The sequence below is a fragment of the Netta rufina genome (genome assembly GCF_964035555.1).
Source record: "Netta rufina genome assembly, chromosome: 6".
Lineage (NCBI taxonomy): Eukaryota > Metazoa > Chordata > Aves > Anseriformes > Anatidae > Netta > Netta rufina.
The window spans coordinates 29838533-30350754 of NC_140129.1; the positions used below are offsets into that span (position 1 = coordinate 29838533).

Consider the following 512222-nt stretch of genomic DNA (forward strand, 5'->3'; position numbering starts at 1 on the left):
AAGAGACTGATAGCAGTACGGACTTACTGCATCCCTTAATGAGAGTTCTCAAACCAAGAAGTCATCAGCTAGAAAAAGATGGAAGATAAGCAGCTAACCAGTCATTAGATGAGTAGTGATTCTGTGAGTACAGGAACAGCTACACAAGGCAACGTAGCCATGAAGAAGGCCAATGCCCTACGATGCACCATTCAAGGTATACTCAGACAAACTAAAGGAACAGAAATGTCATTCTAAGCAAGCCCTGGTGAGACCTTACACAGAAAGAGGTTATTTGCACTGGTAAAACATAATTTTTAGAATGCAGTGGTGTTTTTCATATCAAAAAAAGGGACTGAAAAAGATAGTTTAGTTATTCAAAACCCAGATGGTGCAGCAATTAGTCTATGAGGTGGCACGTGTGGCTGCAGGAGACAACTGGTCAGTAGAAGAGCTGTTTAAGCTAAAGGAAAATGTCACCGAACAACCACGTGCCTACGAATGTGCCACAGCCACCCATGTTGGAAGTCAGAAGACATTACCAAATGAGATTTTGTACATGTTTCCCATTAGGAAAGCAGGCAGCTAGCAATCCAGTTAATGCTAATGTTTGAGACAGTTATGATTGGATTATTTTCTGCAACAACATGGACCGGGACACAGTGACCCCCAGAGTCTCCCCTTTCAATTTTCAGAGACACTCACATGGCACAGAGTGCATTAAGTTTCACACCTGCCCACAAACATTCCATTATTTCACCAATAATTAGTGCTATATAACACCCAAGCATGTGAATAGCCTAGATTCAGTGGGAACCAACGGAAAGTTGTTTGTCCAACTTGACCTTCAGTTAGCCTGGTAAGAAGTCTTTTTAGGGTTAACAAGACTTTTTTCCTTCAAATTAAAAGATACTGGAGAACATCTACTTACTTGTGAAAGAATCCTAGCTACCTGCTCAATACATTTTTTTATTTTTATTTTTTAAAATTTCAAAGAACAGTTTAATAATCAATTTTACATCCTCCGACATTTTCTATGGAAGTTTATCTTTGAACAGCAAACATTTGAGGGAATCCAGCCTCCTTACAGTAGCCATGACTGTGCTCAACCTATGTATAGTGCATAACAGCCTGAATTCGGACTGAGTTTCAAAGTGTTAGGATCAGTGCAATCACAGCCATGTGCTTGCAGTGCACGTAGGCGTGAGTACAACATGGCTACAGAAGATTCTGCAACCCCAAGTGTCCTGAAGGTAGCAGGTTATGAGCAGTACTGAGGCTGAATGCCTGTTAACATCATGCTCAAGGACTTTCTTGCTACACCAAGAGCTCGTCAGCTGCCCAGACAGCCATGGAGTGTGGACAGACAGGGCACATCTGCAGGAGACAGCACTGCCTTTCAAAGCAGCATGGGGAGACAAGACATTTAGGACAGCACTGGGCAACTGAGAATCCCGTCAGCTCACACTGATCTCAACCAAGCAACACATTTAGAACTTGGCATTGCTCTAAAACACGCCTGAATTCACATACCACCTGAATGATCTTTTCACGGTTCCCCATCCCCGATTATTCCTTAAGATAGAAACGGGTTAAACTGTTTCCTGCTTAAAATCGGCCTATATTTCACTTTATGTTGAAAGGCAGGACAAGAGAGAGAGAGACATTTCCATTTCTTGATCTTCATGGAACACATTAATTTTAAGCCTTCACATTACTAGGGGCCCAGGAAGACAGAAGCACGAATCCATTCTGAAATTGTCCGACATTTTAACAGAAAAGGCCAGGGAAAAAAAAAAAAACAACAGTTATACTCTGAGCTACGACAGCATTCATTACTGTTTTGATATACAAGTCTTACTCAAGGCTACAGCTCTTTGTGCTTCACAAATTAAACTCTACAGCAGTAGATTAGGTTGAAACTACTGGGATGTCATCACAACTAAATGAATAACCTAGCACTGGAGCATCACACATTGCAATAACCGGATTATCCCAGTACCATCATTTATTCTGCTCATAGTACTGCTTAAGAATTCAGTCGAAAAGAACCCTTCAGAGCTCAGAAATCTTAGTCAATACATGGTCTTATTTATGATGCCAGAGAAAGGCTCTGGTGTATTTAAATCTTTACTAGCTAAGCTCAGTCTGGACTCAGCTGCTTCTCTAAGTAACAAGAAAGTCCACATAAATACAAATGTTCTGCTCTGGTTGCAGTTATCTGAAGAGACGGAAAACAGGACCCGTGTAGTCTTACTATGCAAAGCATTCGGGTCAGATTCCTAGTATTTTTATAAAGTAACACTGAAGTTTAGGTGCTGAAAGATTCATATCCATTTCATAACCATGAGTCTAGCCAGAAGGCATTAGCATTCCTATGGCTGCCTCCATGAAGTCACTGAATAGCTTTGCATGTCCTCTTTCTCATCCTGACCCAAACCACAAGGATGACACCTCAGAGCAGTAACAGTACTGGCATCTGGTACAGCTTTACACCCTTGAAAGAGAAGTCCAAATTTCCATGAAAATAATGTAATGTGCAATGATACACGGGCTTAGAATCCTTTTCAGGTATTATTTGCAATGGAAATACAATAAAGATTATTTTGATGTGCTTAAAAAGCCACACAACACCTACCTAGAAGACTAATCATCTGCAATCTTCAGTGCAAGTAAAGAAAATAAATAAGTCGAAGTCTCATTACTACCACTTCTAACAACAGAACTACGATCAGCAGATACAACCTGTATCTAATTAGTCATTTTACCAGTTTCTTTCACTGAACTGAATGCAACAGTCTTTAGCACTAAAAAAATTAGTCAGCTTTCCTTGGTCAGAAGGCAAGTCCTTAGGCAAGATACTTGGGAACAGTCTGGCTTCCCAAAAGTAAAACATAAGGATGCCCCAACTCTAAAACACAGCCAAGCTCTGAGTCCAGATACAACTGTCCCAGGTAGCTACACTAAGCAAACAAGCTAGTTTTAATGGAAGGTAGAAATTAGCAAGGAATTGGCTCGCGTTTTAAAGTTACAGAGAAAATTCAATAGGTGATGAAAGAAAATTATATAATCCATGCAGCAAGTTTTACTCTTTAAACACCTACAGAGTACACCAAACCTGGAGTGTCTCTCTTCATGCAAGCGACAGAGGAATTTATGGTGCTTTAAAGGAAACAGGCTTTCGACCAAGCCTTCTGTTGAAACCCTCCACGTCACTCCTTGAGGACATGGACAAGAAAACCTCTGAAACGATTTGTTGATTTCTCTACTAGGTAATCTGGGTGCAAAAAAAAAAAAATGGATGTTTGACCAAAGCCTAAATTATAAGGGTCAATGATTTTCCAAAGCCTCTCAAAACTCCTTCTATATCACCACAAAAACATACCAAATTCTTCTGAACTCTCTTAGATAATGAAAACTACTGGAAGTTTGTGTGGATCCAGCATGCTGGTCAATAATGCAAGTACTCCCAACTACTCACCGCCAGCAGGAGGCTTTCAGACCCCAAAGCTCTGCCATCAAAAAGGACTCTGGGAACACTCCTCAATCTGCTGTTGGCAAAAGCACTCGAGTTAGCTCAAACTTCCCTCACCAGCTGCACACCAACAGCCTAGATTCAGATTTCTAGATTCAGCTGCACCAGGGAAAGAAGTCACTGATCTCACTTCAAGTCACCATTTCTTCCATCTGCCAGCTAAACTGTTCCTGTGAGCTTCCCTAGACATGTTTCAATTAGATAGGAAAAAAACAGACCTACATCCTACACAGTCTGAAGTGAAATGTTCAGAAACTGCTCCCAATAACAGCTCAACTAACAGATCACAGCGGGTGACAGAGGGTGTCAACGAAAAGCTAAGGACATGTCAATATGACAGCCTCTTCCATACAGGCAGATATTTGTAAGGAACAAATCTGTTTATATCCTGCTCTACTGTAACATGAAGTAAAAAGGGTTAGATTTCTGTTAGTGTGAAGTCAAAAACTATTAGGCTTCACTTAGCAGAAAACATACTTCTTCAAAACAAGTGTGGTAGTTTAACCGTTAGCTGATCATACAAAATATTTTTCAGAAAAGAATCTGAAATTCGGCACTGGATTTTTGCTAAGAATGGCAAGCTGGGCCAAACCCAACTATGACAGCTTCCACATTTGTGCTTTTTAGAGATAATTTTTTTCCCCCGCTAATACATGTTATCATGTATTATATGTCAATGTATTCATGTATTATGTTTCAAAATGAAGGAACAATTATGTTATGCTATTTAGCCATTGCTTTAATGACAGTTAAGACATTTGTCCTGACAAGCTTCAGTCAGCAATCTATCCTGTACACAACTGGACACAGACCTTTCACAGATGGCAGCACCAACCAACTTGCTAACAAATAAAACTGGGGAGGGAGCAGAGGAGAAAGCTGAGTGTGTTAAAGGACAAAATTCCATTTTGTACACAAATATTTTAATTACAGATTAAAAATATTAAAAATTGGCATTAGGAAAAGGATAAAAACACAAAACCTTAGCAGCAGGTGAACAAAGATGAACAATACAGATGTTTATGCAGAAGGCAATAGCTGCAGAGAAAAAACGTCCTATTCTCTCCTTGAGACCAGCAATGAAGAATGGAAAAGAAGCCTTTGAACGAGCATCCATAGCCATGCTCCTCAAATCTACAGTTTGCTTCATCAGTTGCACACAGGCATACAACTACCCACTATAATATGCTTGGAAACTTAAATTTTGTGTATTGGAGAACAGCTCATATCACAATGTGATGCAGTCTCATAACACCTGCGTTAAGCTGGTGGAGATCAACTTATGCACAGGAATGGCAGTGGAGGCTCTTCTGTAATTAAAGCTGCTGTGCTTCCATAAATCTGGTTTCAGACATTATTTCCTCAGAATGACTCCCTCGAAAAGTTTTGAAATCATATTAAGATTATAGGTAGGCTGAAAGTACGATTTTCCCAACAATATTAAATCAGAATCTGTTGCTGATTTATGACCTCCTAGAAATAGAGCTTTCAGAAAATCTCCTAACACTGCTATACAGTGCATCAGTCTGCCACCTGAAAGAAAAGGCAGCAAAAGATTTCATAAAACATATTTCTGTGGGCTTGCATAGATACTACCTATTGTCCAGAATAAGCACCACACTAAGGCATTCTCAGAGTCTTCTTTCCTAAAAAAATAAAAATAGTGTGAATGACCTTATTATGCAGGTCCTGCGGAGCCAAACAACTCATCTTCCCATTATTAAGAGGCTCAATTTGGAACGCACCGTTTAACAAAAGCCCCTGGGTCATTCCTATCTAACCACTACGATGTGGAATGTACGTGGGAAAACTGCCACTGAAAGCTTCACCGGGCTCCCAAACCCAAACATTTCTGCAGCTCTCCCAGCCAAATGGTGCCAGGGTCACACAATACTCACTACTCCCGTGAAAGCTCCCTAGGCATCACACCCAACAATTACAATATTTTGTATTTATTAGCTACTGCTTGACTCCAAACTAAACGACGATTTAGAATTTACTGGAAAATTCCAGAATCCATGCACCTTACAGTAATTTGTTTTTAATGCATTAAATCCATGCACTTTACAGCCAGTTTGTTTACAGACTAAACAAATCAGCACATCCAAAGGTGCTAATGTTTTTTGCTAGTGAGGTTACAGCATAGAGGTACAGAGCTCACCAAAACTGAGCAAAACTGTCAATATATTCCAAGATTTTTAAAAACTGAATCTATGCTGCACTGCAGCCAAAGTTTGTATGGCTTGATGAGCATTACCTGACTACTCATCCTTTAGGGACACCCCTTAAGAAGTCCCACATACCCCAAATGGACAAAGAAATGCAATTGTATCAAGTACTTTTAAAAGCCTAAAATACATTGCCTTGAAACTTGACACGTATGATCTTATTTAAGATGTGGCACTACAGTTCTTCATCAAACTCACCCTGGGGAGAAGTTAATGTCTGAAAGTGGTGATACAAGGACGTATGAACTTAAGTTAACCTGTGCTACTGGCCAAACTGATGGCACCTTTCAACCCAATTAAACACCAAACACACACAATCTTTACATTTTCTATCCAGAGCTATACCTAACGCAGTTCACCTACAATGTCCAGTTAGTTTGAAGCGGTTACAGACCTCAAGCAGGTGGTATAAAGACTTCCGTAAGGCATCTATACTGAAACATAAGCAATGAAAACGTAATACAACTTGACAGAAGGAAGAAAAAAGCATATAACAAAATTATGTTTCAGACAAGAAATATGAATAATTCCTGTTGTGTGTGTGCACATGCACAAGAATAAAGAAAAAACAGAGAACCACATCAACAGATTCAAGTAATTCACTTCTCCCAAAGCTGGAGAACCGTTAACAAATCCAACCCAGCACACTGCACGCCGCTCAGAATTACTGACATTTAGCCATACCCGGTTTTGTTCAGGAGAAAGGCAGCGGTTAGTCTTTATAGCAATTTACAGCTTTGTAAAATAAAAAGTAGCAGCGAGTAACGCAGTTACAAGTGCTACATACTTACTACATTCTTGAGCTTCCAATATTTAGGACACAACAAGTCTTTATATTATCTTTATCACTGGGGCTTTTTTTTTTTTTTTTTAATTACAGTGTACAAACCAGGAATTGCAGATTTTCTACAAAATACTCAAACCCTGGAAACCATCATATTTATTGTTCAAAAAAAACCCCGATAATACCCTTTCTTTTAAATCAGCCTTCAGGTAATAACATTACCACTTGTAACAAAAGCAAGGCTGTCAAAGAAAACACGTTTCCAGTGCTGTTTCCTTCTCCTGAGCGGCAAATTGTTTGAATAAAACCTTCTGAAAAAAATAACGCAATTTCACTATTTTATTTTTGTCGCTTTCAGTTCAACAGCGAAGGTGCATTCCTAACCCCACGTTTACGAAAAATACCGCACTGTAAGAGTGCCGTCATCGTGCCTTCTGCTTAGCATGCAGGCAAGAACCGAGCGTGACATGCAGTGCGGTGTAGAAGTCAAGGCAGAGAGCAATCCCGTCGCAGATCGCTAGCTAACGCCTCATGGCAAAAAAGGCTTAATCCCAAGCGCTCTGTAGAAAGTAAATATAAAAAAAACAGTAAAACCACGCATTCTTTAGTTGAATTAGGGTCAGATCTCTGTTGTATCAGGCTGCTGGAAGAAGGGCACGATTATTAAAAGCCAAGGAAGGCACCCAAAAGGCAACGCGTTTCTGCAGAGCGCTGCCGAGCACCCCGAGGGCAGCCCCCGTGCCTCCTCCGGCACTGACCCCCCCCCCCCCCTTTCCTCCTGCGGCTCAGCAGGGCCCGCACGGGCACCCCAGGCACGCCTCACGCCTCAGCCGCCCCAAATTCACCTCAGCCTCAGCGCCGCGCTCCCCTCATGTTCTCCTCTCCTTCCCGGGCGAAGCGAAGCCACTCTCCGGCGCTGCAAGCCCAACGCAAAGCGTTACCCGGGGCGGGCGGCGGCTCCCTCCTGCCTCCCCTCAGCACCCCCCTGTACACGAGGGGCACCCCCCCCCCGCCCCCTCCCTCCCCTCCCTCAGGCGCCCGGGCAGGTGCGCGTAGCCCGCCCCAACGGCCGCGCCCCTCCCCCCCCCCCCCGCCCGCCCCAACGGCCGCGCTCCCCCCCCCCCCCCCCCCCAAGCAACGTGGGCGCGTCCGCTCCCCCCCCCCCCCCCCGCTCTTTTCCCTTCTCCTCAGCGCAGCGCGCGCGCGGCCCGGCCGCGACCACTCGGCCCGCGGGGGGGGGGTTCCTCCTTCCTTCTCTCCCTCCCTCCTACCCTCATGGGAGCCCCCCCTCCCTCTCTCGGCGGGCCGCTTACCGCGGCGGGTGCCCTCCCTCAGCGGGGCGCTCCCCGCGGCGGCAGCGGGCTCACGCACGAGGGGCGCTTAACGCCATCGCCAGCCCCGCCAGCCGCCTGGGTTCCTCCTGCTGCCGCGGCGGGGAGAAAGGCCCGCCCCCCTCGCCTGAGCGCCGCCCAATAGCCGCGCCGGACGTCTTTGAGTTACGGCCCCGCTGGCCAATCAGCGGCGCGGCGCCCGCCTCCCGAGCCGCCGGGCAGCGGCGCTGCTCAGCGCTGAGGCGGGCGCGAGCTCGCCCGGAGAGACGGCGGCCAATCAGCGGGCGCCGCCGCTTTGACGGACAGCCGCGACCACCACTCAGGCGCGGAGACCGGCAGCGCAGCGCCCTCCCCCCTCTCTCCCGCAGCCCGGGCGGCGATAGCCCCGCCCCGTTCCCGTAGCCATCCGCTAGCCGCAGCAGCCCCGCAGGGCATGCTGGGAGCTGTAGTCCCTCACCCCCCTCCCGCCCAGTGCGGAGCGTGCGCGCGCTCCCGGCTCGCGTCACCTCCGGCCGGCGGCGGTTTGAGCCGAGAGCCCGCCAAGGGCGCGAGGAGCCCGTGAGTGGAGGGGGGAGGGGCGGGGGCGCTGTGAGGGGGCCCTCAGGGGTCCCGCCCTGTCCGCAGCGCCCCTAAAGCGCCTGATGGGGGCTGTTGGGGGCGGTTTGAGCTTCGTGTGGTGTCTCCTGACAGGCAGCCCGAGCAGCTGAGGGCGGCCGGGGGTGCTGCGTGAGGTGAATGTGCCCCCGGTGAGGTGAATGTGCCCCCGTGTTAACAAGGAGTTGCCTCAGGAGCTGCCCCAAGCAGGCTCTGGGAGATTCCTGGAGTCCATCGTGGACAATCTCCTTTGTTAGGCAAACCCACCAGAGGTTTTCCTCGGAGCACAAGAGCTCCTGTATGTAACAAATCAGGCAGGGAAGGTAGGAAACTGGCATGGTTGAACAACAAGGGTCTGCTGGTCAAACTTAGGCAAAAGATGGAAATTGTTCACTGTGAGGGTGGTGAGGCCCTGGCACAGGCTGCCCAGAGGAGCTGTGGCTGCCCCATCCCTGCAGGTGCTCAAGGCCAGGCTGGGGGGGGCCTTGGCCAACCTGATCCAGTGGGTGGCATCCCTGCCCATGGCAGGGGGTTGGAGCTGGAGGATCTTCAAGGTCCCTTCCGACCTGAGCCCTTCTGTAATAGCAGTGAGCTGTGTTCCATGGATCTGTGTTGTTACTGTTTTCAAAACGTGTGATTGCTTATCACTCCCTAGTCGTGAGATACTAAGGCCATTTTTGATGAATAGCTACTATTTTTAGTAATTCAGCCACTTCAGCCTTGAGCTCCTTCAAAACACTCGAAGGAACACTTGGATTTTCATTTAGTGTTTTTGTGGTTTTGATTTGTTAGTCACGAAGCTTCTGTAGCTGCTGTTTACTCGATGAGCCTCTGAGTGAAAAGCTTGGTCTCCACATCTAACCTTTCAGGTGTATTTTATCTAAGAAAACTAAAGTTCCTGACTTTGTGATCTAGAAATGTGGGAGGGTTGTCAGGATGCATATTATAATATGTTAGGAACACACCAGCAAATGGAAAAAATAACAATTAGAGAAAATGTGTGCACTAATCCTTTCTCTCTGTTCTTAGAGCTTCTGAATCTGCAATGGGTAGAACAACAGGCGTGAACTGGTCGTCTTCCTTTCAGTGTACAGCGATGCTTCTGCTACACTTTTTGACTTTAAAATAGGCTTTGGTTTGTTTAAATTATTTGCTGAAATTACTACGATGCTGTTCATAATGGATCTGTCTAGAAACAAGATATAAATAACTACCACTACCACAGTAATTATATACAAGGCATTGATTTTCAGTTTAATTATTACTTTAAAAGATCAATAAAAGGCAATTCGCTGAAATTCATTTGTTTCACTGCCTTGTTTCATCATTGTTCATTCTTATTTTCTATATGCCCAGCATAAATCTTTCATAGGGTCAATATGCCTTTCATAGTGTCTTCTGCAGCGTTGGGTATTGGAATAGTACGACAGGCATGAGAATTGGCTGAATGTGGGTTCTTAACGCTGCTGGTGTTATTCAGAAATCATGGCAGAGATTTTTTAAGTCTTCAGCATATGATTCTTTGTATAATCATTAACAAGTTCATGCTAACAATAATTGCAATAATCTGTAAATGTGGGGTAGAGCTATAGGACAGTGCTGTTATTACAATAGCATTCACTGCATGTGGATTTCTTTAATTATTTACCTATTATTCTTTAATTATTCACCATTCATTTCATTATTCACTTAGGGGAAAAAAAAAAAACACAACAAAGAAAAACTCATACATGTTTGGTGGCTAGTGCTTTCTGTGTTGCTGCTGGTACTTAAGATAGATCTGCCAAGTTGGTTTTAACTCATTTAGTGACTGTGATCCAGACGCATTTTTTAATAGCATTACTACATACCAATGATTTATATGTGCTTTTTCTCTCTAATTCAGATTTATACATGTGAAACTGCATTTTTTATTCAAGGTTTCGGTAGACGAATGTTGTCATAATCTAATTCAACAGGAGGTTAGTTATGTTAACATTTCATTTTCATTTTGTCACTCACCACAAGCTGTGTAGCAAGTCGATCGAAAGCATTCATTTTCTCCGCTTCTGTATAGAAAGGGAAAATCATCACAGAAAGTGAGTCAGAGATGTTGCTCGGTGGTGAATCACAGAGCTGAGCACTGAATGGGTCTGTCGGCCCACCAGTCATCCAGCATACTCGGTAAAGGCTGGCACTAGAGGAATGTTGTGTTTGTTTTTGCCAGTAGTCTTGAAGTGCATTCATCAACTTTTAAAGGAAGAAAAAAAACCAACCCACTCTGTGGAAAATACTGTAATTGAATTCTTGAAGTGATTATGATTGATTTCACAACAGTTAGAGCTGAAACATTTCTGTTTGCTCAACCGAGAGATGAAATTAGTGTTTACCAGCGTTTTACAGCTTCTTGTCTGTGCAATGCATCACCTAGAGCAAGCTAGAGGGTTGCCCTTTTCTGTTGAGCAATGTTCAGCGATGGACATCTGCAGAAGAGCCTTGATACTGATTGTAGCACTTTTATCTGCTGTTGAGTGTTCCAAGAACCCAAGGTACAAAATGTCATTTCCTTAAGGATACGAGAGAGATTCCACTCACAAAACCGGGAAAAAAGCCACAGCGAATAGTGTGATGACAGATGACACCGTATGTCTGTTTTGCAAAAGGAACACAGATTTCCTTACCCTATAACTTCCACGGAGTTCTCATTGCTGGGTGAATCGCTAAAAATAGATTCTGTGGTAGCTAGATGATTTGATACAAAATAGAACCAAATCCATAGAAATAGTAAATACAATCCTTATACCTCAACTTTGAGTGTTGCTTGAAATCTTAAATTCCAATTCAGATGTGCTTGCTTGTTTCCTCCCACATTCTCCAGCAGAATGATGCATCAAAACAGCTGTGGTTACCCACCACTTTGTTGTAGAAAAGTGGTAAAAGATGCCCAAGAAAGTACGGACAGAAGTTCCCCAGTATTACCAGCATTTTCCTTCCAGCTCTCTAAGTGTGATGTGTTTCTTGATAGGTATGCCTATAATTCATCATATAGCCAAAAAAGCAATTACTCATTTTCGGTCTGAATATCATTAGTCTGGCCAGTGGTGCCAGTGACAGGATACACCAAAATCCTGATTTTTTTTTCTAGGGTTGTGAAACAGTTGAGTGGGTTTACAGAATAATCTGGTCCCTTGTTGTGTACGTCTGTTCACAGACATTTTTGTCCACAGTACTTCAGTACTACCAGATTTGTTTGCTACAGAAAGGCAAATTCCCAATAACTTCTTTTTGCTGCTCTTTCTAGTCCCCCTTTCTTTTCCCTTTTTTTTGGATCACTTTTAGGACAGCCTCAGCTATCGGACAAGGCAGGGCACAAGTGGCTCAGCAGTGGTAGGAGGCTATGGCAGTGGGTCTGCCAGTCCTGCTCTGGGATCTCCACTGGGGTCGTGCAGCACCACGGCCAGAGTCTCACCACACCATGCCAGGGAGTTCTGATGGCCTGGGACATCCCACCTCGCCAAATGGGAAGATTTCTCGGTTTTAGTAACATAATGGCCCTTGGAAGATGGAGGTGTTTGTACAGTCATGCCAGAACAAAACCCCAAGCTCTTTCAACATATGTACTGAAGTAGTATTACTTGAGTGTGCCACAGCACAGTTATGGCTGGATTCTGTTCACTGCAGAGAATGTAACTTCGGTTGGAAGAGTGCACATCAGTTTTTGTAGCTAAAAAATCATAAATGGAATTCCTTAGGAATACAGAGGTGCTGTTCTCTGTCACCATGGTATATAATTCCTTTTGAATGAATGTTTTCCTTGCCAATTCCCCGGAACGTTAGAAGGCATCTGTTGCAACCTCTGTTTTGCATAATCTTGCTTTACTGTGTTGATTACTGAACCCCTTGCATCGTCCTCAGGTCGGGCTTACCACGTAACTAGTCAGTGCAAGAACCAGATGGTTTAGTCCTGCAGATCTTCGAAGTGAATGGCCGTGTAGCTCAGTACATTTCTTACTGTGATTATAATGAATCATTAAATCCACAGGAAGAATCATACATCATGCTCACTAAATCATATCTGAATTGTTCTGAGTTACTTCAGAAATGTATCAATAGAAAAGAATCCGGGCACAACATGGTGTTCTTACAGAATTCTGTTACTGAGCTTGGTAGTACAGTATCTACTGTTGACAATCCAAGAGGCATATTTTGCCTGATGTTTTGTGTTCCCAGCATAACTAAGGTCCCAATCCTCACACAGGCTATGAAATTAGGTAATTAGGCAGTGTGGGGTTAAAGACTTTTCCTCTATGCCTTGATGTAAAGGTTTGTTCCTTTCCTCGTGTTTAGTTAGTGTACTGCTACTGAGCGCTAACATATACAATTTTTGGAAGTTATAAGAGGAAAAAAAAGCTAGGATTTCTTCTCCAACTCTTTTCCCTTGCACAAAAGTGAATCAAGTTCATATTTATACCCTGAAGAATATGAGAATCTTTAGTATGAGAATAGGCATTGATTAATTCTGTGGTTTAAGATTTTATTTCTGAAAGGAATAAAGTTTCTTTTGTAGTTCTAGATTTCTTGTGTATGCCTAAACAATGCTGGTCAGGTCCACCTGAGATCATTGGTAGCCAAACAAGCCAAAAAATGAAAATGAATCAATTTTAGAAGAAAAGGAAAAAAGAAGTAATATGTTTTCAAGGATGTTGTTATAAAAGAAAAATAAAGTGTATTGATAAAACACAATGAAACAAGTCTGATACCAAGATCTCACCATTGTTCTCTAATGATCTTGGTGACATTTTTGCTGCTGAAGACAGCATTCTTCCTCCACTCCTTTCCTGAATGTTCTTCTTGCAGCTGACTTCTCATGGGCAAAACTTCCTAGCCATGCTCACATGTTGCCATGATCATGGCTGTAAAGAGAGGTACAAAGCTTTACTGCCTGTTTCTTGCTCTAAACTGAGGCAGGCTGCTTTGTGTGTGGCAAGTTGGTTTAGCTCTTTATTTCCATGCTAATACAAATAAAGTTGTGCTACTTTGGAAATGGGAAGGATGTTTGAAATGTGGGGATGTTTTTGTTGTCTTTTTTTTTTTTTTGGAGAGGGAAGGTTATTTTGCGGAGACTGATGTTCCTTATAAATCATTTCAATGTACATTGAATTACAACAACTTTGTGACTTTGCCTTTCTTTAAAAAAAAAAAAGTTATCACACTTTTGTTTTTTTTGACCTTCATAGTTACTAATTAATATGGTGATTCTGGTGGTCTTAATTTGCAATATGTTTTCTATTAATTAAATTGTCATATGTGACATCTGTGAAAAGCCAGGTGTTTGGTTGTGTTGTTGTTTTTTTTGTAAAAACCTGTAAGAAATAGTCAACTGGCTAGTCTGAGCATTTCCTTTTCGTTTCCACCTAATGTTGTTATTGTAAGGGCAACTTACTTAGATATCAATTATTTCAAGTTACCATTATTCCATGAAGCTTTATTCTGTAATGTGTTGCAGACCTATCTTTTAAGTTAGATATCTTTTTTGATTTTGTTTCCCCTAGGCTCAACATGGCTTGTGTGTTCCAAGGAACACCTACACTTGAAGCTTCTGATTCTGAAAATGTTGATGCTAAGCTGTCCTTTCTACCTGAAAGACTGAGAAAGAAACTGCTGCCTTTTCAGGAGAAAGGCATCATATTTGCACTTCAGAGAAATGGCAGGTAAAATCCTTATTCTGTCATGTGCTAAATAGAATTATTCTAGGTAGATGTAATGAATGGTTACAAAAACTATGCAAATACAGCAACGCTTAGGAGAGTTATATTACAGATTTTTTATTGCAAACTGTAAGATAACATGGCTTATAATGAGGTGTTTTTTCTTCCTCCAGAGGAGGAAGAAATATTTAATAGCGCAAAAGAGGCTTGTAGTATCAAAGATCTCCTCATATAAGAGGAGGCTGCTATCAGCAGGACCATCCTTTTTGTCATGTTAATGGAGAATGCTTAAAATAAATTGATTCACATTTGCTTCTGTAGTTCTTAATGGCGTGGTAGAGCTGTTAAGAGAATGACTAACAGATCTTGATGCATCTGTGTGGTATTCTATTTTAAACTTTGTACAATTCTGGTATGTAATCAGGGTGTTCTGGAACTCACTGAGCTGCAACAGCAGAGCGGAAGACGACTAGCAGAATGCTCGGTTAGCAAGTGCAGCAACTGATAAAAAAGGCATTTGACAATTAGGTACCTGATAAATCAGAAAAATCGTTTATGCAGCAGAGTCTGTAAATATTTTGCTGAGTAAGAGCATGTTGCTGAGTTACAGGGATGAAGAAGTGGGAAGGGAAATGTGATTTCTGATTTATAAATTTTCTAATAACTAGGCAATTGCAGCCTAAAGCCATGAAACTACTGGATGTTGTTCTTTTGGAAAGTAATGACATCTTAGAGGTCTGGCACAAAAGAAACAGTTTGGGCTTAAGTTGTGAGGAAGGATGAAGTTAGTTTCTGATAACCTCATCATCTTGCTCAATACAAGAGGCTTGGGGCCTAAGAGGGTTGCCTGATACTGTTTGTGATGTTTTTGTAGGAGATGAGAAATGTGCACGGCCTTCTCTAAAGATTAAAAATGGGAAAGGAAATGTTTCTCATCAGTCCCTGCAGTTATATGGAACTTATGATCAAGTCAAATTTTCTCTGAAGTATTTCACTTTATTTCTAGTCATCTGGCCAAAAAACTTCAGTAATGGTAATATTTCTGTCTCATAAGCCATCTATTTTAGGCTGCCAAAGTAGGTAGCAGAGTAGAAGGATGGGTCCAGCTGTTCAGGTGCAAGCTTGAATTTAAAGCCTGGGATTTTAACAGCTTTATGCTGTGTTGTCATTAACTTCTCTGTGACCACCAGTCATGTGAGGTACTTCACTGCTGCCCGGTGTAACTGTGAGGATAAACGTATACAGTTTTAATAGATCACTAAGACTTGGAGAGAATAGACAGCAAAAGTCTGTATTTGAGTTGAATTTAATAAATTCAAAGCCTTAGGCTACTACTATATCACAGTTGATCTGATTCTAGTAAGGGGAAGTGAAGTTTATATTGTATGTAATAGAGGTGCATTTGTATACACAAACTGAAATAACACAAAAATATAAATGTATTTATTGTCTTTAATGTTAACTACTGTAGGCTAATGGATGCATCTGAAAGTGGCATAAAGCTTTGCAGCCTACCATGTAATATACAGGTTCCTCAGGAAACTGTTTAACTGTAAATTTTAATTACATTTTTCTTTCTTCTTCCTTGAGCAGAAACAATTGTCTGCAGTAAGTATGTAGAAAGGTTTGGAATGACCATAAAAGAGGGAATGTGACTGTTTTTAATTAGAATTAGGGGTTTTGCTTTTTTCTTTTCTTGAAACCTGTCATTAACAAAAGATTGTTGAGTAATATGGCACTGATATTTTTACTATAAAATGGGTAGGAATGTATTTTCGTCAGGAGTGCAAGAAATCTCATTCACTGGCGTAGCAAGTTCTATTCAGTAGCTGGGTCAAGTTGAGGAGAACAGTATGCCTGCTCCCAGCCAGCCTCTGTATAAAGTAAAATGTGTTATGTCAAACTTTCCAGAGCAGTACTTTTTAAAAAATCTGTGCTTTGCTCAGGCAGATCTAATTTTTTCTTAGTCCCAAAACAGAACAAGAGCCTGTGCTGCAGCTTGTAGCTGAATTTTCTTATTAGCGTATCAGCCCTTGGCTCACACAAATCTCTCCCTTTTGTGTACTCCTTAATGATTTAAGCCTTCTTTCACTATTTCCATCAGTATATTTTAGCAAGGTCTGGTGCTTTTCCATAAAAGTGTCTTTTCTAATTTTAAAAATATATAAACCTGGGACTTGAAGTAAGCAATATGTGCATCTGGGCTCGTCTTTCTTCTCTCCCTTGGGCTGTGCGCTCCCTGTGCAGCCATCACTTAATCCATGCTTTGCTGTAGTGGCAGGAAAGTGGTGTAGAGAAAGTGCTCTACTGCTGGCTGTAGACATTCAGTTCATGTTATCTCAGGTTAGACAAGCTCCCAGCATTATTAGAACAAAAAGAAAATATGCTCTTGGATGAAATGCACCCTCTGAGACACTAATGGGGTAGGGATTAACCTATTAATTCCCCCATAGTTCCCCTAATGATAAGATAAATATGCTGTTGTGATTTGTGCTTTTGATTCAATGGTAAAAGGGAGGCAGGAGAAGCAGACAGATTGTGTGTGTTTATTTATTTTTTTTTGCAATAAATGCTCCAAAGGCTTTGTCTAGAGCAACACATGCTGCCTAACACTTTTCTAGGAAATAATAAAAATACAGTAATTCTAGAGCCAACAAGACTGTGTAATTCAAAATATGGTAAGATACCTTTTAGCTGACAGACATGCCTTAAGAAGCCATAGAGTTACTGATCTTTACTCCTTACTAGAGATTGTTCTTCAGAAGTGCATTTGGGAAGAGGTGCATAGGGATGGAAATCTTTCTTTATAACCTGAACCATTAATGTGCAGAAAAGGTGGGTACATGCAAATTCCATACCTGAAAACTATTTTATTTCTTTTTTTTTCATCCAGGGAAACTAGCTTACTTTTAAAACATCATAAATATATATTTATATTCATATATTTATATTATATGTTATTTACTTTAATTATAGACAGCTTGCTCACCTAAATACACTGTAAAAGTTAGAAGCTTGCTATTTTAGAGTTACGTCTCTTGCAGCTAACACATACAAACCATATTGCTGAATACTTCACCAACTTTTGTAATAAAATTTGCTAGCATGTGATTTACAAACACCATTTTTAGTGTTGCTTGCCTTGTTGATGGTATCTGAGGAAGATGCCTTCAGACATACAGATTTTTTTTCCTAGAAGTGTTGGCAGAACAATGTGTTTAAGCTACCTTGCTTGTGGATGAGAAAGAAGAGTTGTTTACCACGTATGAAATAAGCTTTTCTATTATAACTGCACACTCAAACAGTTTAACTAGCATAGTCTAGTTCCCTGTTGTGCTTTTTTCTCCTTTTCTTGTACATGGTTCAATGTGTACAAGTGCATTACCATTGTAACTCTTTTTCTCTGACAAGTAATATTTTTTAAAATAAAAGTTTTTATAAATATTGAAACGCTTATTGATACTTTTGCTAATACCTATATTTTCTTCCAGCTGTGATTCATAGATAATTTTTGCTTTTTAATGCTACCTGTATTAGTTTTAGAGTTAATATGTTAACGTGTGTGTTCTAAAGTATGTGATATTTAGTATCTTATACATGCTGGCTTAAAATTATTTGAGTGTAGCTACAGTAATAAAGAGGCAACATGATATGGGGACCTCATATCTGGCATTAAGAGCTATCTTTTAATGAAGAGATTTATTTTGTTAGGCAGGTCATTTAATAGAGTAATAAAGATTGTTATATTATTTAATGTTGTTTTGGATAATAGGCTACAGAAAATCATTGTGATAGAGAGTTCATTATAGAACAGAGTGTCACCTAGTATAATAGCAAGTCAGTTGGCTGCAATTCAAAATAATATTTTTATTTTCCATTGACTGTGTCTCTGAACTCTACCAGTCAACACAGAAGAAGCACTTAGTTAATTCTTCATAAATTAAAACATATTTTTGGCTCAAAAACTTTTATCAGTCTTCATAGAAATTAATTTCCTCCTCCCAGCCTCTCAGAATAGACCAGAAAAGCAAAGGCTCAAATCAGAATTTTCTCAAAGCTTATGAACAAGGCTAAAAGATTCTAGCTCCAGTTCCTTACAGGAAAGGTAGAGTGTATACAGTCTGACGAGGTTTTAGTTGTTGAATCGTAGAAATGATAGCTCTTGGGCAGGAAACAAATAGAAATTTTAAAATTCCTGGTGATGGAATACAGGTTTGTTGGGTCAGGAATTCCTGATATATGTTATATCGAAATTCTTGCACAAATTTCTGCACAATTTTCTTTAACTTTCTAGGACAGTAATAAGAAGGGAACAGAATGCAAGGAAATTGAGTCTGGATGTGGCAGCATCCAATAGACTAATGTTTTTTTTTCCCTTGAAATCTCAAATTCTCAGAAGTCCTTATTCTGAATCTGCTTTGTACTATTTCATTCAACCTGCCAGAAAATAAACCTATAGTCTGCATGTGTGGTACATCGGGTGGGGGTGGAAAGGTTCCTTTTTATAGAATTCTTCAGAACACAAGAGAGAGGTTATCTGTGTTAAGGTTTCTTTGTCTAGATTCTGAACAAGGAAGCCTTAATCAGCTTAACTTTTCTATATCAGCCACTGAGCAGCATGAAGGGTATCATTTCTGTATGTTTGAGAGTGTAGTGGAGATGTATGTCTAGTTTTTGGAATTTGATACAGTAAGAGAAAATATGTTGGTCTACACTTGTCTCTATGCATGTTTTAATTGCTGCTAGAGCAGCAGATCCTTCTCTTTTTGTTTAATTACTTTTCCTTTTAATTCTTATTTTTTACCATTTTTACTGAGTTTGATTCTGTATTTTATGTTAGTAGTTATGAATAAAAAGAAACATTGGAAAAATAAAATATTTTCATCCATTTCCGTTTTGAAACACTAAGCTTAGATGCATGTACATGTGTTGCTGTCTGCATCTATTTTTTCTGTCCTTTGTTTGAGAGGTCATAGATTGCTGAAGTCTGTATTGTGATTGTGTGGCCAACTGTTTTTTACTCTTCTGTAAAGCCATTTCTTTTTCAGAATCAGCTACATGTTTCAAAGTAATACTTATCAAAAATACTTTACAGAGTACTTCTGGACTGTCCTCTAAAAGTACTTCTCAATATTTTTCTTGTGGAAGCTGTGGCACAGTTATTTTCAGTTGAGCCTTATAATTTTTCATCTCTATTATTATGTCTTCAAAACACAATAGCGTACTCAACTTCTTCTTTCCATATAAGTTAGTTGCATGCAACTTCATTTATGCAATGAAAACATTAACCATTAATTCCTATAGGCAGAAAAATTTAACAGAAATGGTTGACATGGAGAGTTTGCATTTTATGGAGCAATTTAATCATTCTCAGTATGTTGTACCTGACACTGACATTTATGGAGAACATTTTAAAGATTTTTTCTTCAAGTTTTACTTATATTGGGCCACTTTGGTAAGAGTAATGTGTTTGAAATCTGAGTGAGAGTTCTGACTGCTAAGCACATAATGAATGTCATTCTTACATGCTGCAGGTAAGGATGTTGGGTTGGTATAATTACCAAATACAGCATCCGTTAAGGAGTGCAAATGTTACAGTATCAATTTTGTTGTGAAATTGGAGTTAATCTGATTTCTTGTTGCTAAACTTTTGATTGATTTGGTTTTAAGATGGGGAGTTCAGACTTGAAAATATAGAGAAGAATTTCCAAAATCGGAAGGGTGAAGATAATCATCATTTCTTTTGGGAGATCTTACTTTCTCTGCTTTTTTCACAATGACTTTGATAGATGCCACATTAATTAAATTTGCATGTTTCAAAATGAAATTCCTTTCATATTTTTTCTTTTTTTTTTTTTTTGAGTCATGCCTATGAATATTATATTTTTATGAATGTTTAATTTTTATTTTAATTTATACTTGGTGACTTGAAGCATTATGTGCTGTCAACAACTATCTCTGTTGACTGTGTATCTTCAGATCAGATGGGAATAAGGAGGAAGATTTGAAGAGACTAGTTCTGCAGCTTTTGCAGTGCACATCACTGCAGGGAATGTCACGTGGGAAAGCAAATTTTATTGGTAAAGTAATGACAGGTAACTAATTTTCATTGAAAGTCATTAGACTGCATCCTAAGGAAGAGCTACCATTGATTACATATATTTCAATCATGCCAATTAATATCTAGGTTAAAGCTTGTAGCCTACATTGTCAGTAGTTGAAATTAGTTGATGTTATTCCAACTGTTCCAATTAACTGATGTCAACTTTTCTTGCAATGAATCGGCTGGTGAACTGATTGGGGCTGAGGGGGCTTATAAGAAAGATGGAGAGAGACTTTTTGCTAGGTCTTCTAGAGATAGGACAAGGGGTAACAGTTTTAAGATGAAAGAGGGTAGATTTAGGTTAGACCTAAAGATGAAATTCTTTACTCAGAGAGCAGTGAGACACTGGAACAAGTTGCCTTGAGAAGCTGTGGATTCCCCATCCCTGGAGGCTGAATGGGGCTTGAGCAACCTGGTGTGGTGGGAGGTGCCCCTGCCCATAGCAGGGGGGTGGAATTGCATAATTTTTAAGGCCCCTTCGACCCAAACTATTCAGTGATTCCAGCTCTCTGAGCTTAAACTTCACCTTGACCACTTTGATATGTGTTATTCCACACATCCTTGCCCATGCTTAAATCCTGAAATACGTAGGCTAATGTGCTCTCCTAGATTGCAAATCTTCATAAGCATGGAACATTTTAGATGTTTCATTCAGTTGTAGGTTGAGCAGTGTTGGAGAAAAGCATAAAACTTGGCACAACCATTCTCCTCCATATTCCTTTAGGGAATCAGTAACACTGCATATGGGGCAATTTACTGCATCTTACATTAGCTTGAGGGTTGTTTTTTCATTTAGTTTTTTAAATACGTAGTGTACTTCAAGAGCAAGGGTATCATCTAGCTTAAATCTTCTGGGGCTCTATTTCTGGTGAAACAACCTTGATTATTTTTGCAAGGAAGTCATCTCTCTTTGTTCTAGTTTTAGGACTGTGTGCTGTGATTACTGACACACAAATGTAACGGTTGCTTGCGCAGTTTTATATAAAAATGTACTAAGTTCAGATTCCTTAAATAACCCTTGGTTAAGATGTTAGTGCTAAAGTGTTGGCTTGTGAGTAGGAGGTAAATTATATGTTGTAGCGTTATATAAAACTGACTCACATGAGTAGGTGAGAATCCCAAGAATATCAGGACACCCACACTAGTGAAAGAAAGACGCAAGCTTCCTCTGTACAACATGTTCCAAAGATTACATTAACAAAAACAGCTTTAATTTGTTTGAGTAGTAACAAAATTTTTCAGTGTTTTAAGAAATCAAGTGCTACTGTTTTGAGTGTTTATGTTGGAAAATGTAACTAAAAGTAAAGCATTTTGTTCTGAAAAGGCTACCTGCAGCTCTGTATTTTCTGGATAAACAGATGTTGAAAATAAATCAAAAAGTTAAATTATCCCCACAAGCAAGCAATAAGTATATTGTATTGCTATATCCCCTTCAACTTTTAATCCATGATGCATAAGGAGGCAGAACTGTCTAGTTTAGGGACAATATTATTGCAAAATATTTCTGTAGTTACAAGAAACGTGTAGCACTGTGTGACTTATTCGTGGTTAAATACATATTTCTTTTTAATCTATATATAAATTATATAGATTATAAGGTTAAACCTCACATATGTCAGCGTGTTGGTAATCAGTATTTTTCCAAGAAGAAAGTTCAAAAAGAGATTTTGTCTTTGCAAAGATACCTTGCTGAAGTAGTCATAATTAATATAAGAAGCTATAATGGCATCACTTACTTGGTAATATCGAAATACCACCATTTCAGAAGGATGACCTGAATGTAACCCATACACACAGAAATAGAAATGATTTTCATTTAAATGTTCTGCTTCTCCAATCTCATCTGCATACAGTGTTAAAGATCTGTTTCTCCTTATTCTTTACAAAGCTGGCTCAGTCTTCTTGACATCAATACAACCAGAAGCTCTTCCTGTGCATTGTGAGGTTTGAAAAATTATCCCTTCTCTCTTGGCAGAGCTTTCCTGACCAGAGCTTTCTTAGACGTGGGTTTGGGGTTGCTTCCTTCTGTAAGTGCATTTTTGCTTGGTGCTTGATACCTTTACAAGACTGTTTTGATAGTGTTTGCTAACGCTTGAATATCTGGTTCTGGGGTTCTGATTCATCCAGCTTTGTGTGGTCACTTAAATTACAGCCTTAGGTGTTTGTGTTCTCTTGTGTGGGGATCTACAAAAAGGTTTCAGACCTACATGCATGTGGGGTGAACCAACACAATAGGTTTCTTGCTCTTTCTGCTTTGCATGCATATTCACTTACCAGGATACTTTCTCTTAGTTTTATTTTAAAGCTAATACATCTTGAAATGAAAAGGTTATTAAAATCTGGTGGAAATCAGACTGGGTGGTTCCCTTCTGTTTATGAAAATACATGGAAAGCTGTGTCCAAAGCCCGCTGCTAAGCCTACACCTGTGAATGACTCGTGAATATTAGGAAGTTTATAGCAGCATGTGCAGTGCACCACAGTGAGATTCTGATGAGATTTTCTGTTAAGAAAAAATAGCAGAATTTCTTCACAAACGGACAGAGATTCAAGTGCTAGCCACGGGATTCGCTGTGAAGAAGGCGAACATTTAGAAATGAAATGGGAAAGAAACAGAGAACTTGCCATTGACTGTGATACTTTTTCATGGTTGGACTTTTTCGCTGATGGGAAATGTAACTGAGGCATCTCAAATGCTTTTTCCTGGTTTTCAGAAACTTTTGACCGTGTGGGCTGAGCTTATAACAGGATATGGAACTGCGTATCATAGCTCTGATTTGTATTCTTGGATAGAGCTATTATTAAGGTGTCATATGAACAGATGGGATATGAATGATGAAGCTCAAATTGGGTAACTACCAGTTGAGAGGAAATGACTAATTGAACTTCAGAGAACAAGAAGTCTGTCTTCTTGCAGTCAAAATATGTGAAACAAAAATACGTATTTGTCCCTTCAGTGTATCTGAAGATCTGTTTCTTCTGCTTTGACAGCATGAAACCTTTATGTTCGTGTTGGCAGCTTGTCTGACTGCAGTAATATAGAACATACTGAAGTTTGTTATAAATAGAGGCTGCATATTTTTAAGGTTACGTAAAGCAAAATGTGAAGTAGTTCTTCTTACCAGTTTAATGTGACTATTGGATCTTATGAGTTCTGTACAATCTGGGCTCTAATGATAGGGAAATTCTGTACATTTCAAAACTAATTGCTGTGATTATAAACTGGGACACTTGACGATATCCCTCTCAGTAATATAAGCTATTTTATGTTGCTTTGGAGTAACAAATATAGGACCTCTGATATATACCAACTAGGTTAAGCAAGCCGGTTTAAGTATCTAAAACTGGGAAAACTACAGAGTTTTAATGCTCCGAAGCGCATCAAGTCATAATATAAAGTGAACATACCCAATTTCTACTAACTTCTACCTGTATCATAAACTCATCTTGTGTATAACGTCAAAACTTCAGTAGTTGTGCTGATAATGTTAGTTAGCTGACATAAATCAGCAGTTTTGAAACTGTAGCAGTTCAGGGATTTGAATGTGAATGGTGTGGATCAAAGCAGTGATTCATGTTGGATACTGTATCATAACAGGACCTAACACATTCAGATACTCGAAATGGAGTGTTAAAAACAACTTTGTGCACCTGATTCATAGCAGTCTGTGATGTGTCTAGTCAAATGTTTAAATGACTGAAAGGTGTATGGATTGCAAGCAGAGGATAAAAATCCAATACAAAGCTATTTCAGCATTGAGCGAGGGAAGAGAATTAATACTTAACTAAATAGCAAATATCACTATTGAGCCACAAGCATTTGCAGCAGAATTCAATACGTTTCTAAGTGACAATTATTATACTTTCTCTTCTGATGATACTAACAAAATCAAAAATATTGTGATTCATAAGCAGTGTGGGTTATGTTCAGGTAACGAAAAGATAATTTTGCTTCCAGAATCTGCATGGCCTCCAATGCTGTGCATCTTTCCACTGCTTAGTAGTTTCCCCACTTTGATTTTGATACTGCAAATTATTGCAAAATGGATAGGGGACAACTACATTTGAGGATCTATTGTTGAGTTATAGTACTTTTTAAAGAGACCCAGACTTAATAGGGTGTGAGTTGTATGTAGAAGTACCATATCTTTTGTAATTCTGTTAACAGAAACTGTACTGTCATTGTGGGAACATAGAATTGGAGGTCACCTGTGTCCTGAAGTTTCTGATGCTGGAAGGATCCACACTGTACTAATTCCTAGCACAATTTGGGTTCCGCCTTGTACTAAATTACTTTTTTGCCCCAGGATTCTTTACAAATACTGTTATTAGTGTGATTAAGAACATCATTCTAATTTCTAGCTTAAATGTAAGCCAAGTATTTTATGTACCAACACTGTTGTACTTTCTACCCGTGGAATTTTTCTTCTTCGTGGATTTACAGAACAGTGAGGGGAGGAATAAGCATTCCATTTCAGCGTTTACTTTCAGAGATGAAGAAACTATTTCTCTACTGGTGTCTCCTACCATGGTGTCCTGGTTTCAGCTAGAATAGGGTAGCTTTGTTTCCCCTTAATCTTTCTAGTAGATCTTTCTTGCATCTCTTCTGGCTTGAATTTGTCGGAAGACAATGGGATGTGGATGATCAAAATGTTACGCAGTATTCTGGATGGGTGGCATTCACCAATATGTTATATAGTGGTGTTTATATTTCTCCATCTCCCCTGAAAAGTGATGATATCTTTATCTAACAAATGAACAACACCAAAAAAGAAACAAACAAAAAAAAAGTTGTTTTTTTTTCCTTTTGTCATTCTAATATCTGTTTATTTTACCCGATGTACATTCATTCTAGGTTTCCATTGAATTCTAATACTTCTCAACTAATGTTACTTGATTTTGCAGGGCTGTTCAGGAAACTTTATCAATAGCTGCCCAGCAGGAAGAAGTACACCAGATCCAGCTCTTCCTAATCAGCAAGGTGCTGAGTATTAGAATCACAGCTGGAAATGTGAATAGTGTCAAGAGAGGCTATGAAAATGATTGTTAAAAGCAAAATCTAGAGTCAGCCTTACAGTGTAGGAGCTTAGCAAAGTTCAGGTAAAGCTTATTTATGTTATGAATCAATTTGCATTTTTCAGTAGCTTAGACAAATGTGCATGAATGACCAGATAAGTTTCCACTATTTAAAATATGGATAATGCTTTGTTAAAAATAATAATGTCCAGTATACTAGCAAACTGCTATTTTTGAGACATGCTGTGGAAAAAAAAGTTCTCTTCTGATAGGTGTAGAAATAGATCAGTATACAATAAAATCTAGATTAGCTAGAGAGTGGAAATGTGTCAATAGCAACTTGTCTTATGCTAGAATTTAGAATATTGATGAGAATTCTAATTGCTGCCATCCTTAATTATGTAGCTATTTTAAGCATATAGGTGTTTCTGTGGGATCTCTTTGTATTGTTACGGCAGAATCAAGGAAGTTAAAGCTTTTATATGGATAAAAAGATGGCAGTGACTTTGTTCTTCCACTCATTTACCAGCAACAAAACTGAATTTCTATAAATATTTTAAAGCCAACACTTTTGTCCCTGCTTCATTAGAAGTTTCACTTAAGACATACTAATTTGAAGCTAATAGGCACGAAAGCAGAAGATTCTACGTGCACAGTGTGAAAACGTTTGAAAACAATAAAACAGAACAACTTCCTGTTGTTCTGCAGATATTCAAGTCACTAAAGTTTAAGTGGCTACAGTAAACTAATGGGAAAAAAAAAGCAATCTGTTTAGTGGAAAAAACTCCTGTTCCAGTAGTTGACAAATTTTTAAGGCTTTTTATTTTGATTGCTGTTTAGCTTTTTAATTGTCAGACCACTTCATAAATCACTCTGAATTTCTTCATTTTAGCTTGTTACTCTGAAAAAAGGAATGAAGGTATAAGTAGTTGGTTCACATATGCCAAAAAATAGTACAATGGCATGTTAGATATTCTCGCTTAAATTCTCAAAATCTGTGGCTCATGTTAACGTAGATTTATTGCCTCTACATAGAAGATGCATGTCTAAAGTGACATGATGTACATTTATTTATGCAACTCTGCTAAAAATGTAAGTTGATATGCTGAGAAATACTGCATTTGTCAGTGTAAATTGGCAAGGAACATTTGTGTTCTTGTTCTCTTTACCACAATTCCTTACTAGCAGATGCTACTCAGATGCAACACACTTTTGGGTATTGCTGTATTTACATATTTGCTCTGTTATTCTTTAGGATTAAACATACTGTATTGTTGAGGAATGTTTTTGGTTTATTCTTGAGATGCCTCTGCTCTGTAGCAGATTGGCATTCTCATTTTCATACTCATTTTCTGTATCTGTTTAAGGAGTTAAAAAAATAAAAAAATAAAAAAATACCGCAACATTAGATTGTTCATTCCAGCTGATTTCAGGCTTCAAACTGTTTTTAAAAAATGATTAATCTGAAAACGGTTGGCCTCTTAAAGAATCTGCAGGAAAGATGATTTGTTTTCTAAACTACAGTTGAAGCAATTAACTAAGAGTATTACATGGAAAAAAAAAAAAAAACACAAACCTGGCATTATTTTAAAATTAGATTTTTTTTATTGTTTTTCTGCAAATAAATGTATTCACCTGGCTGCAAATCACAAACATGAAGGCTCCACAGGCATGAGTTGCCACTAAAAATATTCTTTTCCTGCCTTTTTGTAAATCAGTGCAGATTTGGTGTTTTTATTTTGTTATGTTTTCAATCTTTGCTTTTATCACTCCATCCCTACCAAGTGTGAAGTGAAAAACATATAAAAATCAGAAAAAATATATGGTTAAAGCTGGGGTTTTGTTGGGGAGTGGGGGAGTTTGTTACAAAATTATTACAAGTAGATAGTTATTTATAAAAAATGGAGTTATATAAGATATGTTTTGAGTTACTCTTATGTCAGCTGAAAGAAAATGTTGCAATTAGTTGACGTTGAACCTGTCAGGTTGAATGAGTAAACAACAGTATACCAGGTTTCTCAGAATATCGAATTGTTATCTCACACGTCATGTCTGTAAAGTCCCACTGTACATTCTCTGCCCCAGAACCATCCGTTTTGGGCTCATGGCAAAAGGTACGTTACTGGCTACAGTCACAGCTGATGGGGCTGCTGCAGGCATTAATCATTAATGTAAAGCGGCTGGGGTTGGTGCTGAAAAGAGAGCTTCTGTTGAGCTGTTGGGCAGCTGCATGAACTTCCAAGTACCTGACATACAAACACAAAAATAAAAAAGGTAGTCTGTGCTACTTTAAAAGGTTATCAAAATACAGAATTTTTATATCTTCATGTGTTAAATTTGGATATAGATGCAGAGACCTGGAAGGCCTCCAATATTTTCATGGAATCAGCATTTCACTTGGGTTGCATGGTGCACTGGGTGCATGTCTAGTTATGTGGCATAAGAGTAGGAGAAATTTCAGTTTCCTCAGAAGATGCAGTGGGTGGGAATACACAGTAAGAAATTCATCCAGAGCAATTCATCAAGACTATTTTGGGTCTGACTGAAAGCTCCTGAGGATGAGAAGCCAAAAACCAAGGCAGAAGTCTTTTGCTTTTTCTCCTTGAGACAGGGGAAAATAAGTAGAGTGGCCTGCAAAGTCTGTTCCCTTCTAGAGCTCAAAGTATCTCATTTTCTGAGACTTGGTGCTTTCCTGTTGGTAAACATATATAAATCCTAAAGCACAGTGATGGACTGCATACAGCTGTCAATCTATTGCTGCCATTTGTTCAAGCAACAGCACCCTGTGCTATATTTGCCAATGGTTTGACTAAGCCCCTGCAGTTTGTGTGACACTGTTATGAAATGGTGAGAATTATTCTGCCACTGCTTTTTATGAAAATTGGGAAAATCATATGGTGCTTGAAAAGCTGCCCAGATTAGTTAATACCTGGAAGATTCATCTAGTTGCCAATTACTTAACTGAAACCCAAGCAGGTATTGCTATTGAACTCTGACATTTCTTCCAAACTTGCAGAAATTTATACTTTGAGCTTATTTTAGATCTTGCTTCTTAACTCCCGGTGCTGATTCTGGTCAGAAAATTCTTTGTAAGCCTATAGTTTTATGCAGTCTGCTGTTGCTACAAGAAAAAAGGAAACTTATGCCTTGCAGCAAAATGATTACTTATAGGGAGTAGATTGTTTTTTCTACTCCTCTTTATTATGTTCACAGCTTTTTCTTGGAATTTGTCTTCCTCTGAATTTGTTGGTGTGTGAATTGAATGTAGTTATTTCATCTAGTAATTACAAGAGTTAGAACAAACTTTCTTAATTCTTTAGATAATGCTTTCAAATGGGATAGGCTTTTTTGTTGTGGTGTTGGTTTTGTTTGCTTTTTTGTTTTTGTGTTTTTATGCTTTTTCTTGTGGTTGTTGTTATTGTAGTTTCTTTTTATTATTTCGATTTTTTTCCCAGCTTGCATAAGCTTGTGAAATAGCAGAGGTAAAAGTTTGTGAAATAGCTCAGGGCAAGTGTGTGGAAAGCTGTAGCATTATCCATTTAATGGAATCCCTAAATGTCCACCAAATAATCGCATTTGTCCTTCATCCAGTCTCAAAAATTTTATAAAGAAACTTTGGTGTGCTCCGAAGTTTCCTAGATCCTATATGAGTTAAGAATGAGTTAAGGCAACTTAAAATACCTATAAGAAATTTATATCGAAGATGGCGTTTGATATGTAGAAAATGTAAAGCATGTGCTAGTTTTGCCTGTAGACTCGTCATTATTGTCTTTACATGGAGTAGCATAAACTAAATGATCCAAAACGGAAAAAAAAATGAGTTCATTTCCTAATGGTTTAGCTAGTACAGTTAAGGGTTGAGAAGGTGTCTGTTTCTATTTCAACACAAATTGTTCTGGAAATCAGCCTTTTCTAAATCAGTCAATCAAATAAACAATCTTAATCATGAAGCAGCAAAACCATTGCTGTTTCTGAAAGACAACAAAACTGAAGATGTACTTCACAACCTGAAAATGTCTCTTAAGATTATATTTAATATAGCACTAGACCAAAGCAGCAATTCAATTTCACTATGCATGTTCTTCTTTAGTACTAATAAATGGAATATAAAACTAGAGTAAGTGGTATGCTTATTTTTACATTTATACCAAATTTTACAGTTATTATCAAGGATGCTGTAGAAAGGAAGTCTACCTTTTTTCATTTGGTGACAGAGGAAACCCTTTGGTTTTGGTAAATCCTTAACTTAAATTTATAGCAAACAATTTATAAGTATTTATTCATATGTTATATTTACTGTTTGTTTCTGTTTTTTTCCCCTATCTTCTCATTTCATGCTTAGGTGTATGATTGCTGATGAGGTAAGTGATGTTCCTATTCCCTTAACACCATTTTTCTTGTCTTAATGTACTCCATTCAGATGTGATTTTTCTTGTTTGGGGGATGTGGGCAGAACAGTTGGCAGTGAAGGAAGCCTAATTCATATAATATTCGGTAGGTATTCTGAAAATACCTAATTAAAAATATATATATATCTGACACAAGATTAAGACAAGCTTTGAGAAAGCTTTGAAAGGTACTTTTATTCTACTTAGGCTAAATCTTATATGCTGTTAGGTCCTTAAAATCTTAATGCAGTTTATTTTTATTTTTAGCACTTTATTATTGTATAGATAGCTTTTTTTATTTTATTTTATTTATTTTTTTAATGGATTAGGAGACGTTTGTGTACCAAAGAGAGGTATGCTTCCAAAGAAGAATTTTTGTAACAAGGACAAGTACTATTAATGAAATTCATGACTGTATACATTTTCAAATATATGAATTTATTCCATATTAGGGAAATTTGAGTTCAGAATTTCTTACTACAGAAAAAAAGCATTTTTGTAATAGGGTATAATCATTATTTTATTTTACATTAATTGATGTATAAAACCTTATTGAAAAAGAGGTAATGATTGAGGATTGATGTAGCTTCCCATTTATAATTTGGGATATTATTTAGCAAAACGGAGCTAGAAGAAAAATCAACTTCAAGAAAGAATTATATTTCCTTTGAGTAGTCTTTTTGAAATGCTTTTGGCAGTTAAAGGGTTAACTTGTTAAAGGGTTAACAAGTTAAAGGGTTCGATTACCCTTATAGTCCATCCTACTAAAGCCATGAGTAAAAAACCTTCTGAAATCAATGGAAATGCTTTTTTTTTTTACCTTTAATGAGCTAGCCAAATATGCAATATGTATTAATCCTGTTAAAGAGAAGTATCTTTTTTCATGAAAGATTATCCGTGGTAACAAATTGACAATTAAATATATACTGTGGAACTACCTCTTTGGTTTTGTTCCCTGCATCTGGTTCTTTTTTTGAAAAATAGAGAGGCTCTTGAGACTTGAGTATGTTTTCTGAGCATAGACTTCTAATTTTTTTTTTTCTTTTCCCAGATGGGTCTAGGTAAAACAATTCAAGCAATTGCCATTTCCTACTACTACAAAAACGAATGGCCTCTCTTAATTGTCGTGCCTTCATCTCTGAGATACCCTTGGGTTGATGAGATGGAGAAGTGGATTCCAGAACTCTCTCCAGATGATATTATCATCATTCAGAACAAAACCGATACTGGGTGAGTAAAGTTCGTTAATGAACTATGGAAAGGCTTGTTCCATTCTGTGACCTGATTCCAGTATATATGTGAAAAAGGTACAGTATATATTATGGCCATAATGGAAGGTAAGGATTACAGCAAAATAAAAGATATTTCAATTAGGTGCTATATCTTTCAGTTGAGAGTTGGAATTATGTTTGGTTTTCATCTCCTTTGAAATGGAGAGGTCTGATTGTACAGTAGCAAGGGTTGTCTGCTTAAAATTTGGTTACCTTAGTGTGTCTCTCATTGAACATATTCAGTTCTGTGTCAACTCTGTTGAATTAGCTAGGATTTGTTATTCGTTGTAAAACAGTTTGAGCACATTTTTTGCAAACTTCTGGTACGCATTATAAAATAAGGAAGTAATTACCATTAATATTCCATTTAACGCACTGACAAAATTTAGAAGTTAAAATAAGTATTCTCTAAGTAACTGCAAAGGTCCTTGTGACCTGAGCTTTCTATCTTTAGACTTAATAGCATAAATTCATCAGTGTGTGACTACAAGTCTTGGGTGCTATTAGAATAACTCTCCTATTGGGAGGAAACACTCAATTACAAAGGTATTTTTTTAGTCTCTTTTACTGTAAATGACGTGGTTGATTTCATGGGAATGTCAAGATATTGTTCTAAAACTTGTGGATTTAGAAGATTGATCTCCACATTTTCTGGGGAATATCAGAAAGTGACTTAACTGCCAAGACATGCTGATGAGACAGTAGCTTGGAACCTTCCTTGTGGTAACAGCATAAATTAAAAGCTTGATCAAGGGATAGTTGCTACTGATAGTCAAAATATAACTTTCTCATAGGAATATGGGAAATAGAATAAAGATTTAATGAGCCTTTTTTTTTTAGCTCTTCAGCTAAAATGCACACAAACTCCATGCTTATAGTTCTAAATGCAGAAAGGAGAAATGTGGAATAAGGGTAAATGATGGCAAAAGTAAGTGTCAAACAGAATTCTGTTCATTTTATCTTGAGATTTTAAAAAAAGAGTAGACGTTAACCACTATTACTTACTTTTGTTCATAACAATAAAAGAGGAAAAAACCTGGCTTTCTGTTTAACTCCCAGGAAGCTTCGTAGCTGTAAGTGAGGTAGCTCTTGAGCTAATTAAATTTTTGCAAGAAAATGCAAAAACAGAGCAGCTACACTTGGCTTAGCAATTTGGAAAATTGTGCTTCTCTGTGTTCAGCCTTTGATTTCTCTCAGTTCAATACTTTGCTTTTCTTCAAAACTTCAACAACAAAATTTACTGCTTGAATGTTGTTTAACTTAATGTGAATAAGTTAAAATATACTCAGAAATCAGTTCAGGGTGTCTAAATTTCTAACTACATTTGAAAGGAGATATTTCTGGAATTAACTTTCAACTAATAATAAACAATTTTATTTCTAATTTCTTTTCCACCATGTTCCACAGAGGAGGAGAAATCCTTGTTTTCCTGGTTGCTGCATTTATCTGCGCAGTAGCAGCCAGAGGGTGCAAAGTGTTGGCCACAGTGCCAGTACTCTGACCATTGCCTCTCCCTCCATATCCAGAAGCATGAATGTGCATGTGCACGTACCTTCTTTTGCATAAGTACTGTAAGAAAATTTCACTTAGTTGATTGGGTTTTGATCCATTGCTACTGGGGAACAAATAAAAATCATGCCAGCAGAGCAGTAGTGTCTGACAGATGGACAGACCAGCTAAGACTCGAGTTCTGGTAACTTGTTTGTCTAACAACTAAGTGTCCGTGTGTTGCTCAAAGGCTTCTGAAGGGCCACAGTGCTCTCTAGTGATTTTAAAAACAATGCATGCCTTGGGCCTGGGTATGTTCTTACATGTATAGTAAGAAATTATTTACAAATAATTGTTTTAAAAAAAAAGTCCTTATCTTAACCCACAAAGTTTTTTTCATTGTATTTTCTCCCCCTGCCTCTTTGATGAGGGCGAATGAGAGAAGGGCATGGTGTTACTTAGCTGTTCATTTCACACAACAATGTCTTCTGAAAATGGTTATGAAATGTGTGTGATTTAGAAGTGTCATATGCTAGATTTTCTTCTAAATGAAAAGCCTGTGTTATTAGCCAACCTGACAGCTTACTAATTAACCAATCTAAAAGGTATCATACATACCTGCTTAAAAAAATCTGTTTTAGTTTAAACTAAGCTAACTATACTAATTAATAATTCCATTGTTATATTAATTTTTCTACGATGAAAATTTACTAAGACAACTTCTGGATTTTCTCTTCTAGGAGAATATCAACCAGCAAAGTGACGATTCTGGGGTACGGCCTGTTAACTTCTGATGCCCAAACTTTAGTAGACACGTTATACAAGCAGAACTTTAAGGTAGTTGTGATTGATGAATCACACTACATGAAATCCAGAAATGCCACCCGCAGCAAGATCTTGTTGCCGATTGTGCAGAAAGCTGTTAGAGCTATTCTTCTTACTGGAACTCCTGCTCTGGGAAGACCTGAAGAGGTATTTGACATGCTGTGCTTTTTTGAGGGATAGTATCACTAATGAGCTTACAATTTTGTAATTTTATTGAATACGTACAATTATATGCATTAGAAAATAAAGCAGGTCACTAGCTACGTTAGGAAGCACAAATAAGAAAGTAAAAAAGTGTTCTTTAATTTGATTGTATTGATGTTTTTACAAACTCCTTTTAGGCTTATGAACAGGTGACTTGGGACTGTTTCTTATAAGAAATTAATCTTTCTCATAATAGACCAGATTGTTGGCTGAAATAGAAAATAGAGGGTTTGAGTAGAGAACTATTTATTTCTGCTGGATAAGAGAGTCCTTGGTAGACACAAATTTGCATTAAGTCTTCTATATCCCCATCTGATATAGGCAGTAATTTATTTCTCTCTGGTCTTTTTGTTATTGCTAACATTCTCTAATAGCAAAATTTTGCTAATAGCAAAAGTGGAAAAAATCTATCTAGTGCTAGTTGCTATCCAGAATGATGAATTTTCCTTGATGGAAGATCAATTTATGGAACTGGGGAGGAGCAGAGTAGAAACAAAAACCTCTTGGATTTTATAATGAACCCAACAAACTGTTTTGTTTTGTTTTAATCAAATGTAGAAATAAATGGAGTATAGGATCTAATTTTCTATCAAGGGAACGTAGAGGGCTTAAAATAATATTTATGCATTTCATAGAATCACAGAATCGTTAAGGTTGGAGAAACCCTCCAAGATCATCTGGTCCAACCACCTCCCTACCACCAATGTCACCCACTAAACCATGTCCGTGAGCACCAGGTCCAACCTCTCCTTGAACACCCCCAGGATGGTGACAGGACCGCCTCCCTGGGCAACCCGTCCCAATGTTTGACCACTCTTTCTGAGAATAAATGTCTCCTCATTTCCAACCTGAACCTCCCCAGCACAATTTGGCTCGAAGGGACCTCTGGAGATCATCTAGTCCAAAATGTACAGTAGACTTAAGAGGATAAAAGGGAAAGACAGAGAGCCGTCCAGACTACTGCTGTCTTGATGTCCTCTCTGCTCTCCCTTAGCAATGGGTCTTGGATTCATTGCTGAATCCAGAAAGGTTTGACAGTAAAACAGCTTGTAAGGTAGGATTCTTTCTGGTTAAGGTTGTGTAAACTGTTCCCATCCCTATCCCCATTACTCAGCTGTGAAAAAAGGTATGGAATTTCTGGTCCATAATGACTCTGTCTGTTTTTTAAAGTAGAACTTAATACATGAAAATCCCACTCATTCTTTTAAGAAACAGGACTCTGCTTGCCGCTTCAGAGCATTGAATGCCTGCACTGTTGCTTTGCAGAAGTTCATGTACCTGGCAAATCACAAACGTTATGTTATTAGGAAGAATATCTTCTTGTCCATGTTTTCTTGTTCAGTTTGTCTTTTCCAAGTCTCTAACACCACTGTGGTGTTCGGGGTACTCTCTCTTTGAGGGCTTCATACAGCAGTCCTGCCTGAAGACATGAGCATAGCCTTAAAAAATGTTCTTTGCATATGTGCTGAGCTAGTTATTTTCTGTGCAACTGCTGAATGTAAGCTTAATGCAATAATCATGTAATAAGTGAGAATTATTTCTGAATAGTCTTACATTTACAGGCAATTTGTCACTGTCACTTTTTTTTTTTTTACAGCTTTTCATGCAGATTGAGGCACTTTTTCCAAAAAGATTCGGAACTTGGAATGAATATGCCAAGAAATACTGTAATGCTCATCTCAGGTATTATTGTACTTGTCCTTTTATTTTCTTATTAATTGTCTTTGGTGTCTTTGATTTTCTTCTCATGTGAAATGAGAGAATCGATAAATAGCATCTCTATTGCTGTATGTTTGCCATTGTGTTTGTAGACATAGGATCAGATAACATCTCCTCCATCAAAGAGAATTAGAAAAGTATAAATACATATTTTGTACAAACGTAGAAGATAGCTTGGCTTCCACACAGGTTTTTTTGTCAGTGTTTAGGAAGATTTGGAGAGAGGATTAAATTGACAGAAGACTTTACTTAAAGAATAAATTGGAAGCCATTAAAGTTTGAGAGAAAGTGGAAGTGCCAACATTCTGTTAAGTGAAATGATTTCCAAATTTACCATTGTTAGTATGAAATGTATATGTTTTACCTTTAGAGCTAGTGTTTCAGTTAAAGCTGAAACTTGAGTTTTTGATTGTCAGTCCTTTATGCATATCATGTAATAATTTACATTTCTTTTTATTATGGGATCCAAACTTTTTACTATCCCTTAACACTTGGGGAAAAGAACACTGTATATGGTAAAAAGAGATAAAGACATGAAATTCCCCAAAGCCTGGTAGTGTGTTTGTAGTTCAGTTTCAGGATTTGAATATGGGCACTGTAAGTTCTTGTCCACTACCTTGTCTCCTATTTGCTTCTTTCAAATACATTCCTAATTAAATTTTAACCCATTTTTACCCCTTGCATCTTTCATGTGCTTTCATGTTTCATGTGTTTAAAATCATTAACTTCATGAGTACCCATACCCCTCTGTTTGCTTTCCTCAGCTTTAGTTTAATGATCAGTTTCTCTATTCCAAAATAGAGGGGACAGAAGAAGTTCTGATATGAAATGCTTAGCTTTACCCATCTGAATCTGTTTTGCAATCTGGAATGAAAGAAGTTTTGAGAAGGGAAGAACCTTTACAAAAATTTCTTATCTATAAATTTTACATATATTTGGAACAGTAGATTTTGTCAGCGAAATTGTCTAGCATTTAGATTTTTTTACAGTAATAATTACACAGTTTCATTTTCGTATAGCTTGGTTTTTCTTTCATCATATGTGTTTTATCAGCATTAAACTTTTAATAACAAGGAAGGGTGCTGCCTAATTTTCAGACAGAGAAATGCTATTTTTTCCATGGTGTTTTGACTGAATGCATGTGTAATTTTCACACCACAAGTGTGCGTGGGTACAGCATGGTTAACTTCACAATCATAGATGATTATCTTATTTTTGGAATGGCATAAATGTAATAGGAATCAAGTTCAGGGTTTGGCAAGCTCTCAATAAAAAACTTTGTCTTAATGACTGAAACAAAACATCCTGTGGTAATAAACTTGATGGGATTGTTTTATGCAGAACTTTCTGTGAAAATGGTTTTTTGGCTTAGGTGTTCATATGCACCTGTTTCTAAGGATAAGGTCCTAAGTATTTCTGTGAGTTTTCAGCTAACATTTCTTTTATCCCCAATGCTCAAGTTGGAGGGAGGAACCCTTTCTAAGGACAGTCATATAAACAGACTAAAGAAGTGAGGTGAGCAAAGGATGTAGCTGTCATCCCTCTGTGCAGCATTCTAAGTGAGCTACATCATTACTTTGCCAGTGCAGAAATGAGTCCCTCAGCTCCTTTCAAAACTGAACATAGTCAGCCAATGAAATACTGTTGATAAGCTCAGTAAGGCTTAAAATTCTTAAATTTTTAAAATAATTTTTACCAGTGGAATTACATGCTTGCAATGTGCTCTTTTGTCTTGGAAAATGCCACCTGGGCTTTTCTCTAAGCCAGCAAAATCTGTCATACTAGTTGTTTTCTTTACATCTTGACAATATTGACACTGAAAAGCTGTTCTTTCTGCTGCAACATGTCCTTGAAAACAACTAAAGGAAGAAAAAGGAACAATAATTTAGTAATTTATTTCTCTGTTTCAACCTTTAGCTTTTTAACCTTAAATCTACTTCCTTTATTTAGCCTTGTTCATTAAATAGCATTGCATTTAAAACAGGAAGCTGACTGTAACTAGCAGGGAATTCTCAGGGGGAAACACAGAAATATTAATGGTGATATTTGCAGCATTTTTGTCAGTTTCTCTATCATTTGTTCCCCTCTATAATATAATAAGGAACATTGTTACTATGGTATATTCTTTTCATTAGTCCGTTGAAAGAAGAGTTTTAAAATGGTACCTGGAACTTCTGCTTCTCACAGAAAGGGTAGTGCAGCTGGGATGAGATACAGGACTGTGTACATCTGATGGGTAGTCAGGCCTGCAGGTAGCAATAACTGCTGGAAAATTGAAAAAGCTCTGGCTTCAGTGTTGGAAAGAATCAGAGAGAAAGCAATCATCTCTCCAGTGTAACCAGGAACACTGAATATTGCTATCCAGCATGCCTTCATATCTAACTGTGTGTTTTAAAATTAATTACGTACTGAAAGTTTCTGTTGGATTTGGAAGAGCCAGTTTTCACCGTTAATGCTGATTTTTATGTTTTTTTCCAGATTTTTTGGTAAAAGAGCGCAATGGGACTGTAGAGGAGCTTCAAATTTAGAAGAATTGCATCAGCTTTTAAGAGAAATTATGATCAGAAGACTCAAGAATGATGTTCTAACTCAGTTGCCTCCCAAAGTTAGGCAGCGTATTCCATTTGACCTCCCACAAGCCACAGCTAAGGTGTATTTTCCACTTAATGCTAAAACCACATTTGTTAGTAATGTCTATAAATTTTACATATATATATGTATATATATATATTTATATGCATGTGTATTATATTCATGTATTCTTTGTAACTACATATATAACATAGCATCTGTATTATTCTTTTTAAAATATGTGAAGAACATGAATATGCCACTTTGTCATCAAATAATTATAAAATATGCCTAATTTTAAGACAATCTTCTTCCTTTTTGTCTTCTTTTCTATTAGATTTTGAATCCTGCAATTACTTTTAGACAAATTTGATACTCTCATAAGTATTCCATTCCTAAATGTTTCATGCAAATCAATATTGTGGTAGAGAATGCTTTGTACTGTCTAAACTGTCAATAAGTTATTTGTACATCTATCTAACCACTGATCTCTTCTGCCACTCAGAATTTGAATGCTACTTTTGCAGAGTGGGAGAAATTAATGAGAAACCTGAATTCAGATGCCAATGAAAGCCACTTTGTTGAAGTCATGAGTCTAATCACACGCATGTATAAAGAAACAGCCATTGCCAAGGTAAGCATGGAAGTATTTTTTTAGGATACATTTATTTTTTTCAGTGTGGTTTAACTTAATAAAATCAGTTGTATTGGCATCTCCTAGACTAGGAATGTACTGAAGGCGGGTACTTCAGCGATGTGTCTGTGTGTTGGCAGCTGCTGCAGCTGATCCAGTTGGCATGTGGTACAGGATGGTGCTGATAGAGCCCTTATGCAGACTGTGCTCTGCCAGTACTGGTTCTCTCCACGGATAAACAAAAAGAATAATCCGCTCTAGCTAGTCTCTGTTTTAACAGATGGAGTCCCCTGTTCTGTATTTTCCTCCTATACTTAAGATGTGAGAAAAAACAAGTTGTTAACCAAAAGTTTTACACCCTTACTTTTTAATGTTATCAGATTTCTTTATGCTAATCTATTTTTAGAAAAAAGTATTTAAAAATAAATAAAAGTTCTGCAGGCTGTTGTATCAATAAGAACAGAGACTGACTACTTGAAATTTTTTCTTATTTTTTTTACATAACTTAAAGATATTATTGTGGTTGTGTTGCTATTTCTCCCATACTTTTTTATTCTCTCCCCTATTACTGTCAACCCATTTTTAGACAGAAAGTTGAAAGAGGAAAAACAGAAAAAAGTCAGGGGATTGTAACTGTGGGTATTGTATTAACCATTTATATTGATCTTGATAAATCTTATTAGTTGCTATTAACTATTAAATCTTACTAGTTACCATTGATAAATCTTATTAGTAACTGTCATTATTTTAATAGCTGTTATAAAAGCTATTGAAAATGATACTTAACACAAAAGAATTCTATGTATGTTTAAATACGCAAATGCTAACAGTACATGATTGCAGTGTCATGAAAGTATCAAAACTATTTTTTTGGTTTTGATACATCGATTTATGGCTGCAGATACAGATGTTCTCATTAAGCAATGTCTTATCCGTTTATGTTTGGACAGAAATTAGGAGGTTTATTTTAGCATGGTTTGAAACACCAGATAATGGTGTCATAACTAAAAGTATTTTTATTTGCATCTAAATCTGAAAGAAGTGACATCTAATTGTGTGATCTTTTGAGGATGAAGGTTTTTTCTCTAAAGAAAGGAAATAGGTTTCACTATTAAGACATAAATTTATGGTACTTTTTAAAACAATCTGAATAATTTAATAATTACTGTTCCATAAAATCTTAAATGGATAACAAAAACCATGGCAATTTACCTTTTTATTTCAAAAGAAATTGAAAGGCATTAAAGTAAAAACTGTCATTTTGAATGTTTTATATGTTTAACTAATGAAAACTTACTCTCTTACTCCAGGCAGGAGCAGTAAAGGACTATATCAAAATGATGCTTGAAAATGACAAATTGAAGTTTCTAGTTTTTGCTCACCACTTAAGCATGCTTCAAGCCTGTACAGAGGCAGTTATAGAAAATAAGGTAATAATTTATCAAATGTGCACTCATTTAATTTCAGACTTTACAAATACACAACAGGTGTGTTTGAACTGAGCAGAACTACCTGGAATTTAAGGAGTTTAAGTGTATACAGGTCAGTGCCACTGGATTAAAAGGATTGTGGAGTTTGGAAGAACTGTTTTGTACACAAGGATAATGTAAACACTCTTATCTGGTATGATACTTCATTATTGAATTAATGTTGTAGGCAGTTGTTTCCCAAGTGGCTTTTTTTTTTTTTTTATACCAATATGCTTCTGTGTACTTTGTTTTTTTCTCTGTTTAATTCAAAGCAATAAAAATGTCTACAAACCACCTTCATGTTATTGGTCATAGACTCTCATCCATTGCTAGGGAACAATGGCTAACTGTGCTATTTAATATTAAGCTATTATTTTGCAAGTGCTTTGAATTTTAATTAGTCCCATCAGGGAAATTGCAGGTTCTGTGGAGTATACAATTTCAAGAGTCTGTCACTCTGTTGTCTTCTGTAAATGGGGAGTGCTGAGTCATCAGTTTTCTAGATAAACAGGCTTAATTGTAGATCAAAAGGCAAAAAGCTACTGAGTTACCCCTGTCCCCATGACTGGAATAGAACAGATGTTTTTGTATTTGTATTGGGGGACAGAGGGTGATTGGATCAAAAAATGAGCAGGGATGATTTCATTTTTGTCTCTGTTATAATATGTTACAGGTTCGCTACATACGGATAGATGGAAGTGTTCCTTCCTCGGAAAGAATACATCTTGTTAATCAGTTTCAGAAGGATCCTGATACACGAGTTGCTATTTTGAGTATTCAGGCAGCTGGTCAGGTAGGATTAAAAAAAGGAAGTATGTGAAATAAGAAACTTCAAGAATAAATACTGATGTCACTTGATGATTCAAGTTATTTAATTGAAGGCAGTTCATACAGTATATATTTTGGAGACATATGTATTCATTTTTTGCACTAATCATGTTAACTGTTTTAAGCCTCCATTAAAATTACATGAGTAAAATCAAGATAAGCAGCAGCATCTTGTGCTAGAATAATTAGTAAAAAAAACAACAACAACGAAAATCACACTCTATTTTCTCTCTTAAAGTACCAGATTAATAAGTAACATTTATTTCCATAATGAAAAGCAGTATGCAGTCTTTGCATAATATTGGAGTGTTTATTGAATCTTATTAGTACCTACCTGAGGGTCAAAGAAGAAATCAGTGTAGAAGGCCCATCTCCTGTCCCCATGGGTCCCCCTTATTAACATATAAAAATGTTCTGTGCAGCATGTAGCTTTGTGTGGAGATTTTTTTTTCTAAAATTTATCTACTTGCTTATTTTGGTTAGGGTTTAACTTTCACTGCTGCTACTCATGTTGTGTTTGCTGAATTATATTGGGATCCAGGCCATATTAAGCAAGCAGAAGACAGAGCACACCGAATTGGGCAGTGCAGTTCTGTGAATATTCACTTCCTTATTGCAAAAGGAACATTGGATCCTCTTATGTGGGCAATGCTGAATCGCAAGGTATGTGTGGAACAGAACCAAATAACCAGAAACTCACTGTGTTTAAGATACCACTTAAGTGAGAGTGGCAAATAACGTTTTTGTTTGTTTAGAGCCCTGTTCTAGTATAAGACAAATCAATAGACCAAGAATTGCTAATTATCAAAATGACTGTTCTGAATGAGTGTTTCCTATCTTTTGCTCTCCATTAAAGGTCGAAAGATAAATAAGGTAACTCTTTGCTAAGGTGAATGGGATAGTTCACATTTATTGTTTTTTCTTCCTTCTAGCCTTTTATTGCTCTGGTTGCTCAATTTATAAATTTAAGGTTTTCCATGCAGTCATAACACCTAGAGATTTTTTTATTAGTATTATTGAGTGAATGTTATACCTTTCTAACTTCATTTCTGAGAGACAGGAGCATTCCCAAATAACATTTCTTAATCTCACCTAAGGTTCAAGTAGTCTTACCTTCTTGTTGTCAGGTACTACCCAGTTGTTTTAGGAAGGTCAGTTCCCCATTCTACATTCTTTCAGTATTTGGAAGATCTTCACAGAACTAAAAGTCATTTAGCTGTTTTGCTTTTGTGACCTTTTTATAACCTTTGATGCCATTTATTATGTGTCTCGCTTTGATAGCTGAAGTGTGTTAGTGTTGTGTCAGCTCTCATCTTCTGACAGTTCCAGAGGTGTAAAGCTAGAAAGAGAATAGCCTTTTAAACTCTAATTGTCAGAACTTAATGAGATTGTGGTTATGCAATTTCTTCTGATGCAAATGCCAGTTAAGTGCTCTATTCCAATTTGTGGCAATTCATTCTTGCGTTTGGCTACCCCTTTGTTGGAGTGGTGCAATTGCTTCTGTCCATATTGTTATTATATTGAGAAACTGATAACCATTTTTGTCAACATTTTCCTCTGCTGCTGGAAAGTAATCACAGTTTACAGAATCAAGGAACTGCAAACTGTATTTTAAATTCATTTGAGGAATGAAACTATTCTAATTCCTGTAGGTACTGACATTTTATATGTCACGTTAGATATGCTACTTATTCTTGCAGAAAAATGACTTTTGATTTGGACAACTGAAAGAAGAACAGTTTTAACCAAAGTTACTTTGAGTTACTACAGAGTTTCTCACTTTTCTCTTGCGAACTCTGTTTACACATTCGTAATGAGCGCATTTAGATAACTAAATTTGTTCCAACATGAATTCTTCAGAACTTCTATGCAAGTCTTCTTTCTGCAGGCCAAAGTTACAGGCAGCACCTTGAATGGCAAGAAAGAGAGAATGCAGGCTGAAGAAGGTGACAAGGAGAAATGGGATTTTTTGAGTTTTGCTGAAACTTGGGCCCCAAATGAAAGTCTAGAAGACACCCAAAATGAAGTTCTATTTACACATGTAAGACTTAAAACTTATGTTTTTCAGTATTCTGTCATTTCAAAAAAACATAGCCATTGCTTACCTAAGCTTTGTGTGCACTGCAGATTTTACTAGTAGAGAAACACTGAATGAGTGGGATAAATACAACGTGAGTTCCATTTCAAAAAGTTAGTGAAGTTGGAGAAAGTGATTTGTTGGGCATAAATGTCACCAGTTTTTGCATATGTCCTTATGTTATCATTTAGGTGTTTGAATCACCCTCAGTCTGATAGGAGCATGTCATTTCTGTTTAAATCATAACTTCATTAATAGAAAATTAAATACAATATGATTATTTTAAAAGCAGTGTTTAAAGGCTTTCTTTGTAATAGGCATGGTCAGAAAAAAGGCATGCAGCATATCAATTCTGTGTCAGTTTTCAGACTTTTGTTAAGAATTTTGAAAATAATTTTTACAAAACAGAAGATCAATGTTGAATTGCTTTTTTGCTAGCTGTTTATTCTTTAAGGAAAATATCTTTTGTAAAATATCTCCAAACTGAAACTAGCTTCCTGTGTTAGTGAGCACTACTAATGGATAAAAGCAATAATTTTGGCCATTTCTGATGCTGTAAATACAAGATGGGTTTACATATTTCTTTCTCCTTTCCTAGTTTGAAAAGGAAAGACAGCATGACATACGTTCCTTCTTTTCCCCAAAATCCTCCTCTGAGAAGAAACGCAAAATATTTTCAGGTAGTGAATCATTAAATACTGATCCAGAATCTTCGGAAGTCACAAAAGAAGAGGATGCAGAGAAGAGCAGTGAAAACCTGGATTCCACAAGACTAAACAATGTGGATACGATTTGTCATGAAAGTTCATCTGAACGTGACGCTAAAAGAGCAAGAAGCATAAGTGGATCTACTCTAGTCAGCTCCAGTAAGAAAAAGAAAAAATCTTTAACTGGAAAAAAGTCCACTTTGTTTACAGAAAAAAATGCTGAAGTCCTTCCTTGTGACTCAAACACTTCAAGTAAAAGCACAGCTTTAACTAAAGTTTGGCACTGTAGTGCTTGCACTTACAGTAATAATGAATTGCTGCCTTACTGTGAAATGTGCAGTTGCCCTCAGAACAGTAATGGTAAGTGACCCATGCTGTAGAGAAAGCATGCGCTCTTCATTCCAGTTGTGATTAGTTTCAGAAAATAAAGTATTTTTAAATATATAAATATACACAGTTACAGGCAAACTGTGAAGAATGATACCTTTACATGAGCAGACAGATACCTGTTAAGTGATCTTCCTTAATTTTATTTTTCCTGAGGATTTTTTCAGTTATTCTAATTTGAAACAAATAGAGACTTCAGCTGAAAGTTAACAAGATACATATAGAGTGAGCAAGAATATACATTTTTTTTTCTTTGTAGCAAATGTATCTTTTCTTTGCAAAGGTTTATGGTTATTCTGAATCCAATTAAATGGTAAAATTTTTCACAGCTTGTCAAAACTAAATGATGTAGCGTAGATGTTTTTATTAACTTGGGTATTGTACAGTTATCATGGGAGCCATTGCCTTGAAAATACAGCATTTCTCACTCCAACAGATCAGAATAAATACCTTTTATTAAATTTATTTATGCTATCTGGGAACTTATTAAAACATATTTATAAATCTATCCCCATATTTGCAATTTAAATTGCAAAGAAAGGAGTAAGGTTCTTTTTCTTTTTTTCTTTTCTTTAAGTCTCTCTGGTTGATTAAGTAATTCAACTTCTGAATTTCTTAAGTATAGATCAATGCCTGGAAAACTACTTCATGTGTTTAAGGTGTACAATAAATATATATAATAGGCGATTGCTAACCACATTATTACATGTATGTTGACATAAAGCTGGGTACATGAAATTGCTGAAGTGGAATACCGTGGTCCATGTGTTTATGCTCCTAATATTGAAGTTAGCTTTTTTTAAAAGTGGTTGCACCATGATGATATTAGAGAATAAAATGCAATTTCTTTGCATTTCAGTTGCATAGTTTTGTGTCCATATACGTACTGAGTAGCTCTATCTGTTTATATGGATAGTATAAGTGATCACTTTTCTTCATCTGTAGCTGAGAGAAATCCCGCTAGCCAGATTGAAGAAAGCATGTCAGAAGACTCCGGAAGAAATGAACAGAGAACAGCATGGAATGCTGAAGATAAAGGAGAAGACTTGGGGGAAACAGTGACTGAACGATCTGTTGAAATCAGTGAACAAGAAGCTGTTAAAATTGAAAGTGAAGAAGGTGAAAAAAAGTGTGGAGAAGGTAAAGTGGGACTACTGCAAAAGAAAGATGATAGTATCCTGTCTGTGAAACTGTCTTAACCGCCTCTGGCAAGAAACAGAACTTTTAAATGAAAACCTTTCAAAAGTGTATTTGAAAGAAAGAAGTACATAGACTAGCACATGACTTTTCATTTCAGCCTGGGATGTTTACTGAATTCTGATGATGTCTAAACCTACTCTTTTCAAACAACGCCAGAGGAAATACAGGGGTTTTGGCTGACATAGGAACTATGTCAAACTAGCGAGTGTGAACCTTAAGTTACAACATAAAGATTTATTGAAACTTATGATGGTGTTTACTTGCGTTCAGGACAGCCACAGATAAAAGAGATGATGGGTAGTTCAGGAGAAACAGAAAATACAGAGACATCTTAATAGCTTGCAGCTTGAGTTGTGTGTATCTTGTTATTCTGGAATTAGATATAGAATCCTAGTGTGGTATATATTTTCTTCAAGTTTGTGCCACAATTTCTGAAAATTGGAAGGGGGTAGGGGAGAAAAGATGAGAGATTAACAGTGTTCCTACAAAAAAGTTTGTATGTGCACCAAATTGGGAAATTTCATAGCTCCTTAAAAGACAGGTATAATATTGTTTTTAATGTCTGAGTGGACAAAATGAAGAAAATTTCTTAATTTCAGAATTTTTTGTCTTTATAGAAGATTTAGATCAATCGGACACGTTTCTAGTGTATGATGGGCTTATGTTCTGTGCAAGCAGGAACACTGATAGAATTCACCTCTATACAAAGGTAAACCTGAAATGAGCATGCTTTTTATCATTTTTAAATACCAAAGTAGAATGTCCTATGAAATGCTGATGTTTCATTTGTTATGCTTTATATAAAAACAGTATTTTTTTTATTAACTGAAATATACAAAAATTAGGTACTTTATTATTCTAGTTCTTTCTCTCTGTGGAACTAAGTAATAATTCTCTAGATATATAGCTTCTAACACTTCTCCTAGCTTATCTTTATAAGGTGCTAATGCACTAGATGTATGTTCAGATTACCTGTTAGAAATTGAAGTGATATTTAAGATTCCTGTTTTTATTATAGTATCTTACCACAACTTTGAATCACTGGAATGATAAACTATTCTCCTTTTTGCAGCTAGTGTGCTATTCCAAAATATTTGTAGACTTACAGTAATCAGTGAATCCCACCAGATCAAATAAGTAAATAAAATACTGCCACCACATTTTCACAAAGGTAGGCATTGGTGCTGTGTATAAGTAATTTCTTGAATAAAACACGTTATCATTAATCCAGCGGTCATAGTAGGACAGAAACTAGCAGGTGATAATTTTCTAGGTCATCTTTCATAGAGAAGACAGGACTTGCTGATCACTTCTTTTAAGAGTTGGAAGCCTTTACTTAGAAGGTTTCTCCGAAGCTACTGAATGAGTCAGTGTATTTAGGTGCAACTGTAAAGCATCACGAATAGCTGAGGGCAAGTCTTTGAGGCAGTACATTTTTATTAGTTGAGCTGATAGAGCTAGAAAAAAACAGTCAAAAAAAAAGTGTTGTCTTGTATCTGCAAATTTGTGTGATATACATAAAGCATATTATGCTTCCTAGCTTTGCACATTTTACTTTAAGATAAAAACACATTTTGGATGGTATTGGTCAACTGTTTTGTTTTGGCTTGAATCAGAACTTTGTTATGCTATATATTGCACAAAATCTTTCTACTGAACCATAATACACTGGGGAAATCTGCTTTAAATCATTCCCTCAAATTTTTGTGAATCATCAGTAAGTTCCTGGGTCATGTCCCCTCTGGGGACAACTTGTTCCTGAAAAATTAGGTAGAGTCGAACTTGTTCATATATATTAAAAAAAAAAAAAAAAAAAAAAAAAAAAAAAAAAAACATTAAAACCAAAAAATAAGATCTGAATTTAAATGGTAATGAAGGATGACATTCTCCATTCTATAATTATTCATTTCACTTGGAAATTCAGTCAAGAGAATTATAATTTCAGTTTATTACTTTAAGGCAGTTTGTTTGTCTCTGAACTATTTGCAAGGAATCAGTTTCAAATGTAAAACTTTCACCCTGTTTACTTTTGGATATATTAATGTGAGTAATGTTTCTTGCATCTGCAGCATTATCATGCATGTGTGGCTTATCATTTGTTCCTGGAAAAATCTTACCTTCAGGGTCTAAATTTAGTTGGAAGAGGAGGATAATCCAGTTGAAACAGATCATTTTTTCTAGATTGTACTACATTTCATCTGTAAACAAAACTGTTTTCTTGTGTAGGATGGTGAACCACTGAATCATAATTTCATTCCGTTGGACATACAGCTGGATAACTGGGAGGATTTGCCAGAGACCTTCCAGCATAAACAAAATCGTTCATTGGCAAGTACAAATTCTACTGGCACAGTACTATAATGTTTAATATGGAGTGCTTGGACTTTTTTTTAATAAATGCAGAACACTTTCAGGCCTTGGGATCTAGGCACAGTTTCATCAGTGCAAGCAGATGTTATAAATGTTGATGTGAATATTAATTATGCAGTCTGTTCCTCTGGCAGATTATCATACCTCCTGTTAACATTTCTGTAGATGGAGTCAACCAGGCATCATTTAGTTTCTCATTTACAGAATTAGTAACTAACATTCATAAGTCAACAAAATAGCATTTTAAAGGTTATGAATTATGTATGGTGCGTGATGAATACGAACGTGCTAGATTGTATCAGAGCTGCAGTTCTGAGCAGGCCTCCTCTCTCACTTCATCCTTTGGTCTCCTAACAATGTTCAACACTGTGTAGGGCGTAACTCCACTGCGATAAGCATCTTCAGTTATTTCAGCAATAATGGGCGCATTCATAATGGTGTGTGAGAACATAAATGCTTTTAAACCAAGAACTAAAAGTAATGAAATCAGAATTTAAATTGGATGCGCTATGTTACCTTGTAGATTAAAATACCCATGTTAGTAACTGCTCCCATGTTTCTGTTATATCCTGCAGTTTCCTTGACTTCTTTCTTGTGGCTCTGACTTAGAAGTAAGACTGATCAGTACACTTTCACATTTGCCATGAAAAAAATACTTTAAAGAGAAAAAGAAAATTATTGATGTGTCATTGTCTTGAAGAACGTTGCTGAATGAAGCTGAAATCACAATTAAGTCCATACTGCACAATGCACAATTTATTCTTACCACAGTCCACGTTCAGAAACACCATGATACTGCCTACTAGATTGTTTCAAGTCAGCAAATAGTGGAATGGAAAAAAACAAAACTGGGTCCTATCACTACTGGCTCATATTGTTGTCACTGGGGGTCATGTTGTTACTCCCACTTATTTCCTGTTGGAGAGGTGGTGGTGGGATGAAACCATTTTTCCTCTACACGTATCCTAAAGAAAGCAGCCATGTTGTAAATTCTAAATTCCTATGTAGGCACATTTTTTCTACTCAATTCCTCGTGGTTAATCCATTAATCATCCAATTTTTGTCAATTTACAGCTTCAAAATTTTATGTGGCTTCCTGGCCTGTAAAAATCCATGAGGTTCACTACCAGAAATGATTAAGTCCCTCAGAGCAGCTTTATTTTATTATACTTTCAAATTCTAAATGTAAAATAAGGAAAGCTGATCAGTACTATGCTATATTCTCCATTTTCTTTCTGAAATATAGTGTTAAGCAGTTCATCAGTTTTTCTGTAGGATCCTACAGTTGTATCAGTTTGAGATTGCTCTGAAAAAAGATGAAGTACAGGTTAAATTGCTCAAAATTATTGTCCTTTGAATATTTTGATGCTAAGCCATATCTCTACCTTCATAGATCACCGTGTGCTGCACTGTAACGCCCCAGAGAAGAGTGGACTTGTGGTAGAACCAGCTGTATAATTTTAAGATAATTTGGTGATGTCATACCACTAATAGCAAATGTAACACAGTAATTTTGATAATATATGTGAATTTTTTTGGCACTGTATTATTGTAAAAGAATACAGTAACCTGAGAGCAGGTACCTCTGTGGTTCTGTTAAAATTCCACAGCTGAAACAGTTGTACACCAACCAACTGTTAACCTGGTGTTAAGCATGTATCAGAAGGTTAGAGGAAAGAAGAAAGGTGGTGTGTAAAGCAAATGATAAATGCAGTTCAAGTAACTGGAGCAAACCTTCCTTTTCTGAGCGGCATAGTGCAAAAAGAACAGGGCTGCTGTAAGAAAACTTCTGCCCATCTGTTTTTCCCATCAGCAGTTTCGCTCCACAAGAAGGGTTATTTTAGGCTTTCTCACAAAACCATTCTCCTATCACTGTAGCTCAGATTAAAAAAGTCAATTTCTAACCTTGTTTTCTACCTTCTGAAGCAGCATACCTCTCAATACCTCTCAGAGCAGAGCCATAGTAGACAATGCCGAAGCTGTCTCAGCTTGAGCAAGAAGAGGGCTGCAGCTTGCATGAAAGCTGACTTGAAGAGACCATCTCAGATTGTACCAGCTTTTTTCCATTGAGTTTTGAATATAGTAATTCCTAGCTCCCTTTCTCTGTAATTAAGTGTTTCTGCTTGATGCCTGTCATGCTGCTGACAATAGCGTTCTCCACCAGATACTGAGGTTTGTGAAAGAATGGAATCGCCTCACAGCAGTGAAACAGAAAATTGTCAGAAAAAGTGGTCAGATATTTTGTAGTCCTATTCATGCTGCAGAGGAGTTGTCTAAAAAGCAGTCAGTGGCCGGCAGCACAAAAAGGTATGTATTTTTTCCCCCCTTATTTATTGCTGCATGAAGCTCCGTGTGTTTAATGTAACTTTCAGAGGAGAGATGCTGGGACTGTAAACCCACAGCTCAATGACTGTCTCACAGTGACAGGAGTAGGTGACTGAGCACATCAGTAAATCTGTTGGAAGGGAAGTATCTGCTTCCCTGTCCCTCAGTGTGTCACATTCAGCAGCTATTCTTGCCTTCTGCTTTGCATGTTTAAACACCTGGAGCTTGCTAGAAGTTGTTGAGGAAAAATCATGACCGTTAGGGACTCAAAAGCAAGGTTAAAAAAAAATCTTGTTGAATTTCCTGCTTTGAAGCAGGAATAAATCATTAGTTGCCATCAGTGCTACAATCCTTTAATTATAATTCACAGCCTAGTCCAAACCTTTCTCATACTCAGTTTTTCTTCAAATAATTCTTTTCCCTGTAGATGACATTTCTGAAAATTATTGTTTTTCTCACTGGGTGATATTGAACAATGATAGCGTTTAATCCTAGTTAAAATCTGAATTCATCTTTTTCCACGGTCTGTCCTTTTTCTGATGCATTATCTTCCCCAGTACACACTTGCAGCTTACCTGCTGTCATCGCTCTTCACAAAAATTCTCATTTGTACAGGTTTACCTTACTTAGCTTACTCACCAAGGTGCCTCTGCCTGTCAGTCCCTACTGTTAAATTCTCCAGGGTGATAATTTGCATTTTATATGTATTATTTGATGGAGGTAAGCATTCAAGTAAGAGAACAGAGTTTTTTAATTCCAATAGTATAAGTAGTATGTATTTCTTAACCTGATGTCTGATCATTTTCTTCCATAAAATATAAGAAAGCTCTAACTGCAAACTGTGTTAGAAAATCTACTGTAACCTACGCTGGTGTCCTAAGGTGGTATATGCGGTTTAGCAGTTGTGTAACACAGAGAGGTATATTTATAAGTTGTCTGAATGTCATTCTTTGAAGAATGATCAGAGTGAAGGGATTTTAAGATAATTCTACTTAAAAGCGGTGGTGGTTTGTATATTTTCATGTGAAGATAAATTGATTTCTAAGACAAATAACTGAGCAGGAGTCCTCCAGAGCTTTTAAAGCCTCCTGTATCCCCTAGAATATCAGTTAACACTTCTCTAAACTGAAACAAAATAGCTTTCAGATTCTACTGTCAATCAGTATCAGATTACTTTCACCTTTTTAATTCTTCTATGCAAAATAATTTGTTTGCTGAATGGAGTTGATCCTGGTTTTAGAAGATGCAATCTTATGTAATACGGAAGTCATATGGAGAAGTATGTTTTCCCAAACTATTCCTTTCTAGTCCAGGATATAAGGAATGTTTCAAGAGAATATGCAGCACCAATCTTGCTGCAGCCGAGTATGAATATTCTTTGAGAGAGATTTTTCGTGTTTTAGTGTATTAACAGAATTTTGAATTGTTTTAGGTATGTGACCAAGGAGGATGTGGCAGCAGCCTCCCTTAGCAAAGCTAGCAGCAGCGGGGGCAGTGTTCGCCTCATCTCTAAAGAAAATAAGGTTTGTCTGAAGAATGAAAGTGCTTCTACTGAACAATCAGGCCACTCCACAAAGTAAGTTTAATGCAGTAAAATGATTAAGCTTATCTTCATAGACTTTATTTTTAAAGTAGCAAAGTTGTTATGAGCATTTACCTTGCTGAGCTATAGTATTTAGGTAGGAAATTTGCTGAAATTGGTAATGAGCCGTTAACGATTTAGCTTGTGCATATATACCTGTTGTCTGCTGATATAGCTTCTAATTAACTGAGTAACAAAATGAAACAAGAAAATAGTTACACTATTTGGTTAAGGAAATAAGAACTTTAGCTCAGGCTAGCTTGTGCAGTCAACCTCAAATTAGGTAGCAAATTTTCTTCTATTCTACTTCATAATGTAGAATAAGGCAGAAAATATGAAAATTTTGGACAGAAAATGCCCTCTGTTCTCAGACAGTTCTTGCCTCAAGGCAAACTTTATTTAGAAAATTGATAGGCAGCTGTGAAAGTTGCAGAGAGAAACCAGGATCTTTTCCTTTGACTTCTGCTGAAAAGGGGACATATACATTCATGTGTATACGTGCATGAAAGGAACCACCTTTTCTTTATAAACGCAGCATTATTTTAGCTAGTATGACGTGCAGCTGTGCAGATACCAACCCGAGTAAGATGATCTTCCAGCTGAAATGTTTATTTTTGAGCATAAAAGATATCTAATGGAAATACGCAATGCATATCCAGAGTGACTTTTTACTCAGTCAGGTAATGATAGGACGAAGGGAAATGGTTTTAAAGTAAAAGAGGTTTAGATTAGATGTTAGGAGGAAATTCTTCACTCAGAGGGTTGGAACTAGATGGTCTTTAACATCCCTTCCAACCCAAACTATTCTGATTCTATGACAAAAGGACTTACAGAATTGTGTTGTTGAATACCTGCTTTACTAATAGCAGTACTTTGTTCTCTGTAAACAGGTTGCTTTTGGAGAATGGAAAAGGTTTTTCAGCTCTTTGTCCAGATCAGACTGAAACTGAAGGCTCTCCCCTGCCCAAAGGCTATTTGCAAGCCTTGGACAGTGAAGGGAACCCGCTTTGTCTCAGCTGTCAGCAGCCCACGACTCAGCTTGACCAGGCCCGTGCCTGGGACACGCGATTCTGCTCTCTTGCCTGCCAGGAGGACTTCTCGATTCGTTCTAGTCATAGCTACATCAGGACTAAGGTGTTTGAAATTGAACACGGCGTTTGCCAGTTCTGTCATCAGAATGCCCACGAGCTTTATCTGAACATCAGAGATGCGCCTAAGAGTCAGCGTAAGAAACTCCTGGAGAGCTCTTGGATGTCTCACCTTCCACTTGGGCAGGTATTAATATTGCTTTTTGAACACTTAGAGCTAATCTGTGTAGTTCTGGAGTAGACAGTGCAGAGAAATCTAAAACGTTACTCTTACAGGCTTAAGGTAGGTTACCCAGCACCAACAACAGCGTAAAAAAAAAAAAAAAAAAAAGAAAAAAAGGCCAAAAAAAACCCCACACATACACTAAACACAAACAAAACTAAACAATCAAAATGTCAGTGTCATCAAAGACCTAAAGACATCTAAAAGGGACAGGCATCCTCAATTAGGGATGTAATTCCTAATTACAGGAATTCTGATTCCATAGGGATATCTACATTGCAGCCAATTTTATTTGAAATGCATTTTGTTCACAAACTGTATGGTTATGGGCAGAATTAAGGAATGGATGTAGTCAGTAGTATGAGGCTACTCCTGCTTTGCAGAATGTTTGGCAGGAGCTTAGCAAAAGCCAGATGACACAGTTCCCCTCAATATCACCTCAAAATGCGTAAAAAAAATACTGCTGTTCTTCCCCGGCTGTGATTGCTTCTTTACTGATAGGAGGCAATGGAGCTGGGAGAGAGAACATTCCTACACAAGGCAGTATTTTGATTTCTGAATACCATTTTTTTCTGCTGTGAAGTTGAAATTCAGAAGTTACTGGTTCTAGATTTTAAAAGAAATCCTGCTTACACCCCTATAAACTTGCAAAAGAACAAAAATCATTTACCATTACTGGCCATATGCATGAGATTAGCTTGCTGTTGCTTGTGGCTTTTGAAAATGCAAGTTAATGAAAATCTAAAATACTGAGATGAAAAGTCCTGTGGAGAGTGGGTTTCTTACAACCTTTTAATATCAGCACTTGTTATTGATAAAATGACATTGAAGATAATTTACTGTACCGGTCAAGAAAACTGAACCTTTCCTTCTGTTTTTTCTTGATCTGCTGTCGTGTGCTTCAGTGTGCTGCAGGCTGGGTAAAACTAGGCCAATTAAAATTACAGCTCTTTGCCTGTCTGCAGGGAGTAACAGAAAATTTATAACACTTTCATTCTCTTGATAAAGACTATGAATAGCTACTTTCCTGAATTATTTTCTTGTTCTTACTGGAGAACATACATGTACTTCAGAAGGCATATCTAATGCTCCTGTTGTCATGTCCTCTGCTTATTGCAGTTGAATGAAATTATAACAAATCCCACAGAAGGTCACTTCTGGCAGGTGGATCACATCAAGCCTGTCTACAGTGGAGGAGGGCAGTGCTCCCTGGAAAACCTTCAGACTCTGTGCACGATCTGCCACAGAGAGGTCAGTACGGTACAGGCAAAAAATCACTGTCTTCAAGCATGGAAACATAACGTGTATCAGGGCAGTATGTCTGCGTGCCGGTATTCACCAGACCAGACCTACTCTGGGCTGGTAATCTCTAGGGAGTAGACTTCATAGCACTGCTTCTCCAGGCAGTAGATTTTCACTAGGGCCCTACTGAGCCCCCTTGTCACCAGCTGAACACCCCCTGTGCCCTCAGCCTCTCTGTTCCCATACGGTCATGGCTCCTTCTGGCTATCCTCGATATCCCCTCCCCGTCCGTGGGAGGTGTTGTGCTGTTGCTGGGCTGAAAAGCTGTGCAACCAAACAAGAAATGCATTGTCTGAGGACAGCTGCCTATTGATAGCTTCTCTCCTCATTTGACCTATCCTGGTAAGTACTTGGAACATAACTTGTAGCAAATTACAGGTTTGCTCTGGCAAGAGAAACTAAAACTGTCTTATAGGTAATTGAGATCACGTTATTATATCTACAGTAAAAATCAGTTATTGCTTTGTGCCTCTCATGAGGAAGAGTGCCCAAGTTGTTATAAATGGGAAGAAAAGCTCCCAGTAAAAAAGAACTTTAGTCAGAAATGCTTCATTAGTACTCATTTAGTTTGTACTCAGTAACGGAAGCTTTGTTACCTTGTCTGTGGCATGGCACAGCTCAGCCCATAGGAAGGCCCCAGAGAGAATGCAAGTCAGTAGCATTAAAGTGTTATGATGCAACAGGTTACTCACCTTAATAAATACTTGCATTTTAGTATGTTGTCTGCTGCAAATTAGATTAAAGTCTTAACTGTGCAATAATGCTTTCCTGGTAGGTGCCAAGCAACAACAGTACCTTTCTCTTTTGCAGAGAACTGCAAAACAGGCCAAGGAAAGAAGTCAGATGAAGCGACGTTCCTTAGCTACAAAGTATGGCTGTGATATCACTAAGTTTTTTGTGAAGATGTAAAATAGTAAATATATTCAGTTACACTGTAAGTAAGTCAGGAACTAGTATCATTACACAGTTTTCCTTGTGTACATATTTAAAAAATAAGTCTATCAGTGTGTTGATAAAGAGAAGAAAATGTGTAACTAAATCCGAAAAATTTATAACGCTGATTTTCAGAGATGAGTGAATCCAAGATACTCAATCATGGTTATATTTTTGTGACCCCCCTCAGTTTAAAGCTGAATTGCTGTGTGCACCTATAACACAGCATTGTTACTGTACTATTTTCATGAGTGTGTTTACACCTACAGGAATTAGAGAAAGTGCTGTTGCAACCTGTGTTAGTCTTGGTGTTCAACTGTTACAGAGCTTAGTTTAAGTTCTTTTCTTTGTTCACATAATTAAAATTACTGGAAAAAATATAGCCTCAGATCTCTGTACCAATGCAGGCCATCTGTTTCTTTTAAAACCCTCTCATACCTATACAGGACATTAGATAATAGCAGCCTTGCGAAGATTGTAATCAGCTATGGCAGACATAGTATTGGCACTGGACCTGACTTAAAGGACTTAGATTAAATAAAAATGGACACGTAACGTCTCTTAATGCAGTTAGTATTTAACACTTACTCATGCTAAAAGTAGTACCTATTGCTCCTATCTGATCCAGGGTAAGTTCTAGGAAATGCTACTTTATCATGAGTGTAGCGATAATGGTTATTTTGCATTGTTCATGTCACTTTCTCTATGGTTCCTTCAAATAAACCAATGTAATCTTTTAATGTTTTTGTGTTTCTTCCCTGCCCCTTGTATGCTCTCAGGGCAGCAGCAATGCACATCTGTGCACCAATCATTTTTCTGAAAGCATTACCTGTTATACACTTCCAGGTAGAGCTAGATAGAATACACTGAAAAGCTTTCAGCAGTTCTCCTTATCAGAAAATTCTTACTGCTTTACACATTCTTTTTCTCAGTTAAAGATCAGGATGGATAGTGCTGGGACTATTCCATCTTCTATGCAGTGAAACTACTGGACTTTTCCAGCAGCCACAACCACGATGCAAATTTAACTGAGGGACCCATTCTAAGTCCTGGCAGCTATCCCTGCAGGGCAGGTTTAGGGTAACAGCTGGGAGCCTATTCTGTGAGACAGAACTTCCCTTTCTGTACTTGATACAGTCACAAGCTATTTTGTTCCTACATCAAATTCCACAAGGATGACATTTTAAAAAGTGTTTTGACAAAACCAACACTATTCACCCAAAGAAGCCGAGAACGAATAATAAGTCCAGATTTATTAATGACAACACTGCTGTTCTTACAGTTCACTTTATAAAGTATCTGATCTGACTGATTAAAACACACCGGGATCACTGTAGAGCAGCATTGGCACATACACATCACAGTGTCCGCATGATATTCAAGGGGGTTAGGTTACAGCATGTGTCATCACATCAGGTTAAAGACAGGCTGCATTCAGATGGGCTCTAACGATCACTACGTTGGCTACAGTAAAACACCTCTGTACATGTAATTTACATACAGCTTTGGCCCTTGCATGCAGAGAAGGATATGAAGTATCCCAAAGTAAGTGATCCACTTACAGCTATTAGGGGTATGGTAGCTAATAGCCCCAAATATCCTTAGTTATATTTAGGAGGAGCATCCAAGACAAGATCTTTTTTGGACAACTATTGCAGTGCTAGGAGAGGTAAGCATGAACTAGGATGTACTGTATACCTCAAAAAAAAAAAAATAATCAAAGGTATTTCAGAAGTATTTGCAACATACTGATTAACAAAAAAATACTGAGCTCAATATTTGTGATTAGCAATAAATACAAATTACTTCATGTTTGCACATCAATTTAAGTAAGCTAATATCATTTTATCATGTCTGATTAAGAACTATAAAGCAGCACGTTTTCCATAAATTTCAACACGAAGTATTTGCATATAGCCCATTAACGTTAATTATTAAACAAGCCTATGCAACAAAATTTGCTCCCTTGGGACAGAGGGGAGAAGCTGAACTTTCTTCCCCAGAGGTCTGAATAAAACTACTTGCATGTCCATGCCAAACCTCCAAGACAGAGTTGCTGCAAGCATTCCTCCCAGCCATCAGTTCTGCTCTGTCCTTGGGACTGCTCCTCTCTGTCACTAATGACAACCGTGCTTTCTCCTCACCACAAGCTGGTAAATCTCTAAGTGATAACTTCCCTGAAGGAAAATGAATAGCATTCTACTTGTGAAGACACAAGCTACCCCAGCTAGTTACATCAGAAGAACGTTGTGTCCGATGAAAAGGCACCTGCAAGTCGAAAATCTTCTTTTGTAAGCACGCTGTACATGCGCTGGGGCAATGGTTTCGAGTAGGGTGCAGGGCGGGGGACAGTTGTGCGCAAAATAACCTCCCGCCCTGTGGGGGGTGGGAAGTCTGGAACCGTGCCCGTGTTGAGTCTTCGCTCATCTGATGAACCTGATCTCCTCAGTTCTTCGTCAAGTGGAGGCATTGCAGAAACCTTAAATAAAAGCAGAAGTATAATTGCAGGGCGAGCTGTTTATCAAGAGTGAGATTCAGAAAATAATTCTTAAGAGAAAAAGAGGAAGATTAGAAATGGTAACACATCAGAAGGCTTTACATGTACACAGTGCGAGACACTAATGGGATGTCGAGAAATAAACTGCACACGGTCAAATGGAAGAACCTTTGTATGTGGATGGTAAAGCTCAGCCTAGACTAAACTCCCTGGTTTTTGACAAGTGTGAAGCAAGGGTTTTCACCAGACAAAACAGCCCCTTCTCAGTCAGGGCTCCAGCCTCAGCTTCTTGTGGCTACACACAGCCAAGCCAACCTCCTTTTAGAAGCAACCAGCAAACATCCTGGAGTCTTGATGGAAAGCTACCTGCCTTTCGAACAGCATGCTACTTCCATACTTGCCCTTCATGGCCAAAGAGCAGCTTACTGAGGGTATGTCACAGAGCAGATGGCTGTCACTGCCCTCACTACCCATTGCCTCAGAGCCGGTAAGCAGCAGCGCTGGAGTCTGAACACTGAAGAATGACCAGCAGGCTCCAGCTCCTGGCTGCTCCTCAGACAGCCCAAAAGACACTTCCTAATTACACACCAACACGCTAACAGTGCCTGTGTTTAGCTGTCCACAACTCAAGACCGCAGAAAAACCCCAGGATGAGCCTCACACCCATGCTGCTTCCAACCTCTCTCCCCCCAGTCCTCAGGAGCAGGGACCCAGCTCTGCAGCCAGTGACATAGGGTAAGTCACCAGGGTAAGTGGCAGTTGTTCCTACAAGAACTGTTTAAAGAAACCAACAGAGGATATTCCCTTTGCTACACTCCTTCACAAGTTTCCCTGGTTCTCCCTCCCAGCCCCTCCGTACCTTTGTCCAAAAGTTTCGGTAGTGTTAATAAGCATTGCTATCTCGATAGTTTTGGTGGTATCTGGACTGTGACATCCACCATGTCGTACCGTCCATCAATACCTCCCCCAAAACATCTGGCTGTTTAATAAGCAAAAAACAGTGACAGTAACAGAGATGGGTATGAAGGTGAGGCTATGTATTTCAGCATCAGAAAATTCAGTATTAACTGGAAGAAATGTTTGCGGGTGGGCTGGTTTTCTTTGTTTTGCTTATAATTTTTTTTTTCCACTTTCTGTTAGGCTCTAAGAAGTCTGTGAATAAGGAAAAACCATTCTGGAAACACAAAATTATTTTTACACTTAATACATGAACAACAGTATAAACCACATCAGGCTTTGTGCTGTATCTACCAAAAGGTTCAGCTCTATGCAACTAGGGAAGATGAGTGGGAAATGAGGGACAAAGTTGGTTACCTCATCAGAAGATTCAGTCAGCTTGAAAAAGGATGAGAAAAGAACCAATGATGAAAGATAGAAACAAAGGCAAGTCAGAGATGACTTACAAGAGGTTAGAAGGAGACTGTAGGTTTAAGAGATATCATGCACTCTACTTCCAAGAACATGCATTTGCTATCATAATTTTCCTGAGAAAGCTTGAGAATATAACAAGACGTTTTACACAACTCAGAGGAGAGTCCAGAAGCAAAAGCTAATGAACAAAAAAGTCATTCAACTTCTATTTACCGAACAGCTCTCTATCAAAATAATTCACGGCAGATTAAATGTGAGGGTTTTCTGTAGCAAGTGCGCTCCCATCCCACTAAGAAGTCTTAACAGTGACCAGTGACTAGTGAGAGGTACCCAGAAGCTAGCTTTAGTTACTGATGGTTCAAAAGAAACAAACCCATAGACATTACATATATCTTTATCGATTATTAATGTTACAAGCTTGTACTCAACTTCAAAAACATAATACCACGTTACTAAAAGGCAAGTGCCTACGCTTACGGGCACAATCTTAAGCTTTAAAGGGAAGCTGGTAAGTCAGGCTGGCTTACTGAGATTTGTATGCTACAGGCTCAAGTTCTCCTAAAGGTAAACCAAATGTTCCAATTTTCATTTCTCAGAATAACCAGGGCTGTTTTCAGAATGGTCCTTTTTATGTTGAGTTGCAAAATAGAGATTATTATTAAAAGCATCTGCATCTTAGTTTTTTTGTTGTTGTTGGCTTTTTTTTTTTTTTTTTTTGGAAAAACAGCAGTGATATCCAAACAGGATTTCAGGCTTTAAGGTGTCTGTAACATTATGCCACCTTGTTATTAGCAATGCAGTTAAATTTTAATTAGGCAATTTGATGCTATGAATAGGTGAAATTCTGAGAGAAACTGTAGGCTGAGTGCAGTCCAAGAAGTCTGGAAATCAATACTTACCAAGCTAGTTATTAAAAAATACTGCTTAAGAGAAGAAGGGATTATTTATAACAATATGGAAAAGTTTCAAGAAAACAGATGCAACACTGACAGTAAGTAAAGTGAATGTAGAGTTGTACTGGAAAAGGAAGGAACTCTTCCTAAGCACATGAATTTCCATACAACAAAGTATTCCAAATACAAGCCTCAGTCTAAAGAGTTCCTCCTTCTAAAGTATTAAACATTAGAACATGCATTCCTCCATTCCTTTGTGAAACCATCAGCACACTTGATTCTTCTCACTGTGATGTTGCGTATATTGTGCAACTTGAACAAAGCAGAAATTTGTGCTATAGTTCCATTACTGATGTCACCATTTAAGTACGTCAAACACTGAATGGCACACCTAACAGCTTCCTTCAGTGTTTCACATCCCAGGTCATCTCTTGTCTCACGAGGTTCTGTTATGGCTAAAATCATGTTGAATATCACACAAAAGAACCACCCCCTTCAATCATATTTATAAAAGTACATGCACATATGGAGACAACATAAACTGCCATCACATGTTAAGCACTGCCTCAAACCATTTGAATCAGAAGCATCAGCAAAGCAGTCAAGAACTCTCTCTTACCCTCTGGGCATTCACGAACAGCTTGTGAATAACGCTGCCAGCAGGTCCTCTTCCTGCACCAAGAACGGACACTTCTGGCTGCTCCAGGAGGCAGTTTACAAATCTGACAGTACAAATTATTGAAAAAAATAAATATATGTATCATGCTTACTGCGTTTTCTAATTGAAAACTAGCGTTGTTTCCTGCGAGGAGACCTCCACCTAGCGTTATTAGCACAGAGTAAGAACTGGCAGACACAGTTCTCTGTTGAAAAAAAAATCTAAGGCAAACAAATGACATTTCCCAGCATCACACAAACACCATCACCTTCACTCCTCTCCCTTTAGCCTAGGCCTCCAGCCCTCAGCCTTCTGTGCTGCCCCCTACCTCATGGCTCCTCCTCTCACGCAAAGCAGCTGTTTTCCCACAGAAGCAGGCTAGAACTGAGCGGAACAAGGCAGCCTCCCAGCTGAGGTCAGGAAAGGCAGATTATGCAGCTGTTTTGTTGTAACTCCCCCAGACTGCAGGTCACCCCCTGAAAGGACCTGCTGCCCTCCGTTAATTCACGTGGCAGCCAGGCTCCTAAGGAAGATGGGTAAACTGTAAGGAGCAGGTGGATGTGCCCTGAAGGAGGCTGCAGCCCAGGGAGAGCCCCGCAACTCTCCATGTTCCTCTGCCTAAGCAAAAAGTAAATAGTCTGACAGCAGTCAGATGCAGTGAAACGTATTGTCATTTTTCATTCCTATGGTTCCTCAATAATACATTTAAAATCAGTATGGAGAGTAGAATGAGAAAATGCAACTCTGGGCAGCATTTCATTCCATATTATAGAAAACACTAAATTCCTTGTCCTTCCATTTTTACATATATTGCAACAAAGTTGATCGTGTGCACCACTCACTTAACACAAAAATAATGAAATCTCCAGCACCATCAACAGAAAACAAATTTCATTGAAATTATCTGTATCACACGCTTTTAAAGAGATGGTTACTTTGATGGGCATACAGGGTACCCACAAATCACATCTTTGTAGCATAGGAACATGGACACTGAATTTTTACAGCTATTAAGTGTGATTCTTCAGTATCTCTTTATTATCACCACTTTCTGATGTCCTAAAATTTTGAAACTTTTTAAAAAAGGGCATCACAAGAAAAAGGGAAGAAAATCAGTTACCTTTGCAGATCTTCCTTCTCCTCCTCGTTTTCACATTTCTCTACTCCAAATTTTGCTTTCAAAGACCTGGCTCTGGCGATGATAGCTTCCACACTCATAATCTGAGCAATGATTTCCTGCAGGAGTTTAATAAAAACAAAAAATGTTATTTTAGCACTCCCATGAACAGTACACACATCTATCAAGTTTTCAACTATGGCCAATATAGAAGTCTTACTTCCAGCTTCTTGTCCTCTGGATTTGGAAATCGTAGAACTTTACTGGAATGGGATATTATCTGTTTAATAATCTTCTTAACTGAAGATATATCTTCTAGTACTTCTATTAGGAGAAAAAGAAACAAGCAAGTTCTCATTTTAGGTTGAACACTGATGCGATAATATCTTAATAATTTATTAAACATTATTTACCTTCTTCCTTTACCTTGAGTACAGCTGCATGGATGATGCAAGACAAGAGATGTCTTGCAAGGTCAGCTGGTTTCTGAACTGCAAGGTAATGAAGCACCTAGAACGTTAGAAAATTTAATACATTAGTGCTCCAAACTTCTTCTCAAAGATAAGGTTAAGCACAAAAGACGAGTAGCTTCATGAAAGAAGTAACAAGAAGGGAGTATCATTACGAGACAGGAATCAATAGGTAGATGTTACTCAACTCCCAGTGGTTGCTTACAGTCCCAGCAAGTTAGAATGAAACTAAAAATAATCACTAGTTAGGAACATTTAGTTTCCTAACACACAAATGCTGATACAGATCTATTTACTAATAATTCAAAGAAATACCTATGTAAAACTGTTTGTAAAGCTACAATCCACACACTGTTTTAGATTTTAGATTCCAAACACACTGTTGTATGGCAGCAAGGACTTCTGATTAACTCTAAGCCATTTACAGAACAGTTGAATCACTCAAAGGATATAGTTCTAATCTTGTTGGAAGAAGAAAGGGCTGCTGTAAGGTCTGTACAAGCATTACAGATCAGACTATCACTAGCCACAGAATTTTTACCTTCTCTGCTTCTCTGGTGTCATCGAAGAGTCTCTTCTGCCTCCGTGCTGGGACTGGTTTTGCTGTCTCCCAGGCCTCTACCCACATGTTGCTAGGGATCTTCATTCGGGCGCTCAGCTCACCTTTAATTACCACATTCCCCTTTTCATCAACCACTTCCTCTTCAATGTAATCCCGAGGGGAGTACCACCTCACAAAGTCTTCCAGACAGCAGCCAGGATTAGCTGCCTGGAAAGAAAATGAGATAAAATTTGTACCTGAAAAATCCTACAAAAATGTCATAGCCTGGGTAGGAAGGCAATGTCGTTTATAGGGTGGAGCACAGGCTACAAGCCAGAAACTCTGAGAATTCTGCTTGCAGTCAAACTACAGTACGAAAGAGACCTGGGTGAGGGGAGAAAGTAACTGCAAACTAAGAGAATGCTGGGGAGCAGAAAGTGTGTGTGGAACCCACATCAACACATAATAAAGCTTCCTCTTATTCCCAAAATTCAGTACATTCACGAGTTACTTTGGGCAAGCTCAAAATTTCACTGTTAAGCCAAGCTTCTATCTGGTGCTTGATAAATGCAAGGAATATTAATTTTCACACATAAGCTTACACCAGAATAAAAAGGAAATCCAGCCATCTATGCAAGGTACCTATGGGAAGTGCACTTCCCTGTCAAACCACCGTTCTATAGCTCTACTGCAAGGTTTAAGATCATTTGCAGCACAGAAATAAAACTGCTATGTCTATCTAATATGATATGGATTACTGCTGATAAATTGATACTGATGTTATAAATAGTCTGACTGTACAGTGCACCTGCATCTTTTTATTACACAGCCGCACTGCAACATATGCATGCCCACACACATATATATTTCATGACAGAATCTCAAATCCTTTTCGAGTTTTGAAATCCTTTGTTAAAAACAGCTTATGTGCTCTTAGCTCCCTCTACAGAATTCAGCAAAATGAAGCAAGTTACTCAAAACCACAGCTAGTCCAATCCTAATTTAATGAACAGCTGTACAGAACCTTTAAATAGTGATAACTTATCCCTCCTACTAAATAACAAAACATCTTCAGCTGTACTTTGAAGTTGTATCCATCTCTTCCCCAAATTCCAAATACAGAATTGTGAAAATTAATTATTTTGTTTTCTGCACCTTTACCTTTCATCCTCACAAGGTGGTGTGAGGGAGGCACATATAATTTTGATTCAGAACACTGATGCTCAATTTTCTTCTGACACTTTTGTACAGCCTATCCTGAGTTTTAATTCCCAATATCAACTGAGTGCATTTTTTCCCATTCTAAAGAACGCCACACAAGTCAGACTTTGTACAAATTTACTGGAACATTACGTTATAATTGACTGGATAGCCATAGGTTCTAAAGTGTTCAGTTTTCTCAATAGGTTTTTATTATCAACTTTAAACTATATTGAAACTATTTTGTGGAAGGAAAACAATAAAACTCGTCATAAAAACCTTCACACTTGTTCAACACAAGCACAAGAAACAATTTAATTAAGAGGAAAGCAGTCTCACAGAATTTTTCAAGTCATACTACCTTAAAGGACTCCATATCTGAGAGCAAGCAGGCACTCTGCATGCGTGCTCGAAGATGTGCACCTTCCGCCGAGGTCCCTAGTTTTGCCAGCACCTCAGACTGTTCTTCCAACAAATCTTCAGTCATGGGTGCTGGTTCCTGTAACATGGAAAAAGGCAAGCTTACAAATAATTCTCCTACTCTTTGCCCTTATTAAGGAAAATGTAAGGTAGCCAAGACAATTTAGTTCTTGGTTTAAAAGGGAAAAAAAAAAAGTTGGTTTGAGTGAAATTTTGTAAGGAGACACACTCTTAAATAAAACAAGAGCATGTGAGATTTCACTTTAAGCAGCCTCACCAAGTTTTCAAAATGGAAAACAAGCTTTTCAGGCAAAAACCCTTGGCAATTTTAAGCACAAATAAATCTATAACCTTCATGCTATATACAATTTCACAACCCTAGGTATGACTCATACTGCATCAGTCTCACATTGCACACCGGGCTCATCTCTGGCCACCTAACCTGTGTTATCGGGATGTAGAGAGGTTCTCCTGGGTGCAGCAGTGTCAGCTTTCCGTGAGGATGCAGGCGACCTTCTGGTTTTAAGTTCACAGGCTCTTTGCTGCCCTCTTTGGTTCCTCCTTTCTTTCCATTTTCCTGCCCATTTCCTTTCAGATCTTCTGTGTCACTTAGACATTCAAAAAATTCTTCCTCACTGTCACTCCACGATTCCCAAGACTTGCCAACTTCTTTTTCCTTATCAGTCTCCTTTGAGTTATCTCCAGAGTGGTCTGCTCCTTTTCCAGCATCACCAGAAGAACCACCAGGTGAACGATCAGACACGCTCCCCCTTTTCCCCTCATCTCTTGCTTTCTTTCTTTCAATGCAACAATTTAACATCTAACAAGTTAAAGGAAAAACAACAAGTGCTTAAAAATTACTTCTCTTACGGAAACAATGCCACAGAGGACTTGGAGAGTCACTAATAATCTCTTAAAACTCCAAAAGTTATTAATTCAATTGAATTGGTGCTATAACAAAGATTTTCCCAAGAAACTATGTCCAGACCCAAATAATAAAGGATAACTAGATCTACAAACCCAACATATTTAGCTAATAATGGTTATGATTTTGACTGTTTCCCTAGGAGAAAAATCATTCTTAAATTTGGGATATTTACCTGAAGCTTCTGATGCAGTAAACAGCATCTCAGATCTGGAGGGCCATTAGCTAATCTAACAAAAGGTAGAAGTAACTATTATCATTTATGAAGTTGAATCTTTCACACACACACAGTCTTAAATCATACGAAACCCAAGAAAAGGACAAATATCCACACTGAACCCACTCCCACCAGTCCAACTATGCAGCAATTCTTTGGTATCAGAAGACAAGTTATGATTGAACAAGCCCAGAATTTAAACTATGTTTATTTCCTAGAGATCATATCTGGAGCTCAAAGATCCTTCACAGCAGTACAAGACAGAGACATTCTGCATTTCCTGTCAATTTTCTGTTTGGATGTTAAAAGAGTAACTGTTTTCAAGCAACAAATTAAGCACCTTTGACCCCACTTTAAAACAGTTCACATTCCATTTTATTTGTTAGTGTACCCATTTCAAAGTAAAAACTAATGAGTAAGTGGCCAGTCCAACCCACAAAAAAATAAGAGGAACTGATACATTTACTCTACACTGATACCTCCTCCTGACAGAGCCCTTCATTTGGTCTGCAACAAGCAGAGAAGGGTGTGGATAGGTGAGACAGCACAAACTGCCCAAAAAGGCTACTATACCAGCAGGAACTTGGAACTGCTCCCTTGGAAAAGTGGTGAAACCACCACAAAGAAAAGGTATTTCAGTTTATATTATCTCCTTCTTTTTAATCTCATGATAGACTGGAAGCTAAGCATTTGCATAAGCTTCTTTTTCCTCCTTCACATAATCTTTAACTTGTGCTTCCCACAGACATCTTGAAGATCAATGGAGGGCACAGACACTTCCTCACCTCTCTTGCCTTTCTTGCTTTAGGGAAGAAAGGTAATAAAAATGGAAGATAGCATTTGAAAGCAAACAAATAAATAAATATAAATATTGGCATATTTCAAAGTCACAGTGAACTTGCTCTGTTCCTGAGATGACGTTTTCTATGACACAACAACAAACAAATCTTACCCTGGGATAAGGTAGTTGTTTTCCCATCTGTAGCGCATTTCTAACACAAATTCTTGCCAAAGATGTGCCACTCCTTTTACTCCTCCATGGTAGAAGTTTATCATACAAAGGCATAAAGCTAGTTTGTACGTCAGACTATCAGAAGGAGCAGATTTAAACTGACTGAAGAGATTCTACACAAAAAATAAAAGAAAGCAAGAAATGTAGAACCAATGGCATTTTCTCCAAAACCATACCATCTGTGTCCTGTTTGTCAATACAAGTGGCTAACTAATGCTTTAAGCCAATAAGGTACCAAAAATGAGCCTTTGGAAGGGAAAAAATAAATAAGGAAAACCACCACCGACAAACATTCACTATTTTCTACCTGGAGATTCCACAAAGATAATCTTATCTATTAGAAGGCAACCACAGCAAAGTCTGTATTAACACACACTAAAAATTGTGCATTCCCTCTCTCAAGTGTCAGTCAGTAAAACTCACATAATCTTCATTCTCTGGAGGAGGATTGTTCCCTGATGAAGGGCTAGTTCCACTTTCAACTCCATCTGCAAGCTTTTCAGCAGCATCAGGAAATAAGAACTTGAAGAAACAAAAACAAAAATTCAAACTTGCACCAGTAACAACTTAGGCTGTGTTTCAAGAAGCTGATCAATGGTAATTCAAAAATGGAACTGACATCTGAAACATTTTTAATTGCAATTCTGCTATACACCAAATGTGTCAGTGCAAGCAGGAAATATAATTTTTATGAATCTGGTGTGCACCAGTAGCTCACTTACCAGAAGAATAGTGTTCAGAACTTCATTGTTCAAAGGTGATTCATCTACACCTCTGTGTTTGCGAATCTTTTTCTTTGCACTGTGAACCATATTTGTGACTGATAACTTATGGATCGGAACAGGTGCTGGCTCTGTGAGCTTCGACAAAGCATGAGTAATATCAGCAACCTCTGTAACATTAAAAAAGGAAAAAAAAAAAAAAAAAAAAAGAAAGAAACAGCTCTTATAGTTCGTGTGTCATATTCAGCCTATGCATCTTGTATTGATTTTTAACACTCTATACCCTTGTGCTTTCATTGTTGATCCTCAATACTCACTGTTCTTAGCCACAAAGACATAAAACACAAGCAGGAGTCACAAATCAACCGCCTTGATTTATTTTTCTGAACGAAGACTAGACTGGGTTGGCTGCAGGTAGTGCCTGCCACCTGCTGCAAGCACTGCATACTTGCAGACAGGCAGTGTATCAGCAAAAAGCCTGCTATAAAGCCACTGTATAAACTTCATTTACACGCAGCAAAAAGAGAATATGTTGAAGTTAAAGACTATTCAAACGTATGCTGAAGCTTTAGATTAGCCTTATGAAAATCCCGTTTTATCACTATATATGACCATATGTGGTCTATGCATATTCTGTCCTAGAGTCTTCAGGGAACCCAAACAAGATGATTTTTTTCCAGACAAAATTGTTGCTGGTAAACTTTGGAACTTCTTTTATAATAAAATGAATTACATTGTTAGAAAGAATTAAAACAAATTTAAGTGAATAATTACAGCAGCCTGGAAAACATCATCTTGGCGAATGTTTTAAGGAAATTAGAGGACAGACTCTCAAACAGTTTAAACCGGCTGTTAAAAACATAGAACATGGTACTTCAAAAGGTAGAAAAAAGTTATGAAAATAAGAAACCATGAAGTGATAGTCAAAAAAAACTCTTGTACATACTAGTACAATGTCAAGTCTAGTTCTCCAATTAAAAAATATCCGTGACACAGGAATTTGTCCTCGGGGACTTTGGCAGTTAGGCTCGCCAAGAATTCTTGAGAAATGGTACCAGGCAGCACTGACCGGAAAACTCAGAAATGTTCCAGTAAGTGCCTAAGAGTAACAAGTAAAAAATGCTAGAGAATCTGAAGTCAGGAAAAGAGGAGTAAGAAAGGCAAAATTTGTGAAACATCTAAATACCAAGTAACACAAGTCAACAAGATTTTAGTGTTACCTTTTCCATCCTCTTCAAACGCAGACCTTCCAAGTATCTCATCGGTTGACTCCTTCCGACGGCAAAGCTTGAAGAATTCATTAAGAAAGTCACCTGTAAGAGACACAAAGTTTCTGAACCACTACAATTAAAACGTCATTGAACAATAAACTAAATCTCAAAGTAATTCTTGAAGGATGATAAATTCTCTCTTAGTCTGCATGAACATTATAATCTGTTCTGAAGCACAAACATCTTTAAATCACATAATTAAAGCCTCAGGAAATGCATAGCTAAACAGCTATCGGCCACCGCTCCACAGCACAGTCCTGCATGCAGTTTAATCCATTTCTTCACCCCTTTCCTCCACAAGCTCAAAGGTCAGGATGGGCAATAGTACTGTTCTCCAGGCTTATCAATGCTGTCACAGACAGATCGATCCAGCTAAGGAAATTGATATACACACAGAGTGCTTAATGCAAGCTTGTTTTATTGGAAAAAGAAGCCCATAATATAGTCCACTCAAAGAAATGAGGGGAGTGAGGAAACAGAGGTCATCAGGTAATCTACCATTCAGTTCTAAACTCAAGTCTTAATAGCCTAAAAGCTATAGTAGAAGGTTGGAAATTCAGTTATCTTACCTAATAGACACTGAGGATTATCTGCTTTTCTGATTCTCACAGACCACTGTGGTGCTTGAATAGGATCCAGGTCGCTAAAAAAAAAAAAAAGGTAATTCTGTCACCATAGGTATGCAAGAGATGAGTATCAAATTCTTAACAAATGCAATGTCATAGCCATGAAGCTATAACATACTCCACATTACACGGAAGAATATGACAAACATTATGACATTCAAGCAAGAGTCCTTGTTTCATCAATATAATTAACAAGAATAAGAAGTGTAAGCAGAATTCAGCTCAACTTTAGTACACATTAAAAGAAAGTAATTTTACACGTCAAAAACTCATTTCTGCATTAATTAAATCAGTAGACAGCAATTATTTTTTTCCTTTCTGAAATATCAGTATATATTGTTCCTACTCTTTAGAAAGCTTAACAAAAAACATGGGAATGGGGTAACTAAAATGCAGTAGTTAACAAGGCAGTACACAGGTAGATACTGCAGTTCAAGCAAAATACTTACGAGTAAACATCATTGTCAACAATTATACCTTCTGTTAGGTGAGGCCATGTGGTGGCCAAGTGGAGCTCACTGAAACAGAACAAGATTTTAGACTCCATCACAGTTAAGATCTTGACATACATGACAGCTCATATTTAAATTCCTATACATATTTTGCAGCTAAGTCCAGAAGCGTGCATGTTTTCCTCGCTGTATACGTTCCTTTGGTTATTCTAAAGCATGTCACCCAGCATTACACTGAACCTTAGTGGTAGCTGGCACACAGAACTCTTTCAACACTCCTCTCCATTATATCCTAGGTATCCCAGTACAGAAAAAATAAAAATTTTCATAAATTTCCTACAGCATTAAACACTAACGCATTAAATGACTCCTTGATTTGTTGAGTGGTGATGGGCATTCAGAAGAAGGTGTTAGAGGGATTTTAATAACTCAGTTACTAGACCCTCTCGTTTTAAGTTTCCCACAAATGTCATAGTACAAGAAAAAAACAAGTCCAACTGCTGAATGAAAGTACATCATTTTTAAGGTTTATCTCCATTTAAGGTACACTTCAACATAATAATTTCAGAGACAAACTGAGTACTCTAAAAGTTTATGGTGAAACATTTACAAGCCAGAACTCTGAATACCACTATACAGCTTCGTAAATGGTATTATTTGTGATTAGAGCAAGTACTTGAATAACAAAACCTTCTATTAGTGACATAATAAGTGAGATGCAGGCAAAGCTCAGATTTCAAATAACACACATTTAAGTCCTCTACTAAGGAGGTTACAAAAAACTTTTTTTTTTTTTTTTTTTAAACTCTTATCTTACCTAATAGGGTCCTCACAGGCACCAAACGGTAACTTCCCAAACTCAAGACCTCCAACTTCTCCCCCAACTAGTGCATCTATATCTGAAGACAGATCAATACAGAATTTGTGGAGTATTTTAAGAAGCACAACATTTTAATTTGATAGGAAAAAGATCACAGTATGTAAGCTCATCAGAAACAAGCTGAACAGCTAAGGTTACAGACATATGAAGATGTAATCCTAGCACAAAGCCAAAGTAGTTGTTTCCAACAGAAACTAGGAATTAATCTTGAAACTGGACAATAAAAACCACAGACAAAACTCTTGTCGCTTGCGTTGAACAAATGTTATTCCATTTATACAGGAACAGATGACTATAAAGCTATAAAGGTATCCTTAAAGAGTCTACGTCCACAAAAGAACAAACAGACACAAATTTGTCATGAAATGACTTAGGCAAGAGATCAGTTCCAGGCAGAAAAGAGAGACTCTGGAAAATCAACTCTGCAGGAGTGAGAAACCAACTACTTTGAAAATGTTGTTTGAAAATTTTATGGAAAGAATTTGTTGTCTGCTGCAGTTAAAGCCTTAACCCAATGATGTGAGGGATTCCTTTTACCATACACACAAAAAAAATAAAAATAAAATAAAATTAAAAAAAGCTAAAGATGCCTCCCAGCATCCCCAACCACTTCCCACGTTATACATTTTAAAGACAAACCAAACATTGACACTCTTTCCCGATCAAAAATTTAAATGGGTAATAACGTATTGTAAAGACATTGTAATAATGTTATTACAACCTCTGATCCTTAATTTCAAATGCATCTGATAAATTGTTTGCATACAAAACAACAGAGGAATTAGAACAGACAAAGTATTTGAATAAATTAATTAAGTTATTTCTCCAACTTTCTTCTTCAGAGAAGATAAAGTACATATTCAAATTCTTTGGCTTCATTTGAGAATAACTAATTGAGTGGTTGAGGGCAACAAATTCCTGGTCTAGTTATTCACAAAGAAGATACAACCACAACTGCATGTAGCAACAGCAGTAAAAAGGTTGTTTGTCTCAAGATTCTGCAGTACACTATGTTATCCCTGGTTCTTTATCCAGAAACTTCTAGAAGAGTAGTTTATTTAACCTGCTTAAAGCAAGAGACATGACCAGAGTAACATGATTCATTGCTACTCTGTAGGGATCCTTCAAAACACATCTGTGCATCTGTGATTTTTTTTTTTTTTTAAGCAAACAAAAGTCAAATAATTAGCAACCAGACTAATGTCATACAGGTTCTGTCCCTCTAAGTACACCCTAAATACTTCATCCTGTTATGCAAACCTACTACCAAGCTAAGAATAGATCTTGGGCCTTTTAATTGCTCACCTTGTGCCTAAAATACCACGTTACTAATAAAAACACATGTTGAGAAGGAACTAACCTACCTTTTTCCTATAGATTTGCTTAACTTTGAGCCAGAAGTTTATAATTTATTTCCTGATGCTATCTCTATATGAATAGGTCTGTTAAGAGCAAATCCTTGGAGCCCAAGAAAACGTTACCACCAAGCAAGCTTGTAAGAGTTCACTGTGAGATTACCAAGTGAGTAAACTAGCACAGATTTTTATAAAGAGCATTACTGTTGCATAAACTTATCAAGTCTGGTATATGTACTTTAGGTTTAAGATTACACGTTACTTTTCTTCTTTCCTTCCTTTCCTAAGACCTCCTATAGTAAAAACCTTGATCAGCACTTTTTCCCACACAAAAAGAATGCATCAACTACTTAGCTTACTTAACACTGTGGACTTTTTAAATTCAAAGTTTAAATGAACATAGAAAAGACATCTCCTGTTCCATTGTTAGTAGAGATAAATAGGTAAATAATGAAGCACTAAAATCAGTTATTTTACTGAAATTATTGCCCAATACTAGTGTGAAGTATTAGCATCTACCAAAACCTAAATCCAACCATTTCCCTGTGGAGCCCAGGGCAGAATTCTTTACAGATCTATAGACAGTCACCCGTTTCTCTTCCAATAGACCCTACAGTTTTAGAAGCATCACAAACTATATCTCTGAATTCTAATGAAAAAAAAAAAAAAAAGTATATTTCTAACTCATGATTTCAGAGGAGCTTTAGATTTACTAGCTCATCACAGAGAGTTGTAACTAAAGCGTTTTGTAGTAACGCAGAAAACAATGTTTAATTCCTCTGGCAAGATACACAAACATTTTCTTTAGCATCAACTAATTGTTTATCTTAGAACAAGTTATTCTGTGGACACAAAACTCCCACCTGGTGGCTGCTGCGGCCAGAAATACTGTTGCCAGTCTTGAAGCACGTATGTAAGCCGAATGGCCATGCTAACTGGAGGCAGTGGCATTAGTGGGCAGCCCTTGAAAACATTAAAGGAAAAATTAAGTGTAAAGAATACATCTTTTACAATATCCTTGAACAGAACCTAAGTTATGACAGTTTGTATTATAGCTAATTTTATCTAAACTACAACACTGCAAGAATTACTAATAAAGTCTTTGCTCAGCAAGACACTCATTGCAAATCTAAGCTTATAAGCTTTCTAAAACCTATGCAATATTTACATGCTCCATTTAACTGTTTATTCACAAGTAACTCTAATCTAGAATGTTAGATTTTCAATAAGGACTTCTCTCAGTGTTTTGATGAGACTGCTGACTACCAGCATCAGTTGTGAAGTGTTGCAGTCCCCCATACTCCTCTATAAAAGTCCACTTAGACTTCTCAGATTTCCATCATGTTTTTCTTCCCTCTTAATTTATTGGTTGGGTGCAGAACTACAAAGTATCAGAATAAAAATTGCACCCCAACCTTTCTCTTTTCAAAGAGGAAATACTGTTTGCTTGAAGGAAATTGAGAAGAGACTTATTACAAGTAAACTGCAAAACAGAAACATTCTTTCACATGCCCTGTGGAAAATAAAGATGGAAGAATGAAATACAACTGAGCAACAAAACATAATTTTTTACTTTCTACTACTAGACACAGAGTAGCAATATCTGGAAGGAGACTTTGTTGGTATTGGCAGTGAGTCTTACCCTTGCAAAATAAATCCCTAGAAGACAGAAGTGAACGTACAGCAATCAGGTAATAGAATTATTCTTAGTATCAGGCGTACACATACAGATGCACTTACAATCTTGGACTTGAAGATATCCAGCAATCCCGATAAGTGTGTGTACTGATTTGGCACTTTGCGAAGATGAACCATTTCAAAGTCAGTTCGAACTCCTGGACCTTGGCATTCTCCAACGTACATTCGTCGCCATTTCTGATGTATTTGCACAAATAACGGTACCTGACTATAAAACATATTTCAGATTATTTAAAATGTTATGCTATCTCATAGCCTTTTGAACTAGCTAAAAAAAATTTGAATATCATATTTTTAGAATACATTTTCTTAGTGGAACACAAAATGCTCAATATGAATCATAGGAAAATATTAATTTCACCATTACATGGAATGCCTAACAAATTGTTGTGTCATAAACACAAACACAAAAGCTTATCAATGGTTAATTTTTAGTCTAAGTATTTTTGAGGAATATAAGTTAATGTTACCACACAGATAAGAAAGCTTCTTCCAGAGTTTATGCTCTGTATGCCAATTATTCGAATAACTTGCATCAGTTTTTAAAAGACTTGGAGGTTTTTAAATAACAATGAATATAAACATACCGAATCAATCACTTTATAGTTACCATGGGAAGACTGTTTTTTAATCTTTTTTTTTGTTTTTTTTAACATCATGGTGCAAATACAACAAACTCAGAATGCAATTCACTAATAAATTAATACTTTTTCCTAAAAATAGAAGTATAGTAGTTCATCTTGACGTACTAAAAAGTTTAGGCTTTCACTTACCAGCCAGTGTTGCCCAATGCAATAGAAACAGAACTCAGCAGAAGGTTACATTTGGATTCACTAAGAACTGCATCGTTATTTGCAGCTGGAGCAATAACCACAAACTCCCGCAAGCCATACCTTGGAGGGGGCGAGAAGGAAAAATCAAAACAAAACATGACTTTTCTATTTTCTAGTAAATCAGCTTAAACACAGAATTGTTAGAAATATTATGACCTGAATAATGGAATTGCCACCAACAGACTGTGAATCTGTTATTTGGACGTGAGACCCTCTTTCAGAGAGGTCAAGAAGTGACTGGATATGTAGCACTGCAGATTCTCACATCAGTAACTACACACATTCACAAGCATTAAACTCTATTAAAGTAGCGTGACGATTTCCAGATGTATCAGTTCTGAGTTTATTACTTAAGTTAATAATAACTGTAATTATTTATACTTTAAAACAATCTCTTGAAGAATACAATAATCTGTTACAGATTTGCTTTATTAAGAAGTATTTGGTTGTTACAGTTTTTTTTGTTATTACAGTTTTTTCCTCTCTTAAGGTGCTAAAGCTTTGTTTTTGAGAATCCATCCAAATTTCACACACATTAAAGCCTGATTAGCCTAAGAAATTCAGAAAAAATATTTTGGAAAGACTGTGGGTTTTTTTGTTTGGTTTTTTTTTTTTTTTTTTTTTTTCAGCTCTTTATTGCATCCCATACAAAGAACCATTTTCCTTAAGCTTTAACACTGGATGGAAAAAAAAAAAAAAAAAAGAGATTTTGTCAGCATCAAAGATTTTTCAATTGCTATGTTTATTTGTTTTAGGGAAGAAGAGAGGCAGCATACATACCATCTTACCAGACAGTGAGCTCTAGGAGGAAAGTCGTTGTTCATGCACAACAAGTCCTGCATAGGCAGAGGAAGGGCATCTGCAAAACAAATTGATACGTAAGAGCATCAGCGTCCATTCAGCTACCTTACAATTTACTTCTTTAGCAGTTTGTAAATTCTTTAGCATTTGTCCAATGTAAAACACTGAAATCAGAGATGTCAGATCCCACCCATCAGACACCTCAAAAGTCCACACAGATTCAAATCAACGCACTATGAATTCCACATTTTGAAATTGTCTTCTGTCATATCCTTATGCCAGTGACATAATTCAGATGCAAAAGAGAACTGTAAGCTACCTTCTGCAGGTTCTTCTTTCCCATCTCTGTCACTGGGTTCTTGTACAAGATAATGATGGGTAACTGAGAATTTGAAGTCTGCAAATGAAATTTCATCTGATTTCTCTTCCCATGTTCCTGTGGTATATATACCCTATAGATTAAAAAAAAAAAAACACAAACACACACACAAAGCTTTTGTTTCATCACATAAATTTAGGTTAACATTTATGAACTTTACAAAATATACTGCCTAAACAATCTATAACATTTGTCCACCTTTTTCTGCTACCGTTTTATTCTACATAGCAAGGCATGGTTTAAAGATATATAAAGACGATTCTCAAAACACTTCATACTAAAGGTATCTGAATGTTAAAATCCACGTTACTAATAATGTTCATTTCAAGGAAATCTTGTCCCCCACAAAATCTTGAGATTTATAAGGCAATAAAGAGGTAAATATTTCCCCTCACATGAAGGGAACTACACATCTTAAGCATCTGCACCCCCTACCTGTCAACCCTACCACTCTATGCAAATGTTTCTTTAGTATTTACTTTGAACATGCTTTCACTGATAAATGATTACGTATCTAAAACCTGCAAAACTTCTGTGAGGATAATTAAATTTTAAGCAACAATACTACATGTGAGGATATATAAGGGGGAAAAAAATAAACGGCACTGTACAGAATTTTACAGCTGCTAGTAAACTAAGCAAATTGGACAACCACCCTTTGTAAAGAGTGTCTTCTCACTGGAAAGCAAAAAGAGAGGTCTGGTCTAGAAAACAAAATATGTATGAATACACTGACAGATAAAATAGCGAACTAGTTCTCAACCCTAAATATTAATTCTGAATAGTTTGTATCATGACTAAAATTAAGTATCATAAAAGTCGCCTGGAAACATGGCAACCATTCAAACCAAAACAGCTAATTTTATTCACAATAATAAGCATATTCTATTTATGTATTTAAATATTCTAATATGCAGAAGAGCTCGATAATTTCCTGTATGTTTTAAAAGACTGAAGAAGCACCACAAAGGCTCTAATTAGACTTTGGGAAAAAAAAATAATCTCTCTGATCTATGAAACATACTGAGTCACCAGAAACTCAATGAAAACCTCAACCATAAGTATGTGAGGTGTGACGAAGGCATGAGGTCAGGCAAAAAGAAACTCCTTGAGAATTTCAAACAGCTTGAACTGTATTTCCAGACTGAAAACTGGCAATAAAAAAAAGGAAAAAAGGAGACCATTTTCCAGACAACCCACCAACAGACTTACAGCACTTGTTCATCCAGTAGCCAACTTTACAAGTGAAATTCCCAATATAAATCATTACCTGCCACACTTACGTAAATGACAGCACATGTAAACACATCCATATGGATTGCTAGTTAAGAATTCTAACAGAACATCTGGAAGCAGCAACTGACCTTTTCTAGAGGTTTGCCTGAAGAAATCCCAATAAGTTTCCAGTCATTCAATACTTCTTCTATTTTTGAAATGAATCTAGTAGGAAGGGGAAAAGTCATTATTTCCTGAAGACTTGTTCAGCTTGCACTGTAATTCAGCTCCCTAAAGCAGCCAGTATGTTGTCCTACTATGGAATACTTTAAAAAAAACACCAAGTATCACAACAGGAACAGAACCACTTCCTTGTATGAATGAAGTGGTACTTCTAAGTTTACATTGCAGATTATAGTTATTTTTAGCAATTGCTATGAACATGCTTTGAGTGATTATAAAATCTCGCTTATTTTAGTCCGGTACTGCAGCAGATTGGTTTTAAGAAAATATTCCCCTATTTCACTGTTGACAGAAAGAATAAATGTTTGACACATAATTGTAATTGAAATTCAGATTTAAAGACAGTGCTTAAAATCTTTGTCTGCTTCTGTCATAGTCATTATTACCAATACAGACATTTTAAGAAACGGGGGTCGGCCTCTTCTTGCAAATAACTAGTGAAAGGACTAGAGCGAACGGCCTCAAGTTGCGCCAGGAGAGGCTCAGGTTGGAAATTAGGAGATGTTTCTTCTCAGAAAGAATGGTTAGGTATTGGGACCGGTTGCCCAGGGAGGTGGTGGAGTCACCGTCCCCTGGGGTGTTCAAGGAAAGGCTGGACGTGGTGCTTGGGGACATGGGTTAGTGGGTGACACCGGTGGTAGGGGAGCGGTTGGACCAGATGATCTTGGAGGCCTTTTCTAACCTTAATGATTCCAGGATTTCTATGAAATAGTACGCCAAGAATGCAAGAGCAATCTGCACCTTAAATTTTCTTCTAACTTTTGAGGGCTTCATCTGAGACAACTACATTATTAATACAACATAAAAACCCACAGAGCTCTTCCAGATGTTTATTCCGATCCCCTTCAAACGGACATTAAGCCAGATCATTCGCTAAGCTCAGGAAGGGCTCGGCTCGATCCTCTTAGCCTGCCGAGCAGTACCACCCGCAGGCACTGTCCCGGTCCCCCTGCCCCTGGCGCTGCGTTAACCCCGATGATGGGGCACAGACACCTTCTGGGGCCGCCTAAGTTCACCTAACAACAAAACAAGGCCACGGAGTAGCTGAAAACTTGGAAAAACTGCGCCCGAAGCCGCCAGAAAGGCGGCCGGGCCGGGAAGGAGACGAACGGTCCCGGCGGCGCCTGCCAGCCCTCAGAGCCCCCCGGAGCCCCGGCAGGAGCCGCGCAGCCCCTCTCCCCGGTCCCGCAGCAGCACGTACCGCTCCCACTCGGAGGCGGTGGTGAAATCCGTGATCTCGAACACCTCCGACTCGGGCTGTGGGGAGAGAGGGGCAGGCGGTGAGCGGGGAGGTGACGGCTGAGGCACCGAGGGGAGGGAGAGGGAAGGGAGCTGGAGGGGGGGTTAACGCTCACCTCGCTGTCCGCCGCCATTTTGCGACGCTGCCCGGCCCCCCGCCCTGCCTGCTGCGGCTGACGGGAAGGCGGCGCCGGGCGCTCCGCCCGCTCCTCGCCTCCTCACGGGGCCGCCCCGGCTCGCTTCGCCCTGCCCCGGGAGGCGGCACCGGCCGCGGAGCAGCGGTGACTCAGGGCTGCTCCTCCCGGGCGTCCTGTATCAAAGCTGGGGTCGCCTGCCGAAGCTCCCCGGCTCCCTCAGGGCCGGCCCGAGAGGGCACACAAAATGGCTGCCCGGCCGGCCGCCCACCCGCTTGGGCGTCGCAGCTTGTCCCCATGGGGCCGGCTGGACCTGGGGGCGGACGAGGCGGTCGGCCAGGAGCCGAGCTGCCCCGTGTGCCCGGTGTCGCGGTCCTCAAGAAAACAGAGCGAGCCCTAAGTCCCCGGGTGTCGGGGCACGCAACCTCCGGGCGCCTCTCACAGCAGCTCCCCCAAAAATCCCCTCACACCATCATCCCCCGAGCCCCTCTCACACCATTTTCTCCCCACTCCCCCTCGGCTCGCCCTAAGCCCGGAATCCCCACAGCCGGCCCTGCCCCAAGCAGCGCCTCCCAGCCCGGTTCCCGGCCCGCAGCCGGAGTTCCCCCGGCAACGCCGTGTAAACGCACCCGCCCCTCTGCGCCGGAGCGGCACGCAGCGAAGGGCTCGGGCCGTGGGGTTGGGGTTTGGATGTGGTGCCGCCCGGCCAAGGGGCACGGCTGCCAGCTGGGGATGCCCTGCGGCTCCTGGGCGGGTTGCTGCGCCTCTGTCACCCCTTCTCCACACGGTAAGATGGGGGTTGTGGCCGCTTGGTAGGGCCTCGTCAGCCAGTGCTCTGAAGGGGGTCTCGTGTATCCAAGAAAGGTCGAAGTTTGGAGAAGTTCACGATCTGATATAACTCTTAACAGACTAATACAACGGAATAAGCGTTTTAAAGGATTATCTTGTGTTTAGCATAAGAATGATAAAACAGGAGTGCATACTCAAGCTACTTTTGCACAGCTCGTTGGGTGACCTTGGTCATAACATTCAACATTTCTCTTTCCTCCTCTGTGAATTAAGATGAGGAACTCGTTTCCACTGAGCTGTGCAGTGACGCTGAGATGGAATGGTTCATAAGGACAGGCAGCTATGTGGCTCGCCACCTTCCATCTGTTGCACACATCTCACCATTAATAAATGGTACCTTGACGTTAGGCAGTTCTCCCAGATGCATTAGTAGCTCTACTGAGACCCCTGAGCTCAGGTGCAAAGAAAAATAGAAAAGTCAATTTATTTATGAATAAATTTACATGAAGTATTTATGAGGGAACTTAAAACAACAAAAACACACAGACACGCCGCCAAAAAAAAAAAAAAAAAAAAAAAAAAAAAAGCATTGCTAGGATAGTATCTGACGTTGCTGTTAGGAAAAACTTTTAATAAAACTTACAAAGAATGTTGAAAATGTTATTTGCTACTAAGTGTGAAAAATTTATAATATTGAGCATTTTATTCAGTTGAGTCATGTCAGGACAAGGAATGCGGTAGAAACCAGCATGTGAGAAAAAGATCAGAGAGGAAATTTTGTGAAGAAATTAACATAAGAGCCACTAGGTGTCCTATTTTTCACAGTCCATCTATTGATAGATTTAATAGCCATAAACAATCTCCTAAAAACTATACCTTTATTTTAGCCTGCCATACAAATTAAGTTCTAAAACTAGTTACTTAGGTAGCATGTGTATGGTGGTTAAGTAATGTTTTTGTTTGAGGAGGGAATATATCACAATAAATTAAATTGAAGATGCAAATACAAAAAAAAAAAAAGTTTAATGAAAGATCACTGTTTTAAATGGACATAGCATGTATTTCTTACACAGTTAAAAAGGAGAGTTCACTGCCACACTATATCAATTATGTCAATATAATAAAGCACGCCACGTAATCTAGAAAGGAGAATGTATTTATGCTGCAGGAAAAGTTAGACCTCATTCAATACTATTAGCAAGAATATGAATGTGTAAAACACATAAATTGTGGTACTATATTGATTAGACAGTAGGAAAAAAATACTTATTTTTACATTATTACATATTCCATTATGAACTTTACAATCTTCCACTCAGAGGAATGTTGCCCAGAGTTACCCTGTAGGAATTTGAGACTTTTATTCATATATCTTTAAATATATATTCACATTCATTCACATATTTTTATACACATAAGGTATCTAACAATATCTTCCGTATTTTTGAAACTATAAATTGTTTGCTAAATAATAAAGACAATGGGAAATATTGTAATATAGTTAGGCAATATTAATAATAGTATCTTTTATTCATTTCATTTCACTGTCTTTAATTACATTATGTGATCTTGTCGCTTGAGTAACAGAAGTTCATAGTGTTTTTCAGAAATGACCCCAAATCCACAAGAAGTATTAATTGAGATTTATTTTAAGGGTTAGTCATCAAAAAGTTCTGATCTTCAAAAGCTTTAATTTCACCCTCTCATTCTTCTTCTACAATTTGTCGTTGTTTCTTATTGTTTACATCACTAGCATCTTATGGCATTTTTCATCTTTGAGTTTCTTAGAAAAGAGGGTTGTTGTTTTTGTAATCGTGAACCAGCTCACGGTGTGGTTACTCATCATATTCAGGAATGTTGTTAACTTTAGAGGATCAATATTGCCCACACATAGCTATATTTAGCAAGAGGGTAATATCTAGCTCCTTCAGTGTATGCTGATTAGTTGGGAGAAAGGTTCACTATAACCTTCTAATTAAGGGTAAAGCCTAATAAAAGCATCTTTTATAGCACAGGTCACAGACATCCAGTGGCAACAACAATGAAACAATCATATAATGGCAAGTTATTTTTTATTATGTGTACATTTTTAAACACTTAAAAATTACCTTTGTAATATTCAGAGATAATGCATTGCCATGTGTGTACTTATGAGTTTATAATAGATCTGAGGTAAAGGATGAAATTTATAGCTTGTTGATATCAGTGAGACTGTGGCTCTGTAGAGAAAAATAACTAGCTAGTTTTTGAGCATACATTTAAAACTACGCTGTTTTTGTACTATATAACAATTATTTCTTAAGACACTTACAAATTATTTTTAAAGTAAATTAATGACTGGTTCATATTTCTCTCAAATTGCTAGAAAGATTCCAGTTGGCTTCGTGTTTAATTGGAATAAGCTGTCATTGAAACTTTGTTGAGACTGCAGTGTACAAGCTCAGAAAGTTTTGGTTTTTGAGCCTCTTTTGCTGGGAGTTTTGGGTATTCAAAAATGAAGACAAAGCAGGTATTAGCCTGTCAGTATGAAAAAATGTACTTAGTGCCAGATGCTAGATGCAACCCTATGAGTTATACAGTGTTTCTTTCTTCCCAAAGTCAATTCCTGGTCATTGCCGGAGGCAGGATATTACACTAGATGAACTAATTATTTGGTCCAGTATGAGGAAAAAATGTATATGGTTTTACATCAGCGTTTGATTTAATTAAAAAGACAATTATCTCACATACAGCTTTAAGATTAATGTAGACTGTATTTTCAACCTCTTTTCAGTCACAGGATTTATTTTTTTTCCATATTTGGATTTTCCATTCTTCAGAAAGCAGATGGCTGAAATCTGAGTCTTGTCTACATAGCCTCTATTCTTTCAGGCAGGCCATAGCACATTTTATGAATAACAAAGGTGCACCTGGTCTCTGGAATTCTTCTGACATACTTTCCTGATGGTTCTTAAAAAATCATGCTGGAAGCAATCAGGTTTTATCAAGAAGGGGAAGGTGGGTAATACTTTTTCCCATTCATGTGTTGGATTTGTCTGTGTTGTCTGTCATTTGTTGTAATTTGTAATCAGTCCCTGGTATTGCAGTCAGATACTGCTGGGGAGAGCACCAACTTCCTGGATGGATCAAGAAAGAGAAAATACTTTGACATTATCGGATCTTACAGTCTTCTTGTTCACATTATTTCCATGTCACTTGATTATTTGAACTGAGTAGGCCCCTTACACTTTTTTTTATACTGTTTTGTTTTTTGCTTTTTGCCTTTTAGCCAGATAATACCAACAACCGGATTGTGGCCAGATAAACAAGTGGCATGTTTTAAAAGTAAAAATCAGTTAGCGTTACAGATGGGAGAGCACACTACTCTACCTTTCTTGCTGAAGAAAGAGAACATAAGACATGGCTTTGACTTCAGCTTTCTGCTACAGGCCACATGCACAGAATCCAACATTTCAAAATCATTTATGGATTTGGGTGCCTTTCAGATAATACAAGCACATGCACGACAAAGTAAGTTCTACTTTAAAAGTCACAACTTTTGCTATCAAGTGAGGTTCCAAAGCCTCAGAAGTCCTTTTTATTTAGATTTTAACTTGTCTTTATGTTTGTTCAACTTCTTCATATTAAGTAGACTTTCAACCATGTTGAACATCTTCTTTAATGATGTGTATGTGTATTTGGGAAATGAAAGAGACAAAGAGAAGCGATGACAGAGAACATTACTCTGTATAATGAAACTGAGTCCACAAAACATATAGTGGAATTCTCAGCAGCTTCAGTGCGGCCAGGATAGCGTATCTTTCACTTTTTTCCTCATAATGGAATTAATTAATTCATAATGGCATTAATTAGCTACATGTTGAAGTTAGCAAACATCTGAAATTGAGAAGAGATATTTGCTTAAATTATTAGAATAAAACTATTTTAAAATTACTATATTTCACCATGTTCTACAGAAAGTGCGATTTAAGATTCAGTATCACAATTCAATTTCAACTTTCAACTTTCTTCTTTATAGCAGATTTATAACATGGATTGCAACTGCACATTAGACAGATTCCTGGTCCTCAGAGCCCTACAGTTTGAAATTAATTTATGCATGAAAATTGTACTCTGTTTAAGAATGCCAAACCAATATTTCATTTGTTTTGATTTTCAAGGGTTAAATATTACAGTACGAGAAAAGAGGAACAAGAAATCTGAGGTAAGATGGTGTTATGTATAAAGCTGGACACAATTAAAAGTATTACATACTTTCAAAACTTGAAATATAGCAACACGAAAGAAGCGTGGGTAGTTTCTTCTACTTATTCTTCAGCCTTTCAGATGAACATCAGTTATTTGTACATAGATTTTATATATACATATATATCAGCAAATGTTCAGATCTATATAAAAAAATCATCATTGAAGTGTTACATCAGGGATTTAGGGGGGGGAAGGGACTGGAAGTTCGAGAAGATATAGAACCTCTTATAATGGAAATACATAAGTTAATTTTCTAAGTTAATATTCTGTATGTTAGACACAGTTGTCTAGCTTTGCTGAATTCAAAAACAAAACAATTCCATGTATTGATGGGTAATTTAAAATTGAAGCAGAATTGAAGAACTGCCTTGATATTAAATGATGGCTGAAATTCATTTTCCTAACATATAAAAATAATGTTTTAGAATTAAACATATTTGACATGAAATTTTGTGATGTGTAAACAGGATTCGTGACAAAACAGTTTTGATAGCTACTTCTGTACACACAAGCAAGTTAGTTGTTTAACATAAATCAGTGCTTCACGCCAGGTGAGCCTTAAATGTTGCAAAAGATCAAATATACTATTTTTGGAAACAAAGATAATTTGGTCGTTATAGTTATTAATTAATAGCCCTTTGTACAGAAGACTTAATGAATCATCTGTGTGCTTTAGTGTACCTACTGCAGACTATGAAAGTATTCACAGGAAAAAAGTTACAGAAAAGTCTAGAAGTTCTGACAGAAGGTCATAAAAGGAGCTATGGAAAAAAATATTCCTAGTGGAGGGAAGTGTTTAAGAAAATAATTCAGTTGACCTCAATGTGACTTAATACAGCTTTATTTCACATCTTAGGCTCTGGTGATTTCTAGAGAATATCATTTGGAATAAATTGAGCATTCAGACTAAAACCATGCAGACTAGACAAAGCCTTCCAAACTATAAATTTCAAAACAGCACTCATTGCTTTTTCTGGCACATTCAAGCCTCAGTTTGCCCTTGGAATGCAAACAAAAATTTCCTGCAGATTGCAAACTGATGTTGAATATAGACATGTAAGTGTGTAGTCAGAGCATGTGCCTATGTAATTATTTCTATTGCATTAATTTGCATAAAAGTATACAGTGTATTTGAGTTTATTTTTTCTCCCTTTCCTATAAAAATAAAGAATAGAAATAATATTGTCAGAAAATTATTCTCACAGTTCATCTGAATAATCACAACAATGCACTCAAATTCTCAAATCTGTTCTCTTTCAAAGACATACAGTACCTTTTGATTAAGGGGAGAGAGAAGAAAGAAGGGAAGAATAATAAAATACATCCTAAACACAACAGACTATTGCGTTAGCTGCCATACCAGAAAATGGTCTTTTGGTAGCTATCCATTAAACTTCACTGACAAAATGTAGTGCAGACTGTGCTATTTTCCAACATACTTTAAATTCTGTGAGCTAAATCTGTGGCCTGTCTGACATGGTTTTTGAAGTTTTTTGTAAGACTACATTGAACACATGAAAGAGGTACATATTTAGAATTATAGCAACATCTCTTAAAAGCAATAAATAATTTGTAAAGATTGTTTTTTGCATGGGTAAAATAGCATTCTGTTATAACACTATAGCTTTTGATTTTTAACAACTGCTTTCATGAGCCTTAGTTCCGTTGGGAATATAATTACTGCTGTCAGCTCACTTTGGAGGGTTACATAAAAAGGCTCTAAATATCAGCATGAGAGTGGTGCTTTCGTTCAGTGAGAGTGCACAGCAAGAAAACTTTGGCACGTGAAAGTTTTGAATTCCTGTATCAAACATGCTATATAGCTCAACACATGCTTAATAACTGATGAGATAATTTGTGTATGCGGACAAAGTTTATTATTTTTAAGTCATGAATAGTGACTTAGGCCATAAACAAAGGATCCCATTTTCTGTGCTAAAAATACTTAGGAATAACTCTGGATGTGAGAAAAATAATGTGTTTTTGAAATTACACTTCCTGTTAAGTTAAATATGGGAATATATCAGAGTAATCATTTTCTGATTATTTTTCCTTCACCTACTCGGTTCTTAGTGATTAGATTTTACCTGTATCTGTTCTGTAGTACATTATTAACTTTTTTTTTTCTTTTAATGGAAATTACAGTTTCATTTGCCACCAGTGACATTTCAGCCTGTAAGAACAATTCATCTTGCTCTTCTAGAGGATAATTTTGTCAATGGAAGAACCAAGATCAGAAATATCTTGAATATTACGAACTTTATTCCTCAGCCTATAAAACCAGCTAACAAATTTTATCAGTATCAGTTAGACAATCTATTAAAAAGAGACGCTGAAAAGTCAAAGTGCTCAGGTCTGATCGTGGCTACTATTTCTGATAAGTTCACTCCAACAGAAGACCTGTGCTGCTTCAGCAAGGATAAATATAAGTACTCTAGTGACAGCAAAGAAGAAATTGAAAACAATTTGAAATGGAGGGAAGCTGATGTAGCTACCAATATTGAAAAGAATGACCAGATGAAGCATCAGTTTTCAGTGGCTTGTAAGGACGTAGAGATTATGACCCAAGTCAGTTATTGGGATGATAGCTCTTCCTACTTCAGCTCAAGTAACACTGTGATAAACTGTGGAATATTTACAGCTCTATGTCCTGTGTCAAACAACACAGACACGTTAAGAGCTGGCGAGAAGGAAAAACGAGTGGAGAATTCCTGCACAACTGCTATAGCAGGAGATGTTCCAGAAATGACAGTGGGTTATATACCCTGTGGAGATGCTGAGGGCATGAATTTCATGCTTGGCAACCATGATTTAGTTTCTTCCTGTACAAATGAAGTGATAGAGGCCTACCATGCCTTAGAAGGTAACTCTGGAGCTGCAGTCATTCCCAGAGTGCAAGATTGTTCTGGAAAACAAACAGAAAATAATGTTTGTCTTCTTGATTTTGAAAAGAAAAAAGAAGCGATGCAAGAAACTACTGCAAAAGATCAAAGTGAGCTTTTAACTGTTGCCCACGTTATGTTCTCTGAACAAAAACCAGCCAAGGAACCACGCGTTGCTAAACGTCCTGCCGGGAGAAGGGGTGTCATTCGTAGCCTCCCTCCTCGTGCTAGTCAGAGCTGCAATGTTCCTGCTCACAAAGAAAATGACAAAGGTGAGATAAAGATGAATAGAAACAAACATTCATCAAAATCTAAAATAAGTAGCAAGATAAAGATAACTGAAGGAGTAATTGTTTCTGATGAGATTTCCACAAAATATAATACACAAGAGATGAATGCCAAGAATCGGATTTTTCCATCTTTGCATCTACCATGCATGGAACCTGAGACTTCCCTGAAACGTCAGAAAAAAATACCTCAAGCAAACAAATACCATTTTCCTCAGAGTGATCAAAAACTTAAAAAGCAAAGTTTCTCCTGTTGCCAAAATCCAGTTATTTTAAAGAAACCTGTTACTCCTCTTTCTCTACCGTGTGCACAGTCTGCTTCAGATTTTGTACATCTGAAATACAGTGACATGTTCAAGAAAATAAATTCAAATGACAATGGTCCAGGTATTTACGAAATGTTTGCAACTCCAGTCTATTCCCACATGCGTGAGCTTGATCAACACGAGAACAGTTTTTACAGAGATGTTTGTTCTGCTCCACCTGGGAGATGCACTGCTAGCACCTGCAGATCTACCTGCAATAAAAGGAGAGAGGGCAGCCAAGTAAGAAACACTCAAAAGAGAACCTATTCTAAGCCAAAGAAGACCATATCTGGTACCAAACAAAAGCAGAAAAGCTTAATTCCAAAGGACAAAAGTATCAAATTGAGTGATAGCAACACAAAGCAAGATAATGTAATAACTTCTGGTCCAGATTGTCAAATACAGACTCCAAGCATGTCGCTGGTTTGTGGAGACTTAGATGATCAGCTTATATTTTTAGAAGAGCTTTCACGATCAACCAGACAAAATAAAAAAAAATCAAATTCAAAGTTATCTCCTATTACAGAAGTCTCTTTAGAGAATTCTTTAGACAGTCAGGATCTATCCAACCATCAGATAGCTTCTACCTGTAGCCAGAATCTTCTTCAGTTCAGTAATAAAGACTACACAGAATGTGCTGCTGAGCGCAGCAGTTCATTAACTGACCAGAACATTTGTGTACCCCAGTGCAGGGTGGATAAGGACGGCTGCACAGGCCTGGGATCAGACCAGACCTCCTTCAGGACTATAAACCCATGTGAATCATTGCACTTTTCAGACAGTCTGCAGTGTCAATCCCTTGCAAAAAAAGTAAGTCAGAGTTGGGCATACACACCTCAGGGCAGCAGTCTGGCAAATGAATTGACTCAGCCTTCAGTGATTCAGGCAACAAATGTTACAAGTCCCAGTTTCCAGACAAGTCAAAACATTTTGTCCTGGGCAGGTACAAAGGACATGACTGACGAGTTGCTTTGTTGTCTGGCTGCAGAATTGCGAGTGCTTGAAGAAAAAGACATCAACTCTGCAAGAACAAAAATTGCAGATTGTAAAATGCAGAATGCCCTTACGAAAGAAGGAAATACGATGAATGGAGATGGAGAAATAGTAAATAGTGCTCTAGTGAAGGTAAAAATAACTTCTTGTAACTTGCTAGATCCTTTGGGTGATGCTCCAACACAACTGTGGATGAACGATGAGTCATGATGTTGACTAAGAACACAGTGTTTAACTGAAGTATGGGTAATGTGTGCTCATTAATGATCGGGTCTCTTCTCCTTGGGCTGTCCACTGCGTCTTCTGGTACCAGCTGAGGACACCCATGTTAGATGCTGCCTGTCTGACACAAGGCACGATCGTGTTCAGGCGTGACAGAGATAGACAGCTAGGAGGCAAGTTTCTGTTTCAGGAGCTGTTGTGTCGATGTGCCAGGCAAGGACTGTATGGGTGGGGAGGAGGAAGAGAAAGAGAGAGAATCATGCCAGGTGAAAGTTACTCCTTATAAGAAACGTAATGATAATATGAAGCTTTTTTTTTCCCCCTTGCTTTCTCCTCACGCTGCCCATCATCTTTCAAGCAGAGTTACAGTAGAGTCTTTTTGGGATCAAATGAAGAAAGAGACCTGCTAAACTTTGAGGAATCCACTGCAGTGCCGGGAAGCATTTTAACTAACAAGGATACTATCATGTGGACGAGGGGTGAAGTTCTTGGAAAGGGAGCCTATGGCACAGTAAGTTAAAGTCTCAGTATGTTAAGAGATGCACTGATCATCTCTGAGCTACGTCTCACCTTATAACTGACTGTTGTCCAGTGCAACAAATAAATATTTTTGGTTATGCAGTGAAACATGACAAACAGAAAGATACCCTGTAAAATAAGTGAACATACACTTTTATTCATGTTTCATTTTAATAACTGCTAGTTTCATTGTAGGTATACTGCGGTCTGACAAGCCAGGGACAATTAATAGCAGTAAAACAGGTTGCTTTGGATACGTCAGATCAACTCACTACAGAAAAGGAGTACCAGAAGTTGCATGAGGAAGTCGATCTTTTGAAGACGCTGAAACATGTCAATATTGTAACTTATTTAGGAACTTGTCTGGAAGACAACATTTTAAGCATTTTCATGGAGTTCGTTCCCGGTGGCTCAATTTCTAGTATTATTCATCGGTTTGGTCCATTGACAGAAATTGTCTTTTGTAAATATACGAAACAAATTCTAGAGGGGGTTGCATACTTGCACAGCAATGGTGTGGTGCACAGAGATATCAAGGGCAATAACGTTATGCTCATGCCAAGCGGTGTAGTAAAGCTGATCGACTTTGGCTGTGCCCGGCGCTTAGCCTGGGCCAGCCTCAGCGGCACACACAGCGAGATGCTCAAGTCCGTGCACGGGACTCCGTACTGGATGGCACCAGAAGTTATAAATGAGTCTGGATACGGAAGGAAATCGGACATCTGGAGCGTTGGCTGCACCGTGTTTGAGATGGCAACAGGAAAACCACCACTGGCTTCCATGGACAGGATAGCTGCCATGTTCTATATTGGAGCCCACAGAGGGCTGATGCCTTCCCTGCCTGACCGATTCTCGGGAGCTGCAGCGGACTTTGTGCATGCGTGCTTAACCAGGTATGTGGATTCTTAGCTGAAAAAGAAAAGGAAAAATGCACATAGTGTGTGTGGAAGCTTAGGCTATCTTAAATGGCACATATGGCTGTGTAGAAGAACTGTACTGTAAATCCTTAGGTTTTACAGCATTTCAGGAAAGCCACTGAATAGCAGTATACATAAAAGAGATTTACTCTCCATAATGGTGTTAAAAATAGTCACATGTTCTTTTTGAGGGGGCCTTATGCACAGCATTTACTTTTCCTTTAACTTTCCTTCAGAAACATGTTACTGTTGCATTTTAGACAAATGCTGGCTAATTTTCTTTGAAGTGCCTTGCTGTTCCAATATCCCATTGGCTGAGTCTGGCCTGTGTCTAGGAAGTTGTTTTGAGGACAGTATTCTAAGTGAAAGGGTTTCACATAATTCTCATCTTCTGCAGCAGAAAAATATGTTATCACTGCCAGCCCAGGAAATACATACCTACTGGAAACATAAAGCTCTCTTTATTTAAGACAAACTATCATTCACTCATTATAAGAATTACCCCTGTGGTGTTTATTCTATTTTAAATACCAGCTTTGTCCCAGACTTTTAAATGGACTATCATCTGAAGAGATAAGTTTCCAACCTCCATTGGTGGTTCTTATGAAATTGATGTCTGTATGAAATTGTTATCAATCTTTTATGACCAGATTTGGGCACTAGAGAGAAGCACATAATTTAGTGAGTATGACAGTGCCCTGAATTTTAATCCTTGGATTAGAATTGTTATGGTCCCTGCAGACCATATAACAGTAACCAGAATAACTGTTGTCAGTAAATAGCAATATCATAGATACATTGATTCAGATATACTAGTAGTTAAAAGATATCAGGAGTTGTTAGGGAGAAGGAAATATACAAATAGAAAGATTTTCAATACAGTATTTTTTTTCCTTTTTCTTTTAAATGATGCATCTTTAGCGGCAAAGTTTTAATATATGATCTCACCATGTCCCAAATATAAAACACCTTCCTCATCCTGTCTTTCCTATTAATTTTTTTACTTAAGAAATCAGTGCCCTTTATTGTTTCCCTTGTTTCACTTTTCTCCAAGTTGAGTGTTGAAAAAAGCCAAACTCCTTGATTCTTGCAATACTATAAGCCCAAATGGCCTCCTTAACATGAGTCAGGTTGACTGGAGATGGCAAAACAGACTGACACAAGGCCAAACAAATAATTAACATGTTTCTTAAATACACTTTTGGTGCACATGAAATAGCTGAATAAGAATTATTCCAAGTTTTGGTAGGAATTTAGAGGAGCAAAGAAAGATTTTTGTAATAAGTTATTTCACTTTTATAAATCATACATGGTAACAATCTCTTCCCCTAAATTCTGCCCTCCTTTCTACCAGCTTTATAAAATACAAAACAAAAAACTGAAAAGGAGTAATGACAGCAGAGTTAAGAAAAAAAAAAAAAGCCTAAGTTTGTATTTAAATTTTACAAATAATTACATTACAGGAGTGCATATTCATTTTATGTACTGATTTTTCAAACCCTCAATGCAGAGATCAACATGAACGCCCTTCTGCTCTGCAGTTGCTGGACCATCCCTTTGTGAAAGGAAGACAGTGAATTTTTCAAAACTGCTGCCAAACCAGTTTACCTTTCACACAAAAGAAGATTTCCTCCTGTGGAAAACATCAGAAGAAACTGGACTTAAAAGTGACAGCCGAACTTACTAGAGGTAACTTTGTAGACAAGAAGGCTATTTTTAGGCGGTGATTAACATTTTTTGTGATGTCTGTGCTCATTGGAATGGGCATTCCTTTGCTGTGAACACAGGGCTGTACAATTCGTTGCATTTGAGGAGACTTAAAAAAAAACACCCCATAACACTATCACCAGTCCATGACAAGCAAGGTAAGTTGGGAGTGCCAATTTGTCTGTAAAAGCCTTTGGAACGCGTGGTATCAGCAGAAAGCATTGCAGATTCAGAAAGCTCTACTCAGACTCACAGATGAGTGTTTAAATGTGCCTGTAATCCCAGGAAAATGCCAAACCATGTGGTTATGGTGGCATAAAACATACTGATGCGTTTGTTTAGGTAGATGTGCCTTTCGATTTTAGCTGTTGGAAAGAACCACAAAACTAGTCTGTACACACGTATCAATCCTTTTTATCTTTTGCTGCTGAGGTTTATCAGCTACAAGATACTGGAGTGATAATGAGAAGAGATGCCCAGTTGTACACAGATGTATCCTTATGGAGTTTACATCAAGGTAATTTCTTAATCTCTCTAGAATTATGAATCAGAGATTTGAGATTGTCTTTTCTGGAGATGGCCCTGTCTAACCCCACTGCTCCAAGCTGGGCTGCTAAGGCAGCCCTTGGCCATTTGGCTTTTGCATATTGCCAAGGGTGGAGTTGTTTGTTTTTTTTTTTACAGGTAGTTAGTGGAACTAGCTACTACCTACTAGTAACTGAATGTAATGAAATACCATTTGAAGAACGTTATGATATATCAGTAATAATAATTAAAAAAAAAAAGATTCAGCCTAGTAATAGGCTGTCTTCTTCCTGATGCGGCTTCCTTCTCAGTATATTTAAGATTTCAGGGGAATAGAACATTGCAGAAACTATTAAAATGGGGTGAATCTCTTGTGAGCACCTAGTTTCTAGGAAGACATAGTAAAACTCAGCCCTAGAACTTTCAAGGGCCGAGCCCTCAAGAGTTCAAGACTCTGACTCTTGTACCAGCAGCGAATTCAAAAATGAGCGTTTTACAAAACAAAGAAGGAAATCAACAAACAGTTTTGGTTTATATAAGATCAGCTTCCCCCAGAGTGCTTAGCATTTTAGTTACTTAAATAGCTTTCAAATTTTATCTTATTCCAGTAGCCTGACTTCAGAGAGCAATTTGGTCTAAACTTTATAAAAACGAAGAGAAATCAGTAAGTACTTTTAGCAAAACTCTTTATTTGTGTAGTTTCTCTAGGTATGATGTCACATAACAGACAGCATTATGCCATTATGAGAGAAATCCTAGCATCACAGTAATCTTCCAATCTTAAACAGTTATCAGTCCCATTTTGAGGAATACCGCTTGGTCCTCATGCCAAAATCCATGGCAACTTGAGTATCTTCACATTAAAGTACCTTGCAGAAAAAAAGGTAGGAGCCCTGGCACGTGAACTCAAGTGAGATGTACATAACTCCAAGGTGTATATTAATTCTTCCTAGATTAAGGGAGTGTTTCCAAAAAAAAGCTGAAAAGTAAATATGAATTTTTATTTAGCATGAAATGATACTGAGATGACAGTCACAAGTGGGGAAAGAATGGGAATGCTCGAGGATATGCAGTTAATTCGAATTTTCAGAGCTATGAATCCTCCTCCTCATGCACGTCTTATAACCGAAACTAAGATCTGTTAGAGTGTGAGTTCTCTAATGTTAGGGTTAGTTGTTATTTGGAATTTAAATGTAGTGTTTAGTCCAGCTACGCTAACATTAGTTTTCTACTTTTTTTAAAAAAAGGTTTAAAGTTTTTAAGACAAGACTCTGAGGTGTTTTACTTGTTTAACCAGATTTAGAGAATGAGGGTATTATTTAATGCCAGCACTTGCAAAAAGTTTTTTTTTTCAGCTTAAGCGTACTTGAGAACAGGGGATATGTGCTCATGTACCAGCCCTGTTCTCAGCACAGCTTAACCAAGAAGTATGTTGACGTAGGGAATCTTGGGCATCACGTAGACAAGTCTAACTTTGCGTATTTCTTACTTAAGGAGATATAGATGTTTCACATCAAAATCCAGATACTTCTAATGAGGCATCTAAGCTGATAAGGAGAAAAGTTTTTTAAATCTTAAATCCTTATTTTTGATGAAAAGTGCCTCACTGAAAAGAGACATGCTTTACAATTTACAGTATTTGAGTAGGACAAATCTTATTTGTTTTTTTGAATTTGCTGCCTTCATTTCTAAAAAACAGAGGCCAGAAGCAAAACAGCAGTGAAGACCCCACTGTAAAGTATGCAGGCAACCAAGCAGCAGGTACAGCCACTTTGCTGTAATGCCAAGTTTCCTCAACATTTAGAGTTTAAATTCAAGCATATGAAAGTATGTGTCCCTTTATCACTGTAGGGGATACCTAGTATATTTTTTTTTATTGTATGCAGTAATATTTAAAGCTCTGAGCTCTGTTCAGGAAAGTTAGGTTTTGTAGGTGTGCCAACCCAACTATTCTGCACTGGTCTTGAAACTACAACCACCCATGACATAAAAATTTGCATCTCAAAATGCATTTATCGACCGTACTTCTCAAGGAAGCAGACATCAAGCTCAGAAACCCACAGTCTTTGGAGATTCAGGTTCAAAATTAGCACCAACTTGCACAGCTTTCTCACAACTTCTGGCAGGAACTGCTGCCATTATCTACAGCCCTATCTAAATTCCAGTTTTTGCACGTAATCCAAAAAGGCCAAAAGTTCTCCCCTGAGGAAGGGATTCAAGCACTCAGAGTAGAGTAAGTTTTCTCCCCTAATTTTCATAGGGTCCCAAAGCCCAAGGCAGCTTCAGGAACTGAAGTTTACAGGTACTGCCAAGGAACACAAAACTTCTGAACTACACTAAGAAAAAGGGTGCAGTTTTGAGTACAGGAACACCTAGGAATCAAAACCAGGTACTTCCAGCTTTTTAGTTTAGAGAGTTGAATTGGGTTTGCTACATTCACCTCCGGAGAAGTCAGAGAGAGTCATCCTCCACAGCAATGTGAGAGAAAACTCCTGGTGTTATTTTTTAAATTAAAGTGTACAGAATTAAGCATTTCAGAAAAAAAGAATGAATTAATTAGCTAGTTCAGCTTTCAAGTCTTTTAAGATTTATTTTTAGAATTCATTTCTGGAACATGTGTTTACATTGCAATTAAAGAAAGCAAAGAACTTGTTTGCTAAATCCCCTTTAAGCAAAACTGACTGGGAACCTTTCCCCTGTGGTCTTACAGAGACAAAAAGCTGTTGTCAACACCCTTTCCCCTCCGTCCCCTCCCATTCACTAAAAGGAAAAGCTATCAAGCATGGCCAGCCACTGCACACTGAAGTTACATGATACAGGCTCATAGACCCAGGCTGGATAAGAAAACATACATGCATCTCTTAAGATGCTGTAAAGTGTCTAGGTTTTGCTTTTCTGGCACGCAAACAGAATTTGCAGCGTGTTCCTAAGCCTGAGCATCATAACATGAAGCAAGCAAGGGAAACAAGTTATACATGGAACTTTAAAGTAATTTACTATTTGATTGTTTTGATGGAAAACAGTGTTTTTGCCAATAATTAACAGGGATCTGCACATGAAGTTGGAAAATTAAACATAGGAAATGGGATAATTTCTGCACAGTAGAGGTGAGGTAGGGAATTTTATTGAAAATACTTTTTTTTTTTTTTTTTTTTTTTACAATTTCTTAGAAATAAAGTTTCTTTCTAATCTCACACAAATGGCTGTACCTCAAAAATTCAACTATGCTAATATGAAACATTTATATTTACAATTTGCCAAAAGAATATACAGAACTGCTGTTTTATGCAAATACCGAAGTACCAGATCACAGTGAGATACATTACTTCAGCACTCCCACCATTAGGAACAGAATTAAGTTTCAACATACAAAAGAATCTCACTATTCTACAAACCTTGTATCTCACAAAAAGGGAATATTTTTAATAGTGTCATAGCAAGGTCTGCACTAAAGCTTAATTTTACAAAATTACATAATGCACGTACTCAATTTACAACAAAAAACTTGTAATCGGTGATGAACAGAGTAATAGTGTCATCTGTTAGCCTTTTATTGCATTTATTCAGTCATTCACTTGGGAGGTTGAGGCTGATCAGTGAGTGAATTTTCACTCCTTTCACACACCTCAGCCAGGCCCCAATTCACACGATTCACTAATTGGCAGTGGGTTTCGGTCAGGGAACATCAGTGGCATCTCGCTGCATGTCCTCTCCTTCCCTCTCACCCCCTACTCCCACCACACTGAATTTAGTTCCGGACACAAAGACAAATACAGTTTCACATATTTACAGTCACATTGAAAATCAAAACCAATGACTTTTATGGATATTCTTTACAGAGAAACCAAAAATCAGTTTGGATCTCAATGTAGCATAGCAACATTTTGTCCACAAGGTTTCACAATTTCCTAGAATCAAAATAGGAAATAGTTATTTTGAAACAGCACCTTAAGATGAAGACCTATGCTCTTTTCCAATTTCTATTAGACAGGCACTAGTTATCATCCAGACATTTCAACTCCAACTTATGACAGCAATTGCTATATTTACAGTACAATATATTGCTTATCCAAAGTGGCTGTGTAAGATGCATTTAATGGCACAACTATTTAAACAGACTTGAAAAGCAGTGTAGTGCTTTAAAAGAAGAGCAGTGTAGTACTTTAAAGACAAAATGAAGACAACTTACTGCTTTTTCATCCATCTGCCCATGCTATAGCCTAGGACAGTACATAATGCAGATTACATTTGCTAAAAGCCAGATCTAAGAGTAGAGCTGAGATGGAAAGGAAACAGACTACAAAAGGATAGAAAATACTCAACAATGCAGAAATGTAACAAAGGGTTTAAATACATTCTGAACAGAGAAAATCAACCACAGTAAGGATAAGACAGCTTTGCATTTTGTACATGGGCCGAGATTTCAGGTTAGATTTAGCAGAAGATGCCATCAGGTTTCCATTTAAATATTCCTTAGTGTAAAAAAAGTATCCATAGTTCATTCAAATAAAACTTATTCAAGTAATTACAAGCGTTTGCATTACTGGAAAGAGAGTATTACATAGTAATTGATATACCTGTAGTTACATCATACAGCAACTACCATCTGGGTAGGTTTTGAGCAGTTTTATCATTTAAAGCACGCTTGAGTAACACAACTGGAAGGGCTAGGTGCCGGGTCTGACATCTGAGATGACAGAATTACACAAGCACGAAGTGAAGGAGGTGGCTTAGCAAAACTAGCAAAAGCCTACTTCACATCCTGTTTGCTTCTGAGTTAAAATAAGTGACTAAGAACTGTCTGTTGCTACCATATACTGAGTTTGTGTTGAGGTACTTCATAGCTTATGAATAGTTTTGAGTAAGAACCCAGAAAGTCAGTTCACTTATCCAGGCTGAGCTGTAGTATTGGCTTTGAGAACACGTGAACATTCACACCTGTCATATATTTTGAAACACTGTGGAAAGAGCACACAAGCTGTAACACTGACACTTGCAGGCAGATAAAAATGTATGCTAGTGGTTTAACTGGGAGACTGATTTTTTTCCCCACAGAGCTGAAAAAACAGAACAAGTATCTTCCAATTTGGTAACTAATGACAAGTACAATGCACAGAATCAATGATAACTATTTTATTGTTGGAATATAAAGTTGGGATATCAATAGTTTTATTCTTATTTACTGTGAAGACTGCATTCACCTGTAAAAGAAATATGGCATCACACACAAGTACACTTTTTGGATTTCAGAACATGGATATTATTCTGAAATGGTAATGGAAACAGTGACTCCTGTTTACTATTAAAATAAATTATGACTTCTTAAAAAAAGATGATTTTCCCACCATGACAGTTAGGAATTGCAGTTAAGTCACATTAAATCTACATAACCATTATTAACAGCTCTGTGTCTATTTTACTGCATCAAGCCAATAAACATTTAAATGCACTTCACATCAAGATATTATGTAAACTTTTATTTTAATTCCTTTTTCCTTCAAGAAATTAGGGACATTTCAAAGCTCTGGCCACAGTCAGTAAGCAGAGGCCCACCCTGTTTCCTGCCTCATGGGTAATACTGTCTGGTGGAGACCCTACGTGGTACTGGATACCTTCTCTAGTGAAGTGTCCCTTTTAAGTGGCTTCCAATAAGGCCTACAGTTTATAAAGATAAACAAGACAAAGTGCCATCTCGGTTTGGGTAACTGATGGACTCTGACAAGATAAAATAAAGTTATGTGTATTTTGTTATACTTACAAGCAGCTCCAATCCTGAGTATTTATGGTATATCTAAACATACAAAAATGTATGTACATTTTTCTCCACTTTCTTGTAAACAGTTGTCAGTATACTGTTTTAATCCCTTTATCTTCGAAACATGCAAATCATACATACAGTATAAATACACAAGAAAACAATTACACTCATTCAAAAACTAAGCAACAAAAAAGTTGTGGCTGCGGTACTCAAAATTATAAATAATCAATGCTCGAGGCATCCTATGCACCTAAAAGCAGACGTTCATTCTACTGTTCTTAGCTGCAGTTGTAGAAATACTGAGATTTTTTGCACCTTCCATGCTATTACAGTATTTATAACACTATCATATGTGGAGATAAAGACTCGTTTACTATACCTCTTCTTTTCAGAGTGAAGGATAAAGCAGCACTTACATATACTGAAACCACGGCAGCAACAGCTGGTGTTGCCACTGCTAGAGTAGGAAGTTTTCCGTTCTAACAATTCTTAAATTAAAAACAAAAAAGGAAAGAAAAACAACCTAAGAATCGACTACATGTTCATTCCTTGGGCACTTAACAGCGAATCCAGCATGTCGAATGTGTCTTTGTAGTCCATATGCTGGCTGTTTGTACTGTACTGGTGATGGGCATCAGGACCGTTCTCCACTGGCTTCTTGTCCAGTTTCACGAGGGTGCTGAGATGTCCGTAGCCCACCTGGTATGTGACAGGGGGAGGAGGGGGTAAGGGAAGGTTAAAAACAGAGCTGTGAGAGGATACATACTGCTTAACAGAGGAAGAACTAGATGAACTACCTGAACTTTTGGAACTTTTGCTCATTTTGGAGTGGTGGTTGTGAGAAGCATCGTTGCTGTGCAACTTCTTCCTTGATGAGCCGGAACTAGAGGAATTGCCGTCGCTACTCAGGCCAACGGGGCTCCTCAGAGCAGTCGGTGTTAAGCCGTCAGCACTATGCTTACTGCCGCCACTGCTGCTGCCACTGTGCGAGTGGGAGTGCTTGTGACCCATGCTGTGGTGGCGATTTAAGGAGTGGTCTTTGTGCTTCTCCTTGTGTTCCTTGCTAACGTGCGGACTGGAGTGCTTACTTTTTCCACTGCCCTCATCCGATGAGCTATGTCTTTCTGAGGAGGAAACTTTAATTTTCATTTTCAGCTCCTCCTTACTGGCACCCTTTTCTGTGGGCGGGATGGGTATGCGCAGTTTGAGCGAGCCTCCCTTTTCTTTTTTATCAGACACGTGTTTTTCAGGCTTCTCTGCGTTCGTGATGGGGATTTTCATTTTAATGGGAGACGTAACGGAAGCACCGCTGGCTGTCTGTGCCGGCATGTGTTTTTTGTGTGGCTGTTCGCCTGGGGTTGCTACGTAGTGTTCTCTCACATCCAGTTCAAGGGTTTCTAGTTTGCGTTTCTCTCTGTATTTATCCAGAGACATTTTCTGAGGAATTATTACGGGAGCAGCAACTTGTCCGTGGTGTTTGTTTCCTGACTTATGAGAATACTCTTGTTTGACAGCAGAATGCTCGGCAAGTTTGTCGGGTCTGTGATGTACTCCCGAGTGCAGCTGTACAGACGTCCCAGGCTGGAAGTTCATGTTATACTGACTAGGAGGTAACGTCTCCTGTTTCTGAGAGTATATTTGTTCTGTCCTGCTTTGTTCTTGATGCTGAGGCCATTCCTGGTGGGATGCCAAATTGTATGAGGTACTTGGCATCCCTGTTGCTAGTATTGCCAAATTTTCAGGTGCATGACTATCTGGAACAGAAATACTTCCTGAGGTCAGAGGTACCGGTGCAGGAAATGATGTCGATGGTTTTTGGAAACTTGTATTCGCGGCCACACCAGTAACTGTATCCACCAAAATGGAATTCTGGACCAAAGAGGAGCCAAGAAGCGAGTTCTCGGACACCTGCCCATCACCTTTAGGTTTCCTAGCAGCCTGGTTAGCCTGTGCAGAAAGGAAACAAGTGAGAAAACACACAGCTTAGAATACTTGTAAAGAACATCCAGTTTAGCTCAAAGGTGAGGATAAAAGCTGACTCAAGGTTTCATCCCCCAGCCCAGCTACAGGAATAAAGAACAAATAGGATAAAGCTCCGTTTTTTCCCTTGATGAACTTGTAGGAGAACTATGAATCATTCCTTTTGGCTAAATTCTTACAGGAAAATTTCTTACCCGCCAATTTCTAATTCTCTTCAGCCTGCTAGGTGTTTTTTCCAGTATTTGCAGAAACTCGTGCGTTAGTTCTGGGTAGAAAAACAAAAAGAACGTATTTTATATCTGATTCTGTAATAAGCAGGTTTGCCTTTAATCAGTTTTCTAGACTAACAGCATACTGCTTTAGCGGTACAGGTTACACATGACTTGAATTGATATTTAATCAAAAATCCTGTTTGATAAGTGCTGAACAAAAATGGCTGCAGTATTTCACTACAACAGGCTTTAACCACTACATGCACTCTGAAAAGCAGATCTGCATTTAAGACTTACACTCTTGCAGAGTCTATATTTATTAGACCAAAAATTTCTAGAGCTGTACAAACAGCAGCTCTTAAAATAACACATTTGCCATCCAGTTTAAGCATTTCTTGTGTGATGTTAAATTTCCCTTAAAATCTAAACCTCTAAGTCACCATTTCAGTCATTTCACTGAACTTCAGGAGCAACCAGTAACAGATCTGGGCAAAACATCAGCCATGGGACCGTAGGAAGCACTATTTTAAACAACAGGTTTCAGTTCATTTGTGTTCAAGGCAAAGCAGCTGGCTGAGTTTAAAAAAAAGTCCCTGCAATTAGTAGGCCCACAAGGAAACCTAGGGCTCTACACTTGTCAGCTACAACAAAAATACTTTCAACTGAAATTTTGTGTTACTTGTAAGCTAAAAATAAATTAGGTGCAGTCAGAACTCAAATGGGAGAGTAGCCCTGTTGCAGGTCTGGAAGAACTGGCTCCTCCAGAACCCCACAGCAGGTTACAAACCAAGTTGCTCCCAAGTGCAAAAGCACCTCACCACTTCAGTCTGCTCCCACGTCTTTGCTTCAGACAGCAGCTCCACAGACACTTACAGAGTTAAGCAGTGGTCACTGCAGGCTCGCAGCACACATCTCACAGGATTTTAAAAATTACAAGGATGCATGCCTACCAAACACGCACAGGCGACAGACAGCTGAGAAGGCAGGGTAGTGGCTGAATTTGAAGGTACAGCTTAAAAGAATCCTAAGACAGAGCCATTTGAGCTTGCAATTTCAAGCTCACTCAGATGCTGTGATTCACGTGGCACCTACTCCGGTTTGCATTTTCAAAATATAATCAGGCCATTAAGAAATGAAAGCTCAGCCGACAGGAAGAGCACGTCACGGGGAGCTATGCTGGGCCGTACCATGCCTGGAGGCTTCCATCAGCACCTCTCTGAAATAATTCTTCGCTCTAGAACTACAAGCAAAGCCCAATGGATGTGAGCCCCCCAGAAACCACCACCTACATAAGGCAGCTACAAAGGCCGTAAGTTCAGGCCCCACCGCAGTAAGTGCCATTTCTGCCTTCTAAACCCTATAATCCACAAAGCAATAGGATAGCACACAGGTAGTACTGGGTAACAACACGGAGAGCATGGGCAGAACAAAAGCTGGTAAGACGTCTAGGCATATGGTCTTCTAAGCGTGTTTTCTTCCTGAAAGAAGCCATTTAACAACAAGAAAACTATTTCTGCAGGTGTTTGAGGTATCATAGGCTCTGCTTACGTTAACACAGAATTATGTTTGTTGATGTTAGATTTATGTAGTTTTAAGGATGGCTGTCTCAGTGACACTGTACAATTGAACACCTGTGTACATAAAATTATCTGGATTCCATGGATTTGCAGAGATGCTCCTCTAGCTGTTTGCCCTGTCCTGGAAAGCCCTAAAAAGCCAACCTCTAGCCTGTACCTAACAAAAGGTCTGTGCATATCCCAGCTCACATATTGAAATCAGAAGGGTCTCAGAACTATCCTCCTAAGCTCTTCCCTCTCCTATACCTTCCTCATACCTGAGGACCCTCTGCACGAAGTCAGTGAAGCTTATTTTAGGCTTAAAGCTATGCTCTTACTATGCTCTGCTCCTATTCTTAGGGACATTATTAATAAGCACTTGAAACTCAGATGTGGAAAGGCAGCACTGCTTACCATCCAGCAATTCCAGAGTAACCGAAGGATCCACATATTCCCACCAGTGTTTCCCATCAGTCGATACTGGAATCTCCCAGTTAGACCACTTGCAGGCCAAGTGAATGCACACACATGCTATCACCGTAGGCTTGTATTGAAGACAGAATGTAGTAAGGTGAAGACTGTTGCATAAATTTCATAATGAGGAACCAAAGGAAATCAAACATGTAAAATAAAAAAAAAACAACAACAAATCAAGCATTAACACACAGCATAAGATAATTTGTCAAGTAACAGCAGTTAAACATTAATTCAAGGAACATATTTTGGATTAAGTTCTTAATGTATCTTACTGCCCTAATAAAACAAAGGATAGGGCATTTATCTGGCAGAAAGTTTAATTTGCTTTTTCTATAAAAGCGTGGTTAACAGTAAAGAAATTTACCAATTATTCTACTGTACTTAAGTACTAAGAAAGAAATTAGTAAAATATGGTCAATTAAATTCTACCTACAGTAAAAAAAAAACAACAACCAACCATACAGCTCATTATGCAGCCTCCAAATTAGTCTAGTAAATGAAGGTACACCCAAGTTCAACAGAGGCCCAGTGAATTACTTGTCAGCTTAGCTTTCACTAGGCCAGAACCTGGGATATTTGTGAACTCAACTTCAGCTTCCAGCTGGCACCAGCACAAAGGCATTAGTTCAGTATCACCACTTTATCACAGCTTATCTTAACAGCTGCTTCAAATACAGAACCCTGCCCACTAAGGAACCCCCAGAAAATGCTTGGCTGGAAGAATTCTGACCAACCAGTAGTAGATATTACTTAAAAACTTAGCTACATACAGTTTAATTCTGATTAAATAAAGCTCAAAGTTGTCTTGCAATAAATAAATTGGAATAATCAAGAAATCAATACTGAAGTCTGCTCTCAAATTTTATCTTTCTACAACAGGCTACCCATATACAATCCCCATCTGGAATCCTTTAACTTTAATACAAGTACTTAAGTTTTCAAACTGTATGTTAAGTTTAAAGAGCTGTTTCTAAAAGGAAGAACATTGGACTACTTCTAGTATATTGGAAAAGAAAAATCAACTGGTTGAAAAGATCTTAGGCCCACTACAATTTTATAAGTTAAGATTGGATCAATATATTTAAAGTTAAGAGAAAACTGCCATTAACTACAAGTGTAAACTGGAAATAGTTTTGTACTTACCAAGATGCTCGAATTTCTAGGTTAAGTTTATCTCTTTGTAATCTTTAGCTGCTATTCAGGCTACCAATTTTAGACTTATGCACTCACAATCGAGAAAATGTCATCAGAAAGCACCACTACACTTCTCATTGTGCATTTAACCCCTTTGTGCCGTCAGGCCCTTGTACAATACACCGCACTGCAAACAGAAAGGTACCACCACTGTAGATGGCCCAGTCTCCTGTTGCAACAAGGGTAAGACACATGTAGGGGGCCCTGCAGTAAAGGAAGCTATAGTGTGCTACAACAGTGCAACAAAGAGGTTCAGGATAACAACCTGTTGGTAGCCATGAAATAGGATGTCTGTGCCAAATCCTTGCTTGCTGTAAGAAAAAGAAAAACAGAGAGATTAAGCATCTACTCTAACTCCTGTTCATTCAAAAACTGAAGCATTTTTGCCTTCCATAAGCACCATTTCCTATTTTCACAGAACTGATTTGAATTTAACTAGCTAGCCTTTAAAATCTTTCCAAGATACGGACGTGCCCATTACATTCAGCAAGTGGAGATGGCCCAGTCCTTCAGTTCCCTGACTCTGCCCCCCAAGACAACCCACAGAACAAAGTTCCCCTTTGCTTATCTACCCCACAAAAGCCTCATACATGGCAGCACTCTCCTCTAGGCACACCTGCTTCCCCACCCTCACCTACGGCTGCCCCCCAGCGTAACCCTGCCCCACCTGCACACTGCAGCAAGGCAGCCCATAGAAGCCAGTTCCTGGTACAGCGCAAGTTCTGCCCTTTGAGAACACAGTGGGATAGCTGGAGAACCCACCACACCCCCAAAACACAACCACGTCTCTCCCCCAGCACCTCAGAACACAGCAAGCTCCCAAGACAGATGGTTAACAAAACTAAGCAAGTTTTCTGCTCCCCTGATCAAGGGCACAGTGCTCATAGCATTTTGTTACACATTTCTGTTAAACCTCCATTGAAAATTCTGGTATGAATTAAATGACTACATTTTAGCCAGACAAAATAACAAAACAAAACAAAAAGAAAACACACAACCCAAGACCTCAACATACCAAAAAGGACAAGCCAATGACTTCCACTGCTACAACATCTAGCACTAACCCTACCAGGAAAGCCCCCGTGATCCTCACTCAAGTAAAGGACTTACTGTAACACGTACATAATGGGATAGCTGGGCACAATGGCTTAAACCGAGGATTGAACGCAGCCTTCATTGAATTCTTACTTTGACACTACCACTTGAAATCAGTGCTACCTGCAGAAAGTGCATTGTTGAATTTTATGTCAAAGGGTACACTGTCACAAAGCTTTATTTTAAAAGTGATCTTTCTATTAAATTTGAGAAACACTGCAATGGCCTTTAAAATTTAATTTAAAGAACGTGTATTAAAAATGGGATGATTGCCAGAGGGTGTAAATCAGGTTTGTCTTCAAACTACACAGCTGGGCAGAACACAGAATAGAAAAGAATACAGAAGTAGCAAGGTAACAGGGACCACTGCTACACAGATCTTACTAATCCGTAATAATCAGAAGGTGAGCTACGTGACAACATTATACTGTAACATTTAGTTTCCAAACTATAATGGTAATTTTATGCCAGATAGGTATGTTCAATTTCCTCTCCCTCCCATCAGAAGTACCAGGCAGTATTAACAATGTGAAATGAGACTATTAAAACAAATGAAAATATAGAATGCTTTAATAAGACTGGAATTGATATCTTGCTCTTAATTTTTCATCAAAGTAACGTTTAAAAGCTCTTCAATCATATCTACGTTCTGTACAGTTACACCGTATTTGAATTTTGGGACCAGACCAAGAAGCATCTCTACTCTCACTGAAATGGCACATCTGAAAAAGGAGGAAAAGCAGATGCCAGAAAACTTCTATTTAACATCAGCTTCAAAGTTGAGTAAATCAAAACACACACCTGGAAGAAAAGAATCACATCTTGAAACACACATTTTAGCCTCAACAAAAAGTCAATGTGATAAAGACCTTAACCTATCTTACAGGCAGTATCGTACTTGTTTCAATGTGCTTACAGCTAAATAATGAACATTGCCAAAACCATGCACCACTGAGAACAACTGTCCCAAACTCTTCTCTTACATTTGGGACAACTTTGGTTTAGCAGAATCTATCCACTAAAAGCTAATCAATCTTGGTTCCTGTATTTTGTTATTTCCTTTTGTGGAAAGTGCATCTCCAAGCTAAAATCATCTGGAAGTGCAGAGGTTAAAACAAGCCAGCACCGCTGGTCTGTTACAACTCACAAGCCTCAGGACAGATGACTGACAGCAGCCATTAACAATCAGTTTTATATTTTATCATTCAGGAGTGATTTAAAAACACCTAACCTGTCTCACCGCTGCAGAAGCGACCATAAGGCAGGGGATTACGTAATTAGTAATGAAGATTTTCAAGCAGGACTTACAGTCTCAATACACGTCCCAAAAAAGCTACTGAGTTCAAGAAATTACCAACATGAAGCCAAAATATTTCTTACTGGACATGGCCACACAGTTCAGCTGATGCAATTCCAAGACATTCTGAATCTTTTCTTCACACTATCTTTGATCTTGAGATAATCACGAAAATGCAACTGGCAAGTCACCCTTAGGAGCACGGTGGCTTGCTGTGCCTAGGACCCTGGGAATGTAGGCAAGCATCCCCAGGAAGAGGAGGCCGCAGATATGCCAGTCAATATCAAAAGACAGAAAAGGTTGCCAAAATCCTTCTGAGCAAAAAGAAAACAAAAGCCACAGGCCCCGAACGGAGCTATGTAGGCAGACACCTGCTGGAAAGGACTGGAGGCAGCCACGGTGCAGGTGTTCAGGTCTGAGCAGTCCTGGCGGCTTCTCTCTTGGAAGCTTTTAAATGCTGGGAACAGGCCTGTGAAAGCCTAAGGTGAAAGTTCAGAATGTGAAGGCCGCCGATAGTGCGGCTGGAGCACAGCTGGTGTCTAAGATCTCTCCACACCACTGAGATTTAGGTTTTCCTTAGAGTACCCTCTGAAAAAGCAGATTCGTTCAGATTCACTGCCTCTTCTGCAGCCTTTATCAGCCAGACTTAACCAACAGCAGCAGCGCACAGACACTGCGGTATGTTTGCAGAATTTGCTACTGCAACTTCCAAAAGATTAGTAAGGATCATGGGTGTTCGAGATACCTGATAACCTGCAGAGCAGCAAGAACAATCCTAGAAATCCTTGTGATCCAATCTTCAGTTCGAAAAGAGTGTCATGTACCAACATGGCAAAAGGAATGACTGAAGACTTCCCAAGACGTGGATAACAATATAGATTCTTCCCCTTCAAGCTCCACCAGGAGGCTGAGAACAGACTTGATTTTGCCCCAGAGCTTAAGAGGACACTGCGATGGTCTCAGCACTAGGGCAGCTTCACTGCTGAACTAGCATGCAAGCCAGTAAAGGTTTGACACCAGGAGCAGTTTTTTTTTTTTTTTCCCCTCTTCTCCTCTTCAGCACGGAGCTTCCATGGAATGGGCACTGGAGCTTGCAGACAGGCCTTCACAGATCCACTGCCCCAGATTCCTCAGAGGACCTAAGGAATGATGGCCCTGTTTCCTCTTCTCAGTCTCTCGACACTGAGGAAGAATGGTGCAGAAAAAAGTCTGAGCCCACACCTTTCCTTGTCCACTACCCTGACTAAGCTGTACAGATGGAACAATTTAAGGAACCCACGGATCTCTGAAGATCAGAATGAATAATTAGATACACCTCATGCCTCAGCATCATGAGTCACTACGCACCTTCCCAGTCACCCCTTACCGACAATCTGTCTTGTCTAATACCACTTTCAGACAGGCCTTCAAACAGAGACAAAGGGTTCAACTTTTCCTTTAGTTGTACGTTGAAGCAGATTATGGCTGTTAGCACCAAGTCCCCCTGACTAGTTCAGCTTCCAGGAATTTGTTCTGGTAGGCCTCTACTAGTCACTGGGTCACCTGACAAAGGACTTGGCTAGAACTTGTGAGCCTCAGCAACAGAACCCATTTCTTAAAGGTAATTACAGATTACTACAGGTGAGGGCACGAAGTGCACCATCCTGGATGCAAGATAACAAGAATTAATATAGGAATCAGCCCATTTCTTAGCACCTTTGTTAAACTTGTTTTAGCCAGCTTCTCTGAGGCACCAGGGCACTTTCTCACCACACTGCAATTCAACACACAGGTGCTGAGCCAGAGCCTTGTTAAGCACAGCCACAGACCTCAGCTACCTTGTAGCCTCTCTTTTGACTGCTCAGTCAGCCAAATTATCTCCTTCCCTTCCTTCTCCTCTCAAACACACAGTTGAAGGTTTTAATCATAATAGTCCCGGATAAATTAATCCCCTTTAATATAAGAGGGGATCACTTTGCCCTTTAGAATAATACTTCATGTCCAAGACAGCATATTACCAGAACTGGATGAAGAAACCTAGGAGGGGGATATGCTGCCAGGAATTCTACTTGCGTGCACATACACCAGGAAGCATGCCTACCCGAGACAGGAGGCTTTCAAGCACCTGTTGTATTAAATTCACTTTGCACAAGTTCTTGGGGTATGTAGATTTTCAGCCCTCAGCGCAGTCTTCAGATTTCAAGACTTCATATAATTTTGAATTTTATGTATTTTGTTAAACTGCACTGACATTAAGTACTAGCTTGAAAACGTCAAGTTTTAAAAGTAGCACTAAAAGTAGAATGTACCTTCAGTGTATGAACTGTGTTAGTACACAAAAGCAGCACGCAAAACGCACAGGAAAGAGCTGAACTGTCTTAGAGGGTTATGTACTTGAGTAAAAGAAATGAAGTTTCTGTAACATATGCCTTTCTTCTTCTAAGCTCCAGGAAAACACACTTGCTAATGGAGAAATCGTGGAGTAGCTACCATGCTGCTTATCACCCCTTCCCACTCCCCTAAGACACAGAGCTGAAGTGCAGGGGCTCACGCGAAACCAACGAGAAGTGTGCTAACTTTTATACTGACCAAGAGCTGAAAAAAAAAAAAAAAAAAAAAACATGACAGAACTTTCGAGCTGCTGATTCACTGAGACACTAGGTACAATCAGACTTATACACTGAGTCACAATCAAATCTGGACAGAAAGCAAAGAATCTTCTTAAAGAATTGCAACAAAGCTACTTTATATGCAAATAAGCTACAAATGGCACCAGCTCTCCTCAAACTCTGAAGACACTACACCACTAAGCTACTTCAAAATGGGAAAAGAAATATTTCTCTCTCAAAGAACAGCTTTCATTCTAGAGTTACTAGCAAACAGACCTAGTTAACATTATCATGTTATGCCTACCTTTCCTGTATTTTATAGGGGGGGAGAAAAACAACTTTGAAGCATTTAACTTCGCATTTTTCAATGTGAACAACAACAACTAATGATCAACAACTACAGTCTAATAATTTCCAATTCAAGAACACGATCAAAGTGAAAAAGCACTTAAAATCAATTTTTCATCCTCCATCTTATGAAAAGCTCTTTAGAACTCTAAAGGAAACTGATTTAAGAGTTAAAGAAGGTGTACCAACACTCAACAAAAAAATACTAAAGAACAAAACAGATGTCTAGCTAGAGTCACGTTAATGAACTGCATGTAAGTTAAGAGGATACGAAACACCAAAGGTTGGAGGTTTGCTACCACCCAATCCAAATTAAGTACGTCCTTCTCTAGAAAAATAATTAGTCACATCTTTAAGTATTTGCATGCAATAGCAGACCTGCTATGCACTCTTTTTATCCCATAGCTCATTACCTAAAAAAATTAAGGTAGAAAGCTACTGTTAGCTATCAACCAGCACAAAGACTAATTCTATTACTATTTTGTAAAGCTACTTCAGAGTGAAAATAATCAACCCAGAATTTAGTTCTCAACTAGTAATTGCTTCTGTCATTTGAAAGAACATGGAACAGATTATTCAATCAAAGCTACTAAGCAAGCAAAAGAAAAATTCATGAAGGACAAAGAACTGGACTCTTCATCAGACTGTAATGGTTAAGATCAAACTTTTAGTAGTTAGCCTTAAACAAACTCTTTGGACAACATAATTGTTCATATTGCACAAATAACATCACCTATAAATTTTACTAGAAATGTAAAAAAAAGGGCTTACGGAAGGGGATAAAAGCCACTGACCTCTCACTAATTGCGTACATTTCACAACATCTGTGTGCGGATGTTCAATGGTAATCTCAAAACCTGAAGAGTTAAGAATATGTTTTAGAACTACACATTTCCATCTGTACCATAAAAAAGAGACCTTTTCCTTCCCCCAGAGACCTAATACCTACTAAACCTTTGCACTGCAGATCATGTAACACTATTTAACTGTCTCTTATTCTGCACTTTTGTATTTCTGAATGGTAGAACCATTTCCAGATCAATTAGTAAAATATCCCTGCATTATCCCTCAAGTCCTACATAGAATATGTGAAGTTACTGCATTTTTCAGGTTGAACATGCACAAACAGTTTCGAGTATGCTTATCAGTATGAGCTGTATCACAGACACTGAAACATTTATGTATGCACACGTCTGCTTTATTCAATCATTTCTGGGGCTTGAACATATTCCATCTATGAGATTACCAATTAAGTCAATTTGTAGGTCAGTCACTTCAAAAGCCTTTGTTTATTAAGCTATTTTAAGAAGTAGGTCACTACTATTTTCTTCCTTTTTTTTTTTTTAAAGCAATACACTCAAAGTGGTATTTAGGAAGTCAGTGTTCTCAGGGCTGCCAGCTGTAGTTGTCTCTATTTATGTTAGTTTAAAGCCAGAACAGTTTCTTATCAGAACACTGCATTTTTGATTTTTGAACTACCTGAATCCATTAAATGGTTACACTACAAATTGCAATGTTCAGAGGTAACAACTCTGCTCAACTAGATAGTATTTTTCTATTGAAAGGCAAAACAGGGAAGAGCACTTGGTATATAAAGCTTTTGCCAAGTGCTTCAGAACACATACAGCTGACCTAGCACATGCTACGTTGTGTAAATAAATACCAACACAATTAATACTTTGGAATAACATCTATTTGGAAGGGTATACATTTCTACTCCATCAAACTGTCAGAAACATTTATTTGACAAGTATTGGTATGCCTTTTTTCTCCAGAGCGAACACAACAGCAACTGGTGATATAAAACTAGACTCACAGGTCAGAAGTTGCATACAAAAAAAATAGTAAAATTCTAGCATACCAAAGGCACATCAAAAATCCAGCTACCTGGGTCCCATGACTGGCTCATGGCAAATGGGCTGCACAACAGGCATTTAAAAAGACATACCTAAAGTTTGAAGCATTATTGTTTCAAGTATAACCAGCTCTTGAGCTTGCTGAAGGTATGCCTGAAACAAATAAGCAAACACGTCAAGACGTAGGTATCTATCATCTCAAAATTTCAATTACACACTTCCTACTTGAACACTGGCATTATCAACATAAATTAAAGACCAGTACCCATGCCAGTGAGCACTGAGCATTCAGAATACTTTACTGCAGTAAGACTTCCTTCTACTTGTATAGGCCTCACTGTAAATTCAGTTATCCCTCAGTTACAGCAGCCTAACCATCTTTCTCAGTAAGATTTACTTCATTTCAATCTTACACAGTTATTCCAGCAAAGCATCGTTGGGAGGATGAGGACTGCTATGTACATTATGGAGGCTTGCCAGTGCAAACAAACTCAACTATCTCTACGCAGGTTCTCCATTTCAGAAGTACTTTAAAATACAGCTGGAGATACCCAGTTGGCCTGTGTTCTGGGCTCCAACGTATATATAGTACACCTCCATGTATCATTCCAAGAACTGGGAGCACAGCAAATAGCTTAGATGTCAGTTCAGGTCCAGCGGGGTATAACTAGCTCAGCCTGACATTCCAGCAGAGCAACTCTGGTGCATTTCCACCATACTTCCTCACAGTTGGTTCCAGGAAGCTTCATCACAGGAAAGAAAATGGAAACTGTGAAGTAAGTGGAAGCTGTACAAAGTCTGGCAAATGGAAGGAAGACCAATGTACAGCAGAGACAGTGGCTGACTGCCTGCATGGCATCCTTTAAAACAGAAGGTAGGCAACAGCACAGTCAGCCTCTGGCTGAGAGAGAGGAATACTCAGTGTCCTCAACTCTCTACACAAAGTATGGAACTCACAAAACCATGCGTGAAACCTCTCATTTAATGTCTCATCAAGATTTCTACTACACATGGGGAAGTTTTAAAAATAATGCAAGTTTAAGGTGAAGCAACCCCTCCAAGTGTCATAACACAGATACCTGAGTCCTCAATTAGTTACATTAAGTAATACAAAGATCTGAATGGTTTAAACACAGGTGCTTTTTCTAGTATGCAGACAGCAATAATCCAGTCAAGACAATGTAACAACTCATCAGATGAAGCGTCATTTGATTATCTCTAAAACCATGACTTCCACCTACATCACTCTTTGTATCCAGTAGTGGCTCTTGAGGGTGAAGACAGGCATGTGCTACTTTAATAACATGTTCGAGTTTCCGTGGCTGTTCTTCCACTTTTGCAGCCAAGAACAATGCCGTAGGAGATATTATCTGAAGAAGAAAAACACACAGATTTAACTTTTTACAAGTAGGACTTTATTTTGTATGGAGAACACAAACTAGTAATTAGAAAAGATTTAGAGGTTTAATTTTTTTTAAACAGTTCTGAAATCATGCAGCACGGTAAAAATAACCAATCATGTTTTATTTTATAAGTAATGCAATCCTCCCAGCACCACATGGAAGGAGTAGCATAAATGCAACATTACACTGAGTGAGATGTCTGTGGTCAAGCTAATTCTAATTCAACACAAAAAGCACAGACTTGGTCCAGAAGATTTAGCCACACCAGAAGTGACTTTTCAGGTTAAAAAACACTCGATGAGAAAGCTCATCCAAGTCCTAGCACAGTAGTGAGCCATCACACCACCTTTTCGGCACGAGCTAGATCTGCTGATCTCAGGTTCTGCAAAGCATGTGTTTCTCCTAAAAAGCAAGCAACTTGGCAGAGAACTTTAAGGAAAATAGTTTGTTACATAAACATAGGTTATAGAAGTATAATCATAGTAAGCGTAACCTCTTAGCACAGCCACTGATGGCACAGAAGTTTATTCCTAGAAACTTTGCTATACACCCAGTAGTATCTGGAGAGCAAAGCACAAAGATTCACAAAACACCAGTTATATCAGATATTACTAACGACGACAAGTTACATTTAAAGATAATTAAGAAAAACAACTCTAGGTGTCATAAGCTGGCAGCAAAGCACCTACTCAGTGCTGTATCACCTAGGATTTTGCAATTAAAAGTTTTGATGCTTAGCTGTCAGCTAGAATAACTGATTTATCTACATGTGGAACATGGCTAACCACACGTGAATGAAAAGAATCAGGGTCCTCCTTGTATGCAAAAGTTGTCCGTGTTAAACATGAATTAAGATGACAGCAGAAATCTTCATGTAGATATCAGCAGATTGAATTGGTTAAAATTAAGCGTTTCTTCAGGAATTTAAATAGCTGCTTGTTGAGTATGTAATTGATGCACAGTGTCAATAGTGCAGGTACTGGATTTTTTATCCAGCGCCCACACACAATTAGACTGAATGAGCTGAACAGCAGTCATACTTCCCCCTAGAATTTTCTTGTAAGTAGCTCTTTGTTATGCCAAAATTAAACATTTGGTATGAAATTCCCAATATACAAAAAACTGCAATAGGCTAATTAGAACTGAACATTTAATGATTACCCATTACATTTAAAGAGGCAACAAGTGCTCCCTTGATACATTTAAAGGCTCCTCAAATCACTCTGAAATGTCCACTTAGATCTTAAGGAAAACTTGTAAGCTGGCAGACTCGAGGAGAATTGATACCCTGGGAAGGTGATACCCTCTGATGCACAGAAACATGCTATTAAGAAACCCAGTGCTCTAAAACAACAACCAAACCACCATCACCAAGTCACAGGCAGCAAATTCTCACAACTGAGACCAAAAACTCCTTCAAGGACTTTGTAACTTGACCCTTACAAACGAGTGAAATAAAAGCCTGAAGTGAAGTGGTGCTGAACCAGGCCCACATTAGCACTCACATTTAAGATCCTAACATTTTTTTGAGAAGTTCATACCCACATTGTTTGAAGTAAAGACATGAAGTTCTGGAAGAAACTCCCTTTCCTAGGGCTGTACAACTTAAAACATGCCTCACTTAAGCCAGGAGACAAATTTCTAAGTATTACATGTGAAGGAAGGACTTTCTGGAGTTCAGAAAGCTGAAGTAACAACAGCTTTGAGGAGAAGTACAGTAGTACACACATGTAAGGGCAGTCACATCCAAAGCTGACACCTGATGCTAAGGATTACATTCTCCAACATAATCCTGAGCTTCTGGGAAAACCCAAGTTAGCAGACAGGGCTGGGAAGCCAGAGAAATGCGAACTACTGAGAAGAGAGGAAATTGAGAACAGTTAAGAATCAACAGTTTTAGGGAAACGAGTTTGACAAGATGTTGTACAGACACGGAGGCATTACCTAACTAGAACAGGCTCCACTTTTTACCCAAGAGAGAGCTGCAGAAAGGACTCAGCTCGGTGGAATCACTGAGGGAGGAAAACTGAGTCATGAAGTGGATGGAATCAGGAACAGCCTGGACAGTGGGAAGCAGCTTCATTTGAAGATAAAATGATCCTTCCCATGCCTTCACAACCACTCAGTTTTTATTAGTAGTTGTTTTTGTGTTTAAACAAGAGAGTCAGCAGTCAGTCACAGTTGGAGAGGAAGACAACAAAAGCTGTTTTCCTCTACGCAGCAAACCCAACTACGCTCTTCTCTCTCTCCTTCCTGCCCTGCCATCCCACCATTCAGGTTGCTGCATTCAGGCCTTAGTTCTCCTAGCTTCACATAGAAATTTAAGTCAAATACACCTGAATACAAGGCCTATTTCTACCCAGTCTGTGGTTCTGTTCCAAATTCTATACAGGGCATTTCCACATTTTACTTCTCTGAAAAAAAACAAACAAAACAACAACAAAAAAAACCAACATCCACCTATTACTATAGAAAATATTTACAATTCACAACCAATTCTTCAGAACCAAGCAACGAAGAACTGCACAACTCAATTAGCAGCAAATTCTCACTCGCTGTTACTCTACGTCTGACCGCACCAAGGTTTTACTTAATTCCAAAAACACGCAGCCTTCACCAGGCTGACCTCTGGATATTTTCTAATACACTGAAAAGGCTGAGATCATGCCAAGAAGTCTCCACGTAATTCCTGATCTCCAAGACCTTACATGAAACAGTTCTGTATGTTTATACAATTCAAAGTGATTAAGTGGCGTTTAACTCTGGTTCATCAGAAACCTACGTACGCCACAATTATCTACTTACTTAACGAAGTGTTGGCTTCAGGCCAAAGACTTTCAGGTCTTTGTCTTGTCTAGAACTAGGGTTCGCTTTCCCCGTTTAGAGTAGGTCAGTACTTTCGCCTCCCTTGGTATTTGAGGAAAATAGACATCCTAGTAACATTTCAGACTCGGCTTGCAGAGTCTGCAGTGAAGAACACATCACTTGCTAAGTGTCTAACTGCAAAGTTACTCATAAAGGCTTCAACCACTTCCAATTCTCAGAAATGGCAGAAAAAGCAAGGTAGAAAAAAAAGCAGTATTAAAGACAGACTTGGCAAAGCTGTAAGCTTTCTGCTACATGAGCATCCTCATTTGATATAAAACAAAATAATTAAAGTGAATTATTACACATCCAAAATGTTTAAGATTTGAGAAATATCTTCAGAAGACACATGATTTATGAAGTTAAATCCCACTTTCCTACTAGTTAAGAGTATCAGAAATCAAGTTCCAATGAAATAAAAATACAAAACACACAATCCTTATTATTATGATAGTCAAAGGGCATTATACGGCAAGTTTTATTGGTAGAAGTGGTACAAGTCCTTTTTGACACAAAAAGTACCAGACACCTTGTACAAAGTCTCACTGCAATGAAGACATTTGGAATAACCTCAGAATGCATCTGCAGCATGCACACAGCTTCCTGAGAACTCCTTCTCCCTTTTAACGCCAAGAGTAGTATGTTTTTAGGCTTGATGTGCAGCAGCTCAAGATACTAAGTGGTTTCAGTCTATGATGGAGCTGCAAGTGCCACTCTATGATGGAGCAACAAAGAACTGCAAGTTGTTTTTTTTTTTTTTCATTTTTAAAAAAAGTAATTATTACCAGCAGCTTACACTGCATAAAAACAGCAACTATGTTAAACTGCAAGATTGAAAACAGAAGTGTCTACAACCAGCCTCCCTGAAGTGTGGTGCATATTATGAAAGTTTTGAGAACTAGCACAGCTGCAAAGTCAATTCTTTAATATTGCAATTTGGATGGGGTGTGGAAGACAGGTAAGTAATAGAAAAACAGGAAACAAAAGAACTCCCCCCAAACTCTGCACATTCAACTCACCTACCTTGCACCTCAGGAAAAATTCCTCCCGCAGCCTCTCTTTAGGCACTTTACTATGTCCCACTGCGTATCAGAAAAAAAACTGGCCGTCATCTAGTATATTTTCAACTAGTTGTTTGCTATTCCACACAGCACTTCTAAGTGTTAGATTTAAAAATACAGCTACCGTTTGGATGCCTTACCTCTCATTTCCAACATACCACAAATTCTTCCCCCTTCTGCTCTTGAAATCAGTGTACTGCAGAGTACACTTCTACAAGCAGCATTCCTACACAGTATTAACTGACAAAGTATCACAGAAGTAGTATTTTCAGAAGAATTTTAATTTTCGAGATGTTTTGAAGTATTACTGTTAAATGCTAATATTTCCCATGAAAAGTCAGCAAGCTCTCCCACTCCCTGATCTTTGGGCAAAGTTTGTGCTCAGCAAACCAAAGTCACCGTGCCCTGGTCAGCTGCAAAAATAGAAGTAATGATTTGTACTACTGCTGAGGTGATTCACACTGAAACACGATTTGCATGGCTAGGGAAGATTAGTAGTCAGGGCATCCAATTCTCTTGACCAGCTTTAAGCAAGTTTCCACCATACTGGAGCACTGCAACTGCACTTTGACTGCAGCATCAAAGAAACACGCTCTTCTTTGCGACTGGAAGTACTCTATAGATAAACCATAGCATTTCAAAATGCTAAACCACAGTAATTTAGTAAAAATATGGATATTGGGTCATTAGAGCAGTAAATGCAACACAATCATAACACACTGGTCACATTAACTGTTGTGTCCCAGCCCTGTGGCTCTACAGATTGTAAATACGGTTGTGAGTTCCGGTCCCTATTCACAGCTGATCCTCAAAATCTTGAAAGCCTGTAGAATTGTTCAGGAATAAAATTAAATTAAGATAAAAAGAACAGCATTAGGCCAACAGTTATTCAGTAAATGAGCTTCCCCTAGAAGACCTGTTTACTAACAGCAATGAAGTGCATGTGCCTTATATGTAAGGCACACACACGTATTTGCATAACCCAGCGACTGTACAGGAGCACAAACACCCAAGTGCGCGTTACTCAACTGAAAACATTAACCTACCAATAAGGCAAGAAAATAAAGGCTAATTTTCTTCAATTAGAGATCATAAGGAATTCCTGCTAAAGGCGGTCTAAATTTCTACCCCAGCCGTCAGCTCCCTTCTTTCCAAGGATACACATCACCACACGCACACGTTGATTGATACACTGCATGTACTGTAAACCTTTTTAGCTAGGTCTTCCATCTGGCAGGACCTTATTACTTAATTTTCAAGCACTAGTTTCTTCTTGCAGTGGATGAACACTTAGTATTTTTCAGCTTGCCTAGTACTCTGGAGATTTGATATTAAGTATTTATTACAGTCCTTGGCTTTTTGTTTCTCAACACAGAACCTGCCAGATGGTTTGGGAGTAAGAATTCTGAAAGAGGCCCCCCATTCACTCTAGAAGAATAGGAAAATAAGTAATTTCTCCATCAGCACACCCAGAAAGCTACTGCCTGGCCTTATTAAGAACTACTGGAAGTTATTCAGCATGAATCAATATTACCGAGTGCAAACTTGCAGCACACTTCCTTTCAACTTTTAGCTGAACGTTATTACCTGAGATTTAATGTAACAATGCACTTTATTCTGCTTTAACAGTTGGAGTTCTCATGGCATTCAGCCATTTCATAGCTAACTTGTAAATGTTAAGATTCACAAATATAACTGAAAGTTTACTTTTCATAACAAGGGCACCGCATATCCATGTACCACTGTACTTTCAGTTCCAAGTGACCCGGCAATTTCTAGCATCTGGCGAAAACCAGAACACGGCAGCTAAAGCTTCTTGCTACCTAAATCTATCCTTGATTACCAGCTAAGAGGACAAACCGTAATCTAGCAGGCAATGCATCACAGCACAAGCCCTTGCTCAGGCACCTTTGCACAGAGCAACCTCTCCATTCCTAGTTCAAGTCCACAAACCACCCACAAAGAGCCCCAGAAAGCTCCAGATGCCTCCGCAGCTCCAGGTTACTGCTGCACTGGTGGCACAGCACACGGAGGGGGAGAAGATGGAATGAGCGCTTTACTGCCTTCACTTGATATAGTACAGAAGCACTACTAAAAGACGTATTTCGTTACAAAGCTTGTTGGAACTTGATTCTCGTGTGTGCTATTCTTGCTCTACAACTAGAGAACTGTTTCAGGGGAGCACCTTCTGGTTTATACGTCTATCAGTTCAACACACAGCTCTCTAACACTACATAAAACCCGCGTTACACAGTTCTTCCTATTGAGTGTTTCAGATTGATGCACACTTGGCTCCAGTTGCATTTATAGGCTTAGCTTTTATCTCAGATCCAAAGAACTACAGTCTTGGTAACAAGCTTGCTGCCTGAGTTTGAATTTATCTCCGATTATGCACAAAAATAATTAGACACACCTCTGAAATCTGTCTACAAATTACTATGTATTCCTTCCCCAGTGACCACCAAATAAGATGCCCATTTGCTCAGCCAACAACAATAAAGTCAACACCAGACACAAGAGTTGGCTAACGCTGTGACCAACTGCGATCACTGTCTGCCCAAATTTCCAACCAAGGTTTGCAACACTCCACCCCTTGGTAGACCAAGGCCTACTCTGGTCAAGATCGCAACATCTTTCACACACCTAATTTATTTTGTCATAAAAAAACAAGGTCTGAAAAAAAGAGTCATCCTCATCACTTTATGACATACCACCAGCATCACTGTTCTTGCAAAGTTAGCATGAAGTACTTAAAAAAAAAAAACCAAAAAAAAAAAAAACGAAAAAAGCAAATACAAAGGATATCTAGAATACTATTTTACTGTTTTTTTCCTATTACATCCAATACTCTGGACATAAAATAAAAAGTTTGAATTTTTGAAATCGGTATCACAAGATCCGTACTTGTTTAAAAAACAACACTTAATTACAAAGAATAGTTTTACTGAAGAATTCTGCTCTTCATAACACTTACACTAATCAAATTCAGCATGCTCATTTCATTAGACGAAACAGGACGACCAGCGTTTTCTCAGCAGATTTTGCTTGTCTAACATGACTTATTGTCAAGCTCCTTAATACAGGAGTAGTGAAATGAATTTATGCTGGTTTTCAAGAGGAGATGCATAATCCATATAGATACACATCTAACCACCTCAGAATTGTCAGACACACCATGCTAGCTCTGCCGCTGCCTTCATTAAGAAAAATGTGTGTTCCTGCACATCAGCCCTTCCAACTACAGCACATAAGCATCAGCCAGCTTCAAAACATCTAAACGCATTCTTCACACATCTGAGATGTGTTTGCTGATGGTGCCTGATTTTTTTCTTTAGGAGGCAGAAAACAAAACAAAATAATTCGAAGTTGAAGAGAAAGTATTGTTACCGCTGGTAAACCCCTGGCAAGAGGCTGGAAGGCCTATAAACACATTGAACTTTGCAATCCAGCAGAGGAACATAACCCTTGTTAGCTATGCTGCCAAAATCACAGGCACATTATTCCAACGTGTAAAATTGTACTTACGTTCCTATTAAACTTTGTGAAGGAATGGTGCATATAAAACCTGTGCATGTAAACAATCGCAGTATTTATTGTCAGCTGAGATCTGGAGGACTAGATTAAGGAAAGAGCAGGTATTATGAAAACCGCCTGTAACTAATGAGATCGTTGTTCCTTCTACACCAACCCTGGCTTCCAACACAGCTCCTTCACCTGGAAACGGCCCGAGAAGGCGATGCTGAGCGGCCCTGAGGAGCACTCAGCGGGCGCTAGCGCGGATCCCCACAGGCAGCGTGGCGGTAGCAGGCGGGCCCCCCCATTCATCACGCGAGCCCTCCTCGCCCGATGACACGCGCTGCGATACGGGCTCGAGCATTCGCGTTTTACCCCAATTTCATCGTTTTTGGGCCGGGGTTGGGGGGAGCCCCCAGCCGGCGGCGCGGGGCCCGCCCGCCCACAAAGCCGCTGAGGAGGGGGCTTCGGCCTCCTCCTCCTCCTCCCGCTCGGCGGCTAACGACGGTTAGGGACGGTTAACGACGGTTACCGCGGGTTACCGACCGCTGCCGCCCCCACCCGCCCCAGCCCCAGCCCCGCCGGGATACACGTTGAGGCGCTGGCCCATGTCCTGGATGAGGTTGGCCGCCTGCTGCCGGTACGAGAGCTCCTTGTCGGCCTCCACGCCGCAGCGCCGGGAGGGCGTGTTGTCCAGCTGCTCGCGGCTGAAGAACCACCGCGACGCCGCCGTCGAGCCGCCGCCTCCTCCTCCTCCTCCTCCGCCACAGCCCCGCGCTGAGGAGCCCGCGCCTGAGCCTGGTCCCGATCCCGCCGCCGCCGCCATGGCGCCGCCGCCCCCTCCCCCCCCCGCGGCCGCGGCCCCGGCCCCGGCCCCGCCCGCAGCCGCCGCCACCGCCCCCCCCCGCCCTCCGCGGCGCCTCTCGCGAGAACGGCCGCGCCTCCGCGAGGGGGTTACGCCGCTTGCGTAGCCCGGCCCCTCCGCGGCCCGGCCCCTCTCCGGCTGCGTAAAGGAGCCGCCCAGTTTCTGGAATACGGAAATGACGTAGGGGGCATAGCTCCGTTGGCGGGCTCGGGGTCTGTCAGGCGGCTCCTCAAGGGGTGGGCGAGCCGAAAGCAGCTGCACAAAAATGTTTTGGTTTTGTTTTGCTTTAATTTTTTTACACCCCCAGTTGGGATTAATGGGAGGCTGAGCGGGCAGGGCGTCCAAACTCAGATTCACCCGGCTCCTTGCTGAGTCGCGCTCCCCGTCTGATAAATTTACTTCTAATAAACGCTTAATCTCTCCTACCGTTTGCGTGCTTTTCTTTTCATTCTAAAGTTTAAAAACCAGCACCTCCCTCGACGTGGAAGCAGCCACGAGTGGAGCTTTGGTGTCCCAAATTCATGTAACTGCCTCAGAACCGGGTCAGGGTGTGTGAGGAGCGACCCCCCGGCTGCTGCCTGCTCCCAGCTGCCGAGGCTCGCCCAGCACCAGGCACTGCTTATTTTGCTGGGACCAGGTTAAAAAAATCACTTACTGCGTGTCTAAGGGACTTCCCACACAAACAAAAAGCCTAGTGGAGCAGGTCTTGCTCTGAGGTGCTGCCAGGTGCTGTTGTATCATACTTCTTAGACAGTTACCACTTGGGGATGCTGGCAGCTTGGTGTAATTCGCCTCTTGCCTCTCTGAACATTTTTGTATGAATAAAGGCTCACAGATTTCTTCAGATCTCGTTTTTTTCAGTGATCCTATTTATTGCCTCGCAAATAGCACGCAATGGCACGAAGAAGGAGGCAGAAGCTGTCATATGGGAATACGCAACAGGGGTGGGAGAAAACTTTAAAGACCTTTGACAGGTTTGAGTTTAGCATTTTAGTAACCCCTCCCTCCTCCTGACCAAAAAAAAAATAAATAAATAAGTACTGTGTAATGTTTTGTGAGGTACCCAGGGAACCGGGTTCATTTAAAGTCATTTAAATCTATTTTATCACCTGCTAATTACAGATATTTCTCACTGCATGCTCACACGGGATAGATACCAATTTTCAGTAGCAGTTTGAGACAACTGCATTCAGTGGTCCAAAGGTACCAAAAGGTGTCTGTATTTAAAGTGCTGATCACCATGGCTCAAAACGAGAGCTTCTTCTCCTGTAGCATGTGCCACTAGCACTGCACAGCAGCTTTGGTCACTTACAATGAGGTCACAACTAGTTCTTCTAAACTTCAGTGCTAATTTTATATAAGCAGTTATGATTTTATAACCAGACGTGACAGAACCCTAATGATACATACAGAAATACCATGCAGCATGGAATTACTTGCCCGATCTTTCCAATTGCAGAACATCTTTAAGATTTTGCATGTCCACCTTAAATTCAACTACCAAGGCTTCTGTTGTCATTAGGAGCTTATCTTTGCCATCATATTTTTGGTCCCTTAGCAATCTTAAAGAAGTGCAGTGTTTTACCTCATTGTTTAAATCATTGTGTAAAACTTTTGGAACTCGAGTGTTCTCTGTATATTTTTAGTTCCCTTAAAAACTCATAGAAGAGTATTAGGAATGTTCTTGTCTATGTAATTTATATTTACATCAATCAGCAGTGTTAATGGGAAAAAAAAAAAAAAAAGGAAGACAGAGAATTATATGCCTGGCTTAAAAATCTTAATACATCAAAAATAAGTAGAACATCATTAAATAATGACAGTACATAATGAATATGATTTATGCAGGGTATGCACTACTTACTTGTCATGCAGAGTGCTGCAATCACCCCTTCAGTCATAGGTGAAGGTAATTAAATACTGGGTTTGCTATTGGGTAAGCTTCTGACCTCTGTCCCCGAAGATGCAACAGTGCATTCACAGTTAACAGGTTTTGATCATTAAAAAGCTGAAGAATTAATTGATTAATCTTATTAAAATGTATTGGAGGAATCATAACATTTTCCTCTTAAATCCATTCCAACATCTGTGAAAATCAGACATACTGAAGGTAGAAAAAACTTGCCTTTTTCCTACTTTGAAATTTAATTAAATAATCTGTTTGAAAAATCAGTCAGTTAACTCAATACTTGCATGTAGATATTTAAATAATTAACAGAAGTCTTGCAAACCTGAGGACAATTAATATTGTTAAAGATGTTTTATTTAGGCCTTTTTTTTTTTCCCCCTCTTACCTAATATTCACAGGGCCCAAATCTCTGAGTTGCTGACTACTACTGAGTTGCCTCTGATATCCATTAGTCTTTAATGGGGTATATTTGGAGAAGCAATAAAGGAAAGATTGAAATGCAATATTTGGGCAAACATATAATTAAACTGTACACACTTTTTTTTTTTTTTTTTTTTTTTAACTCTATAAAGAAGGACAAAGCCTTCTCAGTAGTCTAACAGAGGCTGTTATCAGCAGGACCTGCTGAATCCTTCAGGTTCATTCTGTGATTATAAGGACAGTTACAGACACAGCCGCAAACAAAACTCTGCCTAATATTATTTTTCCTGGAGTGGCTGGAGACTAAACAGAAAAATGGTGACACCTGATGCAGCAAACAGATGTGCACATGAGGATGGAGAGTCTCAGTGAACAACAGAATTGTTCTGACTAGCATAAAAGCTTCTCAGGAGGAGGATGCCTTCCTGAGGCATCATGAAAACCCATTTGAGTAGCCTACAAAGAAAACCATCTTTCCATACTTACAGCAGCACTGAAACTGGAAAGAGCATTAACATCTCAACAGTTAAAGTATCCAACCTTACCATTAGAAAGTGTTTTTAAGGCATCTAACATTAATCCATGCCATTGTTAAGCAGCATTATTTATTCTGACACTAACAGTGATGCATAAAGTATTATCTACACAAATACCTCATTTTTGCACCTACAATCATTTTGTTCCAATTGTTCCTGATCAATTAATTGCCAGGGGCATAGGCAGCAGCTAAAGAACACATCCCTGCATAGACCTTTTTCTGCCTACCACAACTACAAAGTGTCAGTGCACATGCTCAAAGTGCTGGGCTGACATACTGTATGCTGCAGTTTCAGTCAGTGGATAAAGGCAAAAGTAGTCTTTCAAGTTCTGTATATTATGCATTTCCAGTTCCCCCGTTTTGGAAATAACAGTAGACTGAAACGTACTTGTCAATTTTATTTTTCACAGTACGATTGCACATGCAAAGTTGAAGTATCCCTAAGGAGTCAATGTTTTATCTGAAGTTTGGTCTTTTTAATATCTTCATAGTCATTCAAATTGTTTTCTGCTAAGACCCAAAAATTCCAGAGCATTGCCAGCCTTGAGTTTATCCTGTAAAAATAAAACACTTATATATGTTTGTGTGTATTTAAGTCATGTTTTAGTCAATTGTTTTTACTCAGATGTTTTCACTCTTGCTTTAAAATGCTCTCATGAACTGCTTTAAAGAGACTGAAGGGCCTCTTCCAATCTTTGCAGGAATTACTGTACTCCACTGATTTTTCATTTTTTTTTTCCCCCCAGGTCTAAAACTAGAGCCTTAAAAATGATTCATTCCCTCCCTCCCCTGCCCCCCCCCCCCCCCCCCCCCCCCGCTCTCCTCTCCCCCCCTCGTCCCACCAACAAACAAAACCCAAAAAATCCATCCACCCAAATTGTACCTTCAGTTTATGGTCAAAATCTTCCATTGAGTCAATCAGTTTTCCAGGTTCCAGTTCCCCCAGTGGAAAAGGATAATCTGTCCCTAAAATAACTTTGTCCTAGTGATAAAGAAACACATCATACATTCTGTAGTATCATCAAAGGATATAGTTTCACATGCTTTCTGGAATTTAGAATAAATCACAGGAAGTTACATATATACATTGAACTGATTCATTATGAAAGTGAATGTGAACATAGTCTCTGGATTCCAATTTACATTAAAAAAAAAACAACAACAACAACAAAAAACAACAAAGCTTAAAAACAAGTATTTGAGATTATTTGGGAATTTAAATTTTAAAAATAGTATTGTCTGTTTCTTAATTGTTTCTGTGTTGCCTAACTAAAGTGTTGAGTACTTTTATTTCTGATATACAGAAAATTCAAAATGTAAAACCTGGGCATGTGGAAGTGAGTGGCTGCTCTGATGACTATGGTACAAATACAAATGGTAATTTCCTATGGAGATTGACTTTCTTTATTGTGGTGCAGCTTTGAAATGTTACAAAATGGCATCTATTTTTCATCTCCTGCCCTACTAGTACTGTTTCTACTTCTGAATTATTTTTCATGTTCAAGGAAGTTACTTGCATGCTCTGCACTGCTGTCCAAAAAGACCATGAAATCTTTTGGCAGATTTCTTGAAGGATCTCAGGAAGTTCTCCACCAAGCTCACAAAAGATGCTTGGATTTGGATTCTTGAATTTGAAATTCTTGATTATACACACACATAAATGCACTCACTCAGACAAACCTGAATTTATATATACTTGAAAAGAATGTGTAATAAAACAAACAAACAAACAACCCAAAGCAATCAAAATTATCTTTCATGAAATACTTTAAAAGCTGTAATACTTGCAACATGATACTACTTAAGCATGGTAAAATGTAGAACTATTACAAACATTTAAATTCAAAAAATATTTAACTGGTATTTAACTTCATAATTTAACTGGTATTCAGCTTCAGATAATACAATCAAAATCTCATTTCCGAATTTCCTATATTTTTTGGAAGTCTATGATTTTCTTAAAATGTCATTGTCTTTAACTGGGATTGGGTATTAACTATGAGCTGGAAACCTGTATGTGAGAATCTGAGTGACATGATCCGATTTATTTCTGAAAGCAACAGTAAGGGAATAGAAAATTCAGTAAGAATCCGTATGCATCACTCCTGTTATCAGAGGCGGAAACGAATAGGCAGATTCTCAATGGGTCCGCATTGTTATATGTTCATTTCCACACCGCAATGATATTTCTCATATTATCATCTACCCTAGAGATTGAATATTGCCAACTCACTTGATTTTATCAAAAGTCTATTTTCTTTCAAGCTTCATCTCCTGGAGACATGAATATTTGAAAACCACCATTTTCATTAAAAATGTATGTTTTGAAATGTCTCATAAATTTAAAGTCAAGCTCATGAATTTTGGGGAACTTGTTATAGCATTTAAATTCAGTTGCCAATATGAAATAGGACAAAGAAAATATATTTCAGTTATTTTATGAAATTGTCCTTTTTCTTGTTTGTCAAATGCTGCTTATTTATTTTACCTCCAATAGATGTCACCAGAGAGTCTGTGAAAGAGTCTAAACGAACCCTCACAAGAAATCCAAAGATACAAATTCTATTGTTCTCTCCTATATTATTGTATTATAATGTATTACAGAAGTCCTGCCATATGATTAGAACAGGAGAATTTATATTCCTCTGTCTACTGCATCAATTTCTGAGTGCAGATTAAAAAAATATGTTTGGGTATGTGTACGATTAAACAGCCAAATACATTCTTTTATTCATTATAAAGTGCAGTCTGGTACCAAGGCATTTTCTGCACATATGAAAAACAAATGTATGCCACAAAAAAATACAACAACTAAACAACAACAACAAAAGCAAAAAATACCAATTAGCATACTAACTTCATATTGGAAAATGGATTTCTTAGTAAAGGAGAAAGTACCTCCTCAGCTGCTTATTACTGAAAATTAAGAAGGTCAGGAAGGTTTGTACATTCTTGTTTAAGTTTCCTGTATACCAGAGCAGAAAGAAATCTCACTCCATCATTGGAATAATCTGTATATGTTATTTCGATTATTTTTTTATTTTCCTCTAGTTTAAAGCATTTCCTAGTGTTTCAGGGGATCTGTTCATAAACAGCAAAATTAAGAGCTGTAAATTAATGAGAACATCTAGAAGTAGAATTATTGCTGCTATTTATTAGGCTATTTATTTATAATCTTTGAGCTTCAGTTTATACCCATCTGTAAAATGGGGTTTGCAATCCCTGTATTTATCAGCTGGCCTCAGAGAAGTCCTGTGAAGTCTCTGCAGATAAACAACACTCCTGGCATATTGTCTATCATTGTTCATGTATAAATGATAAAGATATCAGCAAAGTTCATTTTTCTTATTAGACCGTAATGTTCAGTGCCTTAATAAAGCCTCTTGCCTTTCAGAAAGGTAAATATGGCTGACAATTTGCCTCAACAGACCCTTCTACTCAAGGGAATTTTTTTCACAGCAGTACAGACCTGAATCTTGAAATGAATCTCAAAGAAAGTCAAGCATGGTTTCTTCCTCTTACGTCAGTGAAAAATTGTATTTCTCCTGAATCTCACCTTCTTTCCTGCTGTCGGAATACATCTCAAGAAAAGGCCAGATTGTTATAGCCAGTTCAGCTCCAGCTTCTGGCCTGAGAACGTTTTACCTACTGGTGATGGACGCTGAAGAATCACCATGAGGTTTTTGCAGAGATGCACTGAATCATTTAATCATCTGCCAACCCAGATCTTCACTTTTTATAGCCAGAATCTTTAGGGACTTTTTGTTTAGTTTATTCACTTCATGCTACCTCATTGTGGGGAGAGCAAAGGACTGCAGCAAATCTGCAGCCTCACAAAAGTATTTCTCAGAAATGTTTACTCTTGCCTCCTTTAACTGGGATAGGCTCCAATTAACCTGCACCCCAAACTAGGAAGGGCTGAAGTTAAATGTACGTGACTCAGAGCTATCCCTGGATTTTAATATTCATAAGTTCGAGGCCCACACATGACATTTTGATGCCACGTAATGGCTGTTCCCTGAGGACCTGATGCCACGTGTATGCAGATCTTTACACACACTGATGCCCTTCCTGCACAGCTCCCAGCTATACTCCCGAGAGCTGTCCTATTTCAAACCTTTGGTTTATAAAGTTACACGTCATGCGAGAGACCCAATCGCAATGTTTTTAGCCTGGCATTTATTCATCTTACCCTTGTTATTCTGCCAACACATGATTTGACTTTTGGAATGGTATTATGTGAGAACGTCAGCTTTAATGGGAAAATGAGGGAAGTTTTTCATCTTCATGGTTATAAAGCAAGGCTTGAAAATACGATGTGAATGTTTCTTCAAGGATAAGATGCCCTAGGCTTTGAAAAAGAGAAAGACAATGTACTGCTTTCCAAGTTCTCCTAATTCTTAAAAGCATTTGAGTTTTTGGGATCTGACTCATGACTTTTCAGTACCATGGTTGCCAAATATTGCAACAAGAAGCCAAATCTGCTTCTTCGTTAAATACACGTAACTCTCTTACCGTGTTTCACATTAAGAAAGAAGAAAGTCTCATTTTAATTAAACTGCTCCTTTATTTTGAAAGAAATCTGGCTCTATGAGTAGTTCCACTGGACTGAGACTTTTCTTGAAAATATCTGCCATAAATACAACGCTATCTCCATCAAGTGCTTCTTCTTGGCAGCCTGATCTTTAGCCAGTAAAGTAAATAGCTGCTCATTATATGTGCCTGACTCAAAGCTCTTCCTACCTCAAATAATTTCTATAGGTGATGTATTTCACTAATTCAATGGACTTCACATTGCTCTGAACCTCTGCAAAGTAGAGCTTAGATTTCAACCTGTTCAGTTTCTCCCCCCACCTTCTCCCCTTAGAATTAAAGATAACAGAGCTCACTCCATCCTATCAGTGCTGTTCTGGATAAGGAATCCTTTGGAGTAGGGGAATTTTAGAATGATGTAACACAGGCATGGCTAATTATATTGCCAGCACATGGCCCACTCAGATATAGTCATGTCAAAGACTATGTATGCACTTGTAGATAAAGCAGGCTGTAGACGGTTTTTTGGCCCTGAGGCCAACCACCCAATACCACCCAAGTATTTTCCCCCTCCAAGACAGGATGGCTGCATTTATTCTGTTTAGATATCTGTATTCTGTTGTGCTTGTTAATGTGAAAAATTACTATAAAACACAACATTCTGCAAAGGAGACACTGAAAATGAAGACGCACACTGAAAAAAGTAGATTTACTCCTCACTAAAGTTATCAACTGGTCAGTCGAGCTCAGATTATACCCAACCTGGCAAAGAAAGCTGCCTCTCATGAAACAGTAATTATTAAACTGAACAAAGCAGGACTGCCTACTAAATCAGAAAGAAAGAGGTACTAGGTAAAATTCATCTAAACCTCTGTAAGGCTTTAAAAAAAGAAATTGGCTATAAAAGTCAGCATGTTCCACCAATGAAAGGGTTTACTAAAAAATAGCAGCCTGAAAAGGAATCCTTGTGCTTTCACAAATGCCCAGCCCTGCAGTGCATCCTCCACAGGGTAACCAAATCTGATCCCAGAGAGGCTGCAGAGGTCCAGTGAAGGCTCACTACACCATGAGAAGTATCTTCCAATGACCAGTTAAGCAGGAATGTTCTCTGGCATGCAGCAGGGGACTAGAGAGATGTTTGAACCCAACACAAATTGAATATACCTAAGGAGTCTTTCTTCCTCAGACTACAAGCTACACGGGGGCAAATGGTTGCAAAAGAATTTTATGTAAAATATGTGATTTGGTATTATGTAAAGATACAAAGAGTGGATGATAATATTTATGTGTATAGAAAGGGTAACAGGCACAACAAATAAAATGTGTCATCTTATCACAGAGATAAGAATATGAGTAAGAGGCAAAGGATCAGTGAGGCTGTTGAAAACAAGAGTGCAAAGGTAACGTATACCTGCAAAAACAGACTTAATGTAAGATGACTGTACGCAGCAGAATTTTTATTTGGATCTTAAATCTTTCATTTTCCTTCAATAATTCCTTGTTTCTAGCACTGTTTTTATACTGGGAAAGATTCTACTGCTGTTATCATCAGAGACATTTGTTATTGTCTGGACTTCACAACTGTGTTCATTAAAAGCCAAGTACAAGCACAGATACTTAAATGACAACACTGATACGTCATAGGCAGAACAATAAAGTGGGAAGAGGATGACTTACCTCCTATCAGATAGAAAACAAAAGACAGCAAATCCAATTTCTCAGATTGAATTTAAAGAATAGAATCAGTTGCAGAAGCCCTATTCCATTCCCTTCAGCCAGTAACCTCTCCCAGACCTTTCCACCTTATGTCATATTGCTGAGCTCAAACCACTCAGAGAATTAAGGATACCAACATCCCAAGTAGGACACTGAGCTAATGTATTGCATCAAGAAACTTAATTTCAGAAATCTGCTGGCAAGGGAAGAGACACCGGAGAGGCTCCTGCACATGATTTTTAACAACGCCAAGTAACTTTTAGATTAGCTAATTGCAATCCACAACAAATTACCAGCTATACAGTCTATGTGTTGCTTCTTAGGAGGCAAGGTATGGAAGTTAAGAGTTTAAGCATGATGCATAGACAGCACAATTCTCACAGTCGCCATAGCTCAGAGCAGCCTTGAGGTGGAAAGCTAACTTGCTACTCTAAAGCAGAACTGCTCTGAGACTTGAATTCTATGCATGTTAAACAGAAAAAAAAAAAAAGTTAAGCTCCTCAGTAATGTATTAACGTATTAAGCATCCTGTTGTACTTTCTTTCCTGCTTTGCTCTTGAATTCAATAGTTTAACTCAAAAACAGTAACAGACCAAAAAAAAAAAAAGGATGTGTAGGTTTCAGCTATGTTGAATCGCACAGCTTCTAATTTACCAAGGTCTTTCTAATGATGGCAAAATATGCCTCCCAACATTTAAAAATGCAAACAACAAAAAAAGCGAGTGGTCTTGTCTCCTTGGCAATAACAATAAATAATAATAACAACAACGAAGGAATCTGACCACCTACACATGGCAATTTAAAATTCAAGAGCTAGACTCATCCCTGCTATACTATACCTGTGTGTAGAATGAGAATATACTTATGACAAACATGGCCTGGATTTGGGGATAACAGAAGGTAAGTGCCAATCTGTTATTCTATAAGCTTTCAGGTATCTTATAAAATTGAAGTGCACATCACATATAATAACATTTTCAAATCTTTTCTCAAAATGACTTAATGCCATTGGATACTGTAAATTACAGTTACATTCAAAAGGTAATTATACATCACAAAAAGTCAGGTACTGTTGACCATGACATATTTACCATGTAAAGGTTGGTAGCAGAAATTAACAGAAATCAATATTGGGCTGGAGCCCTAGCATTTTGTTAATAATGAGTTTGGTGCCTAAAACTTCATCCCTGACACAGATCTCTCCATCAGTGCTCAGGAGGACTAACATTGCCAAAAAAATGCTGTAATATGCCTGGAAAGAACTTGGCAAATGCCACCTGAGTTAATACCCACTGATGTTATAAGAACTTGCCAATACTAAGAGCTCATTAGCAGATCTTCTGACAAGTAAATCAAGCCGGGATTTATCTTTCTTGCTGATAATGGAACTAAAGCTTCATGGCAGTTTCTTTGCACATTTTATGGGGCTTCTCCTACAAATCTATTTTTGATTCCTGATGGATTTAAGAGAGAAATATTCTCCCTTCTGTTCTTATAGCTGTAGTGTTATTGTAATTGTATACATATGTAAATACATTGTGTATGTACACTTCACAAAAACTTGTGACAGCATTGTGTCAAGGTGTATATGTGCTGTCACTGTTGAATTTTTCATGAATCTTTAAACGCAGTTTTCCTAAAAAGTAAAAGTACTGTAGGGAAGCTGAGTCCAATCTCAAGGATACAGATTTCCTGTGCAGCACAGACTGAAAACCCATGGATTTCAAACAGATGTGATCTGGGTCCACAGTACCAAGATAAGGAAAAGCAATAATTTATTCTGCTTTATTATTTTTGGTTGACCCAGGCAAGTCATTTCTGTATCAGTTTCTGTATGGACTTATTGCAGCAAACATTCAGACTTTAAAGATAAAAATGGGAAATCAACAGTAACTTTTTCTCTAGGAAGAAGGAAAACATCTTACTTAGCTGTTTTTCTGAACTTTGGTCATACAAGAGGCCCTGGTGACAACAGCCTCATACCTGAGGAAGTACTAAGTAGCCTAGAAACTAATATACAGGAAGATGAATACAGTTGTCGACACAAGAAAGCCAACGTCAATAGTTTGCATTTCTGTATTTGTTATCTGGTGAGTTCAAGAGATCAGGACACAAATACAAGCCTCTTGTTGATTTATAGCTATCCATTAGAAGTTGGCAAGGGTTATGCTGTCTTCCCCTCCTTCCTGAGTATTTAATAATAAGAAGGAATCATTTGAATTACTAATAAGAAGGAATTATTTGAATGGCCTTGGATTTTTTCTGATGCACACTGTATATGATATAAACAGTCTGCAAAAGTACAAAGATTTCTTCACTTTCTATTCTAACAATTAAAATATTTTTGAAGGCCGTGATGTTTAATGTGCTAGCCAGGATGCCCACAAAAATCATCTTTATTACTGACTCTTTAATGCCTACAACTTGCCAAGTGGAAATACTACTTGATTTCTTCAGGTACGCACTTGAAGAAGTATGCACTTAAAGACGTTTGAAAGCAAGGCTCCAAATGAGGCAGCCTTTGTGTGCAGTCCCATCCTAGAATCACAGAATATCCTGAGTCAGAAGGGACCCACCACGATCATTGAGGCCAACTCCTGGCTCCACACAGGACCACCCAAAAACCAGACCCTATGTCTGAGAGTGTTGTTGAAATGGTTCTAGAACTCCATCAGGCTGGTTGCTGTGACCACTTCTCTGGAGAGCCTGTCTCAGTGTCATACCATCTCTTAGAGAAGAATCTTCTCATAATATCCAACCTGACCTTTCCCTGATGCAACGTCTTGCCATTCCTGCAGTCCTAAATCCTGGTTAACCTTATGCAAGGAACTAGTCTCTGTGAACTAGGGTTCACAGTGGATGATTTCCTTGATTAAAACCAGCACCTCAAAAACTCCCTACTATAGTAAGGAACATAATCAACACTACAGAAGCACGTCAGTTTATAATAACTCTAGGTGAATAGTAACTAGGTGAATATGCTGTCTTTTTCTTGCTTTCTTCCTTTCTTCTCCTTTTGCTATTTCATAGAGAGAAATAATCCCAGAATGACTTACCTACTTCTGGAAGCATTAAAACTCACCTCTCCTATTACACTTGTTAGAAGCCTTAGTGCACCACTATCATGGACAAGAGAGTCTGTGTAAAATGAACCAAGGTATTTTCTTGGATCCACCTTATTATCCACTGCACACAGATCAGGGCGCACGTTGAATCCATGGGAGATTCGCCCCACTGTGTATGGAAAAGCTCCACCTACAAGGACAAATTTTTAGCAACAGAAATTGAAAATATGAAGGAGGGAAAGAGTGACATCATCATCAAGGAGATATGTAAGTTTTATTGTTAACTATATAGAATGAAAGTGCCCTGTACTGGCAATTTTTTTATTCCTTCCCTTTCATTACCTTCTTTCTCTGTTTTCCCCACTTCTTCACGACAGTAACGCCCAAATTCCTACTGCTCCCTACTCCTCCTTTCCCTAAGCCCATAAACTGACTCCTGTCTCCTCTCACTCCTCAATTTCCTTAAAGGCTACCATAGCAGTTCAAACATTGGCTGAATCATGCTACAGAACATTAGTATGAGCAACCCATCTGGCAGATATCCTCACTGGGCTAAGAGTACTCAGCAGGTGGCAGGCTTACAGTGGTAACCACATTAACTGGCATACCAGAAAATACAATTGTATCATGCTCAACTAAAAACCAAGTATATTACTCACCTCCATGTGCAAAGCAAACTTTAAGCTTAGGAAATTTTTCAAAAATTCCTCCCATAATCATGGAACAAATGGCCATGGTTGTTTCTGCTGGCATGCCTAGGAACAAAAAAAGCTTTATCATATATGGCCAAACCTTGAATTTTAGATGTTATCTTCATTTTCCTCAAAAAGCCTTGAGCATACTGAAAAAGCAAGTTACAGAGCAGCTGCTAAAGGTTATGCGTTTTCCCTGCTAGAGGAACATAGTCCTCCATGCTAATTAATTGAAATGAGGAAATGGGACAAGAAGCTGGGATCTTCTGAATTCTAAACCCACTTTTTATCCTATACCACAGGGACAACTGTCTGGCAAGCTGGGTTATGTCCTGAACGGCATTTCACTGGCTTAGCTCCACAGTTATCCTGGCTCAAAGGCAAGTCTGGAATCTACCATGTTCTCTTCTCACCTGTGCTTCTGGGTTTCCTTTGTGTGGAAAGTAGAGCAGATACATTGGAGCATATTCCAACATGGAACTGTGGTTTAGTTATGACATGGTGCCAATTTCTACAGTATAGAAAGAACTGATATCTCTCAATAGCTTGGATGCCCAGTGCTAGGGATCTAACAGGAGTTTAGGTTCCTATATCAACCCTCCATTTCTCAGCACACCTATTATATTTAGAATATTATGTCATTTATGTACATAACTTTAGATATCCAGCTTGGAAATAAGGAACTGTTGGAATTACCCTCTCCTTGGTGGAAACAATACCTATCCCACACAAAAGGGTGTCTTTAATTCATATTTGTTCTGTACTCTCAGATGCAAAGCCTTTTGGACTAATTAGGAAAATATTTTAGATTATTATGCTTTGTTAGGTAAATGTAACAATTTTAATCTCTTTTTAAGTCTATGTTGTAGAGCTTGCTCTGATTAAGACTAACTGATATTATTCTAAAATAATGCACTGTTGCTTGGGACACTACGATTTTCAAGAGTGTTTTGCAGAACATGTATTATATACATATTGCATATATTGTTCAGAGCATCTCTACTAGAGGCAGAGCAAACCTCTGAAAAACAAACAAACAAAAGAAAAACAAAACAAAAACACAAAAAAGAGTGAGGGTGGAATCAGTCTTAAACATTTCCATTTCTAAGTAGCAAGCTAACCTACTTCTGGTTATTCAATGTCATCCGCATTTACCTAGTGGGTGGGGAATAAAACAGAAACTAGATGAATTCCCTCCGTCTCTGGGGAGCTTCTGAAGTACACGTTGTTTCAGCTATAGTTGATGTGAACTTAGATTCAGTATTTCTTCTCCAATCAACCTATTACTAGGAAATAGTCCAATGAAATTCTAGGAAACAGTGTTTGGTTTCGCTTACTCTTTTTACTTAGTCCAGTGACAGTCTGTAAACAAAAATTAAGCAAAGTAAATGTACACTTACCTATCAGCCATGGAAACCAGTACTTGGACATCCTTCCATCTAGTTGCATGTCCCAGGGATGTACAAAAAGACAGCAATTTAATTGTTCAGCAGCCTGCAGCAAATACAAAACATCTAAATCTTGACTTAATCCTACCAAAATGCATCTTAGGTTTTAGCCATGCTTTAAAGGTTTCCTACAAAACTGGACCAAATATTAGTACTAGTAATATAAACAGGTGCAGAATTATAAGTAAGAACTATAAGCAATAGTTTATTTACTCCTCTGGTATGTATCCTCTGGTACATATCCTGAAGTCCTCACTCAGACTCAAAGTTCTTTTTGAGACTACAGGACTGGAAACACTGATGATAATATCTTTCCAGTAAGCCAAATGTTCCTCACATTAATGTGCTACAAACCCATTTTTTAGCTGTGTGTACATCAGTCATCCTGCAGTATAAAACTCAGTTCAAATTAGGCTTCTATTGGTTTCGTTTCACATATAAGGATTACTTCTCAGAACGTTTTATAGAACCATTTTAGGATGGTTTTCTAGAATTGTTCCTGCTTCACTAAGGAGTTTTTATAGTTGTTGTGCTACATTTGCCCCCTTTGTCCCTCTGCTTGGTTTAAAAAAAAAAAAAAAAGTTAAAACCGTTCCTAATCCACCCTGAGTCAGAAATCTAGCTGCATTCTGATCAAGAAAGAACCCATGTCCACGCTGATACATCAATTTTTCCAATTACTCCTACCTTTGGAAAGGAAAGCAGAGAAACAACACAGGATGCTGATCCCAATTGTGACTATGTGCTTAATGCTATGTGCTTAACTATGTGCTTAATTTTAAGTATACACTCATCAACATCATTCATATCCTTAACTGGGATTTAACAGGTTCATTTTGTCAGTTGTATTTCTGAACCTCCTCTTGTTGCTAAGGAGACTATCACACATTTGAAGAATTTTGGTTTATTTACCCACACATACATAAATAAAACTGCAACTTTTGGATTGTACGGAGTAATTGTCATATACATTTGCAAATTGAAAATAGCAATTCAGTAACTGGCTTGGCAGATTGATAAATTTCAGTATCAAATATGGCTTAATTTCACAATCTTTATTATCCAGGAACATTTCTAAAAATGACAGAGGTTTCTTCCTACACGTGCTAAACATAAGCTGAAGAACGTACAGTACATTAGAGAGATCCCAGTACAAGGGAAATGTGGAGCTACTGCAGAAAGTTTAGTGAAGAGTCCCTAAAGGACTGGATCAGCTCTCCCATAAAGAAAGGCTGAGAGAGTTGGGAGTATTCAGCCTAGCGAAGAGGAGGCACAGGGGCATCTTATCAATGTATATAAATACCTAAAGGGAAGGTACAAAAATGATGGAGCCAAGCTCTCTGTGATGCCCAGTGCCAGGACAAGAGACAGGGGGCACCAACTGAAACACAAGAGGTTCCACCTAAACATCAGGAAGCACCCCTGCACTGTGTGGGTGACAGAGCACTGGCAGAGGTTGCCCAGAGAGGTTGTGGAATCTCCCTCCTTGGAGGTCTTCAAAATCGGCCCGGACATGGTCCTGGACAAACTGCTGTAGGTGGCGCTGCTAGAGCAGAGGCCCTGGACCAGATTACTTCCAGACAGCCCTTCCAACCTCAACCATTCTGCAAGTCTGAGAGTGTGTGCATCTCCAAGAGCAGAAGCTGATAGTAAACTGCTTGCAACCACGAAAACAAACAGCCCAGATGCTATGCTAATAGCATTATTGAGTAAATAGAGAATTCTGAAAAACAACCTCTATGGATCAATTTCAAGATGACACCTATAATAACCTGTGAAACAGATATAGAATGTACATTGATGAAACTCTGTAAGTTATAAACATGGCCATCCCTAAATGAACCTCAGACTATTTAAGAAATGCAATCTATAAGCTCATTTTATAACCAAAACATTTGGAATTTTTGGTTCCATTTGCATATAGGATACTTTGGCTCTATAGGTATCTTACTTTGAAATCTCTGAAAATCTCAGAGAGTTTATCAATTATCTCAATAGGATTGGATATAGTAACTTGAACCCCAAAGCAAACAGTGTAGAAATGCTTTACTTCATACTGCACTTCTCTTCACAAACCAAGAAGGCAACTCTGCGGTAAGAATTCATATCATAAAAAGATTTCATTATTCATTATTATGAAGTAGGTTTCAGGATGTTTTATATCACTTTCTTGTCATTACATCATATGATCAATTATCACGTATAATTAAAGCTGAAGCTCTCTGACCACTGGTGATTAGTCGGATGTAACTGCATGGTGTGAAAGTGGGATTGTGTTGATTTCACTTGGGTGAATAAAAAACCTGGTACCAAGCACTAACACAAGTCTCAGACCTCAGTGTTATTTCACAGGTTTAAGCAGGCTGGATAAATGAATCCACAATTAAAAAACATTTGAGGTGCACTCTTTAAGAAAGCTTGTGTAATTTTAAATGAATGTTCTTAGTAGCTTGATTTCCCAGTCACTAAAGAAAATTACTGACAGTCTCCTGTAAATGTTCTTTCTTTTACACTAAGCAGAATAGGAGGGTCAATTGTTTTAATGTATATATAAATTTAGCTGATGATTGAACACATCCCAAGATATTTTTAGACAGAATTCCATGTCACAGAATTCCATCAAATAAAAAGAGAAACATTTACTCACAGCATAAATATCATACAGTTCTGGTGCATTCAGGTCCCATTCGTTGACATGAGATCCTATTTGTACTCCAGGAAAGCCAAGTTCATTCACACACCGATGCATTTCCTTCACAGCCAGGTCTGGAGCTTGCAAAGGTAACGTACCCAAGCCAATGAACCTCTTGGGGTACTTTTTTACTGTAGCAGCTAAGTCATTATTTAATATCTGGGATAGATCTAAAGTATCCTGAGGTTTGGCCTGATAAGATATTAAGCAGAATAGTACATTAAAATATAGTTCTCAAATGTTATCACCTTTGGAAGATATTGGATAAATGTCACTGCAAACAATTCAGAGACAGTGTTTGAATTTGAAATTTACAGTTCTGAATGGCCAGAAATCAGTAGGGCTAAATTTTGCCTTGTTTTAAATCCTCTGGGTAAAGTTCTCCTTCTTGTCTCAAATATTATATCAACTGTGGCTGCCTTCAGTGCTCAGGAAGAATGTAAGAAGGCCCAGGTTGCTGATGCACTAAAGTATCTGGTCTATTGTGTAAACCAGTCCTTTGTTTTTGTTTATCCAAATGCAAAAACCTGAGCAAGCCATTTTCAAACACAGCAATGAATATTTACTATCCTATTATCAGAGTTGAAGAGAGAAATATAATAAATGTGGAATGATGGAGCACGAGAATTTTACAGAGAAAATTTGAGCAAAGCTCTCTAACATTTAGAAAAAGATAAGATATAATTCAAGTAAGGGAACTGCAATATCTAGCTAAGGAACTGCAATATTCACCCAATTAGTTTCCTGTTTTCCCCCTAATATATTCCTAGAGGAAAAAATTCCCGTAAATATCAGAGTGAAATTTTAAACGTATTTCATGCAACAAGAAATTCTGAAATTCAGTGGCACTACTTATACATGGACTTAACACAATGACTTCCATGTAGCATGTCTGTTTACTTGACTTCTAGTCATAAAGTTCAAACAGTCAAATTAAGAATGTATTGAGAAAATCATATTGCTATGATTTATCTTCTCAGACTATTTTAACTTCCTTGATGCATTCAGGATCAAGCCGTGCACGGAACATATTAGCTACAATTTGCAACTGAATTTTAAGTTTCAAAGGATTCTATGTCAACGAGTGCTCCTCCCATGCCACATTTAAAAGGAAGTGGACTGAAGTCACAAAAATACCTTTGATTTTTTAGTTCATGAGAAGATACTGATTGATGCCTAACTCCTGGAATCAGTCCATACACACCTTCCTGCTAACCAGGGACTTGTGTTAAGTGAATGCTCTCTCCATGTTTCCAGCTACCCCCTGATAAGATCCCCAGCAAAAATTCTGTTGCTGGGTTATTTTTAATTACTGTGTGTACTCCAGAGTGGCGCTTTGCCAGGACACCCTGCTGGCTCCTCCAATTCCTGGACTACTTTTTATTTCGTTTTTCTCAGCAAAACAATTCCCCGTTTACTTCAGTGCTCTAGTGCCTATTTCAATCACCTAATTTACAGGAGGTTGAGGAATTTTTCAAAAAAATTGTAACATATGAATTACAAAATATGCTAGTAGGAACCTACCCAGTAGCTGAACATTACAGGGACTGTGGAAAGGACTTGGACTGTGACTCCTGAGAAGGAAAAGAACAGTTATTAATATTTCATTCTTTTGATAAAATGTTGAAAATAAGAAAGTACTTTGGTTTGAAAAGCAGAGGCCTAGAAGGTAACTACTAAAATGGAAAGAATGTTCTAACTTTGGTATGAACAGAACCTGTTTTTTGCTAGTTGATGGTCATGGTAATAAATCTTGTGGTGTATCAGCTTATTAGGATTGCAATGTTTTACTTAAGGAGATAAAAAACTTACAGCAGATTATTTTGTGAAATTAAGTATTTTGATTTTAGCAGTGTTTGATATGCATGCATAAAATTTAATAAAATAGCAATTTAATGTTACATAAACGAACGAATCTTTGTTAAACAAACAGTATTCAATATCTTGTTTACTTTGGGTCACATTTCTTATATATAATTATATATATAAAATTAATAAATAAATATGTAAATTTGATCAAAGATAAACAATGTTATGTTAACAATGGTTGTTAAACAATGTTTTCCTAAATGTTTCCAAAAGCTGTGTTGTGTTAGGTTTTATTCATCCTGCGGCTGTACTACTGAGCTTTTAAGTATAAGAAAGTCTATCTGGTGTTAGAACTAACTTTGATGATAGCAGTAGAGAATTAACTCTATGTTGTTTGGTTTCTGTTCAAAGACAAGTCTATACCCTCACATGTGTTTAAAAGAATGAACTTTATAAATATACAACAGAACAAACAACAAATAGTAATTAGGACTTCACTAAACAGTTACATGCAAAAATGTATTTTTCTTTAATTTTTAGTCTGATTGCAGCACCATCTCATATTGTAACAGATATGCATGCATTTTATCATGCTTTAAAAAAAATTAACATGGGTGTTAGTAATAAAAATACTAATCCAAAAGATGGCAGAAAAACCCTATGAGAATTTAAAAGAATGACCTTGACAAAGCACTTAAATTTTTAGCAAAATGCTTTATATCATTCTCTTTATTTTGAGTAGGAAACAAGAGGAAAAGCTGACTCAGGCATCTCTCTTGCAAGATTTGATTAACATAATGTGCAGCAGCCATGGTTTGGAGGTTAAGAATCACGTCTACAATGACATATTCATCTAAGTACAGCCTATGTTGTATTGTCCACCAATATGCTGCTGGTCACTTGATTAGTATGCTTGAGAACCTTCTCCAGGTTTTCCACACAATGCTTTGTATCTGGTTCCAGTCCATTTTTACGCTTCCAAGCAAATTTAACATAATCTAACATAGGTAGATTTCTATGCTGAACAATCCCAGACACTAGATTTAGTAAGAAGATGAATCAGTATGGGGAAAAAAAAAAAAAAAAAAGACCCTCTACTTTATATTCCAAATATGTTTTCTCTTAGCTTTCTGAGTCCCCTTGGTGCAAAGAGATTAGCAGATGATATACCATAATGGCAGGCATTTCATTACTAACCATACCACTGCAATGACACACAGACCAGTCAGTGCATGTTTGGTTTGATTGCGGAGGTAGGAAGCACCTCTTCAGAAAGTTTTACAAGGTGAAAATAATAAGAAGAGGCAGTTAGGATTAACTGAAAGATTTTATCCCACAAAGTTGTGATGATTTGTATCACAGAACTGTGTTGTTAATTACCTTTACAGCTTGTTTTCCTGAATTACCTTTATAGTTTGTTTTATTGAGTAGATCAAGACACAGGTTTATACACTAATTAGACCTAGGACACATGATCATGAGAATTAATTCAGTCTCTTTGGTACATTGGCTACCATTTCTTATAATCGGCAAGATTTCTAGGGCCCTGCACAAACAAAGCCTTTTAGCAACCAAGCTGTAAGTTATTTCTCTGAATTAATAGCATCTTACAAAGACTGCTACTAGCTTTGTTCAGTGTGGAGTTATGCCATATTTGGATGTTTATTTTTTCAGTATGATCCATCTTGGTCTGTGTTACATAAAGTTGTCATTGAACTAAGTAGCCATAAGCTTTGTAAACTGAGAGGAATAAACATAGACCACAATCTTTATTATTAAAAGAATGAAAAACAGTAAGATTTTTTTTTTAAATACTTAATTAGCTGATGCCTGTATCTTTGGAGTGCAGTAATAAAAAGGGACATTTTTAGAGCACAAGTCACCAGATGGTGCTGTAACACACAGTTTTAGAGTTTTTTTTTTTTTTTTTTTAACACAAGTAAGTAAGCACTGTTTAGTTTGTGAAGAAATACTGTGGTGCTGCTTTTATGATACATTTTATTTTCTGCCATTACAAATAGAAAAATAATTGATCAGACTAAAAATTTCTTTGCTCATTCTCAGTCTCACATCTTGCAAATCTCATTTAGTGGCATGAAGGAACCTGGTGGAAAATAAACTACATGCCAAATTTTCAAATTTATTTCTAAATCAGGAAAACTCTTTCCTGAAAGACTAATGGTAGCAGTTCTCTAAGCTCAGAATCCTCTAGCAAAAATACGGAATGAAATTGCATCACCTAAACAGAAAAAATATTACAAAAGGAAACAATTATATAAAAAAAATCCTACAAGAAACGCAGACTCTTGACATCTGTGGAAAAAAAAGTGGGGGAATGAATTGCTACTGAAAATGAGAAAAGTTATTGGAACATGTCCCATTTGAGTCTGAATATAAAACGTAACATTTTTCACTGATTTTTAGTGGATTTAAATTAAGGAAGTAGTTTGCTAAACCTTTTGATTTTTATATGGTTATTAACCACTTTCAGATGCACTAACAGAGATGTTATTCTGAATGAGACGCAATCATTTCAGTTCCTTAACAGAGGTACCTGAGAGGTCCATCTCCTTGATCCGTACTTCTGGATCCCAGCAGTTCTCTTGAATAACTCTAAAAACCTTTCCATCCTTCATCATCCTTGCCTGTCCCTGTAAAATGACATTTTCATATATTATAAATGTGACAAAGTAGTACATGATAATTTATATAGTGACTTGAGTATATTGTGCTTTACATGAATTCAGAGACAGATTTTTGTTCTTTTATTTTTATTCAGTAGGTATTTTTAAATCAAAAACTATTTTAAAATAGTAACTAATAAAAGACTGTAAAAATAGTCATTTATAGTTTAGATGACATGAATTAATTCTTTAAAATAATAAAAAAAATCCCTTTATATTGCAGTGCGTATCACTCCATATGTTTGGAAAAGATACAAGCTGTCTTAACCAAAGTTTATCTCCAAATCAAATGCTGACCTCCAGATAACACTCTAATTAAATCTGTGCTAAATTTTCCCCTTGGGTATGCGTGTGTTCTTTTAAAATCAACACCACAAAATGCTTCCAATAACTACAGAAATAATTGTGCAACTCTCTTAAATTCCAGCCAGTTGTTTCAGATCACCAGTCATACTGAGGCAAAAGCAGACCTATTACGTTGTCTTCAGATTACATTTTCTCCTTAGGAACAGAATTACTGAAAAACTGTATTTGGAAAAAGCAAGCAAGCAAGCAAACAAACAAAAAACAACAACCAAAGCACAAAGCTGAACACAGTATAAACCATGACCTGAATTACTGTAATGCCTTTCCCATTCCTCCACCACTAATTCCCAAACTTACAAAGTTCAAAATATTATCAAGGTCAGGAAATTTAATACTGTTCCATTAACTGTCAACATGGAAACTTCCTTTTCAAACTTATTTTTTGGTTGATACGTCAACTGTGCAAAGATGATGAGTAGGACAATGACGTCACATTAAGCAAAGGAAAATGCTTGTCTGGGTTTTACATAACCATGCTTCTATGATCTTGTAAAGACAGACCAGACAGTATTTCTGTTGGCTTAGAAGTAATTGATTAGCTATAATTTACCAATAGTTGTAAGGCCTGAGTGTTATTTGGTTGCTTGTAGCTACTTAGAGTGTAAGTGAAATAGCTGAAGTCCTCAAGATCCCCATCTTGGATCTGAGGATATGGAATTGGTGAGCGTGGTCATGCAGGAAACGTACTGGACAGAAGGGACACTGAATGTGCAGTTGAAAATTGAAAACCAGATAAACTGTGAGGAAGCACAGCAGTTACTCTTTCACCTTCACAGTAAACACAAGCTAAGTGTAGGGCAGTCTTCTGACACTTCTGGAAAGGGAATTCTTTCTCTCTAAAGGCCACTTTATTTTCCCCACAAAAATATTTTATTTAGGATCCCCAAGACACTTGTCTATATTGCTAAATAAAAATCTGATAAATCATAATATTCCCTGTTATTATTTTAAAACAGAAATAACCTACCATATTTCACTAATCAGTGAAGAGCTGGGTTTCTATCACCTCCTTCAGGGAAGCCAGACTTCTTAACCTTGAATTTGTTATTAACTTCAAGCATCATTCACAAATACACTGCCCTAATGAATATTTTACAGCTCTCTTCAACAAATCTAACTGTGCTGCCTTGGCAAACTGTCAAGGTACTTGATAGCTGTAACACAGTTTGTGAAAATTACTTGAAATATTACAGTCAGTAATAACAATCACATAGTCCTGATCCTCTGGTAAAATACTTCAGGTTCTTGTAAAATTGATTTTCCAACCTGACAAGAAGTTTTACTCTGGCCATATACTCCGATGTATTAAAAAAAGATCAGCCCATTGCAGCAGATTGCCTAATAAATGGAAAAATATTCAGGGTGTGAGCAGAGAAAACAGAGTAGATCTGAGCATTGTACCACATACAAATAGATTGTGTGGCCTTTATTGGTTTACCGCTGGGAGTATTTCTGTGAACACAGGCGAATTTTAATTCTTTACTCAGACACAGCTACAGCACAGCAGCTGAACTACTCATATATATAAATATATACATACATATATATATTTCCTTCTGCTAACATGTGAAAACTGTAATTTCACCTGCAACCTTGACAGTGCTTATACATAAATGCTGAGATGAACAGTGGTTTTCTGCAAGCTGCACCAGGGTTTGCAAAATAAGAAAGGTTTCTAATAAGCCATGTGTTGTTCTCATTGAAGACTTCATTGAACAGCTTCCTATTTTCATTTGCATTAACTGATTCTTTGTGAACAAAAACATGCTCCAGGTCAAGGCTAAACTCACAGCATTGTGTGTGAGGAACAACAGACTTGATTATGCAGGAAAGCAAAACATCATCTTCTGAATAGATTCATGCTCATGTCTGTCAGAATTGAAAGATCTACCCCAGCAACGCTGTAACTGGAAATTCAGTCATACTGCTATTGTCTTTAGACACTGCCACTAATCTGCACCTGATATTTTTTAAAATAAAAAATTACTCAGACACCTCAATTGATGAGATTTTTTTTTTTTCCAGCAATGAGAATGAAACATGGATGAGAATGAAAATTTTCAGGTTGCAAAGAAATGGATGCTTTTACGAAAATTTCAGAAAAGACATTAGATCTCTATTTGGCAAATTAACACAATTTTCTAAGGGAACACCTGGAAAATTCTATCACCTACTCTATTCTATTCTTAATATTATCTAATATTCAAGACTTTAATTAATTTATGTGGAAATTAAGAGAGAGAGATTTAAGGATGAAATCTAGGAGGCTGACCTGGTTCAGCAATCTACATTTAAATTACTGCATTGCTAAACCACTCAGTTACACCCCAAATTGCACTTCCTTAAAAATGCATGGAATTATTTTCTTCCAGTTTGACCCTGATGCTTCTTCACAGAATGGCATCTGAAGTTTTACCTTTTTAAATAATTTCAAGAGTTAACTTCCCCAGCCAAACAGATCTGAACAAGATTTTCTTTTGCCATGATTATTTTCTTGCAACATTTTCAGACAGAAGTGGGCTAGACAGAATTCTCTGCAGAGTGTATCAGGCTATTATTAACTTGCCACAAAGTTCCTTTGCAAACTATTTTTAGCAAGGAGTGTTAGCATCAGTCCTATAAAAACAGTTAAGCTGCTAAAAATGTCTCCACGTCTCCCCTTCCTGCACCTACCAGAATCTCAGAAGCTGTGCCATCCACACTTTGGTTCAGCAGGTGGCTTGTTCTCTCCTCCCATGCCTGCTTAGACTCATATCTGAAATTTCAGCATAATATGTTTCCTCCTCTTTCTTAGTCCCAGCCTTCCTATTCTGTGGCCCTCTTTCAAAAGCAATTGTTAGGCACTTGACAGCATAGCCTTGCATACTATAGCATGACAACAGCATGTATCATTAGGTTGCAATAAATAGGCACTATCATATCCATCTTACCAGCTTTTTTTGTTCAAAAAAGTTACTGTGTGCATATGTATACAATCACAAAGAAGTATCATTTTGCAAAATGACCAGTGGACTGTCTAGTTCCACCGAAATTATCGCAGTATACAACTGGATTTAACCAGTTATTTGCACTCCTCACATGATTTATGTAGGTCATGTGTTGACACTCTGTTGAGCTATTCATGCTCCTAACTTTGTATCTTCTGTCTTGCAGCTGTCTATATCCAAATTGTTCTTTCTGCTCTTACCTATCTATCCTCTGTTACCTTCATATCTTTTCCTTAATTATCCTCCTAACACCTTGCATTGTCTTTATCCCTTCAGTACAACTAAAAGCACACCTCTGGTAGGCAGTTACAGATGGCATTTCTCAAATTAGGGCAGGTACATATGAAATGGAGTTGGAAGTGAACTGAGGTCTCCCGAGACACCTTTCCAATCTTCCTGCTTCCAGAGGTCAGTGCCATTTGCAGTGACAGGCTCTCTGAAAGATTCCTAGAAGCTGGGAGCTGACAGGTCACAGGAGGAAGCTGGCTTCCCATGACAGCGTTAGAGATACACAGGGATATCTGACTGCTAAAGCCATTATATGGTAATCGAGGGAACATCTTTAAAATAAGTCAGTATAGTTCACCTACATAGTAATGTATAAAGGGTATTACTTTGCCTTATCAGCCTTGCCTCTCTTAGGTCATTATGCCTTCCTGTACAAAATAAATAAATAAATAAATAACCACTTACTCTAGTATCGTTTAAATGCTCTTACCAAAAGATATACAGCAACATTTTGATCTTGCTTTCAGAAGTTTTATGTTGCTGTCTCACTGTGGATGTCACTGAAATTCCTTCCGATTTGCTCTACTGTGAGTGAGATCAGAACCAAGCCTCTAAAAACACAGTTTCTGTCTCCATCACAGTAAATGCACGTATTTTGCTAAATTCACTACAAGAAGAATGGATTCTGAATGTAGCCAGACCATTAGCATAGAATCATAGCATGTGGAGACATGTTCCTGTTATATTTATGTAGCTTAGAAGTGGCTTTGTGAAGTTAATGGAGTGGGTCAAGGATGAAGTGTAATCAGACTGTCTGCCTTCTACTTGCCAAGAAACCTCAGGCTCCTACTGTTGTGTATAACGATCCCCAAATCTAGGTATTTTTTCTACTGTTCCTGGATATTGAAACTGCTGTTTGTTCTCCTTGTCATAACATTACAGAAGTTACTCTTTCCCTTTGAAGATATTTTCATGACTGAGCTAACTTTTATTAAAATACCAGTTCCTTTTGGTTTTGCTTCTCATACAGAAGAATTCTCTTAGTTAAAAGTAGTCAATATGTTATCTGCTTTAGGCTTATCTTGCTTTAGACTTATTGAAAACAATTCCTAAGAGCTACCCGTACCCGTGTTTAGATGATATTATGACAAAAAAAGAATAATGGAAAACGGCTCATACACGGGTATGTGAAATTTGGTATAGTCATTTCACATCTTAAGCAAAAAGTTCTGCTGAGGTATATTTGGACTTTGAGTGATATTACTTCAGAAAAGATAAACCTCTAGATAAATATGTATCAAAGACTCGGCCAATCTTATTGCCACTTTGCTTCTTAATGGATATCCTAGGAGTTTTTACTCCTAATGACAACACAAGACCAACCAAACAGCCCACACCTTGCAGTGATGATCCAGCTGTACCCATCCACCATATCCATATCTCTGTAAAAGAAAGAAGAAAAAGCCAGTAACTAGGTAGCACTCTGCAATAATAATCAAAATTTATTTCTTATAACCCAGCAGTACCTTATTCAGGAGAAATACTGAAGCATATGCTCAGCATTGAGCCCACAAGTAGCCCCAAACTTCAACAAAAGCACCAAAGTTTAACCAGACTGTACTATTGCTGTTTGTAAATCTGAACTTTTAGCTTCAAGTTCAACAGCATTTTAAAATAAGCCTGAAAACTGATTTCAAAGTGCTTAAAGTTGCATAATATATATTGAGGTTCTAATTGGAATCGTATTTTAACACTGCAAAAATTGAATCAAGCACTTGGCAATATGAAAATTGAGCTGACAATCTTCCAGTTCTAACAAATTGTAATCAGTTAATCATTAGCACAAAGATGTATCGATTCCACTTTTCAGCTTTCATCATTCATCAGCAGTACTGAAGGTCAGTCTCTCTCTATTAATATTTAAACAGCCAAGAGAAGCTTAAAGGAGAAGCTTAGGTGCTCATTGATTCTTTCAGAGAGATTCAAAACTGTTTATACAAAAAAAAAAAAAAGAAAAAGAAAAAGAAAAAACACACCAAAACCAAAACATACCACAAAAGAAGCTGATTGCATTTTCATAACTTATCAGATTAGAAATCTCAAAATAACATAGTAGACTGAAAACAATGCTCAAAATTCCTTTTTTTCTATTACGAAAAGTTTAAAAGGAATCTGAGTAAAAGCAGGGATTTCTTTCACTGAAGTGTAAACAATTTGAATACAATCTTGAATTTCCCGTGATAACACATCATTGCGAAATGCAGCTGTCAGCTTTCCCTCGGTAGGCGTGTAGAGCCAAGCCTCCTGACTTCAGTCAATCAGAGATCGTAATTTCCACAGCTAAGAGTATTTCAGTCAATTATTTACTTTTAGCTATGTAGCTAGGTAAATTTTATTTAAATTCAAACTTTTTTTTTTTATATATATATTTATATATAAACTATATATATTTATATATATTTACATACATAACACATTTACAGTTAAGGAAAAATTTATGACATCTAATGAGAACTTTACTTTTTTCTAGCTCCATGCTAATTGCATTTAGAAGCTGTACAAAAAATGAGTACCTTAAAGGTGCTCAGGGAGAATAGAGAATCTCACTGGTCTGATTTTGAACTGCTAGTCTTCTTTTTACCTGTTCGTTATTGATTGGATGCATTGATGGTCCTTACTGAAGGATTTCATTAATTTATATGCATTTTTGTACTTATTATGGGTTCTTAAGCTCTTAATAATTATCTTGATAATAGAATGTTCTAGTCAGAGATTCAAGATTCAGCATTTATAAGACGGAAAAAAAGAAAGAAGTTTAACACTACGTGAGCATGCTAGGATTGCCTAATTGGTCTTCCACGCATGAGACGTAGAAGGCCACGTTAATGGCTTGAATTTTCAGAGGGTTCTAGGGAATCCTGAGGGTTGTTTTCTATTCTGTTTTCTTCTTTCTAACAAACTTTTGAAATGCTCAAACTTTCGAAAAGAGGAAACAAAAACTAGCAGGCAGAGATTACCTTTAAAAAAATTGTATTAGCCACTTTAATCAGCATTTAAATAAATGCAACACTGGCCTACAGCTGACCTCAGGGATTAACAACAAGGAATTCATCTTTCACATACATCTATGAACATCAAGGGACTCTTGAGGTGATTTTATACCAATGAACTTATTGTCCTTTTAAATCATAGACAGACAAAAATATGTAAATAATTCAAAATCAGAATAAAGAATTTTTATAGGGATTTTTACAGGAATATTGCACAGACAAGGACTACACAATCTGAAACAAACAAGAGTAGTCTTTTTTTTTTTTTTTTTTTCTTGTAGACTAGATATTTAAACTCCTATCCACTCAATACAAAAATAATTGTTCTCAAAAATACCTATCATCTCACCTACATTATCCTGTGTGTATGTGTTTTCCATTGAAGAGCTCTTACAATTACAAATAGGAAGTTTAAATAGATGTTTAAAAAGCCCTTCCTAGGTAAAAGAGGAAACAAACATTCCCTTCCAGGAGGCTTTATGCATAATAATGTTACTCTTCACTACTAACGAAGAAATAATCCCATATATGTTTTTAGCAACAGGTTTTCTCCTGACTTTTTTCCTTACATTTTGCAGCTGCTCTCTGGCTAACATCTAACTGATACTGGACTGTCGTGTTTAAAGTCCCAGGAACATGGAGCTAATGCATACAAAATGCTTACCTGAGAGTTTGCCATCATCAACCTCAAAAGAGTAAAGTGAAAGAGATGTATGGTGTCAAACAGAGTGTCAGTTAGTGTGCCCGAGGCCTAAGAGCATGGCTGAAACAATGGCATTCTTTTGTTGTCAAAGGCAGGCACAATGAAATCAAGTGGTTCCATACCACTGGCAGACACAGGCAATGCTCATTCAAACTGCTACCAGCACAGAATTACAATAAGAGAAGAACCAACAATGCAGTGTTTCTAGTCTGACTCTTCTACCATGAGTTATAAAAGATAGCTATCCTAGAATTCTGTAAATTGCAAACGATTTTGTTTGCGTGTATAACCAATATATTCAGTTTTACCCGTGTGATCTTTTTCAGTACCCTTTGTACCACTGAAGATGTGATCCCTTATGAATCCAAGATCCTTAGATCAGCCACCTCTGTATTCAGTTGTGATTATAATTATTCAGGGAACAACTCTAAAACCTAATTCAGAACCAGATGACTACATTGCTTTTGATAATCTGAAGTAAGAAAAGGAGTAGAATTATTACATAAAAACCTAAATGACACTTTCCATTCTCAAATACTTTTCAGAGTCATAAAATTGCTACTGACAAGCATAAATTTATGTTGTTAAATACTAATAATAATAATAGCATGCAGAAATGCAAAGTTAAGACAAGTTGACTTATAGCTTCAGTGTTGTGACAACTAAAATTTAGTATTTGTAATACAATATGCAACTCCTTCCCAGTAACTGAGAAAAACAACAGATATTAGTAAAACAATCATAATCATCAGTTAACCACACTTAGAGTTCTCCCATACCTATTGAAATGAATGAATGACTTTCATGCCTGTGGGCATAAGATGAGAATGAATGACTTTTGTCTTAGGTAACATTAATCTTGTCAAACTTTTGCTTATTTCTCCTATTTAAAACAAAAGTGAATACCATTTGGGAGCTTGACAGCTCTACTTTCATCAAGAAAATGGAATTTATGCCTCATCATTCGATAGTTATAGGTCTCATAAAAAAACAACAACAAAAAAAAATGACATGAGTCTAAATAGAAAGTGGGTAACAGCCAGGTTTTCTTAATAGGACTCTTGTTTTGCATAGTAATTTAATACAAATATCTTACATCTGAAAAAAAAATCAAATCAGACAAAAACCTACTGAAAACAGGAATTTCTAAGAGAACCTTTCATTCACTGATTTTTCAAGAATTACATTGGTACCAATGGTTGCTGATAACATAAGGCACTGAATATCTAAACTCTTATTACCTTTTCTAGGTCAGGCCATTCCTTAGGTAGAATGTGGCTATGAATATCAATTTTCATTTTTGAAGTATCAAAGGAGAAATACTCTTTCTCAGAAAATGTTTTCTGTGTAATTGCTACTATCCTTCCTGTCCCTGGTTCAGCAGTTATTGACTTCGGCTGCGGTTCAGATCCACCTGCTGCGGGTCATGAGAACTAAATACAGTAACCAGCCAGGGAGCCTGGATCCCAGAGGAGTGGCTCTGTGAAAGAACAAAGGCTTCTAGCAGAAAGTCCCTGTTAATGCATAAACTACAGCTGGCTGAGGGCAAAGGGAAGCATTCATGTTTATATTGGCAGTATAAAGGGGTTTGTTACCTAGAATCTAAAATGCAAGCTCATTTATAGGCTCAGCATTAGGAACTGAAAATCATTCAATGAAATTGAATCAGAATAAATGTATTAAACAGGTTGATTTGAATTTCCTCCTTTCTCCCTCTTAGATGCTGAAATGACTTGTAGCGAGTGTATAATACGCTCTTGGTAAACAGTCATACCTCCTCTCTTCATTCCTTTGCATTTTCTTAAGTTATATTAAAAATTTCACAGAAATACTGAATCATAGCCAAATCTATGCTCTGCACTTCATTTCCTCCCTTTGATTATTGGTTTTCTGAGGATATTTACACATGCTACCGTGTATTGGTGCTCAGAGCCTCTCAAATTGGTTCAAGATCAGGGAGGAGAAAGGCTGAGATTACCATTAATTAAGGTCAGTGGAGTGCACTAGTTAATATGGCAAATGACTTCTGCATCCTAAGTGAAGCTTAACTGGAGCTCCCTCAGATTTAATATTTAATTTAATCAATTCAAATAAATTTATTCAATTTAATATTACACTTCTTTCCTCCAAATACCCTTGTCTTTTACCTGTGTCGTACTGTTCTTTCTATAATTTATTTCTAATTAATAATTTAATAAAATAATTTATTTATATAAATTATTTCAACACAAGCTACTCACATGGTGTCTTCTTGCCAAAGCTGGTTAACCATTTATTAATTAAATTGTTTCTAATGAAAAAAGCAGATATTTTAAAACTAAGTTTTGCTGTGAATCTTTCACCCTGAAATCAAGGAACTTGAAAAACTAGTGGTCCATTTTGTTTCAACCTTTTTCTGAGTTTGATATTTTATTTGGGCTTGATTTTTTTTTTTTTTTAATGACTTTGTTGTATTTCCCTGCTTGTTCCCTCATTCAGCAAGTCTGCTTCTGATGTGGTCAGTTAACCTGCCTAATCTTGAAGTCAACTGCTTGTAACATGGTTGGTTGTTTGCTTGATTGTGTGTTTCTCTGCAACCTGAGATCAAGGAAGACTGAATGTTAAATAGGAAGCAGCAGCTTTTGGGAGAGTATGTGCTACAGTAAGCAGGAGAGCAAATAATTTGCTTTTGCACATCAGAAAAATGGGATTGAAAATAGCAATTATTTCCATTCCAAAATCCTAACCAGTCTGTTCTTGACCAGGCTGACAGGTCAAGCTGCAAATTTGCTCTCTTGCTCCCAAATGTGACAGGTATTTTGAACAATCCAGTACTAGAGTGTTAGCCATCTGGCAAGAAACATCCTTGTATATACAAGAGCAGAGATAAGGAAGAAGTATCGATTCATTTTCTTCAATGAAGAGATCTCTGGAGGACAATTCCCCATTTAAGCATAGGAGGCAGAAGTACTAGTGAAGGAGAGGACCACAAGGTTTGTGTGTCTAGATAGTCCAAGATGCACAACAGCAGTCCAATAGTTTCTCCTCTTAAGTCACCATGGCTGCAGAGATCAGCTTTTCTTCAAAACTGTGCTTTACTTTTCTCAGCTCTAAAAAAAGATGGAGTTGTTAGTTGCTGCTCCCAAGACACAGATTAGCTTGCAGTGTATACTCCCACACTGCATTTCATTTAACAGCAAGCATCACTTGGAAACCATACCAGTCAAAGGCAAAATTTGCATCCATTTCAACTTGATCTTAGTGCCAGTAAGACATCTGGCTGGATCCATCACGGTCCATTGGATCAGCAGCAGAAGGACTGGCAGTGGCTACAAACAAGAGCATCTCCAGTTATCCTTGCACCCCGCTTCGAGTGCATAGGTTTGAAAAACAGGCCACCTTGCCTAATATTTTGGACAATCTGCCTTTTACCAGCTGAGTGACTTACATGCCTCGGCCTCTATGCTGAGTTTGTGCTCTAATGCAACGTGACGGCTTTTAGCATGGCCCTTGCTATCTGTCTCCATCTGGTTGGGAATTTCTGGAGTGTGACGCAGAGGTGCAGGAGCTGGCAATGGTAGCTAGGAAGACATGCAACTTTTTCAGGCTGCCCTAGAGAGAGGGAGAGGAGCTGAAACTCACTGTGCTTTCTGTCAGGCAGGAGGTTCTGACCAGATGGAAGCTTTCACACGCAGAATGACTGGGGCAACAGAAAGTACATCCTACCATTTGAGGACATATAAAAGACCTGTTAGGTATCAGCCTCTGACCTGTACCCACTCTTGGGCTACCCACAGAGAATTTACATCCTAGAGCATTTAGATGAGATGGCAAAGTGCTGTGGTTTAACACTGATAGGCAGCGAAGTCCCACACAGCTGCTCCCTCACTCCCTGTCCTCAGCAGGATGAGGGAGAGGGAGAAAATGAAAAAGGAAAAGCAAAAAAAAATAAATAAATCCAAACCTTGCAGTTTAATGAAAGGGGAAAAAAATAGCAAAGGCAGTAAGTGATGCTCAGGCACATCTTGGGAAGTAGGGCCTTGATACATGTAGCTGTTGCTCAGGAAGACCAACACCTTCATAACAAAAATGTTATGAAGCTTTTGCCCACCTCTTGCCCACCCCCAGCCTACTGGCCTTTGGAGAGGCAGCCTTGATGCTGTGCCAGCACTGTTCAGCAGTGGAAAAAACACGGTGGAAAGTTAGCTCCAGCCCAGCCAGGCCCAGTACACAAAGTGTGGAAAAAAAAAGTACATAAATCCGTCAATGAATGTACTCACAACACCTGCTGGAGAGAACTAAAGTGCACAGACATCTTCCCAGCCAAAAGGAGCCTCCTATGTACATTAAGAGGGAACATATATAAAGGTGACATGCCCCACCTGCATCACTACATTTATGTATGGCACTAGTTTCTTTTAGACCGCTTGCAGAACTTAATCCTCTTCTGGGACTCCAGAGAACCCAGAATTTAGAGGAAATGGTAAGGCTTCCCTTCTGTGGGGAACAACAGCAATGGCTGTGGTTTCTGTTCTCACGAGCAATAATAGTATGAAGTTCCTACGCACTAGCTTCCATATGTAGATATCAAAATACTACGCAAAGGATTTATTTTTGTTAGGAAAACATCAGTGTACATAGCACAGCTACACCAGGAGGACATGTCCAGCTACAATTACACCCGTAAAACCCTTTATGAAGCTGTATCCCAGAGAGTGGGTGGCATTACAATTCTCCCTTCTTAAATGCCATCTACCAAAAACTCTGACTGGACTGGCTGAATGCACGAGGGCTTGCCTAGCTCGCCGGGCTGTGATGTCTGCAGTTCCTTTATGCATGTCTGCAGAATTCAAGAGCAGAGATACACACATCTCCAGTCTGGATGCCACAGCATCAGCTCAAGATGACAGCAGTACCGGTGTACTGATCATTAAACACATTATTTTCCAAAATCCGAGGGCAAGGAAACTACACTTTTCATTTTGTTACTCAAAACCCTCTGCAGAAATGAACAACTGAAAGAGCTTCTGTTTAGACAAACATCAGAGCTGATGCTGCTCTGTGTCTGAGTCAGTTTAGTCTTGCAGAGAAATTGAGCTTTTTAGCTCAGATGTCACTGTACTGATGCATCTCTGATGCTTCTGAAGCTATCAAACTTGCCTGGTGAAGCTTCATGGTCGCACAAGCTCAGGATGACCTCACCAGGTGGTTGAACTATTAGACCTGCCACAGCCAGCACAGGACGTCACTAAAATTTATCGTGTAGAGGTGGCCAAGGTTGCTGATGCCTTTGGCAGCACACGAATCACACAGTGGTGAAAGCAAACAGTGTGTCCCGTGCCAAATTCCTGGCCACTACTGCATGCTCTGCCATGTAAGGTAAGCCTTAATAAATGCTCATTTATTTTCAGGTTTCTAAAAATTGATAATTTTTTGAAACTCAGATGGCATTCTGAATCCAAATAAAACCATATTACTGTCCTTCAAATAATATCATTTTCTTAATACACCACAACTGCAGTATTGTGATTTACACTTACCATGCATTTATCTTGCATAGAAATGTTCTACCAAATACAATTAAATAGATATTTTCCAGAATTTCAGCACAAGTAAAATAGAATTTTCATTTTTTTTTTTTTTTCACTTTTAGATATAAAAGAGATTCTACTTAAGAACATATCAGTCCAAGTGTCACTCTTGTGCAGTGAGAGCAACCAGACAGATACCAGTAGTGTGGGCCAGAAAGAACAGATGGATTGAAGCTTACAGCTACTGATATTAAAAGCATAATTTTCAAGTTAATACCCCATGGAAACATATGAGATTGTTGCAATCATTTAGAAGGTCAGTTTCTAAAATAAATAAATAATTATAGGGTGCCAAATGTTGTCTTACAACTTTTTTTTCATGTGCTGGACACATCCCCACCTTTCTTTCCACAGGTCTCTCTGTGCCATTGTTTGGGGATGTCTGAATTTTGGGGATAAGAATGGTCTTCTCAGAGCTTTTGCTGCTTCAGAAAGACAGACAAGTAACCAACTATTCAAAATAGTATCTGAATTTGTACTACTGCTTAAAAAAAAAACTACACCTGCCTTTAGAACAGTGCAGAAGTGTGCTTATGTCTCCTCTGTGCTACTAAGCCTGAGATGAAGAAACAGGCTTCTTCCTGGATCCTCAAGGTCTGCTTGAACATGAAGTCATATGATCCATTATTTCTGAGTGGCTGGGAATCCCACTCACCAAGGAGATCTTCTGCAAGGGACTAAGATGAAAGCCTGGTTTCCAGAAATTGTTTTGCAAATGGTTAGTCCCAGCTTCAGTGATTTTAAACAATACATTTACTAAGTCTCTGAGAGACAGGAATATTGATATCTGTAGACCTACAGCAATGAGTGCCAGAGCAAAGATCTTTCCAGCTATGCAGATATTTACAACATAAATGTTCAGGGTTTCGTAGTGCAGGTGCACTTCCATTCATCTGGAAGACGTTTAGCAGAGGAATGCCTCCACAGAGAATTTCTGGAGCCCACTTTCACTTGCTGAGTTCAAATACGTGTTTTTTTTTGTTTTGTTTTGTTTTGTTTTTCGCGTTTCAGGATTTATTTTCCCCCATACAATAATTCCAAAATAGTATTCATGCTTCAAAATTATTTCTTTTGAAATCCACAAGATCTTACGATTATTTACCAGAATGAGAATACAGTTCAGATTATCATAAAGATTAAGAAAGCTTCAAGTATTGAAGCTTTCACTCAGTTTTATTCATTCCAGTTCTTCTACAGAAGTTGCATCAGCAATTTCAGCAAAAATTTGTCCCAATGATTACCACTTTCATGTCTACAGATCACAGAAAATGTGGTCAGTTGGAAAAAACAACCAGTTGTTAACAGATGACTATAAGAATATAGTCATGACACTCATACTCTCCCACTGGTGTTGACCCTGAATGAAGCCTGGCACTGTGGAGGGTTATCTGATGGTTAGCATTACTTCCATCAAATATAATATAAATACTGATGGAAGTATTGCTCTGTTGTCTGGTGACAAGCAATTTTACAGTAGAATCAGAAGGTGATGCTACAGGTCAGACTACGTTTCTGTAATGCAAAAGGGGCCATGATGCTGCTGCACAGGCTGTGATTGAGTAAAGCTTTACAGAATATCCTATTAGCAGTTCTTAATGTTACTGTAAGGCAATGAACTGCTAATAGAACACTAGTAATTGGTCAACACAATAAAACTGTCACTAGTCTTTTCAGAAGAGATCTAGTAAGAGACAGTTTCAGATCAAAAAGTAGTTTTTGCAAAGATGGACCAATTTAAATGAGGAATTAGAGGTAAACTTTTCCCAAAGTTCAGTAGTTAAACACAAAAGCAGTTTAGAGTTTTTGGATTATGTCTGATTGCCCATGTCAGTATGGTGCCTCAGGGTAGAAAATTGCATTATAATATTATTGCATTATAAACCATACATTTGAACAATATTTGTGCAGCTCACTCCAAATACTACTGGTCACAATTTGTAGTGCATTAAGTGGAGCACCAACTAGTGATTGCAATATATACATAGAACACTTATTTAATATTGATTGAAATGGATTTTGCCTGTGGTAAGTGACGCAAGTTGCTGCCGTCTAATTTTGTGGCTGAAGCTTCAATGTCAAAGTACAATTGGGTTGAACTCCTGCTGCTAAGTGCTGGGAATTTGTAATGAATGTTTTACACATTCATACAATTTATTGCTTGATGAATGGTTGTTTTAAATTTGCTTCGTCTCTGGTAAAACAGCGTTTTTAGGAACAGAAAAGTCCATGCTTCCAAATCTTCACTCTTCTCACACATTTACTCAACTCTGCAATATGTTCTTAAACAAGTGGATGTATTAAAATCCCCAAGGGGCCTGGAGCACTACCATTTGGACCACATTGTAGAACATACATTTCAAATACAAGGTTTTTATGTTGATTTTCAATAAATGCTCACCACTTACCAAACAGTAAAGGAAGGCCTTGCACTAATCTTTTTCATATGAAAATATGCGTATTAATTATAAGATTTGATGCTATTTGTGAAGCTTTTGAGTTTCACATCCTAGTAACAAAATAGGTGTGCTTCTAAAAAATAACCAATAATAAAATTTTAAAATAATTTCTGATACTACTAACAAACAAAAACCTACAAACTCTTCATCTCAAGACAAAAAGAAAGCAGTTACACCAATTCAGTGGAATTATATTCTAATTCATAGTTGCAGTTTATAGGTGCTTCAACAATATAGCTGAAATACAGTTAGATTGCTTCTTAAGTTAGTCTGCTTTTCCACGATTCAGTGCAGTTCACTCAAAATCAAATATATATATGTGTATATATATATATATGTATCTCAGAAGAGCACAGAGTGAGCCTGAACCAGCTGAAATAAAATAAATGATCCCCTACCTTGGTATGACAGCAGATGACAGACGCTACCACCAGCATTCACTTGTGCTACAGTCTCCATCATACCATGATGTATCTATCAGCAGATCCTGGCCTCTGCAACACGAGTTGGAGGATGAAGAAAGAAAAAGTTACTGTTGGAAAAAAGACAGATGCCTATACAAAACTTCCTGATGCCCAACCTGCTGATCTGAGCTTCCAAAGGCTTAATAACAGTGTGGTAGAAAGCAGGTACCGTGACATGTTTTACATCAGTGTCACTGAAGCGTTGAATCACATTGACCATCACAGGCAAGTACAAACTATAAACACTGCTAAGGCAAAGAATCATAAATTGCATTATCTATACCATGCACTGCATACAGCAATTAAAACTATACTTTATTAAAACTCAGGGGCTACCACAAGTAAAATAAAGCTTTGAGTAGAAAACATAAATAGATTAACAGTCTGAATTTAGGGCAATTATTCTGATAATTTTTTACAACAGACACTGGTAGGTACTCGTCACAGAAGCCCAATTCAGAGACAATCTTAAACACATGTTGTTAAAAAAAATAAATAAATTAAAAAAGTATTTTCCTTCTCCATGGTTTATTACCAGGAAAATTTAAGAGACCTGTTTAATTCTAAGCTCATATTTAGGGTTTTCTTGGCCTTGGATGATTTCCCATTTTTGGCCCAGCTCAACCAAACTGGTTCATCTCAGTTTGTATTCTAGACCCCCTTTTACATATTATTTAAGATTCCATAGACAGTAACATGCACCATCACAATAAAATAACGTGCCCATTTCCAGCGTGGAATCTCTCATATTCTACATAACAAATCAAGATATAAATAACCTCAGAAAACAGAATGAGAACAGAGAACTGCACCCTGGACAATACATATCCGATCAGCAATATGATAAGCACTCTTTTGAGAATCCCATCTCTTGTTATGGAAGACAAGTTAAAACCAGAGGACCACCTAGCTATCTTTTCCCCCATATCATGGATTTAACACTAATACCCATGTGCCTACACACACTGACACACACAAAAAATTAGCAAGCTTGGCATAAAAATTTGGGCCTTCCTGTCACCACATTCTTCACCCTCATGGTTCCTTTTTTCCTCCATCACTGGCTTTGCTACCTGCCTGTTTCATTTCCTCTCCTCTCCCTGCACCACTAGTGCTGCATCCTTGCTTCTCACATACCAAATCCTTGCCCTTGCCTTCTTCTTGCTGTTGGGAGAGCTGCTTGCTCCTTGCCTAATCACCACAAATTTTAGGATTAAAGCAAAAATCTTCTTTTGAAGGTGTTTGACCTTTGTTCCACTGCAGATGGTGCTTTGCTAGTTAGGACCTTCTGTTTTAGAAACCTCGCTCTTGAGCAGCATCTAATTGTGCAGTGTAAGGGGTCACTAATAATTCATTTTACCTAGGTGAAGGCAACAACAGCTTACCTATATTTACACTTGCAGTGATAAATTATTCTGATAAGCTTGCCTGAATTACCTACTAAATAGAAAACAAAGTCTCCTATAAGACTCTCTATTTAAAAGCAATCTTCTGCCTTTACTTAGGATTCTTCCTATTACTTCAGCTGAAGCCATGTAGCCAGAAAGGAAGCAATTTGCAGCACTGAAGTCACTCTTCAAATGTTAAATGCAGAAAAGGTTGGAAGAGTTTTATTCTAAAAAGTGCACAGCACACAGGATCAGATATTGTTGCCGTGGCTCACTTCCTTTATTGCTTTGAGCAAATCCATATTTGATGCATTAAGGATGGATTGGCTTACTCTTAGGTAGAAGTAGGTCAAGTGATTTTTAAGCCACAGTTCTTTCCCTCTTGCATAGGATAGGAGTAAGCACTATAGATCATTTCTTGTTTTTAAAGTCTTTAGCACATTCAATTATAGGGAAGTTTATAAATTAACTTGCAGTTAATGCATAATGCCATCTAGTGGAAAAATCAACAAGTATAGAGGCAACAAGTCTGTCTACATATCCCATGAAATGTAAGTCTAATCAGTGTTGCAACTACTTGACAGTTTTAATACTGAATTAAACTTAAGGCAGAAGAACTATAACTTAATTTTCAAAACCTCCATGATAAAAGATCTTTACCAAATTTAAATATATTCCAAAGACATTTTATCCCCAAAGGCAAGAAACACAAATCTTAATCCCAGTGAACTTGTATTTACAATGATTGTAGGATATGTAATAGACCTTGGAAGCCTCTTGATTTTCTTTTCCATTTTAATTTTACATAGGGGTTGATTTTTTTGATCAACAGAATGACACCCAAATCATCTGGTAAAGGAGGCAATTCAAAGAAGTTTACTGATACATCAGCCAAAACTACCTGTAATTCTGGAGAGTTTTAGAATGAAGAACATCATCTTCAGAACTATGAGGTCACTTTTCAGTGCCCATAAACAGATACAAGTCAGAATTAAGACAGTGAAAAAAGAGCCTAAAAATCAAATTTATACAATCTAAAGGAAATAGGCTTGTCATAAAAAGATCAGAGTAGACTAAGTGGTCGACAGAGGCTATTTGTACCAGATAAGTAATATGCTCCATTAATAGCCTTTCCAAAGCCAACAGGAAAGGCACAATCCAAGGGAAGAAAGCCATTAGACTCTTTTCCTTCACAAAAACATAGCACCTGCCATTTATTGGTGAATTAACCTGCTCAAAGGCCTGAGTTAACGCTGCCTCTTATCCTCTGCACATGTTGTGTCAACCTATTTTGATATTGCTTAATTTATCATTTACTAGGTAAAACCTTACAGTTACATAGCCCCTTATGTTTTATTGGCAGAATCCTACAAATTCGGACACAAGGGACCCAGTGGGATCATTCACTTCAACTCACATCTCTGAGGACTATCAGCACGCCTATACCAAGTCAGATGTGGTTACCTGTGGCTTTTTTCCCAGTTGAATTTAGAAATTCTCCAGGGAGGAAGACTCCACCATGTCTCTCAGTAAGCTGTTCAAGTGCTGCTCTAACATCACAGTGAAGAATATTTTGGATGTCCTTTCTGAACCTCTCAAGCCACAGCTTGTGGCCATTGTCCCAGGTTATCTATTCTGATGATTCTGCTTATATTTCCCCTTTAGTTTTGAAAACAATACCAAGGTAAAGTTTTTTAAGGATGGGATGACAAAGAAGCAGTTCTACTGAAGAAGTACAACACATTTTGGAGCCTCAAGTGATGTAGACATCTGCCTACAGTGCCAGGCAGAACAGTCAAGCCTCATGTCTGAGGTTCAAACCTCAGACAAATGCCCCCTTACCAATGCTGCCCTACAGCCAAGGCTGCATTTCCTGAACTTGCAGCATCCTGCCATTGTTAACTGCCTCTTTGGGAGTTGTACTTCCTAAATTCAGTTTATCAGCCCAATCTGTGATTCACCAGTCAGTGGGACAAGACACAGTGCTGATACATTGCATTAGCAAGACAGCAATTACTTTTTTTTTTTATAAGCCATGAGTTGAGTCTCGAATAATTACATTTATAGAACTTAAAGGGAATCTGAGGTTCTTTTGGGCACCGAGATGAAAAACAAAATCGAGTGCTATTGCTATTTTTTTCCTTCTGCAAGCTGATCTTTTCAGAATTTCAAACTTTTGGCAAAGAAATTGTTTCCCACATGACACAAGTCATCATTTCTGACCCAAGTAAGGTTCAAAGCTGATGTAACCTGAAAAGTTATTCTATAAAAAGGGCTGTACCTTAGCACCTCCTGATAAGAGATTATACAGTTAGATCTTAAACATGTAAAAAACCACCACCACCACCAAAGAAAACAACAAAACAACAACAACAACAACAGATTATAAGAAATAAAGACACCCTGGTACAAAGAAATGACTTTTTTTTTTTTTTAATTAAACCAACAGGTGAAAAAAAGTAGGTACTGTTGCACATACAAACCCTTCTTGAAGTCATGAGGACTCTCTGCCCAGCTACACTTTCTGAGTGTATTACTTGGAAACGTAATACAACTGGTTTAGGAAAATCTATTACTTATTTTTTTTACAAATATTGCCTCAAATTGACCAAAATTATAAGTAAAACGTACCTAATTTGTACAGCCCACATACACCTGTGACAGTCAATAGATAAATTAAAATGAAACCAAGTACATAAACTTTATAAGTAATGTAAACACCCTAAAATACATATTTTCTAACACGATGTGAAAATTAAGTGAAACATCTGTGGCTGTTGAAATGTTTTTGAACCCTGATATTGAAGGTACATGTAGTCTTGATGGTGGAGAAGAAGCTGTCTGTATTACTGTATGATCGACCATCTCTTGATTATTTTTAGGGCACCATTGACAGCTTTGCAGAAAATGAAAAATGTGACTGGAACTCAGCTTATTAAAGATGCTACTCTTCCCTGTAAAATTAGCAAATGCTGGTAGCCATGCATAACTCCATGTCACTGCTAAATGTAATATAAATGTTTTAGTATGCTTATTAACCAATTACCCTGTCACCTTATACAAATTCAGATGATATTCAGTATGGATAGATAAATGTCAATATTCACAGCACATTTCATCACTCTAGATCAAACAGATCCATCACTTTTGCTACTGCTGCACATGAAAAATGACTTAGCTGCAATACAATAGAAAATTTTGGTCTTCAATTCCACAAAACACTAGCTCCTGTTTCTTCTCACTAGAATAATACAGTGAATTATGTGATTCATGTTCTTAAAATCATAAAGGGGATTTTAATCACTGTTTCCTATTTTTCCCATTGCCCACTGAACCTTTTACCTAAGAGGATGAGAAATAAATATATCCAGAAAATCGAGGATGCAAGGATCCTATTAAAATTGCTCTACATGCTGCCAGCATTATTTTTGCTTAACCCAGTAATATTCCTAAAATTAGTATCTGAAGAATTTCATGATATTACCTACAGTGATAGAAATGAAATATTCAAACTCAAATTGCATGCCAGGAGTCAGGAAAGTAATTCTGCTACCACTCAGGAAAAAAAAAAAAAAAAAAAAAAAGAAATGTAAGCTGGCAACAGGTGGACTAAGTACCTGGGAAACTGATCACCATCAAAACCTAGAAGAGTGAGATGATTTAAACAGTCAAGCCTCTCTCTGGACAGATAAAAAACAACAACAACAACAACAAAAGAAACACAAAAAACTGGCACACAATAGAATGAATGTAGTTTCCTGGTTATGAAGAAGAACATGTTTTTACAAAACATTAATGTTGGCTGTGGCTAACATTCTATTTTCAAACACTTTCTACAATCATCCTGGCTAAGTACTCAAGTGGAAATGCACAGAACCCTAGTTGCAATTCACTTGGCATAAGGAAAGGATAAGATATTCTTTTCCAACTCTCTAAACAACGTGGATTAGCTATTCAAAACAATACAAAAATATTGTCATATACATTTTATCAGACAATTCACAGCATAAGTGAAGTGTGGAGTCTTTACTTACCAGTAGAGTGGAAGGAATATACATATAGTTAGTTTGCTACAGGTTAACAAAAATGTATTTCCTCAAATACTTCTACATCATCTTCTGATAAAAAAAATAAATATACAGCAAGGCAAAAGAAGATCACTCTTTTGTTGATGATGCTACTTGCCAAAGAATAAGATTTTAATCCAAGTCACAGCTTAGAGAGTTTAAAAGATTGGAAAAGCAAATAGGTATGGTTTGGACAACATTATGCATAAATCCCATCACATCTTTCTTCTGACACAGGCAAATCTTATAAATAAATGCAAATAGGCCCTTTTTCTCATGAAATCCTTACATTCAAGGTAGTCATTATGACTCTTATTTTTTAATATATTTTTAATGCATAAGGCTAAATACATTTGTTTAGAATAGAGGCATGCAATCTTGCATGATGTTATGCTTCTCTAAACAAAATAGTAAGTTTAGTTTTTGTGGGTAAACCTTTGGTTTTCCCATATTTATATTTAATTTTTAATTCTAAACCAGTTTTTAAAAAGTTTTAAAATGGGAAATGCCCATTGTGCAGAATCTTCTTCAAGATCTGCTCACTTAAGGATGACATATTTTGCACAGTGTTTCACTCCTCTTTTGAAGCCACAATAGCATTTATTAATGCTCATGGCTCCAGCTCGCTTGGGCATTTTTTGCAAATATGATCCTGCAACATCATATAGAGGAAGAGTAGGTGCTTATGTGAGGTGTCATCAATTACTTACCAAGGTCATTGCAAGCTGTATCCCCTGGGAATAGTATTATATGCACTCTTTCATAGCCTGAAGGAAAAAATACCAAATTATCATATCCTTTTCTCAAAATAACAATCTGATTATTTTTGACCCAAGTTAATGTTCAGTCTAAAAATGCCAAGAAGAGAGATTAGTTCAATTTAAACTCTATTTAACCCATTGTAAGAGAAAAACACTAAGTGACCTCCATACATTGGGTAATAATTTAACTCTGCTGTGCAGTTTAAAAATTAATGTTCCATTGTTGTACTAATATCATTATTATTGCATTATTTTAAATTAAAAAATAGGGTGACTAATGCTAGGTTCAGAGCTATATATACAGATTTAAGAGAACATAGTATAGAATTTCTCATCCTGTAGACCGTGGAACATGCTGTGGGACTACAAGTGATCTATAAAACAATAGGAAAATATGTATCCTCCTCCACCTACATGAAAAAAAATAAGCAAACAAAAGAAACGGTTAAAAACATCCTACAAAATTTAGACTAATTTGTATTTGCTCATAAAACAAAACTATGGAAGCCAATACTGCACAAGATGGTCAAGAGACTATAAAAATAAAAGATCAGGTTTGTTATAAGAAGGCTGTGAAATACAGAATCTGGAGGATTTCATCACTTTAAAGATGTATTTCATATATTAGTTTCGCTAGAGAAAATGTCTAAATGGCAAAGAATCATACTGTCTCACCCACACAATGGACACAAAATGGTAGTTGTATGGCATGCACTGAGTGTTTAAAAAATACCAACACTTACTTGAAGGCTTTGCCTTTAAAAGTATTTGGATGAATCAGTCTCAGAGCTTGGCCTTAGAGGAGTAACAGTGAATTTTATATATAGCGATGACCTTTACAGGATGGTTGTCTGCCCATCCACTTGGAATTGGATTGGTACTTAGTTTTTGTTTCAGATGTGTCTCCTGTGGAACTGAATGGGGATGCGATTACCTCCTGCTGGAGTTCCATGAAATACCAACTGATGAAAGTACGAAGTGAATGTTTTCTTTTGAATGTCATAAGGCCTCTGACCAAACTAATAAACCATCCTGGCCTACACTAGCACTCCTGATACTGCAATAAAATGTCAGTGACAAATACAGTATTTTGCTGCCAGAAAAAGGCAGTTTTTCCATTTAAGATGTGTATGAAACACAACCCTGCAAACAAGTTGGCTAATGGTGACAGTATTGTATTGCTCTTATGCCTTTAAACATACTAAAACATAATCACTGGGCCAGCTGACACTCTTCCCAAATATGCAAGAGTGCTCTCAACTTAAGTGCTGCACTCTAGATGCTGGTCAATATGGAATATCGACTAGTTAATGTCAATCAAAACAAGCAAACTTCCTTCTTCGGAGTCTCTGAATGCACCACAGTGTTCTGCTAATTCAGGTGAAAATGTTCCTGTAAGTAGTGCTAAAAAGAAAAGGAAATATAAGTCTAGAATAGATGTACCTCTCATTTTCAGCATGACAAATGAACATATAATACTAACACATCCAACTGTGCTTATAATGAAAATGGATTTATTTCACCCTACAGAGACTGACAAGGAATAACAGATGTTCTACACTCGCACAGTGACCACTATCCGACAGAAGAACTGGGATCTGTTTTCCTGTTGCCACCCATTGGTTCCACTCTGCAGAATGAGGTAATACCACATTCTTTCTGCCTCTTTGCACTGTGCTACTCTTTATCATGCCATAGTGAGTGCTGATGGTAGTATGACAATGTTTAAGTGAAACAAGGGGACTATAACAGGACGACAGCTTACTCTACTGTCAAGAGAATGCTGTTTCCCCAGGAGAATGTCTACCTTGGAAATGAGTAAAATGATGGACCTCATCCAAACTTTGTCAAATATATATTTTTTTTTCTGTGACTGCTAAGAGTTAGAGTGGGCCTGAAGGAAGTATCACAAATCTGATAGGTATTTTTCACTTATTCAGTAGAAGGAAGGAGGAGGGGCAGGAAGAAGGAACAAATGAACCACCACCACCACCACAAGTAACCTCAGCAAAAACAGAACACAGACAATCTGGATAAAGAAAAACAAGGTTTTCTTCATTATCATTGGTTGCTGGGGTGCAAGAGACCTTCATCCAATTTGGAACTACCTTTTCTATGGAAGGCAAAATGTTATGGAAATTACAGGCAGTTCCAGCAGGGAAGAAAGTTCTGCAAGTGGATGTTAATCTTGCAGCAGCTACAGAACATGGGATGGCATCAGCTGATTTAGATTGAACCCAGGGAAGCGATTTTTCATTGATTTTGTTTGTTTGTTTGTTTGTTTTTAATTGATTTGGGGTTCTCCTGGTTCTTCTCCAACAAAGGGATATTTGAGAAGCCAAGAAAGAATATCATATAATAACACAATGATTATGGCCAGGTCTTTTTCTCTTTGTTGACTTTGCATACAGACTTGCTACACAAAAAGTCCAAAAGGGATGGAAAACGGGACCCAGGTCTTTAAACCCCTAACCTTACCTCTTTATCCAATGTAATATACTTTGGGTCAAAGAGGTGTCATGAGAAATTATAGGCAATGCTGGAAAAGAAAGCAGCTTCTAGCTTCTATGATGTTGCAGTCTTTATGCTTCTCAATAGCCAGCTTATATAAATAATGGTCTGATCTGAAAGACTCTGCATTGTGGAGCTGAATGTTTTGAATTTGTATTTACTTACAGGCAGAGTACATCCCTTCTCATGAGGCCATGTTTGAAAGCACTGAAAAGAGTAATTTAGAAGAAACACCAATATTCTTTACAAGCCTCATATTCTTTTCTATAGCCTGAACACTATAGCATTTATACAAATAGAGACAGCTGCAGCCCCTACCAGACAGTTTCATGCAAGAACAGCAATTGAGAACATCTAAAAAAAGAAAACGAAACATATTAAAGTTGAAAACTTCTGGTTAGGTCATCCTAGCTTTTTTTTTTTTTATTATTATGATTGTTATTATTTTTACTTTCATTTCCAAGTCATTTGGAAACCTGCCTCTTTCACCTCCTTTTAAAGAACCAGAATTAGGAATCTCCAGGAACTTTCCTCTTGTGATGATTTCTGTAAGTTATAAGAATGCTAGAGTAACTTACAGAGACTTACAGAAAGGAAGTAGTGTTCGATGCGAATCAGTGGTCTGTTTTCCATTTATGCAAGGAATCCTGCTGGAATCCATTTGATATGGACATATCTCCCTAGAAGAGAGAGAATCTTGCAGTAGTTGTATTAGGCAGCATTAAATCTGTTGCAGCAATTTCAAGGGACTCTTCATGGCTTGCAATGGATAAACTCTGCATGGGAGCATGACTCCCAAATCTGACTCAGAGGTTTTGTATCCCTGCCAGGTGCTGAAAAGTGATTTGGCCCCAATCCTTTGTCTCTCATCAGGTTACAAAATTGGTTCTACTCAAAGGTAAGGATTTTCTTTTCTTTACAAACACATTATAAGTGCTACAGAGATGTGGCAATCTAATACTTTGAGCAAATAACAAAAGTTATTTTCTACTTTTCATTCTCATATCTCATATCTATATCTCATATCTATGAACAGCCCATAAAGAAAAAAAATATATTTGCAGGAGTTACTAGTTTCCAATCTCTCCCAGCTAAGCCCAAACCCCAAAAAGCATTTCCCTCAGAATAACTCACTTGTGTTAGCTTATGCAAGTGAGAATGTCTTTTGACATTAACATCAAATAGACACTTGGCAATATTGCATCCATTACATGAAGGAAAATAAAAATACTTTAGGCATTGTTTATATTCACGTTTATGTCAATCCAACTAGAAGAGCAAAAGCCCTGAGATCACCAAGCACAGTAAGATAGATAAGGGTGAAGATCAAATTTAAGTGAGAGGCAGAAGGCTTCAAAAATACTTCATTTAGTATACACAGCAGACTATACATGAAGGAATCATTAGATTAGGTAAAAAGCAAACACCAGTCCCTCTCGCCATGATAGCCAACTCAATTCTATAAGGTTGAATTCCATCTTCATTCTATAAGGCCTGAACATCAATAAGTTTCTAAAATTATAGTTTATATACCTTTCCTTAATGTTTACTTACATTTACTTTTTGAAATAATAAATGTTTTAAAATACAGCTGAAAAGATTATCATACAGCATTGAGGCATTTGCTTAAAACTAAGTCAGCTCACTAGCTCACGAACCATTCCCAAATAGGTATTCCTAAATCGTCACAAAACTTTTTTAAGGCAAGATTGACAGCATACAAAATCATGTTACTCGGTTTGCATAAATACTGGTTTCCCACTGGTCTTTCCATACTCCCCAGATTTGCTAACCTGTCAAAAGAAAAAGGCAACCTGAACTTTATATAACATAAATGGAGATTATACGCTTACGTACCAACTGAGGACCCGGGCTGCAGTGTCTAATTGTCTTCTGGTACTTTCCTAGATGCAAGTCAGAGCACAGTGCAGTTTCAACATTTATCTGCATGCCAGTGAGCACGCAACTGGGAGCCTGTGCTAGCACAGAAAACGCTTTTCCTTATTTGCACTTCTCTATTTAGTCATTAGAAACCAGCAGAGAGGAAGAAGCTAACAGCTCTGGCACAGATCTATCAGTAAAATTCTCTATTTTTTCCCCACTTCTGTTCTCCTAAGGTTTTTTTTTTTTTTTTTTTTTTTTTTTTTTCACCAGTGTTTTTCTGTGGCCCTAGGAAGGCCAAGCGAGAGAACTGTGCGTGTCCGTGGACACCGACAAGTCTCCAGCTCTAATCCCATGCACCCCCATGACACCGCTGTATGTTTTGGGACAGATTTTAGCCTAATATTAACTAATAGCTGTCAACATGACCAAATTTCACCTCTGCGGGATCTGAGAGGGGTGCTTGTGGTCCTGAAAAATGGCAATAGCGGATGGAGAGAGAGCAAATTCACCTGCAAATCTGGCAAGAGGGGCAGATGGCGCCTTGCTCCCCTGCTGGACCAGCACCTCGGGAGCGGGGGGCAGCGTTTGCCCCTCATCCTAAGGGGGCCACGGGGGGCTCTGCCCTCTGAAGACACCCCAAACCCCGCAGGGGGAAGGCAGAGCCCGGCATGGCGAGGGGAGCCCGACAGGCCAAGCGCCTCAAGCCCGAGGTCCCTGCGGGCTGTGGGGGGCTTCCCTCAGCCTCAGCCAGCCCCGGCGGCCCTGAGGGGAGAGAGCGCCGCCACCTCTCCCCTCCCCAACACCCCGGCGGGACGGCGGCTCCTCACAGGCCGCTCGGCACGGGGCACAGCTGCCCCCCGGTCCCGGTGCCATCCCCGGTCCCGTCCCCGGAGCCGGGCGCTGCTGCTGCCGCCTCCGAAGGCGCTCCCCGGGGCGGGGAGGGGAAGGGCAGCGCCGGGAGGCGGCACCGCTCTCCCACCTGCCCCCCGGCGGCGGCGGCGGCGCCGAGGTTCGCGATGAGGCGGCCGCGGGGAGCAGCCGGAGGAGTTTGTTCGCCGCCTGGCCCCGGCTCCCTGATGCTCTGAGCCGGAGTCTGTCTCCTCCTCTCCCCGGGCTCGCACCCGGGCTGGATGCTCCCGCTCGCTCCTCGCCTCGCCGCTCCGCTCGCCAGCCGCCTCCTCGCCAGCCATGGAGCCGTCCGCAGCCGCCCTGGACAGCACCCCGGACCCCGCCATCGTGCAGCCCCCCGGGAGCAGCCCGGCGCTGCCCCCCCGGGAGCAGCAGCAGCAGCAGCAGCAGCAGCAGCAGCAGCAGCAGCTGCGGATCGGGGAGAGCGGGCAGTTCAGCGAGGGGCTGGAGGACCGAGGTGAGCGCCCGGCGTCCCTCACCGCGCACCCGCCTTCCCCCGGGGCAGCCTCCCTCCGGCCCCGGCCGCCCGACGCCCACCCCCGGCAGTTTTTTAATTTTTTATTTTTTTTCCTCTCCGTCTTCCCCTGCAGCCCCCTGACGGCCGCAGCACTACCTCCTCACGTCTCCACAGGAGCCCTTCCCACCCCTGTCAGCCCCACACCGGCTCTGCCCGGACCCCGCGGGCACTCCTTCACAGCACCCCGCTCCCCGAGCCTTTCCCTTTTCGTTTCCCAGCTTTAAAAATCTCCTCACAAACTCCACTCGGGGCTGCTCCCACAGAAAACTTGCCTGCCCCGGGGCGCACATGGCGCCGCCGGGCTCCTGTCAGCGGGGCCCCGGGCGGCCAGGTCAGTCAGGGCCCTCCTGAGTCCCCGTCCCCCGAGTGGTGTTTTATTCTTTTTATTCTTTACCGAAGACCCTGACCAGGGGTGGAAGGCTGCCTGCTTCCCAGCCGTGCTAGCCTCAAACACGTTAATTTTTGGACAGCTGTTGGCGGTGTGTGAGGCACTTGGCTTACCTGCCGCCCGTCTGGGAATACAGGCAGCTGCCATTTTAACCCTCTGCCTTGCCCCGGCCTCCGTAACGCCTCCAGGCTCCTGTTCCACACAATTTGTCTCTATTTTTTATTTCACATACTGGGTTTTCCTTAGCATCTCTGTTCCATTTTGTCCCATTTCTCTCTCTTTTTTTTTTTTTTTTTCATTGTGCATCCCAAAGTCCCTTTTGTGTTCCCAGTCTTCACCACATCCTACACGTAACCCCTGTATCCTCCCGGTCTCTCTCCAGCTTTCCAAACTCCTGTGCTTGCTCGCTTATTTTAGCCATGAAATAGATGTACTGGGGAAGAGGAATCACCACCTTCCCTGCCTGCTTTTGGTCACGTTGGGACTGGGGACAACCCTTTTCCCAAGGGTGCCCTTACTGTCACAGCCAATGGCAGGTGGCAGGCATCTCGACTGAGGGCAGCTTGAGGCTTCAGTTCTGTTTTAAGTAGTAGGAATCGGAAATTTTGGTTAGGGTTCAAACGTGGAAGTTTGAGTGCAGAAATTTCCCGTTTGTGCCCAGTATGACAGAGCTAAAGATGAAAGCTGGGCCTTTTGCTAGTAAGGGTAGTTCCAAAAAGAGAGAGCGCAATGTTCCTAACCTTTCTTTCCAGGAGGGAGAAGAGACTAAAGCTGCTGATTATTTCTTTCTTTGCATTCATACTCTTCCAATGGCCCTTGTGGTAGCTTTTTCTTGCAGTCTTTCATAGGAAAGTCACCAATTCCATCTCCCAGCTTAATTCCCAGCCATCATAGAGGATATTCTGGTCTGCTTTTTGCAGGTTGTCCCCATTGGAATTGTTACAGTCTGTCCTTTTAGATTGTACTCTTTCTTATGCTCTTTTCCTATGAATCATAGCTGATCCAGTTATAGAGATGATACTTCCATGTTTGCTAAAAATAAAAAATAACCTCAAATTTCAGAACAAGATATTTGCTCTTAGAGATCTAGACCCAAATTCGGTGGTATTTTTTTTTTTTTTTATGGGGTCCTTAAATTGACATCTTACGTGAACAATTTTTCTATTTGCCTTATCTCTTTCACAAATTCTAACTTGACATTTTAAAATGATCCTTTAGCCAAATAGAAAAGTACTTCTGGTAAGTCAGCATATGGTAAAGAATATCCTAGAATCACTTCACAAATATGCCAAGCTTGTGTTCTGCAACTGTTAGGCAGGTTTTTTTTCTTCTGATTTTTTTTTTGGAAGAAAATCAGCTAATATAGGAAGATACTAAAAGATAAAGTAAAAATCCAGTGGATTTAACCAGCTCATCGTCTCTTCTTTAACATAGGGTTATCTATGTGTTAAATAAATAATTGTCAGTAAAATTATTCAGTATGCTAATATCAGGGTGGAGGAATTTTATCAGCAGATACAAGCTTTTCATTTTTGTTGCAATGCAGGTTATACTGAAAGTATCATTCAGCCTGCCTCCAATGGATGCTTAAAATTTGTTTTCTTATGGTCAGAGAAAAAATGTGGAGGTTTACCTTGTGAATCGTGTTGTTGTGTGTAAATTAATGAGCAGGTGTTGATTCTCAATAATTTCCATGTTATGGGTTTGGTAGTCCTGTGAATGAGTTTGTATTTTTGTGTGCTGTCCCTTGGGACACTCCTGAGAAAAATACAATCTTTTAAGGGAGGAGAATTTTAATTACGGAAAATACTACTTTAGGAAGGAAGGGATCATATCTGATAGCTAGAATATGCCAGCCATTTTGAGAGAGAGAGAGAGAGAGAGAGAGAGAGAGAAAGACACACGCACACACACATGCACGGCAGAAGTGGTTCAGTTTTATAAGGATTGCAGTCTCTGTCATACTGGACACGTGCTTGACATGTGAATACTAATTAGCAGTGCTTTGCCAGCTCTGGGGCTTATTATTCACTTCTCAACTTAATTAGGATATTATTTGAATTGTAATTATCAACTGTATATGTTGGTCTTCCCAGGTAATAGTGAGCAGTAGCCATGAACTATAGGATGTCTTTAAAGAAAGAACCAGGTGAAGGATGTTTCTTTCTCTGTTTTGTGTTTATTTCATGTTTGAAGTCTTGAGAATCAAAATTGGCTAAGGAAAGCTTTGCTTTATACTCCAGCAAGATTTGGGCCTTAATTTAAAATGCTTGTACTGGGGAGGGGGCAGGAAGGGGGAATCACAAAAACATGAGATTTTTTCTATGTGGTTTTATTAGTAGAAGTTAATCCTTCATTTCAAAATCTGTTGTTATGGATCTCATATCAGATAGCAATTAAACTGTTAATCATTATGTGTCCTGTCAGAAGATAGGTGAAACATTGCAAAAAATATGTATTTTTTCACACAAATGAAGGGAGGCTATGTGAGAAATGGCTGTGCAGTGCTGTAGGTAAAGGACTCCAACCTTTTGGAGTTGTCATCTGGTGATTTTCAGGTGTCAGACAAAGAATTTGCATATTAAGACACAGACATTGTTTTCTGTTGGGCCTAGTAATTCTCTTGTGCGCAAGTTTGCAAATTCTTTTTCATTCATGAAGAGTGTAACCTAGAAGGGAGGAAATATTTGAAGTTGTCTGAAAACACAGCATTAATTTAAATTCTCCCAGTGTCTTTCTGAACTCTCTAATAGAGAAACTCTCTCTGCTTTCCAGGCAGAGTAATTGACGTGAAAAAGCGTAAGGCGTTTTTCCAAGAGAGGGAGAATTCCACCAACTATTCTGGGATTAGAGTTCTGACAGGCTGGAAGTGGCAGAATAAAATCTGGTGGCTCAAATTGCTACCAGCCCTGGATGCCTACCCTGCTGCTGACACATTGCTGCCCCTGAGGCAGAGATGTCTGATTCACTTCTGCGTTGATTCCGAAACCACTGCAGTGTTGAGCCAGCGCATTACAGCCAGCTGAAATTAATAACTGCTAGCATTAATAAACTGGGCTAAGCGTGGTGTGGGTTCAGGAGTACGCTCATGACCAGATCAGGTGTCCCTACCTCCAGGGTTGCAGTAGCCATCAGAAAGGTTGGAGATAAAACTGGGGGAGGCGAGGACAGTGACAGCTTCAGCTGTTAGATTTTAATCTGCCGCTTTGTCTGCCAGCACTCCTCTTCCCTACCCTTTGCCTAAGACATTGGACTGAAAGACTGTGCTATTTCTACACACATTTCAATGACATTTCTACACACAGCGCCCTACTTCTGCACATTGTGGGCAGGCAAGTCCCTCTGAAAAGGGATCATCACCTGAGAAGGACCACCCACAATTTCTGGAGTAATTCATTAAGGAAGTTAAAAGTCATCAGGCCTTCTGTCACCAGCAGATTTGAGTTGGAACTTGCTGGTGAAAAAAAGTATTTGCATGTTTCAAATTAGATGAATATCATATGCAGAAAAGAATCTGGATGGGATAAACAAATGGCAAATATGTTTAATTATGAACGCATCAGAAAAGTGCCTTAAGACTCAGACTGAGAGAACGAAAACCAAAGAACGTACTTTATTTTTAACTTGGGTTCTTTTCTGCAATTTAAGATGAGTGGACAAAAGATTCCCACAAATTGAAAGCATCAAAGAAGAGAGGAAGCAGTCCTGTTCCCTTTTGTTAGCAGACTTTTGTGCTGATTAGAGTAAGGCCCGAATTGTTCTTCAGACAGTTCCTGGTGCAGCTTCTAGACGGGGATGTATTCTTACCTTTGGGGGAGGACATTATGCTTCAAGAGTTCTTTTCAACTGTGCTAGCTTTGATTCTAAAGTGTGCCTGCTTCTACTTTGATGCTCAACATGTGCAGTGTGTTCCCGTGCATTGGTAGGTTATTTCTCAGAGGCTGGCGGACACAAGTTTTTCTCCTATGTTAATTACGTTCAGGATCCTGAGCTGCAGAAATGATTTTTGATCTCAGTGAGTGTAGGACGGGGCTCGCTCTTGTGTAGATGTACAGGTGGAAAACACAAGTGATGTGAATTTCTGTTAACTGCCACACAACTGCAGTGCTCTTACAAGTGGCTGAGGTGTGGGCCTTACCTTCCGTGTGGAATCAAACCAGCTTGTGTGTGTTGTGCTTGTTTACTCATACATTTCTGATGGCTTTATTCACCTAACTGTGCCAATGTGAGGAGGATTTGATTCTGTATTGATAAGTAATGTAGAATGTAAATATGCGATCTAGGTCTGAACTAACACAGCTGTGTTTTTAAAAAGAGCATTGTATTGTTCATACCCTCTTTGCTTATTGCTTATCAGGTTTACTAGAAAGCAGTACAAGGCTAAAACCTCATGAAGCTCAAAGCTACAGAAAGAAGGCATTGTGGGTTTCCTGGGTCTCCATTATTGTCACACTGGCTCTTGCAGTGGCTGCTTTCAGTGAGTATTGGGAATATTTTAAATCTTCACACCTCTTTTTTTTTTCCCTTTTTTTTTTTTTTTTCTTTTTTTTTTCCCTTCTTTATTCTGTTTGATTCTCAGATTTTTTCAGAATCTTTATGGAAGCTTTCTCATGTTTTTTCTTTGCAACTGCTAAAAAGGTTTCTCTCTAGACTGCCTGTGTCTGCATGGTGCTTATAAATTAGTAAAACTGTTGTGTTTTTTTTTTTCTGCAGAGAATAGGGTTGTTGAAGGTCGGAGAAAGAAACAGGAGATGTTCATTCCTGTTAGTATTTATGTATGTGGAACTGTTCATTTTACAGAACAGTGTAAAAAAAAAATCATTATGGAGTGGATTGCCTTTAACCAAAGGGGTCAAATATGACAAGCCTTAATCCACCTGGGATTCATGGTTGGAACACCATAATGAACAGCAGTGAATTATAAGGGGGAAATATATAATTTTTCTTACACTAGCAGATAACCTAACAACTTGTTCATGTGAAAGAGAAATACCAGCCTGTTTTTAAGCCAGTGTTTTTCCCTAAGTTTCAAGAAATTTGTCTATTTTACCTTTACACAAAATTTTGAAAAACAAAAAAACAAAAACCCCTTTATTTGGAAAAGTGAAATATATTTATTTTATTTCAAAACAGGAAAAAATGCCGCATTGTGTAAATAAAGGTATATTTCAGTTCAATGCAAAATTTTAAACCACTAGCATTCGAACTTAGTCAGCTGAGGAACACTACATTCCCATAAGAACCAAAAGAAATGTGGAGTCTGGATCAAAATCTTTGCAATGGCACATTCTTTGTTTAAAAGAGGAAAAAAACAAGAATTATTACATGTGTATGTTTGTATAAGCAAAAGGAAAGCTCTGTCTAAGAGACAAGGCATCAAAATGATGGTTTGATGTCTCAAACCATCATTCTTCAGCTTGAAAAAGACACTTGCATTTTTTTTGGAAGCTGCAGCAGCATGTGTTTTATTATTCTAATCTGCAGTGTTCGACCTGCTGCTGGAAGTTGGTGTCAGCTCCCAGGAGAGATTATTAGAATCTGACCAAATGGTCTCTGAAACCCAAAATACATTACTTGGAGCGGTTTTTATGGAAACATAGGTACAACAGCTTGATTCAAAAAGCAGAGAAAAGAGCAGGAACACTTAAAAGCAGAGTCTAACACTAAAGAATTTGAGCATTAACAAGAAAGCAGGGCACCAGAGTTTCCATTTTGTTCTGCTTCATGAAAATGCAATAGTCTGTCTTTTGTACTGCAGCAACATAAAACTGTGTTTTAGAATAAATTTAATTCCTTTCATATTACCAATATAATTTTAGGAAATATTGAGAAATAGCTTTATTTTATTTTAAACTTAGGTCAGATTTACGAGATATAAGCACAAAAACAGCAGTTAAACCACTCTATTTCTTTTAAAAAGGTCTCTTAAAATTTTGTAATTTAGTTAGGTTATCTGCTATCTTTATTTATTTTTTTCCCCTCTTTATTTTCCTTATTTGTGTCATTCTGGTAGTGTTGAGAAATCCTAACAACAACAAAAGGCAGATAGAGTAGTCCCTGCCTGCATGTATATTGTGGAATGGATGGTCATTGAAGGACTGCAATCAGCTATGTTTATGCAATCTTTCCTCATGGCCTGAAGGGGTTAAATTTATGAAGAACAAAAGAGGAAGCAGCACACATACATATTCAATTTGTAGGGGATCTCTTAATAAACAATTGACAGTTAACTTATGTGCCACTGAACTATTGTCAGGGTGTTTGGTATGCTTAGTATTAAAACTTTCTAATCTTTGAGGAAAATGCAGTGGTTCTAGAATCATTTTGCTCCCCCATGCGATTTTGCAGTTGTGTTCAGTTTATTGTCTCACATCTCTTTTGCTGTCCTTTTAGCAGGTTTTTCTAGCCACTCCGTGGTCTGGGAGACATGTCAGGTTCCCAGAGTTTGCTGCCTGTTTTATATAAATGACTGGTTGTCACCCTGGGGTGTCTGACACTGCCAATTCTTTGCAAACACCTGCTATTTAAAGTATCCTGCTTCCTTTTTACCTCTTGTCTGTAATGGTAAGGTGTTAGCAACATAGCCGTGATGTGCAATGAGAAATGGGAACCTGCTGTGGTAATTGTCAGGCTACACTGACGTACTCTCACTACTCTTTCTGATTTCCTCATAAGGTCTTCATGCAAATTTCTGGTTTATACTCTTACAGGCCTCAAAATCCTTTCTTCTGCATGTATCTGACAATGCTGCTTTGCAGCTGCAATTGATATGGTAAAGATACTGGGCCAGGGAATTGGCATTGCTTGGTAACGGCAGCTGAAGAAATGGGGTACCTGGAGGACAGGAAAAATGCTAAGGAAAGTGATACTTGTTGCACGGACTGTGTGTGGAGTGGGGAGGTGGTTCCCAAGCCCCCTTGTCCAACCAAGGATTTGTAACTAGACTTCCTTCCCTTTTTTTATGACCTTTCCTGTCACTTGTGTGCTGCAGCTTGATTATGTCCAGCCTTTCAAAGACCAAAGTTGCTTCCCAAGCTATTTTTGCAGCATTAAAGTGTGTTGGAATGGCTACTTTACATTGGTATGAGATGTTTCCTTCCAGTGGGATTACAGTGACCCAGATGAACCCTGATCTTTTGCTTGGTAATATTGAAAGAGACTGATAAATCTTGAGTTGATCTGAATACATAAAGAAGTTCCTTATTTCAGTAATGATCCGTGGCACTTGAGGCTAGACCTCCACTGAACTCTGTGTGACTCATTAACTTATTATTAAAAGTGTGACTTATTATTAAAAGTACATATGGTCAAAATTTCTGGAACGATCTATTCTTTTTTACTGTCAGGTATTTAATATACTTAATTTTACTGCAGAATCGCTGTGCTCTTAAGAGACCTTTTGGCAGCTTGAGCTGCTGTCTGTAAATACCGCTTCCTGTCTGCAGAAGCACCGTGCGGTAATTGTCGTGGTCTCCCTAGCTCTGGGTGCTGTTGAAGACATTGCTTGCCAGCACAAGGTTGCACAAGGCTTCTATAAAGTCTTTACAGACTCCACTTTGTAAAATCCTTGGTGTTAGCAGAGCCCTATGGTGCTGTCTTCAGCGGCTGTAATAAGTTAGGCTTGCTTAGGATCAGCTCTGTGTATTCTGACATTTGTGGGTTTTGTGCAACATGTTTATGATCAGATACTAAGCAATGCCTGACGGATAAGTTCATTTCCCTTTTGCTTTCTATATTGCCTGAAATATGCATGCTTGTAGAGTTCTCATCAAGAGTGTACATTCATTTTTATAAAAACAGCCATAAACTGAGACTGGGCATGATGAAAGTTACTAAAATCATCACTAAGTTGCAGCTCAGCACCCCAAGTAAGTACTGGAATAATCACCTTAACATAATTATTTCTTTCTGCTTACTGGAATAATCACCTTAACATAAGTATTTCTTTCTGCTTCACAATAATACAAGAAAAGAATCATAGCGTAGTAAAACATTTTTGTAATGTATGTATGTGTAGTATAATGGTGTGATCTAAATCACTTTGTAATAACAACTATAATTTCTCCTTCCTGTAGCTGCAGTGTTGTAGGTTCATCGTGAGCCTCGTTTCAGTGTCATAAGAGAGGATGAGGGATTATTACAGGTGGAATGGAACTTTTGTGTTTTGCAACCCATTGTTCTTTGTTTCTTGACATTTATATGACTAAAACCTAATTTTGAAAAAAAATACAAATACGTCTTTTGCTGTTAGAGTTTATTTTCTGCCCAACGAGCTAATCTCTGATCATATTACCAAAGCAGAAACCAAACTCTCATTCTGCCTGGTATTTCTTGTCCCGTTTAGACTTGTGATTCACAGAACGCGTTCTGTTCATTCATCCTTTTGATCTGATCAGCTAAAATTGTTTCGTAACGAATGGAGTGGTCATATCGATATGTCAAAACAACGCGTAGACCAAATTCTGCACTGCAAGCTCCCTTTGTAGCCAGAGATTAATTTAGACTGTATGTCAGCTTTGTAAAGGGCAGTGGTCAAGGTGGGACTTGAGTCCCGGTGAGGTCAGAGCATGCCTGAATAGGTTCTGCATGTTAACGCACCACGGGAAAAGTTGATGCTGGGCTATTTGCAAAATGCTGGGGAAATAGCAGGCAGGTTGTGGAATCCATCCCACTTGCTTGATGGACCTCTTGTTTTAGACCACTGTAGACATACTTGAGGGCTGAGCTTTGTAGAAATAACTGAAGACTTTAGTGCAAGTGATACGTGTATGATCTGAAGTTTCACCCTGGTAACTGTTTAGGCTGGTGTAATAAATATGCACTGTTATTTTGAGAAGGTGAATTCTATTAATCTGTCCAGTGTTTCAGTTGCCAACTTGGTAGCTATAGTTCTGTAAGTGGAAGTATTTTATAGAATTAGCTATTGGTCCAAGGATAAGACTGATGTTCTGATTTTGTATGCAAAATCATTTGTGTTTAAACACGAATTCCTGAAAAATTGTTTATTAAAGCAAACTTTCACATACTGGGATTGGAGAGGCATTTTGTTTGAAATGCAGGGAAAATGAAGTTTTAGGATAGAGCTTGCTTTCAGACAGGAGGTTCATGCTAGCTTAGACTCTGAAGACATTGAAATGCCAACAAACCTTAGAAAGTCTGGATCTGGGTTCACTTTCCTCATTCAAATGACTAAACTGAGCCAGAAAATCTCATTTTGGCTAGCTGTAGGACATGGTTGCTAATTCTTCTCCCCTATTATGCTACTCCAGTGCAGTTCAAATGGAGTTACGTGGACAAACACTGGGCAAGTGAAGATGTCCTCTGTATGCTTGGATGTGGATATATTGATTTCATCTGTCACTCCTCATCTCAGACATGCTACACATACAACTAAGTTGGGGAATGACTGTATTCATTTAGTAATGAAAATCTGATTTTCCCAGTGATCCATTCCTATCGTTGCTAGAAAAATTAAATATATGCAGACTTTGCCTTGTTTGCACAATACTTAGTATGCCCTGGACGCAGCTGTGAATAATACTAATAATGAATGTAGCTGAAGGCTCATGATTCTGAGCCTCTTTACTTTGGTTATCCAATCCAACGGTCTTTAAAGGTCATTGAATTTCAGAAAAATGCCAGGCATTCAGAACTCAGGTTGGTTTAAGAGCGTCTCAGCTGGGCACCTAAACAGAATTCTCCAGGATCACTGACCACATGGAAAGTCTTGGTCTTTGTGTTTTCTCTTCTGGGAGCTATAATGCACTGCATTTCTCAGTCCTAAAAATCTGAATATTTTTTCTTTTTTTTTTTTTTTTTTTTTTTTTTCCAGCAGAACATTTGTTGTGTCTATTGAGAAAGTTACATTTTATGCCACAACGCCATGCAGAAACTTAAAATGAAGTCAAGGCTAAATACAAAATAGAACCGCTGTGTGATAGTATGCAGATCCCTCATTTTGCATACTTCTCAGGGCATTTAATTACATCATTTACAAAAAGGCAGCTGCTTCAGGGTTGTAGTCTCACAGAAGCGTTAATGAAATATAGAATTTAAATTCCCAAGGTAGAGTTCTGATATTGGTGACATTTGTGCAGCCCTATTGTGCTCCTTATAGCTGTATTACTACAGTTGAAAACAGAGCTTGGCCTTATATCATATGATATGTAATATCCAAAGGACAAAAACCAAATTGCCTGTGCAGCACTGGCAGAAGAGAGTCTTGTATAGGTCAGTCTGTACTTAGTAACAGCAAAATACAATTTTCATTCACTGAAAATGAAATGAGAAGCCAGTAAGGGCCTGTCTTTTTTTAGGCATACAAAACTCTAAGTGACTTTCTTGGTAGGAGAAAATAGCATATGGATGTCAAGTTCAAGACTGATGACTGCTGAACAGAAGTATGGGTCTGAAATCTGCAGTGCTTCACACGTCATGAAATCTTCTGCTGAGCTGACGGGCAAAATGATGACAGAAGTCTGTGAAATCTAGAGTAGCATAGAGGCAGTAGATGATCTGTATCTATATACTTAAGCAGTAAAGAAAATTAAAAAATTGTTGCTGTGCTGAAAGTTTATTAAAACAACTGAATTCATTTTTAAATGCTAACCTTTAAAATATAAGAGCCTGTTGTATTTTTGCATTAGAAAACTGAAGCTTAATCATTCCTTGATCTATATGCTGATTCCTTCCTGATGAGAGAAGGTGATCCCAAGGAATTTTGAAATTAAAATTGGGTGGTGATACTGAGGGAAAGCTAGCACTATAACATCATTTCATATAGAATAGGAATCCTTAGGTATGTTAGATCTAAGGTATGTGGTGTAAAAATCATAATCACAAGTCTGTTCCTTTTATTTTTCCTTGCTGAGATTCAGAGCTTTGTTGTGCAAGACTCTGAAATAAGTCTAGGCAATATCTAGTCCTGAAGAACTATAATAGTTTTTAACATCTATTATATAATATAAATCTTATACCATACAAAATACCTTTATATATAATATACTTATTCTAATATATATTTTTCCTTTATATTGCCTATATAATATTCCCTTCTAGTTCCTAAAGGGGGCCTATGGGAAAGCAGGAGAGGGACTCTTTGTCAGGGACAAAGGAATAATGGTTTTAAACTGAAAAAGGGTAGATTTAGGTTAGATATTTGGAAGGGATTCTTTACTGTGATGGTTGTGAGGCTCTGGACCAGGTTGCCCAGAGAAGCTGTGGCTGCACCGAGGTGCTCAAGGCCAGGCTGGATGGGGCTTGGAGCAACCTGGGCTGGTGGGAGGTGTCCCTGCCTGTGGCAGGGGGTTGGAACTGGATGGGCTTTAAGGCCCCTTCCAGCCCAAACCATTCGGTGATTCTTTATTTTTACATAATATCGTGAATATATTTTCATATTACATCATGAGATTTTAGGCACTTGCAGTTCAGCCCTGAGTTCTGCTGTCGGAGTTCTGCTGGGTTTCCATTACGGGCAGCCTTGCGTTTGGTGGTTCAGAGTTTCCAATTAGGAGAGAGCAGCTGGGTGGCAAGGTACAGGGTGCAGGTGAGTAAGGTAAACAACAAGGTGGTGGTAAGTAATTGGGCTGCTGTTGGGCATCCTGCTCATAGCCCTCAGAGAATTACTCTGTGCCATTAGAGATAAGTGTAGATGGAGACTCTTTTGTGTTTGGGAAAAGATGAACTGAATGCTTAGTGGGGTGGGTTGTAGGCCCACCAGGTGCTGAAGGCTGACGGGTGTGGGAGTGATGTGCCCTACAGCCATCCCTAGCCTGCAGCAGAAGAAAAACGTGTGTTTTGCCTGAAAGTAGACAAAAATATTTAGAAAAAGAATGGATATTAGGTTTATTGCATGTGATCAGTATTAACCATTGTACGTAAAACCCCCTGACTTTTTTTTTGTATAAAATTTAGTTTAAATGATTCTCTAGTACAAATCTGAATTGCTGCTCTGGCTTTTTTCGGCACATCACGTAGACAAGTGGTTATATACCTGCCCTTGAAGAAACATGACTGCAGTCTTAAAAGTCAAACGTATTTTCAATCAATTGATGTAGTATCAGTTCCCCACAGCAGTAACTTGCTTATCACACACTTAGCCATTGCGCAGGGGCACAAATGTGTTAGCAGGCTGCTTTATGAACGCCTGATGCACCAGCAGAGCTTGTTTTACATAAAGCATGAGGATTCTTCTCTGCTCCCCTCAATTAAAGACCTGCTTCTTTGCTTATTGTCAACGATTAACTTGTAACTCTTTGTATGTGGAACTGAAAATCAAGAGTAATGAAAAAAAACAGGCGTTTAATATTTGTTGTGCATTATCACTTCATTGTTTGATGTTTGTGAGGTCTTAAGTCACTACTGAGGTATGACAAACTGCTTGGGCAGCAGGGAAAGGGATGAGTAATGGCTTTCTTTTCTTTAGGTTTTCTTTACTTCTGCCAGAAATTTTTAAAGACGAGGTATTTTAACTTGGTAGACAGCAAAATGTAAAACTTGTACCGGATTTGAACTTTTAAATAACAACTGGTTTGCTTTGTGGGGAGGTTGGTAGAGCGTGGTGTTTACTTCTTGGCACCCACTTGCTGGGGTTTTTCACTAGGAGTGTTTGAGGTCCTTTTGAGGTCTGGAGCCCGTTAGATTTTAATACTTTTCAGGACAAATTTTCATTTCCAGATGACTCATCTCGTTTTGGTATGGCTGCACCGTAGGAGGAGCTTAATACCAGTGAAATAATCACATAAATAATGTCTGCTGCTTTACAACGCAGCGTCAATCCCAGCAGCTCTGTTACCACGTCCTGGCAGAAACCCTGCGGGCTGGCTGACAAACGTGCTCCCAGTGCCAGCACCAGGGGAAATGGGTGCCTCGGGTGGGCTGGGTGGTGGTGGTGGAGAAACTTGCTTATAGCAAAGGGTGGCGCGCCCCTTCTGGGGTTAATTACCCAGGTTTAACCTCAGGACACGTTTGTTTCTGAAAATACCAGCAAGACTGTAAAACTAATGTCCTAGGTACTCCTGTTTTTTACCTGCTATGACACTTTTTAAGGAAAAGCAATACTAATCTTGTTTGAAATACAGTTATATAAATTAATCTAGTATTTATTTATTTATTTTTTTAAATGATCACTGTATGTCATAAACTCTGATTGATCCCCACTATGCTCTGTTAAACTGCTGGGCTATTTCAGTGTAGTGGTGGATGCATTTCTGGCATGTTGCAAACAATCTGCATGTGTCTTTTGGTACAACTATTATCAGTCCTAGTAGAAAATGTTACACAAACAGTAGTCTAAAATAAAAATAGGCAAAAATACTTTTTTTTTTCTTTTTTTTTTCTTTTTTTTTTTTTTTTCCCATTGAGGTGATGGTGCTTTGAGGGTAAGGGTCTACAGTTCCGATCTCTGTTTTACATTCCCAGATTTTGATAGCCTCTCAAGCAACTGCAGTGTCAGTTGGTCAATTAGCTCAGGCTGAAAGCTGGGAAGACTTTGATGCTTTGCATTAAAAGGGCAGTACTACTGGGTCAAATTAGTTTTGTTCAAATAAGGATTATCTTAAATCTCTGGTAAAGATTGAAGCCTAATGTCTGGAGATAAGGCAAGGCAAGTTAACATTTATTAAAACGCTAACCTTCATTTGCAAATTAGCCTTCTCTGGGGAAAAAAAAAAAAAAAAAGCATAAAGAGCTCCTGTGTATCTCTTCTGACTTTCTTGTATGACCTGTTACTGTCTCGTTTTCTCTGCATGTGCAGAAAAAGGGAAAGAAAAGCTCAACTTCAGAGTGAGAAGAAGCTGATTAGTCAGTGCTAAGTCAAAGAAGTGACCAGAAATAACCAGCTGGTATTTTGCTAGACATAAAAACTGCAGAGGCAGGGGGATAGTCTGACAAGTAACATAAAAATAGTTAGGCAAGAGGCACAGTGCCTTCCAGGAACTGCTGCAAAATAAGGGGCTTTGGTACCTGCACCACAAACTCTGCCTTTCTGGAGAGATCTCTGGGCCATTTTCAAGCTAGGTGCAATGCTGAGAACGTGAGTAAGACCTACTGCAGGACTGGATCCTCAGCTGAATCCTAAATGAAGTTTTCTCATCAGGTCTGAAGTCTCTGTATCTCCTGCCGTTAAAGATTATGCATCAGGGAACTGTTACGTATGATGTGTCTTTTCAATATGTCAAGGTGAAGGAAATGTACCTTTAATCACATTGTCCTCGGATCCCATTTTTTAAAGAAATGTATCAGTGACCAAAAGATAGCAGTATTCCCCCAGGCTCTGAAAAGAAATACTCTCAAATTTTATAGAAAAGATCTATTGTCATTCAGTGGGAGATTTAATAGGATGCAAATGCATCCTGAAGTGTCAGCTAGGATCTGTAGCTGGGCAAAATAAAAGTAGTTCCTTGAGTTCCCATTCTGGTAGGCTAATAGACAGCTTTGGTTGAGATGGAATGGAAATACTGAAGTCCAAATTAGAAAGGAGTTACTCAGAATTAGGATTTTGTGGAAACTGCCTATTTTACTGTGACTGAAAGAATGATGTGTGATCCTGCCATGGTAAGAATACTTTCTCAAAGCAATGAATGGCTTTGGATATTTAACAGCAGGTTGGTGCTGGACACAGTAAAATTCACATGTAGTGTAAATGGAGTTAATCACAGAAAAGTGTTTCTAACTGATCCATGGAAAACATCGGGCAGAGCCGAGGAACCAGCATCAGGCCTGGCTAGCGCTAGAGAAGCCACTGGCAAAACTGCTAATGATTTTGGTGGTAAAAGTGGTGGTTCCTAGCTCCGTGGCTAATGAGTGCAGGGGTAGAAGATCACTTCCTACCTGCTTGGCTGAGGAGTCACGAGCAAACTGCTGAGCAGCACGGGCAGCCCAGACTGGCAGGGTTTGACGCTGATCAATTTGTGTGTGCGTAAGTGCACGCTGCTGGGGATACGGGAAGGCAGACCAAAGGCATCGGTCTCGGCTTGTTCTGTAAGCGAGTGACAGGGCTGGATGTAGCCTGCAGGACCGCTGTCTGCCTCCCCACTTGACAGACCCCGCTGTTAACGTATATCGGGCTATAATGCCTAACTGTGTGGAACTAATCGTACCCCAAAGGGCCCATTCGCTTGTTCTTCTTTGTGGCACATTAGAAACTGATAATAAACTGCGCATCCTTTTTAGTTAGCATGGCTCGGTATTTCTGTGTGTAATTAACTGCAACAGGAAAAAGAGAGATTATTTAACAATCCTCTCGCTAGATGTGAAGAAATAGGACAGCAAATTAATTTTTACAGATTGTTAGTTAAAGAGGTAAAATCCATCATGGCCCTTTTACTGTGTGGGCTCAGATTGCGTGAAGACCTTTGTTACCGCTGGTGCGTGTGGTTTTACAAATAAAAGAATCTGCTGTTGAGATGTGGGCAGAAAAATGACCCGATCTGGTGATTTTTGATTCCTGGTGAATGCTCAGGTGAACAGTGCTCAAAGGGAGTTTCCCTGCCATTCTCCCACCAAGGGATGCTCGTTGGGTTAGCATATATACATTTCCCTGCTGAGAAGCATCTGGTGGATGAAAACAAGGCTTGGATTAAGGAATAATGTGGCAAGTAATATTTAATGGGATATTTCGTCTTAATATTATGTGATCTTTGGGCTTAAAATCTAAATATTCTTATAACAATTTACAGGGGCAGATCTTCAGCTGGAGAAAATGCATATAGATTTGACTTGCATGGCTTTACATGTATGTCAGTCTGAAATAGATAACGCATCCGACACTAAAACATATGGCAAGTGATAGGATGAACTTATAATAGGTGAGGTGTTTTCAAACTTATTTATCCTTCTGGCATTTTCTTGTTCTTTTAATGGTTAGGCTTGCTTTTCATCCTTTATTTCTTGGAGAGAGAATATTTGTTTAAGACAGCCTGCTAAAACTTTCACAAGCGTTTTTAAAGGCTGAGGAAGAAAGGTGAATTAACACTAACTCAGATACTGCTGAGTTTACAGGGATTTGGCCAAGATTTTGCTTCAGGGACTGTTCTGATCCTGGTCATAGCCCAAGCTTTCTTCGTAGCCTTGGGAAAATCATTTTGCTGCTGTAAGCTTCTTCTCCATCTGGACACCTCAGGTTTTGATACATGAAAAAGTAAATGAATTTTCTGCCAAAAGCCAGAGTGTTGTGCTGTATAGTAGCTGATGTGTTTATGTGCACTGTAAGTCTGCTGTAGTGAAAACAGTCTCTGAATTTTGGATTTTGAGCTCTGGACAAAGAAGTCTGAGACTTTGTCTCAGCCCTGGACCTACTGATTTGTGGGATAGTTTCCATGGTTTGCTGTGGCTCACCTGATGACAGCTATGTCGAAGTGACAGAATAGGTTAGGCTGCAGTGGCTCAGATGTATGTGACTTGCACACAGGGCAGCCACCACACAGCCCAGCAACGTTTTTATGGAGAAGTGCGTGGTTTTGCCCCAAACCTGGAAAGGGATCACACCGCTATTAGAGCTGCCTGATGTATTCAGTTGTTGGTGTGGTTTCCAGCATTTGTGGCTGCTGAGCACTTTGTCACCACCACTGGTGAACATTACACCTGATCTGCTGGAGCTGTGTGCTGCTACCAGGAGGGAAGCGTTGCCTGATAAAATCCCGCTGTTCATTAAGGCACCTGGACTTGGAGAACAGACAGAGGAAAGTGTGAACTTCTGATGTGTGCCAGCTGGATAGCTAGAGAGAAGTGCCAGAATGTGAGACAGCGTGTGAAAATCACCGTACCCAAGTATTTACTTAGCAGCTTGGACTTCCTATCTCTGCCTCTCCCCTAGCTTTGGTCGATAGTAGAGAGAGGTAAACGTTTCTGCATTTCTTCTGTCACTCTCATTACTAGTTTTGTAACAGTTTTCATTAGTCAGATAGATTTTTGGAAAGAACTTTTTACAACTTAAATCTGCTAACAAATGAGTACTGTAGAGAAACAAGGGAAGATGGGAGAATGCTAGGAAATACTTGCCTGGAATTCTGTGTGCACAAAGTTTTTGACAGCAAGGAAGAGATCTGATGGAGGTTGGCGGCTTAAAAACTTCTTAAGTCTCTGAGCAGCAAGTATGGTGCCTTTAGTCCATTGACAGGAACGCATTAGTGAGGTATTGAACATTTACTTCCAGGAAAGAACCTTTTATTTATTTATTTATTAAACTCTGTTTGACCTGGTGTTCTCTGTAACTTGTCTTTTCAGCAGAAGTCTGAGGTTATTCTTTTGCAGGGCTATGCTAGGTTTGCTGCTTTTACTTTTTGGGTGAGAAAACCTGAGCCTGAAGATCGGGAGGCTTTTGTAGGGAAACTCCGCAGTTCAAAAGTGAGGTTTGAAAACTGTGTGGTTGGATTCCACCAGGTTACAAAATGGTTTGTCCTTTATTCTTTCTTCATATTTTTTCCCCCCAGGAGTTGAGCAGGCATTTTTAAGAGGCATTTGAATAATGCTCTAAATGATCTGTTTTAACTTTGTGTCAGCCCTGGAGTGGTGGGGTGGTTGGACTTGGTGGTCTTTGTAGGTCCTACTGCTACTCTTCTGTTTCTTCCAGGGTTTGGCTGGCTCAGGTGTGCCCTGGTAGAACTAAGTTAGCTGTATCTTTCACAGGGCATGTGGACTTGACTGCATTTGCTACTGTAAGAGCCTGCTGATAGTTTGTTACTGAGCTGTGAATGTTTTCCAGGGCACGATGCAGGGATGTGAAACAGGAGTCTGATGGGTCAGGCTAGTTGAGTCCTGTAGGTCCCTGAAGGTTGCTGTGGTGGGGAAGGATTTGTCCCTGCTCCTAGGGGCTGAAAATCTAAGCAAGGATGTTTCTGAAGACTAAGGAGGTCTATCAACATGAACGGTCATGCTGTCAACCAGCACGGTGGTCCTGACCGGTTTTCCTAGGTGGCTGAAAGTTTGTATCTGCCTTTTTTTTTGAGAATGTAGAGGGTGGCCATGCCCTCCTGTCTTAGGACTTTCTGCACATAAAGTTTTACTCTGTATCTCCTGCTGGTGTGCTTACAGTTTGTTGTGAAATAGCTGCTATTTTGCAATGACAGCTAGGCACACTAGAATTTAGTAGAGTTAGTGATGAGTTGTTCTTGCTATGTACTGTATGTATTTTCTAAATAGGCTTACTGCTGCAATGCAGCTTTCTGCTGAGTGGGAAAAAAAAAACCCTTGCTAAATTTTGATCTTATGAAAAGCAAGCCAAAATTATGTGCAAAATTCTGTAGTATAAGAAAAAAAAAAAAAAAGGTTTCCTAAATATGGTACTGATTTAAAAGAAAACAAAAGAAAGCACCCCCAAAATTGTGATAAATTTGTTTTAAAAGTAAAGTCAGAAAATGCTTGTCACTATGACATAATTTTTTTGTGTTCTAATGCAGTTCACTTATTGAGCATACGGGATGTGTGTTTCCATGATATTGCTTTCTATTTTGATCCTGTTATACTTGTCATTTCGGTGCCTGCTGGGGAGAGGAGCTTCAGGTAGATGGCTTGAACCACCTACAAAAGCATTACTGTCTGGTCTAGTCAGTGCACAGGAGAGTATTGCAGCCTCAGGTGGTTTAGTAAGTGTTTGAAAATGTTGTTGGGAATTAGGGAAGACGCATGGAGGAATTCGTAAGGAAAGAAGATTAAATACTAACAGAGAATCTATTGCGTCTGCAGGTCAGCAGTGGGAAGGGTTCTGTGCCTTGGGTGTCACACATGTTTGTGGCTGTTGGGTCTTTGTTTTTATCAGACTGCTTACGGAGCTGCCTTCACAGCACCTTCACTATTCTCATGCTCTGTGTCCCTGGAATGAGAAAAGTCTTGTCTGATCATCATATGGACTTGAGTGACTTGAGTTCTTTTAAAGAGGAGAGATTTCTGATTTTTGCTTTTCCCCAGGGGACTTTTGTAATCTTGGTATTACTGATATGTTACACAGCTTCGAGCGTGATCAGCCTCAAAACTGTGAATGGTAGGTGGACCTGCAGGTTGCCATGGCATTCCCATCATTGAGGAGAACAGGCATGCTCTCAGCTGGAAAGGAAGGCTGGTACCCAGCTATGGCTGTGCTAAGCAGAGGTGGTAATGGACTCGTCCATGGATCATCCTGAACTTGGCTGCACTCCACTTTACAAAGGGGGAAGTGATACTTGGTCATCCTGTTCTGTGTAGCAGAGGGCACAAAGGAAAACAGATTGTGTGACTGGGTTGCAAAGAAGCTGCAGGACTGAAAAATTGGTCGGACGACCTAATGTGTAAATATAAGCATGCAGATACCGTGATTTAAAGCAGGAGCACAAGCTGGTGCCTTGCTAAGTACAATGTGATAAGGAATTAAGTTGTGTGGATGCAGTGTTTCTCAATATGTAGTCTCAGTTTCCGACAAAGTAAGTTCTCCAGCAAGCTGGGACAGCACGGGGTCAGGGTTTATAGAACCAGGCGTACACTCCTTTGTGCTCTGTGCTGCTTGGCAGAGTGAGCAAGGTTGCTTATAGCTGATACTGATACTGACACAAAACTGATTTAATTCAAAAAGAGTGTCCCATGCTGTCTGTTTTTGAAACACTCACATATCTTAGGAGAAAAGGAACTTTCAAAGGTAAAGAATTGCATTTGCTGATTCTTGTCATGTTCACCTATGTCATTTTTTTATAATTTCCCATGCAAGTATAAATAGGTCATTTATCAGAAGTAGTGGACACATGAAGGCCTGACCTTTGCTCGTAATGAATCTATTTAACTATCATCCAAGTGATGTATTTCACAGTCAACTGTAGTTTAAGAAGTGATACTACCTGAGCTTTACAGCCAGTTTCACAGCCGCTTGATTTTGACAAGCAGCAGATTTGATCCTCAGTTTGAATGTGTCCATCTCTGGGGGCAAGTTAGGAATGAATGCACATGGTATGTTTCTCCTTTCACAGGGTCCTAGGCCTCACATTTGGAACAAGCTGAACATGGAAGAAGTATCAGTTACTACCATATAATGCAAGAACACCTTTTAGACCTAAGCATTTATAATCTTGTTTTCCACGCTCTAACTTTTTGTGTGCACATTCAACGATTACACTAGGAGGTTGGGTAAGAAGCATGAAAATTAATGAAATGTATCCCATTAATGATGATGCATAGCTCTTGCACTCACAGTAATGCATCACCCTTGATTTCACTTGTGTGACTTTAATCAGAATTGATTTAGACTTTCATACCCTATGGCATGTGTCTTGTGACACTGAAAAAAATTGAGATAAGGAAAGTCAACATCCTGGGTCAGCAGAAGATGTTAATAAAGGGGCTCTGTTTGGGAGATACTTGGTATTCATTATCTTCCCTGCAATCTATAAAAATTCTTTGACATAGGGGGAGATCAATAGCTGAGAAGATTTGACTTTGTAAAAAGAATGCACAAAATACAAAGAATAAAAAAGTACATAAAGGAACTATTTAGGCTGTGTTTTCCAATTCACGGTTACCTAGTTGTGACATAAAATGAAACCAATAAGCACACAAGGTAAGCCATGCAATATGCCCGCAGTACTACAGCTGTTTGCAAAGAGCAGCCTAATGAACCTAGGAATCAGTTTACTTCAAAGAAAGACATTTTCAATTTGAAGATACTGCCAGGGAGCACTTGTTCGTGCTTTCAAGGTAGGATTTTGACTGAAGCAATCAAGGTCTGTAAACCCTACTACAACAGTTTAAGAAATTATCACTAAACTGTCCTCAAATGTCTCCTCAGTGCCTTTGCCTCTAGCTTTGTTTGCTACCTTGTAAAGTCCGGATTTGTTTTAATAGAAGTTATTTATTTTAGCTTTAGGCAAATGTTAGGCTCCAGAAAATCTGCATTCAGTTTCTAGTTCTGATGCTGTAACTTCATTTTTCTGTCACTACCTTGCACTCGGATTTTGAAGGCTGCACCCAGGTCTAGCCATTTTAATTTAAGGTAAAGAATTAGAAGGGAATTAGAGATTAGAAATTTGAATGACAGATGTAATTATTTGTTTTGTGTTTGTTGAGATTATTCACATCCTCTTCATACAGTTAGTAGGATCATGGCCTTGGGCTTCAAGTTCTACAGAGATCTGTTTCTGTGTGTTGGTATAGTGTAGAATATAGTGCAGCAGCCCACCACTTTTTGATAAAAGTGACAGTGCTGGTATAGTGACAGAAATCGCAGAAATACAGAAGGTGGCACCTAGGACTTTGAAAGTTTCTAATGTGGCTGCATATGGTTTTAATTCTATTTTCTTACATCTACCTATTAAAAAAAAAAAAGTCAAGATCATTTTGAATTCTGATTCTCTCTTTTTAAATAAACTGCAGATGGATGAGACAAGATCAAAATTTCGTGCTCCCGTGTCACCTACAGGTGTAGCACTGGGGAGGTTGAGGTGGGGAGGGGAACCCTCAGTGAGACTCATGGTGGTGTTCAAGTCAAAAGGGAAGATCAAACCCTAACCCTTTCCGTCCCACAATTATATCTGACAATGCTTTCTGTCCCTGTTGCCTCATCTGTTCCCATGCTTATTTTAGGAGGAATCTAATGGCCACTTAGAAAAACATTGTTTTCTTGTTTCTTGCTCTCTGGAAGGACAAAGGGTTAGAGCAAAGAGGGATTGTACATTAGTACAGAAGCAATTCTATTGTGTTACAGCATCTGGAAGCAAGGGTATGAAAAGTCACCGAAACACAAATTCAAACTCTGAAATTCAAGTGAATTCATGTGGTTTAAAATGGGCCGTGAGTTTAGGGAATGTCTAAAAATTAAATTTATATTAATTTTTCATTGAATTGCTGATGAGAGAATGGAAAGCTGTCTGTGAGGCAGTGAGGGATGTTGAGAAAATGATGAGAAAAACAGCCTTTGATTTTAGTTTCTGCGATTTTAAGTGCAATTTTAAGCCCGTTATGAGGGGCTTATAATCTTTGACATGTAATGGAGTTCACTGAGAACCAGAGAAGAAGCAGTAACTGCCATTGGAAATGTAGCCATTCGGATTAAATTTTTTATTACATAGAGAATAATAAAAACAAGTCCCCCTTTTTTTTGTGTGTATGTGTACAGTAAGGCTGACTTCCTTATATATAGGAACAAGTATCATGTTTCAATCCTATATTGCATACCGGCATACTCTACTTTCTAGGCCAAGTGTTTACACCCTCAGTTGCCCTTTTTCCAGTGGTAAATGGAAATAACAACATTTTATTTCTGTTTCAGAAAGAGTGGCTTATTAAGCACATTAGCGCTGCCCAGTAGGAACCGTGCTTCGGATCACAGGCTAAGGGAGAAGGCTGCATTGCTGTGCAGCTCATTTTATCTGTTCTCCTGCCTCCAGCACTACAGCTATTCAGGCAAATTGCCATTAAAACAGCACAGTGTGTTGTGGATCAGTGCACGGAAAACGGGAGTTTTTATGTACAGATGACGGAAATTGCAATGCTTTGGTTATGACATTATACAGGTTTAGTTGTAGCATTTAGGAGTACAGGGGGCATCCCTTTCATATAACTTGGCATTAAGAAGGTTGAGTACCCATTTCCCTGTACATTTCTGGAAGGACAGGCTGTCTCACCCTATGTGCCTCACTACTTCCTGGATCCCCTGACATAGGTGGTTTGAAAATCCAGGCTCTGAACTCTGCCGGGTGCTGCTGTCAGTGGCTCACAGGCAGTACCCAGGTGTGGCCAGCCTGGTTTGCTTCTTGTTCCACACAGAGCCAAACTTTTCTCTACTTGGCAAATGGAGAGATGAGGTATTCTGGCTGTTGGCAATCATTAGTCTTACTTTTTTGTTCACCTGCGTGTTTGCAAGGATTACCGTGCTCTGTTTTGACTTCCTGTAGGCTATGACCCCGTATCACACAGCTCACAGTGTTTGCCTCTAGTGCCGTGCCCCCTTCCCCAGTTACTGGTGAAGGATCCAGAACATCGTGTTACTTCTCTGTTTGGTGAAATGATGATTAAATCTGAGCTGGTTTAGAAAATAACATAGTGATTCATAATGCTACACATAGCTCATGTTGAATTTTAAGATTAGTAAAAATAGCAAGGGTAGCTGCTTTGAACAACTGTCAAGTTTGCGACGCCAAAATTAATTGACAATTTTTTTTTTTTCTTTCTCCCCTGATTTGCTTGGATTATAGAAAGGCAGAATTTAGCTTGGTGTGAAAGCAGCAGAACCTGGAGACGTGAATTCTTTATGCATATGCACTCATATCCATCAGATGAAACTCTGACTCAACTCAGCCAAGTTTCTTAGCTTGGATTTTAATGGAAAGAAAAATGATTTATCTAATAGATTAGGAATATTAAGCAACTTCCTCTCTTCTGTGCTTGCTGCACAAGTAATGACATGGTATTTCTGCAGTTCCACGATACAAACCTGTTAAGTTCATATGGTTAATTGCCTTCAGCTGGCATTGGGTCAGCGTTGCAAGTAGTGGGCGTCAAAGCAGTTGACATTAGTTTGAATGGTTTTCTGTCCCCAGCAACTGAATAGCTTGCCATCTTAAAAAATTAAATTAGGATTTCCAGAAGTACTCGGGAAAGCTGGGGTTTTGTATTTGAGGTGTAAAATGCAAAAAGAAAGGTTGGAGAAGGAGAAGCAATCTTGTGCTGGAAGCGCTGCTGTTTGTTGGGCGAGAGGCTGAGTGCCGAGCCAGGCAGGAGCTGTGTTTGTACCAAGTGCAGCCTCTGGAGGACTGCACCAGCCCTCTGCTTCTGCTCTTCTGTGGGCAGCATCTCCCGGCAGGGGAGAGTGAGAAAGCAGGGGCAGTCCACGTGCCAGTTTTCTGGTGTTGCTCTACTTACTCCTAGAGGAAGATGAGGACAAACTGAGTCAGGTGGGGCAGGGAGGTGGGTTGTGGGGATACCAAGCAGCGGATAATTTGTCCCCTCTAGTCACTGGGCTTTACATTTTCTCTTTTTGCTGTGGGCATGAATCTTCTGAAAAGCAGGGGAGAATCTTTCTTTTGTGAAGAAACAGCCTCTAAGAATAAAAATTCCATTAGAATCAAATTACATGTTTAATAATTTAGGATACTATTTTAGACGTTATAAAACTGAAAGAACTGCGTATTGCCTTTCGCTCACTTCTTCCTCCCTTTTTTTCCTCCTCCTATTTTTTTTTTCTTTGAAAGTGCCCATTTGTTTTGGACCTGAACCTGTTTTAGTCAAGTGCTTAAACAGCACACTTTATACCCTTCTGATCACAGAACACTGTTTTTTTTTATTAAATTTTTACCATTCTTGGGTGAAAGTCTACTATCTAGGTTACATATACAGTGTTACTTTGGGGACAAGCACCTGTTCTTGGACAGGCTGATGAGCACTGATAGCACTGATTGCCTTGATAAGCATTGGTAACCTTGCCATGTGGTTTTCCAGGGGGGTGTTAACCAGGTCCTTTTTGTTTCTGTGCTTTCCCTGGATCTAACTCTGCTCATGTCTTGGTCATGTCTTGGAACTACAATTCCAGATCCATTGTATCTACTGAGTTGCAATTATGTTATGTGTTTGGTTTATACATGTAGTTTATCACTAGCAACTAAATGCCAGTGAATCAGACCATACTTACTGTTTAGTGCCACTTGGAAGGGTACATTAGAAAAAGAATCATTTGAATACTGACTTCAGAGGCCTAACACTGACTCTTAGTACCCCAGATCAGCTCTTGGCATCTTCTCCTAAGGGATGGTTTTGCCTTCCGTGATTTTTTTTTCCGTGAATTGCTGGAGAAGGGTTATTATAGAAGTATTGTGGTTCTTTTTTCCCCCATACCATCTTTATATCAGATGAATTTCCCTTAAAATAAAGATAATTTTGAAAATATTAATTCCAGAGGACTTGCAGGCCAGGTCACTCATTTTTTATCATATTTGTTATTTTCAAAACATAATCTATTCATTTTCAAAATCTAACCTATCACTTGGTGGGATTGGCAGCTCTGGATTTCCAAACAGTGAAGTTTAACATTGTTTGACATCGTGTGCCCTGTCACGGCAGGGTGTTGGAATTTATGAAGTCAGGTTTTGAACTTTATGAAGTTTTGCAATTTGAGTCACTGCTCTGTAAGCCAAATTTCAGTAGAAAGCCTGTGAGCATTAATGAAAAGGTTATTTTATAACTGTTTGTGAGGCTTGTTTTCACAGTAATTACCTCTCAGAAACACAATATATTAGTTGAAGCATGTTTCATTTCACAATCAAAGATGAAAGACTTGTGTAGCTGAGAAATATAGTAATGAATTACTAACAAATAGTATGTAGAGTTAGCATGTGAGCTGCACTGTGATTTGGGCACGTGTTGCTTTTCCATGTGTAACAACACTATAATTATCAGAAAGAAAGCATGGGATAGTAATAGTACCCTGGTACTGGGTAGCGGGTACTTCCAGTAATACATCTAAGTTCAGTAAATAGTAGTCCTTAATGTGCATTGACGTTTGAAAAGATGAAAAAATAGTAAAGTTATTTCCAAAGCAATGCTTATTTTGTTGGTGCAAGGGTTCAGAAGGCATCTTATACATTTGCAGTTCCGCTTTGAAGCAATCTAGTGGGGGAAATTGTAATTTAAAAAATTACACCAGGAGTTAAATTTATACAAACTCAATCCACCAGGCTATTTTAACAAGCAGAGTGCTGTATAAATGCATAGATTAAATCTGTGTTTGTGTCGGAACCTGAAGGTGCTACCACTGTGGAATTCTACACCATCGGCTTTCACACATCACATGTCAGCTGGGTAGGATGCAGTGCTATTAAAACAGCAAAAATATCAAAGGAAGTGCCTTTGAGGTGTCTGATCTATTTCATCTGATAATTAAATGGTAATTATGCAACAAATCGTTCCTATGAAAAGGTTTAGTTGAGGCAATGTTGGAAATGGTATGTATAGAAATAGGGACTTCTTTGGGAGTACTGGTTATTTTCTTGATGCTTGAAAACACATGTATCAACAAAAGGATATTCATGGACCTAAACCAAGAAAGTTCACTTAAAAATGGTGTGGCAATTTCTGAAGTGCCATGAAACTCCATGAGAAGATTTTAGAGAAACTTGAATCTCTCTTGCTGTCATCAGTGGCTCAAATGTCTGGCATAGGACTTTCCACTATAAAATTTCCTTTAAAAACTGCATACTTTAAAATATTCCATTGTATTAGAGAGTAGATGTTTTCTGAAATAAATCAAAATCCCATTGTGGGTATTCATACCAAGTGAAGTGTGTGAAACTTTTTCTTTTTTTTTTTTTTTTCCTGCAGAATTATTGGACTTAAAGGATCCAATGTGCAAGGGATCTTCCTTATTAGAGGTTATTTTATGATCTTAACACTGGTTGGATGCTGTGGAAAACCTATATATCCAAGACTAGGCCCCATTTCTCCTCCTGAAATGGGAGAATGTTTCCCTCCTTAATGAATCCTATCTGTTTTGTCTTCCAAATGTAGTTTTGCTACTATAAATTTTAAGTTAGCACAAGCTTTTCATATTTTGATTTCTTAATATTAACATTTTGTCTTCATATACATATGTATATATATACATACACACACATAGGTCATTTCAGGAATCTTGTAAAAAGGTACAATTCTGTTCAGAAATACACATGTGCTATTCCTGCTGTCTTTCAGACCAAGTGATACTTGTCCTTGAAGGGAATGGTTGGGTTATGTGCTTTGCTGCACTGGTGGCATCATAGCATGAGCTCTGCTGGTGCTGATTTTGAAAGTCAGAAACATTTGGAGGAACTTGAAAATCTCACTTATATTTTTGGTAGCTAATATTTTGCCTAAGGGGAACAGCTCCTTCCAACTTATGCAGTGCTTATTTCCTATCCTGGAATAGTGCCTCCTGATGCCTTAGCATTTGGAAGTACAAGTGCTATTTGATATAAATTATTCAGTGTTCCTGAAATACCATTTATAACACAATACCGGATAGTCCTACTGGTGGCTGCACGACATGCCTGGCCTGGGGGCTAGCTTGGTACCAGGCTGGACCAAGGGAGGCTGCTGTCACCATTCATTCGTTGCACTGAAAGAGGGGCCCTTCTCCCTGCTGGGTGGCTGTGGCCAGGGCTCATGCGCTCCTCAGCTCCAGCCATTAAACTGATCACCTTACCTGAAAAAAAAAAAAAAAAAAAAGTTTGGAGCTGCTTTGGAAAAAGAAACTTTTTCTCATTGCATCTGTTCAGTTGATCACATTTTATTAGGTTTATGAGCAAGTTAATTTCAACTCCTTGGCATGTATTTGTGTGCGTAGTTCTCAGTATACATAGACAGAAAAAGATTTTTGACTTGTTTTTTTGTGTCATTAGGGCAAAGGCTACTTAGGACAAAAGTGGTTCTCCAGACATATCTTCATTAAAACCCTGAAATTAGTAAGTGGTAACATCTGAAGGTCTTGTTTTTTAACAAATAACGTCCCGCTTTGGAGAAAGGCACAAATAGTTGCTGCACTTCTGAAGTAGCTATGAATTAAAATGTAGGCTATGGACCTGGGGGTCTGATACTGATCAATCTGGAACCTGAAGAACCTGCATACTTTTCAGTATATGCTCTTGTAATGCATTTTGAGTCATAAAACATCCCGAGTTGGAAGGGACCTACAAGGATCATCCAGTCCAACTCCTGGCTCCACACAGGACCACCCAAAACCAGACCCCATATCTGAGAGCTCTGTCCAAACACTTCTTGAACTCCGGCAGCTCGGTGCTGTGACCACTGCCCAGGGGAACCTGTCCCATTGCCTGACCATGTTCTGGCTGAAGAACCTTTTCTGAATGTCCGGCCCAAGCCTCAAAATCCTTAAAAATCTGATAGAGTTACATGGGCAGCCCCCCATATCACTGGTCTGCAATTTAAGAATAACAACCATCAGCTGCTTTTTGATAGCTGGGCTTTATGTTTTTGCTAATGGAGTAGTACCATGTCGTGCATGCATATTGAATTGCCCTATTATTAGTTAGCTCTGCAGATGAGCACAAAAGCCACAAACACAAGACATAAATATGTCAATGGAAGCATTCAGGGAGGCTCATTTAACTTTATTTAATATTAGAGAGATCACTTATGAAAGATTATGGGATGCTTCGTTTACGGTTTGGTGCTTTGACTGTTTTTCTTGGAAGAGCCTGCTATTTGGAAGCATAAACACATTTTCTGCTAAAAAATGTTTAAAGCAAAGCAATAATTGGATGTCATCCTTTGCTAACACTTGTCTGAGAATATAGTAGCGAATTTTGTAGGACTTAGCTGGCGTCTGAACTGTGTGTATGGAGCACAGTGGTCTGGGCTCAGGGCACCACACAAAGGGTAGCTCAGAGCGTTTTCTCCCCTGCTTCCCTCCCTACCCCCATCCCAAGTTCAGCATCCTCGTGATACTTGTGAGTGTCCTGGCATAAATAGGTCACTGTGGGACCTGCTAATGTCTCAAAAAGCAGAGAACTGGAAAGCCTCTCGCTAGCAGAAGCTGACTGTCACGGGAATCACTGCCTTTCCTCCCTCCTGCCACTGATTTCCTTCTGCATCAGGGTGAGCCCCTGAGAACCCCACAGTATGTACCTCATTTGCTCTGACCCATTGGTGATGTGACACAAAATGGCATGTCGTTGTCAGGCTGACAGACTTCACGCTGTTGTTTGCTAGAAGCTCCCTTTTAGCTTTTTAGTTAGCTGTTTCCCCTAACAGTATCTTAAGTGGTGCATTTTTAATGTGACACACCTGAGCGATCAATATCTTTAAAATGCATTTCAAGGAAAAGCTATTGAATGATTTATCCAGAAAATGCAGAGCACGGACAGATCCTTGTCCCTTGCCTGTATAAAGCTCACACTCTAGCTGTTGAGCCTAATGACAATAAATCGCAGAATTCGCAGTTGTAGCTGTTAATCTTTCTTAATGAATGTAGGGGCTTTTAGACCTTCGTTATGTAAAAACCGTTTTCAGATGGGAAGATCCTGAATTATTCATCTCGCAGTCATGCATCAACATGTATATGGGTCCCTTGAGAAACCAGTGCTGTGTGTTCTGTTTGTTATTTTTGGTTTTGTTTTGTCAACGTTTTGCAGGGAGACCGGCAATTAGGAAACCAGAATAATGAAACCCTGCTGTTGTGATGGTAGACATGGAAAAGCCAAAGTAATTTGACCCACTGGAAGGGATTACCTCTAAAATGTATTTGGATTTTATGTTTTTCTACTTTTTAATATATCTCCCTGCTAATTTTGTCGTCCTTACCTTTTAAATAAAATCAGCTGTAATAGGCTTACAGGTCCATTTAAATACATTCCTGCAGAGGCCGTACAAAATGGCTGTTGTTTTGTAAACCATTTTTATCTCAAACAGGATATCCCAAAGACTCTTGATGGTGCAATGTACTTAAAAGGCACTTTCCCAATGAGAACCTTAACAGAGTTTATTTTTTATATACTACAATGGGCCTTTTCCCAAGCCTTGCAAGGTACGCTATGAATAGAGCACAGAAATACAAAAGCCCTCAAATAGTTTGCATGCAAAATGACATATGGCAACACAGGGATAGCCTGGATTTATGTGCGTAGGCAGCTGCAGTGTGTCTGGGGAGCACTGATCTGACTGGAGATGCTGCATGCCCTGGAGCTCTCTATAGATGTTGTAGCCTACGAGGAGACTTTGTAGATGTGGAGATCCAGGTGATTATTTAGGCAGTAGTGACTTTGGGGTTTCTTCCTGCAGTAGCACTGGATTTGAATGCTCGTTGCAGGAAAAACTGCTCAGTTAATGTAGATGAAATCAAACAAGGATCAAAGTGGCTTGTTCATTTATTAATGACATGTAATTGGCAATCAGTAAATTGTACATGAAGGCTCAGTATCAGCAATACAAGGGATAACCCACAGAATTAGATGCTTACAAACTCTTTACTTGTAACTGTGAATTTCTAAACACTTTTATAGCTCACCCAAGGCTGTATGTGCACCCCCATCCCTCCTCACAGACAGGAGTGTTATGGGGACACATCTTGCTGGGCACATTTGCACACCTCCAGTTGGGGACATGGCGATTCATGCCGGTGGATGCTAACAAGGCCAGGTTTTGCCCACTGCTGTTTCTACCACTCTTCCCCACTGATACAGATGTTAGTATTGTTTTGTTTTAAAAGTTTTGTTTTTCATGCTTCTCTTGTTACTCTGTAATCACATGGTTATTGTCCTTGTCTTTAGCATGATCAGTGTTGGGCGAACGCTTTCTATGTTGTTTTTTAGTGTTTCATTCACACACACCATTTGCACTAGCATCCATATCTTAATAATTGTTCTTATTAAGGCCGTTTTGCTGAGGCCTCTGTAAATGCTTGAAATACTTTTTCAAGTCCTGGAAGTCCTGAAACCATCAAGCAATTGAAACCTGGAGAGTCCTACTGTTGAATACTGTAGATCTTTCTGCCCCAACACCTTTTTTATTCTGCATAGCCCAAGAAACCGTTGCAGTGTTGAAAGATGCCATACCATGAGAACTGAAATGACAAGGTTTAGATTTAATAATAGGTTCCTCCATGCTTTTATGTCTACACCCATTAAAAGGCTTTCACAGAATGAAACTGAATTCCTACGTACCTATTCCACACACTACTTCACCTGGCACTTTTTTGTCCTTTTCTTCCATTTGCCACCTTCTCACCAGGCTGATCTTGTAGCGATTGCTTGAATCAGAACATTTTGTTCTCAGACAAGGAATGCCGAAGGTTTGTCCCCTTTTAAGTAAGCATTTCAAAGAGTGATGGATGTTTCCTATTCTGTCTGTTGTGAATTCATAAAACAGGGCCAGAACGTACCTACCTGATTGAGCCCTACAGGGATCTTTACATTTTACATTTTATATCATACTCTCTGAAGCCCCACAATTGGTCAATAGCAGAGCTGGAAATAGGACCCCAGAGATCAGACTGCTAACTCCTGGCCTAAGCAGTCATCAGAGACAACTCTACCTTTTTGCTCAGCAGTTCTTGCCTACTCCAGCCTGTGTAAGTTTTTCTGAAGTTTAAACTCTGATAAACATTTAAGGTATGAAGATAATTTGTATTTGGTTTAGTATGCATACACGTTTCTTTGCATTACAAAATCTCCAAACATTTTTTTCCTTTCAGTAGTAACTTGAAGTATAATAGGTGTATATATCTATACGATGAATGACTTGCAAAAAGTGGCAGTGAAAACATGGCAGAGAATTGTTCCTGGGCTTTGGGTCTTTGTGTTGAGGAGTTAGAATTGCAGCCTTCAGCATTTCTGGAAGCCCTGGGAGGTGTAAATGCTGGCTTAGCTAAAAAGCCGAGTAATTCACTTGGAAAACAGTGAACAGTCTGGTGTGTTTTTTCTCTGAGCTCTGCCAATGTATGTTATGGAGAAATGGCTAAATGAGGAAACGCATGAAAACATTTCCTCAATTCACACCTCCCACTCAACTGACAGTTCAAAAACTGAGTCAGAAGGGCTAAGAATTGCTCAAAAGTACTGTTGGAATTTGGCATTGACTTTGGAGCCAGGATTTCATCTTCAATTCATAGTACATTACCTACTACTGTTATCAACTGCCGTAAGTCTTGACCAGTGAAAATCCTTTATTGAAGACTGAGAGTTCCAAGTCAATTATTTTTTTCTCACCTCTTATTCAAATTTTTGGTTTTGGAAATCCTTTGAGGTTCTGTTTTGGCAAAGAGTAGCGAACTGCTGTTGCTTTGATTTCCTGTACTTGTTCCATATTTGAATAGGTGAAGTTTAACTGTATTGTCTATGACTATAGGTATCTGAAGAAGTGAAATACTAATGGATCACCAACGTAACGGTAAAAACTAAATAAGTGTTAATCCTGTAAGCATCAGGAGGCAGTTTTATTCCTAGGTTTAGGTGTTTCATAGGCTGGGGTCTGTGCAACACCTGATTCTGTAGAACAAAATGCAACAGCTACCACCTGCCAAACTCAGACTTTCAGCAGCTGAATATCAGGTATAGGAGAGATGCTGAATTTGAACTACTCAGGAGAGGTATGGCTTACTGCAAAACAGTCTTAAAAATACTTTACCTTAAGAAAACTTCTTTATTATGGGAGTTGTCAGTCCTGTGCTTCATCACTCTATAACATTATGAAGTAAATGCCTATAAAAGCAGAGAAAAGAATGTATACAATCAGATTTGCATGTTGATCATGAAAATTAGGTATAGTGTGGGAAGGAAAGGCAGCCTTATCCATAACGGATTTTTATTTTTTTTTTGGCTAGTACATGATTTCCTGGCATATATTCCTAGTGTATCAGGAGAGTGGGTGGAAGGGAAGAGATGGAGAGAAAAAGTTACAGAATAGGCAGCAATATTCTATACATTATATATCAATATTTATTTATTTGAATTTTTAAAATCCTGATACCATTTGATGTAAACGGAATTGCCTCAGTGCATTTGTTAGAACATTAATTGAAACTGATGCATGAAAGTTTTTATTTTCAGCCTAATTGTGTTAGTTGTCACCAGGATGACGTTAGATTGCAAGTTGCTCCTTCTATAAAGGTTTGTATCTGACTCCACAAGGAGAGTTGAAAAGTGTATGTTTTTAGGAACCTGCTATGTGCAAAAGCATTTTCAGCAGCAGAACTGATATTTCACCATACTCAAGAAATATTTTTTTACTCTGGTCTTTTATGCTTTTTTTTTTTATCGTAAAATAAAATGTGATCATACATAGTTGCTCATTTTGCCTGGATAAACAAAACTGGCATTGTGTAAGTGTAGAATTTCAGTCTAAATTCTGATTAACTAACTTATTTTTGATTTAATCAATCTCTTATTGTATATTGCAGTTTTAAGTCTTGGTTTTTGGAAGGAACTGACTACAACAATACAGGGATTGTAAAAACATTGGAACATCCCATATTTACAAGGTATATTTGAAATGGGTCTTTCCAAATAAAACAACTGACTAATTGAGTGTTTATATAATTTTCTAAAAGACGTTATTGATATGGTAGACTGTAGTGTCATTAAGTGCATATGTTTGTCTCTCAGATAGATACAAACACAAATTATTTTTGTTGTTGTCATTAATATTTGTGTTTCCAGGCCTGCATTTGGAATAGGAAGTTTGCTGGTGAAAACAGAGAAATCTGTTCCAGGCTCACTGTACATATGACATTTTGTACCATTGTTTTAGTCTAGTTATTTTAGAACCAGAGATCAAACGTATATATACATATATATATATATATATATATATATATATATATATATATATATATAAGTATGCAAAATGGACGTGATGCAAGGCCTTTTAGATCGTATTATAGAAGACTGGAAAGAGAAAATAAAAATGCAAAATACTCTCAAGTTTTAATACAGGCAATCCCTGCGTGTATAACTAAGGAACTCAAAATGTTGATGTAGTTTGATGCCAGTAGAAATGCAGTAATTATGTATAGGCGCATGCTAGGTGCAGTCCTTTACATTGTCCAGATCTGAGTCTGGAGCATCACTACGTTTTTACTCCAAATGAACAGGTTTAAGGGAAGCTGATTTTGACAGCAAATGCACATACCAGAGAATTTCAGTTAAAAATGATTCCTGTAATGGTAAGGCTGAAATCAGTGATGTATTCTCCTCTTTTACCTTAACTAAGACCTTGACCTGTGCTACTAGAGAAGAATTGCTAACCACTTAGCTGCACATTCATTAAGGTGGGACGTTGTTTTGCTTAAACAGCCTGTCCAGATGGCTTTGTTTTGAATATCGCTTTCCCTGTTTGCCTGGCTTGCTCTGGGAATTCTGTAAATATGACAATATGCTGACCACATCTGCAGCACACACAGAATACCCACTGTATTTCTTCATAGACCTTTCATTTATATGCCACAGTGTGAGAATTCCATAGAATCATTTATGTAATATAATTCCTTCCCTATTTCTGAACAAAATTTATATACCTTCATTGGAAGGTTTTTACATGAGTTGAGCAAATAACATATTTCGCTGGCCTGTTCTCAGATCACATGGATGACAAGAATATGGTTAGAGAAATAAAAAAACATTTACAGAGGAAAGAACTATTGCCAGTTTTTGAAGTCAGGCCATGATAGATATGTATTAAATGAACATAATTGGCATTATTTTTCATTGCACAAAGCCTGAGTTATTTACCTTTTGGTGCATGTAAATAAGATTTCTGTGCTCAGAAATCTTCGGAGGGATGCAGAACAGGCAATTTCCAATTTTAATTAAGTTGTCCTTTGGAAGTTACACTGTTGAGAGTGCAGTTCCTTTTAATCCTTCATAAAATTCTGAAAGTTAGATGAGAATGATCTATGTACAGTATCTTTATGGCCATGACATTTGTAACAATAACAAAATACCCTTTAGATTTCTCAACATTGTTATCCCAAGGATTGAAATGCTGAATAACATACATGGCTCTTCAGTTGTGGCTTTGTTAATAGTAGATACTTTTAAAAACAGGACCGAAAAATAATTAAAAGAATGTAACACAGGAGTTATCTTTTATTTCATTATTTTAACTTCACAGCTACATGTTGCTTCTTTAGAAAAGCATTCTCTCAAGAAGTATAGGCAGTGCTGTGGGGTACACATTTGGTCCAGATGTTTCTCAAGTGCTCTGAGACAGTCTGCTTTACTGATAAACCATTAGCTCTTGTTGAGTGGTTATTTTTTCCTTTTTTTCCCTTTCCATCAAGCTGAAAAATATTCCTGGTATCTCAAATGGAGAGTGCTGTAGACAAGTGATAAAGAACAGAAATAACTTCTTGAGCACGGTCAATCTATAGTAACTCAAGACATCAACACCTTACACCAGAAATTTAGCATACACCAGAAATTTAGCGTATGAAATATTCACGAATCTATTATAGGCAAGGGTTTGTACCTTTCCCTTGTCACTGAAAGAGGTAGACAGTTTGTCACATATAGACACGTACACCACAGTGGTTTTGTTTTTCAAGTTTCTGACATACACCCCCCAAGATCCACAACCACGCCCACAGTGCTTGACTTTCTCTGAATAGCTCTCGGCTTTGGTGACCAAAGTTCACATGCGGGACGTAATTGGAGGCTGTTAGCATTTTTGTGGCTCTAGGCTGGCTTATGTGCTGCTGGAGCTTGAGCACACCTGGCTGTGTCTGCTGCTGTCATACGTGCTGCAGATGGCCAGGTCGGTGGCAAAAGAGACCGGTCTGCAGCTGCCAGCGCCGAGCCATCCTTTTTCTGGTTGCTGGATAGGTGGCTGAGGCATCATTTTGCTCGTCTCAGATGTTCCCAGTCACTGCACACTGCTGCTCAGATTTTGGGCGTAGGAGGTCCTGGAACTAAACCCGCATTGCAATGGCTTGGAGGAAATGGAGGAGGAGATGGCAGCACGGCAGCCAAGAACAGCAGCAGCCCAGACTGCGCGCCGTATTTTGGTTAGCTGGGAGAAGGTGAAAGAATAAAGCTCTGCTGCTGCTAGGATAAGTCTGACAGTTCTCTCTTCCTGTCTCATCCTTTCTGGTTCCAGATGTCTAGCTTGTCAGCGGAGTATCAGTTCGAGAGAGATTTACTGGCTGTAGATGCAATCTCTGGAGCATTTGGTGGGCACATAGTAACTCAAAACCCCGAACTAGAATGGAAAAGAAGGAAATTCCCAGAGCTAATAAATGACACATAGCCCGTAGATATCACACGTTTTGTGCCTCTTCCCACATGTGAAATATAGTTGCTTAAATAAGCTTTTGTAGTAAAATGATCTTATTTTAAAGTCCTGCCTCGAGTTGGATGATTTCAAAGCATAATGGACTCTGGCTGCTCTATGTCCCCAGGAGGAGTTGGCACAACCTTGGGGTGTCAGGGTGGAAGGATCCCCAAGAATCTGTGGGGCATGCCCATTCTTCACTCCATATTAGCATGCGCTGTTTCTCAGAGAAGTCTCTCTTTGTGTTTGTTTTTTTTTTTTTTTTTTTTTTTTTCTTTTTCCTTTTCTTTTTCTTTTTTTTTTTTTCACTGTATATGTTTTTCATCTGCTGAAATCCTACTGAGGATAATTAGCAAATAAACCTCAGAAAGATTATCTAATTAATGGGAAATTGGAGTTGTACATTTTGGCTCTAGAGATGAAAGGAACCCATGTGTCTGCATGCACGGATGGTCCCGTGCTATCTTTCCTTAATGGATTTCAGGGGTGTAAAGTGATAGGTCGGGAAGGCTCCAAATCTTTTCATAATTAACCTACAATCTACTGAAATAACGAGGGAGATAGAGTTACTTATGAGAGTTTGGGCAATGCTACCAGTTTAAATGAGATATTAATGTGGCTGAAAGTTGCCAGTTTCTGTTGGGGTTTACAAAATCAAGACCACTAATTGATGCCTATTTATTGATTCGATTCATTTATTTGTTATTTTCATCCCTTCTTTAATCCATGTTACAGCTAAATGACTTGTTTGGCACTATCACCTTTTAACGCGACACGCCAGCCCATGTGCCAGCAAATGCTGTGCTCGTAAGCCTGCTATTTTCAGTTCTAATTAACTTTTAGATATGTACATTCATCAGAAAGGAGGGTAATATTGTGATTAAAGGTTTTATTCATTTGCTTAATAAAACCTTTGTTCTAGTGATAATAATTAGCACGCTCTTGTAGACTAGGAAGCTTGGCATAGTAAATTTAAATCTGCCTTCCCACCAACAGCTCCAGCCCTGCACACGTGTCTTTTTATGACTTCCACATTTGCAGTAGGTATAGGTTTTCAGATGTAAATTAGATAATCCTCATTAGATGAAGGATGGACGTTGCAGTACAGTTTTAAAATAATCCTTTGCCCTTTTCCCCTCAACCCAAATCATATTATGGCATAGACAGAGGCTGCCTCACAGTTCAAACAGTAGACAATGGCTAAACCTGATGCAGAGGCACATCCTCTTTATTCCAGGAGGAGCAAGTGTTGATTGAGTGCAGTTGCTGAACATCCCTTGAGCCGTGCGGTTCTGTTCGTGGTACTTACCTTTGCTCCAGAGGGAACTGATTATCTCCATTTCAATGCTACAGCAGAAAAGGGAGCCTAAAAGAAAAAACGAGATGAAATACTTCACCTATTATTATCTACTATTATTATTATTATCAACAACTATTATTATCTATTATTATCTAATATAACATGTTTTATCTCTCTATAAAGAAAATGAAGGGACTAATTAAGATGAGCCTGATCTCATCTCATACATTTCCCTATAGGTCATTGCAGCGTTGCTGTGTACGTGCAGACAAGAACACCCCGCTCCCCAGTGCCACTGTATTCTGGGATAGAAGTCATGGCAGATGCACATCTATGTCAGGAGACCTTAGGAGGAGCTCCGTGTTCTTTGCATGGGAAGAAGCAGCCATGAGGTAGCTCACAAAAGAGGCTGATCCCATCGAGGCCAAAGAACCTCAAGGGTGGGGATTATTGGGGTAGTCTAAGCACACTGCCTCTGATGTTAATGGTGTGTGTTGCATCACGTGCACTGCCGATCCTGCCAGCTATATTCGGTCCTAAATAAACTCATCCAGGTTCTGTGCCAACGTGGATGGAAGTTATCAGCTCTCTCTGTGAGGTGCTGGCCTCAGAGGCCCAGCCCCTACAAGACAGCCCCACTGAAAGAGCAAGTGGTGTCAATACTGAAGATGTGACGAGTCATCAGCATATCAACTGCATGCCAGCTTTGCCTTGTAATACCTATACGAGTGTCTTCCTAGGATTTTGTGGTGGAAAAGTCCTGTTTTGCTGTTTTTTTTTTTGTTTGTTTGTTTTTTGAAAAGGTTGACTCTTCTTTTCTTCCTTATGTTTTTGTATGTTCATTCCAAAATTCCTTTAATCAAATATGAAACGCTGAAGATCTAATTTCTTTGTAGGGTTATCACCAATGCTTATCTGAATATAGGACTGAAAATAATGGAAACATTTTTATGGATCTGTGTGCCCATGGTGATAGAAGCCATACTCTGTCTTAAAGATTTTTTACAGATCCTCAAGTGCAGAAAGCCCCAAAGGAAGGCATGGGGTCACCTTTGAGATTTGCAACTCTGCTAGGGACAGGCGGGAGTGTTGTTACCCTCTGTTGTTACCCTCTTCAGTGTTTATAAACATCATCCAAGAGGAATTAAAAAATAAAATCTCAAAACCTATTAATTGAAAATCTCCCTCAAATGTTCGCTTTGAATACTAAAACATTAAAAAAAAATCTTTTACTTGAGCTATTTTAAGGTTCTATATGGAAAATAAGTTACAGTGGAGATCCCCAGTTTTCCAACACACCTGAATTTTTCAAGAGAGAAAATTTGTTGAAATTGACCTTTCCTGCATTCAGGATACAGTTCCACTTTCCTGTTTTTCATTAAAAAAAATAAAAAAAATGTATATAATTATGCCAGGTTGGGCTATCAGATTTTTTCTGTGCTCAGTGCATAACAATCCCTGCTTTTTCCTCCGGTAAATTTTTAAAATATTTCTTCCTCTGGTCAAGCTGAGAAGAGGAATACGGCTCCCACTTCACAAACAATAGCTGCCCGAGAATATGAAAGATTTATGTTCATTTATACAATATTTAAACTCAGAGAGCCTCGCAGCATGTGGCGATGTCGGCGTTGTCACGGCAACAGCTGAAGATGTGGCGGGGATGGACAAAGCCCAAGTCTTGGCTTTGCCCAAGCTGAGGCCAGCAGCTCGGCTGTCGCTTTTCAGGGCTGTGTTTTAAAGGAGCAGGAGCCACAGCTGTTTTTCTCGCTGATTTCCTCATTTAGAACCAAAGGCTCCTCTGCTGAAAAAAAAAATAGGAAAACCAGAGCCAGATGAACACCAGGAAACCCACACGCCATCCGCTTGCTTCTCTCCTTTTGCTGTGGCAGTACGTATCATCTCCTCTTTCTGAGGAGAGATGTCTCCTCATTTTCAACCCGAACCTCCATGTGTCAACACTGTTCTGGGTTTCTACAAAAGTAGGATATTGCCACATCTGTCAGCCTAGTTTGGCTTGCTTTCCTCCCAGTGTTTGTGTTGCCTATGTCTACATGAAAACACTCGGAAGGATATTTTGCTTTGCAGTGCTAAACTTTCTTCAGTTGGCAGATGTGCGCAAATGACAACTTCACGTTTGTTTTGGTTTGATGTGAAGCATGCCTTGTTGTACACTACTGCAGCTTCTTGAATTCTTAGTCAAGTGTAGAGGCAGTGGGATTTGTTTTGGACACTTGTTTTTACTATGCTTCCATCACTTGCACAGCTTTGGAGATGATGCTGGTGCAGCAATCGTTCCAAACCACAAGGGAAAAATAAGAATACGTGCCTTTGTGTGTGGTATCTCTCTAGTTATGTGGTTGTGTCATCAGAACAGGTTACACTAAGATCTGTGATAAAGAGAGGACCTGCATCTTTAAAGCACCATAAGTGGTTCTGTAATCAGTTGACCACATTCTTTAGGAAATCAGCTCATCTTCTCTACAGGACTTGCTATGCGGATTTTTCTTTGTCTTGTAGCATTTATAAATAATCTATACAAACCTTAGTAATAACATTATGCAGGGTTTTCTTTGATGCTGTTTCTAGATGTGTTTATTTAGACATTTCTAAAATAAATGGTAGTTACATCTTGTTCTTCAGGCTACATTAGATTTCTTTAGGAAAGAAAGGACATACTTACTATTCTCTTTGTAATAAACTTCTATGTGGACTCACATATTTCCTTTCACATGTCTAACAACGAACCAATATCTTATTGATGCACTTTGCTGTGACAGTGTTTTGTCTATGGATCAGAATTTCCTTGTAAAATTCATTCTAAGATGAACTGAAAATGTTTTCAAGTCGTGCAAACCTACCGAACCACTGGAATTCAGGCACAGGGCTTAGGGTAACATTGAAAGAACAGAAGTGCTGCCATTTTGTTGAGTCGATTAGCTTTAAAAGTGAGGCCTAATAAGTATAGCGCTTTGGAGTACCTTCAAGAGGGAACAAGGACACTGGTTCACTTTTGAATAGGTTTTAATGTGTTTGTATAAAAGGTCAAAAATACACTTACGTAAGTACATCTACTTTGCCACTGAAATTGAGTAACAGTGAAATGATGTTGTAGATCTGGTCCAGTATATACTAGGATCAATTGAAGTAATTCCATTGATTTCCTGGGCACTGGGTGAGAGCTGAGGTTGGCAACAGGCTCTGTATTAAAATGAGCTGGAATGAATAGGTATAGAACTGCATTTACCTTTTGTGTTTGTTTTCCAGTTCTCTCCTTGTGTAACCAGTGGCAAGGTTACGTTAATCTTTCGCAAAGCACAGGAGCTGTGTACAAGTACCGTGAGTCACTGCACGTCAGCAAGGTTTTGTAAATGCCGTGCTACAGAAGAAGGTGACTAACACAGAGTGATCAGTCTTTGTCATTGTCATTGGCTTGGCTTTCAAAAGGGCCTGGGAGTATTTTAGTTTTAGAAAACAAACAATTTTTCTCATTGTACACAGGAATATTTTTTTTTTCTTTACAATGGCCATATAAATGGTCATATAAAAGTAATTGGCCATATAAATGGTCATATAAAATTAATTAAGTATTTTTTGAGATTCTTTGCTCAACTCTGTTTTTACGGGGAGATTTTTCAGTATAAAGTCTATCTTTTGTATGGAACTGTCCAAGCTGAAAGTGATGCAGCGAGGAAATATACCATACATCCACTTCAGGTCAACTGCAAGACAGAAATGCAAAAAACAGCAAGAGCAAAAGGGCTTTTCTGAGAGCCTTCCTGAACATCATGCAGTGCTAAAGGCCTAGGTATTTTACTGTCCCTAGCGTCAGATCCAAAACTGCAAATAACCAAAGTTGCAGTTAATATTTAATGTTTTTGTAAGGCATAAAAATCATAAATGGGATTGCCAAATGCTAATTCAGACTCTTGTCCAAATCTGACAGACTAATTATATCAGTAGATGATAAAGACTGCATATTTTTAGGTTGAAGTAACCTGAATTATAAAGGAGAAACTGGATTGGTACATACAGCCAACTTGAATTAGTTTTAAATAAGTAATTTTACCAAGTATTAATTCTTTTTTTTTTTTTTTTAAACGCATATATTCTTCTAGCTGTATTTCTATCCCAATGAACCTTTCTCTTTAGGATTGCATTTTGGGATACCTGTCATGGTATTAATCATCTGGTCTGGTTTCAGTATACAGCTCCCAAATGCAAACAGCTGTTTTTACAATTTCGTTAACAGCAGCCATTAACAATCCTGCAGCTACAAACCCAGTCCAGAATTTATTAGAGATCAACAAAGATACAGATCAATCACTGCCGCGTTTGTTCCATGACAGGTTAGCAGAAACAGTTGAGAAAAACATTTCCATTGAATAATGTACAGCATCAACAAAAATCATTCACAATTTTATTTAAAGTTCTTGCCATTTTGTTACCTTACTAACTCCCGATGAACAACTTTTACTCTTTGACTGTATTTGCTGTTGAGAAAAAAATCTCGTTTTCAACAAAAGCAACAACTTGCCAGAAGGAGTTACCAAATTATTACTGAAGTGGGTTTTTTTGGACCCCTAGTTTACCAGTATTCATTCCCCAACTAGCCATTATCTATTGAGAATCTTATCTTGAAATTGTTTTAAACTATATGGAGGTCCCCGTTTTGGGTTGATGTAGTATCATGATGAGATGAGATGAGATAAAAGCCAGTGTGACAGAGGCCAGTCCACCATGGAGGAACTAACCTTGAGCAGTGTGGACGCAAGCCACAGTCGTGGAGAGGAGGAGGTGTTTAAGCTAATGGTTAAGATCACTCAGAAGTACAAGAGCAAATAAACACAGGGATTTCCTCTAGTCTGGGCATCAGAAGAATATTAAAAGCCATGCAGGCAAACAGGCTTGCTCATAGCTCGGACTGTAAGGTTTGAAACTTGTTGAGCTATTTAAATTGGAGCTTATCTCCTACTGTGCAATCAAGTAAGAATCAGCATTGCTATCATATTTAATGTATAGCAGTCCAAATAACAGCTTGTCATTTTGTTTCTGCTATGGTTTACGACAAAAGGAGATTCCAAACAGGTCTTGTATGGAAAAGAGCAGATACTTTTGTTACATATTCCTGTGAAAGCTATGCATGTGAAGAAACCAAATAAATAGCCTTATATAAATGGAGTTTTCAGATTTATTATTTAGGCTTTTGATCATTTCCTCCTTCTGAATTTTTCCTTTTACAACTGAGATCACTTACAGGGTTTCAGTTACATTAGTTTGGAATATCTGTAGGAAACGTAGCATGGTTCCAAGAGGTAATTTGTGTGCCAGACCTTTGGATAACATGACTGCGAGATTTGAACCCCAAGGTCCCTCTTCACGAGAGAAGCAGAGGAGCAGGCTGTGTACAGGGCAAGTATACATCTAGCATAAAGGTTGGCTTCTGTGTCATAAGGACTTTCTGGCACAGAGTAGAGTTTATTTGACTTAGCATATTGCAAATTCATTTTACACATGCTATTGTTAACTGTCCATACTCTATAGAGAGAGTGATCACCTCCATTCATGTACAAGGTAAAAACCTTGTCAAGACTTCACACGTGTGCTGTGACTAATCTCGTGCTTCCCATCAGAAGTAGCCATGGCATTCCTGCATCCTGCCACAGGAGAACCTCAGCTCAAGCTCCAAATTCTCTCCCTGGCCATTCCTTTCAGTTGCCTATTCTACATTTTAATCTTTGGTAGAATGAAAACGTGTCTTGGGCTGTTTTTGAAAAGATGGTATGCAGAGGGAAGATACACTGCTAAGGTATTTGAGAAGCCATTACAAATTTTGAAGAAAGGATATTATCTTTCCAAGGGTATTGTCTTTCTGGCATTAAAAAATACATTTCCAGAATAAAGTTTTTAATTGTAAATATTCTTTTTATCCAGCAGAATCATAGATCAAGTTCTGTCAATAATTTCCATGGAAATATTTTTACTTCTTCATCACATTGTGGTCAAAATGGGAAATTTGTAAATTTAGGTTGATTGTTAGAAACAGTCAATTATATAAAAGCTGGATGATCCAGCAATATAATAAGGATAGCTGAAGAGCATGATGTAGATTTATAGTCTGAGACCCTAGGTGCTTATCTCATACATTACAATCAAGTTACTGGGAAATGTACTGGGAGGGAAATATACAGTACTTCAGAACTCACAGTCATTTTCTTTGCAGAGTGAATAATATGTAGCTTGCTCTTTCTACGTTTCAAAAGTAAGCTATTTTTCTCATATAATCTTTTTTTTTTTTTTTTAATTAAAAAAAAATAGTATTTAACGCAGTAGTATAGACTACTTGTGTGAATCTTGGCAACAGTATCTTATGGGCTAAGAGAAGTTGACCTGCTTGGGGTGGTAGAAGGGAAATAATTGTTAAGATTCTTCTCAGACATAGCTGCAAAGTTGTTTGAATTCTGTGCTTGTACACATTAATTTTAGATCATTTATGTTAGCTTTGCAGTGCTGATTTTATTCTTATGCTCTCTTAATTGTGGTGAAAACTAGGCTGAAGGAACTTTCTGCAATTTCTCTTGTACATTGCTGCAGGGCATACCCAGTGTCTGGCTCTGACCATAGGGCACCTGGAAAGGAAAGATGAATAGGAGCAATGCAGGGAAAACAATTCAATAACTTGTGGACTTTAAAGAATGTCTTACCTGGGAGGGAGGCTGCAGGATCATGAAAAAGAGTGAGTAGGTAAACATAATGAGAGCTGTGACTGAATATGGACACCCGTTTTGGTGTGCAGGGCTTTGCAGGAGGAGCATCTTTCCTGCAGCAGGCAGCTGAGCTTGCTTGGGGCAGTGGTGCTCACGTCACAGGCTGAAGCCCTACTGGTGCATCTCGAAGCCTTTCAGCACCAGGAAAGGAGAGCAGCAAATCTGGCACAGAGGGAATAGTGAGCGAGAGAGCTTTGGCTGGTATAACATGCTACGGTGGCGTTACGATTCTCAGCCACTGAAGACCTAACACTTCTAGGGAATTAATCTCAGGCTCAAGGACAGGATTGGAGAATACAAATTCAGAGCACTGGACTTTTTAAATACAGATCCATTGTAATTGTAGATGTGTTAATCCTTTGTAAGTTTGCCCTTTTCAGGAGTGCTGTTGGCAGGAAACAGCTGTTTTTCTGACTGTGCTTATCATTTTAGAAATATTAAGTTGGAATATTTGAGATGACTCCATTGATTGTTAGTGCTTTTGCTCTTCCATTGAAAAGTCATTTTAGCTGCAAGTCAGTTACATCTCAATTCTGCTTTCAACAATCCCAGTATGCTGAAATGTGGAACATTTCCTTTTAGTTTCATTCTAATAAGAAGCCTTTATATCACACACAGACACACACACACACACACACACACAAAGGCAACAAAACCCCTTTGTGTGCTAAAAGAAGAGGTGCATGCTGTTTGACATAAAGGGATACGTCCTGGGAATACATTTCTGTCATTTTTCAGGAGCTTGCTCCTTGGAGCAATTGTACATTGAAAACAAAAAATAACGGATGCACTTTGAGTTTTATTAGTATGGTTACATGTTGTAAATAGCAATATACAGCTTTTTAATGTCCTTCTGCCTTATCATCACATTTTATCTGATGTTACCTGGACTATTTTTTCTCCAGATAAATTAGGCTCACCTAGTACAGACAGGAATGAGAGTTTTCTGTTACTTTGATCAGAATTAGCAGTCGATGTGTCAAGCCAATTACTCCAAAATTGGAAAGATGCAAAGTAGTGCAGTATGTCAATCACTGGCTGTTTTTTCTTGTAGTTTTAGAGCTCTGCATCCTTCTGGATGCTGTTGTGATCTTCCTGGTTGTGTGAATTACTGAGTGACATTTCCTACCTATTGTCCAGGTTGAGCAACTAAAAGAAAGCAGTAATAGTTTTAAAATGGTTTTGTTAGAAAAATCAGCATTACGTGTTTCCAGAAAAAAAGAAAAAAAAATATTTTATTAAAAAGCAACTAACAAAGCCACCTTAAAAACACAGAACAAAGGAAATTTGTTTTTAAGGCTCACATTTCATTGTAATTTTTACTGGATGGCTTAGAGCCCACAGCTAGCTTAATATATGGGGTTTGCATACCGAGCCTGACTGCAGTGCTGTTCTCGGCATCCCATGTGTCTGCTCTCTCTGTGCCATCCTTGCTAGCAGAACATCTCCGTATTACAACACTGAAGTAGGATTGATGACAGGCTTCTTTATTGTGGCCCTTAGCAATAGATTGCTAAGATTAGCATGCTGCCTGAGAAGAGATTTGTCTGAAGGGCTTTCAATTCCTTCCTACGGTTATAGTCAACAGAGAGCTATCAGACAGCTGCTTCTGTCCCTGACAGGTGTGTTTATATTTCAGCCTAGAAAGATAAAAAAGATAACATGGGATTTCCTTTTCTTCTTCATGACTTTTGATTTATTTAGCAGGAATGTCTGTGTTCAGAACTTGGATTTTTAATTAAATCTGCCTAAGGAGGATGAGTTCTCATTGTTTGGTGATCCGTAGAGAAGAATTAATAACCCAGCTGAAACTTTGTCTTTACATTCCAGCAGACATATGAGAAATAAAGCAAGGGTTTGCAATCTTTGCTGGGCTGAAATCCTAACGAAAGAAAATGTGTTTTAGTTAAAAATGTGTGGGCAAAGAAGGTCCAGCCAAGTAAAAGTCTTCTGGACTTGTGCGCTTCAAAGTGTTTTGTGGGAATAGAAAATAGTAAAATTATTATACAATAATGAACTAACATGTCTTCCATTGAAGACAAAGCTAAAATAAAGCTAAGAGTAGATTGTATTTTTATAATAAGAGCTGTAGGGAGTATCTATGTTGAACATTTCTTTTTGAATAACCTTCACCAGGAAGCAGTCAGCAAGCACCATTTTCTCTGTGTTTAGAGAATTCAGATAAGTAACTTTATAGATATTATATCCTAGTTTCACCATTTATTTCATGAGCAAACCTCTTTTGTTCCTCAGAGCCCAGCTGATTTGGGTGGAAGTCGCTATATTCAATAGTTTGCTTACACCCAACGAGCAGGAATTTATATAAGCCTGCAATTCCCTCCCTTCTCTACCAATACATTCTGCTTGCAGTTATCTGGGCTATTGAATTAGTTTGTGCAAATATGATGATCTTTGCTAGCAGAGATAGAAATGAAAGTGAAATGTGACTTTGGTCAGGAGCTGTGATTGCTTGTCGACGTCAGTGCCAAAATCCGCCAGCTGGTCTGAATGAACAGCAAGGTAACATTTACGGTTATCTCTTGCTTTCCAGTCATTTGATCGTAGAAATGAGTTTATAGGGTAAGATTCTAGGTATTATTGTGCCACAAGATAGCCGATGATACAATAAATATACATAAATGTTGATAAGACAGTGTCAAAATAAAATTAAATGATAAAAATAGTTGCTTATTCAGAACTACTAGTTGGTTGGGTAACTTTTACTCATATTAATAACATTGAGCAGTAAAAGTATTGTGTAAAATTGTGACAGTTTTCCCAACTTACACTCAGTTCCAAAATAAATGTGATTTTATTCCAATGTAATTTTTCCATGTCTGAATTGAAATTCATGTTTGAATTTCAGTGTTTTGTCAAATACCCAATGTAGATGAGTTCTTGAACATAAAAACCAGCAAAGGGATTGCAAGTGATGTTGCATTTTAAAAAATGCAGATTCTTGGAGTGTGGGAACTCCCCTGTCAGAGTTCTCCAAGTCTGAGTTGGGAGATGTCTACACGCCCATGCTGGCTGCACCCACGGGCAGAGAAGTTTGAATGGATGTCCTCTCCCACAGTCAGGAGGAGTAGCTAAAACTCTACACCAAAAAGCAACTTGCACATTTAAAAATCCTTGGTCCAATTTTATCTGAAGCCAGGCTTAAAGTTTCTCTACTAGTTCACGGAGGTGTCTGGTAGGGTTTGCATTCTTAATCTCTCTGTAAAAAGAAAGTGTGTAATGTTGTGCTAGATTCTGACAACCTGCTTAATTGTATTTGGCAGCTTGTTTTGGTTCTTGGGCAGCTTGCTAGCCATCTAATTAAAATGGAGGTTACTGTGATATGTGGCTTGTCTTTATAGGGATGGTGACAAAGGATAGAAAGAAAATCAACGACCAAAGCTTTCCAGTTTGAATCTTCCTTGTTTTTCATATTCTCAGGTCATTAAAATGCTCAGAGGACAAACATCTAATATAAGACTGAATGCCAAAAGTGTGAATTTCGTCTGGTCTTGTCTTACACACCATGCTCCGTTCCTCCCATGCTCATGAAAGCAGCGCGTAGAGAAATAAATCCAAGCCCTCTTTTTTTTTTACCTCTAAATGGGGATGAGAAAAAGCTGTCAATCTGTGCATTATTAGGCTCCTCTCTCGCACTGCTCCCGCTGACGACGGAGGGAGGCAGTGGTGACGTTAGTGACTGGCTGGTGTAGGAAGTGGTGTGGAAAGCATCGATCCACGTGGCGACAAGAACAGTTGGCTCCGAGAACAAGCCTGCTGCACTGCTGCGTGGGGCAGATCTGCATCGGATCGTGCTCCGTCCCCCCCAGCTTCCAGGTTAGGTCCCTGTCCCAGGAACCTTCGTGAGCCAGAGCCACAGACGGGTTTCAGTCAGGGTAGCAGGCTCAGATTTCTAAATCCTGAATGCATATTTGCAGAGAAATTATTCTGATTGTGTTTATCTTCCCCAAGAACAGCACTGCGGGACTTACCACCTGTTAGCTGAGGGAGGAACCAGACAAAAATACTCAGGAAGGTGTGAAGCAAATATCTTAGTTTACCTTCACTCCTCTGACAGATTTCCTGTTGAATTGATGTGATTTTTTTTTGCCAAAAATAGAGCACAGATAAATCATTACGCTAGAAATTGCTTAAAACAAACAAACCGACCAGCCTATCTGTTCTCATTTACCTGAATTTGTCCTTAATAGCTCTTTCACATAATTATTTTGGGTATCTTCATTACTGGGTGTCCAGCTGTCAATCCTGTGTGAACTCATTTTTCTGTGCTTCAAATTTAAAAGCTTTCAAAGCCGTATAAACCCAAGGATGCTTAAAATAGCTACTTTTGTGTTCAGAGGTCTCACTGCACTTGTGTTACATGGCTTGCAGCGAGAAGAAAAAGTGCTTATAATAACCCAGCAAAGGGGGGTGCATTAGTCTCATGAAATATTAGGACAATTAATTAAAAAGCCTATAATTACATTACACTAACATAAGACAAAGGGCAGTACAAAATTCTCTTCACTCTGTGTTTTATTCAGCACCTGATCCACTTCTCAAGTGCTGCAATATTTCTGTCTAAAAGCAAGTCTGCTTTGATTTTCAGAAGTCTGTTGAAACACTTCTAGTATAAAAATAGCATCTCTTAAAACTGGTAGGCTATGGGAATGCCACAGAGATCACGCAGATCGTTTCTAATTGGGTTACCACTTTCAGTAGTTAATGTTTGCATTTCCAAAAGTTGAGGCAGTGCTTTGAGTGTGAAATATCACAAAAGGCAAATTATCATGCTAACCAACTTCTTCAGATAGATAAGATATTCATGGTGCCTGCTGTCACTCTTTGCAGAATTGCTAGATGCTTCCATCTGGTAAAACTATTTTTCGTTTGTGTACCATCCTGAAGTGTTGAAGTACTGTAGTGCCATTGTGTAGCTAAAAACTCTAAAAAAGGGAAAATTTAAGGCGTTTCCAAAAGTAACTTAGTAAGGCAGTATGAGGTGTGAACATGTGACGACCACCTGGACCTGGCTGCCTTTTCCAACAATTACAATTCCTCTTCAGAGTCCAGTTGTTCTGCTCCCATCATCTTCAGATCTCCTGAGATCCTTGATCCAGGTCTCTTTCCTTGTCTGCTAACCGGGGAAACCGCTGTAAGTTGGGTTTATTGTAAATATACCTGTGTGTCTCTAACAACCTCATAACTCTGTCCACACACATACAGAATTAAGACATTAAAATCCATCAATTAAAAACTTGTTTGTTTCCCCCAAATCAGCCATTTCAGTTCAGGTCAAGTTAAGCCCTTTTACATGTTACATCCAGCTGCGATTCCAGGTTCCTGAGCCATTTCATAACTGCAGTGGAAGTAGTGCTGCTACTCATGTAAAGCAAATCAACAACATTACAAAACAATACTGAATGTATAACGTTTTAAAATTCATCAGCGGTGAACGTAGCTAGGACTACATTTACCCTTCAGGGTAAAAAAGCAAAGAGGAAACATAAACAAAGAAAAAATAGGTTCCCATTTGTTTGGAAAATGTTGTAGGGTAAACACAAAATAGTGCAATTTATTGTTACAGCACATTAACGGCTTAAAATTGTACTGAAATTCAAGGAAAAAAAAAAAAAAAAGATCTTTGATCAAAAATGTGTATATTGAAGTTTACAGTGAGAATATGATCTGGCAGGTCCGTGTTTATTTATAACCAGAAAACACACGTGTGTTGTGATGTGGAGAGCAGACAGTGAGAAGGGGCTCCTGCGGTTAGGATGGGAGCTTAGCCAAAGCACAGATGTTTTTGTGGACTGTTTTTAAATGCTTACCATGGCTAAAACGTTTCTTTTCTGAAAATTTATGGAATTTCAGGAGGAATTCAACCTGAGTAGATTTAAAGCACAGCCATATTTTTTTCTGATGTTATTTAAGAACGATATGTCAGGTAAGGGACAGATGGGATACTTCTAGAAAGGAGCATGATGTATGGCAAAGCTACCTAAATCCTCACACACCTAAATCCTCCATGCTGCACTTGGGTCAGGCAATTTATATGGAGCAAAGGTTTCTCTGGAGTATGTTTCCAGATATTTAAGGCTGGGCTGGGTTTGTCTGCTGGTGTGAGGATTTTGAACCTGGAATACCAAGCAATGAAATTCTGCCTGGATGCACCATAAGGCCGGTGTTTTGAAGTTAGTAACACCCTGATAAGTTGAAAATTAGGTTTTACAATACTGGACAGTTATTTAAGTTTCTTTGGAAGGCTTTTAAACTGCACCTGTTTGTTATTTTAATAGCAGCATTGATGATTCTTTAAATGTTCCTGGTGCCTAATATACCACAAATGAGGAAAATACAATTCACAATCAAGCCAAACTTGAAATATTAGGATAAAAATAGGGTCAAATTAAAAAATAGCTTCTGAATCTGGAGGTCTGGAATTTGGAGTTTTCTGATCCATTTCCTTCAGTCTAAACTTGGCAAACTTCAAGTGAAACATCTTGTGGAACTTAAACCTCTAGGCTTCCTCACAGTAATGGAGCCCAGTAACCTTGGGCTGGGTGGGGGGATGCGGTTTGCAGTGGTTATATTCTTCCTAATGTGCTTATGTTCTAACTAAAAGCTAATAAACAGTCTCATTTTTTATAGAGAGACATTTATTGTTGGTTGGGCTGTACGGTTAGCTTGAATTTAAATTTAATTTAAATATAATTTAAATTCAGGCACTTTATGTGTAGCAAATGTGTAGCATTTAAATTCTATCCATCCAAGCTGTAGCTTGCGTATGCTATTGTTCTTTATGTAGGTTTTTGTGAGGGTCTCAGTCTTTTTAGTGTGACCCCAGGACATGAACTTCCCAGACCATGAGAAAGATGGCAATATTTCATCTCTTTTATTAACAGTTCAAAGCCCGGCTGGCAGCATCCAGGCTGGGCGTTCCCATAAGCTAACGGCTGGATGGCTCTGCCTGGGGCTGACAGATCTTCAGGGACTGGTAAAAGACATTCAGCCTGTGTCCAGGGTCTGGGGGTACAGGTATAAAATATGAGCTCAGTGGATCTCTGTGAAGCTTCCAGAAACCCAGTTAGATAAGCATTTCCAAACTTTCACCATACTATTCTGGCTTTTTCTGTTAATGTAGGTAAAATCTGCTCAAAGCAACTGGCCAAGCTCCTGAGAATAAACTCCTCATACTGTGGATGATCTGAGCACTTCTCTGCTAGCTTTCCCTCTGGTCAGTAAAACACAACAAGATGGGAGAAATTTTACCTCTGGAGAGTCTCCTAGGTCATTAAATGTGCAATAATCTTCATTTGGATACAGAGAGTTACACATCTTGGTCCCAGGGCTTTAGAAAGGGCTGTTGAGTATGTCTAGCATCACTCAGCAGTTCTGGTCACCTGTGGGGTTTTTAAACAAAGTACCACCCATTCCTTGTCTGTGTCTGGGGCCAGACTGCTTCCTTTGGGTTTGGCAGCTAACATCAGACTCCAAAAGGCAAAGCCTGTGGGTTGTGGGTATAAACTGCAGAAGCTGCCCTAGTAAATGTGAAGCTGGGGCATACACAACATCACAGACTTCTTCAGTTGTTGTCTTTGGCACTGGAGCTTCAATAATACATGTGTCATTAAAAGACGATGTGCTTTAATGTCACTGCACTGAGTTATTTTGGGTGAGTCAAGTGACCCCGTTGGAAATACAGCAGCCCATACACCTGTGTGTTCGGTAGCACAGAGTTAGCACCGTGTGTGTGGAAGGAAAAGTAGCTTCTCTTACACGCCTTCAAGAGTTAATATTCCCATACTTAAATGCAAACGTTTGCATTTAGCATCCTGATAAAGGTCAACCTGAGATAACTGGAGCATTAACATATGGACCCTCTACTTGTTCCTGCCCCCTGCAAAGCCAAAACTGACCCAAAATAGTGGTTTCTTCTCTCTCTATCTCTCTGCCTATTTTTTTTTTTTTGCATACTTTTATTTATTTATTTGTTTATTTTTGAGGTGATCCAGTTTGAAAACAGAAGGTTGGCATACGGCAAAGGAAGCACAGGAGTGTGTGAAGCAGTGGGATGCTGGACAGGAGGGCTCCTGCTTCCTCCCTGCTCTGCTCACAGCTTGGACGTGCTGCACAATTGCTGCTGCACGGGCTTTGGAGCATCCCTGGAAATTGTCGGTAACCCTGCCTTGCAGGAGTTGCCTGATTTCTGCTGTGTTTTTTTTTTTTTTGTTGTTGTTTGTTTGTTTATTTTTTCAAAAAGCTTTCCCTGAATGAATAATTTTTAGCCTAGCTGAGCTGGAAAGAGTGCCGTGCACCACTGGCTGCTCTGGTGTACTTGATTTACCATTTCTTAGTGTGACATCTACCAAAGTGCGTCAGTGAAGGCTCGATGTTTATGGAAGTTATTTCAGCAGCTGTTAAAAGAGACATTATTTTTTTCTGAAATCAGGAACTGATTTATCTTCGGTCTGTGTCTCTTCATCGGTCTATGTTTGCTTGTTTTTTTTTATACTACTGGTATGCTCTTGGGGGCTGTTTACTGTGTATTGCAGAGAAAATTATTCATTGTTTTCTCCACGTGGATAATTTTTTTCATCTTCTGAAAGTAATAGCTTGGTTTTTCCAGTAGGAATATTTCATAATTCAAGATCTAACAACCAGAGAGCATAGTTCAGCCCTGCTCAGCTGCCAGGGCTGTTCTGCTCACTGGGGGGACCTGCCAGGGATACTCTTTTGGTAGTGAAGAGGAGTATAATGAGTGACTACTCATCAGTCCCTTTGGGACAATGGCATCCATGCTGCCTGCCTGAAAGCCAGTCCTGTGAAAAGGTAACTCCTGAAATGGACGTCCTCTGGTCCTTTACAATAAGACAATGATGCAGTGACAAGACAGATATCATCAGAAAACATGGGAATTCCCTTAAGCAAAGGGAATTAAAGGAGAACTGATCCTTAATTATTTGTAAGAACCATGAAAAATAGATTTTGCAACAGAGAAAAATGTATGATTTCTGTTTAAAAAAATCCTGGAGTCAGAGTTGATAATCATTAGTACTTTTGTTACAATGCCAGCAAATGGAAAAGGATTGTTTGGATTAAACTCCAACACAAAATTTTGCACAAGGCCATGAAGTTGTGCTGTTTGTTTATTTATTTATTTATTTATTTTTACTGTTAATAAATGGGAAAAATCTTCTCCTGGTACACACTTATAGTTCACTGAAGTAAATAAAGCTATGGAAATTTGTAGCTGCTAAAGATTCAACTATTGCAATAAAATTAAACAAAAGAGTATTAGCTGAGTACAAGGAAAGAATGAAAGATAGTCCTGGAAAATTTTATCGCTACCAATGGCAGCATTTGTCACCAACCTGAATCTGCAAAGATATGTAGGATACCTTGAGCTTTTTTTGTTTTGTTTTACTATGGAAGCAGTAAAGAAAAGTAACATCAAACAGAGTCACTCATTTACATCAAGGACCTCAGTCCTTTAAAAAAATGAAGGAAAGGGTAAAGCTGATTAATGCTTTTGGTGGGATTGCACCTTTCTTTTTGAAGGAAAGGAGCTGTAAATCCTAGGTTCCTTGGCTTTGCTGCTTTAGTGCACATTAAGGTCCAGCTCTGCCTGCAGTCCAGGGAGCAGTAGAAGCAGGCTGGATGATGCAGTGCTGCTCTGAAGTGTGTAGGATGTGTGCAGAAAACAAATTCAGAAACTGGAAAAAAACAACAACTTAGAGGAGAGTGGTTTCTTGGCCTTACAGCCGTACCCTGGTCAGTGGCAGAGCGGAGGGAGGGTCCCCAAATCACACTGCCCATCCTGCAGCTTCTTCCCCCGGGACAGAAGTCTCCGAATGCCCTTCTGCACGTCGCTCTGCACAGAGACTTCCAGACAGGTGGAAAGATCAGCACTCCTATGTATCTATCATAACTCGACTGAGATCAAGGGCCAAGTTTAATATCGTAACTCTCTGGGGCTCAAGGTCAAAGTTATGCTTCCACTTGAAACCAAACTGGTACAATGGTATTGCCCAGAATTAAGGGTCTTTACCATAGGGATATCATTATAAAACTGGCAAAGTCTTCACATTTTGTACAGATAGGGTTGGTACAGTTTTGTCTTTTTAACTTTCAGACAGAAACACGAGTGTAGGAACACGATGTTGATGGACAGCACGGGATCTACCCACGCAGATTTGATGTCTGGCAGAGTCAGCTCCGAGGTACCGGGTGTTCAGCAGCTATTTGCAGCTCCCCTGCTTATTGCAAATACTGCAGGCGTGTGCATAAACATCTGTAAATCTTGCTTTCCTAAAATTTCTGTGTGGGGAAAACTTGGTACCTGGGGAAAGGCATGTGAACCTGCTGGCCCTGCTGTGCATTAGTAGGGGTCAGTACAAGCAGTAAAGGACTCAAGCCATGTCTGCTCTTGGTGTTTTGTTGTTGTGAGGGACTTTTTGTGGATTTTTAAAAAAGTTTTTCTCCTTTGGTTTTCTGTGCTTGGATTTACTTTGAAATATTTATTGTAATACTAGGTTTTGATGTTGTGCCAACACCAGGAGATGAAAACACAGCACTTCAGTTTCGCTTGGGATTCAGTGCAGCTCTCAGCTCTCTTGCTCACGACTGCACAACCTGCACGATGTGCATGGTAATACACACAGAAATAAACCTAACACTTCGAGTGATGCTTAAATTGCCTGCCTGGTTTCTGCCAAGTGCAGGTCGTGTGCATTGAAGCCCGATCATTTATATGCTGACTCTCACGTGTGCCTTTCAAAGGGCTACCTTTAAAGTGAACGCTAGGTGGATTATCTCATCAAGAAGCTTCTGAAAAACACTTTCCCCTCTCTAAATTGGTAATAGGAGATTTCGGGACAGACGGAGGAGGTGCTTTTATGTACCATCCTTCTGATAAGCCAGACCCAGAGATTTCCGGCTGGGAGAGCAGGAGGCAGAGTTATTTCTGTCCTATTTCTTGCCTCACTGGGTTGTGCAGAAAGGTGCCAGTGCTCTCCCCAGTCTCGGGTACCTGTAGGTCTGGGTTTTCCAGGACTATGTTTTAGATGGGTTAAACCTGGTAAAGGCTGGCAGGAGACTGGGTAGCTGAAGAGCTGAATTGGCGTGGTTTGTTAGGGGCCTAACCATGTGGTTTTTCTGGGGTACATGGGAACAAGAATGGGAAAAAAATAATTTTTTCTGAGGACAGAATTTATGGGAAAAGGGGGTATTTCTCTTTATTTGGAATTACTTTGGAGGGGGTGAAGGAGCTGTAGTAAAATCTGACCTGGCTCTTGGCAGACTTCACAGATTGATGTCACTGTACAGGTGGAGACAGTGCTAGCTTTGTGTCTCACCGTGCTGCCTCTATTTTTAGGTTCTGGCTGCTCAGAAGTTCTGTTTACAAATGTCAGGGAAATGCATTAGGATTATCTCCTTTGTTTTCGAGGTAATAAAATGCTGCCCAATTCAGCCAATTGAATAGCTAAAAGCTGGCTCCCCCAGTCGTGTTGCTGGAGCTGCTGAATGCATGCAGGGACTCCACAGGATTTTTAAGCTACCCACTCTGCTCTTTCCTCATTGCTTGTTTCCTACCATCATCCTGATTCAATATGGAGATCAGGAATCTGTGTGTTCTGTTTTGTTTTAATATCAGGGAGTCACCTGGGAATAACTGAGCATGTATATCAAGGAGAAAGGGGGCAAACCCCTCGCCTCGTGATCTATTCCTGTGCACAGCAGTGATGCTGCGGTCATGAGGACCACTTCTGGTCCTCAGTCCTTCACCCAGGGGTCTCAGGTGCTGGGATGGTAACAAGAACTTCCCCAAAAGCCCTTTTCTCAGGGCATAGGATGGGAGCTGGTGGTTGTTTTTATGGGAGGTGGTTGGACTGGCCACATCCAGTAGTCAATGCCCTGTATGCAACTATTGCAGTTGATTTCTTTGCCATAGAGCCTAGACTGCTGGACAGAGATCCCGTGTAAGCTGGAGTGATTTACTGGTGAACTTTATAACTGTACTTGTCAGCTGGAAGGATTAACGTGCTTAAATCACTGCTGAAGGTACTTTACCATCATTATTTGACATGGAAAGAATGACAAATGGGTTGTTAAAACTGGTATGTAATTAAATAACACAAAAATACATCTTCCCCTTGCTTAAATGGTCCTATTTTTATTATAGTCTTTTACCACTACAAGTTAGTACTGAAAGGATACCCAAGGATAACAGTCCTTGGAAAGTCTTTTCTACCGATCTTATTCACTGGCTAGCAAGAAGGTTTGAGCAGACTTGTGACACTGTTGGTCCAGTGATTAACCAGTGATTAATTCTTGTTTTTAATTCCTGTTTCAGATAGCTCAGGCCAAGCAGATTGTACATTAGTGCTGTGGGTATGCACTGTGGTAGAATACATAAAAATAAAGACAGCTAGGCTTTAAAGGCACTAAATATATCTCCTAAAGCATTCTTAAGATGTATCTCCCATAGAAACTCAGTTTAGTACTCATTTTTAAGGGAACCACAGAGTTAATGTTTTAAATCTGGATTAGGGTAGGGGGAAAAAAGCTGGAAAATTAGTCAAAATTGGGGAGAGAAATCCACTTTAGAGGCAGTCCAGAGACACAGTAGGAAGAAAGTGGCTTTAAATGGCATCACATGAAAACAATAACTACTGGCACAGGGCAGGCACACGTGTGCCTGTGAGTGCCCATGTTTTTGATGCAGCCTATGCAATTCTGGGAACTGGACGACTCTAAGGAGGTATGCTTTGGGCATCTGATAGGAAACATATTTTTATACAGTGAAGTGTTCAAATTTGCAGCTGGAACACTGCAAGCTGGTGTCAGCTTGTCAAGTGGAGCTCTTGCCTGGCGCATCTGACCAAGGAGTACAGCCTATTTTTGCATCTAGGAGCTGAAGTGTGGGAAATCATGATTTAGTAATGAGAGGCAGCTCTAAATCCATACTTCCTGCTTGAGTATGCTTCAACTTTGAGAATAAAAGCAAATCTGGAAAGGAACTTGATGACTTTTCTTTGTTTTTTGGTCAGCTGTAATGAGAAAGTCCAAATATTTGTGGTATCTGGTGTGCTTGTAGCCAGAGCTACGTCTTAGATGAATAAGAAAAGGGGTATTTATTCCAAGATTTTAATCACTGATTATCCAATAAGTACCACAGAACTCTAGTTTGCCATTAATGAAAAAAGATTTTGGCAAAAAGGATGGCAGTCAAGGTGCCTGGATGGACCTCCATAATTTTCTGGCAGTGAATTCATTCTCAAAGAGGTGGACTTCGTGCCCTGGTGGAGCAAAAATCACTCTGAGACATGAAATTTCTGAGAGTTTCAAACTGTGGTTTCAACATATTTTTACCCAAAACCTCATCCAAAAGGCAGCATACTTCATAAACACACAGTTTCTGAATGCTGTGGTAAACTTTGTCCCATTCCTGTTTTGGAAGAAAGAAAAGCATCTCGAGTGACCTAACCATGTCCTGGAGCATGAGGTCTTCCTCATAGACCTTCTGTAAGTGTGGGTCAGATCTTTCTAGTGGCAGCTGGGTGAAACTAAGCCCATGTGTTGAAACTAATTTGTAGCTTCCAGGTGAGATAAAAAGAAAGGATAAAACAAATTAATTGATTCTAAATGATGTTTTCTTTCCTTTAGCTGTCTCCGTAATGAGATACAGTGCATCATCATTTGGATTTGCTGTAAGTAGAGATACAACTTAAATATTCCCTAACTTTTTTTTCATCTTTCTGAACATGAAATACTCTATTTTTTTATTGTAAGTTCTTGGTAAGGTTTGCAAAATCACTGATGGTTAGAAAAATTAATGTTGGAGTCTGATGATGGAAGGGATAGTAAAAATATTTTCATTACACTTTTTCAGTTTCTGCCTATTAAGTCTTACACTGGAGTTAATATTGATATTTATATCTCATCATTGATAGGTAATATCCACCAGATATGGTTTTCTTTTACAAAATCTATCAACTTACTCGGTTTCCTTGTTGAACTTGAGCCAAATTCTGAAGTTCCTTCTGAATTTTGCATGACCTTGCTGTTGAAGTCTATAGCAAAACTTCTGTTGACTTCTGTTGATACCTTCTTCTTTAATTGCTGCCATGACTTTCCTGATCGGTGGCAGAGCAAAAAATTCCTTATGATATACAAAATGCCTGTTTTCAAACATTTTAGCCTTTAAATTTGAAGGTTAGATGAACTCCATAGAAAGTTTGACTTGGGTATGAAAGTTCTTACAGGGGGTCAAGCATGGTTTTTTGCAATTTTTAGGTGTTACCTAACATCATGTCTTCATTTGCTGGAAATACAAACCTTCTCTGTCTTGCTGATGATATAGAATAATATGAAATCTCGATAAAATGGGATTTTGAAAAAAAAAGTTAATATTTCCTTGCTTTGAAACCAAACCTTCTACTGAAGAAAAATAGTGAATTTCCAGGGAAAAGCAATGTTTGACAGGCATTTTCAATCACTTTTAGAGTCCTTGCATATGAATATATTAATAATTTAACTCTTGTGGTGCCACAGTAGCAGTTTTTTTTTGAACTCCTTCACAGGTGATGGATTACAAATAAATGTTCTTGATCCCTTGATGACTTAATGAGCTCTGAAGTGTATCATTGTGCAATAACACATGGCAAAAATGTGAAGATCAATTTAATGAATGTAAATCCTACATTCATTAAAATGATTTATTTGAAGCTGCGTTGTGCCTGTGCAGCAGGATGGTAAATGCATTCCTCCTGGTACAGGGCGTGTTAATGGCCCACAAGCCGATTGACTCTGTATCTCTTTCAGTTTGATGCTACCCTGGATGTTTTGTCATCAGCGATAGTTTTGTGGCGTTACAGCAACGCAGCTGCTGTACATTCTGCACACAGGGAGTACATGTAAGTACACTTAATTACTTTTGGCTTTGATAAAGGCCTGCAGAGCTTTTGCTGTCAAGCTATGATGTTACAGATTCCAGAGCTTTGGCAAAAAAAGTTTTGTCCTGTCAGCAAGAATTCATTCCTTGTGCCCATTTACTGCTTGCACCCAAACAGGCAGCCTGTACTTGGGCAGACCTCCCTGTGACTAGGATTTTCTTTTCAGTCAATACAGTAATTGTTAGGGCTTTGTTTTTTGTTGTTATTGTTGTTGTTGTTTGCTGTTTTTCTCCTTGCAGCATCTGTATCAGATGAACTGTATTTGCAGTCTGTAATGGATACGTAAATCTCTTATTTTGCATTTTTCTCCATTACTCTTACCATTCTTATCATATCCCTTTAAAATTGGTGTTTATATTATAACAAAAACCCTTAACAAAACTTGAATTCACATTGTGATGTTGAACCCCTTCTCTTTGAATGCAGATGACTTCAGCTGCTAGAGATATTATTAGAAGCTGAGGTTAACATCTGATAAGATCAAGCCTCTTTTAGTGTTATGATAGTAGGGTGACGTAGTTTACTTGTGCTGCTGTACAAAGAGAGGGAAATACACACAGAAATTTGCTTTTATTGTCGAACTACTGCGGTTTTAGTAAGAGTTTAACAATATTTGTACGTCTTCTTTATGGAAAAAGGTGTATGCTGGCAAAGGAGGAATATTTAATTATTGTTTTATGAATCCTATGGGGAAAAAAATCTTTAGTTTGCAGAGCAGCATTGATCACAATGGAGGTTGTATTCTGTGTCATTTCACTGTGTAGCATTTCTGCTGGCAATACGTGTGGTAGCTGAGAAGATCAGGTGGAGATTGGCTGGGGAATTATTCCAGCTAGTGCTTTTGCCTCCGACTCTATATTTATGGTACATCAAGATGGAAAACTGTATTGCATTTATCTGCCTTGTTTCTGTTCTGTGCTGCCACTGCAAGCAGTCCCCCATCTGGCTTGTTTGAAGATAATTCAACTATCCCCTGGAAAGGACTGCAATTAGGGGGGATAAGGTGTTCTTGTCCTGAAACATGCCTAATGAAGTCCCTTCCACAAAAGGTGATGCCTGATGAAACTGGCCTTTTATATGACCTATGGAATCAAGGAAAAATACACAGAGGGGACTATAACTTGTCTCCGTAGTCCTTTCCTAAAAACTAAGAAAACAGTGAGCAGTATTTTTAAATGCATTAACTCAGGCTCATGCAACAGCTTGCCAGTGCTGTGAATCCCTTTCTGGCAGGGTTCCATACAGAACGGTTGGGAATAAAAGGCCATAGAAGATTGATGTGGCATTGATTCATAAAAATAAATCCAGAAATGTGTGATTAAAATTAGTCTTCCTGCACAAATTTGGAGATCTTAACAGACATTTCCTGGGTATCTTGCTTTTGTGGGCGTCCACAGAGATTCCTGTCAACATTTAATTAACATATTTTTGAAATCTCCTTCTGCTGAGCTTTTTCAAGTGAACATTGTAAAGTAGTTTATAGAGAAAATAAATCCCAATACAAAAGAAGAATCAACATATCCCTATGGCTAAGCCAGCAAAGTGAACAAGCAAAGTGGCAAACATATTTTCCTGCTTTTTATGCTCATTTTTAATTGCTTTCATAGAATCCCTCTGCTTTACATAAAGCTAAATTAAGTCAATGAATTACTTGCCATGCCCTCTAGTTGAAGACAGCTAAGGTTACATGATGAGATCAGAACGGAGTGAAAGAATATTGCCATATGCTGGGAATATTAATCACTGCTTAGGCAGTCTGGTTATTGCTCAGTTTCTAGATTTGACAAGAGAATCATCATTGCATGGCCAAGCAAAGAGATGGCTGGATCTCTTAAGGCAGTTCCTACTGGGTCAGATTTTTAGGGGAAGCACATTTCTAATTTCGTGTTGTGTGTAATCAGCCTCTTGCCTGAAACCCCAAATGCAATTATTTTTTCCTCTATGCTGAGAAAATGTTGCATGGCTCCTCCTGGCTGCTTTCTTAACTTGTAAATAATTTGTGAATCACGTGCGCTATAACTACACCTGTTCTTTCACAGTCCTTGTTTTCTCTGTGCCAGTGCCTCAGTGGGAAAGTTTGCTTTAAGCCCCCCGGACGGTTTGGTCATAATTCCTGCAGGTGCTGCTGTCATGCTGTGCGTTATTCGTGTTTCTGTGTGCCTAGCCATGCTTTGCCTTAGTGGAGAAGCTACATGCCTGTGCAAAACTCAGCTTTTCGGTAAACACATTATTACTGTTTACCAGAGAAAGGTGTGCCACAGTGTGTGCAGTTTAGTTCTTTATCTATAGGTCTTTTATTCATTTAAATATTATATTTATGTGTATCCTAATGTACCTGAAAATAATCTGTATTCTTAAGTTCTTTACCAGGAGTCAAATGAAATTGCCAATAGATTACATGTTGCAAATGTATAAAAATTCATGTTTTATAATCTTGACAGCTGAAGATTGATCCAGAACCTGCTGAAATCAGTGGGAAGCCTTTCCTGGAAGGGCAAAGTTGGATCCAATCCTGTTAGACTTTGTGGAGAGAGGGCATCAACGTAGAATGAAAAACGAAAGCCCAGAAAAAGATACAGGGAATACAGCCTGACTCATGATATGTGATGAATTAAATGCTTACAATAAAATCCTAGGATAGAAAAGAACTGCGTAATCTTGCTAAGATGCAGCCATATGGAAGTGAGATGCAGCATTTTGTGAGCTGGTACGGGAAGGAGCAGTAGAAAAAGCGCTCGCTGTGCCAAGTGCTGTTAAGCTGAACTGATGCATTTCCATTTGACTTCAGGGGGCTGTAGTTTTGTAACTACCAAGAAAATTTGTCCTGCTGATTCATTTTTGCTAGTGTGTTTGATTCTTCTTTTCTGGGGCAAGAGGAGAACTTTCTTGGTGTACATGTGACTGAAGTTATACAACATACATCTTTGCTGATTCTCTTGGTAGTTCAGCTAGAGTAATCTCAAATATAACTCACCTTTGGGATTCACCCCACTTGAAAACTCCTTGCAATCGATGGCCTGAGGAGCTGAGGCTCACAGGCCTTTCAAGTATTTATTGATGGAGAATTTTTCATGAGAAGGTATATCTGGTTAGGTTCAAGTTCCAGCTTTAATTATGATGAAATATTTATGCTTTATTTTTAGATATACCAAGTGGCTTTGAAAATAGAGTGAATATTCACAAGGATCAGGTATAAGCCCCTGTAAGATTGTAAGGTGTATGAGATGCTGCTTGAGTCTGTCTAGCCGGCTCATTAATAGCATCTAGGAGTGGGGTGGACGTTTGGTATGCTTGTGACTGGTACTTTTGGGATAGTTTCTCACTCTCTTTCTGTTTTGGCAGTCAAATACAAGAGGGCAAAATCTCGCAATCAATTTGCTTTCCAGCGGGCCATAACCAGTGTACAAGTACTCTGGTGTATTCTGCCCTCCAGTTAATCTTTAGCAACACAATCGTTTCTTGGGTTGCTGAAGCAAACCTAAATTTTGTTGAAGGGAGAAATTCGTTGAAATTGATGTGGTAGCAGTGGTTTTTCATGTACATAAACTCAGTAAATAGCAGTAGATGCCATTTCTTAATAGAAGACTGAGTCATTAGGGACCTGGGAAATGTCTCATGCGAGGTTGAAATAGTAACTAGCTGTACAGCCAAAGGGCAGCTCTTTGATCAGGGAAACTCAGGGATGAAGGATTGGACTGGAGTGATGGAACTGAGGAGATGGTGAGAACCACCACTAAACAAGGAGACTGAGAAGCAGAATAACAAAGTTTGGGCACACAGCCTCGTGAAAAATCAGTAAAAGACGGAGCTTTTTATGTGTAGGTAGTTGGAAAAGGCTCAAAACTGTGAACAAAGGAAACATCTCCTGTTTGATTCCCGTCTGTTCAGGGAAACAGGACTTTGCTCTCCCTAAATTAATGCTGTTGGCAGCCTACTTGGGTCAAGCAGAAATGCTACTTTCTAGGTTATAAAGCAACAAACCTGCTAGATTACAGAGCTACAATTGCATTTCTCTGCAGTGCAGGGGCTGAGTATCTGCTTATGTCCTCAGGGTCCATTGCTCCTCGGATTTTTTGGGGGGGCTATTTTTTATTTTATTTTATTTTATTTTATTTTATTTTATTTTATTTTATTTTATTTTATTTTATTTTATTTTATTTTATTTTATTTTATTTTATTTTATTTTTGGGCTTGTGTGTTCGGTATTGCAGAAACTAACTGTGCAGCGTATTTAACATGGTGATTTGTGACAGTTGCAGCTGGTGTTTGTTATATATTATTTTGTTGATGGTGCCAGCTTAAATTCTGTGTTTCCCAAGAAGCAGTCTGTCAACATCTTTCTTAACCCAGTGCCAGAGTAAATAAGAAACCTTACTGTTAATGAGCATGCTGGATAAAGCTGAGAGCAAAATGCTCACATTTCTTTCACAGTTTTTTTGATTGTGTATGTCAGACTCCAGCTAGTCCCACCTTCATTACTGTAATAAGAAAATGAAGTTGTACGATGGGCAAATAATTGCTAATGAACTCATAGTGCTCTGTGTTGCCATGACATGATACGTAATGAATGCAGATGTGTCTTTTATTCTGATGTTGGTGAAACTGTCATCCAAAGCATAGGCTGGAGAATTAAAATAACAGGAATTAGATGGAGGCTGCTGCGTGTCAGACAAGGCTGCAGATATCTGTCACACCTCCACTGCTGCTGAGAAAGCTTTGCGCTGGGTGCAAATAGGCGTTCCTGTCTGCAATGGAGCAGCGTATTAGTCTGGAGTGCTTGTTCTCTGTGGCTAAGATGACACGTGGAAGAGTAGGTGGCTTAAATTATCTCCCTTCCTGTACCTGTTTTGCATATCTTTTCTCACTTTATGCTAGGTTTAAAAACAATGGATCAGAAACTGGGAAGGTCTTGCAGTCTTTCCAGCCTTGCTATTAGATGTTGTCTAAAAGCTTCGCCATGTGTCAGTAACTTAACTTTCATCTCTGTACATTATATCTCAGCTGTGGCAGCCAGATTTGAGACTGTCAGAGTGCTGGACTCATTGGCCAAGTGAAAAATGCCTGCCCTGAGGATTTGATTCTTAATAGGTTCTTAAATTATGGGGAGAATGAACCTGGGTTCTCATCTATTTTTACATTTTTTTCCAGAGAAGTGCATCTGTAAGAAATGCAAGAATGTCTGACTTAGTTGGAGCTACCTGTAGTAGTGCAGCTCCAGGTGCACTCATTATGTCTTATGTCATGGCAACACAGAGCAGCACGAGTTCATTAGGAATTATTTGCCCACTATGCGATTTAATTTTCTTATTACGGTAATAAAGGTAAGAATAGTCTGACACACTCAATCAAAAAATATCTCTAAGCAAGATATTTGACTGTTCCTCAGGGATGAAGTAAATAGGAAACCTGACTCATAATGGACATGCTAGATGCAACAATTAGAAAACCTCTCACATTTGTCCTTCACTACCCTACCCCCATGTTTAAGTAAGCTCACTGGTGAAGATGTACACCTGATTTCTCATCTGTGTGTGTTACACAACATATATGCACAGGCATGTATGTCAGAGAACTTCTCTAGAAATATGCTGTGTGGATATCCGTACACCTCAATTATCCACTGCGTATGGGTGTGTAATGAAGGGAAGGAGGAAGGAAGGGAGGGAGGAAGGGAAGAAAAAGAAGGAAAGAAGGAAAGAAGCAAGGAAGCAGGAAGGAAAAAAAGGATGTTCTGACCCTTTCCTAGGACTTTATGCACTAGATGTAAAATTTAGGGCTATGTGACAGTATGACAGGTAGATGGGGCAGGGCAGTAACTGGGCATGTAAATGCTGCAAATACTGCCAGGGACCAGTGGACGTTTTTTTCTAGGAGAAAGATACAGCTTTGAACAGTTTTTTTTTTTTTTTTTTTTTTTTTTAATAGTCATACATCTTCTTAGGCATGTGACCTTTGAAGAAGCCTAGTCAAGTGATCAGAAACCCTTAACAGTTGCTTAGTTACCTTCTCTCTGGAATTTAGAGTTAAATAAACAGCAATAATAAAACCATCTGTAAATGTCCGTGTAGTAAGTAGACATCCACCCTGAAAATACCTGAAGGAAGAGTCTTGCTGTAACGTTCCCTTTGTCGGCATGGGTATCTTATGGATACAGATTTTCTTTTTACATCTTCTTCTCCTGCTCTTTACTTTCTGGTGCATCACATTTTTGGAAGCCGGGGATGTCAGGGGTGAGAATGAAGTTGTATCGAGTGTATGTGTATGACATTTGGGCATGCAGTATGGGCATCATCATGTAACCTCCTTTTGCCCTCAGAGCTTAAAAGAGTTAGAAACTGCCCCTAATGGGAGGAAACAACTGTGGTACTGCCAGGTGAGATCTGCCTTGGCTTTCTTTTCCTTTGATTCACAAGAAGAGAGCATGCTGATCTGCAGTGTCACAGGGTATGTTCTCTCATGACACAAAATAAGCAAACAAAACAAAAAACTGAACTTTTTCAGTATTTGTACATTATTTAAATTGTCACGTGCAGATTGACTCCACTGTACTGGCTAGCCCTACTAAATGAGTGCTGTCAACGTAGGTAGTGTTGAATGAAAATAATCTTCTCAATGCAGACCCAACAGTATCAGCCACATCTGAAAGAACTGCGGATAATTTTGTCTATGCTGTACGTAAGAAAGAGATGCACAGATGGCAGAATCCACACCTGCCCACAGTTAAGGGCAAACCTCTGTGGCTGGAGGAAAAACTCTTTTGTGATGAGTGAAAGGAATAGCTAAGTGATCTGGAAAAACATCAAATGCACGGAGATTGCCTGCCATCTGCAAAGAGCTCAGAATTGAACTGCAGATCTTGTGCAGTCCTCAGCTCCTGTGAGTTGGTCCTCCTGTGGCACGTGTGTGTCTCTGCTACCTGGAGGAGCACAGAGCAGAGTTTGTAAAATAAGTGTTTGAATATTTACTTTATAAGAGGAGAATTATTATTTTTTTAATCACTGAAAATTTGTAAACCATTTTTCTTCTGAAATACTTAGTCTGCAAATGCTGCATCCAGGTACAGTGCTGGATATAAGTTTCAGAGGTCCTGCATTAGACTGATTTGCAAGGCTGCATCCTTTCTTCATGAATCTATTATCCCCTATTCAGGCAAAAAGTGAAGCAATCATAAACTTTGCTCTTATCCAGGCAGAAATGCATGTATGCATACATTTAGGCACACACACACACAAAATTCTCACACATAGAATTTATATTAAATACGAAATAGCAAATGTATATATTTATACATTCTAAAATCTGTTTCAAAAAGTGTGGCATCTGTAGACTTGGCAATGATTTTACTAGAGCTAGATCCAAAATCTATTTAGTTTATGAAAACCTCTCCTTTTACTTCAGTAGTAGTTGATTAGGTGGTATTTGTGGTTATTGCCTAGTATGCACACACATACGTACTATGTAAAATATAATGTTCTGTGCTGCAATTTGATAATCCCCCTAAAAATGAGTATTACAGAAATTCTCAGAAGGCTTTAATTTCCAGCTTCAGAGGACGGACAGGATCTTCGCTCACCTGCTATGTGGCTACCGAGACCAGGAGCTCTTCATGAGTTCTGATGGAGGTTGAAAGGCAGGCATGCCCTAAGTGCAATCGTACAGTCCATACAGACCAGAAACTACAAAGCTGGTCCTAAGAGTTTTCAAAATCTCTGAGTTGCAGAGAAGTCTTTTAACCTAAAAGCAGATATTTAAGATACCATTTAAGATACAAGCAGATGTTTGCAGATATATAATACCTAGAGAATCAAATTATTTGTGGAAATGATGTCTCATTTCAGCTGCATGATTTTAAAGGATGTTAATACCCTGTTCTGCAGCAACTAGTTGCCTTTGTGAGGGTAATAGAAAGTTCTAGAAGACATTTTCTACATGAAATGGATCCCTAGCGTGGCTAACCTGGGTGTCAGATATAAACAACATCTTCCTGCATGTTGTGGAAGGAGAGGTTAGGCCATGTGATAACACTGTATATGTTTTAATATAATAAGTGAGGAAAGTGCTTTCAATGATAGTTTGGAATATGACTTGAAGCCCCTTTGGGTTGTAATTTGGTGATTTTTTTATTTTTATTTTTATTTTTATTTTTATTTTTTTTTTTTTTTTGTGGTGAGGAAAAGGAGTAGGTGTAATGCTGCTGATCTGGATTCTGGCAGTTGGAGGTGGATTGGGACATGTGCAGTGAACATCGAGCTTACTTTGTTCCTGTGCATTTTGAAGCGACTCTCTTCACCCAGCAACAGGCAGGTGTAAAGACAGAACAGCTGTGATTATGTACAGCTTGGTGTCCAAGCCTTCATCAGTAACTAAACCTGATAACAAATAAGCCACACCACAAACATAAACAACCAGTACAACTGTCTGACTGGGTACAAAGAAGCTTAATATCTAGCAGCAGAGTATGATGAAGAAGCAGGAACCTCCCTTGTCTCCCCTGATGTCTGTAAACCAAAATGAGCACTTTTAGCACCTTCTCTCTAAAATGTCCTATGACTTCTTCCATTACCTGTTCTTTGTCCACCACCTTTTCTGACTTTGGCTTCTCTACTCTGCTGTACACCGTTCCCACCAGCCAGAAGCCACTGGTTTGCCCCCACAGAATAGCTTGTTGGTGACCAAGGGATTGGGTTTGTTCCTCTGAGTTCTCCCCCTTGGAGTATCAACATTCAGTTTTGCCTACACTTACATCTTAGTCTGCCTGTGAGTGGAACTACATACTTGGCTACTGTCATCAGACTATAAGAGCTGTCGTAATACAAATATTAAATGAAAGTAGCCTCGCTCTGTTGAAGCAGGCAGACTGCCTCTCATCTAGAAGTGTGGTGCAGGCTATTGCCAGCTCCAAGTTACTGCCTTGCAGTGTTGTGCCATATGACTTCCCCTGAATAATTGCATACATGATGCTCATGCTGTCACCCACTAATATTAAAGTCCTTTCAAATCGCATGGAAACAGGAATTAGCACATTTCTGGTCTTTATTAAATTAATTAGTTTTATCATTTTAATTTTGTTTCTTGCTTAAACTCCAGAGGATTCATTAGTGGGTTTATTCAGAGATTAAATCACATATCCATCACAAAACTGATTTGTTCAGCTTTGCTGAAAAGTCTCATATTACTCATGGGTTTAGAAATCATATTGCACTTATTGGCCTGCAGCATCACATTTTAATGGTAACTTACAATTCCTTGCAAAGTTTCATGCTACCTCTTCATTCCAGCAGTGAAAACAGCCTGTAGAGACTGTAAGATTGCCTTTTCTGTGGTCTATTAGTGCTAGAAGACCTTGAAAGAACCTTCAGAGATAAATGTTTTGTGGGTAAAGATCCGTGGGATCATAGGATAATTCAGGTTGGAAGGGCCCTTTGAAGATCTGTAGCCCAACCTCCTGCTCAAAGCAGTCAGTCTGTGGTCAGAACAGGTTGCCCAGAGCTTTATCCAGGAGGCTCTTGAAAACTTCCAAGGATGGGGGCTGCACAATCTCGATGGGCAATCAGTTCTCGGGGTGGAAAGTCCATTTCTTGTAGAGAAATACATCACGGTAAGGTTCTTAACAACCCAAAAGTCCAGAATTAAACTAAATTACAGTTAGCCATCTCTACCTGCAGGCTAAGGAAAGTTTGGGGCCTAATTCAGCCACAGGATGTATGTTTTCACTAAGAACACCCGGGGCTTTTACGTATTAGTACCACAAGCTGAGACCAAAAAGTGCAGGTACGTAAACTATTGATACAGCCTGGTGAAACTCGGTATTACCCGGGAAGAGAAAAGTGAGGAGGGAGAGCAATAAAATCGAACTTGTGGATATTGGAGGAAGCACACTCATGTGGGAAAAAGGTAAATTGAATGAGTGAATGAAATATGGATAAACTGAACGCATATTATACAGTGTAAAGTAATCCAGGCTATGAGAGTTAAGGAGGGTCCAGGAATGATTGAACACAACTGACCAAAACCACTTTGGGATTGCTTTGTGGTGAAACTGGGAATCTGCACTAGCACCTAATGCAATGAAATGAGCTACCGCTATATGCACCTCTGTTGTCAGAGAGATTCACTCCACTAGAAGTTGTGTTGTAATGGGAAAGTTTAACTTCCAGATTCAGCCTAGTAAAAATGTCACGGGGATGTGCAGATGTGGGTTAGAGCTGAGCCAGTCTGAAATCATAGAGTCTTTTACTGCAGGTGTTGATTTGTGATTCCTGGTCCTCACAAACTACACCTTTGAAATCCTCAGCAAAAAATAATACCTGCAGATAGTTTGTTTTCTGCTCAAGATATTACTGTAGCTGTATTACCAGTAGAACTGAAAGCTTTTAAAAACCTGAATACAGCTTTGCATTGAAGTCCTGTTTCGCTCTGATTCAGTATGCAGTGCCAGAGAACCAAAATAGCAAGATATTTAGTGACAGATATAATTGCTAAATGAGGAGGGAGGCCAGGTTTTTAATATTGCATTTTAGATGTATCAAGTTAGCAGAACTGGGAAGTAATTAGACTGCTACTGGCAATCTTGTATTATCCCACATGGTGTCATCACATTGCAGGGACTATTTTAATGAATTTGAAGTGTGCTGGTAAAATTGGTTCCAGGATGTAACAGACAAACTACCAGGTACGTGAGAATCTTTTTCCTCTCTACTGCCCCAAAACAACAGTAGCTGTGAGCTGCTAAGAGAAGGCTAGCACATATTTGCAGGTTGTGTTCACATGCATCCTTAATTTTTTTCTGAATCCTTAATTCTGCTGCACCGCCTCTGCTGCATATTAGAGCAGATTGACTTGAGAGGAGTAATTACCAAGAGCTTCATTACGGACCCTTGCTGGTACTGTGTCGCTGTATTCCATTTGCCAGAAAGATAGAAGGATGATAATTAAGAAGCAAAGCACCTTCCAGTGGGTATTTTATAGCAGTGAATTGATATGAGGGGACCTCTGCTGTCAGTCATCCTTGTGTAGCTTAATAAAGATCCCTTCTGAGGTAATACATAGCAGAGCTTGTTTCTGGGGGTGTATTCATAACTTTTCAATTGTATTTATCTATTTATTTATTTTTCTTTCCAAATTGTTACAGAACATGTAGCTGAGTGTCTAAATCTGCAATCTTAATTCAGTTTGGCTGCTGCTTACACAGAAGAGCAAGTAATGGGCTGACTCTTGTAATGAGTAATCAGTGTGGCAAGAGCCGTACAAGAGGTAAAATTGTTCTATTACATTGAAAAATAATCACCATTGAAATCTGAGTGAGATTGGACTTCAGTTCCAAGACTGAAATATCACAGGATTTTGCTCTTATCACTACCTGTAAGGAACCCTAACAAATGATTCCAAATGCAAGACAGAATGAAAGAGAAATCTGTGAATTAGTAGGCTATTTTGCTGCTGTGTCTGCTAGATGCAAATGTATTGAATAGTTAGACTTTTTTTTTTTTTTTTTTTTTTCCCAAATTAAATCTGTGGCAAGAACGAAAAACAAAACAAAACAAAAAGATAACTAGATAACTTATTAATAGCAGCCTGAAAATACAGTTTGTGGAGTTGGAACCCCCTGAATCTCAGTCCTTTTCATAGCTACTTGCTTAAAATCCGTTAACGTATGCAAAATAACAAACTGTTGATTAAGGGAAAGACTATCAGCTGCCTGCTTTGATGGATTTCCTCTTCTGCTTTCCTTTTGAGTTATGAGACTTTGTCCTCAAAATGAAGAATTTTGTCTATTTGAGCTCCACGGGGGGAATGTGCTATGGCAGATGAGGTGGCAGCAGTATGTTGTGAAATACAATTACAGTTATCCTCATAGTGATTGGTTTAAGTGGAAATATCCAGGACTGGTGTAAATCAAAATGGGTATTTATAGGGCTGTATAAATATACATGGGTTGTGTCTGAGTTGTTGTACTGCTACTGTAGTGGGTTGTAGCACTGCTTTCAGAAAAAGGTCTTTGGGAAATGGTCAGGTTGTAGTGCACCCAGAACCAAGTTTTACTTCGAGACAGGGGTTTAATTATTAGAATTCAGACATAATCAAATTTCTGAATTCCACTACGAGTAGACTAAGAATAATCAAAGCTTGAAAGCCATATAAATTCTTTTTAAAGTCCAAATAGTTTCATATTTAATGCTCAAGGCAGTGGTATGACTGATTTAACAGTTTCATCTGTGACAAAGTTAGATTGAAAAGCTGACAAAATTTATGAGTTCATTTTTTAATGTAATGAATTATACTTTATATTGTCTTCTGGCTTCTTGTATAGAAATACGGCATCAAAAATGCATCAAGAAATATCTTCTGCAGATCACCATATGTTACCAATTCCTACAGCAGACTAAAGAAGACCTTATGGTTTCACTGTTAGAATTGTAGTATTAAATTCTTTCTACTTAGTATGCAAATTTAATTACTCTTACCTTCCCAGTGCTGTTGCACTAAGAAAAAACCTTTGGATGTTTGAGCTGTAGTTGTCCTAAAAGTTGGTTATTGCTTGCATATCAGAGAGGTGCCCTCACCTTGTCCTTTCTGAATTAGTCTCTGGTTCTTTATATTCTGCACTCCAAACAATTCCAGAAAGCTCATTGTTTCTGGAAATCCAATCATCATTTTCCATTAGGTTTTAAAATGTTTTGACTAAATTCTCTCTGCTCCTCTTTCTGTTTAGAAGCCATTAAAGTAATACATTACACGGAAATGAAGGAAATTTCAGATTCATGCATTCTTCATTAGACCTTTTCTGTAGCCTGCCAAACCTGTAGTGATTGATTATTTTGCATTATAGATACATCATATCTCTGATGATGTAGTAAATAGTGGGAAGATCATATTTTATCTTAGTTAGAAATGGCCGTAAATTAGTACTTAAAAAAAAATCTACTTATGTTTCTTTTTAAGTAAGAGTAGGATATTCACGTAAATTTGAAGAACAGATTTCTTTGATAGATAATGGTGAATTTTGCAGACAATGCACTCATTATTTTCTGTTTCTATTTAATATGGTACTTGTAATGTTTCAGATTTTTAAGATCAAGTAGGGAGATGCTTTGTCTGAGGAGTGTTTTTTGACGCTATGGTGATCTCAAGCCAGTGGTATCTGGAAAATCAGATACCAGTCAAACCTCACTTTTATCTAACTACTCTTTCATTAATTTTTACAGTCACTTCTAAGTGAACTTGTTTAGAAATGCCATTTGGCTCATCCAATTTAATTGAATGTTATTAATGAAATTGCATTTACCTACAACCTTGGCACTAACACCCTTCATGTGCAGCTGGAAATATTTCATTTGGTTACAAAGCAGTTGAATAATTGTTAGCAGATGAAAGTTAGCAGGCTTCTATTAAAGTTTTTGTTGTCTAATGGCTTGAAAAGAAAGCAAGGTTGTACTAATCATTTACAATTTTTCATTATTTACTACAGTTAAAATTTCAAATTAATTTTGGTTTCTTATTCTGCATTTTTATTTGTGTTTTGCATAGTTTGCAGTCTAGATAGAAATTATTTTTCTGGCTAATGAGATTGAAAGAAGCTACTTCAGTAGGCTCAGTAGTAATGCGGTGTTTTGCTCTAGTGGTTTTGCAGATGAATTGATACACTCAAGAGGACAAGAAACATGTATTTTAGCACTTAAAGTACTATGCCATTGCTCATGAATTTTGCATGGCTGTGGATTCCAAAAGCCAGAATGTAAAGGAGATGCTAGGCTTGCTAAATATGATGTCTGAATGCTGATTCAAGCCTCAGACTGCATTTCTCTCTGCTATTAATACTCGTGTCACTGTTATTAATGTATTTCTTTTTTCTTTCTTCTTTTAGCTATTTCTGGCTAAGTAGGTATATGGGATTTCTTTTGACACAGTAAAACCGATCTGGAGAATAAGATAAGCAGCTCAAGATTGCTGAAGTCATGGTTTGTCTGCTGGCAATAGCAAAGATGCAAAATGTTTGCTGTTAGGCTTGTGGTGGGAGAGTTTACAGAGATCAGGGTAAGCACAAACAGTCCAACAGGAGTGAGAACCAAGTCAGGCAATGGCCAGGGCAAGTGCTGATTCCCTGGACACATTAAACTTGTGCCAGCTAGTCTGCTGTTTGCTTGCCTGTCTTCCTCAGAGGATGTGTACAGGGAGTAGGAGATGTGCCAAGGGAAGGTGATGATGTTTCACTGTCTTCTCTTGCCCATTCCCTTGGCGTTAAACAATATTGGCACAAAGAAGTTTAATCCATTCTTTCCAGCTGATGAATCTGTGGTTGTGTTGGTTTAAGCCTGCTGGGAATGACAGAAAAGTTTTTCTTTCCATGTTGCTTTCAGATGAAACGTCAGCAATTCTTGCATGAAGTGTATGTATCTTATTTCTGCCTGTCACTGGCTCAGCAAGTGAAGGATTTAATTAATAAACTTTGTAGGTTACAACAGTGCTAAATATTACAGTAGTAGTAAAAGGCGGTACTGGAAATTTTTGAGTTGGACAAAACTAGGTCAAGAGGCTCTGGACAGATGTCTGCAGTGATCCATTTGGACAGGGTGAAACTGCAAATCTCTGAAGGAACCAACTGCAGAACTGGTATCTGCTTGCAAATGCACCATAGAAAACCGAAAGCCCTCTGATTTTTTATTTTGCTCATTCTTTTTGGGAAATGAACTTTCCTCCCAGCCTTTTGACTATTTAATGATCACTGCAGGATTTCAGGGAATCCATTCTGCAAGTTTCTTTCTCTGCCACAGGTTGTGGACCAAATTTTTGTTCTCCTGTTGGAATCTAGGGGCTGGAATCTAGGGTATCTCTGGGGTAACAGGGCTGTCTCTAAACTTTTCTTCAGGCTTTTTACAGCACATCAAGTTGGACAAGACTGAGGGCTGTGCTGCAGTTTATTGCAAAGACTATAAGGAGCCGAGCATCTCCTAAAATAGATGGAGCAGAGCTGTGCCTACCTGAGACGCTACCTTGTTGAGCATACTACCCCGGTGCTGGGAAGGATGCTGGCCTCTGTTATCTGTGCTCCTCTGTGTGAGGGCAGCCTCTTTACTGAGATCTCACCCACAGGATTACGTGGATTATCCACGGTGTGGTTCTGTGTTCCTTGTGTTAGGGAATTAAATGACCAGCTCCTCCAGCTCCTCGCCCGCGCCACTGCTGCAGCTGCATCTTCTGTCGTAGGCACAGCAGTACCAGTCCAACTGCAGTCCCCAGATTGAGCTTGATGTGAACATTGCTTGTGCTGCCAACCACCAGATGGCCTGATGTCTGAATTGGTAAAAATAGTAGCATGCTACTGGAATAATTATAGCACCCGTAGACCGAGCTAACAGATAGGTACCAAGCGATGAATACCACAGAAAGGAAATAGAACTTCTGGGGGAAAAAAAATGTACATGTAGAAATCAATTCTTAAATATTTAATGCTTCAAACAGTAAAATTGCTCTTACTGTGTATCTGTTTATGGTATTTTGCTATTTTCTAATAGAATTGTATATGAAGAGCTACTTGTGGAGTTATGGATATATCAATACTGTAGTAGACTGGCTGTTATTGTTTGTGTAGAGAAAATCAAAGCCTTAAATCCTGTAGTATTTCTAAGCAAGAGGAACTCCATCTCAAAGTGGTATTAGTCTATGTTTGAACAAAACAAAGAATTTTCTTTTTGACTGGGAACTTCTGGGTCTGCATTACCTGCTTTATAAGTCCTTTATTGTGCCTGTGTCCCATCCAAAACAATATTCTGTTACTTTGTTGTCTCTTTGATGGCCTAGTTGTGTGCTTTTTCTAAAACCAGATTGTGGGGCAGGATCAAAAAGTCTAATTCCACACAGCACCTAATTTGGTGAGGCTCTGTTCCTTTCTTCTGACATTTAGTACTGAGAGACCCCTGGACAGCCTGTGAAGCAATCCCAGTGACTTAACCTGCTGGATTTTTTTAATACTTGTGTTTAATTAAATAATTTATTTATGGAGATTTGGGGAGGAAACAGAGGTTTCACATTCTGTTGCACTACTTTTACCAATCATCTTCCCTAGTTTGGTAAAGAGGATGAAGTTCCCTTGCTTATTTCTAATGCCAAACAAAACAACAACAAAAAAAACGAATGGAGAAGCAGACCTAACAGACCTCTAGAGGACTGCGTGGTAAGTCATCAGGAGCAGAAGAGGCATGTTTTTCTGCCTCACTCATACTCTGAAACATCATCTGGTCTACCCTGTCTTCTCACATACAATCCAAGTTTGAAGAACTGGGAAGGATCCAGATGCCTCTTTTTTTGAGAAATGTTTTTTTTTTTTTTTTCCCCTCTTCTTTGATCCAAGTCTCTGTCTTTAACTACATAAGATTTTTTATAATTAAAATTTAGTTGTGTGTTACCCACCAGCAGAAGGAGAGTTGAAAACTCCAAATATATTCTTCGCAAATTTTTAACCATTTTTTTTTCTCCACAGAGCTTGTGTTATCTTGGGTGTCATATTCCTCCTATCATCTATATGTATTGTGATCAAAGCCATCCACGATCTAGCGAAGAAGGTGCTTCCAGAAGTGGTAAGGTGATTCATGTTCTTTAAAATGTTCTCTTTACACTGCCAGTGAAACTGAGAAAGGCCAACGTCTCCTTTTATCAAGCCTTGTTGAACTTGTTGAAGCTGTGGCAGCTGCAGATCCTGCCTGGCTGCACATACAGGTCCTGGTCTTCAAGCAGTATTTTTTTCTTATGTGATGGAGTCTGGACTTTATAGGTTTTTACAGGCTTGACTCCATCTTCTCTCCTTCATATTTACCTTTACAGGCCAAATCTTTTGCAGCATAATCACTTAAAACTTTTATACAGGTTTTTATACAGGAATAGAAGTTCACTTAAAATGAGGCAGTCTCTTGGGGCTTAAAGAAAGTGGTAGAATTTTAAGAGGAGAATCTTTCCACAGTTTAGTACTCCAATAGCTTCAGTATTTTATTTTTAATGTGGAAAAATGTATTTTGGGATTCTATTTTTTTGTTTTCCAGCTCTTGCCTCCAATTCCAGAGCCATGTACAAGTAGCAAGAATGAAACAGGTGAGGGGAGCATGCTGGGTGAAAGAGCTGGCTTTTCAACTGGTTCACCATGGAGCATCACAAAGGGCTTTTCTCCTGCTCTCTGCTTTCTTTTGGTTATGAAAGCCAGCCCCCACCTGGCCGACTGAGCAGCTCTCTGCAGCAGCCTTTTTCTCAGTTCTGCTCTGTCCTGTCCTGCTTGCTTCCTTCCAGTAGTGGTTACTAACTTTCCTGAGCTCTACTCATCCAAATCACTAGAGGAGCCATTTGGCAACAGTTCCACTCCCAGAAGACTCTCTCTAATATGCCCAAACAAAATTAGGCTTTGGTTCAGGTATTGCATATGCAACCTGACCCGGACCTTTTGCATTCAGCCTTCATGAAGTTTGGGCTATATACATACTAAATTTGGTCTGTAGGCAGTCTTTCGGCTTCTCGCCAGCAAGTCCCATTATTCACACAGCGCTGGAGGGAAGCCTCAACTCTTTGCTTTTGACCAGGAGATGGAGGCAGAGCTGGAAAAAGAGACAAAATGGAATTTGAACCTGTTACCTGCTACATCTGCTAGCACTGCAGATGAATTCTGGGTACTGTATGCCCTTGGAAACTTCTAAGTAGAAGCTGGGCAACTACAGAAAGTTATTTTCAGTAGTTTAGTGAAGTTTGGGCAACCACGAGTAGCATAGCAAAAGCCCATTAATTAATGCATTACTGAATTGCAGCCAGGTGCATTGTTTGGCTACAGATGACTACTGTTTTCTTTGCATTTCACTTCCCCTCTTTTCCACTCTTCATAATTTACTGTCTCCTCAGCTCTGCCAGCATAACAGCACATGTAGTTGCTCCCCAGCCTGGTTCTGTCAAAATGATCTAGGTTAGCTCAAATGCTTTTGTTAGTCAGTTCTCCAATTCAACCAAAGCATTTCGACAGAACTGGGTTAGGGAGCAAGCATGGATGCCATTGTGCCAGTAAGGCTGAAGGAGATCTTGGTAAGGGTGAGGTAAGACCCTACATTGAAGGCCAGTTGAAGATGGACAACCTCTTAACTTGGCTCGGCCCAAACAATGCATCTGGCTACAGTTTGACTCCTATTTAGTGAGAAAATTCAATATAAAAACATACTATTGACTGTGCAAAGCAGAAATAAGAAGGGAGGCCTTGATTGAAAATAAAAGACCCGTTTGGTGACTTGATGGTAGTATACATCAGATTAATTTAGAAGGCTCAGTCTAACTCATTGTGCCCTAGTAATTTCAGCAGTAGGAACAAAAGTTTAAAAGGTATGGCATATCTCACTCTTCCGTCATTACAGGTATCATCTGCAGGTGAGGGTTCTGTTTATTACACAGGAAGAAATGTCTCTTATTTGCACCATTAAAGTTACATATGAATTTCAGACATTGTACTTCCTCACATTTTAACTTTTAATTTTTGAAATTTATTTACAACAGGAATAAAACATGAAACCTACAGACAGGTGATCTCAGAGAGCAAATCCCACTGTGTTTCAAGAGTCCTGTAAGCATAATTTGTACACATCCCTTATGTCACAGACTATTTTGGATTCAGACTTTGGTGGCCTAAAAACTGTGTTGAGTAGGCACAAATTAGGGTGGATACTGCTTACATTTGACCTGGTATCAGAATAAGTGGACAGGTTTGTTCCTGTGAAATCCGACTGACTGCTCTCACTCATGCAGGTGCTCCAGTAATGTCAGTGGTTTGAAAGATATGTCTGGCAGGGCACACACATGCACACACAAAGGGATTTTCATACCTTGCGGTTCTCCCTGGAAAGTAGGTTAAAACAAGGGATGAAAAAAGATGATACTTCTGTTGAGTGTCTCCTAAATGACATAGCAAGGGTTCTCTTTTCAAAGTCTGCCAGTACATCTCACTGTGAAACTGGTGCAGGTAAGGGTTGCATGACAGGTGAAAGATCTCTGTATAAACCAGGAATAACAATGAAAAAAGGGGGGACTGAGAGAACAGCGTTGTAGTGAAGGTACTGCTGCAAGTAATGGCCAGTGAGGTATTAAACTTAAGTGTTGCTACATTAAAACTACTTGGGCAGAAGGATGTTGTTTAATAAAACTTTTTCATTTGCTCTAGCTGTGCCTGAATCTGATCCTGATTTTGTCCCTTAGCATTATGCAGTGCTCTCTGTCTCAGTGGAAGTAGTCATTCCTCCCAGTTGTTTAGGTCTTTGCTGATCACGGGAGTTCTCAGTTCATGCACAGCTGCCTAGGCAATATCATTAGCTTCTTAGAAGGGCAGAAATCTGCTCAAATGAAATGAGTAGTGGAAGAAGTTTCTTTGTCTACTTTTATCTAGGCTGATATCTTCTACTTCTTGAACTACCAGTGAATTAACCGCTAATAAAACCAATTTCTGTAACATCATATAACCTAGACACATATGGAAAAAGAATATTTTCTGTTATGGCATTTTGTTTAGTAATGAACTAACCTGTTCTGCATCAAATAATGACATGAACTATTTCATGGTGGTGATTTCTGTATCATTGGGATTTTGTATTAGCATGCTACTCTGATGCCACGGATGTTATCCTAGTGGCATGAGCAAGAATAGAACATCAAGACGAAGAAAAGATCAGTGTAACTCCACTGGTGTCCCAAACTGATATAAAAGTAGCATGAAAAACTCCTTACCAGGTTAAGAAGATGTAGGTTACAGTGTAAGTGTTCACATCTGAGTCATAATTGCATGATGCTTTTGTACAATATGTCTGAATTTGCCTTTCCTGAAGCAAAGGTCATGGAAGGTGTGGGTACTTTTCAGAGCATCGTGTGAAATTTTAGATGTGTGACTTCAGTCTGAGGGGATAATGTGGTTAAACTCAGCTGGAAAATGACTTGGTGTTCCAATGGTGAGCACAAAACTAATGAAATCAGTCTTGAAGACAGAAATGTTTTTGAATGCATTGCTCTACCATTTGTGTGGGATTCCAGATTAACAAAAATGTTAATGCAGAGCACCATGGCTGACTGCATCACAGCCAGAACAACAAAGTCTTTTTTACATCTTAATTTTTGGGAAACTTCAGTGACTTTGTCAAAGTTACAAATTCCGAGCAGTTATAACTTCTGAGTTCATCTTAATTTGTGCAGGCTTTGGAGAAAATAGTATATGATGTGGACAAATTTAATTTAACAAATGAAACAGATCAAGCAATCAAGTAACCTTTAGTGAACTGTAACATGCTGTGATTAAAGACCTACAAGTGCAGTTACTCACTTCTGAATCATTCTGGATCACTTATACAAAGTTAATTGTATTTCTTGTTTGATTTAAGATACATTGGTTACTTCTCTGTCGGTTCTTAATATGCATGCAGAGAGAAAGATACTTCCTTAAAAAAGAATTTATGAGCTCTTTAGTATAGAGATTCTGTTGTCCTTGAAGTGGATGGATCTCAGACAAGTGGCTTTCATGGCAATACTGCTAGCTAGAAACGATGCAAACTTCACATGACTGAGAAATCAATTGAATGCTTTTTCGAGTGTTTGGAACACAGCTTTTATTTTATTTATGTGGACATTTGGAAGCAGGAGTCTGTGATATTTTTGTCATTTCATATGATGATTTCAGTTGCAGGTCTGCTAGTCCTCACCAGGATTCAGACAAACAAAAGGAGAATGACAGGCTTACATATTCATGGCATTTCCAGCTCAGTTTGCAGCACTGGAGCTCAAGTTTAGCTCTGGCAGGCATTTTTCACTCACCTAGCTGAGTTCTCTTTTATTCCTTGCTGAATGTAATTTCATTCAAACACACTGAATTACAACACTCCCAATGTACATTGGCCTAGAAGAGAGGCCAATTAGAGCTACTGACTTTCTGCATTTTTTAATACTGGTTCTCCCTTTCTTTTCTGCTTTTATTTATTTTACCTTTTCCTCTGTGTTAAGTAATTACAAATAATATGTAGTGTATATGCTGTCAGCACAGACAATGTTTTTTGCAGTTTTTCAAATACTTCAAAACCCTGGAAAACACAGAAATGCTCTATTTCTATTTATAGTTCCTTTGCTCAATATACCAAGGACTCTATTTGCCTTCGAAATAGCTTGTAAGGTAGAATATAAATGACTAGATAGATTAATTGGTTTAAAATCTGGTCCATTTTAATAATACATGCTTGTCTGGAATTTTGGCTGCTGGTAATGCATGTGTTTTCTATATGCAACCACAACAGTGGCCGTGCTGAGTTGGGCTGAAGGCCCTGGCTCCTGTTCCTGTTCCTGACAGCAGCAGGTGCCTGGTGGTCCTGGTTCTGGCCATCTGCATCTCAGCAAGCCCCATGGTCATGGGGATGCTAGCTTCTGATACCCTTGTTCTTCTAGGAATTTCTATTAACACTTTTTAAAGCACTTCTTAGGTTTTTAGTATTGACAACATCACATGGTGCTGTAATTAGGTACTGTAGGAAGAAATATTCCCATTGTGCTTTTTTGAATTTACTACATTTTGACTTCATTTGTTGCCTCCATAATTCCTGTACTGGAAGAGGTAAATGATGGCTACAGCATTTTCCTGTTAATCATCTCCATCCCAGTCTTAAGTCTTCTCCGTTGTATGCTCCACCAGTCTCTTCTGACAGCAGTAGAATCCTTTTCTGTTTAATCCTTCCTCATGTGGGAGGCATTCATTATCTTTGGTCATCACTGACTTTCTTCATGACTTATGAAGAAATTATGACTTATGAATTTCTTATGTTCATTTTACCAAATTACTACTGAGCACTGAACTGATATTTTTGCAGAACTTTCACAAATGTAGATTCCAACTCCTGCGGTTAATGGCAAGTTCAGAAATTGTCGCTGTTAGATAAATTTAGGATTTTCCCTATGCATATTACTTTATATAATAATTAAAAAGAAGCCTGCCCTGAAAAATGACATCCTGTGTCAGGAGAGTTGGCCAGTGAATTAATTTTTTCACGTACTCTGTAATTCTGTACTTGTATTAAGTATATACTTTTTAATATCATGGGAATAAGTTTCTTTTGAAGTAAATGAGATATATATTAATCCTCAAGGTCTGAAATAAAATCCCTTCTGCTAGTGTTTTCAACATTTGTGACATAGAGCAGTGTTTTCTAACAACTGGTCCATAGAATTATATTGTTTACTGTGTTTTTAAATTAATTTATCCATGAATTAGGGAGTAGATGATAAAAGTGTAGATGTAGGAGAAGTACTGCAGCTAAAGGCATCCGTTTGTCCAAAGGGTCTGGAAAGCATTAAAATTGAATATATGCATTGAGAAGCATAATGGATTGTTTTTCTCTCACACCTGATTTTAGAAACAACAAAAAGTGCCTGCAGGTGAGTTTCCCTTCATACTTACTGCAAGTACTGCCCTGGCAGGGGATGGATGTACAGTTCCTCCTGTGTTTCTACAATTACTGTGACAAATACTCTGAAACTAAAAATTCTCTCTATATAGGGCAGTCACATTTTGAAAGCTGTGAAAATTACTTTTACTGAGCACCAGAGAACAGAACCAAAGAGCCATCTAGGTTGAAAGTGACCTTCAAGATCATCAGGTCTAATTGTCAACCTGACCGTCCAAGTCCCATCACTAAGCCATGTCCCTCAGTGCCACATCCATGTGTCTCTCCAGGGATGGCCACTTTACCACCTCCCTGTTCCAACGCCTGAAGAAATTTCTTCTCTGTGAATAAATTCTTGCAGAGATGCAAGTTTGCAGAGATGCTTCATTTTCCTGTGGAACAAATCTGCGTGGGTGTCTATGTAGACGCAGTTTGTGCATGCATCAACACATATGCGCAAGTCATTTTCTTTATCAAGGTGTGACCTCCTTTCTCATTTGTCTGAAAATGTTTTTAATTAAAGCTTTCATATTTTATGAATTTAGAGATGTGATGACATTTTACACTTGTTTTGGAACATGTTGTTTTTGAAAGAAATCATACTGTTCCTCTCCTATTTTTTTTCATATAGCTAGGATGCTTAAATATTTGGTTAAGATTTCTTGAAAAATATTGGGTATAGGTGTGGTATACAGAACAGTGAGTAGAGAATATATATACAGAATAGTGGATATAGATGTGCTGTACAGAACCTGTGCAGTGCCCTCGGCTCTCACGTAAGTGTGTAACACTGGCTTTAACTTCCTGGGGAGTGGTTATACAGTGCATCTGCCCAAACACTGTGAATACAGTTCTCATGAGAGATAGCTATGTGCAAGTACGCTTGGAAGACTTCAAAAAATACAGAAAGGTCACAAAATCCTTGAAAAACTTTTTTCACAGCAAAGAGTGATGTGACATTACAGCTATAACTTCCACTTTTCTTTTTCTTTTTTTTTTTTTTTTCTTTATTTCTTACGTAGCTGTGAAGCTTTATTTTTGTGGGGTCTGTTTCAGCATGACATGCCAAAGTTGTTAAGTTGTTATTTCACTTACATATCCTTGACTCATAAGGAAATTTGTTTTCACTCATCAGTTCTTTTTCTTTCCTTCTCTTTTTCTTTGTTCCTAATACACATGCTGGAATTGTTAGAAGTAGGCCAGCTGCTCTTCCTTTCTGGTTTATTTGGAACTAAGCTTTTTGATAATTTTAGCAGTTCTTCATTACATCCAACTTATTAAGTTAATCAACATTTGGCATTTGGAATATAAAACCTTCATTCTGTTTACCCTTCCACTTAATTTTAAATGAATCATTCTCAGATTGTATCATTCTCAGATTGTATAATTTATTTTATTTTTTCCTACAATGTTGAGTACTGAAGCTAAAATAGAATCACTTCTTAATGGCTCAGAAGTGATTTACTATTTTTTTATAGCTATCAGATTCAGAATATTACCCCTATTGTTCCTCACAGCATTTGTTCTCCAGCCAGCGTTGGCCATAATAAGGTAATTCCCAGTAGGAAAAGGAATTGCCATTCCTTCATTGATGTTTCAGAGCTATATCCATACCCAGTACCGACCTTGAGGATTTGGTGCACACGTTTCATTACAAATAAGGAGGAGTTATGTCATTTTCCATGACATTGATGACATTATGATTAGATTTCTGGGTAAATTTTAGTAATTTCTTGATGTTTTCTTAGTATTTTAGGAAATGGGTTTAAAACTCAAATTAAGCATAGTTTTCAAGCATTGTTTTATGTCTGGATTTACTAGTGTTAACTCTTGACATCTCTCTGATAAAAACCTTTTTTCATTTGCCTCTTTACCTTCCTCATGTCAATCACTATATATTCTTGAATGAAATAAATATAATTTGTGTAAAATGGTGAGATTTAGCTTGACTGTTGCCACAAAGAATTTGCAGACAATTTCTTGTTTATTAAGAAGGCTAAAAAAGCCCAACCCAGCAACACTGAGAGTGACTCTTTTAATTTCACCTGGGGTTGTAAATCAATATCCATTTACTATTCAGTTACTGCTTGCGTTTCCCTAGATAATAGTATAACACATGTAATGTCAATGCAGTTTGGCATTTGTCCTCATTAGTATGGCAAAGGACACTTTTTTGCAAGAGTAAGCAAGCATCATGCCATATTTCTGACATTTCCTGCAGAACAAAGAAGGAAAATGTAATCAGTTTGTATACAAAAGACGTGATGCACATCTGATGTGGTGCCTCCAATGCTTTTATAAAAGAAATCCCTTGTAAGATTAGGCCGCGTGTAATTCTATCATATATTATTGATTAAAGTTGAAGAGGGAGCTTGGAGTGGCACAGTGTAGCATTTTGAGTTCTAGTTTATTTGCAAATTCAATCATTTATAATAAATACATAATATATTTAACAACATCAACAGCTGAATTATAGGTCAGTAGCAATAAAGCAATGCTTGTGTTTATATGTACATGTGTCCCTATACGTACTTCTCTATACACTTCTGGTCTCTCACATATATATATATATAATTTATTGCACATAATTTCAAATCAAAGTACTGTATATATTAATTATACATCAGAATCCTGTTTTGTTATTGTTACAGTAAGTTTGGTGTGATGGTTCATTGTTTGGCCTTAAACAATGAATTTAACCCTAAAACACACATGCTGTTACAGGTTGGTGAGAATGTTGCAGATACATGAAAAAAATGTGTAGTTGATAGCTTTTATCCTAAATTGTGGGTTACTAGCTAATTGAAGGGATTGATGAAGTCTTGTTTTCAGGTCTTGGTGCAGTGATACAAAGTGAGTGTGGAATTGCTTCGTCACAGTGCCTTGGCACTAAGGATACAAGTTTAAACATTCATAAGGATTTTGTTTTGGAGCTAATAATAGATCTTTGTGTCTCCATGCGAAGAGTCTGCTACTTGAGTCAGACGCTGGGCTGTCGGTTTGTTTTCTGACAGTGAAAAGCAATTAAAACTCTTGTCCCTTTTGAAGCTAGCTGGTGAGGTAGGCCCTCTGGCTTCCCAGAAGCTCCCTGTAGACTGATTACATAAACTATTTATTACTTCTGAGAAAGTGTGGTAGAGATTTTGACTTTTTTAAAAAAGTGTTTGTGTTAGGAACATCTCTAAGGGCAGGAGAGCAAAATTCATTTAAATGAGGTGCTCCCTGCCAGCCGGCATGCCCAGGTGAGGTGAGGGCAGGCGGCAGCCAAGGGTACATGGAGGTGGGGACGGGGAACAGGGTGGCAGCAGGCCCTGGTGGGTGCTGAAGAGGATAGTGACCCATCCTGGACTGAGAAAGGGTCATTGTGGGGATGTGTGAGACAGCAGGGATGGGGAAAACCAGTATTTAGCAGCACAAACCCGGTGTGGTTTGGGCTAGTCACAACATCACTTCTGCCAACAGCAGCTGTAGCATTCCAGGAATACGTCCCTACCTCCTCAGCCAAGATGTCTCATTTCATTTCAAACCCTTCTTTCCTGGGCAAGACTCGGCAGAGAAGAGGTGGGACACGCTGAGAGGCTGCCTTCTGTGGGAAGGGCAGAGCGGGATGAAGAAATGGTACCAGCAGCTCCTGGCTGTGATGCTGGGGGGCTGCTGGTGGTGGCTGACGGAGGAAGGAGGCTCACCACTGGTGAGGAACACGGGAGAGGCCTTCTTCTTCCCATGCCAATAAATACCTTTTTACTCAATGCTGTAAACTTAGGGTGAAATAAGAACATTTCTACATCCCAAAAGAAGAAATTAAAGGTGTGTAAATGAAGGACAGAAGAGAAAAAAAATAATTGGTAGAAATAATGTGGTAATATGGTATGAAATCTGGGCAAGTTATTAGGGTCAGAACGAGTAAGACATTCTAGGAAAAGGCTAGGAGCACAGATCAGCTAAAATTCAGTTATTATGCTGGGAATTGTGTTAAAATATCTCCACCTACTAAGCTGAGCACTGAAGCATCCCCTGCAGCTTTTTTTGTAGTTTTTACAGTAGATTCAGAAAGAGATCAAAGTCACAACATCATCATCAACAAATTTTCCTTAAGCCATAAGAAGACTGCTGCTTTTGGTGAGATCCTTGAAAACAGGGATGGAAATGTTGTCATGTTTTTTAAGACCTCTGTTCTCATCTGCACTGGTGGGGACAATGCATTTGGATAAAGTGCAGGAAAGCTGCCTGCGGACTGCTATTATTCCTTTTTTAGGAGCAAAGAAAGCATCCTAGGAAAGCTCTCTTTTTTTTCGGGGAAACTACCATGGTGTAAAATCTTGCATAAAAAAAAAAATCTTAAATTGGGAGATTGCAGCTGTTAGAGTGCTGTGTAATGAGATGGCGGCCCAGGATGAGCACCTAGCTTTATGTACACTGCTGTTTTATACATGAAGCCATCTAGCCAGATAACGTGTGCCTATTAATTGAGGTCTCATGTACGGTGTAATAGTAATGAGGGAATATGATGAAAAGAAATGGAAAAGGAAAGAGCTTTATTTACAAGGCTGAGAAGCCTTTATCATATGGAAATGATCAGAATTTAAATTTTTATCATCTGTCCCAATTTGCTGCTGCTGCTTTAATTAAAATAACACCAGGAATGTGTGCAGTGAGTCTGGCTAGATCTGCTGCGTGCTCTTGATGACCGTCAGATGCTAAGGCAAGGGCTACAGAGAGGGCACGACTGAGGGAAGATCCTGAGGGAGACGGTGCCAGATGGCCAGGCTTATTTTATTAATTTGGCTCTCCGTTATGGTTTCTCTCGTCTTCGTTTCTCCAAATGATGGTTAGTTTAATGGGCAGCATTTCACAGCCCCAGTATGACGTGCTTAACTCTTCAGGCCCCGTGGCGCTGCAGCAAGAGGGATGCGCCAGCCCCAGGTCCTGTCACGCGGCGGCCCTGAGGGATCAGGTAATATGTTGAGCCCCTTTTAGCGGTCACATCCTGCAGGCTGGTGGTGTACCAGCACAGACAGATGCTCTCCTAAACTACTTCCAGCTTCTGGTCCTGTATGTAGCCTCCAAGGAGCATTTTGAGCCAATTTCTGCCCTTTTGCTGCCTCACCTGCTCGGCCTGTGTGCCGTAGGTGCCAGCCAAGCTGCTGGGCTTCACCGCAGATTTGGGGCTGATCTCTTACATCTACAAAACCTTTTTGCTAGCAGCATGTAGCCTCACGCTGCTTCTTCCAGCTGGGTGCCTGGAGATCCAGCAAGCCTGGAAAAGGACTGAGGAAAGTGAATTTAAGTGATTTTTTTTCCCTTCAGTTTTGTCTCCTCGCCTTGTACTGAAGTATCGGCCGCCTCCTTGTGGCTGTTGTGTAAAACTGCGACGAACTGGAGATCATTCTTTAAATACTGCTTAGAGAGACAAAAAGAGATACAATCTTCTGAAAGTCTATTCTGCACAGTCTAAAGCAAGAAATTACTGAGGTGTTCACATTAAGAGCAGCGTTTTTTACCTTATTCTCTTTCTATGTTCAGTGTGATTGCAAAGGAGCAATGATTGATCCGGTCACTTTGGTATTAGCAATAAAATGAGCCTGTGTTTTATTATTAAACAAAAAGAACTTAGGAAAACTTTTTAGTTCCTGAAACCTTGATAAAAATCTGATTCATAAATTCACTCTATGAGTTTATTCAGAAACCTATATCACATATAAGTTGCCTTGGCTGTCACTAAAGCTGTTAGACTGATTTTGATCACAGTATATATACTGCTATTTTTCAGGGTCAATAACTGATGAAAGGCAGTTCCTATCAGTTGGTGACCAGCTGGGTCGAGATTCTGTAGGGAAAAAAGAAAGTTCAGGTCCTTCAGACTCGAGGGGATCATGAGCAGGTTTGCTCGCCATGCTTACTATTGCAAAGAAAGTGAAAATGAACTTGCTCATCTGTAGAAAAGTTGTATTCAGCCTGATGGCATGAGAGCAGTGCTCTGACTGCTAGCTCAGGGTAGAGACTCTGTAGTCATTAGGTTGAGGGAGCGTGTCATTCTGCTTCAGGTTATTCTGAACTCTTACACCTATGCTGTACATTAAACATCAGATGAACTATTTAATAAAATGTTAGATGAGATCAAAATCCCCAAACCAACCAGAATTTGTCAAACTATCAAAATTAAATCGTTGGGTGTGGTAAATATACATTTTTGAGGAAGAAGCACAACATGTAGAAGCATAAATTTGGCAGGAGCTTCTTGCAAAGCTTATCCAGCCTTTGGAAGCTTTGTTGTTGTTTCAGATCTTCTGGAAGCTTCCAGCTTTACCCGCTGGGCTGGCACCAAGCAAACATTCCCAGTCTTTCCTGACTCCAAAACTAACTGGGTATCTTCCAGTTATTTTGGTAAAATAATTTCACAAATGCCTTTTTTTTTTTCCTACCGTTACCCAGTTGCTCTAGTTCTTTGTTCTAACCTCTTCTGTTTTGTGCTCCTTCCCTCAGTGCGTTTCGTCTTGCTGTTCAATACTGCACCAGCTCTAGAGAATGAGCTCATGGCTGACAGAGAATGAAGTAGACGTGGAAAATACAACTTAAAAAAATTGCTGGAAAACATACGGAATGAATTATTTTGGGGATGTGAGCACACTGCATTAGTAATCCAGTTCCCAGTGTATCTTCCTATGCAGCCCTCAAAACCCTTTTTTGATTTCTTTGGGTGTTGAATTGCTGCTGAAATAACGAAAATGGATGGAGGTGATGATGAATCATGATGACAGTGTTTACTATCAACAGGGATTTTTGCCAGGGTATTTTAATCGGTAACAGGGTCCCAGTGGCACTGGCCCACTTAGACCTGCAGATAAAAAAAAAAGTATTCTTGATATTTCCTTTATTTCTACTGATGTTGCAACAGCTTAAATTAAAGCTTCTATGAAGAGTAATAAATTAATCTATTCCAACTCTGTGGTTAGGTGGCAGGCAGGCATGGTAGTGCTTCTGCATTGCCCGTGGGCTGATGGACCTCACTGGGGAGGAAGCACAGGGACCCCTTTTGGGCACCTGGCTGCGGTGCCGGTGTTTCAGCACCCAAAAGTGGCTCTGCTCTCCCCAGCTGAACACTAAATAGTCAGGGGAAAGAGGTAGGCGCCTGCAGATGACCTCTTAGAGAACGTATGTTAAACAATAATTAAATTTGCCCTACATAGACATTCAGCTTTCTGTCAGGGGAGCCTAGGGAGCTCATGTTATGTATTCAAATTAAGCAATGTGGATATTTCTGTAGCTTTGAAATGAAAGCCCAGTGAAAATTTGTTTTCTAAGAGCTAAACCCAATTTTGCACATCAGTAGCAAAACTCATATGGCTATAGCTTGGACCAGACTTTACCTTAGGAAAGAAGGAAAACAAACATAATCAAAGCAATTGCAGACTCGGAAATTAATTAAATTATTATTTCTCACATTAGAAAAAAAAAAAAAATCAACAAAGATCTGGTAAGTGGGATTTTGCTCTCAGTCTTTTATCCTGCATGTAGAGCCTTTGTGTTTGATTGCATTAGACATCAGATTACTAGGCAGTCTGCAGTCAGCCCAGCAGGTACATAAGCTGAATCTGAGGAGTTTGGGTCTGTTCAAATTGTGTTGCTTGGAACCATCATTAATTATGTCTGCAAGAGCAATTACTGACAGTACTATAAACAGAATAAGCACCGGCTGTCATGAAAGTAATAACTCAGGAAATCTTTTTCTCAGGTTGTATAATTCAGTGGCACAAGTAATTGCATATTAACGAGTACTATTTGTCATTTAATATGTAGGACAGGACCATAAGATGTACTTATGTCTGATGTCTTTTCTTTCAGGATGATTTCCTGTATAGCGTCTCCGTTTTAAGTGGCATCCTTTGCACTGTTTTGGCAGTAATCAAATTTATGCTGGGAAAGGTCCTTACAAGCAGAGCGCTGATAACTGACGGTGAGTGTGGAGATGATCCTGTTGCACTTATAGACTCCCCAAAGGAATTCTGCAGACACATAGAGTGCTAGTGGTCCCTGCACAAGGGAAACAAAATGAGAAAGCCACTGGAAAACAAACAAGAAACAGAACAATCCATGGTACCACTGGAATCTTACGTAGATACTGAAATGGGTTTGTCTGATGGAAGTCAAGCAGTTAATGGCTAGATAGTAAGCAATAATACAAGTATAGAGAGAGCATATAATCAATGAGGTGTGTGTCAGAGGTTAGACTGCAGCGTGGGGCTATGACACCAATTTATATAGCTTTGGCAAAGTCACATCCATCCTTGCTGCCTACACCTGGTGAATAAACTCATGCCTACAATGCATGTGTAGCAAGTCTGTTGCAGAGAATGCCTCCCTGCCTTCAGCAGCAATCAGCCTTCATGCATATAATTGCATTAGTATGAGTAATTTAAATCTACTTCATTTTTCTTTTTGTGATGTGTGATAACACAAGTATTTATATTTTATGTTGTCCAGCTTATATAAATGCTTTGTGAGTATCTATATTATAAATACAAAAGAAGCAAAAAAAAAAATAATCAAAACAGCAGTGCAGGGAGGTAGGAGTAAGTTACTGCTTCCCTGCAGGTGTAATTATTTCCCAGCAGACCACGTTGTTCAGTGAGCCTATTCCTTACTAGCGACCCCCTTTTTGTGTGAAACAAAAAGATCAGCAACCTGCAAAAAGGATTCTGGAAAGGATCCTGGGAACTGGACCAGTGAGTCTGACTTGCTTTGCTGTCAGAGTGTAAGCAAGATGTGTTGACTGTTTTAGAACTATTTCTAAGCAGGCAAAATCTAACCCTCCCTTTAAAAAAGGTGTCCTGTTTTTTAAACAATCAACTTTTTTTCAGACAAAACATTAACTGACAAAATCCTGTATCACTTTAGCTCTGAATTGGTCTCCTGTATAACACAGAGATCACTTTGCCCATAATTACATCCTTGTGCTAATTATATTGCTTCTGAGCTGGAGCTTGCTCATCCTTTGATTAAAAAATTAGGGAATAAAGTAAACAATTAACTCATTCTGCTTTTTATTTCTATTTTCTTCTTTCTAGAGCTATTTTAGAAAATGTGAGAGGCTGATCTTACCACATGTAGTTAGATAACTTCTTTCACAAAAAATATTTACATGTATACTTGGTTTATTAACAATCAGGAGGAGACAATGTGATTCAGTGTCTGAGACAGATTTAACACTCCCTTGCATTTCTTTTATTAGTGTTTTCTGTTTCCTGCTGTTTTACCTCCTGTGATCACTGGCTGTATAGCAACAAACTGTTCTGAGTAAGCTGAGCATACATTCTTCTTTCTGAAAAATAGGTTTATTTCCAAAACTTCAGATTCTCTGCCATACATGTCAACTTCTATTGAGGATATTTGTTCTTAGAAAACGTTTGTTTTCGAATAGGGCTTTACAACAGTAGCTCTTTAAAGCCTTAATATTTTAATCCTGATAAGGCAGAATGTCATTTATACAGTTTGTGTATAGCAAAATTTCATGGCCTTTTGGATAATAAATGCAGCCCTTTCCTATCTTGAATTTTGCACCATCTCAAAGGACAGGTGCAGAGATGAGACAGACGGGTAGTGTCACCCAGCTTTCCTGTAGGTTTTAGATACCCATTTCCCTCCCAGATTTAGCCACCTGTTGTATCCTGTGCTAGTGAGCCTTATGCACAGAATGTGGCATCTGGTTTCATACCTGCAGCCTGCTGCACCAGCAAAGAAAGGTTTGACTGAAGGACAGGCAGGAAGAGAGGACAATTTCCTCTGAAAGTAGCTTTTAGATCATTTGGAACCGTCAGCCAATAATAGCAAGAAAATGTCTTATTATTTCCTGCCTTTTGCATATCATGGTGATGGGATCTGACTTCAGCTTGAGCAGGGAAAGTAACACTGCTTTAAATATATAGTTAATTAATTTATACTTAATATATTTATACACACACTATATTTCATTGACAAGTATAAGCAGTACAAGTTATATTGCTTGGGAATAAAAAAGAGCAGGAGCTCATTCGAGTGCTTTGTGTCAATATTGGTTTAGCTAGACTGGTATAATTAATTCAGCAATCAAGCACTTACGTGCAAGTTTTGAGATTCCTATTGTAGAATGCACTACCACAGCTGGAAAACAAACAAGCAAACAAACAACAACACAAATAAACACAGCCCCAAACCCTTTTCTCACAGGTTGGGGAGTCTGAGACCTTTCGCTCCCCATTCTGCCACAGACATGCTAGGTAACACGTGCTTTTCCATGCCAGGGTTTCCTTTGCACTTAAATTCCCCCTGACAGGAACCCGGTGCATCTTAATCAAAATATGGATGGATTATACAAGTAGGTCAGCTATAGAAGGTCAAGTCTTAGCTACATCTTTCAGAAAAAATGAACACAACTTAGGTAGGGCTGGGATGTGGGAGGCGTGGATCAAAGGAGGCGTTCAGGAGTAAGTGCCATGCATGTGGTTCTTGGCAGACATGGAGAGCTGGAAAAAAATGGACAATTAGTATAAGCTGCAGCTGACTGGAGTTGGCTCATGACACAGCACAGACTATGTCAAGTTAGTCTTCTTCATTTGTCATCATGGTATCTAGCATTTGGAACCCAACAGAGGATGAAAAGTTTGGGACCAACTAAATCAAGACACAGTATGGGGAAATGAATGTAAAATATTTTAAATCAGAACTGACAAGTGACAGAGGTCTTACAAAACACTGGTCAGACACCAAATATTCCAAGTTTGTTGTGTAGACATGCCCTGGCTCACCTAGCGTATGGGTCCCTCTCTGGTGGTACCGCTACAACCACGGCTTTTCTCCCTACAGGTGACCTTGTCTCCGTATGTGAGGTTATTGAGATTTGATTCTCCCTTTTTCCCCCCCCCGTCTAGGTTTCAACTCTCTTGTAGGTGGAATAATGGGATTTTCCATCCTTCTTAGTGCAGAAGTGTTTAAACACAATTCTTCTGTCTGGTTTCTGGATGGCAGTATAGGAGTTTTAATTGGACTAACAATATTTGCCTATGGGATCAAGTGAGTATCTCCTGCTAGTAGGTATTTCTCTATATACTGTAGGTGGGCTGTCTTGTTAATGGAAAAAGCTATAGCTCTTAAATGCCAGCGTAACTTCTGTGAAATCTGTCACTGGATTTTGTTAGACTAGCTGCCAGTATTGAAGCACAGCGCATGAATAAGGACAAAAGACTGGCTGTCTCTCATCAGTAGGAAGGAAGGCTTTTCTATACCTGAATTTAGAGTTTTGGCCTTGAAATATTAAAAAAATAATAATTACAAATATGTGGTAAGATCACTCCATGCTGCACTTCTAAGCACTGTTTTTTCCAGCAAAACCATAGCTTTAAGGTAAGATGCCTAAGCTTAAAGAATGGTCTTACCTCTGATTTCTTTCTTAGTCTGACCCTGTAGCAACTTCGGAACTGAAGGTTAGCCAGTTATACTTCAAATAATGCTGTTTCCACTAAATTGCAAGATGATTTCTTGATTCGTGACATCAGAAATAGAGGAAGATCAAGTGAAGCTCTGCCACATGCTCCTCTACTGCCACAATTTCCCTTGGCGGCTTGGAATCTAAGGGTTTTGTGTTTCATCTCTCTTTCTGCCATAAGACAAAGGGGGAGATGCAGCAACCTATTTAATTGGAGTCGCCACTGTAGAGAACTAGCCCTAGGCTGCAGTAAGCCCTCTGGAAGCTGTGTGCTTTTTTTTTCCCCTTAAACTTGGAAAACTAAATTAACATTTTAATGGGGAATACCATTCCTGGAAAAGCACTATAATTGCTGTTACTTCAATTGCAAAGCTAGCTATTCTGGAAAACTGTAGCAGCAAATCAGTACCAAAATATTTAAATGTACCAAACAGCGTTGGAAACCTTTCGTACAGCCTCTGAAATTCGTGCTACTACATCCCTGCCAACATTCTGCCCGACAGTCAGCTCAGCCATTGTGTCACCAAGACACAGTAAGGGATAATGAAGAAAACAAAGGGTAAAACTAAATTCTGTTTTAGCAGCTGACCTGATTTTTTCCAGTTGCTGGAACTGCTGCAGTTCTGTGTGGTTAGAGACCTTACAGCAGCTGTGTGGGAATCAGGTGGCTACAAGATGCTTTCTTCCACTAATGCCCCATCTTCCCTAGCCAGAAGTGACTGCTGCTGTGCATTTCAGTTTCCAAATGCAGCTGTGTGTCCAAACTTTCTAAAGGCAACACCAGCTCTGTACAGTTTTAGACTCCCTTTTGGGCAGAATCAGTTCTGGGGCAGAATTAATATAGATCGGGAGAAAGCAAGATAAGGGTTACTACGTGTGAGTTTTCTTTTACTCATAAAATAAATTTGTGTGTATAAGTAAGTAAATAAAGCCCCCCAGTTCTAGGGCCTTCTTTTTGTGTCCCTGCATAACCGCTCCTCTGCTCTCCCCTGCAGGCTGCTCATCGACATGGTTCCCCGTGTAAGGCAAACGCGCCACTACGAAATGTTTGAGTGAAGCTCACACCCTCTTCTTTGTAAGGACTGTAGACCTACAGCATCATGCATTTTGGCAAGTGGTGCCAATGGTATTTTATTAACTATGCGGTTTGTTTCCCGTGGTCTGTTTTTGTTAAAGTTTGTTTTAATGGGAAATCTCTCTGTAAAACCGGCATATGTGCACACTGCTTGCAATTCAGCGAAACAGCAGCATTTTTCTGTCAAGTATGCTATCGATTCCTGTGAAAATAGAAAACATGCAGTTTGCAGTTTTAACCCAGCTGCCATGTTGTATACTCTAGAGTGAAAGTGTTCTTAATGATGTGATAAACCTGTGGGTAAAGAAGTGCCAGTTTCAGATCCTGTTTTTTTCCCCCAGCCTGTATTTTCCTCAACATGTGCTGTAACAGAAGTGCAAGCCTTGCTAACCTCTTTGGCTAACAGAGTACCCTGTGTAGAGAGCGGACACCGAGAGCTGTGTTGCTTGAAACACTTAAGTAGCAACTTCTTCCACCCCTTTTTAACTAGACCCACAGAAAGAGCAGTTGCAAACCTTTCTGTGAGCAGAGAGGTACTCCGTTTTAATCCTAAACCAACTGAAACTATCCCTCCTCAGTTTAAATTCTGATTTTTCCTAACAAGACACCATCCATTGCTTTGCATGGATCAAACAAGCACACACAGTATTACTGTACAGACCAAAGCCAAAAAGTCCTGCAAGGAAGAGGAGCTGCTTGAGGAATGGGATTCTCATCTTCTATTGTACTTTGCACAGATGTGTCAGCGTGTGTGACTTTGTGGTTGCTCTGTAGTCTGACAATGACACAGCAGTGGCTCAACCTGGTGGTGAGATAGAGATCTATTTATTAGACTTAGATTGTTCCGTAAAGTGTTGCTCACCTTCCATCACACGTCTTATGTATTACTAAATAGCAGGTTAAATTATCAAAGAATCTTGATGTATAGTCAATAAAACTGGTATCTATTTTATACAGTACCTGTAAGTAACATTTGAAAACTATTTCCAGAATGTATCATAGAGCAAAGTCTTCCTGTATAGCAGCCTATTAAACTGGATTCTCTGGCTATATCCATTTTCTCTTTATTTTATATATTTCAGGTTGGCTTTCACAACACAGAGACAGTATTGTTGCTTCTGTTTATCAAAGGTGGATAAAAAATAGCAGACAGTCTACTGTAGAGGTTGAAATAGGACTGTGGTAAGTAGCCAAGTAGCTAGAAATTCCTATTTCTAGCTACTCTACAATAGGTTATGTAAATGACAGTAGCCCTACAATGAGTAGTTTAGTGATTGAAGTAAAGTGGGGACTCTGTTCACCGGCACCTTGTGTTATCTAAAACCGTATTTCCCATCATGTGTCACTTAGCAAGTTCTTAGCCAGGTTCTCAAGGATCTTTATTAAAAGCAAACCCCAAATGACACATGCAGGGAGAGACCCCAGAGGTTTCACTGGCCTGACAGTGCCTACGTGAGGTGTGCAGCGCTGGGAAGGTGACACGCTTCCTTTTGAAACACAACAGAAAATGCTTTACTGCAAAATGAATTTTGTTTGGCTGCTATAGCTGGTTTACACGTATCTTGGATTGATCAAGTTTGTGTAAATGGTTGTAAACAAACTTCATACTACTGTTTGTATCAGTATCCTGGTGCTGCTTATGCCCGACTGTCACTGGGTGATGTTAGACATCACCGCGCGGCACTCAGTGTAAGCTGCAAGTACAACACGTGACAAGACACAGGAGGTCCTTCATAAATGCATTCAGCAAGAAGTCCAGAAGGACCTAGCATAGAGGATTTGTCACCATACAAAAGGTGGACTTCTAAATAGCACATACCACCCCAAAACCCTTTCTTCATGCACAAGGGCCTAATTTGTTATGCTTTTGCTTAGTCCTCATATTTTCCCACTGTGTTTCCCAAGTCCCCTGAAGAGAGCCATGAAACTGGTACTTCCCTGCTGCTGAACTCACTTGTGTCGAGCGTCTACAGCATCAGAATCATAGCCCCATGGCCCGAACCTACCTGTATTACACGTTTCATGTGTTTGTTAGTTCTGTTCATACTGTTTACCCTTTTCCACCTCTTCAGGGGCTTTGTTACTTCTCCAGTCCCAGTGCTAGTCACTAGAATGACCCCTGGGACCTACTAACAGAGCTGCCCCGCAGGGCTGTGCACTACAGCAGCAGGTTCCTAGCAGAGCCCAGCGCCAGCTGCTTCAGAAGAGAAGCAAGAAGGTAAAATTGGTTGTGGCAAGATACTTAACTCCTGCTATAATCTTGGCAACACGGTCCCAGACCATTGAAAGCACGTAGGACATTCAAAGCAGTGTCCAGCTCCAATGTTAAAGCAGCCTGTTAAAATGCTGAGCACAGGACAATGCAGATGTGTTCCTGCATGAGGCACAGGTAAAAGCTGAGTAAATGAAGTTTCACACCTCTCAGAGGATGTTTGTAAGCACAGCCTCCAGCTGCATAGCCTGGGAAAAGGTGAGGTTAAACAACTTCATCTTTTTTCTTACCAGATTAACTTTACTGTGAGGGTGGGCAGATGGTGACACAGGTTTCCCAGTGAGGGTAACGTCCCAGCACTGCCAGTGGTCAGCAGGCACCTGGATAATGCTCCCAGTAACACGCTTCTGGTGAGAAAGTGGTCAGGCAGTTGGACTTGGGGATCTTTGAAAACCCCTGCCAACCATCCTGTTCTGTCCTATCCTGTCCTGTCCTGTCCTATCCTATCCTAATCCTATCCTATCCCTAATCCTGTCCTATCCTAAACTGCAGAAACTTTTCAGGTGCTTCAAAGCACTTCTGATATTAGCAGGTAAGTACAAGAAAATAACTGCAACACTTGTGCGACTTCAAAGGAAAAAGACCAGGAAACAATACCTCAGAAATGAGAACAAATACATGCCGATGAAGCCAGCTAGCATCAAAGCCACTTCTTTTGGCACACCACATAAGGAACGGCAATCACTGCTCATCCAGTTTACTGAGATGTCCTGATCTAGCTGGGCACCCAAAGGTAACACTTCCTGTATTGATTTTCTTCAGTAGATGTCTGCACCAGTTGTTTCCTAACTATGGCATAACAAGTGCCCAGCTATGCTGAGTGAAGGTGGACTTCTCAAAAAAGCTGAGGTAGCTCAGGACGAATCACCTGAACCTCAGCACTGCCCAGCGTGCCATTTCACTTGGTGATCACAAGCTGCACACTAAAGCCTACCCAAACTCAGAGCTGCAAATTAATCCCTGAAAGTGGCGATGAATCTGAGCAGAGGCTTTGAGTTTGCCTTGCAGTTCAGCAGAGAAGGAAGCTATCAACAGCTCTCACAGCAAGGATTACAGCAGCTGCAGTCTTGAGCCCCAAGCCGTGCCTTGCATATGCCAGGTAGGGACGTGGTACATGTTGAATACTTCCCTTGTTAGACAATGGAAATTGGTCACGTTCCCTTTGTAGTTAAAAGCTACATATATATATTTTTTTGAACTCAGAAATCACCAAGTTCGCATCCTGCACTGCTGTAGTCCGCTTGCAGCTTTGTAGGGAAGCCGTAACTGAGCACGCTGCCTCTGCAGCCACAGAGGCAAGGAAGCACCGGGGCTGCTCCCAGGGGTGTCCCCGGGCTGCATTTCTGCAGCCGCCCCATCCAGGACTTGCAAGGTGGAGAGTGCTTTTCGCTGTGCTCACAGCACCCTTCGCTTCTCTCAGGCTGCTGCTGTGGGGGGAGCAGTGCCACCGCGCGGTGCTGTGGCCGCACACACCGCCCGTACCCGTAACTGCAGGACGAAGCCGGGGCACTTCGGGGCTGTTCCCTGCCTGGTGCTGCAGGCTGGGGCCAGCACGGCTGCTGCTCCGGCAGTGTGAGAGGAGACCCCAACACCACCTGCATGCCCAGAAGTGGCCCCACCGCCAGGGAAAGCAGGTGCAGGAAGGCTGTGATACATTTTATACCAAGCCTTTACAGAAGGGCTACGATGTTTAAAGTCTGGTTCACCAGTAACAAGCACACATGGCCATTTGTCAGCCAATGCTCTTGCCACCAACTGGTATTTTTCAGAAGTCACGTCTCAGTGACACGGGCCTTACAGGACTGGGCCTCACAGGACCATCACCCTTCACCTCAGCACGCTGGAAGGAGTAAAGGAGCCATCGAGCACAGTCCTGGGCAGGTCCCATTGCCTCCTGCCTGCTCTGGAAGGGGGAAATCAAAGCCGAGAGAGGGCTTCAGAGCTCTGCTGCGCTGATCTTATCGCGAACACCAGCCGTCACTTGCTGGAACAGCAAAACCTCGCTCCATGGTACAATTTCTTTAAGAGATGCTGCTACCATTCCAGCATCTGTGTCTGGCACACTTTGCTCTGAAGGCTCCCTCGTCACAGCTGTGCACAAAGCGATGCCTCCGCTCCCCCAGGCTGAGGGCTCCAGTAAAGCGAGACTTCACACCCAGAGCCTGCTCCGTGCAAACATCCCTAAGTTTTTGGCAACAAAGATTTACTGTGAGGAGTTCAGTGAAATGCAACCCCCCTGATTGGTACAGTAATAAAACGTGCAAGTGCCAACAAGCACAACCATAAATTAGGAGCATCATTAGGCAGTCAGCTGGCCTGCTGCATGCTGAAGTGGAAAGTAGCAGCATGAGGGAAGCCTTCCAGTGACTGCTTCGTGCTGCTCGCAGAAATGTTTCCATCTATGGGCTCTCTACCAGCTGGAGTTTGACTGAAACCAGTCTAAATGTGCAAGAGTTAAAGCACTTAGTATTTAATCTCCCCCAATGATCTTCTTTCCAATACAGCTGCACAACACGTGTGGTTTTTATTCCAAGTTCGAGCACTCATACATTTTTTTTCTGTTACGTGACTGCAGCACATCTGACTGTAGCTGCCTGCCGTCTTACAGATGCCTCCTTACAATGTCAGAGCTGAACAACAAGTAGGGAAACGAAGCAATGCCTCGTTCCAGCCAGCAAAAAGACCTGCAGCTGGATAGCCACAACCAAGGCACAAGCCTTCTCCCAGCTTGCAGGCATTTCACGTTCTTGCTTCAGCCTGACATCTTGATTAATGCTATTGATTACTAGTGGTGTGTGTCATTAATCAGAATAGGAAAAAAAGGGGGAAAAAAAAACAAGCCCAAGGTGATAGTCACAGCTTTCTGTACTGTTCTAACTTTCAACTACTCAGTTGTGTGACCAGATTAAAAAAAAAAGTCCAAAACATACAAACTTGGAAAAAGGTAGAAAAAGGAAGTGGTTGTAGCCAAGTAAGCAGTTGCTTCCCTCCAGTGTAGTTTCAAAAAGTATGAAGCAATTGTCTTACAAATGGGCGTTTCTATAACATAAACGGCTCCTGTTCCTGCTCTTCATTTTTTACTCCTCCCCACCCCCCAACCATTTTACTACCCAACGCAATCTGTGCTCCCCTCTTAGCCTCTTCTATTAGGCCTGGATGGCTCCACTGAAACCTCTCAGTGCTCCTAAACTGACTGTTTAGCATAAGAATTTCTCTTTGTAGACATGTATATTGCATGTCTTTTCTGACACATCAGCTCATAACCTCCCAGGCATTTTATTACAGCACCTATCAAGTGCCCGGGCAGCACGCCCCAGTCCCTGATGACACAAGTGACATCTCACACAGTCCTGGCACTTCCCAGGAGGTTGCTGCAGCACCTACCTGCTGCTCTCCGCTGCTGCTCTCCAGCAGCAACTCCAGCCCGGCCGTGGGAGGGATGCGAACTGCAGCAATGCAGGCGCCCGGTCCGAAGTTTCCTGCCTGATCTCTTGTTCCACATGTGAGCGTTTCTTAAGCAGCGCAAGCTCTTTGCTTTTGAACTTGGATTTTGATAGACAACACTCCGTAAGGCCATGCTGGCACAACACAGCTTTTCTCTTTGAATGGCATGATGTACCTACCACGTGAGTACTGTATGGCAGTGTCTCACCGTGCAACTCCCAAATCTTCCTTTTGTGCTTGAAATTTCTAGGAAACAGAATTCCTAACTAGTGCAGTGTAGACCTGTCCTCCTGAAATAAAGCTTGATTTTATGCCTTTTTTAATCCAATGTAGATTTAAACAAACCCAAACCAGATGATTACTTGCCTGTTCTGATCACCAGGACGTGGGTCAGTGGGACAGCTCAGGCGATGGCTGGCTTTGCAAGGGGTGGGCCAGCAGCAGCAGCAGAATTGCAGGACAGGCCACACAGATACCATACAGAAATGGGCAGCTCGTGGGCTCCCCATTTAGGCACAAATCAATCATAAATCCAAATCACACAAGAAAAAAGTTTATTGAAAAATAAAGTTCTCCCTAGTTTTTTTTCTACAACAGTGAAAACAAAGCATTTTTCTATGCCATTAAAGTACAGACATTTACTTTTCTAAAAAAAAAATAAAATAATCCCATCCTACTGAACCCCAGTAACTTGACAGTATGCGAACCACTGTGTTCTGTTCTTTTGGAATCAAACTGCTTGAACAAAATATAGTGGAACACAAGCATTTAAATACAACAAAGAATCAAGATTTTAGGAGAGATTCAGACCAAACACACGTGGTACCAGCCAGCTCACAGACACCTAAAAACTCTCACTGATTCCAAATTACTACCTGAAAAAAGCAGCTTTTTATTTTTACAGATTCAGTAAGTTTTTGTTTTGTTTTCTCCCATTTATGGTGCTATGGGGATTAGTCAGGATTTTACAGCCTTTGCCCATGGAGAGACTCCTCCAGGGGATGAATCAGAGCAGAGCCCAGAGAGCTGCCCCACGTTACCCTCCAGAGGCTGACCCTACAGTGGCCAGCCCAACAAGCTTCAGGAGACAAACCTCTCTAAGCTTAAACTAGTTTCTTAAACTAGTTTTGTGAATATTCCCCTATTTTTGTCATTTCTCTCTTAGAATCTTCAGGGTAACCCTTCTCAAGAATATTTATTTTTCCCTTTGGTAAACACTGCCATTTCCTCCTCCTCTGCTGTACTTCTTTGTGAAAACCAAAAAAACCCCAGGGCTTCTTAAAAATGGTTTTCACTGTCATTGTAGCGCTACAGCCTTGTTAATGACCATAACAAATTAGTTGTGGGCATAACCCTATTAAAAAGAACTGCCTTCAGACAGCAGTTGATTAGATTAACTTGATTTATCGTGTACCTGTGTGATACCTTGAACTCCTTTGCAGCTGCTGGGATCGAGGCAGGCCGTGCCACCTGAAGGCTGGCTGGTACCTGCAGGCACCTCAGTGCACTGCGATCTGGGCATCTTTCCCTGGTACAGGGAGGCAGCAGCGCGTTTCACTCTTGCTGAGAAATGTGGGGACAGCAGGGTCCGTGATGCATCAGTTCTGCAAGCCCTTGTGCACCCTGAGGGATGCTGCTCCCATGCCTTTGATAAAGGGACACGGAGTCTCAGTGCAGGACGCCCACCCCAGTCCCCAGCAGAGCAAGGTGCTTCTGATTTGGTTACAGCTGAGCATGTTTTTAGCGCTGTGTGTGTGGGCCGTGGGGTTATGACTCATTTTATCAATACTTAAGGACCTGATTGATTTACCCATTTAATAAGCAGGTGGCTTAGTGCTGTTGCGAGGCCTGCTGAATCAAAAGCTACTACTGGTTTTCATTAGGTGGATATGTGAAGGATTAGAAGATGCATCGACAATGGTTGCACTTTGTTTTCCCCTGGAAGAAGACCACAAACAATGCCTCAAATCTGAGGTTCAGCCCCTGGTATTTTCAGCACATTCCTACAGTAAACATTTCACACTTGATACACGGAGCTTGCTGTTTACATGTTCCATTTAAATATAATATCTGGAAGTTACAAACTAACTTTAAAAAAAAAAACACACTATAGAGCTGTTTAAAAATGTGAAGATGAGCTAAGTCACTGCCCATAAAACAGGTTTTGATGTTACATTTCCAGCAGTATTAAAGCACATCTAAAGGAAACTGTATCTGTACCAGGCCCCTTCAGCCTGAAGAGAAAACATACATGTGTCAGTGCATTGCTCTCCTTGACTTTACAGTGGTCCCTAAAACGATGGGACCAGAGAACTACAAATGGAAATCACAAGTTGTAAGTTGAAGGCATAGCAGCTGTAGAGCAAACATCACAAAGGAATAGCCATGCCAAAAAAGTTAGCACCCCTGGAAAAAAAAGACTGTAAAACTGGAAATGGAGAGCTAATACTCTCTTTAAAAACAGCAACAACAAAAAAAACAGCCTCCACTGCCCCCAGCACTTCAAAATGTAGGCTGGACAGACAGACAGCCAAGTTCTGCAGTGACGCTCCTGAACAAGTAACACCAACCCAGCGGGCAATGGCAGGTGCCACAGCAGAGGCAGGACGGGTTGCTGATAACGCGTGCAGTGCAACCTGCGTCTGGTGTCCATGCTGTAGCACACAGTGCTTTATTAAAAAGGGAGAGCTGCTTTTTTTAATTTGTGGAGAAATTAAAGGAGGAGTTGCACTATCACTGAAGCCAGTGGGAGTCGTGAAGTTAATTAGACTTGGATGAGATTGCACCCAGCCTGATTCATCCCCTTTAATTTATTTTTCCTAGGAGCAAAATCTGGTCCTGAAATGTATCTTGAGCAAAATTTATACTTAAAAAAGCAATTTGAACTTTGTTTATGTTGAGAGCAGCAAACTTGTAAATCACCTTTATGACGCAGAGGGGCCACTCGCTTTTCAGAGGGGTGAGAGTCTTTCATTTAAAGGGTAAACCGAGGACCTCGAGTAGGATTTAATGGACAGCAACAGCGTGACCAGGTAAGGAGAGAGGACACAGCTAACAACCTCATCTGCAGCTGCCCGACACTTTGAACAAGGCAGAATGCTGTCAATAAGCATGTTTTGAAGTCTGGTACAAGTGTTTGGGAGCGGAGCTGGACAGGGAACGCGCAGAATCCTGGCTCTGCCCACAAACAGGCCCGTTCTGCCGAGACCTGGGCAGCAGCTCTCAGGCAAAGTGTCCTTCTGACAGCAAAGCAGTAGCATTAAAAGGAAAATCATCTGCAGTAAGATGAACAGGCAGAGGTCCCTCTCCACTGAGACCTGTAAATTCAGATGTCATAAAGGACTGTAGGGGCACCTGGCTCACCCCATGCATTTCCTCCTACAGACATCCCCATCTGAAAAACCGAGCTCCTCACCAACTTGAGCACAGATCTTAGCTCTTCGTATTGATCAAATCAGGTATGACTACCAGGTATTTTCTGTTAGCATTGTCTCCCTGGGGAATGTAACGGCTTTAGTCTGCTCTCTGGCCATTACACAGACATCTCATCCTAGCAGGAGCACACCTGGCAAATTACAGGTATTCAGTAACGGGCATTTTGCTTGCAGAACCAACTTTTTGCAAGAATCATTAATATGTTACAGTTTCTTTTATCTTACTAACCCTTACCTTGTATTTTTTTTTTTTTTTTAGAACCAATTTCCCTGCTGTGTAAAAACATTCAAAATTCACCCTGCTAACAGGTATATGCTCATCAAGCACCACTTTTACCTGCAATTAGTGTTCCATTATACTTGTTCAGACAGTGTCCACATTCAAAACACCCATCCAAACCCCAAAGTTAAAAAAAAAAAGGCACATAAACATTAAATATTTGTAGGAGAAACAATCTGATATAAACAAACACAGAGCTGCAACTATAAAGTACAAAAAGAAACAAAGAAACTAAGCAAAAAATGCAAAAAGCAACTCTATTTATACATGTGCAAATCAACTTGCATATATGAAATAAATGAGGTTTATATTGGCATTTTTAAACAGTGTGTATTTACCAACTTCACCTTTCAAAGGCAAGCCATAATTTTATGTTAATTTTAATAAATATGTAAATGTTTCTCTCAAGTCTTCTAATCTCGTAGGAACAAGATCTTTTGAAAAAACTAGGTCACATACAAAAATACAAAATTTCAAAACAAAGAATGTCTTGATATGAGAGATATGTTTAAAAGCTTGTAAAATGTTTTTCTATGCAACTTTTGACATTTTTCCCCATCAATCACTGGTCAATATATTCAAACGCAAGTCATGCAGAAACCTGATTTTGGAGTAAAAGAAGCCGTACACTCAGCTGTCCGACCGCAGCCAGTAGCACAGCCCCAGCTCGAATACCCTTAAGTGCAATACTCGGACTACATCTTTAGCCTTTAGTTAGGAAGGAAAATAGTTCTGGAATGTGGACAGAAGGCTGGCCTCCATCCTCAAACATGGATTTATTACACATTTTACTAAATCACTCAAACTTTTAAGTAGTCCCACGTGGATTTGCCGAGTGCCTGTCTGTGGGTGGATTCCCTTATGTACCAATGCATGAATTAATGCTGCTTGGGGACGGGGCAGTGCGGTATCAGCACTTCAAAGTTTATCCACTTACAGTTCTTGTATGACATCTTCCTTTTACAGAAATTTAGACTGAAGCTGTATTTCATGAAAGTAATATTTCTTCTGAAAATAGAGGTCCAGCTACTATGTTCAAAATGAATAATATGGGCCTATGAAATTACAGGCCTCGATTCTTTTTTCTTTACGATTAAGGACTCATTCTCCATAGGTTTCAGTGGAAACTGGATCAGACCCAACTGATCGCCAAGCCAGTTCAGATAGTCTGTCCCTGGCTGAAATGCAAGCGGCATTGGTGTTTGCTGTTTCATTTGTGCCAGGATGCAGTAATTCAGTTCAGTAGATTAGAAAGAAATAGTGCTACAGCATGTAAAAAAAAACAACAACAAAAAACAGAGCTTATAATAGACTCTCCCTGCTGTGGTAAATGCAGACTTAACATTGAGCAAAGCACTAGACCAGAAAATCTTATAACAACAAAACCTTCCCCATCTATAAAACTTTAGAGGCAAAATAAAAAGCAGAATGCCAAGTGGGCTGCAGAGCGGTGGGCATCAAGCACATCGGTATTTACAGCAAGGAATTACACTACAGCCCGAGCGACGCGGTTCGCATTCGTAAGTGCACACACACACATCTTTGTTTCTGATGTGATTCTGTGATATGTCCTTCTGAATGAAATGCCTGCCTGAAGAACCTCGGGCTGAACTAAACGACCAATTCAGCCGTCGCCTGGACTTCCAGCACCAGGTAGAAGCACGGGCTTCCTTTAATACGCAGGATTTTCCAGTTGCACAAATACGCAGTTATGTGGGGAATATTTTATATAAATACAAAGCGAACTGTCACACCTGCTCAGAGGCATTTCTAATCCTCCTCCCCCAGCTTTGCGAGGGCATTAAAACAACTGCAGGCTACATTTGTGCTGACTGCAGCAAGTGCTGGGATATGCTAGCAGTAAGAGTTTCAGACTTGTTTGTGTTTGTTTTCTTTTCATACAAAATGTTTGCCTCCCCTTAAAGGACCCCACTGCACTGGGTTTGGAAAACTACCCTAAAATACAGCAGATTTTATCATCGCAACCCAGTCAGGGGTACTGCTGCTGCTCAGCATCTCCCATGGATGCTTTGTGGATGCTCAGCAAGCTCAGGATTCAGGTCCTCTGTAGTCCACAGCAGTGCTACGGGCGGTACAGCGTGACACCCTCAGGAGTGCTGAGGCAAGAAACAAACTCGAGAAAGCGAACACTGCTGGCAGATTGAAACTTTCAGTTGGTACTTCTCTGTGCTTCTCAGAATTTATCCAAGATTACACGGCGTTTCCCTTGATTGGTCTTTGGTCAGGAGATACGTGAATGCTCACACAGATAATGAATGCCAGTTACAAGAAAAATCTGACCAGATGTTTCCAAAAAAGGAAAATTTGAAGTTTCTATGCTTTTCATTGGTGCTTTTCATGATTATCTGGTAATATTAACCTTTATGAAAAAGCCCTCATGCCAATGTGATTTTTTCCACTATGATGAGAGCACATCCAAATTTGGAACATGCAGATGATGGCTGCTTTCGAAACATACTGCCGAGTTGTTTCTCACTAACCTTAGCATATTGCTTCCTGACTACAAATGGTGCTGTCAGGCATGCCACCTTCTGCTGAAAATAACAAAAATCAGTTCTATGAAAGTAAGATTTAACCCGCTGTTTCAAATCAAACTCAAATTCTTGAATTATTTTTTGTTTTTTTTTTTTTTTTTTCTAATTTTGTAACTGGTGTGCCTGTTAAAAACTAAAGACCAAAAAGCAGCGGAAAACCCTCCCTCTAAAGAGAAAAATGATCAAAGAACCCCCAAGATTGATCAGTACTTTTCTTACCAGTTGTTTGTCTCCTCTTGTTCTTCAGAAAAAGTTTCTCTTTAAAAACCTAGCTAGTTATGACAACATTTTACGTTTCTACCATACAATAATTATAGTTAGCTTAGTTTAACCTTTCTATGTCATTCAGCGACACTTGAACTACTGGAAGGCGCAACAAACTGAGGCTCTAACGATAATATTGCTCCAAAGATGCTGAATACTTTTTGCTTCACACAGAATTTCTAGTAGACAGACTACAACAGAAGCATGGGCAAATTCCAAGGGTCGCTCTCTAAAAGGGACCAGTAAACTGGGACGAGTCCGTCCGTGACGTGGCAGCACGTTCTTGGGGCTGTTCCACCCCGGGGAACGCCGCCACCCGAGCCAGTCGTCGAGTCACCGAGATGTGTCACGCTCTGGCAACTGCCTGTTGGCTCACTCGTGATGCTCGCTGTTCAGGCTGCTGTGGTGCAGCAGCCGTGGTGCAGACAATACCTTGTTGAATACAAAGTTAAAAACAAACAAACAAACAAACAAACCAAAGAACTGGGCCCAGATAAGCCAATAACAGATAAAGAGCTATCTTGTGATTCCAAATTCTCGTGAAGTAAGCCACTTTACAGCCATTCGAGATAAAGCAGGCCCCAAAACAGTGCACCTATAATAAATTGTAGTCCTCCCTCCCCTGCACCCACCCCCCCAAGCACACTTTTTTTCAGTTTTCTACTGGAATGATGCTGACATCCTTTAGCTAACCATGGTCGGGGATGTTCTAACTCATTAAAAAAAATAGAAAACACGTCACCCAAAGAACCAAGAAGGAAGTTTGATGGGTGTGGGAATTTTCTACAAACTATTCTGTGCAGTCATCTTCAAATCACTGTAGAACACGAGACTCATTTCTCTTCGCAAACAGATGAAGCAATTTGAAGAGTTACACAGCAAATGTTCTTATAGGAAAAAAAAGATCAGTTAGCTGTTTGTTATGAATCCTTCCTCTCTTAGTAGATAATTCTGCCCAGCAATGATAGCTCTGCCTGCAGCCAAAAACCTGGACAAAAGTGCAGGAAGTAATAAGTAGCTCCTCTCAAAACTACTTACATTTTGTCCTCAACTCAAAAGAAGCTCTTCTGCTGCTATAGGCAGTCTTTACAAAGCGCAACCTGTCCCTTAATATAGTCCCTGCACGGGCAGATTCTTCTATGGGTTGGGTGGGATCCAGCACAGCTGAACAGTAAGAGGTCACCTTGGAAAACGCAGTGCTTCCTTCTGCCATCAAAGGAGGGGACCAGAATGTCATTCACAGACTCGATGGTGAGACACTCAATGTTATGCCTAAAAAGTGAAGCACATGATCAAAATCAGTGGACTTTATGGGAATTGAGTACTAAACTCACTAAAAATAAAGTAAAATACCCTATTACAAACTAAATCAAGTACCTCTAGAACTGTGTTTTTTCAGGTACTATTCATTACGGCCAAAGCTGTGGAGCAGTGCACCTGCTTGGCCAGGGCTGCAGAGGGCCCCAGGTTTTACAAGTCCCTTCAAACACAATCACATTTCTGGCATCCGTGATGCTGCAGCACAAGCACCTTTGCTTAATGCAGGCAGCCCAATGTTGAAGGGCACTGTACCGAGCTTGCACGTAGGAGGTGGAGGAAGGAAGGCAAAGATGTAAATTTTTGGCTCTGCGCTTGTCTCGGGGCTGTATCCTCACTGCAAAAACACACGCTAGGTGAAACAGCTCGCAGCACAGCAGTAACTTCTGCCATCCACCCGCTGCTGTGAAGGACTGACTGCTGACCTCACAGGCTGCTGCTGCCAAAACCAACAGCGCTTCTCCCCCCACCTGCCCTTCTCCTAGAACTCGTACACCAAGCATCGTATGTGGCAAAAAAACAGAGCAACATAGAGAGACCAAATAATGTATTTGTGCTTTTAAGTACTTACTTAAGCAGGGCTTTGTCCTTGTTAAGATGCTGGAAGAAGGAAGGCTCGCAGATGAGCTGGCTTTCCTGACAAACTTGCTTACAGGATTTTCCAGGATCAGCGATTTTCACTTGAAGGGCACTTAACGGGGGCCACATCACCTGCCCGTGACAGAAGTCCTGCAGCGACAGACAGTATCTTGTTATGATGCAGCCAGTCCCTTGGTAGCAATTTCCCCATTAGTTAAATAAGTGATTATTACCCCAAACACTCATTTTTCAGTTCATCTTGGTTGTACTAAAATTACTAAGAAACATAACAAAAAGGATTTTTAGCATGAGGGAATTGCCACCTCTGATTATTGGTTGAAATGAGGTAGGGTGGGGTCATGGCTCCCCAAGAACCTTCTTTCCACCTGTACATTGCTTCATTAATCATAAGAAATTGCAGATCCTCTCTTTAATTTCACAAATCCAACCCATTTTGGCTCTCTCAGTAGTACCACGAGGAAGTTGCAGAGGCCAGCTACCCCGCAGGTGGGAAATGCCTCAAGTGGGCCATGTGGCGACTGCTCTGGAAAGGGTCAGGGGACTCCCGGCGCTACTGAAGAAGCGGCCAGGGTTCAAAGAGTTCACTTGCCCTTCTGGGTGGAAGTGCTGCTGGAGGTGCTCTCCCAGCGATGAGAGAAGCTGGCTGAGAGTAACGCGTGCAGCCAAGCATCACATGCAGCAGAAAAGGGAAGGAAGAAACTACCTAACCACACCTGCCAGCAAAGACTAGTACAAGTTTTTTACAGTCTTGACATTTAAAGTGTGAAAAAGTAAAGATAAAAATTTAATTGGTGCCCTTATGTAACACTGCTCTATACTCAGCCAGCACTTTAGTATTTGGCAGCTCTCATCAAAAGGACATCAAAAGGTTTGGGCCCATTCCATGAGGGTTTGCTTTGCTTTCTCCTGACAAAACTAGGAACAGGTCCCAGACTGCGACCCAAGGCTTAGGAAGGCTGGGCTACTTGAAATTTTAACAGATACAAGATTTCAAAACACCTACCAATTCTCAATATCAATTCTTTGATTTCTCTCCTCTGTTTAGATTTCCCATGCTGAAGCCGGAGGCTTTAGTAACCCTAGGTCTAACCATAAATTTAATATCCTAAATCATGTGTCAAGCATTTGATAGGACAGAGCAGATGTTCACAGTTAGACTGTATCAGTCCACATTTTATAAATATTATCCTCACAAACACTTTAATATAACCACAGTGAATGAACTACTGGTTTGTACAGCTGCTTTATCTGCACAGTAGCATTTTGGTGTACCAAAGTAGTATGATACACATCTATAGAATCTAAATATGTCTCAATTTATGCTTCAGGCATAAATTGAAAAGGAAAAAATTCTGATTTTTCATGAAGTGACAGTGCAAATGAATTAATTTTTTAGTCATACACATTTACATTGATAGGTGCCATTGATCTATTTGGTTTAGTGCATTCTATGGCAAAGGAATGAGCTTTCAGATTTGAAAGAAATGAGTAATTTTAGAGGACATTTGTGGCAGAATGATTTTAACAGCATCTACGGGAAGCAGGTTCACAACAGATGGTCAAAGGTATTTCTAATGAAGTTGCTTATGGAGGTTGTTGTGTTATTTGGACTTTGGTGCTCTGCTTATTCTGCACTTTTATAATCAACATTTAAATACTGGATGTAGGAGGAAATTCATCTGGGTTCCAAATCCAACCCAGTACTGTAACACTGGATGGGATTGCCAGCTTATGCAGACAGAAGACAAAGTTATTCAGACAGGGAAACCACTTGTGAGGCTTCACCATTTGCTGGGGACTTCAGCTTTTAATATTTCTTGGCGAAAATGCCAAGCCTCCCATTTCTGGTCCGTAGCTCAGTGGGAAGGCTTCCCCAGCACACGCTGCCTGTAAGCACGTCTCAGGACGTTGCCCCTGCAGGTAGCAGCACGCACACGGCTGTGCTGTAGCCGTGCTGCACTCGGCTGTCACCATCTGGTTTCCTGATCAACCACAGCAGGCAACCGAAGTGGTAACTTCACCCCAGTCTGGCTTGCCCCACAATCAGACACATGTAAGGGTTAAATAAAGAAAAGATGCTATGCAAAACCAGAGGTTTTAAGGTGAGGCACTTAGCCCACTAAGTAAGCTGCTGCTGACAAAGGAGGATGTTGTTCTGCCTGCCTCCAACCCCAAACTCTTAAAAAAAAAAAAAAAAAAAAAAAGGTTTTAACTTTTTTTGTTTTGCTTCATCCGACATGGCAGGCACAACACTAAGTACATAGAGCTAGCAATGGTACTTGAGCATCCTGGTGGCTGTGAAATAACAACAGTTTTTGACAATTAGTCAAAGCAGTGAACAAAATGATACTGCTGTATTTATTTCTGAGGGCCTTGCACTAAAGCTCAGGGCTTAGTCCTCAGGAGAGGTGTAGAGGGGAAAGAAACAGTTTTGCCCAAAGATGCTCTCTCTACATTGACTCTATCTTTGTTGTATGGAGCTCCATTTTATGGAGCTCCATTTCTCCCTTATTGACCAAAAATCTCATTTACAGCTAACTCAGAAGAATCAACAGCAGCAGAGGTATTTCTACAGGCTATGGCATCAGCACAGCAGCAAAAAACATCGAAGTGTTTATTGGCAGGAAGTTGGAAGTAGCTATGCTATGTTAACTGAACTTTTGATCTGACGCCATGTTATTCTTTACTACTGCCTGTAACACTGTCATCTTCAGAAATAAAGGTACGGGAGCCCATCCAGAGCTCCTGAAAGAAACTCCGGAAGTCAATTGGCATAACAGAGATACAGGTTATTCTTATCACTCTCCTGCAGCAGCCAGGACAAAAGGGAAAGTTGGCATTGGCAACAGATCTGGTTTTGGCAGGAGACCAAGCAAACACATCACAAAATTATCTTGATATTTATGTGACACTTCATGGTCCAGAGGTGCTTTGTGTGTACACACCAACAATGCCAGCTGTAAAAGTGGCCACGTACATGCTGAAAAATTACTTTGCCTGTCTGCTTCGATACAATACCAGAAGAAGGAAGGTTCTTTGTATAAATGTGTATATACGGTTATATAATAATTTTAAAAGCTCCTGTAAATCCTGAAATACAAACAAGTATACCCATTTTTTGCAAAGGCATATGGCAAATCAGACATTCATGGACAAATCAGAACCCAGTGCCAAAACTGAAATGCAGAATGAATATTTTAGTAGCCAGCACGCTATCTTAACTGCTCAACATCCTCTGCGTATACAAAAAAAATCCCAGTGGTACGGTGCCTGGTAGGAGCTTTATGAGCCATGTACGCAAAAGTGAACGTCCCCATACCTGTAGACCGCCAGTGGAACCTCAGCGGACCAAGCAACCGCCCAGCCACAGACTGCACAGTTAAGTTCATTTTGACTTGAACAGCAGCAGCATTAAGAAGATTTAGAACTGAGAGGGTCTTCCCTTTCCAACATGAAGATTTTCCCACAATAAAAGTCTAAAAGTTCATACCTGTCTTTCAATAAATGCATTCATCCTCTGAAGCATTCCCTCACACGTAAATTCGTAGGGCAAATAGGGGTCAATCTGTTGAAACAGTGTGTTAAGGTTAGAGATTTTTGTTCAAATCAGCATCGTGTTGCACTGTGGTAGCAGTTTGTATTCCAAATACTATGTGATAGAAGCAAAAATAAATGAAAATATACTCCTTAACAAACCACAATTGTACAGAGTCAGCAGCAGTTTGAGCTGATTTTTACTCCATTGTAATGGCTATAAAGTTGCTCAGTGACTATCTTTAAGGAGATGTCAAATGCTGGAACTTCAGGGTTTATTGCAAAGTAATAGATATAAAACTACCCTGAGACCCTTCTGGATACTAGGGCTCCTGTTTTAACTAACTTTCAGCTCTAGGAGTTTAAGTGAAAAACCAAAACATTGAGACAAAAAAGAACATGATACCTTTGAACATGCTGTCAACATTTTTTCAAACTTTTTGTTTCTTTTGAAAGTGCTCTGATTAGAACCCCATGCTGCAAGTGTACGGGCACTTCAGTGGCAGTTATGTTAAGGCTATAAAATCAGTCAAAATAGTTAAGTACGTGCTTGGACAGCCTGCACTGCTCTAAGAATCAACAAGGAAACCTTACTGAATGCACAGAAAATATGTATTGCTTTATAAATTACATGCAAAATTCGTACTTCTATCCAAATTCACTTTTTTTTTTTTTAATTCAGGTAAAAAAGCTGACTTATCTACACAAAATCATGATAACCAGATACCGTAGGGTTGTAAACACAACATTTTTTCCCCAATAACCTACAAAGCACAACCCTTTAATTAGACTAATATTATGAAAGTCTACGCATGTTCCATGATACACTCTTAGGTGTTGATTACAAATCGAGAATACATTTCTCACCTTTTGATTCAAAATTGATTTCACAGCCCTCTCAACTTCAGAAAGATCATTGATGTCCACAGTCCAGACATGGGGCTTCCCAATGTAAACTTCAGCATAGGGATGCTGAGACGTTAACTGAAAGGAAGAAATGACATTGGTAAAAATTCCACTTTCAGGATATCATTTCCTCTCTCCCTTCACCAGACTGAACAGATAGGATGTGCTCCACTAAGCCAGGGGTTCTGCTAGAACTGAGAAGTCAACTTCATTCCTTCTCAGCTATCAGATTTTTTTTGAGTTTACAATTTAGAGAGCAACTATAGCTGGAAAACTGAATATGAACTGGGCTAAGGCCCCTTGGCAGAAAGCCGCCCGTTGTCTCAGCAGCAGTTGCTACCAGTCCAGGCTGGTCCCATGTGACTGTCCCCCAGAGCTGTCATCCCTGCCCTGTCCCACCTCCAGACTGTGTCCTTGCTTCATCTCCCCAAATTTCAAGCAATTGCAAGCTTCCATGAGTAGCAAATGACCATTTCTATGGCTTCGGATGAGTTCTGACTCTTGCTGCTGCTACTGCAAGCGTGATCTGACCTCAGGAAGGGTTAACTGCATTGTGCTCACCCCTTTGTCGGAAAACAATTTCAATAAATACTCAAGCAGATAACTGAGAAAAGCGCTATCAGAGATTGCTTGTTAGATGCTTCAGAACTAGCAGGACAGCACTGAGGGTATATTTGGTGACAGGCTCGTGGGAGTGAAATGAACACGCAAGGGAACACACTGAAGGGAAGGAAAAGCTGCAGAGCAGAGGGGAACGTTTCACACTGGTCTCAGAAGAAAACTTTTCAAAATAAACACAGAAAACTGCAGGATAGATTAGTCATAGACAATTTTTGTACACCTGCCGCTTTATGCATGATGCTAAAAAATACACCATGCTTGCTCTCTTGCTTTAGTGAACACAAGGGACTAAATTTGCAAATTTGCCCATTGCATTTAGTTTGTGGACAAAAGTAATCAGTCTTACAATTATACATGGGATCACAAAAAAAACTTCCATTGTGCTCTTAAAAATATGAATACAGACAGCATTGTAAATTACCCAAAGCTTTCAGCATTAGGCTTCAGACCACCCTTTTCTCTACCACCTCGGCCAGACCTGATCTGGCCAACGAAGAGCTGCGCTTCTCAGGCCAGTCACTGCTCACATACTCACCAGGTTTTACTGCACAGGTTATTCTGCACCTGCTCTTTCAAAATGTATTATTTCCTAATACTGAAATGATTTAATGAGCTGAGGCATAACGTTTCATGTGGTTAAGAGATACTTTTCCTGGCTATGGTAAAAGCCCCTAAGAGTTCTCATAAATGCATTTGGAATTTCTAATTGAAAGTCTCTTTTCCTTCTTCCTAAAAGCAGAAAATGATTTCTGTAGAGAAAGAAACTGCACCCACCAAACACATTTTGACTAGATTTAGCACAGTGTTTTATTTCCCCCTTTTCTGGTCTTTTCCAGCTTTCATATGGAGTTTTTGCTAGAGGACCCCATCTCAGGAGCAGAAGGGAACCTGGCCACCTCCTGCCCCAGATCCACTAAATAAATCCCACCTGAACAAGAGATACAGTGACTTGCAATGGTTCCTGTACTGTACTAAATATAAACTTTATTCATAGACCAACTTGAAGATAATCAATTAATTTGCAGAATTACACAAGCTCTTGTTCTCCTTTACAACCTAAAAACACCAGCAGAGGTATTGTATTGTAAGGACTTCCTCGGTTCCTAGGAACCAGCACCAGGGTAAGAGGCGATTGGATCTAAAGGCAGCCGTAGAAACCAGTTCCAGCAGAGGCTGCACTTACGATAGATCAGCTACGCACGTGAACGGAGCCACGTTTGTGACAAACGCCCATTATACTGTTTTGTAGCAGAGCTGCCAACAGGGTGACTTTTGTGTGGTCAAGCACACGGCATTTCTGTTCCAGCCAACAGAAGCCGGCAGGATTTAGCACAGCGCTCCCTGCGCTACGATTCCTGCTGGGTTGGGTGGGTCCTGATGATTTACCGGGCCTGGCTGGTTCCAGCGTCTGGGCACAGAACAACTGGAAAAAGAGACACACCGCTGAGCAGCTCAGGGAAGGAAAGCTTCGAAAGGTGCCAAGGAGAAGGTTTAAATGGATGTCTTACTGCGATCGCCTTCGTTAGCAATGGGAGCTGTGAGCGGGGGTCAGTTTGGACTCAGTGTCCTGTACCTGCTGAGTGTGTAATGAGCTGAACGATGGCCACAGCCCTGGCACACAAAGTTGTGAGTAACTCATGTTCATGCTTTTAAATGGGAAGCTGTCCTATGCTCATGAGCTACCTGGCGCTGCTCAGTGCACAGTTTGTAAAGCCCAAGTGCAACTTCTCCTGGGAAATACTGCTGTGCGTGCTTCACATCACCCGAGTGTTACCACAGAGCTGTCCTTCAGGCAAGGACGGAAAGAAAATAGACACATACACACACACTGCTGAGGAACGGCCCCAAGTAAAAGTGTTCATGTCAGAAATGGCTATGTGAATATCAGATGTTTGCAAGTGCTGAATTTTACCTACACCAAAGAAGAAAAATCTTATGTTATCAGTGCCAGGATGAGGGGCTGGCTTCCTTAGCATTGTTTTTCCCTTACCGGAGTCTTAACACCCTGGCTGTTATGAAACCTTGAGGTTTGGTTTTCCTGTTCTCTTGAAGAATCAGTTCTCCAAATTTATTCAGTGTTCAACCACAAATGCAGTGGGTTGTTAGTGTTAATACCAGCACGCAACAGTGCCTTGAGTGGAATTTTTTCTGAAGGAAAAAAATCCCAAAACATACACAGTGACCTGCAAATACTGTTTTTCTCATTTACTTAAACACCTATTCACTTCCCGAAAAGTATACGGTAACATTTCCTCAGCCAAACAAAAACTTTCCAATGATGCATCAGCATCACAGGACACAGAAGCTTAGAGTCACCTCGGTTGGAAAAGTCCTTGCTCTAAGACCACCAAGCCCAACCATTTACCTAGCACTGCCCAGTCCACCCCCGGGCCATGCCCCTAAGCACCACATCTACACCTCCTTTGAACGCCTCCAGAGATGGTGACCTACCTGTTCAGCTCAGAACATCAGGTGTCCTAATGAAATTCCTGTGTATGGTCTCTCAGCAAGTATTAGCAGAATGCACAGACAGACACAGAAGTAAAGCTTAACAGTATGGGAATGAATTTTTTATTACGCTTTAGAAATAAGGACTGACAATCCCACTGATGGCTACGGAAAATGACAGTCGCACACTTTTTGCTACAAATGGTGAACATTTATGTACCTTTTCCTATATTGTTTATAAAAATTTTCTATAAAATTGTCTATAAAAATTTTCAATACAGGAATTACCAATATTAACAAAGCTTACCTCTCGGAGTGTAGGCTTGCCTTTGAAAAACTCTGTGTTTTTGCTACTTTTTGGTGGATTAAATCTTAAATTCAGAAAAGCACATCCATTAGCAATAGCTTCTAAAGGAGCAGGCCCTTCATATGGAAATCCAAGACCAACAAAGAGCTGAAAAACAGAAAACATGGCCTATCTTCTTTTTGTTCTTCACAAAAATTGAAAGCTAAGAAGTAACATAAACTAAACAATAACACATTCAAAACGTACAAGCCTAAGAGAACTTAATGTTAAGAAGAAAATGGGAGGGATCCAGTGGCTCACTCCCTCACACCCGAGCAGTACTGGAATGTCTCATCAAACATCTGACCAAAATCTTCTGTAATGAGCTGAGTGTTTTTACATTTGGCTGAGGCAACAACAGACTCTTTCATTTTTTGGGGGCGGGAGAGGGGAAAGAAGTCATTTGGTGCTTTGATTAGCATTCACACGAAGCTGCTGGGCTCTCTTGCAGGTCCAGGTTTTACTGCAGTGACCTCCCCGAACAGCTACACGACTGTCTTCCCCCTCTCCCCCACATCAGCCACCTTGCTGGTTTGCCAGTACGACCATGCTCCTGCCAGACTGATTAAGTCTAATTAAAACGGTAGATGGCAGCAAACAGCAGCTGAAGAGACTGTAACTAGTCAGCAAGGGCTTGCATAGGCTTAGGTGGATTCAGTGCCCCCAAGGCAAATGGAAGGAGAAAAAAATGCACCGCAAAGCCATCCTTGTTGTCAGCTGAGATCACAGGTGCTCCAAAAAGGCAGTGTTTGTCCTCATGCAAAGAAATGTAATATTCTGTCAGTGGCACAGCATTTATTTAGATCTTGAACCTTTTCTTGGCCTAGCATAATTAAACCCCCTGAATTAAATATTTTTATTTGGAAGTCTGTGTGTAATGGGAGATGAAAAGCTCTGATACCAGCAAGTTCCCAGCACCGCTGAATGACTTCACGTACATACATACATTATAGAGCTGCCCATTTTTTTCAAAACAAAAGGGAATCTTCGTCACTATTAGAATCAAGTACTCATAACTTAGAACCATTCAAATTATACTATTCTACATGAAGTTTTCTGCAACATGGCATTGATACCTAGTAACAGGATATTCCCAACCGAAGGGCCCTTCCAGGAGCTACCCGTGGCATCGATGCACGTCGGGCTGGGTGCAGGCACTGCAGCCTCACTCCTCTCTGACCCATGACAACAGCACAAATTCCAAGTTGGCTGGCTAAAAAGAAAGTTAACACCTCTCACCTCGTTTGAGAGCATGCAATTTTCACTGCACAGAGCTGAAGATTGGTCTTTCAGTTTCCAATTTTCAGGTTAAAAAAAAAGTCACCCACTTGCAAAATGTTTCTCAGCTATCTTGCTGAGAAATCTTGCAGGAAACTCTCCAGTGGCTGATAAAAACAGATCTGAAAGCCTCGCTCCACTAAAGCTAGATTATGTAAATTTGGGTTTTTATATATGGCATAAGATACATCACCTTTTTGCCAGAAAAAAAAAGTTACACACTGACATTCACCTCGAGGCTTAATTTAAAGGAACTCCAGTTTCTTGAAAAGAACGAATTACAGATGTGAAACCATTTCATGCAATCTGCACATAGGATGTTACTGTTGTCATTATTATTATTTTTTAACTACTCCCTAGTTCAAGCAGACAACCAGATGAGAACCAGCAATTAGAACCACCTGAAGCATCAATTCTCCCATGATCCAGTGTCTGCCTGTTATGCAGAGAAGGCTGTTTTTTCTGATAAACTGCTGCTGTGCACTGCTGAACAGTTTTGTGTCTGACTGGTCCATTTGTTTAGGAGGAAGCTCCATGGGGAAAGAAATGTGTTTTTATGTTTTGACAGCACAGAGCACACTGTCAACACTTAATCTATACTAAATAGCCTACCACCTGTTTCACATCCATTTTCAAACCTTACTTCTAAGCAGCACCACACCTTTGAAGAAATAAAGAAGGATGCTCCTCATGGCTAGGATGCTGGGTCTGTGTGTGCTGCCTGCCAGCCCCGAGTCCAAGGTTGCTGCTGCTCGCAGTCCCAAGCTCCTACTTGCAGCCCTCCAAAGTCTTCTGTTAGTCACCATCACAACACCTTCATCAGCTCAGCTGAGATCGCCAAACTGAATCTCCACCCTGCTCCTGAAAACTGGCCTTACAAAAGTTCCTTGGTAAGTATTGTTGTACGGGATAAAGATCAAAGCTGAGGACTATCTTAATTGCTCCAAGAAAGCCACATTCATTAGGATTCATAAGGCAAGCATTAGAGAACTCAGGTCCTTTCTGTAACTCATTGGCATGATGCTCTGATTTGCTAATCCTTTGAATTACATGCAACTTGTTACTTCCCAAAAGGCTAAAACAATCCCTCAAGGTACTTCCTAAAGGCATGTAATAGAAACGCTGCAAGTCACTAATGGAAAAAGAAGGAAAAACATACAGTAGAAACAGCAAAGACTAAAAATGGACAACTACTGTCAGCTACCAGCGAAGTACCATCCATCCTCAGTACAGATAAGGCTGTGTGGAAGAGAAGGCGCCCTCCCCCAGAAATGGCAGGTTAGGAGCAGACGGCGTTTCCACTGTTTTCTGACATAAATGCACTCTGCTGCCTCCACATAAGGCTCCTGACCATGGTTTCCAGGGTGCTCTCTCACCAGGTGCTGTGCCCAATAACACAGCCTGCAGAGGACAGGCACCTTCACCCCGCACCTGGAGGTCCATAAAGCAAAGCTTCCAATTCGGGTTGATAACGTAACCGTGGCTACACGGCGTTCAGAAACAGTCCTGACCTTGCTTTATTAGCTGGAGCCAGATTACTAGGCAGAGTGGAATTCCTTTGTACTCCACTGCTAGGGTGGTTCTTGAAAGCATCTCGTTCTGTGTGAGCATTTTTCTGAACTTTAAAATGTTTTTGACAGCCACACTGTTATTATTAACACAGCGCTTCCAGTGGGCACATGCCACAGCAGGTGGTGTATGCTTATGCCACATACAACAAGATGATTGTCAGGAGGAGTTTATGAAAGTGTATCTACAGGAGATAACAGCAGACAAATGCAGATGTAGAAAGATTATTAGCATCGGGGTGGTTTTGTTTTTTTTGCCTTCCGCGTGTATGTTTTAAAACCACTTCCCTGTCTGCAAGGTCTGCTACCCAGCTGTACCTGTAGGGCTGCATGAATCAAAAGCAGGGTCTCACTTGCCCAAGTGAAACAAATAAAGCAGGAGTTGAAACCTTTCAGCCGGAATACTTTGGTTTTCATAGGAAAAGCTCCTTAGGAACCTTTTCTGCATTTGCAGTGAACTGAATCCCTGTTAGGAAATTTCAGGCTCTGGAGCTGGCCAGCAAGCACCACATCAGCCAAGACGCCACTTGTCTGATCCCAGCGTTGGCATTCTCTTCATGGTGTAGTAGCTCAATGGAAACTTCCCTGACATGTCATCCAACTCAACGAGGGCTTTACAACCACTTCCATGAAAAAGCAGATTTTTAAAAAAAAATCTGTATTCTTTAAAACCAGTGACATTCAGTTGACACTAAGCAATTTATCCACAGAGTTCAGAGAAACAGATTGGACCATTATTAAAACAAGTACTTGAACAAATAGTCTCTTTCTCATTTACGGGCAAAAGAATAAAATGAGGAATGAATGTTGCAACTGTATAGTCCTGAATAGCTCAATATTTAAGAGAAGTATTTCATATTCCAGAGACTAAGTGCTATACTTCCATGAACAGGAGTGTTTATCTTTTCTTCTCCTCTTTTTAATGTTAGTGCAGTTCATTTAATTTATTCTATCGGGCTGGTGGGTTTATCACCACTTTTGTATGCCTCCTTACTGAACTACTTCATACATTTTCTTCCGAACAACAGAAAGAGACATGCAACAAAGACTATTGTTAACTATCTTGCTATATTTTCCTCAAGAATATACAATGCTTTCTGAAAAAAGTCAATCCTTTTGAGATTGAAACTCCTTTAGAATAGATTCACTAGTTAAATGTCTATGCAGCTGATTTTGTGAAGTGTGTGAAAGTATATTACATCCTAAAAGGCAATATAAGAAAAAAATGTACAAGTTCATTTCCCTATTTAAACTTTGCCAACACCACAGCAGGAATTTTCCCAAACCGCCTCAACAGGGTACTGGTCCTGCTTTTATGAATCACCATTCAGAAAATGTAAAATCCATTTAATAGAAGAATTTGGACTCCCTCAAAAATGCTCAGTGACTGGAAGCAAAAACTTGCATCTGAAACTTTCTCTAAAGGAGGAGTGTTCTTCAAAAATTCAGTACTGGTTCTTCCAAGACAGCCTGGTCCAACTCCTCCAGCTGCCCACTTGGCTGGAAGTCAGCTAAGTTGGCAGGAAGGCTGCCAGCTTGCCTACCCTATTTTCCTCTGACGTGATGAATGGCTCTCCACCTTCTCATCAGGAGCTGTTGGCATCTCCACTTTGTGTCACGCACTGCACAGCTGAGCTAGCCACGATGAATCTCAAACAGCCCCCTCCTGCTTGAAAAGCATACTTATTCTGAAATACATTGCTTTGTAACGTACTCTAGAAGAAAACAGCAGCTGCATGCTTTCAAGAATAACTATGTACTGTACCAACTACTTTAGGGACCAATTTTTGGGATTGCAAAGCTCCGATCAAGAATCATGACTGTTACCTATTGGTATTTCACTGTCTAAGGGCAAAACAAGGCAGTGGAAAGTAAGTTGACAGGTGCGAGTTCCTTTAAACAAGTCATCCAGCTAAAAAGAAAAAGAACTGTAAGTTTTCAAAGAACTTTCCTCAATGATAGGAGGAAAAAAAAAAAAATCCAACAACACACCAATTGTATAGAAAATCAATAAAATGCCCATAGGGCTCTGAAAACACTACAGCTTGGATCCACGCTTCTCACAGAAATATAGTTTGTGAAGAATAAGGAACTTATTGAGCACAGGAGTACTTCACTGTCACAAGCTAGTATCTTCCATTCAGTCTTGCAATTACTAGTCAAAGGATGGAGTAAAGCTAGTCTCTCTACTTCCTGTCATAAAACCCCGTGTAAACTGCATAGTATGCATTGGCTTTGACTTGTCCTAAACTGTGTCTTTATGTTGCATCTTAGCATACAGCAAATGTAACCAATAACTAGATGAGTTATCCAGTTAACAATGAAAATCAAGTTTTTTATTGTAACACGTGTAAGACAGACAAAAAAGAATTCAAGATGAAGACTTACTCAAATATAACTAGTATTATGAACTGTTCTTTGCAAATTTAGAGTTCGGCAACTCAATAAGAAGCTCATTAGCTTATTTTACTATTTTGGTGAACAGAACGCAGTTTTTTCCAGAAAGAAGTCATTGTTTGTACTTGGGGTTATTACTATGTCAATATTCTACCCACGTTAGTACTATGATTAACACAGTGATTTCAGACTCCATGAAGGTGAAAGCTGTGTAATCTCAGTATTATCTATGATGAAAGTAAATGTTGACTTTTTAATCTGCAACATTATGTGTATCTGTATGCATCAAGTACATACACCCAGTGGTTGCCTTTAAAAAGTCATAATTTGCCAACAGCTGTCACGCAGAGATGTCAAATTACCATCATTTTCCCAAATATTTCAAAAAGGAGATCTCTACAGTTGTGTGGGAAGACTGGAAAAGTACTTGCTTTTTCTTTTCTTCTTTAATAGATTCTTTCAGTAAAAGTGCACAGCAAGGAACCATCAGCAATGGAGAGTAAGTTCCATATATTTTTGCTAATTTTAAACACGACCCATTTATTTCAGCAACTGAAAGTTAAACATTCTACTTAAAGGTAGTCTACTAAAGCATTTTAATGTTGTAAAGTGTTCCACAAAGATTATGGGAATGACATTGAAAATCCAACAAAGTATTCTGATTTCCTGGACAAAAATTTATTTATTTAAATATATACACTGTCCTTTATCTTGAGCTCCCTTGACTACGGGGCCACAGGCAAAGCATACCACAAAAAGCACACAATGTTTTTCTCTGTCTCTGCACAACTGGAACAGAGGAAAGAACTGAATCGAGCATGAAGTGCTTGCCTTCTTTCTTTTCTACCCTAGAGAGTAGGATTAGTCTAGGTTAAAGTCATTGGTAGGGCAGAGCAACCATTTCTATTGCATGTCTTTTGGATAATGCTTAACTTTCACATTACAGATCTAAAACTATACTCTTAGCTGGTAATCTTGAGCTGAATACCACATCTAGGAAACTGAAAAATGCGTTCATCCACATTTATCAAGTTGGTTGTTAAGCATCTCTCTCAGACTGTAGGTTGTGGTCCTGATTTTCTAGGAACAGCTGTCAATCCACAAAACACGGACATGATGAAAAATGTATTCTTAGCATACAGAAGACAGTTAAATCTCCTTTTTATTGGTCATTTATTTTTCCAGTACTTTAAAATTAGGAGCGCAATCGTAGGAGGTGAGATTCATGTACTTCAGATACTGTCTATCTTTAGCTATTTTTGCCATTTCTCCTTTACCAACTTACCTTGGTTTCTCTCAGCAGAAACTGCAAATCCCGCCCACTGAGTATACCGTGGTTTTTTACATAGCCAGGAATATACATTGTGCTTGTCCCGTGAACAGTTCCATGGACTTCCATATAGGTGTGAATGACATCCAGATAAGCCTTCTTATCCTGCAACAGCAACAGTAAAATATTTTACACGTTTCAAGCAGAAGCTAGAAAGGGAAGAAGCTTCTTTTATATATATATATATATATATATATATATATATATATTTTTTTTTTTTTTAACATGATTCCTTACATCCTGCTTCTTATTTTTTTTTTTTTACATGGTTCCTACAATATCTGATATTTCATACATCATTAATTTTCTTTGTTACTAGTTTGGAAGAGAACTGCAGCTTTTTTTGTTTCATAGTATATGTATAAATAAATATCAAGGTCCTATTAACTTCCAACTGGACCAAAAATAGGTCACCAGATAGCTGTATTCTTAGCACTGCCTAAACAACACTTGTCCTAAAAGGAGGAAAAAAAGAGAAATCAAATTGTCATTCTGCTTTAGTCACAGATGCAACAAAATTCATTATTGTTCATCATCTTTGTGAAGAAAAGGGTGAATTTTACCTGGTAAGCTGCACTCCTGCCAAATGAAAACACATTCTTATCTAAGTACGTGGTATCTGAATCACAAGATACCTCCAAATATCCAAATTACCTAAAGTTTTAAAAAGCATTTTGGAAAAGACCCAGAGTAACAGTTCTATATTGTTGCAATAATCAAAACAAAAAACCCACAAGAAAACAGTACACCACCCTAGTTTGCAAACAAGAATTACTTTAATTTTCAATGCCATATGTTTTTGAGTTTTAAAGACTACTAGCATTCCAAAAGCAATTAGCTAAAGACTGTATTTACAGCCAGTATGCAGCACAGATCAGAGACTTTCCCTCAATATTTGCACATAGTCTTAGTAATAACTGAAATCACGCAACAAGTTTCTGTACTTCTTGGCAGCAAGGGAGTTTTTAAGAACTCTACTTCAAATCACTATTTTTGTCATGTAAATTCTGTACACTGTTCTTCCACAGACCTATGTGAAAGCTGGCCAACAATTTGACTGAAGTTCATTCAGAGGGCAAGTAGACTGGAAAAACACTGTCTTTTAAAATCATGGAGGAACAATAAGGCATCAGGCCTAAAAGAATGAACACCATTGCTTCCTGAAACTTCCTTACCAAATGAACTGGTGATAGACGTTCAAATACACAGGTTATTCAATGTCACATAACGACTGGCTTCTAGCTGCACCTTCTTCTGCTGGCGATTCTGTTTGTGAAGAAATAAACTGCCTGCCTCATTACTGAACTGCTCTAGGCTGGTGGCTATGCCAAGATCACACCATTCAATGCCCTGGGCTGAGTATTATATAAAATAGCCAAGAAATGGAGACAAATGTGCTTTCTTCTTTGATACAGTTGCTGTTACTGTTAATTGACACAAACTATTAGAAAAAGCTTATTCTTTTTTATTTCACTTCTACTTAAGTTTGAATTACTCTGAAAGAGATGTTCCTTCCTTTATGTGTAAAATAAAGTACCAAGATTAGAAACTGTAGAGAAGCCATATATTTTGTTAAACAAAAGTCCATTTTGGAACTTTGCAAATGTTTAGGAGAAATACAAATGGTGTAGTCTCCTCTTCTTCCCAGAACGAAGCACCGGCCTGTTGTCAGAAGCAGAACTAACTCCTGCCTGCCCAGCGCTTGCTACGAATAAAGCCTGCAAGTTTGGCTTCAGTGTTCTGAATGCAAAGAGAAAGCCGTGAAGCATGGGCATTAATGACAACACGACCTGCCTGTGCACTGCAGGAGCAGTCAGAACAGCAACGCATCTGTGGCATTCATCACTTAAATCCTGCTGGAAACGTTCTTTGATACACATAGTGGACCTTCAGTGTATCCCAAAATATTTCCCGAATCATCTATAACAAGGTGAACCTTCCTACTGTATTGTATTTATGTGCTGTCCTCTATATAAATACCGGCACCTGCTTGTTACAAAACAGGGAATATAGCAAAAGAAAGCAGTATAGGATGAAACAAATAGGTTTCTATGCTGTATTTACAGTAGCACTTCTGGGGAATGGAGGTATGCTTTAAGTGAGCAAAACATTCTAATTCAATGTTTTTAATGTTTAGAAAGTGAGAGAGCATAAATATGGCATTTATAAATACAAGGGCTGTAAGTAAATAAATCAAGGAATGTGATTTGCAAACAAACAGAATCCCAACATTCCTTCCGCTGCTAATCCATTTCCTGAGTTTGCTTGCTTGCGTGCAGATTCAAACGTTCTTTTATCTTAAAGAATAAAAATAAACTGAAGATTTTTCCTTTTCCAAAGGTAATTTAAGAGAACAGATCATGGGCTGCTGGCTAGTAATGCAAAATCAGCATTCTCCGCAGAGTTTGGGTCAGATTGCATTATTCACTGTACGTCTGGTGTCTGCAGTACAAATCTAGACCTACAGCATGAAAGATAATCACATCACAAAAGAGGCAATTATTTCTCCTCAGAACCAAAATGTAAGAGTAGCGGTGACTAAGAGTCATACAAGCCTTTTCTGAAACAAGTTTTTAGCAGCTAAAATAAACTTGCCATTCAGGAACGACATTTTTGTTGATCACTGAGTGCAGAACTGTTATTACTGTACATCAATTATTTCTACCTACTTCTAAAAGCATCATAAAGCCCTTCTCATCAAAGAAATCAAATGACAACTGTCTGGTAAGTCTTTCCCTAAGACAATGTTGACAGGGAGACATAGTAATTTCAGTCCTGAAAGGCTGAAATTTTAAGTTTGTTGGATGAAAATGTAAGAGGTATTAATGTGACAAAAAAATCATAGTAGAAACACAATGCATGAAGAACTGAACTTTCATTTTCTTGATGTGGTAGACAGAAGGCATGACCAAGTTTTACTATGACTTTGCCAGTCTGAGTCTATAATTATTCTTTACAATTTTAGACCACTTGGGCAACTGCACAGAACACGGTAAATTCCACAGGGAATGAAAGTAGCCATCACATATGCAGAGCTACAGGCTCATTACGTTACACAAGATCTTGATTCAGAGTCCCAAAGTGGATTAGGAGGCCAAAAGTTGAAACTGCAAAACGCATGTAAAACAGCTCATATAACCTTTCCACACCTTCAAATACTGAAAAAAATCAGAACGCAATGCTTTTATAAAATTTGACATATGCAATTCAGGTAAGAAAGAACTACTGGGACAGGTCTTTGCATATTTCCTAAGTGCATACTGTTACATCTAGAGGCCCAAACATTTGGGTGCTTATTCGCCCAAGTGTCAATCCCAAGATAAACCAAAATCCAGTGGTATATGCAGTGTGTAACTGAGACGGATGGAAGTGTAAGATGCATGAATCATGAATCTTGACTCTTCTTTTTAGGATTGAAGGCATAAGTATCATCATGCTTATATCAGAGTTTAACCCCACTGAATGAGGTGGCAAGACAGATTGTTGTCTGGAAGCAATCCATAGTTCTCTTTAGCTACAATAACCGGGTTAGTTCACCAGTTTAAGTAGATGGTCTGAGCTAGCCTCTCCAACTCTGTCTAGTCATGCAGCAGTGATGGGTGTATGGGGATTTCCAGCAAATATTAAGTAACAAGTAATTTGGGATCTTTCTTCTACATGTTTAGCTAGATGCAGAGAAGGACCCTTGTCCATGGCTATAGGAAACCATGATGGCAGTTAGCTATTCTAGTCCCACTCCCAGGGAAGAAAAAAGAAAAGAATTCACTCTGAACTGACAATGTAGTCTCCTCAGTTCCATTTCAACTTTTCAACAATTTTTGGTTTAAAATTTAACAAGTTATCTGCAAGCGATATTCTGAAAAAGCACTTTAGTCTGGGAATCAGAGCACCCTCCCCTTCACACTGTGCTTCTCCAGCGACTGACCAGAACCAGCAGAGATGTGTGTTCAGCGGAGATTATGGTTTTTGTTAACTGGCCACGTTCAATATAAAGGAAGATAGCAGGACAAATAGATTAGCCTGGTTCAGTATATGCCGTGACAGCAAATGAAAAGAACGTTGCACAGGGAAAACGTGAAAACATGAAATAAATTACAGATACAAGATTAGTTCAGGCCTTTTGGTGATCACAAGACCCAGATTTTCTCTCTCCATGTAACACACCTCACATTGTCACCAATTCCAAGCCTATCTGCGGTGACTGCATTTCACATACGGGTGCATATAGGCATGACTGCTGTTACAGCCTGCAAGTTACAGTTACGATGCACTTCACGTAACAAGCCCTCAGTAAGCATTTTAATACCACCAAATATTAAGTTATAGCTCTTAGAAGAAACAAGACAGGCGTTACTTACAGAAATGGAGCACTGACTTGGAACAAGCAATTCGAAAATACGAGATACAAGGGTTTTGGCTGAGAAGTCACCTAAACATGAGTTCCCAATGGTGAAAAGGGTATGTGCATAATAATGCACGTAGTATTTCTTTCTGACTTCAAGGCTCTTATGGCCCACACACCCTTTGCCAACACTCACATTGCAAGAGGAATGTGAACAATCTTGAAAAGGTTCAGCGAAAAGGGACATGAGAGAACGCTTAAAGATTAGAAAGCACAAAGCTCTCAGTGGCTCAGCACATCCAGGCTTTTCAGAAGACGACTATGAGTTGCTTTAGCCTCATCCTATGTATTTCTATAGGAAAACAGAACAGAAACATCAGTCCAGTAGACAAAGTCTATACCTGCTATTAAAACTGGAAATTAGTTTGGGAATCTGTAGTAGAAGTAATGCAGTCTTGAGGGAGAAGGCAATTAAGGAATTTACCAGAGGAAGTAGTGGGGTTTCCACTGTGTGCTATTTAAAAATCAAGATCGGATGTTCTTTTCCAAAAAAGCCATATTCTTGTCTTAATCAGCTCATGAATATCCTCTGTGTCACACCAAATCTCAGACTACACAATCACAAGTCTTCCCTCTGGGCATATAATCTATTAATACATATTTCTGAATTAATGCAGGCTGAATAAACTGAAAAAGATATATATATAAAAGTGGGAAAAAAACAAATGCTGGTGACTACACCAGTATCTTGTTCCTTAAATTTAACCAGTACTCAACAGGTTGTTGTACTGATAGGCAGTACAATTCAGGTCAGGAAGTGTAGACGATTATTACATGCAACTGTTCCTGAGAGACTGATAATGAGATCAGGAACTAAAAGTGCATGAGCCTCAGCTAGAAGAGACATGAATTAAAGGAACCCAGCTCTGCACCAGCATTCTGCATGCAGAAGAACAGAGGGCAAATGGGGACAAACCAAGCCATTCTATTCCATGAGCTCAAAAAGAGTAACTGCCACAGTATTTAGTACGATGCTAAGCGAAATTTCCTGTTAAGACGCAGATTACATAGCTTAGGGCAGTAAAACCAAATTTAAACCTGAGAGATTGAAATTGAACAAGCATAACTAATGTGCATATTTTTCTCAGCAGAGGAGCCAAGAAGCATTCAGCTCTACCTTTTCTCTAACACAAAACCTGTTAGCATTCTCCCATTTCCCTTAAGTTTTTCTTTTGTCTCACAGATGGACCACTTGTAGCTATCAGTTTTCAAGAACATATTCTGTATAGTCACAGTTACCAGACAATGTTGGTCCTACGGGTCAGAAAACTGTGTAAGACTGACATTCTTATGCCAAGGAAGAGAAAAGGAAGGAAAATGTGAGAAACAGATGCTCTCACACTGTTGTATCATTTGGTCCTATGTATGACACAGCACGTACTGATGAGTTCCATTTTCAATTGAGAAGGAGCTTAAAATATAAGGTCCTAAGGCACACCAGGAATATGGACACACAGACATGAGTGAAAAAGAAATACTGTTATTAAGGAATAATCCTTTTTCTTTGAAAGCTGAACAAAATTTACACTCCCAGGTGTATGAGCCTAGAAAAAAAGAGCTCCAGGAAAGGACAGTGGACAAAAAGCAGTGAGCACTGTGAGCTTAACAGTCCAACATATGATACTCGGTGAAAATACGACCAAATCTCAGTGTTGTTATTCTGGAGCTCTCCTCTGCAAATGGAAGAGACATTGCAGCAATTGAAGTATTAAAAAAACACATCTGCTATTATTACAGGGAGATAAAATGAGATTTCACACTTCTAGGGTTTTCAGTGAAACACAGCTTCTAGCGCAAAATACAGCGCATTTTTGTTTGTAGATATATTAAAATAAATCATCGAGACATTCGTTTACGAAAACGATTAAAGTCTACAAAGTCTATGACACCTTCAATTTCACATTACTTGTAATAGCTTCTGCATTTTCTAAAATTATTGTGATATCAAGACCATAAAAACTTTATTATACTATGAAAGTGTGCATAAATAACAGATGATCCATCTCATTCTAGATTGATACAATCTTGTTCATCAGAAAGACTTCAAATTGTTCAACTGAATTCTTTGATTATTTTCAGAAAAAGAACAGATTTATAGAAAAAGAATACTTAAGTTTAGAATTATGCACTATTACATTGATCAAAATAAATTTGCTCAAGCATATCAGGTATGGAAAACTCACCTTCCAGAAGTTATCCACTTTGCCATAAACGAGAGATTGATTTTGCCTTTTGATGTCGTTAATGTGTTTGATGTCACTGGAATTCAGATGCTGCTCTACCACAAATCCAAGGAAGCTGTTGTCTGGAGTGTGAGCTGTAAGAAATGGAGAATATTCAAAACATTTTAAAGCATTAATTAACATTACAACAGTATAAGCGTTGACAAAAATAAAAGTAGGTATAAGGAACACAATGTACAACACATACCTCTTTTCTTCACATTCACACAGATGTATTTGCTTACTTTATTATTGAGAAGAGTTCTTACTAAGTCCTGCTGCATATGTCTACTGAAGTAAGCAGTTATTTTCTGGCTCATTTCCTGCAATGAAAGTCTGCAGCTGGACCCAGGCCAATGATAACGATTCTTTGTGTGTTCAGCTTTACTTTACTATTAGAGATAAGAGAGCCAGAAGGAATCTAGCTTGACAATCCCAGAGACGCAACACCAACACTTGGAAAAAACACTGGGTTTATGCTGGTTAACAAAGCTGTATGATGTTTCTCAATGTGATAAATTTTTGTGAATTTCTTGGGCTCATCTCTTATATTAGGAGAGCTAACACTCCATCCAGCTTGCTGCCTATTATGTATCTGTGTTAGGTATTAGCCTACAAAGTCACACCACGTAAATCAGAACAGAAATTTCACTGCCTAATTCACTACATATATCTATGTTAAAATATCGAAAAGTGACAACTGAAATGATCAAAACTGTTGTGTTAATTGCAAAGGTTATGGAATTTGGTCTTGATTTCCTATATTTTTAGCTTCCATTGTTCTTTTTTCAGCACTGACATCCAGCGATACTAGGCACTGCTCTCGCTCTCCTCCTTTAAAGGCACAGAGCTGTAGGCTCATTACAGCTAAGTTGTTTGCTTGTTTGCTGAAAATGTGTTTAATTGCATGGATGGACTGCAGTGTTCACAGCTTCAGGTAAGAATTCATTCCTATTGTATAAAAATACTGCAATATATGGGGGTATTGCACCTATTTAAAAAGTGGCACAGCCTTGCATGTCTACACAGAACAACACTGCAATGAAAACCAGGATCTCCTCTGCAAGTCTCACCTTTCAAATTCTGTTAATTCAAGTTGACAACTTGTTAGTAAGTGCGCTTTGCCAAAGAAAAGGGGGAAAATGTGGAAAAATGGAGGAAAAGATGGAGGAAAAAAAGACCCCAGACATACAACATACAATGCTAAACCCATAGTCAAAGTTCTACAAAAAGAAATTCTATTGCTATTATGACACTTTACTTTTGATTCCTCAAACCCAGCAAATTGGAAAACACAACAGAACAGAAACTATACGCAGTACATGGTTCCCTTTATTGTTATATTTAATCTTTCAAATGACAATTATCCTTCTTTCACAGAAAAATGTCTCAGCAACCGTTAGGCACTCACTTAAACCCAAGGACTCCTTAACATTTAGCACAGTGAATGGCATGTTGCAAATATTCCTGAAAAGGGGCATTTTTCTATCCTTTTGTATTTTTGGATAAGAGACCACATTCAAAGAGAGGCAAGGCAGTACGCACTTGAAAAATAAACCTTTGTTGAAGTTTTAGAACTGGTGGAATTCAGGGCCTTAAATATCATTGACAGAAAGCACTCAGATTTTTAAGCAAGACCATGCAGTTTTAAGAAGTACCAATGCTGCTATTTTGCATAAAAGATTTTAAAAAGAACATAAAAAGGGAAAAAAAGTTCACGCCTCTGGAAAGCTCAAGCATTTGGTAATATGCCACAGGTTTGAATACGGCTTTCTTTTTGCTCAGTAATAATTTTTGCCCTTATAATCAGAGTTCTCAAAACATAATAGAGTCTGGGGATCTTGGGAAGGTGTCCAGGGTTCCAACCTGGTGTAAAAATTTTACTGATTCATAACATGCACTTCCAATCATAACCCAATGAAGATGCTGCTCTCTCTGCAGCAGAGGACCAAATACAAAAATAAACTTTAGATATCTAAACATGCTGATTCTTCAGCACCTAGCACAAAAAGGAAAAATCCTTGAACAATCTATAGCACTGTAATCACTCATGCTTCAGAATGAGTTTGCTTGCAGTCTCTTCAGCACTTTCTCTGCAAAGCCAAACAGCAGTCATTGCTAGTATTAAAACCCAGAAATGGTTACCTACTGGAGTTTCAATACAGTCATACTCTTTGGAAAATTTATTATGAAGTGATCTGCTCCAAACAACAGAATGTAACATTAGTCTGTACTGCAACAGATAACATCTTCCTTATAGGGAAGATTTACTTTTTTCTGCCTTTCTTGGAGTGGGATTGAGGAGTAAACACAGCTGTACCACAAGTAGTCATGCAACTACTTTCCTCAAGTGCACCGTCACCCTTGGTGCTATCTTGAAGCAGGATCTCACAATCAAATTTCCTAATAGCTGTTCTACTTAAATACAGCACAATTGGGCCTTTGGCTCATTTTCCATGTATGACAAACCAAAAAATGTTAACAAATCATGTGGACAGGGAACAAGCTCTGCTCACTGAAGTCCAGGCACTAACTCTGCAACCACTCCCAAGTCCCATTTCCCCACCACGCCTTTGGTTGCTTGCTTCTACATAACTGGGAATGGAAAAAACTTGCACAGTAAATGTTAACAGACAAAATGTGCCTCTTCAAAGGATTTTACAAGGCAACTGAATTCAAAAGCATGTCAGCTAGACAGCAGCATGCATACTTCTGCTGTGAAGAGCAGGAAAGTTTGAAAGATATGACTATAGAGTCTGATTTGGAAAAAAAAAAAAAAAAAAGCATATGTCCCTGGTCTTGGCATCAGGTAAGAATCACCAGCAAACTTTGGAGGTCAGGCTGGTCACTGCCCAGGACTTCCTTATGGACTTGAGCTGAGAAGCTCCTGCAAGTAACAGCGTGCACCTTCCTCTTTCCTAAGCGTCATATACCCTCAAGCTAGCTGGCAGTGGTGAATCTTTCTGTTTTTTTTTCAGAGATAAACTTAAAGTACTACAGCATGCAAAAGAATGATCCTTTGATTCTAGAACTGAGTTTCATAAAGTCAAAGACTAGCGCTAGAATAGGTCACTGCAATCATTTAACATGATAAAATTTAATGAGAATTCCTTTTCCTGGGGTGGTGGTGGGGAGTATGTAAAGATTCCTTAAATGTTTATAACAATACTGACATCTACTACTTGTTTTCCAATAGCTTTGTACTCTGCTGGGAAAAAAAGTGAGAATCAGTTCCTCTCAGGATAAATGCTCACAACATAACGATAAGTTTGGTGAAAATTTGTGAGAAATACACTCCAAAAATTGAGACAAAAATTTTTTGAAGGAAACGCCAGCCATCACTTTCCACATAGGTATACTATGCCCTATCATTTTCCTTGCTGTTGTGCTTTTTTTTTTGTGTGTGTGTTTGACAGTATGGTAGAGTATTTGCATAGTCTACACTTATGATTCTGCCCTTTTACATACATTTTATTAAGCCATGAACTTGTTTTAAATAATACAAGAATTCTTCTCAATGACAGCATTCCTTTTTAAAACCCCAACTTCTTTATAAACCCAGGGATACTTACGGAACATCGTATAGAACTGCTGGGGGTTAAGGTTCCACTTTCCCCATGGTGTCTTGTGGCCTTTAGACTGAGCGTAATGGGCATGGTTAAACTCTGGTTCAGTTCCAAATGAATCTAGAACTCTTAGCATACACCTAAAAGAAAAAAATAAAGACTTACTGCAGGTACACAAGCATATATATATATATATAAGCATGTGTACACAGTTATAATTAAGATGTGTTCTGTTTGTATTTGCAACTGTGAATGATTTATAAACTGAAGGCATATTTCAATTTCAAAGGCACTACAATCAGCAAGTTGAAGGACATTTCAGACATTCAAATAGAAACCCTGGAGCTTGGTTTTGGTTTCCTTGTTCTCAGAAAATGAATTCATGCTTCAACATCCAAGTACAGCTTAGGGAACACTGCTGCGGTCACCTACATTCCTGGGGCTCTGAAGTAGAATTTAGGCAGAAGAAGAGAGGATTCTTCATCTATTTCCTAATGTTCTTACCCACCACTACAAAACCAGTGCAACAGCCAAAGGCTACATACCAAGATCAGAGCAGAATAGAATTTTGTCTTTAGACAACTCTATTTAGTCTCCAGATTCTGACTTTTGGGTCAGTTAGACCTACTGGAGAAGCCCTGAAGACAGTTTAATTTGCAGACTTGCAGTCAGACAGGCCATTTGTTTGTAAAACTGTTTGTTAGAGACATTTGAAAAAATAATACAAAAGTCAAATGTCTGCAACTAAGAGAAACCTTGGCATTGGATTACAAGGAGTCTGGAGAAGAGATTCACACTCAGTTCTTTATTGAAAAGTCTTATTAACTCCTTGAAAAAAAAAACAAAAAACAAACCTACTTCAGTCATGAGTCGTGTTATTTTTAAAAAGAATCCACAGCGCACGAAAGGCTGAAAAAAACCACCCTCAATTTAAGATGGTGGATATTCTAGCATACAGGTTCAAGGATTTATGTTTCCAAAATGCAGCCTTGTAAAATTTTGATATGGCTTAGACAGGAACTTTATTTGTAGTGGTCACACTGACCGTTAGCTCTACTGCAAATGAATTGTGTTACTTGGCTCTAAAGCTGCTGACCCTTCTGTTCTTCAGCCCTCCACAAATAAAATCTGGGGAAAAGATTGATACAGGCTGTATAGGGCCATGTGCCACGTTGGGTTGTGATGTAAAGACATCAACTCTTATCACGACACACTTTGTCACTAAGAAAGAAACACAACCTCAGAGGTGGCACAGAATATCGGTAGCTGGTAAAAGTGCCTTTAAAAAATGCCTGTATTTCTCACTCTTCAAAAAGTTTCCCATGCCTCAAGCCCATACACATTCTCATCGGTAAAACATCAAGTTCTTGGCTTCAACAGGTAACAGAACTTAGCTCCAAATATAGTTCAGCATTAAAAAGTGAAAAAACTTAGTCCCCAAACCACACTTACATACTTACATGTTACTCTTTTCACTGAAGTATTCATTAAATTGTGAAAAAGAAAAAAAAACAACAACAAAACCAAATAAAACAAAATGAAATGCCACCTTTGTATTTCAGAGTACAAAAGGGGCAAATTTACTTTGTTTTTAAATCTTCATAGAGATCTTTCAAGCAAAAAAAGAAAGTCAAAAGATACAACACATTGTGATTCACCAAACAACAAAGCTGACAGATCCGTTTCTCTGCAGTGTTTTATGTCAACTGTTCTCAATGAAAATATTTTACAACAGTAGCAATGATCTCTGCATCATACAAAATACTCTAGCAAGACCAAAACAACTTCTGCACTGATGAATCACTGAGTAATAAAAGCCCTCTTACTTCTTGGCAGGCCTTAAAACAGAATTCTTAGCAAATGTACAGCTTTTGGCCAGGTACAGGAATGCAGGGGAATAAGAAAATGGGTGAAAGCTACTGAAAACCTGCAGCACTACTGGAGTCTGTCAAATCATACGTTTAAGGAGCACTGCAGTGCATGCAAATGTCTCAATGTGCTTCATTTCCTCTTGTTTTTCTGTATTCAGGTGTAAGGTATGTTAGCACCAATTATTTAGAGTGATATGGTGTCACTAAGTCCAACTTACACAGGGCTCTGAAGCAGAAGTACAGGAAATATGATGCAATGGAAAGTAAGTGAAGCAGTGAAGCAGGGAAAACGAAACCTGTGTTTATAGTATTAGGGCATGAAGAAAGTCAGGAAGACAGGAAGAGATCACAGCAGAAGGAACTGGTGTGAGACTGATTTGCCTATTCATTGACACAGTTGGTTGATTCACGAGATGTTAAATTAAAAATGAAACGGACCTATCTCCTTTTTAAAACGAGGAACTGAACTTTTTCTTTCTAATTTTACGAAGCTAACGGAACTACTGAAAACTAGTGATTATATGTGTATTTGTAACTCACTGAAGCTGGCAGTATTTAAAATAAACTATGTCTGAAATCTCTCTCACACCCAAAGAAGAGAAAACAAGGGGTACATCACCCCCATAGAACAGAGCGCTGTCCTTTGACACACTAGTGTGGCACTACTGAATATTTCACACAGTGTACCAGAAAGCACTCTTCCCATCTCAAAAAGATTTCCACAAACCATAGAACAGTTCTTCTAAAACAAGGATTGGTGGGTAGCAAATTGCCTATGGAAACAACCACATCGATGTTTTCTTTCTTCTGATATATTAGAAGTGACAAATGTTGTGTTTACAAAAAAAAGGACAAAAGTAACCCGGAATTATCACCATTTTTCAAGTTAGCGTTTTTCCATAAATATTGGGCATTCACACTATCTGAACTGGGCTGCCCTGGTGGAAGTATTCATACATATTTATTCAGGTCATTCTCCCACCTGAGGTTATAGTTGTTCCCTCCTTGTACATCCTCTCTGTCTGGGTGAGCAGTGCTGTCCAGCAGCACCCATCACTGTCAGCAGCTAACACCTATGCCAGCAGGCACTGCTAAATGAAGGGCACGTGGCTGCAGACAGACAGCAGACATTTTCCTGGGAGCAAGCCGGTCAAAACCCAAGCAGTTCTGGTGCAGAAGCTCTGTAGGTGCACTGAGCTCAGGCACAGCAACATGCCCGCACACATACACAGACTCCAGACTGCTTTGGCTCATGCCCAGCCAAGCTCACGTCTGCCTACAGCAAGCTCTGCAGACGCACGTATTTTTTCAGGCCCCTCACTACTTAAATTCAAAATGTAAGAACTTAGTCAGAAAATATCCCTCCTAAAACAGACGTATTCTAGAAAACACGTAAGCAGCGGGAATGTTGCTCATTTTGCAGGATACCTGTCATGTTCATTTGTTTCAAGAATAAAGCCAGTTAGATTTTAGGCATATGGGAATGAGTCATTGCTAGAGAGGCTGGAGAAAAATGAAAAAATACCAGATTCATCTGCGCTGTACAGAGGACGCGGGTGACAAGAAAAGCAATGAGCTGCACCCCTCAATCTATATTAAGCCACTAATTTTTATGTTGCTTCATCGCATGTGAACTGTGTTCAAATACCCAAACTTCAGAAGAGAAAAATGCAGCTTGTCCAGGCATTCTGCTTGACAATACGGTGCTCAGAACAAATGAAATCTGTTTTGATGTATTCCTGCTATTTGTAGCACAGTTATACCCCAGATAAAGCACATACTATCAGGAGTCACTGGTGCTACAGACCTCAGAAGTACAATGCAGTATTCCAGCTGCTGAGAAGCACTCACCTCTCACAGCAGGTCATTCTTGTGAGCTACGAGTCCTAGAAACCTGATTTGAGACAGCCAAAACTTTCCTCGGGGCTCAAGTTCACTCAAAGATTACATACTGCGCTCTTATGAAGAGCCTGTTCTGAAGGCACAGGTTAATGCTACCGCTCTACTTCAATCCAAAGTGAATAAACACATTTTATTTGTATTTGAGTCTGGTCTGCACACAAGACCAAGCTGACCAGCACACATCTGCTGAACTACATGGCGTAAAACAGGACACCTCTTTCAAGAGGAAAAAATCTTTCCTGCTGACATTAGATACTAATGAGTGAGGAAGAGAAGTTTGTGAAGAACAAGGCCTATGAGGCAGCTTTATAGGTGATAATGCTTTTGTTTTACTGGAATGCATTCAACAAGAATACATAAATATGATCTTTTATACCAGGCTTACTCTCTTAACTTAAAAATATTATTATGACAAACTTTATGAGGTAACTCATGATGCTGAAAGAAAAAAGGTTGCAACAGGATCATTTAACAGGAGACAGCTTGGTGAAACTAAGAATTAATTCTTCTTTTCTGATGGTCTCTGCTAGACTCTGGACCCTGTTTTCTACACTGACCTTGAAGAACAGTATCAAGTAACTACAGAGATCCCAAAAAAATGCAATGAAAACCTGAATTATAAGGAGTGATCCAAACCTCTGAATTTATTTATTTATGTGGGGCAGGGGAGAGAAGGCAAATTGAAGCAAGCACAGTACATAAGATATTCTACAAGCTGGCAGAGAGAGGGAGGAAGTAATTTATTTTCTGAAACCATGGGGGATAAGCAGGAACATGCAGTTTGCAAGATATCAAGCCAAGAAAGATACTATTAAACTTCTCTTTAAGGTATGAAATACTGTTGCTGTCTTTTGGAGTCTTCTCTAAGAGACTAGGCAAAAATCTCTCAAGAAAGATAAATACACCTGATCTGCAACAGTATACACCTGATGAGGTCCTGTTCAATCCCCAGATACACAGTGCTGGCTGTAGAAGAGAACTAGTGATATTTTTTCTTCCTCAAAAGCACAGCTAAAAAACATCTCATACTGCCTAACGTATGTATTTACAGTGAAATTTAATTCTTCTCTCCTTAAACAAAAAAAGAGTCAGTCATTACTACAAATTAGGAATCAATGAAAAACAGATTGGCAGCTTAAGATTTAATGATTCATGAAACAAGCAAGAAAAATTGAAGAGCTGATCTAATAAACTCAATGTCATGCTGCATTTCCACCATCCTTGCTACAGAATATGCCAAGTAGAAATTTAAAACGCTTCTTCCCTTTTGGTTACAATTTCCTAAGCCTGGTTTTCTATCCTGACCACAATACCATATGTGATCGCCTAATGACAATTACATCTGGCAGACAGACAGCCAACTCTAACTCAGTGGAAAATGGGATTAGCTTTATTAGCAGGCTCCTAAAAACCCAAGTATCTGTTTACTCCTCTACTTTAAAAAAGAGATTAAGAGTAATCTAATATGCGACGCTAATCACAGTACTTTTATTTAAAATTATGCTGAAAAGATGCAATGTTCTAGCAAATCCTGAAGTAGGAAAAAACACAATTCTTCTGCCTTCAGAGAACCTTTCAATTTCTTCCCTCAGCTAGGATTTACTGGACTTTACAGATCATGAAACACAGCTAATTTGATTAGGTCAAAAAAAAATAAATCAAAGTCAGTGATTTAGATTTGGTTTTATTTCATGCTGATCTATATTAATGCAACATGTGTGAGGCTTGCTCATTTAAACATATTGACAAAAAGAAATCTGGTTCTAAAACCACAGACAATAAGAAGGCCATTCCAAGTAATTTCTTGTGACAACCATCTTCCATCCCTAATGGAAAAATGCTTATAGATTACAGAAGCAACAGCAACTGCAGTTAACAGCAGATTTATTCTTTAGAATTACTAGTGAAGACAATTCTGCCCCCAGGATTTTTAGGGATGGGACAGAAAATATGACATTGTTGTTAAACAATAAAATTTAAATAGATAAATCCCCACAACCATCAATCCAGTATGGAGACAAACACAGACAAGCAAAACATGCACGTTCTGCTCCAACTCAACAGCAAAGTTCCATAATCTTTCAGCCCATCTATTAATTTACAAATAGATGGGAAGAACAAAACTTGGGAGAGGGGATGAAGAAAAGACAAAGATGATGACTCAGCAATATAATTCATTAAGATTAAAAATGCTTCGATCTACAACAAGTATTCCATACGTGCGTGGGGAGGGCCTTACATCTGGTATGCAACAAACAGGTAACAATTGCTTTATTCTTAGGAATGAAGGACAACGGAGAACTGTATTTTTACTTTTAAATAAATTCCAATTCACGTAAGCGTACCCACTTTAGTACTTTTACATGTTATTCCACAAAAGCTCTTCAACAAAGCAGTTTAGAGGTCAAATAAATATTATACTCACTGGTAATGTACCCACGATGGACCAAGGGTTTTCTTAAACTGAGTGAGTCCCACAATATCAATGTAAATGAGTTCTACAACTTTATCTCCCTGGGTGGGACAGCCAGATCTGTTACCTACAACCTTCTTCATAATCCTAAATGGAAAAAGAAGGAACATGGAAAAGTATTACTTTCAGATCAACCTTGAAATTCATGCTATATTACTTATACCAATAATTCACCTTTTCACAAAAGCCTTAGTTTTATCTCTTCCAAATCAGTAACTATGTAAAAACATTCAAATGCTAAAGATCCTCAGCATTTATTAAAGAGCTGCATATGCATCAGTAAAGAGCTAATTTCACTAAAAATCCCATCCACTTAAAAAAAATAATAATATGATCTGAATGTTTAAAAATAGTGTTCTGAAATGATTGGAAATAATTTCTTCTATTGGCAGCTTGATGGAATAAGAGCTCTCTACAAAATGATGCTGTCATGTTATAAAAAAAAATGAAAGCTACGGAAAAGGTGCATGTTCCCAACCTTAAAATAGCTGTATTATGCCTAATGCTGAACGTCTCATGCAAAGCAAGACAAAGATGAGTGGGGCAGCAATGTGACCTAACATAAGCAATTAACTACATCAAAAGTAATCTGTTTAAAGGATTAAAACCTCTATTTTAAAATCAGATACTGAGTGAAGAATAGTAAAAACTGAAGAAGAGGACACAGAATTAGGATAATCTGTAAAACTTCTTACTGCAGCTGGTTAAAGCACCTGGAATGTTAAAGAATAAGCTGCTTAGTCTGAATTTTACAGCATTCATTTATGAAGTCTCATGAGCCTGAAGCTACAATGAAAACACATTATCCTTTTATAGCACATATTTAGCTCATGAAAATAATCTTATTGTCTGTTTAGTGAATTACCACTTTCATTTTATGCTTCAAGAAATTATACACTTTGTTAATAGAAGCTTCAAGAGTTTACAATTTCCGATTTTTATTATTTTTTTTGTATTCCAGTTTCAAAATTGAAAGTAATCTCCTTACTCCTTGAGCTCTGCCAGAGAAGCTGAAATCCTGATGTCATGGCCCAGTAAGTAGAGAGACGTAATTAAATCACTCCACTGGACTAATTCACCAAGTGGGCCACCACTAAATGCATTCTCAGCAATCTTGAATCCAGATTCTTTCGTCAAAAGCCCCAGATGAACAAGAATCTGAAAAGAAAGGTTGTATGTTAGTTACCAACATTAAACATGCAACTAGCATACTTCACAGCATTTTCTCAAATTCCCACTATGGACACACACAAAAACCCAACCAAACAATGAAGCCAAACACACAAGAACAACAATCAACAACAACAACAACCTAACACCTCCACCCTAATTGGAGACCCTGTAAATAATTTAATTCTGTAATAGATCTCTGGAACAGTAATTGTAAGAATGTTGCTTTATTCTTTTGCACTATGATATGCCAGAAGACCAGTTACAAAACGCTTAAATCAGTGTTATTCACAAAACAACATGTAATTCTGCACAGAAAGTAAGTTGTGATTCAAATTAATTTCTTTTGTTTGAATAACCACTTATATTCTCAAGTAGGATATTCTTGCTTATGCAACAGGACAGTTCGGTCCAGGAAGGGTATGTTCTTTTGGATGAGCCATTAAGGAACTTGGAAAGATTGCGTAAGAATGACAGGATGCTTTATCAACCTTTTTTCTGCACTGCCACTGGAGGAGAGTTTTCTCTAAAGTTCCTTGAAATCTGTGCTTGCCTTTCTAATGGAGCACAACAGCTGAGTTCAAACACTTCACTACACATCTGGACTACTCTTTGAGTGTTGATACATATAGTGCCAAACATAAACCCCAAACACCAAAACCTTATCCTTCACTCTTTAAAAAAGAAGCAGCATTCATAAAAACATCTTGTTCTAATCTCTGCTCCCAGAAGAGAACTGGACACATTAAAATGAAATCACCATATGTTTGCAGACCTTAAAAAAGGTCTTTAAAAAGACCTTAAAGGACTTTTAAAAGCGAAGAATAAGCACTAGAGCATCCCATCAAAACTGCCTGTACAGGACAGTGCTGCTTTTGTTTATTTCTGAGTTTCTGTATTCTCAGATGTTACATTTCTTTAATAAAACAGGCTGCACTGCTGCTTGAAAGAAAAGCATTGCTCCTTGACAGAGAGTGAGCCTCCACAAGGACTGTGGTAAGTGACAAACATGAGAGCCACAATATGGAGCCCAGGTCTCCTGCAGGGACTGAGGATCGCAAGCAAGAAGCAGAGCCACAGACAGGCAGCCTTCTGAGGGGACAGGAACACAACTCTGACTGCCACTCAGGTTTGGCTCCAGTAAGCACAAGGCAGGAAGGGAAATTTCTGTGTTTAAGAGCTTCAGCTTTATCTTAACTAATTGAAGTAATTAAAAAAAATAATTAAAATAAAATAGACTTTTTGATTTCAAGAGTCTCACAGACTTTAACCTGGACTCACTATAAGTCAAAAGAGATCTGATTGAAAGTTGTGATCAACTTCAAGCCCACTCCAACCCAAACCAGAAAGATGCCACGTAAGATTTCAGTTGTGGACAAAGGAAATATACAACTGTTGTTTTCTACAACTATGTAAAACATTCCAGTGTAATCAGTCTGTGGTAAATTTATAGTTCATTTCTTTAAAACCTTCTGCATAACTTCTCTTTTATCCAAAATTAAAGATGTTAAAAAACTTATTCAAAGACTGACTTACTGGATGTATACAAACACAAATCCATTTTACAAATAATTCCAAACAACAAAATACTCATTGAAAAGAGACAAATGTACGAACATGAGCCTTTTACTCATATTTGGTATTCCTGCTCCAAAGTTACTTTTGGAAAATTTAGCTTAAGTAAGGCAAATGTTTGCAAGTGGCAAGTGCTAAAAAAATGTTTTAACTTACCTTCTTTCGTTTTCTCTTCTCCAAATTTTGCTTTTCTGCAAGTGATTTAATTGCTTCAATCCAGGTATCAGCCATTCGTCTGATGCGTAACATCATCCACCTGAATTCCTCATGCCGTGACATCATTTTGTAGAGAGGATCAAAGTTGATACGAATTTCAGCCTTCAATTAAGTCATTAAAACAAACAAAAAAAACAATGTTATTGTGTGTACCTTTCAGAAGTGATGAAACTACACAAACATGAATTGTTCTTTACATTATTTGGTGTAAAAAATAAAATAAAAGCAAACAAAAAAGGATAATGCTTCTTATGCTAAAGTCAAGATTTTACTTTGCAATTACCTTAGAAGAGGTTGTAGCAAGGTGGGAATTGGGCTCCTCCCATGTCCATTTAAATGGACATTTCTAAGCCATATAAATTATGGTTATTTTTGTTAGTAGTACTTATTAGCACTGGAGTATATTTGCAATGTTTCACCATGTATTTATTTCCGCAGTACAAGATTTAGTTTTGTTCATGTGTTTGCAAAGGAGGCTAAAAGTATCTCTAGGACACAATACAAATTCAGAAAATTACACTGAGGATTCAGATATCATCATGAATCTTCAAAATACAAGGAAGGCTCTTACAATAACATTAAGGCAGAAACATTGCTACAGTATTCCTTTAAAAAGAAATATTCATTTGAAAGCCAGACCGATGCAAAACAATTGGTTTTACAAAGTATGACATTCTACACCAAAATTCTATAGGCGATGTTCATTTGCAGCCCAATAATTATCTTAAAATACCTAAGTGCTACATAATTAGGCTGTAACAGTTTAAAAACTCTACTGCATACTGAGTTATTTCTCAAGGAAAAAATCAAAACCTTACAAACCTGAAATGTACATAGGCCTCTTTTGTTACAGCATTGTTTTATATAAAGCCCAGATTTATAGGATAATAAAAATAGATAGTTTCACATATGGTCACTTAATACTGGGGAACAGTCTATAGCTTTGCAAATTTTCTCAGTATCTCTGTACAACGCTACATAAACTAGAACACTTGAATGTTTTTAATGGAAATCTGCCACCAAGACTGCAGTATGACTTGAGAAAATATGTGATGAGCTACATATACACAGTCAAGGAAGCTGCCCTTCAGTTTTGAGGAGCTGAGGAATAACAATAGTAAATTCTAGTCTTACTAGCATTTATGTGGCACAGGCTTCCAGGGTCTTTTGAGTGAACAATTACTGAACACCCATGTTTTAATGTTTTTCTTACCACTGTTTTTTGATCGGTTTCTTCATTAGGATTTTTTGCTCTCCAAGGTAAACGAGGACACCAATTTTCAACCTGCAAAACAATCAAATTAAAACAAACAATTCTATTTTACTTTCAGCTCCTCTACCAAACTCTGACTGCCTTTATGTTCCACTTTCCTATGGTTTGAATACAACATCAGCTGATTAGTAAGTCACTGCATGGCAAAACCTGCCTTCTAAGAGAAGCTTAAGAAGACTTTTTGCAATTCAATTCTACTTTAACCTTGCAAATTTGCAACTAAAAGTAGCATTTAGATATTCATTCATGATAATGAATACATAACAGAAAACCCTTTCAAGTCAGAGGTCAGCTGCTAAATGCTTTTTCTGAGCAGGTCCTAAATTATTTTCAAAAAGCACTGAGTTTTCTGTGCTTCTAGACCTTATAAAATACGTATTCTATATATACACATTTCCCATCTGCCTAGGATATCTCTATAAAAAGACTGAGAAAAAACAAGGATCAGAATTCTACCTTGTAGAAATCTAGACAAAAAATTGAAAGAAAGATGACTTCACAAAAAATCTTACTTGATAAGTAATAGGATTTTAACTTAGGTAACGGTATCCGCAAGTACTAGTAGCCATAATTCTGAGAGAAACAATCCATGCAAATACAGTACTACCACTGTCTACTAGAAAAACAACGGCTAGGAGGTAAGGAAGAAACAGCAAATGGACACAAGTCACTGAAACTGCCTGCGCTTTCCATAGGAATCTCACTTGTCCTGTGGAATCTGTACAACCCACATCAAATAATCAGCCCATTCAGTGTTGTGAAGGAATTTCACTGTTGGAGGCAAACCACAAAAGCACAACAGGAACAGAACTGTATTGCAAAAAGGGAGGGTCCCTCCAGTCACAGACCTGTAAGCCTGAAGCATTAGAGATTGATACCTTAAGACTGAACGATTGCCTAGAAAACCAATCACATGAAAATAATAAATTAACAAATATCACAACCTCATTAAAAAGAAGAAACGTATCGAGCGTAGTTTTCTTTGACAAATTATATAAAAGCCTTAATTTGAATGCTATGAATTCATCTACCCAACATACTTAATGCAATGTTTGAAAGCCACGACATGAACAACCTTGTTTGAAATACCTGATTATTCATTATCTCCAGCTCTGGAAGGATACTAGAAATTGTAGCAATTAACAGTCCTAACTTTAGCTGTGGAATCGCTACTAGAAAACAGTTGTATTAAAAACTGTGCGCAGTCTCAATTTCTCTCTTCTCCTGTCATGGCTTTGTCTGGGACAGAGTTAATTTTCTTCACAGAGGCTCACCCAGTGCTGTGTTTTGAATTTTTGATGAAAATAGCAGTGATAACACAGCGGTGTTTCAGCTGCTGCAGAGCAGGGCTCACCCAGAGCCAAGGACTGCTCAGCTCCTGGGGCTGCCCTGCCAGCCAGGGGCTGGGAAGGGACACAGCCAGGACAGCTGGGCCAGGCTGCCCAAAGGGATGTCCCGCACCATGGGGCATCATGCTGAACAATACAGTACCTTTGTGCTTTTAGTAATATTCCATTTTCCTTCTAACCTAAATCAAAATGCTGCATTTCAGCTCAGGGATGAACATTGCAGGAGTAGACTCAAGGATATATCACAACTGGTCTAGCATTCATTTTTTCCATATTGGCGTTTAGTCAATTCCTCTTTTCGTTTGAAAACAGTAACAAAAAAACAACTACAAAAAAAAACATAACTTGGCTCACCAGAAGATTTTTAAACACATACTCTTCGAAGCATTCTGGTTGTCTCGTTATTTTCAGGAGTGGTAAATGCAGTAGGAAGAACGCAGAGGCATTCTCTTACAGAAAAAGGAGAGGATTTGCACATTTTGCTAAGCCAGTGGCTCACAAAGTGAGAGCTGTTAGATGTGGGGTAATAATGAACAGGAGCACCCAGAAAGCAAAGTTGAAGACTAAAAATGTGATGTACAGGAGGAGGGGAAAGAAGATAATCACTGTATTAGCTTAATCTACTGACTCGTGGGGAAGTGGGGTTGGAGAAGCAAAGCACAACTGACACACTCACCAAGCCAGGTGTAACCTAGCAGTGAATTCCAGGTAGTTTTGAGCAATAACCAGCAAAGGCACACACGCCTCCAGGAAGAAAACATTATGATGACCAAAACAGCCAAAATGCTGTTGTGTTGATCAAAACAAACGTGAATTTTGCAGGCAATTAAAGAAAGAACTGGAATTACGATGTAGTGGTTCAAAGAGAAAGTGAGAGGAAAATCAGAAGGTGATCAGAGCCACGGCAGGGCTCAACACACACTGCAGCTTACTCAGAAGTTACTTTCAGAACACGGCGATACCATCACAGACACAGAATGAAGAAAGCAGAAGTGAAAAGCTATAGTAGAGAAGCCCACGCACGCTGTAATACCTGTGCTTATAAAGGTGCCTATCACACAAGAAATATCACACTTCTAACGAAGACGAGGTTTTCAGGGGGAACAGAGAGATTTCTCTGTTTCAGGTTCTTGCTTCCCCGCTCAGTGCGAGCAACAGATGATCAATGATTTATGCTCTTCGGCAGCAGAGAGGGATTTCAGCCTAGGCAACTACACAAGTTATCTAAAACTTGAGAGGCTTTGTCAAGTTACTGGAAAGGGAAACAATAGCACTGACAGGCTTCGACTGCAGAATGTAACAGCCTGTTGATGTGATGTTACCTACACAAGAACTATCAGGCTGCTAAATTTTAATTGCAGCTTTCCTCAGGAAACACAACGATTGTATTTTCCTATGCATTTCAAGTAAAAAGCCTCCGGTTAGCCATGGTTTTGGATGGCAGCAGCCTTCCAGTAGCTGCAGGGGCCTCCAGGAAAGCTGGGGAGGGACTCTTTGTCAGGGATGTAGTGATGGGACAAAGGGTAATGACTTTGAATTGAAAGAGGGGAGATTTAGATCAGCCATTAGGAAGATGTTCTTGAAGGTTGGTGGGGCACTGGCACAGGTTGCCCAGGGTTCACAGAGAATAGCACAAGGATTCCTCTCACTCAAAATGAAACCTCAAAGGGTTCAGTAATTTCCTTGGTTGCCTTGTGTGACCAAATACGGTCTGGAGCAGACAGTCACTGTGCTCAGCAGTTCTGCGCAAGCCCCACAGTTGCTCGTCTCAGGTTCAGCCCAGTAACCACTGCCAAGCCAACTTCTCCGAAAACAAAGGGAGGTGCTCTGAGCATCCTTCCGCATTTCAGTGACTATGAAATGATCTCTCAGAAATTGTGTTTTACCTCTTGGAGCAGCAACCTCCAACTATAAATGTGGATGAAAACCATTCAGATTGGTTTGAGTGAAGGCCTTTAATCTCCTTAGTCTTATAGCCAAGCACCAACAGTAATGCCTGCTCAGGGAAAAGACCTGATGCTTGGAGCTTCCTTCTCTCCCATTGCTCTCACGGTGCCCAGAAGAAGTTTTCCTATGGGACCCATCAGCTTTTGTTGAAGCTATGAGGGATGAGACAGCAACGTGCTGGGGAAACATAAGGGGTTGAATTAAGGACTTGTGTTGCAAAACATCTTCTGGAAGCTGCTGCAGTGGGACATGAAAAAAAATACTGCCTTGGTTAATTTTAGACTGTACCACCTAACTAATGAAAAAAAGTGTGCAGGAAATGCAACAGCACAGAAGTGTACCTTGTCCTGGGCCAGCAATCTTTATGATCATGTGGCAGATACAACAGAAAAAATCCATGTGGATACACATACATACACACATATACATGATTATAAATAGCAAGACTACACAGAATGTGCATAAGGCTGCAGTATGGAGTTACAAACATGGTATTGTTGCTTGCTGTTACAGATGTTTTCCTTGTCATGGGAAATGATGACAAATGATTACTTTATCACTAAAGCGTGTCTAGATGAAATCTGTCAGAAATGTACAAACACTGCAGCTTTGTGTTTGTTTAGCTACAGATAACCACATGGCCAAAAGCCACAAGTCTGAACAAAAGGAAGGAGGGCAGCAGTATTTGTTCAGATCTTGCCTTTCAACTTGTTTATGCATTTTACTTGATCATTTAAGAAAAAAAAATACATAAACTAATCCCTGAAGAAGGAACTGGGACTTCTCTCTGTGCTTTCCAGGACAGCCTTACTCTCCCTGGGTTAGCATCGGTTCTTCCTCTAGCTTCTTCTCTCCATAGCAACTGAGTGCTCTGCTGTTCTGCATGATTGGGCAGGAAGGATGTGATAAAGCCCAGAACAGCAGTTACAGGAGATTGTTGGGAAGCAGCAAGTGCAGATTTGAAGACTGCCCATTTTTTGGATGAGTGATACAAATGCTAAGCTGTTTTTCAGAGCAGACTATATTTATCTTCTCCTGTCATATTTCTGACTAAGAACAGCTGTGCCTCCTGTAACTAGCATTGAATTCAATGCAAATCAAATGCACTGGGTAGCCTTTGATCATGCTCAAGAGACTAAGTCCACCTGAGAAGCCTAGCCTCTCCTGCCTGGTTCTGAATCACAGTAGACAGAGCGCTGTCTACAGCATATGTAGGTTGTACATTGGTTGTAACCCAACCTCTGTAAGGTTGGGTTACAGGCTACTTTAGAAGCCCCAAATTGCTACACAGTTCCTGATATTAGTGGAAAGTGCTCTGAACTGCTTAAACTGAACTATCGAGTTAACATGAAAAAAAGAACAAAACAAACCCCAAACAAACCTAGGCAATCAGAAAAGTATCTCAGAGGCTTTGCAGCTTTCATCTGTTCCAATAATTCTTCCTCGGAAATACAATGAAACTGAGGAGATGTCAGACTTGCAGTGCTCAGCTATATTACAGAGCACGGACCTTGATTACACTCCTAAAAAGCTGGCAAGCGTCTGTAGCACAGGCCACTCTGAGCATTTCCAAACTGAATGCAAGTGTACTCTGCCAGAGGCTCTCCACATCCCCAACTTCAGGAGGTCCTTTATATTTTCACAGAGAGCACTAGTGGGAGTTGGACAAAGCAGGAGCTGAAGGATACTCGCTGAACACCTGGCAGTAACTTCATTTTGGACTCTTCTGAAGGAAAGGTGCAGCACGTCTACAGGGAAACTAAAGCGCGTTTGCACTTTGGGTGAGCGGAGTTATTGCTCAGTGTAATTCAATCCACGGCGAAGTGCTGCTATTAACAATCTTCTGTCAATAAGAGCAGGAAACAAACAACGCTGCAGTACGTGGTGAAAAACTGCATCTTGAAATTTATTGGACAGTACGCAGGTAGGCAGAGAAGATAACTCAATGTTCACTTAGAAAACCCATTTAGGCATTTGAGACAAATGAAATGCTACCTTTGAGAAGGTGACTTTCTCCGCTCCTCCAGAAGCCGTAACATCTACATTTTGTTTAGCATTTGCTCAGTGATACATAATCATTTTGAAGATGGGACACAAGCTGTGGTGTGTAAGATGACTGCCAGCTTGTTCAGTGAAATTGAGAAGCACATGCAGGTAGTGTTGGGAGTTTGTTTCCACGGGCAATCCCAAACAGTCTCTTATCTAGCTTCAGTAACATGTGCTCAATTTTATCCCTCTCTTACACTGGCATCCTCCAACAAGACAGAAAAATAATAATCCTTTTTTAAAAAAGTGCCCAAGGTAGAAAAGATAGCTGAGCTCCAATCTCCCAAATCCAGGCTGATTTGGGGACAAAGTACTGAATATCATCAGCATTTCAATTTCTTAGGAACTGCAGAAGTTCAGTTCAAGCTTTTTGCTAATTTACATTTCAGACAAGAATGCTATTTTAGTCTTTTTTTTTTTTTTTTTTTAAGTAATGCTTTAGTATTTAAGGAAGTTGGTGTAATGTTACGTTACACTGAAGAAGTGGAAATCGCTAACTCACCTCATTGTTAGAGATTATCTAACACATGCAGCAGCAGTTGGGGAAATGGGACTTCCACACAGAAGCTAGTAAACTGCAGTAAACTAGCAAAACCACAAGGATTTAAGGAACCTGCATAACTGTAATTACCAGATGTTTTCACTATTTCACTAAAACATGCCTTAGACTACAGCCTGCATTCTGGGAACAAGTCCACATTGAAAATCACCTTTGGTCTGTATTGTTCTGCTCCACCCCTTCACAGCATAAAGAATAATATTACTGTAAAAAAAAAAAAAAAAAAAAAGCGTTGGTTCTATGAAGTCTAGAGAGCTAAAAATAAGAATTCTCTCCAGTGGTATACTAGGAAACACAAAAGCTACAGAAGTTTCAAAGACTGGTTGCTGAAACAGCTTTTTACTCTTTTGAAGTGTTGGATCCACTTTGAAAAAGAACACCAAACACTGCACTTGCACCTGAAAGGTGAGTTTGGGATCCAAAGCCTGGAATCTTCATGATAGCTGCCCAGCTCCTGCCTCAAATCTCAAGGGAGCACAAAAGAGCAAAACAGAGAGAGCTTCCCTGGGCTGCAGGAACTTGCACCACAGCCACCAGCTGACCAGCAGGCATAGCAGCAGTCCTGCTCCTGGGTGGCAGGCAGTCCTCTGAGGACACAAATGTCTAAATGAAGGAAAGGAGCAATAAGATCCCTCCACCTTTTGTTGTTATTAAGCTGGGAAACTGTGCCAAATTTATTTTTTAGAAGATATTTGCTCAAGTTAAATTCATAAGCTGCAAACTGACATTTTGCAGTGAAGCATGTTCTTGTACTGTCCAGAAATTCATTCTGACATATTTCTCACCAGAAGCAATGCCAACCATCAACCAGTGTGGCAATGACATAGTGTTAACCAACTGGCTTTTTTCATAACTAAATAAGGTTAGAAGGGAAACCTCTTCTCAATGGGTAAGTTTGTATCACAGTTAAAAGGATATCATGCTGCAATTATTCAGAAATCTTAGTTAGCTTAACTTCCTTTTCAACTTTTGCAATTTCTAATCCCTGCCTTGCTCTTTCCTTCCAGAAAACACAAGTCTGGTTTTGCTATTCAGGATATTTGTTTCTCCTCCAGTCTTTCAAAGGCTCCAGCACAATTAGAGTACTGCACGGTTGTGCATCGTCCACCAGGAGTGACCTGGTGCCTCCAGCAAGGCAGCTGGTTAGAAGTGCAAAATCCTTGCAGCTTTACCTGCAAGTCTGTACAGGATAGAGCTTTAAATAATAAAAGAAACTAAACCTGAATGCCTTGGACAGCTTCTTGCTTTCCCTCTGCTGCCATGCTCGCCTCCCAGTCTGCTCAAGCAGCCAAGACACCAGAAGAGAAGAGGAGAAGAGCTGTTGAGCTCGCTGTTGATGACTTGTACTCCTATGGGAGCGCCGTCAAAAGCAAACCAGAGGAGGCAGAGCTGCTAATACTTGCATTTGTGCAGGCTCTGCAGAAAAGACAACTTGGATTTTCACTGTGCTGTTTCTGTTTTGCAGATACACGGTGACAACATAACCAGGGTGTAGGACAGTTTTATTCCTAGCTGTGTTTTTAAGGCTTTGCATAAACCATGGGCAAATTACAGTGTCTCTGTGGTTCTGACCCATATTACACAATGAAAAGTAACATTCTGGGCTCCTCTGTTTATAGGTTTGAAATCACTTTACTAGAGAGAGGTGAGTTAAACATATAACATCCTAATAGAATTGCTTTAGAAGATAAAATCAGATCCCGAAAAAGTATGAAAGAGCACATGTGCTTGTCACACTAGATTGTAGAAGTTATTTTAAGAGCAAAAGTAGACATATAAAGATAATCAAAGGGCTACTGCACCTCTCCTATGAAGACAAGCTGAGGGCATTGGGGTTGTTCAGCCTGGAGAAGTCCCCAGGCAGACCTTACAGCAGCCTTCCTGTACCTAAAGGCAGCTACAGGGAAGCTGGGGAGGGCCTCTTTGTCAGGGGCCCCTACGATGAAACTTTAAACTGAAAGAGTGGAGTAGATATAAGGAAGAAATTCTTCTCTATAAGGGTGGTGAGGCCCTGGACCAGGCTGCCCAGAAAAGCTGTGGCTGCCCCATCCCTGGCAGTATCCAAGACCAGGCTGGATGGGGCTTTGGGCAGCCTTGGCTGGTGGGAGGTGTCGCTATTCAGGGCAGGGGGATGGAACTGGATGGGCTTTAAGTTCCCTTCCAACCCCAACCATTCTGTGATTCTACACGTAATTTAATATTGCCTTTTCAAACAGAAGATGTATACGCAACTATTTTATTCCTAGATAGTTACCTTGAAGTGAAAAAAAAATCTTAACAGTAATAACCTGCCAGAACCCTAACAGAGTTTGATGTTTTAAACCAGCGGTTTTTACTTGAGAGCTCTGTAGGCACATTTATCATTCAGCTGTGCAACCATACTATAAACTGTCAACTCTTCATCCCTGTCCACTTTGACAAATTACTCTTGCAGTAGCATTTCCAGTTATCCTTAGCAGCCAACACACCTCATAAATCCACATCATTGTAGTGTTATTAGAATTTCATTTCATGCTTGCATTCGCAAACATTTAAGCTTTCAACCTCTGCTGCTGGGCATTAATCATGGAATTAATCATAGGATTAAGAATGCCAAATTTAAACTCAAGGTTAATAACATGCTCAACCAATATTAGTTTTACATTCTGCCATGGGGACAAAACTTCCAAAAAATATGTAAGGCCTTAGTCTGAAGTTCCCAAATATACCCACAGACAACGGTGCTAACTGTACCTTTGTTCCATCAGGCAACAAGTTGCCCAAATTCTACGTTTCTTCCTAAAGAAAAAAATCAACTTCCTGCACCCTTGTAAAAAACACCCATTTGCCCTCTTGTTAAGTGACACAAGCCTTACACTGGAAAAACATCTCCTTTAATGTATCTGTTACCTTGGCTTAAATTTTAAGAGAAATACTACTAAACTTCCAAAATATTACAGGTAGCAGAGCAGACTGTAAGGACAGAAACATGGAAAAGGCCTTACAACTATGATATTTGTAAAAGTATTTGATACATTCTTATGCACACAGTAGGCAGTTTATGCAATTTAAAAATTATTTCGAATAGACTAGCTTATTTCACAGTATTCTGAGAACTCAAGCAGAATGAATCCTCTTACACCATTTAACAATTACGACATACATTTCATCCACTAGCAAAATAAAAAGAATTTTCTCATACTGTAAGCTGTAAACTTAAAAGCAAAAGGTCAACAACTCATAGAATAACAACTGAACTGTCATTTATTCATATATTTTTTTTATCCAGAAGGTTTAATGTTTACTGACTAAATGATACAATATTTAATGCTATAAAGTAATACAGTTCTGCCTTGAGTAGTTTTAAGTGGTAACTTTTCCCTGCTCCTGAAAGTTTGATTCAAAATTTCCCTAAAAGCCTTGAAGCTTTAGCGGAACAAAATAATTTAAGTACAACTTCTGCTTCTGTAACCAAGTTCCAGGTGCAAATCAGAAGGCCCTTATACTAGTTTCTGTAGGCTCAGCAGTTCATTTGAGGAAGGTACTATCTACTTGGCACTGTTTATGAGTATAACACAATGTGGTCCTGATCCAAGACTGCAGGTCCTACCTGTTGCAGCTGACTAGCTACCACATGCAATAAAAAGTGAGGAAAGAAGGGTTGGGGCCAGTAGGAATCCACAACTGGCACTACACCTTCATAAACTTCATCGGTGTGTGAAGGACCAAGTGATTGTGTGCCTACAATGACATCTTCCTACATGCACTGTTATGTTCTCAATAAAGATACACTACACTAAATAGCATTTCACTAACGAGGAATAGTATCTGATAAGGAACCTAACAAAAATGTCCTAACAACCTAACAAAAATGTCCACCAGTGCTGGTCACTCTTTAAGCGATGCCTCCTAGAAGCACAAGATCAGGCAATTCCAAAATATCGCAAGTCAGGCAGGCGGGGAAGGAGGCCGGCGTGGCTGACCAGGAATGTTCTAATGGAGATTAGGCGGAAACAGAGAGTGTTTCGCTACTGGAAGGAGGGCCAGGCGTCATGGAAAGAATACAGGGATGCTGTTCGTGTTTGTAGGGAGAAAGTTCGAGTGGCCAAAGCACAGCTAGAGTTGAAGCTGGCTGTGTCTGTGAGAGAAAATAAAAAGGTTTTTTTTAGATATGTAAATGGAAAAAGGAGAACTAAAGAATACATAGGGCCGCTCCTTGATAGGGAAGGTCTCCTCACAGACGATGACGTAGGCAAAGCAGAGACGCTTAACGCCTTCTTTGCCTCTGTCTTCAATGCCGATGATGGGCTTCGGGACCGAGGGTGCCCTGAGCTGGAGGACCGGGACGGTGAGGATGACAAACTCCCAACTGACCCTGAACGTGTGCGGGATTTGCTACTCCACCTGGATCCCTACAAGTCCATGGGTCCGGATGGGATTCATCCCCGGGTGCTGAAAGAGCTGGCGGATGTCATCGCGGAACCTCTTTCAATTATTTTTCAACGATCCTGGGAATTTGGAGAGGTCCCGGTAGACTGGAAGCTGGCAAATGTTGTGCCAATTTTCAAGAAGGGTCAGAAAGAAGACCCTAGCAATTACAGGCCTGTCAGTCTCACGTCAGTGCCTGGTAAAATCATGGAGAAGTTGGTTCTCGGACTTATTGAGGCGCACCTGGGGGACAGAGCAGTCATTGGTCCCAGCCAGCATGGGTTTGTGAAGGGTAGGTCCTGCCTAACTAACCTGATTTCCTTTTATGATAAGATCACCCGTATGGTGGACCAAGGGAAACCAGCTGATGTGATTTTTTTGGACTTCAGCAAGGCTTTTGACACGGTTTCCCATAGGATCCTACTGGACAAAATGTCCACCATACAGCTAAATAAAAACATCATACGATGGGTGAGCAATTGGCTAACGGGCAGGGCCCAAAGGGTTATGGTAAATGGGGCTGCGTCAGGCTGGCGGGCGGTCACCAGTGGGGTCCCTCAAGGCTCCATTTTAGGGCCGGTACTTTTCAATATTTTTATAAACGATCTGGATGTAGGAATAGAGGGTATTTTGAGCAAGTTTGCTGATGACACCAAACTTGGAGGAGTTGTGGACTCAAATGAGGGCGTAAAGGCCTTACAGAGGGATCTGGACAGGTTGGAGAGCTGGGCGATCACCAACCGCATGAAGTTCAATAAGAGCAAGTGCCGGGTCCTGCACCTGGGACGGGGAAACCCTGGCTGCATGTACAGACTGGGCGATGAGACGCTGGAGAGCAGCCTAGAAGAGAGGGATCTGGGGGTCGTGGTAGACAGCAAGTTGAATATGAGCCAGCAGTGTGCCCTGGCAGCCAGGAGGGCCAACCGTGTCCTGGGGTGCATCAAGCATGGCATCGCTAGTAGGTCAAGGGAGGTGATTGTCCCGCTCTACTCTGCGCTGGTGCGGCCTCACCTCGAGTACTGTGTGCAGTTCTGGGCACCACAGTATAAAAAGGACATGAAACTGTTGGAAAGTGTCCAGAGGAGGGCTACGAAGATGGTGAAAGGCCTGGAGGGGAAGACGTACGAGGAACGGCTGAGGTCACTGGGCCTGTTCAGCCTGGAGAAGAGGAGACTGAGGGGAGACCTCATCACAGTCTACAACTTCCTCGTAAGGGGGTGTCGAGAGGCAGGAGACCTTTTCTCCATTAACACCAGTGACAGGACCCGCGGGAACGGGGTTAAGCTGAGGCAGGGGAAATTTAGGCTGGACGTCAGGAGGGGGTTCTTCACAGAGAGGGTGGTTGCACACTGGAACAGGCTCCCCAGGGAAGTGGTCACTGCACCGAGCCTGGCTGAATTTAAGAAGAGATTGGACTGTGCACTTAGTCACATGGTCTGAACTTTTGGGTAGACCTGTGCGGTGTCAAGAGTTGGACTTGATGATCCTTAAGGGTCCCTTCCAACTCAGGATATTCTATGATTCTATGATTCTATGAAAAATTCTCAAAAGTTATTTTATAAAAAGATTCTGTACTTAACATTCTTTACATATCACTACACTTTAAAAATGGATCCCCTTCTCGAAGGCAAAAGAAAGTTGTTTTTGTCAACACAGGAGTATTTCACAAACAGCCTTCCTGGCAAGCTGAGGCACATTGTTTTAGAGTGGGAGAACACAGTACTGTAACTGATGCACATAAGAAGCGGTTATCTGTATAACCACGAGGTACATCTGCATTCTGAAATATACGACATCAGGAGCAAGAGCTACTCACATTTTGTCACAGGGATGAGCTGAAAGATCACTTATGAAAAAACTAACAGCATCAACTTAGATTTCAAAGCTGATGATCAAACAGAAGTTTGTCACAGAAAATACTGTGACTCAACAGGAACACAAAATAATAAATTTGTCATTTAAGAATACCAGATTCTCACATTCAGTTGACAGGTATTCTCATTTTTAAGATACATTTGCATTAGAGACATGAAGCACCAGCTGGCTGACGATATACTACTGCACTAATAGAAATCCACTAAGGCTACAACAATCTTTTAGTAGAAACTTCGATCAGCTTCAGATGATTACGAAACCGTACCTTCAGCTTTTTTGAAAAATAACAGGATAAATAACACAGTCATACTGGATCTTTTCCTACACCAGCTTTATAGCCCATAAATAAATCAACACTAAGTGCTAGCAATGTAGTGAGTCAAATTTGTGATAAAACCCAGCATTTTTTATTTCTTCAGATGTGTGTTTTGGACACGCATTTAACTACTAATGCTGCCTAAAGCAGTGCCCTGAAAAGTTCAGCTACAGCAAGCTGAGTAACTGAACAGAATCTGCTTTCATTATAACTGAGTTACTCATATAACAGACTTACTGTTTTCATCTCTGATACAGAATTTAAAAACCCAGCCCTTCCTCCTGGAATCCTGCAGAAACTGTGTAATTAAAATCAGTTCACAGTTCTGTAACCGCACTGGCTCTCTCAGTTCTGTACAACTGGGAAGCCACTAGGCATCAAAACTTCTACCCAAGTCAATTGCCGTAAATAATCAGAATTTTACTATTAAGAAAGGGGTCAAGTCATCAAATACATTTGACTATTTCTGGCATACACACCACCAACTAGTGACAGAGGTCACAGTGAGTCTTGTTTGCCATAATTTCTTCTTGGAAAACAAGCATTGCTCAGGAAATGAAAGATCCATGGAAAAAAAAAACAACCTACAAAAACACCAGGGCAAGCACCTTATTCAGCTGTGTGCAAAACTGGGCTTTAAGCAGGAAGTGACCATGCTTCCTAGGAGGATGTACTACCGCATACCACTTTCTAAATTTCACACTCCAAACACCTCCCCCTAAAATTCCTATCTACTGCTACCTTAGGAACTACATAGAAGACAACATCAAGCATTCAGAGGCAAGGATCTATGACTGAACTTCACACTTCAGTTTTATAGGGTATCTTGTGTGGACTCACTGAGCAGTTGCTGTTTACATCACTTCAATTACAAACATTTGAATTCTCCAATGCTAGAAACACCTGGTAGACTGAAGAAAAATAGCAAAACACTTCTCCAAAAATCTGTTTTATTGTTTTCCTTTCTAGAATTTTTCTGAAGAAAGCTATTTGTTTTGAAAAATGTTTACAAACAGTTACCAAAAGCTAATGAGGCACTATGATATTCCCCTTATGCAGATAAAAAGATTACTGACCTCACTGAGGTAAATAAAAAAGGAGCACGTGGACCCATCTACACCATAACTTGCATAACAGGGATCCGATCGCCACATATCTTTCATCCACTGAAACAGAACAAGAACAGGGTTATGTTTAAGCCTCACAGAATCTCTCTGAAACATACCATTTCATACTGAAGTCACGAATAACAAAGGAAAGCTGCAAGCCACTATATCCAAACTGATAAAAACCACAAATAACTGAAAGAGTTCTATGAATATTTTGCAGCAGACTGCATCTCGGCATTCAACTACAGTGGGGAAGGAACTACATATAAGGCGTGGGTACAGTTTGCACAAACTGTAAGCAAGGCAAGCAGAGGCAAATACCAAAAGGAGAATATAATCAGGATTCATACACATGGGTGTGGCTGGAACTGACTTTCATTGCGCCGTTACACACGCTCTGCAAATTAACTGGTCATTTTAGTTACCAAGACAGTAATCTGACTCTGCCAAGAACATACCAATTCTGCAGAAGTAAATAATTCATTTAACTTCTTATTTTAACATAGAAATGATGTATTTCATAGCCACCACACAGCCCATTTGTCAAAATGGATCAGAACAAATTTATATACAATCATATTTATTTTAAATACTATAGTGTAAGAATTTTATTTTAAGAAAAAAAGGTAAGGAAATTTCATGTACACTTTGCCAGCTACACTTTCAGAAATAAATCCTAGCATTTGATAATCATATGAAAGTACTCAACAATTGTTCATACATATGAAGTATGAACAAGCATCTTGCTGAAAGAGAGGGAGGGCTGGAGTGAGGTGCACACAAAATCCCAACCCTGGGTGGGGAGATGTCCAATGACTCACTATGGGGGAAGAAAACAGACAGGACTTTTTAAAAACGAGAAGGTATCTAAATAACAAAACAGCATTCAAAGAGTAATTTCATTAAATAATGTGGCATTTTAATATAACATGGCATTTTATGTCTTTCTTAATAGGATGACCCTTTGTTTCTCTGCAGGAGTATTAAAGGGTAAGGTGAGTTTTGTAGTGACACCTGCTCCTAAATACCCTCTTTTTTGACCCAGTTGCTCTTGTATTACAACACTGAATAGTGACTTCTTGCAACATACGTTCAGGTTTTAACAAAACACACATAATAAGATTAAGAACAGTTCACAGTTACCTTTATTTTCCCTTCACAGTGAGGAAAACCATCCATAGGAGGCAATTCACACTGTTCTTGGGCTCCATTTATGAGATCTAAAGAGAAACAGAGACCATAACTGAATTTTGTTTTACAGTTCTGACAGATAGCCTAATGAATCCTTCCTTTTATTTTTATGAATCCACATCCAGACTGACTGAAGAGTCCCACTGTGTAACATTTGTTATATCATTAAAACTCAGTGTGCTCTTTTTTGATTATAGAAAAAGGTTACATAGCTTTCAACTTTGACTTGCAGTAAGCGCTGAATTATACAACGCAATCTATGAAGACTTAAATAAAAATTAAGCTAACCCATACTGAAAATAATAAAAATCAAAACAGCTTCCTAATGAAAGCATGCTTAAAGCTACTAAACTGCAATAATTTGTTTATAATTGCCAAACACTTGTAAGGTGTACATTACTCTAGACGTGAACTCAAGATTTTTCCGATTCTGTTATCATTTCATAAAATACTCGATCAGCAGGCTTGGCACCAGATACTTGACCCAATTAAATACTGTGATATGATCTAAATTTACAACTAACACTGCAACATAAAAAATATTATGGTCTCCTAATGCACATACATTTAACTATTTTAATACCTTGTAATTCTCAGTTTTTGCAGCATGTTAAAGAATATGACAGATCAACTCTTTTAGACCATAAACCAAGGAAAAATGAGCAGTATTTAAAGACATTATCACACCAGTTCCAGGATGGGACTTTCTACTAAGAACCCACTAACACAGGCCTTTGAGGAAAGAAAAATGATTAATGTGGTGGAGAGATTCTCACCAGAGTCAGCGGAGGATAAGTTTTTTAATTTAGCTAGTTCCTCCCGGAGTTATCTAAATTACACCTGCATCATTTCTGGCTTTTCCCATGGACTAGAACCAAGATCATTAAAGCCAACCATCCATCAACATAGGAACACTTCACACCATGGCATTTTTGTAGTTATATTGCACAACCTCACCCTGAATATGCTAATTAGAAATCTCAGTTAAAAAAATAAAAAAGGCTGCAGCATTAGGATAGAGTATGGCCAAAATCCATGGAAAAAAAGCTAGGGTACTTGTGGTTTTGCTGTATAATAAAAAAAGCTTTTTCCTGATTTATCTGAATATTTTGCGTTTTATTTAGTTTTTTTTGAAATAGTTTATTTTAAAGATAAAGCTTGAAATGCAAGTGAAGTGTTACAAAATGGATTGGATGGGGAAAGAAGAATTATGCCTGGAAGAAGATGTATTTGGCAGTCTCAGCAGCAGCAGCAATTTGACAAACCGAGCTGTACCGCCACCGACAACAACGCTGGAGCTAAGCAGTTTTTCAGATGACTTTATAATTTCAAATCAATAAGTGCTTTCAAAATACTCCGATGTTGCTATCCATACAGGATTCTTGCAGACCAGACTGCTGACATCTACGGCTCTGATTTCTGCCCAAAGAAGGAACACACAGAGCACGCAGACAGGTGTCAAGAGCTTGGACGCATGTTCTACTTTGCCTCAGTAAAGGTAAATAACACTGAGACTTTCTGCTGTACTCAGTTCAGGAGTCAGACCTCCCACCTGTATTGTACTAAAAGTGCTCGAGATCAAATAATACACACCCTAAAACAAAAAGAGGCGTGGATAAAACTGTGGTGATTATTGATAATTAGTATAATGCCATTAGCTAAACATTAGTTTGTGGTCTAAAGTCTGGCCCTTACTTTTTTTCCCTTTCAGGCAAAATAAAACAGTATTGAGGTTTATTTATTTGTGTTTACAGAAGATTTCCTCTTGCAAAAGGACTGTTCTAGTTTTAACAATTCATATCCTTTGTAATAAGGAACAATTACAGAATAAATCTTTAAAGGCATTCTGAAAATTAAAATTCCAGTACTGCAAAAGAACGGTGTTGCATAAATACAAAGTAATCCATCACACCAGTATTCAGGTCTTGTCTGTAGCAGTTTGAGGGAAGTAGTTGGTATTCTGAGCAGTTTCACAAAGATCTAAGATCTGGGTGGTAGCTAAGTTCTCTCCTCACTTGTCAACTAATTCTGTGAGAATTTCAAGAAATCAAATATATTCTATGCTAGATATGCTATCCATTACTAAATTAGGAACTCGTAAGCCTGAATACAAAATAAGTACTGAGCTTTTTATAAGACATGTTAAATCCAGATCTTCCCTAAACATAAAAGACACTTTAAATCTATGATATCATATCAGAAATATAATTCAACTGCAGGAAAAATTCAACTTTCAACATTGTACTGAACTCAGGGTTGAAAATACTTAATGTCTAGGCAACAAACCATCTCTTCTTCTAAAGGCTATTTACTACCCTGTGCTTAAAGAAATACAACTATAATGCTTTATTTTTGAGCAAAACCTTTTAGTGTGCCAAGTCTGTCACACCATATTAGATTTGCATTGGTATCTTGTGACACTCCTGAGAATGGGAGGAAGGAGAAAAAACACAAGATAGAGAGAATGGACTCTCTAGGTACATACGCATTTGTAGTCTAGATAGTTCACTTTTGGCATGCATAAACAGTCTCTGCACTCAAGTGTTTTTATAGGTGAGCATGTTAATGCCTTTCTTGAACATACTGGTCTCCATACATTAGTGTGAGAAATAAATGCAGAAGTCTGAGTTCACTTGTGAAAAGCGGTGGTGGATCTGAGCTTGCCCTGAAGCAGTACGCTTCCATCTTAGCCACAGTCAGTGCGAGTTCTAGACTGAGAACCATCCTTCCCCACTTCTCCTTCGTCCTCAATCAGAGCCTGCATGAAGAATTACATTTCAACCAGCTCGCTGCCAGCTAGGTGTAAGGAACATGCTCCTTTCTGGGCAGCAGAAAGGCTCCTTTCCACACCCTTACTGCATTAGCTGCTGTGAACTATAGACAAAGAAAACAGCCTTGTAAAATACTGAAAGTCAAGGGCACAGTGGCCAGCCTCTAACTATGAGCTGATAGCTACAGATTAACAGCCCAGGTTGCCCTCATCACACCCTGCTGTGCAGCTGCAGCAGCGGAGGAAGCATGGGCTGGACAGCATTTCCTCGTGCACGTCTAACTCACAATGTGCCTGTGCTGCCAAAGCAGCTCATGCTGTTTTGTTCCGAGGCTGCCACCATCCATGCTAGCACAGAGCACGCTCCCCTTCATCAGAAATCCAGAGGTGAACAAATCATACGTATCCCGCAGACAGCTGTGACCACCTCAGACAGACACTAGCAATGTACCCTTTTATATGGCTTACAAAGAGCACGTGAAGCAAATGGAAACCTGGGGATGCTGACCTACACCAATCTTGGTCTTGCAGTGTGAAAAAGCGAGTTCAAAATACAAGTCAAGAGCACAGAGCTTCTTCCTGGTGGGAAGATGATGAAAAAGCCCCAAACCCAAAATACATCATAAAGCCAGACATTTTTAATGCTGCTTTCGTGAGAAAATAGTATAAGAAACCACACAGATTTTTATTCTTAATTAGGATTTATAGCAAGTAAAATATGAGTTCTGAGATATTTTTCCAGCCAAAACTTAGAACTTTATGCCAACAGTTAAAAATGCAAACTGTCAAGTCAGCACAGAACACCAGATAGCACACTTTTTTCCTCTTAAGTTAAGTCCATGATGCCAGTTTCCATTCTACAGACACCCAAGTGTTTTTCACGTCAAGCACAACTTATATCCTCTTGATTGCTATGATGCACAGATTAAACATTTACCTAATACGTTATTACACCGATATATTGAAAACTTGGATGTGAGCACATAATAAACCTAAGAGCACAGAGGCTTTTTTAATGCAGTGCTTCGTTTGTGCGGTCCTGGGCCATTGGATATGTAACTAAAACTCCATCTCGGCACTCGGAAAGCAGCCATATGTTCACTTCACCAACGTCTGGGGCTGTTTGAAGACTACCAGCTCTGCATCAGAGATCGCTAGTGCACAGCAGGCAGAACTGAACTTGTGAACAACTCGCAGTTATTTCAGTGCAAAGTCTGGCGCATTAGCATGAATGACGTGGCAGCTTGAAGCTGAGCCACCTGACCTTGCTCTGCAAAGGATGCTTCTCCTTTGTTGCTGTGTACAGCTAAGGACAGATTGGTTCCAGTCACCTGCCTTTGACACTGAACTCTTGAAACGCCACTTTGCAGGTACAGGTCTTTAATGCTCATGCAATCCAACTCCGTATCAGGGGTTTTGTTTGTTTTAGGGAAGCTTTAAAATCTCAAGAGCGAGCTGTGTGGCTCAAAGAATAATCTGTGATGAGGCATTCATTTTTTGTTTGCTCTCTAGTTACTCACTAACAAAACAGTAAAAATAAGGCTTAGTAAGTACTGCATACATACTTTGTCCCTTTGCTATGCACGTCTTATAATAATAAATACCCTTACAATAAATAAGTACTTTAATAACGTGCTTTGTGATACACTCAAAAATTGCTTGTTTTTCTCAGTATGGTTTTGAAGCCTAGAAATAATCTGCAAAGACAGCAAGCTGAATAATAGTAATAGAAAAAAGATGCAATAGCATAGTTATTTAATAATGATTGTTGTTTTATGACAAACGGAATACCTAACGAAGTTCTAAAATAGCACTCTTGGTTAAAGCAAATCAAGAAGCCCCAACACCATTGAACTGCAAACTGTGACACTGGTGGCATATCTAGCTGGGTAAGGACCAACTCTTTGTTCTTACAAGAGCAGAAATACCCTAAGAATTTAGATGCCGTCAAGTTTATACTCTTTGGAACATCAAGGCCATTTTCAGACTAGCGTGAAGAAGCATATTAGAGTACCTTGTGATGATGTAGAGCACAAATAATAGCTCAACTCAGTGTTTCCTATCTCATAAAAGCAGAAACCTCCTTAATATTAAAAGGACGGAGTAATCATCTGATCAGTCTATTCACCAATTTTCTCTCTACCTGCTCTCTTTCTGGTTTTGATCATTAAATAAATGTACTATTCTTGCTTTATGGAATCTTTCTGCTTCTATTTCTGTTCTGAAATCTGGAATCCAAGGTTAGATGCAATACTCTAGTTAAGGCAATTTTCATTTGTGTAAGAACTCCCTTCCCTTCCCTTCTCCTACTAATTAACACATTCTCAAGTTAATTCACATTTTTCTTCTCCAGCTGGGAAGGTTTCTTTAAAGAGAGAATTTGCAGTGTGAGCTGAAAGCACTATCGACACTTTCAAAGAAACAAACTAGAGGTTACACGATTGTAAATGCAAAGCACAAACCGCTTTCTACTAACATTTCAGAAACTTTGGGAGCAAAGCATTGGTATGATTTAGAGAAAATTAACTTTTCGACTGCTAGTCCATCCTCACACCAGCTGTGCTGCTGTGTTCCATTAATGCTACTGAAATCAATGCGATGTTAGGAGAATTCAAGTAGTAGTCAAGTGGTTAATCAGAATGCAGCCCAGGGGACCACTAACAGCCCCTTTCAGCATTACTAATACAGCTTAGCACTGCAGTGGAAAATATTCACGTGTGGTCTTCTGCACGGTCATTATGCTGAGCTGGAACAGCGAGGCTTGAAAACACAGCTCTCCTCAGCTCCAAGCTACTGCCTTTGCAGGAGGCAAACTGACAGGAAAATGGGAAAAAGCACTCGCTATTATACACAGTGTGGAGAAGAATACAACAGAGAAGGCACAATAAATACTAATCAAAGTGTTGCCCTGAGCAAGCTGTAATCTTGACTCCTGGTATCAGCGGAGCCCACATCCTATTGCATCCAGTACTCACAGATGTTTTGTGAGGACTAGTTTGTTTTTAAGGCATGGCCATAGCTAATACCATATGTACTACTGTAACTGAAGAAAAACCTACTGTAGTCTTCTGAAGACAGGAGGACAGCTTTGGAAATTCACAATAATACACAATACTTAGCTTTTTATCAAGTTTGTCTCTGCAAGCACAGCATTATGGGATAAACCATCATCGCAGCCTGTTAAACCAACAGGTCTGTCCTGCACGTAACAAAGTTCTTTGAAAAGAGCCATGGAAACAAACCAACTTCTCACAAAGTTACCCGAGCCTTCCTTCCCACCTCAAAGTCTTCATCATGTCACCCCAAACTCTGCAGGAAGAAGTACATGGAAATACAAAGCCAAATGTTCTTCTCACCATAGCAACATTAAATAAAAATGCCTGCTCGCAGCATTGCCAGAACTGACTTGTCAGTCTGCCTTGCTACATATTCACGGGTGATGCCAGCTAGCTGACAGGCATCCACGCATCATCTTTTAGATGACAAGTAAATACTGAAGTCTGCATCCAAATGAGTGACTTGAACAACTTTAGCCTTCACATCTTTAAAGAGAACTCAGCCTATACACCAGAACATGCTAATACATAAGCTCAAAATGCTGTGGAAGCTAAGAACAGATACACCAGGAGTTTCTCCCTCCCTGAGCAGGGCTACGTACAGCACGCTGGTACTGAACTGGGCTCAGGCTCGGAAGGAGTCCTCCAAGTGTCACCTATGTGCAAGGGGGGAATTTGAACACAGACCATCATTTTCTCGTTTTTATGAGACCAAAGGCACAAAAAATCTTCCAAAGTCACATTTTTCAATGCAAATAACACTGCTAACAACCACGCTGGTACACTTTTCTGTGCAATTATACCATCTGAAACGTTAAGACTGTGACACTTACCGCAATTTGTTTTACTGAACACGCACTGAAATACAGTGAAGGTAATGGCCTCAGAGCACCTTCGCCCTTACTTTAAAATCAACATTTTGACAAAAAAAAATGTTTGTAACAGCTATATTCATAATTAATACCACTATTGTTTAGCAGTGGTTTGAAGAATAAGGTACTGAAAGTTTCCTTCAATTTACTTGAATCAAATTTTTCCCATGGCTGCCTGAAGTACACAGTGAGATTTCAGGCAAAAATAAACAAGAAAAGCCCAACCAACCAAAAAAATAAACAACCCGCAACACAAAACCCACATGCCCTGCTTATCAAAAAATAAAAACTTAAAGAAAACAGGATACGCTCTTTGTTCATTTTTGTTCAAGGAGATTGTCCTATCGGACGAAATACGCTTAGCAGAACACTGTTCCACACAACCAGCAAACAAATAAATGCTTTATCTTAGAAAAGCCCTGGTGTTAAAAGCCAAACTGCCTAAATGAAACTGATCTTGTGCCTGTTACAAGGATCCAACAATTCAGCTGCAAAAGAAGCTGTGCTGTAGAGAAGCCCTGCCTGAAGGTGCCACGGTTTCCCATTCTCCCATTTTTATCTTAAAACCAGTAATTTAAGGTTGGCCTAGTGTGTTTTGATTGGCAGTGGCTCGGAGCATCCCGTTCTAAGACTGACAAAAACTCTTATCTGCTTTGCACCCCAGGTGTAGATAAATATGTTATTATGTATATGAGAATATACCACTTCCCACAAAGCCAGAGAAAATCACTACCAGAACTCTTAAAAGCTTTTCATCAAATAAAATTTGGACACATGAAAACAGAGGGGGGAGAGAGAAGGAAAAAAAGGACTTCATTGCATCTGAAACCAGTCAGATGAAGCCTTGTAAGCATCACTATTAACTTACTGTTTCATAAAGCAAATGGAGGTTCTGGAGAAGCAGTTGAAAATTGTCGGTATCAAATCAACAAGCTTGTTTGATGCTTTTGAGGAGGGGAGAAAAGAACGCATGGTTATAGTTTTACTCATGGATCTTAAGAGGGAGAAAAAAGGAGCACCTACCCTCCTACTCAAGCTATCCAAGGGACTTCATGGCTCTGCTTTTCAACTTCGCCTATGTAGTGCATCAGCTCACCCCATCTCATTCTCTAGCAGAGGTCCCAACCTCAACTCCTTTGGGATTAGGATTAAAGATATTTGTGACACAAATCTTGCACTTCACTATCCTTTCATGCAAGCCAAACAAAAAGAGAAGCTTTTGCTCTTACGCTTCTCACTGAATGATTCTGCAAAACCAAATTCAGAGGAAGAACCCAGGTGTAGCAACACTACACAAACACTAAACCTAAACAAAACACGGATGCGAACACACTGTACATTTCTATATCCAAATCAACAATGTAATTTGTCTGAGAGTCTGAGAAGAAAGACATTTCTGGTTTCTAAATGTGAACTGAAAAATGAATCCAAGACAACTTTGAATTTACCTACTTCAGATCAGCCGAGCTCCAGCCCTTGCTAAATCCTCAACATTTCCTCCTACCAGCTGTTATCACCTTCTTATCATGAACGAGCGTAATCCAGATGGATTTTCTTCAGATCATTTAATGTGCCAAGAACTGTGCACACCACTCTAATATCTTCTGCTGCAGATTTCACCACTGCTGTCTCAGTTGTACAGCTGGCTTGACAGCCAGAGGTAGAACAACAGAAAAAAAGCTACATTTCTCCATGGCTTGCCAAACAAGAAGCACAACTGATAAAGAGACTTTTGGAAAGTAATGAATAATTAATTTGACACAGCCTCTAAATTTCAAACACTGAGTCATGTTCCTACGATTTCTGCACCTCTGCCCAAAAGTACAATTATAAATATTGTTCAAAGAATACATTTTACTTATGTTAGGTAATCTCCCAATAGCAGCGTGTCGTAGGTTTCATTATGATAACGAGGAGGCTACCCCACTGAAAGAAAAAGTCATGGGCTCCGTACCAAGTAATATCCATCACAGAAATTGCTTGTTCATGCTACTGTGGTCAAAGCACAGGCTGAAGAATTGATGAAAACTGTTTTTAGGAAGCCACAAACATTTCTATTAGGCTGTTACAAGAGCAAAATAGCCATGATGGGTGCTGTTTAGCCAGACTTAATTCAACTTCTGGCTGTGTTGTTAATCCTAAAATAAAGACAGATCATTCGTCAAATCTGCCAAGCAGTTCTGCTATTTCCCAGGCTGGTGCCTCCTTTTTCCTTCACTGACAGGCTCTTTCACATTAGGCATTGCTCATTCCTTTATTACACAATGCCCCTGGTTGTAAAACCGCCCAGCTCAACACCCATCTGGACATCCCGAGACTCGGTGCTCATTGCTCACGCTTTCCAAGGGCAGACTCCATTCTGTTTGTTGGACATTGTGCTGTGGGGCTTGGCAGTTTTAAACTTGGATATCCAGGTAGTCTCCCACGTATGTTCTTTTCCTCACACTGTCTTCATCTTTTTCGTTTTACTTATCAAGATAACCTACAGAAGTTACTGACAGAAGTTTAAGATGACCTTCGGTAGCCCTTTAAATGCCTTTCTGATGACAACCAGTAGTTAGTTGTTTTCAAAGCAGCTACAAAACTGATTATTAGGTCTTTCCTCATTTCATTTGTTTCTATATAAGGCTGTGAAGGTCACGCATCCCTTTCTCAACACTGACAGAGTTAGAGGCACCTGCTGCCCACCAACAAACACACAGCAGGTCTGTTCAGGCAGCTACAATGACCACTCTCCAGGTCTGGATATGTATATCCACAAAAAGAATTTGAAAACATCAAAAAGTACATAACAGGTTATTATTTTTCTTCCTTAGAAGGACAGATGATAGATTCAGTATCAAGGGAATGCAGTAACTAAAGGTGGTGTTAGCTTATGTGTAGTGCATTAGAAGAAGTATCCTTGCAAGTTCATTAATTATACATAAGAGCTTTCCTGGACCAGCAGATATTTTACCATCAACATGTGTACTGGGCAAAACTAAATATCCCGACCTCAGCTCATTGAAAAACACATCAGCATTTTCTTAACAAATTGATTTCTCAACCACTTGTTCAGCAAGTGTAACAGCCAGCCATTTCTCAGAACACATTAACTTTACTACCTGGATTACTTGCATAGTCAGACACAAATTCCCATCCGAGCTAAAAAACAACGTACATATGAACAGGGGGAAAACACCCATCCGTTTTAATATGGTAAATATTATCTTCTACCCTATTATTCTGGTTGTTCATATAATGTCAGTAGATGTGAAAAATCAAAAAACGAGAAATCCTGATCTGGTCCGAGTGTCAGTGTTTGTATCTCACAAAAGGGAATTTTGCAATCCGTAAATCTGAGCCACAACCACACACCGGCTCTGTTTATTACAGCCGGAAAAAAATAATAAAACCAAACTGGATTTATTCTAGTAATTGGACTCTGGAAATAAACCAGGATTCCTTCATTATTACCATCCACTACCTGTAGCACATAGATACTGTTTTTACAACAGTTGTCTGTTTACAGCAACGTAACTGATAAAGAGATTCCACTTACAGGCAGACTTTGAGAGAAGAAATGTTGACTAATCATTTTTTTGTTCTTCCTAGTATATGGGTAAAAAGTACCCTTTTTTGTTTCCTTCATGAAAGCATTAGCATTATGTAAAATATGTAACAAAAAATCTCAAGGTGCTCAGACTGACAAGTCTAGTCTGCCATGGTAGTCAGGTTTCAATTTATAAGAAAAAAAATGTTTGTTCTTGAGCTTGTGACTAGTAATAATCAGCAATGAAAACAGACAAACATTTACAATGTAATCAGCTTCTTGTCTTTCTATTACATCCTATTTTATCTCCTGTAGCTAAGCAGATAGTACATAGCACATAGAAAACTTTGTAAAAGGTCGGGGAGGACAAAAGTAAGATTTTACAGTCACTGAATAGATATTATGGTGCAGCTTAAGCGAGCATGAAGCTTCATTTATTTCAGGAAGCCTTACCATAGATAAAGGAGCACGGTTACGCAGATTATAGGTTTTAGAGTATTGTGACAAAAATCCTAAATTCATCAAGTAGCTCTACTGGAAGCAGCACACTTCTAGGATAGTCTGGTAGAAGTCTGCACTGTTACGCTGATGAATGAGGCTTTAAATGCTTATTTTACTCCAGAGGTAAAAAAAAATAATTGCAAAAACAAATTCAAGTGCTCTTTTAAAAATATTAATAGTAATATTAAACACAAGTTTATTATTTATGGAACATCCTAGCATAGTTGTCCACATGGAAAGAGTTTAAATTACTAGCAGTAAGTAACATCATTCCTCTCAAGTCAGCATTAAAATATTACAGCTGATAGAAACAGTAATCCTATCGTGTCTGCATTTTGTGATCACTTCATCAGCTAAGAGCTGAATAAGCTCTTACAAAGAAAGCAATGGAAATACCACATGTATTTGTATGCATACATGTTTCAGTTTCAATAAACTGACAAACCATTGGTAACAAAATCCCTCCTCTACAACAATTTGCAGATTATCTCAGTTGCTCTATAACAAGAAAAAAGGACACACTTGAATCACAACAGAAAAAACCACCACTGTGGCTGGTATTGTAATCACAATATTTACTTACCCAGCTTATTTTCTGAACAACTCACTGCTAACAGAATATACTTACATTTGACCTCAAAGCAATAACTGTATGGCTTCTAGAGTCTGTTACTGTCAGAAGACTACTATGAAGACAGAAGTAGAAACAAACTTTTCATTTCCATTGGGAAATGCCTCCAATGAAATGAGTTCTACTCACGGCTTCAAATGGACAATTAGTAAACACTTTAACCAGCAGATACACACGGGTTAGTCCCAAGCTCTATTTTAGCCATTGGTTCTATCCAGCCTGGAGATACTTGAGCAGTAATGTCATCCAAACAGACACCAGCACAATATATTAATCAAACCTTAAGATATTGTTTCTTAAAGTTTTTTTTCCATCATCACTATTTACTATAATTGCTTCAGGGAGGTATTTTAAACTTAATGCATCAAGAGTCAAAATAAAACAAAAGCCTGAAGCTCTAATAAGACAAATAGTGTTCTTTGCCACAGATCAAGCCCGAGGCAGCATAAAGCTAGATAGATTCAGCAAATTGAAAACTACCCAGCTCCTTAAAAGTTGATCGCGAGTACTAACGCTGCAACTCTGGCCAACTCCAACAACAAAATTAATCCACCCTGAGAACTGATTAGTCATGTATCCTAGTCAAGCAGGAACAATGGTCCTTTGCCTACCAACATGTAAACAACAACCTGAGTTTGCTTCTTCAAATTATCTGCAAATCTACTGAAAACAGCATCAGGTCTCTCTTTTGTCCTACTACAAAAGCAAAATATACAGGTCTGTTTTTCATTTTATATGTAACTCAGAACCTGTAACAATCCTGTCCTATCTCAAATTCCATCTGTGACTAAGATGTTGTGTTGTATTCCTTGTGGCAGTGATGTGGTTCACCCTGTCACTAGCCTGCAAGTGCCATACCTCTTTAGTTGCTTGTTTCTAATCTGTCTTCAGTCTAACCAAAACCAGAGAGACACGGGAAAGAGTTCCAGAGATACAAGGGGAAAAGCATTACTGCAAGAAAAGCAGTAGCATAAAATGCATGCACAGGGCTTTACTACATGTCTATGAGCATGCTTTTATTTTGTGGCAAATGAGACACAGAAGACTTCTCTCACCATGTGATGGCTTGAACATCCTGGTATGGACAAATGCTGGTGGGACAGAGCAGCTGACACTAACTCTGCTGGCATGCTGTAGCTGTGTTGTCACTTGCACAACCCCTCTCCCAGGCTTCTTGTCAAAGGCATGACCCTAACAAAGCTTGCATCTGCTCCCTTTTGCCATATTTAAACACCCTCTCAACACAAGTATTTATTTTGCTAGGAAAACCAAGCGTAGGCAAGATTTAAGCATGCAGTTATGCCAAAAGACAAAACTAATGATTTCAAATGACTTTTTAAAATGCATAAGCTGAAGGTACCAGGGTAGGTCATCTCTGTGTGTCAAATCATAAGAGCTATTAGCCAGGGCAGGGAATTACATTTTTATCTCATAACCAGTACACATATGTTTTCTTTTAATTAACACCCAGTCAAGTGCATATGGTAGAAATGCAGAGCATATTCATACCAACTCAAGTAATAAGGCTTAGTGAAAAAATATATGCCGAGTTTCATCTTTCTAATGCACAAACATTTAAAAGTATGAAACATTTACTGTGAATAAAGTAGCTTATACATTTTGGCATAGAATATAATTTTCCTCAGTGTGTACAAGTTCCCACTGAAAGTCTTCCTCTGAGACTATAAAAGATCAGTGGACTTAAGAGTACAATTGGTATGGGCTAGACTTTTGAATTCTGTTTAAGATACTTCAAATTTCTTTAACTCAAAAAACATATTATTGCATAGAGAGAGAAAATACAGATTAAACAGCCCACATGTGCTGCCATACCCACCTGCTACATTAAGCTTTTCGACTGCTCCTAAGCTGGGAGCAGGAGTGGTGCTAGTATTGTTGGTAGAGTTTGCTCCTGTTCCATTCAGTACAAGATTTTCCACCTTGGACTCTAGCTTCCCAATGCGCTGCAAGATATTATCCAACAAGACAGCAAGCGTTTTCTTCAAATCTATAAGTGAAAAAGGAAGTTATGTTTAATAATGCAATGCATGCTATAAGAACCAAAAAAATAGAGACAAGAATGAGACTGAAATACACACACACACAATCAGTGCAAGTCTTTGTCATTAGCAGTTTTGTGCTCTAACGTTCCCTACTTTGTTGAGCCTCAGGTATAAGTTTCCCTGGATGTGGAACTGGTCTTTCTATGCATTTTATAAAGCACACTGCAACTCATGTATGCATGCTACACTCGAGGGGGAAATGTGCACCCATGTGGGTATAACCATAGAAGAAAAATAAAAAAAAAAAACTTGCTTTGTAGTAGCTCAAGTAATAGTATGTTGCTTAAATAACAATGAATGGCTGCATCTTACAAGCACCTACCACTTGCCTTCAGGTACTGTGGTGGAACTTTGCACAGACACACAAACACCTGCTGCCCACCTCTAATGCAATACCTACACGTTGCTGGTGGGTTTTGGGATGTCTTAAGCAAAATGAAAGAGCTTCACTCCAGCACAAACACATGGGGCACAAATCATTTCAATTTTGCAAAACTGCTCATTGAATCTACCAGAATCAGCTGGAGCTATCAAAATTAAGCATCAAGTAGAAAGGAAAAAAGGAGAAATCAAGGACAAAGTACTTGAATTTAAAAGCAAAGCAGGCATTAGACTTGATTGAGGTATCTGGCAGGGAAGTCCTTGCCATATTTCCCAACTACTCCAATAGCAAGACCTTAATCCATATTCAAGTGCCATCAGAGGAACAGAATTTAATGCTCTGTAAGACTCTCAGTCACTTGGAAACCACAATGCCACTCCCAAAAGAGGGGACAGCTTTCGGCCAGTATCGAAACCTTCTCCTGCATCTATTCCACCACAATCAGGTTCTGCACTGGCACACAGTGCTGAAGTCCAAACTTTCTGTTGTATATCCAAAACACAAAAAAATCACCCATTTCTTTCGTTCATTGTGCTGGCGATTGTTTCTACTTATCTGTTTGTACCTATCTGTTGGATCAGAAGTGGCACTTCACTTTGCATGGAAAGCAACAAACAGCAGTAGGAGTTTGCATATCCATATGACAACCAAGCAAATGTTTCCTGATTTTTTGTTTTCTAGTTCTTTTGTTCAGTTTTCTTAAAGTAACAGACATGTGGGTAAGCTAAAAGAACTGTGGGCAACGGGGGGGAGGGAGGGAGATAGACCGCTATAATACTACACTTTAATTAAAGTGGCAACAAGCCAAATAAGATGAAAGAGAAGTACTGTTCTTTGTTCGTTTACTTGTCTCATGATTAAAGAATTTGGTATGATGAATTTACATTATTTTCCCATTTAATTACATAAAATAATTACGTGTACATTGTATAATACACTTTCTGCTTTCCACAAATTTAAAATCAAACAGCTTTCTGATCTGCAATAAAAAATTCCTCCATACACCTGAAGGGATTCATCTGCCCTGGTATCAGCTGCAGTTTTGCCATAAGAGATTTTGTGCTCCTTATTGTTTTTCTTAGGGACAGCTCAATTCTTGTGCAAATGTGAGAGTAAATAAGAGAAGGCTACTGCATTTAGAAAGCTTATTTAGTTATTTATTTTTTTCTAGCAAAGGAGTTACATTTCTTCCATGGAGCCATAAAGAATGTATTTTTCTTTGTGATTGTGTGTTTTCTTTAGTCTACATTAAAGATCAGAATGTGGAACCTTAAGTGCTAATAATACAGTGCCTTTACACAATTTTAAATATTGATGTGGTGCAACAAATAAAAGAAGCATTTATGAAAACCAAACGATTCAGTCAGAGTCCAGAAGTTACTTAATGGGATAGTAGTGTGCAGAAGAAAAGCGAAGTGTGGAGGAGGGACTTAAGATCAACAAAACCATGGTAGAGAGAAGGAAAATCTAAGAAAAAATGGTAGTACAAAAAATTCAGGAAACAGTGAGGAAGAAACACAGTACACAAAGGCACAGACGGAGCATCAAGTGAAAAACAGCTGAAACTTGTAATCTTTTAACCCTGATACTGAAACTTTTTAACCCTAATGCTGAAACATGGAGGTAAGAGACTGCTTCCTAGAACAAAAAAGCAACTGAAGGCCAGTTTGAGAAGGGGAAGGCAGAAGCAGAGACTCTAAAAAAAATTGTGTAAAACAACTCTTTACTGTTATAAAAAACTAATACTCATTTATATTTGGAATACAGCTTTTTAAATGAAGATGTTTGATCCACCTGACAGGCCGATAATATAGTAGAAAGCAAAAGAAAGAAAACAAGCTATGCAATCAAGATTAATGAGTGACTGAAAATCTGTTGTGCGGGTAAAAGTGGCCAAAATCAAGCAAACTTGGAGCCTGCACACAGGAATCACGAAGCCTGTTCACTAATAGCAATCAGAGGATTACAAGAAATAAAAAGGCCAAATAGCAAGGGCAGTTGTCATGGAATAATGAACCAACTTCTACACACTATCACTAACCTTAGACATTAATGGGTTTATTTCTGAACAGCTAACCTGATAATTTGCTATTAATAAATCATTTGGTGCACTAACGAAGACAGACTAACTATCTTACTCAGTTTAATGCAGCATTATTTCATATGGTGCCATTCGCTCCCCATAGCGCCTTTCCCACTAGCATTTTAAATACATATATTACCATGATTTTACATCCTTCAAAACTCCTTAATTTGAAAAATGCTTGTCTACACTTGTCTTTAAATTGCAAATTCTTCTTAGCTGTAGACCTTGAAATTTCTCTGCAAGATTCAGCTGTAACTTACAGAAGTGTTACAGAGTTATTTCTCCCACCTTCAAATGCTGTTAACTTCTCCTGGGGAACCTGACCACTATTTGGCAGCAAGTCAATGTATTCCACAGCAGGACTTGGAGCAGGAAATGAAAGTCACAGGCAAAAAAATTGCAGGGGGAGCTTAGCTTAAGGATATCCTAGCTAGGGCACGGATTCACGCAGTTACCCTTCAACTTCTGGAGGAATATATTGTTCTGCTTTATTTCTTTTTTTCTTCAATTCACCTAAAATCAAGCAACCTTACAAGATAAGGGGATATTGATAACGGTTATGTATTAGATAGTTTTTATTTTTTTTTTAAAAACTATGCAAACAATGTAACTGCAGGTTAAGAGAGGCAACCCTTCCCTTCTTGTCACCATTGGTGAGGCCCCACCTGGACAAGAGGCCATGGGCACCACCCAGAACACAAGAGCTTCCATCTGCCACCTGTGCAGGTAACAGAGCACTGGCAGAGGTTGCCCAGAGAGGCTGCGGAGTGTCCCACCTTGGAGGTCTTGAGAAGTCACCTGGATGTGGTGCTGGGTGGGCCCTACAGGGTGCTGGGACAAGGTGGCCTCCAGAGGTCCCTTCCAACCTCAACCATTCCCTGATTCTGTGAATCCTTTAGGGACCTCTATGTGCTTGGAGATATTCAATCCAGATATTTATCTAGCACCTCTCTGTTTTGCTTGTGTTGCTCCGTAAGATTACAATAGCAGTAGAGATCAAAGTGAAGTCACAGATGAGTAGAAGTTACTGAGGAACTGAAGAATAGGGAATGCTCGTTATTTAAGCAACAAAGCAATCTAATTGTTAGCTACGTCAGGGACAACAATATCAGCCTTACAAAAAAGCATCGTCATACAAACTTTTTTTTTTTAAGAGAAGTGGTAACAGAAACAAGATGACATCCCAGCATGATATTTTCATTATATGCAAAGAGGAAAACAACAGAAAAAAAGTGCAGCTTTGATCTGCTGCACCCTAACCTTCATTCCTTTTTAAGCCTACAAAAAACAGATGATTTTCTATAGCAAAATATCAAGACAAATATTAAAAGAAAGACATCAAGATGACTAATTAGCAATTAATTCTCCAGATAGTCTGAAAGGGCACGGGTAAGTAGGAAAGAAAGTGAGCTTAAAAATCAATCAGATTCTATCAGATTAAAAAGGGACCTCACCTCACTTGAAATTAAATATATTTTTTTATGACGTTTTCTTGTAACACACCATGAATTTCTTTCTTTCATGTTTTCTCACATAAACACAAACTGAACTGCCATGTAGTATGAAATGGAGGGGGGGAAGCATTACAACCCACTATGCAGAAGTAACTGCCAGACAAGCACTGAAACTCATGAAAGAAAGTTTTCTACCCTGAGGTAAATATGACGTATTCAAGCTTAACAGTAAGCTTAGGCCACATCCATAATCTTAAATGTTAGGTAAATTGACTGGACACAGAAGTGCAATGGAAAAGAGGAAAAATAAACATTGCAGGTCTCTGCTTTATCGCTGAGGGAAGTTATTTTTCCAGAAGGAATTTTTTAAATCACTGACATGTAAACTGAAAAGCTTCCCAAGGTTCTCAAGAACAGCAAAACCACACATTTTTCTAAATCAAGTTCTAACAAATAACCTGAGGCATAACAGACACTGTTACTAGACGGATGCAGTAAAAAAAAAAAAAAAAAATTAAAAATTAGCTGATAACTTCATTCCCAAATGACTGAAAATTTAAATTTTGTCCCACTTCGTAACTTACAAGTAAAGAACGTTCTCTCCATCTGTGCAGAAAACCCACAGTATGAAGTACTGTCAACTGAGCAGCATTAGGAAGTACAATGTTTGGACAACTTCGAAAAACCCTTTATCAGATTATCACATAATCTAGGACACACGCTTACCGTATGCTGTCACTGTTCCGACATAAGGCCCATCAACCACATTTTTATTTTCTTCAGCTAATGCTTTGATGTATCTTTTGCTGAGATCCAAAATTTGCTCACGCAGGACTGAACTGCTTTCGTGCTGTGTTTGCTGCTGAATAGTAAAATGCAGAAGCATCATTCCCCAAATAAAACCAAAAGTCACCAGAAAAAAGCCAAGTTTCTGAGAGGACAGCTTCCATGGAGAGAATGCCATGATTCCCAACAGCTTCTTACAGAGTTACTACAAAGGGTCCTAAAGCATAAAGCCAAAGAGCAAGTTCATGGTCCGGGTATATACAGATCACAGAGCAGGACTCAATCTTATTCCAACTCCTTAGTCAACGTGTATCTGTATCTCAGTTCCATCCTGTTGAAAGAGGAAAGAAAAGTAGCACAGTTAACACAAAATACTAGGAATTTTTACCAGCTTTACTAGGTCTCCATTGTAACTAGTATAAAACAAGAGTAGACAATATGCTTTTTTTTTTTGTAAATGTTTAGTTTGTACATATCAATATTGTACTATATTAGAGCACAAACAAGCCAAGAAAAGCCCTGGAAAAAGAACAAAGAGTGATGCGCCTGAGCAGGTGAAGAACACCTCTCAGTACCTGGACCAAATTCAATGCTTGAAGCTGTTTCCAAGCTGAATTTCAAGGTAATGCTGCTTTAACATTTTTTTTTCCTCCCCTGTGTGCGTACACAAAAAACTTTGTGATGTTGCCAATGCAGCAATTTAAGACAATTCTTAACATAATTCAGTTCTCAGAAAACACGTAATTTTAGCTGGCAGTGACACTGTTAGGAGTTCCTGGCAAGAGCTATGGCATATGGCTAGATAGATGATCAGGAAATCAGACTCCCTCAGGGGTAAAGAGCAAAAAAAAAAAGAAGTCTACATTATTTAAACCAATCCACTCTCCTGGCTTACATTGCAAGGAGTCAGAAGGCTGAAATAATCTCTTCTTGCTCCTGTGTGGCCTCTGCCATGTATCATTACTCCTTATTCATAAAATGGAGTCCAATGAGTTTGCACTTTGCAGCTAAATTCCACACACGTCCCTCTGAATGCTACAACACGTCTTTTGTATATAAAAATTAATATTCTCGGAGCCTTTTCCACACTAAGGAAAAAAGTTGGCTAACTGCCTTCAAGACAAACAGTAGGACCATCTTTTCATGGTGAACTCAAAAATAAAACCTGGCATAAGCTACCCAAAGGCAAGGAAAGCTCTGTGATGAGGGCTAGAGGCAGGGTCCTTAGCATAAAACCCTACAAGAGAAGAAAGGTAATTAAAAGGTAATTAAGTGTAAGCTATCGTGTTAAAACACGGATTTGGTAAAATGCGATCCTTTTAACTTCATAATGCTCCCAGACAGGATTAGAAAACAATGTTCCCTCCCATTCTGCACTTGCCCAGATAATGCAGATGTTACTCTCATTTAATAGGATAATTACACAGATGCCTGCTAGCAGCACTCTGCTTTTGTAAAAATTCCCTTTAGATCTTCCCCTTTCAGTCCAGCTAGGGGTTCTGCAGAGGGACAGAAATACCCCTGGACTACCTGACTTCCACCATGACTTCTGCGTGCGTTTATTGATGACCACTGCCTGTGGAAGTGTGTTGTTACACAGAACTGGAAGCAGAAGAGGAGTAACCGCACCGGGCGTCTTTGCTGCTAAAAGAACAATTTGAAGCCATCTGTTGCTTAAGGAAGAATGGTGCAGAAAAATGAATCACGAGTTCATGGAAAAAAAGATTACAAAGGATTAATGCTGCTCTTCATAAACTTAAGTGAATTTTCTGAGAAACAGCAGAAGGAAGTTTCACTTCTTTTGGTTTATTTAGCTATAGTCTTGGGACGTTCTTGGGCTGTCTGAGAAGTGCAACACTTATTTCACTAAAAATTGAATGCTTTACTAATTCTCTGACAACATCTGATGTGAAAAAAATACAGAAGATTGTTGTTTAAAACAGCATTGCAATTTGGAAATGAAATACCTAATATCCATCAGGAATCCCTTCAGTGACTTAATTTCACCTAAGAACTGACAGCATCCTCTGCAGCAATAAGATCTGTGGTTAGAACAGTCAACATTTTGTTCCCAATTATCAGCTTTATGCAACAAACTAAATATTGAACAAGAAGGTAAAGCTACCACCACCCTTGTTTTAACAGACAAGCCCTAAACAACTGTTCATAAAACATTGTTAGCAAAAGCACACAGAACATTAAAAATATCAATTACAAAATAATGCAAGTATCCCACAATTTTATTTAAGTTCTAGAGGAAAACCAAGGATGATTATAAACATCTGTCTAACCTATGAGCATTACCTACTTAAATACAGCTGTTGACTTCTTTATTCTGTTCATCAACAATCAGAAAAAGAGCCTTAAACACACCCCCAAATGGTAAGAAGGCAGTCAGGAAATGTGAAGGTTTTTCCCTAAGAAAAACAGAGAAATTACTCCCCACATCCAGCCCTATTTTTTGCTGCCATTAAAGCAATTCCAGCGAGTAGCACCGAGATGACCAGGCAGTATTTGTGCAGCTCATCAACTTACAGCACTGCTGGTGGGCAGGAAGGCTTTCAGAGCACACAGGACAAGACTCTGGGCTTCAGGCTCCTTCCTTGGCTGGACTGCATGCCTGTGCTGGCCTTGGTGTATGTTTAATCCTAGCTTTGATAGACGTTGATGACAACACAACTATTCCACGGGCAGTGACTGCCACGTACTTACGACGACACATACGGTATCTAAACAGACATCGGTCAGAAGACATCAAGAGATAGGTGAAGGGCATGGAGACAGAAATATCAGAGATGTTCCCATGCTGCTGTTCTAGCAAGAAATTAATGAGTGACTGAAGTGAGCCACAGGTGAAGTTATAAATGCACGCGTGCCCATCATAATTGCTCACGGACTTTGGCCATGCCTGCTGACTAGTTATTTCTCTGCCCATATCAAGTAAGCCAATGGCAAGCTGTAGGTGGCAGCTTATTTCCCTATTCCCCACCTCCCCCTTTATAAGTCCCCTGAAAGGAGCTGATGCTCTTTGCTCCGACCTCGCCTGTTCTCCAAAGTGCACAATGTTAAGCAGTAGCTGAAGAGGATTTGCAAACAGATTTGTACGTGCTAATGCAGAATGTGGGACTGCGTCCCCCTTCCTTGGGGCTTGGAAAGAGGTGCTCTCACTCCAGCACAACTCCTGAAATACTTCCAGCACCCCTCTAGGAACTGGCTATGTCATAGTTGTGAAGTTGTACGGGAAACTGTTAGAAAGACGACCCCTCTGAATTCCTGGGAGCACCTACTGTACCAAAACTACAAGTTGAGCGTGAAAAACAGGGTGGAAGTGAAAAAACATACCAGGCTAAGCAAAAAAACGAACCACAACACTAATAAAGAATGGTTTTGTTCTTCCTCAAATTCAACTGCAGCCAGCCAAATCTCACCACAACTGAATCCACGCAGTCATACTTCTTGGTTGTTTTTTTTTTCCCCCCCTTTTTTTTTTTTTCTTTTAGTTGCTGACCATCTTCACACCACCAAGCAGGGGGCAGACAGCAGGCACAGCAAAAGGTTCACTCCATATCTGCAAAGGGCAGCACGCTGCCCTCCCAGCCTGGCGGGGTCGCAGAAGCAGAGGAAGAGCACTGCAGCCTCAGGACCCACTGAGAGCTTCCAGCAGCTGCTTTTTGTTCGTTCTTCCAAGAGGTAAGTTCCGCAATAACCCATTTCACAAGACTTCGGGAGAAACCTGACAGCAAAGTAACTCCCAGCACCAACCCGGTGGTTTCCCTGACAAGAGCACTAACGCAGCCAGATCATTTAGCCCGCTGATTCCAACAACTAATCACTTAATTTACTTCAACTGTTAAGGTCATACACTTGAACCACCCCAAAAATAAATTCTCCTAATTCTGCTGGGATCAGTCCTGTAACAGACAAGGCACACAGATCTGAAAGGCGCAGAAGCAGCTAGCAAAGCCTGCAGTGCTAACCCAAGTAGGCAAACGCAAGGTTTGCAGCTCACTGGAGCTGCACACATCCTCTACGTCCCTCAAAGACAATGCCAGCATCTCAGGAGGGAGAGGGAGCTGAAAATTCATGCAACTATCCCAGCCTTGTCTAGTAACCAATGTTTACGCATGCTTTTAGTAGGGGTACAATTTAGGTTCCTTAGTATATAAAAGAAGGCATAACAACATTTCCTCATCTGAACTACGGAGCCTGAGTTTTGTTCTTCCTACTGCTCAACTTTATTTTCAGCAATGCTCCCGCCAGCTGGTTCCTTTCTTCTAGCTGACAGATGTCACTGCTTCTCCTCTCTCACCCCCCTCCACAGCTGAAAGGGCACCGCACGCTGCTCCCGAAGCGGCAATTTGGGATGCAACACCACCAAGTGAGAAAAGCAGAACACCACCGGGGCACAACAGGAGAAGCAGGCCAGATGGACTGAGGGAGAGTAGGAGTATAAATACTCCGAGTTTGTTTTTTAGACGGGGGGGCATGTTTGCTTTCACGCATATATATGTGTGTGTGTAGTAGAAATTGGCAGGAGGCGGTGGGAAGAAAGTTGGAGAGGAATTGATAAGATGCCATAAAGAAGTAAATTTGCATCTTGAGCAAGCAGCTTGCCTGCACTTTCAAAAATAAATTTCTCCACTTAGAAACAGTTTGGGTGGCAACTCAAGCAGCATTTCCCCATGTGGGCCTGTGATTTCACAGAGCACTCCAAAATGTTTCCAATTTTCTACCAAGCACAGCATTTTCTGCAGTTTAGTCCCACATAACATACATTGTCATTCTGCTTTTCGTGTTGTTTGCTTACCTTGGTATTTCAGGGAGGAAAGACAAAGAGGAATGTTTACAAAGAAGTGATGACAAAGGCAAACCTCCCCACAAACACACAGTAAACCAGAGCCAAGATAGAAGAGGAGGATACAGGACACTCTCCAGCATGCAGAAAGCCTGTTTTTCCCAAAACTGTGCAGAGGGATCAATCTACATGCTTCAGCCATCATGCAGTGTCCCAACCATTACTCTTTGCTCTTTCACACTGAGCACTCACTGCTAAGTGCCATCCTCCAGCATCCTACCTAAAACCCTCTCCGAACTCACTAATTAAACCAATTTTATATTGCACAGTTTTCCAGATGTTTTCTGATCAGTAAGATGCACCTCGTATCTTCTTATACTGCGTAATTCAACGTTTTACTGTACCTGCTCTGTCTTTAAAGAACTCATAAAGGAGTTCATTAGATCAGAGACCATTCTTGTTTTACGTGAAGATGCACGCCAGCTTTGGCATGTTTGGAGCATGGACTGGCCAGAGCAAAGGGAAATGCATCAAAACACAGTTGATGAACAAGCCAACGAAAGAATACCGCTCAGACAGTTGACCTACAGCTCAAAATATCTTTAGTATCAATACCAGAGAAGCTCAGAACTGAAAATTTGACATGGAAGAAAGATGTGACAAGGAATTTTGTGTGATCCCATTGTTTTTAACCCACACATGTTAAATAGGGAAAAAAAGGCTACAAGAAAATCCATATGAAAAAATCCTTACAGACTGAAATTCTTACGGTTCAAATAACTCTTACGGACTAAAGACATTCCAGACAATGAATTTAAGGTCATAACCAAAACCTATTCCAGTCTTTTAATAACAGTGCTTACAGATCAAAAACCTGAATTAATTTTAGGATTAGGAATTGGAAGACTTCCTCAAAGTTCAGAAAACCAGAAATATCCCTAACCTTGAACAAAATTAATTTAAATGTTTGCAGCCATTTACAGGCAAATTGCAGGGTACATTAATAACATTTATCTTGTCATTGCATTAAAACAAGATTCCTGAAATATCATTTTCTCACTGAAAAAATGACATTTGGGGATGTCAGCATGGTGATCAAGAGATTAGGAAATAGTTACTTTTTTGTTATATATAGGAGGAAGTAACTGAAAAACAGAGCCTGTGAGCCCCAGTCATTCTAAGACTTAGAAAACATCCCTAAAATCAACAAAGAAGTATGCATGGGTCATATTTTCTTGCCTTAAAGAGTCCCTCATAACTCAACGGGCAAACCTTAAGTCACTTCATTAATTTTAATGAATTTAAGAAACAGGAATCATGGATCAGAATTTTTCTGATCCAAGCACACACCTTTTTGTCTTCCCCTCTTTGCACCTACCCAAAAGGTGACATCCAACTCAAAGCCTAACACACGACATCCTCGTACACCATTCTGGAACTTACAGCTGAATTATGACCACTGAGAGGCATAACGCTGGCACTTGCTGAGAAACACAGTCTCACAGTTTTTAGATCACCTGGAAATTCTCCAAGCCTATGAGCAAAATGCCTTCGGTTATTACACAGCAGTCCTGTGTGTGCAGCTTGGGCTCGGGGAATTCTCTCCCGCCTCCATGGGTCAGAGAGTGTAGCTGAAGCTGGAGGAGCTAACAAAAATTGCTTTGAACTTATTCAGAAAATATTTTAAATGAAAAATGGAATTGAATTCAGCTGATAATCAAAGCACCCAAACTACTTTGCACTCTGGGAACTAATGTTTATTACAGAAAAATGGAATCGTTAGCTCATTTCACGCACCGAGCAGACACTCCAGGCCCCCGTCTCTCCCACCGCTATTAACCACAACTCCGCCTGTTACATCACATCTTGCGGTCTGTCCAAGAGAAAAACAAGCAGCTCTCAACAGCAGCCCTGTCCAGCTCACAGAGCAAAGTCAAAAAGTGCTTTGTGTTCAGCAAAAAAGCTCTCATCGATGTGGATGCCCAACTACCATCTCTCATCAACCTGATGGCCAACAGGCTAAATGCGGCCTCTGGCAATCGTGCCGGACCCCATGCAGGCAACTGAGAAAGTTCAAGATTTAAGAAAAGATCCAAACATGTTGATGCTTACTACATCTTATTGGAAAAGTTTTAGACAACAAAAGATGCTGAAGAATTAATACATCTCTGCAAGAAAATTAACTTACTTCAAGTTCTTATCATTTGCAGGGGATGCAGGATAATCAAAACATGAAAGAAATTCTTATTAAGCTGGCTTTCAATAAATTGCAGCTACAGGATTATACATCCAAGCTTTCCATAAAGGTCACACCAAGACAAAAAGACAGGAGACTCAGGTTAAAATAGAGAAAAAGTAGAAAGAAATGCATAGGAAATTAATGTGTGTGTGCTACTGAGCAAAAGTGCGTATCAGATCATAAATTGTTTTTTCCCCTAGCTGAGCATTAAATAAGTCTTCAGAAATATTTATTTCTCGTTGCTTTAGAACACGTTGAACCTGGGTCAAAGTATAACATCTCTTCCTACAGATTTGTTCTTGGCAAGCGTTTTGAACACATTCCAATTTATGTGGTTAGACAAATGGTTGAGAATACGAGCTGCATCCCCGAAGCACAGAATTTAATGGAATTAAAGTTTCAACAGTCGCCCATTTGGAAGTGACAGCGCTGTTGATTATTCTCTAGTTTCTGTATTTAAGGCCTTTTCTTTATTATGGGAAAAGATTAGATAGGAAACAAATTGCAATCTCATTTGAAAGTTAGTAAAACTTAGTAAAACAGCAAAACATTCCAACATATATCCCATGCCGCCTGTGTACACCCTGTTTATAAGCATTGGTATTTACCAACTGCTGACACAATTAGATGAGCACTCAAAATTAACGCTGCTAATGGTTCTTATTTCTCTTTCTAAGTAACATTTTGGAGCAGGGAGATCAGCTCTACTTAGCACTAAAAGGCAGTCTGTCCCGTCCTAGCAGATGAGGGGCTGCAGTGTTGCTGAATCAGCAACAGCAACAGGGCTACAAAACTTGCTTTTTGTTAAACTCTAACGTCGTACCAGAAACATTGCAATCCCACTATCAAAATGTTTAAAGGGGCATACGTGTAGGTCTGCACACATCCCAAAAGCCCACTTCGAAAACTGCAGTCACACAAGACAGAGCTGTCCAATTATCTTTAAGATGTAATAAACTATACAGCTTCCTCTGCACAAATACGAGCTTTACTTCATATTGTGTAGGGCACAAAACTTAGGAACTATTTTAAGTAGGTGGAAAACAGCCTCCCTTTTTCCAACATCCCTAGACAGCTGTAGAACAGCTTGTACTGGCAAACTCAGAGGAATACTTCAGCTGTGGCCCTTACAGAACTAAGTGAAAAAAAAAATTAAATGTAGAAAACAGCCAGCACAGTCAAGCAGCATAAGGCAAGTAAATCTGTATTATCGCTTTGTTGCTCTCTCAAATTGAGACTGCTGCCAGGCAGGGAGAGGGGGAGGGAGAGGACACACAAACGCATGCACACACACAGAGGAAATAATTTTAAGAAGCCCTAGCAAGCGACACAGGTTTCTAAGCTGCTATTCTGCATAATGGAGCATTTTGGGAACCTACTGGTATGTAAGGACAGATGCAGAACCCAGACAGCTCTTTGTTGCTTATAGCCCATCATTAACAATGCATCTTTTTTAGCCTCTCTCCCTCCCAAGTTTTCAGGTCCTTTAGATAGCCACCATCTATTATTACTCAAGAAAGCCATTTTGCTTGCTGGTTCTGGTCCACAGCACGATGATGCTTTGGGTAATGAACTTTCTTCAAAGCCTCAATGCTTTTTATAAATCATCTAAATTACTGGAAAGGCATCCTTTCCAGAGCATGCTCTGCTGAGGCTGTTGTCAATGCTCTCATTCAAAGTTCGGTAGCAAGAGTAGCTTCATTTGCAGTGCTGAAAGCAAACCTTTATTCCTTCTGCAGCATAGTTCCAAAGCAAATGTTAACATCTTGGCAAATTTAATTATTTACAGTATCAAATGCTTTCATTTCAGAGTCATCATGGATTTGCTCTTCCTCCTCAAAGAAGGTAGTTAGATCTTACACAAGACGTTTCCTCACTGAAGGTATCCTGAAATGAACCAGGAAGCAAAGCCTGAAGCCTGTCTGTACCAGCCAAAAGCACACCTTAGGTGTCAAAATCTCGATTTATGTTAGCAAGTACCACAACAAAACAGGAGCAGATCTGCAAAATAAAACGATAGGTTTTGAGGATCTGATGTCCACACGTGTGGGTTAATACCGGGGGGGACGGGACAGGACAGTGCCGTGCGTTGTACCTACTCCTCTTAATGAGGAATTGCTCACAGCTTGAGGGCATTTGGTACCTTCCTAGAATATCTTCACTACGGGGGAATCCCATTTGTGATCTCCGAGAGTACTCCACCATACAAGCCGAAGTGTTCTTAGCAGGGTTATTACTTCACTTCTAAAAGCTTCTCATTTGAACCTATGTTTGGAAACAACCTGAACTACTCTGAACTACCAAACTCATTCACATCATAGATATTCACCACAGGAATTGCCAAGAAAATTAACTCGAATCAAGTACCTGCAGTTACTCCCTCAAGTAACAAAACACGTAGCAACTTCAAAGGCTAAAAAAGAATACAAGAATCTGGGCCTTTACTCAGGTACATTTTGGTTACAGAACGGCTACAGCTGCAGGTTTACTAAGGCAGAACCTGTCTTAAACCAGAATACAGCTTCTGTTTGAATGAGCTGCAACTGTATCAAAAGGGTTACCTGAATTCCTGCCGCATGCTGAAGCTGCCCAGATCTCACACTGGCCATTTTACAGCCAGGTAACCATTGTAACAACATGCAAATACTTCAAAGAGGAAGCTGTAGTTTAGCTTCCTGCATTTTTCATCATCTCTTTTGATTCCATGTCTTCCCTTGCGGCGCTAGCAAGGGTCTTCTGAGCCTGCTGCTAATTTACACAGACCTGCACAAGTGTAACCAGCAGTCCCACAGTAATTCCATCTGATTCTGAAATTACGAGGGACAAAATAAGATGACTGGAAGAGCCTTGTTTCACTGGAAAATTAGACTAGAAAAATCAAAGGGGCATAAATTTTGTATTCCCATTTTCAGTATAACAAGTCGGGGATGATAATATGAGCCACAGAAGAGAAGGTGAGATCTTCCTTTTAATTATGAGCAAGGCTTGGAAAATATCATCAGCAATTCATTGACACAGCAATTGATGCAATTACAGAATAACAGATACAGGAAGAAAGCCAGAGAGAACAAGAGTAAAAAAGGGGAAAAAAACTTGAACATCTGAGAAAGAAATCACTACAATAAAGACTAAAATCAAGTATTAGGCTAGCCAAGAAAGTGAAAGGTGACAGAGCGAGAAGGAAAACAAACGCTCCAAATGAGGAGGTGAGGCAACAAAACACTTCAATGCAAGTCAAAGTAAACCAAACACGCCATAAGCAGATGAAAAGGCACTAGCAGAAGTGACCTGAAAAGACAAGGGCTTAACAAACTGAACATGCTGGCCGATGCAGGAGAAAACAAAACCAACAAAAGCAAACACAGCAAACCACTAAGTGTCATTAAATCAACATTATGACTGAGATGCCAACAGATGAAAAGGAGATTACAGGGGCAACTAGTGATGTATAACTAATAAAGTCCCACACACAAACGGGTCGGTAAACATCAATGAAGGAAACAGTTTGCTCACGGTGTTACTGGTGCTTCCTGATACACTTAAAGCTGGCAGAGCTTTCACCTTCAGCGAGGAATAGGCAGACCAGCTCCTGTCTGAGAAAGCCACAGGCAGTGATTTTACCTTCTGTAAATACATTCTCCGAGATAAGGGGATACTCCCTCATTATTACTATTCCTCAGTACTGCTGCTGTATTGATGGATCAGCTGAACAAAAAGCATCTCATATGGTCAGATGCCAGTTTACCCCATAAGGATCTGGCCCTTAGTGTATAAATATATACATGCAATAAAGAAGATCTTACGTTCACAAGTGTAACTATTTCTACAGCTCTCCATTGCCACCAGGGCTGAGACACAACATTACCTTTGCCCGAGAAATCACGGGTCTGTGTTAAGGTTGCTGCCCAGGTAGCAAGGTGATGCTGGATGCAAACAGTAGGGAATAGAGCTAGAGGCACTGCAAGAAGATATTCAAGATTTACATGCAGGATTATGAAAAAATTAGTACAAATTGCATATTAGCATTTACATCTCACAAACCACAAGGTGTAGTGTCACAGTAATTAATTAATTGGTGAACATGATCTCCTTCCATGCGGTCAGTAACAATTTAGAGTTCCTTTACACTTGTTTTTCAGAACTGTGAGCAGTGCCTCCAAATGTTCCAAAGCAGCCACCCTCTTCAAAACGCTTTATGCACAGACTTACGCAGGCAGAGATGTTCAGAAACACTGCACATCCACATATCTAACCACAGGTGACAGAAGAGGCACAACTAGACATCCTTTAAAGACTTCAGCAACTGCCAGTAGCTATTCCCCATGGTTTCTGAGAAGGAACCCCTCTCACTGGTCTGACAGCACATAATTTGGTATGGCTAGTGATACCGAGTTCAGACTCGGTTAAGGGTTCTCACGAGAGTGTCAAGAGTTCTTCTGATACTCTTAAATCTGAACAGTCAAAAAAGAACATGCTTTTAAACCCAGCCTTGCCTGCATCTGTAGTTCAGAAGTACAGTGAAATTTTCTACAGGAGTCAGCTGGGCTGTTTCAGTTACTAGAACACCACCAGCCTCTGCCCAACTCTCACAGTTCATACACATTCACTTTTTCAAGCTCTCAAATTTTCCTTTGGTAACAAAATGTGCTTTCTGGTTAGTAAACATTTCACCACAAGCAGCAAAGCGTTCGTATCTCGTGCTGGGACTCATCCATACCGTTATGTTTTAACAGGTGGCTGCGTAGTGAGTGTCAAGCTAAAAAACACTTATTTGCATAACATCCTTTCTGCACTTTTATATAAGCACAAACCAAGAAGCACATCCTGTTGGAGAAAAGGATGACTGTGGTACGTATCAGATTGTTCAGATTTCTTTATCAAGGAAGATTTAAATATCTCACCCTTGCCTCTTCCCCTTCGCATCTGAACTTCAAACTCCAAACCCAACAGAAAAGCAACCCACCAAACACCTGGCTTAGAGATGCAACAAGTTTGGTGCGATCAGCTGAAAGTACACAGCTTGTTTGCTAGGGCTGCTGCTCACGGAGCTTCAGCCGCAGCTCTGCTTTGGGTCCCAAAGAGACAAAATCTATCTCCTCATGCCACTTCTACCAGAGAGAGCTTCTATCTGCATGACCAACAGAAAACATTCTATCCAAGCACGTGTGTGTCATTAGCTGAAGTTGTTTCCCAGCATACAGACTCAATCCTTGCAGTGTGCCCAGTACTGACTGCAGCAGCTCCTTAGGATTTACGACCACAACGCAGAGGTCACTGAAGTAAAGAAGGAACAGCTTGTTAGGCCCTCACACGGGTAGAGTTTCACTTGCAATAAGCTGCCCCAGTCAGTAAGAGAGCAACTGACTGTATGTGCACCCAAATAAATATTTTCTGTACCTTGGTGTCAGTTTAGGTACTACAGAAATGCAGTGTCCTCTGTTGGCCTCCCTCACTTTGCAGTAGAGTAGAAAATCTGGACCATCAAGACTGATGGGCTTGGATTTCCCAGTACTAGGAGGAAGACATACACATTATGCAGAACACAAAAGCCCACAGAAATCCCCTTGCAGCTCCACTCAGGTTTCACAGCCAGGGACAAATCACACAGAAACTCCCAAAGCTGATGCCCTTAAATTTCCTCCTGCCAATTTCCTCCAAGCACCAGTCTGTGCCCAGCACCCCTTCAATTATTTCCCATTACTAACTGCACCGTGCTTCCCTTGCATTATGGCCTGGCTCCTTGATGTTTTCAATTAAAACAGAATGAAACCCCAGTTTTTCTGCATGATAATGAAAAAATAACCTAGTAGATAAGCTTTTTCTCCCAATTTAATAGACATTTCAGTCTTTTGAGGAGATGGAGAGAATTATTACTCCAATTTTCTACACTCTCAAAACAAAGACAAAACCCAGTATAACACCAGTTTCTTTAGAAAAGGAGTTATAATGGTAATTCTCATCATTTAGCTTCTAAGCATTATAATGCACTAGATATAAAACTAAAAGCATCTCATTCTCCATCGAAGGCAGGCTCTCTCTGAGGCAACTATCAACAAGCAAACAGAACCATTTTCATCACTTTACAAAAAGTAGTTTAGTAGGGGGAAAAAAGCATTAAGAGTATTTTGACAAACATGCACAACATGAGAAGTAATTTTCACCTAAGTGCACAGAGATCTAAACCACACAGGACTTTGTTAAATGTGCTTTACAAAGGTACAGAAGCAAACCACATTTAAAACTGCACGATAATGAAAAGATAACCTGTCAGATAGCATTTTTCACCACTTTAGTTGGTAATTCAGTCTTTTTAGGGAGTAGGGAAGAAAAAGGAAGAGTTTGAAGGACAAAGGTGGGAACCAAAACTACTCAAGATCTAACGTTAGCAGTGGGTGAAGCATAAATGCCAAAAAAAAATTATGAGCATAATTGAAGTGACACTGCAAACACTGCAAGCAAATAAACATCAGGGAGATTTGAAATGCAAACCAGCAAGCCTTAGAGAAGCGTCAGCGAAAACAGTAACAGAAAGCTCTCCACACTGTAGCCAACTCCAAGGAAAAAGTTCTCAGAGAACAAATAGTTTTCAGAAAAGAGAAAGGGACCAAGACATCCCACTTTTTTTCCCCAAGAACCTTGACAAGAATTCATTTTTGAAGCGAGCATTTGCATAACTACAAACCAGGTCACCCACTGAATTCCATTTATTTTAAATAAAAATTTGTTCCCTAACATTCCTTACTTCTCCTCCACTGAAACCGTTCCATTTCAACATGGCAAGAAAATTCCAGATGCTCAGGTTTGGAAAGATAAATGAAGGGCCTCTTGTTCAATTTCTCAAGAGGAGCAAATCAAAGGGGACTGCCTAAAACACAACCAACGAACAAAAGGAGCTGACTGAGGCTACTTGGAGAAGCAGCAACACCAAGGTCTCAGTGGACTGTGTAATCTTATGTACCACTCCCAATGAAAAAAAAAGAATTAAAAGAAGCTAAAGGAATAATAAAGGCTGTAGGAAGGCACGACTGGTTACAGGTTGCATTGAAACAAATCCATTCGCCTGAACTAAACAACCGATGGAAGCAGAAGGAAGAAATCAGCTCGTTAAAGACATGGTATGGAAGAGGTTTTGAGCAAACATACAAGATAAAGGACACAGTACAAAACTCCCTGTTTGTACACACAACAGAGAGACAAGTAGGAACAGTTATCTAACCATCAAACCGCTCTCCCCTATTACATTTCAGATCGTACAAATTGGCAGCTTGGAGGATGAGTAAACACTGAAATGTCACCTAAAAGGGTGGAAATGATTAGGTGAGACAATAACCAGGTTGATCCTACCACCTACCATCTGCTGGCGATAGCGCTATTTGTAGCTGTAAGCATGGAGAACATGCAAACATTTTCTTAGAAGAAAATTTCCAAAGTTGTGAAGAGTCCCCAGTTCCTCTGAAACACAAAAACCCCGTGAGCCTGCCCACATTTTTCATGTCAAGGTGTAATTAATGTCTGTGTATTTCTGTCTGGAAAGCTAAATTTGAGATATGTAAATGTATCAAACCGTACAATTGTGTAGCCTGTAGAGCATAACAAAAGGTGGAAGGGAAAGAAAGGAAAGACACACAACTGCTATTTCCTAGCCAAGGAGTGGCTGGATTTCACCAGAATACACCAGTGACCGTGTCATATTGCACATGCAGCGTTTTGAGCATTATAGCCTTACCCCTCCAGACTTGTATTACTGCATTACAGCAAATCCTCCATATGGATTAGGAGCCTTGGGTTTGTCATCTGACAGCACTGAGGACAAGACAGGTCCTGCCCCCAGCAGCCGAGCAACGTAAATGCTGAGGGTGCAAGCGGATGGAGCGGCAATACAAAGAACGAGCAGGAAGAAGTCATGCCAACGAGACTGGCAGTCTTCTCACATTTTTTTTTCCCCCTGTAGAAATCATAGCAAAGTAGAGTTTGGGGGAGATAAAAAAAAAAAAAAAAAGAATTAAATGTGTTCACATTCAGCCTGGGAGAAGAACATGGTTTCAAGAACATGAAATCTGACTTCTTAGTTTAATGGAGGCTTACTGGTCAATACAGGATTTACGTATAAGAACATATCACCAAAAATGCTCATTCACAGTTTTTATTATTAAACGACAAAGCCATGTTATTCTCCACATTTAATCATTATGACTATTAACGAATGAGAACAAATCCTGAATCTCTTTCAAGGCCAATGTTTCCATTACTATAGAAGCATGGCCGAAGTGCAAGTAACATGCACAGAACAACAAGCATTTTTGTCAGACAGTCATGCCAGGTGACTGCCACTAAAAATGCAAAGAGTTTGTTAACAGATTCTACTTTTTTTTTTTCTAAGAGACAAAAATTCTTCGTAACGAAGAGGTGTAACTATGGAAGTTTGTTTTCTTTTAAAGAAAAATGTTTTTTTTTTTTTTTATTAAGAACTCTTAAAGCAGATCAAGTCCTCTACCTGGATTTTAATGTATCATATAGGTTCATTTATCCCACAGAAATCTTTTGTTTTATGCCAAGTATTGTCCTTGAAAGTTTTTGTCTCTAGTCTTTAGCCCACACCATCAGGATTTGTTATAGTTAACCAAGAACTATAAGCCAAGCCCTACAGAACTCCCCTTAATTATGGCTACTGTCAACAGCAGAGCAAAAATCAAGGATGTTAAAGACATCTCAAAAGATGCAAAGAGGCATCTAAGAGATTTAAGAACACACCCAAAAGCACAATTTCCACTGCACTTAACGAGGCTCCTGAAGGTGTCTGCACACCTTTTAGGAACCAGCCTCTAAGGATGTGTCTGAGCACACTTTGCACCTGTAGCTCTCATCAACATCATCTTGGCATTGTGGGCTTTTGGCACCTCGGGAAATGCCTACACAGTTAAGTCACTTCTGATTATCTCCATCTGTGCACTTTTATTCTTGTATAAAAGTATCTCATCTGTTTATAGCTTAAACCACAAGCCTGGACCTTGGGCTCACACATGGAGACAGGAATACTAAACAGCAATTTATAGAAGGGTAAGAGGGAGGGCTGAATTTTTCAGCACCAGCTTTTTCTTTTTATTTTGTTCCAGAAGGACTTTTTTTCAGTCTTTTTCAATATTAAAAAAGAAAAAATAATGATTTATTTAGGATTTGGTATATATTTGCTGCTGTTAGAAAGTCAACCTAAATCACAACTGGAAATCAAGCATTCACAAAAGAAACCTTTTTAAAGAAACCTTTTCTGGAAATTTGAGAACTGGGACCGAAAAGTTTTAGTCTACTTCTCATGATTTGCTTAAATATTGGAAAATTAAGGTGACCCATATTTTACCAATTATCCCTATAACAAGAAATTACAGTTTACTGCCACATTGTTTACGTTGTATCAGTTTTATAGCAGATTAAGTATAATGACTATAAAAATATCTTAAGTTACGAATTTAAATACCTTCATAGCATATTCAATATATACATATGAATGCACACGAATACAAGAATAGCTCTAATACAAACTAACATTCCAGATGAGTGAAAAACAGTAAGAACAAAGGCAATATATAGGCGATGAAGGCCAAAGGAGGGCATTTCCTACCCCTTGTCTTTTGAGAAGGTGGTCAAAAGCTGCTTAATTTTGGTATTTGAGAAAATGTGATCAGTTCAAGGACTGGGCAGTCCCAGAAAGAGTACTTATATTTAGTACATTCCTTCTTGGCTTCATCTCCAGAACATGCACAGTAACAGATGGAATGAAACTGTGGCTCACAGGTAGGCCACACCAACCTTTTAGGACAGGATTCTTTTAACCCAAGGGCAGATGGGTCAGCACATTTCAGAGACGCTGCAGATTTCTGTCACCAGTTAAAGTTTGTGGGGGTCAGTCACTCAACCCTGAACACGTAATTGTGTTATAACTTCAAGAGCTGCAGACTAAATGAGTTCAGTAACACATGGCCAGGACTTCTTTGCTAAAACACTGGTAAGCTGCCTCTGCTGTAGAAAATGTTGCTGTTTTCACAAAGTTAATGTTATCAAGAAACGTGGCCTTCCTGAAAACACAACAAGACTGATAGAGATCTTGCAGGGGTTGCACCAGGCACAGACTGCTGTTCTGTTTTCTTGAAGCTCATTAGCATTGCACAGCTGATGCCACACAATGACAGCCCCAAGGGATCTGACAAACACAGGTTGCAGTGAAGGTAGGAAGAAAGAGATTCGAGGACAAACTTGAAAAGAAGAAACCCAACATATTAAGCTTTGTAAACTGAAGCAGATTTTGTTAGTGTGTTTTTGCTGCGCAGAGATCAGCTTTCTTCAGAGATGCCAACAAACGGAGAGATGGCTTGATGCGGACGAGGATGACCTGGCATGCCAGGTGGAGGAGGCTAATTTCACTGCTACCCACACCATTTAGCCATGGCTCCAGGCTGCGTGCCCAGAGCACTAGCTAGCAAGGACGTGCTGGTAGGCAGTGGTGGGGCACTCCTCACCGCCATCGGCTCTGATGAGTACAGCAGCACAGCCCAACAGGTCAGCACAAGCAGTCAGAGCACATGGGCACTCTCCTCTGAGCTTTAGCCAACACATGAGCACAGTAAGTCAGCCTTACTCTGCTGGGTCATGACATTGGTAGTGTGGCTTCCCATAACCCAGTTGTACCAAAATTATCCTCAACTCTTCCTGTGCATTCCACCAAAAGAGAGAAAACAAACTAGAAAGCTGCCCAGAAATGCAAAACCTTATTTTGAAGGTATACAGATTTATTTTGGATTACTTACAAGGAATTATGGATATAGAGAGTTGATTTCTATAGCATCTAAAACAAATACGTCATTTTTCCAAGAGTCCATTTGATCTTGAATGGGGGGAATTATCAACGCTGCATGTTCAGGAACAGGAGGAAGAAAAGGAAACACACAGCTGGTATCAAGTAACAGACTCAGTCCCATAGAGTTTGGTCTAAGGAAAAGAACTGCACCGTTAAAAAAAATAAATAAATCAAAGCACTGAACAACTTAAGGAATAATTTCCATCATTCAGAAATCCAGCTTAATGATGCTTCTCAACTTAAAGTGCATTTGCTTACAGTACTGAGAAAATAAAGACTACTATAAAAGCCATCTCTACTCATGCATTCTTGATTCTTTTTTAGTTAAGTAATGAAAATAGAGCGTTTCATTTAGCAAAATAAAAACATAATACGCGACGTGATTACACTGACAACACTTGAGAAGAAAAGCCCACCACTGAATGCACTTCAGGCTCAGTTTATACAAGATCATTAGCAATGTACTTTCCTGCAGCAGAAGAAGAAAGAGAATGACCCCAAAACAGCAGCCCTCACTTTACATGTTTTCAGCATTACACTTGATATATACAGCATCTTTAACCCCTACTGCCATGCCTGCTTCTCACCTATTGCTACATCCTTGCAATGTGACTGAGCAAGTCCTGAATTTTATTGTATTGGGAAGAATAAGAAATTAACTCTTTTAAACTTCTTTAAAGCTCATTCATCCCACTGAATTCATCCCACTGAACACAGACAGCTGTTCAGTGGCAATTTATGTAAAAGCAAGATCATTTCTTGACAGCGTAGGAGTTGCTGCCCAGTCTTTAAAAGAGCAATTGACTTTTGTCCCTTTGCCCCTTCTAAGTACCTAATTGCCTTGGTCTCCTGATACACTGAGCCACTTAAAAATTGTTACATAAATCCCACAGGACACACAGTCATTACACCAAGTAAAACAAATCTGCGTTCTGAGTTTAGATTTCTGTCGCATGTTTTTGTCCAACGCTGTAAAGTTTTTATTTGGCTTTGAAAGGGATTAATTTAATTATTTTTGAGTTAAGGCCATCAAACGACGCACATAAATACTACAAGGTTTGTGACAGCAGTCATAAACATACTGGTATGTATTTAATATACAAGAAGCACTTAGAGCACTGGATGCTCTTTATGGTATCTTTTAAAGTGGGATAGCCCAAGCTACTTCCATCCTCACTTTCCCATCTTTCCAACTCACCTTAACATCTTGCTGTATCAGTGCCACTTGTCAGCAAAACTTCTAAGCAAAGCAGACCAATTCTAGGCACAATCCTTCCCTTTTAGTAGTACCCTAACTTGTTGGTTAGCTTTTTAATGACTACGTCACTTTATTGCACTCAGAAAAGTTGTTATGGGGTGGGTTCTGTGGCCAGACAGCTTGAGGCCCCCTTCAGACTGGAACTGATGCTTGTTCCTATCACCTGTGAGCCATTCCCATGGTTAGCTGGGAGCATGTGACACTTTCAGTGGCTCTTTCATGCTTTGAGCATACTCTACCTCAACACCACACCTTGGGCTTTTTCTCTTTAGACTGAACGCTCCTCCACACCATGTGCACAATCAGCCCCCTGCCTAGCAGGTGAGATGGGGTTCAACACCTGCACTGACCACAACAAACAAAAAGCAGCCTTCCTTAGCATGCCATCTCCTCTCTCACTTACCAGAATCCAGCCCACTTGGGTATTTAGGCAGTAGAGCCTCTTTCCACATGAGCACTGCCAGAATAACTAAACCAGGCAATTAAAGAGTAGAAAGCTCAAGTTGCGTGATTTATGCAATATTCAGATCAGATGAATACAGATAATTAAATAAGTCTGCAAAAATGTCTACAGCTTCAGCTTTAGAAAAGTTTCACGAATTAATCAAGTTCTGCAAATACCTGATATTATTTACTCAGATATTGTAGAGGAAAACAAAAACCATGAGTGATATACAGAAACTGCAGAGGAAAGAGGAGGTAAAAAGAAGACAGGGAAGTAAAAATGGAGGAAGGACAATTATTAAGGTACCTCTGAAGGAAGCGCAGAAAGCCTCAGTGAGAAGTGTTTCATACACCCAAACATCTGGTTGATGAGTGGTAGCTGAATCAGTTTCTTCCCAGAAAACACTGAAATAACTCTCAAAAGTTGGTAAAGAAGGGAGAAGAAAAAAAAATAAGAACTACATTGTGCGGCAGAACTGCAGAATTTGTCTCGACTTGCGTGGGAGACCTCTTGAGAGTTAGCTGCTTTCTTTCACTGGTAACACTGCCCACAGAACCGCAGCTGTCTCTGCTCCGAGGAGACACGGGCTTGGCTATAGCTGTGTGCTAGGACACAGGGATGTCTTGCAAGGCATGGCATCGCCCATACAGATGTGACACCCTCCTACTCCCCTGCCTTTCACTCCAACCCCTCATCGCCGCTGAAATGAAGGCCTCACCAGGCCATGATGGGAGCTTTCTGTGGCAATAAAAGAGGTTTCACTACACAAACTATGTATTACGAGGGTTCTTAGCAGGCAGCAGTTCAGAGCAAGGGGTGGTGGAAGTCAAAAATTAAATCGAGATTGGTCCAATGTTTCCCCTTTCACTAAAAAGGGAAGGACCCATTTGTATTATCAAGTTAAACTGGCAACAAAAGCCCCACAGTTCAATTTGAGCCAACAATTCCAAATTAAATTATGGCACAGCTATTGCTCATATGACAATAACAGTATTAAACAGGTGTTGAATGTGCTTTAATTATCCTTTAACAACTCGAGGCAGTCAAAAAGCAGAACACGGTCAGCAAGAGCCACTGCCATGAGATACAGCCTCAAAAGTAGCTCACAGCAAGAACCTCACCTGTAGGCAATCCTGAACGCCTTGCTCACTTTCTTAGCTCTAACTGAACAATCCTTCTTCACATAAAGATCACCTTACCTCATCAAAACTGTCAGACTCTCACTTCATTACCTACATGCACAACTCTATGTGTAGTAGAACAAATACTCAGGTGGAAGCTGTGGCACTCCATAAAGCCTTCCAGTTGGGTCCTCTCTGTAAGTAACACCTTCGATTCTAACTGGGATAGCAGCAATAGAGCAAGTTACAGTATTTTCAGTACAACCTAGTACTATTCATACACATTCTATTTTCAGTCCAAATTCCCATCTTTCCACTTAGCTTTGACTTCCCTTCCCATCAACATGTACAGCTGAAAGGAAACAGAACGGCTACAAGACAATACAAACCTGGATATAACACTCCAGCATCAGAGATGCCCTTTCTTTTCCTGCTTCTTCTTAATTTTTATGACGTTTAATAAAAAAAAATCACATGGGTGGACTCATCTAAAGGATTCCATAGTAAGCTCTATGGACTCCATCTGTAGAAACTAGTGACAAAACACTTCATCTACTAACTTATCAATTTAACAGACATAGCAGATGACAACCCCACCGTAAGACTGGAATTAAAGAGCATGTTTGCCTCTGCCATAGGCTACAAGTGCAAGAAAGCAACTGCTGACAAGAAGAAAACATCTGGAAGATGTGTTTATATATGGAACACAGCTTCTGACTAAGCAAACAGAACAGGGAATTTGCATTTGTTAGTTTATCTACAGCATGGCTGCTATGCAAACAGCTACAAGGCAACATGAGAAAAATCCAGAAGGAAAGGCTCCAAACATCTTCGGTGTGCAATGTTTTTCCATACCTCCTCTGGAGTACATGCAAAATCAACAGCTTCAATACAAGATTTTCATTCTGTTCAATCATAAATAAATACCACTTCTTAAACACATGCATGCAGAGAATCCTTATCTAGATGAGAGCACCACAGCACAAGGCACTTGGAAATAGGCAATCAATCCTTTGCTTTTTCTGTACACTTCCCATTTGTCATCATAAAGCAAAATGGGAAGAATTTAAAGACCTGTCAGTTTTCAGATGAGAATCCTATTCCTAAACAGGATTAGCTGGTGGCCTAAAAATATCAGCCAGTAACCTCCCGAAGTCGTAAGCTCACGTACCCCACCAAGTTTTATACCGATCACTAACTAACAGAAATTAGGTCAGAATCCAAATCAGATCACACCGGAGCAGCATCAATCTTCTTATTTCAGAGCTGTCACATTTTAAATCTTTCATAGAGCTTCCACATAAATTATTAAAAACAGATCTTTCTTTGAACAGAGACTAAACTGGGATGTCGCTTTTGGTTAACATTACAGTTCATTTAAAAAAAGACGCATAAAAAGAAGTTCATCTTCAGTCATTTGAGATATATTCCTCTAAGTGTATGTGCACATCCCTGTCAAGCAAACAAACAACAGATACCTAGCAGACTGCTTTAGGGTTTCCAGAAGACGATCTGGGCTCAGGTTGCAGTACTTGTGCCACTGCAGTCTGATAATACAAGTTCTTACCTGGCCAAATTCTGTGCCTCACTAATTTCTAGTAGACAGATACATCCTACCCACATCAGTTCCATTAAAACCAGGGATGCTCCCATTTTAATTCTGCACATCTATAATCTCTTCCCACTGATGCACTGCACCCTGGAACATGAAACATGTCATGTAGTTTGACTCTAATGCTGGCCTGCTACTCCTGTACAGCCCTGTACCTCATTCACTACATACACAATAAAACAAGCAACATCATAACGTCCAACCTTTGAAATCTGTTCATATGAAGCCACGCAAAAATTACTGATAGCTGTCACAAGCAGAACTCATGATACTGTAGATATCCAAATATTTGTCCCCTGAATCTATTAAAATAAATCAATTTGAACTTCTAGCCTCCAAGACTTCTCCTACTCAGCTGAATTGGAATTTGCCAACATCATCAAAAAGAACAACAAAAACTTCAAGTGCCACCGACAGACATGTTATCTGTTCACCATCACAACTTGCTACTTTAAAGTATCAAGACTTTATCATATTATCAATTGGTCAAGTGATTGACGCAATCTTTTCCTGTCCTGTTTCTAGTTTCCTTCTCACAATGTCAACAGTCTTCTGAGATGCAGATTACAGGATCCCACCTACGTGTAAAGTATTTGAGCAAATTATTATAATTTGCATCTGGAAATCATCAGCTGCACTACTCAAGAAGTGGCCACTTCAGCCTATGCTGTTATGCTCCAGACCTTGACTGCCTGCCATTTACTCGGAGAACACAAAGATTCAGTGAAAGCCTCTCACTGATGCCATGTTCCCAGAAGTGTCATCAGTGACTTAATTTACAGGTTTTACCGTTGCATTTATTGCTTTTAAACTCTGTGCGGGACATTGACTCATACTGCTGCCAAAAGAGGTAGGCAGTAGATATGACCAGAAAGAAGTTTCCAACTCCAGCTTTCAGCTCTGCAGGCATGTCTCTTCCCATGACAAGGAGCAGCAAGCTCTCCAAGTCCTGACATCTTCAACTATAAAATTCACACTTTATCTACCAACTTGTCACCACAACCAAACCAGCTGTAGGACTAATGACAGCAAGACGCTAACACTCTTATTTTAAGTAATTTTACAGTGACATTTATGAGCAGTAACGAGCTATATGAATCAGTGGCATAAACCTACTTGAGACATAATGAACTAGAGGGCTAAAGAAGTGGTTTGAGTGCTAATTAAACAACTCTATATTTTTGCCATGAAGAATTAGTATCTTGTTAAATATCATAGTTTAGACTTGTTACACAACATGTTTCCATGGCTGACTTAGAATAACAATCACAAGTCTACAGACTGGCAATTCCTTTGGGAAGGGACATTTATTGACTGCAGCTTGAGAAAATACAGAGAATGTCATGAGAAAAGCCAAATAAAGCCTTCACTCCTCACACAGATCCACAAAAAACCCTACCCAGTGATTCAACCACTGGCTACAGCCAATGTCTTTGCTAGCAGACACAAGCTCCCCCTTTGCTCACGTGCTCTGAGCCCACCAGAAACTCAAGAGCATTGTCAGCATAACCTGGGAGATGAACAAATGCTCTGGAAATACTGGGTGCAACCAGAAGATCCAGGCCCCCTTCCCCTAGTTGGGTCAATATTGTGCAAACCACATTCAATAGCAGTTTTTTTGTTGTTTTTGTTTTATTATTATTATTTTTTTTTTTTTTCCCTCCATTGGTTCTGCTTGCGTGCAGGGATCGATGTCTTCTCATTTCAACAGCACTCCTCAGTTGAACTGAGAAATGGGAATACGCTCTCAGGAGCCCATGCTCACAGGCAGATAGCATCACACTGCTCAACTCTGAGCATGCTGACGAAACAGTTTTGCATATTTCTGTGTTACAGACAATACAGAAAAATCTGAGTTCTCTTCATCCCAAAATCTAGGAGAGCTGCATTTAAAAAAAAAAGCACTGCTGTGAAGACACCCTAACAGCTCCATTAGCTTCGTGTGCTCCCTTCTGATGGGATAGAATAGATATACAGAGATAAAGCAAATCACAAAAGCAGCCAACACAAGCTCAGCTTGAAGGCAAAACACAATAAAGAGATTCCACAGACCCAGCTCACACAGCCTATCATGGCAAACAGACATGAGGACTTCTTGCTGGCAAGAAGTTTCCCAGGACAGAAACAAATCAACTGTCTTGCTGCCCTAGCTGCGAAGAGGACTGCTGCTTTTCCTTCCACTTGTCTTCAAAACCTAAACAAGTTCAACAGAAAGAGCTGAAGTTATCTGTTCTCTTCTTTCCCTCTCCAGGGGCTACAAATTCATCATAAAAGCTTAGGCAGCTATAAAAGCCATCAGCAAGAGAATGGCAGGAGTACATTAAATAAGCCCAGTAATCTAAATGCCACACCGCAGGCAGCAGTTGAGCACAATATTCCAGCGTTTCCTTCAACACAAGCAAGTTTGCAAGAGCACCATGTTACAATCTCTGCCTAAAGAGCAAGTCTCTTTAGGCATGCATATCAAGATTTTCACTCTCTAATGCAGGAAAGAAAACAGCCCAAAGGTCCAGCTGAAATAACTGTTCTAGTAATCATCTAGCCTTTATTCTCGGTTAAAAGCTTGACCTGAATTGTTAATGCTTATAAAGATAAAAAGCATTAGGCCTCCGTCACTTGTTCAACTCCTCGTCCTGAAACAGGCACCAAGACTGACATTTCTCCTCAAAGAGGAGACAAAACTTGTAGAATATCCTGGCAGTTCAACCCAAATTAATGTTCAACAAAAGGATTTTTATTTATTTATTTTTTTAACAGAGCTCTTCAATCAGGTTGCAGGGCAGCACAGATCCTCCAGGAACTGCTTATGATTTACCCTTGAAGAAAGGGCTGCCAGTGACACAACCACCGAGTTGGACAGCCCTGATGTTTCTTTGGTGGTTATATCATGCTTGTAATGAACCAAAATCTTGTTACCAATGCTAGCATCATTTGTCTCTGGTACCACAGCAGTGAAGCTTTAACTAGACCTTCACTTTTCCAACAGCTGATTGACAATATTTAAACAAAAATGTTGTGTTTTATGAACCACAGATGTTCTTTAATAAGAGGTCAAACAAATCAACTTATAAAGAGCAGATAGTCAAGCACATGGTCATACATGTATACTGTGAACTTCCAACCTGAAGATGAACTCATAGATGTGGGGCTGATACACCTCCAAAGAAAGTACCATGCAAGTCCCAACTCAGTCTTTCTAATCACAAACATGCAGCTTCCTTAATTCTTGGAAATGGGGAGTCAGAATTGATTTGGGGAGGGGTGAGGAGGGTGTGAAGGAATTAAAAAAAACACAAAAAAAACACATAAATGACTACTTCTCTGCTGAGGGCACAAACATCAGAAGTTCTAAAACAGGTGAGGCGACTGAACCTTTTAAAGGAGGATGTTCAAGGCATTTTCAACCAAAATCCACTAAGAATGCAGAAGTCAAAGGGAGCCTTCACGCTGGTAATAAATGCCACATGAAAAATATGGGGCAACTGCAGAGAAAAAGTGCACACACATAAGGAAGCCGGAATGGACAGAAAAAACTAGTTGGCAGAATCTTTAGATTTAAACTGGGAGGTATGTTTCCTTCATCTTCCTCATTCATCTTGAGCAGTTGATAAACTGTAATGTATTTTACATCTCTGTAGTGCTGCTCTTTCAGAGCAGCTGATAAGAAGTCAAGCCTCAGCAGCAGGGGTATACTCTGAGGGTTGCGACCTTTGGTAGGGGAACTGAGTTCATTATTACTTCTCAAAGAACTCTCTCTCTATATGTAACAAACTAACCATGATTTATCAAGTCCTTTAAGTAGATAATCTAATATTAGATATTCATTCCAAAATAGTTGGCAGACAATTAAAGTTAGTGGGTAGTTTTGCTATCCTCAGAATTAGGATCTGGAAAAAAAGAAAGGCTTTTTTGCAACTATAGCAAGCAGCAGAGACATTTCTTCTGTGTGTTTCTTTGGAACCCATTATAGTCACAACGCAATTTCAAATCACCTAGGTTAAAATCTGATTAATTGTAAATAAAGATCACAACTGCTTATATCTGAGCTGAAATAGTACACTGGAAACAAGTATGCACCCACCATCTGGCGCTCCATAATTATAGAAATTAAAAACGCATTTCTGCGGCCTGCCTTTAACAATTTTTACTGATACAGTAATACGTGATCTTCTTAGGGAACATAATCTAAATTCATGCTGTTAAATGATCACAGGACTATCCACTGTATGGCGTAAGCAGTTCATTAATCTGGAATCTTTAAAAAAAAAAAAAGCTTGCTTGCTGCCTAGTAATAACAGAAATGGTTTCTGTAGTTTCACGTCACGCCGTTAAATTTAATCCACAGTCAAGGCAAGTTAATTTCACACCTGCTGAGTGATATCCTGATGGATGGCACCACAGCAGGTCATTAATTTTCTTTCCTTTTGATTAATTTCACACCACACACTGGACACAGTCTTTTGAGTTACAACGTCTGAGAGCAACGCTTAATCCCTGTAAAGGGCTAAATCGGTTTTTGACCGCGTGCCAAAACACAAAGCACCCAGATGTGACCCACGAAAGGAAGCGTCAATGGGCTTGGTACTGCACTCTGACACTGCCCCAGGTGTGGCAGGGCATTCTCAGTCAGAAGTCCTTTTTAAGTGCATCCTTCTTGACAACAGCCTCAAAACAAAAATGCTGGCTGTTGCTTACATTTGAAGCATTTTTATACAAACATTCTGCAGCATCAGGAGTGAGGCTGTGGTGACATAACCAAAACAACTGAGAAATTGGCTTTTTTTTTTTCCCACAGAACCCCCTTAGTGTTTAGTTACTGCCTTTGTACCTAGCAAGGTATAAAGGTTTACCAAGACTACCACGTCTGCTGTTTTCAAATGAACATCAAGAGCACGTGGGGCAAAAGAGGAGGAAGAAGGGGCAGCCCTGTTTCACGCCCCTCATCCCTCTGCTCCAGCCACTCATTTCCTCACCCTCCTTTGGAGGAGCGGTGCCAAATCAACAGATCCCTTGATGAGCTGTTCAGATCACGAAAACAAAAGGAGCCTCTCTCTTACACAAGCTTTAGGCTTGTTGTGCAAACCAAGCTGTCCGACAGATGGGTCAGGTGCGTATCTGAGCTGGTGAAAACAAAAAGGAGAAATTGTATCTTTTCATAATGAAGAGCTGTTCAGCTTGGCCATTCTCCACCTTTGGAGGAACGATTCCAAGCAGCAGCCTCAAAAGCATCACACTCTATGCTGACCAAGGATGAAGCCGGCCCCCTGAGCTCTGAGCAATCCCTGCTTTTATCTCTTCCTCTTCCTCTCTCTCCACGCCCCCCAGTATCCTACAACACAGCAAATAGTCAGGACCCATTAGTGCCTGCAACTCATTCAAGATTTTGTATCTTTTGTTCTTACTTCCTAATGCTGCTTCCCAATATAGAATGATCAACTTTTTAATCTCTTCCTGAACATCAGGAAAAATAATTTAGAAAATAGAAAGCAGGCTCACATGCTTACCCACAGCCCTTTTTGGCAGCAGAAGCTATCACAGTGAAGTTGAAGCGGTGGAGAGAGTGAAGAGGAAAATGGTTACAGGATTTGCTGAGTGGAAGTCACGAGGACCATGGGATTCAGTATGCCCTGCTTACATTTCTGGATGTGACAGGCTGGGGCCAGGAAGGCGTGACCTCTGCCAGATCCACCCCTGCCAGCAGAAACCCAACTCTTTCTCCAAGCAGAAGTCGTTGCCTCCTCACATCTGCCCAAGGAATTAACCTGAATGAGAGTCCCCCAGACATTTCAGTCAAATGAAAGCGGGTTAGAAGTCATTTGCTATTTGAACTACAAAGCTGGCTGGTCTGGCTATTTTGATTAGAATAGCTCAGACAGTATAAATTGCCCTTCAATCAAGATCAAGAATACCTTCTACTACCACTCTCTAGGTCAGCATGCTGCCACCGTGTCTCCCTAGTAAGTTCTCGATCAAAGGCTGTGAATAAAGCTTGAGGAGATGCTCCTGTGATGTGCGTTGTAATGGCTACCTGTTTAGTTGCCAACACACATTTCCAGCATGAACTCACAATTTTTACTGTCAGCTCCTACAAAGGATAAAATACTGGATGAACTAGAAGCTGGATTAACAGGATTTAGCTGCAGACTGGAAAGTCAGAGTAAATGATCGCAACCAGTAGAACTTCCAAGCCTGGCTTTCAGGACAAAGCTGCTGTTGCTGGCAACTGGTTATGCCAATTCTGAGAGTCAGGAGTATCAAAAGCAAAGCCAGAGCTTGAATACTGGTTACAGCAGTATGAAACTTATTCCTCATCGTTGCTTGGCTCCCATTAGCAATGGGAAAGGGAACCTTCCAGTCCTTTCCTCAGTTACCCAAAGCACAGCATAAAAAGACTTAAAGGAACAAGGTTTTGATGTCTACATTTTAGATGTCTACAGCACACCTAGATACACCTAGACTTTCTTTTGTGCCTCTGAGCACTAATGGACTGCTGAAGAAGCCACTCTCTTTCTACCTGAAGCCTCTTCTCCAGCTGCTGTCTCCCAGGCTTGCTTCTCCAGAGACGTGCATTGCTCTCCTCAGGCTGGCCTTTAGGCTGTTCGAGCTGGTGCTTCAGAAAGCAAGAACACCAACCAAAAACACACAGCTAGGCCACAGGTCATGGCCTTCAAACCCAGCCGGCTTCCTCACCCTCACGGAAAGGGTGGTGCTTTGAAAGAAGAGAAATGTCACCTTCCTACATAGCATTTGAAACCAGAAAACGAAACAACAACAAAAAACCAAAAACTTGCAAGCAGAGTCCTATGCTTCACACAAATCGAGGTGAAATTTCCCCAAGTGCCTGGATTAATGCTTACAAAGTCCCTTTCATTTTTACAGCACTTTGTAAACTAAAACCAAAGTGCAATAAAGAATGAATTTTAAATTGCTATGTCTCTATTCATTATGCATGTCACCAAATATCAGGCAGAACCTCTGAAGGTAAAACTCAAATAATAACCACTGAAGCAACGTGATGGAGAATACAGCCGACAAGTGATATATTTAGCTTCATCCTATCTCTGTCCCCAGAGGAAAAAGTGTTCCTTCTAGTGTGGGAAGGGGAGGAGGAAAAAACACTTATTTGGTACGTTAAAAAAAAGAGCCTGGAAAATAAAGACATGTTTTCCCCAACACTGATAACCACTTTAAACAGCCTTATACAACTACAAAATAGCATTGCATTTGCCTTGACATGAATTTAAGCTTGTGTTTTTCACTCTGAGTGACATCAAAGGGTTATTTTCTTCTCCTGCCCACTGCAGTTATCTTGAACAATTTCAGTGTAAGGAATTCTGCCCCTCTCCACCTTTTCAAATCAATTTGAAGCAACTGAAACAAATCTGGTGAGTTAATTTTGCACTTGGCTGAACCATACAAAGATTATATGATCTATGGGCATGTTTTATACCTGTCGCCCTCCTCTCTGATTTCACTAGACCAGGAATTCCACCATGCAAGCTCTTTGGCACGCTCTCAGACAGGCAAATTGAGGTTTTTCTCCCTACAGTGCTTAGAACACAAGTCAGTTCTTAGAAAACACTTTTCTGTGAACTAAAGCATTGTAATCAAATGAAACTGATTAAAAAAACAAACAAACAACACACAACTAGCAGAACCTTAAAAAATGCTCTAAAAATATCTCTGGTTGTGACAAGTGGTGCTATCCACAGCAGATGAGCTGCTGTGGCTGTAAGGTAGGAAACATCTTTCCACTGTAGCTGCGTTCTAAACTCCTGGCAACATCTACAGCAGGACGTGTTACTTCCACAAAACTCTTCACTGTCCTAAACCAAACTGTTTCCAGAGTCCAAAAGGAAATCCAAGAGGAAATAATGTTCATCTCTGGAATGGCCACAGTGGGGGAAAAATACAGGGGTGCAGAAAATAAGTGTATTTTGAGGTAACAAGAGAAAGCTAGGAGACTTTCCAGGACAAATACAGTGGTAGTAGGCTTGCCTCAAAAGGAACTTTCATTAGCAGCAAGGACAACATTTATTTGCCATATATCTAATTAAACATTAGGTGGAGAACATGGTAATGAGCTCTTAAAGGCAACCAGTATCAAATATGCAAACCCACTGGAATTACTTCTACTTTCTGTTTTTCTTCTGGACCTCAGGGCCAGGTTCAGCATCCATTCTCTCTGACTGTTGTACAACTCCGGTATGACAAACCTTCCTACAACCAAGGTCCTGTTAATGAGCTAAAGGCACAGGGTGTGAAATAAATCCACACCTCTAAGACAAATACCACCTATAAATACACACAAAAACATCCACTTTCAGACAAGCCTTTTAAAAATTATTGCAACCTAGCACTTAATGTAAAAGCATAAGTAAGGCTGCCAAAAAAGATCACCTAGAGCTCTGAGCAGAATTTAAATGGTCTTCAAACAGTACTGTAGTAGCAGCAGAGGGGAAGAGGCCACATCACTGACGCTACCACAGCTGAATGGATTTCTTTGTGGGTTAGTCATAGCTAGCAAAGATAATAAGGCAGAGACACAGAGGAACAGATTTTCCAATATTATGAAAATATTCATTCCTTTCTACTCACTGGGGGAATGTGCTGGCAAACGCATCTTTAAAGGCTAAGTGGGTACAGGAAGCCTTACTCTTTTAAACCTTGTATAACCAGGCTATATAGATTTACCTTAGCAACCGCCAGGATTTGACAGAACTTGCAGAAAACTATTGAAGACATTTTAGCACATTTTTAACACCCGGAGCAATCCACTTTCTTTGTAAGCTACAAGCACAAGGACCCAAGACAGGCTATCCTACTACCGTTTTGTACCTTAGCCTACTGACTTCCACCTGCAGCCCACTGCAGAAGACATAAACCCATAGCTGAGCCATGCGAATGCAGAGTGTAACAGTACCTCTAATCAGGGGCAGCAAAATAAAACCCTTCAGATGTCAGTCACTCATGTTCATTAGGGCTGGTCTTAAAGAGAAGAGCTGGTCCTACTAACAGCCTGACAAAAGACAGCCTATATTTATTATTTATCTTTACACTATATTTATTCGTTATCATTTTCCTCCGTGCTTCAGGAGGTTACAATATTCCTTCCTACAGCTTCATATCACTCAAGAGCTTTCAGGCTTTATTCCAGCTTAGGCTGCTGTTTTAATGCTAGGAAAAGATGCACCCCACGATTTGGACCCAACACATGACTTAAGGCTTAAGTGTGAAGAGTGCTTTGAAAATCATCTCTGTAGTCCTGTAACATTACTTAGTATGACATAATAATTAGAGATTTAAGAAGCGGTTATTTCGAACAGTTATTTCAGCAAATGGCTTTTGAGCGGTTTTCATTTATTCTTTAAACCTGAGGAAATACCTGATTTTCACAGTAGTCCTGCAACTAAGCTTGTTTTCCCATAGGTAAGGTTTCATTTAACCCCTAACCTCTCCTTCATTAACTGCATTGCTCCTGCTCTCCATATGCAAGTTTGCTTTACCTTAAAGACAGCCGAACTCCACCAGTTACTTCAACAATTCCTTAACAACAGCTTCACCACCACCAGACTCTCTGCCTGTCGTTCCGTAAGATTCTTTAGAACTAGAAATACTTTTTCTCTGCTTAGCTAAAAAATCAAAATGATCACCACTTCATGGTTACAGGCTTCTAGCTGCTATGACACTCAGTTCCACATCATGTACCTAAAACCTGTATACAATGAAATGGGGAGCATCACTGCAAAAAGGGTCTCAAAAAAGCCCACTTGCAAAAGAAGTATAAAAGAAGTGTAAGCTTTCTGTGGAAAAGAATTTTTAAATGATATTAAAAAGCTAGGTTCAGAAATTTAGATTCATTTGATGACTTGCTTGGCTCAGCTCTCCGATGTTCTAACAGGCTGCTGAGACAATCTGAAGTAGTAAGGTCACGTTTTCTTCATAATTGTCATAACATCACCTTTGTTTCTCCTGCTCAACCAGTTTTGTTGTTGTTTTTTTTTTTTTTTTTGTTTTTTTGTTTTTTGTTTTTTGTTTTTTGTTTAAATATAATGACTGGCTTAGAAGAGATGCTTATATAGACATTCAGAATAGAATTATAGAATCATTAAGGTTGGAAAAGACCTCCAGGATCACCTGGTCCAACCATCCCCCTACCATCAATGTCACCCACTAATCATGTCCCCAAGCACCACGTCCAACCTTTCCTTGAACACCCCCAGGGACGGTGACTCCACCACCTCCCTGGGCAACCCATCCCAATGGCTGACCATGCAGCAACGAAGCCCAATATGTGATTAGAACAGCAAAATATGGAAGTCAATTCCGGTGCCAATAACCCCCCAGGGAAAAAAAAAAATCTGCAGATTCAGACAAACTACAGGACACTTAATGATCACTCACCTCTTCAACATGCTACATTGATTTTCTGTAGATTCAAAGCTTGTGCAACATGGGCAGAGTCTGACCTTCAGTAAAATGACTCAATCATTTCAGACAGTTGCTTGAGGTTGGTTGAAAAAAGCCACATCAGAAAAAAAAAAAAAAAAAAAAAAGGAAGAGGAACTGCATGAAAGTGTTATCGATGTGACAAAGAAATAGATAAAAGATCCACTGGCCTTCTAAAGGCATGCAAGCCATCTTTGAAATCAGCTGGTTTGACAATTAGTTGGTGGGCAACCTAATAGAAATGTTCATCTCATATCTATTATCAGCTAACTATACAAAGATTCCGCATAGCTACAACCATACCTCTCAGACTTCATGAATTTCTACTTAATTTTTACAGATGAAAAATCTGTTCAGGTTTGTTGATTGGATGGGGAAGGACGAGATCTGTTTTAGCCCAGGTCAGTAAAGATTTTCTAAAATATCTAATAAGGAAACAGGTTACAAAGACGTGAGAAAGAACTGGAAGATGGGAAGGAACATGCAAGGTAAAGCATAAACATTGAGTGTATGACAATATGTCAAGTCATACAGTGAAACCACAGCCTTGAAGAGAAGATGTTTGGGGAAAACAGACAAAAGCCATCACAAGTCTGTATTGAGAAAAAGAGCTTGCCTCTTCCTGAGCACTGCAGAGGACACTCAAACACTTCTCACACACAACAGAAATCCAGCCTAACAACAACAACAACAAAAAAAACAACAACCAAGCAAAAGACAACAAAAAACAATATGCAAGACTGTTTTGACTTAACATTGAGAAACAGCTGAATAGAAAGGAACGTTCACTAAAATTTTCATGCTCTAGCTGAAGGCTGCTTCCAGTGGAGAAGCAGCCAGGCTGAGCAGAACAGAAATACGTACGTTGCCTGCATTTTTTCTGAATGCCAAATGAAAAGAGAGCACAACACCATTAGCCTCTCAGTCTTTTTGAGGTGTGGAACACAGGAGGCAGTGCTAATAGCAACAGTTCAGTAGCAGTGACAAAGAAAACATGCTTCAAATTACACAAAAACAGGGAAGGAAGGAGAAAGACACAAGCCCAGATGAAAAGGAAGGTACGACCAAAACCCTGAAACCTCTTACACAATGTCCTGGAGAATTTCTAACGCTTCTCAGTGTTTATTTTTTTCCTAAATCAGTTTTACAGCTCAAACACTGGTGTACTATCAAAAAATTTCTTAAATATCAAATTAGGAAATGAAGACCTTAACACAATAATAGCTGGACAACCATCAGCGGTACAGTCAGCCACACCAGCAAGCCAAATGACAGCAGCAGAAGGGGAAAAAAAGGAAGACAGTTTGCTAATACCATTTGACAAATTTCTTCTTCTATTTGTCAAATGCAAGGATGATAGAGGAGGTCAGTACAAAATCAGCAATGGAAATGTTCTTCACCTGTATTTCTATAGACAGGTCACATTTTTATCCTGAGCAATTAGGCCTGATCCTCATACGATAGGCATGGTGGAAATACTGAGCACTGTAGGGTTCCTGGAGTAATTTCTGCCAAAATACAATGCTGCATCAGCAGCCTTTCTAATAAAATGCCAAATTTTAGTTATTTAGAGAGTGAGGTGGGTGGCATATTTAAAAATACTCTGTAGCTTGTGGAAGGGCAAGAGTCTGCCTTCGTTAAAAAAAAAACCTCTTTGCATAACACACATCCAAAATCAATAGCACAAAATCTGATTTGAATATCAGAAGTTTTTGTAGTGAGTAGGATATTTTTGTCCTAATTAGAATAGGCACAAACACGTATGTTAATAGTACTTCCACAGCACATTTCGGGAGAGGGGAAAGGCCATTACTTTCTTAAATAAAACTGGGGCCACCTGGCCTACTGGAGGGAGCTTTAACCCATATTAACCCCCTAGTAACACAGAATTTTAAGGAATAAAGCCAGTCTTCTAAATTAGGCTGATGTTCAAACAGCCAAAGCCAACACTGCCACTGACAGCAGCAGCTTTACCACCTCCTGAGCTCCCTCCCCAGCTGACACAGGTAAAAGGTGAAGAAGCCAGGGAACGGCTGGTGGGGTTTTCTTAAAAGACCATTTTTTGCTCGATAAGGCTCACCGCTTTCTTTGCTGTAGATGTGGCCACACGCATACCAAGGCCTCAGCACGCAAGGAAGTGCTCTTAGACATGTTTTAAGTAGCTTACACAATATTGGCATTCTTCTGTACCATTACACAGCGTGCAAGCCACGGAACTGGGACACACGAAAGCTACTATGGCAGGAAACGTATCAAGGTACAAGGACTTTAATACGAGCTGAACAGAAGCTAAACCTGTAACAAGCTGGTTTTTATTTTTAAATCAGCCACTACAGACCTCAAAGGAAACTTTAAGAGCACACTCGGGCCTCGTTGTCCTAGTTTCAATAAACAAAGCCAGAGGTTTAAATAGCATCTACTCAAGAGCTAAAGCAAGCGGCAACACGCCTTTTACATCAGGATGGCACTTCATCCACTGCACTCAGCCTCTCGCTACAGTGTGATGAAAATCCCTTCCTCCAGGCCAGGGGCACACTGAATCACCACTGGTGACCCACCAGCGGCAACAGATCCTGAACAGATTGAGCTGAACTTCCAGACCATCAGTTGGTGAGCGCTACTTCCAGGGAACCTCCATCTCAGCTGCTAGCAAGCCTCAATGGAAGCCAGCAGCGAGGCCAAAATCTTAGTCATTTTCCAGTCTGAAAATCTTCCTCGCTCCCCCTTTAACTTACTTGGTGAGAATTTGGATAAAACTGGTGAGATGAGAGTCACTGCAGCCTGCTGCTCAAAAGGAATCATGCATAGTCCTATCAGGTTCTCCAGACAGCCCTAAGGAGAGGCAGCAAAGAGAACTCAAACAAAGATTTCACAATATTGAACAACTAGTGCCATAAAGCAGGGGCAGTAAGTGTCCCCAGAAGCCTGAAAGCACTGAGACCTAGGCTCAGAATTAACACGTCAATTTGCTTTGTTATGTGTGTGACCTGGTTTCATTTTTTTTTTTTACATCATTACAAGGAACGCAGAAGTTCTTGTTTTACTGATTATCCCATTTCTCGAACGTAACTGCCAAACTACTCAAGAAAAAAAATCTGGAGAAGTATTCCAACAAGAACTACTACTACCTAGCCGGAAAGGAGGACAGTTTGTATTCCTCTTTCAAGAGAAGTTACAATATTGAGGCAAAGATTATTTCTGGAACTGGTTTACCAATAAACTCAATTAGTATCTAAGAAAATGGCTATTAGAAATAAAAACCAATTGTTTTAAAGTATAACCATAAAAATCATTTAATTTGATCACAGGCTCTTAAAATTTGTCTAAATATTCAGAACTGGTCAATTTTTTGTATAGTAAGATAGCCGTTAGCTGCAAGTGCTTTCACTGTATTTTCCTACTTAAGCTTTCTCCTCCTACGTGCTTTTTTTCCCCACTGTAGTAAAAGAAACGTAGCTGCCTAACATGTAAAGATCTTAAGCGCCAACAGAGCGACGCTACATTTCTCCATGCTCCTGGAGGATCAATAGTGTTGCTTGTGCAACTGCATTTCATGAAGGGAAATACAGGGAGGGGAGCTGTTCACGTTAAGAACTTGCAAAGCAAAACAATGTGCCGAGGAACTGATTGAAATGATGCAGCTGTAATTATCCGGTCAAATATGCAGCACAACCCATGCTGACGTCTGAGCGGTAAAGAGAGAGAAGGAGAAGGAACCTCCTTTTCTAATTTAGCTTTATGCCTGTTTAAAGTTCACACCTGATTTCTAAACCTAGAAACTAAACTTACAGACAAACAGGCTGAGCCCTTCAAAAGCCTCTCTCAAACAAGTCATTTTGTTCAGTCCTCCAAATATTTTTTTCCAGACTCTTTCCTGAGCTCTCTAGACCCATGTCCACAACCCCTTCAACAGAGGTACATATTTTAACTTTCCACCTGAAACTCCACCAGCACATGGACTGCAAAAGAGCCCCTTTTCTGCTCGTGCTCTTTACTTGCAAGCCTACCTCTAGGATGTCCTCTGCCCAAGCACCAAAAAGGTACCTTGCTTGGACTCCTTGCCTACTTGTGTTTTAAACATCTCCTTACTGCCCAGGGCACAGCCCCATTTTGCAGCCCCTCCTCCTGCCAGAATTCTCACTGAACACGCCATGTGCCTACCACTAGCCAAATGCATTTTTGTCAGGACTCTCAGTGTTTCAGGAGGGAGTTTCAGAGCTGTTTCTTCGTTTGATTTTGGTTTTACAGTGTGTTAATTGCATTGAAAAGTTTGTATCCGCATCCAGCAAATTATCTTGTACAGAGAACACTGCTGCCAAGCTCCTTTATAACAGGCATTTGCAAAACAAGTATGAAAGTCTCAGTGTTAAGAGTATTTCTGGATTTTTCTAGGCATGAAATACATGGCTGCTTCATTCCTCTTTTTTTTTTTTTTCCCCCAGGGAGAAGACTCCTTGTCAGGTGGCTCAAATTCTGAGATCAGGTAGACAAAGACACACCAAGATTCATTTTAGGAAAGGTGCATGTATGCGTGTTCATTTTAATGTACAATTCATACCAAAAGCAAAACAGAAAGAAAACTCATCCAGACAGGATGATGATGATGCTTTAATTGCATCTAGGCAGAAATAGGCAGTTCAAACCAACTTCAGGAAAAGAAAACTATTTGATGGCTCCTGTCACTTGGAGCAATGTCTGAGAAGCCCTCGTAGTGGAAGCATTTCTGTCACGCAGAAACAGCCTTCACACAACAGTGGACTGCAGCAGCGTGGGACTTGGGCTCTACAGTTAGGTCAAGCAAACAGTGTCACTGCTTGTAAGGCAGTCACGTCACCACGTTTCAGAATAGAATAAGAAGAGAATGGGATGGTGAAAATTTTCTTCATGGGAACTTCAGGCTAGCATTTTCACTCTTCTTTGTCTACAACATCCAAAATTAAATGAATGCACACGCTGTCTTGAACAGAGCCTATCAAGACAGGCTCATTGAAATTACATAAAAGCATGTTAAGAAGTAAATGATCTGTTCAAAGATTTATTTTCGCTATGAATACCGTATCAAAGGTGCAAATTTACTAAACGAGTTAAGAAAAACACGCGTAACTCCTTCATGCATCCCACCTTGGCAAGTTTTACATCACCAATGAAACGTTTCAAATAGACCATCTACACTCAAACCATGAAGTTGTTTTAACAAAATAGGTCATAACAGCAGAGAAAAATGAAGGTTTGATTACATTGGGTCTCTAATACTTGGAATCATCTTCCAGGTATACCGGATGCACATTACAGCCACATTCTGCAGAGTTCAAGGGCAACTTCCAAAAACGGCCCTGAAGCAACCAACGGAGATTTGTTTTCATTCTGTCAGACACAGCAGTGGGGAAGGAAGGAGAAAAGAACAAATTTTTGCAGCAAGGGAACAGACACATGGAGAGAACAGGGAGGTAAAAAAGAGGAGAGGGATAAGAGAGAGTATTTTAAGCCCAAGAGAACCACTGCCTGAGTGAATCCACACATACAGCTTTGCACTGCTGGAGGTCTTCTGTAGGAGTGGGTGACTCCACTCCACTCCCACGCGTTTCAGACATGAGGACTATCACATAACGGGCTGGAATCCAGTGTCCGTATCTTGACATGTAACACATCCAATAAACCTCCAGACCACAGAATATGGCAGGATTTGTAATTCACTGCAGCTTGTACCTTCAATGACCACTTCATCAGTAGCTATCTGAAAATGTTTTGATAGGACCTCAAAAGGGGTCATGTAAACTGCTGTGCAACAGTCAGAGTGCTCACGTGGCTCACCTGACTCTTCGGGAATGCAACCTTAACAGGTAACAGACAGGAAGCAGCAACAAGCTTCCTCACTCAAATCTCTGACTTCAGAAAGACATTCTAGTTACAAAACTATTCTCAGGAAGCGTAACCAAAAGCAATACACTATATGGGGAAAACAAAACAAAAAATGGTGACACAAAGAAACAAAACAAACTCCATGATTCAAGGCCAGCAACTGATACAAGTGAAATCAGTTTTTTTCCTAACAGTACGAATCTCCTTCCTTCTTATGTAAGGAAAAAACAAGTCACTAAAACAATCTGCCTGCTACTTGTAACCCACGTAAACCCTTTTGTCTAAAGGACGAGGTCAAAAGAAGTAGTTGATAGCTTTCAAATACTACAGTCTTCTATCAGGAAAGAAAAAGCAGTAAGACAAACACCAGTGAGCTGGACTAATAATCAAGGTTAAACAGTTTGGAATGCCTGTGGGATGTATGAAGAAATATGCTTAGCTAATAGGAATAACAGGACCTTGTGAGACTCAACGAAGGGCAAGGATCACAGGATTCTTAGCTCATACAAACCATAAATAATAAATCAAATGAATCACATCATTGACTTAAGCTTTCCTTGTGAAAAGGACTTTGCTACTTTGAATCATGGACTTTGCTACTTGGAGCATTCAAAGAGGGAATCCCTGTCCCCTGAACTAATTTTGTCTTCTCCATTCCTTCCTTTGGGTCTCCCTAGTACACAGAACTGCCACATTTTTAGCAGAAGTTCCTGGCAGAAGCAACAACCTGGCTTGAGTGCCTGCATCGTGGCCTTGAAGGAACCACCCAATTAAAACCAACAAGACTTCTTTTTGTTGCAAGGCGAGAACAAAACCCTGCCACTTTGTCTCAAGACAGCTCAACCATCACCCCAGCTTGAGCAGAAGAGTGAGGCTATCCACCTTGATGAAAGTTTGCACGGTCACAAAAAGCAGCTGCCACACATCTGAGAGGTGTGCTAGCACTCGTGTCACGAGTTCTAATCACGGCTGTTCCTCCTCCAATGCTGTCCAAATAGAGCTCCTATATCAACAACTAAAGTCTTGCACAGAACTAATAAAAACTGGTAGAAAATTTTTCTCTCCTTCCCTCTGTGGCTGGGGAGTAACTCACAGTAACTGTTACCAACACACACACAAAAACAAACAAAAAACCACAAGAAACTGACAAAAGCACATGGGGTCACAAGTGAGGGAAACCAAGCCACTACCAGAACCGGATCTGAACAATGAAACTTATTTCTCACAGAAGTTACATGCCCTCATACTCATCCAGGCTGTTCAAGAAACGGAAGCGAGATGCAGTGAAGCCTTCGCAGATCCAATAACGTATACCAGTAACAGGAGGCTAAAACAAGAAAACCAGAGGGGTTTGCATGTGCGTGCATACACACAGAGGCAAATACAAAACTCTACTTTTCCTTCTGAAGCATCGCAGACAAAAGGTGTTTTTTGCTTTTTGTTTAACTGTTACAACATATGAATTGCAGAGCCGTGTAAATACTAACTCTGCAAAAGCAGAGAAGATTAAAGGACGGCATCATACCACTCCAACCACTTAAGAAATTTCTTAAATTGAAGACACAATAATAGCAGAACTGCTTGATTCGTGGAAGAGTTTCCCCTCATCAGATTCGCAGCTAATTAGCGCTGTACAGCATGTTCATCTCCTCCAGCAGCTACTCCCGAGTTTCATTACCAAGTGACTGCAGGAGCACTGCTCGGGTTCCAAACGCAGCTAAGCAAGCGAGTTCAGCAGGCACTTTTGGAATAACATGACGTAAATGAAAATACTACCAGAACCTGGCTTTTTGATATTTATCATATCAGATTTCTTTCCACCATCTGCTCAATAGACTACGTCAATGTCAGCAAGTAACCATAAAGTAACGTTTGCTGCTCTATCTCCCTTATCAGTCCCTTTTCACAACAGCAAAACCAAATTCTCTCATGAAACACTAAGGCAATCTTCTTTAGCATTCAACCTGCTCAAAATATGAACACCGTGTTCACAAAAGCCTTCAAAACACCTACCACACAGCTAATAATCAAGTTACTACATCAGTGCAGGGCTCTTCACGTCAACAACCTCTGAATTTTAGTAAAATTTGAGAGCCAAGATGGGGAGGAAAACTGCACAACAAGCAAATTTTATTAAAATAGTGAAGCGAACCTGTTAGATGACAGCAGAATATAATGCCAGAAACGTAACCTCGTAAAAATAATAAAAAAAATAAATTAAATTCAGACTTAAATGAATGGTGCTACTAAAATCCTTCATATTACCTCAAGAATAGAAGTTGATGGTGTAACTTTTTGTTTGCTTTTTGTTTAAATCAAGGGAAAGGAATTTGGTTGGAAGGAGATGACAAACTGGAGAGCAATTGCTGTTAATCTAAATCGTTTCAGGAATGCAGAGCACCTCATTATTTTGCCCGATTCTACATCACGAAGCAGATTAAGGATTTTAGATGATCTGCACTCAGTGTTGCTGGCCGCTTCCTAAGTTTTAGGCAGTTCAGTTCTTGGAGCTTAAGCAACCTGATCTTCTTACGCTCGGTATTCAGCCACTTGGTCTTTCAGCATCTTTTCAGTCCAGGCTGTACAAGCTGGCTCCTTCTTAGACAGCAGGATGGATTTACCACCCAGAAAAGGGGCGCGTATATTGTTTAAACCTTATTTGCTGATGGAAAATAAATCCATATTCTACATAGGAGAAAGAAAAAACAGCCTGTACACCTTAAATTAAGGCGAGTAGCCAGTCCTTTCGGTACACACAGCGCTCTGCTTAAGACTAAACTATTCCCTATATTCTCCTGTACAGGTACAGAGCAGGAGGCAGCACTGCAAGTTGCCTTATATGTAATAAAAACACCAGAAAAAAGAAAAGTGATGGATTTTTTTACCACTATTAGGCTTGGCACAGCCACCAGTCACTACGTGAACCGCGGGTCCCGCAGTCAGCACGATTTCTCCTGGAGAACTCGGCCATTGCGCGAGATGGAGACAGGAGGAGGCAAATCCCCCCTTCAGCCGAACCCGGACCCAGTGTCCCCAGGCAAAATGGCTCCAAGAGCGACCGACACCAACCAACCGGTTCCTCCTCCGGAGAGCGGCTGTCAGCCCTTTACGAAATGGTGAAACTATTTGGGAAGAGCCGCGAGCAGCAAGCCTGCAGCCGGAGGAGAAGGGAAGGGGGGGGGGACGGGACACAGCCCCAGCGGGGACGGGCGGCTGAGGGAAAGCGGAGCGGGCACCCCACCGGCACCGCTCCCAGCCCGCAGCATCAAGGGCACGGCGCGTCCCCGGCTCACCGCGGCTCCCAGGGGCTGAGGCGCCCGGCGCCGCCCCCGAACTTCATCGCCCTGAGGGGAGGCAACGGGCGCCCTGAGGGGAACCAACGGTCGCCACCAACGCCCCCGGGGCCATCTTCCCTCACCCCCCTCACACCCCCACGACCCCCGCGTGTCCCCCCCCCATCTCCCCCAGCCGCCCCCCGCCCCCCAGGGGAGCCGTGAGGCGCCCCCCGCTCCCGCCTCGCCTCACCTCAGCGCCTCGCCCGAGCGCAGCCCCCCGCGGCGGGCGGGGCGCGGCGCCCATGGGCCCGCGGCCTGAGGGGCGGCCGGGCCGCCTGCAGGAGGGCGCAGGGAGCGTCTGCAAAGTGCCGGGCGCGGAGGGAGAGGGAGAGGGAGGAGGAGGAGGAGGAGGAGGAGGAGGGGAGGGGAACAGGGAGGGAGGGGGGGGAATGCGCGCGCGCACGCCCGCGCCTATGACAGGCTGAGGCACCGCAAGGGAGCGTCTGCAAAGTGCGAGCCCGGCCCGCAGGCGGGAGGGAGGAGGAGGAGGAGGAGGAAGGGGGCGGGAAGGCGCCGCCCCTCAGCGCCCGGCCATCCGTCAGGGGGCGGCTGCGGGCGGAGGGGGACCCCTGGCGGGCGGCCCCGCTCCTCCTGCCGGCCTCCTGCTGCCTGCCCCGAGGGGGAGAGTGCTCCCGGGCACGCCGTGAGGGGAGGTGGTGGTGGAGGTGGTGGGCTGGCTGCTGCCACGGCGGGGTAACGCGGCTGTGGGGGCGATGGCCACATTCGCGCTCCTCTGAGGGTTGAATTTGGGGATGCGCGCACACAGCAGCTGATGTGGCGCCCATCCGTCACTTTTGGGTTCGACGTGATGTATTGCTGAAGTAACTTACCCAGAAAATAACCGCACGAGTCCCCCAGCAGAGCCCTTTCCAAAGGCAGCAGTAGGAACTGACAGCTCAGGAGCTCACAGCTCGCTGAGGTGATCCCACGTACAGGGTGAGGAAGTCACGGCGGTTCCACAGCGTTTGTGTCTGACACGGGCGAATGGCAAAGCCTGGCAGAGATGAGCACGCCAAGCACATCCATGAGGGAAGCGAGAGCCGCAGGGCTGAGGGTGCTGCCTGCCCAGGGAACCGCGCTGAGGAAAGGACGGCTCCTGGGAGCACAGGGGCGAGAGGCTGAAGGAAGACAGCAGAGATCCCCACAGCATTAAAGCATTAAGAGCACCCAACCATCAGCTGGCGTTTACCCGTTGGTTCCTGACTGCAGTGTGTAGCAAGTAGGCCACCACTTATGAAGAGTTAGTTCTCTCAGGCCTGTTCTACACTCAGCAAGAAAGTCACGGTTAAATCTTCACCCATACACTTGCTCATTCTTTGCCTACAGGAAAAGAGCGTGTGTGGGGGGGTGAAAGCACAAGGAGAGGCTGATTAGGACCATTAAGGCCAATTAATGCAATCAGGGCCCTGATGCTGACATCTCGTCTTGCCTGTTTGCATCGCTGAGTCACAAGTTCTCTCCACCTCCAGGACGCTGCCTGCTAATCCCCCCCACCGCTGGGTGCTGCGAGGAACGATGTGGAAGTGCTACACGGGAATTTAGGGTGCCTCCGAAGGGCACCTATGTGTTCAAGGAGTAGCCTGAAGTGTGCTTCCCGGGGGCTGTCACACTCCGCCATGTAGCTCTGCACGTGCTTCCTGAGTGTCACCACAGGTACATCTGCAGTGCCTGCAAACAAGCACATCCCATGAGCCCACGTTCAGTGGTTGAAGAAGACAAATTTGTAAGTCTGTTGCGTTTGTGGGAACACTTAAGCTTTGCATAAGGCTGGGACTGAGGGTCTTGGCTATACCTCTTGTTCATGGAGGTCTTTCAGCTTACTGATTAGCCGAGGGCTCAGACTGTGTTAAGAAGTCACAGATTTGTGAAGTCCTGATTGTGAGCTGTGAACACAACACAGCAGGACAGAAGTAATCCTTAAAAGACATTGAGGGGACAATTTAAGGAATGTTTACATTATGAGACCAATTATTTTGTACTTCTCTATACCGATTTTGGGGAAATTCTGATTATGGAACAGCAGCGGATGTTAACCTAAAATGTAAATGCACAGAATTTACCGGTGCTAGCTCCAGAATTGCTTCAGGTCAGCATTCGACTCATAACAAGAGTATAAAGCATAACAAGAGGCAAGGTGTAATGATATTACAGCATACATATGTTATTGTAAAATTTAGTTTTCCTTTCCTAATAGCAAAATCATAAAATACCTATTATTAGAGAATATACATATACAAAATATGTTTTTTATATAGAAATCTCTTTCTTCTGAGGTCGACTACCTCTAATGTCCCTGCCTTGGTTCTGGTTGAAAGCTCATACATGTCTCAGGTAAATGGGCACAGCGTTCCATCACTTAATGCTTTTTGGATGAACAAAGCAATAAAGCACTTGGGATGGAACGAGAGAGAACCTACATTATGATCTGCATCTCCTTCCAAGTCCTATTGTTTGGACTCTGGAAGGTCTCCATACCTTCTGTACAGGGTTTCTTACCTTCTTTTATAAACCCCACACGTTATCTGTTAGCTTTGCAGATACCAGGTGGACTCTGCTGGTAGGCCAAGTGCTGTGTTATTAATGTTGAATGTGACTTCAATAGAATGAAAAAGAAGGGAAAGAAGAAGGAAAAACTGACTAAAGTTTGAAACAAAGAGAAAATGAAAGACCTTCCTGAAAAGCATGTTTCTCTCTTCATTGTCAAGCACAGTAGCTGTGTCCTGAGGCTTCCAACATAAGCTTTTAAAGCTTTCTGAGGTCTCTCCCTCAGCTTTATTCATACAAATGCGTTTACCACAAAATGACTCCAACCTCTATGCTAGAGATCAGAAAACTTGTGTGGTCTTATTCAAGAATGCATCTTGCTTTTTTTTTTTTTTTTTTTTTTTTTTTTGTCTGATTGCACCTTTCTCAGGGTCTCATCTGTGTTTCAGATTTTTTTTTTTTTTGAAGTGCAATGCAAAATAATTTTGAAGCTCTGTATTTTTCATATTCAACACGACTAGTATTCTGATCACAAACTGAAATCTTGAAGAATCACACTCTCTTTCATTCCTCATTCACAATTCAAGGTTGCTAAAGGATAACCTCGATTTAACTCTGATTAAATATCGAAAGAGTAGGAAATGGGAAATGTTCTTGTCCTTTGCCCACAATCAGGTAAAGCCCCTGTTTTTAAAGCAGTTAAGACTTTGCAGTTAGACTTTAGCTGTATCCTTCCCACCTAATTTTTATGGATATGAAAAAATCCTATTTTTAAAGGTATTATAAACTCTGCCCATCACAAAAGACCAAACCCATTAATTATTTGACCCTCACCTTTGAAGGTTTTCTTCTGTCCCTCGTTCATAAATGTAACAACTAGGTTATACGATGTTCTGTCACCGGAAAACTGATCAGTATTCCAACAGATCTTCCCATTACCACAGGCATTGTAAATATAAATTGTATTTGTACAAACATTTCCATTAACTTTGCATTAAGTTATCAAACAGGAAATAAACCATTGCTTTTCAGTACCAAAACGGACATTTCCAATCGGTATGTAATGTCTGCAAAAAGTATATTAAGCAGCGCCGTGTTTGCAGGAAAATTGAGATTTTTTTCAGAGATCACAGTGGCATCTCAGTGCAAAGTGGCATGTAATTGGAAAAATTCATAGGCACAGTCTAAATTTGATAGATCTGATTGATTCTCCGGTGTCACATGCTCTTCATAGTAATTAGTAAGAATGGTCATATTTTACACCCACCTTGCACAGGTTTGAATGACTTCTCAAGGTGCAAGAGATACTCTGTGTTCTCATTTGAATGCAAACTGAAATTGCACCGTGATTTATTTTAGAGACTTCATTGGACCCGGAGGAATTAGAGATTTTACTGAGCAAACAAGTCACTGGCCGCTCAAGGAGATTTGCCAGAGGGACTGTGCGGCAGATACACGGTCAAGGCAGAAACGGAGTAAAACTGAGAAGGAACAAAGGTGGTAAGGACACAGTAGAAAATCTGGGTGGGTTATTTGTGTTGGTGTTTGCTACCAAGGCGGTCATTTGGGAAATTTCCATTCCAGTATTATCTTTGTGGAGCAATCGTCTCAAACTGAAAAAATCAATACAAAAGTTTTTGGATTGAATTAATGAAATTAACAGTACTAGGGCTAGATGGTATTCATCCAAGTGTTTTAAAGGAATGAAGGAAGGAAGATTCTGAGCATTTATCTCCGGTACATTGCCTAAGCAGCCTCTTTTCATAATTACCAGAGGCACCAGTTTCAGAGAGCGCTGTAGTTACTCTGAAAATTGGAAATGAATGGCTTAGCTTGACTTCTGTCCCTGATGGATTGGCTGGAAATATGCATAAAATATATACAGATGACATATGTATAATAGATTAATATCTATACACGATGCTATTCTTTGGAGGTAAACAATAAGCTCCCAGGTTTGTTTGCTATTTTAAGGAGTCGGTAACCATCTTTCTGATCGGGGTGATCTCTGTTCAGGTATCAGGCAACTTTTAAACAAAATCTTAAACCAAATGCTTAGTGACTTAAAGAAATTAAATTGTCATGAGATTTGTCATAGAAGGCTAAAAAAATAGGAGTAGAAAACAAAACAAAACAAAACAAAACAAAACAAACACAGGAAACAAAAATAGAATTAGGAATATAGGGTCATTTGTCACCGTGGAGGGAATTTATCTTTGGAATCCCTCAGTACCTTGTTTTGTGACCTTGCTTTTTTAGCATGTTTGTAAGCCATCTGAAAAGGGAAGGAATATCGAGGTGACAACTGCAGATGATATAAAATTGCTCATGATAATAAAATCTAAAGCTGATTGCAAAATGTTGCAGAAGGATACAGTGATACTACGTGACAGGAAAATAGAACAGCAGATATAATTTAGTGTTGATATTGCTTTGCATGATAAATGCAAAGTTGCACAGAAAAGTGACAGCCTATATCACCAAATGGATGTTTGATGTTGCTAATCAGGAATGAGATTATGAGATTATTTTGAAGAGTCTCAGAAAATATCAGCTCACGTTCAAGTGATCAAAAGAACAGAATTTGGGGACTTATTAAGAAAAGGTCTGTAAACAAAATAAAACACTCCTATGTCTGTACAGATCTGTGGTACACTCAGATTTGTTTTCCCCTGGCAGTTCTCTTCCCCTACCTCAAAAAGGATACAGTAAAGCAGGAAAGGATGGTAAGAGTGATCAGAGACTTTGAATTACATCATATGAGAAGACTAAACTGACTAGAGACTTAAGAAAGAGGTCATAGAGATTAAATACAACAAGATTATGAAATCTCAAATCATATAAATATGAATGGGGCAGAATTGTTCAGTGTTTTCCACAGCAAAAGAACCTGTGACGCCCAAAGAATTTTTAGCAGTGGATTTCAAGCAAACAACTTGAAATTCTCATTCAGGCAACATACAAGTTAAATTGTAGAATCTGCAGGATTTTCTGGAGGCCAAAAATTTAAATAGGTTCGAAAATGAATTGCATAGTTCAAGGATAAGAGATCCTTTAGCTGCTGCTAATTAGGTAATGACTTCAAAGAGGCCTCTAAATCTGTGACTGTTAGGAAGCTGGGAAGATGTTCCCTGGGGGGCATCATTCTGTATTTGTCCTGTCCCTTCCTCTGCCTACCAAAGTGTCTCCTCCTGTTCTTTCTTTGTGACAGGGAGCAGATGGGCCTTCATCTGGCTGAGCGCAGCTGCTGCTACATTCTTATTTGCTGACTGATCTGCGGAATCTTTTCTAAGGACTGTCTGCTTCACCTTAACAGAAATGGCCTGAACAGGGCAGAATGCTTTGCGTTTACACTGAAATTCAACCTCCTCAAGGTGCAGAATGCCTCTAATTCAGTAAGTCATAACAACCTGTAGATGTTACACCTCTTTATCCCCAGTATAGCCCCAATAATTTGGTGCTATAGTACCACATCTCATAGAACTGTCTCATGTACAAATTTATTTATTTATTTATAAACTAATGTGCACCCTTGGTGTGGTTGCAAGCAGTGTAATGGAGAGATGAATTTGGAATACAGACAATCTACTTGCATCTCTGCTGCATTATCGCTGGCATAACCAAGGACTCTCTGGGTCAATGCCAAAACAAAATCATGAAACTGATTGTTTTTCAGCCTTACATTATTAATTGTTTCTGCATTTCTGTTGTTCTTCATATCCAAAACAACTATTAGGAGCCAAATAAACCTTAATTTTGATTCTGGTTTTACAGTATAAACTGGGTTGCTATTTGAGATTTCAGAACCAGGCCTAGTACTTTATAAGATGTACAGGAAATGTCATATTTCCTATAAATTTCACAATCTGGATAGTACTGTTGTCCGTATGTGTAGTTGTTCTTAAGTGATTTTTTTTTTTCTTTAAAATATTTTATTAACTTGTTTATTTGAAACTCAAAAGGATATACAGATTCAGAAATGCACCTTAAAAGTTCACTCTTTACTAATGCTAAATGCATTACCACACAGGGGTGAAGAAAACAGATCACGTAGGCAGTCACTGAAATTGGCATCTTTTCTCTCTCAAGTAGCCAGGTGACATTTCACTTATGGGAACTGTTAAACCAGGGTGTTAAAAATAGATGTAGTTTACTTTCTATCTACTTAAAAGGGAACTGTTGTCACTATTTTGGTAATTAAAGTTTGGAAGTGGGAGGCATTTGATTTATAGAAAACATTAAACTGGGGACTGCTTTATAAAGCCAAGAAAGAACTGATTCTAAAACTTCATAAAAAGGAAACTGTTTTCAACAATTTATGAACTGTGACAAAACAGACTCAACAGGAGATAGATGAAGCTTCTGTTATTATTAGAAACACTCAAACTGTGAGATTTAGATCAACAGCTTTGAACACTCTTCCTGTCAGCCCCCAAAAAGAAGGAAATTTTTTGTAGGGTACTGATTCACTGTAATTCACCCCACGTCTGAAACTCTGGAATATTTTTAAGCACCAGGAAATTATTTATAGTAGGTCTTGTCTGTTAATTATGAGATGATCAAAAAAGACAGAATTCTTGACTGGAGAACTGCCACATATGAAAGCTTACCTGTAGAGTTTCTGCTAGTAAAGTGGATCTGGTAGGTACCCTTTGCTTTAACTTAGAAGTCTAAAAGGTTAAGAGTCCCATGGTCTATGAATACGAAGCTGAGGTATATTTATGTTGTTGTTTGCTGTTATTAATAACAAAAACATTCGGGTTGGCTAAGGTCTGGACAATACCAAGCGTATACTTGCTGTTGTTGGTGCTAAATGAAAGCATTTGTGGAATTTAGTTCCTAAATAATAACTCAGTTCTGTAGGTTATCCTAAATGGCATCTCCTTAAAAGTAATTTAAAGTTTCAGCTTGAAAATTTTCATCTGACATCAGTGAGAATCTTTTAGATGCTTGCAGTTCTCTGGAATGCTGACACTATGCAATCTGTGGTCCCACCAAGTTTATACAACAGAGAATATAGGCACAGTTTTTCAAGCATCGCAAAAGTCCCGGAGGAGTGCTCATCCACCTGGAATGTCAGTGACCTCTGAGTCTCCTCGTGCAGTGACTGGACACTTCTGGAAATTGAAAGTCTATGCAAAGGATCCCCCTTGCTTTACTTCTGCAGTTTTCTGAATGCGGTGCTTGACTAGTTGCAAAGTTTAGCCCAACGTCAATATTCACTCAATATATTTAGAATGGACAAAATACAATGGAGTTCCTAAACTGGCTCTTGCAAGAATTTGATAAATCCTAACAAATTAAAATTGTCTTCACTACTTACTAGCAGAAATACCATATTTTCTCTGTCCTACCACTGCCTTCCAACTTTTACCTTAAACTCCCAAGACTCGTTATTTTTATGTGTTTTTACTATACTGCAGTTGAAGATCTTTTAAAAAAGGATCGTTTCTTTTTTTTGCAGAGAGTGGACTTTATAGACTTTTTTGCATAATACAGTGGGCTTTATGGAAATGGATTATACTGACTGTAAAGTATCTTAACCTTAACAGACTGCTTTCTCTGAGATGCTTTTCTTGAACAAGGACATGTCATGCATGACAAAAAAATATATATTTGAAGTGAAATTATTATGAGAAAGGAATAATTCTGTACAAGGTCTCTTAAAATAATAAGCTACTTAATGGTAAATGCAGCCACTAGACATGCACCAAGTCATTTGACCTTATGTATATGCCAGCCTGAGAGAAGTCTTGCAGAAGGGAGTCAGAAAACAGAGGCTTCCATTCATTAAGGGAAAATATTCCTTTGTCAGACAGTCCCTTTGAATAGAAAGGACTCTAGCTGGAACCTGGGAGAGTTTTTACTTACTCAGAAATGTATTCCTTTTCTAAAAAAAAAAGGGGTGTGTGTGCAGAAAATAACAACACATCTTCACTATTTCACCCAGGTCTGCTCTATAGCAATAGGTGGACATTGTGAGATAGTTCAGAATTCAAAGATGGAATCGGTTGTGTTTGCTTTCTGCAGCTGTAAAATTCACATTATTCTGGATCACAAAAGAGTGAATTACTACTTATTTGATAAAATATATGCATTAACAGGAAAAATCTCAGGTGTGAGTATCAGTCGGGACACAAGAATTGGGGAAGCTCTTCTTTAAGTAACAAGTCTAACTTCATTTTCCAAGAACAAGACAGTATTAAAGAAAACAAAAGTCCTGTTTTCTAAAGCTTTTATTTTCTTTGTTTGTTTCCTTCAACTTTAAATCATTCCAAAAACTCAGTTTCCTTCTGTGTTCTGTCCTCAACCATCACTTCTGCTGTTACTGGGAGCTGCCACCTTCGGAAGAAATTCTGTGTTGTAGATGGCCAATAAAATCAGTCATCAAGTAGAAGTTTTTATTTAGCTTGCTAATGTAATAAGCTCCTAGGCCATTCAGGGCTTATAAATGTGATAAAAACAACTGCAGCCAGAAGGAATCTGGGAAAGCAATACAAGGAACTTATAGCAGCTTGTCCATTATAATGGATGCTATTTCTGCATGAAAAATGTACTAGAAAATGGGCAATTTTTTATTTTTATTTTTCCTTTTCTCCCCTGGATTTGAGGTATTCTGTGGATTTCCCAGATACTGAAATACACCTGTATATTTATTTCTTTTACTTACTCTTTGCCCAAAGAATATTTTTTATTATACAAAAATCAACAGTCACAAGCAAAATTCAAGTAGAATCTCCAAATCCGGTTCTCATGTCACTCTGGTCTTTGACCCATACCAATTCCCATGGATAGGAAGCATTTAGACATACTTGGTTATCCCTGGAGATACATCCCATTGCTAAGCAGATGCAGCCCAGCTTTTTAGTTTTCTCATATGACTGAGATCCTGGAATTTTAATTCCTAATCAAGTATTCCTAATCAAGTTAGGTCCCTGGCTTCAAATGACTCTCCGCTCTCTGGTTTCCTTCCTTAGGCATTCTAGAATATATTTCTCATAGGTAATTTTATCTCCTTAGACACAACACGCCTGACAGGCACAAGACACAAAGAAAGATTGGGTGGCTTCATCTAAAATTGTAGAACTGAATTCTAGCCAGATTTATGACAGATATTTCAGCATCAAATTCCTAAACATCTTTTGTGATTTGTTGCAAGAGAAAGACCATTGGACAAAGTCTTTTGATACAGACTCCATCAGCCCAAGCTGGGGAGAGGTATTGCAGATTATCCCCTACTGACCCTCAGCAGACTCACATTTGTACATGGTAGAGGACCAGGAGATCTTAACAAGCATTTAGATCTTAGCAAGCAGGAAGATGTGTCTATCTATGGGTTGCCTAGTTTATGGAGTAGCAGGTGATTTAGGACATCACTGGTTTAAGTAAATCTGGCTAAATAATACAGTTAGTAGTTTGAAGACTTGTTTTTTGAAGTCAGTAGGAATTAGGGTGGTTGACAAGTAACAAGGACAAATGTTGAGTCAGGAGAAGCAGAGTTTAGAGAAATGTCATCTTATAATGTGTATAAATATTGCAGGGAGGTAGATTAATGAGGTATAAGATGCTAGCAGGAAAGAAAGTTTTTTGCATATACTGGTGATTTACCATTAATCATCCCCTAAAAAATATTGCAGGCTGAGTATGTCAAATCAGGTAGCTGAAAGGTTTACTTTGGTAAAATCTAACCAGCCTGCTGAAGCTGGGGTTGAGTGAGGATGGTACCAGAAAGTGTAGGAATCATCAGAGCTATCCTGTCAGCTCAGCAGGTGGAACTGCAGATGCCTGGGGCAGGTGCAAAGCAGGCTTCAAACCACTCTCCCTTCAGAAAGAACTTGAGAAGCGACCACTGTTCTAGCCCATAGGCTTAGGTGCTTGACTATTTTGTGGAAAGCTCCACATTGCCCTTTTGCTGTAAAGATACTTAAAACCAGTGGAGTCACTTATGAAACCACCCACACAACTTTTAATTGTCTATTTTATACCAACATTCCTGGATTTCCCTATCACTGCAAATCCCTCCTGAACCCCTTCTGGCAAAAAATGAAAACAGCTGCTAAAATAGAGACGAATTTAATGGCAAACCCTAGACAAACAATACGTACTCCTGTAAATGTAGAAGCCTGTGGATATTTCCCTTTTAGATGGCATTTTTGTTTTAAAATTACATATGTACCACAGAGAACCCAATGAACATATTTCAAATGTTTATTTTGCATTTGCTTTCCTAGAAATTATATCTACTCATTTATGTATTCACATATAGATGTACTCATTTATATGTGCTTATTCAAAAAAGTCAGAAACTGTTTCAATCTCCTGTTCCGTTCCTTGCACGTACAGACTTACAGCAGTTACACACAGAAAAGACCAGTCAGGGCTTGTCTGTCCTGCTGCGAATGCGGAATCGCCTTCTCCCACACGGTGTATTTGCTGATGTTTTTGTTTAAGCTGTTTTTAAGAACTTTCCAAATTCCTACACTTTCTTCATATCTAACTGATACTAGGGAATCCAACAGCTGTATTTACTGTTTTCTCGTTAAGTCCTTCTTTTCTTAGTTTCATGTAATTCCAGTTGTTTCCATTTACAGAACTCAAAACAATTCCTCTCCTGTATTTTTTTGATCTTTCAAATGTTTTGGGAAATAACATGTTTTAGTATAAATTACAAAGCTAATAGCCTTCAGTAGGCCGCTGGTTTGTCTCTGAAAGCACATTTGTTTTTTCTTTCTCACTCTGTACAAATTACTTCTTTCCTAACTGTTCTCTGGATATTCTTTCTCATTTTTCTAGTTCTGCTGGTCTTCCTTCCTGCTGATTGAGCCTAAACACCAGCCAGGGTTAATAGCTGACTCCCATCATGGGAAAAGATGTCAGATTTGGGATTCAAATAAGGGTTCCAAAGAATGGAAAAATGACTACCCATTAATAGAAAGGAAATCTGAACTCACAGTCATCTGACTCACGTCTCAATGATTTTTGTCAGAGTTTCAGAGAGTTCGGATGGTTTGCTGATCTCTGTGGGATATTCTGCATAATCTGTTACAAATTATGAAGAGTAATTACAAAGTAGACTGGAAACTGCGGAAATTGAGCTCTTCCAAGTTCAACAGATTGTTGAGCAGTAGGTCCAGAAGTACTGGAATCACAGAGTAATGGGATTATAGGCTTTGATTCCTCTCAGAAATACATTACAGCTACTCTTTTGGAAAGTCCTTTTCAAGGGAGCAATTACTGACATGCAAAATATCACCAGGAAACATGAATAAAAGCAGTATTTCTATATAAACAGTTGTTATTAAAGGCTAGCATTCAGAGTTTACTGCAGGACTGCAAATAAATCCAGGTCACGAACTCCGTGACTGTTCCAAATGGCTCTTGACACATGATGCTAAAATTTGTTTTGTCTTCCTCGTGAGTCACACATGAATCTAAAATCATTGGACAGCTTGCACACAGAACTTTAAGAAAGTTAATGCCACAGAATCCAGCTTCTTCTCTATTTTTTTTTCAATCTTAATTTTGAAAAGCAGCTGTACTGTTAATCTGGATTTTTAGTCTCATTCTTTTTTGGCCAAATTAGATTTGGAGCCTATTAACTGTGACCATGTCCTGTTGCGTATCGATCATAAGAGAAGGGAATCTGTTATGCACAACCTAGGAAACTATTTAAAGGATAATAGCATCTTTTGCTTCTGGGTATAAGCTGATTGTCAAAGTGGAAAAGAAATGTTGCCCTTATGGGTACCATTGCATAATTGCTTATTGCATTAGGAGGATTTGCACCTTCCTCTGAGATCTCGTAAAGACAGAATAGGAAGCCTGATGGACCAGTAGGCTGATCTGCCATGACAACTCTTTGTGTTCTGGTACATGTGACCTGTCAGTGTCTATATTGAAAAGATAAAAAATGAAGCTATTGGTGAGTGAAGGCTAAGGCATGTGGAAAGAGATTTCTAAAGGAGCAGTTTTCAGCTGTCGGGATGCAGTGAGCCACCACCGCGGAGCTGAAGCAATGCGTGGCAGCCATGTACAGAGAACAATTTACCAGAACCGCTGGGGTTCTGTTATTTATTTTTGTTTACTTAGTTATACAAAAAGCACTGTTATATAAAATAAAGATAAGGCAGCTATTACAGGGAGACAAAATTTAAGCTGAGAAACTGTTTGGGGTTGGAGTAATTCACAGATGAGCTGCGGTTGTACAATTGGTAACAATTGTCTGTCCTTCATAGAAAAAAAAAATAGAAAACAGAAATATTGATCAGCATGTCCTTAATAGTGTGTTTCCCGAGGAAAATGAGTGTAGCTAAGTGTGAAAATTGGCCACGTTGGCAGCGTCTGGTGGACAGGGCTGCTTTTCTCTGTGGAAGAACTGATAAGGGTCTGTGCAGTTGGAATACAATTGTTTGCAAAAATGTACTTGTCGGTGACTTCTCTGTTTGAAGAGCTGAGCTCTGTGGGATGCTGGATGCTGTAAGGTCCTGTCAGGTCTCGGAACAGCGTTTAGCAAGGGCTCCATAGAATTTGCATCAGCTGTATTGTACTATCTGGATAAAAGCATGCATTTTGTGTCATAGTCTCCCCTCCAACAAAAAGCGAAGGACTCTGCATCCTTGTCTGGGTGTCTGATTTTCTACTTATACTGATAGTGTGGAGTCAAATCCAGCTCCAGCATTTCAAATTGAGCAAATTAATCAAAACAAAAGACATCCCTGTTGTAGCTGATTTTACTTCAAAAATGATCCATTTGAATTTTAAACAGAGCAAAATAAATCTAGCATCTGATACCGCATTCCTTAAGGACTCACAGCTCATGCTAACTCCTTGATTTGAGAAGGAATGAAGAGAGTCTCTTCAACAACAAAAATAAATGCCTGAAACACGTTGTGAATACAAAGACTGATGAATAGTGAGTCTTATTTAGGGCATTACCTGCTACTCACTTTTCAGAGACCAAAGGTGTTTTAATTTGTTACAAGAGGTTTCCATCAGATACCTCCCATCTGATGTGGCAGTCCATTATTTCCTCTTGCATTTTAGTTGCTTTGATCAAATAGTTCATGCTACGTCCCGTCACGTTCAACCACAACTTCAGTGACTTCATAAACGCAACATGCAACCGCCTGTTCTGGGAAAGAATACGTACTGAAATAGTGCTGAAGGAGGAGGATTTGATTTAAACTTGTTCTGGCAGATATTTGGCTTGATTAATGGAAAAAAAAAAAAAGATAGCTCTCTTCTGACATGAAGAATATTATCATATTCTTTACAAGCAGGTACATTTAAAATGATAGTAAATGAGGTGGTAATACAATATTTATTTTTAAATGGATGGTTTTACACTCTATAAATGGTGTAGGTACATGAATAATATCTAACTACTATCAAGGAATCTGACCTAATTGCTTTTATTCTTTCGAGGATTTTTCTGTCATTTAAATTTAGGAAAAAGAAAAAAAGTCTTGTGTTATTAGGTCTTTTTATTATTCCTAATCTGTTTTATCACTTTACCACAATACAGTAAAACTGCTGTTACAGAAGCAAATGTGCATAGCATGTTATTGCCTGGATTTGGGATAACAGGATTAATTGTCTGGGGCTGAATACTGATGTAGCTTGGATTGTAGAATAATGGAATTTAATGCTTAACTCTTCCACTGAAGCTCTATATGTGACCTTTGTCAAATTAGTTTGACCCTGGTCCAGCAAAAAACTCAGACACTGGAGCAGTCAGAAACTAATGTTCATACACCTGAAGTTGGGCGTTTTACGCATCCTGCTCACCACGGCATTAATTGCACTGTGCCTCTGTTCCTCTGTTCCTCTTACCTTAGCTTTTTGTAGTTTAGACAGTAGAAGCCAGAAGACCTTTCAATGTGTATAAACAATATCTAGCACAGCAGAGTTCCTGGTCCCTGTTGGTTCCAAGGAAATGTCATTGCACATCCTGCTTGCTGTGCTCCCATTGACCCTCGTGGACATGTTTGCATGAATAACGTGAGCTCTGCCTAAGTATTCACACAGGAAAATGATACTGCCCTGGGAAGAATGAGTGGCTCCTCCTTTTTACTTTCCAGATACGCCTTCTTCATTGTGGTAGGTTTGATCCCTCTGTGTAGCTTTTTATTCCCTGACCTCAGTGTCAAAGAGCTTTTATTTATTTTATTTATTGTTGTTGTTGTTGGGGTGGGGTGGGGTAGTGAACTGTTTTCCCCAGATGTCTGATGCAACCCATGGCAATAGCAGAAGTCAAATAAAAAAATGTAGAGTTCTGTTAGAAGCCACAGAAGCAATTCCCTGAGCTGTCCATGGGGTTAAACAACTGTAAAAGTAATTTGCCCAAAGTGGACTGCTTTAAAAGTAAAACCAGCTACAGCAGTAGTGTTTTATTAGTTTGTTTGTTTGTTATCCTGCCTCATTATCTCAACAAGTATGTTGTTTTAGTGTTTTCTTGTGTTATGGATGTACATGCCACTCACACCTTCATAAACCTTAAATTATCAAAATTAAAGAATGGGTGAATATGTTGTTTGAGTATATACTATCAAATGTTATAGATATGCTATGGAGTATTTTTGTAAATGTAAAAGCAAAGGAAAAATCAAGTAGTATAAACCTGTTTCAAGCTCTGTTAACACCTTGAAACACCTGCTTTCAAACGTAATGCTTCACAGAAAGTTTTGAGAAGAAAATCCTTCCTATTGTTTTTGAGATTGTGTATCGAGTAGACTTGAAAGCATAAGCTCTCCTAACTTCATTAAAAAACATTTTATAGGCAGAGTTTCTTTTGTAAAAAATACTGGATTTAAGCTTGTGATAACATATTTTTTTAAGTGCCTGAACTGAGTAATCTGTAGAAATAAATGGTACAAGAAAGAGTAAAGAAGAAAAGTTAAAATTGGGAAAAAATGAAGTGTCAGGAAGGCTGCATCATTGTCCCCAGACTGTACTATGCCGATAGCTACCTTGCTCAGAGACAACAGCAGCAAGCCCTCTGCCTCTGTGTCTTCTATGCTCTATGTATAAAGATATATGTGCCAGAATATGACTTACCACGGTAATTTTATTTTAAAAATCCATCTTCTGCTAATGAATCAGTTATACTAGAAGACAACACTGATGCAGGTTATATCTTCAGTCTTACAGTCTAGACCAAACCCTTAATTGCTGTTTATTTGGGATCTCTGGTTTGTTCCCTTACTACCCAGCCGTCTGGCGTTAACTAAGATATGAAACAACTTCCTGAGCTCCTGGGGGTTCTCTAAAATCATTTTACTGCCATTAGCTCCTTCTAACTGAGCAGCCTTGTCGGCCATACAATAAATAAATAAATAAATAAAGTATTCTTAATCTTGTGAAAGATTCCCCCAAGCCATGATAAATCTGGGAAGTGCTGCTGGATCAGCGTGGCACTATTCCGTGCAGGTTAATGGTTCCATTAGGCCCTGCATCCATGGACTGCCACGTCCCTGCTGGTCATTATCTGTCTTGGTTTTGTAAGCCAAGCAATGTCTCTTCCAAATAGAAGATTAAATTTTGCTTGACAGCCACAATTTGTTTTGCTTTCTATGTTTCTGAGACTCATCCTGACCATTGTGAATCTTCCAAAATGCACTTTGGATTTATAAAAATTCTTTGATTAATTAACCCTTGACAAACTGTCCTGATTTTCCTTTACATGCTGGCAGCACGGATGTGCTGTCCTTGAAGGCACACACAGCATACAGATTAGTATGACAACTGCTCTGGAAAGCAAGAGTCTTTTAGCCAAATGAAAGCAAACGGAGTTCCTTCTCATCTTTGCAGTTTGAAAGCTTTGACTGTGGATTTGGAAGTGTGCTGGGTCTGGCTGTGCCATGGTTAATTTTCTTCATAGCAGCCCATATGGTGAAAATACCATTTTTGCCATTTGGGTTCTGGCATTGTCTTCTGGAAAAAGCAGCATTACCGTATAATAAGAAAATAATAATAAATTGTTGCGAACCAGGAAGAAGCTTTAGGAAATGCACAGTATATTTATGTACCACTTACATACCATTAAAGCTTACCTTTTAGATAATTTTAGAACTGGTATTAATGTAAGAATTGTAAATACACTTTAGGAATGGCTTGAAGGAGTACAGTTAGTATTAAAGGGAGGTTATGCTAAAGGAAGAAATACAGTTCTGGAGAAGGAATAATAAGAAAGCTCCTCGGTTGAGGTGGCAACCACTTTTATTTCAGATTTTTGCTGAGAACTGAAGCATAAAGTGATTCCCCAAGGATGGAAAAGATTGCGCTCCCCAAAGGGACTTACAAACGGTTGAGAAGAGCTATCTTACCTTGCTTGTAGAAATGGCTTTCAATTTAGTGTTGTAGAATACAAAGTCCTAATTTAGGCAGATAAAACAAAAATGCCTGCTATGAACTGAAAGATTACCTGTTCACAATGACAGCAGCTGAGAAGACTCCAGTAATAGCAGCCATATGACTGAGCTCTTCCCAACTTGTTCGGGGGATATCCTTCAATCAGGTTATGAAGGGGACTGTGTGCCATAGCTAGCTGATAGCAGGGACAGAATTTGTTAATTTGGGAAGCCCATTCTAGTATCTTGTCATGGGTATTGATAGTTTCTTCTGGCTGCCAGGAGCAGGTAAGCACATGGCACCAGCTGTAGGGAAGGTATTTGTACTGTCTCACGGAGCGCTGTCACGCTGTCAACGTTTTATCTGTAATGAAACCACTCATCACTCACCAGTCCTAGAAATGGAAATTGCAATTGTTATAACTCAGCGTTCAATTTTTCACTGCTCGGAAGTGAGCCTTACCTTCAGTACTTGGCATTTGGAAACTTTTAGCCTCATCAACAGGCTTAAATAAAAGTCGGAGACACACAGGAGGAGATGTGAGGTCTGTGTTACCCAGAAGGTACCTGCAGCTTTTCCATGAAGTGTTTTGTTTTAGTTACAGTTTTCCTTGGAAGGTGCAGACCATCTTAGAAAGCACAAGACAACTTCACCGTGCCTGAAGAACTTTTTTGTTGTTCTTTTTATGCAGGAGGCTCTTCCCTGTAGCACCACTGCTTAGTAATTTCCTGAAAGCACCATACACACAAGTATAGAGAGGCATTAACGTAAAAATACTTAAAAATCCAAGGTGACTAAACACAAATGCTCTTGACTTCCTCCATTGCATCTGTGTACGAAGTTCAGTTATTTTTGTTGAATGCCTTTAAGAGGGCAGTCGATGCTACACATCTTCAATATGAGAGCAGGCGTTGCAGAACGGGCAGAGTGTCTGGGCTAAGGTCATAGCCAAGTAGCACTTTGAATATCTTTAGAAATGATCTGCTCTTCAGCTGTATGGAGGAATCAGGGAAAACTTAGGAGTGACTAGGCAAGCAAATGGTGTTTGTTGTCTCAGTTCTTTCTCCTCTCTGTCAGTTTAGCAAAGCAGATTTTTAATAGAACCTTTTCCTCTTCTAATAAGATGCTTGTAAAAGATAGAGTTTACATCTGAAGAATATAGGAGGTGGTGTCTTTGCATGTCCTTGTCATGGGAATCTGCAATTTCTCATCTGCTGGTTTTGCCCACCAGGCAGTTGCCTATTATGAAAGCAAATTCTTCTGCTGTTATATTAAGAGTCATCCACTGGGGTAACTTGCTTATTAGGTTAAGCTGCTACTGGCTGCTTTTCTTGAGTCAACAGAGGAGCTTTTTGTTTGTTTGTTTGTTTTAAAATAGGTAGTTAAGTTTAAACAAGTGGTGTACTTTTGCAAGGGGTGATAGAATAGTTAACAGCTATGAAGACAAGGTGAGGTTATTAAAAATAACCTTTATCATAAAATAAGAAAATATTATCAATGGCCATAGTCATGAATCACAATGGTGAACAGACAGAAAAATTGACCTGTAAACAGGTCTTTGGGAGGTCATAACTCAAGTTCCATGTATTATTCATGTGGTAATAAAGCCTGGAATCTCCATTTGGAGATAAATATTTCATTGTGCAAAGCACTGTGCAGGTAAAACACATTCTCCTTCCCAACCACCTTTTAATCTAATGAGGAAATAAATGCAACAAAGAAGCAATGGGATCTCACCAGAACAATGAGCAATTTTAAATCATTGCAAATTTAAATCATTGGTTTGTGAGGACAACATGGTAGCTTTGGAATTTCAATTTCTGCACATTAGGATCTCATATTTCCCGTTGGTGAGATGCATCTTTGTTTTCCAGAAGTAAATGTACTTTAAAGGGTGGGCAGGTGCAAGCATGTTGGGAGTTTTCATGTAGGCCATCTGCAGAATTCCTGTTCCTTTTAGCTTGGATTTGTTAGAAAACCAAAATCCCCATCTATTGGCTTTGATTTCATTCAATATTTAGAATTCGTTTAGATGGGTTATCTTTCCTTTTGAATCCTCCTTCTATCAGAGAGCAGGTAACACAGGGAGATGTGCAGTGACCCTGCAGAGTCTGATTCACTCGTTCATATCATGACCTCTCAATGACTCGCATGGATATTCGGCTAAGAACTGCCACTGAGATAATCTGGCAGCCAAATAATTTAATCCTTGTCATTCATTTTGTGGCCTGCTGGATGTTAAAAGGACAGGGAAAAATAAGAATGAAAGGAGATAAAAGCTCTCTTGTTTGTTGCTTGCTTTTATTCCCCTTCAGCTGCTGTTGTAAGTATTTTATTATTCAGCCTAGGCAGTGGGGACTTGTAATTTAGGACACATGACAGTGGAAGATGGATAATCTACACGAGAAGCACAGGGCATCACCGAGTATACCTTCTATCTATGCTAAATGATAGAGGAAAAAATTACAAAGAAGCAGACTACCATTTCAGTTTTGCCTCAAGTTTTTCACCGGGAAGGCACGTCAATAACCTCATCTTTCAACTCACCATCTCTTTCTGGTAGTACACCTTAATAGCCCCAGGGCGTAATTTGAAATTATCAAAGCTACTAAAACACAGAAGCAATGTCCTCCCTTTCACCAGCCTGTGGGCACAGATCAGGTGAGTAACTTAAATGCTTTCATTTGAGTAAACAAGCCTGCAGTTCTGCTATCCTCTGTTAGTAGTGGTGGCTTGAGAAGCATGAATTCAGCTCCCGGTGCAGTGTGGTATTAAGGCATTCCTTCTATTGATGGCTTAGGAGGCAGGGATTACTTGGGCAGGAAAATGAACTCTTCTCTTAATTGCTGCACTTAGTGTTTCTCTGGGGCACTTATTGCACTAGCAAGTACAAACCATAATCCAGGAAATACATAATCCAGGAAATACAGGGATATAAATAAATCCCTGGAGAAAAGTTTTGCTGCTGTTGTCTGCAAATGGCATTATTATCCATAAATGGAGGCAGCAGATGGAGAACGCATGGATGAAGTACTCTGTGGTTATTTAGTTTTAGTGCCATTTATACCTAGCTTTTCCCAGTCTCCATTGTGATAACTGCAAGGAGCTACTGGGAATGAATCAGCAGTTACTAGGTGGGGCTGGATGTGACCAGGGTCAGAAGCAGTGTTGAGTATTGATCATTTTCCTAAAACAAGACACCAAGAGAGCTGCTGTGACAGCCCAGCAGGCAGCACAGCACCACCCAGCCGCTTGCTCGCTGTTCCCAGGTGGGATGGGGAAGAGAATCAGAAAGGTAAAAGTGCGAGAGCTCATGGGGCGAGATGCAGACGGTCGGTAAAGCAAAAGCTGCGTGTGCAAGCAAAGCAAGGAGCCCGTTCACCACATCCCATCAGCTGCCACATTCAGCCACTCCCAGGAAGGCAGGGCTCAGCACATGGAATGGTTTCTTGGGAAGACAAACTCCAAATGTCCTTCCCTTTCCTCCTTCTTTACCCCAGTGTTATTGCTGAGCACAACGCCCCATGGTGTGGGACGTCCCTTTGGGCAGCCTGGCCCAGCTGTCCTGGCTGTGTCCCCTCCCAGCCCCTGGCTGGCAGGGCAGCCCCAGGAGCTGAGCAGTCCTTGGCTCTGGGTGAGCACTGCTCTGCAGCTACTGAAACATCACTGTGTTACCACCGCTATTTTCATCAAAAATTCAAAACACAGCATTGTGTGAGCCTCTGTGAAGAAAATTAACTCCATCCCAGCTCAAACCATAACAGTAGTTGATAAAAGGGCATGACATTAATTACTCAAATGCTGCGGTAACTCTGTCTGTTTCCATTTAAAGAGCTCTTGCTTCCATTTGTATGATACATAGCTAGCAGTTAATCAGCTTTTCCAGGCAAGTTTTTTTCTGCTTTTCACTTTTTTTTTTTTTTTTTCCTTTCAGGAAGAGGCATAACCACATGCCTCCAAGAAGGTTATTTTGCTGTGCTGATGGCTCCTATGATGCTGCAAATTTTTTGATTTATCAAAGCATCTCTGGCCTCGGCACATGTGGGCTGCTGTCACTGACTGGCTGCATGAAGTATACTGGGCTGATAACATCTGACTTTTTCTTGTTGCTTCTCATTTGGAGGCAGAGCTCATGTGTACTTAAAAATGTCCTGTAATATTTACACCTACTCACAACTGTAAAAGTTGTTTTCAGCTGTATGAGAAATGCTGCTTTAAGTAGGATTGGCACAATGCCTTTTCGATACAATCTTTTGAAACTACTTCCATTTTTTTTTTTTTCTCTTCTGTAACAAACAAAAAACAGCAAAACAATTTCCAAGACCATCTGTTGACTACAGAAATGAGCTTAGTAACAGTAATGTTTCTCCTGCCACATGTCATGGAACAAGAAAATGCTTAAACTGCCTTCCTTTTTTCCCTTTCCCTCTCCCTTTCCCTTTCCCTTTTCATCCTCTTCCTCTTCCTTTCCCCTTCTCTCCTTTTCCTTTTCTCTCTTTCCCATCATCTACCTCTTCTAATGTCAAATGAAATCTAATACCTGTATTTTGGGTTTGAGCACATGTTATGTTACTTCTGAGACTCATTTTAGCTGTGTCTCGAAAAGGACATAGAGGTTGGAAAACGGGGCAATGGGGACAGGGTGGGAAAGAGCAAGATTACAGTGTCACTATTCTGGTCTGTAAAAATCTCGTCACTGACTATTTCTTGTCTGCCTCTCCCCTGGTAAATGTCAGTGTGCAGACAGTGAGCAGACAGCATGCATAGTAGTTTATTTTGAGTTAATGGGCTGGTGGAACTTGAAACTGTGCACCATGATTAAGAAAGTTTTTTTCATTTTCTTCCCACCGTTTTTCTTCACAGAAGCATCAATTATTTATGGCTCAGTCACACCTTGGGAAAAGAAGAAGAGAAATGTACTCAGTTTATGGGAAGCTCCTATATGCAACTGCCAGGAACAAGAAGTGAAATGAAAAAGAATACAATGCCTATTCGCAAAAAATGTGTCTTGGTGTACCTTTTGTATCACAATGACTGTAGCTCCATGTGGAATTGATTTGCACAATGCATTCGAAAAGGAAACCTGGGAGAGTAGGTACATGTTTTTTGGGCCAAATGTCACAAAACACTGTTGATAAGAGACTTGGAAAAAAATTCTATAGACATTCTGCTATCCTGAAGGCAATGAAATATCAATGAGGATTGTGCAGTAGAAACCATGGCTTGAGAGGAAAAAGAATCTTTCATTCAAAACCCACAAGATCTCTTCACCATTAAAATTCAGCGCGTTTTCAGAAAGCAGACTGAAGGAGGAATCAAATAGAGTTTTATGACTTTATAACTTTTACCAGTCTTTTTAAGCTCTCAATTATTGCTCACTCTTCAAAGACAGTCTGTGGCATTACAGAATATCAAAGGAGCAGTCTGAAGAAAGTAAGCTTTGAGAACCAATTATGAGAAACCACTAGTTACAAAACACAAAAAGCAACAAAGTGCATTTATCAGCTTATCAAGATGAAGAATTGATTCAGGGAGGAGCAGCATGGCTTCACAACGTTTCCTGATGTTAAATCACCTGTCAGGAGTCCTTGGGGAACACCTGTGTAACTAAAATCAATACGTACATCCAAGTACAAAAGACGTCTGTGGCTCAAGTTGTCAGAAAACAGTGTACCTATATTCCTATGTCTTCATAAGTTGAGGTAAGTAATCCCTGGCTGTGTACCTTGGAGTTTGAGGTTGCCCCTGACCACTTTGGTCTCTGAATAATATCAAGTAATTTACCCAGCACAAAATGTCTCTGAATGAATGTCATGATATCGTCCTATTTCTCCCTTTTTCAGGACCAAAATTCTGTTTGGGAAATTAATGCAGGGTATGATTTTACTGCCAGTTTTTATTCATTTCATTTTTGTGTATGCGCTTTACTGGAGACTTCTAAGGAAAATGTATTTCCTTCCCCTCTCACTCCCAGCTTAGTTGCCCCACGCTGTACAAGTGTTTGTGTCTGGGAAGCAGGGAATGGTCAGTATTGTGAATTGTTCTTGTCATGGGTGGACTTATTTAAATGTAAGCTTGCCTTGCCATCTTCTGTAAGGATGCCTGGACTCTGAAATTATCTAATCTCCTTCACAATAGTCAAAGCTAGATCCTTCTGGCTAACAATGGTCTATCCTTAGCTCTTATGTATGTCACTCTGACCTGTGAATTCAGTGTTGTAAGTCAGCCAAGTGTAACACCTCTAGAAGAAAGTTGTTAATAGTAAGAAGAGCAAGGTAAGAATATGTCTGCATGTACATGTGTGCTGTGGGAGACACGAATCAAATAAATTAAGTGATACCCAGTCCCCTATCATGACAAACAAGCTCATCATGACTCAGGAGCTATTTCTGGTCCTTTCCGTATTCGTAGATTGGATGGCAGCTGCATATTATCTTTTATAAAAACAAACATTGGCATAAGATTATATATTTATCACCAACACATTAACAACAATTGTAGCAGCATCTTAGGGCTATGTAACAGCTTCTGTTGGAGTTTGCTGCAGAGATTCCCTGCAGTGTGGCAAGGCAGGGAGGAGCAACTGCTGGAATGGCGTCTAGAAGGAAGAGGCTACACCTCTTACAGAGATCTCCCCTTCTCCCCTTGGCTTTTTTTGGCTTTTTTTTTTTTTCTTTTTTCTTTTTCCACTCTGCTTCACTTTCTGTTAAGTGCTAGACTGTAGTTGTAATACAAGGCTGCTACATGGAGACCTGAATTTGAGTGATTCACTGTGGTTTTACTAAGAAGTTTTTGTGGAAGCCATGCACATCCTGAAGCTATAGACCGAAGTAGATAATAATAGTTGTTGTTAATTAGAAGTAAGAATCCAAGGCACAAACAAATATTTCCATTTGCAATCCTGACTGGAAAGCTAAAAATATGAAAAAGAGAAGATATTCTTTGCTTTTCACTTACCAACAGGACAAAATTTATTTTTTTATTTTAGACTCTCAGCTATTTTAGACAATTGTGTGGTCTTTTTTTTGTTTGTTTAATTTATTGGTATTCTCCAGATATTCCTAAGCCTTTCAACAACGGGTTTAATTGCAGGTAAGTTTCCATAAAAGCTCTGCATGTTACAAACAGCAAGCTCAGGCCCTGGTCAGATGAAAAATACAAAGCCCTGCATCTATTTTAAATTCATACAATTTGATGTACATGGTCAGCCCTAACCCTTCACTATGTGCACGTGTCTGCACAGCCACACCGTGCGTTCACAGCTGGCGTGCTGTTACATCTATCACCTTCCACGGGAGCAGGGCTGAACCCACAGGGATCTGCTCTGCTACTTGTAACAACTCCAGTCCTTTTTAAACAATATGGTAAAAGATTTGAAAAGTTTGGTCTTTAGACCAATGAAGGAAGAAATTAAAATTCTCTTTTGTTTCTTCCTTCTTTTTCCCCCTCTCTTCTGTCTGACTCTTTCCAATGGTTTATATTCAGATGGGAACCAGAAATGATCCCTCCCTTCTGCCCTCAGGTTACCCTGAGAGAACAAGTATTCGTTTTCATGTTTTGACTCCACATGTAACCCTTACTTACAGATCCTTGCTTACCTCTTCTTCTGCTTAATATATGGCAAGAGTTTCCATTCCACCAAATTACAGTGAAGTCTGCTGGCACAATGACAGTGAGACCTCCATTTTCCAAGATCGGTAGCTCTCAGGCAAACTTGCCAGCTAAACTACTTCAGGCTTGGCAACCCTGCGAATCCGAGCAGACAGTTTCTCCAGACATCTCAGGATTTGCATTGGGAAGCTTGAGAGCCCAGTTCTAAGTAGCCGGTAACATCATGCTACTGGCAGCAGATAGCATATTTCATATCTGAAATGTGTTTTGTATTATTTCTTAAACAAAGTTACTGCCAAATATCCATCCTTGAAAACTCTTGATTTTAGTCCCAGTGGACTGCAGTCGTGTTTCAGAAAACAAACTCATCCTAAATGTTTGTGTGTAACAGAACCTTTCTTTTTCAACCTGCTCTGGTTTCTGCTTTGGGAGGAAATACAGCTGTGCTGCTGAGTTCTTCAAACCTCCCATTAGTATATCAACTGCATCCTCCAAACTAGCCATAGATTTCTTTCTGTAGATATTTAATTAAATGCTTATGACTTTTTTATATTATTTTTTTTTCAGCGCCTTAAGCTCAACATGCTTACCTTTAAACAATCTAATCGATTTAGTACCAGGAGACCAAATGCTGATCATCGACCCCATGATCATTGACCCCCCCCTTTATGATCCCTCAGTCTTAAAATCTGAAGGTTTCTTTTGTGGACAGTTATGTGCTTCTTCTCTACTCTCCCCTTGACAATGAGCACTGCCTACTCACTGTGGGATTGAAAACTGTCACACTTTTTTTCCCTCACTCAAGCATCATCAGCGATTCTACTGAAAATAGGTAAAGCAAAACAGAATTGAGCTTGCTGTGCTAGCCCTGAAGATCTGAATGGTGCTAGCAAAAAGGTAGGGCTCTGGTCCTAAAGGGAACCGTTCACAAGCTCCTGTGGAAGGACAGCACTGAAGAGGGGAATTCTGCCTAACGTACAGGGCTGCACGGGGTGTTGTGACATGCAGTTCAAAAGAACAAGTGTTTTAGGCTGCCAGTTTTCCTCAGCTGTCAGTCAGACTTCCTGTACAATCTGTGGTGTGTCCTGACACCAAAACTAAGCCACCAGCCATGGTGCTTAAATTAGGCACTCCAGGCTTATGTCTGATCTCCCTATCTAAGCAGTGGAGACAAATATGCTTCCTGTAAATTGTATTCGTATTTTGGGTACTGTATCTCTGAATGCCTATGAATTGCAAAGGCACAACCTGCTGAACTCAGTCAAAAGGTTTGCAGTTCAGATTGCTTGTGAAGTCTTCTAAAATGTAGTTTTTAAACCCTTTTTCTTTTTTTCTTTTTTTTTTTTTTTGCATGTATAATAGGAACTGAGAAACACTTTGTGAGTTGTCACTTATGTTTTTCAAGTGCTGGGGTGAGTTCTGAGGCCCATACGCAGGCAGACTTCTCACAGTTTCTGTTCATATGTTGGAATTCAATTTCCCTGAAGGTAAAATGCTCCTCCAGTACAAATCTAATTCATTTTTTTGAGAGACATAATGCCACCTTTCCCACTGCTCTGCTTGATACAGCCACTGCAAGCTCATGTGATTTTTAATGGTATTTTCAAGTGAGTTAGGAAAGAGCAGGGGAAAATGATATTAAGATGTACATTAAAAATTAAAATTGCATAAAAGTGCTTAAAGTTCAAGTCATTACAAGTTACATTTGAATTTATACAGAGAATGAGGATCATAGCAATAAATAAATCAGGTTTCATAACATCATGAGACTTGTCAAAAATGCAGTCATAGAGCAGGAATCACAAAGCAATTAGGACTGCTATGAATGAGCAGCTAAATCAAAATCCACTAGTCAAAATTAGGTGATTTTGTACAGTGATACAGACAGCTAGATCCACAAAAGGAATCCCTAGTTCCTCTCTTCTCCATCGATATAAGTCTGGAAGAAATCCTAATCTTCTTGAGACCAGTGGGAATTTCAGTCAGGCTGCAGGTTTGCCCACAATTCTTGCTGCTGCAAAAGGAGCAGTGGCCACGGTGTACCCAGGAGTGGGGCCTGCCCTGACAGGGATGAGTGAAGTGTTTCTGGGAACTTCAGCAGCTGGATGAGAGCACTCAACAGGGAGGAAAGACTGGCAGAGAAACTAGCAGCTGTTACCTTTAGTGGATGGCACGCATGAGATGGGAGGGAGAAACAGATGGATTTTCATAGGGACCGAGCCTCTGCTCTGTAGGTGGGAGCAGAGGAAGAACAGGTCTGTGAGGAAGAACAAGCAGTAACTCATGGCCTCTACAGAAAGGGGAGTGATGTACAGGAAGGCGTTGTGTATTATAAATTCATTAGAAGCAAAAAAAAAAGACAGGAAAGTGGCTCTGGTGTTACACAGACAGTGGTTAAATGCTCTGTGGGGGATAGAGCCAGGGAGGACTGAATTTCTGTCTGGTATGCATTTATACCAGCAAGCCATCAATAACTATTTCATATAAAGTGAGGGAGCCAAGGACTGATCATTTTTTCTTTTTATCAGGAAAAAAACAAAACAAAACAAAAACAAAAACAATCAAACAAAAAACCCCACAAGCTTCCTTTTAGCTCTCTTAGAGTGAAAACAAAGAGCAACAACAACAAAAGACCAAACCACCACAAATTATTGCCTTCTCCCTCTGGATCAGTTCCACTAAATAAATAAAAATAAAAATAAAAAGAATAGTATGAGAGTCACATTCAGAATCAAGGTAGAAAACAAACTTTCTGTCTCGTGGTGCAGAGTAAAAGCAGTAGATAGAGCTGTAAGCATGGTAGCAATAACATTTTGCCTTTTTTTTGCACAAGGTTATCCAGCATGCTGTCAGGGAGGAAGAAAGTCGAATTGCTGACGGGCACACGGCACAGACGGCTGCCTTCTACCAGCTACTGGCTGTCCATGGTGGGCACCAACTCGGCATTTAAACCATCCAGTACCAACAGTGGCTTTCTTGTGCTTAGGAAGAGATGGCCTTGGCGAAAGGGCCAAGAAGGAATTGCTCTCAGTGTAGAGTGAGAAGGGAGCAGTTAGTACAGCCTGTAGAAACTCTGGTATTTGGTACAACACTCACAAACCACCTGGGACAAACCACTTTGGGTCCCACTGGCCGTACTGAGCGCGCTGAACTTCTGCCAAGCCCTAGATCTGCATCAGCACCCGTGGTTTTCAGCACCGAAACTTGTCAGTGATGCTCAGGCACAGGAACTGCTGCTCCCTTTTGGCCAAGGCTTCGGGATGGGCTGCTGCTCGGCACAGGGTGCACGCTCCTGCTTGGGAGCCGGTAAATGGTGTTGGCCATGCTTACAGACAGGTATTTTTCCCTCTCTGCCTTTTGAGACATTTTTCAGCGACATCTAGTGACTAGTCAGTTAAATGCAGGCGTGCATTCAGGCCTCCTGTCGGGCCTCCAGCCAGCTCCACTTCCTGCCACTGTGGCAGGAGGTCCATGGCCTGGAGCCGAGGACGTGGCTGGGCACTGCTGCTCCCCATTTCTGGACTCTCGGTGCCTCCCTCTGCCCCTGTCCCCGGCTGGCTGCCCGGCAGGGTGGGTGCAGCAGGCTGGGGAATTGCAGTGTTGAGTTTCTGCCCATCTCAGACTGATGAGGCTGTGCAATTCTTTCGGCATGCATGAAGACGTATTCTGAGTAATTAGCACTGCTTTCCTATTCTGTGTTACCTGAAGCCTTAGGACCACACACCTTTTTAGATCACCTTTTTCTTGGACCAAGATTTTTATTAAAATATAAGCAGAGCTGAGCACAGCACTGATATCAGGAGGATGCTTCTTCCCAGTGGTGTAAACAATTACAATCTCCACTTCTTATCTACTTAATAGTTATTCTCTTAATCTCCATTTATTCCGCTTTAATAATCTGCCTGGAGACACTGAAGGAAATGCCTGGTTTAAGTCTTTAGAGATTAGTTCCAATCGTTGAACTTGTATAAGGAAACAATTCTCTTATTGAACAGGGATGCTACAGGCTGCCACCATCAAGCTTGATCAAACCATGGGGCATTTCATCACAGTTTTAATTTACCTCCCTCTCCTAGGTTGACTCATTTCTCCACTAATGGTACTAAAGTCTTGCAAAATGTTATTTCTCTCTTACCACTCCCTACTTTTAAAAATACACACAATGTTTTTTGCTCTGGATCATAGCATATCACTGTCAAATTAAAAGACAGATATGCTATCTGATGGACTGGTGATCTTTGTACCTCTTTGGATGGAGACCATTTACCCTTTATGTTCAATTTTGTTGTGATTTTCCAAATGTTGGTAGTTCCTAGGATGTGGTTAATGCTTCACTGCTATGAGGTGCCCTCCTATTATCCCCATGAATGTAACCATCTCTGTTAAAAACAGCAGAAAAGCTGTATTTAACTGCTAGGCCAGACCTAAATTATCTTTTGACTCCACAGCATTTTGAGTGGCTAAAGGCCTCACTTCTTGCCTCTTTAGCCTTTCTCTACTTAGGAACTAAAGAGTCAGCTCAATTTTCTTTGTACGGGTCAGCTAAACCCTCCTGGGTATATTTCTATACCTTTCGTTTATGAAGAATGCTCTTTGCAAATGAATGCCCTTCCCATCCCTTTACAAACTCTACATAGACACATTTGACATTGGGATGTCTATTTGGCCAAGTTTTCCTTTCTCTTGAGACTCTTTCTTTTTGTTTGTTCTTTTCTTTGGTCATTTCCATACTCGAATTACTCTGTCTGGACAACCTTGCTAGCTAGTTTCCTTGGTTTCTCAGCGTTTGTAATTCGGGGACAAAAGATGGATTAAAATGGATTGAAGCAGCTTGTGATTGCTCCAGTTCAAGAGAACGCAGATGCACCTGAAAACAGACCCGTTGTCCTGAGAGTGCTTTTCAGTTGTGCTCTGTCAGTTCATTCCTTATTAGAACTAGGTTGTATAATTTGGATTTTCAGGTCAGGGGCAACATATGGATCTGAGCAGGCCTCACCCCCTTGGATCTCATGCCCCGTGGATGTCACAGCTCCTGAGGACTGGCTTAGAGCCTTTCAAAGCTATGGAAGCAGCGTAACGACCTGGAGGCACACTGCGTGTTTGGGAATGAGAAGTGTTATGAAAAACAAGGGAGATGGGGATGGCTGCCAAAACAAAGGTGTAATTCAGCATGGTATCTCAGATGTGTGCTGAATGAATTAGCTCAAATGAAATGCCAAGTGCTGTCCGTAGCTCAGATATTTCCCCTTGCTTAGGGAGATTATGGCATCTGAGGCAGACGCTCTGAGAGCTGATGCTCCAAAGTACGCAGACTGCTCCTGAGTGTAGCTGCTGGTGGCCTGAATGGCTGTGAATTCCCTTTGCTTTTTCACCAAAGAGCCTCCCAGCATGAGGATGTAAACGGAAGGAGAAATCTCTTGTGCCCGGTCTAAAAGTGGGTCACTGTGCAGTATTCCTGGGGCCAAGAGGAGATCAAACAGAGATGGAAATAATTGTGGTGTCTGGTGTTCAAGGTGCTTGGCTGGAATGGGAACCTCCTGAGCCTGGTCTCTGCTCTGAGGCTGATTTATTTTTTAACTGATACTTGTTTAATGTAAATTGTGTGTGCAGAATTGAGAGCTGGGACTAGCATCAAATGAAAGGCATATTCTGTCTACCTTGCACTTAGCCCTGTTGCACAAGCTCAGTGCTGAGCTGCGTAGGGCAGGGGAGCCCTGAGTGTTTGCTTTGCACACAACCCTAGACATTTCATAAATTATTGCTTGAAAAAGGGGATGTTGTGCTCCTCATTCTTGAGAAAGCTTTTCTGTATTTCAGCAAGTAAAATCCCTCGTCAGTAAACTAAAATCTTGCCTTATTTAAGATACATAAAAGGGATATAGAGATTCTGTCCAATTACATTTCCATCCACTTAGGGTTATCCACAGAAGTTCAATCCATAGGCACGGTGCCAAATCCACGTTTCTTTAGACAGGTATGTTTGTGAAACACAAGAGAACAAAGCAAGCGAAAGGGAAGGTTGTATTCACAACAACTTCTCAGGCTCCATCAAAACTTCATTTACTTTCTCTGGGCTCTTACTTCACTGAAACCTCCAGGCATAATACAAATTAGGATAATGCACTGTGGGTTTTGACAAACACAGAAGTTTCAAAATAATTAAGAATGCAGACTACTGATGAAAGAGTTTTTGAAATGCTGTATCAGTTCATGAATCATCTGCCCATTGGTCATATTATACAGGCAAATTAAAAATTAGCTGACAGATATTAATTAAAGAAGATTAAAAGAAAGATGCTACTTATCATGCAAGAGAATGCAGCGTGCTCTTTGTTGAAGCGAACCTCTTACACTTCAGTAAGGATATAAGCTTACGACGTGTCTTCTGCTCGTTAGTGCAGTATGTGGAATATCAAACAAGTCAGATGTGCTCCAGCGCTGGGGATTTCTTACAGTGCTGAGATTCTTTCACTCCCCTCTTTTTGAAATGGCCAGCCAAACTCAGAGGCTGCTCATACTGATGGAATTACATTGCTTTTAAACAAGTTCTTAAATATCGTTGTATTTGGGAGCTTTCTGTTCTATAACAGCAAAAACTGACAGTTGTTTACTTGCCAGGAGTATTCCTAGATGTTGTGGGCAACAGCCCTTTGGTTTTGGGTGACTGAACAGACTACTGCTTGATCTGTCTGTGTTTTGCTGTTTCTGAAGTGGCATGCTAATATTTGAGGCACGGAGCAGAGGTGTCCTGGGCTTACAATCTCCCAGTAATGCATGAATGAAAGTGTTACCTTCTGTTAAAGTATCTTCCATTAAAGCTCCAGATTGCTTATAGGAAGGAAAATCTATTTTAGGAACCACTTATGAAGAGTGGGAGGAAGGAGGAAATGGACTCTCTTGGGTACCCTTCCTTCTAACAGTGTTGCAGTAAACTTTTCTTTCTGAGTAGAAAAAGATGCCCAATTGCTTTCTGTTTGCTTTCTATTTGTATACTTTAAAATATTTTGAAGGGTATTACCCCTACTAAAAAAATCTGATACCTATTATATCTATACTTCAGTGCACCAAAATCAAACTCAAATCTTGGGTGCATTAGATGAAGAGAGAAGCAGCTGTGATATATCCCCCAGTCTCATTTCCTATGCAGTAGCTGGCACTTTTTGACATCTTGTTCTTTTAAAATGCTGAAACCTGTATACGCAGACAAGAGGTGGCCTTGTATAATGACTGTAGCATTAGGCTGATGGAAAACCAATGGAAACTTGGTTTTAATTGGTTTTTAATCTTGGTTTTAGCATGACTGAGGCTACTGGTGACACACTGCAGCAGGAATGGCTGGCTTAAAAATGGCCAGGCTTGTTTGTTGTTTTCCTGATTAAATGATGCTAATACGAGGCCACAACTGTCCATGGGGTTGAAAGTACTGGAAGGGAACCATTTTCTTGCTAATCCTTATCACGCTGCAGTTGTTCATTGGAAAAATGAATTTTCAGATGGGGCTGGATGCCTCCGCAGGGTGTTTGAAGGATGGGCTGCCTCGCAAGGGGTGCTTGTTTCACATGACCTGCTTCATGTACGGTGAAGAGCTCAGTGTCATAAAAGGCTGTAGTGCTGCTAAAATCTGAGAGGAAAAACCCAGCAGCCCGTACTGTGCAGAAATGCATGTCAGAGGGATATCACTCCTCATCCTGGCTGCCTGTGTCATCCATCTCATTCCACCACACCTATGTTCTGCGTACCTGAACACCTCTTCTGCCACAGGACATTGCCTGGTAGCAGAACCAGGGTGCTAAGAAACTAAATGGATTTCACAAGGGCATTCAAGAGTTTGTATTTAAAAAGGAATTTGAGCCTAAATTTCCCGTGTTCCAGGCTGAGGGTCTAACTGGCACTGCTACCTCTCTGGAAGGAAACAACCCATAAAAACCTCCCTCAGTAGATTCTGGGGTCAGCAGGTGCCGAAGGTGGGCACCTCTGTAGCTGGTGCTGGTTCCAACCAGCTAACTCATTTCCTCAAATTGAGGTTGCAGAGCAGGGCACGAGGTGCCAGCAATACTGATCCTGTCACAGTTTGGTATCAGTGCTAACGCTGTGGCTTAGAGCCGGCTGGACGGTCCTTACGTTGCAATCTTCTGCCACCAAAAAACGCTGATCTCAACAGCCGAGGTATCCCTCTGCCTGCAGGCTTGTCTGCAAAATTTCTCAGAGGTTATTCATTTTGGTAAGATTGGAAACAGGCAATAAATCCCTGCAAATCTAGATAACATCGCTTGCCAGCTCTCTAATAAGAAAATGAGAACAGGGAATATCAGGCTCTTCCCAGCCTAGTCCAGGCATGGCCTGGACCTCTGTGGGCCTCACTTATCTGTAATGCTGTGTGTTGATGTGCTTCTCAGAGCTTTGTGAAACGCTGATTTCAATGCTTTGGGTTTGTTTCGGAGCAAGATACTCCAGGAGGACTTATTATTGCCTGTCTGGGTTTGGAGCAGGAGGACGTACAGGACTAAAAACTGTGCACTGTTCAGGCCATCCTGACATTTCCTCCCTCCCGTCTTGAAAAGATTGCAGCTTTGACACCCGTCTTTGATCTAGCTTCTTTTATGCCAAACATATATCATTAGGCTGCGTTTCCTCCATTGAAAATTTATCTGTGGAATAGCGCTGGGGTATGCTTGCATGATTACACAAAAGATGTAGTGATTGCAAGCTCAGTCACACGTACTTATCAGCATACCTATGTGTTTGATGATAATGTGTATGAGTCTGTCTGCGGTATTAGTCAGGAAGTGCTCTCAGATCAAAGTCTGTCATTTCTTTAAATACCTCTCTGTTGCTTCTGAATCTATGAACCACTCTGTTCTCTTCCAGTTCAAAGAAAAGCTGGTTCCCTTTAACCATTTGTAGTTTGTTCTAAAACAGAGCAGAGGAAGAGCCCACAAATCATGCAGGGGTTTCTTGCCAGAAGCAGCAATCGCTTGCCCCTGTGATAGGGAAACATGACAAATGTGATGTCCCAGGACCTCAAAAGAATCTGGTATACTTACTTGTGACTATTAGAAATGGACAATTTTTGGATGGAGACAGATATCGTAGAGGCATGTTATCAGTACACGCTCTTATTCCAGTGCTCAGTATCTCTGTGCTTTCTAAAGAGTTTTTTTCACTATATTATCTGGAAACCTGGAGTCTTTCTGAGTGCTGGGGCTGCTGTAACTGCTAGCTGTCACATTAGTCATAATCTTGCTGTCACCTTGTGCCCCTTGCCAATTAATTGTCTTGTCGTGTTTAGTTCAGCTGTGAGAGCAATCACTGGGGAATTTATGGGTGCCTTTCCCAACAAGGTGCCAATTTAACTCTTCCTCTTCTCTCTCATCACAGTATTTCAATATAAATGTTAGGAAGTCACATCAGTGCCTAAAGAGATTACACTCCCAGGAATGCTTTGCTGGTTTTGAAATCACTTCTTCTCTCTGGAGACTCCATCCAACATTAGAGAGTTGTAGGAGAAGCTGGGAGCCAGTTGCCACCTAGCTTGAAGGAAGCACGGATCAGAGAGGTGGCTCCTGTTCACTTATGTACTGGGCTAGGCTTAATTAAAATTATACCTAGATTTGAATGTTTAGTTTTTAGCAGGATCAACCCCAGTCAGTCCTGATTTAAAATAACGCGAGACACCATACAGCCACTGAATGATAATTTTAGGATTTCTTCAGTTATTCTAAAACCTTTTTTTCATCATATCTAGTTTTCTTCTAGCTAAATGAAATGCAAGGAGAGCCAGTATTCCAGTTAGCTGGCCCAGGTTTCCTACCTAGTGGACAGGCTCTAAGATAAATCTATTAAATCACTCTGCGGCAGAAAAGCCTTGTGTGGACATGCTAGGTGACACCACACCGGTGGTTTTGGATTAAAGACAAATGCATTGCTCCAGATCAGGCTGAGGTTCCCGGCCTTTCCCCTTTTATTGAATGCAATTGCAAGGTTCCCTCCTGCCTGAGGCTCCCCAGCCAGTTCACTCCCCAGTGAGGCTGTTCACCCAGCAGAAGGGATGAGTCCCTGTCAAGAAGTGTCACAAAAAAAAGGGAGCTTTTTGCCCTCGGAACATCCCTGGCAAAACTTGAAGGCAGCTGTGGTGCACTGAGACTTTTGTGCAGGAGCTGTCATGTAAGGGCAGCCAATAGGTAGCCCCTGGGGCAGGCTGTAGAGCCAGCTGCCTCTTTTTGCAAGCCTGACCAAAGAGCTGTGAAGCTGTCCAAGGCCTACGACAGAGCTTGTTTCTCCGTGTTCTGGCATAGGTGCGTGCACCTCTTAAAAGCTGCGGGTGAGGTGCTGCATTATGGTGGGTAGCCCAGCTTTAGCACGGCCTTGGTCCTCTGCCTCTGAGAGCGTGCTGGCTTCTGGAGAAGATGTTGTTCTGCTCTGGGCTGTGCCATGGGGACACACTGTGCTCTTTGGGTAAGCAGAGAGCAGAGATGCAGCAGAGAACACTGTGGGCAAAATAAGTAAAAAAGATCCTTTGTGTACAGAGGCCTTTTAACTTAATTTTCTGCTAGCACATGGATTTGCAGGAAATAAAATGATCGTGACATGTGCTGTTCCTTATGGCAAAGTCCTGGGATCCTCTGGGCATGACCTGGCTCAGCTCGAGTTACTCCTTTCAGATGAGGCTTCAGAAGCTACCTATTATTTGAAAAATCTGGCATTTGAAACAATTGTGCTTTTCTTTTTTTGGTAATGCATTCACAGTGAATGCCACCTCTTCTGGCAGGGAAATCATCGTGAAACTGATTCAGACTTTGCATTTGGCTTCTCTGAGTATCTCAAACAAAACTGACAGGATGCTAACCTACAGGAGCTCACGGGCTCCTAAACGTGTCTCTTTGCTCTTCTCAGCTTTCTAGTGCTTCTGTCCCAGCACTTCCATATTGACTTTTTTGGATGTTAAGAATATTCACAGCAATAAGAGGGGCTCAAAACTTGTGTGGCAGCTCAGGAACGACAGCCCTAAAATGAGCAATACGCTTCGTAGTGAGCGTGACCAACTGGCCTAGCCATAGGAGGCTGGTGATTCTCCATGAGCTTGTTTGGACTAATTTTGAAGGTGTCTCTGAAGAAGTGCCAAAAATCAACGCAGACGTTACTACAAGGGGACACCTATCACCTTTTTGTTTCTTGGGTACAGAGCCACCTGAACTCACAGCAAGGTGGCAGGTCCCACAGTTTAGCCACCTAACCGAGGTCAGTCCTGGTGCCCCGTGTAAGGAGATGATGCCACCTTCCAGGCTGGTTGGCCAGTCGTGCCCCAGCTCAGCACCAGGAAGCAATCGAGACTTTTCTAACAGTGCAGGTGCTGTTTACAGAGAGCCCTTCCTTTTTCTTTACAGAGAGCCCTTCCTTTGTTCCAGAATTGCAATTCTGACACGGTTTTATCCAAGCCCTTCCTTTATGTGTGCCCTAACAGCAAAAGATGGAACACATCAAACGTTTCTTTTGACAGAAAATGCCTTTTAAAACCTTTCTAGAGAGCGTTCACTTGGTTCTGAATCCCTCTTGCACCAGTGAGATGCATGGGAGAGAACCTCTCATTTTAACTCTTTCTGCTCTTCTATAAACTGAGTTATAAAGTTGGATCTCCTCCTTTGTCTCTTCTCTTTTTTTCTTGTTGTTGTTCTGAATGTTGCAAAATGCTTCATTTCAGCCCAGATCTGTGCCTTACCTTAGCAAAATTGCCATTAGGAGCCCAGCCAGCCTACAAAAAGGGAGGCAGCAAGGCTCTGTGACATCAAAGATGCGTTAGGTGAGGGTGCTGGCCACGGCTGTGAGATGCCCGGAGTGCATCAGACAAGCGGTGAGAGTGCAGGGACAGGCTGACCGGGGCTATGGTCTGTCCTCAGCCTCTGCACATCCACCTCACCTCACCTGCTGTTCCTAGAAGCGGATGGCAGATCTCTCTTCCCACCAGGCTCACAGCCACCGTATCCGTGAGATTTTTCTCAGGCAAGCCGTGGGAGTTGCAGCTTTGCAGGAATCTCGCCCAGAGAGGAGGGTGGATGCTGGAAGTACTGATCGCTGAGAGCGGCGTCAGGGGGGTGCTGCTGCAGCTCTCATGTTGGTCTGATCTGAAATATGTAAGGATAATCTGAAAAAAAAATGGTTTGGAGGAACTTTCTTTTAATAAAATAAAAATATAGTGTTAGAAACTTGAAAATTAGTCGAATAGAAACTTGTTTTTGTGTTTTGCTGCTCTTGGTAATAAATTTGCCTTCTTTTATTTTAGTCCTTTCAATCCCAAACCCATGGTGGTAGATTTTTACTTTTCTTTTGGTGTTTAGGAAAATCCTTTACTTCTTTGGTTTAGGATACACCTAAAGATAACAAGCTGAAGTCTCCTTTCCCTTACCCTGACACTGTCGGATCTCCTGTTTGCTTCCGTGGGGTTAATGTAGAGGCGCAGGGTGCCAGGGCTGCAAGCCACTCAGAGGGCGCCTAAGGACATTATTCCACCGAGTTGCTTGTGAGCCTCTTAGAAAACTGCCGTCATTCCTCATGCAATAGCAGAAGACGCTGGAGTGGCAAGATAGAAAAGCAAAGTGTGATTAGTTTTAAAGGATAGCACAAACAATAAATGAAAGTTATGACCGGTTGTGAACAGGGGAAGCGTGAAGGACTGAGATGAATTTATACTCTTCTAGCTCCCTTCCAAGTGAAAAATGGGCATAAAATCTCCTGTGTGCTGATTTGCATGCATGAGGAAAGGCGTTGGCTGGGTGAAAAATAGCCTGTAGTGCCCATTCTTCACTTATTAAATAATCCAGACGAAGGATAAGAGAGCGATTCATTGTCAGTGTATTTCTACCTGAGGGATTTCGGCGCCGCTCTCCCAGCTGGATTAGGCCCACGTTTTCCTGCACCTAAACTGTTCCAGTTTCATTTCTGGCAGCAGGCAGCCCTGGACAATCCGATCGTGAGGATCTCTGCGCCCAGCAGGCGGCTGGGTCGTGCTGCCAGCACAGGTATGCAGACCTGCTTGGGAGCGAGCATACCTGGGGCTCTGCTTAGAGCAAGACTCGGGTGGCTGGCAGTACAAGGTAGGCCTGGCCTCATGCTGTTGTCTCAGCTGTTAGAGGACAGCTCCTCTGCAAACACGCACTCTCTGCGAGTAAAACGAGACGATAAATGATCTCACAACAGGCTTTACGCTCCCTAATGAGCCCCGCCGCGTGGGAGTGATATTTATGCTTCATGCTGCAATATAACGTGGTCTGTATCGTGCAGTGCGTGCGCCAGGATTTGCACAATCACACGAAGTTCTCACAAAGCCAGCCCGCCGAGCAGAGCCAGACCCCGGGGCTGTGCGGGACCCCGCCGCGGACGAGCAGCAGCCCGGGAGGTGGCAGCAAAAGGCCGGGGAGTTAAGAGGGAATCCAGCATCAGTGCACAACTGCGGCGTAAAGGATTGTCGTATTTATTTGTTTATTAATCCTTCACATCCATCTTAATATCCTACAGATCACGTGCTAATCAGCTGCATCTCCATAGCGACTTCACCCTTACTTCAGAGCTTCTTTCTACCTGTGCCCTGGTGCTCTTCCTCGCAGCGTAAGCAACACTGCAAGGTCTTAAAAGTGGCTGTTCGATGTTTGCCTGCCTCGTTACTCCTAATGAGGTGCATGATTTCATAACGCATATTGAGATAACATTAAGATTTGTAACCTAAAGGGAAAAAAAAAAAAAAAAAAACAGAATGGCAAGTACTTGGCCTTTGCTCGTAACCTGCTTGGTTGTAAAGGGAAGGTCAAAATTCATATGCTCTGCAATGAGTCTCTAGCAATTGTCAGCTGCTTCCCCAGACCTTGTGTCACTCTGCTTACACGTGATTTTCATATTTAACTTCTGCATTAAAGAATTTATGAGAGCTCCATGTCTGTCTCTGTTAGCCATGGGGGAAGATGTGCTGTCTCACAGCCCTCTCGTCCTTATACATCAGCCCATGGGTTTTAAAGTTGCATGCAAAGTTATGCATTAGCCTAATCGTGCCAACCCACTTTATCTGACCTGATGAGAGCTTTTTTTTGGAGGCTGGGCTGAAACTAAGAAATGCTATGTTTTAAGAGCTGTTCTAACACAGCTCAATCACAAATGGGGTTTATAATGTATTTTATTTTTTATTTTTTCTTTAGCAAGGAAAGCAATAATGCCACCCAGTAGGTATTAATCAAAATTGTTGAAACTGTTTTCAGAAATTGCCTAGGTATCTAGGAAGCTGTCTTATTAGCGGGCAGGAATGATGAATAACTCTGTCCTGCGTATCTGCTTTTGTGCCAAAGCACTTATCATTTGCAGATCTGAAAATGCTTTGTTTTCAGTGACTCAGGCACTTCCACGATCCTTCTCTTTTATAGACAGGTGTGTCAGATGAGTTACTTCTTGTTAATGACCAACAGAGCTAGTAAGAAATGTCTCTCATGATCCTCTAGAGTTTAGGAAGCCAAATTTGCCTCCTTTGAAATGCAAATGCATTTTACTGTTGCCCTTAATGGGGCATTTCTTCTTCAAATGTGTTCCCATACAGGAAAATTCATTTTTTCTTTTTTTCAACGAGCAGCAGGAGGAGTTAGCTGCTTGCTAACAGACATAATGAGAAACCTTTACTGGAGATGATTGGGTCAGGTTGTTCCCATGTACACGAGGTTGTTAATCAGCCCCAAGTGGTGTGTGGCAAGCTGTGGGCCAGAGAAATGGCTGTGGGATGCACGTGAACCAGGTGAGTCAGCCTTTGCTGTGGCATTTGTTTGTTTTCAGGAGAGCAATTCCCAGCCACAGATGTCCAAAGCAGAGCTCTTGCGTACTGTACTGTACCACAGCGTGTTTCTGAATGTTTTGGTGTAGCGATATATGGCAAGACCTTCTTGGTATGCCTACAGGACAGGTGTGAGCTGGAATGGGTTGGCACATCTACATAGCCCAGCTGGTTTCTGCCCGGAGTCGGTGGGCAGGGATCAGGAGGCTCAGCAGCCTGAGCACGAGCTGGCTGCAGCTGCGGCTCTTCAGGTCCCAGCACTAGCTCGTTGAGGGTTAGCTCAGAGCTGCCTTGGGAGAGGTAGGTATTCCTCCTTCCCCTAACTGGAGGGGTGTGGGAGAGTCTAATCATGGCTTTTGGGCCTCACGAGGTGTTGCTGTTCTCCTCCTGGCTCCTCAATTGTCTTACTGTGTGGGTGGTAGAGAGTTGTGCCTCTCCAAGGGGAAGGTGACTCGAGGCAGCACAAGCAGTCTGGTGGGATACGCAGCAGGTATGTGCCTTGTCCGGGGGCTGCTGCCCTCCCCGCAGGCCCTGCTTGCTGTGGGAAATGCTGCAGAGTTCACTGTGATAGTGAGATCTGTGTGTCTTAATCTTACATTAGGGCAAAAAATGACTATGACCACCTTTAAGGTGCAGGAGAAGGGCCACAGTCTCCCATTCCCTGTCTGTTTGCTGCATCTCTTTCACTTCAGTGGCCCACTCAAGGAAAATCTCACTTACCTTTTCTACATTTTTACGTATATATGTATACATGTATTTTTCAATATTTTTTTGCTCAAGATCTCTGCTCATCAATACTTGCATTCAAACAGGGAGCTACTGCTTCAGCTGATCATTTGATTGATTTTCTCCAAAAGTTATTTTACCAAGTTGATTGACTTTAACTGGAGTGGCAGAAAATCTGGAAGCAAGGTGTAAGAGGTCTCAGCCTTTTTTCTCTCCCTCAGGATTTATTTGCTAGCATCCTAATAGCTTGAGTGTATATGAGAGAAAGCAGGATGGATAGGAAGAGGCAACATAACATACAATTAGTTTGACTTTGTAGAGTGTACACAGGTTGTCTTGGCATCTCTCTGTGTACATTAGAGGATGGAGTACTCAAACAAGTTTGCCTTTTTCCCCTCTGCATTGATCCAGTAGGGTTCAGCACACCTGGCCAAAAGCTCATTGCTGTTATGTGAGTCAGCAGATGGAAGCAGCCCTCCTGCTAAATGTGCTGATCCCAGGAAGCTGTAAGTGATTTTAAATCTTCTTTTCATTTAGCTGGAGAAATAAGGAAGTGTGTATCACCTCTGTGGGGTCACATATTTCTTGAGGTTTGTGTAAATGGAAGTGTAAACACAAGTGCTTCGCTTCCTTGCTGAATCAGTCACAGTACCCGTTTGTGTCGAGGGAAGAGGGACAGCATCAGATGTTACTCTGAGAGCACAGAGAAAAGGGGGGATCTTAGCGGTGCTGTGAGGTGTGAATGTGGAGTGAAGCTGGAACAAGAAGCGGATGAGCCATCTGTCCCCAAAGCAGACCTGGCCCAGCTCTGGCCACATCTGGCACTTTTTGGGTATAGTTTTGGGGCAGCCCTCTGGAGGCAGGCGGTCAGAACATGCTGGGACCTGTGTGCCCGGGCACATCTGGTGTTTGAGCTGGCAGCTGGTGCGTGCAGCTGGGCTCCTGCATGGTCGGGCTTGTCTGGCAGCTCCGTGCAGAGTCCTGGTCTCAGGTCGGTGCCTGCTGCACTTCCAGAGCCACGTGTGGCTGTGCTAGGGGTCTGCTTGTAAGGGGGTAATGTGGAAGCAGGGGGAGTCAGCATTTTGTTTCATCATAAAAGTTCCCATGACCATTTTTTAAGGGCTTCCCAGCACGTCTTGTTAGAATCAACCCCCCCCAGATGATGCTTCAGCTTTTGTAGGGTTGTGAGGTAGATCTTGTAGTGCTCAGAGGCTCTTCTGGTTACTTCTGTAGGGAATAACACACGTTTTAGCTACCCTTCAGCCAAGAAGTTTCAGTGGGAAACTGCAAATACGATTGACCGATTTTGCCACTGGAAATCTGTGAGCATTGCCAGGTGTGCTGTATAGGGTAGTGACACTATGCGGCTGTGCAGCTTAGGGTGATGGTTGCTAAAAATGAAACATGACCGTTCACTTAAAATGATAATAAATGGCGTTCTTAGGCACGTACTTGTCCTGAGCTGAATTGCAGCTAGGGGTCTCTGTGTACATGTAGGAAGCAGCAAAATGTCAGGCTGAAATGTGTACCAGAACTCGTTTGTCACATTCAGAAGTTTTGTCTGCTAGTGCTTTGGACTGGATTTTTAGATTCTAGATAGGTAAAATACAGGCTTTGTGCTGCACGTACGCCTAGGCTTCCTCCTCCTGACAGCTTTCCCTCACATGTCTCTGCATTATGCACCTACCAGCACATAAAGGATTGTCATGTCATGATTTGCTTCTCTGGGATTTAAGATGCTCCTTCACGGCTTGCTTGGCAAGGAAGGACAGGGCATGGCTGCGGGGCTGTTTCCTTCACGGCAGCTACTGCCCTCTTGTTACTTGGCCTAGGAGTGTTTGCCCAGGGAGCAGCATTTAATGGCAGGCAAAGAACTCAGATTTTAGCACTCCATTAGTGGCACGCGCTCTCTCTCTCTTCGCAGGTCACTGTATCCTGCCTGCTGCAGAGGAGTTGCGTGCATTGCAGTGACAGCATGTCAGTCTCTGGGTAGGAGCAGTGACGCTTCTGTCAGAAAAGGAGCTGTCTTCAGCACAGAGTTTGGCTAATCAAAGCATGGCATTAACAACCTGGAACCTTTTCAGCAATGAAACGCAGCACAAGAAGTGATGCTCACTTGTGTGAGAGAGGTGTACGGTACCCAAGTGATTTGCATGAGCACAGGAGGCACAGCTGGGAACAGCTTCACCCTTCCCTAATCCTGAGGTCAGTGGAGGTATAAGAAAGACAGCCTTATGTGCTGTAGTGGTGTCTGTATTTTCCAAATTGAAATTAAAAAGAATTGTTAAAAAGTGCCTGCAGTAGAAAATGTGATAAGCACCCAGGAGTGAACAGAGAAGCCATGTAAATCTCCTGGATTGGTTCAGCCCCCGGTGGCTGAGATCTTTTTAGATCAAAGAAATGGAAAGGAATATAGAAGTAGGAACATGACATCTCCAAAAATGTAACTGCTACAGGTTTCTTTCTTTCTTTTTTTTCCCCACCAGAGCTGACTCACAATAGAGGGAATGGATTTTTTTCCCTTTTGCATTTTTTTTTTCCTCCATTATTTTTGGGTCAGAAGATTGTTTGTTTCTCTTTGAAGAATTTACTTTATAGCTTCCTGATGAGCTGCAGGTGGCTTGTGGAATCAGGGTGGCAATATATCATTCACTGTGACACTTTCTGCTGACTAAGAGCATCTTTTTAAAAATGAATTGGTTGATTAATGCGCATTTTTATTAACATTGTTAATTCTCTACCTCCTTTGTGTGTGGAATTGACCTGCAAAAAACTTTCTCAAAAAAGAATCAAAAACTTGCCAACAGCATAAGCTGAAATGGCAGCCTTCTCTCTGCTGCACGTCATTTAGTGCAAGGGAGCCATAAAACTTAGCAGAACTGGGTATTTCTCATTCTAAAATTAACAGCGTAAAAAACCTTTTATGTGTTATGTATGATTTAGCACATAATAGCTTCAAGAGAAGTTATTCCTTTCACTGATACAGTATGCATGTGGGAAAGTGCTGAAACGCAGAGGAGACGAGACGTGCCTGTCATCACTGACCAGCTCGTGTGAAGTGCTTGGTGCTCTCATGGACTTCTCTAAGAAAAAGGAGAGTTGGAGGTATGCTGCGCTTTGCACAAGGCACTTAGCATGTCTAATCTAATCCAATCCATTTTTAATGTGACTTTCACGTTGAAGCATCCTGCTGTATAGGAAACCAGATACAGCAGCGTGATGTTATTGCTAATATTTTAGATGCAGTGAGGTTGCAATGTACAAAACTATGGGTCTCATAGCAACTACCTGCTTTTATTCGTGGTTAACAGTTATAGAAGGTAACAAGGCAGACATTTGTTTTTGTTTTCAGCATGCTAATGTAGTTTGACATATTCTTGCTTTTAGTTGACAAAAGCAGGGTGTCTTGTCCATCAGCAGAGTCTAGGCTTGACCCATCTTACGCCCATGTCAGCAGTACTTCTATTCTTGGCTTTGCTGGAGCGATTTGGATCTTTGCTTCTGATTCTTCTAAAGATGAAACCAAGGGACATGTATTTATAGGGTAAGACTGTGGCTGTACCATTGCACCTCTTCTGTTCACACACCGAAGTCCTTTTACAGCCTTACTTGGCTGCATTTCTTCTGTGGTCAGATGCTGCTCCCTATAGTTGGGGTGTGTTAGGTATGAGTGCCTCTGAATGTCCTCAGTTGTTTCCTCCTATTCTTGTGAGAGCACATCAGTGAGAAAAACAAATCCAAAAATGGGTTTCTTGCTCTGATTCAGTTCTGCTTCTTACTGGCCAAGAGATGCAAAGGTTGCACAGACACAGAGTGATGCTACAAGTGCGTAGTTCTGACGTCCAGGTGGCATCGCTTTGTCCTGAGGAATTCCTGGTCTAAATGTGGTTTCTCCCACTGCCCTGTGGTGCTCTGAAGGATAAGGAGAATAATGGAAACTTGGGTAACTGTGGAAGTTCTTGTCATCACCTGATTGCTCATTAGTGTTTGAATAAGCTGCTTCTTCCTGCCTTCTTTACTGGTTGGAAAAAAAGAAGTTAGGCTCACCCTGCATTAAGCACAGCTTGCTGTTCTGTAGAAATGCAAGCCAGTTCCGTAGAAAAAGGAGGCCCATTTTCCTTTTCCACATCAAAGCACACTAAGCTTCTTGTCCAAGCCTCATCAAAGGGATGATTTCAGCACATGTATTCCTTAGAAAATGACAGGAGGAACTAGGCAACAAAATTGAAATGAAACATTAATTTAAAAGAACACAAGCATCCTAATTGGAGATTTACTTTAACAGATTTCCCTCTGTCTGAAAAATGATGGCTGGGAGCATAATCAGGCTTTCAGCAGGCACCATCTCTGAATTGTTTGTAATAACTCTTAAATCCTTTCCCTGCGATTTTTAAAATGAATTTGGAAGCCATCATCCATGTGGGTAATCTAAGGGACCACATCTTGATCCTTTGCTCAGGAAAGATGTATTCATTAAAACTGCTAAAAACAACAGCGAACAGAAGGCATGTCAAGGTCACTGTGATATGCCTGTTCTGAAATTACTGCAGCAGGCCGTACAGCAGATATATAAATCATAGCCGGGCCAGCTAAGTTCCACTGACTCAGCTAACATTACAGCAGGGATGAAGTGGTACAGGCTATCAGGGCTTTTTGTGAGAAACCAAGTAAAGTGTGTCTCCAGACCACATGCCACTGGATGAGATGCAAAATTCACATCCCAAATGCTGATTGCTCGGGGTGCACTGTGGTACAAAGAGCACTCCTCGTGGCTGAGGAGTGCGAACTGGCATGCTGCACTCAGCACAGAGAAGCTGCCCCTGAGCCCTTTATAAAGAAAATAATTCTCATTAATATTAACAAAAATACTCTGCCACATCCATCGGGTTAAATTCAAGACCGTATTGTGAACGTTTGAGTATATCGCAGCCTACATGTGCAAAGACATCCCATCCTGATTCTTTCTGAATACCCTGATGATGGGCTTTGGCGTGTTTAAAGGCAAGAGATTAGGAAAGCCCCACGTTGAGAGTGACAGGGAGACAGAGGCAGAAGCAGAGTCTGCAGTGGAGGAGCGTTTATTAATAAAAAGAGACGTGCCTACAGTGCTGGCTGCTGGCGAGTGATGCGCTCCCGTGGAGTGGGTGGGAGTTTCCCAGGGAATTGAGTTCCATTTAATCCTGTTTATTATTTAATTAAAAGGCAGGGTAGCGGGAAGCCTGCGTCTCCTCAGCTGGAGCCCTGCACTTCTTAGTGCTCGGCTCTGTATCACGAAGTGTGAGGTGGAACAGAGCCGCCAGGCAGTGCCCTGGATTTCAGGGCCCAGGGACAGCGCTGTGCTCACAGAGAGGATCTGTGTTACTGCATGTTGGTGCTTCACTGCTAGTGCTCAGGAGGAGAAAAGCGGGATGGCAGAGGCAGACAAAGGACTTCTCAGTGGACAGGCAGTGTAATCAGACCGGTGTTTATGCTGGAGGGCTGCTCTCAGAAGTCTCTGCTCTCACTTTCCTTTTCTAGATTTACCCAGTGCAGCCGAAACTAAGCTCCTAATGACAAATCCATTAGGACCACATGGGAAAGGGATGGGGGAGAAGCTGTTTGCCTGGGCTCTGCAATGAAAACAGGAGAACTTGGCCTTGGCCTTCTGGATAGGCAATAAATGACGGATGCTATGATAATATTTTTTCATAGCATTAAAGGTCAGGATGCTTATTCTGAGACTTGGTCTGTTTCTATTTGAATCTCTGTATTTTCTTCAGGAAAATGCAATGAGATATCTGTGTTCTTTGGTCAGGTTCCTGATGAACTCAGGACCTGAAGAAGGCCAGACAGGGTACAGGAGTTCCAGTGGAAGAAGTTATGGTGTCTTCCTGCAAACACATCGCTGTTGCTACAAGCCCTTAAGTAAGGTGATCTCTGTGTTAGTTTTTCAGGTGTTTGAGTCTAGAAAGCATGCAAAGGGATTGCTTTCTAGCTTAGTTCTTCAGTATGCAGGCCAGCTAGTTGTGCTGCTCTTGTGTTCTGTGTGTACACGGGGCAGATTTAAGTACAAAATGCCTGGCAGAACGGAGTTCTTGCTGCTGACTGGTGTTTTTAGGTACAACTAGGATGCAAGTACCAAAAATAGGTGGCTGTGATAAACCATGAGCTGGGTACACAGATTGATGTTCAGTTGAGTCACAGTGTGATGGCCCAGCCTATGGGCTTTCTCAACACCTGCCTTAGGGGCCTGCCTGACAACCAGCTTTTCTGAAGATTGCCAGACCAGACTGAAGTGATGCAAGAGAACAGGACAATGTGGTGAGAGGGATCTCTCTTAAATCTCCTCTGTTAATGAAGCTAACAGCCCAAGAGGTACCTTCTGTTTGGGAGCGATGGGAGGGTGCAGGCTTCTAAGGTAGCAGAGGCGACCAGGAGAACTGTTTGGAGTTTGTCTGGACTCTTTCTATTTTATTTTTTTTTTTTGACACACATCACTAAGATACTCTGGGAGATCTCTGTGTGTGTGTGGTGTATCTCTTTGCTTCCTGTACTGTGCTAGCTGTCTGTTTCCACACACAATGGAAACTGATGACTAATCAGCAAAGCCGAGGCTACCTTACAGGCTGTCTCTGCCTTTATTCACCCTCTTGAAAGAACATCTGGGACTCTTCTTCCAAAAGTGCTTTGATTTTTAGCTCAGGAGGAATGGGGGCAGGATGTTCTCTGTGAATCAGCCCTAACCCCTGTTGGTCCGACAAAGCAAAACCCAAGTTTTTTGACCTTGTTGGCAAGTCTTTTCTGTTTATTCATGAATTTTACTGTGGTCGGGACATGGGAAAGATTTTGGCTTTACATGTTTGCACTGGAAAACGCTCCTGCTTTTGTTCATTCAAATGGAGAAAAGGTTTTTGTTCTGCTCCTTGTACTGGGAGTATAAGAGGAAACTGCCTGTATTTCCATTGCTGTCTCTACATTGCCATGGGAACAGATTTGAAGTGCTGCATCCATTAAGTCACTTAGTTGAAAAATGGCACAGTTTATCCATTCAAACTGCACTTCTGCCACCGCTCTGTGTATGTCTACGTGGCACAATGTAGTTTTTGAGCTAGCTTGATACCAGAAGCAATGTAGCTGCCTGGATTGCAGTTGCATGTGATAGTTTGACTTGGGGTAAGTAACGCAGGCAGAGCATCATGCTAACACAGCTGTGCTGCCAACTTGGCCTTGTGTGAGATAATTCAGAAGTAGTTCAGGTGTACACGCTGACGGACTGCTGCATTTCGTTGCACAGGATTGTGTCTTAAGACTTCCCATAGCACTTTGTGTTCAGTTACTATTTACTAGTGTAAAAAGGTAATGTCCTGCCTACTACTTTTGTTCATTTTGAGGTTGGTTTCTGTTTCTGGAATACTAAGTCAGGCTTAATGCTACTAGAACAAAACTTTCAAGTGTAATTCTTTGGAGTCTAGTAATTACTGCTTGTAAAGCATGGAAGAATCAGAGGAAGTGAGGCACAAATGGAGGCAAAATGAGGCCTCCAGAAGGAAGAGCAGTGCTTGTATTCGTGGCTGCACAATATTTTACTGCCACAGAATTTCTAGGTATATGTTAATATGGAAAAAAAATAATTTTAATATGAAAAAAAGCAAAATTGTACAAATGTAATTACTCTTTTTAGAGTGAACTCTTCCTCCATACCCTTAAAACCTACTTCAGGCATGAATATCACAGGATGGTTTGGGTTGGAAGGGGCCTTAAAGACCATCTCATTCCAACACACTGCCATGGGCAAGGGCACCTCCCACCAGCCCCGGCTGCCCAAAGCCCCATCCAGCCTGGCCTTGAGCGGAGGGGTGACCTCTGAGTGCATTCACACTTCAAATGAGACCCCTTCATAGCCTTTAAATCTTGTCTGCAGGATCTGCCAGTAAGGGCTTTTTCTACAAGGAATAGCGTCACTGTTCCAGGTTGTCTGTTTGAACAGACAGGGAATGCAGAATGCCCATGACAGAGGTTTACAGGGCGAGATGGAAGTATTTGATAAACGCTGCCAGCGTTCTGCTACTCGGCGTTTGTCACGCTTCCTGCTGTAGGTGTTTCAGATGAGATTGCCGGCTGAGTTCAAAAGGGCACTGGCTCTGCAGCCAGGTTGGGGAAGATGGGCTGCTAGCAAATTACGCAAAGTCACCAGGGGAGTAGGCGAGGAAAGAAGGAGGATAAGAGCAAAAATATTTTTTTCCCTTGCATTACTTTAAATAGCTCCCACTTTAATACCAGCAGCCTTTCTCTAGCAACCAGTAAAATTTTATGTCTCTATTGCTTGGATGGACAGGTATGGATTAATTTTCAGATTCTTGGCAATGATAAATTATTTACAACTCTGCAGAGAACTAACTATTCTTTTAAAACTGTTTAAGCAGTTATTTGACAATTCATGAGGAGGGAGCTGTGTACAAATAAGAAGCCCTGTGGTAGTACATGGGTAGTGAAAAACTTGAAGGAAGCTCACTATTTTGCTAGGCAAGAACTTAAAAGACTAACACTGAAATAGCTGTTTAAGTACTCTTTCAGTCTGTGCAGAGCTGTGGTAGAGTCACTCACTGCACTGATTCTGGAGACCATGGTGGGTTTTGAAGTGCAAGGAGGGGAGTGGTTAATCTGAGCTTTGACTTTTTACAAACAAGGTGCAGGTTGGAGTGACACCGGGCACGTGGTGCAAATGTCTCCTGTGACAGCTCTCTGCAGTGCACTCTGTTTGTGAGAGGGAATTATATTTGGTAGCTGATGAGCTGTTCTTCCACTGGAATCTACTTGAATCGAGCTGATCCGCAGCTGATATTTTTCAAGAGCACAAGAGAGAGTGAGCATTTGGGATGTCTCAAGGTTTCATGGATTATGAGAACTGCCCAGTTACGTGTCTCAGTCTTATTTAGTGGGACGAGTGCTGTGTGTTTTGCTTGGCAAGGGATGTAAAAGACAACCCAAGTGGGTTGTATGAATATATTAGGAATAAGGAGGGGAGGAAGGAAAAAAAAAAAAGGAAAACATAGGTTCCCTGCTAAATGGGGGAAAAGAGAAGATGAGAAAATAATGGATGGAGCAGACAGGACTGGAGTATTCAATGCCGCCTTTGTTTCTGTCTTCACTGAACAGTTAATTGTGATCAGATGCTTAATGAGATAAATTTTAATAAGGGGATAGATGTGTAGGCCAATGCAGGGAAAGAATAAATTCTGTGTTTTCTAGTTAAAAGGCTTGGTAAACTTCAGGCTTGGTTTAAAGTATGTAAGGAGTCAACTGCAGTGATTGCTCAACTATCTGAGGCTATCCACAAGATTTCATGAATGATATCCCAAAGGAGGGGAGAAAAATGAGCATAGCAAGTACCTTTACAGTGAAAAAGTGTGGAAGAGCTAGTGCACAGCAGAACAGTCAGTCAAATTTTGATTTCTGAAGGATTCTGGGCTGAAGACAATCAAGAGCCTTACCTTGACACACAATGTAAATGCAGTACGTCAGCTGAACTCCCAACAGGGCAGAAGCAGTACCTTTGGTATAGCTGAGAGCTTTGAAGTATTTTTAGGTAAAGCTTTTTTTTAACACTCCCAAATGCCATGATCCAGCTAGGTGGGCAGGCCTGGAGGTCATTGCTTTAATGTGTGCTCGTGCGCGCGCACACGCTAAAAACCAGTTTTTAAAAGTTTTTCGTGAGCCTGAGTGGTGTGCAGTGGCTTGCTGTGAAACTGGTGGGAGGGCTTCTGGAGTTGGGGCAGACCAGGTCTGTCGTGTACTCAGTTCTGGGCAGCATTTTCCTTTAGCAACTTGGCTAATGGAGCAGCAAATGCAGTTACAACAATATTTGTTATGACTCAAAATTAAGAAGAGGAGAGCTATCAAATGCTCCAAAGGATGGCATCAGAACAGAGGCTAAACTGGAAATAAAGTTAGGATCTGTTTTTGGAAATGAAATACATATGTATCGCAAGTCTTTGGCTACTCAGGTGTGTGCCAGCTACATGACGCAGTTGCAAAAAGGCAAATATCATTGCAGAAGGCTGTAGGAGGAGTGTCAGATGTAATTATTCTGCTCACCTCGGTGCTGGTGAAGGCTCAGCTGGAATCCTGCCTTCAGCTCTAGGCACCACGCTTCAAGAAAGAGTTTGAAAGAAATGAGAGAAGAGTAATGAGAACAGCAGGTGGTTCTCAGGACATGAGATGGGAGATAAATGACTATTATTTCTTCCCCCTCGAAGAAAAAAGGAATCACTTAAGTTGCGGCGAAGACTTGTAGAGGATGTCAGTGTTCTAATTGGATTCCTAATTGCTGCCTGAGCAGAGGAGCATTTTAGGAAGACGGAGTTGTAGCCACAGCCTTGGTGCAGAATAGCCAAGCTGCTCATGGAGTAACTTGCAACATGTGGTAAGAAAACTGGTTGGTGTTACTCTGCCTGCACACGTTGGAGTAAAGTTTCTGCAGTCCAGAATCTGTTTCCTGAGCCATCCTGCAGTGCAGCTGGGGCAGTTGCCTCTGCTCCAGGGTTCCCATCTCTGGGTGCGGGACGTTGAGCATCCTGGGGATGGGAATGGTATTTTCCCGGTGCTAGTGTGATGACTTCTGAGCTTTTTTTCCCACAAGCACCCCCTAATTTCTTTAAACATCCTTCTAATGCTGTCTGACTCTCTCCTCTAACATCTTTCCCGTGTGTTTTCCAAGGTTTTCTGCTTGGCCTAGCTTTGCCAGCCATGCCACTGGCCTCTTGCTGTCCAGGTTCTTGCAGCCACCAGAGGGCTTTCTCGTGGCCCCACCGTGAAGGGTGTCAGCGTGTGAAGCCAGCATCTGCTTTCTTACTAGCAATGGCAAAGTAATCGTCTAGACCTTTTAGGTCAATGATTCCTGTGATGAAACAGGAGGCAAGCTATATGGAGATCCATTTCACTGACACTTCAGTGGACTTCTAAATTAGCCAAAGCCTGTGCAGCTTACCTAGGGAAGATATAGTGATGATTTTTTTTCCATGGACAGATCTTAGGGTTTTCTCACCTAAATCATTCTGTACAGTGTAAAACATGTTCTTTTACTGTTGAAATTGGACATACAGGGTGCATAATATCTGTGATTTTTCAGGCAGTACCTGAATTCAAATGCATGTATTTAAACTGAAGAAGAGCCTTGACAGTATTTATTTTACATACATATTTTAGTCTCGCTTACCTATCCCTCTAGGCTAGGTAGACTGTTACTGTTATCGGAGGAGTTGCCATGGAAACAGTTTTACCCTCTCCTTCCTTTTCAGTCTGCTTCCCTTTGCCAATATCCGTCTCTTTAAAACTATGGCCATGCTAAAATGGAAGTAAAACCCTAAGAATTAAACACCCTGTTACCCGGTGACACTGAGTGCAATAAATCTGTTGAAATCAATGAAACAGTTTCAGATGCAAAGGTGAGACCATGTCTCTGGGTTTTCAATCCTTCTTCTCTTTTCCCTCCAAAATTAAGTATGAAACTGCTTTGAGGTCAAAGGCAGATATTTGGAAGTCGGAAGTTTTTCAGGCGATGAATGGGCTCTTTTCATCCATGGTAGGAACGTCTTCACCTCATTGCTGCCCCTGGGTAATGTCAGTGGTTTACATGAACATAACTGAGAGAAAGTATTAATGATTTTAAATTTTGAAGAGTCTTCAGTGACGTCTTCAAGAGGAAGATGTTCCACTTGGATAGCATTTAAGTACTGGAATGTGTGCACTCCACATGGCAACCAGCTACAAAGGTCATTCACCAAACTGAAAAATGTATCAGAAATGTGGGATTTTATAATTTGTAGACATCAAAGCAATCACATACAGCAAAACACAGTGAGGAGAAAGCGGCTTGTCTTATTCTTAAAGCTCAAATTTCAATGGAGAAATGGGAGCTACAATGAAAGACTCAAGAAAGCTTGTGTTTGTGTGATCCCTTATCGTGGTGGTGAACTTTTATCAGCCTCTGATGAAAGAGGCTCAGCAATACCCCCAGCAAAAGGTTAGGATTGTGTGTTTGCAAAGTGAACTCCTGACTTCACGGGCTACTTGACAGAAGGGGCTGTAGTCAAGGCAACCAAGCAGAATGACGGGCATCAGCCCAGGCTGTGGTCAGTCTCAGGAGGACCAATATCCTTGCCTTAGGTTTACTGATCCGGCAGTGGTAGCACAGGAGATAGCCTTTAGAACATAGTGGCTGCTCTGTTAGTTTCAAATGGATCTGATAGTGACCAGGTACTGTATCAGTGTGATTGTAAAATAGTGCTCTGTGCAACTGTTAACCTGACTTAACAGCAAGTGGAGACACAGCAAGCAACCTTGACTGAATTTCCTTTTATCTCAGAAAAAAATCTAGTGCTTGGGAGATAAATGCCTGATACAAATACGGGCTGAAAGTTTGGAACATGGTCAGGGTTATGCATGAGAAGAAATGATTTAAGAGTAGGGGACAGAGTTAAAAATGAGAAGTGCTGAAGGACCAGAGATTGTTGGGATAGATACAGGGCAGGTGCCTTTGAGAATTGTTTAGGTTTCTGTGGTTGGCAGAATCAGTGGGTTAGGAGTAAGGATGGGATATGAACTGGCAGAGTCTGAGATATACTGATGGGTCTAAAAGGGCCCTGGGGCTTCTAGGGGGCTTGGGCTGTGGTGAGCATTGCTGGAGGTCAGGGGTGGGGATCTGGTCTGACTTCAGGGCTGTTGCTTGTCAATCTGGACCACAGGTTTAGTATCAAGAATTTATAGAGAAATGCAAAGCTTGGGCTGGCTTTGGGATTGGAAGTAGGGCTGTTAGGTACAGAAAGGCTGCTAGTTTGAGCTCAAAATCTTTAGCTGATGCAGCCTTTTATGTGGGCAATATTTCATGCGGTCCAAATCATGCGGTGCCTCTTGAGAGAGACTAAAGTTCAGCAGATCATTCATGTCTTCTCAGCTGCCTTGTCATGATGGTGCAAAAGAGGATATAAAATAAGTCTCTGCCCTCAGATATTTATTTCCACTTCCTTTATTAATCCTTTAATTGCAATGTGACTTTCTGGTGGGAGGTCTGCACGAACACGTGAGCTGCCCTGAAGTCTATTGATTGAACATCTCTCGTTCTATAGTTACAGCTGACTTAATTTCTGCACAAATCATCCTGTCGTACCAAATCCTGTAGTGAGGGTGCAATGAGACAGAAGTATGGTAAGAGCTATTCCCACACTTGGTGTGATGTAATGAGCTAAACATTTGCTGGATTTCAGGAGGCTTAGAATTGTGTTTGGGGTGGCACAACTTCATGGGCAAGATGATACAAGTTTTAAGGCTGTGCTACGTGTTCCTCTGAAAAGGAGAATTAAAAATGACTAGTGCAATTAAAGCTTGTCAAAGTAATTACAAGAATGAGAGGAAATACGAGAGTTTATCTGCTTATGCATCGTATAAATGCCAAGAATAGGTAAGATAAACAGCAAATGTGAGAATTAGAATAATACCATAAAAATATCAGAGGCTATATCATTAAATGAAGGTTCTTTCATCTTCTTCTGACTATGCCTATTCATTTAAACCTGCATTGTATTATAGAAGCTTCTTTGTATGGTTCAGTGTATCTCAATTAAGATTTTACTGCCCTGTCATAAAGCTTATCACAGGCTAAAAGTTTGCTTTTATTTCTCGTTCTGTGAAGCCTGCCAAGTTCTGTATAAGCTGTCACTCACTGCATTACACTCAGCGGATGAATAGAAGTTTGTTCACAATGAAGTTGTCCCAAATTTCTCGGGGTTTTTTTAGGCCATTTGCAGTCTGTCCTATCTTCCTAAATCCCCTGCACAGAGCTTTTGAGTCAGAAATGACTGCACTGCAGTGCACCAAAACACCAGACAATGGGCATGAAAAACCAGCGAGAACATCAATCATTCAATAGATATTTCTAGCAGCAGCTCCATTTTGGTCTCATTTATACTTGTAACTTATAATCAAATGATATGGTGTGTTAATGACAACACAGAAGAACTGATTCACCACTTCACACTGTAAATATGAGATGTCAGGATTTGTACTAAGAGTAATATCTCTTGGACACAAGACAAAATCAAGAGTGAAGGTGTTAGTAATAGTTTCTTACACCTGTTGTCTCAGTATCACTGCGGTGTTACTCATGATGTATTTGTGACACATGGCACAGAGGCATAGTGCCCACTAACAAAAGCCTAAACTGCTGTAAGTAATTAAGGAAAGGGCCGCTAAGGAATGTCTGCTTGGTTTTGTGCAGGTAAGTACCTGGCAGAGAAGTTCACACCAGGTAGTAAGTGGTTGTAGTGTCTCTATTTCTGAGATAAATGAGTTCATTCAGTATGAACTATGGGCTCTGCATGTATAATGCAGGTATATTTGGTGCTAAATTGCATGAAGGCATTAAACTTGAGTAACAATTTAGGATATTCTTGGAGAATTTGCATAAATATAAGAATATGAAAGGTCAGACAGTGTTTTCATTTACAGAAGGCTCACAGAGGCTACTCATCCTCAATTTCTCTTCACTTCAATGAGATGTGAGTTCCCCAGCCCCATTTCCATGTTGCGGATGCAAGAACAGGTTTAAAACAAAACTATATTTCAGTGAGGAGGGGGGCATTCAGCTTTTAGGGAGGAAGAATTTGTGAGGGTGTAGTCCAGATCTTGTGTGTGTCCTCTGTTAAGGCAGATGAGAATGTAAGGAATTAAAGGTTTGGGTGACTTAAAGGATGAGCAGTCTTTCTCCTGATGCTGCAGTACCTTATTTCCTTTATCTTGAAATGAGTCTTGTCTTGTGGACAAATGATGTTCCAGTTCGGTTCAGTTTTTTATTTATTGTGTTTGTTTTGGGGCTGTTTGCACATACACGGTGGGGTGAAATTGATGCCAACTTAAGCCATTTGCAGTATTTCTTTAAATTCATTCTCTTTTCTCAGCAGTATGCAGAACCATGGAAAACAGCTCTTACTGGGATGTGTTTCAAACTGGTTGTGAATGCAGGAATTGAAATGTGTATTTGCAAAGTAGCAAACGTCCATGTACCTTTAAGCAGCATAACAGGAATAAAAAGCTGCATTGTAAAGATGATTGCTAAACTTCTCTGAAGCGTTCCTGACATCTGTGTCTTGTCTCTTTTGGATATTTTGGTATAAATCATTCTGCTTTCATGTGGAAGCATTGATTATATTCATTTTGAATACTGTAAATCAACTAGTTTTAGGTGTGTGTGTGTGTTTTTTTTTTTTCTTGGTGGGGGGTGTGACATTGTTTTTGTGTCAGCATCTCTAGATTTGGGCTAAAATTCTGGCCCTTCTGAAGTTAAGTGGGAGCTTTGGCTTTAATGTCGTTATATCCAAAGTTTTCGTATACTGTTTTATGACTGTCCTTCTCTCGTCCTTCTCTCATTATACTTAAATGCCATGAGGCACAGTCAGATGCCAGCGAAAAGTTAAGTTCAGCTGGAGTTTAGCAGTGTTTTGTTCTCAAACCAAGAAGGAAACTAACGTTTCAGTTGAGGGCTCGTGATTTGTTTCCTTTCCAAGGAAAGCATGACTATGTGGTGTTATGCATGTGTTGCAATATGCGTACACCCCGACAGCTTTACCACCTGTGTGAGCTGTTAACCAGGTATGGAGGAGCTGGGATAATTGTCGCGTCCTGAACGCAGAGACATAAGAGGGTACGGTACACCTTTTCTCTTCTCCTTCCATCGCTTGGGTGATGATTTGTTGGAGTATGACCCTTGGCAAGTACTGCAGCAGGCTGCTAAGATTCACAGGGCGATTAAAGGGCCCACTAAATAAGCAAATGTTTAATTCTACAGTTGCACTGCAAGCTTGCAGTCTGTGTTTTCACTGGCATAACACATTGAGCAATAGATAACTACAGCAGTGTTCACAAAGAACTTCACAAATCATGGTCACAGTGAACAAATATTCTCAGCAGAAGTAACCCAAAAAAAAGGAGCAGTAACATTTCATACACACTCTTCCAGAACAAAACCATTGTCCTGTTGAATTGGCTCCTACTTCCAGTTTTAAATTCTTCGGTGTCTTCTCTCCCTGGATTCCTACTGGAGGAATTATTGGACAATTTATCATCATTTCTGTATTATTTCCCTTGTGAAAATCAAATGCCCGGTCAGGGCCATAAAACATGAGTATCTTATTTTTAAAACCGCCACACATTTGTGTGGGAACAAGAGCTGAAAATGAGCTGGAGAGAGAAAGCCCTGCTCAGTCCTCGGCCCTGGAGGCCTTCAGCAAGCTGCTCAAAGCAGTGCATGGGGAACCCCACACCAACACACAAGATATTTGGGTTCAACTTGCTTTGGCTTTTAAAGTGCCCAGGTTATGCTGAAACCCATGCTATTAAAATTACTTGTGGGAGGGAGAGGTAAGTGAAGGATTTTAACTCCCTGAGCTCAAGGGCTGGGGTTTCCTGGGCTTCTCCAAGCAGACAGGCTGTGTGTGGTGCTGAAGGAGTTCCAGCTGGGCTGCAGCTTCCAGGTGCAGGGGTTATTACCCAGGTTGGGCTCTGCTTTGCTCGGCTCTTGGCCTGTGCCCCTGGTCCTGGCCTCAGGCAGGGGAATAAGTGCTCTGCTCCGGCTGGGTCTGGGTCCAGGCAGAGCAGAGAGCCCAAGGAGGAGACGTCTCTGTGAAAGTTTGGTCGGAGGCAGGGGAAGGTTTGTGAACCGAAGGGATGCAGACAAAACCCCCAAGAGATGAGTTACACATAACAGCATTCTGCTAAATTGGGAAGGTGTTATGTGGGGGTAATGGCTGTCGTTTCTTCTCCTGGCCTGGAAGAGGACTTTCAATGATCTGAGGGGATCATTTGTGTCAAAGAATCTGTGTTTCTCATCCAGTAGCTACAGATCAATATAAACACAATTACTTTTATTCTAATTAATGGTAATAATAAACGGGAGAACTGACTTCGTCCTTATTTTCCTTGGGCTTTTATGCTTGTTGATTTAGGTTTTTAATAGCACTGATGTATCCAGAAGGAAGTTGCAGAGTTTCCATCCATGCATTAGCTGACAGGACTGACTAATAATATTTGTAGCTCTATTTCTTTGGGGATATAAAACTTCTTCAAAAGAAAGATGGTTCTGTGAAAACTGTAGATCTTGTATATCTGTTACTGCATTCTAATTTCTGAGCTTTTTTTTTTTTTTTTATTTTTCCACAAATACCATAACTTAAAAACTTGTTACTTAAAAAGTTTTGATTCTTGACACTTTTTTTGTTTGGTTTTACAACACTTTTTCAGAAACTTTAAAAAAAAAAACAAAAAACAAAAAACCCGCAACACACACACACACAATACAGATAAAGCTTGTCAAAAAATAAAGTTGTAATGATATATTATTGGAAATTTGATAATCAATACTTTCTCAATTAAAAATACTCAGTGAAGGTAAGTTTACTTTTTATGGTACTCAATTCTTTTGGGAAAAATTTTAGATAGCAGCTCCGACTTTATCATAATAACCTTTGATAGGTATGGCTCATTTTGTCTTACAGACTTTACTAACAACTGTAATTCTAGAAGTAATTGTGTTTGTGGGATAACAACAATGGCAACAGATAAAAACATTCAGAATAACAAAGGAGATGATGGAAATAGTTGCCATTAGGTGTTGCCTTTCATTTGTGCCTCAGGAATGCTGAATTTCATTAGTAGTAATTCTTTGTGCTAAAAATTAGGACAGAAAAGGTTCTACTGTTAACACTAGGAGGCTGACGACTGCATTTGACTGCTTGCAAGGTGTATTTCTGAAAGATGTGCTCCTGTATTATTGGGCTACAGAAAACAAGGGCTTAAAGTGCAGTCTTTGAGGACTACTGCGAATAGGTTTTCAATATATTGTATATTTTTAAAGCTCTGAGATGAGAAAGATGATGCGTCTTAAATTGATTAGAGAACATCTTTTACAGTTAGAGATGCTGCATGACCACTGAGTTGCGCATAAATCTTATTTCTTTTTGGCAATGATTTTTATATGCTGGTTGATTTATGTTCGGAGGTGGATGCCAAGAGACGAGCGCCATAAATCACGGGAATGGAACAGGCTAATATGCAATAGCTAGTTACAAGATTCATACTTGGTATTAGATGAAATAAAGTGTAAATATTCAGGAGATGATAGAGTGCGTTAATCTCCAGAGTTAATCCAGCTCTGCGTGCGGAGACTTGACAAGAGATTGGTGCTGGCTCCTTAGGGCACTGAAACCTTTGGGCCAAGTCTTCCCCCTGTCGTGTTAGTGGCCACTGGGCTTGGCTGATGCCAAGGTTTTATCTTAGGTCGTGATCCTTCCCCCAAAATCCAGAATGTTTTCATAGAAGGAGCAGAAAGATGTTTCAATCCAACTGCCCAGCAGAAAACAGGGAGCAGAGCATTAGGAAGGAGGCTTTGCTCAGAGGCTGTGTGAGCAGCAGAATTTTTCTGTAGCACGGTGACATTAACCTGTAGCAGTTGGTAGGCTGGGGGGTCTTTCCCGGGTACATTGTAGGAGCCTTTTTGCTGGCAGGCAAGATTTTCTTTCCTGCCCACAGTCCTGGGTTATGTTTAATAGGGAGCTGGCTGAGGGGCAGAGCTTTAAAAACCCACCAGACTGTGTTTGCTGGAAGTCCAACAAGTAGTACAAGCCGGCAAATATTTGTATGCAGGAGTTTTTATGAGCTTTTTAGTGCCTGTGTAAGTAAAGGGGGAGCATCTCTGTCTTTTTCTGGTTAGGATAAGGAAGATTGAAATGGCAGCTGAATACTGAATATGAAAACATGTCATGGGCAAACAAGCCTACAGGGTATAGGATTTATCAAATTGTGCAGCTGGTATGGAAGAGCACTTAATAAACCTCATGGACAGAAAGCTCTACAGAGTAGAAGCACAATCAAAGAAAGTCCTGGGGTTTCCAATTGAATTTTGAGAGATTATTGAGGAGACTGAGGCTCATCGTAAGTCTGGCAAGTTGCAGATAGCTGATGCTCAAGAGGAGCATCATCTCTAAACTGGAGACCCTTTTATGAGGAGGTTAATAAACAGAAGAGTGTGAGTGTGAGGAAGGGGGATGGAGAAATCAGCCAGTGCAGGAAAACGGAGCTAAATGGCATGTAAGGGGGGAAGACTCCCAGTAGTATATGATGGAGCCTGAGTGAGGAACAGCCAGTCAGTCTGAGGCAAACAGGAAGGAATGAGGGGATTTCTGGGAGGAAATGTTTGTGGAAGATACCACAGAGGATGGTGGAGTCAGATGTAGTGCCAGGTGGTGTAATAACCTACTAGCTTGTAAGGAAAATAAGTACACTTCCTAGTTGTGCAATAATGGAAGTGTTTAATTTCCCAGAAATATTTTTGAAAAATAAAAGGCAGAGCTGAGATGCTCCTGGACCTGATGGTCTTGATATCAAACCGTTAGTGAATCACCAAGGTACAAATTTTGGAGACCATCCTTCACGGAGTAATCACAAATGAGTTTTGTTCCTTTGTAAGGCAGACAAAGGTAGGCATAAAACCGAGGCTGAAATCTTAGAAAGACAAGTGCTGGGATGCTTATGGTTTTAGTGCTGTTTACAAAACTGAGGACAAAGGTATGAGTATGGAGACTGAAAAAGGACACATGCTGAAAACTTAATTCTAGGCAGATGTAAAGAAAGTGGGAAATGGGACCAGTTCCTCTTAGTGAGTGAGAACTTGAAGCAGGGCATTAGGAGTAAGCAAAGAAAGGAGAAGGGCTGTAAACCTGGCTGAGGTGGGTCTTGCACACACAATTGTGGTACAGAGGTGTAATCACAAAGAGCTCAGAGGCCCTGTTGTGTACAGTAGCTTAAGGAAAATCTGTGGAAGTCCAATTCTGAATGACCATTTGACACAGTTTTAAAAAACGTTGATGTGCTTTAGGATAGTCTAAATGATCTGTACTGCATCATATGGAATGAACTAACAGATGACATTGTATGGCTGGTAAGAAGGGTGTTTAATCGATGTATAAATAGGGAGATCTCTCTGCCTGGAGTTCTCAGACATGCAGAAAGGAAAGGAGGGAAGCACCTGCACAAGCATAGGCATGCTGTTCTGAACTTTAAAACTATGCAAAGTCTTGGATTTTGAAAGAAAACTATTCAACGACATGGAGGCAAACCTGAATTTGGAATAGCAGTAGAAGCAGCTAGAAGATTTTGTGTAGCTCTCCAGTATGAGCAATCCTTTTATAAGGTGGTCATTCATGCTTTCCGTTCTGCTGTACCCACGCTGTCTCTGAGATGGGTGTCTAAGACTCCACCGTAGAAGCCCCCAGTAGTTTGTACCTTGAATTAAGGCTGCCTCAAATCTGTGCTGTGCAAATTGTATCTGCTGGACTCCTGCCAGCTCTCCTGTCACATCTTGCTCTCTCTAGCGTTGGGGCTCTTCTCAGGGCATAACCTGAGGACTAGTAGCGACTTGAAATACACCAGGCACAAAAGAGTATTTGTAAGAGATGGAGGAGAGGGATTTTCTTTGAATGATAAGTTTTCAAATGATAGGTGTGGGAAACATCTCCCTTTCTCTTCTCTTTTACTTATAACCATTTAATTCCCACCACTGGATCTGTGGGCTCTGTGCCAGTAGATATATATTTTAGATTTATGCCGTTGCAAATGTCTTGGCCACTAAAGGAATGAGAAATATGCCGAGTGCTCCTCGTGAACGGCTCTAAGCGTGCTTTCTGCGTGTGGCTCTCTCTGGCTGACCTTGCTGAGGAGACCTGTAAGTCGGCGTGGGAGCCCTTTGGAAGAGCACAAGACAAACAATTACAGGTTTATGTGCCCAACCTTACTGGCAGGCGGTGTCCTGGAGGCATTAATAAGCTGTGAGATCACAAAACATCTGGAGAGGTATCAGCTGACAAAAGCTAGCTAGTATTGATTCATAGGGAATGAATTCAGTCTGACAAATGTGGAAATGGAGACAAATGGGAAAAGCCGATTGGCAGCTTGAAAAGACTTGGTGAGGAGTTGCAATATTGATGTTACATGTACGGATTTGCAAGTACATCCGTAGAAATTGCTTTAGTAGCCATGCTTAGATAAGAGGACAGGCACTTGCTCTGCAGGTTTCTTTATACGCAGTCTTTAATTAGCCTTTAATTAAATTAAGACTTTAATTAGTCTTTAATCCATAGCTGATCTGTGCTCAGTGGGTTCTGATCCCTCCACTTGAAGCACAACATTTCTAAGAGGACACTAAGAAAATGTAAGAAGCAAAGACAGAACGAAGACCATCTGATCTTAATTCGTTAGTGGAACAGAGCCCTCGTGGACAGGTGCTTTTGGTATCCAACATCAAATAATCGATCACTATTCTGCAACCTGGAAACAACTTCATGTTGGTGATCCAAGTGTGTACGCTTGCAGCAGGGCTGATAATAACATCGCTGTTCCTTAGTTGGGGTAAGTAACTGGTACTGCACTGCAGGGGATTAACTCTACCTGCCTCCATCCTATTGTCCCTTCCAAGCAGAGGCTGTAGGAGGGGAAGAAAGGGATTGGGGGTTCCTGGAGGCTGCAGACAGTGCAGTTGGCCACCTATTCTGGCTGCTTATCACAGGCTGTAGCTTACTGAATGCGTTGAGATCCATAGGGATTTCATCTTTGTGTGTAAACGAATTAGTGTGATCTATTTTATCCTGTAGCTGTTTGTGTGGAATTACGCTGTGTATAAACCACTGATATTTCTGTGCAGAGTCATTACACAGGAGCTACTGAAATGATCTGCTTGTCTTATAAGAACCCAGTGTCTCCCTATAGGTTTTTGCAGATGTGTTCATTATGTTGACTCCTTGATTGTTACGCTAGTGACTTCATTCTTTCCCCAGCCTGGTGCATGATTTTGAGCAAGATTTGGTGTAGCCCTCAAGTCAGTGCAGGTTATTTAGCACAGAAACCGAATGAGTGCAAATAGATATCTGCTTTCTAATTTCACCATTGACAGACAGCTGGGAGCCTGAGCTGAAGCCGATGAGGAAATCCTAACTCCCAGCTGTGGCCCTAGGTCAGGAAAGTACTCAAGCATGTATTTAGCCATAGGTAGGTGCCTCAGTCCTGCGGATTTTCACACATTCTAAGATTCATTTTAAATATATATCTTCTAATTGTAGTTGCTTTCCTCGAGCAACTTTATAAATGCTTGTGTCGGAGCTTCAATTCCACTTCCACTCCTGGAGGAGAGCGGAGTTCCAGTCTTACGTCTGCCAACGTTATCTATCATTTGAGGGATGCCTCCCAGTGGAGGCATCTGAAAACAGAACATGATGCTTTTTTTCTTGCTGTGAAAGATGAAGTCTCTACTATAATGATGAAGTTTCTTCCATAAATTATAATAAAACAGTAAATCTTTCCTTTTTTTTTCCCCTCCCCCTCTCTCTCATAAAGAGTGCCTATTGCAGATGACTAGCATAGTTTTTGACACAGGAGGAAGCTTTTGATGATGCTGTGCAGAGAGATAGGAGTAGTTTTATACCACACAGCTTTATATTTCTTCATAAGAAAGTCTGCATGCATCAGCGTTGGAGAAAGCACTTTTCCATACGTGCCTCTGAAGGGCGGTGTTTGAGGATGAATGTATTTTCCCAAATGATTAAGAGCCAGTGTTTGCAAAGCACTTCATTATCTTTGGATGGGCAAGGATGCAAATTTGGAGCACTGACAATGATTGCTTTGGAATGCTTACGCACAGCTATTGTATGCAAACTGCACAAAACAGCAAGGCGGCCCATTGTTCAGGTAAGAGTGTAATTTAGATTTTTTTCAGATGATGTCATAACTTTATTCTTGTCTTGGCAAAACCACTTGCAGAAGGCAAAACAGACTTTGCACATTAAAGCTGTTTGCTAGGTGTCAGATTTGACCATGTTAAGGCCAATCCTGCAAACCATTACTATCAAGCATAATGCTTCCCACTAATTCTGACTGGACGGTGACCCAGGTTTGTGTTACCTGTATATATATATACACAGACACGTGCTTTATTTGTGCCATAGATTTCAGCAGAATACCTACTATTTCAGAAGCTGACATCCCTCCATGTTTTGTTGGATTTATTGCTGGTGAAACTTCTGTTTATTTATTTTCTACTTCATTATCTCTTATCTTTTTATGAAGACAATGGATTTAATTTTGTGCCATCACTTATACTTTCTGTCAAAAAGGAAGAAATGTCATCTTTAGACTGCGGGAAGCTAACATAGTTCTACAGAACCAGAGCCACAACAATCATATGCTGATAAATAGAAACCTACACTACCTCACGGACAAATAACTCCAATCTGGATTTCTTCCCCCAAATGGGAAATGTTCCTGCAAGTGAGACCAGGCAAAAATCATGTGATCAATTATAAATGTGAAGTGCCAGTAAACCACTGTTATGTGCTATAAAATTAAATAAGAAATATATAAACATGAAGGTTCTTTAAAATGCATATGCACGTGCCATGATTCTATTAGGGGTACAGGAAGATAAGAACTGATGAGAAATGTAATGTTTTATACTTTAAAAAACAAAATGTGGTGAAATATTTTAACTTGATTTTATCTTTATTTAACACATTTTTTTTTTTGGGGGGGGGGGGGTTGCATTAAAAATGCAAGACTTCTACATAAGTAGCTGAACTAACTGCTTAGCAGATAAACCAAATCGGGCAGCTGTCATAGATGGAGCCCTTTTACTTTACAGATGCCAGTAAATCAATGTAGTTCAGCGTCAATCAGGATCCATCTCCAAATCCACTCTCTAGAGGACTCAATGCCACTAGCACATGTGTCTGTCTTATACATTTGGCACGCTACTGTTAGTGATGGGTGTACTTTTAACTGTACACTTCTATTATGATGTGGCTCCAAAATGATAAATTCAGTATTGCACAACCAGGGTCAACTCATGCTTAAACAGATTTCAGTGAGATGGAGACTCTGCATTTAGAAAGAGGCATGGCAGAAATACAAACACAGGTAATAGTAAAAACAAAAACAAAAAACAAGGGTAGCTCTTTCCAAGGAAGTTATTCTTGAGATGCATAATGTGATATTTCCATAGAGATAAAAATAGGGGAGCTACAGAGTGGACTCTCAATTTCTTGATGAGCAAAGGTAAAGACTGACTTTCTGGAAGATACTTGCCAACCAAATGCAGTTTGCTGACTGTACACAGAATTGAGAGAGTGAAATCATGTTTGTTGTTATTATTATTTTATTTTCAATGCAGGTGTTAGACGAGATGATCTAATGGTCCCTTCTGGCCCTCCGGCTAAGTGTAGCCTCCACTTGACAATATTTGTGGAGCTCGCTCAAACGCTTTTTACCAGGCCTTTGGGGAAGGAGGTTCCTAATGGGGAAGAACTTTATAGAGCAGAAAAGTGTTCGCCAGTGGAAATATTTGCTGTTGGCAGTTGACTTTTTTTTTCTTTTTTGAGGGGGGGGTGGTAGAAGGGAGATGTTTGCCAAGGTTTTCATTTGAAATGTCTTTTAAATTTTCATTAAAGGTGCCTATGGCAATACTCAGGCATGTCTTTGTATATTTAGCTCTGGAAAAAAAAAGTAGCAGCTTTTTTCTTTTTTTTTCTTTTTTATTCTCCAAGGCAGAGAAACAAGAGTGCACATATTATTTCATGGCAGAGGTAAATTTCAACTCTTATTTGTAAGTCTCAGGAAAAAAATAGGGGGATATGACTAGCATCTGTCTCATGTCACCTTTCTTGGAAGCAATGCTTTCCAGCTATGCTAAATTCATCCATCTCTTGAGCAACCTGTCAGATTTAGAGAATCAGAGTTGTGCTTTTGTTAGCTCTGGTTCACCTAAGAGGACTGTGGACTCCCTTTTGGAAATCATAGCCATTATTTAAAAGCAGGCCTAGCTGCGTTTATAAAAGTAGCACAGTGTAATGGTGTGATTTGTAACCACGGATAAGCCATCAAATATCCAACCTGCCAGACGAGCAAGGTATTAGGCAGTCCATTGTACAGGTTATGCACAGTCGCCAGCTGGATTTGTGGCTGCAAAGCAATCTGGAAAACTTAGGATGGCTTGTGGGTGGGAACGCTGACAAAATGTTTGCAAGCCTTTTGCACAGTTTAGCCATTTCTAATTTAGAAATGATAACAGCTTTTTGGGCAAACACTTCGCTTATGACCCGCTGCATTCACTACGATGCTCAGAGCAGAGGTCGGTGCACGGAGCCATGCTGTGTGGCACAATCTGTCACGGAGCTGCATGAATAATGCCCAAGTGAGCCTTTTGTGCTGGCCACAACAGAGACAACTGGCTCTCCGGGTGTAGGTGCTGCTGGGGTGGATTGTCCTCCGAGGAGACAGCTGTCACCAACGCCTGATATGCAGCAGGCAGTGTGGCTTGTGGGCTTACAATGGCTGCAACATCCAAAGGCCATATGTAGTGGTCTCATTAGTTTCTTGGTTGCCTCCTGCACAGGCTGTTGGAAATGTTTAAAAGTGCAAGTTCAAAAGGGAGAGTAATGTATCATGTCGGGATTTTCTCCCTCAGTCATGCAAAGCAAACGGAGAACCTGCTGAGTTTGGAAGCAAGAAGTTGTAACAACGAGGGGATATCTTAATTGTGGGCCTCTTAAATGGCTTCACTTTACACTGTACTGCGTTACTCACACAGTCAAACCGTCCAAAAAGATACTGAAGACGCACAAAGTCCTTTGGGTATTTCCAACCTGAGATATTTATTCACTTGGTTCTGTCTCATTGCCCAGCAGATGTTTATCTTTTGCGAGGAATGTAAGGAAGACATCTGCAGAATTCCTTGGATGTTCAGCTATGGATACAGCTGTAAAGAAAAACACATGATGTGTGTAATGTTTTATTGTGATCTTTTTAGTTTTATTTCTCCTTTCTCAGCTTATGATGGGTATTGTAGGCATAGCCACGTTCTGCATCTCACTCTGGGGTTGTTCACCTCTGGCTTATTTTAACAGCTTTGGGAAAACCTTTTGATTTTGAGCAGCACTTTGCATCGTCTTTGCTCCCTGTTTTTGCCAATGGGAAGTTCCTTTCCAGTCCACTCCTTGATATTTCATTTTAACTACACTTTCCCACCCTCTCAGTAGAGGCTGCTTTTGCCTGAACTGGGCAGGCCTCTTACAGCAAGCACCAAGTGGGGAAATATTCCCGGGCAAGGCTTTTTACAGTACAACAGCTTTGCTTTCAGAAGGATATATTTGATTACAATTGGCAGCTTTGAAACCACAGTAGACCATTTAAAATTTAAGTTATAGCAGCTTGTGTGTGTTTTAGGTTTATTTCTTATCTGCAACTGAATATCTTTAAAAATGATGCAAAGTAAAATTAGCCCCATGCTTTGTAAAACAAAAATGTCAATAAAATCGCTTCTAATCTTAGCTGTACTACAAATTTACAAACTCCTTAGTACAAACGCAAAGTGTTGTAAAGTGTGAACAGATAAATGTTGCTTAGTGGTAGCTACAGCTAGAGCTAGCAGGAATAGCAGTCTGGAAGGATTCTTCTGTTTCCTCTTTGTTGTCCTGCTCTCTCACATGGTTTCCTTTTTGGGTGTAAAAGCTATTCTGAAAACCCAGTTTTTGGATTCAAAACTCAGCTGTTCCTGAGGGAGGAGGATGGTTGAATTATTAATAGCCGATGTCCAGTTCAGCCTTTTTTCCTCAGCTTTGCTGTCTTGGCAGTTCTAAGTTCAGAGTCACCATGATCCTTATTGCTCTGCATCTAAAATCTATCAGCATCGTCCTGTATCCTTCTTTTTGTTCTCCACAGACTGTCTTTTCTGAAGAGAGCATTATGCCTTCTACCTACTCCACAGTGCTTTGTGTTCCCTTTATTTCCAAATGAAAATGTCTGTAGACCGAGTTAACAATTAATACAGGAAAATGGTGGGGCCATAGTGAAATATGACGAATATTTCTACACCTGCCCTGTTAATTACTCCTGCAAACATTATAACCATGAATGTAAACTGTGGTTGCAGACCATACTGGGGTGGCTTTGAAAACCTTTGCACTAGTGGAAACTTCTGAATGTTGTGTCTGGCTGGCAGAGCGTAGCATAATGCATGTGGTGGTGGCCTTGCCTTGAGTACCACGTGCAGCTTTTTGCACCACAATATAAGGACATAAAAAATATTAGAGCATCCCAAGGAGGGCTACGAAGATGGTGAAGGTTCTGGAGGGTAAGATGTATGAGGAGCAGCTGAGGTCCCTTGGTTTGCTCAGTCCAGAGCAGAGCAGGCTGAGGGGAGGCCTCATGGCGGCCTGCAGCTCCCTCAGGAGGGGAGCGGAGGGGCAGGCGCTGAGCTCTGCTCTCTGGGGACAGTGACAGGACCCGAGGGGACGGCATGGAGCTGGGACAGGGCAGGGTCAGGCTGGGGGTTAGGGATAGGGTCTGCACCCAGTGGGTGGTCGGGCACTTACCGAGGATGTGGTCACAGCACTGAGCCTGCCAGAGTTCAAGAAGTGTTTGGACACCGCTCTCAGACACAGAGCCTGGCTTTGGGTGGTCCTGTGTGGAGCCAGGAGTTGGACCTGATAACTCTTGTGGGCCCCTTCCCACTCAGACACTACAGAATCACAGAGTATCCCAAAACCTGAGGGCCAGTGGAGCCTTGTTTCTTTTAAGTGATGGTAACTGAGGTTGGAGTCACATCCCTTGTGTATCTATAGATTTCTGGTGGGATATCCCAGAGCAGCACTTTAAATTGGTTGCAGTATTAGTCATTTCCTGGCTGCTCTTCCCCTTTAAAAATCCATTATCTATGCCCATGGCATGAGAATAAATACTTTTATGTAAATATTTTCCAAATGAAATTACTCATTATTAATACAGATAGTTATGAAGGCAAATACAAACAACGTGTCAGCAAAAAACATAATTATTAAAGAATTTAGTCCACAAGCCACATAATGATTCATAGAACACCTGACTTTTTTTTTTTTTTTACTTCTCAGTTTTTTTCTTCCTCATTAGATATATATTCCATTAGACATTTTTATTTCCTCTAATTATGGATCTGACTGGTGTTACAGCACAGGTTTACCAGAGAACTTGTTTTGGTGTCTGATAAACTGGAAGCGCAGGGGCAGGATTCCTTGAGTAGCAGGTCTGCTCAAATGGAGAAATGGAGGAGGTGACAGCAGGTTAACGTAAACTGAATTACAGTTACATGAGGTTCACCTGACACGAAGCTGCATTATGAGATGGGAAGGCAAGCAACAGCTTTTTGCTGTAAAGGAAAGGCTTCAGTGACACTTGATTGAAGCCTGCACACATAAGGCACTAGGATGGTGGTGAATACTACTGGAAAATGAAGACGGTAAAATATCATTAAATTCTGGAATGCCTTCTAAGTTTCACTGTAGTGAGAAACTGCCTTGCTGGAAGGCTAGGGTTTTGGAGCAGGTCTGAACTTCATTTTGCTGGAAGAGGGATGGGGCAAAACTTGTTCCTATTTAGCTGCTGTTACTTTAATCTTACTGTCCTGCAAAGAGGACTTTCATTTTATTAGGAATACTTTGCATGGAAGCACATCAATATAGCAATAGATTTTTATCATCTTATGGGATGGGAGAAGAAGAGAGGATGAAAAAAAAAAATATATATATATATATAAAAATATATAGTTTCATATATATAGTTAAGTGCATAATATCTTGTTTGTAAACTTTTGAGTAACTAATTTTTTTTTATTTTTTATTTTTTAAACCAAGTCAATCTTCAGTGTTCTGTGATGCCTTCCTGCCTCAGGTCTCTTAAATCACAGTTGAATCTCTTTTATGAAGCCTCAGGGAAAGTTGAAGGTTATGTTCCTTGCTTTCTTTTGTAAATATGTTACAGTCCATTTCATCTAGAATCTCTCTTTTCACAGCTGGCTGTTGAGTCAGTTCTAGTTTACCGTGATTTAAGTTACTTTACATCTTAATATCCTGGTTTTTAGTTTTGTAGATTTTTTTTTTTTCCAGATATGAAGAACATTAATGTTTATATATGTTTATATAGATGAAGGTGGTTTCTAAACCATCTAAAGCTACATCTTTCCTTTTGCACATTCCAGATCTATGAAGGAAATGTAAAAATTTTCATCCAGAGCCACATTTTTAAAAAATGACTACATGTTCATGCTTAAGGAATAATCACATTGAATAATTCTCTTGCTATTTAGTTTATATTAGAAAAAAAAAAAAAAAAAAAGAAACCCACAAGTTTTATCAGATTTTCCAGGTCAAAGGAAATAAGTGTACTGAGAAGTATGTTAGGAGGAACCATGGTCATTTCAGAGAAATTTTTGACTGCAGTTCTGTTTGTAACTCTTACTTATGTTAGGGATTTTCCTCTATATGCATGCTCCCTCAGTACTTATCAGGAAATCAGCTACCAGACCATAAAATAACTGCAGACTGTTTTATTATACTGCTTTTTGTGCAAACTTCATGATTTGAGGTCAGAAACTTTTTTCTTCTGCTTTTTATTTAAGAATCCTTGTTTCCACAGATTCCATAGGCTCTGTCAATCTGAATTCGAGCATTTTGCATGCAGAGCTGGATTATAACATTGCTTGAAATCAAGGGGGTAATGAAGTCATGCACCATGGTGCTGCTTGTAAGATACTTACCAGTGTTCATGGGGATGATCTAAACTTTGGATGTTTTGCTGGATTTATCTTTGAAACTTAAATCAGGATCCTATTTTATCTGCAATTGAAGCTGACAGATGGTTAAGGAGAATAAAAAAGCTTTGGGGTTTTGGCCTATCATTAACTGCTTTATAGTGAAAGCTTCTAAGCGTCTGGGCTTAAAAATGCGGTGTGTGTCCTCCAGTAGTACATGTTTATTCTTGATTCTTACATCTTTCATTTTCTTGCCAGAGGGGTAGGTGGATTTGCTGTGCTGGGGAAATATGACTAAACTTGGCCTGAAACTTAACAAATTGTATGCTCTTTGCTTATAATTATTAAGCCACAGATTAGCAGGTCTATCTTTAAATAAGCAGCAGCTCTGAGCCTCTCCTTTCTGCACTATGAGACGCTGAGGAGCTGATGGAGCAGGACTCTTTATCTTGCAGCTCCGAGGAGCCTATCTTCCCTCTTGTTTGTCTAACAAAGGTCTAATCACCATTCAGGCCAGAGTCCATCAGACTATTTTTTGGCAAGACAGTATTCCAGTGCTCCCAGCTCTTTTCCCATAAAAAGTTACTTTTTTTTTTCCTCTCTCCCCTCCCAAATCAGCTTTACTGTTATGTGGCTTGGTCAGCCTTTTTGTATCTCTTTCATCTATGACACAACACCAACAAATGTCTCATGTTTTCTTCTTGCACAGTTGGAATAAATGGGTATTACTCCAGGAACTCCACAGAAGATGAGAATACAATAGGTCAGTTGGGATGGACCTATAAAGATTGACCACTGAGAGGTTTGGGGCATCAGCCACCTCCCTAGGAAGCCTGTGCCAGTGCCTGCCAACCCTTGTGGTAAATAAACTTTTCCTCATGTCAAGTCTGAATATCCCTTGGCACAGCTGTGTGCCATTCCCATGTGTCCTGCCATCAGATACCAGGGACAGAATGACAGAATCAGTCCCGCAGCGAACTAGGAAAACTTTGGATAACCTAGAAGTCCTCAAAGACCAATATAGCTCCTGAGCTGCAAAGCTGTGACATCATTTGTACAGTGATGTTTAGTCCTGTTTTCTCTCTGATCATGGACCAAATGAACGTATCCTGTTCTATTTATTCTTCATATGGGATGGAAGAAGTCCCTTTTCATGTAAAAGGGTTACTGAATCCCTGTAAATTCCTGCTGTGCAGCTGCAGACTACTGCATTGGTGCTGCAGACAGTATTGCTGTTTTTCTTAATGAATGTAATTCCTTATTTCCCTGAAAATTGTTGATAAAATGAAGATAAATTCCCTCTTCGCTTCACTTCATCGTCTCTCTTTTTGGATTGCTATCTGCCATGCCCAATCTACTTTCATCTGGAGATTTTTAATTGGGAAGAAAGAGGTGGCAATCTTTTCTTTTAATTACAGTATGGAAGTAGCATAAAAATAGAACATGAAATATGTTCTGTGTGCTAGGGTTATTATGGCTTAAAGGCTGGGTCTGCGTTTCCAACTGCTTGCTGCACAATCAAAAGCCGAACTTGTCCTTTTTATTGAAGAGTACCGACCAGAATATAGTTAGCGATGGTAGCTGAGGAAAAGTAATGTGATGCTGTTGAGGCCCCGTGCAGCCCAGTGCCCCGTTGCTGTGAGGAGGCAGCCCAAAGAATAGCTGCAGAAGAAAAGAACAATGAAACGCTCCCCACGTGCTGCCGTCGTGTAGACAAGTCAATCCATCACGGGCACACAGCCTAGCATCTGGGAGATCCAGATGATACACACTGTAGTTTTCCTGTATCAGCAGTAGTGTCTCTATTGTTGCCTTTTAAAAGCGCTTTCCTAGGGAGGCCTAGGGCATGATTGAAATGCTTGTTATTGCAACTGCTCTGGCTCCATCAATCTTCATGCGTGATCCAAGGCCAACCTGGTCTGGGGCTCTTTATCCACCCCTTCTGCTTGCAATTTTTAAGAATGAGCTTACTGACCAAAGCGCTAACAATCTCTTCCATTTGAACCGTACGCACCTACCACGTAGTGAAGAGAACACCTTCTAATTGTGACTCTAATTGCTTAGTGCAAAAATATTTGTCTTAACTGACTAAATCCCCGTCAGACCTTCATCTTGGTGTGTTTATGGCTGTTTTTTCTCATGTACATTCCTGTGGATTATTTTGCAAGCCATCTCATGGGTGTGTTGAGCATCCAAGCATCCTTACAAACAGTTACTGCAGATGTATAGCTGTAATTCAGGTGAATCATCATTCCCCTTGTTAAAGTTTTACAGCAAAATATTTGGCTAAACACAAATGGGAGAGGTCTATTTAGGGATAAGAACAAAAGCAAACTAGGCTTATCATGCAAGGAAGAAAATTGCTTCAGACATGCAGTTTATTTAGATTTAATAAGACCACAGCTGGGCAATATGTTTAGAAGTTAAGTGCTGTTCTATTGTCAAAATACTCAGGGCCTTATTCACTCTTGGTGTGTATCAACACAAGACCCTTGACTAGGATTCCCGGAGTGGAGTGGAAATCTGGGGTAAGCAATCATTTGCAGAAGCATACTGTGTTCGTATCTCTGTTGCAACTGGAGAAGGGATAAATGTGATCTCAAAATACGTGATACTGGTCTGGGTAGCTAGAGAATGCACTGATTCAGAGCATCACTACCGAGGCTCTGGAAACTCCAGCTACAAACAGAATTCACATTTCTTCTTGCAGACATCCAGCTGTCCATTTTTGCTCCTGCACTATGGAATACGATTAACAGTGCTTTGCCATCAGAAGGTGTTTGAAATATTTCTATGGATTATTTAAAACTTAGAATGCATCTGTGAGAAGTTGTCTGTGGGCTCTGTGGTTAAGACGACAAATTCTAGTTCACTGGGGAAAAAATGTGCTGGCACAAGTCTCCTTTGATCTGGTGAATGCTTGTTGTTGTCTTGAAAACGAAAACAGGATAGAAGATTCAGCTGTACATCCTATAGCACCTTAAGGCCTCAGAACACATAGTGTGGGGGGGAAATCCTTAAAAGTGAGTATCAGGTCTGGGAAACTGAAATGCTGAACTTGCTACCTCTTCCCAGACTGGCTGTTTATTCTCTTGTCCTTCTTTGTCAACTCTATTACCTTTATTTCTGTCTTTTGCTGGTTCGTTGACAAAAATGCCCTAATTCTGGCTTGACTGTTTACATGTGCACATGTCTACTTAGTTGAGTAATCTTAAATACCCCTATCCTGCAGTTCTGTTTGTTCAGAATTCACCCACAGAGTTGCTTGGTGGAGGATGAGCAAACTCAGTAACGAATGATATGGTCAGGGAGCTTTATTTGTTTTTGGAGGAAGAGTGAGGTAATTGGAAGATCTTACAGCTAATATACAGAACTGTCTTGCTTTATTTTTATGACCTTAGAAAACATGGACTTGTGTACTAGTCATGCTGTAACTCTTTGTCCCCCTTTCTTTCCTGTGCCTTTACAAGAAAAATTCTGCTAAAATGTTACTTGTGCTCAGGAGAACTTAGAATCTGTGAATAGATTTTTTTGATGATAGTTCTCATGTAACACAGTTACAGGACCTGAACTGTCTCTTCTAGCAGAGGATTTTGTAAGTAAATTCTTCAATATAACTGATGGAAGTTTTTCTCCTGCCACTGCAGTCATCAGAAGAGAAGGTTATCCCTATTCTGCAGAACAAGGAACTAAGAAGAAAGGATATCAGCAAGTCTGTAGCTGAATCTGACAGATGTCAGTTCTCTTGTTTCCACCTCGTGGCCACAATTCCTGCCCTAGCTCTGTCTCTCCAATCTGTGCTTTGCCTCTGCATCACCCTCAGACTGAAGTCAGAGGGTTTCTACAGTAAGAGTTGGGCTGTTTCAGTAGATGTCTGTTGCTGGCTTACTGCTGGCACTGTGAACAGTCTGGTGGCACCTTTCTTTGACATGTTTTACCTCTAGCTGCTATTTAGGAACAGAGAGTGATAGCTTGCTTCCTCTGGTATCCTTAGGTGTAAGTTTTGTCTGAGAACTGGCATTGCCCAGTTCCTTTTAGAGAGGGACCCACAGTTTAGAATAGAAATGGGCGGAAAGATTTCTGCCCAGCTCTGAAAAGGTTCTTCAGGTACAAGAGGGACTGAGGTTTAATGTGTACCTGACTTCAGCACATGCTGCTGTTTTTGTTTTCTAAGTCTCTCCCCATGCACCATACTGGATACTGTGGCCAGCCACCGTCTGGGAGATCTCCCTCCAAGCACAAAGCAGCCAACACAAAGTTTACATAGTGCTCAGTAATGTGGTGCCAGCAAGCGATGCTGCCTTTGTGGATGTACTTTCTATGCCTGCAGATAGTGAGTGGTGAGTACCGCCACAAAGAAACCCCCTTGTTAACCGAGAAAGCTAAGTAACTTGCCCAAGGACACACTTTCAAGTGGCTAGTTCCACCCTGCTTAATTTTTCGTGGTGTACTGTTGAAGGCAGTGCAGTTTAGCATGAGCAGAAGGGATCACCCATGCAGTCTTTCAGCAGCATGCTACAAAGGCCAAGTTTTCTATATGAAGCAGAACAAATCCTGACTATTTTGTTTCCAGGTATTATAAACTAGTCCAGACTGAGCAGGGTACAGGTGGAAGCAAAACTTACTCCCGACTGTTACTGTTTTTCCTCTTTTGCTGCACAGAGAGACTACAATTGTGTAACAGGAGAGACAATTTTAGACTCTTTTGTACTCAGGAATACAGCAAGTTATGTTTTACCTGTCCGTCTATGGAGAAGAAAAGCTTTAATTAAGTCTTGCTTTAATTATGTCCCATCTATGCGGTACCTAAATGCATTATGAAAGTATGACACTTGCTTTTTGCCTGCCTTCTGGGAAGGGTTAGATGCTGAGCTCCCTGATACTGTATAGAGTTCCAAGTACTGTTATTAAAAGAGTATGTGAAACAAAATTCTTAATATATGAATTGTTATGGTAATTGCTAAGTAGTGTTGAAAACCTGAGTGATTAAGGGGTGATACGGTACTTTCTGCTGAAATAACTTCCCCAACACCAGTGGGACTCCATGCAGGCACCGATAACCTGCTAGCATGGCTGGTATCCTGGGCCACAGCACTATTTCACAAAACTCAGTGGTTGACCACTTTCACAGGTAACACTGTGTATTACTGTTCTGTGCCGTTTCAATTAATATTTTAATAATAATAATAAAATCTTTGCAGGCTGTCTTACCATAACAAAGCTAGTGTAAATGTCATAGTTTCTTATATTTATTGAAAATGCTTTCCTTGAAATAACTTTCCAGGCATTATTTTATTACAAGCTGTGAGTCCTTATGACCAAGGCTTTGTTAGGAATGTGTAAACCAAACCTTAAGCTTTTCTAGGTGTCCATAGTTACTCTCTGTGCTGAGTATCTGTTGGTCTTCCTCTACCTGTTTGCTCAATAGAAATTTAAGCCAATAGAGGTAATAAGAAAGAGCAGCTGTTAGCTTGCATCTTCCCCTGACTCCTCTAACTGTAAGCACTCTTGATTCTTCATTTAATCCCCGGTGAGATAACCTATTAGAGTAGCAGATGATGTTGTAAATATTTTTAAATATTGTGTGAAACACTGATTCTTTTCTCTCTATATATAGCTTTTCTGTTATTTCTTTTCAAGTTGTCACAGTTTGGCATGTGACTCTGCTTGGTCCTAAGGTAAACCAGCATGGCACAGCTGAAAATGGCATTTGCCTTAACTCACCAAAGGAAATATGCACCTGCAGATGACGCATCTCTCCAGGGCAGCAGACTGACTACCCTGGAGGTGAATGTGCATCCACACAAGATGCATAATTTGGATTGTTTTTGCTCCACGCCTGTTTACTTTTGCCCTGCAGTCAGTTATGTTGTCCAGACCTGTTTGTAGCCAACTGCATTCTCCCACAACCTTTACTGTCTTCTGCACACGCCTGTCTTCTGCCTTGAAAATGTGAACTTTCAGACCGTGCCCTTGCAAAGGGGTGGTCTGAAGTTTTCCATAACCACCCTGCTTGGTCATATGCTTCTCTTCAGGAGCAGATTACCTTATCTGGTAGCAGCAGTTTGCAGGGCATATGATTGCAGCAATTCTGAATGCTAACTGATGTTTAAAATACCTTATTTTCAAGTGATAAAAGGGAACACAAAAGTAATAACAACGAGTTTGTGGGTATGATATTTTGAAGGGAAAGATTAAGAAGTGATGCTATGGGTTTTAATATACATTAAACTTCCAAAGTGATGTTAATGCTAAGTAATATGACTTTGTGCCTAGCCGTATTTGGTAAGGGTATAAATTTGGTCTAGAACACCAAATTATTTGTTATTTTTTGAGAAATCTTTTCTATGTTAACGCTGTTTGGGCCTTCTTTGAAGACTGTAGTAGTGCAGCAAATGCCAATTCACAGGAGTGTGTGTAGCAGATAATGGACCAACAACACGTATCTTAGCTTTAGGGAATTGATCAGTCAAAGGTTGTCTATCATCTCAGCTCTTGGTATTTCAGCAGCATGCCCTGTGCTCCACTTCCAGGATCAGAGAATTTTTTTTCCTTCCAAGTCAGTACAGACAGATGACATTTGAAATCCCAGGAGACTGACAACATGGAAACACTTCTCAGTGCTGCCTCCTGTGAAGGAAGGGGCTGCTTTCTGACATCCCCAGCTCCCTTTGCTGTTGCTGTCAAGCAGTCAAGGTGCTCAAGGAAGAAGACTGTCTTCCTTACCTGTTCTGCCATCCAAAAAAATTATCAGGTATATTTTCTATGCATTCTTTTGTTTACAAAGCCTAGACTTCCTTATTCAGAAGCATAAGACATTAATCATTGGCCATCTTTCTTTTGTTCAGCCCTGAGGGGGCTTCCAATAGGGATATGTCAACATTAGTCAGTAGTGCAATGCAGCAGGAGTGGCGTAGTGGAGTACAATAGTTTCTTCATGAGCAAGGGGTGCAGAACCAGATCTAAATAGGTCACAGAAGGAAGTGTATTTTCATAAATATACATCCTTCCCCATACGCCTCAGCATGGTGGAGGTGTGGGTGCGCTATGACAGCGTTTGTGGTGATGCTTAGGAGAACATTGTAGGGCAGTGGAGCTGATGTCTGCTGCTCCCCTGTTCTTGCCTGCCCAGGTCTGGAAACCCTGAAATGTGCAGAAGGAAGATGGGCAGGCAGAAAGTGATAAGAAATGTACAGAAGGTATGGTCTGTCTTTGTGAGTACAAGGGCTGTGATTTGTCCTCTGCTTTCTTTCTGCCTGTCTACCTCAATTAGGGCCAGGGAGAGTCTGATCATCTAATTACTTGCATTTACAGCATTTCAGGTGGGCAATCTCTGTGTTCAGGAGAAATATCTGACCTGGCAGTATTCTCACCTAATTTGTAAAAGCCTGTAATAAGCCTTATTGTAATGGTTCTACCTCCTGGTTTCTAGCATGCTGGTCAGAGGACATATTCTTTCTAATGTCCTTTTCAGAGACATCATTCTTGTATTTTGTCATGTGTTTCGCGAGGACCCTGCTGGTGTTTCAATAAATCCTCCATGCTTATATTCTCGTCTGCATCGCTTCCTTCATTTTTAACCAGGTATCAGTTACACCAATAGCCTTTATATATTTCCTCAAGATGGTTCTGTTTGACTGGAAACTGTTTCATTGATGCGTAGCATTTGCATAAGGGAAAATCGGCTTTCCATTCACTGTGGGGTTTCTCCTTCGCCATAGTTCATTCGTGCCTGTGTGTAGTACTGTCATGTTTTTTCCTCTTGTCCAGCTGAATGCCAACAGCAGTTAGAGCAGGAAGGCAGCAGAGAATTGCCATTAGGCATGGTGGAAGTGTTCTTTACGGCTTGATGTCCCTGCTTTTGAAGGATTGATTATCTTCCCTTTGATAGCAGCCATATTTCTCTCGATGTTGTTTTTTTTTTAATAGTTTCTGAAATTTCAAAGTAATGCTTTTCTTTTTCACTGCGCTAAGGGCTATTAACTGTCTTAATAGTAAATGTTTCATATGCTTAAGTTTTTGTCAATGCATGGGTTTTCTTGTGGAACTGTTACCAGAAAATCAGTTTAGTGTACAGCTTTTCTGAGGATTATTGTGGCTGTGACTCGAATCTCACACGAGTCTTGAAAATAAATCAGTCTCCTTCTTTTGAAAATCACACCAGCGCTGTTTCTCTGGAAACACTGGCCAGTGCCTCCGATTTAAATAATAGTAAAGATAGATATTGAAGCTAAATAATGGCCGATTGTCTTCAGTGTCCTCTAACAATCAGTGCCACATCAAGGCTTCATGGCTGTCATCACGCAGCCCATGACAACGCAAGGGATTCCCAGAGCGGCAGCATGAATAGAGCTCCGACCTTTCTCTGCAGATCAGGGCTCGGCAGAGGCAGCGGGACGGGGCAGGCTGTGCTGCTGTGCCCTCAGCCATCCCGCCTGGACCTCCTCCTGGTCCTCCACATGATTCCTGCTGATACATCCCCAGACACACTGTAGCAGATTTATCAGGAAGGCTTTTGTTTTTCAAACAAATACGTGAAGTTGTATAGGTAATGTGGTTACGGATTGAAATACGGTGAGTTGCGATTGCTGGTGATGATCTAGGATTTTCTTTTTGTTTATGGCTGAGGTCACTGCGATTCTCCTTCCTTCACCCATATCACCTTTTGAACTTGTTTGGAGTTTTGTCATCAGTTTTGGTAGGCTACAGATGAGATAGAGGTGACCGGTGCTCTCTAATCATCTGTTCCCACTTGGATGAGGAGGGAAAGTCTGGATTTAAGCCTCTACTTCTGTTCCCTTTGGCTTTCAAAGATCTAAGATGCTTTGTAGTGCTTTTCAGCTCTTAACCTGGGTCAGCTCTAACCTGTGCTGTAGCTGCAAGCATGTCTGCATGGGACATCTATAGATGCATAATGAAAGAAGGAAGGCATTGAGGTGCTGGGTTCATGTCCCAGTTTGGTCAGAGGTGTCGTGCCTTCAAAAGCAGGAAGACAAGAATATTTCTGTATGTCATGAATATATTTGAGGATAAAATACATGAAGTGATTGTGATACACTGAGTTACCATAAGAATGTGGACAGAGTCTGGATGGCTGCTTGACCCTCTCTCAGTGAAGTATCACGAGGTAGTTAAAACTAACAAATCCTCGGGCTTCTCATCATTTATCATCCACTTTGGCTGCTTCTTCATGTCTGCTTTTTTTTTCTTTCTCCCAAGTGCTACTTCCAGTAAGTTCCCTCAAGACCTTCGTACACTGAGGGTTTGTACTTCTTAGGAGCATAAGCCAGTTAACTATGGAAATTTCCAGAGCTGGATGGAGTCAAATTATTAAAATATGCAACCCTTCTGCAGCATAATGGTCTCTCTCTGGCATTAATCCTTCTCCTTTTCATACAATGCACTTGAAATGCTGCTTTTCTCCGTAGGCGGCAAGTATTGTCATAACTTCACTTCAAGAACTATTCACCTTTTAAATGTAAAAAACAGTTCTCATTGTGCTTCAGCTAGAGAATAATCCCCTTTCTTTTGCGCCTTCATCCTCCGTGGCGCACTGATGATAAGTGAACTCTCAAGCAGTTACAATTTCACAGGAGCTTTCATGGGCTGCAGAGCTCTGGGTTTTTCAGATACCACGCGTTCAATCAGCATGGCTTGGAATGTCTCTCTGTTTTTAAATCTGACTTCTTAATGTTGCTACATTCAGCCTAAATATTGCGTTTTGCAGTGTGAATTCTTGTGGTTCTTTCATTAATGTCTTCTCATTCTTTTCTCTGAGCAGCTGTTGGTAGCTCTCCCTAATGCTGTCAGCCCTTAAACCTCTGCATTACAAACTGCAGAGCAGGATGAACTCGCTGCATTAAACTAAGGCCTGGCAAAGTTGGCTTGCAGTGCACATTAGGAGCCCAAAAATAAAAAGAAAGGGGAAAAATGAGCCATTACTAATAAAATGAACCAAATTTGCTTTATACTTTGATCCTCGAATAACTAACACATTAGCTTTTAAAATAATTTTATATCCAGAAATCCAGCTGGTAACATTCTTGATGCGTTGCAAGTATAGAAACAATAATACCATTGTCATTTCCACAGAGTGGCTCAGATCAGATAGAGAGAAAGCAGAAGGAAGGCCTCTCTCTGGAAGCGCAGCGATGTTGGAAAACTAACACCGAGCTCTGTAAGTCTGCAGGCCACTCTCAATTTCTCAGTTCATAAGGCTTTGTGCTCCCAGGATAAGCAAAAATGCAGCGAGGAATTATTAATTGCATCACCACACCTATATAATGGAGTTCACTGTAGTTATGTAGGAGTCAACGGTATTCAAACAGTTTCTTTTGATGAAGTAATCGGGCTGCTTCTGGGGCCTGTTTCAGCTGCTAGGGGCGTGCTTCAAATGTAAATGACTGCCAAATGGATTCCTTCGAAATTCCAGCCAATTAAAATACATTTAAAGTGCAGCTGGTGGAAAGCAAAAGGCTCGTAATTGCCTAAGAACCGTTTGGGCATGAAACAAATCCCTGAAGTTTGGTGAAGGCGATTATTAAATGCTGCGTTTCTGCAGAAGCACGGCAGTCGAACAAAGCTGTCCTCAACCGCAGTCCGGCAGCAACGATGACACTTTTAGCACCACCTTAACTGGGACAAAGCGGGGAGTGTGTTTGTTAGGGTGTCAGTTTTCCACCCTTGGCTCTTTAAACCATGCAAGTTTGGCAGCTTGCCCTGTGTGGTGCTGCATACAAATATTGACAGAACACTGTGGTATTTGTTAAACCCCTTCTTGGGAAGCGAATGATTAAAACTCTGAAGGAAGATCTGAGAACCTCAGACTTGATATTTTTTTCAGTAGCACTGTAATATTTACAGAAAGAAACAGAAAATAGTGAATGGGGTGTCATGAATGACCTTCCTTTTCTGCTTTGCCTTGTAAGTAAGGAGAGATTTTTTTTTTGTTTAATGTTTTAAATGTTGCTCTGAACGAGGTGTGCAGTTAGAGCTCTGAAAGAAGCCATTAACGCTTTTGATTTAACCTCGTGTTTTGGGAGGAAGCGACAATGTGAAGAGGTGAAAGACCTTACCAGAAGTAGCTGTACACAGTCGCTGCTGATACTGTGTGCAATAGGTGCACAAATGAATGCACGTCTAGGTTTGAATGGCTACGCTGCCCTGCTAGGTTAGAAGCGAGCCTTCAAAATTTGCTGCTTGTAATATGCCTGTGTAAAGTTTACTTTTTGCTGTTTAACTGATTATTGTGCTGATTTTAGAAATGCAAATGCAAATATTTTTATAGATGGCTCAGTGTTTTTTATCTAATAGTGTATCAGAGTATACTCTCTTTACCTTTTGGTATTCAACAAGCAGCTAAAAGTAGGGCAATGAAAAGTTTTTCCTATGTTCTCTCTCTCTCTTTTTTTTTTTTTTTTTTTTTAAGTCTTATCAGAAAATAATAAAGAATTCAGAGAACATCTTCCATAACTAACAAGTACTTGTTTCTACCTATTATGTCTTATCATATGAAATTCATATGAAATTATACAAAATTCCTAATTCCTTCCTATTCCAGTATATAATGGTCAGTCAGTCTTGGCTTCATTTATTTAACTGTGAGTAAAGTTTCCTGCAAATTTCATGGTGACAGATCATATTGCAGCAGTAGGGGTGCGTTTAAAAGTGCCTTGTTAATTGCTGATGTGTGAGTAGCACAGAGAGAGTGCCAAAGGGAGGCTTATAAAAAAAAACAACAAGCTTATTGCCAAAATAAATGTCAAATTATAAAACTTTAAAAACACTTATCAAGAAACTTAAATAAGAGTACACTTATACTATGACAATTAATGCAGTTAAGACAATAAAATTCAAGAGAATCAACATTAAAAAATCTCTAAATTGAGAGGTTGGTGTTCTTGTTAAAATACCCTTTTTGAACTGCAGGTATTCAGAGCGAAATCTATTGACAGATTAGGAACTATTTTGTTTGGGTAAGTCCTACTCATCACCATTCACTGTTACTTATTGCAATTAAACAAGTGTTGGCCCCAATTTTGTATTACGGAAATTATATATATGTACATGAAATACATAGGTACATAATATGTTGATTTTTTTTTTTTTTGACTTAAGTGACTTGAATCATGCATAAAAGTTTTAGCAGCACCTGGTCTGTTATAGCATTAAAGATCTGATCCAAGCCCAAAGGCAGTGGGAGTACAGAAGGGAGTGTGAAGGAGTTAGCTGACCTTAAAGAAAGGGGCTGGACCAAGCCAGCTATGGCTGCAGTAGTGTGCTAACACTGTTAGTAGTTAGTTCTGTATGCTATCTGACTTTTAATAAACGGTATGTTTTAGGACATTTTGCAGATCTGCAAAATTTGTTGGATCTGCAGATGAACAGGGCTATTTGAGTATTTTTGTTACAGAATACCAAACGACTCCTTTCTGAACATTTACAAAGTAAATGAGGTGGGAGATGAGGAAGCCAATACATGAGTAGAGACCCACCAAAAAGTGGGCTGTTAACCTTTTTGATGGACCTTCAGGGCCAGCAATGGGCAAAACTTGTTTCAAACTAAGTCTCCATCTTAAACAGGCTTGGCTGACTCAGGATAAATCAAAAGATGAATCTGTCCTCCTGCACAATGACGTTTTGCATTTCGTGTACTTTTCCTGTATGCAGTGATGGATGTATCTCCGAGGTCCAGTAATTCAGCTAATACACTGTTTACCTCAAGGAAAACGAGAGAGGTGCTTAGAAAGGATGCAAACAGGTGAAGAGTATGTATTAGTACTTCTGTATTTCCTTCTTCTCCTACCAGCGTTTGGGCTTCAGCCGTTTGCAGTCCTTTGCTGCACAATTAAACATGGAGCAAGCATCTCTTTGGGGAGCGTACTGACCTACAGGCACGCTGCTGCCTGGTCTCTGGAGTTTAGGTGGAGCTACGTGTGAAACTTTCCAAACTACAGTGTGCTTCTACACAGGTGTTAAGGAAATAGTTTGGGAATGCTAAAAAGCTTTTTAGGTCTCCCCAAGGTTAAATATCCTTTGGAAAGCTCGCCTTTTTTTTTTTTTTTTTTTTTTTTTTTTTTTTTTTTTTCCCTTGGATATTAGTCCTTAAATTCTGCCAAAACACGGGCAGATTTCTATTGGGCTTTTCCCCCAGAATGACTTGCTGAAAAGTTGTATGGCTCTGGTGTGACTCCACAGGGAAAATTACATGAGTCCAACTGAAGGGTCGGTATAATTTATAATGGCAAACAGATGAGAACTTTTCTGCAATATTCCCCTGGGCAGTATTAGTGATTCTGGTATGGCTATAGCCACTACTACTTCATGTCTTTGGCAGGTCAAACTCTGAAATCTTTGGGTATCTGAACATATACCCTTCTTTATTAAAAGGCTTGCAAGGAGTCCGTAATGATTATACTGCCCACAGGACTAGAGAACGGCTATTCTGCTGCTTTCCTGAAAATCAAAGTGCTCTCTGGTTTCTGCATTAAAGCATCTATTCATTTCACTTAGGATTTGCTGTTCATTCCCTTATTATGTTGCTGATGCTCTAGAGGACTCCAGAGGACAGAACCTGTCCCCAACCTCACAGTAAGTGGAATGGCAGCAGAGGGAAAGCTAATTAGTGGATGAAGATGAGTCTCATGCAGCCTGAACTCTGAAGTCCTTTTTACCTGGTAGAGAGGCAGACTTCTCTTGTGCATGGTATTTTCCTGTAGCTCTGCGAATAGGTGCCTCTGCCTCTTACATTGGGTCCACCTTCGTGGCCTTGATGAGGACTCCTGTAGGATGTGCAGGAGATGATGTACAGGTGATGAAGGAGTTGGCCCAAGGGGGCTGTTGCCCTGTGTCAGCCCTCATAGCTCTGGTGGTTGGTTTCTGTGACGGGTGCTGTATGGCACGTGCTTCTCTCTGCCGCAAGTGTCTTCTGCCATGGTCATTGGATCTGGTGGCGTACGGCCAGGAAGAAGCTGTTGATAATGGGAGACTGCAGAAGGACTTAACTTGGAGTAAACCTGATGCATCTTCCAGAGTTTCTTCTCATGCTCGTTGTCCCTCCAGCATGATTGCACACCACTGTGTCCCTCCCCAGACGGGAGGCAGTAGCACACTGCACACAGTGAGCTGGGACTGGCTTCCATTTGCCTCAGCAGGCAGTGGCCCACGGGTCTCTTTGGGGCTTTGCAGGTGCTGTAAATTCTTGAGCTGACTCCACTCTGAGCATGTGGTAATCACATCCCATCATGCTGATGGCAGAACTGGTGCCAGTGGAGGATCAAACCCTATTCCCAAGCCAGTTAAGATTTAGGAACTCTTGGGGGAAGAAGGAAAGACAGGGCTGAAAATGTGAGTATGGCTCTTTCAGAGTGGTAGAGAGGAAAGGGAGACCCTCAAGTCTAGATCCTCTGACATAAATGCAGTCAGTGCAAGAACAAAAATGTTTCTGTATGAAATGGATCTGCAGCTGAATACCTAGCAGACCATTGGGTGGACTGTGCAGGGTCAGAAAGATGGAGGAAATACATCTATATATTTGATTTTTGTGTTCACTTCTGTTAACTGTGGAATAGCATCGCTTATATTTTGTATTTAATAAGAGAATTCTTCATTTTACCCTTACTGGAACCTGAGTGCAGTAAGAATAACTTAGGAGGAATTGTTAGCCATGAGGACAGCCTGTTCTAGTAAGCACGATGAAGGTTAAATTTCCACGACCGTTCCAGAGACCTGAAAAGCTCTGGTAGGGCCAGTGTTGTTGATATTTTCTACTGAACCATAAAAAGTAATTGCATGGGCTGGCTTGGGTCATGTTCCATGCAAAACCCTGGATCAGTACGTGTCCTCTGTTGATCAAACTTAACCAGATAAATATCTCTGCAGCAATGTGCGGCACAGGGGTGGAGAGATCTCATAACTTTCAAGTCTCAAGAGGGAGTTGAGAGTTATGTTTAGAGTATGAAAAAATTGGAATGGGATATCTTTTTTTTTTTTTTTTTTTTAAAGGCCAAAAGGATGGTGCTTGTTTTCTAGATTAAAAGGGAGAATTCAGGGCACTTACAAAGTAGATTTTTTCCTTTACACCAAAGCTGTGCCTGAGAGTTTCCTCATAACCTTGGACCTGTGAAATGAAAGCTGAAAGCAAGCGCAACGGCTGCACCTGTGTGCATATAGAGAAACTGCTGGAAGAAGCTAGAGTAGCACTCATGTTCCTTCAGTTTCGACAGACAGTAGGGTCTGGTCCTCAGTGAGGTGGTCAGTTCTTTTCTCATTCATTTCATACTAGTAGTTTACTCGTACTTTCTAGGGGTATCCTAATGCCAAAACATGGATTTCTGTTCATTTCAGGCATGTTTGCTGTTGCAAAACAACTCTACTGGGGCTTCAGTTCTGGGATTTCTGGTTCTGTGGGATTCTTAAAAATAACTTTCCTATTTTGTTTGTTCAGTCATTGATTTGGTTCCTATTTGCTTAGGATCCTGCATAGTGAAGTCAGGGGCAAGTTGTTGGAAGGATGGATAATTATTTCCAAACACAGAGGTTGTGCAACGTGTAAAGGAAGAGAAGAAATACTCAGCTAACATAAATTGTTAAACTCTCTGACATGGTTATTGGAAAGCTTAAAGGAAAGAGTAATGTATACCAGATATGTGTGTAACAAGAACTACGTTTTTGGTAGGATTGATTTTGAGTAAGAAATAGTAAAAGGCAAGCAGGGCAAATCAGAACTTATTGCAGGAAATCTCTTAGTGGGACTTGCTGTGCGAGTACTTGTAATTATTTTTTGTGGAGCTAGTTCTAATGTGAAGTTCCTCTTCCTGTTAGTTTTACATTATAAGGATAAAGTGGGGTGGTGATCAGTACTCATGACAAAACATAAACATAGAGCTATCCTTTAATTACCCAAATTATGGGATTGTCAAGGCTGGTTCAGGTAGTCCTTCAACATCTGGTAAGAGCTCTGGTAGGCTTCTCTCTGCAGTACTTTGCTCTGGTAATGAATGTAACTCTTAATCTATAGTCTTTAAAATGATTATTTCGAATCTCACACTATCTGTCTGAGATCCTATGGATAACCCAAGAAGACAGACCTTCTCAAAGCTGCTCACGTACTTCAGTGGCAGAAGAGGCCTCTCACCTAAGCGATGAAATCATCGTGCATACAATTAAGTTGCTGACCATCCTTTCCTCTCCAGAGAACTATTCCAATGCAATCACTATTCTAGTTACCCCGAGTTGCGCAGTTCAATGCAGTAGCCTGGAACTTTAATCTCGTAGCAGTAACTAAAGCTGATAAATGAGGGCATCGCAGTCAGATGAGGTTTTAGGGCCTTGGTGATCAGTGTGCTCAGCCTGGATCCTGGGCCTTAATGAAATTATTCCTTCAAACTCGAATCCAGCCTACAGGACCAAAGTCATTTTTTTCCTGTCCAAAGTCAAGGAGCTCTTCCCTTCCTTTCTTTTGTGGTAGGAGCGACTAAACAGAAATTGAGGGTAATTTTTATGAGACTTCTTCTGCAGCAGCCCACGTGAATGTTGTCTTTGTCGCATCGGCCCAGGAGAATTTCTCAGATAGGCAGCTGGGCTCATTACGCAGAACTTTGTTCCTGTAGGGTTAGGCTGTGTCTCTAGACACCGATTTGTATAAATGGGACTGCTCCAAGGAAGGAACTGCCTTTATTTCCTTAATTTGTTGGAAGAGAAGTAATTTGCTTCTGTTTTCCAGTCTCTCACCCACACTGGCTTTTTGTGGCTAGTCCTAAAGGAAAAGCCAATTCATTAGTCTTTCCAAGTCACCCTTCCAGAGAAAATAACAGTAGCTGTGTAGTTCCTACTCTTTCCTTTCCATCTCCTCTATGCCCGTAGGGGATATATGTGGGGACACTATCAAAGTAACACCTGCATTTAGAGTCTTCCTTTTTTTATTCTAGAAGGGCTGTGTACAGCTAAGAAAGAAACTGACCCACTGCAAAGGGTTGTGTATGGGAGGCTGCTGTAATGGGGATCAGACTGTGTTCCTGGAGCTATGTGCTCTTTCAAAGCAACACAATTTGAGCAGCATGCTCTGGCATTGCAAAGTCCAAGGAACAAGTATCGTTACGCCTATTAGCGCAGGTTAGCTTTTAAAACTATTTTATACTTTCTTGACACTCCTGCGGAGAAGCACAGCGTTTTTTTTTATTTTTTTGCCATTTTTGTTTTGCCATTTTTGTTGCTAACTCCTTATTTTCAGTAATGTGATGCAGGTTTTTGTGATGTGAGTTGTTAATACACTCTTGAGGCTTAGGAATACATGATGCAGGGAATAACCAGGTGTGAAATTTCATCTCTTACAAAGCCCTGCAGACTTTGCTCTGCTCCCTTTTGCAGGGCAGGTACTCAGTGGGGAGGTCTGAAGGCTGGCCTGGGCACACAGGCAGCAGGGGCAGTGATCAGGTGCTGCAATCCCTGCTCAGCCCCGGCGTGCGTGGCTCTTTGTGAGGGTGGGATGTGTGATTATAGCTGTTCTGCAGAATAAGGTATTTTAAAGTGCTTTGTGATTGCCTGGCCTCAAGCGTGTGCTGCAAACACACTGCATCGCTAGTGAGAGTACGAACAGGAAGAATATTTTATTGGCTAGCTCTCGATGATGGAGCTTTATGAGAACAGAAAGCAGCTCTGCCTGTACTGTACTTGGTCACCTCAGGAGACTGTCAGGGGTTGCTGAAACAGTAATTTTGAAGCTAAGTATCAGTAAATGGATTTATTTTATTTTATTTTTTTTTTTTTGCATTTGAAGGATCCTAGAGAGAAGTATGGAGGCTTCCCCCAGAATGTCACGGCTTTGTTGTTCAAGGTGTGAGTACCTCTGGCAAGATCCTTCCTAGCGCTGGGAGGCATACACTACAATTTCTTCAGCACGCAGTATATAATTGGTATTAGCTCTTTGAGCTTGCCTTCCATCTCTTCTTCTGAGCTAACCTTTCCTCCACCATGGAGGATCTGTTGATGGTGTGTTTCTTTCATTGATTACTAAATGTTTCACACAATTGGTACTGTAAGCAAAGACACATTTTCTTGAATAGTAAAAGCATTGATTCTTCTGCAAAGCAGCAGGCTATCTATGTGACAGGACACCAAAGTGGAGTTTTTTTTTGTGATTTGTTGTTTATTTTTTTAACTCCTACAAAGCTATTTCCTTCACGCACAAGAGGAAAACAAAAAAAGGGACGGGGGGGAGGGTTAGGAGGAGGAGAGGGGTAAGGGAAAAGAGAGCTGAGCAAACATGAATCTGAAATCACCCTTTACTACTTTTCAGCTAAAGTCCACCTTACATTAGGAAATAGTTTATCTTTGCCCCAGCTCACTGGAACGGATCCTAAGGTGGGGTTTGTCATTGCTGCACTGAACTTGCTGAACCTCAGAGCACAGCTGGTGCACAACTGGAACCTCTGGCAATTGGTGTCACCCAAAAATATGCTTTACCAATTAATTCAGGTGGTGTTGGAGAACAAGAACTACTTATTCTTCAGTAAGATTTAAGATTTTGGAATCCAGGTGCAACTTCATTTGGACTTTGTTGATACTGAGGGCATCCAGCTTCGTGCACCAGGTGCAGGACAGCACAGGAATGCTGGAGGTGGTGCTCCCAGTTGGTGATGCCTCACTCCCCGGGGCATTCCTGTCACTGCAGCTTCACCCTGCCACTGCTGGCTTGCTCCTGGCACCCAGATCTTGGCAGTCAGAATCAACTGAGTGGAGAAAAAAAGGGTACCTCAAAGTGAGAGAGGTGTAGAGTGGGGCAGAAATGCAGATGGGTAAGGGGTTGGCCCAAAGCCCCCCAGGTGGCAGTGGCAAAGTTTAAAACAAACAAAAAAGACCCAAATCATCTTGGTTAAGTGCTTGTGCTTTAACAACCACACCATCACCCTTTCTCTATGAAGCTCTTAAATAATTTTGCTCCTAGCAATGACAGTCACTGTTATAGGACTTCTTCAAAAGATGAGCGTGTTCTTGCCTTTTGACAGTTGCAAAGTTATTTCCTTTGAGCTGTTATAATCTTGGCTTTGCAGAAGAACTTCCCAAAATGACTGATGATTGTACGGAGCTGCTGGTCTCTGCCTCACATAAAGCAGCGGCTTGTGGAATGCCTGCCGAAGTTTGAGTCAACAGCGTAGTTTGTCTCTTGTCAAGTGCTCCTTTTAATACATGAAAGGGAAGAAAAATTCATTCTGTGTGACACTGCTCGCTAGGCACGCAGCTGCATAGCGCATTCTGCTGTGAAATCCTCAGCTACTGCACAGGGGTACTTAGGTTGTGCATTTGGTCTGAAAGGCCTGAAATATCTTCTGGAGGGGGACTGTGTTCATTGGTAGAGTTTTTAATTTTAGAGGACAACAGTAAGGAGCCTTCTGGTGACTCCTGTGAGAACAGGATTCCGCCACAGGCAGAAGACCACCAGAAACCTGAAAGGACAGCTGTACAAAGCCAGATGAGTGCAGACGTTTGGCCTGATCTCTTCATTTAGCCCTGAACCAAAACTCTTTTGAGAGCTTGTGCTTTTGGCATATGGGACAGTCCCTGTACCTCACTGCCTATGTCTTTTGCAGAACAGAGATGCTAAGATGTGCTGAGACTACACCTAACAGACACAACAAACCTTGGGGGGTCACTCATCCTGAGGGAAAGGATGCCATACCAACATTAACTCCGCAAACAGAGTTTTGTAGATGGGGGGGGGGGGGGGAAAAAGGAAATGCTCTTCAATGGAATATTGGGATGCAGTAAAGAAATAGAGGACAAACTGTAACTAGCACAAATGGGTGCTGTCTACTTTTGCCAGAGTGAGTCAAGTTGTGTAAGGGGTTTTTCTGATGCGGACCTGGATGACTCTGCGGTAACCCGTGACAAGTGGCAGTGTCTCACCAACTCAACATGTGTGACTTTTATCCTTTTCCCAGTGAGATGGACAAAAAAATAAACTGAACTGTTGAAGTCAGAGTCAACAGCATGGTCAATCTGTTGAGTTCCTTGCTACCATATGGCATCATGAACCATTTTTATGAGAAGTTTAACCGGTGGAGTTCACCCTTCCACTTTCTACCCGGGAAGAAACATTTCATAAAGGGACTTGTTCTGGGACAGGCAACACATCCCATACACACCATCAGGTGTATTTGCATGTAGGAGTATAATCCAAAGCTCTGGATGTTGTACAGCGATGAAGAAGAGCACAAGTGGATTTCCCTAGAGCTTCACTCTAAGATCCCACCCTGTGGATGCTTTTTTTCCCTCACTACACTTTGCATTTTGCTTAGCAATTTGGGAAGATCTCATAGCCTGTTTTCCTCTGCAGAACCCCAGTAATTACTGCTTCCTTTTTTTTGAGCAAATTTTTTGGCTGTCGCTGAGGATTGTTTGAACTCACCTGATCCAGGCATAAAGGGTCTGAGAACGCTCCGCCGCGACCACACGGACAGCTTTATTCTGTGCGCTGGAGGTGGAGGCTTGAATCCGCTGGCAAATGCTGTCACAGATCTCAGTAGGGTCATTTTGCTGCCTGGCTCGAGAGAAAACAATAAAATAATTATTCAGAAAAAAATCTTTTAGAGCTTGAAACACTTTCCCTTTATGTACACCACATCCACAACTGGCCAGACAATAAACAATGGGAATTTTTGTCCCAGTAACATAACTTAGCAGAATAAAAAAGCTGGAATTCTTTCAACAAAGTATTTTCTATTCTTTTTGGATATTATGAAAACTGATGTCACTTCTAATTCTTCAGGGAGGAAAAAATCCTTACAGTTTGCAGTACATCAATGCAGTCATTTTTTCCCCTGACTAATCTATAAAAAGACATTGTATATGAATGTTATTTTCTCTGCCAGAAATGCATTCCTGGAACATAATAAATGCTTTTTTTTGTTTGTTTTTGTTCAGTAATTTAGATAATAGTTTCTCCATGAGGTTTCATAACATTTATTTACTACCATAAACGATTGGACCAAGTGATTTCAGCAGTCAGAATTGGAATCCCTCAGCAGTAAGCTTTCTTATTGAATTAATTTTGTAAATATTATGCTTAAAATAATTTCAAATGACAACTTTATATGAGCAGCATAGCATGGATACAAAATAAATCTGTAGAGCTCTGCGTATGAAGTACGGGAGACTTTAATGGCAGAGGCGTCAGCTGCGGAAATTCAACTAAGCAAAACTTGTTCTTGAATTATTGACAGCCTTGGATAGTTACAAGTGTTTCTTGTTTGGATCAATTGGATTGCAGTGGATGTGACCAACAGCACTTTCATGCTTTGCAAATACAGCCTCTGGGGAATTTCTTTTCTCACAGAGTGAGGATCCGGGTCTCAGCAAAGCCTCCCCCTGCTGCTGCATCCTTTGCTGGCCACGAGCCCGCAGCCAGGCCCACTGCCTCCTGCTCGAGTGGTGAGCGCTTGGGCTCTGCACATCTCCTGGGGGTGGACTGTGGTTAGCCACGGCCGTGGTGGCCCTACTCTGGGAAGCGTGTTGGGCTGGGTGACACAGAGCTGGGAGGTCTGCTGGTGGCAAGGAGGGTGGCTTTGGGGTCGGAACTGCCACTTCCACAGCCAGCCTTTGGGTGAAGCGCACGTAACCACTTGGTGAGCATCTGCTGCAAGTGCTCTTGCGGAGACAATCCAACTTTGCTGTGCTGGGCCCTATTTGCATACAGCCCACCGGGAAGATGGTGGTATAATGAATAATGCTGTGCCCTCTTGGCTTTGCTCGTGTAATTGAAAGGAAATCAATGACAGCTCAGCCTCTCTCTCACTCTAGCCATGTATCGCTCAAGAAAATGCTTGTGCGTGTCAGTCTGGTTGAAATTCCACTTCCTTTTTTGTTTTTTAATCTGATGCCTTGGCATCTTTTCTTCACCCTCTAGTTACAGTTTACATCACCCTTCCTGCATGCAGTAATGATTGCTGAAGGTGACCAGAACAGTGTAAATTATCATATCTAAATTAAAGATTGCACCTACCTGTTTTGTTTCTCTGTTGTCTGTTGCATTCTACTATTTCCTGGTGGTGCTCATTTCATCTGAAAGATGAATCACTTGCTGATGGGTTTAACCACCTTCATTTTTTTTCACAGAGATGCTAAGCATCATCCCCCTTCAATCAACTTGAGTTTGAAGTTTAATTGTATTCAGGGGCACAATGAAGTAAGATGTTGGCCTGAAACAGTACTATGCTGTACAGTCTGGAGGACTCTCCAGGGTTAGACAAGTTAAAAAAAAAGATAATAAGAGGGGGAGGAAATGCCCACAGCTTGTACTATCTGCGGGAGCATCATTAGAGTGCTGTGGGAGGGTCTGGGAGCGTGGTGACAGCACCCCCTGCTCCCCCACGACTGCTTCACATCTGCAAGTCAGGCAACGATGAGCAGACCAGATTTAGCCTGACTCTGTTTTTCCAAATACCTAATACTCCCTACAGCCAGAGATATTATCAGTATCATCACAGCTCACAAGGACATTTTTTTTTTTTTGCTGAAGGCATGACTGATTTCAAAGGTATTGGAGGATGAATGTTACTTCAAGTTTTTTGTTTTGTTGAATAAAAGTTTTGCTTGATTCTCATCTGTATGCATATTTGCCACAGTTTTTGTTTATCTGTTAGTTTAATGATGTTGCCCTCCAAATAATTTGTCTTTTTCCTTAAATCAGGCTTTGATTTTAAATAGTGCGTTGGGCTGAGGGTTTTCACAAGCCTCCCGGGGGCAGTTTCAGCTGCACAAATCCCAGTGCATTATCCCCTCCGTGGGATGCCACCGAGGTGAATATCATCAGGTGGAGGGAGATGACTCCCTGTGCTGCTTCTTGGAAACTTGTGGAAACTGGGAAAGGATCTGTAGTGTTGGGGTGGTCGGAGTGCTTATGTGAACTGTTACCATACATGTAGCTTGCTCAGCGGTGCTCCTTAAATTCCCACTGGTACATGTTCTTTTTACCTTGCTGTTCCTGGGCAATTAGCATATGAAATGAGAATCATCTTTAGTAGGGCTCTTTTGTAATTTCTTACATAATTTTCTGCATGGAAGGAGCGCCACATCAATGACTGTTATGACACGGAGGGACAGTGGCTAGGGCAGAATCCTTCCTGAGCATGGCAGCCCATTTTAATGTGTTTTTCATGTGGAGAGAGTGAATGTTTTGGGAAAAGGACACTAACTTAGAAAGTGGTTTCCATTTTTCTGAGGTTTCTATCAGATCAGATCTGTAGTCTAACGATAAAGTAAATCACTGGAAAAATTAGTGGATTTTAAAAATAGGCTTTGGCTTTTATTCTTCACATCCAGGAAAGCCTATGGCGCGTAGGCCCATATCCTTGTAGAGAATAAGATATCCTAACTCTCACTGAAATACTTTTCCTCCTGTATGCTAATTATGTTAATATATTTCAAGTTTTACTCCACACTGGTGAAGAATTAAGCTTTTTTTTTTTTCTTTTCTTTTTTTTTTTCCTCCATTTTTTTTTCCTCCAACAGCAACTTCCAGTTGCAGTTCCCATTTACTTCTAAATAGAAAACCTGCAAAATCCTCAGGTTTGGGCTTGCTTAACATGCAATTACCTGCAGACAAACAACTGAAGAAAAGCCATCAAATGATATGTTTCCACAGATAATTAAACCCCCACTTTTTTTCACCGAAGGAAGTCTTTTATCAGAGAGAGCAGTGAAAAGTTCAAATCACAAACTTTTTCGACCTTTTGACTCATGTTATGTTAGGATCCCACTCCAACCAAGTGCATTGTGTTGTTGATGCCCTTTTATTTATATTTATTCATTTGAACCTATCTGTAGTGTGTACACATACATACACGCACATTTATCTTTGTGGCTGTACAAAATCTGGAGAAATACTGGGGAAACATGCTTTTAAATACGAATTGTATTGCTTCATTCTGCCCAGACGAAATGACGTGGGGAAATATCTCTTTTGGCAGTCATACAGAGTGACATGTTTTTAATTTCTAGAATTATTAGTCACCTGGGCTTGCAAAAACACCTGTTGCCTGTGTAAACCTGCTGGTCTAAATACCCTTGCTGTGATGAAAATATCCTCGCAGCGATGCTCCTTATCCAGTAGGTCTCATTTTCCCTTAACTTCAAAAGATGATTGTCCTCTTGGTACTCACTCGTGCTCTCTTAACTAACAAGTAAATGTCAGAGCCAGTGGGGGCTAGAGAGCTGAAAAATAATATTCAAAAGGAAGCCCCTTGATGTGGCGGTGTCTGGGATCTTCCTTTTGGCAGCTACAAATGGCACATTAACACCTGAGAACAGAAAATTGTTCCCTTTCTCAATTCTGCATGTAGTTGTACTGCAGCACTGTTCCACTTGTATGTATTGTGAGTTAAAATAATGCCCTGATGTGGTCAGTGAAACAGTATCATCCTCTAACCATCCTGGAACAGAAAACCCCCAAAAACTTTAAAATAATTGGTTATAATTGAACCTCAGCAGCTTTGATGCATTTTCCAACTAACAGAGTCCAAAACAGACTCATTAACAGACTAAATGCTGACTAAATGCGTTGAGCTAAGCAGCAGTCAGCTAAAGGCTGGCCTGGCTGTTCTCACGGAGAGCTTTTGAGGAAGGAGACCTTTGGAGAAAGATCTGATCTCCTCCTGCAAGGTGCCAGAGCCAGACACTGAGGTGTTTTGATAATCGGTCCTTTCATGAAATAGATTTTACTGCAGTTGGAAAAGTTATTTTGCAGTTTAATTTCCATAGTCAGAGGTTTTTCATTAGCACAGCTTCTTACGACATGAGTTTATTCTGCATGTAAGTTCAGTTACATTATGGAAAATCATAGTAGTAAATATCTGCTAGGTATACAGGTTTTTGTAATCAGCCCCTGACAACATCTGTCAAAACAATATGGGAAAATTCGGGTTTGCTTTGTCATTACAGAATGGGACTGCTTGTTTGTTCAGCAGAAGAAATAAAGCATATTGAGAGGAGGCCAAAAGAGTCACACTGACTCAGTCACTGAGACTTCCAGTTTCCAGCTACAGGATATTTTGGTTCCAACATTTCACATCAATAATAAACAATCTTTATGGGAACCATCAAATGATAAAAATGAGAACATGAATTGGGAGCTAAGCTATATATTTTTTAATCTGTTGTATGCTATAGTTTACATTAGGGTCGATCCCAAGATTGGAAGGAAGCAGGTTCTGTATCACAGGAGTCTGATTTTCAAATAAATGTTTGCCAGCTATGTGAGATACTATCAATAATTCATCACTGTAGTTCTTCCGAGATGGTCTGCTGATGCATGTGCTCTGTCAGAGCACATGGTAATAATATGAGCATTTATGTGATTTACAGATCTACAAAATAGCAAATAACTAGAAATTTCTTCGAGTGACAGTATGCATAGGCTCTTGAATGTCAAAAATAGTGTGCGTGACAGCTGCAGTACGTGTAAATCATGCTCGGCTGTTTAAAGTGGTCTCTGGGTATAAGTACGTGCACTTACACTGGCATCCTTGTAGTCCATTCCCAATAGCTGACTGACAGATTGTTTTTTATGTAATTGTGCATTTTCTGACGTTTCTGTTAACTGTTTAATCCCCTGTGGCATCCGGCAGTTGCAATTGTATCTCTTGGCAAATAGAAATTGTGGGGCTCAACACATGGATGTTTCCCTGCCACACACTGTCACACAGGCCTTTGCATTTTTTTATTTTTTTATTATTTTTGTTAGTAATTTGGGTCTTCAGCGATGTGCTGGAAATTGTGTTGCACAAAGAGGTTTGTAAATTTTTTGCATGTGCTCTACTTCAGTAACAAACTTAGAAATAGTGACTTCCCATGGTAATTTGTCTTTGTGTCTTCACAAAATTCAGGTGAGATTTGTTTGATCGCAGCTATGTGAGTGCCAGTAGCACTGGGAGGAGCTTCATCAGCTTTCAGCCAAATTCCCACCTCTGTACCAGCTTTGGTCCCAGAGCTGCTCAGGTCTGTGTGGTGCAGCAAAGCACCATCCTGACAGCATGCTGCATTTGCTGATTGTCTTGAGCTTTTGTCTGAGCTTTTCCCTTTTGTGGTCCAATCTTTTAGGAGTGTACATTAACCTTAAACTTGCTCAGTATTTATCAGACCCTGCGTGCAACCAACCTATGGAAGCGTGATTGGGAAAGTGAGGTCAGAAAACGTTTTTCCACCTTCAAAAGGAGTGAAGACCTCTACCTTTCTGGTCTATTTTCTGTGGCACGGTGGGCAGGTAGAGCTGAGCTGAATCCATCTTCCTAGCACCAGTGTGGTTGCCGAGTGCTGTGGAGGGAGAGGAGCCGTCACTCACACTGGAAAGCTGCGTGTTAGAAGAACACTTGGCAGCTTGAAGTGCATCCTCCAAGAGAGCAACACGTCTGCATGGAAGGAAGCTCCATTCTTGCCAGAAGCGTGTCCATGGGGTGCTGTCATTCATACTTAGCAAGAGCAAAGAAAGAGAAATGGGAATAAGGGGCAACCTCTGGCATTCAGTCAAGGAGAGGGGATGGTGCGTTGGGTTCCCTCTTGTTTTCCTCTTTTCCCCCATATAATCCTGTGAAGGTACTTGTGTGTTAACTGGGTGAGTGTCTGTAAGCTGTAAGGCTGGATAGATTTGAGACAGTCCATGGGTGTGGAAGACTTCAGAACTAATCTGTACAGAAGCACTGCCTACTGTAGCACTGTCACTGAACATCGGTGTGGCTGCAAAGCTTAGCTCGGTATGGATGATAAATTAGATTTTTACACGGGGAAAGGTTAATAGCTTCATCTCTTTCATTACAGTAGGGACGAAAACCAGAATGCAATCATCATGCAAGCCCAGCACGTCTCTCCGAGCTGAACGGTGCACGGAGGGCAACCACACTGCGGCCTTTTACCTTGTAGCCCACCTGGACGTCGCTCCGTCTTTGCCTGGCCCTGCCGTACCCACACAGCTTTCCAGTCCTTCCTGTGTGGGATGGCCTGGCCGTGGGGCGGCCCGGCTCAGTTGAAGCATGTCTCTGTGGCCAAATGTGCCCAGCCGGGGAAGTTTTGGGTGTTTTCCACCTGGGAGCTGAGGGAAGCTCCCTGGCCCTCCCGGCCAGCAGCAGGCAGGACCCAGCAGCATCTGTGACCCCAGTGCCGTGCCTCGTTGTTTCTGTGGTTCTGTCCCGAAACAAAACTGGTTTTGTATGCCCGCAGCGGTGCGCCGTGATTAAACTGTTTGCCTGCCGTTCCCCCGAGGCTGAAAGATTTGCTGTCTGAGGCAGGGCTGCGGGACGAGACGTGTCCCTGCGGCTTCTGCTCCTGCTGGCAATGCGCACTGCGGAGCCGCCCTGCAGCTCGCCTCTCCGCCTGCCCAAAGCCCAGGGCACCCCACGGGTTCCCAGTGGCCGTCAGCAGACCCCCGGCTGGGTTTTGGTCAGGATGCTAAATATGTGGATAAGAGCCAGTTTCTGAGTGCCTGTGACACCCCCAGCAGGCTCTGCGCAGCCTCTGTAGAGGCCTTGTCCCGGCGCTGAAGTCTCTCTTCGTTTTCTGAAATTCCAGGTCAGCAGCCCAGCTGTTTTTGAAAGGAGGGTGCTTTTGCCGAATTAAACGTGTAAACATATATTTTTAGAAACGTTCTACTAAGTAAGTCCATTATACTGTTGTTCAATTTATTATAGTCTTTTAATACCTTGTTTCTAAATAAGTTTTAAATTTTAAATTGGAAAAATAATATAGATTTCCTTTTGGGGTCATCAGGAGGAAAGCAGTAAGACTTGAAGGTAAAATCTGTTAGGGCACCTTTAAAACGGTGCCAAAAAAAAAAACAGCAAGAGTTGTTCTTTAATTTTTATTTAATAAGTTGGTGTTCTCAGTGAAGCTGCCTCTACAAAGTACTGTTATTTCATCTCAGCATCATGCTAAGAAAGACTAGCAGAATTTCAGGGCTGGTGTCTCAGGCTTTATATAGGCTCAAGGTTTATGTTCCGCTCCTGTTTTGATAAATCTTCCTTCCAGGCATAAGGTGTAGAAACGTTTAATTAAAGCTCACATTCTAGAGCAAGGGGTAAGCGCTGTGGTGAGGCGCAGACACCGGTAGTGAGGTAACTGCAGGCAGCAAGAAGAGATCGTGGTAAAGATGCTCCAGACCTGAGGTGGCCAGGGAGACTTCTCCAGCATTCATGGGAACTCCAGGGGAAAACTTTCCAGATAAATGTCTGTCCCTGAGCAGTGCCCCTGAGACTGCCTTGCTCCCCAAACCCGTGTTACTTTCCTTACAAACATTTCCAGAACGTGCCATCTTGAGGGAGGGCAACTATCTTCCCCAGGGGCCCATAGAAAATAAATACTTGATCATTGGAAGGCATGGGATTTGTCGCTTCAGGGGCCTGGCAGCGTTACCTGCTGCCCAGGTCAGCGGGGCCGTGCTTCTCCCCTGCTTTGGCATCGGTTTGGGAAGCTGGGTTTCCAGTTCCTAGCACTGGCGGACAGTGCTGTTCCCAGTGGAAGCAGGAGTATTTAGATAGGTTTATAATGCCTTTATTTTGAGTAAATTAAAGCTGTGCTGACTCGGATGCCTTGATTTACAGCTCTGCCTTAGGAGCGGACCACAAGCGAGAGCCCAGCTCCAGTGGCCGCCAGCAGCACCAGCAGGCTGGTGCAGCACAGGGCAGAGCGTCCTACGCAGCTGCTTGGATAGCAGGCGGCTGTGGTTTCAGCCCTTAGCACCAAACCCTTCCGAAACAAACCAGCTCTGTAGGTCTGAGGCAGAGGAGCAGTGATTTGGCATCAGTTATCTGCCCCGTAGGGTCTGACTTCTGCGCTTGGCTTCGGGAGAATTAGCTTGAGTCAGGGCTACAGGAGGAGCTGGATTCCGAGCTCTTCTCCTTCTTGAAGACTGCTGGCAGTATTTTAATAACTGTACAGATAGCCCCAATATGTAGGCTGATTTTCAGCGTGTACATGAAGTTATCATTCTAGGTAAAAAACTCCAATGGCTGCATACATGTATTTTAAATAATTGTTGTGGCTAGGGGGAAAATATTGGAGCAATGAGGACATTCTCACTGACTTGAGATTAGAGAGGCCTTTTTGGCAGGATAAAAATGTAGTTTGCTTATAACACCTGCATATACTTGCATGTCTATGATCTTCTGGTTTTTACAGCCTTTGGTGTCTATTCTCTCCTTGATATATTTGCAGAATTCATATGATCTTCTGCTGGAAGTGCTGTTGGGTGGAGGGGAAATACAGTGCCTAGTACAAACAGTTCCTTGTGAATGCTGCATTCCTACAGTTATCTGTCATTTAGAAAAAATGCAGCTCAATAACCTATTTTTAGCACAGCTTCTGACAGTAGTAATTAAATATATTTTTAAAAATTATAGCATATAATATTAAACCAACTCCAGCCACGATATTTACCATTTCTGCTTTGTATGTACATAGTGCCCAGGAAGACACAGTGGCATTTATTGACACTGTCTTGTCACTGAATCTCTCTAAGGAAAGGAGGAGAGGAGAAGAAAGCAGCTTGCTTGTGTTCAGTTTACCTATATTTTAATAGCATTGGTTCAGCCTTGTCCATGTTGTAAAGAATTTCTGTTTTGTAATGTATCTGGGTATACTAATAAAATATTTCTCAATCTGTTCTGAATACGACAGCCAGGATTCTGAGGTTGTTGGAAATTTTCAGGTATGCTAGGTAGCAGCTGGAAACCACAGCGAGTGAAGAGTCCTAGTGGATCAAGCAAAGCTGCTGAGAATTAATTCAGAGGTTTCCTAGTGCGCTGCAGGTGGAGAAAAACTCATGAACTGTACAGCTAATTAGGAAGAAGTGTCATCTTATTATTTGCCTAGAGTTGCCTGGTTTTAAAATAGTAAGTAATCACAGCAAACTTTTCATGAACAGGACAAAGTTCAAGAATTGCCATGAGCATTTCAAGCATTCATAAACTGACTTTTTAAGGGGGGAGTGGTGACCCTGGTCCTGACGGGTAAATAAGCTATAATTAAGTTATTCATTTGCAATGTTTTATAAATACTGCATTTTCATGGGTATCATTTTCTGTAAAAGCTTTTGAGATTTATAAGTCTTAAAAATAGAAACCTAGTTTTAGGGCTTTGTCTACACAGAAAAGTTACTGCAAAATTAGCAGTGAATCACACTACAAAACAGCTATTCCACACTGATTCTCTGTGCAGATGTTTCTAATGCTTGCCATGTGGTAAGATTGCACACAGTGACAACTGCTCTGTCCCATCCTATTTTGCAGCAAAACTTCCATGGAGGCTTCCCCAAAGATTATCTAGCTCAATAATATTACTCTAATTTGAAGCCTTATGAAGATATAATGTTGCTTCTGCAATGGGAAAGGGAAGTCTTTTGTAGTAGGTGTAGTTTGAATATAGCAGAATACCTGAGTTTCCTATAGAATGACTATCATTACTGACGTTGATATTGGTTTAGATAATTACAGTTAGATTAAATCATGAAAGCACACATCAGCGTGGCTGTTCTGGCTGAAATCCTGATATTTTGAAATCATTTGAGTGGCAGAAAGTCGTAGGTATTAATTGGGCCTCATTATGGAAACAAAAAGAGATCTTGATATGTCCTAAGGCTGCATAACAGTAATTTCCATCTGTTTAAAGACATGTGCCAAACTTAGAGCACTGGAGAAATTATTCACGTCCAGGCTTCTGGGATGTTTGGAAGGAAAGCTCTGAAAGGAAATTGTCAATATTATGGGCAGTGAATGAAATGTTTGGGGCCTTATTTAAAATTCTTAGACGTTGTCCATAAACCTGTGGTATAGTATGAGCAATACCAACCAGTAATGCTAACTTGTGCAGCGTGAGACACACTTCTGCATTCTGGGGGCTGCTGTATCCGTCTTGTTGGAGGGGTAAGGAAGCAGCAACAGGGCAGGGGAGATGCCCGAGAAGCTGTCCCATGTGTCTGTGATGACCGACCCCTTGGTCAGCACACAAGACTTGATCCAAGTAGTTTGGTAATGCAGCCTAGAACCCAAATTAGAGCTAGAATCGCTGAGTTAAAACTGTAAAGGGCTTGTATTTTTAGGATGTGCCAAATGCACTAAGCAAGTGGTTCTGGCTGGTGATAGCCCATTTCATTAATCATGTATCCATGGGTATATGAAGTCTGTGTGTGGAGAACCGTGACCGCAGCGATGCTGAGAAGTACTCCTTTCCTTCTGCTCCGTGCAGGGAGCTGATGTGGCGGGGCTGCTTCCCATAACCTAGGTAGCTTGTTGAAAGACACTTCAAGCCCCTCTGCAGGTCACTGCATTGCACTGTGTGAATATCACCTAGTACTGCTTTTCTGCACTATTGTGTACTTTCCCATCACATACACTGGCACAAAGTCAATGTAAAATGCAGCTATGCTGAGTCGCTAGCGTGTTACACAACTTGATCATCGGTTTGGTTCCAGATGAATAAAAATTTATCACAGATCTACTGCTGTCTGTTAGTCACGTTTGTGTTTATAATAATGTCACTGAGAAAAATGTGGATCATGAGATTAAAGCAAGCAAAGAGTAACGTATCTGCAGCGACCTGCTGCAGGAATTGAGGAAGGTTCGGTGTAAAATATGAGACCAAAAGCTGGACAGTTATTTCATTTAGATCTAATCTGTATAGAAGTCAACAGCAGCTGATTGCATTTCTCTGTTGTGGTTGTTTCTTTTAACCGTGGGTTCACATTAAAACAGCGTTTTGACATCAAAATTATTCATTTTATTTTAATGTGTGGCGTTAAGTAAGCTGGGTGGCAAATTGTCTTCTCAAGCAGATTGACTTGTTTTACCTGTGGGGAAGGAACAGCTGAACAGCTAGGAGGGAAATCTGCCAGTTCAGAAAATTTATTGTAACTTAGGTAGCTGAGACTGAATTGTTTGTTTTTGAACGCTAGCTTGCTTTTGATGCTTTTAATCTAACTGAAGTCTTTATCATACCATTTGAAATTATCCTCAGGGGCTGAGGCTATCACTGAAACTTGAAAAGTAATTGATACTTATTCTGTGTTGTTCACTGTGTTTATATGATTACAAGATGAGTTTTTCCTCTCTTTATAGCGTGCCATAAAATCTTCAGTACTGTAGTAGAGGAGGCAGCGTGATAAACCAGCACAGCCTTCATTTGATATACCTGCCCCTTTCGAGCCAGACACACAGAACGGAGGGCTTTATTTTGCAGGAGGCCTGAGAAACTTTTCTTCTCACAAAAATAATTTCAGGCTGTTTCATCGTCCCTTTTGCAAAGCCACACTTGGTCCCCTTCCCTGAAAACTGTTTAGCTGGCTGTTACGAACTGTTATATTTCACAGATTTAAGGTAATCATAGCAGATTGTTGAAATCCTGCGTGTTGAAAGTGGGTGTGCAATTTATCACCGTCTTCTACAAGGATTTTTCAAGAGGGCAGTGGAGGGAGGCCAGAGGCCTTGAATTGAGGTACTTTTTGGTAAGAATTAGTGATGCTGTTCAGGGGGCTGTTGGCAGTACAGAGAACAGTAACTCCCAGACTTTAATTTGTTGGTGGCTCCATTTTGGCTTTAAGCAGGCAACTGACCCCCGAGGGTTTTACCTGTGCTGCTGGATCAGCTTTCTGTGGGTCTCAGGGGTCCTGTGGGAGCAGTGTACTTGCAGGGTGTTTCAGGCAGACTGTTGTTTATCACAGTCAGGAAAACGGGATGCTTTTATCAGCCCTGCGGTGTGTCACACTATGGAACTGTGTGGTATTAAAACACGGCGTGTTGTTGCGCCTCTTATTTGACAAGTCATATGCTGGTAGTGGCTCCTCCCCGTCCTGCTCTGAAGACAGAATTTGAAAGACCCAAAGAGATCTTTAAATTATATGAATGTTTCTCTAACAGTTCCAGGATTGCTGTTTTTTTGCAGCCTTTGGGCGAGAGTGGAGCTGAGGGCCCCATTTTGGTCGCCATGCTGGGCCTCACAGGCCCTGGTGTGGCTGGGCCCTGTGGGGACGCCGCTGCCTTGCTCTCACGGCGGCGCTTTGGCCAGTGACCACAGCTGCTCGTGGGTACTGATTAACTACATGTGTGCCCTTTGGCAAATAGAGTGGGTGATAGGACCCATCAGATGGTTACTATGTCCTCATCAAGGGATCGATGAAACACATGCAGGTAGATAGCGGGCAGCTTTGTTCCCGCCTCAGACTCACCCCGCAGCAGGAGCAAGAAGCGGCCCCTTTGTGACAGAAAGGCAGAAGCAGGAGCGGTGGCACCCCACAGAAAGAGCTTCCTGTGGCAAGTACAAGAAGAACTTGGAGTAAAAGCCTGGTAAGAGAGAAAGTATGCTAACCCAGCCAGTTCATTACTTGGTTTTCCTCCACAAGCAGCAATACACAGGGGGAAAAGAGGGCATCTGCTACAGAGAGGCACGGGTTATCGCTGGGAGTGAGAGGGCAGAGAGGGGCTCACAAATGGCCGGGAGCTGGCTGCCAGCTCCCAGCGTTCAGGAAGTCTCTGAGAGCTTTCAAAAGATGTGGTGTTATCCCTAACACCACCCCAGCTGTTACAGTGCAACGTGCTTGTTCATTCAAGGGAACTATTTGGAACTGTTTGCTATATTATGGACTTGCGTTATGTGTTTAAAAGCAATTTACATAAAATTTAGTTCTGATTTATGTAATCTTTGAGGAATTTTTGCTCTTAGTACGTTGATGTGCTGCTACCTCTGTGCCGCACAGCGTAAGGGTACAGCTTCCAGCCAGATCCGTATCTCCATCTGGTGCGTGCACATGGGAGGATGGTTTATAAAGCCATCTGAAATATATAAATTGTTTTCCTCATTTCCTCTGTTCAGTCTGATTACCCGGTCCTGTAATAGAACAGGAGCGAGGCAATTCCATGTCTGAGGGCTGGAGGGCGATATGCTAGCACTTGCCCTCGCTTTGGGAAGACGACCAACCCTTCCTTTGGTGGGTGAGGGTGTCAGGGTGCAGCCAGAGGAGCGCAACCATCCAGTCGAGAGCTCAGGGCTGTGAGGCTGGCATTCCCCGGGCAAGAATCTCTGCTCTGACATGTACAAAAATGTAACTGATTGCTCCAATCCAACGGCCAGTTCATTGATTAAAAGGGCAAATGGGCTTTCATCCAGGAGTGCAGCAGAAAACAAACACCAAGGCTAGAAAACAAGGCTGTTTAACCATCTGAAAGAGCATGGAGCCATCACAGCTGCTGCAGAACCTGTCACGACTTGGCTGCCAAGAGGCCAGATGCTCGCATCAGAGGAATGTGTGTTTCACAAGCTGATACCTCTGCTTCCTGACACACAGGGACACGTCCGAAAAGGCAGAAGGAGAGTGCAAATTAGTCAGCGTTCCCATTAGCTGCCAGCCTTGCTGGAACACCAACACCTGCAGAAATAAGTATTTTCACCAGAAAGAAATTATGGCAATAACCTTCTCCTCTTAGTAGAGACCACATTTGATAACCAGAGAGGGACCACTGTCCATATGTGAAATCAAACACTGCATAACTGATCTAATGATTGGACCCATTGGAATCTAAATTTGCAGAGACTTACCCGTGTGATTAAGGATACACAAAAGCCCTTGAACGCAGGTTGATTTTGGGCCTGCTCCAGAATGCACTAATGCCATTGATTTCAATTAACTCTGGCTAAGGTCACTGGTGGCTGAATCAATCTCACGACTCCAGAAACAACAGGAAAGGCAAAGAAAGAATAATGGCTTAAATTGGGAAATTAATGAAAGCCAGTCAAAGGTACTTGTATTTAGTAATCACATTTAAAATGTTTCTGAGTTCCTTTGCAAGCTAAAAATCCAGCTTCTGCATCCCCTTTCCTGGCTCAAGTGGCAACACTCGAAAGAGACTTTGTATGATTTGCTTAAAAATGTATTTTACATTGAGGCAATTTATAGTGAAAGTCAATGTCCTTTGAAGGCATCACATCAATTTTCACCTGTGAATGCTTTTTTGGAATTCTATTGAAGCATAAACTATGGAACTGAAAAAGATTTAGGAATTGATTTCACATCACTGTTACAGCTGGAAAAATGGTAGGTGCTCATTTTAGTTCTCAGCTCATCTAAAAAGGTTAGATAAAACATTTCATTTTAGCCATTCTCTTTCTTACGTGTAAGTATGTGGTGTCAAGTTTATCCTGACACTTAAGAACAGGATTCCCCTAGTGTAGGATGTGAGGTAAAGGAAATATTTCTGTGTGACTGTCCTCTTCTAGGAGATGGAATATCATCTTTTTAGGTGCCGGAGTGCCAGGTACAGGGGAGCAGGCAGCCCATTGCACAGAGCTGTCTGTGAGGTGGTGGGGAGCGTGCGGCAGTACATGCGCACAGCAGGGCTGGGAAGGACAAACCAGATGGATAATGTCCCGTGACCCCAGATGGGGCAGAATGGCCAACTGGGCACACTTATTGTTGTTACATCTTACTTGCTGTTTTCTCTGAAGCTTAAATTCGTAAATGTGACAAAGGAGAGATCTATCGTTTGTTCCAGCAATAAAACCTTCCTTTGCTGAGGACCTTTCCCCTATTCCTGACATGCAGGGGAGGTAAAAAGCTTTGAAAAATCACCTAGTAAGGTTAAAACCCAAACTGTTTCTGTGATCAAAAGCTTACCAGCCTGATCAAACTGCTTCAGCTGAAGACCCTTTTTTGACAGTGAGTATTTGAGGAGATTCATACACCGCCTCCACACATTTCCTTTTATTCTCTCCACATATTTTTACTTGGTTCTGTTGTTTATCCTCTCTGCCAGCTACCCCAGGCTTAGAAAAGTGTTTACTGTGCTAACATGTGATGATCCCACATGCTTTTAGGTATTTGTTTTATGAAACTGATACTTAATTGTGATGGTAAAAGAGAGAATAATTTTAATTTCCAAAGAGCGTTTTGCTTTCCAGTTCCCTGGTGCCATTCTGGGGAAATTTCTGTGATATTTTAAGGATCAGCCCGAGACTTCCAACCATGTGCAACTCCAAGGAGGGCAAGTTCTGCAGCCTGTGATTTGTTTTACTATTTTTCAAATTTGCCCTCCAGTGATCTGAGTATTTATTGTGGAATAATACTATAACATATTGGGGTTATTCTATTCCATGTAGTATGAGTTATTGTATTGCATTATGCTACATAACCTCATATTATATTGTGTTGCAATCTGTTGGGATGTGAACGTCCTGCAGTTTAATCCTTCTAGGCCATGCTGTTCTGCAGTCTGCCAGCTTGCCTGCCCTTGCCCCAGGCATTGGGTACAAAAAGGCTTTTGCACGGCCCGCGGGCTCACCGCGTGAAGCTGTGCTGGAGCACGCACAACTCCCTGCGCTGTTAGGTGGCCCTGGCTAGAAATCCTCTCAGCAATTGCCACCTCCTGTTCAACTGATGGGAGCCGAGCAGCTCACACCACGGCTTTATGGCTCTGTTGCGGAGAGGGGACTGCAAGCATCCGGGATCCCAGCTGTTTTCTGATCTCGTGCTGCTGAGCAGCAAACAGCAGTATTGGAGATGGTATAGATTTGTATTAGCATGAGACACTGGGTCTTTAACAGATCCTGCCTACGCTGCGATAGGTGAATTGACAAGCTTTACTAATGGCTGTGTGTACTTGGGTCACTTCATTATGTCTCATCTGAGCTGTCTGCCCATTGGAAATGTGGCAGCATGAAGCAGAGTCAGTCCCTTGATGCAGTCCTCAGATGTTAAGCCCGGGAGTGACTGCTGTAGCTCACGACTTCCACTCATTTATCTTTGCAGTCAACCTGTAGCTCGTCAAGGACGGGCTTCTGTTGTGAGTTTTGTTCTAACAAAAGCCATGGCATTCCTGCCAAAAATAAGCTGTATCTGCACAGCCAGTAACTGTATCTTACGATGACCTAGAATAGAAGTTAGATGGATAAATGCACTCGGAGGGTGAGCTAATGGCCACTCCCGTAATAAGGGCTGCAATGTGAAGAATGCAGAATCTGTTTGTCCCCCCACATGGGAATTCTCATCTTGGGAAGAATAACCTACTGCTTAACCCCACCAGCCTCAATACTGGTTTCTTTGCGCGTTTATTTTTGCAAGATCCACCAGTTCTGAAAAGGATTAAGAGAGAACTTGTTTTGGTGGAAGTCTCCAAAAAACTGGTTTCAGGGAATTGACGCCACTGCCCTGCAGAGCTGCCTGACCAGAGAGGTCTGCCTGGTGTCTGCTCTCCTGATCCTCTGCAGCTGGGTGTAGTTAGCCTGGAAACACATCACAGTTCTTTAGGAAGTTGAGTAAATGATGAATTTTGCTAAATGCTACAAATACTTCCTGGTAACAGGCTGCATTTTCTCTTAAGCCTTGTCTTTTTTCATTTCATGAAGTATCTGGCTTTTTCTATTAAATCAGGGGTTTCCTTGCTTTATGAATCTTGCTTTCTTCTACACATGTGTGCCTGCATGAGCATCATGCTACAAGCCAGTTTTGTTGTCAAGAGAGCTGGAGTGTAGTCTGTGTTTTGTAGTTATTTAACGTTCATCAGTACTTGTAATGGCAGGTGAAAAAATAAATCTTATCCTTGGCCTGAGATGGTGCACTGCAAGCTGGCATTGAATTTAAACAGAATGTGACCCTTCTACTGATCTTATGGATGGGCCTGTTCCTCTGATGTCTTGTGGACCTGTACATGTGAGCATGCAGCCTCTCTTTTTTTTTAATTATTTTTATTTTTAAAGGAGTAGCTGCAGCACAGCCCTTGCATAGCTAGGCCTAAAGCTGCTTTTTTTGAAGTGCATGTTATTGCATGTTATGTGTTAGTACTCACTACTCCCATGGCCCACTTCATCTTCAAAGTCTTTTGAAGGCTTCCTGGACCAGGGCTTAAGGAGCAAGACACAAACCCGACACAAACCCATCACAAACCCATGCTGACTGCGACAGAAGATGAAGCACAGCCCCATGAGGCAGGGCGGTGAATGCAGCTCCTGGTGGCACTGCCTGCTGCTGTTCTGGTGTGCTCGGGCTGGTGAGCCACAGGGGTGAAGGTAGGGGAATTACAGCACAGCTCCTTCAAGGCACAAACTTAGGTTTAGAGGCAGCGTGTGCTGGTGTGAGCGGTTCCAGTGAGCTCCATGGCACTGTGGCAGCAGGGCATCGCTGCCCCTTTGGGCAAGCACCAGGGAAATCAGGCACTTTGCCATCAAGGCCACACGATTTTTTTTAATGATGCTGTTGCAGGAAAGAGCAAGATCTTCAGCCAATGTCAACTGCTGTCGTTCAGCTGTGTCATTGCAACTAGCATGAGTTGCATCAGCTGAGAACCTGGCCCCAGGTTGATTTGCTCACTGTAAATCCTGGCAGAAATGTGGGTTGCTACTCTTACATGTAGCAGTGGAGAACATCGTAAAAACTTGGCTTCAGCTCATCTCTGAGCTCAGGTTTCTGTTTTGTTGTGTGTGGAACGTGCAATCTGGGGTGTTTGGATGCGAGTGGCGAGGCGTTTCCCAATATCGAAGCTCTTTGTGTGGAAGAGCGTGCAGATAAGAGAGAGCTCTGTCTGTCACAGCCCTTGGTGGTGCCCTTCCAGCGTTTGAAGTTCTGACTTGAAAGCACAGACTTCTGAGAAACCAAGGCACAGGCTCCCAGCCCCTCTCTTTCAGCAGGAGCTCTCAGTGACAGGGGATAGATTGAGATGAGTGCCTGTGCCAGTGCTCAGGTGAGTACCCCCTGCCCCCCAGGTGCTGAGCGGGTGTTTCAGCTCCAAAACACCTCCTAGTCATGGACCTCCGACTCAGGGGAGGAAAGGTCAGTATTTACACCCTCATCACCGAGTGAAAAACTCCGTTTGAGGCTGTTTCTTGCTTTCTTATATTTTCACCCTGGGAAAGTGAGGAGAGTTTCTTCAGAACATGTCGTAACTGACATTGAACTGCCTTAAATCTTGTAAGGATAGAAGTCTGTAATTGTGTAACTTTTAAAATTAGGACTTAGTTGAAATGCTCATTTCAACTTAATAAAACTCTGTGCTCTGTGCTTTTAAATCCATGCAGATTTGCACCCCTGGTTGCATATCGTTAAAATAAACAAAAGAATTAGGAGAATGCAGGGGTGAATTCTGAAAAAGGCGCTGCTGACACTTCTAATTTTTCTTTTTCTCCCTGCACTCATTGCATTTTGAAGCTCTGGTGAGGTTGTTCTTAATTTTGTGCTTTCCCTGCAAACACTGTTTATTCATTCTAAGAAAACATCAGTTGGGTAAACAGAAGTATTTATGTGTGTAGCACTGCAACTCCTACTAAGATGCAAATTGTGCTGCAGGGAAGATAGTTTGTGCTTTTCTTTCCTCTTCTCTTTTCTTTTTTTGACAGTCAGTTAATAAAGACTCAACAATAAGCAGCTGCCTGTGATGTCATTTGGGACTTTGTCCACAGAGCTTGTATTTACAAGTACTGAGCAACTACATAGCAGCAGAAAACCCAACTATCAGCAAACTTCATGTCTGCTGTTACTGGAGGACTTCTGTAGTGCTGTGGATGGTGCAGAAAGCTAACTCTGTTCTTCTAACCACAGACTTTTAAAGCTTGGTAAATAAACACTGGATAAACTCGAGAGAATTTCTGGACTGCAAAGACTTCTTACGGTTCTGAGTTCTCCAGGGCTGGCATGTTTTGACTGAACTGCTGCAAGTAAGACTTTTGCTGTTTTAGTGTTTTTATCATCTCTGTAAAGCTTATTTTCTCTAGGAATTTGTCAGCATTGCTGTTTGTAGTTTAATTAAAAGAGCAGCAAGTATGTAGTTAGGAATTGCAGCCATGTATCTGTAACAGGATAAAGGGCAAATGAAAACTTGAATCTAGCTTTTGTTTGTATGAGGCTGCACTGAAGTGACTCTCTTAATATAATTGATGAAACTCTAAGGTTCTTGAAATATCATATTGCCATTAAGCAAACAAAAAGCAGTCTGTCTTTTAAAGATTGTTCTTTTATCAGTTTGTGGCATTTATTTGAATACTCAAAATTAGTGTGAATTTTTAATATAATTTCCTTGTAGTTTTTAACACATTTTCTTTTAAAACTGTTTTGCTGCTTATGCAGGCAGAGATTTAAAGTAAAACTTGGCTATTTCTACTCTTTTCCCTTGTTCAAGTTCTGGAGGTAGTTAAGTTTAAAAGAGAGTCGTACCCTGCTTTGAAATCTGACGCCTTTTGGATTAAATGAATTGTCAATTATATGAGAAACAGTAATTTTTACTTTGTTTTGAGTATTAATGTTAGAAATCCAACAAATCCTGACACATCAGGACAAAACCACTACTACTTTGGTAACTGCTGTGAAATAAACTTTTTCTGCACTGCCTGCTGTTTGAGGACAGAGCTGTGTTTATAGCCACCAATTAACTCATTTTCGTGACAACCAGGTGAGATTGTCGTGCTGTTATTCCCACTTTACAGAGGGGGACACTGACCCAGAGCGGTGATTTATTAAAACTTAGTTTACCTTCTTCAAAAGCTGGTAACAGACCACAGCTCTCCTGCTTCTCATTTCAGCCCTTCACAGGAGCCCGTTCTAAATTACTGCAATTTCAATTGCTGTGGCTCTTCCAGAAAGTAACCTGATCACAGGACCGTGTATGAGGATCTCTTTTATTACTGTTTACCTCTGTTTAATGATCTTTGGGGAGACAAAGCACATTTCTAAAGAATGAAATCAGAAATCTATGACTCTGGAGGGCAAGTATTATGAGGCTAAGCCAGCACAAATCAATCAAACAGGAGGATTCCTCCTTAATTCTTAGCACTGATGTTTTTTTATTTTATTTTAATTTTTTTTTTTGCCTCTCCTGCCACTGACTTTGTTTACAAGGCCTCACAGTCACACACAGCAACAGATTACTGGGGCTTCACTCCCAGGCTTGGGTGGCTGCAACTGCGGATGCCTCTCTCAAGTGACCTTGTTTCTATAGCAGATCAAAACCTGTCTGTCTTTTCTTTTGATGTTTTAATGTGGCTTGGCATGTCAAGATGTGCAACTTAGGACCCGTTGTTCTGTCTTTGGAACTGAAGAGTATTCTCTTGGAAGGAGAAAAAAAAAGAGCCCTAAATATAGCTCTGCATTGATGCCATGCCATGAGAATGGCAAAGGTTTGGGGGGCTTTAAATAGGGGCTTAAGTGAGGGCATAGAGTTTTGTTCTGTGCATTCATCCTCTTCCTTCAGAAATAGTATAAATAAAAAAGTTCATATGTTCTTTAAAAGAGTTTTTCCTTTAAAAGACCTTTTTGTAGAAGCTGCCACTGAATTTGGAAGTGGAGAACAGGGCATTGTGATAGAGCCTTTCGCTGGGGAGAGAGAACGGGCTGAAGGCAAGGTGCTTTGAGCCCTACCACGCTGACTCCTGTGGCCAGTCTTTCCTTCCCTCTGTCAGCCTGTGGTCAGTAACGATGATCTACTGCTGTGAGCTGATAAGTGTATTCATGTTTGCAAAGCTCAGGCGTCGTGGTGGCAAATGCCTACAAGACCTTCAGAACAAAAACTGAGATTAAAAAAAGTAATAACAATCAGGGCCCAATTAGCTTTCCCACTTAATTTCATTTTATGTGCAAGTCCTGCTCTTACAAATGTGGATCTCACTCCTGTTTTAAGAAAATTTCATGGACTTTTCTGCTCTCATTCTGGCGCATAGCGTGAGTTGCATACTAGTGTTTTGAGGCTTAGATTTAAACAAGTAGAAATCTTGCCCCATTAAATGCCCTGTGGTAGGGTACAATTCCCCTTCCACTTGAGTCAAGAGCAAATTTTCAGATAATTGCTTTAAGAGCAGGAGCAGACTCTCGAAACCTGATGAGCTTGAGGCCATTTGATTTTCATTTTTCTTTCTTACATTTCCCTTCTCACATTTACATTTTCTTTCCTATATTTCAATGTCGCAAATTAGGCTACAGAGCAAGCTCGGTTTTCAGTCGAGCGATCCCCTGGTTGGATTTTCCCTGGGTAGAGGCTACAGGTCTGAGAAATAAGCCCAAGGACACCACATATTATCTGATAACATTGTGGGATGGCATTAAAGGGGACAATTGCCAGCAGAATGGCAATTCTTCGGGCTTTCTGGCCGTCTGAAAAGAAGTGGAATGAGTGCAGGCTCCAGCCTGTCATCAGCCGACAAGTGGGACTGAGGCTGGGATAAAAGCCACCGAACAAAGGTGCCAAGGGGAGCACAGCTGGCTGCGGGGCTTAGCAGGAGGTGCTCTGCCATATTCAGCTCCTGGCAGGGTGGAGTTATGCTTCCCAAAAATCCCTACCAAAGCTACTAATATACACCTTTGGAAGTTTTAGCATCTAAAGTAGAGCTTTATTACTAAAATAGGATAAATGTACAATGTAAGTAAAACACAAACTGTTAGCACTCCCAGTACTGTTCCGTGCTGCCTGATGATCCCTCTCATACCATGCAGAAACCTGAAGTGCATTAAGTGTTCCCTGATGGCTGCATACATTAGTCACAGTGTTTTGGGGATGGAAAGTTAGATAGCTGAAAAATACTTCGAAATTGTGTATGATTCCCTAGCCTGGCATGCGGAGTTGGATGTGGTGAGTCCCAGGGATGGGGTCAGTGCTGCAGCAGCGGGTTCTGGAAGCTGGCGGTAACGCTGGGCTGTGAATGATGTAGGCCCTGAGCGGTAGCTTGGATTATAAAACGGTGGATAAAAATTATGTTGCTGAAAAATGGACTACTGGTATTGACACAGAGCAAGAACAAATGCTACCGGGAAACCGCGGGGTTGATAAGCTGCCCACAAGACGCCACTATTTGTTTTCCTGAGCCAAACTAGCCTTGGATAGCGTGCACACAATAGGTCTGTGCAGAACCAAATATGCCATAAATTCTGCTCTTTGACAGTGCTAATTGATTATTATAATTCATTGTTATCTAAATTGTTAAATTCAACAGTTTACCATATCCTTTTGTTTCGTTGTTGCTCAGGCATAATGCAAACAGGAAGAGTTAATTACTGCACGCAACAACAGAGGCGAATTGCATTGTCTGCTTCGCTTTGATTGAAGCTGTTTTGAATCACCACTGTGGGTTGTCAGTAGTGGTGGGGGAAAAAAAAAGAAGCAGGACTCCTTGTGCACTGAATTTGCTTTTTGGTGGTGGTTACCATTTGTATTTTGAGAGCTATTCTTCTTGTTGCAGCTGGGTTGTATCATGCTTACTTCCCCAGCACTCAGTATTAGCTAATCGTGCAAACTGAACTCACACGTGTGATTTGATCCACTTTGGAATCAGCAGCGCTCCTTGAGGAATACAGCACAACTTGACACGCGAGTAAGGGGATGGCTTTGGCTTCTGAAATGACTTACCCCACCAGACATGAGCGCTTGGCTTTTCTCTCCAGTGCTCTGGTGGATGGCCAGAGCTGCATCTGCTGGGTAAAAGGAGTAGTGGGGAACTCGAGAGGAGATTAACAATGGCTTAATTTCTACACATTCCTAAAGCTCTGCCCCACGTTGCTGTTTTCTAAAATGTGGGGTAACTCTGCTGTAAAATGTAGGATCTTTTCAGCTGCTTAGCTCCCTGGATCTGACAAAATGGTTCATAGTGATAAGATTTTGGGGGTTATTTTGCCAGTAGAGGGCCACGTTAAACTGGATAAAGTAACTCCCTCTTGGGCTCACATTTTCAGTGAGTAGCAGCTTAAAGCATATGGTTGTTTTCAAGGGCAAAATGAGTAAATAATTAGATTTTTTAGAAGCTACAGAATGATTAATTATTTAAAATAAGAATCACATCACTTTTGCAGCACACCACAGTCCCGAGTCAGTCTAATTAGACTGAATTCTGATCCTTGAAATGCATCGTAGCTACCTGTTTATTCGCAACTGTTCAAGGTTGATAGATACAGCTCTAATAAGTCATTAAGCTGACGTGATATACAGCAGCAGCATGTGCTTTTGCTATAATGACACAAATGAGAAAAGAATTGTTTTTCAGAGGTACAATCACGTTTGTTTTTGATGTGGCCTCTAAACTAGCTGTCATTATTCAGGCTCTTGTGCTGCAGGAGTTGACCTTTGGCAAAATATTTTGTTATCCTCAATCTTTTATACAGGCCTTTTGTGAACTCTGCACAGCTCTCATTTTGCTGATTGCATTTAAAGTCATTTATTGCACAGTGTTTGCCCTTCTAGCAGATGTTAAAGGATTCCCTGCCTCCCCCCTTAAAGGCTACTCCTCCGCAGCATCTAATTATAACCTACACAAAAGATTAACAGATGTTATAATTGTCTTTACTCATTGATTAAATAGTTTCTGCATGATTTGCTCTCTCTTCTCCCTCACTGCTGATTTGTGAGGTCTTTCTGGATAGGTCTCATGCATCTGCAATTTGTTAACAGTGGCCATCTTCACAGTTTGTAACTTTGGGGTTTTGTGTTTCAGGCTGAGCAGGCTATGTATGTTCTTCTGGAACAAAAATACATGACGGAAATGTGTTAAAATGGGTGTGTGATGCTTGCTTTGGTTACGCATTTCTGTTTTCCTCCTGCTCTTAACCATTCTTTCAGAAATACATATAAAAAGCAGGCTGGCTTTAATGAATATAAATTGGGGAATGAGGGGTGAATGCTGAGATCTGTTTGGCAGTGTGTTTGCCTCTCTATTCCAGTTGCCAAGTGCAAAGGAAATGAGTGGCTAAGAAAAACAATCTGAGGAGAAACTTCCTAGTAGGAGAAAGTTTCTAGAGAATTTTTCAAATACAACCCTATAGATGTCCCTAGCAGGACCTCTGTAACGCCTTGGCTTTGCTTTTTGGGGACAGTGGGGGTGTGGGGGTGGGTGTATGCTTTCGTTTTGCTTTCCTACAAAATGGATGCTACTCAGTTCTTGAGCTAAATAATCTCTTCTGTTTTGTTCCCACCCTGAGATGGGAGCTCATGCCATCCATGCGTAACGGTGTTCTTACACATCTTTTGACATCTCAAACGAGGTCAGAACAAATGATGTTTCTGTCTAGAGGGGTGAAACGTCATGCACGTGTGTTGTGCTTAACTATCCTTCCTTGGTGGTTGGATTCCATATAACGTTCTCCTTATTTCTTTGATTGGCACAGATGTGAGTCGCTGGTGAATCCACAAAGATCCCCACGACAGCCACTGAGCATCCCCCAGTTCCGTGCAGCTGCATCTGTCCCACGGCCTCAGCCCGAAGTGCTCTGCCTTGCTTAGCTCTCCGTTACTGCACGAGGAGATCAGTGTGTCGTGTTTTCCGACAAAACCTCTGCTTAAAGAGGTTAGAGAAGAGGAACAGGGTAAAGGCTTGAGGCTTGGATTGTGGCTTGCTTAGTCAAAAGTCAAAAAATGCTGTGCTGTTCCCCTGCCTGCCCTCCAAATCCTGCTAAAATATAAAACTGTTGCCTTGATTCCTAGTCAACGAAACTGCCTCATGTTGAGCTTGGGCATATCTTCTCCTGTTAAGACCCTCATTGTATTTTTTGCTACAAAAAGTACTCTGAGTCAGTGTGGATATCTGGGCATGCTACCTCAATTAATGCAGGTTCACAGATACATGGGATACGCTGTGTTATTCCGCTGTGTTGCCAGTGTGGAAACAGCATCTTTGCAGTGAGTGCTGGGCATAACACCAGCTGGGAGATCTTGTCATGCACCTATAGGGCTCTGGGTTTTTATCAGTTTTTAAAGCTGATCTTTTACTTACAATTCCTGAGTTTTGCTAGACTGATTAATAATCTTTGCAGTGCACAAAAGCATTTGTCTAGGGATTTAAAACTGCTCTAGAGACAGAGGTACTTTGTTTGCGGGATTTATGAAGAACACTGTATCCTCCTTGTTTTCAAATGACATATCAGTGCTCCTGAATGCTTCCCATTTATGAGCTGGGGGGAGCAAATTATAGAGTCATAATAAGAAAATTCCAGGGTGCCAACTGTGCTAGCAAAGTGTATTTTAATTATATAGACACCTGTCCACTACCAACTTGCAATATTTCACAGAGGTCACTGAGCAGCCTGCTGATGGAAATGACTTTTATTCGATACCAGCCCGGTGTGAGTTTGAAACACTGATCCAGGGGTGAAAAGCTGAAGTCCTAATTACCAGAAACCAGCCCAGTATGGGGATCGGATAAACCTGGTGCTAAGTTGTAGGTGCTCTTTGCAGTCACACATGAGAAACATTTAGAAATTAATGACTTACTAAAAGTTCAGCTAAATCATTAAGGGTTTTTAACATCCACTGTTGGCTGCTACTGAAGGACAATTTAGGTGAAACCTGGCCTAACATTTTAATAAACAGTTCTCTGTTATGTCACTGGCTGTTTGCCCTAACATGTGAGACTAAGATCTTCACCTTTCTCTTAAAATTGCACAATTAAATGAAAGCACCAAATCAACTGAAAAGAAGAGAAAAAAAGTAGAACAATCTGAAAAGTCTTGCCTGGCCATTCTCCTTGCCTCTCTGCTTGGGAATCTGTAGACTTGTATCTAATTATATGAGCCTTTACTAAAACTAATAATTTCCTTCCCTTAAGCTCCAGTTCTGTCATGGGGTTATCGATTGGGGACACATCACGATGTTCATAGGAAACCATTTCTGTCACTTGTATTTACCAATCTTTAATCAAGTGAATTGCTTTTCTTCTCGATTACCACAAAAATCTTCCGTCCCAAGAAAAAGCTTTAAACAGACATCGATGAGAATTTAGCAAAGAGATTATAATTTTTGACACAACTCTGAGAGGAGGACGGCTCATGAGATGACCATGGGCAGCATGAGGATGCGGAGGCAGGTACCACCACTCCTAGCCACTATTCCTTGCTCGTGGCAGGGAGGTCATGTTACCGATGGGCTCTGTCTCGCTAGTAAAGCACACACAGTCTGGTTTTCCCCCACTGGCTATTGTCAGTTGTGGAAGCAAGTTTTTCTTTCCTCGTTTTACTTATTCCTCTCTACCTGAGCTCCAGGTTTGGGTCCTGTGCGTTACAGGGCGATGCTGAGCTCGGCTCCGTAGATACCCGACCTGGTAGCCGAGGAGGCTGGGTCTCCTTAGCGCCCACTGCACTCATCTGAGACGGTGTGGCTCACCCAGGGATGAGGAGGGGCAGAGCTGAAGCTCTAACTCGGAGGGTCCTCACCTGGGAAAGGAGGGAGGATGTGACACTTTCATGCGGCTTTAGGGCGCAGCCTTGGGGCAAGAAGTCCCGTGGTACCAACCTAAACCACCCACTCGAGCTGGGATCCGACTCCAAACATGGGTCAGTGCTTAGCACTTTCTTGAAATGAGCCAGGTGTGCTTTCTTTCCTCAGTGCCTGTGTCCTAGGCTGTTCCCCCCCCCCCAAGAAAACAATTAAAAAACTTCATGCTGAGCACAGTACTTTAAAAGGTTATATTTGGGCTCAAAATACACTTTAAAATTCCAAGTGCTTCCTTTAAAATGTGTGAGTGTATTAACTCTTTCCTCTTCTCCACTAAAAGTACTGTTGTTTTTTTCAGTTGTTATTTTCCCCAGCCAGAATAGAGGCAAAGCAATAACTTTGAATAACTTCAGTTATTCCAATACTGCAGGTCCATAAACTATAATCTTAAAAAAAAATAATAATTATCTGAACCTACATGGCATTGCTTATAAGGAAACAACCTGAGGAAGAACAATCCTGTTTGAGTAATTAACGTGAATTCTACAAGTAAAAAATAAACCTAACAAACTGTTGCTACCACAAGCAAAAATATAATTCAGATTTTAATGAATTATGAACTTCTGAAACATCAGCGGAGTGCTTTTTTCTTTTGTGACACTTTTTGACTTTTACTTTGCATTCTAAACAGGCAGGCACTTGATAGAGAGAAATACTATAGGGTTTTAATAGTATGCTTCCTCTCTTTCTAATATTTTCTGGATATTACTGTATCCATAACCCGAATGTGTTGGATTATTATCTGTGATGGCAGACTATACGTTCTTTTCCATTTCGCTCGGTAGAACTGAGTGCAGATGAGTTAAAGATCGGTAGGATGACATAAAACATAGGAGAGTTATGAACCTTTTAAGTAGGAAATTTGTGAATGTTTTTAATTTACATTTTTATTAAGTTTCTGACAGATGGAAAAATTTGAAGCCAGTGTGTGACAGCCAGTCTTCACAGTGAGAAACTGAAGTAAGCACTGCAGGCAGCTGACTGCGTGGGGGAAGGATGGAGTGGCTCTTTTTTATTTTCTCCCCAAAGGAAAAGCCTTCCACTCTAATAGTCTCTAATGTGGAGCAACCATGGCAATGTATAGGCTCTGAGAAGAAAGGGAGAACTCTTTTTTTGCCCATCAGGATCTTCACACAACTCATTCCTGGCAGCATCCTCACTGTCAGTGCATTTCCTCGTACTTTATCCCACCTTATTTTTTTATATGACAAGTGTTGCTCTGATTCTCTGGGAATCACTGTATTGGATTTCACTTTAGGTAATTTCTTCAGATACTCAGCATTATTTCCCTGTCTTTATTTCTTTTCAGCCTATTGTCAATAACCTAATCAATTCCTCCTTGTCTCTACTGTTAGTACATGTCCCTCAAACCCATGTAGATGTGGTCACTCCTTCCTCTCTTAGCCTTCCCTTGCCATTGTTTGAAGCTACTATGAGACTTGTTAATCGTTTTTCCACCAAATCAATATCTTAATCGTCTTTACAGCTATTGTCTGAATTCCATCAAGTTTGTCTATATCCTTTTGGCCCAGAACTGAAGCCAGTGTTTGAGATGAGATCTCTCCACAGTTGCAGAGAAAAAAGTTGCAGGGCTGTTCAGTATGCCGGTGCTGTTCAGTGCTCTGTCACTGTCGGAGGATATATGGATGAGGACATCACATCTTTCATTTTTAACGTTTTCACAATAGTTTTCTTGGCTATAAGCTGAAGATGGAGCTTAATCAATGTGTATCTGTTCCTTTTAATTTTACAGCCTTGATGTCCCACAGTCCTACATGCTCTGTTGTGTAACAAGAATAAAGTGAATTTGAATTGGCTGGGCAAATCTCTCTGCGCTTTTTCTTAATGTGTGTCCATTGATTTATAGAGAATACATCCCACTACAAAACTGGAGGAGGTAGAGCTGAGTTGTACCCTGTTATCTTTCTGTTGTGAGCATGAAGGAGAAAAGAGATGTCCCCAAAGTGTGTTTGGGAACAATGGAGATGAATTTCTTTGGTCTGATCCTTGGATGAAGTTATGTCGGATGACATTAGAGTAGGTTTGGTCCAACATCCACAGGCTGAACAGCTGGGGAACCAGCTGAAGGATTTTAGTGCCCACACTTAGATGAGCAAAGGACTAGAGCTAGCAGGTTTACTGTTAGTGCAGGCACCTCCGAATTCAGCTCGGGTACTGCCTGGCTTTTGGTTCGTGTCTGTACCTGTGGGCAGAGGTGACTGCAAGGGGCTGCTGCTGGAGGTATGGCTGGCCCAACTACGCATTTACAGGACTCAGTGTGGAGGTCTTTGCACAGCAAAATAAGGAAAGAAATAGAGAATTCTTCTGATAAAAATGTGGATGGTGGCCTGTGCGGGAAGCAGCTGGAGCTGCACAGTGTAATAAGGCTGCGTGTTCCTGCTTCAGGCCCGTGCCGCAGTCCTTTCTTTCAAGCCATAGGCTTGGGTTTTGTTGTTCCTGGCACTGGAAGAGATTGTCACCATCTTCCCTCTCTTGTTCCTCCCCAGGGCTGCCTTTTCTCATGGTGCTGTGAAGGAGCTATTCTCAGGTCCTGCAGATAGCCAAGCTGAGCCTCTTCTTAGTGACTCTGTGCCTGGATGATGCAGGGATCCCATGTGTTTCATTGTACCTTATCCTCCCTTATTTTTCATAGGACAAAAAGGGATTATGAGTTTGATTCCGCTTCTTTTCTGGGCTGTTCCTGAGTGAGTATCTTCATTATAAAGATATTACCTTTAATGTAAGGTTAGGCCCTGGCCCTCCGGGAGTGTCTGAACAGCAAGGTGGGATGTGAGACAGCACATTGCAACCCACAGGGCCCCACATTCATCAGAAAGTAATTCTGTGCTCTAGATGTTGAAATATTCCTTCTGCTGCAAATACCTTTGGTTATCTAAGGAGGACATGCACAGCCGGATGCTGAAGATGTTACTAGTAGCCCCAGAAATATTTTTACAGTGCTTGTTTAATATTGAGAGTTTTACATTGAGCCAAGTGAATGTTTTAAAGCGTTACCCAGTGCTCTGTGGAGTGAAGCCAGTGGTCTGGGCATTATCACTAAGATAATTTTAATAATTCCTCATTTTAATGGGTTGGAGTGCCTCAGTAAGGAAATGGTCTTTGATGCCTTTCACCTCCATGGCTGGGAAGGACCAAATCAGGTAGCATTTATTTGCGACACTTAATTTCGTAAAACTGCGTTCGTTCGCCAAAAATGGACTATTAGAAAATGTTTTGTAGCAAAATCTTTTATTCAGGGTGTGGAAAATGAGCGAATGAGAGGTAATTGTGACAAAGGGCTCCTGGCCACATTGGCTCGCTGGTGTCTGTCGGGCTGGTGCTCAGGTCGCTCGGCCATCCCGTGGCCACTGCAGCCATCATCCTTCTCCGCACTGCAGGTGGAAGGGCTGGGACGTGCACAAAGGACTGCGATTTTTAGTGGTCCCTCTGGAATACAATTAGGGCAGATGGGCAGGCAGAAGAGATGCCGGCTGAAATGCATCTGTTCCGGGGAAGAAGCCGTATTTAAGCACGTTTCACAAGCTCCTAGGTCTAGTTTCAAGAATTGAGCTTTTAATCCAGCAGTTTGCTTCCAGCTGAAGTCTTATGGGTGGGTTTGTAACTCTTGGACTTTCTTGAGTAGTGTCTTGATTTATATTAATGAAAGAAAAATGCAGAGGAAACAAAAAAAGTGAACAAACTCTAGGAATCTTGACTGTATGTTTTAAATTCTTCCTTCTGCTTTGTTGTCTGTTGGAAAAATTCAGGTTTTGGATTTAATTGCTTGCAGTTTTTTGAACCTTGCAACATATTATATGAACACGTGTGAATTTGGTATGTGATCTTCACTGGCCTCCTCAACCAGATGCTACTCCCTCTGTTGAAGGTGTCCTATGCAGAAGCCTACGCCTGACAGATTCTTCTTCTGAAGTAAAAATGTAGTGAAAAGATTCTTTCTGATTTCTTTCCTGGCATACAGAGTCAAAAATGACTGTGACTTCTTCATGAATTTCCCATACCTGGCCATTATATACGATATGCCAGGTTTGGGATATTTGCTCTATCAGTTTGAAACTTGCTCTTGAACTTCTTAAGCAAATGTTATTTAAATGCTGAGTTTCAATGTGATTTCCCCACCTTACCGCCTGATGTACCCGCATTCGAATGTTGTGTGCTAAGACCTTCCTGTTAGTTTACAGCATGTAAATTTTGATAAAATATTTTGCCATGAGAAACAGCAAGCCCTAAGAATGGTTTAGTAAGTTAGAGAAGTTGTTTCCAGCATTTCATACTTACCAGCCTGAAACCACAAAGTGCCAGAGGCATCTTTATTGGCATATAAAAGGGACATTTGTTTTTGAACCTCATAATCTCCACATATTTATTCCTTTAGGTGGGTGCCCTACAACAGTTCCCCAAGGTTGGCAGTACCTCACAAAGGAGACAAATCTGCGCTGAAGCCTGCAGAGGTGCCCATGGCTGTAGCTGTCTGCAGAGCGAGCCTTCTGCAGATGAACAGCCCATATTGCAAGACATTGCTGGTGGAGCTCCAGTGGCTGAGGGAATCCATTTTTACCATATAATAAGCTATGTTATGTAATTTAGAGTAGTATATGGTAATAAATAATGTATGGTAATGAGTGGTTAGAAACGCTCCCAAGAAATGGAAGCTCTGGGCCTGGTGTTTCCTTCAGCCTGAGTAGCTTCTTGGATCTTACTTGAGTATCCCGTTCTTGGCTACAGGTCTTAGGGCACGGAGAAGGATTTGATTTCAGTGCAGGAGCCAGGGGTACATAACCATCATTGTCAGAGCCTATTTCTTATTGATGATAACGCTGTAATAAATCCTTTTTTCCATCCTTACCGGTTGCTGTCCTGACAACAGATTCATGCTTTCTGTCTGCTTATCTTTCATCGTTTTTGTCTCAGTAATTTTATTGCATGATATGAATGCTTCATATGTTCCATAAAAGCAAACAGGGGAGGGTAATCCTTTGACCTTTCCAGCATTCTTTGGTGTAATTTACTGGCGATTCTTCTCCTCCCTGCAGCATGGCCTGTGGAGCTCTGTGATAAAAATGGACAGCCAATGCAAACACAAAACGCTGAAAAGGTTAAGGCTTTGATTATGTTAGTCTATAAATGTTCATGGTCTTTTTTTGTTGCCAGAAAGAAAATGAGAGCTGAAAATGGCAGTGGATGAATCACGCTTATTACAGAATACGGAAATGATATCGGTTCAACCCATTCTTGTTAATGCTGAAAGAACGTAATCTCATGCCCTCTCATTTTATGTCACTGCAACCCACCTTATCCTCTTAAATGAATGCATGCATCCATTTAATTAACCTGGTGAGATTCGAAGATATAAATCTTTTAAATGCTTCTCATGCAATTCATCTTGACAGCTGTCAGAGTAATAACATCTTTAATGCCATATTCTTTATTTTCTGATTTATTGAAATTCCTGGTATTATTTTGAGCACACTGATAGGTCTGCTAGATTTAAGCCCCTAATCTTAATGTGTTTAAATCCTAGAGGCAATGCTATAGAAAGCTTTACTGGCTGTTTAGTTTGCCAAATAAATGGAAGATTATCTTGCATGGAGGTAGCATAAATGTATATTGAAAACGGTGGTTCGGACAGATTCAAATGTGGAATTTAGCAGCTGAGATGCTTTGTTTTAAATGCTGTATTTCTAGGACACCGTGCTCTGAGTCTGTTCAGTGCTGGCAAGTGATCACCATTAAAAATTTGCTTTAGACAATCCTATGTGCTCTGCTGATTCCCTTTCAAGAGCTGGGATCTGAGCAAAAGTGATCCACGTAATTTGGCTCTAAAATAAGTCAGTTCTCAGTTTCTTTGTAGACTGCCATGCATCAGTGTGATGGGAAGAAGACTGGGAAGGAGTTTTTTTTTCAATCTGGATATTTTCTGACTGTCTTGACATACTTTGGTTTAACTCAGCTTTCCGAAGCCAATCAGAATACCTGGGTCTGCAGGCAGAATGGTACAGCAGTGTTTGCTGCTTTGCAATTCCCATAGTATTCCACTTACCTAAGCATTTTAGGGTCTTGCATTGGAATTTTTCTAATTTAATCAACTCATTAATGCTGGCACATGGCACATTCTCCTTCCCTCTCTGCAAAAATGCAGCTTGCTTATCTAAATAGCAGCCTAATCCAGTGGGTGTGCGTGCACAATGCATACATTAGCGCCAACAAACTGCTGACCAGCCTCAGCAAATACCTGAGTGTATTGAGCATTAGGCAGGCCATACTCATGGCATTGCTCTGAAATGCACTGCGGGCAAAATAAAAAACATTTAGCTAAGTTTCAGGTTGCATAAGTGCAGATGTCGCTGTAGCTTGCTAGTTCCCAAGTGTTGAAGTTAGAAACATCAGCTCAGAAGAGAATTTGGGGATTATTTTTTCCACTTCACCACTTAAAGTCAGGACCAGGCTGAACACCATGACAGGGAGAGGTAGGGGTGTGGTAATGAAACTGGTTTCATGGCTCACTTTTAGTCACTAGGCAGAATTTTCTCATCTCTCGCGAAGGTGAAGTTCTCTGCTGTTAACTGCTCTGGTGATTTTAACACCCTGCCATTTAAAAAAGAACAGGAAACACTCAAAAACTTAGTACAGACCTAGTGTTTTAGGCCTAGGAAGAATAAATGTAGTGAACTTGTAGGACTGAACAATTTCTGATCTATCGAATGAATGTACATCAAGTTCATCATCCTGGAGCCTTTTGTTATTCCAGCTCTGAGAAGGCCTGGACAAACTGTACTGTACTTACTTCTGCTCCTTTTCCTACAAAGACCACAACAAAAGCAAGCATTCAGACATCGGTGTTAGCACCAGAGTTGGCAAAAGAACCCAGCTGTACAGTGAAAGACTCAATTCAATTCAATTAGGTTCTCAGGAAACGGAATCATCCAGAGGCTGGTAATGAGCTATAAAATCTTTCACCTTTAGGTCACCTGTTCATTCTCACTAACATTTGCATTGATGAAAATTTGTACTTTCTCATAGCTGCCTCCTGACCTGTGCTAGTGACATTATTTTCATTTTCCTTTCCTTGCTGAAGGATAATACCAGTTCTGGTTATTCCCTTTCGGCTTTAAAGTATGACTGGTGAACAATTACAACTGGCCAAGTAGAAAAAAGGGCTCAAAGGTGATCACTGCGAAACTTTGGCCTCGTTCCATTACCTGAGAGTTTGACGTCCACATCACAAAAGCTGTCCTCTCATTAATGCTCAGACAGACAAACAGATTGCAGGGGGAGAATGTGCTGGTGCCCGCCAGGTATCGTGCTTTCTGGCAGCGGTAAGGTACAGTAAGCAGGGGCTGGGGAGGCTGAATTAGCATCTACGTTGAATTTAAACAAAAGGACACTGGTTTCCGGAGCTGTCGTTTGTGTCACCTGTCATAACTGCTAGATTTATACTAATTTGTGAGACGGAAAAATAAATACAGTCCATTTCCAGTTAGCAAAAAGATTTCCTACGTGTTAGTTCCCAGCTGGTATGTGTTGGCATAGCTCTGCTGAAATGTAACTGCACAGCTTCAAACTGTCTGAAAATATCTTGGCTGCTTATCTGAGGGATGTAATACATGTATTACCCGTTTTCATCAGCTAAAGCAATAGGCATCAATCATGCTTTGTTACTACTAGAAATGGAGAAGGTATTATAATCCAAGAAATTTCTTGCATAGACTATGGAGAGTGCTTTTCTATGTTAATCACACCATTTCTCCAGGGCATAGTTTTAGAGCCATCTCCCGAAGTACTGAACGTGCTTGTGTTGAGTACTGAAATTGCTGCACTTTAAGATATGTAATCAAGCTGGTGCTGCTGGCTTGCTGGCTTTATGAACGGTGAGGGTACACCGTATTGACGCAAGATGCCACTTAGGGCATCCCCTGGGACTTTTTTTTTTCTGCATCCTCACAAAACCTACTTCTCTGAGCTCAGTGCTAAAGTGAGCAGGCAGCAGGCAAACATCTGGGATCTGCATTCTCACTGACTGATCCCCACCTACCTCTTCAGGATACGGGCGTAATCGCTGAGTGCCTCTGACTTCAGTGCCTCCCCCGGTATGCTCAGCATAGATGAGCTCTGTAGTCCCACAGGGAAGAGTCCTACAGTGGGCAAGCTTCCTTCAGCACAAAGGTATGGCCCCAAAACTCAGCTCCCGATGTGAGCGTGGTATCAGTGAAGCCACCAGAAATCAGGAGTGAGTTTGCAATGTAGGTCCCACTTCAGCCAAGCCAAATGGGATCGTCAGGGTCTGAATGCTGATCACTGGGGGCTCTGCTGTGAAGACATCATCTGAGAGATATCGACAAAGAAACGGTCAGGGA

General features: G+C 40.1%; 7 protein-coding genes across 7 annotated transcripts; 3 read left to right on the forward strand and 4 right to left on the reverse strand.

Annotated features, from left to right (window-relative positions):
* The first annotated feature begins 8378 nt into the window (after positions 1-8378).
* On the forward strand, positions 8379-55456 carry ZRANB3 (zinc finger RANBP2-type containing 3). The gene is made up of 21 exons (XM_084288776.1): positions 8379-8415; positions 13983-14141; positions 29598-29616; positions 30695-30873; positions 33143-33374; positions 35029-35114; positions 37629-37800; positions 38227-38355; positions 39666-39785; positions 40498-40617; positions 41136-41315; positions 42541-42693; positions 43328-43796; positions 44769-44963; positions 45641-45732; positions 47250-47351; positions 49558-49700; positions 51151-51294; positions 52191-52575; positions 53731-53862; positions 54724-55456. Exons 2-21 carry the CDS (start codon positions 13990-13992, stop codon positions 54820-54822), a joined length of 3303 nt encoding a protein of 1100 aa, XP_084144902.1. The 5' UTR covers positions 8379-8415; positions 13983-13989; the 3' UTR covers positions 54823-55456.
* Positions 55457-56078: 622 nt separating this feature from the next.
* Positions 56079-78053, reverse strand: RAB3GAP1 (RAB3 GTPase activating protein catalytic subunit 1). The gene is made up of 24 exons (XM_084289582.1): positions 77998-78053; positions 77844-77899; positions 76549-76624; positions 75125-75257; positions 74785-74863; positions 73945-74064; positions 73214-73379; positions 72337-72436; positions 70056-70137; positions 69236-69304; positions 68730-68803; positions 68110-68202; positions 66890-67059; positions 66591-66689; positions 66108-66280; positions 65114-65168; positions 64456-64833; positions 63955-64092; positions 62394-62621; positions 61796-61892; positions 61603-61706; positions 61386-61501; positions 60227-60329; positions 56079-57325 (listed from the first exon to the last, which is right to left on the reverse strand). The coding sequence occupies exons 1-24, from the start codon at positions 78013-78015 to the stop codon at positions 57083-57085; spliced, it is 2970 nt and encodes a 989-aa protein (XP_084145708.1). The 5' UTR covers positions 78016-78053; the 3' UTR covers positions 56079-57082.
* Positions 78054-78312: 259 nt separating this feature from the next.
* Positions 78313-90754, forward strand: MAP3K19 (mitogen-activated protein kinase kinase kinase 19; the record flags this gene model as incomplete). Its single annotated transcript, XM_084288602.1, has 6 exons — positions 78313-78802; positions 82965-83008; positions 85198-87651; positions 88103-88252; positions 88456-89153; positions 90688-90754. The coding sequence occupies 6 exons, from the start codon at positions 78313-78315 to the stop codon at positions 90752-90754; spliced, it is 3903 nt and encodes a 1300-aa protein (XP_084144728.1).
* Positions 90755-97739: 6985 nt separating this feature from the next.
* Positions 97740-119438, reverse strand: CCNT2 (cyclin T2; the record flags this gene model as incomplete). The annotated part of the gene is made up of 10 exons (XM_084288603.1): positions 97740-97866; positions 97965-99114; positions 99342-99412; positions 101330-101493; positions 102852-102897; positions 108709-108771; positions 109863-109923; positions 111012-111140; positions 118625-118706; positions 119203-119438. The coding sequence occupies 10 exons, from the start codon at positions 119436-119438 to the stop codon at positions 97802-97804; spliced, it is 2067 nt and encodes a 688-aa protein (XP_084144729.1). The 3' UTR covers positions 97740-97801.
* A 3397-nt stretch (positions 119439-122835) lies between these two features.
* ACMSD (aminocarboxymuconate semialdehyde decarboxylase) lies at positions 122836-149615 on the reverse strand (the record flags this gene model as incomplete). The annotated part of the gene is made up of 10 exons (XM_084289206.1): positions 122836-122898; positions 123228-123326; positions 131676-131848; positions 132318-132413; positions 133751-133844; positions 136446-136682; positions 138015-138064; positions 140854-140950; positions 145962-146006; positions 149559-149615. The coding sequence occupies 10 exons, from the start codon at positions 149613-149615 to the stop codon at positions 122836-122838; spliced, it is 1011 nt and encodes a 336-aa protein (XP_084145332.1).
* An 18991-nt stretch (positions 149616-168606) lies between these two features.
* Positions 168607-262888, forward strand: TMEM163 (transmembrane protein 163; the record flags this gene model as incomplete). The annotated part of the gene is made up of 8 exons (XM_084289004.1): positions 168607-168784; positions 173590-173709; positions 226665-226708; positions 227823-227914; positions 244431-244527; positions 258217-258328; positions 261279-261420; positions 262828-262888. The coding sequence occupies 8 exons, from the start codon at positions 168607-168609 to the stop codon at positions 262886-262888; spliced, it is 846 nt and encodes a 281-aa protein (XP_084145130.1).
* A 12949-nt stretch (positions 262889-275837) lies between these two features.
* Positions 275838-387381, reverse strand: MGAT5 (alpha-1,6-mannosylglycoprotein 6-beta-N-acetylglucosaminyltransferase). The gene is made up of 17 exons (XM_084289622.1): positions 387256-387381; positions 345044-345434; positions 340170-340340; positions 326923-326999; positions 325747-325836; positions 312112-312183; positions 310839-311000; positions 308926-309095; positions 307890-308024; positions 301698-301831; positions 298087-298220; positions 291457-291606; positions 284890-285036; positions 281475-281591; positions 280564-280638; positions 277045-277202; positions 275838-276428 (listed from the first exon to the last, which is right to left on the reverse strand). Exons 2-17 carry the CDS (start codon positions 345279-345281, stop codon positions 276230-276232), a joined length of 2229 nt encoding a protein of 742 aa, XP_084145748.1. The 5' UTR covers positions 345282-345434; positions 387256-387381; the 3' UTR covers positions 275838-276229.
* Between the last annotated feature and the right edge of the window lie 124841 nt (positions 387382-512222).

Coding starts and splice junctions, on each gene's coding strand:
- RAB3GAP1 (XM_084289582.1), bottom strand. Junction 69,305..70,055: donor GCCTGTGAGGACCCTATTAG/GTAAGATAAGAG, acceptor GTTCTGTTTCAG/TGAGCTCCACTTGGCCACCA. Junction 61,502..61,602: donor CAGAGGACAAGAAGCTGGAA/GTAAGACTTCTA, acceptor AAACTCCTGCAG/GAAATCATTGCTCAGATTAT.
- MGAT5 (XM_084289622.1), bottom strand. CDS start 345,281: ATGGCATTCTCTCCATGGAAGCTGTCCTCTCAGAAACTTGGCTTTTTT. Junction 312,184..325,746: donor TTTTTATTTACCTCAGTGAG/GTCAGTAATCTT, acceptor ATTGTTTTGCAG/GTTGAAAATTGGTGTCCTCG. Junction 276,429..277,044: donor AAGGACAAAGCCCTGCTTAA/GTAAGTACTTAA, acceptor TTCACTTTTTAG/GCATAACATTGAGTGTCTCA.
- ZRANB3 (XM_084288776.1), top strand. CDS start 13,990: ATGGCTTGTGTGTTCCAAGGAACACCTACACTTGAAGCTTCTGATTCT. Junction 37,801..38,226: donor TCCCACAAGCCACAGCTAAG/GTGTATTTTCCA, acceptor TCTGCCACTCAG/AATTTGAATGCTACTTTTGC. Junction 51,295..52,190: donor CAATCAGGCCACTCCACAAA/GTAAGTTTAATG, acceptor CTCTGTAAACAG/GTTGCTTTTGGAGAATGGAA.